A 576,716-nucleotide genomic window follows, 5' to 3' on the forward strand; every position below is an offset into this window, starting at 1 on the left:
GGACTTGAAAACAGATAAAAAGAAAAGTTTTACATTATATTCCTTCCCCACCCACATTCCCAAAGCTCCTTTAAAAACTGACATTCTGGAAAAAATTGTTACAGTTCTGGTTACATCACAGGCCTCTTGATCAAGCTTGTTATGTTGTCACCACAGCCACAAAATTATTTCAAGTCATACTCACATTGCTTTTATAATTTTTCATTATGTAAAACTGTTACATTAAAAACTGTAAACACCAAATGTAAATTTGTTTGACCTTCCACTAAGAATTCAAGAGTGACTGACTTAGTCCTAGTTGTAGTTTTATTGCGTTGTTTTATTTTTATTACCATGCTATGGAAAACATGTTCATATTACTGAAATCCATCTGAGAGAGATCTTATTACCTGAAAAAATGTTTTTTTGATCTTTATACATCAAAGGTAATCCTTTTCAAGTCTACAATTGGTTTAGGGCCAGCCACGTGAATGGCACTTTTATACTTGTTTTCTAAGAGTGGCTATGTTACAAAACCCCCTCTTCCTCAATGCCCTTTAGTTTACATGATTTTTGTTTTTCTCTTTAAAAATATATAAGTATGTATTAATTATATTTCTTTTCCACTGGTGCAAAGCAGACTCCAGCCATCAATGCCTTAAAGCATTAACTAGGAGTAAGGAAATTTTATTTGCATTGTTATTAAGTCTGGGACATTTTCCCTATTTAGCATTAAAGAATTATTTTCACATGTATTTTTTCCAGTTAGTATGTGAGCCTGAAATTATGCTGAGGGTTTTGGCTCTGAACATCTATTGTCTCTGGTGGACTTCAGCCTGATGCAAACTACATACAGTATAGGCAAGATAAAATCTGAACCTTGAACTAAATCCTATCCTACATAAACTCCTGTCTTTGAAATAGAAGTAAAACTTTCATCTGAGCTTCTGAGAGGAGTGTTTGAAAACAGGACTGAGATCTGAATTTCATGGCCTGATCCTGTCTTGCTGATTTGAATTGTCCTATAGTTACATTGAAGTTATTTTGATTAGGGTAGTAAAGGAAACTATTTCTGATTCAGTCTGATTCATCATGCCCAGACTTCTTTCTCATGACTGATTAAACAAAACACCATTTATTGTGTGTGCCGGTTACTATGGTAACCAGAAACACTGAACATCAATGAAACTGATTAGAAATTGTGATTCTTTATATTCAGAAACATATCTTTTGTGTAGAGACTTTCTTATAAGTGTGGATTCATGAGTTAACTTTGGGAGAGAAATCTCTAAATTTGCTTCCATAAATATGTATGGGCATAGGTGCACACTAGTAATTTGTATGTGCAAATTAGCATTTTCAGAAGAAGCAAACAAAGGCAAATCATTTGTTTAAGATGTGGATCTGGGAAGCCTGAGTTCTTTCCCAGATTCAAACACAAGCATCTTGTTTGGCCTTGGACCTTGTCACATAAAGAATTTTTTTAAAAAGGCTTGTACTTTTAGGCACTTCTGCTTTCAGGCACAATAGGTACCTTAAGCCTGTTTTTTTTCCGTTATTCTGTGTATCTGTGATTTTAGTTGTCGTCTGTGAGACACTTTAGTTGTTTCCCACTCTAAAAATCATATCTTAAAGCAAGGCAATATAGCATAAATACTTTGTTTTCATTTAATAACCCACTGTGCGGAACATTTTCTCACTTCCCTTTTCTGGACCATTGATGAGATTCTCTTAAAATAAGAAAGAAGTGGTTGTTTTCTTCTACCAATAGGTTCCAATTGCTAGGTTTGCTTCGTGCTGGCTTTTTCAAACAAGTGATACATGAACTAATCAGACCATTTTCATTTATGAATGAAGATTATACATAATGGTTGTCATTTGACACGAAGATTATAGCTGGATGAATCTAACTTCAAAAATGAATCTAGCTTGGCCTGAATCAATTGAGTGGAAAAGAGAAGCAGCTTTGATCTTGCCTCATGTAACAGTATTCAGTGACTTTTACTATTCCTCTAAGTGCACCTGCTTAGGCCTTGGAAAAGGATGCTAAACGCAAGCAGAAGTTGTCTTTGCACTTACTCTTTTACCTGTGAAAGGATATCTCCCTGTTTGTTATCCATGTCTGGAGCGAGATTCCATTCTTCTTCCCTCTGTTTACATGAATACTTCAGGGACAGGCATTAGCTCCTAATGTCTTAGCCCTTATAAACTCCTAGTAGACAAGTTCAGAGATCTTAAATATGAAAGTAGCCTGGCTAGACTGTGATGGAGAGAAGCTTAACATTGCCAAAGCCTGAAACATAAGTGTGGGGGGTTCAGTATGAGGTATCTGAGATTTTTTTTTTTTCCCCACAAGGAGACCTGAAATGAGCTAGCATGAAGAATGAATTTACAAATTCCCTATAGAATATGATTTGTCCTGGCCATGGGAAGGTCACTGGTAGGGCAGTGTAGGTAGGATTAGAGATACAGACTTGGCTTGATGATTTATTTTTAGTTTGAAACTAATATCATTTTTCTGTTATAGTGCTCAGTTGCAGCCCATGACAGATGGGAAGAATCCACAGCCATTTGAACTGCTTATAATATTTCAGCATTTACCATTGAAAGCCTGTAGTTCATTGTGTGTTATTTTAGAGAGAAGTGATTAAAACAAAAAAATAACATAAATCAAAATTTCTTTCTCTCTTTCTTTCTTTCTCTCTCTCTCCCCTTCTTTTCTCCTTTGGAAGGGCTCCAAGAGATACATTAGGAAATCTAATGCCAAATGCCAACAAAGACTGAACTACTATCAGGAAAAGACTTAAATATTTTTTTGTTAGAACATAAAAAGGGCATACAAACTAAAGACATTTTTATTTTACTGGATTACAGATAAAATGCTGAATACCCAGTCATCTCAATCAGACATTAAGCTTTTTGAAAGAATTCCACTTGACTTTAATAATTATGTAACAGCTTTTTATCCAAAGCTTTGTTTAAAGCTTGAGAGTTTGACACCCAGACATGTTTGTTCCAATCAGCCTATAATGAAGTGTTTAGTACTCCTTAACTGCAGATGCCCATGAACTTTAAAAGGTGCTGAAGGAGTGTTAAACACACTCTGAGACTCAAGAAAGTGATTTATTTTATTTTATTTGAGAAAATTATCAAAAATATGACAGAGGAACTGATAGTAGAATTCAGGTCTCTTGATTCCGTTTAGCACCATAAATTTGGAAGACACTGCTTCATTATTCCTGTACTCCATGGGAATATTAACTTCAGCAAAAACTCTTACAAGATTAAACTTGTATTTGCCAAAATTCCTTTGCTATTGATACTTACAAAATAATAAAAGCATTAACAAGTTACAGACTATTCTTTATAATTGTCTCTACGGTTAATCTCTCCCAGAAGATGATGAAAACTGATAGGACTGCCAGATAACAGCCCGACACTGACTCTCCAGGAAGTAGTATCCTAAATAGGACAAATTCCTATATTCCTCTAATAAACATAAACTTCAATGTGATGAATGAGGTGATACTACATGACAGTGCTAAAATTCAGAAAGTGTCCAGGGAGGTGGGTTCAGGACTCAGTCGTGGAATGGGCACTTTTATGGCCTTCTTGGATATGAAGCTACATCATATCCCACACAGTGGAAAGATTAGGTAGGAAAAAGTTATGTAGGAAAATTGCTTACTGATGGTGTACCACAGCAATAATTGTACAGGAATGAAAGTGGGATGATATCTTCAGGCCCTGCCTAAATTTGCTGTCTCTTTTGTAAAACTACTTAGCAGACAGGCTAAGATAATAAGACTTAATTAGTGTATGGTAGGCATGGGTGAAAACCCGAGACATGTACATGATTCTTAGGAACAAGGGATGGCTGAATAGTCAAGTCACAGTGGGAATCCTGAAATCCACTGAAAATAGAGGGATTTAATGATGCCACTAATGCGTCTAACTTCTGCTAATGCCACTAATAGTTTCTCTGTAGGTCAACTATTCTCTCTGTGCCTCTCTCTACTATAGTGCACTGAGGACTGAGCTTAGGCTACCATATTCATTTGCTGGTGTTGGTGGTAATAGACTCAGCTGACTGCACTGACAGGTATGAGATATTGCTGCCAAAGACAGAGGGGAGAGGTTTATCTTGTAAAACAAATTTTGCCCATTTCATATAAAAAACTTCTTCTGCCAAAGGATTATATAAACTCCAAAGCTAATCAGTACTGCAAAACAAGTGGTCTTTAGTAGACAGCAATTAAGGAATTAGGGGGGTTCTCTTAAAGGGAAAGTCCTTTGCAGTAAAATAGGTGCCATGAAAGTGACAAAGTGATTATGTGGCTTCTTTGGTGTGGAAAGGAAATGCTAGTCAAACTGGCTCCAAGACCCAGCAGGTGGGTTCCCCACCTGAATGGTCCCTGGAACATGTGGCTGCACCTCAGAACAAAAGGAATGTAAACAGTTTTGGACAGGCTCACAGACAGAGTCTGAGCCATGAGATAAAATCTGGAAAGAAAGAGACAAGACTTAAATTCAGTTTTAAGGAGGAAGAGGTTTCGGACTAGGATGGAAAAAAGGAAAACTGAAAATTGTCAAAAGGAACTGTAAATAAAAGTAGATTAAGATAATTTACAGATTCAGTCTCCACTGGCTGGTCATTTGTCTCTTGAAAGAAACCACTTCTAAAGTTGCTATAGACCAACTGATCCATGCAGTGAGAATTCATTACCAGAAATGCAAACCTTTCTTGTTATTAATGCTAACCCATTTTTTGTTAGCCTGTTGTTCCAATGTCCTGTGCTTTGGCGACAGTTACAGGATGTAAGTCCATCAGTGACAGAAGAGAGGGAACTTTATAAGAGTGGGAGAGAAAGCAGGCATGTGATGGACTGTGGAACTATGTCCTTCTTGTTATGAATAATGTCATCTAATTAATTTTGTCCTTTTCTGGTCATTTAAATTCTCTTCACTTTTGTTCATGTTTAGTTTTATTCTTCTTGTTTTCTGTATTCTAACTAAGACAAAGAATGATATTGGCCTGAATATCTGATCTGCTTGCTGTTGGATGTTGGAATTAGAGATGAACAAGAACCCTACTATGTCATAAACTATAATGAATTATACTGGGTTTTATGCTCTGTTTTTTCCTGCCTCATTTGCTTCCCTGTAGATCTGCTTCTCTATTTCACACCTCTGCATTATTTTTGAATTAGTTTTTGTTTCTCCCTTTTTGCCACTCTTGTTATGGTGGACAGTGTTATTTCTTGTTATTTCTGTACAGTGGACAGCTGTCCACCAGGAACTAGTTTCACCTCCCAATTTACTTCTCAGTTGCCCAGTTGTGACTTTCAATCACTAGTGACCTGGATCCCATTCATACCTTTGACCTAAGCTCAATGCCTTTTTCTGTAATGGGCTCTGATTAGCTGCTGACAGGGACAGGGAGGAGAAACTACAAATCCTTCTATTGTGAAATAGAGTCTGACCTTCCATTCACTGAAGTCAGTGATTCCCAGGGAATCAGGATTGGGTCCAAAGTCTTGAAAGAAGCTAAGCTATTTAAATTTTCGTGTGTAGCAACAGGAATGGCATTCTTGGCTCTCTAAATTACAGCTTTCACAAGGCCAATGCTGCTGTTTATTCTCTCTTGCCATACTATCTTAGTTATGAAATCATCATGTTTGAGACCCTGAAATACAGAGTCAAACAATGCCACTTACAATGATCCAGAGTCCTCATTACCTTCCTTCTTTAGCTAAGGGCAGCTAGTCTTGCATACATCATCTTAACAATATTTACCCAAAGCCATGAAAACTGCTGGAATTGAGCTTTGCCTCTGCTATACTAAGTACACTTTTTAATAGGCGTGGGTCAAAAGCAAATTGACTTTTTAGAGGGAAACAGGCTGCTCCTCAAAAACTATTAGGGATTCTGTCATCTGGAATATCGCTATCCTTTTGACCTTATTTACAGATTTCATGAAAAATACAGCATCATAACATTGATGTATAAACCCTCTAGCATTCAATTTCTTTAAAGGATGCCTCCACATGAAATAAGGATGCTGGTCATGAATCCATGTATGCTGAGGCAATATTAATGAGACTAAGCACTGTAGAATATATTGCACACAAAAGCTTTTTAAAAATGTAGTCATACGCTTTGGAAACAAAGCAATTTGGCATCTTACCATGGCTATGAATGAGGTAGTGTTATGGGAGGGGGAGCTGGGTGATAAAAGTGACAGTTGTGGAGTGTTATTGACAGCTTTTTTTGTAATTGCAAGCTGGGTCTGCATTTATCCATATTGTCCAAGCTCTGGTCTTCTTTAGGAGTAAAACACAACCATAGGATAGTAACATTTCATTCGATCTGTTGGAATAATACATAAGCAATTAAAACATCTTTTATTATTATTTTTATGCTTTTTATTATGATAATCATGCTCACAGCCATAATTCAAATGCTCCAAGGACCATACAAAGCAAGAAGGTAAGATAGACACAAGGCAGGTGTTGTTATACAAGTTGAGGAACAATTTGAGTGCAAGAAAAAATAGCTGGATTTTTTGAGAGGGAAAAAGTAGGTGGGCTCCATTAGAAGCATGAGTCTGCACAGTGGAAAGTAAAGGGAAAGGAACTGTGCAAGGGAGACAAAAAAAGGAAGTGTATTTTAACAGCCATGGATGAGGACCAAAGCTGAGGTGTAGAGAAAGTGAAGGAGGCTAGAGAAAATAATCAGCAAGAAAAAAAAAATTAGTAGAAATATAGGAAGTTCTTTCTTGCTACCCAGACATCCCTATTTTGGCAGGTTTGGATCTGATGTTTATCTGGCAGTTCTCTGGACTGTCACATTTTTCATGGTGAAGGGAAGTGCTGCTTGCTCACTGCCCAGCGTAGTTCTGGGCTGGGATTGCTGGCTGAGGGCTGGCACCAGTTTGGCCCAGTCTGCAGTACTGCAGTGTTATGCTGCCTGATGAGAGGTTCAGCAATAGCAGCAAGCAGAGCGGTGACCCCTTTCTCCCTGATAATGACTGCCCGCAGCAATCCGAATCATGGGTGAAGATGAGAACGTTTCCTAAGCCCAAGCAGTTACAGTGGAATGTTTATACCAAAGCATTAAGAGAGATATCAGAACTGTTCTTCAATTAGTATAAGTACAGAGGTTGTACTCTGCATGGATTACTAGATGGGGGGTACAAATCACCTATTGGGATTCATTAGGGAGTTATTGAGCAAAGGGAAACTCAGAGATATGAAACACAGGGAAAGGAGGAACACAGACAAATGAAAGGGCATGGCTGAGCATTGCGGGTAGGCATGGGACTGAACCTTCATTGATCACCAGTCAACATTTAGAATGAAAAGATCAGGATTCCTTAAAGATTCAGACTGAACTCTAAGGAAGATTCAAGAGAGGTGAAAACATTGAGCTTAGAAATGCGAGTAATGTGTTATTTTGTTTAGAACTGCAAATGGCAATTGGTCTTGGGAACCTGTTTAAGAGAATACTTACCTGAAACAAACAGGCTTGGGATTCCTGGGCCTATTGCTGATAAGGGATGGTAAACTGAGAACCTGTAGTCCAAAAGATCAGCCAAACAACAGGCGTCTACTGATGCTTAGGCAAATTTGAATGGACACTGGGGAAGCCTAGGGAGTGTCCAGTTAAGGGAGTTCTGCCAGGCTTGTGACTTCTCCATTTGTTTTTAGTGTCTCCATCTTCTCTCTTATTTAAACAAATTTAACAAAACAGCCTGGAAAGGCTGGAAGTGTTTATTCTGCTAATCCTTCTTGTAATTTCAGTGAATTCTGTACTTCTCTGGAATGCTCTAATACAATCTGTGATCTTTGGGTCACAATGCAATGGCAATCATTGTAAAATGATAGTGTTTATGAATGTGAATGTATGGTCATCTTTACCATGTATGTATGTCATTAACAAAATGACAGCAAAATACTATGGGAATTATGTAATTATCTTTCAGAATACCTCTATTTTCTCTTTTACGTTGAAATGTAGGTGCTTTTATACTTAAATTGGTATCAGTCTGTAAAAGCTGTGCTATATCTTGCAAAGAAAACAATTTATCAGGGTGACATAATCCACCATAATTCAGTATTTGGATGTACAAGGGATCACATACACATTCTGAAGTGCTTTCTAATAAAATAAAATAAAATAAAATAAAATAAAATAAAATAAAATACAACACAACTGTTTTTCTGTGATGCAAAATAGTCTCTTGCCTGTGAGGATAAAGTTATCAGGAATAGAGATCTTTAGACTCAAACAAGTATGTTCATTTAGCTTTCATAACCTTGACCAGCAGTGCATTTTGTGTCTGGTATATAGAAATTTATAGCAAGTGTTGCACACACTTTTAGCCTACATTTTTTGTATGATCAATAGATCAGAATTGAATGATATTAGTAGCTTAGAGTCAGCAATTCAGTTTAATAGACAACTTATGAAATTATGCACAACCTTATAGGCCTTTAAAACAATATTAAAAATCAATTTAATGTTTGGCAAACAGTCAGTGTAGCTCTGTCAATACGGAGTGACACACTGAGGTCATACAGTAGCAAATTCTGCTCTCAGGTGGCCATGTAATGAAAAAATAACACCATTAAAATCAGTGGGGTGACTAACTTTACAACAGTGTGTAATGGGGCAGGATGTGACTTTTATGGGAAGAGTCTCTTCCCATCGGAGCTGAACAGTTAGGTGCCAGATGTAGACTACTGATGTGAATGGAATTTAGATTTTCTCTGATGGGTAGAGGTCTACCATTTTTGCTCACAAAAATGTTTAACCAGCGTATCTACATGTCAACACATATACATTGATTATATATACCGATATATTGAGTTAGTTTGTAAGTGATCATTCTTCTAATAAATGATGAAAATTATGTTCTATATGACATTGCTTACTGAGAATTTGACACCTGACTTTCATTTGTCTCCTCCAAATTGTATATGACAATGCAAATCCTCATACATCAGGGTGCTCTGTGCAGCACAAATATGCTGTTTTGAAGAAAACAAACATATCCTGGGACAAATCTCTGTCTTCTGTAAGTATTGTGCTGACATGTAATGGTTGGCTTATTTTAAGCAGGTAAAATTAACTCCTTTTCCAGTCATGAAATTCGTTTCTGCCCTTAATAACATATGTGCTTTTCTATACATGTCAATAGAGTCAACTCCTATAGGTGTTCATGTGTGCACCTTAGTTAAAATGACTGTTATTTTTCTGAGATAAGTAAACTTTGGGTATGACTGCCAGCCATTCTCAACTTCTGTGACCACAGAAGAAAGCAAAGAATGCCATGTAACAGGAGACATACAACATGTTACAGAATTTCATCCTGAATGCCTGATTGTTTTTCATGGTGACTTTTTCAGTGAATGTCTACATTCAATGAAAGTGTTTGGGCTTGAAAATTTCCAGCTCTTTATTTTCATCTGGAGGAGTTTTAACAATTTGTGGATGTAAACTTCAAGGCTGTAACTGACTATTGTCCCTTTTTTGGAAAGAAATCAGTTAAACTTATGGCTTATGATAATTACAGCATACCATATGAAATGCTATTTATGGGAGCTAATCTGTCTTAATCACTTGTAAGAGAAGGCACTTTGTTGAGAGGATTGAGCAGGACTTCAGCACAACTGATTTCACCTTCAGCTGTATAAAGGGGAAAACCAAGAAAGTTCCACACGTTTCTGGTTTGGTTTTCTCCAAGACTGAAAGCTAAATCATTATTGCTGCTATTAGAGCACATTTATAGATTGTTGGTTTACGTCAGGGAACAGCAAGGGCCTGCTACCACTTCAGGGAGGGTGAGCCTGGTGCCAAGGGTGACCCCGCGGTGGCAGTGCCCTCACGGGTCTTGGCACAGTCCTACAGGGTCGGACCGCGGTGTCGGAGCCAGGAGCTGGTAACAGGGTCCATCAACAACCCCAGGCAAGGCAAGCGATCAGCCAGGCCCAGGGTCCATCCAGGGAGCCCAGTCAGGGATGAAAGGAGACAGGGCCAGAGGCAGGGCTGGAGACAAGGCTACAACAGGGCTCCAAAGTCCAACCAGGGCATGAGACCAAAGACAGGACTTGGAGACAAGGTGTAACATAGGACTGGAGCACACCCGCAGCCAACAAGCTGCCTGCCCTGTAGGTCCAAGGTCCAGCCAGGAGGCAAGCTTGGGGGCAAGTATACTTACAAAATAGTTCAGGCAAGGACTGAAAGCCTGGACTTAAATGTGCCCAGAGGCAAGGGAGAGGGTCGGGGTGAGGTGGGGCAGGGCCATTAAGACCTGCTAGTGCCCGCAGGTCCCTGGCATTGTAGAAAAGATAGTCCTTTCACTGAAGAGCTTTGTCTACCAGGGAAAAAATATGGGGAGTTAAAATAAAGAAATCCTGCACCTCAGTTTTTCAATGTGTCTTAGTAGCGCATGTTATCTCTGTCTTTGCAGAGGCGAAATTAAGTAATCATGTAACTAATTTCACAGAAGGAATCACAATGTAACAGGGGAGTTGAGAGAATAACTGGAAAGCTTATAACGGTGTTTTAAAATTTTGTACCTCTAATATGTGATCACTACCAAACAAAGCTCTGAAAATAGATGACAGAATTTGGAGCTGCTCTATAGTAATTTTTGAATATTCTATATTAACCTCTCTGTTATTGGGGCATTGAATGCATTAACTCAGTGTGTTTGTCTAAAAGGCAGAAGCAGAAAAAAAGAAATTATTGCTGAGAAGTGCCTTATCTTGAGCCCACACTTGCAAGCTATTGAGGGACAATAGTTGAGCCATTGGTTTTGAGAACTTTGTCTTAATCTCCTGCTGAGTTTACAGTACTGGTTTTATCTAGGAAGGGTAAACCCTGAGAATACAGAAGAATAACCCCCTTGTGACTCTGGGTGTTTAAATGGGATTCTTCCTCAAAAGAGAGGTTAGTGTTTTGTTGGGGGAGACAGGCTGACATGTGCAATGTTTGAAAAAGGAAGGCCTGCCCATCCTAATGGGTAATGGAGTGAGCCTTTGGCAATGATAAAACAGAAATGTCTCCAGCTTTTCAGAATCTCATTTTTTTTAATGACTGCTTTGATTCTACAGTTAAATAATGGATGTTTTTACTTTTGGGAGCTGTTTTGTCAATATATGTGCCTGTCAGTATGTCATTGACTCTAAAGTGGGACTAAACAGGCTGTTAAAAACTGACCTAATGCATATATGCTGATTCCTGTTAAACTGAATGTATCTAACTGAATAATATGTTCGATTCAAAATATCAGTTTTGTATTTATTCTACTCTAGTGAATCAGGGCTGGGTAAAGACTGGTGTGGCTATGAATGATGAGCTTTAGCACAAATGGGGAGATTACAACTGTTTTGTGCCTCCTGGATCCACTTCCAAGTAAATCCTTCCGTATAAACTTATTTCTGTTCTTGGTTGTTGTACTCCAAATTTAATGGTATAATGAATGCTTCAAGATATGCTTTCTCGTTTTTATATTGCAAACATAAGAAGTGAGCAGAAATTCACTGCAGTGTTTTATACTAAACACTTTGTTACCACTCATGGGACCCGTTTAAGCCTAAATTATGAACTATGTGACACACTTTGTAAAGCTGCAAAATTAAATGAAACAAATGCAACTGTTTACTTGGTAATTATTTACCATATAATTTCCATGCCACTCTATGGTACTACATTGCAACTAAGTGATCAATATTGACTATGAGTGCCAGGAGCAATCACATTATATCTGTGGCCTGCAAATAAGCTGTTATCAAATGAAATGAGCTAAACTGCACAGGAAATACTGAAGGTACCGGTCCACGCCACAGTTGGGTAATGCAGTCATGGCTATATGCTTATTTCTGTCTATAAATTCAGAAAGATAATGCTACTATTTCATTTATCAGAAGTGCTGTATGGGCCTGTATGCTGAGAAGCTCATATAATATATGGCATAGATAAGTTCAAAAGAGAAACAGGTTGTAGCTCTGAATTACACTGTTTATATTCTCAGAGAATTCAGTTTTGTAACTCATTAGGAAAAGGAGTCCTTGTTCCAAAGTTATTCACTGAGAAACTAACAGCCAGGAGTTTCTTTGTCACAAAGGAGTGGAGTATAGGAGTTAGGGGCCTCTTGTATAGGCTTCACATGCCTGGTAGAGAATTCCCCTCTGCCTGGCTCTGGTACATGGGAAGCACTGATATTCCTGCTCTCCTATCAAGGAGAGATGGATGAGGGTGGCAGAAGGTATTACAGCTTTGTGTTTGTGCAGCCATTGCACAGTAGAGGGTAAAAGTGGAATTTCTCATTCAGTGTCCTGCTGGTTGTTGGATTCAGTCTTCACCCATTTATTACTGATTTCAGCAGTTCTTACTGTGGAAATGTGGCAGGTATGGTGATGAAACCTCTGTGGACTTTGCCCAAGATTTCCCCTGAATTAAAACTCAGGAAAAGATTCATCTGCAAATCCCTAGAAAGGAGGACAAAGATGGTAATGTGCCAGCCAAGTGAATCGTAGCATGAGAGGTTATACTCAGAGTTTTGCTATTAAACTTTCATTGGAGTAGGACCAGGAGCCCTTTTAAGAAGTCTGCCACTTTGTAGCACGGGGAGGCCAATGAAATATTTCTCCTGGCTAAAAACTGACTGAATATTTGGAATAAAGGGAATGGTAGCTTAGAAGGAGAATTTCCATGGTTTTCAAACTATACATCAATGAGTTACTTGCAGTTTCTTTTTGTTGTTTACTTAACTGGTATTTTCAAATGTCTCTCTTTGTTGATTTCTGGCATTGAAATATGAGTAGGGGCATGACAATAGAAAGTGAAAAGGCACATTCCCCAGTTTTTGGGTACATTATTCCATGAATCTCTTTTGTTGTTGCACATGACCAATTGACCTTTGAAACTGTGTCACAAATAACTCCGCATCTTGATGGATGACACTGACCTTAATAACAATAACAAAAAGAGAGAAAAAATGCAGTCTCTTTTCTCTGTAATCACCACGGACTGCTGGCTGTCAGGCTCAGACTTTCCTTATTGTTCTTCTCATTTACAAGCCAGACAGGACTACAATGGTTTTTACTTATTGGCTAGTACAAGAGCTAATGTGAGGATGGGTAGTGGGAGTGCAGCAGCCAGAACTTCATGGTGTTAACAGAGAGGGAGACGAACTTGAGAGCTGACTTGAAATACACAGCAGGGCCTTTGCAGACAGGAGTGTTATAGTCTGTTGTGGTAAACTGAGATTCACTGGTGATTTTCTAACTTTGTTTCTCCTAAAAAAAGGGGCTTTCAAACACACTGTAGTGATAAACAGCTCATTCACACCAAGCAGCATTCGCAAAGGAAGATATTTTTGCCTCCTGATAACACACAATATATGCATTATCATTGTGTGGGTATTCCATTAAGAAACTGATCTGGATTAGATTCTTGTGGACAGATTATGGAATGTTTCCTTTGTATGCATGACTGAAATGCAATAATAGGATTTACCTGATTCAGAGATTGGATCAGGCCCTGTTTAAAAGAACAGACAAACCAAGAAAAGTAACAGAAAGTTTTTGTATCAATCCAAGTAGTTAATAAATAAATAAATAGAAAGCCCTCAACTTCTGTAATACTTTTGTCCTGATGTGGCATGATACAAACTACTTACTATCATTTTTTAAAAAAAAAAATCTTCTATGCAACCATTCAGTTGAAAATGCTGTCATTTAAAAATGTTGATAAAAAAGAGGCAGGTAATAACACAATGTATGGAGCTAATGAGAGAAGTGCTATATTGATTTGATAGTTCTTTTCTCCCTCTAAGTTTAGGAAACAGAGAATATTCACGATACACACTTTACCAAACTTGCCTAAAGAAGTGAGCCTAATATGGTGAGCCTTTACCCTAGTGCTTTAACAAAGGCCATTGTGAATCTATTCCGATTGGGTACTTTTCCAGATTTCATGCCCATTAAAGCATCAATTACCTCTGACATTTCTATCAGCCGCCTATTAAGTTTGCACTTACTAAATTTCCAGAAATCATGAGCAAACTAATCCAGGCATTAATCAGACTGCAGAGGGAGTAACTTAAAAAAGGAGAAAAAAAGATCAGTATAATTTATGATAATAGATTTTCAAATAAATTGCTTCCTTTAGTTAATAACTTGTTCTCTTGTGACTACATACTTGATATTACACTGTAAGCCGTTGTTTTTCTGACTAGATCAATTAGTTAATGTTTACACAGCACTTTGAAGATGTAAAGCACTATGTAAATGCAGGCTTGATGTTATTATTGCTAGATGACTCAATAATCTACCAGGCTCATAGTCCTTTTTTTACAAATGTCCAGTTGCCTTTAGCCATCCCGCGAAAGGGGTTGTTTCTTCTTTCTTTTTCATATTTTTAGAGGACCTTCAGTTGTGTTGGTGGATTTTCAGTTGGAGGGCTTCTTTTTTATAATACTGAATAGCCACTTCATTGTACTGAAAAGACCCAGGAGGGAGATACACTAAAGTTATTATTACTTATTATTGCCTCAATTAACGGGTTTAAAAGCCCACTGGACCTGGAATCAATAAGATCAGAAATGGAATAAATTAGTTATATTTACTCTGCTTATTTTCCTCCCCCTATATGACTGAATACCTATCTCTTAACAGGGATAGGGGTACATCTCAGTGAATTTCAAAACTGTTTGAGTTTTGAAATGATAAGGATTAACCGAATTGAAATAAACACCGTTTTCAAAGGGGCTTGTTTTGGGGATGCACAGCAGGCGACATTCTGCATTGTATGCCGAAGTCAAGTTAGATATGGAGACACACAATGGGTAAGTAGTTAAGCTTCAGTTGAATTTAGGCGCTTGAAATACTCAAAGGTGGTGGGAGTTGGGCTGTTTGCAAGGAAGCTCTCAGATACTAATCCGGTCGTTCCTAACAAAGAGATGGAGTCGCTGAAACGCAATGCTTATTTTTCTCTCAGACTTCTTTATTTAACCTTACAAATTTTTCAGCCTATTGCTGAGCTTTTATAGGGCAAAGTACTCTGTATATCACATCCTTATTGTTCTTTCAGAACGAAATGAAAGCTAAGCAAAAAAATGGGAAAGTGAGAATAGGGACATTGCAGACATAGACACCTAAGAAATTGTGATTAATGGCACTCACCAATTTTATAACGCTTTTGTCTAGTGGCACTGGCCTGGAACAAACAATAACAAACCAACCATAATGTAACATCCCCTGAGAGCCATTTGGATCATGCAGGAGCTGGAAAGCCGACAGCGTGAGCTAGTGAAAACTGTTCTAATTACTTGTTAAGATACACTCTAAAATCTGGCCAAGGAATCTGTACCGGTACCACAAATGGTGCAGCAGTGCCACCACCTGAAAGAAAGGGAGACTCTAAGGATGGGGGAGAAAGCAGTGAGGATAATTAAAATAAATTAAATCATAGTAAAGGTCTGATTTTAAAATCTAACTGAAAACCTACTGCAGCCATTCCTAATGAGGCCAGACTTTAGTCTTTCTCCCAGAAATCAGTTTGTTTTCATCTCTAGCACTAAATCCAAGATATAGTGGGTATAATATGCATATGAAACGTGAGCAGTAGCAAAAGGAAACTGTGACAGGAAAGGGTTCTCTCCTTGCATGTGGAGTAGGAAGATGCAATGTAGGATCACTTTTTCCCTGAGCTCCTCCTGGAGACTGAAGTTCCTTTTTCACGCCTCCCACTTTCCAGTTGATCTTTGCACAGGAGGATTCCAGAGATATTGGAAAATGAAAGGAGAGGTAAGAAAGAACTACAGCTTCTTCACTCACCATATCTCTACATCTATGTCACGTTTGATGACTGGGTGACAGGACAAGATAGTAAGAAATATGCTCACCAAGGAAATATGTTTGCTAAGGATAGCAACTGAGCAACCTTGCCTTCAATCTCTTATCTGTTAAAAGAGACACTTTTCTGGTGTGAGGTCCCATAGCCTGTTGCATACCTGATAGGTCATCTTCACAGCCTTACATACATCAGGGCCAAATAATTCAAAGAAAAAGAATTGTATTGCTTTCTGCTGGCAATCTCTCTCTCTGCTCTATACCAGGGACTGTTATGACTTCATGTTAAATTAAATGTCCAAAGTTTGAAAATTTCTGTAGGAAACCCCAATACTTATTGAGGAATTTCGAGTGCTGTGTTTATGACATAGAAAGAGGTGAAAGCTGTCTATATAAATTTGTCAATTTAAAGCTTTAAAGGATTTAGGATTGTCATCCTTGGCTGATTTGAAAGGCCCGTATATTGTGGCTCCTGAAGACAAAGTAAGACTGAAATGTGCTGTTTAAATAATTTAAATTTTAAACCAGGAGTCACTGTAATTATTTTCTGCATGTGAAATGGTTTTGCATGCAGAATTTCAGGCTCAGTTGCCACTGTTAGTCTTCTGCAACGCTGATGTATGTGAGTTGGAGTTGGGGACTCTTAACAATCAAGGTCCTGTTTCCATTAGGAATGTTATATTCAATTTAAAACCAGTTATGTGGATTCAATTTATTTAATAATGTTTTGTTGGTTATACAGCATTCGGGCAAGCCTACCCAAGAACAACACACTAACATGTTATCAAAAGCAACTTGCTGATGATCAGCCAGTCACAGTCAGTCTTAGTTATGTCAGGCTTCCACTGTCATTTTTAAACACAGTTTTCTAATAAACACTGTTCCTAAAATTAAAGAAAAGAAAAAAGTTTCCCAGTTGGGAAATAAGTTGCTGAAGTGTTTATATCCATTTGTTGGCAGCGTGAATGATGAAAAAGCCAAACAGGTGCACAACAGAGAGCTAAAATCTTCTGTGAGCCTGTAAAATCAAACTCACCCGCCCCCCTCCTTCTCCACTGAGGTGAGTCTAAGACGGAGCCTTCCCGTCTGTTTTTTCCCGAACAAGGAGGAAGCACTGAGCTTTATTTTCCTATATCTTGTTTAGCCACCTTGATTAGAGTCTATATTCAGGTTCCTTAATGGACAGCGTATTATATAGGTTGTTTGAGGTTAAGTAACAATGGGTAGCATGGCTAGCACAGTTTCCCATGTCTCTAAATATAAACACAATAAGAATCCTGTTAAGACAATGAAGCAAGATAGAAACAGGCTTGCTGCTTGAGCGTGTGGGTTCTTTTTCTTGTTTTCTGGCCATTATGTAAACTGACATTCTGTTTTTCCCATTTGAGAGCAGACCTCTGCCTTATCATCATCACAGCAGATGTGCCCAGAGAATGTTTACCAATAAGGAAAAGAGACATTGCCGTTGTCTGGGTTGTTATTTCCTACAACAAAGAATAGGGGAGTTGGGATGAAGGAGGAAGACGGAAGGCAGCCGGCGTTGAAACGCTGTGGCGACAATGTAAGCAGAGACCCTGATGTGTGGTTAAGAGCAGAGCTGCTGCATAGCTACCAACTTCATTCAAAAGTGTAGGTGTATGGAAGAAGTGTTAACTGCTACCCAAATCTGTACCTATGCATCCATACCCACAAGCAGTATCTTTTGATGAAAACTATGCAAGCTTTTTTCCCCCCACACAGTGGTAGTTACACCAGATCAAACCCTCCCATGCAAATTTGTGACACCTGTGTGAACTGGATTTCAAACCATGTAAGCCACATCTACGTCAGCTTAATTTTATTCTCATGCAGGTCATTTACACCAAGATTAGCTTAATTATTAGTAATGTAACCTTGAGGCAAAAGCTCTTGTGTCAGTAAGGCCGATAAGTATTTTCTACAGATGGAGGAGAGGTTAGTGCCATTAGAAAACTGAATTTCTCTGCAAAAATAGAAAATGCCTGCTTTGGAGCAAAATCAAATTAAAGTATAAACAAAGGCAGAATATAACAACTTCTAGGCAGGAAGAATGTTTGTGCAGTAATAGCAAAATTTTAACTGTTAAATATTTATGAATATATCTGAGTTTAGTAAAGACAAGAAAGTCACAAGATTCAGCTCAGCTCTGGATCAGAACTTTTCTCCTTGCTCAGATACGAGATCTCCTTCTGCCCAAAGTGGCTGTGACTGCTAAAAAGCAACTTCTGAAGAGTCATGAAGTATTCAGGCTGGGGTTTTTAGGTTGCATCTTTGTCTAAGAAAAGCAAGCTAAATGTCTTTTGAGAGTGTAATTGAACTCCAATAGCCACTAAACTTTCCTTCTAACCAGACATGACTGTGTAGTTGTCACTGCACTTGTGGCTTTGTAGTTTCTGCAAAATACAAATTATAATTTTCCCTAATTAAGTGTTAGGAGAAGGCATTAACTGGTACTTGATGAAGAACTTGGAGGATAGACAGTTAAAGAGTGTAAAGAGCTGAGAAGTGATTTTGCAAATAGCACAGCCTTCATGCTGTTTGTTTCTCAGTGAATCAAAAGGTTCTTTAAATTTTTGCAGTGGGAATAATAGGCACAGAGTTCAGGTCTCCCTATCTGGCTAGAAGAAATATAAACCAGAGGTAAAAAGTGAAATACTGACCCTATTAACACATAAATGTAGTGTGTCAGGACTTGAAGTCATTCTGATTTCTCCAAGCTATAAATGTTAAAAACCCAATGCTGTCTACATTGGAGTGAAAATGCATCAAATTCTGTGTTCAGTAAAAACAGCTTCATTCTTTCTGCTGTGGCTGATGAAGACACACTCAGCTGCAGACCAGTACAGGTATAACCAGAAGCAGAATTTGTGTTCTTTGGGTTGTTTGGAAAGGTTCAGCCTCCAAGACAAAGTGTCACCATCTGTGAGTGAAGGTCTTGGCAGCTGTATTCCAGGTGGTCATTTAACTTGTATTAATATAACTTCACCCTCTGTGTTTATCCCTTTGTGGCGGTTTAGAGATGCCATAGATATGGAAAGCAAGGGCACGAGGTTAGTTCTTCTGCACTGGAGTCGACACACATAATATATTTTGACCACCTGGGATTTGGTGGAGTGGTTCATTAGTGCGGTGGAACTTATTCAAGGCTTTAAGCTTTTTCTTCCAGGTATTTGTCTCTCTAATTATGCTTTTTTCAGGTTTTTATCAGAAGTACTTATTTCTAGAAAGCTATAGGGTTAACAAGCTTGGAATTTTTAAAGAAGTCTTTGTGTAATTGTTATGGCACATTTTATATGCACTGCAACATCATACTCCTGTAGAGAAGAAAATCTATATTTCTCCATCATACTTTAAAGACTAATTCCCTGGAGTAATCTCCATTCTCTACTAGTTTATTCTAAATAAAATTGATTTTTTTCTGGGAGATTAAAACCTGCCTTGAAGATTGTGAATGGTTTTGTTGTGTAGGCCTTTATTAATAGACTCCCTGCAGCTTAATTCTCTTTATATAAGTTGAAAACAATAAAAAGACTTGACAGTTTTGTCAGTTGTGTTTGCTTAAAAAATATATAAAAAAAGGAAACACAGACACCTCCTCCCCCTGATGTAGCAAGCGACATTGCTGTAAACAAACTTCAACGAAGTGTTTAGGAAGATCTGACTCATTACTCAGGGTAGTCGGCTGTTGGGTTTATCTATGAAATATTAAATCATGCAGAAAGTGAGCCGTAGGACTCGGTGTGTGCTTTGTTAACCAGGAGATGATTGTTTATCACGATCAACAATAACTGACGTATGAGTCTGTTCACAGAGATATATCCTACTGTGCTCTTTTTTAGTGAAAATAGCAGGTTTCACTGTGGTGTAACAGGCGCAGACATCAGACGAGTGCAAGGATGCACTCTAAGTGGCTTGTGGGCAATAGCTTCCTGTATAGAGATACTGAAACTGGTGCGTTTAATTTGAAGCAGGCGGAAAAAAAGTGTATACCTCTTTAATAAGTTGCATTTTTCATGGACAGGACTTGCCTTGTGGAGGTGTCTGCCAGCAGGTAGCTCCTGCCTTTGAAAGTTAAGGTAAGCATGGCACTGCCGGTTAACAGATGCAGTATTTAAACGTTAGATAGTAGTGCAAATTTGCAATTCCTAGTCAATTGTCTGCGAAGTAAGACAGAGGAGCTGAGATCTAGGTGTTAATGCTGAAACATTTAATTCTAAATGTGGTTATCTTCACGGAACTGAGAGATCACTTTGCAGATGATCAGAGAAACTCCTCAAGATTGTATTAGTCAGTCGCCTTTTTAATCTGCCTTAGTTTAGGAACTGAATGAACCATGGCTCTTTCCCATGGCATAGCATCATAGGTTTTATTATTATAAAAGCAGGATGAAAGCAAATTTTTTATTCGAGATAATTTAACAAATATGATTTGAGCTTGCCTAAATTTCCTTCAGCTTAGTTTTGATGTGGGGCAGGCTACCACAGCTGAGTTCTGCCCCCAAGTTCTGTCACATAAAGCACTGTATCTTAAAATTCCAACATGACGCTATTTATTGGCTTGCATTCACTTAAGATATCATCCAGTTTTACTCTCTAGACATATTCCATACTTTTGCTTTTTGGTGAATGTGTTCAAAATTTGCAATTTGTACTTAAATCCCTTTCAGCAAACTGTTTACCTAAGCACAGATAAAAATAATGAAAACATGTTTTTCTACTTGACACACAATCAAAACACCTTTCTTATCCATTCACTTAGTTCTTCAGCTGGCAAAAGTCGTATGTGTACTCAGCATTAAGCACGTGTGTATTCCTACTGATTTGAGTTTACATTGGTCTTAAATTTCATCAAATAAAGCTCTGAAACTCATGATGGTCTTTAAACTGTTGTAAAGCACAAGTACTTTCAGGCATCAAAGCATGATATACCTTTAGCCCAAACAATGATACCAGCACCTTGTGACATAAGAAGTGACACAAGCACCTAGGAAGGTTCAACCCAAAATTCAAATCTGAGCTTGTAGGGCTGGAAAGTTTGTATCTGAACTCTGCTGTGGTCCTGCCCTTTGCCCTTAAGCATTTTTGAATTGAGGGGGTTTGCTCTTTTGAATACAATTGTATGAATACAACTTGCAAGGTGCCATCAATTTATTTGTAAAAGGGTTGTATTAAATTTCACTGTGGCATGTTTTTATATATTTTCTTATAAAAATTCAGGAAAGCATTCCCTAAGTCAGGTAGGCAATATAGCATTTAGAACATATAGAAATGTGTTACAAATGCGTGTATTGGGAGTGGGTAACTTAATTAAGTCTTCATCACAGAAATGAAAAAAATTGAAACCTGTTATTGGTTGGCCAGCAGACTAGTGGGGCAACTTGTGGGTGTGAACCAGGTAAAGGAATCCAAAGCAAAATTACAGGCTGGAAAGTATGAAAGTACAGAAAGAAAATTAGCTAAATAGCAGAGTTTCGGAACAACCCTGAGTTCCCTGTGTTGGGAACAAATGGATGAAGTGAGCTGTCCTATCTTCCCTAAGTCAGAACTTAAAAAGTTTTGAACTTTAGTTATCTTTTGTGTTTTCAGCTTGATATGGGAATTATCTTCAAAGTAGTTATCTAAAGTTTTCTATCTGGAGAAAAAAAACACTTAAAAGGAATACTAAATACAACTGAAAGCAGTAGAAATCTACTAACTGCTGAGTAAAAAATTATCCTTTTATCTATAAATAGATTATTGATTCTGATACAACCACATCACAGTGTGGGTGGAAGAGAAGCTCCGGAAGAACTGATCATCTCAGAGAGAAAAAAAAGAAAATTATTTTTACTGCCAGGAATGATATTTAATTTTGTCTGGTCTTTTAAAGCATATTTATATAAGACAGGATTTCCATTGAGTTAATTGTAATTCAAGAAACATGCTGTTATAAATTTTTTTGCAATACATGTTCTTGAGATTTCATTTGTCACCTTCTGAAAAATGTATTAAACTAATAATGAATGGGGACTCCAGACCCATAAATAGAAATACTTAAGAGTCAGAAAAACTTAGCTTCCAATCTGTATTTTGGAGAACTTGTTCAGTTCCTTGGAGTGTTTTGATCTAGCTAGTATGTACAACATCATGGATATCCTTCCAGTGACACTGGAGCTCATTATAGGCAGCATGATTAATTTGCGTGAGAAAGAGGAGAAAGTTGATGCTGTCGCCTTATGCTTTAGGAAAAAACAAAAAGAGAAGATCAGTTAGAGACTTGTTCTCATGATAACTGTAGTCTCATGTAGTCTGATTGTTGTAATTTAAGATGTACATGTTATGTTAGAGTAAAAGAATAAAAACATACTTGCTATTCCAGTTTCTAGTTCCTGCCTACACTTAGTATTTTTTCATGAAAGACTGAATTGTTTTTTGAGTGATACTCCTGCTGCATAGTATTTCTTAAGCTGTTAAACAAAACTGAATCCACCTGCTGGTCTTCTAAGATAGATGATCTTTTGTATAATTAGAAGTATCAGGAATGAATGCAACAGTGGTGGACATTTTCAGTAGACAGAGATATAATGGAAGAACAAGGTCACATTAAAAACAAACAAACAAAAAACCCCCAAACAAAATCCCTCAAAACTTATGTCCAGTATTTTCTATGAAAACAAACTGATTCTCCTTGTGTACCGGATTAAATTAAGTGTAACATCAATGAAGTTAGAGAGAGACTAAAGTAAAATGGGTTGCAATAGTAGAAAATCAATCCAGATATTTTAAAGCAAGAATAATATTTAGATGCAAAAACCAGTAAGATCCTTAGTGATGTGCAACTTATTAGTGATGTGTTTTTCTGAACTATAATAAATGTTGTTTGAACCTGGCATTTTTCTTAGAAAAATGAGTTCCAGCAATAAGGAACAAAGCTGGAAACCAGTGTTAATTTTAGTCAGCTGTGAATGTCCTCATAATAATGCTGTTCTCAAAACTCATCCAACAGCAACATCTCAGTTCAACAATTTCCTTTTCAGTCCAGTTCATTGTCATCCGCCTTTTATCCAGTTTCCTAATCACCTCATAGTGTCCATATAGTTGTGCTACTAATTTCCCATGTAGCATTGTTTTAAGACTGTTGCTGAAGTCCATACACTGTTCATAGAATCTAAAAGTAAATTGGACTGAATGTGGTAAAAGAGGTTAATTATCTCTGCTAACAAACCTCTTGTATACATGTGAGCCTGATGATACGGGACACTGAAGGCCTTTGGGAAATGCTAAACTCCTCCAATTTCTGTCAGCATCAGTCTGCAGGAGACAATCAGCAGTATATATGTAATATAATTAGATTTTTAGAGGTGCCTTGATCCTTAAGATCATTACCAGGGAACTTTCCCAGCTGCTGAGGAAAGGCTGAGAGAGTCCTTTAAATGGAAGTGTATATTTGATATATATATATATGTATGCTTCTTAAGTTTTGGTAAAAGGGAGTTAGGTCATTTTGTTATCTTATGAAACATGTTTTGAGAAGATACATCTATGAGACAACCAAATTAAAAAAATACTTGCTATGTCCTATTCTTAGTATAAGCTGGGTAAAAAATAATTCAAGTTACTGGTGAATGAATTTCATCTTTACAGACCTTTGTAGAGCAACAGAATAATAATCACTGGTCTCGCTTCATTGTTATTCCATTGTTTTTAGTCTGCTACTGTTGTTCATACGCTGCAGTATCATGCTTACAGATGCATAATCATTTTCAAATAAATGCTTCAGGCAAATGGTTGATGGAGTGCTGCCATCTCTTGGTTATGCAAATTATATGTTGCAAGGTATCAGGGAGTTTTCTCAGATGGAAATGCCCTCCCTAAATAGCTTTACTCTGTTTGTTATGTGAAGGGTGATACTCAGCTCTAGTATTCAACATATTTACAGACATTTTCCATTTAATGTGTCCGGCAAGGTTATTAGTGATATTTGAGAGACATTGAATTTGTCCTTCCTATTAAAGATGGAGAGGTTGGCTGCTGTTGAGAAAGTGGTTTGAAGTGGCCAAAGCATTAAAATACTGTTCAGGCATCTAAGCGTGTGGACCCCTGTTCTGCAGCTAGCAGTGTTGAGGAGAGACCGTGCACATTTAGCCTTGTAGCCCAGTAAATACGGTGTTGCCACTGCACGTAGCATGCCACAGGCTTTGTGCTAAGCTAAGGACACCAGCCTCAGGACTTGTCAGGCTCTCCCTGGACTGGAGTTTTGGTTTAGTTCGCTAAGTTTTAACGGCATTATCTGACAAGCAGCCTAGCTTTTGCTTAGCTTTGTACAATTTTGCGCTAATGCTTATTGTTATATGTATTTCTGTAACTAATAGGTAGTAATGACAAGTAGTCCTTAATGTAGAGTGAATTATCTATGACCCTATAACAAAACACAATGTAGAAAAGTACAGGCAGGTGATAGTAGCAGATGCCTTGGAAGTGCAGGCACAGGATGATACTAGAGGCCCCAGGGCTATGGTCAGTGACTGGCCATCAGATGAAAGCAACTTAACACCCACTTGAAATGCTAAAGTACCTTTTCTATAATGCTGAAAATAATAAGAATTTAATCAGAATCTCAGGCACATTTGTCTCTATGGAGCTGCTGGTACTCCAAATACTCGAGACTCAACCCACTCATGGTATTTCAACATGCAGCTGCTCACCTGCTGGCACCTATTGCCTACTCCAAGTCTCAACCTTATAAAGCTGTGACACTCTCCTTCATAGTACATTTGTCATGCAAGTTTCCTTGTGAGAGCAGTATGATAGATAAACATAACACTATGTGCTGATTAAACGATACACACTGAGCTTTAACAGCCTGAATCCAAAGGAGGAAAGCTATGTATCCCCTTTATATGCCAGCTCCTTATACATTGTATTATGAATTCTCCTCCTAGTTATTATCTTCTATAATGCAACTTTAAATTGGTTATTTATCCATGCATAAACATGCAGAAAAATCCACTTATTGGCAGCACTGTTTATTCAGTTTGTGATAGGCAACTTTAAAAACTCTGGTTAGGTATTTCCCAGTCTGTATATCCTTATATCATGCCATAGACATGTTGGGTAGATTTTCATTATTCCTTTGATAGTTCACAGATACTCTGCTTGGTAGTCTATTTTCTGCATGCTTATTGGTCACTCCACTGTTTCAGTTGTACTCAGATACAATAATTAGATCTCATGTCTTTCAGGCCTCCATAAGCTTTCAGTGGTAGCCTAAAAAATGTTCCTGTCTCAGCTCCACCTACTACAACTTTTTTTGGTGTCATATCCAAGGCTTTCAGTGTTGATCTCTTTTGGAACAATTCTGGTTTTGAAAAGGTGTGAAATGTCGATTTGATTGAAGTGGCTATGTGCAAATAGGCTGTGCTTACATGAATACTTGTTACTTCTAGGTTATAAATGTGACTGTCATTCTGTTTTAAAAACAAATGGTGGAGAATATACCTCCAACGCTCTGTTCAGGGAATATGGTGTCTCTAATTAGCAGAGTAGGGAAATGGCATGTCTGCTGTATCCTAGGGACAAGATACATGCATGGGCCTGAGTAGGAAAGAAAGAAAAATACCTTCTTAATTAAGCTTTAGTTTACTTTTCCTAGTCTATCTTCCTTTACTCAGTTGTTTATAGAAGGTGACAGCAACGGTGGGAGACAAAATAATTAAATGAGATTTTTTTTTAATCCTTGTGCTCTATCTCAAAAGCTGCTGCAGTCTACAAAACACCCTGATGGTTTGCATACTCTACTGCTCTTTCAATATTCTCAAATCTCCCATGTTACTTCTTCAGTAGAAGCATGAGATAAGTAGTTTCACTAACTGATTGATTCAGTTTCTGGTAACATCATCCTTACCAAATTCTTTGTTAAGTGGTGAGAAAGAATTAGAGACTGCAAAACTCTTCCAAATTTCTTGTTTTGTGTGGGTAAGAATCAAATATTTATGGAGGAAATTAAACATTTTCACAAGACTTTAAATTCAAAATGACCAAGTAGTTTTGAAACTACTGCCTAAGGACACATTTTGTAAAACTTGGAAAAAATGGTCTGCCTGTTCTTAACAGCTGTAACCTGTATTTGAGAGGTGTAGTAGGTCTACATTGAAAATCCTATTCCCTCCCTGTCCACTTCAGCAGCAGTGCAGCAGTTTAAAGAACGTGAAGGAGTAGAAAGGCCTTCCAAATTCATACTTGTTGTTAGAAAGGTCAGGATACCTTTTCTTCATTGTTGGTCTCTTTATATTTAGATGGCCTGTACGGATACCACATTTCAAACGATGTTGGTAAACCAAGGTGTTATCTCCATCCCTTACCATGACAGCCAGCCTGAAACTGCTGTTTAACTTTGGAACTCCTACATTCCAGGTTTTCTTCCAAAATGAGAATCTCCTCCTGCGTTGCCAGCAGCTATGGGCAATGTCACTCTTCACTACATATATCAGAATCTTGGATGTTTCTTTCAGAGCACTGTTGAGGTCAGAGAAGCATTTTGGAGGTAGGATAGCTATGTCTGCATTATGTTAGTATTTTGAGACACCAACTACAACACTAGAGCAGAAATGAGATTCCCTTCTGCAAGTAAAAATAGGTAAGTTGGTGTGGCTGAACTAGAAAGGTTGCTGGAAATCAGGGAGCAAAATTTTGTTTCGTGTCCTTATTTAATATCCATTGAAGTTCACGTGTTGTATGTCAATTTTGATGGAGGTCTTATAATGCCTGTAGGATAACAATACAACCACCTGCCATACTGATTACATGACCTCTCAGGGAACTGTTTTTACCCAGTAACACCCTGCCAAGTGAGCTGTAGTTTTCATGCCTACTCTACTGTCTTAACTGCAATTAATGCATTTGTGAATAACTTAGTTATTTCTTCTCATACTCTCCACCTCCATATGAGGATAGCTCTTTTGCTTCCTTGACCCACATAGGGACACATCTTGCGGTTTGGAAAATGCCTTACTTTAAAAATATATTGACTAGTTTAATCAGGGGTGGTAATAAATTATTCTTGTTTTCACTTCTCCAAAAATAAAACGCTTAGCTTTTGATTCTTCTTTTTGCTGGTCATGAATCGTCTTTGTCAGGCGTTTAGAGAACACCACACATGAGTAGTTAACTGCTGTTACGATTAGGAGGGCAAAAATAACTCCTTGGATGTGACAGCAACAATATGCACATTCAGAGCATTGCTGGTGACTAAGGTTATGCTTCCTTCTCTAAGACCTGAAGTTTTGGAGGGTTACAACGAGAGAGTGAATGAGCCAACTCACCTTCGAGAAGATAGTCATCAGCTGCAAAGAGTGCAGTTTACTGGGAAATGGCTATTTCATTTTTTGGTTTTGTGCTAGTAATGGACCCTGTCAGTACGCATTCACACACATAACTTTAAGTGCAACTGTCTTTGATCGATTACACTGCAAGGAGGCTGCTTGTAATTCTTTGTTTGTTCCAGTTTATATACTAGATTGTTTCTTGGTCACCTTATTATTCTGATTCTTGGGTGAATATTTAATAGATAATCACATATTTTTAGAAATGATTTTATTTCCAGGCTCTTACGTTAAATCTAATCAATATTTATACTTTATTCAAATAAGGGATGATAATTTTTCTTCTACATATTTGACCTTGTATAAGATATCAATCCTTTCCCTGCTATAAAACTGGTATGTTTTCAATCACCTCTTTCTTTACTGATCTAGACACTGGCAGCAAGCTTTACAAGCTTTTGTTTTATTTCCCACTCCTCTAAGATGCTCATACACTAATGTATTTCAAACAATTGGCTATGAACTATATTATTCTGATCCATATGTCAGTGAAATTGTATCAACAATATTTACTGCACTGAAAAGCTTTAACAGCATCCAGCAGAACATCCGCTTGCCTAGTAATAATTCCCAAACAGAAATAGATTACATTTTTCATAGCTTAAGAAAAAAAGGTTAATATTGATTTGAAAAATTCATACACAGCCTTTTTTATTGAATATGCTAAAAAAAAAAAAAGAAAAGAAGGGTCAGTTTTAAGAAAATATGTAAATAATATGACTAATACTGGTTAGTAAGATTTTTCTGGCATGTAGAAACATTTAAATCCCAACATCTTTTGGTTACATATTTTTTGCATTGCAGAGAGACTGTTGTGTTACAAGTTCTAAGTATTTCATGAAACAACTTATCAAGCTGTTCTAGAGAAACAAACTCTAGCATAAAATTAAAGTACAGTTACTTTTCTGCCATATGTGTGCAACATTTTCAGATTCAGGAAGTAAACTGGAAGTTACTCTGCTTTTACACTGCAGTTAAGAAAAGAATAGTATTATTTGCAAAGTAGTATGCTGTATTTATACTATCACTGTTCTTTTCAAGTTTGTTCTTACGAAACATCAGGAAATTGAGGAGAGAAAGTGATTCCAATTACAATGTTATTCTGAAATTGGCAGTGAAACTCTTTAAAAGGTTCATTTTTTGTATGTAGGTGAGTAAAGATTTCATATTATTACACATCTGTCATCTTGATTCTTTGGTTGTGGGTCACGTAGCCTAAAATATGAGGTGACAGCATTGTTGGTAGTCATTTGGAAAGGAAGGCTGCTATCTCCTACCCTTTTCAACAAGGGTGACAGAAAATAAATAACAGTAATCAGGAACAAAATTCTGAAGTCCTCCTTCTAATTTCCCATGGAATATAAGTACAGTTTGCACAACTGGACTGACTGGATTTGTGGAATAATCTTTGAATGAAGATTCATTATTCAGAGAAACCTGCCTTGGCATGATACTGTATTTTTTTTTCTTATGTAACTTACACCATGGGGAGAACAAAATACACACCAAGGAGTTCTACAGTGAGGGCTGCAACACCCTACTTTTTTAAAAAGCTCTTACAACTCTTTGTGCATGAATAACAATTCAGGCAGAATGAGTACACACATCCTAATGCAACTTAACACCCACTTGAAATGTTAAAGCTCCTTTTCTATGCTGCCAAAATTAATGAGAATTTAATCAGAGTGTCCTGATAATATGGGGCACAACTGTAAAGCAAATGAGAGGTATTCACTAACACATTCTTGAGAAGAAAATCTGCTGGATACTTTGCAGCTATCCATTTTTTATTTTACTTGTGAGAAATTCACCAGGTAAATCTGTGCTCCTGAAGGCAGAAGTGTTTTGAAGAGCAATGAAAATATGTCTTCACAATGAAGTGGCTTGCATGCTCATTTTGAGGAGCTTGCAGAACAGAGTTGCCAAGAAATTATAAGTGTTATACATTTAAGTATAATTTAACTAAAAAACAATTCCCCTTGTGTAGGTCACACAGGGACAATAGCAGAATGACTGGTAGACCTTTCAAAGGAAGAGTGAATAGCAACCAGGCAGGAGAAATTTCTGTATTTGCAGACACTAGTGATATTCATTTGACTATTTCAAATGATTAGGAAGTTAAATTGTGGCTTATTATAAAAACTAAAAAGGTGAAACATTATCAAGAAAAATCATTAATTTGGCTGCAGGTTGTTTGTTGCCTGTGGGTCTTTAAGGGTTTGGATGGAGGACACTGACTCACCAGAGGATGTGTGTTCTCTGTGTGGTAGAATTTTAGGATTTCAATTCAAGCTGCAAAGCTAACAATGCAATTCACCTTTCTTGAGGTGAATAGACTGTACAGGTGTTTTAGACGATAATTACTACACAAAGTAGGAACTTTATATAAAGAAATAATGCCTATTGATTAAGTGATTCACAACACTGTATGCAAGTAGATGGCAAACCTAATTAGGGCACTTTGTAATGATTTCTTTCTGTATTTGCTATTGCTTTATGGTTCACTATTGGGGAGACAAAAATGGCTGTCACCACAATGTGATCCAGAACCTCCTAAGCTATGCTCTCCTATGTGACCCATTCCTGATCCATGAGGCATATCAGTGTCACACACTGGGAGCATCAAATTAACACCGGACTCTGTTAAAGCTGAATTCCAAAAAAGGTACTACAGAGTTATCCAGCTGATGACAGCTTGCCACAATATCAATCCGTAACTTCCATCTTGGTCCAAGCGTGATAAGGGTGTCTGTCTTAGTTGATCACCTAGAAACACTGCTCGATTTGTACTCCTTGTTCAGGATGTGGGAGCAGAGGCTGACAAAATTAGTATATACAGTGTAAAAAGGAAAACGTAGGATTGCAGTCTTGGTTTGGAGAGAGTGGGAGGAGAAACTCAGGAAGAATGGTCTTAGGATCCTGACCTGGGAAAACTGAGGTTGTGTCCGTGCTCACGCCTGTGGTTCCAGGATAGAAATATATGTCTATACATGTCACACCATATACCCCATGCACAATAAGCCTCATGTTTCTGAAAGGCAACAAATATAATGCAGATGTGGAGTAAATCTGCTGTTTTGTAACATCTTTATTCTTTAAAAACTTAATTCTTCATGAACTTTATCTATTTTAACTGGAAAGTTAAATGAGGGCAAATTAAAGTAAAAAAAAAAATCCAAACAGCCCCCATTCTTACTATGATTTTTTAATGGATTTTTTTTACACATTTTTAATCTGCTGTAATATATTATGATGTATTACTCTTCTAATGGATCACTGATGGATCATCTCGTACTACTGCTGATTTACCTCACTGCAAGCCATACCAGTGTTTATATGACAATGTGAGGCAAAAGTCATTCAGATCTTTGTCAGCTGGTGGAATTAAGAAAATTCATGCATATCCCTACCATTCAGACCTTGAGAACTATTAACTGCCTTAAGTATAAGCTTAGGAACAGAGCAGAACACTTAATCTTCTAACAGGTCTAAACCTTATTTACTATTCAGCTACAAGCTCTTTATTAAAAAAAAATCTCCAACAAGAGAAGGTTTTAACCTTCCAGTTCTAAACCCCTAACTAGATTCCTGGTTAGATTAAATCTGATCTAATAACCTAATTGTTAAACAGCTGATGATTCACGTCAAACTGTTTGTGGTAGTTGCTTATGGTAGTGCTTGTAACATTTGCATCCAGGTTTGTGGTGCTGTGTATAAGTGACCTGTACATGAGTCTCCTCTATGTGATAGCCATATTCTTATTCACATCATTTTTGTGAGATGCTTTTTAACCACAGCAGCACTGTGCAGGGCACACTTTCTCTCCTAGTTTGCATAGACATAGTATAATTGAGTAAAGTGCTTCCTTATACCATTAGTTTCCTTGGCAGACTGACTGATTCTTCCCCTTTTGGATAGCAAGTGTACTTTGCCTTTTCAATACTGGTGTTAGGAAGACCTGGCATGCCATTGGATAGTTTTCTGTAGCAAAACGTGTTATGAGACAGCCAAGGTGGAACTATCAGTGATGTTTTGAGCTCATAGGAGCTGAAACAACCTCCAATGTATTCTTATGAAACATCTCTGCACCAAGATCCGTAGAGTACACGTGGCATTAGGTCACCTCTTGCAAAACACCAGCCTTTTGCAGAGGTTGCAAGATAACCATGTAACACTTTGGAGCTCTTCTAGCCACTGTCCTCTTAAAGATGCTCAGGTGATCCTCCACATAATTGTGTTGAAGGACAACCCTAGAATTCTCGGTCTGAAGGAAAACAAGAGCTTTACCAAACACAGAAAGCAAGATATGTTGGCCTCACGCCTATTCACAGGTAGCTGACTTTCAATGCTGGCTTTGACTACATCTGTACTGTCTGCCAGGGTACTGCCAGCAGCCAGAGCTGTGGCTGCGCTGCCTTTCCCATCGCCCCCAGCGTCTGCATACACACAGGCACCAGCTCACACAGAAATTGAGATCATTGCTACGAGGGGGCGATCCTCGGCTCCAGATGACTCAGCTCCCGTTCCTGTGATCTGAGTGGGCTTCTGCACCGACAGGGACAAACCTGCTCCATCCCGCTACCTCCAGCCACTGTCCCAGGTGTGACCTTTCTGCACCGCAACTGGTTTTGCTTGTTGAATAGGCAGTGACAAATTACAAACAGTCCCCTGTGGTTTTGAGGGGTGTTTGAAACCGAAGGGGAGCAGGTGAGACCACTCCAGTAACTTCCGATGGTGTCACTTTGATTTCTTCTGTGAACGCTGAGAGTTGCAGTTGGCTTGAGGCTGACAGGAACCATCTTCTCTGGAAATAAACACGAAGGACCTTCCATTCTGTCCTGCTGTAGTAACTAAAGGAAGCAATTTCTTTCATAGTGTGTAGAAACCAAATGCAATTATTACTTCCTTCCTAATACTGACCAAAACAGCCTAGAAACGGTCCCCTGAGAGACCACGCGCCGGTACGAGGCTCGCCGGCTGGAAACGCCGTCCCCACAGCCGCGTCCTCACAGGGACGCCGAGCACCCGCCGCCGCCAGAAACGACACGGGCACCTGGGGCCGCCAGCTGCCTCGCCGCCCTCTAGATTGTTATTTCAAAACTGACGGAAACTGATCACACGCAGATGACAAAGAATATATTATCCTTTCCCCGATTTTCTGCCTTCTAGAGCGGGAGACGTGTTTAAAGACCGTGTGAGGGGAGGGAGCTCTGACACGAGGCTTCGGGAGCCTGCCTCGCTGACAGCCAGTTTTCCTGACCGCTTTCGGGCTCCCTCAGCGGCCTCTGCTCCCGAACAGCCCCGCAGCCTGTGACGGCGCTTCAGGCGGTTGCGAGAGGGGTTTTGGCTGGTGGAGGGCAGGGGGAGGCGAGGGCGGGAAAGGCCTCCCGTGGACGGGGGGACGGGCGGGCGCGGCGCCTCGGCCGCCGCCAGGGGGCAGCCTGCGCCCCGCACGGAGCCGCGGGTTCGGCTCGGCTCGGCTCGGCTCGGCTCGGCTCGGCATTTCCCGTGGCGTTGGCCGTTTGCCGAGCGCCCCCTCTGAGGAGGACTTTTCCACAGAGGGGAGCGGGCGGCCCCTGCCCGCCGGGCTTCGCTGGCAGCGGCGGCTCGGCGTGAGGCCCCCGTCCCCCTGTTTTAAAGGAATTGCTGTAATTTCTGACGCCCTCACAGCCTGTACCGGCCCTGCGTTTCCAGGCCGGGCCAGCGCGCCATCAGAAGTCGTTAGTTTGTGCCGCCTGACCTAGTGGCTCTGAGGTAGGTAGGAGCAACCTGGGGAGGAAAAACAAGTAACAAGGTGATGCTGATCACAGGATTTGTCCTTATTTGTGCGGTTAACGGGGCCCGGCTCTCTGGGTGGGCTCTGCCCGAGGCCAGCCAGGGTTGACTGAGGTGGGTCTTCTCTGGCCGGAGAAATCGGTCGCTGTACCCAAAACCCCCAAACTCCCCTTGGTTTTAGAAGAGAGGCCGACCTCCAGCCACCCCAGAGACAAAAGGCTCCCTGAAAATTGCTTCCGTGAAAATACTTGCTTCAAACCTTTAAATCTGCCCATGGTTTCGCAGACAAAACTGCAATCAACGCACATCATGGCACGGGAACGGGTGTCATTAACTGCCAGCGAGCTGCTCGCAGGTCTCACTTTAGGAAAAACGCAAATCTTTGACCCTACCGTTTTTCTCAGAACAATAGAGAATTGTGGCAAGGGCTCTGTTACTGTGTTATCTGCAGTAACGGCACCTCTGCGAACAAACAGCTGCGTCCCTCTGGTGCATACAGGTGAAGAGATGAACACTGCCACTCAAAGGCTGTGATAGAAAATTAGGTGTAATGCTAAAGCTGAAAGGAAAAGCGTAAAAGAAAAACTAGCTACTCCCTAGTGTTTGGCATTACACATTTGGCTGTAATGCCAGATGTATTAACCCTAGATTTCACACAAATGTCAAAGCAAAAACACCATGAAAGCCTCTAAAAGCGCTGATATTTATTTGATGACACTCTTTTGCCTTTGAACTGTTACCCTATGTCTGTGTGACTATAATTTATACATCTAAGAGAGAATTTCACTAAATAAGCAGAGGAAGGTAAATAAAATCCTTTCAGATGAGCAAAAATCTGTTCTAAGAAAAAATTACTACCTTGTAGTAGGGAGAGCACTTATTTAGATTCTGGTGTTTGAAGCATTTGTTGCTCTGACCAGCAGCAGAGAAAAAAGGCTTGCTCTCTGAACAAGGTTCTCCCACACCCAGGCTTTGCAGGCAGCTAGCGATGCCGCTGACACCTGCGGTTTGCAGGATTCCTCTGGTCTGGAAGATGCTGCTGCAGGTCAGAGATGGCGCGGGTGCCACTTCTACAGCTTGTGCTGTAGCACAGAATGGAGGGAGGAGGTAAATCTTTCTGCATTGCATGAAAACAGCAGCTGATCAAATCATCCACCTGTGAATTGCTTTAGGAGAAAACTAATCATGTGACAAGTTTAGTGAAAACAGCAAAGGGAAGTTGATTTCATTACAATTCAGGAAGGTGTCAAAGGATGACCTTCTATGAAAATGCTTTATGATATTCCTTAGGTGTGTTTTGTCTGATCTTTCTTGTATTGAGTAACACTTTGTAGAGGATACAGCTTTAAAAGTAGTATGGTTTCTGTAACTAGAAGACTAAAATAAAATTCTTTGAAGTATTCAAAGATACAATATTCAACAGGGATAGAGCAGCCTATCCCTTATTATCTTTTGTGAAAATTTAGATCCAGATTAGGGTTAGAAGCAGAGCAGTAAGATTTGAGGATGAACATAAAGGCTGTGCCTTAACATAAATGAAGTGTAATTCTAACATGGTGTTCTCGCAAGATTTTGGTCCTAAGTGTTCTAAGTCTTGGGAGGCTAGGAGGTCCAGGAAAAGGACATACTTCTATTTATACTGGAATATTTCCTATTTGGGATCCAACCTAGAACTTAAGTCCAAGGAATGAATTTGGGTGTAAAATCCCTTAACATTTGTTGTTAGAGTTTCCTAAGCGCCTGTATAATTTATTAGTAGCCATTTAGATTATAACACCTTATACATTTTCCATGGTGTCTAAAAAGCTGAATTTCCCAATAGTTTAAGCTATTTTCTGCTCCAAGGACAAGTAAAAGATTTTTTTTCCTGTTGCCTGTTTTTAGCTTCTATACATAGTTATGTTAACTAGGAGTACGTAAATAGTTTGCAGTTGGTACTTATGTTGCAAGTTCTTTTGTGACTTGGAAATGTTTTAAGGAGTTTAAATATTAAGACTTAGCCATAAGATGTTCAGTAAACAAGATGAATTAAAAAAATTTCAGTATCAAATTAATTCAGTGTCACCACCAGTACAGGGTGCTGATAAGGTGAACAGCAATTTCCTGTGTTCATGACTACAGGGACTTGGCAAAGAGACTGCAATTCTGATATTCTACAAGCCAACCCAAAAGCCAGATGGAAAGGCAGGGAGGAGGTCTGTAAACTCCTAGATAACAAAGCTGTCTTGTCACAACCATCCTCACAATGTTTTCTAAAAATGAAAGACTGGACATGGCTAAATAGCATCAAAAGGTATACAGTCTCAAGCTGGGATTTTCCTAAGTGCTCACTTGCAGCATTGCAGCCACAGAAGTCAATGCGATGCTTAGAGCTGAACTCATGGAAGGAAGGTCCAGGTAGCATCTGAAAATATTCACTCTAATCATAGAACCTGGGTGTAACACAGAATCGCATAATTAATCTTGGATAAAGGCATAGCTATGTAAATTGCAGCACTAGCAGGTTTTTTAATAACAGAACAAGGAAGAGGTTCCCTCGCGCAAGACTGCAGGGCAAGGATTTCTTCTAGTGATCTGTTCCCCATCCGATGGTGGTTTTGGCTAATTCTGACTGGTTTTGCCTACCCACTTTGAAGATTTTTTTTCTAGTTATCGCAGGGATTATTCTATTTTGTGTAGAAGGGAATAGAGATTTACCAGATATTTGATTGCTGAGTTTAGATGGAAGATACAGACAGCTATAACTTAGATGGGTGAAGGAGTCTTCCTGAGAAGCCTTTGAAAAGAACATACTCTGGACAGTGAGTTCCTATGTGTGCAAGATGGGAAAATGGCCTACTTCTCTTAGTACCTCTGGTGGATATCAGTCTTTTTACATGGGAAAAAAAATTTGTATAGGTTTTGATAAATCTGTTTTGTTTTAGAACTTTGCAAGTGGGAGGATTACTCTGAAAAATGAGTTTTATGAGAAGTGAACAAAGCATGCCTTGAGGAGCACAGTACCTTGTCCACATGCTTTTGTTGGTGTGTGACTGTTGAGTCACAAGGGCCCAGAAAACTGTCTCACCTCCTCAAGAACAGGAAACCTTACCTGTCATTTAGAGAATCTGTAAGTAGGTCACCTACTGTAACTCTGTTACGCCTACTGTTAGTGCTTGGTAATGAGCAGTTACATTTCTGGGACAAGTTCTTGGATGGTGGCAGGTTAGCAATGCCCTTCTCTGTATAGTCACCCTGGCTGACTGGTCCTGCAAAGCTTGTGAGCTAATGGGATGTAGCGCTCGCAGTGCTGCCCCTACATGACACTTTTCCTTCCCGTCTCATATCTCCATTTAGTTACTGTTGGTCTCTCCAGTAGGCCAAGGAAGCAAATACACAGGTACTGCCCATCAGGCTCCCACTTGATGGGCCAGAGAGAATTGGGTTACATACGTGTGCTGGGATTTGGGAAGCTGGGAGGTATACACAGGCTATGGTCCTTCCCAGTCTCTTTTGGTGAGCAGCTGGCATACGTCCTGAGGCAAGAGTATTTACATCTGAAAGAATAAATAAAATGTGAAGATCTGCCATATAGTTGGCACTTGTGGGATTCTGTCATCTTAGTGTCTCTCTGATCCTTTGGACCTGAATATTTCCTTTTTAGCCACAAAATAGGCTTGGGCTGGGATGAACAGAGAAATCAAGCAGCCTCTGCTTCTGCTTGCGTGTAGTGCTAGGGTTGGCATAATACACTTATTTGCTTAGGAAGAGTCATAGACTTATTGCCAAGTTTAAATTCAGAAAACATATGCACTTGTGAATTTCTTTTCCTCTCAGTGGAACTGAAACAACAGCCAAGGACCAACTGAAGTAAAGTTTAATTTGACAAAAATAGGAAAATATCTATTATTTTTTCATTAGCTTAAACGGTGAATAACAGCACAGTACTAAAAGTTTGAATGATGGAAATAACCCAGTGATTCCCATTTAGACCCACAAAATCTTGATGTAGGAAGAAAGACTAGTTTGATGTGACACTGATGTAGACAGGTAATTCCAAACAGTTGGTGTGTATTATCTAAAATACCATTAAAGTAATCAGTGTAGAAAGTACTACAGACTTAAATTTTCAAATATCCCTGGATGACTTGAATATAATGCTGTGGATCTGAAGTGAAATCTTCCTTTAATGGATTTAAATCCATTGCACAGTATTTGAAGACTTGAAAAAAATAATTTTCAGGATTTTGACAGACATAATATGAGTTCTTTTAGGCTTAGACATAAGTATTAATAATACAGCTGAATGAATGTCTTCCTTTTACTTTTCTGTAATTTATATATACATTATGCAACTAAGCACCACACAGTCACTCACTCCCTCCCCCCATGTTGGGATGAGAGAGAGAATTGGAAGGGTAAAAGTGAGAAAACTTGTGGGCTGAGATAAAGACAGTTTAATAGGGAAAGCAAAAGCCATCCATGCAAGCAAAGCAAAACAAGGAATTCATTCAGCACTTTCCATGGGCAGGCAGGTGTTCAGCCATCTCCAGGACAGCAGGGCTCCATCAAATGAAATGGTGACTTGGGAAGACAAATGGCATCTCTCCAAACGTCCCCCCTTCCTTCTTCTTCCCCCAGCTTTATGTGCTGATCGTGACGTCCTATGGTCTGGAACATCCCTTGGGTCAGTTGGGGTCAGCTGTCCCGGCTGTGTCCCCTCCCAACTCCTTGTGCCCCCCCAGCCTCCTCGCTGGTGGGGTGAGAAGCAGAAAAGCCCTTGGCTCTGGGTAAGCACTGCTCAGCAGTAATGAAAACATCCCTGAGTTATCAGCACTGTTTCCAGCACAAATCCAAAACATAGCCCCATGCTAGCTACTGTGAAGAAAGTAAAGGAGAAATTTTGCAATCATTTTGTGTCTTCAGCCTATATCTTTGATTTGCTAAATAAGAAACATAAGCATGATTCCTGAGACCTCTTCTGTTTCTTTTCAGATGTTTTATGTGTAATTAATTGACTGTAAATACGGGATCTTAATGTCTAAAGATAGAGGTTAACTGAAAAAAAAATCATTTTTAAAAAATGTGAGTTATTTTAGAATGTGAGTTGTTTCAAATGTGAGTATCAGTTGAACTGATTCAATAATGGAGTGATTTTGGATGTCTTGGGTTTGCACAGTATTACAATATACATCATTCTCCTCATGCTTTGTTGCAGACTCAGTGAGGCAGATCCTTACTACAAGTTCTCTATATAGATTCATTTTTAGACTTGCATATAAGCTCTTTCATTAAAAATACTGTTTTCAATATTAAAACAATGCTCTTTCCTTGGTCCTCACAGCCCTAAGCAGACAAGCCTTCATTGGCAAGTTTTATTAAATCCAAACTCTTCCTATTTTTTTAGAACTGTACAATTGAAGAGATATGTTCTTGTGTGCATTATTTTGAGATTCACTAATTACTTCAGTAAGTTGGAAAACGAGGTCTGGAAATACTGCTAATAATATATGGCAAACATACATGTATATTGCACAATGATTTTATAATGGAGGGAGACATACAAATGAAGTGGAAAACAAACACACTAAGAATTACCTCCTGGGATTTGTTGGGAAAAAAAAAGGCAATGATAGCCAACAGAGGGTGTTTCAGCCTGTTAATGAGCAGATGTAGCTGGCATTCTTCCATAACTTGCTCTTAAATTAAATCATTATATAAGTAAAGCTTAATTTCTGATCTGCCTTTGGTGAGTTGGTAGTGAAATATGCACAAAAGAAAGCAGTCCATGCCACACCGTTTATTAAGCTTTAATGGTTATTTATGTGTATGTCAGAAATGCATGGTACTGGTGAAAAGAGAATACATGAACAGATGTAAAGGCAAAGCAGTATTTTAGAAGTTTTGTTATTCGTTCCTGCTTATTACCTTTAGGCATATATATTGTTTGGATGCCCATTCTTGACGACTTGAAATAAGAAATTGCAAGTGACATTTTTTGGCAGTGCCTTGATATTATTTTCTTCTTATGAATTTAAAAAAGGTTCTTGATTTTGTCACATGTGCTTACCAGAAGTATCGGTATTTCCTCATGATATAAGTCAAAGATCTGATTTAATATTTAAGTTCAAATTGCACTGTATTTTGTTCAATTTCTTTTTATATCTGGAGAGCTCAGAAGATCCAGGTATTGTGGAAACATTTGTCTAAGTCTTAATCTTTTTATTTGTTCCAAAATATTTCATATGAAAGGAGTCCAAGGACTTTTGAGAAGAACAAAAAACCACAATGGACCATTTCAACAGTCAAGTTAAAAAAGATCTGATTTTGATGATGTGATTCTACGCAAATCAAAATACCTATATGTAGGAATTCACTGTTTTATATTCCTCTCTAATAGGTCAGCCATATTGATATAATTTTTTAAATATTATATATTTGAGGATTTACTGCCTCTGATTTGGTTTCCTACTTTACTTTTACATTTTACAAGGACTACTGCTTGTTTTCTCAAGTGGAAAAGAGTTTGATAGCACAAGCTGTGTGAGAAGAGATTATTTACTCTGGTTAAAATGTATACCTCCTATATGTAGATTCTCTGAAATAAGGAAGTTAACGACTTTGCTCAGAGGCAACTCCTCAGAACACCTGCAGTAATGTGAAGCAGTCGCAGGAGATGTGGACAATGTCTAAGTGAAACTGTCCTAAGCTTTATCTGCAGCTGGCTCCTGAATAATATTGTTATTGTTTGTTTTTTTTTTCCTGTGATTTATTAACTTATCTTTTATTATACAGTGGAAGGAATAATTTTCCTGGGGTTGGAATAGTATTTTCCCTCTATAGAGAAAGCTCCACCCAAAGATCTTTGTGCTTCACCAACATTAAATACTGTCTCCTCAACTCACCACTTGGAGAAAGATGTAAGGCAGGTCATGCAGAAAGATTTTCAGAGATTTCACTAGCGAAGCAGCTAACTTGAGATGCACTGTAGCAAGCCTGGAGCTCTTATGGGAGCTTAGCAGGAATGCCAGTTCATCAGTAATGTGAAAAACAGATCCAGGATGTTTCAAGTTAAGTGTAAAATTAAAGTGAATATTTACTTGATTGGCTGAAAATGCGGTTGTATGTAGATTGCCAAAAGTCATATAAGGAGTCTACTATGCAGCTAGGAACAGAGCCCTGCTTGGCATTTTTTTCAGTCATGAAGCTTACTGACAAAGCCAAGCCCAGCCTTTTAGAATAGGATCTTGATGGGGAGCCACGGTTCTCCAAGCACTTACTCAAGGAATTATGTGCAAAAATATTTTAGTGCCAGTGTGTTTCTCAGCTGTCCTTGGGTCTGGTAACAGATACATTTAACGAAGTTCTCAGTGACTTCTAATCCATGAAACTGTTGTAGAAGGGTGTAAAGATTTTCCTTTTATGATTTTTTTTTCCTGAAGAAAGGCTGTTTGTAAAATTGCATTGCAGAGGGCTATCAGTACCAATTTACAATAGCTTTAATTCATTTGTGACCAGAACAAATTAAAAAATGTAGGATATGTGGATGGTCATTAGAAAAAATACTCTGTGATACCAAAAAGGAAGTAGTGAGATGAATTGCCTAATGCTCATACGTGTGCAAGATGGAAGACAGTTTTAGAGAAATTGAGAAGGTCTCAGGAGGTACTAATCAGAAAAATATCAATAATGCTTAACAAACATCAGAAGAAACAGCATGTTCTCAAGAACACGCTGTTTTACACATGCTAGCAATACTTAACTTTTATGATTGCATTCCTAAATTCCAGTCAGGCTGAGCTTCAATTAAACACACTGAAAACAAATATAACATCTTACTAGTTTGGGCTTCTGATTTCCTGCATGGGAAAAAACCCAGAGATCTGTGGCTTAGAAAAGCTATTTTGAAAAGCACCTTAAACTTTTAATAGGTAAGAAGAGACAGTCACTCTCACATACTGAGACACCCAGACTCAGCAGTCAGCAGAGTCCTCATACAAGTCAACACATTAAATGTGCCATGTGCATTAAATGTACTGAGCACCATCCATAAACAATCTTTTGGCTATCTGCACATGGACAGGAGAGAGAAGAAATACAAAATGGTGAAGCTCGTATTTTGTATCCTCTGTAGGCAACTATGATAAATGCATGTTTGTAGTTTCAAGCAAGGGGGACAGGATTTTGATAATTCTGTATCATAGATAATTCAGAGTTTTGGACTTGGGTTTATACATAGTGTTAAGGTCTAAAATTCATGTGTTTTTGTACTGATTGAAGGTGTGTACCACATACATACAAGCACACAAGCTTATACAGGTAAACTACTGCACTCCACCACTGCAGTTGCAATTACAGGATCTTACACCTACATATTGCTTTCCAGCAGTGAAGAAATGCCCAAATATGAATAAAACTGCTTCTGTGCAAGGACATTACTCTCATACTGTGTTCATTTCTAAACTGATATAGATCGGTATATGAAATGCACAGGCATGTTCAGTGATAAAAGAGTAAGAGAAAATTTCCTGATATTTTTGCATCTAAAAAGGATGAATTCTCTGTTGCTCTGTTTTTCTCCACAAAATATTCTGACATAAAGGCTAGATGGTTTGTGCATAGCAGCACAAATGCCATTATCATGTTGATTGAGGTAGAGGGCAGAAGTGTTGGTCATAGGGATGCAGAAGAGAAGAAAAATCTCTTACTGCAAAACTAAAGCTTAAATCAATTTAAATGAAAAAACCTTGTACTGTCCAGGGAGGGAGGGAGTCTCACAAAATCTGAGAAGGAACATTGAACTTGATACTAAAGAGCAGCATAGGGGAAAAAACGTGAGGGGAGAGAGAATAAATCAGCGCAAAAGAGAAAACCGCCCTGGAGAAAAACCTAAGTAGAGCAGAAGAGAAACATGAAAAGTGAATTGACTCCTTTGTTTCACACTTAGCAAAGCCTCAGTGTGGATTGCAGCATCAGTGTCAGCTTGAAGTTAAAAAAAACCCATAACCTTGAGTCACACAGGTCAGAAACCACCTGAGCACAACTTCAACCCTCTTTTGCTGACACGTGTCATTGGTTTTATCTGGACTGCTACAATCTCTTCTTTTCTGGCCTTTCAGGACCCTTTGTGGTCCCTACAAAAGAGCTCCTTTTTACGTTTTTCTTTTTCACACCCCTCTTGCCACCCCTTTTCACTGCCTCTGATGATTTCTTTTGCATCTACTGATACCTGCTGCACTGCTCCTGATCTCCCTGTTAAGCTTCTACTTACGTATGATCCTTGTCTCTACATTTACCTTTCTCTTTCCTTTGCTCTTTCAGGGTCTTGTGTTCCTTTAGCACATCTTTTCCACAGACTGCATTTGTAGTGTTCTGTCCTGGTCTTCACACTGTCCGTGTGCCAGACTTGATGCACCATTCTTTCAGTCCATTTTTTTTTGGGTGACTCTTGACAAAGCACTTTACCTCCCTTTACTTCAAATTTCACAACTGTAAGATGGTCATAATATCGTTGACTTCCTTTGTAAAACGTTCTGAAACCTACTGGTGAAAGCTCTGCATAAAAGGTGAATATTATTGCTATTTAAATCAGTAAGTACTAAGAATGAGGTGAGCTGTGGGTATCTTTTTCAGAGCTTTAATGTAAGATCCTGTTTGATCTTCCTCTGTCCAGCTGAGACGAAGTATGTGCATGCTGTGTTATCAAGTGCAGACTGCAGCCTAAGCTCTAGCTCAAATTTATTGATAATACACAGTGTGTACATAATTTCAAGGTTATATCACTGGCTTGAAAATCTAGTATCATGTCTTGAGGAGGGATTGTAAACTCTGTTTGTGGCTCCCTTCCTGCCTTGGGCATAGGTGTAGATGAGAGAGGAAGGGCTGCTGCATGAACTTCGATCACTGGTCTGATGAATACATAGAAGTACATTGTTAAGTGCCTGATACACTTTCTACACTTGCTAACTAAAACATATTGTCATGACTTTTCTTGAAATTTTCCCTCAAGAATCATTTATGTCTATGTTGAGAATAAGCATGAGCAATTTTCCCCAGAAGGTGAAGTTCAAGGCTGCTATTTCTGAAAACAGAGGCTTAGAAAGAAAATGCCACATCAGTTTTGACTCTGGCATCTCATCAGCATTTCCAGATCTCTCTTAACTTACCCTTTTGTGAAACAAACAATACATGTAAGAACAGAGATGGCGTACACTTATCCTTCATTTAAAATGAAGATAGTGTTGAAGTTATTTGAGAGAGCTTTTTGGTTTTACATGAATTATGAGTTGTAAGCTTTACTTAGTGCAGACTTCATAAATGTTTACCTTGTTAAGCTGTTATTGCCAATTTCCCAGTAGTTTTATGTGTAGGAGAATAATATAATGTTTCATCAGATATTGAAGTACAAGATATTCTGAAAAATGTATGAAATACTTCTGTTAAATCCTGTGTTTTCATAAGCAATGGCTAAGTTTTTCTGGACCTGTTAATGCTAAGTGTTACACGTTGTTATCATATAGCAATAGGTGTGGATAGAAAATCTCTCAAGGTAATTTCCAGAACCAGATTCCAATGTTTATGGTATGATCATAAACAATCTGTCAATCAGTTTTATGTCAATTGATATAATGATATATGTTTTTATTCTTGTTTTTTGCTTGTTTGACTTAATTTTCTTAGATTTGTTTAATACTGACATTCTTACAAGAAACTATTGTGTTCAAAGCTTTTAGGGATCTTTGGTAGAACTGATCACCTATGATCCTGATGTCTCCCTTTATTTGAACCTGCTTATTCGCACATTTTGTAACAAGCCTGTTGGTAAGAGTGGTCTAGAGCTTAAGATTACATTGAATGTTGTACTTACTGGAACCTCTCACTATCTTGAGATGGTCTCATTTCATTAGATGTTATTTCATTTCTTCTTCAGTGCTATTTTTTTTTCTTCCACAATAGCCTGATGTATAAAACTTAAAAGATCTGCAGACACTAAGAGATGAAAAGTAGAGTGATTCATCTTGTCGCTGGTCCCGTCTGTGGACTGAACAATAGATTTTGTAACTGTCACTGCTGAGCGGAGTTCCTTGTCTGCTCCTGACATGATAACAGTCAACTGCACTACAAGCCTCCAGTCCCCCATGAGGGAAGCAGACTGCTAGTTCTGACTGTGATATTTTGTTCATAGCACCACAGAATAGCATCTAAAGCTATGTCTACACTAGGAAGCAAAGAATTTTAAACTATTTGAGTTTTATGACTCATATTTGCTGTTTCTATTTCCAGTGTAGCCTTTATACAGAGGTAAGAATATTTCCAGACATTCTTAATTAATCCAGAGAGTGTTTAAGAAGAGGAAGGCTTGGATAGCTGCTAGCTTGGTTTGCAAAGTGCTTAGCCCTTTCCAGGCCTGATCTGCATGGCTCAATGCAAGCGTGAACTCAGACCTCTTGTTAAGGCAGAGAGGATGTTTAGGCTGCCTTCTGCTGATGTATTCCTGAGTTTGACAGTGAAGTAAGCAAAAGGCTATGTCAATGATGGGCAAATGTGATTTGGTGAGACAGCTCAGATCTGCACTTACATGACAAGGCAGATACTGGCAAAATAACTATGGTTTCTTGTGGTAGTTACCAGGTTGTTGAATCCTATCTCTTATCTACCATTCTCTGAGGTAGCCTCTATCTACCATTTCTCTTGAGGAAGAGACATACAGTTTTCACTCTTTCTCTTCTGGAGTGTAGACAGGTAATCTGTCTTAATTTCAGACCTTGCAGTTCTGCTTTCTCTGAGAACAATGACTGTACAGTTTCTTTAAAGTACAGTGTTCACTTAAAAGAAAGCATCTTTACAACAAGTGATAACATATGTAGCTTGCTTTAGGCTTTTCCTTTAGTCATACCATTCCCTGAACCTGAGGAAGATACAGCTTCTTTGGAAACTCTCCTGGAACCTCTCCTCTGTCAACAAGCTGAACTCCATCCTCTCTTCCTATGAGCTGTCCCTTCTAATTTGCTGGTCTTTGACTTCATACACCTGCCTTATACAAATCAACTTGTGGAAATCAAAATGGGATCCTTGATTGTGACTCATTTGCCTGTCATCTTCCAAGTACGCCCTGGACGTCTGCTCTGTTGCATTCTTCTTTATTCTTCCTACTGCTACAACATAGTCATAGAGGGGATTGTAATAATCTACCATAGTTGGTTATTTACCACTAAACAGTAATTTTGTGAACTAATTGTCCTAGTTGTTCCTCATGTGCAACAGAGTGGTCTGAGGTAGCTTTGTGGCCAAGTGCAGTCCCTGTGAGTGTTTAGTGTCAATAATTGATTAGCTAAGGTTTTATGCTAATGTGTGTAAATAGCATTTTATTCAGTTAAAATATTTAAAACATCATTTACTTCTGCAAACAAGGAGTACACTTTATTGACGGTAGAGAAGCATGTACCAAGATGATGGAATTTTCTAACTTTTTATACTGAATTACTTCTTGGGAAAAGGAGAAAACTTACTCCAAAGAGGAGATAAGAAAAATCATTGTCTGAATTGATACCATCTTAAGTCTAAGGATGGTAACTGCATAGGTAGAGGTCTCCAGATTCATTTCTTGTATATCCAGTGGAGTTAATCTAAGAATAGCATTCTTTTGGATCAGTGCAGTGTTGATGTTAGAAAATCACTGGGAAAGAAAAGAATTATTTTTATTAGTAGCAGGACTGAGCAGAGAAGTACCTGAGCAGAAGAGATAGAAATGTCTGTTTGCACTTGATAAGCAGTAAATCACTTTATTTGAAACATTTTCCATGCAATAAGTCACTATTGTCTTTTTAAGGTACTTCTTACATGTGTGGGCTCCAGTCCTACTGTACTATACACTGTCCAAATATAAAAAAGAGTAAAAGCCATCCTCAAATAGTTGAAAATCTAAGTGAAAGGCAAACATAAAGATAAAGCAAATAGATAAAGGGAAGAGAGGAAGATGTAGGGAGTACAAATGGTTTGAGTGAGTGAATCTCAGCCCTGTGACTAGTACCTTCAAGAAATATAGAGATCATGCTGGTATGGAGTTTTATGAAACATTTCGATAAAACTGTTATCAAGGAATGAATCAAAATAGTTCCCGTTAAGGAAAACATTATCTTTGCAGCCTATTAGAATTCTTTCATTCCTTGAAGAGAGGAAATCTTGTAGCTACAATAGTAAATAGAGTTTATGTGGATAAAGCCACTCTAAAAAAAAATGATCTCAGCATAAGAAGAAAGTTCTCTTGTGGATTAGGGAGCTCTAAGAAGGTAAGAAATAAGGACTTGAGAAAAAGATTAATAGTTGAGTAATGTAAGGACCTATACTGGACCTTGTGAAAATTATCTGGAAAGGGAATAAATGGTACTTTTTTTTTTTTTTTTTTTTTTTGGTGTTAGCAAGGTGAAATTACATGGGGCTTGTTAGCTACGAGGAGATACAAAGAATGCAGAAGGATCAAATGGTGATCGAGCATTCAGTAATAAATGACAGGTGAGCTTCAGGGTAGACAGCTGATGGTAACTGATTCTGAAGGGACAATTGGAACTAATCATACTACCTGATAGATTCTAAATTAGCTGTAACAACTCCAAGAAAAATACTTGGTCTTTGCAGGGAACAGCATAGAGAAGGCTGCAGTTCAGTGCAGTCTAGAAAGAAATTGAGATGTTAGATTGTATTAAGACAAAACGAGTATCATTACAGGAATTTATAGTACACCTTTGCCTGTATTAAAGTGTTCAATCTCAGTCATTCCATCTCAAAAGGCGTATGAAATAATGGAAAAGGTCCTAAAGAGAGCAACTAAACTGATGAAGAAATACAAAACAGTTCCTGGAAAAGTAAACATGAGGATATTTAAGACAGTGCTAAGGGGAAATTAATATGGAACAATGTAATAGATGAATGATAGTGAGGCGAGTCTTCCCATTTTGTCTGCCATAAAATGAAGTGAAAGGGATGCTTCAGTTTACTTAAGTGCAGTTAAAAGGCAGCAGACTCAAAATAATGACTAGAGCAAACTGAACACTGCTGAGCTAACTGAGTGTTTTTGTTCTTAACACTTTGCTGAGAGAAAGATTCTTAGATAAGATTTTCAGAGTTGGCTGCTTCCCAGTGGCTACTGCTCTTACTGGTGTGTGGCCACTCTGGGTTTTCCAGGGCTGTTGGCAGCCTAAGGTGCAGTTGGTCACCAAAGAGCCACTGCTTGCCACTCCAGGGTTGGTTTCTGATCCCATTTTTCAGGACCAGTCTTAAAATTGTACCTTGTCCAGCTGCTGACTGACTGAATGAGCCATGAGTATTCTTCTGAACGCAAAGCTGTTTGTAGTGGTGACCAAACAGCACGTGATACTGTCCAGCTTTCTGGCATCCTACATCCAAAGAATTCAAACTACTGCTCATTTCTACCTCCAGGTCCTTATATGTTGTGTCATGAACACTTTAGCAGGTTAATTACCTTTCATTGTGAAAAGCACTCTCGTTATATGGCTTCAGTGCCATCTGTTTAGTTAATACTTTATCTGTACAAGCTCTAAGTTCCCTCCATAATGTACCTTTGATATTTTGTGTAAATTTCTAAAATGAGCAGATAGATGACAAATGATCAGAATATCTAGAATCTGTCGTTCACTCCCTCAAACGTGTCATTGCTTCAATTGCCCAACTGCAGTAATTGAAATAATTTCCCTTTTCAGGTCTGTGTACCCTTGTTTAGCCTAAAAATGACAGCTGATTTTAGGTAACTTAAGGGTTACTTGGTGTTTTCTGAAGTTCACCTAAAATAACTCTGGAATTTTTACCCTTTAATGTAAATCTAAAAATAAATAATCATAGTGATATTTTTATTATTTTTCTTAGATTTTCATGGGCAGAATGAGCATGCTTTTAATGGAGGTTTAAAAAAATAACATTAAGAAGCCAAGGGCAGCAGATAGGATTGGAAGATACTCTGAGAGATTCCTCAGTGCCCTCAAGATGGGGTTAATTATGCCAAGTCATACCTGACTAATGTTCGTCTAATTTGTCCTTAAATACTCCTGTCTGCAATTTAGAGATATTAGCAGAGTGGGTAGTAAGGGTAACTTCTTGCAAAACTTCTGTGTTATTTGAAGACTGCTGTTAATGTCTCCTTGAGTCTTGGCTAAGTTAAACAATCCCAGTTCTCTCAACCTTTCCTCACAGAATGTTTTCAAACCTTTGATCATTCTTGCTGCTTTCAGCTGTCCAGCTGACTCGTATCTTTCTTGATGTTTGGTGTATTAAACTCCATACAGTGCTCCAGCCTCAGGCTGTAGCCTGCTGAGGGCTACTTCATGTGTCCTATATGTGACATCTTCATCGCATGCCCTAGTAGGAGGGTAATTTTTTAGAAAAAATACTGACTCGTGTTCTGTTTGTAATCCATTAGCCTCCACATCTTTTTTCTAATTAATTGTTGTGTAATTAGGTGTTCCCCATGTTGTATTTGTGCAGCTGATTTCTACTTAAATACAGTCTATTGTACTTGTTTTCACTGAATTGTATCTTTTTTGTATCTTCAATTTGTTTAGATAAGTTTTGAATTTTAATGCTATCCTCCACAGTCCTCATGCATCCTTCCAGTTTGATATTATCTACAAATTTAATTACTGTGTCTTTTATTCCATCATTCAAGTCATTCATAAAAATACTGAACAGCACTGAGCTCAGCTTAGGCTCTTGCAGGAGCTTTACTTAGTGCATCATTTCCTTTTGGAAGTAAACCAACAGTTTTGCAGAAATTTTTTTAGTAGTCATACAATAACTTCATCGAGATTGTACCACCTTAGCTCATTTTTGACAATATCAGAAGAGATTGTGTAAAAAGCTTTTCTGAGGTTAATCTAAAACTAATCCTGAGCTCAGAAGCCTATTAACTTGTCCTAGAAAGAAATCAGGCTTTTAGGAAGCCTGTTGTTTTATAGGTGGCTATTGTTTACAATTGTTTTCATAACTATGGAGGAGTCAGCCCAACTTCAAGTAGCCTGGGATTTCCTCGTACTGCTCTTTAGAGATTGACACTATATTTGTCTTTTTCAGTTGTTAGACACTTGCCTGCCACTCTGATTTCAAAGGTAAATCACTAATGGATCTAGTTTTGAACCAAAACAGCACAAAACATTTCTGTTACTTGATTTGTTTCCCTGGACTAACTCTTTCTATATATTACTAACATACTTAGCAAGTATTTTCATGCTGCTGTTTCCTTGTGTATTTATATTTGTACTTTGGCTTTTGTTTTTTGGTTCTATGTTCCTGCAACTGCATCAAGATATTAAATAGGATGCAACTGGCTTTTATTTCAAAGCCAAGTAATTTTTCATCTTTAATAAGATGACCTAATGTTCACTGCTAGCCAGTGATTTCTAAGCAGACTATTCACAGTTTTCTGCATTGTATGCCTCTGTATATTTCCCAGTCTATATACACTGGATACTGACTCCATTAAGAAAAGACAGTATAAGCTCTTCTGTTGTGTCACTCCTGCACATTCCTTCCCGTTCATGCTCAAAGAAATAAACTCAGCTGTAAGAGAGCTGATTTCTGTTGGTTATAATTTTTATGTTTCAGATTGCCTGTTTCTTTCTCTTTCCGGTATGGCAAATAGTTGGAGATAACTAGAAACAAAAGAGCTGTTGTGTATACTCATTGTAAAATAAAGCATATTTTGTTGCAACAGTGGTGATTAGACATGAGCTGTCAGCATATTCTGGTGTTCTACAGTTAACTGTGCATTAAAAATATTAATAGGAATAATAGCTTCTATTATGCAGAATAGAGCTGCTATACAGTCCCTACCTAATGTACTGTGGAAATGTAGCCCCCACCTGGGGAAGGTAACAGTTGAATAGCATAGAGCGTACCAGCTAAGTCTAGGAAAATATCTGCACAAACTCACAGAGAAATTCAAAAGAAACAGCAAATTTTCTTGCAGCCAAAGATACAACAAACATTTCTGTGAATAGACCAGCTGGAGTGTGGGGGGCATTCCTTCTCGCCTGTGGGTTATGTGGGTAAAGGTTCAGTGGTTGCATTCTGGCCCACAACGGTAATTTCACATATGGCAGTCAACAACAGCCAAAGAAGATATCTACTCTCTGTAATACAAGTGTAAACTTCTTTTAATATTCCTCTCTATTGACATTTAACTGGCCTGTCTGCAGCACAGAAATGGTGTGACTTAAAAATCAGGTCCTAATGAAGTTCCTTCAGTAATGCAGACCCTTTCAAAAGACCTGATTAAGCCAAATTGTGAATCTGTTTCAGATGAGTCCATTTATTTGTTTGTGTTCACTTTCTGTTGTACTTTGGTGGCAATAATACTCATAAGCAATAATAGTTGATTTTTCTCTATGATCATTTGCATAAGAAGTTAGATGAGAGAAATAGTATTGCCCAGTGATGTGTGCATCATCATCATCTGTGCATCTAATCATCATTAGCCATGGAGCTTACATTCTGAGTTTTAATACCAAGAAAAGGAATGAGAAAATACAGCCTAGCTGTGATTAGCAGATCTGAAAGATGGGAGTCTGATTGGGAAATTCCTACCCACAAGAATGATTGGACTCATTCTCCTCCAGAGTAGAAGCTGCCTGTGGTAGTGATATGGATGTCTGTGTGGTATAACTTGGACGAAGGCCATCCTTTCTTTTCTGAAAGGTCACCAAAGAGCCATTAAATAGCAGCAACTTTCAGCTTCATGTCAGAAGTAGTTTGCCAGTCACAAGGCAGCACTTCACAAAGTTTTAAATTCATCCTGTTACATCAAGAGCAATGTAATAAGCTCTGGTAGTCACACAGGACACAAACTATCCTCCTGGATAACACTTAATGTATGCTTTGTCATCCCTGAAACTCCACAGTCTTGTATAGTGCTATTACACTTAAGGAAGAATATGTACCTGATGAATCACTCCTACTAAATCTGATTTACTTGTAGCGAAGCCTAAAACAAACAGCCCAACACATTCACAGTAGTAAGATATACAGCTTCCTTTGCTATTCTACACACAGGATAATGACAATGAAAATAACAGCAAAGGGTACCAAAACACCTTGAGGAAAGTGACTTGTTGTAACAGTGCCTGACCTCTATCTGTTGTCCATCCTTTAGATGTAGTCTGTACAATAGTGGAACCAATACACATTATTAAAAACCAAAACCAATTCTGTAGCTGCTGAATGATAGACAGGGTATGTATTTTTCAAATCTATTCTCTTGCCTCCTACCACCTTTCTTTTACTACTAAAAAAAGGGCAAAAGGAAACATTGATTTGTTTAAAAATGTGTACCTTGCATTTCTCTTCTGAAAACAAACAAACAAAAAGTGTTCCTATACTATTATTTATTACAGTGCATTGTCTGCTAAGGCTATGTTTTCTATCATGGGATTCAAATTGCTTCTCGTGCCATCAGCATTTTCCTTTTTCACATTTCTTTCAAGGCAAAATAGAAAATGTATTTCTCTGCAGTAGCGACAGTGATCTGGGAAAACTTTATTTAGGGTGAAAGGGAAAATAATGGAGTTGGAACAAGTATCTACACTAAAAATCTATTTAGAACATCGAAAACCAATGTATTCACAAGACACCCTTGTATCTGTTTTAAATTAAGCTCAGGAAGATATAGAAACATAGTGTGTAATGACCACTAACCTGCCTATTTGCATTGTAGATTAAAAAATCTGAAGATGTAGAAATGAGGAGTTGAAATGAAAGACAGTGTATTTATGGAAGACAGTATATTTATTTTGCAGAAGAGCAGTGTGAAGGCAGTGCCACTCTTGTAACGGTAAAACTTGGAGTGCATTTAAAAATAAACAAATGCATTTCTATTCAAGGTTATTGCACAGGAGACTACATAAATAAAAATCCAAATACTGCTTTCTTAATTCACACATACAGTTACATTTAATGGCAATAGAACTTCCAACATGAGTAAAACCAGGAGGGTCTGGCCCATAAAAATTATTCTTGTTTGCAGTCTGCCTATTTTCTAAAGGTTAGCACTAAGATTTCATTTGCTGTCTTCTGTAGCAGCAGCTCTGATTTAAGGAGATGCTGGCTTCTACCCTCCAGCTTCTCATTCCTCTTCCACAGTAGCTCCTCAGCTGTGCCACCACAAGTGTTAGTGGGGCCATTTGGCTAACCACATGTGGAAAAAAAATACAGCCAGTACTCTGTGCTTATTCCACAATGACGATGCAGAAGAAGAGAAGTGAAGATCTGGGGGATTTAATGAGTGTGCCTCATCCAAAGATAAATAAAAGCAGTCATTAGGGAGTGACAGATACAGAACAGGGTCTGGTTTTGAGTGCCAGACCTCTCCTCTAGTACAGTAAATCTCTTAGTGATACAGTAGTCAAAAAGAAAGGACTATTAAAGCTGATTATCGAGTTTAAAAAGCAATATTAAAATGTACATATTCCAACATCTTCTGAATTTTAGAGTGAGTCTGTTTGCATAACTCTAGCATTTACAAAATTTAGCTATGACAGGAACTGACGGGTTTATGTCAGACGGCTTAAAGTTTCAAGTTTTCCCCTTTCTCCAGATAATTAGAAACGATAAGGAATTATGTCAACAATGCAGCAGGGAAGAAAGAACATAAATTGCAGTGCAATTAGCTTCTTTTTCCTTTCTTCTCTGAATACACATGCTAATGGATACCATTCAAACTGCTTGAGTCACAGACAGCGGTACAAGGCTCTGCTCTGAAATCGTTTAACTATGTGCTTAACTTTAAAGATGTGAACACTGTAAAAGCTGCAAATGCTGAGACCACTTACACTTAATCTTTAGGATATGCTTAGTATTTTGCTGGATCAGGGCTAGAGTACTGAGCCTTTACAGGAATGAATGCAAGCTGATCTCCTGCTTATGAGAAGGTTTAATAGAAATTTCATTTTTTCTTTCATTTAAAATTCTGTCAACAGTATATCCTTCCTGGCTCCTGCAGGAAGAACTATATCTAGATAATGTTTCATTGTTACTGCAGCAAATGGACTGTAAAGTGAATGTTCTAATTAGTCTTTGAATCATTAGGTTGGGTGTAGCTAGTCAGACGGAATTGTAAGGTGGTGTGTAGAGATCCTTTTGTTTGATGGTGCACCATGCTGGGAAGAAAACAGAGCCCTTCTGCACATTTTCATAGTTTCTTTTTGTTTTTAAGTCTGCTGTGACCAATATTCACTCTTTTGCTGCCTGATATCAAGGGGAGGATCCTTATTTTTTATTTCCATACTTGCCATTTTTGACCTGAGAAGACGGGAGAAGGCAGCTGGTATTCCAGAAAGCACATTTAGCTTTAATCTTTGCCTTGAGGATTTCAGGTGCAGTATATGCAGTCTGCTTCAGATGAAAAATACTATTTTTTGTGCTCTAGTACCATCTTTAAATGTCATACACTTCATGGGCATGTCTTGGTGTCCGGAGAGACTTTTATCTGGGCCTTGAATAAATTAGTGCTGGTACTGACAACAATACACACATGCTGACATGACTATGTGTTGCCTCTAGAATCTCTACAAGACATACCACTCTTTCATAGAAGTACTGTCTTGCTTTGAGTACCCCAGAGATCTCTAAGATGGCATTGGAGCAGCCAGAGTTGATTGAGGTGGCTTTCAAATAGATAACAAAGAAGCTATGAATATATAAAAAAGTGAACCTCTGTGCAAGAGAGAATTGCAAATGGAGTTTGGATGTCCAAGATCCTCAATGTGTGAAGTGTCTGAGGCCATTAGGAAGGCAAATACACTGTAGCAACTCAAGGAAGGAAGAAAATAGGGAAGCTTGAACTGAAATTCTGTAAGTTGGTCATTCCAGGTTGGTTTGGGTGTTTTACAATAATCGCCTTGTGGCATGAAAACACTTTGAGGCTCAAGTGTATTCTAGCAGCTCTTCCAGTTGAAGACCTTATTGAAACCAAAGCGAAAACATACTCTCATCTATCATATTGGCTCTAGACTTTGTTAATTCTCCCCGGAAGACTTCTACAGGCACATGAAACTTCTTAGGAAACAGCCTAGCAAAGGATCTAGCCTTTACCGGCAGCTGTAAGCATCCTGTGTGGTTGAGGAACTCAGACTCACATCTTGCTGAGAAACTGCCAAGACATTAAATAAACATTCAAGCAAAGCATAACTCCTTTACAGGAGAACTGCCTTTTGGTACAATAACACTGTGGGAATTCCTGTGCTGCCGTTTCACCTTATCTTATCTATTAACATGTTTGCTTGGGTTTTATCTACGCCTTGACAGTTCTCCAGCAAAGCTGTGGGCAACCAGTGATAGTGTAGAGTGACATTAAGAGTGATCTGATCTAATCTGCCTGGGAAACAGTTGGCTCAGATGCAATGCTAATGTAGAACAACATTAAGAGTGATCTGATTTATTGGCACAGACCTAGCATCAAGGTTGGCTTAACGGCAAAAATGGCCCATCTGCAACTAGTACTGCTGAACATGGTGGAGTTGCACTAAGCCTTAGGAATGGCTGGTGTGCTGCTGCTTTCTCTGTGCACATGATGGGTGTGTGATGACTCTATTACCATTTATCGTGTAAAGATACATTTAGGGACCTTATAAAGCTGCCTGAATTATTGCCTCTGTAGACTAACTGCTCCTTGATAGTGTTGGTGGCTTAGTTAAAAAGACTGTCTAAAATGCATGTCATTAACTTGATGGACTACAATAGCTCCAAAGGTTTATCATACCAGTGCAGGTGTTGCACTTGAGTGTGGGAATAATTCTAGTGGCTAGAGCAGAAGAATAGGAGGTTGGAGATGTCGTGGAGTCTCTCACTCGTGTATTTTGAGTCTCTCTTAACCTCACTTCTCACCCTTCTTACAGAAGTATTTGAGGATAAAAAAAAAGTCAGCAAAGGCTTTTCGAATCTTGGATTTTAGGTGCCTCAGAAGAGTAAAGTATTTTACAAGCTTTCAAGATCAAATGTCTGCATTCAGGAAATAACAGTTATTAATTCGTTCAATCAAACTACTTAAAGCTTTTAGTTCTTGTGTAAACTGGTAGTCTACAGCCTATTTAAGTTAAAAAAAGAAAACAACAAACCAAGTCTTTGAGTTTATTATGGGACCACCAGAAATCTTGCCACCAAAATTGCACTTTTGCAGAAGAAAAATGGCAGCTCAGTTCTCTCATTAAAGAAATACCTGCTACCTCCATTAAAAAAAAAAAAAAAAAAAAAAGCTTAAGTTTGGAATCAAAGCTTGAAGGTTATGGACTCACAGCATCTTAAAAAACAGTTTGGAAGGGACCTTTGAGGGTCATCTGGTCCAGCCTCCTCCTCCAAGCAGGACTAACATCAGATCAAGGATTGCTCAGGATTTTGTCCTGTCAAGTTCTGAAAATCTTCAAGGACTCAAATCTCTTTTTTAAAAAAAACCAAAACCAAACATATTTTGGAGGGATCTGACTCATGCCTTTTGATGCATATGTTTAAAAGCTTAGGCTTTAGAGATCAGTGAGCAACCATTGATTGAAGGAAACAAGAAAACAAAAGTGGCTTTTCTTTCCAGGAGGGGGGTCTAAACTGCCTGTATACATATGTAAATATTTTCTGAATAACTGTCTTTTAGTACCTAAATAGTAAAAAAAGATATTTTTAAGCAACTTTTCCCTTGCTTATGTTTCATTTCCAAGCTAAATTTTAAACCATGGTACATTTTTATGAGTGCTATACATAACATTTTTGAAGTTAGGGTAAAGAATGGAAACACAGACAGAGCTTTTATTATAGTGCTGCTAAGGATGTTGCTGTAGTAAATAAAGTACCTTTAATATTTTAAGAATGGCATCCCTGAAGTATCTTATATGGTATTTGTTCTCAACTGCCTTTCTTTAGCTGGAAAAAGGAAAAACAGTTTTTCTAAACACATGTGCCTCTACCTCATCAATTATGTATATAATTTTTTTCAGGATATAATTAAATTTATTTATATGTATTTTATATATCTAAATTAAATACTTAATTTTTGTACTAAATATAAAGTAAGAATTAAATACTTAATTTTTGTACTAAATATAAAGTAAGAATTAAATACTTAATTTTTGTACTAAATATAAAGTAAGAATCTCTGAACTGAGTTAATTTGTATATTTTTGAAATATTTTCTTTTAAGTGGACATTTACTGCCTTAGAATAATGGCTCTAATTATAAAATAATGCCCCCAAAAGACTGAAATGTGCTTAGAATTGTTTATTCCAAACAGAAAGCTTGTATTTACGAAGCTTGGATTATGCACATGGGTGGATCATGAAATTTTTTATCGAATTATTTCAAACAATTAATGAGACAATTGTAAATTGTTCACAAATAATTTAAACAAAAAGAGATTACGTTAATCAAGTAAATAATTTGTTGGGAACTGTTTGTCCGGCACAATTCTAACCGAATTCTTACAATGTCAGGAAAATGAAAGAAAAGGATATTTGTAATAAACACAGATCACCTTCACATTGTTCCAGCATGAACACTCACTCACTAATATGGAGTATTTGCAGGAATTATTCTCTAATTTCCCATAACTGCTATCATCTGTGCATATTGCGTTAAATGGACTTTAGTCATAGGGAAAGTCATCTCAGAGTGGAAACTGGAGGTCACTTGAAAACTGTAAGACAAAAAGTGCCTTAAAATAATTTAATATAAGGAAGAGTAAATATGTGTAATATGTTATTTTAAAGGGGCTTTGAAGCAGGGAACATTTTAATGAACTATGGAGCCAAATAAATGACTTTTAAAGTAGAAGGAGAGGACAGAGATGAATGAGGGTAAAAAAAAAAATGGAACTGAAGAAACAAAATGGATCAGGTATGAGTAAAATTATTCTGCCATACTGTGAGAAAGAATAGAGCAAACCTCATGAGTGCCACTTCTTTCAGTGTTTTGAAAAAGGCACTATTTCTTTGCTAGGAAACGTAGGCCATTATCAATCACTGATATTTCAAGCATAACGTGGGAAAAAAAAGTCATAAAGTAAACTCAGGCTCTATTTTCCCTCCCCTCTTCACCTGATAAGTGCAGGGACAAAAACTTCAGACTACTAAAGGAGACATTTATCTATTTACTTATTTACTATGTTAGCTAGCAAAAGTCAATGTACAGTTATATTTGGTAATTTATTTCACCATGAGACATGCAGGGATCTGTTTTCTGCCATGTAGTGTTTAATGTTATATGAATCTCTAATCTACTCATAAACTAACCAAGAGGGATATTAATTATTTCATATTGACCATGATGTGTATAATTTCGGATAACACAAATGCATAGTTGAAATGCATGTCTCTTCCTACATCCACTCTATCTCTATCTATTCATAGGACATTGATCAAACAATTATGAAAAAACAAGGGACCCACATGTAAGCAAGTCATCACCAAGTTTACTCCACAGCAAATGATTTTTCATTACAACTACCCACAAAATAGCTTTTTCTTTTATGAAATGTCTGAGTCCAAACCTGAAAAATTTCATCCTGTGCTGTGAATTTTCCTGGAATTTGTACGTTAGCTATTCAGTGCTTCACTTTCCCCTTAAACTAGCTGTTTGATTGTTCTATTGAAATCCCTGGTTTGAGACAGGACTGATCCAGCTGTTCTGAAGAGCTCCTGGGTGGGGCACTCTGATGAAAGGGCGCTTTGGACAAAAGTATTTTAGTTTTCAAGACAAAATGTTTCTGTTGTTTATTTTTTTTTTCTTCCAGGAAACAGTGACTTTTCCACAGAAAGAAAAAAAAACACCTGTCATTTTTTAAAAATAGGGTTGTAATTTTTTTTTCACCCGCTTAAATTGGGACTTTGTTTTCACCATCCTCTCCACTGCTTTGGGGCTGTGTCGCTGGGTTATGGCTGAGATGCACTGTTTTGCAGACCTGCGGTAATCCATTTCTTGAGTGGTTTTCGGTGCAGTCTCTGTAGACTTGCACCAGCGTGAAAGAGCAGAACTTGGCTCCTACTGTTGTTTCACATGTTGCAGGCTGCAAACATAGCATTTCAGCCACAACAGTGTGACAAAATGCAAGCAACACATCATATGGATAAGTGGATTACATATACTTTTAGTTTTTTGAGGATTTTTTTTTTCAACTTTACTCTTGCTGCAGCATTTTGTTCCCAAATAATTTCTGCTTGCTGTGTTTAAATTAGAGATGGGGAAGGAGACCGAAGTTTTCACTTGCAATTCCATAAACGTTAATTGTGCTGCAGAAATACCGATGGGAGCAGGACTTTGTCTTCCCTTGTGAGACCTGTAAAGTGTACAGGCAAAAAATGATTTCAACAACCAGGTAGTTTAGCAAGTCCTTCCCTAAATTTTGCTTTATATAAATAAGCACTAATAAATGTTTTGACTTTAAACACATTGATTGTTTAGCATGCAGAATTTTAGACATGTCAGCTTTGGTTGTTTGATTTATACCTTTGACCTATCTCTAATTATTTTAACCTTAGAATTTGCATAAATCCAATCTCTGCTGTCAGACTTGGAAGACAACAGAAATCCCCTTATGCATTGTGATGCAGTAAAGAAATTAGAGGTGTGATACTGGGTGGGCTTTTTTTCATTTGACCCTTTACAACTTCTAATTTTGAATTACTCCAGTGAATTTTTCTGCTCTTGAAAGTAAAAGATGTAGAGAACAGATTACTGCTGAGTGCCACCTCGTGTTATGGAAACTTTTTTGCCTCCTTCTGACAAAAGGAATCGATGACTGCCTGCAACATTCATGCTGTACCTGAGCTGCCCAGCTCAGTGGGGAGGTTTGGACTGTGGCTCTGAGGAAATTCAGGTTGGAGGAACTGGTTTGCTTCATTATATCAACTATCAAACTTGTAAGCTTGGATTTGAATCCTGTTTCAAATTCCAGACACTGACTCATCAGGCCAAAGGGAATTCAGGTTTTTTAGATCTGGAGTTTTGGTTCAAGCCCATTTTGAGCTGTGAGGATGCTGCCAGGCAGCTATTGACACTTAGCGCTGTACGAATTAGAAGATCTCTCTGAGGGGTTAATGGTCCTTTCTGGCTTTTCTCAGCTCCTTGGAGCGAGAGTGAGCATCTTTCCTGCGTAGGTGGTGAAAAGATAGGCAATGTTTTGTGGGAAATGGCAGTTTTAAACTTCCAAAATTTATTTTTGTGGAAGAAAGTGTTTGTTTTGAGAAGGAACAGCACATTTCACTCCCTGTGCAGTGAATGAATGAGCACCTCGGCTGAGCGGAATGAAGCTGTAATGCTGCTTGCAGCGCTGGGAGAAAGGCTGCCTTTCCACAGATGATGCTGATGTTGGGGGCACGTGCTGGCATGATAGCTAGTATAAACGGTGGGACCTTACCCCTTGGACACACAAAACCATTCTCCAGGGAGAGAAAGGTGTCCACTGGAAATGGTGGCCTTATCAGGCACAGTTTCATACATAAAATTAAAAAGTTTATTTAGTTGGCATTTGCCTGGTGCTTCACCTCTGTGCAAGAGGGTAGTTAGTACTTCCTTACCTCACAAAAAGTGGCGACAGGCCTTCATATGTTAAAAGATGGGGAGCTCTTCTGATGTTGCAGTAATGAAGGCCATTACTATCTATTAGCTTAGATGGACTAAAAGGTTAAAACACTTTCTGGTGAAAATTAATTATCCTGAGAATTCAGTTAGAAGTGTTCTTTGATGTCTGGCATTTGCATGCCTGTGATGAGGAATAGGTCACCTGCTATGTGCATAAACTCTCAAGGCTTACAGGAAGAGGGTTAGCAAAGTTCCCTGCTAATCTACTTCTCCTGCTTAAGGATGAGCTGCTTACCAATGTGGAGGAATTCACACCTCACTGATACGACTATCTGCAGGTTGACTAATACCGGGCAGGAATTAGGAGCATCTTTGTGGCTTTGATTAGCAACATTCTCACTATCCTCCTTAGCCAGAACAAAGAAGAACTCTCTGTCCTCTTTCATTCTGCTCCTGTGGTGATGCTGGGGAGAAAACTGATAGTAAAGGGTTGAAATGCAATGTATTTAATAGTAGTATGACCAATAAGGCATTCTTCAGTCCGGCCATGGGCTACTTTACTCTTCCACATCTTGAGGTTTGATTACCTATTGACATTGACAGCACTGCTTGCCAACTGGAGTTCAAAAGTACTTTTCTGGGTCAGTGCCACAGAGCTTATTGCTTTGTACACCTAGCACCTCAGCATATTTGTTTTAGTCCTTCCCCTATCTTACTCTGCCTTTGTGTCTCTATTTCAAGGGGCAGTGTGACATGCTGTTGGCAGAGTGTCTAGCACAATTTGGGAGTGACCCAAGACCTAGTAGCATCTTTATACACACACATTCCTTTATAGAGAGAAGAAAAGGAACTGGATTATGATGACCTGTAAAAATAAAAGCTTTGAAAATGAGGTCAGTGAAACATGGTTAGGAAATTACTTGCAGTGAAGATTCTTAGCCTTCAAGGTAGTAAATGTTACCAGACTGTAGTTGCTGCCTTCATGATAAAGATGCTGTATGCCCAAGAAGTGGCAAGGCCCTTCTCTTCACAGCTCCTGACAGTCATGCAGCATACTTGTTTGGTTTCAGAGTAACCTCAAAGATGGTAAAAATCTCCAGTGCAAACTTCTACAATCTGCTCACTTTCTCAACAGCCTTTGCTGGCTTCAACATGAGAGTTAGTCATGGTCACAATTCTCAACCTCTCCACAATATCAAACTATGGTTAATAGTCTTTTTCTACCTACTTTTTAATTATTCAGGAAAGTCTGAATCTTTAACTTTGTATCTACTCGATGGTCAGGCCTCATATAGAATATGTTGTCTTGATTTTGCTGGGGAACAGAATTTGAGAGATCTATCATATCTTTAAGTATTATGAAAAATCACTTCATATATCAACTCAGCAGCTATCACATTTGGGGCCACTTCACGTCCTTTCAGACCCTATCCAAGATGTCATCAGAGTTCACGTCACTATCCTATGCAGCCCACTATACGTTTTGAACGATGCACTTAAAAGTAAATTGGAAGATTTAAAAATTATAGAATCATTTAGGTTGGAAAAGATGTTTAAGATCATCGAGTCCAACTGTAGATCATCGAGTCCAACCACAAATGGATAAATTAGTCATTTCAGTTTTGAGCAGCAAGATGGACTCAGCAATGGGACTGTGCATTCTCTTACCAGCTCTAGAAGAGAGCTGTGTGAATTCTTAGCAGTCTTGTAGGCCTGAATTTTTTTTTTTTTAAATTTTTGCTAATGTCTATGGTAGTAGACATTTTTATAGATTAAAAAAAGCCCCAGATGAGGAGTGAGTCATTGTGTGCTCTTTAGGTTAGACTGCTTTTCAAAGTTTGACTAAGGAGAGCGAGTAACACGTTAATTTTACTCTTACTGGTCTTTTTTCATGCACTTCATGCATATAAATCTCTCAAAACTCCACAGCTGAAGTTGATTGAGACAAAGTCAAATACAGCTTCATGGCAAAATTTGGCCAAAGGATGTCTTAATGAGTACGTGTAAGTGTTCTCTCTGTTTTCTTTACACTTTGGGATATGTTTTTTATGATGGACTATTTTACTTCTTGGCCCTCTTACTGACGATCTAAATTGAAACTTTGAACATAGTAACTGTTTTGTAAACCTGAGCTATCAACTGCTTACTCCATTTACTTTTTGAACAGAGTCAAAATCAGTGTTGGGGTAATTCTGATGGCAGTAGACTTGCAACTGTGTTTAAACTTAGTCTATTGTTGCTGAAGAAACTGTTGATTCCACATAGGGCAATTAAGTGCTCAACATTGCTTCTGTCTTGAAAGAGCCTTGCGTTTCAAAGAAAATAGAAACAGAGTCCAGTCGGCTCTGTATTTGCAGCAGTTTGCACACTGCTGCTTTTGACCTTTATGTAAATGCAATAGCCATTCCACATCATTGAAACCATATGTATAGAGCAGTTTAAATTATTGGATACCTCTCAGACCAGTGATGCCAGAACAATGTGCAAGCAACAAAGAGGAAGGTCATTATGCAAAGCAAGAGTTACCTTCTCAAATGAACAAGTCACGGACATTTTCCTTTCATGATACTTAGGAGGACTGTCAAGCTTGTGTAAGCAATTTGGATCTGCCAGTGATATGCTTGTAGCAACAGCTAAATACAAAATTCCTTTCCACCATTGAATACAGTCTCTAATTAACTAATTATCTCCATTGTCTCCATTGTCTTCCACTATACAGGAAGTCTGACTGGGAGTGAGGATTTTATTAGCTGACCTGGTGATCAAGCTTTGAAGATATAACTTTGAAAAACTTACTGAAGTGCACAGTATCAGATTGAAGACTATAATTCGTTACCTGTGACTCATAACTCAGCTCTTACCACTATCTCCCTTTGGTTAAGGGCTTTGGCTTCATGCATCTGTTTTATTTCTAGTTCCACTCTTTATGGATGTAACATAACCATGTACAGTGCTACTGTGATGAGCTGTGGCTTGTAAATTGAGTATCTTTGGACTAGTGTTGCTTAGCATCTCTACTTACTGTACAAGTGATGAAAAGAGTTTATGCCTAAATTCATTCCTAGTGTAATTCCAATAAAGAGAATGGAGCCAGGCATGCATATACTGCTGAGAGGTTTTTTCCTTCTCTCCATTATTCAAGCCTGTGAGGCCACTGCAGAAGAGGGAAATAAAAGAGGCTGAGGAAGAAATAAGAATAAATGGACATCTGGTGACTTTGTAACTCCACCTGTGCTATGATAGAGCAGGGCAAGTGTGCCAAAAAGAAAGCAGTACATCATGAGGATACCAGCTTTTATCTGAAGAATATCTCTTATCCATAAAGATCATGAAGAGCTTTACACTTGTGGAAGTGTGAATAACACTGTTAAGTCCTTTCAGTCAGAGAGGTGAAAAGGCAGTCATTGGACTGGGAAAGGGTAATTGACTGATGGCTTCTGTGACCCTGCTACTCAGAGAGAGAAGGACCCTGTCAGTCAGACAAAAATTACTGCTTAGGAACAAGCACAGAAATTTAGTCATATAGCTCCAATTATTAGTTAGGTCTGTGCATTTTAACCCTTCATGCAATGCTTTAAAAATGCAAGAAGAAACAAAGCTAACAGCAGTTTGAAGGCATTTATGCCTTTAATCAGAAGCATCCTAGCTGTTAGTGTCCTTCCTTTAAAAGCACAATTAGAGAGCAGCGGGAGGGAAGGGAAGATGGTGAAACCCGAGGGAGCCCCTGGGAGCTCTGCTTCCGGAGGCGCGATTAGCGCTCCATGGAGGCACGTTCACGTAGGGGGTATGTGTGGCTGGAGAAGAAGGCTGAAGGTCACTGCTCCAAATTTACTTTTTTGCTTTTACACTGAAATGTAAAAGGAATTGCTCAAGCCTTACAGTAGCTGAGAGCAGATTTTGGAACTATCTTCCATTTGTGGCCCTCCCTGTCATAAGATTAAAGCTTTGCAGTCCAGCAGAGTTTGAGTCACCTTTACATCTCAAGGTCAGGCAGGTTTTTTTTGTCTGAACTTCTAAGGCTTTCCTTGCTGCTAATCTTATGTGTAGAAGTAGAAATGGTTCCTGACATGTAAATGTACCTGCCCCAAATCAAAGTCTGAATTTGACTTCTGGACAAAGGCGACACGAGGAGAGATCTTTTCTGTTCCTGTTCTGTTGCGCAGTGGCTCTGAAAACACTGACTTGTGAATTTTGTCCAGGGAAGATCTCAGAAGAATCTCGTGGACGTTTGTTATTGTCAGCAAAGGGACTTAAAAGAAAGAAAACAATTTGCTGTGTTTTCAGACAAAACTAACACATTGTGCCTTTGCTTCTTGAAGGTTGTTCAGAAGGAGGCATGTACTGTTTCGACTGACTAGAACTTTCCTTATGTGTTTTATCACTTTCTGATTCAACATTTCAGTCTTTGGAAAAGTTGCTTAAAGCATTGAGGTGCCTTTGTTTTTTTTCCCATTTGAAAAGGAATTTCATTTCTTTAACGTGTCAGCAGGTATTTAGAGTACAGCTTTTCCATAAGGAGAGCCAGCCTTTGTTGGATTTGATTTATCTGTAGGATGTTCCTTCGTTTGTCATTGGCGAGGCAAAAAAGCAGGCAATCTCGAGGGAGGCTGTAGTGGTCTGAGCAAAGACAAGCCTTCCTGGTAAAAGTCTTGTAGCTGGCCAACCCTGCCTAAGAATGAGCCATGGTGGTTAGAGAAAGGCAGAGCTGGGTTACAATACAGTTGAATCAATTTAGGACAATTTGAATCTGAATTCTTTCTGATTATTCGGCTTCAACTGCTGATGACCGTCAGTGAGCATAATTGTAGAAACATGCCCATCTCTGCCATGGAAGTGAGCATTTATTGTGGCATGGATAAGTGTAGAACATTAAACAATGCCTTTTTTCCTTGCTCGAAGACAGATTTTTGTGGTTGTTTCCAGAGATCAGACAAAGGCTCTGATCTGTGACTGAGCACATCAAACCAGCTGACTTCTCTTTTGATTGATTTTTGATATTTACAAATGCTGTGATACTGCAGAGGGATGTTATGAACTATAGCCTATGGTTTTGTCTGTCCAAATCTGAGTACAAGTACTGTATAATAAGGAAGGCATTGACTTAGATAAACAGATTTATAATGAAGTAAAAAACCAAATCTTAAGAAAGAGTTAGCTTATAACAAAATAGTCTTGTATTGCTTGTCTTAGTCTCATAATTAGCAGCTCATAATTTCTTGACCTTGTCTAGAGTTTGTAGGAGACAGTTCCTGTGGTGCAAATAGGTCAAGACTCAGTCTGGCATCATTGTTATTGATTTTTATAGGCCTGAAATCCCAAGGAGGTGATGTGTATAGAGATAATACCTTGTGCTGCTCGGTGTATAAAATATATGTAATTTTTTTTCCTGAAGTGGAGCTGAATAAAGTCTGTTTATTTTTCACACTCCTTAAATGAGGAACACAGTGATTGACTGTAGCTATGAGGTATACACATCCTATTGAAACAAATTATGGGAAAAGAGTTGTATAATTCATTCACTGATGTGAGCTAAGTTCATATAACACTGTCTCAATGACTGACTGATATTGCTGTTTAGTAGATGTGACATTTAAAAGTTTAATCATGATCCTGCAGCATTCACTGGCTCATTCTAAATTGTAGAATAAGAAATGGGGGCATTTGGCATGCTTTCAGGCACACTGCTATCTGCTGCAAAGTACTCAGTAATATTTCTAAATGCATGTATCAACCTTTTCATCTATCGATCTCAAAATGTTTTACTGAGTTAAGTAAGAATCATCACCCTTCCTATTAAAAAAAAAAAAAAAAAAGGAAAAGAGAGGGGTAGGAATGAAGAACCTTACCCAAGCCCTTTACAAAATCAGACTATTTCTTCTGATCATACATATAGCAGGAAACCAGTGTCCAGCACTTCTGTGCATTGGTAGAGTCTTTCAGGGTCTGAGCTTTGAGGCTCATGTCTGCTTATGGTGAGACTTTAATCACTTTCAAAATACAAATTCTGTCTTGACAGTGTTGTAGGTGGTTGCACAGATGAAAACATTATGCCAGTTGTATCTCTTTCTTCCTGTTTTCAGATTTTTGGTTTTTTTGGGGGGGGAACTTGAGCAGTAAATCACAGGTGAAAAAGAAAGAAAAAGTAAGTTATATGATGATATTGAATGTGGTCTTATTACAGATATCAAACAAAAATACTGAACTGGTGGAGAACAGTTTTAAAATATTGAAATGTCAGTGGTATTATGCACGTGACTTAAATTACTTTTCCTAATGAAGAAGAAACATGGAAATGTGTTCAAATCTTTTCTCTGTCTTCAATGAGCTGACATAAATTTGAATTCAGTTTTAACTTCAGGTTTTCTTCCAATCTATCAATAAAATGCTACTATTGTGGTTAATTAAAAATATACTTTTAGCTTAGGTTTACATGGGACATTATAGGACTATTTTACATGGGCAAAAGCATATAGCCTATTGAAAGGGATTTCTTTTGCTGAATTATTTGGGGGATTCTGAAAATTTGCTTGTATATGGTTCAGACTCAATTTCTTCTTCTTTTAACAATAAAGCAAAAGAAAAAAACCCCACACATACATAGAAGAAAAAATACAAATACAAATATCCTTTGGACCCTTACTTGATGTTCCTCTTGGAAGTGAAATAGGGCTTGTTTTATATGCCCTTCAAATGTCAGCACTATTTTGGAGAGCTGGGGAGGAAGCACCTTCCTTGCAGTTATGATCTAATCTTTAAGAAGTTCAGATGCTGGCAGCTGGAGAAGCCTTTGGAGCCAATACCTTGCACATTTAATGTGGTGGTTGGTGTCAGATTTTTAGCTTTGCCAGAACGAAGCAGCTGTACCGTCTCTGGCCCCCTTTCTTCCCAGTGCCTCTGCCTGATGTTATTAAACTGGTTTAATGGTCTGGTTTGACCTGTGTTTGCAGCGACTGAATTAAGCGTTCAAGCTCTCTGTGCAAGATTCCCTTTATTTCACAAAAGAATCCAACTTATGTATGTTTCAACAAAGATCTAGAAAGAACTAACGGCATACAGCCAATACTACTAACACAGGAGCGCATATCTGGCTCAGCTGGGATGTTTGCCAGTCCTCAGAACAGTTAAAGATAAAAACTTTACATACACATACTCATGACTGTCTTCAGCCACATCTTCCCAGGCCATCCTCCAACCTGATCTTGTAAAACTAGTTCTTCAAGGCGTGGCAAACATACAGCACAACAAATTCTAACAGTCACTCTTGAAAACAAATGCCAGGTGTTCCGAGCTGCTCCCACAGTGTTCTCTTAGGAATTATCAGTTGCACCCACCCTTGTTTTGGGGTTGGATACACAATATCAGCACGCATGTTTTCACCCTGTGGCCTTGAGTGACAGCCTTGGTGCTGTGCCAGGGATCCTACAGCTTTATGAAAAGCATATGAGATATCTGCTGATCAGCAAGTGGTGAACAGCTAATGTATCTGATGAAAAGCGTCTTTGGGGGTGGGGATGAAGACTGACAAAATCAAGGGGTGTCGGTATTAAGCATGATGTTGTATTTCCCTAGTTTGGTCTTGAACTTGACCTGACCCAAGGAATTATTTACTGGCCTTATACTGTGAGTGCTCTTCCCTTGCTTCAATTCTATGATGTTCACCTAATAGCATTTCATTGTACAGATTTAGTGGGGGAACAATGGGAAGTGGAAGGACAGCAGACCAAAAAAATCATGGTGCTGAGAGGCTCCAAACCTGTTTTTAGCACTTGCTGTTCACAATATATGCTGGTAGTCATTGCGAGTGATTACCTATCATGGTCACAGCATGTCACACAAAGTAAGGAAATATTTTCCATTTTGTACAGGTGAGGAACGGAGAGGAAATTGATATCAAAGAGAGCCTACAGTTGAACCGGGAGTTCAACAAGGTTCAGGGAGAAAGAGCCTTTATTCAGTGCTCTCTAAAAAGGCTATCCTCCCTCCTTTTACTTGTGCTTTTAAATTCTTTCTAACTGGGTGTTTAACCTGCTTTTCCTTTTCTGTATCATTTGCCCTTCTACTATTTTCCAGAAATCAAAATCTTTGCTAGTAATGGTAGCCCATGAACCCCATCAGAGAGTACCTCTGCAGTGTAGACTGTCAAGTAGTTGGCTCACTGGAAGAGTGAAAGGTACTTGCATGAGGTATTAAACCTAGTACTCAAGCAAGAAGAGTGGAAAAAGGTAGATTGCCATTCAGGAGAATTTGTGCACTGGGTTCTTGTAAATTGGCATGATTAAAGCATTTGTAGGGAATGCTTAATCGCATTTATTATACAGAGATTAAAAGTGACTTTAGCTTGCATGTCAGAGAGATGATAGATGAAAACTTCTTATTTATGCTTTTGCTCAGTAAACTCTATTAAAATGCAAGTCTAGGTAGAATTTAGTATGCTAATTTCAGAATTGAGCAAATCCATTACGCAGGTGAATCTAACAAAATATGTTTCCTTAGTAGACCCTACAATGTTTCTTAATGAAAACAGTGTTCAAAATTTTAAACTACAGTCTGTGCATATGTAGAGAATCGATTATCTAAGAGGGACAAGTGTCCACTCATGGCTTCTGCACACTTCTGGACCCAGCAAAATTCCCACTCACCTAACATTTTATTTCTCTGAGCCCTGTTAACTTGTTGAGCACTCATATTCTAAGGAAAGTTACATTCAGGAAAGTTTTATGTACCCTTAAATATCGAAGTTTCCATCTGCACTTCCTTTCTGCACTCTGTTACCTTCTCTGCTTCTTTCTTGTGTGAAAAGGTGCAATTGCTGGCTGCCACTGTGAGCTGTTACTTCTGCTATTGGTATAGAGGAGGTTAAATACCACTGGTGCTCCTCCAGCTAGTCAGATACATGTTATAATCCCCAGTTACATAGCTACAGCTGTTGAGGACCTTTCTCCTCCTTCTCTCTGAAGTCCCTTGAGTAGCATTTTGTGACGCTCAGCACTCAACCCCAGCTATACTTAAATACTCATTGAAATACCGTGAAGAGGGGAAGAGGCACTACCCTCAAAGCAGAGGTCCATGCAGACAGATGGCAATCGCCCACGGCTAGCCAGTGGGATGGCTCTGAGCAGCCCTCGTCTTACTTAGTGTGGTAGGAGGTTGTCAGAGCTGTTCAGTGCTAAGGAGAGGAACTTAAAGTCTTTGACACTTTTCCATTTTTTTATTTCATTTTAACCCACCAGTTTGTATCTATTTTAACTTTTCTAGTGATTCAGTGGGTGGCACAGATTTCTGCAAGTGAGGAGGTTTCAGCCAAGGCATACCGGTTAGTTAAGGAACTGGAAAAGCCCACATGACCATATCTCATATTTTATAGTAATGCTCAATACTTTTTTAGATCAGAGAGAATTCTAATAACAGATAAACAGAAGGTAAGTAACCAGACTGTACAGCAAGTCAGGCACAGACTTAAAACCTGAATCTTCATCTCCTTGCTGCTGTGCTGGTCCTGATCCCATTGGAACATGCCGCTTCCTTAGCAAGTGTGTCTTTTATTCCAGAAATAAGTATATCAAAATAAAATAAGAACAATAAAAGAAAAGATTTCCTTAGACATAGAGCATGTGAGTAGATGGAGTGCAGCTACAGACAAAGCTAGAGAGTGTTACTATCGCCATGAGTGCCCGGATTGCTCTAAAGTGTGCTTGGATGTTAACTTAGGGTTAACACTGTCAGTCTCTCCAGAAAGAATATTTTCAAGAGTAAACATGTTGAGATATTCCTTTACTATTTCTGTTAGAAATAAGTTTTGACTGGATTTTAGCAAATGGCTTCTTTTTTCAATACTTTTATTTTTTATATCAGACGTTGCAGCTTCTGCTATCCTATACATCTTCTAGGTACAGATGGTGCAAACCCCATCAATTTAATATGTTCAGAGAGATAATGTATTAAGGAGACCGTGACATGTATACTAGAAATACTGTATACCTGTAGGAAATACAGCCTTGTATTTCTACATAACCTATTTACATGAAGTTATTGGCACCCAGAATTTCCATACTTCTGTACCTACCCAGCAACCTGCTATAAAGTTTCTGTGGTCAGTCATTCCCTGCTTTGCACCTTATTTATGCATTGCACAGTTGATGTCAAATCAGACCTGGCACTTTGTTTATGCTGCACTTATTTTGCACAGATATGAATGACTGACAGGACTGCAATGCAGAAAGGAATGAGACCCCTATTTCTAGTATGTGTGCGCTCTTTTGGATTTTTTTAAGCAATATAAAAATGCATATTCAAGTCAAAAGGTACAGAAATTACTAGAAAAAAATTGTTTTTTTAAAAAAACTAGTGATACCACTTGAAGCTGAACATGCACAACCTAGAGAGATTTGCTGATGAAGTGTTACCAGGGCAGATGGTTTCTGAATGGATGGATAATATAAGAGAAATGTGAGACTACTCTGAGCTGGATGTAGGTGAAGTGCTTTCTTTGAAAGTGTGGTGCAAATGTGAACAAAATGGAAAAATGATTTGACTGAAAATATAGCAGCCAAAAAACCCAGGCTGATTTGTCACTTTACTTCCAAGACTACAGTAGTTCACTCTCTAATGTTTTTTTTATCTACATTAGTCTGGATTAATTTGTAAAATAGTTACAGATTAATTTAGTAGAAAGATGTATTTTTTTGTTGTCTAAATCAGAGTATTCTGTCCTGTGATACACTATAGGGCTTATTCATGAGACCTCATGACATGTATGAATACCCTTTTGTATGAGAACCAAATTTCTTACCAAATTATAATGCTGAGATGTAAAGACTAAATAACATAAGTATTTTCATGATAAATGAAATAAGCTTTTCCCTACCAAACACTTGATCCTGGGAAGGTAATGAAAACTATGCTGCAAGTTAAATTACGTTTCTGTACTCTTCTACCACTAGTGGTCGTTGTAATTTGGATACTGAAAAAAATATGGATGAATTCCTAGTTGTAATAAAAGAAAGTTGTCTTTTTATCAATTCTTTTCTGCTGCCACTGAAAACAGAGAAGAAAGCTGCATTGGCTTTACCAGGAGACCTTGAGTGAAGCAGGGCCAAGCCGAGGCTGAAGAGCTGGAAAGCCCCTCTCTTCTGTCTGGTCATGGTCTGAGGACACTGTAAGTCAAGGGACTGGAGGAAGCAATGAAGTACCAATTCAAAGTGGAGCTCAGTCAGAAATTTCACCAGAGAATCAGAAACTGAGGGAGCCCATGCAGAGAGATAGGCATCTTGCATAATATATGTTCATATTATATTTTGTGGACATGCAGGTCAAAAACCCCAGGATGTAGAACAGACCTTTTCCCAGGTGCTTCTTGAGACAAGTGTCAGCGCAAGCTCTTAGACATATAGAAAAATGAATATATGTGCTGCTGAAGTGTGGGTGTGCTGCAGTTTCAAAGTGTCAGACTTGCAGTGCATTTTTAGGATGTTTATGCACCACTTCATCAACGGGGGTTACTTGGCATAAACAAAACTGTGTGCCTGAAACTGAACTGGATCTCAGCATTTGCAGTCTAGCACCTGATGGATATGACAAAGCAAAATGTAGGGCTAGGATCAGGGTGGGCTACAGCAGGATGCAGGAAAAAGAAGCGAGATGCATGTGCCCTGCCTGTTTTGTAGCGCTGTCAGCACAGAGCTAGATCATTCAGTAGAGATCTCAGCTATGCTACATGCAAGACTTATAGGTGTTGAAAAAAATTTAGAAAGTAAAATAGTACACAAATGAAGTGTTAAAGAGAGCCAGATCACGGAGCAGTTGGAAGCTATTAGTTGACTATGGGGAACTGGAGCTGTTGACAGCAATACAGAGAAAATATTTTTTCATTTAACTTTCAACTTTATCAACTGGTTTAGTCATGTGGCTGTTTCAAAACTGATAAACCAACTGGGAGTTGAAAAAGTGGGAAATACTGTGTCCTTCCATTCTAGGGGTAAACACAGGACATCGCTGAAATGGAGTCTACTGGTTTTAAAGTCTGAAAGAGACAGTGAGCATTTGATTACAGGCTGATTAACTCAGTCAAGTTCAAATATGGAGCCTGGGTTGTAAAAATTATGGCAGTCTGTTTTTTCTGTATTATCATCGGAACTGGTCACTTTTCCTTCATACAGAGTTGATAGACAAGTCCCAGACATCACTGGACATTACCTTATTGATTTTCTTGGTAATCAAAAAAGAAAAAAATCACGGGGGAAAATGAGAGACAAGATGAACCGCAGACCTCTGACTGGCTGATCTCTCAGTTTTACCCATACTTACAACTTGTCTGTACATGGAAAAACTCCATGTATCTGTTCTTGTCCGTCTCCTGTGCTATTACAAATGTTGATTCTCTGAATGTGTCCTCAAGCAAAAAGAGAAGAAATAATAATGGGGGGCAAGAGTTGAAAACCCAAATTTTTGTGAGTCTAGACTTCAGAAATCATTTGGCTTTTGTCAGTAATTTAGGCAGTCAACTTCAGCCTCCCTTACGTGAATTGGCATTTTTAGCATAAAACTTCATTACTCAGAAATTTCTTGGTATTTTTCTCCCAAATTTAGTTTTATTTTTCCAGAAAATGTGAAAGGAACATCCGAATGAATTCTTCTGCTTTTACCCATTCTTCTGGGTCAGTATGGTACTGTAATCATGGACAAATGGTGTAATTCTCCTGGGCATCTAGCCCTGCTGTTACACATACAGCTAAGCAAAGGCTTCCAGGGTGGAAAAGGCCTTTCTAGTAAGGCAAAAGCCAGCCTGGCATCACAGAGATGTTTATTGTCATTTTCTGTGGATTTTGAATTATGTCAGTCTATTCTCTGTGGTTATCATATCTAATAATGGAAGTAATAAGTCACTGTAAATCACTGTGCATTTCTGGACCATTCCAGGTGAAATAAACATCAGAAAAATATTAAATAATGTTAGCGTTTAAAGTGAGGTTTCCAGCTGCCTCCTCTACCTTGACATTGCTTTTACATGGGAAGCAATAGGACTGGAAACCTATGTGTAATAAGAAAATTTAAAGGGAGGAGAAGGTGGAGGAAGGAAAACTTCCTTGAGCTGTTGTTTCAGCCTGGGGGTAAGAAGCACTGCATCTACTATCAGCCACCTAAACTGTTATCTTCCTGCAAATGCTGGAAACACATGGACAATTTAATTCTCAGCTATAGGAATTTCAGTCAGATGCAATTCCACTGATTTCTGTGGAAATCTCTGAGTGGTTCAAGATAAAAGGAAATCATAGCAATAATCATTGCAATGAAAGCACTCTCTGAACTGAGGTGTTTTCTGGGACATGTTTCATGTGCTGGGATTCCTGGAGGACCGGGACCATCAGGCTGATGGTTCACATGCTGTGGAAAGGAGGGCGAGAAGAATGCTAAAGCATAATGGAATATCAGTAAACTGAATGGATGGTACATTCAAGTGGAAAAGGGTGAATGTTGCAGCATGTAGGCAATCCAATTCAAATGGTTGTATAATTGTCAAAAATTGCAAGCACAACATTAGAGTTCTTATGATACTCCAAACTCTGGCAATAAGGTGCAGGTTACTAGAAACTGGGCCCTCTACAGGCTCTTCTGGAGGTGGCTGGGGCAGCGGGACAAGAAAGACAGCAGCTGTTTTCAGTTTTGGAAAGCAGGATTTCTCCAGGGATTGGTTCAAAATCTAGGGACGACTCAAAGCACATGACAAAGACCGTCTTACTTTTGCATTGAAGGAACTGGAAACCTTAAAACTCATGATCAGCAATGGAAATCAGTGTACTAGCTCCCTCAGAACTACAGGGAAAACATGAAATTTCTGATGTGGTTTATATTGTGATGCATTTTGAACATTTCCTTAAGAGATATTCTTGCTTCAGCCACAATATGGAGGGCTGTCCTGAGACCATCCTGGAGGTTTTTGTGCGGATGACTTGAGTTTTCATTATTGGTTTAAATAAAATAATATTGAAGGTGATGGAGATCTTTCAGATTAAGTACTCTCTGTTGTGTCTTAAGGTAGTCTTTAGCCACTACAGAAAAGACTGATAACTTACAGAACTTCCTCCCGAGAGAGCCAGTTTAGACTGTAAGACATAACTGAAGACTTTTCTGGGAAAACTTGGGAAGAAATACTCCAAAGTGCAATACATTTATCACTATATTTAAATTTTATGTAATTTGGGTTCTTTATGATTATACTTCAGTTATAATATTGCCAGCACAGTTTTGTGCGTTTTGTTCAGTGCTTGCCTATTTGTATGTTCTGTAACTGGAGAGCAAGATAAACGATGGGGAAATAACCGTTACATTGGTGCTTTTATTGGCTTTATATTCAATGAGAAGTCAGCTGTAAGGGACTCCCCTTCGTCCCTCAAAACAAAGTCTTCCATAGGGGTTGGTGGAGGAGAGATGCAGACCATCCCTACTTTTCACCTAAATTTTGAAAGCAAAGCTGAAATAATTCTTGCATTGACCACTGGAGTGATGAAAAGAGAATGAAGACCTGGGAAGTGCTGAATTTTCTGCATAGATGCTGAGTAGTGCTGAGAGAGCGGGACAGTGGCATGCCGGTTGCTGTCAGGGTGGATGGCACTGAGACACGGCGTGGGTGGGAAAGAAGGGAGAGGCAGACAGTGCAGGGCAGGAGAGGGGCTCTGTCTGCCGTTTACGTCTCACGATGAAAATGCTTAGAGTGTTCCTGTTATACAGTCTGTGTGAAAACAAGTAAACAAATTTAGGAAGGCTTTTTCTTGTACACTTAAAAATATATATTTTAAAATCTTCTTATGATCAAAAAGTTTGTCTGAGTGAAAAAAACACTGAGAGCTCTGGGTGTGAAGCAGACTAAGGAAGTGGTCAAACTGCAGCTGCACCAGGACGAGGCAGAGGCTGCCGTCGAGAGGAGCACGTGCATTCAGGAGCATGTGTGGGAAATGACAATATAGCAATATAGGAAGGCAGCAGTGAGACATGGTAATATCAGTCCTAAGAGGAACTGATGACTTAATACGAGCCTGAATAGACACAGATGTCAGGTACTCGCAGTGACACACAAGGAGAGGCAGATACCTGCAGGTACAGAACCACAGGTTACAGTTCTGGATAAAAGAAAAAGAATGAATAAGTTTAACAGGAAATATAGGAGAAAATGTGAGGAGCCAAGTGTGTGTGAGGCAGTGTGGTATACAGGTATGGGGAGGGAAGAGGGCTCGGGGAGAGAACAACTTGGCTGTGGAGCTTCTGCATCAGCTCTGTGGGGCAGAGATTAATGGAGATGGATGAAAAGGTTGATGGTGGAGAAGGAAGCCGAGGAAGCAGTGGTAGACCATACATAGTTGCATTCAGAGGTCCAGGGGAAAAGATGTTAGTGTTGGTCTGCAGAGAGATAAAGGACAGCGTAAAGAAGGAGGCCAGTTAAAGTTCATGCAAAGAGACGGAGAGGAGGGAGAAACACAGCTGGAAGGAGTGCTTGGGGAAGAGAGGAAAAGCGGGAAGTGAGGTCCCGATGTCCTATATGAGATCCCTCACACTAGTGGAGGGACAAAACCAAACAGCAAAAAGGGACATTCTGTGGGACTGCCAAAGCTGCCTTGGTGGGAGGTGCAGGAAGAGGGAAAGTGCAGTTAAGTTTTTAAGAACACCTACAAGGGAGGAAGGAGGATGAATTCCTATGGGGACAAGGACAAAAGTGAATAGACAATACGGCTGCACTGAATAGGTGAAAACTACTCTCAGGATGAACTTCTGCATCAGTTAACTGTCTGATGGCACATTTTTTGTGGCACTGTAATAAACGTCTGCTCTGCCCCCCTGTATTCCTGTGATTTCTATTGAGGAACCACAATGCGCATGAAAGGTCTTTTATAAGTGACCAATTTGAGGACAAATAGAAACTGGTTTCCTAGTAGAAGTGCACTTGAACTGCAAGTTGAACAAAATGCTGTGGAAACTATAACACGGTCTCTGGAGACAGGGGCAGGCTAACGGAGATGGAGCATTGCTGAGCAGCCTCTGCAGTGTGGGAAAGGGCACGCAGGCATGTGCATGTGGCTTTCCCCAGCCATTCAGCTTCATTCATGCCTTGCACTTCTTAGTTTCTACAGGCATAATTATTTTAAAATATATTTTTAAGCTAATGGAAAGGTTTTTAAAAATCTGTTGGGATTTGCAGACTTTAAAGAGAGGTTTCAAAGAAAGTAATTGGCTTTGCTTTCATTCAGACACTGAAGCTCAATTTTCAGTGCAGGAGAGCATTAAAAACAACAAAGAAAAATGGCCTAAGTGCATATAGTTGTAATACATGCTGCATTTGTAGCATCCCCAACAGGATACAAAAACAATATAGCTCAGGCACTTTGCTAGCATGAAAGAGCATCATTCCTTTGGTATTAGTTTATAGCACATGGAGTCATCTCTCACTTGCAGGAAAAGTCACTGAAATAATTTATGTCACTATTAAACAGCTTCACTGCTGATCCATTGCAGCCTCAGCACATTAACTATATTTACCATCTAAGATACAGAAAGGAATCTGTCCTATCTGACGAGGAAGTAATAAAGTTTTAGTGAAATGGACGTAAATCAAAGTTTAAGTTTGCCTAGTAAAAATACATAAAGCTATGTTTCATATCATGTTTTATGCATAGCAGTATTCTGCATATATGAATAAAACCTGAATTTGTTGATAAATACTATTTCCATATTGTTGATTGTTTTGGTCTGTAAATTAAACACGGGGTACATTCAGTGACGATCTAAAGAAAAACACGTCTCCTTTGCTTTGGAAAAAGAAGTGCATTGAATGGTAGAAGGGGGAGAGGAAATGGCCTAAAAATGTAAAGCGTTTGCTTCCTGGAATCTTCTTGGTTTCAAGTGCACAGTTTGCTGTATATACCTGGATTTCTACTTTTGGTTTTGGAGCTTGTGGTTTTGCATCAAGCCGTCACTTTATTAAAGTCTTGCAGAGTGTCTGTATATGTGACAGACTGGCCACAGGATGGGGTTTATTGCCCTAAGTCCTTTCCTGGAAGATGATTTGGCCACCAAGAATCTTTGTACGTGTAAGGTAATGACACTTTACACGGTAATAGGGAAACATACTCTATGGTTCTTCTGCCCTTCCTTGGTTCTCTTGAGACACTCATCCACCGATTGCCTTTTCTCAGACATTAACTGAAATACTGCCTTAAAAGCTGGTGGATGGTTGTTGCTGTTGCGAGACAGGCCAGATATTTGAATGCGGCTCCTTCCTGTAATGAGGAAGACCAGCAGGGTTTTGGAGGAAGCGGGCTTGGTAGTTGGGTGTGCTCCAGTGTGGAGAGACAGTATCTTGAAGATGGATTGCAAAGCTGATGAGAGCAGAGTGCTGAGCGAGTCCACAGAGCTCGAAGGAAGTGCTGTAGGGAAGGCAGCAATAAGAGATGTCTATCTAAGGTCAAGAAAATGCTCCTTTTTCTCTAAGCAATTATTTTGTACTGTATTTGCCAATTTGGACCACACGATCTGATGACTTCTGGCCCCCTCAGGTGTTGGGAGGGGCATTGTCATCACTGTTTTAAAAGTTGTGGTGTGCTGAATATTCTTCCTCCCCATAGATAGGGAAGAAAGGGTCAACCAGTTTCTAGTGACTAGAGAGAAGATCCTGTTGCAGTCAAAGGGCTTTGTGTGTTCTGTTGAAGAAGGAAGACATTTTGCTTACGTGCTGGCCCTCACATATCAAAGTTAGAAATTGGGAAGGGCAGGGAAGAATAGGATGTTTAGTTTTGAACAGATGTGATATTTTGATATCATCTGACTATGGCTCATCTGTTTCACACCTTGTCTAATTTTTCCAAGACCACTAACTGGTGTAATAAAACCACTTGCAAATCTTGCCTTGCCTTTGAAGTTGTGAAGGTAACTTGCCAAGACTGTTTTTTTTCCAGGAGAATTCAAGTTATATCATTGGCATTTAGGACCTACCAGTCCCTGACTACCTCCTGAGACAACTCCAGGCCTTCATAGGCTCACGCTGTGGCTCTGGACTGTGCACTGTATGGGCTATGATACCAAGTAAGCTGGCCTCATCTGGCAGGCAGAGCATCTCTCTATGGACTTAATGGTCAAAATAATTATGCCTGTAGAAACTAAGAAGTGCGAGGCATGAATGAAGCTGGATGGCTGGGGAAAGCCACATGCACATGCCTGCATGCCCTTTCCCACACTGCAGAGGCTGCTCACAAAATGAGGTCAGATGATAACTCGAGCATGCTGTTACATTTTTCCTTCTCCTTCTCCTTCTTATCATCATTATTATTACCATCATCCTTATTATTAACAGAACCATAGCTTATGCATCAGTCCAGCAGAAATAACCCTCAAGGTCTGTTGTACCTAGGCATGAGTAGATGTTACAAACAAAAAAGCTTGTTTGCTTCTGTTAGTTTAAAACAGACTTTTATGGTTACTTTAATGTATCCTTTTTCTTTATATCTTGAAGGCTTAAAAAATTTCCCTGAGACATATCAGTAAAACGGGAGCTATGTTGAAGGAGTTGGCTATCAGCTATCCAAGCAAAAGGATGCTTCAGAACACATCCGTTTCTGTAGCATGTTTCATATGGACAAAGTTACCATGCCCGGCAGGCTATCTCAATGTGTCCAATTGCCTATTTTAACAACGCATCTTTAGGCTTCCAGAAGTAAAGTAAGGTCATTGCTTGGATGAGTAATCTGACACTTGGAAAGAGATGCAGTGTGATAGGTCTGCTGCTCTCCAAACAGTGTGCAGAAAAAATAATAGTAAAACTAAAAGATAACATATAAGCAATAAAAATAGCAAGTATCTCTTCCTAGGCACATCAATCCTGGCATCATCAGCCCAGCCCGAGTTAGATGGTGAGGGGAAAACAGAGACGAAATGTGTCTCATTCTAGCACTGAAGATTACATGCCATCAAAAAGATAAAATTACCTGAGACCCTTCCAGATCACCTAAAAGTTGGGGTTGTGTATATGCAGCACATTGAAAATCTAGCCCAATTTATCATCTTTGCAAGAAAGCAAATACTTGGTAGGTTTTGTATTTTAAACAGCACTCGAGGTGCATGAAAATAAATAAATAAGGTAACCTTAAAGTCTAAGCCCAGGAATGAAAATGTGAGCAGACTTCAGCCTTCATCATCAGCTTAGCTCTCTGGGTGTGACAGGCAATTTTCCTTTTTAATTTTCTCCAGCAGTAAGGAAGTTAATGGTACATCTTAAAAGATATGACCTTATCCTTGTAAGCTACCTGAAGCTTGGCAGAAAATAGGATGGTCTCACTTTCTATGAAAGGCGTCTTGAAGGGAAAAATTCCCTTCTTTCTTGCATCAATGGACTGAGGAATGGGAGAGAAGATTTGATTCTTGTACACAATTTTTATTCTGCTCCAGATTTGATCCCTGCGATGGTTTTTAGTGATAGCATTTTATACATTTTTAAATTATGGACGCTCCATATAGATAGATATGACTCTATTTGGCCAGAATAAATATGGTGTAGGGCCAAATTTCTCAACAGCATACCGAGGTGCAGGCTTTTTTTCCTCCTCACAGTCCTCTTGAAGTCAACAGAATTGTCTGCATTCATAAAGTTATGGATTTGCTGGGCTTTAACATGGCAAGGGTTCTGATGAAATAAAAAGTATAAATTGCAGCCAGAGCTATTTTCAGTGAGTAATCTGACAAAATGTCATTGGTATTGTGAATCTGTCATAACTGTGGTGAGAGAAAACAGTGAGTTCTTCTATGTTTTTTTCTGTAGGGTTGCTGATCCAAATACACGCGCACTTAATTGGGAAATGATACATACAACTATATTAATTTTATACACACACATACACACCCCTCCCTATCATGTTGCTGTGTTTTTTAGGAGAGCCAGACCTTTCCCCACTAATCTTTGGTAGTAGTTACTCCATTAACTTAACTGTTTCATCTGCTGTCAGAAAAAGAAATGTTTAAACATCATTAAATTCCTCTTTTAAGATGTCATACAGGAACTCTATCAGAGCCTGTCACAAGGCTGTGATTACAGGATGAGTCTCTTTCCCTTTCACTGTCCAGCTCTGTTGTTGTACTGCTTTTAATTTGTTGTATATTTTCGTTATAAATGCAAAGTTGCATCCTCTCATAATTCGTGGAGTTAATGAACTCTGAGACCCTGGTCTGTTCAAAGAGTACAATCTGGTAATTTGCAAATATTTTTAACTGTCTTCCAGTCTTGGGGCCAAATGCTGTGATGCTGTGCAAATCTAACCATAGATGGCAAGCAGGATAAGGGAGAGCAGGAGGCAGAGCCCTGCCATTCTGGCACGAGCCAGACTCCAGGTCCCCAGTGGGAAGCAAACATGGTTTAAACCTTCTGCCAAATGACTTTTCCAAATTCCCATAACTCTGTGGATCAGCAGAAAACTAAACCTGAACACCACAAATGCCAAAATAATGATCTAATCACTGGACCATGTGTCCTCTATTTAACTTGGCTTTAGAATTTGCACTCTGTTGATGTCAATAGGAGAGTTCACACATCCAGCTACTGTTATTACAGGTGTCTAAAGACTTGAGCACACATTGCTGTGTCAGTTTAAACTCATTTCACATTTCAAAGGTTTTCTTTGTGATCAAAGGGGCTAGAGACTTCTTTATAAATGAAAGCAGAGATTTTGGGACAAAATATATAGCCACCATAGAAAAGAAAAGGCTAGGAGGGATGAGGGGGACTGGCAATCAACCCAAAGCAGGCTTTTTTTTCTGGTCTGACTTTGCAAGACTAAGCCTTTGTTGGGAAGAGGAATATCTTCTCATTCTCCAGGTATGCTTAATCAGGAAGATTTTGAAATGCAACTGCAGCTGAAATGTGACTGAGAGCAGTTCTAATGGCTCTAAAGAACTTTTCTTCAGAAGAGAAGCCTGCTTCAAACAAGCCACATTGTAATTTCCTTGTACTGTTACGCCACCATTACTTGCAGCTACAGAACCAAAGACCAACATTTCATATTCTGGCAAAATGACTATGTGTGTTTACATTAACTAGACCACTTACACACAGCTTAGTCATTGTTAAATTTGATTATAATAATTCCATCATAACATGATAACCAAATACAGTTTTGGCAGGAACTTAACAGAAATGAAGCTTCACTAAAAAGATGTTCAAACTGAACATAAAGCTGGTGTGAACAATTTGAATTGATGGAACAAATGGTGAGGACGTGGACAAAGTCATGTCCTTGCTGTGCTGTGCAGGCTTGGAGTGATCCTTAGTGTTGTTTATGCACTTTATCCAATTATTCTCTACTGCAAAAGGCAGAGTGGATGCAGGAAGCAGGGACCAGACCCCAGGGTATTGCTCGCCTGCCTGAATCCTCTCACGTTTGGGCTACTGAGCAGGTTCCCTGTCTGGCCCTGATATTTGTGGAACAGCGACTGAATTTCAGGAGCAGGGATGCAGCACGGCCACATCTGGGAGCCGTAGGCCTGCCTGTGCCACAGCAGGGACCATCCCCACCACTCCTTGGGAGTATCATCCAAACAGGGCAGAAGCTGGCAGTGACCACCTTCTCCTTCTATAACCCTGCCTATGAGAAGCTGGCCTTCATGGTTATGGTACTGCATATCAGGAGGAACTGGCTTCAGTTTCTCCTAGATAGGATTGGTCTTGAGCAGCAGATGGCTGCCCTCCCTCAACACTAGCCTGTGGGTGCCAGCGCTTAGGGTGGTTTTGGAACCTCCTCGTCTGTGCTGTCAGGGGAAGAGCTACTAGTTTGTTATCCATTTTCTTGCACACTTGATAGGCTTAAATATTCTGAAATGTGCTGTATTTCCTTTGTCCAAGGGCAAAATCTACCCAGTTTGAGCAGACTGGCTTTGTGCGTGTGACTCTCTCCAGTTTGTACGCTGTCGACTTCCTGGCCAGCTATCACAGTTGTTCTGGAGCTGAGGTGGCTCTCTGGCAAGCCATGGTGTGTAGCCTGGTATTTCAAGAGCTCTCACACATCCTGGCAACTGTTTTTCATGACTAGCATTAAGATGATCTGTAAAGATACCAGGCACAGAGAAAGAAAAGATTCTGAAGGCATCAGGGTGTTTGTTTATTTGCTTTAATTGTTGCAGTGGATGTTCTGGGTCATTAGTTGCAATTCAGGAAGATTTAAGCTAAGGTCACTTAGCCCAGCTGCAGAGAGCAGCTCAAGCTGTTTGCCTCCACATGTGGCTGGTACAGATGCAGATGTTCTTTTGGATGACTTAAACTAATGTTTATTCTGTCTCCTTTGAAGCTTTATAGTTTTAAGTGTCTGAAGTGAGTGAGCGTTCTGGTGCAGATCCTTGAAATTTATGGCATCTGAGGGTCATGGTTTGAAGCATGACTCTATATTAGCTTCAGAAACACAAGTAAGAGATCTTCTGGAGATATTATTTTATCAGGAAAATAATAATTGTCTGGACCTATCAACACCCCTTTGCTCTCTGACTGCTAACTCTATTTACTGATCATATAGCATGTTAAAGCTAATTTCTGACCTGAGTGATATATTGAAAGGGGTATCCCAGTGGCTTTGAAGTCTAGAAGAGTGTTGATTTATAGAGGCTGTGCTGTTTACCTTTAGAAAGGGAGGAACTATGTTGCAACAACAGGAGCTCTCGGAAGGCAGGGTCAGTGGTTGTCATTCATTCCCCGGAGTCCCATTATGTGCGTCTCTATCCAACAGTTGAGGCCAAATGTTTTCAGATGTTTTATACCCTGGGAAATTCCTGCTATTTTGGGAACAAAAGCAAGTTCGGATGAGTTTCTGAATTTGTATCTGCAATGCTCCTAGTATGAGAATCCCTCACCCTAGGTGTCTTGCGCAAATGATTTGTGAAAAATTTGAATATCCAAGTACTATTGTAAAGAGTGCTGTATAATGCTTATGACCTTAATCCTTAGTTTAATCCTTAAACTTAGTTTTTCCTGGCAAGTTTCCCTGAATAAGTGTACTTTGCAGCTAGATCCAGCAAAGAGAATAAGTTCCATGAGTTAAGCAGAATGGCCAATATCCATTTTGAAATTAATTCTTGCCTATGTGACTCTAGGCTTGCATGACTGTGATTGCCTCTACATCTAGTATTAAAAAAATAAAAATTTTCTCTTTTAAGTCCCTAAGAATCTCTAATGACATTTCTGAGAATTCACTGCTTATTTTTTCCTCTTTTCCCTCCATTTCCTGGCGCCTTTTTGCACATCTGTCTTTATGGACTTGTCAGAACTGGTACAAATGGGAAAGCGGGGCACAATATCAAGGAATCTCTTCAGGACTTTGTAGATGATTAGCTAGAATGCTTTACAGGTGATTTTGTGTAAGAGTATGGGTTGGCGCTTGTCATTTGTGATCCATGAACAAGAATACTTGCTATGAACGCATCAATCAGTTGGAAAAAGAAGTTGCAGGAAGGCTTGATCTTCCTTTGCAGTACTAGTTCAAAGCCTATATCATTCTCCAAAGCTGTCCTTAGGATGGAGAAAGCTGGTAAAAGATGCTTTTCCTGTTAGTGATAGCTAAAGCTGAAGTATCGCTTTCCTTTTCCTACAGCTTTGGGATAGGACTTGCCTGATTTCTTCATATATTTCTGAATTTCACACAATCCTACATATGGCTCCAGTTTTTAACCATCTTCATTCCACACTAGCTCCAGATCAATACACCAATTCCACGAGTGTAAAAATTTCCTCCTGAAATACGAAAATCAGAAGGGGGTCCTACAAGGTAGAGGTTACAGACCCTTTTGAAGGGAAAGGGGAAACACACTGTTAGCGTGGGGCAGGGAGACGTGTGCCTTGGCACTGTCAGCACCGGAGCCCTCTGAATATTGCTCTTTGCATGGAAGGTTTAACAAACATCACAACGCGCATCTGACAGGGCATAGCAGCTGAACAAACAGACAAGGGTATAATTTATCCCTTTCCCTGTTTTTCAGTGTCTATTTAATGCATTAGCTAATATGATGCTTACTGTGTGATGTCAGTTATGACAGAAGCTGCTTCATCTGTTGTTTCTAACGTCGATTTAATTGAGAACAAAGGAAGAGAGGGCAAGAGGTGGAAGAGTTGGCACAGGAGAGGAAAATGGGAGGGCTGGATGGAGAAGAGAGAAAGGGCACTGTCACTAGTGACTGTGTGACATAGACACACCCCAGACCTCAAGGGCTGTCTTTGATTAGGAACCTAACAAGAAGTCCTTAATCTTGTCTAGACTTTAATTACTTTTGCCTTCGTTACCACAGCATCCTTTTCTCTGACCTTGACAATTGTAGCCATGCCAAATGCTAACTTTTTCCCCATTCCCTGGTCGCAGCCTCTCCCGATGGATCATCTCTCGCCGAGAAGTGACACATCATCCCGCGACACCAGCCCGGCTTTGTTGCTTTTACAAACATAATGTCTTCTCTCAAGCTGCCTTCACAGTCTGAAGACATGTCCTGGAAATGTCTTTGTTGCTGTGCCTCACATTGCTCCTTAAGATTCATGCTGGCTACAGATAAACATGTGAGGCTCCTTGTGTGTGGAGACCGTGAACTATCATCCCGATGGAGCCTGTGTCCTTGTATTCCTTTTCTGACTTCCTCCATGTTAGGTCCTCTCTGATTTTGGGGCTGAAGCCGTCTTTTTTCTATTAGTTTATAAAGGGTTTGGCAGAATGTGATTACCTCCCAGGACAAGGGCTTTTTTTTACACACTATGCTAATAGGAATGATAAATATATATGAAAAAAACAGATTGACCAGCTTTTCCTTGTATTTTAGTCATGTATTTCTTGATACATATGATACCAATAACTCCCACTTTTCCCTCCCAGTTAGATGATGACCCCCAGGGTCATCAATACTGAATGCTTTTCGGTTTCATTTGGCAGAAAGGGCCCCTGAACCCAGCTATTACTGCCACTATTTCCATGCGAGTGCTTCGTGCAATAACTGTGATTGAGAATCACACGGTAGGACACTGTAGAGAGCTGGAAAACTGCTACCTATGAGGAAAATTAGAACAAGAATTTCCCCCTTAAAATGAATTTATCTTATTCCTGTCTTCCTCAGATATACAGATTGAGGCTTAACTGCATAGAGTAGTTTTTTATTGTTTCTGTCGAGGGGGATGAAGGAAGGATTCTGATTGAATAAATGAAGTGTGTGAGACATGGTTGATGACTAGCAATCATTGATTTGCCCAGCTCTAGTTTTCAAACACTCCAATTGTTTTCCTATTTTGTGGCCACTGTCTCTGAAACCCTATCGTGTGTAAGTACTCTGAATATTTTATATTGCTGTGCTTCTTTTTCCCCTGGTTTCTTCCTCCCTTCTTTCCTCAGCATTTTAATGGCCTGGGCTTTGAATTGTTTTATCACTCTAAAAGAGATTGACTGAACAAATAATGTTGCTCTTTTGTTGATTGCCTTGTTGTCACTTAAATACTATTCCAATATAATGGGCAAGTTATTACTTCTAAGATAGATTTGCTGCTACATTTTTTCTCTGTCTTTGAGAAGAAGGAAGTTATCTCAGGAAAGATTGTATTTCTTAGGAAGGAAGATGGTACTGTGCATTTGAAACCCATGAGAATAGTTGATTTTCAGTTCAGGGTAATACAGCCTTTAATTAATGGAAGAGAAGACTTTCAGAGGTGAAAGTACAAGTTAGGTTCCTGGTATTCCCTGTGGTTTATCTTTTCTTCTCTCAGTTGTATGATTTCACAACTTTTTGACCAGTGATACAATAAATAAATACTCTTAAATCTATATTGCTCTAATTTTCCATAGAAGGAGGATTCCAGAGCATACAAACAGGATGGGAGCAAGCCAGCAATCCTGTTCTCATTAGCGGTGTCTGACCACACACACTTTGCCTAAGTATTTGAAAACAGTGTAGTTACTCTGAATTTATCGTGATGAATTTACCACGGTGAATTGGGACAGAATGCGGGTCTCCATTAGATGTATAAGTAATTGCACATTTGTCACATCTGGAAAGCTGGCTTGATATATGGATAAAAGATAACTGTTTCTTGATGAGATGAAGTCCTTGAGTTTTAGTACTTTAAGAGATTTATGGAGAGTTACCTGAGACAGCACAAAGTCTATGTTTGGAACAATGTGTTTTTAGAACTTACACATGCAGGTAGTAGGCCTGATTTTTATACCTAAGGAATACCCCAAACTAATGTTGTAATCAATAGCAAATGTGAATGGTCAGCATCTCTGAAAGCTAATGCCCAGTAAGAAACAAGTGGGCTTCCTTTTATAAAAAAAGAGATCAAGAAATATAATACAGAAAAAGAAAAAAAAAAACCCTCAATTCTCCTCTGCTTTTCAGAAAATAAGGCTTGTGCACCTTTTTTACCATTTATAGCTCTTCTAAGTGTGAAGAACCAGCTATGAAGAGGAAAGTTCCAATCAAAGGTGTCATATGTAGGAGAAAAGAATCTGCTTGTTTTCAGGCTGAAGAGGTAGAGGTTAAGTGACAGTTTGAAAACAGCTGAAGCTCATTCTAGAAAAATCAGCCTGGTGCACTTATTTATAAAGGAAAGGAGTAACAGCAGAGGTGCTGATGTCTGCTTCTCTTCAAGGGCTGTGATACTAGCTTTGATGGAGTTTGGCTAGCCTGTTCTCAAAAATAGGTAATAATATGTAGCATTAAATAAAAAAAAAACAACCAACCCCCAAAATGTTCTCTGCTTTGGAGTTGCTTGTATTGCATTGCCCTGCAGCAGAAACAGAGTGAAATCAAAGGTGGCTATAGAGAGGTTTTCACAGGGGGCGAGGCAATGGTAAAAAGGTGCATCAATAGGGGAATGCCTCCTGTCTGGGTCAAAACAACCTGGATCAACTGTCATGTCTCCAAATTGATATCCAGGATCATAAGGGATATAAACCTTCAAATGTGTTGGCCTAAGGAAATAGTAGGAGCTATCAGGTAGATCTGAGAGGCAGGTGACTAAGAACATGAGCTGCAAGCACGGTGCTGTGCTTGTCTGATGAGGAAAGGGTGGTTAGCTGGGACGAGGGCACCTCCCGCAGGCACATGAATAAGGCTTGAGGGAGTGCAAGGAATGGTTCTGTGAGCTCTGCTCCACAGCTTGCATCCCTTTGGGTAGCTAATGATGCTTTTAATCCCAGGTAGCTCTCTGAGAAATGCTTGCTGGTCCTAAAGCCCTTTGGGGCTTCCATTAACAGAGCCTAGAGAATCAGCTCAAGAGCGTTGGACAGGACGCTCAACAGATGCAGGAGAAAAGGGAGAAGCTTCTTTGCAGTCAGGTTGTAGACCCCGTTTTGCTTTTCACTGAGGAAATAGGAGATCATCTGGAGACAGCCTAGGAATCTTCCTAGCAGTGACTTGCTGCCCTGTTCAGGACCCAGGATGCTAGAGAGTTGTTCAAGGTTCCTCATCCTTTCCAAAGCACATTGAGAGTATCCTGTAAAACCCTGTTTTATGACTGACTGGAAAACACAATTTAATTTGCCATGTAGAAAGCAGTAGTGTATTATTGGGATAGGATAACAGACAGATGAAGACCAGTTCTATGGTGCATGAATGCAGAATTATATAAAAATAAGATTAAAAAAAAAGGAAGCAAATGGATATTAGATGTATTGCAATATCTTCCTAATATAAAAAATATTGTGTACTGCCTGCTGGGAGGGACTTTATTTAGTCTATCTAAGCTGAAGCTTTGAAAATTTACCATGGAGGCAGCTTCTTTCAACATAGCAGAGAACTGCTGGGTTTTGCATCAGTCTTTCTGTTTCTTGCTTGATTTTGAAAAGCCAGCAAAAAGAAAGCAGTCATTATAATTTACAGGTAACAGTATATAGAAAAGCCCATTTGTTACTACTCCACAAAGTTAAATGGTAATTGTCAGCCACACTTTTTTCTCGAAAATATGAACCTGTCTGTCTAACCACAGTGTGGCACTAATGGTATAAATGCAGCAGAACACAGATGGAAATTAAACAGCAGCTGGGTAATCATCTTCATAAATGTAATATTAAAAATATCACAATCCTTTAATTTTTGTTCTGCTTGTATAAGGCAGAGCTGCATAACAAATAACTATCATAACTTTTCTGAGAAGTGCAGCTTGTGACCAGTTTAGATCAAATGACTATTTCGCCCTCCTGTTCTCACCAGGGCTTTTCTTGTACCAGTATTAACAATCTGTTATACACCAGATTAGGGTCATTAACCACTCATTAGTTCCTGAGAGAGGAAGGCCACCTCTTGTTTGTTGAATATTGATTAGGAGGCAGCAGAGCATACCAGTCTGAAGCCACCACGGAAGATGCTCAACTTCTGAAGCATTACCTCTGTATTTCATCATGCTCTGGATTAGATCTGCTGTAGCTACTTTCATTTTCATTTTTACTGGTTGCTTTCTTTGTCCTTCCTCTCTTGTACAGGACCAGGCACCAAAGAGTGCTGACCGAATAATAAACAAAAATAACGCTGTCATCCTCAGCCTCTTGCGGGATGGAGAAGTAGTCTGACAACTTAGCTTGGCTTTGCTATCCCTCATGGGCAAGCCTACTTCCTTTCCTTCCTCTGATGCATTGCAAGTGTAATGTGTCTTGTCCTGCTGCCAATACCACCACAATAGATTACAGTGCTTCTCTGAATAGAGATACTGGTGAGTAATTTTCATCGCCACTGAAATTAGTTCATACATTTTTCCCCAGTTTGCATCAAAATCAAGTAACTTGACTGACTTGCAATTGGTAAATATATAAAACCTTTCTAAAGACAGTTTCTTGAACTGGTAACATAATTGTAAATACGGTTGAAGATGACCTTGAAGTAATAACTGAAAAAGCTAATAATGGGATTTGTGCTCTGGTAGTAGTAAATGTTTAAAAATTAAACAAGTAAAACATTGTTTCAGTATTAAAAACTGTCATATGTTGTGTTAATATGTGCTATAATCCAAGCCTGACTGTGCATAATAAGCTTGTAATTCCATTGATTCACTGATGGTGAGATAACAAACACCTGTAAATGGCAAATGGATTGTGTGCAAGAAATACAATGTGTGATGGACCTGCTTCAGCATTGCAACTTTTCTCAAGTCTCACTATGTCACTGTCCTTCTGCCTGTTCCTAGAGTATTACTTGGAGATTACCTGCCTTGCTCAGTGTCCTCAGCACACTGTAAAGCAAACCAGTCAGATTTTACAGATGATTCCACTAGTTCAGGCACTGCTTTACCTTTACTTGTTAGGCCTTTTCAGTCCTATACATTATGCAATGATACTGGTTTGTGAGCATGTACAGCTGGATAAAGTGATCCTTGGACTGATTATCACACAGGAACCACACCAGTTGCTTACATTGCTGGTTTTTAAGTGTTTCTCGGGGTGATTTTCTCTAGTAAATCTTCCTATGTTGACAATAAGAACATACAGGGGTTTGACATTTTATGGTATGGTACATACCCATTGTGTCATAAGAAAGGCAACCTTTTAATATAAACTTTCATGTTCAATAAAAGTGTGATGTAACATATAAGGGGAATGTTACAAGTAAAAGAAACAAAAGTGTTTAAGATTGTGAAATTAAAGGCAAAGGGAGGGCAAACTGCTCTTCAACTCATCGCACCCCCCCAAAACTTACAGGGCCAAAATATCTCATTTCTTAAGGCATGATCCTCTACTATTGAAGTCAATGACAAAAAAAAATATTCCATACTATTCTGGTAAGTGAAGGGTGAAGGCTTTAAAAAGCTGTTAATATCATCTGGCCCATTAGTTGTTTTGGAAAATGAAACAAGCTCCTTTAGACCTCTCTTCCCATCTTTTATGGCTCCAAAATCAGCATAACAGATTATTGGCTAGAGGTACCATCTCACCTCTCCCCTGCTGTCTAGGGAGTCCAGGGTTGTCTTTACCTTTATGAAATGTACCCCTACAGAAAAGAGGAATATGTATTTAATTTTGTTCTCCATTATACACTCCAGAAAATGCAACTTTATCTATATACCAGCCTGTGATGAGGCAGAAAGCAGGAGCTGCTCATCTGATAATCTTCTTGTATTCAATTCAAAATCTTGCCACGCTTTCCTGAGGCAACACTGTGATCGGTTCTCCATCCAATCCATGCTAACTGCCTCTCTTAACTCGATGTAGGCTTCATAAAAAGTAAATATCAGGTTCATGCAAAGTAAGTTTTGCTTTGCTGAGCATTAAAGTCTGCCCTTCTGATGCAAATTCTTATTTTCATTCAGAGAAAGTCTGTTTATGAGGCTCATTACTTTTTGGAAATATCTGTATCATCATATGGGTTATTTTTTTGGAAGAGTAATATGACTGGAGTTAAGGCATTTGCTGTTAAATAAATGTTTCTTGTTTTAATTTCTCATCACTCCCAAAGAGTTTGGATGGAAATCATAGTGCTTTAATAGAGCAAGAGCTCTGAGGTAGATTGCTGCAGTGACCAGGAGATGTTACGGACATCTTAAATGGTGCATGGGTATGTAGGAAAAGCGGAATACAATCTTGTCTTGAAGATCAGTCAAGGTGGTGGTCCTGAGAGCTTTATTTCCAAAGTCAGAGCTAGAAATATCAGTTGCATTCAGCCCAGATGCAGGGGGCTATTCACTCCCGCAGCACTGTTTGGGCCTGTGTGACAGACTAGTCACCTTCTAGCTCAGTTGTGGGGCCAGCTGAGTCCTACATGTGTTTACGCAGCACCCTCTTGTTAGGTGGGTGCAAGAGCCCTTGTCCTTCCGAACCAAACGCTCTTTCTATGATTTTTAACTCAAATGAGGGCTTTGTTAGCTGGGAAGTGTAATTTGTATATGCATTTGAGTCCCTAAGGAGATGGGGAGGAAAAAAAAAAAGTGTCCTGGTGCATATCAAAACAGGCAGGTGCTCAGGATCATCCCGAGGGCATGATGGGAGTGGGATGAGGCACAGCCAAGATGCATCCCCAGGTGTGGCAAGAGTGGCTTCAGAGGGGCTGACTCTCGGAGCTGATTATGGGAGGACTCATCTGGATGCTGGGTGCCCTAGACCCAAGCCGAGGGCTGCTACTGCCCAAAGGACAGCAGTTTCTCTTTTTCCTGTACTGGGCTGGGTGATGTCTTTCTTTTGGTTTTAGAGAGACCTCTCCTTGGGCTGGCAGACAGTGAGGTTATCCAGAGATCTCACCCACTACAGCCCCTTGCAGAAACTGCTGTCAGTGGGGGCCTGCGGACACAAATACTAACTATAAATACACCTAGGTGCAACGTTTATCTCTTTAAGTCTGTATACAAGCTGTGCATACCCTGCATATGAAGAAATGAAGTACTGCAGTGTTCAGAGGGGGTTAACATTTCAAATTAAGGCAATGTTGGTGACCTGTAACTCAACACTGCCAGATTGCCTTCAAATTGTAGACCTCAATCTCTTTTCTGTTTGTTTTCAAGATAAAACTGACAGTTTTCAGTCTAAGCTGTTTTTTAATTCCCTAGCCAAAATTGTATACCACTTAAAATAGAGTTTATAATAGAAGTTACAGCTTTTAACTATGAGGCCTTCAGGATGGCTCCATTATATTGCAGTCCTGTTAATTAAAATGACGGGGAAAAAAATATAATAGGATTGTGCTAATAAAGCATGAAATGAACAGTCTTACCTTAAGACACTTGCCTGTTTGTTTTTCCTTATTGCATGAGCAGTTGTCTTTGTCTTCCTCAAAATACACTGAAATTGAGGGAAGGATTTTTTTTTTTCTTTAAAGGAAATTTCTAAGCCTTCCTATTGACTGTCATTCTGGCATCCTCTGATTTGTCATATAATTGTGTTTAGGCATTTTTGGGCAGTGGGTGGGAACACAGTGTAGCCTAGTTGAATAGGTGCTTCGTGTTGAATTCAGATTGCCAAGTGCTACAGACTGAATCACTGGAGCTGCTGGATTAATAGTTTTTTTTGGTGGTGTTTTTTTTTTTTTTTCCTGTGTGCTTTCAGGAGAACTTGTACTGAAAAATAACTTTCACTTCTCACCTTAAACCTGGAGGGTTTCTCAAATAGTCTGTGATGTTGTAAATCTGCAGTACAATTTGTAGACTCTAAATAGTTATCATAATGCAGAAGCAAAGCTTTTATATCAACATGACTATACCAGGAAAGAAAATTGAATCTTTCTCCATGTTTTCTGAAATAAAATTTAAAACATGCAGCAGCAGAATAGGTCTAGAAGCTGCAGGTAATGTTGAACTCGATTCTTCAAGCATGATATTATGCCCACAGCATTAATTTTTTTTGCATGGTTGCACTACATATGGCTCCATTCTTCATATAAAGTCTATGCATATGTATTTTTTACACAGTTCCACCAAACAGAATTGGAGCTCTTATGAAATGGATTGGAATTACCTCAGGTGTTCACAGGGTTGGGATCTAACAAATGCTGATCTCTGGACAATAATGGCTGCATTAAAAACCATTTAAAACATTAAATTTTGCTAATATTTTAAAGTATTTTGTATTAATGTGCATGTTGTTCATAAGAATATTGTTTTTAAAAGAAAAAATAATGCAGCTGTCAGGTTTAAATAAAGGGAAAGTTTATGCAGAAGTCAGTTTGTCTATGTACTTTCCAAGAAAGAGAATTCAAAGGTGAGAGCAGAGCACCAGGTTCAAATGGGCAGAGTTGCCTGGCACTGAGTCACCCATGGGACATCTGCCACTGACAGTAGCTAGCACAGCTTTTGAATGGGTTATAAAATCTTTGAAATCAAAGCAGAGGCAAGATGTAAATTATGTTAACTTCTGTCACTCGCATGGCTCAGAGACACACCACTGTAGAAATAAAAAGTAATATTCCGAGTAAACCAAAATGACAGAATATGCATTGCAAAGTGGTGCTCAGGCATATAAAGTGCAATCCAGTCACTAACTCAAATGAAATAGTCTAACTGTTGCAGGCATCAGCCTTGCACCACGGCAGTGTCTGTGCAGAAGAGCTCTCAGTAAGAACTGGAAAAAGTTCTGATAACTTATCCAGAAAAGTCATTAGAGCTAGTAAGGTGAAATTTTTTGGAGTACAGCTGACCAATCCATCTGAAACTGCTGCTAAAAGGAAACAAAAACACATTTCTTGGTAAGAGTTTCCATAGCTGAAGTGATGTTTTTCCAGAGTTGAAATGCATCAGGTTTTTGATAGCCATTATTAGATGAAATACTGTTGGGAGACTTCAGTTCTAAGCTGATCTTGTCTCATTTTGCTAGAATTAAAGGGTGATTTGTGAGGTTGCTGTGGTGGGAGCAACACTAGTAATTTTTTGTTGCAGGGCTTAAGATTTTATTGGGTGTTGTGCAAGGGAAAATGAAAAAGCTCAATGTACGTTCTCATGTCTATATTTTTTAAATAATTGTAATGATGTACTCAGAGCTTAAACTGGGCACTCCTTTTGGTGTTTAAATAGTAAAGAGAAGCAAGCTTTTTGATCGTGTTCTGATTGTGAAATATTTAAAAAAAATGAAGATAGATTTTAGTCTCAAATATTAATGGATGTCTATATATTTGTCTGCTTAAATTGAAATTGGGTATTAATAAAAAAAAAAAAGGGGGAAAGAAAAGAAAACCCAAACTTGTCTGCTCCTTCACTGATGGGAACAAGGATTGTATCACAGTGCGCTGCTCATACGGCAGACTAGGTGCTGTCTGTTCTGATGGTACCACATATCACATTCCTGCTCTTCAAACTGTTCGTACTGCTTTCAGAAACAATACTGTGCCATGTACCTACAAGTCTACAGTCGGCCAAGCCTGCATCTGGGAGTCTTCCTCCCATGTGCAAGCGTAAGACTGGTCCTGGTCTCCCCTTCCATCCCTGGCCCTGCACCTTGCACAGTCTCTGGTGCATGCCAGAGTTTTCCATGGCAAGGGCCAATGTGCTTCAAGAGCAGAGTTTTAAATTAGCTCAGCAAAAGCTCTGCTGAGCACTTGCAGTGGTGTCGCAGGAGGGAGGAAACATGGTACAGGGAAGGAGGAGGGTGGCCAGGGGAAGATATTCCCTTCTTGACACCAGCGATGTGATGCTAGTGAGGTGGGCACAGCTGCGACTGCAGGTTTTGGTCGTGCTTACTTTGGTCACTGCTTCTTCCTGAGCTAAGCCTCCCTTGGAGTTCATGCTCTGTATTAGCAGGGCTGAAGTCACTGTGTGTTTTAGGCTGTCAAGCCCATGGCTCGTGTTGCCCCAAAATCTTGTTTCTTCAAGGATGGGGACTGCAATCCAAGCTTTTTTCTGCAACTGCAAGCAAGGCGCTTCAAGTGGAGTTTGAGTCTCTTGAGAGCATCTGGAGTTTTAAAAGGGGTGTGCCAGATACTCTGATGGGAGGTGGACCCAAAATCTCATGCTGGCTCTTCTGGGGCAAGACCTAAGTCTCTAATCCAGTTACTAGGGACAGACATAATCACACACATGAAACACTTATATTATGCTACAGACTGTATGACTAACTTGGCTTTATATGTCTGATCTAAGTTTTTGTGTTTCGCATAGTATTTTAGCCATGCTGTGAGCTGCCTGGGTATTTCCCCTTGTCTCTGCAAGGTGCTGCTGCAGAGTTGGTGTCTTGGCAAGTATGCCTGCTCTGGCTGCTATCACACATTTGACTCTAGTGCATATATACCTTAAACCTGTATTTTTTATTTTCATAGAGCATTTCCATTTGGGTTCACATTTAGATTCTTAGCTAGTATATCAGACAGTGCTAACTGAGTGTTTCTACAGTTGTTTCAACAGTGTTTTTCTTTGTGGAGTGAGACCCTCCAAGCACACCTCTGGGATAAAGATAAGATTTGAAATTTGGAGCTGTATCATTTAAGAAAAATTCAAACTCTTCAAAAAGAAGTAAACAGCAGGAATGATTTGATTTTCAAATCATGTTAGAGGGAAAAGTTTATACAACAAGAACAGAAAAAAAATCTGTTTGTATGTTTGGTTTTTTTTTTTTTTGCCAGGCGTCAGATTCAGGGTATCGAATGGATTATTATTGGTTCTTATCTAAGTTAAGAAAGAGCTGTGGATATATAATGAATACAACAGAGAGATTTCAGTGTTTATTGGTTTACTGGTTTATTGATGCTTCACTTGCCTGTCTTTGCAAGTGGTGCCATTCATGTAGACTTGGCTAATCTCCAAAGACAGTCTAGATTTGTTCCATTTATTGCTCTTCTGAGTTTGCCTTTTGGCAAAAAGTCTCAGATCAGGAGCCGTTTGCATATCAAGGCTCACAGGTCTGCTTTGAAAAGCTGCCAGGTCTTGGAAGTCATGAAGCCTCTCACTATAAATTAAGGGAACAATAATTGTATGTATTAATTCTAATTCTTAAATTTTTTTTTTGTAATAGGCATCCTTAATTTTGCCATAACTTCATGTAACTAAATAAAGATTACCAGTGTAATGCATGCAGTGTTCTGGCTTTCACTGAGGAGAAGTACAAGGAAATACTGCAGAAGGGAGGTATTTTGGACATCAAGTTACAACCCAGTTTAGGTTTATTATGCGGATAAGAAAACAGTCAGCGCAACACTGGTCATGCTGCTGCTGATGTCTATAAGGAAAGGTCAAGCGGAGTTGTTTCATCTCTTCTAGAGGTTTCTGAAGCTGCCACACAAATGATGGTTTATGTTGGTCAAGCGGAGCAGAGATTGCTGCACAGACTATTAACTACTAGTGCGGGAAGAAAATATCTTAAACATCTCTGCTTCTTGGGCGAATGCAATCTAGCAGGAAAGAGAACAGCTGAGCAAGGACAGCTTTGGGTTTGATTCATTCGGATGGTGACTGTTGGCTGGATAGGCTTGTGAGCAGGCTGTAAGCAGCCTGGTGGTGGTGGTGGCCAGGGAAGGGTTAGTTAAGGGTGGCTTTTACCTTCTGTAAGTGGCTAATTAGAAATATCTCTTCTGAAGGAGCTTCAGCCTGCAAAAGGGGAGGGAAAGTGCTCTGGAAGGAATGATGAAGTGGTGCTGATGAGCACAAAAAGCAAGAACTGGCAAATTGCAGGGGTTAGAAAGGTGCAATCAAATGCTTATAAAGGGCACTCTTGGGCTGGAGAACAGGAGGGGACGGGGTTGCTCTGAGCATAAGGATGCAGAGGAGTAAGGACCTACTGGTGTGGCTTGGTTGGGAGCACCCAGACTCCTGGGTAGGACCAGGCATGTGCTGCTTGCCTGAGGACAAATGTTATACAGAGACTGGGAGACAGGAGGATCAACTGATGGCACTGCTGGGGGAGCTGATCTGTGGTCATTGATAAGCATCTTTACTGGCTACATGTTTAAAACAAAATAGTGCTGCCTCTTTCCATTTTAGAAAGGAGCAACAGAATTTCTGGGTGTCCAGCACCTCCTTCTGTGCCCAGATGCTCGTTTGTGTGTCACAGGAGAGCTGGACTTGTGGTTACTGAAAACAGTGGCACTGCTATCTCAAGTCAAGCACCCCAAAATCACTATTCACTCTTCACAACTTATAAATTACCGATGAGTAGAGAACTTATCAGTTCAGAAGAGCAAGGGAAATAAAAGCCTCAGCTGTCTGGACTTACTTAATATTTATCCCAGACCCATGCAGTGCTTCACCCTCTGAGCATCTATTCCGTTTTTTTCTCATTTGGTCCATATTTGAGCCAAATACAGAGGTGTTCTTTTAAGGGAAGAAAGGAAAATGAGTGCCATCAGCATGGAGCCCAATGGCAAGTGTGCATATTAGTGTATGTTCTCCTAACAAACAATCCATAAATGAACTTTTTTCTTTTCACTTTATAGCAGAGTTTAGATTTTATAAGCTGACCAGGTTCCTTCTGTTCCCCAAATCCTCCTACTGTGCTGTAATTGCCTTATTAAAACTTCCATGAACATATATATTTATAAGGTTCTCAGTATGAAGTCCAAATAGTGACTATTCAGTTCTGTACTCTACAGATCATCTCCTGTATGCCTTTGAATCAGATACTGATGTTGTTCTATATTATAATGGGGTTATATTTCATTTTCTTAATGTCACATTTTTATTAATTTCTGATATTGTTGCCATACTAAATATCTTATTCATATATAGGTCTAAGGTATGATTAAATATGCACTCAACAGGTATGGCTTGCATCCTGATACCTAAAATGACTTATAATGTTTATAACCTCTTAGCTGTTAAATATACTATATTTCCTATTCAAGTGTGTCATATTCCACTTTATGCTCTGACAGTGAGGTTCTTTAGTCTTCGTAAGGCATTTAAGTGTATTCTGTATTTTCTATCAGTCTAAGAATTGCTGTTCCTTTCAGTTAACACCTCTTTTTTTTCTTGCCTCAGAATTTTTCCCCAGTCTATGACAATATTGATTGTGCCACACATCCTTTATTACCAAATGATTTTTAGTTGTATTGGTAGGACTTACATACTGATTGTAGTAGTCTCCTGGATCAGTTTTTTCCAATGTGACACTGATACTATGAAGGCAATACTTAGGAGATGAATTCTAGCAGTGGAAGTTGCATGGACAGACTTGAAAAAGCGAAACTTAAAGTCTCAAAGTTTGGAAGGCAAATAAAAACCCCTGAAATTTCAGTTCTGTGATGGGAAGGACAGCCTGACTTGTGACTTGAGTATGTTGCTTATTGTTATTGCAATATACGGCAGGAAATAATACTGTGAGTGACTTTCCTCTAGAATTGAAAGCAGGCAAGATGTCCAAGTGCAAATGGATGTGGCTCCTGTTAGTTGCTGGTGTGCACAGAGGTCAAGGGAATTTGCTTTGTACATGGTATGGTTCATGAAGACTTGCTTTGTGTCGTTTCCCTTACTTGGTGTCTTCCTCTAAGATTAAGGGATGGTGCCAAATAGCTAAAGCCAAAATACCAGTTGTGTACTTTGGAAAACTGAAACATTCTGCTGAAAGACTAAAATAATTTTACTTTTAATAGTACCTTTTTTATCAAGGATATAAGAAAACCAAGTCTTGCATAGGGAGGTGGTGTGGAACAGGGTCAACAAGGTATAGAATTGTAAGTCAGCTCAAATACAGAGCTAAATCTTTAGATTTTCTCTCTCTAACCTTTTTCAATGGTCTGAGTGCTATGTGCATAAAGTTTGCGTTATTTTCCTCAGACCCCAAAGATGGCAAATGTTCTTACAAACCTATTTTTCCAACAAGGAAAAAAGATAGTGTAGTTTCACTTCACTATCCCTTTAGTGGCAATGATGAATCCTCTGGCACTCTTAACTAAGCGTTTAATGTCAAGTTTACCTTTCACCCTTAACTCATCTAGACATTAACTGATCTATAAAATTCACTTGAGGATTCATTGCCAATTATAAAACTCTTGTTCTGAATTGTGAATTTTTTTATATTAAAACATTTTAATCAGTAAAAGATCTTCATATCAAACAAATGCTAGATTAATGATTGACTGCCCATTTATCTGGTTCATTCAGTTTTGCATTTTATTACTTTGTGGAGTAGGAAGATAATAGCCAAATTCTTCTGTTGATGACACCAATGAAAACCCTGACTAATTGTTGCAGTGAATGGCACCGATCTGTATTTTCACACATCATTGAGCAAAATACAGTCCAGAGTGCAGAGAGAAAGGTAGCATGCAGGGGAAGCGATGAAGGATATGTGTGTCATAAAACTCAGAGCAACTGGGCTTAGTTAAAAAGCCTAGGAGTCTTGCCTTGCTACAAGCAGGACAAAAAAATGATCTCCACTCCAGGGCAAAACCGCGCGTCAGGATCCTTTGCTGATTTCTGTTGAAAATGTCAGTGGTTTGACTGAGTCTGGCCAAGAGCCCACCTCCCCTGGGAGCAGTGGCCAGCGTGGGGAGGACAGAGGTGGCTCACCTGCCAACCGCTGCCCTCGGTGTGGGACTGTCGGATCCTGCAGCCTCCCTGCTACCAGAAGGAGGGAGCCGCTATAGAGGCAATTGCTGCTACCAGTGCTGCTGGCATCTTCGTCGCGCTCATGGGTACCTGGATGATAAAGCCTTACCTTCATGTGTAGCAGGAGCCAAAAACTGAGGGTCACAGCTTCAGCTGTGGCCCATTCTGTGTAGCTTGGCCTGCTCATCGCCCCAAGAGCCAGCATTGCTGTCCGTCGACTCTTCACCATACCTCCTGGGAAGAAAGCCTTCAGCCAGGGATGAGTTAGAACAGAATCCCACTTCTTCCCCTTTTCCCATACTTGTGTGCCATTTTCCCCTTCCCTTCTATACTCATCTGAGCCGTCAAGTCACATGATTTCTCCTCCACTCCTGCCTGCAGCCTGACGACCTGGATCCTGTTCTCACACCCTCTTCAAAATTGACCCTCCCCACTCCCATCCTTGATTCTCAAAAATCTTCTCCCTCCCGAAACCATTCCCCAGTGTAATGTTTTGGCAGAAGAGTATCTGAAGATGGAGAGCGGGTTCCCACCATGCCTGCTCTGCCTGTGGGTAGCAGATGCTGGGGAGAGACTGCAGGCAGGAGGGTTTCTTACCCTGATGCTCATGTCTCTGTCCCTTGAGCATTGCTGCAGTTGCTGCCACCTTTGAGGCAACATGAGAGGTGCAAGGATGTTCTGATTGCCACAGGATCCTTATTTCTCCTTTGTGGCTATTTGCCCTCTTCACTCCCTGCTTTTTTCACTTCTGTCATGAATATTTGATTTTTCACCAGGTCTTCACCAAGTCTTTTTCACCAAGTCTAAATACCTTGCTGTCCCTCCTACCCCTTGGTGGGAAACATTTGATTTTGTTAGGGGCAGGCTAACACCCAGTGCTTAAGGGGCACTGCAGTAGAAGTGGGCTGATACTGATGCTCTGGGAGAAAGCAGACTTGTGAAGTTATCGTGGAAGAGGAAAAAATCGAATGCCCACCTCCAGCTAGAATAAGAGGAAAATATGGAAGACTTTCACTTTGCTTTTTGGTAAAAGTTTGCTGGCGTGTTTTATGGACTTGGAGGCAGACGTCATGTGTAAGATTAAAAAGAAAAAAAAAAGAAAAAGTGAATTGCCCAGATGTCTGGAGTCAGAGGAAAGCTGCTATTTGGGGACCCTTGATAGGACAGGAAGGTTTAATGAACCGCTGCCTGACTGACAGTGAAGTCCCAGTATCTGTTACTGCCCGACCTCTGGCGCAGTCAGGTGTTAGCCCATTACATTAGCTTTCATATGCATAACCATCCCCATCCTTGTAGCTCTAATATTATTTGAAAGGAACTGAAGTGAAAATACTGTCAAGACCCCTCTTTACCTTGAGGAAGGAGTAGGAAGAAATGATGTGAGAAGCTGTATTTGCAATGAATCACTCCCAGGAAATAGCTTATTGCAGAGAGAGATCTATGAACGAGAACCCAGGATGAAGAGCACGTGTATGAGACCACCAAGTCTATTAACTGAGGTTGTCTGAGAACCGAGGTATTGGTAAGAATCAACAAGAATAGAGTTTTGCTCTTATTGCTGGAAAAAATGTCAGTGTCCCCTGGGGAATTCTAACTGCCCTTTGATAATAACTGCTAAACCCCAGTGTTTTCAGGATTTGCAGGTGCTGTGCCAATCTAACTCATGTTTTTTCTCACCTGTAATGTAGATTTCAGTTTATATTTTTTCTTAAAGTTTCTGTAACTGTGGTGCTGGAAAAAAACACATTTAACCAGCAGACATCAGTTACGTCGTTTTTCAATGTATCATTCATACAGAGTATTAAACATAAAATGGGTTTACTCCTGATCTGAAACATTCTGAATAATACATTTTTAAATGGTTTTGTATCTGCTGGAAAATGAGGCCCCAAGGGTAATTTAGATGTTTCTTTATGATGGTTTATCTCAGTATTTTGAAGAGTATTTTGAAGAGGGGTATCACTCTGTGAAGGCTTGAGAAAAAGAAGAAAAGAAAAAAAGGAAAGCGAAGCATTGTAACCTCTATTTGTAGTGGTTGATGGCAGTGACTTGGAAATGTTAAACAAGAAAAATAAAAGGGCTGCAGTGTTCTGTGATAGTTCTGTGTATTTTATTGACAAATGCTTTGATGTTGAAAACTCCCATTGTGATATTTTTTCAGAATGGAACACTTTATTTTTTTATTATCCAAACTGCTTTAAAAAGATTTCATTGTTTCCATTTTTACAGTTTATGTAGTATAATAACAATGTTTAGGAAGAAAAAAAAAGCCAAACACTTCTTGTAGGGGCCAGAGACTTTTTTGAAAGCGAGTGTTTGCGATATTAACAATGTATTTTTCTTTGAAATGGGGAAAAAGGAACATTTCCTTCTTGGGCTTTACTGTGAAAAGGGCAATTTTGCATTGGGCAACTAAAATACTGGTTGTACACCCGTATATGAGTGAAATAGATTCTATAGCTGCTTTTCAGCTGTTGCATACTCAGGCTATGCTAATACCATGAGTTTCTGGGGCTTACCCTGCAATGCTCTACGCTTACCTGAGCTACAATTACACTACCTACTTCTTGATATTGCTGGACTTAAGATACTGTGGGTATGTCCTCTGTGCTAAGTAGTGTCTTAAATACGTGTATTTTTTCAGTCTGTAGGGAGATTTGTACAGCTTTCTCTCAAACTAGGAGCTTGAAGCTAGCTTGAGTATGACTGCTATGTGCTGCAGTCTGGTAGTGTCTCTAGTATAACTGCCTGTCATGAAACAAGAGTTGTATTTTCTCACCTTGTTATTTGATGTATGTCAGAGCTGGCAGTTCAGCTGAAAACCCTTTGTGCTGGGAGAAATTGGAGTTGGTTTTGTTGGGTTTTTGGCTCCAGCTGGGAGTGTCTAAATGTTTCTAGAAGGAAATGACAGTTTTGCTAGATGCTCCTCTTACACCTTGGGGCATCTTGGAGTTCCCCAAAGTCAGAAGGGTTGTCCTGGCTTTATACTGGTGTTCTTGTTCTGTTGTAATTGAGCTCGGTGGAGGTTTTGAATCGCTGTAGATATAGGAGATTTTAGCCCCCAAGATGTTCTTTTCTTTGTCTGCAGTTTCTCTCTTTCAGAGAAGATGAGTACATTACCCTGCCTAAATAACATGTCTTTGAGATTGACTGTGAGAGTATACTGTAAGGCATGCACTAAAGACACTATAAATAGTGAATCATCTGTCGTAGACAAACCAGCTTCTATAATGGAATCAGTTGGATAGGTGCCATTTATCCTTATCATTTTTCTACTAAGAGTTTTACATTAGGGGAAAAAGACATGAAGAAACGTTTTCTAGCTGCTTGCCCGTCATCCTTGAACCAAGATTTATACAGGAACTGATCTTTGTATCTTTAACATTTATTGGTATTAACAACACAGGAGTGTAACAAATAGCCAGACTCACCATTTTTGCAAGATATCGAAGATGTCAGGAATGATTTTTTTATTCTTTTTTTCTTTCTTCTTGGAAGTCACAAGGTCATATATGAAATAATATTTGGGCGGAATATCAAGAAAGCTAGAAAAGCTGCTGCCTTTCCTATTGAGCTGTTTAGTGTGCTTTACTAATCAGTTACAGTGAAAGAAGCCAGGCGAATGAGAACACAATTACTTACACTAGATTTGCAACACTAGATGTGTAACAGCTACACAGCTTAAGAAGCACCCAGCTGCCTCGTCTCGTCTCGGTCGGTGAATTCCCACCTGTGATGTGGTTGTTTGTGCAATTGTTTGAGGCGGCAGCATAAATTAGAGCAATAAAATGATCTGGGTGAAGCAGGTTTTAGCCTGGATAATTTTATTGATCTGCACTGTGGCACCACAGGGGGGTGGCATCACTGGGAGGTGGCAGATTGAGATAGAAATGGGAATGAACAGTTGAGAGCAGAAGAGTAGAATCTTCTTAGATTATTTTTGGCATAGTCTTGGTATGTCCAGATGTGGCATAAATAATTAGTAGCACACGAACTAACTGTAACTTGTCTGTCATTGCCTCAACTGGTTTCCTATTTTATTGGTCCGTGTAGCTCAGAGTGAAAAAAAAATAGCAATTTGTCTCTAAATGGCATAATTGTTCACCATACCATTGCTTATGTATTAGAGTTAGCTTTAACAGCCTGATGGAGGAAGTGGTAGGAAAACCTGGGTGAGAAAGATTCAAAACCAGCGACAGCAACAGGAGGGGAGGAAGTACCTCAGAAAAATAAGGTACTGTAGAAAGCTGAATCTCAAAAGGAGTCGAGACTGATTGTCTGGCGGCAAAAAAGACAAGAAAAAACAAAATGTGAGATGCAATAAAAAACCAATGATGGTAAAAGTAAAACAAAATGGTTTTCTGACTTAAGATCAGTCATTTTATTGATTTTTAAAATAAAAGCTCTGTTTTATTATGTGTGCCTGAATATACCAGCCAAAACCTAAAAACACAAATGCTCAAATAGCCTCAGGCAGCCCCCAGCCCCCTGGCCAATAACTCTTGTCTGGCTCATGCTGCAAGTGCAAGAGTGTGTGTACTCTGTTTGCAAGGTCATTTATCAACAAAATCCCAGAGAACTGCATGAAAAGGGTCAAGAATAAGCTCTTTTGGCTCTATACTAGGCAAACCACTGAACTTCTGTTAAAAATCAAAACAATTGCAAAAAATCAGGGAGAAAGTTTAAAAAGAGCCAGTCCAAAGACACATGATTACTACTCTGCATGTCTAGAAGCTGCAGCTTAAATTTTGTTCTGCAGCTGTTAAATACTAAGCTACCTCTGCTGCTCATTTTTATCTGATAGAAGAAATCCAGGGATAAAATCGCTTTTCAAACAAAGCCATGCCAAAGACCATGAAAGAAAAATAAAGACAGATGGCTCTCATTGGGGGTGTCTAGAAAAAAAATGAATCCCTTAATATGGTAATTTCTTTATATCTATGAATTGTATAATTCTATTGCCTTCAGTGCAATTACACGAACTTAGGCCTGTTAAGCATTTTGACCAGTGAGTCCAGCTCTGCACTGAATGAATCTTCCGATAACAAATGTGAGAGCTGTGATTCAATAACTTATGTTCTCTTTGATGCCGAAATGCTCGTAGCACATCTAGAAATGCAGGGTCCTTGATCCTACCAAACAGCACTTGCTTTTGCTGAGGAAGTTGCTGATGTAACTGCAGACGGTGAGATGGATTAAGTCTGCAACAAGTGATTGCTTCAGCCCGCTTTAGGGAGGTGAGAAAGGCATCTGCAGGCACCGAGTCTAGCAGCACTGCTGAACTGTCTCCAGTCCAGCCCGGAGATGGGATTCACTATCTGCGTGTGGCTGCGGTATCTCTAATCTGATATGAACGTGATCACGATTTCACCTGTAACCAGTTATTGATTGAGAAAGGTGGAGTTATGGGACACCTGTGCTCATTTGGAGCAACTTCTGACCGGTGATGTGGTGGGTTAGGGTTGGAAGAGAATTTGGCCTGTAGTCATTTGTTGATTGAGAGATGTGGAGTTAATCTCACTAGTTGTTCTAGTGCCCTAGGACTGGCTCCTGTTTCCTGGCTGTCATTTTCATAGCAGTAGTCCTCTGTGGGAGTTGCATGAACACCTACAGAGCGGTTGGAGACAGAGTGAAACAACCCCCTTTCTGCATTTTGAAGAGAAAGAAGAACATTCAATACAAACCCTCTGCAGTTATTCTGTTGACCACTGGGGCTCTGTAGGTCACAAATTGAAAATTTCTGCATTTGGTCATGCACTGTAGTCTTTTAGTAGTCTTTTCAATTTGTTTTGGGGGTTCATATTCCTTGTGCTTATACACGATTCTTATGTTGGTGTTGGACCACGTGTAGTATTTGAAAAGAATGGCAGAAAATCCAAATACCTTAATATTTCACTTCAGACTCTAAAATTAGCTTCATACATTTCATAAAAAGACCATTTGAAAGTTAGCCTTATGCTGAATGAAAACTGAATGTATTTTAAGTGAAAAGAATAATCTAATGATTGGGTTTATCAGAAATTCACATATAATTAGCGCAACAGTAGGTATTTATCGGTGGTTTAGCTTATGTAAAAAAAAAAAGAAAAGAAAATTAATAGGATTTCCAAAGATTGGAGAATTTTTCTTAATTTTAAGTGGTCCTTGTACTAAGGACTTACTAGAGTAGTCCTCAAATATATGCAAAAGATCAAAATAAAACTAAAGACTCTTGAGTAGACTTAAGATATGACTCTGGATCACTGAGATTATTACTTGAGACCAGATTTTTTTCCTGTTAAATACTGAGGGCAATGCCCTAGGACCCCAGTGAGAGCTTGCTGTATTCAGTCTTCTTCCTGCTACTAATGGTCTGGGCATTGAGTCACAAAAAGGCACTCTGATATGGTAGTACATCATGATAGAAAATCCTACATGAACTTCTTATAAAAACAGAGATTGCATGCTTAAAAACTGAAGGCCTTCCTCAACTCAGATTGAAGCTCTAACTTCAAATGGAAATGGAGTAGAAATATTTCCATGGGTTTCTGTTAGAACTGACACTTGACCAAAAGGGCTCTGGACCTACCTAAAAGAAATCAGGCATTGCTTTCTGGCTGGTAGCAGAAAGAAGAAATAAGTAAAAAAGAGTCATGGATGAAAGGGGAAAAAAGCTTCTTTCCATTTCACAAGATAGTAATATTTGTAGGTGTAACTACAGTATCCTTGAGTAAGAAGAATGGAAATGTTTCCTAGATAGTGCCTTAGACCTAAATTAAACTATGCTTTGCTCAGGGAACAAGTAAACTGAAACACTTCTTTCTTAACCATGGGCCATTTTACTTGGCAAACTGCCTTGCTTTTCTAACGGTGAAACACTTGATAAAACTATTCTTTAGTCTGGTAGTGCTTCAATAAAATTAACCCATTAGTCAGATCAGACCAGGCTGTCAGTCTCCTGTGCAGTGATGTGACTGGCATTACCAGTTGACTGCCATCAGCCTCATCACTTCTTTTGCTTCCACTATTCTGTATTACAAGAGAAAGTTAGCAATTGCAAAGTTATTTTTATGCTAGTGCAAAGGTAATATCTCAAAACGGATGCTTCTCCTGATATTTCTTTTGCTTATCTGCAGCAAAATGTCCTACTGTGGAGCAGAGCAACCACTAGCTGTGTTTCTGCAACATGGATGAATGTGTCAGTCAAGATAATGACTATTCCAACACAATCTGCTCTCTTCATCTTGCCGTCCCCTTATTCCTTGACCTGCTATCATACCCACACCTGGAAAATTTAGGTCAGCCAGGCTCCTTTCAGGCAAAACAAACTGAGCAGCATGCTTCAGTAACAACCCCCACGCCAGTAGCAGGGAACGGGGCTCTGTTTCTTGCCGTGTGAGGAAGGTTCTCAAACTTCCCTGCCTTGTGAGTCATCGCGGAGAAGACCGGCATGAAAGGTTGCATGGCTCCCACACCCACACACCTCCAGCCTCTCTTGTACAGACTATCTGTTAATGGAGGGACTGCATTAAAAGGACTAAACCTTCCCTCAGAGGATCAATTAGCAAACTTAAAATAGACTAAAGGAAGACAGAAGCCATTGCAGAGCCCTTCTGCTAGGAAGCTCTCCTTCTGAGAGAAAAATCCAGGAGTAAGCAACTGCCCAACATGATGGAGAGCTTTCTGTCCTCGTTCCCCTTTTAACACTTACTTCACTGTAATTACTGGAGTGTTACTGGTCGCAGCAATCCAGTTAGAGCTGCAGCAGTGCTTCTATTAATTTCTATTTCCAGGGCTTTTCAACTCAGCTGTAAATACTTGCTAATGGGTGCGGTTTGGCACACAAAGCCTTACTCAAGGCACAAGTTTCAGAATGATTTTTCTATGCAATCGTTCTAAATCTCTATATTTCATGATAACACAACAAAAATACAAGTTTTGCTGATCTAATACAACAGTTTGTATGTCTATGACTTTGAGTGAAGAGTTCAGATATAAAATCTAATCTAACCCTCGGGTCTGCCAGAACTACCTTATTATCCCTACCAATCAATTGGTGGCATCTTGGGAAATGCTAGTGTTTTGATAATTAAAAGTTAACAAGCAGCTGCGAATGAATACAGAAACCTTTTTGGTAAGTATAGCAAAGGCAGAAGGCTTCACGTACCTCTGAAAATGTCCAACAAAGACTTCCTTATTTAGGAATTCATCTAAATAGCTGAATCTAGCTTGTAATTAGATAGCATTGCCCAATGTGTCTTTAAAATTTCCTGCTACATTATTTTTACTTGCTTACTCACATTATTGTCCTCCTACAATTGCCTTTAAGTGTTAAGTTTCTCAAAAATGTTAAATGTATTTTTCAACATGCTTTGCTATCAGTAATTTGACACAAAGGACACAATGCTAAGATTTCATGAAATACCTTTGACTTCATCACATATCATTATATAACATTTCATAGAAGAGAAAAATTATAAAAACATCTCAGTCCAAAATATAGTTTGAATAAGTTGCAGATTTGTGTATGTTAAGCTGCCCTTATACAGCTTTGATTTGTGCGACCAGCACTTACTCAGCAGTTCAGTATAACTCTTATTGACCTTGGCAGCTGTCACATCGCTTGCTAGATTTTATGTCGCTGGAGGTGTCAATGTTCAGGGGGAAAGATGTGCAGAATATGCGTGGTTTTATTTGCAGGCGGGAATGAGGTAGAACCAAAACTGCATTTCCAACAGCATTATTTCACAGATGACAGTCACAGGAGACCTGTGACCAACTTTAACCTTTTAATAGTATGCATAAATTAAGGCTACGAGAGAATACTGAGCTGCCAATTATAGAAGCTGTAGTTCTAGGGTCTTTGATTAGCATATTCTTCCCTACCTGCCCCATGACAAAAATGAAAACCAAAGGCTTTATGAAACTGAGAGCAGAAACTCATAGAAACTTATCTCCAAATAAATATAATGTGCAAAGTAGATAACTCAAGCTTCCATTAGCTACTAAATACCCAAAGTGAGAAGCTGGAACAGAATGTAGACTAACATTCCAGTTTCCTTTCTTCCCTAAACAAATACCTGATCCCTTTTTTTTTTGGGCCTACAACCCCTCGTGCAGAATGCAATGTACTAAGTCTGAGATTGACCTTCCCCAAGGCAGTCAAGTTCATCCTGAATCCTTATCTGCATAATGGTTCTGCAATAAACAGATGTGGCTTAGCAGTATTTGTAATATAAAATATAATGCTTTCCAAATGTCTTGGATGTCCTCTTGAGAACGTCCCAGGGTAAGTTCGAATTTCAGGTTTGAATGCTGTTGTACCTCAAGGCTTTTTTTGGGAACATGCTTCTAGGTGGTATGTAAGATCCTCAGCGTCCACAGCCTGCTGGGAACTTTATGTGTTGAAAAGGTTGTTACTTTCCCAAACTGAGCTTTGCAGGTTGTGTCCCTTTCTGATGCCTGGAGCTGTGCATGGGGGATTCGGGGTGACCTGACCTCATGTGTTGACTCTTACCCCAGCCCTGCAAGAGACTTGCATGAGCAAGATCATTTATGCTTATAATAAGGCTTCATGGGACAAATATAAGAATGATGATCCCACGGCTTGGGGTGGGGGGGGAATAAATCCAGTGTGGACCATTGTACTCATCTCCATTTTTCTGGCATTTTTATCTGGGAGATGTATCGTATACTTCTTGTCTACTATTAGAGCACTTCATTTGCAGACGAGGCTTTGTGTCAGACCGCCTAGTTTATAAATGCACGTTAGTACATGAATAAACTGCTTGAGGTGTGAGTGACTATATAGCTGCAACCTCCTGCTTATCCTGACTGTTTCTGGCTGCAGTTATGGTGTTTGGAATGAGGATGAGCTGCTAGAGTAAATGAGCACAGGATACCAGCGGGTTAAACTCCTTCACAAAAGTCTCCAGTAATGCAACCTCTGTTCTTTGCTATGCTGATTTTTTTTCTCTTTTTTTTGCTGACATATTTTTCATTCTGTTGATCAATCTGACCTGCCAGTTCATTCAGCCCACTACTAGGCATGAGATATGCCTGAAAAATGGATTGTGGATGTTGCCTGCAGAAGTGGCCCACAGAAATGCCCTCAGCGCTAGCCGCTGGAGCATCGTGCCAGCTCCTCCAGTAACTCTTGGTGACAGATGTCACCTTTTTGGAATGGTCAAAGCCATCTGTGACACTTTTGTTTTGACCTCATATTGATTAGCCCTTTGTTTTTTTAAGGTTCTAGCAAATAACAATGCTAATCCAGATAAATCAAGTCACAACTGAAGGTCAGCTTTATCTAGATGCCAGGCTCCAGCCACTTCCTGATAGGAGCTGAAACGGTACCAGAGAGATTGCTTATGATTTTAGCATACTTTTATGAGGGACTTACTTATTAACATCATTCTCTAAATGCTGATTTCGATCACTGCAGTTAGTTGTGCATGATTTCCTGAAAGATGTAAAAACGCAACAATTCATTTAAATATGGATAAATCAAAAAATTTAAAGCTGCAGACTGATTTCAGTCTGTTGTTACAGCAGGCCATTTTTCTTGCATCCAGTGTTTAGGTAGTGCTTTTTAAGCAAGTATAGAATAAAAAGCAAAATAGCGTGAAAACACTGAAGTTGACACTGTAAGAAGCCATGTATGGGTAGGTGCATGTGGGCCACTGATTTCTACTAGAGAGATAAAACTTAATAGTTCCACCCTGCATTATAGTTTTGTTATTTTTAATAGTGGATATTGACCTAGTTTTAGTGGCTGTGCTGTGAAAAGTATCTAAACCCTGTCCCTGCAACCCCAAACATTTCTGTCTGTCATATCAAGGAGAGGGAATTGGAGACTGATACGGGGGGGTTGCGCTATTTCATTGGAACTAAATTTTCATTGACCTTTGGCAGAAAAGTCTATTTAACTACATCCTGTCTTTTACTTCCTGGAGAGTTGGAAATCAGAGTTAGTGAGTGTATATTGAGGTGAGAAACCCTGGTGCCCTTTTCCTGGAAACATGCTACCCTTTCTCCTTAATGTTACAGGGTGGCTATTAGGAGAAGCTCACCAGCGCTACAGAAATGAAGAATGAAGCGGTTGTTCTCTCCCTTGGTCTCTTCTGGGCAAAAATTTTTAGATTAATCCTAGTTTTAGGATGTTTTTTTTGCCCCCCCCCTTTTTTTTTAAAAATCACAAAGTAAAGTATTAAATCACATTCCCTAAGACCAGAATATACAAGCTTATAAAAGTTTTAGGATGTAGAGCTGGCTGAACTCACGGACTTTGGTTGCCTAGTGTTAGTTACCATGTTTAAACATCATGGCTTGGGGTGTTTTTCTGCCCTTCTGCTATACAAATGATGCCACTTCTACGCTCTCTGAACTCCTATATAGATTCCTTGGATATTCAAAGCCACGAAAAACAGAGTGGGAAATACTTTAAACCTTACAAGATTTGCCATGGCTTGTTCTAAGATAAGCGCTTTTCCATTCAATATCGTACATTGCTTTATGTTGAAGGTGTACACCAGACACTCAATCAGCAACGTCCACTACAGCTGCTGAGTCAACAAAGTATAGAAACAGAGGGCGGCTGTGTCATACTAAATAGTTTTCTTTGCAGATCCTTTCCTTCCTGAGTCTCTTTGTACCCCTGATCTTATCGATGTTATTGGCTCTACTAATTTAGCAGTCTTTTGGGCTGATGATCGTAATTATAACACACAGCACAGCTTGAGTAAACAGTCCATTGCGGACCTAACATATTTGGCTGTCCAATGGCAAATAAACATACTTTTGGCAAGTAGTGCTTCTTTAATGCCTTGCACTGGTTGCTACAAACCCTGAAGAGCTATTGCAGTATTATGGAGAAAAAGGGAGTTGTTCTATATTAAGTTCAGCTCCATATATTTTTGCATGTAGCTCTAAAATTATTGTAAGACTGAGTTCTTTGAAGCAGATGGACATTGACAGGATTCACGATAATTTTTATCGTGCCTACCTAACTACAATCTTTTTATTGTTACTAATGAGGTAAATATTTATGCTTGATTTTTCTTTGACAACTATCTCAGAGTAGCTGTGTCATACAGTTGGCAGAGTATATTTTAAATTAAGATGTTTGTTTTAAAGTTCAGTGGTAAAATATAACTGCAGTGCAGAAAGTTGCATATATTATAGACAGTAATTGGAAATAATTATAAAATTCTGTGCTAGAAAATTGTGATGAAAGAACACTTAGATGAATGACAAATGAGCTGTTCAAAGTTCAGGTGATGTCAAAGGTAAGACTGTGCGGGCAAGGTTAATTCTCTTCCTTTGAGCACATGCACTGCAAGTATTAATGATCCCCGCCTTGCACCTTGAAAGTCTTCTGCTGCAATCAGTGTGCAAAGCCTGCACTCATTATTTTATGCCTACCCTTGAAGGAATAAAACCCAATATTATTAATTGCACCTGGGGTTGCAGTGTGCTCTGGTGCAGATTCTGTTCATACCCCAATGTGACAACAGAAGCCGGACAATAACCAAAATCCCTTATTTTCGTCCTTATATATTCCTGTCCTGGTCACTCTTTCATTAATTTAGCTGGAAGGTAGAATAAGTAATTCTGCTTTGCAAAATAAATGTTGTGACTTCAAAGGATTTGTGTTTTCCCTTTCTGGCCTGACATCGCAGCCCCCTGCCCCGGAGCAGTTTGCTGGCAGTGGCCGAGGCGCTCGCCGGGGTGAAGCCCTTGCTCCTGGGCAGCTGATCTGTGACCGCCCAGGCGAGGGGGATGGCCACCAGCTGCTGCCTGCTCTGGCAGGTGGCTAAAGTTTTGATGACAAAACCCACCTTGGGTCCAGGAATTCAAGCTTTTAGCATTCCTGATGAAGTCCACAGGGATTTTACAGAACTAGACAAATTTCTCTCCTAAATTATCCTTTTAATTCATTTAAAAATAACATGCAGTCGGTTCTGAAGTAGGACAGGTACTTGAAGGTAATATTGAAGAGGAATTTAGTGGTCCAATATATGTCTTCAGGATGCAGTGAGGAGGAGTGATCAGTGTTGGGAAACAACTGATGTGATCAGTTTTAGCAGCATATTTTTCTGTCAGTTTTATCCGTGCAGCTCTTTGGATAAAATAGATTTAGTGGGAGTTCTGGGCATACCATGATTCATCTGGCTAGAGCACTTAAACATGTCTCAACAATTTGTTTTTACTCTAAACAGTATTTAAACTCAATCTTTCAAGTAGGTACAGACATTATTTGTATATTATTTAATCCTCTGCAAAAATTTCTTCCAGTTTACTTCTAGCTATGATACCAAAATCAGTCTGCTGCCAGAACATCAAGTGCTGTTTGATCTACTATGGCTTTATTGGATGAAGATTATACTGTAAGGTAGGTCTACTATGGTGGAAAGCCTTTTTTTCCTGTAGACAAATATTTAGTATCTGAACTCACTTGTAAAGCTCACTTTACAAGAGAGATGCTTCAGAGAAAAATGTTATCACCCCTAACGTGACTTTACATGCAAGTAAAGTGCTAAAGTGGAGACTCTCTCTAAGAAAACAAATAGAAATAAATTATCACTATCTCTAACATTTTCTCTTGGATGTGATCATAAGACAGGCTTCAAGCTGGGAAAGTGCATTTCTGGCCAATCCTGCTTTTGTTTTATTGGGATACAACTGTTGAGTTTTTGCCACTGCCGAAGCCTGCAATTAGGTCAGAGTGATTTTCAGTCTCCTTGGCCTTCACTTGATTTGTGGACTGTCATGGTACAGTCTGAAATGTAACAAACTGATTAACTATAAGGAATTTTTGGGCCACAGTATGCTTTATATTTTCCAGTTAACCTTTTACTAAGTGCGAGTCTAGTTTTGGGATGATAGACCTTGATTAATTATTAGCTCTTATTGATCACTATAGTTAAAGAAAGTCTGAGGTATAATTCCTTTTTTTTGGAGGGGGGGGCCAACTAGCCTGTCTTTGTGAGCTAACGCTTTCCAGAAGAAGAATCTGTGCAATCATGACATATATAGGAACAAAAAGAAGAAGTTTTTCAAGAATGTCCTGCTGTGGCATTATCTCCTCCTCTCTTCCACTGCGGAAGACAGCAGCTGAATTTGCACTCTGTCAGAGAGCTGAGAAGTCAGGCTCTTTCATATGACCCACGACCATTTCCAGAATTGTCTGAAGGGCAGAAGTTGATTTTTTTTTTTTTCCTCCTCCTTTTACCTGGATGACAGGATGCAGACAGCCTAGTACAGATGTAGTTTTTTTGTGGAGAGTTTCCGAGGCAGCAAGGTATGCTGTCTGTTTTTAGCCTTACCTTCTGTTTGCATTCCTGCATATTTCAAACGAGCAATGCATGCCGAAGTTAGGAGTAGCAGAGAAACTACCTGATATAAATGAGGTTTCCTCCCTCCTTTCTTTCCTGCCTGGAAAGATCTAAGTGTGAAGGATCATCTTTGTTTTTATGGGACAAAGTGTGCCTGGTTGTTCTGCAGGATTATTTATGAAGTGAATGCCAACAGGGGAGTTAGCTCTCTGAGGATCAGTGTTCAGGCCTGAGCTACTACCTTCGGCACAGTAATAATATCACTGTCAAAAAGTGGAGTTTTTTTCCGTTTAACCTACAAATTTCTAATAGCATATCTTTTCTATTACTTAAGTATTTGTATGCCTATAAGTCAGCCAGCACACTATGCAATCTTCTTCAGCATTAGGTCCTTAAATGCTCGGCAGTTCAACTTTAAGTGCATGCATCGAAACATTTTCATAGAGGGAAGGAAAGCTTCTGAATATTATAGCTGTGTTGAATCTGTAGCAGCTATTACTCATTGCAGGGAAGTCCTCGGATGCTGTTGAATACAGTTCAAGGAAGAGTTCCCAGAATTATTGATATTCAGGCCAATAAATGTCTGGCATTTATCACTTGAGAGGATGGTCACTCTTCACCTTCCAGGTGTGTTGCAACTAAAATCCTTGTGCAACCACTGCTCACAGAGCAGATAATCAAATCATGTTAACTTCAAAGGTATCATTCACATAAGGAAATGGGATTTAGTGCAAGATTTATAAATGTGCTATAATTACACCATTAATTGTGTCATCTTTTTGGCACAGAAGTTGAAATTGCCTGTTCCTATAAGTATATGTTATTCCACAGTTTCATTTTAACAATTGTTTTGCCTCAAACTGAGGTTGTTTGACATATGCAATGCTGGTGATGTGGAAATAAGGTCAATCTAAGAAGACATGGATTGGGCATGTTAGTTAATTGCCAGATGTCTTTTCCTTCCTTATTGCAAAGACATATTTTTTACAAGTATTAAAATTGTGTGTTTCCACTGGCTAACAGATTTACTGGATGCCAAATGGATATTAGATCTATTTCCTGTTAAATGAAGAAGAATGAATCTGAGTATACAATGAGACTAGTGAGCAGCAGTGCTTATTTTTAGGTTATACTTTTAAAGCTAAACACTATCTTTAAGTCCAAGAGGAAGGTGCCATTTCTCTCATTACATTTTTACACTTGATTTCTTTTGGCAGGTTAAGACAGCAACTTTACATGAAATGGGTGATTGGTTGGGAGATTGTGAATCCTGGTTTCCAGGTTATTTCATTTCTAATAAATCATCTACAGAAAAAGTGGTCTTCTGAAGTTGTCTCATTAGTCTTCATTTTTTCCATCTTTTCTTGATTTGCTTTTAAAAAGACTCTGCGTTAAATAACCACCATCCTTCTATTTAAATTCATGGGTGCAACTAACCCCTCAAAACGAGTGAATGACCACTCTTAACCACTGCCATGGTTAAGAATTTAGCTTTCACTGTGAATGTAACACTGAAATCCTTGTTTCTAAGCCTAGAGATGGGTTCCCTTTCTGGCTCCCTAGGTATCCAGGGAGTTCATCACTGGGTGTGCAGAGGTCCTAGCCTGTGTACTAGCTGCTGCAGCCAGTCCTACAGTGATCCCAGGCTGTGAAATGTTTTCTGGTGCTTGTCAGATCTGGAAATAATTTACTGTGCCGGGGGTCAAAATGCCTTCTCACTGCCACTGTGGTTGCGAGCACAAATGAAACTTTAAAACTACCTTTGTTCTGCTTTGCTCAGTAAAGGCAGTGGACTTCCAGCTACTTAGGACCTAACCCAGTGGGCTTGCCATTTATATACCCATGTAGTTTTTTTTTTTTTTATTTTGTTCCTGTTGCTGCTAGGAATCAAATATTTAATCTTTTACAAGGATTCTTTTCAGATTTCTAGATGGGTGAGGAGACATCAGTAAATTATGGGCACTTGCTGGCAATCATATGGACTTGATCTGCCTGCTAAGAGGAGCATGAGTGAATTTAGAGTAACATTTAACAACACAGGAAAAAAAAATTCTTTTTTGGTCTTCTACAAATGAAACTCTGCTAGTGTCTGGGGATTAAGTTAAACTGAATAGCTTGTGAGGTCTTCTTCCCATTCCCTTTCTTCTCACCGTGTTTTCTCTTGAGAATGACAGAATGAAAACTGCATGTGAGTCTCAGATTTTCTCTAAAACTTCAATCCATTTAAGCCAGGCTGCCCTTTTTAGGAGTTAGGGAGGCACTGAGTTTCCTCTGATTTATTTTCATTTGGGCTCATGTAATTCTAGATACAAAACTAAAAAGAAAAAAATTTTTAATTCTTTAGACACACTTGTATTATATTCAGAAATAACATAAAGTGGAAAAGAAGTTGGTGGCTTGTTGTGATTCACCTGTTTCAAAGTGCAATAGTGTAGTGTCTCATTTGCTATTGCTTTTCCTCCCTTGCCATGGTAAAGCAAGTCTAGCAATCCATAGCTGGTTACAGGGTGTCAAAGATGACCAACAGAAGACACAGAATGGGGGAGGCTGCTCTAAAACTTGTCTGGCTCTTATTTGGAGTGTTTGAAGGCATAAAAACAAGTTTGGAGCTTTCTGCAACTGCTGGCAACCTGAAGTGTTAGACGGGAAAAGTATTTATCAAAGAACACCTTTTTTTAAACTGAATCAATACCTCAAAACATACAAAATTGGTTTTGAAGGATTTCTGAAGATCAGGCATGTGTCTAAGGGAGTCTCTTTGCTGGGTAAAAAACTGGCTGGATGGACGAGCCCAGAGGGTTGTGGTGAACGGAGTTAAATCCAGCTGGCGGCCAGTCACAAGTGGTGTTCCCCAGGGCTCATTTTTGGGGCCAGTTCTCTAATATCTTTATCAACGATCTGGACGAGGGGATTGAGTGTACCCTTAGTAAGTCTGCGGATGACACCAAGTTGGGTGGGAGCGTTGATCTGCTGGAGGGTAGGAAGGCTCTACAGAGGGATCTGGACAGGCTGGATCGAGGCCAGTTGTATGAGGTTCAACAAGGCCAAGTGCCGGGTCCTGCTCTTGGGTCACAAGAACCCCATGCAGCGCTACAGGCTTGGGGAAGAGTGGCTGGAAAGCTGCCCGGCAGAAAAAGACCTGAGGGGGCTGGTCGACAGCCGGCTGAATATCAGCTGGCAGTGTGCCCAGGTGGCCAAGAAGGCCAACAGCATCCTGGCCTGTATCAGAGATAATGTGGCCAGCAGGAGCAGGGAGGTGGTTGTTCCCCTGTACTGGGCACTGGTGAGGCCGCACCTCGAGTCCTGTGTTCAGTTTTGGGCCCCTCGCTACAGGAAGGACATGGAGGGGCTGGAGCGTGTCCAGAGAAGGGCAACAAAGCTGGCAAAGGGTCTGGATCATGAGTCTGATGAGGAGCGGCTGAGGGAGCTGGGGCTGTTTAGTCTAGAGAAGAGGAGGCTGAGGGGAGACCTCATCGCTCTCTACAGCTACCTGAAAGAAGGTTGTAGCGAGGTGGGTGTTGGTCTCTTCTGTCAAGTGACTAGTGATGGGACGAGAAGAAATGGCCTCAAGTTGTGCCAGGGGAGGTTTAGATTGGATATTAGGAGAAATTTCTTCACCAAAAGGGTTGTCAAGCACTGGAACAGGCTGACCGGGGAAGTGATTGAGTCACCATCCCTGGAGGTATTCAAAAAGTGTGTAGACAAGGCACTTCAGTACATGGTTTAGTGGGCATGGTTGATGGTTGGACTCGATGGTCTTAAAGGTCTTTTCCAACCTAAACGATTCTATGATTCTATGAATCATGGAGGCATGCAGTCATCTACAGAAAATGTCTGACATGGTAAAGAAAGCCATTACTTCTCCACAGCAGCTGGGAACAATCCACCATGTCAGTTTTCCTTTGGTGACTTTTATGAGCAATTATTTTATTCCAGGTATGAAATTCCTCATCAGTTGCTACTGAGAATTAACTATATAGTAAAGTTTCTCTTGTTCATGTTTGAGTGAATGGTAGTACTGACCTGGTTCTCTATTGATAGATGAAACTTTTTACAGCTTTGATTTGAGCATAAAAGGCAGGTTCTAGGTGTTCCTCCTCCTTTAAAATGCTGGGATCAGATCCACTGCTGATTATCCACCCAGGCACATGGTATTAGAGTTGCGCTATGCCTTTCCATGTCCTGGAAGTGCATGAGGATTTAAATGCATTTATCTACCTCATGTAAAGCAGACTGGCACCAATAGCATTGGTTAACCTCTTCAGCTGCTTTGCCCAATTCACGCAGCTGCACTTTGATCTGGTGGGTCTTTGTTCAGAAAATACCTTAATCTGTATGTTGCAAATATCATTTAGCTACAGAACAGCGATTACCAATCAATCAATGAGGTTTATTACCTCACCTACTCAATAAAGGTAAATGCAGAAGTACAGAAAATAAGGTGAGGAAATGTATTGTTTCCCCACTTCTTTACACCCAGTTAAAATATTTCTGTATTGAATCTTGTATTAAATGTTTTTAAATCATCTTTTAGTTGTGTAAATTTTCCTAGTAATGAGTTTTAGAAGGTTGTAGAGAGACTGCAGAAAGCAACTGTTTTGCCCTTCAGACTGTTGAAGAAAGGCTCGTGCTGCATAAATGGGAGGGGGAATTAAGGCATTTCCCGGAGCTGATCACAAAGAAATGAAGTTGCTTGTGTATGATATGGCTTACCTACCTGTTCTGCAAAATAAAACCTTAAGTTCGGAAGAAGCTTTCTCCAAGACAAGCCAGTGAAATCCTTACACCTTGCACAGACTTTTTCAGTTATCAGCTACAGCTTAGAGTTACATGAAACTATTGTATTAGGTCTTCTTCTGCTGCTTTATAAAAAGCAGCAATAGTTGCAACCTTGAGGCATGGTGACCTCCTACAGTGGAGACTCTAGACAGTTCAAGAAAATGGATGACTCTGAATACACCGCAGTCTTTATTATGAAAGCTTTTTTTTTTATTTTAAGGTGGGAGAGTGTGCCAAAGAAGTAGTGGGAGAAAAATCTCCATCAGTTTGGTCCTTTGAAAGCAGGATAAATCTTTTTCACTTGGGGTAGTGTCTGCTTGTATTTCCTGGTTCTTAACACACTGTCTTACTGGATCAGACCAGTGGTCTGCCTGGTATCCTGTCTTTGCTGGTGGCAATGGAGATGCTATCCAGGGAGAGCATGAGAGCCCTCCCCTCCTACATGCCCATTCCTCTCCTAATTCCCCAGAATCATTGAATTAGGAATGTTAGAGCATGATTTTTAACTGAAAGTAGATTATTCTAAAATAAAATATGACTTACTTTAATTAATATTGCATTAATATTTGCAATGCCATCCATTTCCCCCCCAGATTAAATAAAATCTGTTCACATCAGAATTGTAAATATTAAGGTTTTGGGATGACTTATACAAAAGTGACAACTTTTTGTCCTTAACTTTTACCATTAGTGATCACTCACAGTCACTTGATTTAAGTATATCTTTATATTAACTGTTGTCAACAAGGGCTTTGTATTCTGAAAGCTATCATATCATAGGTGGTATGTTAGGTGAAAGCTGTCACCTATCGTATAGGTGGGAGATATGAGTTCTGTTGACTCTCAAGATCATGCTGCAAAGCTTATAGACCTATCCTAAATCAGGAGAAACCCAAGTTGTAGGTAGTTTTATGTTATTTTTAGTTGGCACAGGTTCAACTAGTGAATTACCATTAGTCGTCATTGGCTCACTGATGAATTCATGTCCTTTTAAATTATTTTTGAATGTGTGCCTACAGGCTCTAACAGGCTCCTTGAAGTAATATAAATGAATAAATCAGCGATAGGTATCCACAAAACTATTACACCAGGGAGTGTAAATGGTTTAGTAAGGAAGCACTTATTTAATATTAAATATTTGTCTTAAGCTTCTTACACCTTCTGTACAACTAACTCTTTAGCTGCTGTTAAAATGCTTATTTTTATGTGTGGTAGACAAGGCACAAAAAGTATCTGTGTGAAAGCTGAGGGGTTTGTAGAGAAGAGCTTGCGAGCTTTGTGAGTTAAAAATGAAATTTGGGGTAGGAAACAAATAGAGACATTTTATTCGTGGTTGCTGCTAGGGGTTTTTTGGTGGTTTTTTTTGTGTGTTTTTTTTTTTTTTTAAATCTGAGTGGTTGGGAGAAAAATGACATGATGACAGTTAATTATAACTAATCCTGCAGCACTTCAACACAGACTAATATAAAGTTCAGAGACTTCCACCAGCAGTTAGTTATGTCGTTAGGGAGCAATGAGACTTTGCCTAAAATAGTTGTATTGTTTCTTGGCATCTGAAAAACCCACCACATCATTGCTTAGTAAATACATCTGATATGGTGCTGAAAACCAAGGCCATAGACAAGAAGGGATATTTCAGCATATGTATGTAGGTCCTAAGACTACAAAGTGTCTTTTAAAAATATTTTTGTTAAAAATAAAACACCACCAGAAATGTCACTCAAAAATAAAACACCACCAGAAATGTCACTCAAAAATAAAACTTAGGTGTTAGTAAGACCATGGTTCAAGTAACCTGTTTCAGCTTCTTTTATGTGTATCCAGGGTGGAAAATAAATCACTACAGAGCAGAGAAAGAAATAACTAGATGAGGATTTCAGAGGGAGGAAAACATTTTTAAAGTCAGTAACTGTTGGCTTGATCAGTTAGTAATATTAAGGAACGCTACAGCACATGGTCATTGCCTTTAGACAGGTTTGGGTCTGTTACTCCCCATGCTGCTGATGCTTCTGGGTGTGCTGCACAGGATGGCTTTGTGAATTATTAAAGTGGGAAAAAGTGTCAATGACTTGCTTCACAGATTACCTGATTTGTGAAATGACACCGATCTGGAGCCTTAACAGGAGAAATGTGGCAGAGAAGAGAGGAACAGATAGACTGAACGAATTTCTAAATGTGGTTAGAAGGCTGCAAATACAAGTGCATGGGCTGTAATACATTTCTCTGGCAGGACAGCCTCGGTAGGAAAGTGATGTGCCTAGTAAGCAAGCCTTCAGCAGAAATGAACCTAAGCACCTGGCTTGACTGGAAGTGTCAGACAAATTCACTATCACCCTTAAATACAGAAGAAGAAAAAAGTAGGGGATGATTTTAAAATGTTTAAATCTTCTTTAAAAAAATGCAACAAAAATAGTTTCAAACTTGTTTTGTGGCTGTTCTTGAACTTTAGTTTAGCTCTTTTCCACATATATCCCACTTACATAGATGTGAATGATGTTTGAATTGAATCCTTATTATTGGAAACCAGTTAAATTTAGTATGTCATTTTATATTCAAAACCACAAAAGAGTGCAATTTTAGAAAGTTATGAAAAGCTTGATAAGGTGATGGAAAATTGTGTATAATGCATTTATTTTGTCTCTGACAGATAGGACATATAGTCAGGCATTCCTAAATGATTTGCAAAGGTACACAAGGTGCGTACAAATTCTGAAGAGTGCTGTGATGTTTAGGCACTAAACAGGGGGTCCCTGGGAAGGGAGAGAGTCCTGGTATGAAGGGAAGGCTCTTAGCTGAGTTGAACATCCCTCTCATCTTTGGTTCTTTAGGCAAAAAGTGATGACTGCTTTTTAGTGCAAGAGAGAACAGAGAAATCTTCTGAACAATGTGGCTGGATATTAAGCTGTTGACTGAAATTCTGTTCATTCTTTCATCCTCTTTCTGTTCTGGAATTTTAAATGCTTTTTTTTTTTTTGGTCTTAAATATTGCAGCCATCTATAGTGTGAATGCTTTCCTATTTCATGTTGACAGGGAATTTAATAACAGTTCATTTAAATAATAAATTGTAGCAAGGTATTCTGTAGTATTATTAAGGCAGATTTTTTTCTAGTGTTAGAAATACTGATGTGCACTGGCTTTGTAAAATATTCACAAGATAAAGACAGCCAAATCCAGTAAAGTATGGCAGCAAGTGAAAGCTGTTCATCATGAGTGTGTCTGGGTCAAACCAGATTTCTGCAGACAGCTGTCTACATGCAAAAACTTCTTAGCACCCCTGACATCTTTGGAGGCACCCTTAATCTCTTGCATGGATGCTCAGAAGTATGTGACAGGGTTCAACCTCCTTGAGGCAAAGCCCTTCTTGGGAATCTCCTATGATGGTGTGTATCTGCAAGCCCCAAGGTGTGACTAAGGATGATAGGCAAGAACTAAGCAGCATGTTAAAAATAGCAAGTCAATTTAACGTCAGCATCAGAATGCCGTTATTGATTGTGTTGAGCAAATCCCTTACCTTGTATTTAACACTTAATTAAAGCAGTGGAACAGAAGCACTAAAAAAGAGAAAAAAAACCCAAAGCAAAACCAAAATTATAAGAGAGTATCTTGATTTTTAGTTTTCTGTTCCATAGTCATCGATGGATTTCAAATCTAATAATTAGTCACTAGCGTGAGCCTTCTTTATCTCTTATTATCACTTTTGCTACTAAATAAGTAGTGTCTCGGGATGCGAAAACCTTAACTCTTGACACATTCCCCATCTGCTAAATTATTGCCAGTTACTATTTGCAGGGAAGCCCTTCTTCGAGTAGATACTTGCTGCTCTTTCTGTAAAGCAAGACTCCAATCAGGAAAGGTTAATAGCTTGTGAAGTGCCTCCATTGAAGCTTTTCTTGCCCTGCCATGGCTGGTGAATAGGTGGCAGATGCAGTGCTTCATGCTGCACCCTACTCATGTTTTTCTTTTAACCGGCACGCTATGGTACTTAAAAAGGACTTTCCCTTACACACCAATATAACTGTCGTGTTTCCTTGAACGTTAACAAGGGTATCACATTTTTAAACTCCAGGGGCTCTAGCCAAGAAGATAATTGGTCTTTTGCAGTAGTCCTGGTCTATGCTATAATTTGTACTGATTATTTATTTGATAAATATTCCTCCCTCTTCAACCCATCATTGACATCAAAAGGTCTGATCCTGCATTCTCAAAAAAAAATGCTCAAGATGATCTCGAAATTTGAACGAGACAAACGATTCTGGGGTTGGTAACAATGAAAAAAGCCCTTGGAAAGATCAAGTCTGTAGGAGGCAGGTAGTGTTTTCTGATCTTCATGTACCAGTGCTGATACAGTTGTCTCAGCAGATGTGCAAACAAAGAATATGTCCCAAAAGGATCTAGAGTGCAAATAGTTAATGCTCTCCTTTCGTGGAAGGAATGTAGGACGTTGGTTCTTAAGTCCAAATGATAATGTATTATAATTATTTTATAACAACCAGTGATTTTCTATGCAAATCCACCCTCCCCGACTGCATATGGAGTGCGAATAATGTAAATGTTCAAATGTTTTTCTCCCTTTGGTAGAAGTTAACTTTCACTTGGAAAGATTTTCAATGTGTAAAACGTTAAGGGACAGCTCTGGCCACACGGCTGTTGTTTGTCACGGTGCTTGCTAGGTACAGAAAGCCTTGGGTTGCTGACATCTCTGCAAAAGAAGCTGGCCAAGGCCAGTCAGCCATGGAGGAAATACTCTACTTTCATTCCCATTATTAGAAAAGCTCTTTGATTGCTCTGTTTTGTTTTGGTCCCGTCCCCCCCCCCCCCATGTAATATGCAACACCTGTAATCCCCTGTGGTACAGTACACAGTGGGGAGTGGAAACAGTGGGGTGAGCAAAAGCGAGTCTCCATAAGATGGGTAGGGAGGCACTAGGTGATGCAGTGGGGTTAAATCTCCACTGATATTTAGGTCCGATTTGCAATTTACACCCTCTGCTACCTGTGTCTTGAACTGTGGTGTATAATAAAGTCATGCCATGTGTCCCTTAGGAAACACTTGCCACCTTTCCTGGGACACAAAGAGCAGAACTTGGGTGGAGAATAGGAAGGGACAGATGGCTTGTGGAGAAGAAGGGGCTGGTGTGCTGATCAACCTCTGCGTGTCCAGCGAACTCCGCGCCGCAGGGAAGATTGATTTCGGATCCTGGCTCGGCAGTTATTTCAGGTTCGGACAGGGATGCACACTGGGATTTGGGGTAATGTACTCACTAGTGGGTGGTGGGTTTGGACCCAACATTAAGACCGGCTGTAACTATTCACAGAGGTATGCTCTAACTCGAATGTTAGTAGAGATAAATATCCTGCCTGTATGCATTTCTTCTGTTACTAAAGAAGTCATCACCTAAGGATATGTTCACAACAGGACTGCCATCAATTATGCTGGTGTCTTGATAACTCCATAATTAAAAATAAATTATGTTTGGTCCTTAATAGGACTAGTATTAAACTGAATGCCTGTTTAATCTCTGTTAAGTCTGCCACAAAGAAATGACACCATGAGAAGTGTGAATGAATGATATCCCTTTTCCCCCCTCCCTGTTTCTAATTACACATGATGGCACTTGCAGTGTCCCTTGTGAATGCACAAAATTGGTGCAGCAGGGGAAATGCAAGCTTCCGTGTGCTGCAGTCTGTTCATTAGCATCGATTTCTGAGGCACTGCCCCTAAGGATGAGAGGATAATTCCTTTTTTCAGGTTCTCATGATCCCAGCTTATAATAGACTATAAAAAACAACTTCTAAACCTCCATGCAAGTTCTGGAACAATGAGAGATTCAGGAAACTCCTCGTAACCCACCTTTCCATGGAGCATTAAAGCCCAACTAACCACACCTACTTTGTGCCTGTCCTGTATGTACCACTTATCTAAAGCTGTGCCTTTCGGCTGCAAATCCATTGTGGCAGGCATTCATTGTCTGCTTGGCTTTCTGCTGCTTTTCTATGCTGCCATTGACTTCAGTATGAAAGCTGGCACTACAACAGTAAAAACGCCATAATTCATATATGGAAAAAGGTGTCATTTGTTTGCAGTTATAATATCCTGGTAAAGATGACATAGTTCATATTTTTCTTCTCCCCCCCCCCCTTTTTTTGTTCTTCTCCTGAGTTGTAGTAGCTTTTGTGCTACCATGTAACACCATCACTACCACCACACTTACAAAGTCTTCACTGTAACAAAATAGAAACCTGATCAATTAATTCATCTAAGTGGCTTTGATCTGATTTGTACAGTGCCTTTTCTTAGCTTTGGGCACAGGAATAAATACTGAGTATTAGTGAAAAGTGTTCAGATTTCCTGAAAGTTCCACATTAATTATTACTACAAAAATTGCACCCAAGATACTTTCCTTGATTTGTTTTTTTGGTATCTTCCTCTTTTTAAAAAACGGCCACCTAAAGAAAGAACAAAATTTAAGCCCAACTGTCTTAAGTAACAAATCATAGTATGTGCATATTAATGGTAAAGAGCGAGAAAACAAATCATGGGTGAGCCCTAATTTTGATAGCTCTTCATCTGCATTACTCTAGTAACTACTAGATAACATAAAAATTGATACAATATTATGGAAGACTTCCTAACAAATGCAGAATATATTGATAGGGACATTTTGTAACACAGTTTGCTCACTTTCCATTAATGCTATAATGGGAAGCTTGTTATCTCGTACCGTTTTCCTCTGAATTTTTGCTCCCTAGGAAACAGACAATAAACATGGCGATGCGATTTTATGCAACTTTATGCAACTCTGTTTTTAAGCCTGGAATTCCGTGTTTTGAAACTGTTCTTTGTTCCTGTATAAGCTTTATTCCAGATGCTGTGCAGGCAGGTTGGTTCACATCCCCGAGGTCCCGAGTACAGAAAAAGACGGCTTCTTTGCCCATCTTGCTGAAGATAGACCTGCCTCTAGTCTGTGGCTTTCTGCCCAGCTCTGCTGGAACTGGCTGTTGCATCGCAAGGCTTGCCAAAATTTTGCACAATAACAAGCTCCAATCTACATAACACCTGGCCTGTACAAACCAGGTCATTATGAACTTGATCCAAGCTGTCATTCAAGTGGCTTTGTTATTCCCTTCTTAGGCTGAGCCAGTTATCCATAAGCAAGAACTGGCTTAATGCTTCCAGTACTCACAGGACTTGGGTACCAGTTTTCTTTCTTTGAGCCCCACAAAGCAGGCGAGATCCATGTAACAAGAGGATCACAAATAGCAGAAACAAGAAGAAACAAGTAGTGATCTGGGCTAAAACCCAGCCTAACAGGTTACTCTGAGTTCCGAGCTGCTTCATGTTCTACATTTGTGCTTTTATTTTCCTGTTGCTGCTTCTTGTTCTCTTACTTCAGCTTTTCTACTTAAATTGAGAAAAGCAGGTTTATTGCATTATTTCTTACATACTCACTCCATATTCATTTCCTACACATCTTTTAGGTATGTATAGTCCTCCATAAGGATATTGAGGAAAGCTAGAGTCTCGAGGAAGAGAATCAAAGCCGAAACGTGTGCGATGAAGGGAGCTAGCACTCAGCTGGCTGTAGGACAGCGAGGACTCTTTTTCTCGCCCTCTTGTGCCGACTCTTCTATTAATCAGTGCTACTCTTGGGGCTGCGGGGGGGAGCTCAGGCTCCCATACCCAGATGCTAGATTAGCTGCATTAATGCAAATTCTACATTGGCAATTTAAGCCAAGACTTGCAGCGGTGCAGTTTCCCAGCTGCTTCAACTCCAGATTAACCACGGGGTGCAAAATGCAACTATGCTTGGCAGAAAACAACGTGAGGGCTGTAGGAAAGGAAACAAAGTGTAACTGCCTGTAGTCCAGGGCCAGTTGGGAAAAAAAGAAGTGTCATTTGTGAAAAACTGCTGACATTTCAAGAGGTGATTTCCATTCTGTATCAGACAAAAATGAGACCTTTTAAAACTTTTCAATGGAAAAAAGAAGCAGGCAGCAGAAGCTGGGGCTGGTGCAGCCCAGGTGGGTGCCCTCTGCCACTCACTGTTGGGCGTTTGGGGTAGGGCTTTCTGACCTGGGAAACATCCAAGAGAAAAACCTTTTTAAAACAAATTGTTGTTAAGGAAGTGTTTCCACTTTGACAAATACAACTTTTCTCACAAAACTTTGTCTGGAACATTCCTGACCAGGTGGAGCGCCATCTCTGGTGGACTTTCCTTCCGCGGTGAACTTCCAGGAAGATGCCTAGTAATTTATGAGAGCAATGGGCAGGGCTGAACCTGGAGGCAGGAAACTGGTGTTTCAATCCCTGATCCGGATTTCACGCCTTATGGTAAGTACCATCATGTCGCTCTGCCTTCATTTCTACTCTGCTGCCTCTTGCCTTTGTAAGATAGAAGCTTTCTGAGACAGGAACACTTGTTTCTCATACAGAACCTAGCACAAGAAAGTTCTGGTTTCATTTAGAGCCTGTAGACGCTGTGAAGAATCCTTGCATTAGGATTTACCAGTATCTAATATTTCTGTAAAGGAAAAATAAAATGAGAAACATGTGTGATACAACTATGTCCATTAAAACATGATGTGCATTGTTCTTGTTAAATGGAAAATGTCTGGTGAGCTAATTTTCGGAGCCTTAATAGGTTATCGCCGGGGTGCAGTGTTAGTGCAAAGGTCATGTACTGCTCTTGAAGGGCCTGATTGTCATTCATTTATACCAGTTTCATGTCTGTGGAGTTATTTCTCATTGTCAGTAGTCATAATTAGTTTCACACTCCACACAGTGTGCGAACAAACCTTTTTTAACAGCGCAGAAATAAGAACTGCGTGAAAAGCGGGAATAAATATTGTAGTAATTTCATTGTGCATACAGTCACCTGGTATTTGCTGAGTTGGATATATGCATTAATTTTTCCTGAATAACACCTGAACTTACTGACTGAGTAAAAAAAAAAAGCATTGGTTGCGCTGAATAATGCCTATTTGAATTTTTAAACAGTGCAGATAAACTAAACTGAGATCATTCACTTCATGTATTTAAAAAGTGATGGATTCAGTATCCACCCTGGCTCCTCTCCCTGCAATCAATAAATATTGCCTCCTTGATAGAGGACTTCAGCCAGTTTGGTGATCTCTTGCACTAATTAAATTCCTGAAGATATGACTTAGATGACTTTGAAAGTCAATGGGACTAACGTTCCTCCTCAGGCGAAGCTTGTAGAGAGTGTTATTAGTGATTACCGGGGGTCGTTACGGGAGCCCTGGAAGCGTCCGCAACGCCGCACGGCGAACAGGATTAGAAGACCGGTGAAAAACACAGAACCGGCCATTTGGTGCGGGCTGAATTCACACTTGAAACTGAAATTAAAAAATGACGGGCTCCTTCTGTAGAGCTGCTGCGTATCTAACAAGGCATGTGGAAAACTCGGTCTCTCTTTCTCTGAAGAGGCTAAGAAATAGCTTTCCGCCGGTCCTGGCCCCTCCACGCGGTCGGTGTCTCCCTCCCTACGGCTGCCGGGCCTGGCCAAGCGGCCCAGGAGACACCGGCCGGAAAGTGGCCGGCGCGACCCTTCCCGGGGCGAGGGCGCAGGCCGAGCCGAGACCCTCGGCCCCGGGGGCGGACACCGACACCCCCCCGGGTCCGACCGAGCCCTCCGCCTCCGCCTCCCCCCGCCGGGCCCGCCGCACCGCCGCCCTGCTCGCCGTCCCGCGTCCCGTCCCGTCCCGGGTCGCGGTCAGCGCCGCCCGCCCCGCGTCCGCCCGGCAGAGGGCGTCAGAGGGCGCCGGTTCCTCCGCCGGAGCGGAGCGGAGACCTGGCGGCGGCGGCGTCGGGATGGGCGGCCGCCGAGCCTCCTCCATCTTCGCTCCGCCCGCGGCAGCGCGCCGCCGCGCCCCTCCGCGCTGCGGGGCCGAGCGGGTGAGTGAGGGGAGGGAGGAAGGAGGGGAATTACGCGCTCCTCCCGCGGGAGCGGCCGGCGCCGCCCCGCCTGCCCGCCCGCCCGCCCGGGCTCGCCCGCGGCGCCGGCTCCGCAGAGCTGCCCGCCTCCCGCAGCGGACCGCGCCGGGCTCCATGTGGCGACCCGGGCTGTGAGGAGGTGCGGCCGGCCCGGCGCCGGGGGAGCGGGTGGGTCCGCCCGGGCGTGGTGGTGGTGGTGGTGGGGGCGGTGGTATTGGGGGGGACCTGCCGGGTCGCGCCGCGCCGCGCTGGAGAAGTTGCTGCGGGTTTTGGGACGGCTCCGGCTGAAATGCCCGGGCTGGCTGGCTCGCTCCCGGGGCTGGGCTCCCCGGCTCCTCCAGACCGCCCCGGGGCGGGGAGGGACGGTGTGGGAGCACCGTCAGCCTGCGTGAAACAGGTGAAGTTTTTTAACAGGTATCGGCCACTTCGGGCAGCGCGCCGCCGCCGCCTCACCGCCCGCTCGGGCTCGGCGCGGTAGCGGCCGCCAAGTGCGGTCCGCTGGGGAGCTCTTGGAAGTAGCCGGGGTTCTGCTGGCGGAGCTGTCTCTTCTGGGGTTTGTGCTCTTCGTCACGCGGGATGGCTTGATAAAACCTTACTTTTTCACTCACCCGCCCCCCGTCACAGCGCTGAAATTGTGTTGGAGTTGTCGCTTTCCCTCCATTCGTCCCGCAGTCGGTGATTTTAAAGAAGGCACTCTAATACGCGGCTTCCTTAACCGATCGTTACTCCGAAGGTTTAGTGTGAATTTGTCACGCATGTTGCTTTATTTGTTTTGTGAATCGTTATTCATTCAAGGTCAAGCCGTAGAGAGTTTGGACTTTATTCGTGTGAAGATATGAATGAGGGCTAGCTGTAGTCGTGTGCCTTCCCTCCTCCTCTCTCCCTCTCTCCCACTCGTGTGCCTGCCTGAGCGTTTCTGGAGAAGGCTTTTAAAAGAATAGATGAGGGTCGTAAAAGTACTTGCTGACCGCTGCCTCCAGCTCTTTTGCATAATTGAAATATATCGTTTAACTCCTCTAACGAAAACAAAAAAATCAGCTTAAAGAATTGATTTCCTGAGAAGGTAATTTTTGACAGAAGCCGTGCGGGGGAGGTCTTCATTGTGTGCGCGGGTGAGTGGGATAACGTACCTGTTAGAACTCGGTATCGCTGAAAGTACGTGAGACAGGGCATGGTGACTGAGGGAGCTGCTGTTTCTTGTGCCTTGTGTCACGCAGGTGCCTCGCGGGGCTGTTCAACTTGAATCGTAAAATCTTCAAACTTTAAGGAAACTGATTAAAAAAAGTGGTGAACTCTAGGTTCTGGAAAGATTTCAGTGGAGTTTAAGTAATGTCATGTCAAAGATGAAAGCGATGGTATTAAAGTAACATGCTTGAGCACAGGGATACTTCTCAAAGAAGATGATGACAGGTACGGATACGTTGGGGCGTGTGATGTGTGTGCGACGCTGTGCGTTGGCTTGGCTGGTTTGTGGGGACGTGGTCAGCTCAAAATGCATAACATCACGTCTTTGCGGGAGTAGGCTCTTGGTGTTAAGTGCTAAATTTTCTGAAGGATGGAAGCGGAGAGATACTCTGCCTGCCTGCACGTTACACATTCGTCCAGTGGGTTTTAGAGCATTGTGGAAGTTACTGCTTTAACTGATGGCAAACATCAACAAGAGGAGCACGATCCTGCTGTAAGTCATGAGAGTTTTGCGCCTTTCTTTGGTGGGACTGGGTAAAGTTTCATTGTTGATTATTACAAAAAGTATTTAGACACTGTTCTCAGCACAGCCTTTTCTGCAAAATCAGGGAAGAGCAGGAGGTTGTACATTCTGCTTTTTTTATCTTGGTTCTGTGAGGGAAAGCTGTGTCTGCTCATCTTCATACGTGAAAACAAAATTTTTCAGATCGCAGCTTTTAAAAGCATTTTCTGAAGAATCAGAAATAAACACCACTCATTAGTAAGCTTCTCTTCTTCTTTGCCATGATGGTGTTTCAGAGATCCCATTTCACTCTGGTAATGGAAGACCAGAAGAGCTGTTGAGCTCCATCTGTATGCATTAGGGTAGGTGGTTGATTTGTACCCTGGGGCCGGATTATCTGCTATTTCATTACTTCTGGATCAGTAATGACATTCAGGAAAACTGTATTTGTAGTGACTGCTTTCTAGGGATGTCTCTTCACTAGAAAGCCTTACCGATAAGGATCGACTGACGCGTGTTTGCTGACATGCTGCTCTGGTAGGAGACGCTCGTGCTGCTGCTTTTAGCTGCCTTTGATGGCACAAAAGTTCTGGGTTTTGCGAGTAAGAAGCGGGGATTCCCACAGGTCTCCTTGCACTTCAATGTAATTTTTTTTTTTTTTTCCCCTAACCAGTATTCAGTCTCTTAATGTCTTGCCCTCAGACAGGTGAGCAGAGCTCTCGTGCCTGTTTTAGACACTTGCACCTTCTGTATTTGGGCACAGCAGCAACTATCCCAGTGGCTGGTAGTAGAGGAGAGCACGTGAGGAGCCTGAGCTGGAGTGGGTGAAACATGCCAGATGCTGCAGGCACCCTGTGCCAAGCTCGCTGCTGAGTAACAGCGCAAAGGTAGCGATGCGAGAGTGGTTTTGGGGAGTGGAAAAACCAGGTGGTGGTTGCACTTTGGAAGCTTTTGATTCCCGTTCCTGTTGGTGGGTGGGCAGAGGGGGTCGTGGTGAAGATGTGCTGTGATGCGAATGGTCCTATCCAGGTGTCCAAGGCAACTCAGCTCATCTGGCTGTGCAGGCTGTAAGCAAAGAGTGGGATAAGAAAATACAAAAAATACCCCAAGTTGACAGTGCTGCACCGACAACATGAATACCTGTGTCTGTTCTGCTTCCCTGCCCTGCAATGCTGCTTGCGCCCCCGTACCTTAACTGAAAGGGATTACGAAAGCTGAGCAGCAGGGATGCTTTTGCAGATTAAAGAGGTGATAGAAATGCCTCCAGGCTCTTGTTCAGGGAGGTAAGTTCTCCATTCTCGTTAGAGGTATACGCTGTGCTTTAATGGTGTGTGCAGTGCCGGGGCTCGATGCTATCGATGGGGTGGATGGGGGGAAAGCGGAAACCTGTCTGCTGGAGTCGCCTGATGCAAAGGCGGTTCTGGGAGCTTCTTGGGGCACTTTGTAGGTGAGGGAAGCGGTCCTGCTGGACTGCCTTGAAGCATATTCAAAAAGTACATGTCTAGGTTGTTGATCGTTAGGAACTTCTTTGAATCTCAGGGGTTTATGTTTCAGTATGGTGAGACAAAAGCATTGTTTTCACAAAACATAGCTGCTTTGTTGTTTTGTTAACACACCAGAAAATGGAAATTTGTCTTGTCTTGGCCACAGTTCACAGGCTCCTGTGTTACCAGTGTGGCTGAGGAAAGGGCGTGCTGCTGGGACTGCCTGGGGGTGAGAGCTCGTGTGGTTTGCCTGTAAATCAGAGAAGTTAAGAAGCTATGGATGGGCTGTCTTGCCTCATTATAATCGAGTTTCATGATAAGATGGAATCAGACTTCCTGGCCAAAAATCTCTGTGCCGTCATGGCGTGTTGCTCCGTGTGTTCTGTGTCCTCCTGCGCCGTGAGGTTTTGCCCACATGTCACTCCAGCTCTTTGCCAGAGCTTTGAAATCTTAATTTATTACTGACATAGCATTCCAGGTATTGGTAAAGCTGCCTTTTCTGTTGTTTGCCCCAAGATGATGTAAAGTAAATGGTAGGGCGTGCTGTGAAATGCAGGTGTGACTGCCAGGCGAGGCCGGGATGGTGCCGACAGATGCTGAAACCCGTAGTGCTCCTTCTGGAAGCCGTGCATCCCACCACATCCAAAGCTGCTTCCAGGGTGGTGATGAAGTGGTAGGGGATACAGGTGAAGCACCACTGGCAAAAAAAAAAAAAAATTAAAAAATCCCAGGGATTTGTGCCAGAGGATAAAAGAGTTGTGCGGGTCATTTAAAACCAGAAACTCTGCAAGGAAGGCAGGTTTCTCTGCTCGCTCTGTGCGTCTGCAGAGGTCCAGCCTCTGAGTCAGAGACGAACCATCCTGCCTTACTTCTGCGTCTAAGCAGAAGTGCTCATTGTCTGCAGTCTTGCTTTGAACACGAGAACCAAAAAATACTGTGCTTTGGACTAGCAAGCTTACCATAAACATGCTGGTAATGCTATTTCTGCTTTGAATACCTCCTTACTGAGTCATCTTTAGGCATTCCGTTGTACTTCTGCTGTATCTAGTTTAAACAATTGAGTATTAAGGACATGCTGCATCATTTTTGTTGGGAATGCTTTTAGTTGCGCTTCCTTTCCTAATGGATTTTTATTTGTTAAGCTTTTATTCTGACTGAAACAAAATCTGCTAATTTTTTTGGACAAGCTTTTTGGTTGCTTCTCTCTCTTTTTTATTGAGTCTCATCTAGCTAATGCTCATATTTTTCGTCTGGAAATAAGCTAGCTACTTTGAAAAGGGGTGGGTTGGTTTTTTTTTCCCACCTGCACTCACATAGCAGGCAGCTATTTTGAGAAAGTGTATGAAATGAGTGAGGAAAGAGAAATTCAAGGACCACTGAGAAAGCAAAGTAAAAACTGTATTAGTGATGTAGTAAATCCTACCCGCCTAAGCTGTCTTTTTATCTGGTAGGCTGTGCCTCCCTGTTGCCTGCCTGTTAAAGCACTGTCCCCTTTGCTTGGCGTTAGAAACCGGCCTTCTGTGGGGCTGCTGAGTGGAGCCAGAATGTGTGTGTGTGATGTATGGTATCCACGTGTATGCTGGGCAGGCGGTAGCGGAGATGGAATAACATGCAAGATAATCTGCTGTCCGATACCCACAGTGGCTTCGATGTCCCCTGGTAATGCCGACTGCCTGTTGATAAAGGCAGAGCGTGTAAACCGAGTTGCAGTGCAGTAAAGTATGAAAAGTATTTCAGCTGAGGTGATGTGACCTGAATGGGTAGTATGAACGAGGAGGGAGGGAAAAGAAATGGTTTTATAAATGAAATGAATGTTTAAAACTACTTAAAAACTATTAAAAAGTGGAGAAACAGTCACCCTCCTGACTCAGTTGCTGAAATAGAAAATGTGTTTCTGCAGAAAAGGGATATTCTGATAGTGAATAGTGGGTATTTTTGAAAGGTTGGAGATAGTCTAAATTAATGTGGCAAACTTCTGGTCCCAGCCTTGCTCAGAGTAAGGGGGGACTCCTTGTCTGTCCGCAGCTTGTGAAGAACGGACAGAAAGATATTACGTGCCATTTGGCTCTTTCAGACTGGTGTAGCCTTCCAAAAGAAAGATCAAATGAAACAATCTCTTCAGTTGTTAGGTATAATTATGGCCGTTTCTGATCCATCTCCCACAATGGCTTGTAATTCATATTGGCTTTGTTTCAGCACATGGTGAGAGCAGCATGAGTTTCTGTCTGCTGTGTTTTGAACAGGAGATTGTGGAGAATGTAACTTGCCATAGCAGATTGTGGGATATATAAGTATATATAAATATATACATAAAAAAATTATAATTTTTTTGGTATGTGTATGACAGGACAGTGGTATTCAGTCTTCAGATAGATGTTTTTATCTTTGCTTAGGCACCTAATCTCACTGAATTGCTGGGTTTTCATTGCAAAATAGATGTCAGCAGACAGTAGAGAGCAGAGCGGTGAGGCTGAGGGTACTGCAGTATGGGGGTAATGACTCCTGGGCATTAAGGTATGCCTTCTGAGATATTTAGAAAACTGTAGGCTGCAAATATTTAAGATTCTGTAATTAATTTCAGATATCTGTGGTAAACACAATATACAGCTTTAGTAAAGGCAAAAGCAGTGGACTGTGATTGCAACTATCTCAGGCAATGATGTACAGTTCATGTAGCATCAGGTTTTAGTATGTGGTATTCATTCATGAAAGAAAACTTAGGTGCTGGGAGGCTTGACAGATATGGCAAACTTTGTTTTACAAAACCATCCCAACAGAAACACACAATAGAATTTCTTCTTGTGTTTCTTTTTTTTGTGTGTGTGTCTTGTTTTGCTATTTAAAAACTCATCTGTGCTCCATCTCGTGAAATGTTTTGAAACAGTCAGGAAAATAACCTGTCCTGTGTAGGAATATGCATTGAATTAAATTACAGTTAATAAAACAGAGAATACGCCCACAGCAAAAAATGTGATGGATGGAAGAGCAACCTGAAGATGTAGCACAATAAAGGTAAGTGCAATTCAGCCTTTAATGAATGGGATTAAAACTCGTGTTTATGAGTGAGGGAGGCTTTCCACTGGGATGGAGTCTGTTCTGTGGCTGCCTTTTTGTCTCTAGTGGGTTGAAAGAGAGCTCTCTTCCAGAGCCTTTCTGAAGCTCAGCACAGGTGATTTGTATTCTCCTGGAGAGTAATTTGTCAGGAGATGAACAGCAATACGCTCTGTGTTTGCTGGAATAGCAAAGACAAGTCCAGTTAAAGACTTATTTTTTGGGGTAGAGTAATTTTTAAACTTTCCATCAAAAAAAAGTCATAAATACCTCTGCTTGGCCTAGATTTTTTTCATCTCAAGTACTTCAGTGGCAAGTTCAGGTGCTGCATAAAACTGAGCGGCGCAGAGCTTCCAGTTAGGGAGGACACAATTTGGTCCATGGAGAGCGTATTGCTAGTGCAAGGTCACTGTTTTGGAAGACGTAAAGTGATTTGGGAACTCGCTGAATTTGTCTAAACATTGCCGGATTTCATTGTAGTATTTTTAAGTAAAACTTTGATTCAAAATGGAAACTGAGACAAAGTAAGCAAAAGGTTACATTTCCCCAAAACAAAGCGGTCATTTTTCTGGAATAAAACTTGGCTGCCTCTAAATGAAAGCTTTAATGTTGCTTTCTAGCAGAAGCAAAAAGAAAATAAGCATTCAGTTCTAGTTCAGTTGTTTTTTCTTTTGGGAAGGGAGGTGTGTGTGTGGGGGGTGTGTGTGTTGTTTTTTTTTTTTTTTAAAATATTTTTTTCCATATAACAGAGAAGCCCATTAATCTCCAGGTCCAGCTCTGAGAGGATTGAGGATTGCTGTCTTCCTGTTACTTCTGCTTTGGTGTTGAGCTGGGAAGGATTCTCTTTTCTTCTCCAGTATCAGGTCTAAATTAGGTATTAAAGACATACATTTGGTAGAGTAGCTCTCAAGTTATTTTCTGAGGCTTTTGTTAACCCTTCTCAGTTCTAGATGATGCTCTGGTTCATTTTTTGTATCTCTGGAGCTTGAGGCTGGAATTTGGTAAGGGAGGATTTCTTCGCAGAGGTTGCTGCAGTACCTTATTATTTTGTCTTGTTTTGCTAAACTCCGGGACATGTGAAATGAGTCCGAGATGTTTGGTCAGTGTACTGAAATGATCAAGATAAACGTGACTGGGACAATGGGTTGCACTGAAGCTAAGCTGGTGGAACACCAAGCAAATATAGAGAAGCTTTACAAGTTGACAGGGAGTGGTGAGGTAAATGTGTGGTTTATAGGAAGGAAACCAGTAGAATGTGTTTAAAATGATAGAAAATTGTTTGTACTAGGAAGTTTGCAAAGATGATGCAAATTTGGTATTGGGACCAGGGAAAAGGGATGTGCGAGTGACAACCAGGAGATGGTAGGAATTTGGAATGGGGATGCGATATGATGGGGAGGAGTTTTGGTGAGTGCAAATGAGAAAGAGGAGAGGCAAACAAGCAAGCTGGTGTCAAGAAACGGATTTGGACTGCAAATGTGTTCAGAAAGCAAATGGATTGAAGCCTCTGAATGACAAGGAGGGAAGAAAAGACGTGAAAAAGAGACATGATGCAGCTTCGATTTCAGTGAGCTGCAACAAAAAGTGGATGTTTTGTGTCACTCTGACTGTGATGGAAATAGGAACTACAAAGGAGAGGAGAAACTTTAATGAACAAACAAGATGGAGACAGAAATGATGGAGGCATGTCAAGATTTGTTTTTTCTCTTAAAATATAAAAAACCCTACTCCCACCCTTCCAAAAGCCAATCCCCTGCTCCCCACCCCTCCCCCCCCCCCCCATTTAATAGATTTAGGCACATCAATGGTAATATATCATGTCAAATTCATTTGATATATTTGCTTATATCATGTCTAATTTTGGCAGGAAGTATAACACTAATTACATTTACTGTCAAGTTGATTGCCTCTTCCCTGCACGGCGCTAGCTGAGCCTGGCTCACTCTCTGTTTAAATAGGTGTAACTTTTTCCCTGGCTTTTTGGAAGAGTCTCGGTTGTGGAATACCCTTTCTCTCAGTCTAGAGAAATATTAGCTTGTCAGTCTTCTAGATGAGCTGTAATGACTTTCTTATCAGGAAAGGTTTAATGCAGAAAGGTATTGATGGGCTAGAATTACCAGATTTGTTTGTTGTTGTTTTTTTTTTTTTTTTTTTTTGAGCTATTGGGAGGGGTAGGATATATTTGAGTTTTTTTTTGGGTGTGTGTGTGCAAGGTGTTTGGCACCTTTGTAAAAGACAGCATACATTAATTACACTTTGAAAAGAAAATGCAAGATGCCTTTGTGGGCAGTTCTGAAGATGACATTTCTGAAGATGACATGCTTTCTTGGTTTTCTAGGTATCAGCCTCTGTGTCTGGCAGTTTAAAAATACAAATTAGATGAAGACAACACATAATAAGTATATTACTTTGATTCTGGGATGCTCCTTAAACATATTTCTGAAAGAGGCAACAGGGAAGCTGGGTAAATAATTTTGTGGAGAAGAAAGGGGGTCAGGAAGGCTGAATGGGGAGTGGTGTTAGCAGGAATAGAGAAAATGGAACTTAGTACTGTGGCATCACTGAAAATAATCATAGCAATAGTCAACCTTCTGCAGAGGATGATGAGGGGGAATGCAGTATGGGATGCAAAACTTTATGCAGCTGTAAAGGCATTTTCAAAGCAATTTGCCAAAATACCTCTGGAAGGCAGAACATCTAAACTGAAGTGATTTGGAAGTGCAGGCAGAATTTGGGAAGCATCTGATCCTGCAGAGGAGCACATTTGGAAGTGAAAACTTTGGGAATTACTTTTCCAAAATTGACTCCAATTTGAGGTTAGGATTAATGCATGTCTGCCTTCAGGAAGACACAAATAGTTACTATTTTCTGCTAAACTTGAAAAGAAAAATCTGAATAACACTACTGGGACTGAGAGCTAAAGGTCAGAAACTTTGAATAGCAGCATTAATTGCTCCCTTTAAAGGATATAAAGGATCAGTCTTTAAGGGCTTGCCTAAGGATGAGAGCAATATTAATGCCAGGAAGTGATGACACAGCAAGACTCAAAAAGGGGAGAGGCAGGTTTTGTCCTTGTTACTCCGAAGTAAGATCAACATACTAGTACCTTGCGTGTTGACTAAATGTCTGAAGTATTGCAGCATTACTTCAGTCGTGTGCTGTGTTTAATACTTTCTATTCCATTGTGTAGGATCAAGCATCAAGAAATAGTAACAGCAGGATTAGTAGTTGCAGTGCACACTGGATGGCCTTGGGCCATCCAGCGGAGAGAACTTTTTAAAAACTTTTGAAACTCTTGTTAAGTCTCTGCTAGATTGTTATCACAGCCTTTCAGTAAATGATGCCACACTTGATTTTCCATCTTTGCCATCTTCAGGTTTGCATCTTTGTGTTTGCAAGTTATGCTCTGTTCTCTTAGGTGATGTTTTAATGTTGCTGACTCCTATTAAAAAGGTATGGTGGCTTAGAATACGTGAATTATCCTATGCATGCTCCTCCTACATTGCTGAGCTCTTATCATTAGTTCGGGCTATATTGCAAAATGCAAATATTGAGGGAATCAGTGATATATGATAGAATGTGCCACTGAAATGGATTATGGTTTTTCATCTTGGCAATGATTTTTAAGAAACTTGGATTTCCACAGCTGCCTATAAGGTTCTGTATAATGATAATGAAGTTATTTCTGCTTTTCTTCTCTCACTAGCATATTCAGAAGATTACTTGTGTGCTTATTCGTGCAAGCAAGGGTTTTGGAAATCAGAAGTTTCCCAGTGTTGCAGAAACAAATGAAAAGCTTTGTTGTGTCTACAGTTATGTTTGCAAAAGAATCCTCATTGTAAAGGCACTTGATGCTAAAAATTTTTTGGGGATTTTCTCTCTCCTGAGATGCTTTTGGTACTCTTTGCCTCCCTTGCTCTGTCCTTTAGAAAAAAAATCCTCTTTCCTCTAGGGAATGAGGAGAGTTGTGGGGGAATTATCATAATTTGCAAGCAAGAATGTTTTTTAAATATTTAAATTGGTTTAACTTCATAGCGACAGGTGGCAGATTTTTTTCTCCCCTTGATTTCAGATATGTTTGTTGATGATCTGTGGAAAATGACTTAGATTTGGCTTTTTCAGTTAAAAAGAAAAAAAAGTACTTGCTTGCTGACTGCTTTTTAGGTTAAGTTACTAGGAGCTAGCCTTTGCTGGGATAGTTTTTGGAGTTTGTAAGGAAATCCTGTTTGACTATGTAATGATGTGTTTGGATTAAGTTTCCTCCCTATTGCACATTCTACAGGAAAATGTATTTTCTGTTATTCTGGTAGATAGCTGTATAGGATAGATTTTGTTTGCTTTTGAAACAGCGGAAGTCTCCTAGGCAATTCTATTAAATTCCTGTAATTCAAGGGAGGGGAGCGCACCTCCTTCCCTTTCCCTGCCCAACCAGCTCCTCCTCAGGCTGGGCTCAGGTGAAACATATGTGAAGCTGATAGATATAGCGAGGAAACTTTTGATGTTGATAATCTTGGATGGTGTGTGGTAAGTAAAACATGAGGTTGCATACAAAAGAAGGTTACAAACTTGTTTCCAGAGAAAAATACTTCAAACTGTAGCAATATACCCTTAGACTATGTAAGTGATCTTGATTTTTGCAGTTTTTATCTCTTAGTAGTGTGAGTTCTGTAAGGATGGTGTGGGCTTGCTTATTGGATCAAATAAGAATGATGAAGGGAAACACTTAAGGTTGAACTCAACTTTAAATGCTTGAGGTATTTCATTGTAGTAAGCATATTTAAAAAATTTTAGCTGATGTTTGGCTGAGTCAAGACTTATGTGCTCAGGATGGACAGTGAAGATCCCATTAGGCAGGTGTTCAAGATTTGGTGTTCTCACTGTAGATTGAATTTTTGTACTAACAATATCTGCAATTACACATTATAGAAAATATTTGCATTTTCTGTAGATTCAAATCCCCCAAAATAAATAGTTGCAGGTTGAAATACTGGCAGCCTGGCAGTGTATTTAAGCTTGCTCTGTAGATTACTATTACATTTGTTTGCTATCTGGGGATACTGCTAGCAGAGCTGAAAAAGCTCTGAGCTGATTGTTATCAAGCTTTTAAAAGGAGTAGTAAAGTATCAGTGTCAAATTCTGTCTGAAAACTGAATATCTCTTTTTTTATGTGAACTTACCTAAAACTTGTAAAAATAATACAGTAACCAGTGTCTGACCTTATAATTAAAACTTCACTACTTTTTTAGGTGTTAGTTTTGTCAAGATACTTTTGCAGTGTAATGCTCTTGGTGGCAGAGCTTTTTGTATTCTCCTCGACGGATAAATGATTAATGGTCTCAACACAGCCTTCTGGATCACCTTGTAAGAGGTCTCCTTCATCAATCTGGCAAGGGGATTGTATGGCAGTTTGCACCCTAATTACAGTCCCCAGCTGGGGATGTGCTGCTTAACAGATTACTTGTAGCAGAAGTACAGTCGGCGCAGATATAGATGACCATGGAGTTGTTTGACGCTCGGGTGCAAAAATTAGATTTCCTTTCTAGAAAAAAAATCCACTTCATATAAACAGTGCAACAGATAAAAATGTTTAGCTGGAATTAACTCTGTAACTTAAAGGTTTAATAATAACAGCAGTTCTGTGTTTCCCTGTTTTCATCTTTTCCCTTCCCTTCTCTTGCAGTCTGATAGACGAGGGCAGTATTGCAAGCCAGAAATTTTATTACCAATAGAAACATTAAGGTATTCCACAGGGCAAAACAAAAGTGATTCAAAAGGTGCTTTTACAGATAATAAGTTTTAGCATTGAACAGTTTACCCAGAAGACAACAGATTATTTCTAGTGGTCTGTCATTATTGTTGGCCTTTTTTTCTGGCTCATTTGTGGTGTAATGCTGCTACTCAATTAAGATGTATTTTGGTAAAAACTATGAATGACAACTGCCCCACTTCCACCCAGCATATTGCTAAGCATATACGTATGTGCCTATTGCTCAGTCTGACAAATATGAGCATGTTGCTGAGAAACAGCTTATTTAAGGTCTAAGGCATGGAGGAAAACTTGCACAGCATCCAGTCAAACACAAAAGCAAAGTGCCTGTTTTGGTATTTGACAATGAGAGGATTTTGTGCTTTGGAAGGATGCGATTGCCAAATCGTTTTGTATGTATGTATCAGTGTTGTAGTAGTCAATATTGCCAAATCAGATAACATTATGAATATCTTGGCAATCTGGAAAAAAATATGATTTGTTTTTTAATGATAAGCATTTATTTTCATGACTTCAGAAAAAAATTATTAAAAAGTCTGAGGATCGTCTGGGCACTGATAACTTCCCCCTGGGTCACATGTACTTGAAGAATAAAGGCAGTGAAAAGGGGTACCAGTAGATTGAGGCTGGAGGTAGAAAATTTGCACTATTTGTGCTTATATCCTGAAGAAATAGAATTGAACAATTGTAGAGATAAGTATTTATGTTTAGGACAGTAGAAACCTTCAGTTGTGCAGCGGCTGCTGTGAAGGTGTGGGTGTGTATGTTTGACTTCGTCTAACTTGAAAGAGAAAAAAAATTAAAAAAGTCTTACTCAGTGAAAAAGTAGGCAAATATACCTGACCTGTGTTTGAGTGCTATGGAATGGCAGCAAATCTTGGGAGTCTTCTCTCTACCTGTGGGCTTAACGCTCTTGGAGTATGAACAGGAGCTGATAGGCATCGGTAAAGCAGGAATTTATCACTGTCTTGTTCTAGGTTTGGAAGAAAGTCTCTTGTGAAGTTTTTACTCCTAGAGATGGTCAGATAACGGTTGGTTACGGTGCATTTACTCTTTCTGGGTTTCCTTCCCCATGAGAAATGGAGGAATTAACCCTAGAGTTGCTATATTATCTGGAAATTGCATGTACTGTATGGTGAAACCACTTCTGAGAGATCATTTGAAAGGTTCTGGTTTCTTTGACCCAGGTTTGCGATAAGTTGAAACTTGTGGCTTTCCTGTGTTCCAGTTCCCGTTTGCTCCTTTTGCCCCCATCAGAAGCGAGCAGTCCTTCCGTGCCTCGTCCTCTCAGCTAAAAACTAAAGGCTGTCTGTTCAGCTTCTCTTTATTGTCTTGTTAAAAAGCAGATGCAATGTTTCCTTCATATCAGTCTTTCAGATGGGATAGCAACATGGTTTGGCGTTCTTGCGAGCATTCATCACTCTTCGGTTTGCAGAAGCAATTGGAAGCAAATGACCCAGGTCGTCGTTATTACTCATATTTTGTGTTTTTTCCAGTTCTGCGGCTTCGCTCCTTATTTGAGCTGCGTTGACATGTCATGAAACACCACATCTCTGTCTGTAGTCATGCATATTAATTGCCAAGCGATGCACTGCCTCTTGCTGATCTTGATTTTTCTTTTGGCGGTTCTCTCAAGTTTTGTTCCAGGACAAATGCATCGTAGGTACTTGAGAGGAAAACATTTTCTCCTAAATTATTTTAGCAAATGGAAACCCTTTTTTTACTCTGGCTGAAGACTTTGTCTTGGCTGCAAGCCTGAGAGATTTAAACATTTGCTGTTCCTTTTATTGTTCAAACCTGTGCAGCATATTTTAAGTGAGCGAGCAGTCTGTCAAGTTATTAGAAATCATTACTTTGCCACAGAGTTATTGAATGGATGTGAAAACAGGTGTTTTTCAGATTTTTACCTTCTGGACTGAATATTTTTGATGTTTGGGAACTTTTATCTGCAGTCAACCATTGTGCTTTGTATAGAAGAAGGCTTGATTCAAATTATCTGAGCAATCAGGGAGCAGAGATGCGGTTCTGTGATTCATAATTGAAATTTAGCCTTTAGATTAACTTCATTAGTATGCTGTTGAACAAGGACAGGGTGTTAATAAATGAAAAAATCCTTCTGGGTTTAAGCACTGAGTGCCACAATAGGTCTTTGCAGTTCATAATGAATTTTTATTTTTGCTGTGACAGCATTATTTTTGATTTGACCATGCTCTTTTTGTCTTTATTCATCAAAATTGTACAAATATTTCTGTACAGAGTGAGAGAGAAACGTTTTATCTAATGTGCGGTTAAACCCAAAATTCTTCTAGTAAAGCCACGTTTATGAGCCATTCTGAGATCAAGAAAAGGAACTTTAGAAAATAGACTTCAGTTTCCTTTCTAACTGATAATTTATAGTAATGAGTGAAACCTTACTTGCATTCTGAAAATACTTGAAACTTTCTGAGGAAGTAGAAACTACACAATCTCCAGTCATTAGACAGTAGGCTTGTAAATGTTTATAAAAAATGTACTTCTTTATCCTACTGAGATGAAAAATACTTATTTCTGGCTTCCATATTCTGATTACTTTGTAAATTCTTGATCTTGATTTTTTTGTATCTGGATTTGCTTTAGATCATAGCTCAGCAAAGCACTCACTAGCACTAGAGCACATGTTTTGAAGTCATTTGGACTTCAGGTAGCTTATTAAAGCTGGCCTCTGTTCCCAGAGAGATGTGTTACTGTAATGCGTTATATCACATAACGCATTATATCAATGCATTTAGAATACCCATCCTTCATTGGATGCAGGGGGAAACATAGTGACAAAGGATGGGGAAAAGGCTGAGGTACTTAATGCCTTCTTTGCCTCAGTCTTTAATAGTAGTAAGACCAGTTGTTCTCTGACTACCCAGCCCCCTGAACTGAAAGATGGGGAGCAGAATGAAGCCCCATAATCCAAGGGGAGACGGTTAGTGACCTGCTACACCACTTAGACACACACACGTCTATGGGGCTGGATGGGATCCACCCAAGGGTACTGAGGAAGCTGGTGGAAATGTTCACCAAGCCACCTTCCATCACTTACCAGCAGTCCTGGCTAACCAGGGAGGTCCCAGTTGACTGGAAGTTAGCAAATGTGACGCCCATCTACAAGAAGGGCCAGAAGGAGGATCCGGGGAGCTACAGGCCTGTCTGTTTGACCTTGGTGCCGGGGAAGGTTATGGAGCAGATCATCTTGAGTGCCATCACACGGCACGTAGAGGACGACCAGGTGATCAGGCCCGGTCAGCACGGGTTCATGAAAGGCAGGTCCTGCTTGACCGACCTGATCTCCTTCTGTGACAAGGTGACCCGCTTAGTGGATGAGGGAAAGACTGTGGCTGTTGTCTACCTCGACTTTAGTAAAACCTCTGACACCATTTCCCACAGCTTTCTCCTGGAGAAACTGAATGCTCATGGCTTGGATGGGTGTAGTCTTCGCTGGGTAAAAAACTGTCTGGATGGCCAGGCCCAAAGAGTTCTGGTGAGTGGAGTTAAATCCAGCTGGCGGCTGGTCACAAGTGGTGTTCCCCAGGGGTCATTTTTGGGGCCAGTTCTCTTTGATACCTTTATCAATGATCTGGACGGGGGGATCGAGTGCACCCTCAGTAAGTTTGTGGATGACACCAAGTTGGGTGGGAGCGTTGATCTGCTGGAGGGTAGGAAGGCTCTACAGAGAGATCTGGACAGGCTGGATCGAGGCCAGTTGTATGAGGTTCAACAAGGCCAAGTGCCGGGTCCTGCACTTGGGTCACAACAACCCCATGCAGCGCTACAGGCTTGGGGAAGAGTGGCTGGAAAGCTGCCCGGCAGAAAAAGACCTGGGTGTGCTGGTCGACAGCCGGCTGAATATGAGCCAGCAGTGTGCCCAGGTGGCCAAGAAGGCCAACGGCATCCTGGCCTGCATCAGAAATAGTGTGGCCAGTAGGGGCAGGGAGGTGATCGTCCCCCTGTACTGGGCACTGGTGAGGCTGCACCCTGAGTCCTGTGTTCAGTTTTGGGCCCCTCGCTACAGGAAGGACATGGAGGGGCTGGAGCGTGTCCAGAGAAGGGCAACCAGGTTGGTGAGGGGCCTGGAGCACAAGTCTTATCAGGAGCGGCTGAGGGAGCTGGGGCTGTGTGGCAGTACACTCCCAACCCTCCCCAGCCAGGAACAAAACTTCTCCAGGCAGGGAGAAGAGAAAAAAAACCCAACAAAAAACCTAAACCCTGGAGGCCGCAGGTTGAAATTTGAACTGGCCAATCGAGATGTGCCAGGTACACTGAGGTAACCTTCTTGGCCAATAGGGATTAAAATGACCACAGATCAGATTCGACAAGGGTATAAATGGGGCCCCACCAGAGGACATTTTGGAATCAGTCCTCCTCGGAGCAGCAGGTCTGCGGTCAGGGACTCCCCCTCGGGTCGGGGCACCGCCCGAGGTAACTCCTCAAGGGAGAGAGCCCTCAGCGTTTAGGTGAGTGAGATGCGCCATTTTGAGTCATCACTTTTAAATCTCAAGGATTCTTAAAGTTGCCTGTGTAGTACTAATTCCCCTTACACCATTGAGCCTGTAGTTCGCTACTGTTACTGGAGTTCTAACTAACTTTTTACTGAAGAATAAATCTGAGCTTTAACACCTGTTGGATTTAAGTGTGCAGGCTGCCCAGGGAAGTGGTTGAGTCACCATCCCTGGAGGTATGTAAAAGACATGTAGATATGGCACTTAGGGATGTGGTTTGGGGGTGGGCTTGGCAGTGTTAGGCTGACGGTGGGACTCAATGATCTTAAATGTCTTTTCCAACCTACATGATTCTATGATTCAGTGTATATCTCATGGTAGCCCAGGTGCCATCAGCATAGAAGGGAGTATTCAGACTTCTCCACGTGGAATTTTCTTGCATGAAATAAAAGTTAATGTAGTTGAACTTAGAATGACTATGCTGTAACTGTGAGGAAGTTGTTATTGTTTTTATTTGTTAGGCTGTTTTTGCATTTTTATACAATGTTTTATATGCTTTGTATGGTTTTATGGAAGATTTTGATAGATTCTCATTTGTTAGTCATAGAGCAGTACTAAGAAAGTAAGTTCAAGAAAAAAAATCCTGTTATCAGAATGGAAAAGAAGATATTAGGGATTTCTGGTTCCTTCCCATCCTCACAGTTGCTCTTGATCTCCCTAAAACCTGTATACTTTGAATTGTCTGTACATATGCTCTTCAGTGGAGAGGAGTACACTTGATGTAATCCTCTGTGCTTTGAGGTGGCATGGCATCTGCTTCTGCAAGAAAGGATTACGAATTTAGCTTTTTTTCTACATGCAGCCTTGAGGGAAGCACAGATTGCTGAACAACAGAGCAGATTGGTGTCGAGTGCTTGAAAGGTTGGGAGCTGAGTTTGAACTCCTTACAGGGAGTCAGTGCGGGCTTGAAGAAGTTTAGCTCTGGGGAGCTTTGTGGCTCGCTGCAACTCAGGGTCTGGGGCAAATGCAGCGGTGACGTTGGAAAGTTTAGAAAAGAAAAATGAAGAGAAAAGCAGAAAGTGTTTGTTAAAACATGAGTGTTCTGTTAGAATCCTCAAGTATTTGTGAAGAATGTAGATTGTGATCTCCTGACATATCTGAATGGGGGTATGTATGTTTGTGTTACACTTTTCCATAGTGTTTGGAGTGGGAGGGGGGACTTAAAATGCTGAAAGTTGTGACTGAGAAAAATTAGCTTCTATGAGGTGGTTTAAGATATGTGGAGTTTAATAATTTCAATTGCTTCCTCCTAAGGAAGACCAGTCCTAACCAGCAGAAGTAGTACACATCCGCAAATGTCTTAATTCTCACAAATAGTTGTTGTTAGGAAACCTTGACTTAAGATAGACTGCTGGGCTGCAGGGGTGCCAGGAGGGGAGCAGAAAATGTGAAAATTTCGCCATTGCTAGTTTCTAGCTTACTGCGACCACTTTGTGGAAGAAGTGAAATATTTGACCTCTAGAAGGATCCAGGCCCAAAAATATGAATTAAAAATAATTGTTAACTTTTTTTTTCTTTTTTTTTTTTCTGGAAGACAAAGTTTTGAATACTTGCTACGCCTTTGAGCAGTACCCACAGTATGAGACACTGCATTCAGTTTTACATAGGGAAGCCTAATCTGTAAAAGCTTGCATTTTTCTGAGAGAAAACTATGCATAGAGAAAGAGAGAGGAAAGGAAGTAAATTAGACAACTATGGAGTTCAGATAACATTTAGCTATAGTCCAATAGTACAAAGTTTGAATGATGAACTACCTACTTGAAGACCAAAAGATAAACTCGGTCTCCCTGTAATCATTAACATTACACTTGACAGATGCTGTGAGAGCAAGCACAGTTTGTGAAGATACTTGAATAAGGGACGATGATGGCTTTGGTTCACTTAATGAAGTGGGGTTTCTGGAAGGAAAATAGTATGAGAGGAGTACAAAAAAAGTCTAAAGAGGTTGGGGGGGGGAAGAATTCATGCTTGCTTTTCAGAAACCACTGTAATAAATTCCCTGGGGATGCTTAGGAGTCAAATGTGCTCTCCAATATTTTGTTTTGTATAATAGAGAACCTTCCTGGTTACCAACATTTTTCTATTCGTCCCAATCCTTAGGTTGGGAGCAATTTCCTGACCTTGGCAGCTCCAGCTGGGGAGTATGTTTAGCCTTTGCATGCCCTGGAAAACTTGCAGCTGAGCTAGGGCATGTACTGCCAGGTCATGGCTGCTCTCACTCAATAGATTTGCCACACTGAAAGAAAAATGCTTGTTTCTCTCCAGATAACTTGAGATCATGCTTAATTCAAAACAGTTAAATGACCGTTTGCATTTTGCCTTATCTATAAAATTCGAAATAATAAAATCACAGATGGAAATGAGAGAAAACCTTCACTTGTATGTTTACAAAGGTTAAACTGGAAAGGTTTGTCTGTGTGATGTGCTGGTGCCTTTCTTGACATGGTGGTGGTCAAGAGTTCCCTCTTCTTGTGTTCTTGATGCTTCCCATAGTGCTAACTGGAGAATTTTCATAAATATGCTCATGTTTATGGCCAATCTCTCTTCTAAAGTCTGACAAAAGATGTGGACAAATTTAACATTTTAACCATAATTGAGTTTATTTTTCTTATCCGGGGGTTAGTGTGACCAGTCATCTTAATTAAAATAGACAATGCTTTAATTGACTACTTAATTACTCCTTGCCTCAATGAAGGGTAAACCCCTTCTCCTCCATCTCTTCGGTGACTTGTCGAATAACTCTGTATAAGGTGTTTCCTCTGCTGAATCTTGTGTCATGCTGTCTAGTAACTAGGATACTAGATACAAATACTTAAAATATGTGTTGCTCACTACTGGTCCTTGATTGAGACCATGACATGATGACAGTTATCTGACTTGGTGTGACTGACCCTGTCCATATAACCTCTAAGAATATGATAATACCTAGATATCTTTATTCTAATGAAAAATTATGGTAATAAAGTTTAGTTTTATTTTATTGTAAGACAAATGTATATGAAATACAACCACAAGTGAAAACTTTTCACTGAGCTAACAGCTTCTCTGCTACATTCTCAGTCTCTGCGCCCTTTTCCCCCTTGTCGCATCTCTTCATGAACGCAGCCAAAAGAGGAAATGCAAAATGGGAAAATGTTGAAACCCACCAAAGTCAGTGTGAGGTTTCTTGTTGATTTAAATGGGAATACAAAAGCTAGTGGTCTTGCATTTAGCTTAAATAAATTTCCCACTGTATAGAAGCACTATCTGGAAATAAACTATTTCAGATACCTTCCTGTTCTCTAGTAACATAACACTATGAAGTCTGAAAGTCAACATACCTTGAAAGAATTTAAGCAAAAATGAAAAAGCTTGAATAGAGTCTGCTTCCAGCTTTTAATACTGTTATTTTGATGGCCCGGATTTTAATATTGTTTATTTCTTGAGTAATTCACAGAATCACAGCCTGAGATTTAGAAGATCGACTTGCTTGAGGAAAGTATCTGATAGGCTGTTTCCATTGAAACAGAGCTTAATCTTTGGCTTCACTGATCCTCTTTTTTAGTCAGAGCTGTCACTTACTTCAGGTCAGTTCAGGCACACTATAAATCAGTACCTTCTTACTAGTCAATCAGTGATTGATTCAATTTTGCAGCACTTGAAGGCAGTCTTTTCTAGTTTAAAACTGAGTTAATGTGGCCTAAAAGGAGTGAGCACGTAGTTGGGAGCTAGTGAGTTCTGGAGTCAAGACTAGTATTACTGGTTTGCGGTGTGGGCTTGGGCAAAAAATTTTATATTTACAACGTAGAAATACTTGTTGTGCTTGAGTCTTTCTCTCTATCTCTTTTTTTCCTCTTTTTTTTTTTTCCTGTGTTAAACTTGAGTTCTTCAAGGACCTGGTATCTGACACTGTGTTCAGAGTTGTTTAGCTTCCCTGGTATTAGAGATGGAAAATCATGCACCCTGTTGTGTGTCTCGGATGGAGATGTACGTGCTAATGGAAGTTTAAAAAAAAATAAAAATTGGTATGTTTGCAAAGGCCTTTGACACCTCTGCAGAATAATTGAAAATAAGACCAAATGGACCTTTGAGATGTCTTCAAAAGTTTAATAGAATATTGATTTTCTTTTGAAGGTATGGAAAAGCTTCATCCCATGCCATGTCCTGTCTACACCACAGCCCATAGATTGGAAACACTCAAATCCTTTGCGGTATTGAATAGCAGATAACAAGTGCATCGTGATGGGACTGAACTCTGTATGTTAGTATTAAGTGACTAAGTCCTCGATGTGCAGTTTTGATTTTTGTGCCTCGAACTCTAGAAGAGTTGCTCTCTCACATACTGGTATTCCTGTGAAGAGAAGACCTATGTGTATATACATGCCTTTCTGGGTTTCAAAGTTAGCTTGTGTATATGTTGTGGAAACTTTCAATAATATCAGTGAATGAGAAAGCACTGCTAGTGTGAAGATGCAAAACATTACAGCTTATTAGTAAAAACAGAAAAACGCTTTCAAAAACATTCACCTTTTAAAATGGAACAATGTTTAGACTTTTATAATTGTTTCAAAATTAAGTATGCTTTATAGGTAATAAATTAAATCTGTATTCCTGAGGCAGATGAAACTACAAGGATAGCTGATAGCAAATCAAAGGAAAGTAGGAATGGACTTTTATCCTCTTTTTTCTTGCTGTCTGTGGGTCTTCAGCTGTGGTATTCTCATGCTTACTTTGAAATTGCCCCCGTTAGCTTGGTCTGAAGTTATTGTTGCTATGAGGGAAATGTTTTTACATTAGAAAGGTGTTTCATCTGACTAGCCTTGAAAGGTTTTTTTCAGTAGTAGTTCCATTTTCAAAAATACAGCCAACATTATAGTGTGGGCAAGTAAGGAAATAAAAAAAAAATGTTTTCTGACAGTATGCCATATTTTTTTGCTTATCAGAATGACTCTGAAATTCTGTTTTCTTGAAACAACAACAAAGAAATATTTCTGTTTTTCTGATTAGGAAAAAAAGTGGAAATATTCTGTCTGATCTGCGAAATATACTTGGAGCAATTCCAGTGTGGTGAGGGATGCTCTGGGTAGCAAACAGATCAGGATCCTGCAAGGGAGACTGCCCTCTGTGCGTAGAGTTCAATAGAGCGTCTCTAACTTATTTAGCTCTTTTATGTCTCAATATTCTGTATTTGCTGAAAAGTAATTGTTAGTGTTCTGAGTTGGGTTTGCTGCTGGTATCACCAGTGACTGACTTGATGAATTGGTGCTCCCTGAAGGAGCTTTGCTCTTTGAGCTGAACTGACATGGCACATGCAGCCACATCCTCAGCTCTCGTAGACGGTTAATCCAAAAAGGTTGTTTCTATGCCTCTTTACCTTCTCTAAATATTTGCCTGTATATACGCCAACATTTCTGAGTAATTATTCCATTAAAACTTGAGTATTTGAAGAAACTAAACCAAATGAGTTGTGATAACATTATATATGACTGAATTTGCATATTCTGCTTAATAGACAAAAATTGTTACTGTATGTAGTTTAATTTGTCATCATTTGCCCTGCTTTACTGTTGTTTTGCATGTAAAAAATTAAGGTCTGATCTTGTAAATTCTTACTCTTCTACAGAGACTTACTGATATCTGTATAAGAGTTGGTTGACAGGCTCAAGCAGGTGTCTACTGACGTTTCCACTCTACCTTCTCCTTTCTGGTTGCTTCTTAGTACAATTTAGAGTTTGACCACTGCAATGCTAGAGCGGCAGCAGCTGTAGAGATGAGAATGAACTGAAGCCAGCACTTGTAAAGCAGCAAGTTAATAATATATTTATAAGGATACTATATATAGGTACTTTGATATCAATATATACTATTAAATAATGTATAATGTATTTACAGGAAGAAATTTTAGCTCTGCATAAGCAATTGCACATACAATTACTTGGCAACAAGTATCACATGCTATGTTGTAGGTATAGATAATGTTAGCCTGTTTAAAACCAAGTGGAAAATGGCTGTAAATGTCCAGAATAGGCTAAATGCCATCTGGATTCTTAACAGATCTTGAAGCAGGTTATAAAATTGTTTAGAAGAACCTTTTGAGGTAGTAAACAGAATTTAAAAGCCCACGTGACTTTGAACTTGAGAATTGGAGCATCTTCTGCGAGAGATTTGTTGGTGCGGGAGATGAACGTTATAGTGAGCTACCCCTAGAATGGGTCCCCTGGGAAGCTAAGGATTATTGGAAACCTCTCCAACAAGTGTTGGGAATATTTGTTTGGCCTTGCCTTCTTTAATAGAAGGAGCAATGGTTGTATGATAGGACTTTGGAGATTAAATAATGTTCTTTGGTTATATAGAAGAAAACGAGAGCTACTCAGCAGCGTAGAAGATTGGGCTTCAAATCCAGTAAGGCAGGTGGTCATAGGCAGAAGCCAGAAATCCCTGTGTAAATGTTAACACTTATTAAAATCAATGTTTTTCTTTCTGTAGTCTCAGCATGTTAAGGGGAGAAAGGGGAAGAAAAGGTTAATCAAATACCAGTATAAACAATATGTTGGCTTATAAGGCAATCATTTCTTATTTCTATTCAAAACCATTAAACTATAATGATAGGTAAGTTTTCTAGTTCATATGTGTAAACAAAACCAAACGAAAACCAAAAAAAACAACCAACCAACCCACCGCCCCCGAACTCAAAAAACAACACTTCCATCAAAAAACCCCCAACCAACCTCAAAACAAACAAGCCAAACAGCGCTTTGTTTATGAAACAGTAACAGAGGTCAAACCGACTGCTTTGATTTAGGAAGTCTTGTCCCATGTCCCATCACCTCGCGCCCACTGACAGCAATACAGTTGATGCGCTTGCATTTACTCTAGCGTGCATCGTGTCACTTGGTCAGATTTAAGCTGTTTGTTTTTACAGACAATTATTTCAAGATTCTTCTGGTTTGAAATAATGTAGTAAGTAGCAGGAAAAAAATGAAAAACACAGTGTAGCCAAGAGCAGCAGTTGAGCGTAAGGGAGTTGGGGCTCAATACCGGCGGTGGTGTCTTAGGTGACCATGTGCTGGAGGCAGCGCTGGAATCTGGCAGGAGATGCATGTGGGGGCACATCCCTCTCCTGGGGCTTTGGAGGGAAGCTGCTACTGGTGTGGTTTCTTCTGGCCACAAGGTGCTGCTGTCATACCTGCTCTTCCTTGGCTCCCTAAGGGTTCCTGCTGAGCAGAAGCAACCACAAGAGCTGCTGGCAAGGACCTAGGGTTACCTTCAAGTGTTTCTTAATCAAATCCCTTATTAGTCTGTCACAGCTCCATCCCAATAACCTCCAACAGGGATCCTTACCTCAAAACAACCTGACATTGAATGAGGATAATACATTGCTCGATGATGATGATGGATTCACTAATGTTATTTGACATATCTTTCATGTTAAAATTAATGTCTTCTTTGATGTTGTGAAGGTTGAATTCAGAGAAGATAATTGATCCTTGAGCTGAAAAGATGTCTGCAAAGTTCTTGGCAGTTACTGGTAGTTCAGGTTGCAGTTGTGTCCTGGCTGTCATTCTAGTTGCAGACCAGCCTCTCAGCATGGTGGGTAAAGTACCAAAACTGGAAATGTCACATGAACACACGGAAACAGCAAAACCTGAGTGATTTGGGAGTTTTTGCCTTTAAACTAAAAGACCCAGGATTTCTTCAAGTCGCAAGCGTGTCTGTGTCATCTTTTTTCATTTAGGGCTATGTTAATTATTAAAATATATGTGGGGAAAAAGAGATAACTCATTTGCAGTTAGTACTAGATAATGTTATTAGTTTTTTCCAATGTGTGGGATTATTGTTTTAGAATTAAAAAATGTTGCCTCCAGAAACTTTTTTGAATTTTATTTTATGGAAGACAGTGAAGGTTCAGGTACTCATCCTCAGAAACGTGTTTCAGGGTGGTGGAGCAGCCCTGAAATGGCTCCTGCATTCTCTAATTCTGGGTGCAAATATCATGTATTCCTGACTGCTTGTGTTAGTTGCATAATCAAAATTTTTGGAAGTTGTTTGCTCAATAGCAAAGAATTTTGACACTAACAGCTTCAATCTGTGATGTGAAAGCTTTGTATGGTGGAGACTGCCATCGTTATGGTGGAATTTGTCACCTGTTGTAGTAGTGGGCATGTAGGAATGCAAGTGGAAAGTGACTGTGATGAAATTCAGTGGTACATTGATTATTACAGCTGATTGCAAATTCAGTAGAAAGGGACTTTTGAAACTATAGCTGAATAACTCTTGAGAGTCCAGATGCAATGGAGAACTCTGATCCGAGGTCTCAGGCTCTGGACTGTTGCTTTTATTTTTCTGCATCTGAAAGGAAAGTGGAACTTGGTTAGAATTTGCTTGGTCTGTGTAGGCACTGTGATGTATTAGGGGCATGGTGAAAATTTTTTTTTGTTTTAATTTTCTTTGGTGGGGGGAATGTCTTTAACCTGCAGATTTGACTATTCTCACCTTATCTTCTTGTTGTGGTTTAACCCCAGCCAGCAACTAAGCACCATGCAGCTGCTCTATTACTCCCTGCCTCAATTAGACAAGGGAGAAAAAATACAACAAAGGGCTTGTGGGTCGAGATAAGGACAGGGAGAGATCATTCAACCAATTACTGTCATGGGCAAAACAGACTCGACTTGGTGAAAATTAACTTAATTTATTGCCAATCAAACCAGAGTAGGGTAATGAGAAATAAAACCAAATCTTAAAACACCTTCCCTCCACCCCTCCCTTGTTCCTGGGCACAGCTGCACTCCCGAATTTTCTGCCTGCCTCCGCCAGCGGCACAGGGGGATGGGGAATGTGGGTTGGGGTCAGTTTATCACATCTTGTCTCTGCCGCTCCTTCCTCCTCAGGGGCAGGACTCCTCACACTCTTCCCCTGCTCCAGCATGGGGTTCCTCCCACGGGAGACAGTCCTCCATGAACTTCTCCAACGTGGGTCCTTCCCACGTGCTGCAGTTCTTCACAAACTGCTCCAGCGTGGGTCCCTCCCACGGGCTGCAGTCCTTCAGGCACAGACTGCTCCAGCGTGGGTCCCCCGCAGGGTCACAAGTCCTGCCATCAAACCTGCTCCAGCCTGGGCTCCTCTGTCCATGGGGCTACAGGTCCTGCCAGGAGCCTGCTCCAGCGTGGGCTTCCCACGGGGTCACAGCCTCCTTCGGGCACCCACCTGCTCCGGCGTGGGGTCCTCCCCAGGCTGCAGGTGGAGATCTGCTCCCCCGTGGACCTCCCTGGGCTGCAGGGGGACAGCCTGCCTCACCAGGGTCTGCCCCACGGGCTGCAGGGGAATCTCTGCTCTGGTGCCTGAAGCATCTCCTCTCCCTCCTCCTTCACTCACCTGGGGGTCTGCAGGGCTGGTTCTCTTACATGTTCTCACTCCTCTCTCCAGCTGCAGTTTCTGTGCCGCAGCAACTTTTCCCCTTCTTAAATCTGTTCATCCAGAGGCACTACCACCATTGCTGATGGACTCGGCCTTGGCCAGTGGCAGGTCCCTCTTGGAGCCGGCTGGCATTGGCTCTGTTGGACATGGGGGAAGCTTCTGGCACCTTCTGACAGGAGCCACCCCTGTAGCCCCCCCAGCTACCAAAACCTTGCCATGCAGACCCAATACACTTGTAGAAGGGTAGAGTCCTGTTTTCTAGCATACTGTCATTGGTGGACACTGTCATCAAAATCAGTAGGAACCTCAACATAGTTATTACTGGCCACAACATGACCAAGTTTGTATGAAGGATCAGTTATTAAATAAGTATTTAAAGTGTTTTAAATGATACCTTTCACTATAAATGTGCTGTGACAGATGAAGTTACATCTTTAACATTTTGTTTGAAAATTCTTCCATATTTTCCTGAATAGTCAAGTGTATTTTCCTTATTACTTGATTAAGGCCAGCAACATTATTATTTTAATCCATTTCTTGGATATAGTAATAAGACTGTAATGTACAGCAGTCACTGACAAGGCATTAATTCATTGTAATATTGTTATCAACAAGCTTCTGATAACTTTAAATACATCTTTGTCATATTAAATGTTCATGTATAGGTACAATGGGACAGGTGGTTTTCAAATTCAAGGAAAGTGCCAAAGAATGCTATTTGTCCCTAATTAAATATTGAGGACTTTATTAAATATTTAATTGGCCAGCTGTACTGCAGTTGAGTAGTGGAGAAAAGATAAAATCCTGCATTTGCACTTAAAGACCATTTCTGGGGCAGTTAAGTGACTTGTTGCTAAATGAATTGGAAGGAAGTGGCTTAAATAAAAAACCTTTGGTGTGTTTCCACCACCGCTGGTCCTGAGTAGTGGCCCTTGTTAACCATGTGGCTACACCAGGGCTCTTCTGAGCCATTTTATATGTAAGTGCATTGAGAAAAAACCTATTTCTGACTTTTAGCTTTCTGAAGGAAATAGTCCAGGAAGTTTGGAAAGGCTGTAAGTTACATGGGGGAAAGCAGGAAACACTCTTTCTGTTGTGCGAGAAGTCTGTATCAAAATTGGCATTAAAACAATGCAAATTGAAATGGTTCAGGTTGATACAATTTTTGTCAATTTTACAGACTACTTTGAAGCAGATGGTTACTAATAAGGAGTGAAGATGCTGTTTCACAATGCGTGAAATAGTCCTTGTACGCTGAGGAGAAAATGTAACAACAAAGGGAAGTAGCAGGTGACGCTTACACTCGTGTTCACAGGGTGGTTGATTTGGAAAGAGCTTAGATCTGGCCTTTTTCGTTGTCTGTTTTGTACACTACATATATTTAGTTTAGAAACGGGTAACTGCAGTATGAAGGATGTGAAGGCAGAGCTTTAGATGTGGAAATATTGGAGTACACTGTGAAATAGTCATGGGTCTGTAAGGCCTCAGAAAAAGAAAAATGTATGTGGGGTATGAGGCAGTATTGCATTATCAGTTGGGCCAACACCCCAGGGTTTGAGGTTGTATTCTCAAGCTTAAATTCTGTGTCTCAGTAATGGACACCTGTCCCTAACATGAGGACAAAAATTTTATTACAAGCCTCAGCAGTTGCTTCTAAGATGCTTTGATGAATGTGCGTTTTGGGAACTCCCATGTGCAATGTGTTATTCTGGGCATCATGAGAGGTGATGTGATGGCTCTGCTCCATTTGCTCATCCTCTCTTTTCCATCCTTTCTCTCCTACCCCTCCATAAATAAATGATAAGGAGAAGGGAAGATCAGCCTCAGATCTCAAGATGAATGATAATTTGGCATCAGATGACCTAGGCACACATTTGTCCAAAATTATTTTAGCTTGAAAATTGAGAGAGGTTTTAAACTGTAAATGAGAGAAGTCCTGGAACAGCATCTCCATCTGAGGGATGATGTATCTGGAGTCTCTGTCGTCTCTGTCACTGCTGTTATATCCAAGGGAGTTTCACTCTCTGGTATATAACTTGAGCCTATGGATTTTTATGGGTTTTTGTTTTGTTGTCAACAGTGTATTAAAGCTAGGTCACACTAGACATGCGCTGGTGTCCTTGTGCTTGGGTTAATCAGATTATGAGGTTTAAGGAATGGAAAGCATGTTCATCCTGATCAAAGAAAGTTGAGATTTTTGGCTTTCTTCTATAGCACATGGGATCATGTGTATTCCCGGATCATCTGGGTGTCTGACCTAACAGGTGGTGATGCCCATGATCTGTTCTTCTGTATTTCTGTTCTATACTACAGTCCTGACTACTGTCTTTTACTCTAGACTTGGTTTGTTACTGGATGTTTGAAGTTGATGGTAGTGTATGAGGAGACATGCAGAGTAGATGCCTTGTAGATTAGACTTGTAGATTAAACTTCTGTCACACCTTTCTGTGGCTGTGTGGGGCTGAGCTCAGGGGTGCACGTAGTTCTTCCTTTGTTATGTTCCTTGAATAGATTAGCTATGTTTTTTTCCAAGTGGAGCTGTTGTTTATTACTATTGTAATATATTTTGTGATTGAATTAATGAAATGTAAAAAGAATTCCTGGGATGCCATAAAGCTGCACCTTTTAATAGGTGTGAATTAGTGTAAAAAGTAGCAAGACTTTGTAAAAATGGACATTATGCTGTGCAAATGTGCTAGCATACTATAAATTCAGCCAGTACACCACATCCTGACATTTAATAGTTTTATTATTCTGTTTGTTCGTCATTTCTGAGCAAAGAGTGTCAATGAGAACTACATAAAAAGCTGTTTCTTAAAGACCAGTGAGTTTGAGTGCACTTCACGTACTGGACTTACAGTGTCTTGGTTCCTTTTTTTTTTTTTTTTTTTTTTACCAGGCATCAGGTATTTCCTTTCTCTGACTATTAGCAGTGTATGTGTATATGTCATAATTGTTTTGATATTTGAAAGTATCTAAGTTACAGCACATATAATGAACAAGGCTGTATGGGGTAGCACAGACCCAAAAGTGGTCGGTGAAGACTGTTGTATGCAGGATAGAAAGGGAAGTGCTTCAGTGAAGACATTGAATTGAAACTTGTTATGCTCAGTCCTCGTATGGGAAACTGAAGTCCACTAAGTGGGAAAGGTTACCCAAAATTCATATTTATTTTCATTATACTGTGTTGAGGGATCTGTTGCTTTGTGAAGATAATTTGTATTGCAGAGTGAGTTGCAGTTCTTCCTCTGACTTTACAACAGATGGCCTGTGTATCCTTCCCACAGTTTTCTGAATTGCATATGTACATCCATAGGGACAGATTCCATTGTTTGAATGTCTAAAATTTTTTATAATATCCTTATGCAAAATATTTTTTTAATCAGAAAACTCCAATTGCAACTGAGACGGCTTAATGAAATATTCTAGGCTTGACTGAAGTTCTTCAGTAAGTTTTTCATGTTCACAGTGGAATTTCTGGTAATTCACCAGAGTCTGTAGCTGGCAGGATGTGGGTGGAAGTTTACTTAGGATGAGGGATGCCTGCGTTCAGATCAACTCTTCTTGGCTTCATTCAGATCTGGGACTTGGATTAATTCTGGCATTCAGCTGAGTATTTTGAATATGGAGCTGTGGTGAGGTGTATCTCTCATGTTTTTGATGTAAAATATATGTGAGAAATATAACCTTCATAATCAGGCAGAACATTAAAAAGTTGCAGGATGAAATAAACCACTCCAGTTCAGTTTTAATGACAGTCACGGATGAACCCTGCAACTCCCAAGTGCATAACTGGGAAAGCTGCTTTAATTTGGCTTGAAATGTGGTCCGTCAAGAAGCCTTATAAGCAACTTGAACTGTATTATGCAATGGAAGGAGGCTATTACTTATCTAATTGCTTAGATTTTCATTAATAATGCAAAATTCCCTGCTTTTTCATTCCTCCAGGTGATTAACTGAAGATTTTTCTCGGCAATCTCACCTCTGTTTTGAGAGAGGTGCAATGAAAAGTCCAATAGATCTTTATCTCTCCTTTAAAAAAAGGAATTGAAGTGATTAACCTTTAACGCAAAGCTACCATGACTGTTAACATCTTACATGGTAGCTGTGCTGAGCGAATGCTGAACTGTTGGGGAGAAGGTTAATGACTGATCCTCAGGAGAGGGCAGAAGTTGATCTCCCATGATTTAAATATAGATCCGAGCGCAAGTCTGAGACTCTTGGAATTTCATTGCTTTTAGCTTTTGGTCTAAAACTACAGCAAAACTTAGGTGACAGAACCTGCGCTGAAATTATTAAATTCAGATAAATGGACAACTCGGAGTTACAGAGGTATAATTTTAGCAAGATACTGGGGTAATACCATAAATTGTAACAAAGCTTGAATAACTGAGGTAGTTACCAGAAGCTGGAGATGGTGTGAGATGGTGGAGATGGCCTCATCGTTTCAAATATGCTGGCTGATACTCAAATTTTACATAAACGAGTGTCCCTGGATTGTACACCGTTGTGATAGGTTTTATAGGAGAGCTGCAGTTTGTTAGCTGGATTGCTAATGGCCATGGTGGGATCTTTCTCTGTGAATTACCTTTCTCTCTCTGGATTAGTGCCATTATCTTAACAAAGCATGAAAACTGCTAATTGCTAAAACTAACAGCTTGCATTTGTGTGTAGCTATCAAACAAAGGTTGTATATAAACCATGTGTGACATGTTGTGGCTTTAATTGGCTTTTATTGGTTTATCTTAAATGGTGGTCCATGCTTAACATAATCACATGAATCCTTTTGTCTGAGTAGCCACAAGGCTGGGATCCATGAGCAGAATATCTAGGTGAAGGCACTGACTGTTGCTTCCGTTCAAAACGTTGCTGTGCTCCAGCTGTGGCATATAATCTAAAATTCTCAACTGTAATATTTTTTAAAGTGTATTTTTGTAGAGTTGTTTCTATGCTAGTTTTTATTTTCTGTACAAATGGCATGGTAAAAGACAAATGGGTGAACGTTTCCTTAGGCTGAAGATGCTTAACAGGGCAGTTGTTGCTGACATTAGAGCAAAGCAATCAAAATCTATACGTAATGCTTTAACTTTTTAATGCAATTTTTAATATTTAAATAGGAAAAAATGTTGTGTGATTGTATAATCAATGCAACTGATAGAAAGATTTTAAGAAATAAGATTTTATTGGAAGTACTACTTTTTTCAGGTTTCAATGCATAATCATTCAGTGCATTGTATTTTCCATAACCATGTGTTCATTACTTTGTGCAGTCAGCTAATGCTAAGCTATTGTTATATTTTGCTAAATATAATGTTAAATCCAGGGCTACATCTTAAATACAGAAGGTTGCACTTACCATGGTTGTCAGAATTGAAATAGCGTGTGGGTTCCAAAGTGAGCTTTAAAACAACAGTTGTAACTTCTGTGATTTTGCTGTTCATCTGTAAAAGAGAGGAAAACTTGACAGCAGGTCTGTGGGGAACAAAATTACCAATTTGGAAGTTTAAAAAAAAGAAAAAAAAGCAGCTTATACTTAAGCACTGGCATTCATAAAACAATTTCTCTTAAGTTTGGAGCCAGCCCCTCCTGCAGTAGGATGCCTCACAGGACGGGTTCATGGATTATATCTGGAGAACCTCAGTGGTGTGTTTTTTTCTACCCCGGTGCTTTGGCTCAGCGGTGCGTCCTTGTACTCACTGGAGTGTTTTTGTGCCTCCTCCAACTTCTCCTGTGGCAGTCAGGGTTCAGAAGCTGCCCTACAAGAGGGTTGTGTGGGCCATCATAATGAGGGTTCATTAACTTACTTCCTTGCCCTGCTGTTTTTTCCTGGCGTGGGTGCAAGGATGATGGTTGGATTGCTTGGGAGATGGTTGTCTGTTGTCTTGCTTCCCTGCTGGAACACCTTCTGCCTAGTTTGCAGCCAAATGACCTTCCTTTCCAAGCAGGGTGACCGCAGCTCCTATCGCTGCTGCTGTCCTGCTGCAGAAACGTAACTGTGTTTTTATAAAACAAAATGTAAGTAAGATGCTATCTGGATTTCTTTCTCAAATGACTAATACTCTGGGAAGCTCAGTGGAGAATTAGGTGTTTATGCATGGATGAGAAGTTTAATGAAGAGGAAAACTACAGTCTTTACTCATTTTAGCCTTTCTAGTGTTTTTCAAATAAATCCACAGAGAAGTAGCAATATTAACAGCGTGCACTTATTCTTATTGTACCTCTCGGCACTTTAGCATAGAAATTAGAGACAAACAAACCCCCCCAAACCAAACCCAGAGGCAAGCTTTGAAAAATGATAATGGGGAAAAACCTCAGAGAGCTGTGTGTTTCAGGCTTTACAAAGGAAACTTTTTGAAAAATGGGGGACTCCAGGGCTGCAGTGCTGTAAAGTGAACCCCTGCTTTAATTTTAAGTGGCCAGGTGTTGAGAAATGAGGAGAAATTTGACCAGAAAGCAGGGATTTTGCTGGGCACAATCTTAAAATAAATAAATAAATAATTATATATATGTATGCCAAGTGTTAGTTGCCAGGGGCAAGACTTAAAATGCTGTTTGGCTTTTTCGTGTTTGTCTCCCTGTATGCACATATTTTGCTTCCCTGACCACATGTGAGAAGGGGCAGTGTGAAGTAACGTATTCTGTAGCATTTATATTAATAATTTATGCCTGCAGTCTTGAAAGAATGTCATTTGTCTTCCACTGTTACTAGAACAAGTTTTGCTAGTGATGAAGAATGCTGGAAGCAATGAGGGATTCTGTTGTTGGAGCTTTTCATTTGTCTTCTGTAAAGAGTGGTTTTGAATAAAAAGATAAATCGGGGAGTGTTGTGTAATGTGATTGCCACTACGTAACCAACCTGATTTTGAGGAGGCTCGCAGGACTCCGGCTTGTCTGTTCGATAGATAACCAGGTTTATTGGGCAGATAATACATTTCTCTCGGGTGCAGGAAAAGAACACGTCAAACACCTTCTCTTGTCTTTCCAGGCGATAGATAGTGTTGCTGGCAGCAGGACCGGAGAAGACCCGTAGCTTTGCTGGTGCGTTACAGGGAAGTGCATCAGGGATGAAGGGAGGTGGTGGATCCCTATGAGTTCCTTGCGGCAGTGTTTATCTGCCCCAAGCAAAATGCAAATAGAGAGAAGCCCGGGCTCTAATCTCTCTCGCAGCAGGAAATCATTCCTAAAGTGAGCTCAGATCAGGCAAGAACTGATTTTTTGAATGAACCCTTACCAGGAGGAGAGGAAGCTCCTGCCCTGCACGCCAGGAGTGGTGGCTGTGTCAGAGGTGCTCTGGGGACAGCGCTGGTTTGCCTGTGCTCAGTCGCAGAAACAACTACACAAACTTTAAACTAAGCCAACTTTAAACCATTAGCAGTCCGGCGGCAGCGGTGTGGCACTCAGCATGGATTAATTTTTCCCTCTTTTCAGTAGTTCTGTGATTGTAGAGCAGCAGTGCCCTGTACCTGCAGTTTTTCTAGGTTAAACCAGCAGGCTATAGACTGCACTGCAAAGTGGTGAATCAAGAGTCTGTAGAGAAAAGGTGATTTAAAACTCTTTTTGAAAGAAATTTGTGGAAGATTTTGGCAAATAGAAACATGGGAAACAAAAATGTTTGTGTTAGGCATTTTGTGCAGCTTCTCACCTTGTTTACACTGGAGTAAATCTGAGTGAGTGCTGGTGATTTAGGATTTATTTGGTGTAAATTAGGTTAAAAGTCACCAGTGGGGCCTAATTAAGCCGTGATATAAACCCGGCAGTAAATTAAACACTAGCAGTAGATTTTGCAGATAACAGGTATGAATGGATGCAAATATGCTTAAATTTTCATTGATGTGGAAATCTTAATTGCGCTTGTTGCTTGCTGTCTGGGTGACTGCCTGGAGCCCAGGACCACGAGCCTGCTTGGCGCGCGGTGTCTGCGTTCCTGTCGGCATCACGCAGCGTCTCCTGAAGCCGTGCTGCTGTCCCTGCACGCTCGGTGCTGTCCTGCCTTTGCTAGCTGTGTTTTGCTGGTTGCTTCCACTTACTGCTCTACCTTTGATCCAAAAGTATGTATAAATGCACATTTCTGGTTACGCTAAGCAGGGGGGGTATGATTTAAGGAAATTTTCCTAAAGACTCTTCCTTGTTGTTGACAAAACATTGTACAGACAGGCTTCAGTCTCCCAGTCACACCAAATGCAATCACTTTCTGACTGATTAAATATCTTAGCTCCAGAACAGGTTATTAAATTTGCAGGCTCTGAGGTACTGTCTCCTATCTTGGTCCTGATAGCTAAAGGTGCCTGTGGAATGTTTTAATACGTTGTCCCTTCTGTTTTCCTGATAGATGTTTCTGCAAAAATGGATAAGGTGACGAGATCGGCATCAGCCACGTTTCATATGCAGAGGCAGTGCTGCAGATGCAGGCTGAACCCTTGGCAAAGCATCTCATTAACTTGCCACATACTCAGTGGTGGGCATACAGACCTGGCAAATATGTCATTACTGCGCTTAATGAAGGAAACTACCATTTGCTAAAGCACTGGCAAGATGTGCTTGTATCTAGCTTGGCTAGTTTTATATTCTGTTAAATATTAAAGATTGTTTCTTTTAACTAAAGGCTCCATGGAAGTAATGGGGAACTTGCATTTTATTTTCTGTTTGATTGAATCCTGAATTCAGTGCTAAAAGCAAGAGATAAATTCATATTAAAAACTCCAGCTCCTTCCATCAAGGAAATTTGATAACGAAACCCCAAATATTTTCTTCTTGTAATATCTGATTGGCTTTTAATGTTTAAAAAAAATTATCAAAGTGTTTTTGAAGACTACTGATGTAAAAAGTCGTGAACTTCTAAAAGTATTTTTATTCACTTTCACAATTTGATTACTAGAAAATGCTTTGCGCAGCCTCAAATAGGAGATGTCACCTTGTGGTTACCAATATACTGGGGAGTTAACACCTGATGGGATTGATCCTGATGCAGCAGTTTTTGTAGTTGTGGCAGGTGACATTTGCTTTGATTGGTGGTTTATTGGGAACTGAGGCATCCCCTCCCAAAAGCAGGGGAGATGACTGTGAGGGGTGGTTGGGTCTATTGAATTTGAGTTTTATTCCCTCTTCCGCGCAGTAATGCCCAAAAGTCCATAGCAGCATGTAGCTTCTCTGAATCCTTTTCCCTGAGAGGAGCTCTGTCATTTTTATTACACTTCTGCTCCGGCAAACGTGGCAGAGGTTCATAGGACACCAAGCTGCTTTTCACTTACCATAAAAATAAAAGTGCGCTAGGGGAGTCCCAGAGCAGCAGCTGGTGGTGCTGTACCTTTGTCGCCCGGCTCAGCCTGGGGGAGCTGATCGTTCGCCTCTCCTACGAGTCTCGCGGTACATGCGTAGCATCTCCCACGAGTGCTTTTATTAGTGAGCTGAGCAGAAAGTGAGAGCAGGCATGGCTGGGGAGGTTGGACGACCCATTCCTCTGGAGGCACGGGCTCCCATGGTGGGGGAGTCCTGCTCCTGGGCCCGTGGTGTCCATCAGCGTGGTGGTCTGGTGAAGCTAGGACATCCAGCTCCAGTGCTGGAGACCAGAACTAGAGCAAGCCATCCTTCTGCTTTTTACATTTCCAGTTAAAATTGAAAATAACAGCAAAACTAACTTCCTCAAATCAGAGCAAAGCCTTGAGTTTAACTTCTGTGGGTCTACCTGATTTTAAGGCACTCGCTCTGATTACCTGTTTTGGAGGTCTTTATGACCAATCCGTTTTCTTTATTTGGATTAAGGCAATAATTGAAGCAAATCCTTGCCATATAAGATATGGAAGTTCAAATGTAGGTCATATTTAAAAGGGTTTATAATGAACTTTGTTAAAAATGTCTTCTGATTTCCTCTGGTGCATTGAAGTGCATATTTTAAAAGCTGCTGATTTAAAGCCCAGCTTATATGAGCTTATATATTGAGAACTTAAAAGATTTTTTTTTTTTTCCGGATGAATTTGGGCCAGCTCTAAAAGTGAGATTGTACCGTGGGTCTTCAGGAGGTGGGGATACCAAAACTGTGTCCCTCCATATCTCCTTATTCTTGCAGATGTCTTTGTAGGCCCAAAGTCCTGTCCCTTAAACAACTCCCAAGGAGGACGTTGGTGCAATGTTACTACGTGGTATAGACCCTCTCTCCATCCTGAGACATTGACAGGTTTCACATGAAGTTACCTAGGCACTCATTGCTCAGAGAAACTTGGCACTGTCTCCACTTTGAAATGTTTTTTAAAACGTGGTTTAACCTAAAATGAATGAGTGAATTCCTATAGCTGGACTCTGTCAGTAATTTTGCATTCCTCGTTCTGCTGGGTATAGGTGTTACAGAACATACATACCTTGTTAACCAGTTGTTAGGCATTTGTCAGGAGTGATGGATCAGAGCATCACCATTGCCTCACCTGATTTCTCACTGTACACTTCTGTCAGGCTGCACCTGCTCTAAAATAGTGATGACTACATTAAAGATTAAGAAATACTGTGCTGTGCTATGCGAAGCCTGTTGAAATAGAGACCTACCAAACTTGGAAGAGTTCATTGTGTAAAAGTGTGTGTATGTATATAGATTTTCTCTTCCCTGTCAGGGTTTGTGGGGGCTGTTGGTGCCTTAATGTGACGGTGTTTGGAGCTGTAAGCTGAGGTCCGCGTGGGAGGTCAGCTAAATGGCAAGCAATTAATTGTGCTATATTGCGCAATATCTTCTGGGAACTTAAATTTGTCAGGTGAAAAGCTTTAAGGCCAATGGCTTTGGAGGATTGCTCTAACTGTACGCTTATCCCATTTCCTTTTCATCTCAGTGATTTTTTGGTACTCATGATGTCTTACTGAAAAATTGTTCACAATTATTTTATGGGTATCAAACACTGCAGAAGGAGTATGGTGGTTAGTACTGAAATAGTGAAACAATTGGGTGCCTTGTACCTCGTCTAGAAATAATTGACTCATTAATTTTAACCACATCAACCCCATCACATGAGGGTCAAACATAGTTTAATTCTAATAGGAGGGAATGTGTCGGTTTATACTCCAGTTCTGACAGTTATTCCTCTTCCTGGAAAATTTGCTAATATTTTTACAAAGAAATTAGGAAGAAAGAGAGTGGGAGATAACGAATAAGCTATAACACATATACTGAGACAGAAAAGAAGCTGTGCAGCAGAATTTAAACCTTTACGAATGAGATTTTGAGGAATAGTAAAAGAGAGCCATCAAATAAGAACAAAAAAAGAAAAGGATTTGTCGTCGTCTTTTTTTTTTTTTAAGTATGCTTTTGCCCTGTCCTTATGGTTGTACACTGGTCAGTTTATTCTCCTGTTGGAAATGATTGTTCATCCGTGTACTTAGCAGTCTCTGCTCCTCGAGTGTGATGCTTAATCCTGTCTTAGTACAAAATAGTTTCTAAGCTTGAATTTGTTTTCTTCTACCAAACCTGCATATTACAAAATACCACCTTGTAATGTGGTTGCTACAGTGCTGTACTGTAGTTTAAATAGTGTGGCTCCTCTTTTCTAACCATTGGCAAATACTGTTCAGGGTATGGTAAATAATGGACAGAAATAACAATCAAAAGTTGAATGTTAAATAGCCATTGCTAAACAGATGGTCATCAAAAATCATTCAGCTTATCTTTTACAGACAGCACAAACACAGATATCTATGCTTCTGCTTAATCAATTTTTACGTGAGCTCTTTGAAATCGTTGAGCAGTGTCTCAGCACTTGTGTTAAGTATGGGAAGGCCAGGCGATGGGTGGATCCGTGTGTTGGCTTGCACTGAAACACATATCTGAGCATGGTGGGTTCTGGATCCCTTGCCTGCAGGCTGCTGCTGTCAAACCCATGTAAAAAAAAATGACTTTGCTGAAGGGAAAGTTTTGGCCTGCGGGCTGAGTAAGAGGGGAGAAAAGTATGTCTTCCCTCTAGGTCCTCCTTCTCCTCCATCCTGGCGTGGAGATGTTGTGTGTGGTTGGGCTGAGTGACTGGGTGTTACACAGCCACGTAATACCTGGTAAGTCAGAGATGATATACACCTAAAACTGTACCATGGCCACCAGTCGTGTGTTATGCCCATGTTTTGCAAAAACTGGCAGTAAGCCCGTCAGGCTGAATTTCAGACTGTTACAAACACTTTCCTGCATTTCTACAAAAGCAAAGGCTGTTTTAGAGCTCTTAGATGAGTTAGGTGCTGCAGATGGAGTCTCCTCAAAAGGTGATTCCCAAGCTCTGGTATGCAAACTGCTCCTGTCCATGACTGTGCAAGCAGCCGGTTCTTGAGTCTGTATTAAATATAGGGTTTTATTTTTTAGTTTAGAAAGTTTGGAGAAAGTACGTATGAGCCATGACAGGGAAAGAAATGGTGACTGGTAGAGCCATAGCTCAGAAAGAGACTCTGCCAAAAATAGGAGAGCATAGAGGTACCAAGTTCTTGTTATCAGTATATATATAGTACATGGCAGGATTGTCATTGAAGGGCCCAGAGTGGCAAAAGTAAAAGGCTTAAAGATTTTATACTGCCTCAGATGCTCAGTGACACTGCAGAGGCTGTCAGTGCTTTTAGAGATGTGAGAAATACAGGTCAGGTAATGCCAAGAGTCCTGTTAGTGATACTGGAGATATTGGTACCCTTGAGCAAACTAGTCATGAAAAGGCTGGGAAAGCTTTGTACTTGTTTTGTACTATTCCACTCATTTCCCTGAGACAGCTCTGTTTGGTTATACTGTAGCTAAATGGTATTGTCTGGAAAAAAAAAGCATCTGATCTCTGGGTTGTGTAGCCAACATAGTAGCATGTAGCAGTAAGGCCCAGTTTTAGAGATGAGCTTAAGGACTTTGCAGAGAAGCGTAAGTTTGGACATGTCATTGGTAGTCACCATTATATTTAATCCAATAAACTGAATAAAAAAGTGTCAAAATAAAAAAATGCCAACTGAGAAAGCTTCATATTCTGTTTAGTAATGTTACATTGCAGAGTGATGCCAGTGAAGCAGGGGTTGTCAGCTGCTGGTGTTCTGCTCAACAGAAAACTGAAAGACAAATGCTTATGCTGTCTGATACTGATGTTGGAGTCATTGGGGATTACAGATGTATAAGGAGACAGACAGGGCAAAACAATGAGAAAATCAATATGATTTGGGGTTCCAGAAGTTTCTGCCGCTTTATGAAAATGATGCTGTATGTCTCTCATGAGAAAGAGGTAACTTCAAGGTCACCGGAGATTGTTGCTCCATGCTGTGGAGTAATAGGTGATAACACATGTGGATTGCAATAGCACAAGTGATGGCTCTTGATGTTTCGTAAGCTCTCCACGACTCTGATAGCTTGAAATGAAAGATGTTAAGGTTTCAGGATGTAGCACAACCTAGACAAATGAATTTGTTTCCCAGCAATACTGAAATTCGGAGCGGACTTGCGTCCATCCCAGGAGCAGCCTGAGTCACCTCAAGGACTAACTGATTATTATTGGCAAGCTTAGGGCATAGTTTGGCCGTGTCCACTTGGATGGTCTGTATTGTTTAGTCCTACCAAGGAGGACACGGTTTGAGGACTCTTGAGCATGGGTTAAGGACGCTGCCCATCCGGACTTTCTAAGACAGAATATCTGAGATATGTCACAGGGATTGGACACGGAATAAATCAGGACTTCTGCAAGAATGCAAAGCAATGAATAATCGCCAAAAGCTTCTGAATCTTGCTTCAGATTTGTGTTGTGGTTCCTTGCTCTCAGTGCAGAAAATACATTGCCAGAAACGCTGATATCAAGTGAATCATCTATGTTATATAGCAAATAATGTTTTTGAGTAGCTAAAACAAGCTATATGCTGTGAGTCTAGTAAAACATATGTATGTTGAAGATGATACATGATTGCTGCTAAACTTTATAAATCTTTTATAGTGTCGTAAATGGGCTAAAACCAGCTAGACTGGAAGGAGTATGTAAATTAAAAATAAAATGGAAATTGAGAAGGCTATAAGGGAAAGGAGAGATACCTATATTTGCAAGAGTACATGAGAAGAGGATGTTCCTTGTATTACATTTGCATTCATGTAATCCAGCTCTGAGAACTGGGGAGAGGAGGAATTACTAATCGGTGCGGCTGTCTCGGCAGCAGGCTCAGGTGAGGACTAAGAGAGCCTTTCTTTGAGAGGAGATGAAAGCCAAAACTGTTCTGAGCAGCTCCGTCCCCAGGAAAGAGCGCTAGCTGCCCAGCCCCTGACACTACCCAGCGTCCTGGTGTCCAGCTCAGACGCAGTGCGTGGCAAGACGGTGGTGGAAAGGGGTCATTCTGGTAACGGAACACCACAGGGCAGAAGCACTGCTGAATTCATCTTTGCAGCGGGTAGCTTGGAGATGCTCTGAAAGGAATCGGCAGCTAAAGACGGTCTAAAATTTCAGGTACGCTTTCATATTTTTCCTTTCTGACGTGTTTCCAATTTGGCCATTAAACACGTAACCTTTGCTAGCGTCAACCTGACACTTCTCTCCCTGCCTGAGGCTGCAGATCGAGTGACAATGGGCTGATCCTGCAGCGAGGGATGTCTTATCACTCGGGGAGTGGGGGGCTGCTTCTTCACAGAGAATTGCATCTCACACCATGCTGTGGCCTCTCATGAGATGGAACATCTTTTTCTACCAACTTGGGGGGATGGATGAGACTGAAGGATGCCTCCTCCAGCTGGCGTGAGCCAGCACACTTCCAACAACTGATTGGGGTGAGTGGTGGGAAGATGGCCAGTGACTTAGCCATCCATGTCAAGAGTAACCACGGAAAGAATTCCTAATTTTTCTGTGCATGTCACTCACAATCTGAACAAACTGGAGTGCTCATAGGCTTTGAGAGGGGTGGAGATGCCTATCGGCTGCTGGAGGCACTTGGAAGTTTTAGCGTAGTTCTCAGCTGATGCAGTTGAATTGTGAGATTTTGCATCCCCAGAGGATCACGATCTGCAGTGAGGGAAGGCAGATAAAGTGCAGCGTGCTCTGGCATGTCCTGTAAGCATGTGGCTGATAGTAGTTCATAAGATGGGAACTCATCTAGAACTGTCAGTACTGGCATTTAACTGGGCAGGAACCCTAATCCAACATAAATTGTTATGAGGCTTTCAATTCCCACAAATTAAGGCTTCAGCAGTAAGTTTCTTTCAAAAGACAGGAAAATTTCCTAGCACTACGATCTGTGATGTATTATTTGTCTACTCTTATGATTCAATTTTCTGTGTGCTGCTTAACTGCTGTGAGGAGAAGGGAAAAGCGATTTGGCGAGGCAGCTGGGGAGACCTGCTGCAGAGCAGGTCATACGCACGGGCTCTCCGGGAGTGCCAGTCGGGGCTGGCAGCGACAAGACCTGGGGATCACTCTGACATGGAGCTCCTGGTCTGGGTTGGCAGCAGGATTGGTGCGGTCCTATTAGCAAGGTGGCTTTTGAGCAGGCAGATGACAGCTCGGGGTGCTCCACCACGCTGGTACGGCGGCGTCCGAGGATGGGGTGCTTGCTGCCGCCTCCACACAGTACCCCAATTTGTTAGATTTTTTTTTTTTTTTCTCTGTTGTACTTCACCTGGACCAACAGATAAAGAAGTGGATGTTACTTCAAACCATCCGTGCTCCTGTGGCTCTGTGGGGCTTCAAAGCCTTGATCCTTGCCAAGGGGCCTTGATGCTCAAGAGTTCCCATTTTGATAGTCCTGTGTTTCGATTTGGTACTGGCTATTTTAATGGGAAAACATTTGGCCACCCCCCATCCCCCTGCCCCGCAGTTGTACTATCTAAAGCAGTAAGATATGTTGAGGTGCTTTTCATTTTCTGTTGGATTTCTGAGCATCCCTTAGGATGCCTTCAGGATGACGTTTGCAGTTTTTGTGTTGCAACTGTGAAAGGCAGAAAACTTCCTCCTCCGAGATAAAGGAGATTCTCATATAATAGCATGATGTATAGATCTGGTCCTTAAGGAAAAGAAACAAAGTAGTGGTGGACTGTAAGAGGAATATTTATGGAGGCATTTTTCTTCCCCTGTTATAGCAAGGGTGCTTATTTTTAGTTGGACATCTTGTACCACGCCAGTTGCAGACAATCAATTTTGTATCAAATAATATAGAATGTGTTGTCAAATTATATATGCTATTTGATTATGAGCTTGTGTGTAATGTATTATTAAATTTTATTCTTAGCCTGGATTGTGAGTGCTCCTGTTCAGTCTGCTGCACAGTCCAAACCAAATTTCATAGACGGGTAGATGTCTCAAAGGCAATTATATTTCTGTATATGTAATGAAATAATGAGTGCTCCTACGGATGGGAAGGCTGCAGCATGTGTGGTGAGCATCCCATCTGTTGCCGATACCTGTGTGTACGGTGTGGAGCCAGCTGCAGGAAATGCTGCACCTTGCTGGGCTGGTTGTTGGGGTTGAAGCTGGAGGTGCTGCAGGACCTGTGGAAGAACAAGGAGAGTAAGGGGTATGAGAAGGGATTGGAGGCACCGGTGAGATGATGAGACAGCTGAGATTGTATCGGAAACTGGAGGGAAGAGGGGTGGCCATCTAGGGAGCACACATACAAATCCAGGTTTCAGTACATCCATGGGACACCTTCTTAATTAGGTAAAACCTTAAATGAAATAAAAATTTGCTTTTTTTTTTTCTGATGGGATTTTATTTGAATTAATTGCTTTTAAAATCAGACCATACCTTTTAGCAAGGAGAATGGGTAGCTGCTGTTTAGATTTCATTTTGATAATTTCCATAGTACTGTATTTTACCTTAGAAACCCAACTGCAGAGCTATAAAAGGCCACTTTTCTGTTCAAGACGCTGAGACAATGAGGAGTCACGTTAAGCAACCGAGCTACTTGATTTAAGAAGAGAGCATATGTGAAGACAAAGTGTTTCATGTGTTGCTGTTTTTTTTTTGTAGATGAGGCTGATTCATGTGTGAGCATGGGAACCTGCTGTGATTCGGAGTCTAAAAAAGTAAACACATCTTTATGATATGGGTTATAGTTCATTTCCTGCAAGGTGACTTCATGCAGTTTTAGGATAGACCCAAATTTATTATCTCTGTTGGTTTGTGTGTGTCTGCTCATTGCTCTTTGCAGCTACAGTTCTAGGAAAAACCTTTAGTTTCCCTGAGATTCTTAAATTCTTTCAGAATCAGAAGAAAATTGCTGTTAGAGATTTGGAGGTTTTCTGCTGGTTTTTTTTTTTTTCCTTCTTTGCACTTTGGTTCAAGATATACATGTTTTCTTGCTACAATATTTCTAAGAGGCTGTGGGAGATGGAATGTTATTAATGAACACATTTAATAAGTACATTAATGAGTGTATTTTATGTATAGGTCTGCTCATCTGCATATATTACATATTCCAGGGCTTTATCCAGAAACGCAGTTTTCCTTCTGGAAATAAAGTAAAAAGAATTTTAACCAAGGAACTTGTTTTTGAAGTGGATTAAAATGCTAACAAATGTCATTTGAGTTCAGTGACAGCAGAATCAGGTCCAGTATTGTAATATTTCGTATCAAATGGGGTAAATTCCTTTGAAACAGGGTTTATCTAGTGCTCCTTGTAGTCTTTCAAAGAAAGATTTAGGGAGAGCTTTTAATTCATACTGATTTTCTTTTTTGAAAGAAATTGAAGTTTTTGTCATGAAAAATTCATATATACTACACTAATTAAGAAGCGCATGCATCAGATTTATCTAGACATAATTTTTTTGTACAGTTTGTCTCCATTAACATGCCCTCCTTTTCCTCTAGTACAGTCTTTTTGAACTGGATCCTTTCAGAATGGAGTCACTTCCTCACAGAAGCTTAGGCCCTTGCACAAGCTCTTTTTTTTTTTTAACATTTTTAATCTATCTTAATATTTTTCATATCCTATAGCAATACATAATAGCTTTTATTAAGATACTTACAATGTCTTTTTATATCCCCAAATAACACTTGACATGTCAGGATTATATATAAGCATAACCTTTTTTTTTTTGAGTGTGTCTGGAAATCAGAACGAGCCTGATGGACACTTACTTTTCACACGCTGCTGTTTTAACCCCCCTAAGGCAATCAGAAGAGAACTTGCAATAGTATATGTAATGTGAATAATTTTGGATACATTTCTTTTTCATTTCTCTGAGATGCCTGTAAAAGAAGCTGGCTTCTGGAGATTCTCATCACCTGCTTTCTGCAATCCCAGCCCATTTACTGTGTCCTGTAAGGGGCATCTGAAATCACTGCTCACATTTGAGAGTATTGCTAAAAAGGTTGCAGTGATTTTTTTTTTTTTCCCCCAGTGATTTTGTTCAGCAGTCAGACTCATACTGCTATATTGGAATGGAAAGGTAGAGAAGGGACGGGGTTCACTGCTTGCATATATTTTTGTTTGTTTAGTACTTTAAGATTCAAATTTATAGCTTTAAGTGATGGTTAACTACAAGTACAACTTCTTTAGATATAAAACTTTTTTTTTTCCCCAGCTCTTGACACTTTCAAAGAAAGGTCATATCCATATTTAAAATACATATCATAGCTTTAGTAGAAGTTACAGCCTGGATGCAGATTATTTTCAGGAGGGTTCTTTGGCCTATTTAATGCAGGAAATTAGGCAGGATGTGCATCGGGACCTACTTAAATGGTGTCAGTATTTATTAGAGAAAACAAAATTTTAAAAGTTTGCAGGAAAACAGGTATCTGTTCATTTGTTCAGAAATTAATAAAACAGTAGTAAACAATTTTTGTAAGGATTTTGAATTTACAGAAACTTTTCTGTATTGAAATGGAAACATGGTAAGCAGCTTCTGGTGGGTTTGTTTGAAGAGATGTTAAAGTATAGACTTGGGTGAGGGTACACTTAGAAAAGTATAGATGTACAAAAGCAGAAAGAATTATATTGCTGTACTGTAACTTAATTCCTAATGAACCTGTGTTCATAGAATAATATGTTTATTTTTAGCTCTGAGAGCAACTCCTGATTCTTCTCTGGTGAGAAATGGTATGTGAGAGAAAAAAGCTGGCAGCTCATGGGAGGAGAAGAAAGGGAAAGTCAGTACTTTTGACTTATTTCCCTCTACAGGTTGTTTTGCTTTAATAAGCAATGATATTTAATACAACAAATAAGTAAAGTGAGGAAAATTAACAGCGTTCTTCCTGTGCTTCAGTGTCTATATATCATTTTGAGTGCATAAAGCATCCACTGAAATACCACTAAAATTGAAGCCTTTGTTCTGTACAAAATCACTGATAATGTTAAGGTTCACCATTTTGCAGTGCAGTGTGCATGGTATGTCTAACATGTGTTAAGTTGCTAAGAAATAAAACATCTACACAGGTAAATGTTCAGTTGATTCACTGGAGCTGGTACGTGGCTATTTACCTAGCACGTTCATGCCTGAGAGGCCTTGTGAGGTTTCTTCAAGTTATGCACCTTACACTTATAGAGGGTCAGAGTCCTGCTGCCTCTGATCTGAAGATCTTCCCTTGCCTGGAGCGCTGCTGCTGTTGCGTTTTGGGGTCTTAGTGGTTCCCTTTCCCAGTGTGCAAGGGTGGGCTCTGCCACTGCACCCACTGAGCGTCACCCCCTCCAGCAAGGGGCTTGCTTAAGGCACAGTGGCTCTTCTGTTGTCTTACTGAAAAAGTAAGACAGGACTTTCTGTAGCCCGAGGTACTACTTCAACAATTCCTAATTATTCTTTCCCTTCTTATTTAACCAGGTTCTGTTCTGTGCCTCATTGGATGTGGTCCCATGTTACATAGACTCTCCGTGGTGAGCTTCATGGATAGGCACATTCTTTAAATAATTGTCTGTGTCCTCTTGTGGCAGGTCCCTGCTTATATTTCATCTCATATTCACCTTTGTGGCTGTGCAGTAATTTGGGTCTCGTAGCCTTCCTCAGTGCACCGGTTTGCAGTGGGAATTGTTTAGACAAGTTGCTGGCTGAATGCAGTGCTGCTTTGATTACCTGGAAGACAAACTGGCATTAGAATAAGACAATTTTGCTCAATCTAGTTCTGATGCCGTTATGAGTTTTGTTAGAGATGCAGTCATTTCTCAGGATCATCACTCGAATATCTGATAGTAACTGGCCTAAACCAGAAATAGAGAACTCTTTTTTTTTTTTTTTTTTTTTTAAAATTTTTTTTTCTTCTTCTTTTCTTGGTATAAGATAGTAAATCAGTGTCTGCATAACGTTCCCTCATGGTTTAAATGCTTTTTTCCAGTTCATACACCAGGTATTGATTTAGCTCGCAAGCAAGAGAAACACTTCTGAGTTGGCCATCAGTTCCTCCCTTCCCGAGTATATGCTATCATCTCTTCACTCTTGGGAGATGTGACATCTGTCACTTATTCCCATGGAGTCCAGGGACTATCAAGTGTTGAAAGTGGCAGCCACTTCAGTGAGAACTGACAACATTGATCTGAGTTTGGAGGGTCCTCGTGGCTTTGGTGAGACGACCTTCTCCCAAGGTGGTCTTGGCAAAGGAGTCTCCAGCTTTTCCTGTAGAGTCTAGTGTAGCTATGAACCTGCCTTTTTCACTCGTACCGACAGCTCGTTCATCTGAAAATAGGTTATGCGTTGATATTTTGATACTGCTTTTCATCTGCTGAAGGTGTTTGCACGTCACAGTGATCTGCACAGTAAACGCTCCCTTTTGTGTGTGTAGGTGCCATCTGTGCCCATGGGGGCACCAGGAGCAGCCAGATCAGTCGGATGTATTCTGGACCCACAGCCTTGGCAATGTCTTAGATTGCTAACGAAACTGTTAAAATAAAGCGATATTCTAAAAACCATTTTTTTATGTTCTTCCCAAGTAAATTCCATAAGATTAAAAATATATTGCTTATAATAATGTCTCTATATATTTTGTATTAGATGGTGCATGGCTGTATCTTCCTGCTAAATGCTGCATATTGTGTAAGTGTGACTTGTACTTTTTCTTATTGATTATTCTAAAATACAAATTTACAATTGATTCTCAAGTCTTGGATGCTGCTGAAAACCTCTCCTAGGAATAGATTTATATAGATGATATTCTTTGCTACTTCCAGCGTATGGAAATATACTGAAACACTATTTTTAGATGTTTTATATGGCAGTCAAGCTTTTTGCTCACCCTCTTGCCTGTACTTTTATTTCTTGAAATTTGTAGAGTTTTGGATTAAAATAAAGAGAAAATTAGGAACAACAATCAATTTACCTTAGCTTTCACAGTCCCTTATTACAATTGCTAATTTATCAGTGGGTAGTTTTATCAGTGAGTAGGTGCCTTTCTTTTGTAATGGATATTGAGGATAATTTTAAATGCAACTTTTAAGCTTAGCCAATTTACATAGTACTTTGGGAGATTAGTCTCTCATGTATAAAGAACTGTGTGCATTTGAGGGGTGTTCCTATAGCCCTCTTGTGTGGTTTTTTGAATGTTTGTCATAATAATCATTGATTTCTTTAGCAAGGTGTTTACCCCTAAGTAAGTATTGCAGTTGGAAGCAGGCAAACTTTTGAAAATGGCTTGAAAGCCTTTGGTTAGAGTGGTCTTTCTCAATTCACAATTCATATCAAGTTTGTTAGAATAGATTGGGATCCAGAAAAACTGTTTGGGTTTTATGTTCTACTGTAAGCTGTTTCCATGCCTCTGGGTTTTGGGTTCTTTGGTTTTTTTTGGTGTTTTTTTTTTCTTGCTTTTTTTTTTCTCCCCATCAAATGATCTTCAGTGAAACAGAAGCTGCATTTTCCTGTTTCCTATCCTTCCCTTTCACCTCTGTATTTTTGCTTCCTTGTTTTTTTAAGACATTAACATCACTAACATCAGAACAGGAAACATGAGAGCTACTAAATAGGATTATGTTAAAATGATGATTTAACTGAGCTCTTACACACAATAAGAATATTGTCTTATTTTGCTGAACCGCAGTTTACAGAGGTCCTTGGCAAGAGAATGCCAAGTTGCTTTCAGCATTCATTGACACTGAGTCCAAATCACTGCTAATTTTGTCTAGCAGGAAAAGTAACAAGTAGAGGAAAAGCAGAGCCTGTGATTTTAAGCGTATTTATATTTGCAAATGTGCATTTTCCTGTAAGTCAGGGGAAACTCTTCCCACAGGACAAGAAATTCTGGGTTTTTTTTCCTTTATCTTAGAGATGGAATGATCCTACAAAACAATTGCTGGCATGACAAAATCCCAATCTTGAAAGTAGGACAGGAGACATTTTCCACTTTCTACAGACCAATCTTTTTGTATAACTCAAAGCAATTGCTGTCCTTTAAAAAAAGACTCATGTACTGAAGAAAAATTACATAGTAAATGGAGTTCTAACTCTAGTAGTAACCCCATTTCTCGCTAGTTTTACCACATAAGGAAAAAAAAATATACACAAAATTATGACCCAGCTCTTGTGCTGCCTCTGCCAAATATTGACCAATTTTTAAAGTAATGCCCAGGGCCTGCAATATGTTTACTTCTGCCATTTAAATTATAATTTTATTTTAGATTTGTTTGTGTAATCAGATATATTGGGTTACTGCTACTATCAAGTCCTGTATTTAGTTCAAATTCCCATCTTTCTGAAGGAAGAAAATGCTGCAGTAGGGTAAAATAATTCAGATAATGTGGAATACCAGCCTGGGAATGGATACAGATGTTAATATGGAAAGTGTTTATAATAGCAGTCTCAAATACTTTCAGTGAGCAAGAATGTATGAGACTTGGGAAGCTATCAACAGAGATTTTTATTTAGTTTAAAGTACAGCCATTTCACTGCAGAAGCTGTTAATCTCTCTAAGTGTAAATCTACAAAGAGGACTTCTGCCAGCACTGGCTTGTCCTGAAGGTTGACTCAATTTTTATTTAAATTCTGAAACACATGGAAAATGAAGGCTAAAGTCTGGTAAACATCTATCTGTGTATGCTATTACAAAAGCTTTTATGCATTAGTCGGCTTATTAATTCACCTAATTTGGAAAAGTGAAGTAGATGGAGGGGGAAAAAGTGGGCAGTAAATTATGTTAACCTGCAAAAGTCTGACAAGTTTACCTTGATTGGTATGAAAAATGTGTTGTTCTATGTCTTTCTAAAAAGTGATGTTCTAGCATACTGTAGCCGTCACAAACTCCAGTGGACAAAGTGCAAGTCCAGTATGGGCAATTGGAATCGAGAACTTTGGGCAGTCTCCTGTTGACTATTATGGTCTTAAAATACTACTATTGGCCCCGTCTTGGCACCGTGCGAGTTGTTCTCGGTCCTTCCCCTGAAAGAGTTTTTTATATTCCTTGCTTGCAGCTTACAGTTGTGCTCAGTATGACTAAACTATATATGTTTACTTTGCTATTAATAATAAAAGCAATAATATTAAAATAATAATTTTAATAAAATTAAAATATAAGTAGCCAGTGAACATCATTAACTGATTTGGTAGCATTTCTTGTACAGGATCTGTCTATCTTTCTATCTGTCTGTCTATCTTCCATTTTTAACCAGATGGAAACTAGTCCATAGTGTGTTTACCAAATTTTAAGTTATTTAACCTCATATAGATAAATACAAATCTGTTCTTTTTTTTTCAATGGTACACATAGCTATTAAGAGTGAAGTAAATAACATTTCCTGTAGTTGCAGTTGTTGGATATTTACAGGTACTTTCTGGTTGTTTCAGAAAGGAGTATGAGTAAGGCTTTAAGAGAGGGTTGAAAGCAAGTGTGATGAATAGATAAAAGCAGTCAAAGATAGATTTAAATTGCTTTTTAATATAGGCTTTAGTAATATGATAAAAATAGATGTAATCATGAAACCTGACTATCTTAATACATTCCTGCAAGGCAACTTTAATTCTAGCATTTCTTAAATGCTTATTCTATGCAACTCTAAAATTGTTATAGTGTCCTATTTTGGATATAATGTAGCATGTCTGTAGTGTTTCCTCTCTGAGCTTTTTCAGAGGGGAAAAAAACCCTGAACCAGAAGACAATAGAGGAGAAAGTGTGGGAGGCATGAAAATGACACAAGGGAATCAGAAAACAGGAGAGGGGAGATGCAAGTGAACAAAGGGCTAGTTAGGAGAAGGAACAAAATATTGTAGGTTGAGAAAAGGGGTAAGAAACCAAGCTGAGAAAAGGTGGTAAATGTAATAAAATTATATCTGTTATCTTTTGGGAGAAATCAGCTAGTTTATTATGAGAAAGAATTAGAGGCAGAGGGTGGAAAGGGATTGAGGATTAAGGAAAAGGCAGCCAGGAGTAGATGTGCAGCAGGTGATTAAACTGAAGAGCAGAAAGAGATGGCAGAACTGAGGAAAGAGAAGAGAATTACACTGAAATGGGGGAAAAGCTGCCTGGTTGTAGGACTTGCAAGAGGTGAACCACAACTTGAGATCTGATGTCAGTTGGCGTGAGCTTGGTAGACTAAGTTTTCTGGTGGGAAGTAGAAGCAAAATAAAAATGTTGGAGACAATGTAGAATATCTTACATGATTTGTAGCTGTCTGATCCTACTTTGAGCAGTAGGCTGGACTAGAGACCTCCTGAGGTAGGGACCTGCCAACCTGGATTGGCGTATGAATGAAGAATGAGCAGACCTGATGACTGAACTCATAGACAAGAGTGGTCAGAGCAGGTGAGCAGTCCTCAGTGCAATGCAGATAATTGTGTGATGGGAAAGGATGTGTCTCAAATGAAGCTGATCTTGAGAGAAACTAAGCCGTGTATGTGGAGGCATGGGACTGTGCAGCCATGTAAATTCACTGTGGTTCACTGACCACGTTACAGAAGCAGAGCTTGGGGAGGAAATGTATCTTCTTTTTTTCTTCTCTCTTGCCTATCCTCTTCTTCAGTAAATCTGTACCTTAATGATACTAAGGAGACATAAAATAGAAAACTGTTTTTTAAATCAACTTGAAAATGCCTGTTTCAGCGAATGAGATTGTTGAAATAAGGCTGCAAAACTGATGAGGACACTACAATCACAAGGCAAAATACGTCCTACCCAGGAAGCTGTGGTTGTGGGGTTTAGGAGGAGTGAGCCGAAGGAAACTAGGTGACAGAGAAGCTGTTCAAAGTTTGAACATCAATGGAAGCTGTGTAGAAAGAAGCATGTAGTTGTCCTCAGTACTCAGAAGAGGAGAAATGTGGGAAGTAGTAGAAGAAATTTGAAATCTCAAGAGTGGAGGCAGAGAAGTGTAACATTTCCAGCACTGTTTGATGCATAGCTCTACAGGAGACAATACAGAGGCACGTCCCTCAAATAGTCACTGCGACAAGTCGTGGTGGAGTAGGAGATGAAGGGACTGTAGGTGGCTCTGGCTTTTTAGTGATGGACTAATTGTTCCTAGAGCAACAGGAGAGTTAGAGAGGGTAGGTGGGAGTTAAGGCAGGGGGGGACTCTGCAGGAAAGGTGCAGAAGGAAATGGAGGAAGCACCGGAATTTGGGCACCGGTGAGGAGGAGGTGGTCACTTCACTTTACATGGATAATTTTGATAATATTGATAACTGGGTGCTGTGGGGCAGGGAGAGAAAACCCAGGCTGATACTATCTGCAGCGTAACAGAACCTAAGAGATTATGGTTTTGTGAAAGTGTTTCACCCAGGTTTGATGTGGGTGTGAATTTCATTCTCTCTGAATTACTTTGGTAGTAGTTTTGGCCCATTTTCTTTGCTCAGGTGTTTAATTTTTTAGTTCAGACCTACCACTGCTGAATGCACGAGTAGAAACTTCCTTTGGTAGAACTGGCTAAGAGAAAATGCTTCGAGAAAGATGTATCCTTTCAGTGTGGGAAGGGTTGTTAATCAGGGACCCACCAGAAAAACCGATTCTGGATCCTCGTGGGCTGCACCATCAGAGAAACCAGAGAACACTTGAAGTTACCAGTAGCACGTTGAAGCACTGAAATATGAAATTAACTGATAATTTTCATAGGTCACGCTCTTTCCCATAAACAAAACTCATCTCCTCTCCTGGGGCGAGATAGAACAACTGGGCTGACTTCTCATTATCTCTTCCTATGGCGTATCCTTATTGAATTACTGCCGGGTAGAGGCAGCAGATGCTCATCAAGCCACTGCAGGACTCCTCTGTTAATTGAACTGTAATGGGGATGACAGCAGGGAAGTTCAGGATGATGGGACCAGTGATGTAACGTGAACTCTGGTAAGAACAACCTGCATGGGCAATTGACCTTGCTTAAATAATATTACACTGAGGGCTTTTATCAGTTGGTATCATTATGATTATTTTTCCGTATCGATACTGCAATAGTGTCAGGGACCCCTGTGTGAATCGTATTATATTGTGTTCAGGGCAAATGTATTTTTCACCCTAAAGAGATTAGACCTTCCAATGTGATAAAATACAGTGAGTGACTATAATCAGCTACAGGGGAAAAGAAATGGGAATGAAAAAGGTAACAATGACAAAATTTTTAAGTAGATATATAGCTTCACTCAACTGGTTGCTGCAACTGCTTTAAAGGGTAGTATCATTCTTTCTAACTGCCCTTATGGCAATTTGGTGTTTTTGTTGTTGTCGTGCATAGTTAATCTTGGGGTGAAAGCAAGTCCACTTGTAAATAAATGTGCAGATGTTATTAATGGTTTATGCTATGAAAAACATATTCCTACACCTAGTTGTGCAGCTCTTGTAAAGTGCCTGGGAATGCCTGAGTTTCAGGCATGCATCCTAATGCCAGGTTCTGAGCCGGAGCGCGTGCCTAGTGTTTCTTCCACTCCGGAGGAGGCGATGTGATGTGATGATACGAGCTCTTGGCTGCTGTGTGCATCTTCTGTGGAGGCACGTTTTCGCCAGGTACTACTGCTGCAGGGGGGAAATGAGGTCTGTGAAGCCTTCCCTGAAGACCCTTGCACGGTGCTGTGAGGAAGTTTGGTATAAGCAGTAGCTTGTGCATTTCTGAAAATAAATTCCACCTAAAAACCAAATGCTTCTTTTCAGTACAAGCTGTGTATTATTACACTGTGTTACTCTTGGTGTGTTGGAGTAAGTCTGTATGGCAGTTAGCAAAAGCTGGATTCAGAGCGCAGCGTGTGCACGCTGGCATCTGTGCATTTTCTTTATCCCAGTGTCACTCTTTTTTTCCATGTGTGTTCAGCTTTCACTGTGTTTTTTTTTTTTTAAAGCACTATCATTTTTTTCTTAACCCTTTTATTACACTGGCTGCCTGGGCCAGTTGGCACCAATGACGGGGACATCTGTTGCAAAGTGAATGGAAAGAAAATGAATGAATCAATAGTAAGGCATCACAAAATTGATTAATTTATTTTGACAGCTCTAGCTATAATTATTTCAAGTATGTATTCTTATGTGGGACCTGATTTATGCAGGTTTTTATTCTGTAGAAGTGATGAAGCCTTGGTTGTAGGAGACTTCGTCACAAGACTTCACTGGTGATGTTTGATAGAAAATTAAGAGCTAGAGTGTCAGTGTCTGATTAACTGTGCTCCTCTGTAGAGCCTGCATGTTTCTGGAGTGGTATAGTGTTTGCATTGCATTGTGCTCCATATTTTCTCCTTTCCTATGAGTTTGTACTTTGGTGCACTGAAATAAACAGCTGATGACAGAGGATGCATTGGAATAAATGTTTATTTCAGCACTTTGGAAATGAGTTTTTTGAAATGGAATTTATCTTGTGGATGTGTGTGTGCCTCTTCATATTAGCTCATTTGGGTATAGGCTAGAGCTAGGTAGTGCAAATGGCAAAGTAGTAATGACTACATACAAATAGAGGTACGAATATTGTGGAAAAGAAATTATTCTTAATGTGAGTGTTACAGCAGAAGAAAAACTTTATACATTGAAGAAGTATTGAAGTTGGCCTCTGCATATTTCTGTGTACAGGAGCAGTGTTATTTTAGCCACAGTCACCAATATTTAGAGGTTCAAAACTGAACCCCACATACTCTCCCTAGAACTGAATAACAAGTTAAAACTGTAACATTTTCCTCCTGCCTATCTGTAGTTAATTTGTTTGGTCAGATGCTTGGGTGTGTGCATGCCCTTCCTTGGTTGCTCTGGTTGTTCCATACAAGGGTAGAATATAACAATTTGAACTGGTGATAAGCTTCAGATATGCCAGTCCTGTGGCACGGAAGCAGATGGTCCTTCCCCTGCTAAGCAGAGCCTAAGTCTTTGTTGAGCTCATATGCTTGGTGGTACTTGATCGTATTATTTTGACCTTGTGTTTAAGATTGATAAACTCTGCGTGGTGGCCATGTTCCAGTGAGGAGAAAAAAAAAACCTGACCTACAGCCTGCAATGCTGTATTAATGTCAAATAATATAAAGTAATATCGGAATGCAGAAGAAAATCACTGCAGTAAAGCAATTTAATTTCTGTGAACTGAAAGCACTTTAATGGGAATGCTAGGAAAATCTGCTGTTGTTCCTGCAGCAGAGGTTATGAGGTGTTTTTTTTTTTTTTGTTTGGTTTTTTTTTTTTAAAACTGCTGCCTTGTAATTGGTGACTTTGAAGCTTTCTGTTGTTTTCAGTGTGAATGGTCATGCTGCTACAGTAGGGAGTTTGCTCTCTAGTGAGTCTGATTTCCAGGTTTGCCTCTTAAAGGAAAATAATTTCAAATACTAGTTTTCAAATGGTATTATACTGCTGAATGTGCGTTATATGCAGTGTTTTGCCAGTGAAGTGAGAGTAATCCTCTTTGAACAACAACTTGCAATAGCATTTACTGAAATGGCATTGGAAGTGGTGCCAGCTCCCTTTCTCTTTGTCTGCTTAATTGCAATTTAACAGTAATCCAGGATCTATGCAACTGTGACAGCAATTCTTAAATATAGCTGAATTTGAAAGGACCTTTAGTTCTTCCAGTGCCAATGATAAGCTACAGCAGAACAGTATATTGATAATAGACTCAAACTTTTCTCTATCCATTGAGAAATAAACAAAAAGGAACTTTTTTTCCCTCAAAGCTGTAAAGTTTTGTTGTTACAGAAAGGATGTGCTATAGCATGAAGACATCACCGAGCTTGTTCTGGGCTGTGTTCTGCTGTGCTGGTTTACAAGCCTGCCATGAGGAGGACTCCAGGTTTAGGTGTATGTAGGCTATATACATAACCTATATAAAAAAACCAAACCAAACCAAACCCCAAACTCATATAGGTTCAGGATGTGACACCATAAGTTTATAAGAGTGCTGTCAGATGCAAAGATCTTCTGACTCGGGAGGCATGGAAGCCACAATTTGTTGGAAACTGGGAAGGTATAGGGAGAAGTATTATTTATACATGCTTTGTTCTTATACTGCACTCTGGGCATTTGGCATCGTTCTCCTGTCGGAGGCAGGATCTGGGGCTTTGCAGATGTTTGGTTTGAGCTGCTACAACCTTTCTTGTATTTAGTTAAACATATGAAAGTGCACAAGCAATGTGAAAAGGTTACTTAAAAGTTATTGGACACTTTCCATGTTCTGCTGCTCAGAAAAAAATCAATGCCTGAGTTCACAAGAGAAACCTATTGACAGTCTTGAGCATTTTGATCTTAATTGCTCTGTACTTGTTCCTGCTGCGAGGAGTATGATAATAGCTTGAACAACATTTGTGAAGGTAAATTAGCCTACTTTGAGTGATAAGATACAACACCAAAAGCACCAAAAGGTCCATGGCTGTTAAATACCATTGAGAAGTCCAAGGCTTGGATAACACTTGGGCACTTGCATACTGGGTCACACTGAATGATTTTTGTAGAAGGAAATGTCAGAGTGCTGCTTGATTGTGAGCATCGTTCATTCTGCTCTCAATGGGCACAGGGGCTGTAGGTGGCTGTGTGATCGTGCAGCTGAGGAGTATCAGGATGGTGCCGTTCACAAACTCTTGAATCCTTGACTTTGAAATCTCCCTGCTCTGCTGGCAGTGTAAGCCATACATGTTTGTGTACAAATGAACCAAATTTTGCTTCAACTACATTTAACTGATCTTCTGAACTGGGTTCCTCAGAAAAGTCTGAAATCACATATACATTTTATTATTGCAAGTCAAGTGTGTTCCCATAGAGTCCATTGGAAGTACTTAGAGTGAAGGAGACGTAACAGCAGCATCGTTTCACAGAACAGTTCTGCTCTATCACTGTTTTAATTAAAGTCGTTCTACTGATGGAAAGTCTATTCTCTGGTGTTTTCTTTAATGTAGTCATAATGCATCAGTTTGAGCTCCCTTGCTGGAACATCTTTCATTATAATCCACTTAGCTAACTTTAATTATAAACTTCTAAATTCAAAACTGCTTTTGTTATGTTTTTAAGATGCATGAAAACTGAAGCAGGAAAACTTAGGATTCATGGTTTTTACCCCAAACAAATCGATGTAAGTTAAGAGGCAATTCATTGACAGTACAATGATTTCATATTCTTGCTTTTAATCACCAAAATCTTCCATAGCTTTGGGATGTGAAGCAGATATGATTGAATAGAAGAAAAAAGATGAAATAATTAACAGATTCTTATTTTGGTGATGTCTATAGTCAAATAATACCTGAACTTTCAAATATAACTGGTAAAGATGGTGACTAACTACTGAGCTTTCCGGCAACTCAGTGCTGAGGAAGGTTGTTTAAGGTTTGTACATGAAAATGGACCAAGGTGAATTTATGTTCAGCTTTGTTGATCTGGAGGTCATGCAGGCTTACTCCCAGCCCAAAGCAGGCTGGTTTAGACTGTCTGCTGGTTGTTTGGAGTTATCTTCCATATGCAGACGTGTTAACACCAGATGTTCTTTCAGGCGTTATTTATCCTTACAGTTATTGTAGCAAATTACCAAAGAATTGTGGAGCTTAATGTTTTGATTCCTGGTGAGTGACCACTTAGGACAAAAACAGTGTCAGGCGATTGTCAACCTGATGTATAAATGTAGCTCATTCACGCTGTGTGTTTTTATCCAGGATTTTCTAAAATGCTCCTGGAAAAAGAGTAAATATTCTCAATTAACGTTTGGAGATGAAGAAGTAGAGGTATAGAAAATCAAGCTACTGTTCTCATATATGCAAAGTCACTCCGCTGAAATCAAGGGGAGTGCTTGCAGAATCAAGTATTAGTATCGGAGCGTGACCTTAAGTGACTTTTTGCACAGGAGGTTTCTGACACAGTTGGAAGTAGAATGAATTTGTGGTGCCCCTACTTTAAACAGAAGACTCTATCTCTCCAAATGTCTAAGTGGAAGAATGTATGATGTTTGTTTTCCATATGGAAGTAAAGGCAATTTAATGTAACTATGTTCATCATTAAATAAAAAATTGGGCAGTATGCACATAAACCTGTGTCATGGGCACTTATATCTGAAGGCCTGTTCCTAGTTTGATGTATGTGACCGTGCAAACACTTTCATTTTATTAAACTCTCTACCTGTAGCGCTAGCATTAGTGTTTTTTCTGAAATATCTCCCCCAGGGGTGGTCTGCAGCACATGTCTGTGGTGATCAGCCTTTGCTGTTACAGGCCAGGCACTCTGCTGCTTTAGGACAGAATAGAATTAGCTTTTTCGATAGCAGCTTTCTGGGAAGGCAAGGCAGATTTTACTGGTGAAGATAAAGAGTACGCTATAAACATCCAGATTATCTTGGAATATCACAAGCAGTGGGTTTGTGCAGTGTGTAGTAGGCAAACAGTTGCATAATTACTGCTTACGTTTGTGTTAAGAAAATTTATTCGTGATTAATGATGCTTATCTCTGTGCTAGACACCTGCCAAACGATTTATGGCCACGCATGTGATCTGCAATTGCTTTTTTTTGTTGCTATTTAAAGTGTTTGGGATTATTCTAATTGCATCATGCATTTTAAATGGAGGGTGCTACCCAGGTGTCCTTGTCAGCATTCCATTCTCACACAAAAAAAGTAGGTCAGATTTACCTGTGACAGGGAAGGTCACAACTCCCGGTGAACTCAGGGGGAATTTAATTGATGTATGACAAGGTTGAAATCATGTCTCAGGTTTAGATCAGTTTAAGTTGATCTTTTTTCTAAGCTCTGTAATAAATACTGTATAATTCCATGTTGGAGCAGAGCCAGACTGAACTTAAACCTAAACCACAGAAATGGTGCAGAACGACTGAAGAAACCTCTTGTCCCGTGGAAACTTGCAGAAAGAGCAACTGGTCCCTTCTCTACCAGTGCAATATGTGTAGAGTGGGGAGTAAAAATTGGACCATCCATCTTTCGTCTTTCAGTGTTGGATGCATTTGAGGACTCTGATGTGCCTTGGACTAGCACAGTGCCTGTCGCTTGGAAACATCTGCCTCGGAGTGCACATCTGTAGCTTGCGGTTATCCGAGCAGTGTCTGGAAAATGGGACGAGTTTCCCAGAGGCTTTTTCCTTTCCCTGGCTAAGCAAAGATGAGACCTGGATTTGGCTGCTGGATATCTCATTGATGTTGAAAATGAAATTAAATTTTGAACACTTCAGAAATAAGATATTTATTTGTCAGCTGTATGTGTATTTATTTATTTATACCATTTTGACACTACACTTGAATGCCTTGTTTTCAGTAGAAATGTAGGTTTCTAGATGGAAGTCTGTTATTTAAAACTAGTTTTATTCAATCCTGTCCTTAAGAGAATTAGCAGTGGATTAGATAATGTAAATGCCTTGTTAAGATCGTTAGAAAACTTGCAAGCGGCCTTTTCAAGAGTGCCTATGTATTCCCAGCCATTACAGCTAATATATGATATCCTTGTTTTTCTGAACAAGATTCCATACAAACCGAACAGAATTAAAAGGATGCTTGTGACTAATCCTTCAAATATACGAAACCAACACCTCGTTATTTAATTTCATGAGAATCTATTAGTGCAGACTGTTCATTGGCTAGGCCTGTATTATAAAGAATATTGAATAAATGCAGATAATCAGTTTTGGAAAAGCAAGATATTTTTCAGATTTTCAGAGTAAAACACATATCTTGAACATGTTTAAGCAATCGCATGAATTTAATCATGCCTCGTCTTGGTGAAGTCAATTTTTAAAATGTAAATTTCATTTTTTTTTTTCCCTCCATTTTTCTCTGTATTTGTCAATTTACAGCTAGCCACACTGACACATTTGGGAGCTGAGATATACTGCAACTAAATTTGATGTGAAGTGTTGGTGGCCTTCATAATGTAATTTATTCATGTTTCTGTAGATAGCATATGTTGCCTGTGCAATAATTTTTTATCGTATCAGGACAGAACAGCTACTGTTCCAAATTGTGTTATACAAACGTAGATATACAGACAAATTTTTATTGTGCTTTGCTGTGGTGTAAATCAGTGGACTCTATTGAGCTCTGCTGGGGTGGGTGAGATTAGAATCAGTCTCATGGTGTCTAATTTATTTCTATTTTTTCTGACTTAATGTAATCTCTGTTCTTGCTCCATGGGGAGCAGCAGCCAGTTATCTTTGTAGTCCTGCCCAAAGAATGAACATATGTGAAACCCCTTGTTTTGGGCAGGAGGCTGCTACTCCCAGGGATTTACTGCTGTTTACTGACCCTTTGAGTGCTGAGATGAAGGCAGTGTGTTGAGAAGGCAGCTGATGAGTGCTACTGGTGCTTCATTAAAAAATCTCGCTGTCTTTATCAGCTGTTATCTGAGGTTTCCTTGGATTTGGCCATTTCATGCTCCCACCTGTTTTAAGTCATGTTGTTTTTATGGCATTCTTCTGGACCTGGAGAGCTGTCCTGCAATTCAGCTCAGCGCTGTCTGTGCAGGGCTGGGCATGCTGGCTTCCCTCCAGTACTTAAATCTGAGCATCTGAATAATTTCCTTCCTTGTTTTGCATTTTTGGGTGTGAACAGTGTTGGAGCCAGTGTCACTAATTCTTTCTCTTTCCCTTGACAGAAAGTCAGTGACTCTGTTTTCTGACCATCACAGATGGTAACTGCAATGCTGAAGACACTGGGCGAGTCGCTCCTCCTCAGCTCTTCTGTGTGAGGTGAGCAGCCATCTAGATGGGCAAAAAAACCTTCACTGAAGGATGTTTGGGGCCCTTCTTCCCCCCACCCCGAGGGCTTCCCTGCTGCATCGCATTTCTGAAGGATGCTCAAGATTTCTGAGCTTCACTTGTGCTTCCTATGAGGCCACTTGTGGTCTGCGTTACATTGTCGATGTGTTGGGACTCAGCAGGTTGCATTCTGAATTAAATGTGAATTTTGAACTAAATTAACCCAGAAGACCTGAGCAAAGCAATAAATCTGGTCCCTTGCCCGCATTACTGTATTTGGTCAGCTTGATGGTTTTTCAGGTCTTACCTGAAATGCTGTTCATCTGAAACACAAGAATGAACTAAACCAGATAACAGATATAACATTGTATCTTCCACCGTAGTTAGTCAATATCTGATTAAATATAATTGCATGAATTTATCATGATAGAAACAGTTTCAAAGTAATTTAAATACAGCTTGAAATTAAAAGTTTTACTGTATATTCAATATGGACTATTTTCAGGTTTATCTCCAGTTTCTTATCAAGGATGATGCTGTGTATTATGTATTCTGACAATGTTGCTTTTCATAAGGTTAGGAATGTAATGGAATTTTCTGGACTAAACTTCTAATAACTGATAATTTTAATGAAAATCACCAAGATTATGCCAATGAAGACAAATCTGGAAGACAGGTGTTATTGCTGTCCTTACGCTAATACGGATGTGACATTTTTTTTACTTATAAAAGTAGGATTAGTCACTAATAAGTAGAACTACGTTGAGAATTTAAACATGGTATAAACACAAAAGTTACTACATAAGAAAAAATTAATATGTAAATTTACATCAGAAACTGTCTCGTTTGATGTGGCACATACCATGAACATTTTTTGAGATTTCAAATCTGTTCCCACTTGAATGTGGATGAATCCAAAATAACTTGAAACTCATGTAAAGTCTGCCTAAGTAAGTGGCTGGTTGGTAATCTTCTGGGATGGGAGAAACAGAGATTTGAATTACTGTGCTGAATCAGAATTTTTAAGATTTTATTATGTTGTATGCCTTTCTTAATCTCTCTTGTTTTGGAAGCTTTTCCATGGTATATAAGCAATGTGGATGTTCGCTGGAGCAGGCATTTAGGAGTTGGGCTCCTGCGTCGTATGGGAGGCCCAGAGAGACATTCTTCTTTGCTTCTGGTGCTGCACAGTGATTATTTTAATGAGTTGTATGGTCTAATACTGCTCCAGCAACAGGACTTGATACATTCCTATCTTGATCACAATGCGGCTCTGGTATTCGTCTGAAGTGTTGGAGAGCTTAATTGAAATATCTTAGTCAGAGAGACCTCTCTGGAGTAACCGGTTGCTGGTTGAGCTCAAAGATCAGGGACTTAAACGCGAATCCCAGATTCCAGAGAAATGCCTGAGTAGTGTCTAGTTTGCCCTTTTAGGCTCATTCATCGTGTACTGATAAGCAATCCCTGCTTTCCTGCTTTTCCTCCTGCATTTCTCATGTTGTTTTTGGTATCCCACGTTCACACATGGTATGGAGCTAAAACAATTCCAGGTTTGGTATTCCAGTTGTCAGGGATCTTAAAATGTTGGACGTGGGGTCTGCATTCAGAGCTGAATTTTGCACCTGGAATCCATTCTCAGCTTTGGTTTAGTCTGCCTATAGCATGATAATATTCATGCTGAAGAGAAATTAAATAGAGAAAAGAAGGGACACATCACAGACTGTTATCAGATTCCTTGCCATTTATTTGCACTGGTAAATTTCTTCTTAAGAACCTGCTAAAAGCATTTACGATGGCTGGCTTTGTAGGATGGGACTGCAGGTCCTTAGGGAGCTGGCTCTCTCCTCTCTCTCGCCCCTGCCCTTTTTCCCCCCTCTCTTTCTCTTCAAGTGAAGCCTCTAAAACAGACTTGTCCTCAATGAATCCGGCACACAGGGACTATGAAATGCACAGTGACCTCCAGGTTACCCTTAGGCTGAGCCTGTTGCCTTGGTGTTTTAAGTCTTTTAGCAAGCTTTTTCTTTTTCTTTTAATTCTAGGACCAAAGAAGACAAGATACTGAATTATCTGAATTATGCTTCTACAACAGAACTGGGTTTCTCCTCACTGGGCATGGCAGAGCCTGGGGAAGTCCTTCCTTTTGTTTGTTTTCTTAATGTTACAAACAGCTGATCTGGAAGCCAGGAGAGGTCATCAGTTTGTCTGGAAAACAGGTAGGAAAAAGATATGTTGGTTTATCTACTAGATAATCCCTGTATTTGAGGATGGAGTGATTGCCCTTGCTCCATTCTGCTTTAGCTCAATAATAAATTAAAAAAGCCTGATAGTGTCTTCTGTTCTGATTTTTTTTTTTTTGGTAACTGAAGAATAGAGGGGTTTAATCTCTATTTTAAATTAGTAATCTTCATGTCTGTTGCAGTTATGCACCAGAGTGACTCTAGAGTATAATTCTGGACTCCTTAATGCTTTTAAACCAAGAGTAAAATTTTTACTGTATCCTGATATCATCATCCTAATGTTGCTTCCTTTGAAATATTTAATAATTTTGTTTGCATGTTTGAATGAAAGGGGCACACCAGCATCTTTCTGGATTAACTGAGCCAGAAGTCCATCCTCTTGGTTGATCTATTTGTAATTTCATTGGTACATTTAATGAATTATTTCTGTCCATCAGTCAGATTGGACACATGCAGTGTTTGAATGTTCAAAATCGGGCACGCACAATGTTTGGAAACTTTTGTGAAGACACATTGATAGCACTGTGATTCCTAGTGACAGGGAGGAGGTACATAGGAGATGGCGTGGTACAGATAAAACTAAGCATGACACGTTGGACGCTTATTTTGTAGCACAACACAACAACAAAGAATGTTCAATGAAATGGAAATATTGGCAAATTTGGGAAATGTTTACTCAAAGTACTTCATCAAAAATATGCAACTGAACCAGAGGTTTCATTGCCAGGATCCCTTTGAGGTTTGGCTGTTTACGACTGAGCAACAGGGCGATTAAATTTGGTGGAAAAATAATTTCCCTCCTTTTTTTGGAGAGGTTCTTTGCTGTTTTGGTTATTTGTTTTTTAATTGTAGTTCTGTAGAAGGTAAGAGACTGAATTAGCTGAATAATGAAACAATTACTCTGGGAGATCTCCTGTTGTTCTGGTAGGATCAATGCAAGCTTCTCACCCTGGCCCCTGGGATGGGAGGCTGAGTGCTGGTGAAGTGCTGGTTAAATACAATCTAATATTATATTTCTAAAGAACTTTTTTTTACAGTGTCTTGCATGTAAAATGAAGAGGAAATAAACAACAGCATAAACTGTCTTTCTCTAATTCACTGTTATTTATGTGATTTTTGAACAAGCTTTGAAAGGTAGAGTTGTTTTCTTGAGACAAATTAGACCCTTCAATGCTGTCTGTCTTCTCTTCAGTTCTGAAGTGTATTCTACCATCGGTCCTTAGAGGTGTGCATTGGAAGTCATAAAATTGTAATTTGATTTGATGATTCCAGCTGACAATAAGACATATTGATGCTTCAAAGGCACCTGAGGCAGATGTATTTAGAACTAAGAAAAGGTGGTGCACAGGTTTGTGTGAATGGGGATACCATACTCTGAAAGCCCCATAATGAGTACGTTGTAAAGGTCTGTCTTCCAGGTGCAGAAGAAAATTGTTAGTTCTTGTGACTCCCGCAGTGAATTAGAACTATCTGAGCTCTCAAGAGTAATTTTAAAAACCTTAAGTCCTAACAGTATTTTGATGCACCTTCTCTGCTTATGTAGTGATGAGAGGTAGAAAACAACTTTGAGTGAAATGTTTTCCAAATGAAAATAACTTGTGAGCTTGAGCCAGATTCATTGTCGTATTTGGCAAAAGGAAAGATGTTTTTTTTTCCTCTCCAGTTAAATATTTTTATATTTAAAAAAAAAATAATTCATTTTTCATTGGAGTATTTTGTGGAAAATTAGGTAAAAGTTATATCTAAACCCAAAATGTTTAGTTCTGGGTTGAAATGAATAGTATGTTCACTCAAAACACTTTGTTTTGCTAAGAAACAAAGTATTATTTGTGAAGCCTCTTTTCTGCAGTAGCAGTGAAGCAGCAGCATTTCTAAGTCCTGAATCTCGATCTTTTACAATCATCCTAAGAAATAACACAACTGGCTAAAATTTCTCACAACAGGCTGAATGAATACTTATTTGGGAAAAATCTTGGTTAAAAGGAGCTAGGTATATTTTGCAGTGTCAGAGCGTATGTAATAAACTAATGGCTTGCTTTTGGTAGTTCTGCTGCATGTGTTGCAGATTTAATTTCCGAGGCCTTTGGAAGCATGTATATCAAAGTATAATGGCAGTGACCTTGAAATTAGTTACAAAAGAGTGTAAATGGCAGTCTGCTGTTGGGGTGGCATATGTGGCTTGCTTTTCTATGCATTTTTTTACTTTGTATGAAATGGTTTTTCAGGTACGGTTAATCACAAAGGTGTATCTTTCTTTCAAAAGATGACAGGGAAATGTTTTGGGAAGAGAGGGTTGGTAACTTGAATGGAGCAGGTGGGTCTGGAGAGGTAGAAGGGTTAACGTAACCTGTTGGGGCAGGATATTAATCATAAGATAACTTTGGGATGTAGATCATGGAAGTCCTGACCTGATGAGATCTGTGGCTTATATAATAAAAAAAAACCAACCCAAAACCATAGTTTGAGGACTCCTGTGCTCAATACACAAAAATAAAAGTTAAATAAAAGCACAGCACAGTGAACCTAAAATGAAGTAGCGTTTAATGTCAGAACTGAGCAGATCCATTCTGATAGAAAGAAAACCTGCAGCTGTTGTCATTTTTTTAATGAAACAATCTAATGAGAAATGAGCAATCCCTAATGGGAAAGGAGATGATCTGTTTTGTTTTTAAATCTTCAATTGTCTGTTGCAAGCATGGCAAGTTACTTACCTGCTCTAGAGAAATTCAACTTCTTATTGAAATGTCATGCCTTATAATTAAATAAGATTATGCTACTGAAAGCTCTGACTTTTAAGAGAATGAATTTATGTGTACTAAAGTAAATTTTCCTAGCACATAGAAGTCCAGAGATGCATACTTAATTTGGATGGGGGAACTAAAAAAAAAAAAAAAAGGCATTATATCAGCACTGAAGATTATAAAGCGGGCTTTTTTTCAGCTGAATCCTTGGCTTTATCTAATGAAGACTCATACATTTTCATGCTGGGCTTGGTGGTCTTGGTCTAGGTGAAAGCAGTTGTATTGAAATCACTGCATCTACAAAAAACACAGGCTCTATATTTCTAAAATGTAAGAACTTGGCAGTGTGAGGTAGATTATACATACTCTTCCCTCAGCTATTCAAAGGGCTATCACGTGCATTTTGCTTATTTGTGGCCTGTCTTAAAACCATTTATTTTTAGCTTTTGGTTTTTAGAGATGATATATTAATGTCTAAATATCTGTACACTGTATCTTTTGGTTTCAAGACATTTCTTGTCAGATACTTATTTTGTGACCACCAGCCTAAACATGAGAGCAATAATTACATCAATTAAATTACTCAGCAGCCTCAAGTAGCTGAATAATTTTCTGACACTTGCTAACTAACAAAGCAGTTTTAGTGATAAAATCTTCAGAAAACTTAATTGGATCTAAATCCTTGTAAATTAATATTGTTTAATGCAATAGCCAATTAGCAATTTGCATATTTCACCATGTTGACTTTCTTCAGCTCTGAATGGTCCTAAAAGTGCCTGGAATTTCTGTAATGCAAATATGTCTATGTTTTAGTGATGGCCATTCAAGCTTTTAAAACTGTATATAGAATATTGATACATGCATGAATCCACAGCATGATTCTTGTTGGTTTATTTTTTGGTGAAACTCTAAAATTTAGTTCTGAAGTCTAAATTAATTCTAAAATATGTGCAACACAGGAAATATTTTGGGTGTTTTGCAGGAGGGAGGCTGGTAATTAGGATTAAAAAATGCTGAAGATCAGCCCTTCCCAGAGACACTTGCAGTTGCTGCATGGGCAGGTTGCAGTCTCACCATCACTGCGGGTGTCTTCAGCTCGTCCATGAACTACGCTTCAGTAACCATGCATGTGCTATTTCCCCCAAAATACTCACAGAATGAAAGGGTTAAGGGACATACCCCATAAAGGTGGTTCTTGGAGCTAAACAGTGATGTGGCTTTTTTTTTAAATAAGGGGAATATTGTAAACATGTTTTTGTAGGATGAAAATGTTCCAATTTTTAGGAAAATAGCTCTCTAATTGTGGTAAAATGCTATTTAACATGGAAATAATACCATGTCTACTGTGGAAGGGAGAAAGGGGACTATCAGAAACCCAGATGTGGTGTCCCAGCGAGTTCTCCATCTGTAATTCTCTCAAAAAAATGAATTGGGATGGCAATTTAGCCCAGCAGGGACATGCTCCCTGTTACAAATGGAAGAGCACTGCAAGTGAGATAGCAGACTGGGAAATGGATTTGTAATACAGTTGATCACAGTAGAGAGATTTTTACCTGAGGAAGAAACCATTAATCTTCTGGTGTTTGTCGGCTTCTGGGAGCTAGGTGTGGTGAGCCCTAAGGTCTCTTGCCCCAGGTGAACGCAAAAAAACTTTAGTTCAGAGTTATTACCCATATTTGAAAGTCCTTCTTAAAGTAGGGTTAGCAAATGGATTTTGATCGTTAGTCTTTCTTCAGAAACAATCCATAAGGGAAAGGGTACGAAATGAACTTTTCTGAGAACAAGTTCTAACGTGGAGGAACCTTTGAACTGCTCGTGAATGTGGGTGAGCCAGTTATGGCTAAGATGAAAAAGATCTTTTGTTCTCTGTTCTCAGATAATACTGCCATAAAATGCCCTTTCTCAAGATCGTAATTTCAGGAAGGCCAAGTGCTGGTTTGGAAGTGCCTTTGACCTTATGTCTTAAAAGACAAACTTTTACCTATGTAGACCAAATGTTAAAAGGAGTCCAGATCTTCAAAGGACAGTAGAACTCAAACCTACAGAAAAGAGATTCAGAGATAGCTCTGCAACAAGTGATATTTTTCCAAAAGCCCTACAAGATGAAGAATGATAATCTATACTAGATTAAGTGGTTTTTTTATTTGATAGGACAACAATTCATGAATGAAGTGCAAATGTCTTTATAGTGATCTTTGTGTAGCATCTAGAAGTTTTTATGATATTTCTGACTGTCTGATGCTTCCATGCTTCTCATTTTGTGGCAAATGTTCTAACTGTAGGTTATTCTTATGTTGTCTTGGTGGATGGAATTTCAAATATTTAAACTCTAAAGTGGAAATTTAACCTTGATTTAATCAAACTTTGAATGATTCTAAGGTTCTTCACTATACTAAGAGTTTAGGACTGCAGTGATTCTCTTGGGTTATAGATTGCAATCTTGTCATATTGACAGCAGAAACAATTAATAAATAATTATTAAAAAACCTGTTAAGTTCCATTCTAAAACTAGTCAGATTCTTGCCATAAACTTGATGATTGAAAAGTCGTTCTAAAATGGTAAGCCTTGTTTTTACCTTTAACTTTATTAATGACCAGTTTATGCCTTTGTACTTAAGCCAGACTATAATTTAAGTAACTCTTTTTTGGTAGTTGCTCCTAATGTATTTGCAAATTAAGGATACCAAGCTATTCTGGACCCCTGTTGGTAAACATATTCTCTTTGAACTGGTTTGTCAACTTAAAACTTTTCTTAGCATTGCTCCTCAGAATTATATCAAATCTCAGACGAGATTCCACCCACTGATATTTTACCATTTTAATTAGAAGTGCCTGACTTAAAATATCTCAGAATCATATAGGTGGTGCTCTTGTTGAATATTTTGTAATAAACAGTTTTAATTTAAAGTAGGTTAGTTGTTTTTAATCTGCTGGTATAGTTCCATTAAGTAGCCATTAAAAAAAGTGACTTAAATTTCAAAAATAGTACTTTAGTTCCAAATTTGTCTAAAATAATTCTTTACAAAGTATGTTTTATGGCACAATATCAATTATGCTTTTATTTCTGCAAAATGTTTTAAAAAACCCAATAATACTTGAAGCTTTAAAGAAAGTTGTTTTGCAAAATTTCATTAGCAGCAAAACTTAATGTGCTCCCTGCTATCAGTCACTGATATTTGAGAAGATGTAAGAGTGGCCTGAAAGCTAATCTCATATTTCCTTAGATAGGAGTGCAGTTGTCTCAGATTGCTAAATATTTGGTTTTCTCTCCTCATTATTGCTTTGCCTTTCCTATCCACATTTCACCTTTCTGTTCCACACACCTATTAATTTTATTACATATGGTTCTGCTACTTCCCCTCACCCTTATCATTCCAGTTCTGGTATGGTATCCTCATCTGATCTTATTTTCTCACCAGCTGAATCCAGCTTGTCTTGGAGTTGTGGAGATGTATCTGTTGCCTTACTTTATAACCCTTTGCAGTGGTTGTACAAATAATATTTAGATGGGTGAGACATTTCAAAGGTGGTGGAGACCTTGTGTCCTCAGGCAGTAAATACTGGTGAGTTTGTCAGAGAACTGGGCAAACGTACGTGAGAAAAGCTTCATGTCTCTCCTGAAGAACCTTTCCTATGCTGGAAGCTCATCTTCCAGCCTGGTCTTTCCTCCAGGTGCTTGAGGTCTGCTGCTGTGTTGGATAAATGCGCCACAGCAGCCCCTTGCATACCCACCTGGGGCCTGTCCACCATAGCTTCTGGATTTATCCTTAACCCACAGGGCTAAAAGCTCAGCGTTTGGGACATGGCTGAAGAACCTGCCCTGTTGGCACAGAGCATGCCATCCGGTGTCAGAGACAGTGGAATTGTTCCTCGAGGAGTTTGGGAAGTGTAATCAGAGATGCAGAAATGCTTAAACTGGTGCCATTTTTCCTTGTCCATAAAACTTGGTATGTTCTTACTAGTTTGAGTTTCCTGTAGGGACTGAAGACACCAGGGAAATGTTCCTGGTGGCACTGCTTGAAGAAAGAATTGCTGGCTTCTGTATTTTTTCCTAGAAAAACACAGTACAGCAACCAATACGGGGAGCATAGAGTATCAGTCAAATTAAAAGGCAAGCAAAGGAGGAACTGAAGTGACACTGAAATATATTTTAACATTAACGCTTTATATGGTTGACGATAATAGGCAGTGTACTTGTTCCTCAGCGGAGATGAGTACTGTGCAGCAGTGTAGCTGTAGGCTGATGGCAGTGTTTGCTGAGTTCAGATGTAAGCTTTACAGCATGTGCCTGGTAATTTTGTTATTGTCGGGCTTGCAAAACTATTTCAATAGTTCTTTTACACAAAGACTACATGCTTTAACAAATATCTTTGTCTAGCCGACATCAAATGTTCGGTAGGTGGTGGTTTAAACTAGATTACACAGGAGATTCACACTAATCTTTTAATGTCCCTCTTGCCTTCCTGAGAATAGTAGTTTTTGAGAATAAGGTGGTTTTTTTCCGTTTTTTGTTGGTATTGGGAAAAGTGTAAGTTAGGCGTCTTATCCTTTTCTTTCCTCAATAGTTACTATGGGAACAGAGCTGCGGGTCACAGGGGAAAATCTGCAAAAGTGGTTTCTTTTAAATTGTTCATTTAAAAAAAAACCGATAGCTTATTATTGGAATTGTGGTACTTTTCATTCAACTTTGTTGGATTGTATTGTTGTACATATTTCACTCACAAAAGAAGCACAGTGAATGGCAAGAAAAACAGATGGGGATGTTTTTGTACTTTTTCCTTGGGGTTAATATTTTTTTAATTGAATGCAGCTGTTGGAAAGATTTCTGTTGTTACGTATAGGCGGAGCATTAAAAATGGATGATCATATTTTCAGCCTGTTTCAGCAGAGTACTAGATTTAATTATTCTGCTGCCCTTGTTCAGAACCCTGCAGGTTGGTGTTTTTTTTAATAATTATATCTTAAGTTAGTTAGAATAAGAGTTTCACTTTGCCACTTAATTGAACGATTTCAGTATATAGGGGTAATCACTTTCTCATTCAGCTCTTGTGTAGAGCACAATTATTATGGGTGAAAATACACAAAATTGTATTAGAAATCTCTAAGATGCCTGTTGTTGTTCTCAGTATGCAGATAATGCAACTGATTCTTTCTAGGGACATGAGTTTTGGGTAGTCTGCCCACTGATACCCATGTTTCCCTAGATTTTTTTTTTTTTTTCCCCCTCTGGTATGTATGAGAATAGTCCTGTTGTCATCAACTTATTTTTTCTTCTCTTCAAAAAGAAAAAAGAATTTCTTCATCTTCTTTTCAAAAAATGTGAATGGTAAAAGACAGAAAAACGAAATGGAGACGTTAGAAGGGATAGGGGATATTGCATGGTAATCCAGATTATTGACATAGTGTGCATATGGTTTATTTTAATCACTCTCAGCTAGTGGATAGATATGATGAACTGCCTACTTAATATAGTAGTTTTGAATATGTCAGCTTCAGTTTGCGTAGGGAATTCCTGCTGAGATCAGTAGGAGCGCGGTGTGTGAATCCAGAGGCAGTCCTTACTGTTGATTACGCTGCCTGGTGTCTACCACTTCGTAGACTTCTGCAGTTCCTTCTTCCAGAGACCTTTTAAAGTTCATGGTTAAATGTATCTCCGTGTCATAGTTGCGTATAACAGTGATTTAGGATTACAGAGCTAAATTTGGAAAAGCACGTTAAAACCTCATTATAGCAGTTCTAAATAATATTGGTTCTATATGCTGGGGGATGAGTTGTGGACAGTTGCTGCAGTACACCCAGCTTTTGTGTGCCATGTCCTGGTAGGCTAGCCATGAAAAATCACTTTTCAAATGAGAACTTAATAAAAACTTTCCTGCTCTGATCGCTAAGCCCTACTCCCTGTGCGATTAGTGGTTTCATTTCTTTCTCAGCAGTTGGGTAATGATTATGGCTCCAGATGCTGCAGGAGTGATAAAGAGAGTGATTAATTTCACTTGAAAGGGCATATGTTCAAAGAGGAGCCAGCCCAACGCCTCGAACGCGCAGCCCACGTCGCTGCCGCGCCGCAGCTTGCACGCCTTGGTACCCAACTGTTCCAGGGGAAAGTACCAGTAAACCTATGTTATTTATCTTAAGCCAATATATTTGCTGCTTAGTTTTGCCCACTCATTGATGTATGTTGTTTTTTTTTTTTCCCCTCACTGTATTCCACAGGATCTGGTTTTAAAAGCTCTTTGTGTCTCTTTATAAAGCAGTGCTGTCAAACTTTCAGCAGAAGACTTTGAGAAGGGGCTGATGCCACCAGCGCAGCCCAAGTAACTGCGAACAAGTTCAGAGTTATGTTTATACCCTGCACAGAATGGACTGGTAATGAAAGGATTTGTATTCCCTGGCGTAGTCAACAGCAACTTTAAAAGTGTTCCTACGCTTTATTTGCAATAATAGTTCACACCATATGACTTGCTGAAAAATCCTGACATTTAAAGTATTACATTTTCAATATACTTAAAAAATTAAATGTGTAAGGTAGGTACTTCAGTGAGTCTTTATTAGGACTTTATTGACCCATTGAATAGGTCAACAGAAGTATGAAACGTGGCTGGTAGTGCCAGCCACGTGATTAAATACAGGGCGAGGGGATATCTGGTGTTTATTGTGTTACCATCTGAACTTTTTCACTGATTGGTGTCCTCTGGGGTTTATTCTTATCACCCCTGAGATCTAAAGACCTTCAAATATCAATAGTTTAAAATATCCACCTATGTGTGAGGCATGTTTTACTTCTCTACAGTATGACATTTATAACCATAAATTTCACAAGTTTGAAGCTGCTGAAGACAAAAATAAATTCAGCACTTGTGACATCTTTAAGATCTTTTGACCCATTAGTTAAATTGATTTATGTCACCCGGTTGCTTTTAAGCAAAATAAGCACTTTTCTTCTAGCTATTGAAGAGTATCAGTCAACTTTCACAGTGGAGACACTGGAGGTAGAAAAATTATTTCTATACGTTCAATAAATTCTGATGTGTATTAACTGCATAGTTTTGAAACAGCTTGCCTGGATGGAGTACAGAATTGGAGGTTTTTACAGACAAGGATGAAAAGGAGGCTGTAATGATGAAACACCAGGAACTTTTCTGAAGTTCTTTTATTAAATGTGGTGCACATAAGGTAGCACTCATGTAAAGTTTTTATTGTCGTTCCCTTAATATTCTTGCTTGTGTTAATAACGTTATGCTGTATTCAAGCAGAAGTAAAAATGAGTTTCAATAAATTGTTTGCAGCTCTGTGTGTTAAATGTGTATGCTATATGACTAGAATAAGCAATTTATCCAAGCTTTCAGTATTTTCGGTTAAACTAATTCAGTACATCTATTTTTCATAACCAAATTTAGTTGTATCTTGATTTAAACCATTGTTACCATGAAAATTTGTGATTCTGCAGATGTGTATTCCCAAATTTAGCTTTATTCAGTGTCAGTGGTGAGCTCGTAAGGTGTGAAGTTGTATCTGTGCTTAACAGGTAGCTGACATGTATTCGTTTTGAAGTTGTAGAAATCCGATAATGAGGGTTTATCCAAAGTTTAACTATTATTGATCATACTTTTCTCTTAAGGAAATATCAGTCATTTATCTTATCTTCTGCATTCTTCTGCAAAGTGCCTTACTTACAAAGAAAACCTTACTTCCAAACATGAAAAAGTTGTGCAAAAAACCCTGAACAACCCAAGTATATCCTTGTATGCGTAGCACTGAGATGAAAGTTACGGTGTGTGTCTGAGTGTTAAATACGTCACTTACGTGTTAGTGTCTGTGTGTGTATGTTTATGCATTATTTTTTGCATGTATTTATATGTCAGCTATGTATAACTGTGTTGCCATCTAGCCAAGGACACTGGTGTAATGGCAGAAAGAGAAACATAGCTGCAACATTTTGAAAAGGCTGGAGAAGGATCAAATGAGAGACAGGGAATTCAGAGTAAATGATGACAGTAATGTTATTGTGCCCTAAGGGTCTTGCAAAGTACAGTACTTAAAACCCAATTTTTGCTTTGTAGATAAGTGAGCATGTCTCAGTTAAGTCAATATATGTGTGCAATAGATGATAAAGCTTGGTATTACACACTTTTTTGGATATTTTTCATACTTACTGCTTTGAAGGTAACATTATATTTATGTTTGGCGCACTCTAAAGTACTTCATGCTTTTTGTTACGAACTTTCAAACATGTTGCTTGGTTTAGTAATGGGAGCTCAGGCAGCCCAAAATTTTCACTCTCATGTTAGGTGTTTATTGATGGCTAATTGACTACTGACCTTTGCTAGGACTGTCTCCAAAAGAGCAAGGAGTGACACCAGGGGATAACAAATCAAATAAATTGAAAAGCAGAGGAGGAAATGTAATTATGTGCAGTTACATTTAAATATTGAAGGCTGCTTTTTTGCATGAAAACAAAGGTGAAAACAAAAAAAAATCCCTGCTTTGCTTAGAGATATTTTAAAATTTTAATGTACTCTGATATAAAAACAAAAAAAGTTTTACTACTTCATCTTCTTCACTGTGATTTACTTGTCCTTGATTGATTTTTTAAAATAGATGAACCAGCTTTCAAAGTCCTGAAAATGATTTAATTATTACAGCACACAGGGTCCCAAATCACATTTAAGGTATTTTGATACAGTTTATGGAATAAACTGGTGAACAGATGCAGAGGATTGAAAGTTGCTGGTACTCAAATCTACTAGATGATTCTGCAGGCAGAAGATTCCCCATCGACCTTAACTGAAAGGTCAGGAGCTAACCTTAGTAGATGCCATTTAATACAATATGACTGGGATAAATATATTGTAACTATATGTCTGTGTGTCTTAGTGTATCAGGAGGTAAAGAAATGGTAAACTTGCAATGTTCTGAATATATTACCAAATAAAGCTATGCAGCATTCGGTAAAGCAATTACATAAAAAGCATTACAGTCAGCTTCAATTCCAATATTAGCAGTAATAATCAATCATTTTCAATCCAAGGGATGGTCTAATCGCTTTTTGTTGCGGCTTTGAAAGGTTACATTACTCAGTTATCTTGCAACTGAGCAACCTTTTCATGTTTCCTTCATGTAGGATTTTATAAATGTTCTTTCTTTTAATCTCAGTATTTTGGTATTGGCTATTTCTGTGAGAGTTTAAAAATTTCCCTAACCTTTTCTCATCCCAATATCACTTCTTACAGTTCTTAAACATTTTTGGAGTAGAAGACCTAATTGTCACAAGCAACGGATGAATTTTTTTAATCTGTTTATCTCTGGAAAATCTCCTTTTTGCTCCTTGTGCTGGTGTTGCCACTTTTCTTTGTGGTGGAATAAGCATCCTACCTCAGTAATGTCATTCAGCTTCACCCAGCGCTTGTTCCTGTGCAGTTCAAGGACTTTTCTTCCTTTGGCACACTTCAGATTGTGAGTCTGACCTTCTCACAGAGTCTGTTCTCCAGTGTAATCCCCGTGACCAACAGTGGTTTCTCTCCTCTGCTTTGTTCACAGCTGTGTGGGCAGCGTGCTGCAGGCTCTGTTATAGATCACTGCTGGTGGATATTAATTGATACTAGCTAGGTAACCCTATTTAATTACTTCCTTCATCAGGTAATTTGGGAAGTGGTTAAGGACAATCGTATTATCACCATTAGGGTAGCACTAGTAAGTTGATACTTTTAACGAAAGACAGACACATGAGAAAATGGGAAAAAGATGATTTCTGTCAGGTTTTCTTCCTGCTTCACCTCTCAAGGACAACAGGTATACTGGGTGGTTGACTGATAAAGCGACAGACTTGATTCAACTTTTTTTCTAAAAATACAAGTTTTACAGGACCTGATTTCCAGCCCCTCCCAAAAGCCTAGATACTTTGTGAAAGATCCTTGTTTTCAGGTCTCCTGGAACCAATTCCAGCCAATGCTTTTGTCATGGTTTAACCCCAGCCGGCAGCCAAGCACCACGCGGCTGCTCACTCATTCCCCTCACAGTGGGATGGGGGAGAGAACTGGAAGATTAAAAGTGAGAAAACTCGTGGGCTGAGATAAAGACAGTTTAATAGGCAAAGCAAAAGCTGCACACACAAGCAAAGCAAAACCAGGAATTCGTTCAGCACTTGCCATGGGCAGGGAGGTGTTCAGCCATCTTCAGGAATGCAGGGCTCCGTCACGTGCAATGGTTACTTGGGGAGACAAACACCATCACTCTGAACGTCCCCCCTTCCTCCTTTTTCCCCCAGCTTTATTGCTGACCGTGACGCCCTATGGTCTGGGATATCCCTTGGGTCAGTTGGGGTCAGCTGTCCCGGCTGTGTCCCCTCCCAACTCCTTGTGCCCCCCCAGCCTCCTCGCTGGTGGGTGGGGGGAGAAGCAGAAAAGCCCTTGGCTCTGGGTAAGCACTGCTCAGCAGTAACGAAAACAGCTCTGTATTATCAACACTGTTTCCAGCATAGATCCAAAACACAGCCCCATACCAGCTTCTGTGAAGAAAAGTAACTCTACCCCAGCCAAAACCAGCACACCTTTTTAGTTGTGTACAGTGTCATTTAGATAATATTAATTACAATGCAAAATACTGGTGGGTTTTTTTAATTTTTTTTTTTTTTTGTAGCAAAAGACTATCTCCTTTTCTTAGATATGAACCTGGCTAACAGTTGAATTACTGTATCCTGGATGATGCCCGTTGGCCCATAAATTTGCTTCTTCTGTTGACTAGTAAAATGAGCATATTTTGCATGAATGAGAACTAAAAGGTCCATGGCATGGTTTTTTTCCCATGTGAATAGCAATTGAAGCAGCTGGGAAGTTTTAGCTCAAGAATAAATTATCAGAGATTTGTTCCTTTTTCTGTCTTTGATGGTATCGGCAAAGCTGTCTGTTAATATACTGCTGATGGATTTTTAATTTTTTTTAAAAATCCTAACCATTTCTTCGTGCCTGGCCTGAATATACATTTTAGGGCCAGTAACTGTCCCTGTATCCTATGGACAGATACACGTGTTCTGGTCTGCTTGTCTTCAGGTAGCTATTAACATGTGGAAGATCCATATATCTGAATGAATTTCTGTTGTGGTGTTTTTTTATTTTTACTCTTTATCAACATAAATCCATTCAGTCTGACTTCTGTTGCCTTTATGCACTGACAGCTGCACGGAGGTGGCATAGGATGGTACATGAAACTGCTGATTGTTAATGTCATGCATTATTCTAGGCTTGCTTTTTTTTTTTAACTAGGCTGGTAAATGCCATATGTAAAATTTCATAACTTTCTCATAAACCCCTTTTAGTATCTCTCTGGAGACTCTATTGATAAACTTTCCCTTAAGCATACATACAAATTAAATGTGAGAACCTGCGGCCAAAAGAAATTGCTCCAAGGCAGTGATTCTCAAGGATGAAAAATCAATAAGAGTTTCATTAAGGAAGAAAAGTTTAGACAGGCTCTTTGCTTTGCTTTCCTTTCCTATGGAAAGTAGAGGGAGAAACCATTTTATTCAGCTTTATTCTTAGAAATAGGAGTCGTAATGTTGATGTGGGAGTCTCGAAGCTTCAATGTGGCTGGGTGAAAGGGTCTGGTGACTGTGATCTCTTTGCCTGTATCCCCAGTGTATCTTTCCAAATTGTCCTCCTTCAGCTCTTTTCATTTGTTTGAGCGGTACCTGCTGTAAGTGGCATTATTCTCCGGAGAAGCTGCCTCGGCTGATAACACAGAACTTGTTTAAGTGGGTGTGTTTATGCAAGAGGTTACAGCGTGGGCTTGCAGAGCTGCTGCCAAAGGGAGCCGTGTCCTCCTCCACGTAGGGGTTTCCACCCATAGCCCCGCTCCTCAGCGGGTCAGGTTGGGTGACTGTGCTGGATGGCTTGACTTAGATAGCTGATGTGATGGAAACCATATATATATTTTTCTCTCTATATTTTTAAGGCTTTTCTGCTGAATCAGCTGTCTGAGAAGCGATCCGCCCTGCGGCAGATGCGGTGAGGATGAGCAGCGGGAGGGCAGGAGGACGCTGCGGGGTGGGTAGGGGCAGGGGGACGAGAGCAGCCCACGCGTGGGAGCCGTGTGGGTGAGCGTGCACGCAGACGCTGACACGGGCGCCCGCTCGGTCTGTGCGTAGGAGCTCCTCTCTGCTGGGAAGATTGTGTTTGTGGAAGCTGGACTTCTATAGCAACAGTATTTCCCTGTCATAACTCTCAATTTGTTTTTTTTTTTTTTTAGTTTTGCTATTAAAACTTGGTGATGACACATGTTAACAGTCTTACGGTGATATTCGGCAGTTATACATCTGTTTGTTTTCATTAAATACTGTTTTTTGAAAAGTTTTAGCGGTGATCCGATTAAAACGCACTTAGGATGGAAAACCTGGCAGAGGTCCTCTCAGCCAAGAGCAGATTTATTTCTCCAAGCTTGTTTAAAAAAACAGGAATGCTGGCAGGGTTGAATAGTAAATATGAGCTGTACATCTTGTTCAGTGGGCTTTTTCGGATGCCTTGCATGAACCGAACAAGTGAGTAAGTGAGATGCACGTGACTGAGGGCTCTGACAGAGTTGTGGTGATGGATTAAAATCAGATGAGTGAAGCTGCTGCCACCCCTGACCATCTGCCCTGCTCTTTGTTTGTGCATCCCAGAACGGCAATATTTGGTCTGTTCATGAATCAGCTTTTATCAAACAGGTTTTAGTCTGGAATATTAAAGTAAGCTGAACTGGGGCTGGTTTACTTTAATAGGCTTCTCCTAAATGGTTTTGGGGGAGCTTTCAGACTGCCCCAGCTGTCTAAAAAAGCATGCTAAAAATGGGATGTTATTGGTATTTCTGAGGCTGACTTAGGTAATGTACTCCTGCTCCTTCCTCGCTTGCATCTTCTTATTCCACTGCTCTGTGTAAATGCGAATGTGCACCGTTACGTGGTTGCTCTGCTTCAGCGTTGAGGTTACCGGCGTCCACAGCCCTGAGCGTCCCTGTCCCACGCTTCCCTGTGCGGCATCGCCCGTCCTGAGAGTCGGCACAAATGCTGCTCTGAGCCCAGAGTTTCTCCTCAGAGTATTTAAAATTGGGGGCCTTTTTACCACTCCAGTCCTGCAAAAGCGCTGTTGCCCATTTGTAAATATTTTCTCTTAAGAGCAAGCTACTGTTTGTTTCTTAGTTATTTGCGTGATAATGTATAAAGTGATTGCCTAACTTATATCTTCATCTGCAGAGCACCCAAACTGTAATTCGGGGAAATATTTTGCTTGGTTTTAGAGCAAAATTGGGTTAAAGTTGATTAGCTGTGGCAGATGTGGTGCACCACAAACCTACGCTGATTGTGTTACATGCAATAAGCAGTAATAAAGAAGTGTTTGGGGCTGAAAGTCCCACGCTTCTAAGCGCTGTGGGCTGCCGGGTGACCTGTTCACCTTTCCTAGGTTTTGAACAGTGGCAAGTGAACAGATTGGATCAGATCTTGTTTCAGCATCATCTGTTTCCACAGCTGAAGCTCCCATATGATCAGATTGTATAAATTATTTAAGATGCAGAAGCTGTGTAACCAGAGTCTCCAGTAAAGGTTAAGGCTCCATCTGTTCTGCCAACCTCGAGGAATGCGCATTTCATGGCATTGCCTGTGTTGCGGGATGACATCATACGAGTCGGGAACGTTCAAACGTGCCCTGAACTGTTGCTTCGTATTTGCTTCGCGGTACTGAAGACCTCACCACGTTAGCACCGTATGCCCGAAATGCTCTTGGCCCAACTTCAGTCAGTCAGCCCGTGCTGCCAAGTGCACCTTCGGCACCAGGTTTAGCATCTTCTGACAAAAGCTGGACTGGACTGTGTACAGCACTGAGAAAAGACATACGTGATCTGAGAGGTCTTTGTGCAATAGGAGGAAAAGACGAAAAAACTAAATAGGAAAAAAAAGAAATCCAGTCTTTTGGGTTCCTGTTGTACATACTCAGTCTTGTTTAAATCATGTTTTCAATTAAAAATCTTAGTATTAAAAATCAGTATTTTAGTGATTCTATTCAGAAATTAGGGCCGCAGCATTTTTTGTAGCACAAAACCAAATGAAATTATTCCATGTGCAGGTGATGAGAATAAGAATGGCGTTTTGGAAGTTGAAACTCTTTTTTTTGCAAGTTTTGATGCTGACAAGCTCCTCCTCTTGAAGAGGAGGAGTTGAGTTTCTAAAAAGCTCTCTGAAAAAGAACTTTGCTTTGTGACATTAAAATTAAATATTCACACTGTCTTCTGTTTTCTTCTCAAACCCAAGAAAAATATATATTTTCTGTGTACTGCATTCTACGTATATTGAAGAAAGAGAAATGTGTTTTCTTTAAATTTGCATGGCTTCAGGTTTAAGGAGTTGCTCCGAACATCACAGCTGCTTATAATAGTATTGTGAGAGGAAGGAAGGATGAAGTTTAGTCTCATAGATTAAGATTGCAAACTTCTAAAGCTTAATTTTCAGAGCTTCATTTTCTTCTGTTCAGTTTATTCTAGCTCCCATTTTGGACTCTTTTTCTTAAGGCTGGCTGATTTCCCTTCAGTGAGAAACCAGGCAGGGCGATAGATAAAATATCTACTGTGTAGCTCTTGTATCATTTTTCTAAACATAATAATTATGTTCTAGCCTTGCATTCTTCTAATACAAAACCCGAGGTACTGTGTTCCTGCTTTTTTCCAAGAACAATATATAAAGCCTGAATAGGTGAGGCGGTGACAGCTGGCTGGTACCGCTGGTGTTACAGGTTGTTAGAGATTGCGTTAATGGGCTCTGTTCTGGAGAGATTTATAGCTCACAGCTTTTGGAGGGAGCAACTGAAGCTAAATAAAGTAGAGGGTGGTTTTTTTTTTTTTAATTTGAGAAGATTTTTAGACAGAGATATGGTTTGGCAGACCTGCTTGGCCTCATCAAAAACTTTTTTTTTGCATGTGCGTAATAGCTTGAAAGTGGAATAATTTTGACCAGCATACTGTTGTATATTAGGGCTCAGCACTTTGCAACTATTGAAGACGGATCGGGCGGAGCTAATGTGTTTTTGGTACTGAACTCAGGTGGGCATTTATGGACGGCAGCAGCACAGGCAGTGTAGAGGCTCTGGAGAAACCCTTTTCTCTGTTGCCTGCAGAGGCAGTGGTGGGTTGGGCAGGGAGAAGACACCATCCCTGTCTCTGAGCCCTGGGCTTGGGATGTGCTTGGTTTGGGCTATGGTGGCAGCCCAGGAGCTGTGCAGCAGTTTTAGGAGGTGTACATTTCCCCTGCCCCTACCAAAGAGTAGCTGAGCCGTTCAGCCTGAATCAAAGATTTATCCCAGAGAGAAGAAGGAAATTAAGAGGAGACAGTTAAATCTCTTTTTATGCTTTTTGACTTTATGGGATTTTTTCGTTCGGTGCCGCGACTGTGGTTTTCTGAGCTGAAAGCTGAAAATATAACAGAACATAAAAGCTCATAAATTTAACATAAGGCAGAAAGGCCATAGAATGAATAAATACATTTACCTTCCAGGGAATATCTTTTGCCAGTAGACTTCTCTCCGTTCAGATCAGGCTCCACCATCTCAAGCATACACACTCCTCTGTAAATCTTGTTTCTGGAAAGAAATTGCTCCCAAAAGACTTTAGAGGCTCCTTCGAAGAGTACCGCTAACTAGTGAGGGCAGGTGGCCATCCTAATTTTTCCTAATTTTAATTAAACCACCTAGTTTTTTGGTACTTTTAAAGAAAGTAAAAGAGTGAGGGTTTCTAAGAGCTGTGACCTCTTTTCTGTCTTTTGTCCCTGCACTGCTAACGCGAGACCCATTTCCTACCTCCTCTTGCCTGGATCCTCCCCCTGTCCCTGTGAAGCTTTGCATCAAGTTGGGAAAAGAAGAAAAACTGCAAAGGAAGGTTAGTGGTCACGTAGGACATACTGCGCTGAGGGCTGTGATAGCGTGGGAAGAAGGATGTTTGTCAGCACATTACCATGCTCAGGGTCATCAATAAAAAGGAATGTAATTGTCACTCTTCTTCTGCAATACTTTCTTTAGATTGTTTTTTTTTTTCCCCATCTCTCTAAATTCATAGCTTTGGCAACAAATGCTCTTGTGGGGACCAGTCAGCAGAGAGTTAAACTCTGGTACTTGATATGTAGTTTACCTAAGCTTAGGGTAATTGCAGAAAAACAGAATTTGCAGCAGAAAGATAACAATCAAATCCAATGTGACAAATTGTGAGATGCTAACCACTGCTGTTGTAGCAAGCGTGCTCCTGCTCCGTGGCCTGCCGGTTGTTTTCTGTGCTGTTGTGAGTGCCTGTCTACTTTGGGAAAAAATGGTTGAATGAACAGACCAGGACAGTGGAGAATATCTCTGGTTTAATAGTTTTGTCAGGCCTCTGATGTTCATTCTAATATAAGCTTTTCAACTGAGGAAAGAATAAACTTTCTATTAAAACTCATTAACTGCCCAAAATCATAGTGGCCTTTTATGCATTTTTAGAGTGGTCAGGCTTGCTTAAAGTCAACATGGCATTATTTTTCTCAAGCAAAGGTGTTTTACTCCCTCTAAAATCATGGGAGATCCTTTTCTCCCTGGTCAGTTCTTGAACACCCTTCATTAATTTCCCTCAAGTGGCTGAGTTAGTGATAAAATATTTGAGAGAGAAATTTTGTTGCCTGTGTTAAGTTTCTCTCTTAATTTTTCAGAAAGATGGGCAGGGAAAGCTGTGATACCTGCTTGCTGTAGGGAGAAGCTGCTCAAATTATCTAATATAAATCAAATTGAGATCGAAGTGCTTCATTGATTTATTAATGGGATGTAATTAACCAGCAATCAGTGAACTATACATTCAAGACCAATATCAGCAATGGACCAGATGAGCTGCAGTACAAGACGCTTGGTATAAATTTATAAACATCTCTCTATAATGACTCAAGAAATTTCTAATCATCCCCTCCACCGCAAAAAAAGCCCCGCCCACCCCCCACCCCCCCCCCCCCACCCCCAAAGTTATATCCCCCCATACCCAGTCGTGCAGGGTCCTCCCCCTCCCATGGGAGACATGGGTGCTATGCCTGTCTGCACCCACCTGCCTTGTGAGGTCTGCCTCTCTGGGGGGAGATCCACGCCGCTCCTCTCTTCCCACTGCTTTCTCCCCTCTGCTATAAGAAAAAAAATAAATCTTGCTTTTTATCTTTTTCAAGCTGATTTCTTTCTTTGTTTCAAAAGTCTCCGTGTAGTTCCCTGGTCGCTATATAATCTGGCTGATGGCTTATGGTCATCCTCCTTGGAATAGACTAATTTTGGGCAGGCACCATCTGGGGCAGTTTTGGGTGCCCCCACTACCATACAAAACTCTGATAAACTACATCTAGGAGTAGTTCTTGGAACTGCTTTTTCTGGATATGATATTTAAATCCCAGACATGGGATTACCTTGGGGTAACAGACTTAGTCTTACTCATAGCTTAAAGTAGCAAGCAGCGTGATAGAGCCATGACTGCACATCTCCCCGCTTACCTCCAGTCACTTTGCAGCTGCATCCATTTGTCTTATTTGCTAAATGGCCTTCCCATTTGAAAAGGGATAGAGGAATAGATCATAGAATCATAGAATGGTTTGGGTTGGAAGGGACCTTAAAGATCATCTAGTTCCAACCCCCCTGCCCTGGGCAGGGACACCTTCCACTAGACCAGGTTGCTCAAAGCCCCATCCAACCTGGCCTGGAACACTGCCAGGGATGGGGCAGCCACAGCCTCTCTGGGCAACCTGTTCCAGTGCCTCACCACCCTCACAGTGGAGAACTTCTGCCTTACATCTAATCCAAATCTGCCCTCTCAGTTTAAAGCCATTATCCCTTGTCCTATCATTTGTAGAAAATCCCTCTCTGTCTTTCCTGTAGCCCCCCTTTAGGTACTGGCAGGCTGCTATAGGGTCTCCCCAGACCCTTCTCTTCTCCAGGCTGAACAGCCCCAACTCTCTCAGCCTGTCTTCATAGGAGAGGTGCTCCAGCCCCCCGATCATCTTTGTGGCCCTCCTCTGGACTCACTCCAACAGGTCCAGATGAGAAAACGCAGTTTTTGCTTTATTATACCTCACCTTAAGAGGAAATACCCTTTTCATGTTAACAAAGAAGAAATATTAATTCATGTCCGTAGCTGGTTTCCTCTGGGTAAATAGTCAGTTTGCCTGCAGTAATTTCAGAGTGATAGAACATGCAGATATATTTTTTGTGTTTTGTTTGGTTCAATCGGCAGAATCTGACAGGCTGCATCTCCAATCTCTCATTCAGTTTCAAGACAAAATATTATTCTGGATATCAGTTTATATTTCTAGCATATTAAAGAAACAGATCTTTTCTTCACAGATTATGGGTCTGTTGCCAATTTACCATTTTTTTTCCTTTTATCCTCTATTTTCAAGATGCAGCATGTTTCTGTCTTCAGAGTCGTTGCTGATGGGAAGGAAGCACGGTACCTAAATTGTCAGAGTATTTTGCCAATGCTGCACATTGTGCATTGACAAGATGTGTGAAACAGGACCACATCAAAAATGAGGGTGGAGAAAAATATGCTTTAAAAAAGCATTTGCTGTACGGCTGTCTGGGGTTTCCCAGCGAGAAACATGTGTGTGTGCCTTGTCTGGAGCACGGGCAGAAAACCAGGTGCTTGTGAGATGTACTTTTATTTCTGTGTGTGTGCTGGCTGCATGGGTGTCCTTCAGGTGCGCGGTAAAACTAAAGTGTTCAATTCAAGTTAAGGAATGTATTGCTCAAGTCCGAGAGGGATGGGATAAGGTTATCTAATGAAGACTTCAGTAGGACCCATGTGGCAGTCAATCGTATTGTTGGCATGATTTTTTTAGCTCCTACTATTCTTGAAACCTCATATTATTCTTAGTACTACTGCTAACCAGCTTTCATAACTTTTTCTTTACATTTTGTAATAAATTCTAGAGGCTAATCTGTATTCATTTTAATTTTTTTTATCATTTTATATTTTGCATTTTTGGATTTCTGTGATTTTTTTTTTTTTTTAACAAGCTTCTGCTTCTTTCTAGCTTTTTCCTTAAGTACTTTGCAGCTATCACTTATATCTCTTGTAAAAATTTTCTTCTATTTGATTTGGGCTTAAAATTGTCTCAAGAGTATAGACATCACCCTTTTAAAGAACAGAGGAAATACATGTTGAATTGGTAGGTACTTCAGTCCTTTTAATTTCAATTTTTCAATTAAGTCAGAACTACTTGTAAAACATAGGCTACTACTGTGTTGTAGTTTCCTTTTATTCTTTCTGATGCAAATACCAGTAGCTGATGCTGTCCCAGTAAACGTCCAACCCCCAAATATATGGAAGAGATATCTGAAATATTGACTCCAATTATTGAGTTTTTAAAGAAATATTTTACAGACAATTAACTATGACTACCAGTAATTTTTTGAAGTGTTATGTTGTTTTGACTGCATACCTAATGATGTTTTAATAGATGTCAACTCTTAGGAAATATAAGAATTGGAGATGAGGGTGGATTTTTCAACAGCACAAAGGATAATTGGGTGTCTGACTCATATAAGAAGTTAATGCAAGTTGAGTGCCAAGCCCTTTTTGTGCCTCCAAATATCTCGTTCAGAAAGATAACTAGTTAGTATTCCCACTATAAGACCCCATAACAGTTATGTGCACATTTAATACTAATTTCTATTTTGTTTTTTTAGCATTTTTTCAAAGTTAAATGTATGTGAGTTGGCTGAAGTGAGTGCCACTTCTGTGTGTATGGAGTTAAGAGTGTCTCTCATACGTGTTGGCTGGGGGTGATGGGTACAATAAGTACTGCCTATGTATTTTTAAAATTGTCATTGTGAATATCAACTTGAAGAGATACTTTTGGTAGGCTCCTTTCAGCTAACTACAGTCTTTTCATAGAAGGCTTAACATTTTGATAGCCACGTGTGTCAAAACTGATCAGCTGCAAAATTAGTATTTGCTCATTTTTTTAAAAAGAGTGCTATCTAAGCTTTTTTTTTTTTTTTTTTTAAATAGTGTTGTTATAATCATTTAGCCAAAGGAACCCTCTGCTGACAGTAAAAGGAAAAGCCAGACATCAAGCCTTAGGCATAAAGCTATTATAGATGACGTTGCTTGTTATGATACAGACTATTTTTTGGACTTCTCCGGATTTTGTTCCTGATGCCTATCAGGGTTTACTGTCTTGTTCTTTGTTCTTCTTCAGTAATCCAGATCAGCACCCAAGCTGCAATCTCATTTGACCAAGCAGTTAAATAATTTTTCCTCTCTTAAGCTGTACAACTACTTCTTTTTGTGGAAATGCTGGCTCTGATCCAACATTTGAGTCAGCAGGAATTTCCACTGAGTTTGTGTGAGGTCTGCGGAAAAAAAACGATGAACACCACAAATCCAGACACAACTTCTAATGAATGATGTCCCAATGGACAGGTTGATTGTTGGAAAACGTTAATCAGATTAATGCTTCTTAGGACCGTCTTCTTTGGTGTAAAGCCAGAAGATGATGTGTGTGAAAATAAGTGTCTCTTTTTTACTGACCTTCTGCAAACCTTGATTTCCCCTTTCTTCAAGTAAGACCAAGAGAGCAGCAACAGTGAACAACCCCACGGTCTCACCGAGGCTGTCCTCGTCTCCAGCACTGGCCATCCTGGCTGCCTGGGGAAATTGTGTAAGAAAAGGGCAAGTACAGAGGCTTTTTTGCATCTCCTTCCACTTCTGACAGCCTGAAGGTTTAGGAAGCCCTGAGCTGGAGATGGTGCCTACACCTTAGGGATAATAACCTTAACTGCCCTGATGGACTTTTTGCCATGAATCTGTCTAAATTACTTCTTCAAACAATTTGTACTTCTGGCATCCAAGCATCCTAGAGCAACAAAGTCCATAATTCTTCATGAACCCGCTATGGTGTGTGCTGAAAGCATGTTTGGTTTTACTAACTATATCCTTTGGTCTAATAAATTGTATTCCTTTTCCTTGTAGGTTTTGTTTTCTAACTGAATTATGCCTTTTATTTTTGTTAAGTTTTAAGACTGCTGCCTATCAGCCAACAGTATAAGGAGTGGTGAATATTCTTTTCCCTTTTTCCTTTCCTCTTGCTGATTTTCATATTGTATACATTTCACGTATGCACGTTAATCTTTTTTTATTTTTTTCTTCTCGGTTCAATGAGTCGGTCCATGTAATCCCCCTTTTGCAAGAAAGCCTTAATAATCCTTGTTACCCTTCTCTGGACTTTCCCTGATTTTACTATCCTTTTCTGAAACGGGGAGTAGGACTACGTGCAGTCTTCCAAATGGGAGTGTGCTATCCCGTGTACCATCCCCCGCCCAGGGATGCTTTGGGCTCCAGTAGTTCCTGATGATCTGGTGTCTCTCTCATCAGAACTGAATGTTCTGTGTTTTCATACTACTCGTCAAATGACTGCAAGATCTTTTTCCAAAATGTTACTAGTTATGGAGCCCATTGCTGGTTGTGTATAGTTAAGGTTTTGTCTTCTCTGGTTAAAGGAATTAGACTGCTGCTGGGTACAAACCTGAGCCAGGGAATTTGGTAATGTCCTGCTTCATGTCGTCAAAAGCTACATTTTTATCTATGGGCTTCCTGGTTCCTCCGAAGACTCTTATTTTTGAAGTGTGGCTTTTTTATATAAAACCTGTGTTGACCTTTCTCCATTATAGTTATATGTATCTAGTTATTCCATTGACTTTTCTAGCTTCTACCAGTTTAAAGATTAAGTTATGGTTCTCCTGGCTTTCCAATGAACCGAAGATGAAAGTGGAAGGTTGTACACGTGGGTAATGGATTTCCTCAAACCTTATTTCCTCAAATCAAGTGACAAGGAGAGAGGAAGAAAAGGGAGAGGAGCAGGTAGGTGAGTGTGTGTCGGCTTTGAGACAGCACAAGCCTGTAACGCTCTTTATTCCCATACAGTGCACCCTAATGAACCTGCTACAGGGAGCCGGCATTGCACATCCATTCACTTCTGCTGTGCTCACTGCTATTGAATATCTTTTTTTCTGATTTTGAAAGAGAGTAACATTGTTTGCAAACAGTTCTGCTTACCATTTAATAAAAATTACTAGGGATTTTCCTGTACTTTTGTTAATGTCTGCTGGAGTTAGCCTTGTTTTGCTATTTCTGTAGCGAGTATTTGAAATGTTTCTTCCTGAAACATTCAGTGGTACTGAATGTGTGACCCAGAGACATTTTTTTCCCCCTTTTGTTTAGCTGGGTTTGCAATCAAAAGCAGCAAAACCAGCTCGCAAACTTGGTTTAACAAGTCTTTGATGGTGTTTGTTGCTCCAAATGCTCTGCCATTTTCAGAGCCAGGCAAGCAGCTCTGGCATGGTAGAAGCTCTGCTGCAAGACTTGGAGCTGGGAAATGAACAGGGTAATCGTCTCCCCAGGGAAACGGCGAGCATGCTGGGAATGCTGCCCAAAGCCCAGGGAAAGGTGATGGTAAATAGACTCCTTAATGTCTTGGTCACAGGCCAGGGGACCTGATGTGTCTCTTTAATTTGTGACATCTACAGGGATGTCTTCTTTTGATTGTAATTAGAATGTTAGGCACTTTACTGCTGTAAAAAGATGAAAGAAGAAACTGCTGGAAAAACAGAAAAAACCAGTGTCAAATTGGCTTTTGTGTTTCTTGAAATGCTGTAAGCCGTGCAAAGCTTTGAAGACCTGGATAGTAACATACATGGGCAACTGTGTAGTCCAGGTCAGTCATACCTGTCTCTGTTTCTGCAGTAGTGATAAGGAGAGTTGAAACAGTAGCTGAGGCTGTTCTTTCCACTTTTCTAGGAAGTTTACTTGAGAGCTATGTGATTTTTTTTTTTCCCCTCTCCTCCTTTTGACCATATAAAACTTGCTCTAATTAACTTTTCAATTGTAAGCAAATTGAGTACGTACTGTTTTTGTTGCTGTGCCACTAAAAAAATAATCTGAAATAATCTCTACTAGTAAAGACCTAAGCCGAAATGGTGACCTGAAATTTAAGACTTGTTTGGATACTGCAACCTAAAGCTGGAGTCCTCCAGGGCTGTTTAGGTAGTTTGAAAGCACAGCTATGCTCTTCCTTAATATTAATTGAAACTACTTGTAACTTGCAACATTGCAATTTTCATTTCACTATTCTCTTCTTTGGGGAATCTGTTATTTTCTTCCTACATCTCTCTCTCTCTGGTTCTGTCTCTTAGATACGTACTTGGCTACTTACTGCCAAATTACACGTTTAAGAGGTGAAGAGAAAACTCTTAACATCAACTCCGTCATAGACCTTTTCCCAACCTTGCTGTGTAATGCCCATCTGTTGACCAGACTGATGGAATGAATGATGAGAGATACCCTGTGAGATGTGTAAAGCTATTGAAAAATAATTTTTTCCTGTTTCCCTTTATTGTAATCATAAAAAATAGATCATTAAAACTGTTTTATAAACGTGAATGAGCTAGAAAATATTATGACAACGAAAGTTACTAAAGATACAGAAATGAAATTTTAAGATGAGATTTATCTTCTTACTCTAATTTGTACTCCTGCTGTACTGTAAATGTAATAACCATCAAAATGAAAAATGCAACAGATTGATAATACCATTGAGTTTTAATTAAACCACTGAATTGAAAAGGGCCCAGATGGATAACTGGAAAATGTAGTTATAAGCCTGGTATGAAAAATGCTGGATTGCTAGTGATACGTCTTATAAATAAATGCTATGCCAAAAATAACCTCATTTTTAGAACATCTTCCTAAAATTAATCATTAAAGTTTCTAAAACAGATGGTTTCTAGATTTTATTTAATTTGGCTGCCAAACACTTGCTATCCTAGATCAGGAATTGTGCTTTTAACAAATCCCTGTCCGGGAGTCCCGTCCAGTACTGTGGTGTCCCAGGAAACAGAGACGTAGTGCCAAGGTATGTGAAAGCTCAAATGTGTAAAATCATGGCTCAGCCTATTTAAATGTGGATATTGCATTAATTTGGCACAAAATGCTTGACATACAAAACGATTTGACATGAGATAATGTTAAACACTACCAAAGCAGAATTGCATCTTTTACCGTTGAGTTTTTTAAAATCATACTTTAAGTGGAGACTCTTAATTGAAAGGTAGCTACACACTGAGACCTTTCTTGCTTCCCTTCTTGTCAGATTATTCCAGGTAATATTTTGGCACTAAACAAGCTGGTGTGTGTATTCATGTGTAAGTGTGTGTGCACAAGTGAGTACAAGACCCCACAAGTTTTCCCCATTTTTTTTTTTTCTGATGAAGTCTTCTGAAGTTACTGTCAAAGGGAATCTTCATCTTCAAGTTATTTTGTAGATATCTAAAAATAAAAAAGCACTAGTCAAATTAAATTAGCTGTGATCAAATCCTAAAATTAGCATAGAAAGTTGCACAAATCAATATCTTGTTACCTTCAAAGCTTGTTATCTGTACCTTCTCATGAATTAATTCTAGAAACTTTATGCTAAATGATGTAAAAATTGATCTAAAGCTTGAAAAAAAAATGGTGATCAATAATTTTCTTCTAGTTGGAGAGAAATTCATTAAATTCTATAGGTATTACATTGCCAGATATTCTTACTGCGCTCTGTTCTAATCACTACATTATTCTTGACTGAGAACACATTAGCTGTAAAAATTCATGAAATGAGAAACAGAACATTATAAAGACTATCACTGGGTATTGTCAGTAATGAGTTGTGCAGAAAAGTGGAACACACTCTCCGTGCCAGTGAGGATGTGTTTATGTCTGGTATTGTTTTACACTTAAGGACGGATAACTGGTTTTTTTTATCATTATGTAAAGAAATTATTTCCTGATAAATTTCGAGAAACGTAATTTTTTTTTTTTTTTCCTACCAGAAAGATTTAACTTGCCTTTTCTGTGCCCAAATATATTTCTTATAACAAAAATTTGGGGCAGGAATGATGAGGTTCAGCATATCATTCAGAGAAGTGGTTGAAAAAGTAACTTACTTCCTTGGCTTTTAATATGGTGATCACCGGCATAATTTTGGCAGGGTGTTAGTGATGATTGAAGGGACACCTCTTTGGGTGGAGTCATCTGTTTCAGCTATTGCATACCCAATGCTTTGGCAAGCTGGTTTTTAAACTATTTAGTTTTATTTTCTGGCACTGTGGCTGCAGCCATCTGTTCTTCTTTACAGCTGTTTAGACCTGGGATATGGTTCCTTTGCTGATCAGCAGAGGTGTGCTCTGGTCCAAATGAAATTTTCTTTAGGAAACTCTCTGGCTGGATACAGTACTGGTGAGCACGTACCCATGTGCGTGCTCCAAGGAAAATCCCCCCTTGTATTAGTTATTGTTTTCTTGCCCTGTTTTACTGACTACCAGCCGTTTCTGCTATTGCACTGTCTGCCGTCTTGCCTTTCTTTGCCTGTCCTTTTTGCTATTATTTTTCAACTCTTTGGGCATACTTTGGCTTCTGTATGGATGTCACCCAAAGTGAAAAATAAGAGTTGTTGATATACATGTAAGTCACTTCCCTACTACTTCAGCTTATTTTGATGATTCAGGAGAGCCTACATGTTATGTAAATTGAATAGCGAATGTGATTTCCTATTGACAAGACAGGAAAAAATACGATCTTAGAAAAAAGTGAAAAGCATCTGTCTTATGCTGAATAATAAATAATTGAAACTGACTAAATTGTCAGAAAATACTAGTTAATAAATTTTGACTGATGTGTAGCACTATTGTAATAAAGAAAATCTCTCTTCTGTGTGTTGTATATCACAGAATACACACATAAATGTAAAGTTACCATTTAAAGCACATATATTTAAAAAACCAGTATGATACTATGCTCACACGTGTGTGCTGGTTAACTATACATCTTACACCCTTAGAGCAGTTCATGCATTCTTCATGGAGAATAATATACAATGGTATAATACAAACTTTCTCTTTTCCTGAATCTCTCATGTTTTTATTTAAAGGAGAGTAGCAATGTGATTTCAAGTATTGCTAAATCTTTGAGCAAATCTGACTGAGGTTAGATGAAGCCCAGATAACACTTGTTCTCTTTGTGTCAAATTTTGAGCGGTCACGCTTAAATTGTTACAAGAAGTGGGCGGCTTCTTTATATCAGAGTTTCTAATGGATTTGCATCACCAGAAATGAAGAGGCAAAATTTACGTTCTTTATTACTGGAATCAATCTTACAAAGTAAAACATTGCCATCTGTTAGCAGTTTTGTACTCAAAGCTTCCCTGGTCAGGCAGAACAAGATGCCCAGTGTGTGCTAAAAATGTTGTCTTGGGGAAGCCTTCACTAGCATTTCCCAAAAGTGCCTTTTATGACCCAAAGCATTTCACTACCTTGGAATTGAAAGCTGTGCAGTTACGTATTTCAAAATATTTGTGCTTCCTTTATTCCATAAAACAAACATTTATGCTTAAGGTGCAGCGACTTTAAGAATATTTTATTAAAATCCTGGTGTTGTAACAGCCCCATCTCACAAATGAATTTTTAAGAGGCTCACCAGTTGTTTCATGCAGCTAAGTGAGTAGAAGGCAGGCTGCAAAATCCAGTCTGTAAGCATTTCACTCCAACAGGTCTCAATCTGCAAATGAAATGGTTTCTAAGGGTAGATCCAAGGTGCCAGCCATAGTGTGACTCATATCATTCTTTTGTAACTTCAAATTAATCATGTGTTCAGTTTCCCAATGGTAAAAGTGCTAAAATATTGATATTATATATGCAATACACAAAAATTGCAAATCAGTTATTAGGCTGAAACTTTACAGACTCCTCCTCATTCGAAACTAAAGTGTGTGGTGAATGAATTATTTTTACCAAGGCCACAGTTATATGTTAACCTGAGCCAAAAGTTTGATAAGATGTATTAAAAAACCCACCCACAATCCTAATTGCACTGTAATTCAAACAGTGTTATGGAAGGTATTTTCAAATTTAGACTCTATTACCATGGTTAGTCATCCCAGTGCAGGTTCACCGATGCATCATCGTACCCTTGCCCTTGTTAATTTGTGCAAACATGGCTTTGAAGTACGTTTTTAGGGGATGAAGGTAGTTGGAGCTTAGCAATCTAAATAATGTTCACTGATTTACTGCTGTTAGTGTTATATATTCATATATTACAGTGAAAAAATAATTTTCTCATGCATATTGTGTGGGCCTTTCTTCTTAGTGTGGGAGCGCATCACCCCTCCTGCCTTGCGGGGTGCCAGGGTGTTTTGGGGTCTGCTTGTCCCCGCTGCGGTGCCGTGTGCTTCAGGAGGTTAATGTTATTCCCAGCCTCTCGGAGTTGGTTGGTTGGTTGGTTTGTTTGTTTTTTTCAGTTGGGAGGAATGAGGGAGAGAGGACCTCTGTGTATGTACCCACCCCTGATACCAGCACACCTCCCTGTTCTCTGGGGCTTGTGGTAGGGCGGTTGGGTGGAGATGTCCATCTCTCACGTGCCTTTGGACGTGCTGTAGGAGAGGAGCCTCTGCTCCTGGAGGAACTTAATAAAATCACCCTGTCTCACTGTGTTGTCATACCTGCCCCATGAACCAGTCTGTGAAACTTGACTGATACCTCCCAAGTGATACTGATGTGGAAATATTGCTCACTTTTTTCCCATCTTTAATACTTCTACTGAATCTCTCAGTAAATCTGAATCTACTCATGCTATACGCTTTTTCAGCTGGCGGAATAATTTGGAGTTAATGGATAGTAAAATGTGGCCTTGAGTTTTTGACTTTCAGGAGAGTAGTGTGTGCTTCTGTGTAGTAGTGAGGTTTTTTAATACAAATGTCATTGTGTTACAAACTCTTGTAAAATTGTTTTATCACAAGTGTGAGAAAGTGATGGAAATGACTACAGCAGGATGCTGCCTACTGGGGTGCAGTTTATTTTGATATAACCTGTAGGTCAGTAATTTTGCAAGAATTTTATAATGAAAGCACCTGCCATCATTTCTGTCTCTGTTCCCATGACATTTAAACCCAGGAAATAAAGGCAGGAATTTAGGCCTCCGTACTTCAGAGATGTATGAACAGTCTGTTGAACCACTGCCTGAAGAGTTTGAGTTGCCTTTAAGAGGAGTAAAATAACTGTGGATTTCTGAGTCTCATATTTTACTGTTTTACCTGTGATCTTCCAAAGCTATTGCTATTTGTTAATTCATTTATAAAGCAGGTGTCCTATCTGAAAATTTCTACCTAGTCAAAGATAAAATCAAATAGAAAATAACTATACAGTGAAGTACAGGAAACTTTTATATCCAGTAAAATTTACTGACAAACGTGGTGGTAGGCTTAACAAAAAGCACTTGATGAAAAGCAACATGTAGTCTGAGATATATATGAGGGAAAGAGATAAAAAAATAATAGCTTGTAAAATAGTCTAAAGAGAGCTTTTTCTGCATTGTGAGGAACAGCTGGGCTTTGCATGCTTCAGGGCTCCTAATCACCTTACTCTGAGCTGTAGATCAAAAGAATGGTTTTTGGGGAGATCCAGCTCCATAATGTAGATATCCTAAGGCCGGTCCCCTGTTCTGAGATGCACTTATCCCACAGTGAAGACCTTCTTCCAGCCATGGGACTGATGGTGCACCCTTCACAGACATCACCAGGTCTACACGCTGCTGCTGTGGAGTGAGTTGCTGCCCCTGAAGTACCAGTTGTAGGACCAGGGAGGTCCTGCAAGAGCAGGAGATTATTATTATTTGTGCTGTAGCAGCTGGTTTAAGCTACTGCACACGCTTGCTGTATGGGAGGGCTTGTGCTCATGTAGGTATGGTGGCAGGTATGTCATCTTATATATCTGGACACAGTGGGCAGAGTATGGAAGGTCCTGGAGGTTCTTCCCTTCATGGAAAGGGAAGCTTTGAATAGAGGTGTTTTTTTTAGTATATGCAGGACATTTCTTTAGAGAATTAAAGTTCTCTGACATTGCAAAATAATTGCAAAAATGTCTTTATTAAGAATGGAGCAATAAAGCGCGAGAAAATTATTTGTATTTTATGCAAAGTTTTGATCAAAGTGTGATGTGGCAAAGTATTTGTACTAATTTTCCATCTGTAGCAAACTTTTATAAACAGTGACCCATCTGTTTCAAATTGCTGCTTTGCTTGCGCATTTATAAATTCAGTGTTTTGCATAATGCAGTTTGTTAAAGAAATGCACCTGACTTTGGTTTTTTTTTTTTTTTCCTCTGCACCGTAATGTTTCATGGAGTGTTTTAATAAATGGCATTTGGTTACTTTTTGCTGAACATTCAGGTTTTGGGAAAGAAAGCTACCATGTCTAATAAAAGAAACTGATTGTGCTTCAGCTAGAAGTCAATGATAGAGTGCCTAAGTGCTTGAAGGGAAGCAACGTTGGCCCATGGTATTAGTTTGAAAAAGCCATAGTTGTGTTTGTTGAATTTGAAGTCTGATGTCTTTAACTCAAAATCCAGGCTTTCTCACCTAATTTTCTAAAACAATCTTACTTTTCTGTCCTCCTTCCATCTTCTTTTTGGTTCCCTCCCGTCAGCATCATCATAATTTTGCTCTGTTTAGTTCCCAAATTATTCTGGTCTATCTCTCTTCTCCATATCTACAGTTAAAATACCTAAAAGTTCTTTAGCACTGTTTTTATGGGCCCCCTTTTTGCACTGTAGCTGTTTGGTTTTCAAAATATTCAAGGAGTCATATACACACCAGATGATCTCTTACTCATTTTCATTTTGCCTTCCAATCACTACAATAATGAGAGCTTTAGAAAATGCCTCACCAGCAAGATAAGCCATCAAGTCCAAAGATGTAAACAGATTACAGTTTTACCCACTGTCAGCTTTGCCCACTCTACCAACATGCTATTTTACACCCGACTTTGGAAATCATTTAGTTGATTGATATAGCAATGAAAGGACATTTAATAGCAACCAAGATAAAAAGCTTTGGCTAACACTCTTCATCGTGTAATAATGATCCTCACGACGTTCAAGACCTTCTTAAACGATGAAAGTACAATACATAAAAATGCTGTCTGACAAAACTCACCACACTTGGAAAATTGTTTCTAGGATGAGAGGACCAATTAGAAAAAGAAAAGTTCCAATTTCCTCTTGTGACACCTGTCATTGCAAGAGAGTTTGGAATTGAGTGAAATAGGAGGAAAATGAACGTAAAAAAGCTTATCAACCCTTTTTGGAGATGGACTTATTTCCTGCTGTGTGGTGTTGGTTTTATTACTTTTTTTTGGTTAAAAGGGGCTTTGGTCATCATTTCTTGCATTCAGAAAAGTTTCAATAGCAATCAAAATAAGGTAGTCACTAAATATTTTCTGATCTCTTGATTTTATTACAATCATAAATTTAGTTGAAGAACCCAACTATTACTTTGCCATAAAAATTTTCAAGGAATTTCTTTCTCAAGTTAGATGACCGGTGTATGTTGTAAATTCAGTCCGAGTTTATTCTTTTAGGAATTGCATCCCCCATAGCCAAGAGCAAATTTTTTCCCTCAGGAATTCGTTCCCTTGGTAGGGAAAGGAGAGCCTCTCACACCTCTGTCCTTCACCTGAGTGGGAGACGAGAGGACCTTTGCTTATGTTGACTTCCACCAAAGCCAGGGAGAAACTTGAGAGTGTTACTGTGTGTATAGCAGTCACTTACTCAGAGGAAACCAAGAGTATGCACGGTGTTGGTAATGGGAAAGGGGAAACATATTCAAGCTGGAAAGCATGTTACATACTTCTTTTCAGCTAAGGGAAGTGGGCACAGGAAAAGTGAAAGATGTGGATGGCTGATATTTTTGTTGAGGCAGGCAGGGAAGTCTTCAGTTTCTGGCAGAGCCATGGCCATGCAGGACCCTTTTCCCTCGGTCTTCGGTTAAAATGAGGTATTTGTTACTCTGTACTGAATCGTACTTCATGGCAAAGAGCAGGGAGTGAGTTAGGAGTTGCTGTGTTTGTCTTATGAACTCTTTATAGGGTGTGCAAAAATATTGAATGTAGAGCTTAAGAGATTATGTGTATGAAGGAGAAAAGAATCAATTTAAGCCGGCGAGTCAAGGATTTTGCTATTCTGGTGCACCCGGTTGATTTCTCTTGTTATAATTTTTCTTGCAAGATTGGGACAGTAGTATTTAGAAAAACTTGAATTTTAGTGCACTTTTTTTGAGGAGCAAAGAGAGACTGAGAATAGTACTGCCAGGGCAGGATATGGATGAAATCTGTGCTATTTAATTAGAAGCTTATTATTGGGTGTGGATGGATAGCGTAGAGATTGCAGAGGTGAAAATCTCATTTGAAACCCAGATTCAAGGTGATCTAATAGTTGGGTTTCTGCTGAGAAAGCTATTCACGGTGGAAGGCATATGCGTGCTTTTCCTTTTCAATGTGATTTACCATCTTGTACTGAATTAAGTCTTTTCCCATCTATCCCCATGAACCTTCCCAGTTTTCAGCATTTTGTGGCTCAATAGACCATTTCAGCATCTACTTCTCAGGGATAGCTAGAGGCTTAAAAACATTTCAGGTAATTAATGGGATATGCCTCCTTAAAAGTAAGGATTTATATGCTTAATGCCTACAAAACATTTTTTAAAATTCTGCCCTAAATTAGGAGTGACTTAAAGGTACAGATTCCTGCTGAAACAGCTGGAAAATTCAGGGGTATATAGAAAGACTAGCTTTAACCTCACCTGTGTCCATATTGGTGAAAGGAGCTTCTCTGGGGACAAGGTCCACATGTAGGCATGACCTGGGTGCTCTCAGTTTGCTGCTGGAGAAACCTGTTGCTCTCCATTAATGAGGGAGGGCTCTTCGCTTTAGGGCCCTTCATGACCAGTCAGTGCGTGTGAGTACCCACCCCATCCTCTTAGCAGTAGTGTTTCGCTCTTACAGAAATATCACGAGTATCTATTATAGGCTTGTCTTTAGGTCCTGACACCTAGCCAATAAAAATTAGTTATGTGTGATTCCTCCTCCATACATCTCTGCACTCTTATGTGAGCCAGTTCACAGAAAATGTGTAAAATAAGTACTGTGAAATTGCAGGGCAATAGTAGGATGCAAATTCTTGAATATCTATGCGGAACATTTAAACATAATTTGCCTTTTGAAAACACTAGTTTATTTTGGTTTCTACACTAGCCACTAATACAAGGTGATCAAGTGATTTCCATTTCATAGGGAACATGTTATATGCCCAAAAGTGGGCTTGAAAAAACTCTTCCCTTTGAACTTACATTTATGGAACTGAGTATCAAACCAGAAGGAAAATGCCTGAGGTGTTAATGTTTAATTGGCATTGAGTCATACTGCTGGCATAGAATTTTCTTTTCTTTTTTTTTAATCCTAAAAATACAGAACAAATATATCTAAGCATTCCAGTGACTTTCACAGGCATTGACTCAGGCTGTAGAGTATTCCATTTTGGGATGAAATAGTATTCTGGTTTGGAACTGACACTAGTCATTTAAAAAAAAAAGGGGGAGGGAGGGGGGACACATTACCTGCCATTAAAATGTCTGCCATACAAAATTACCTGATGCATGAAGTCTGAAGCGAGTGTGTATCATGTTCCTAGATCTCTTCGTATATATATATTCTGCTAATTTATTAGTGCTGAAATATTTAATCATTAAATAGCATTATAATTTGTTGCAGTTCATAATTGGCAAGTGTTGTAATTAACAGCACAACAGTGGCTGCTCCAGATGCTGTTGCCAATGCATGGGCTCATTGGGCTTACTAGCTGTCGTGAATAAATTGACAAACACAGGCAATGCTGATTTATTACTGGAAGTCTTTGCTTAGTGTTTTTTTTTCCAGACAAGGAGAAGAATTTGAAATTAATAGCTATTCTGTATACTGCAAACTACAGTAAACTGCTATTCTGTAAAACTAAGGTGCCTGGTCTTGGGTGTCCAGCGGGGCTGGAGAGATTAAGTGTCACTGCCTTGAGCTAAGATGACTCTAATATTCTTTTCAAAGAAGAGAAATAAAAATCAGCAAACATATAATTTACAAAGAAGTGGTTCCCCATCCTTCTCTACCCATCCTTGCTACCCCTTGAGGAGCCACCGGGCTGAACAGTTCAAAGTTGTGCTCTGGAAGGATACTGAGCGATGCTGAACGGGTGGAACAGTGGGGAAAAAATCTTGGCAATCTGTGAATTAGCGCTGGAAATGGGAAATTGTTGCCATTTCAGTTCTTAAGTTGTCACTGGAAAACAGGATTAGAGGAGGAAGGATTTCTCTAAGCCTCCGGAGAAAAGCTATTGCAGGAGAATATTGACACAAGAAGAAATGAATATATTCTGTGCTATTAAGCATACTTAGGAAAATAGTTCACTGCCAGTCACAGTTTGCTGTTATGATATTTCTCTTCTGTAATTCACAGGAACAATCAGAGGAAGCCAATTTATATTGAAGTCAACCTTTTTGCTCTCTGCCTGTCCAGTGACTCTCCTCCTTGGTTCCCATTTGACAGCTGACGGCAGTGAGGGTGTCCTGGTTCAGAGCGCCTGCTGCCCGTACCTGCTGTCCTGAACCACCGGTGTAAAGTCTTCCCTGGTGTAAATATCCCAGCAGAAGCATGCTGCTTTCTACGCTTGGTGTAGGTGTCTGGAGAAAGAGGCTATTCGCTTCAGATAGTGCTGACTGGTGTTTTCCTGATCTGCCTTTTCTTCCTCTGCAGACAATTTTCTTAGGTCTCTGTTAGTTAAGAAAATGTAAGGTATCTTCTTTAGAACTGTTTTTTTTTAAGTTAGTTTCTCTCCAGGTTTTGTCTGGCATATCAGATACTGGGTCTCATTCAATGGAACTACCAAATGCTTAAATAGATGAGAAAATGGTGTAAGGAATAGTGGAACTTTGCCTATATTGTTTGGAAACAGCTGTGTAAGCAGCCATCCAATGTAGACTGACTCGCTAAAGATTTATTTCTGAAAGATCAACAATTTTTAGAACACTGTAATATTATCTTGGTTAAATGCAAGATGTTAAATCAAAAGGCACTCTTAAGGGGGAGCAAATGGGACTAAAACAGTGGCAGTGATGAGATGTTCTCGCAGTGATTACTCGGGTTCTCAGGGGAAACTGTGGGGAAACTGTGAAATGGGAAATAAATCACATTCTGGCACCCATCAGCATGCTATGTATTACTTTTCTTAAGCAGGTCTTGGGGTAAAGAGCATACTAAAACCAGAAGGGCTCTTGTCTGGGAAGAGAAAGAAAAGGAACACCTTTAGGATGACAATAGAGAGAGAATGACAGAATGGGAAAGAGGATAATTTGTTTTACCAGCTCCGAGGTGGAGGTATGCTAAAATTGTATAAAAGAGCAGGATAAGATGTATGTACATAGAATCCACTCATAGAGACTTATTGTTTTTACCCTCCAATCTTCATGTTAATACCTTTGGGTGAAAGAACAAATAATTATTTGTCTTGTGGAGGAATGGTGTTTAGACTCATTTTAATAGGAAGTGTCACAGCATTGTGAAAGAGAAGGAATTAGAGGTGTTGTGTTAACAGGGTTGGGAAACAGAGGCAATAGCCCAGAGAGCTGTTTTGAGAGTGGGTGATTTCATCCAGGAGGAGAAAAAGGCTGCATAATCCCTTCCCCAAAGAGGTGAATGCTGGAGGAGTTGGTGAATGCTGGAGGAGGTAGAAGGAGCCTGAAGATCAGCTCATTCTGCAACTTCTAACACCTGCTCATTGTTTTAACTCAGGTATTCACGAAAATCTGTTGAAAAATTCATGCAGTTTGTTTAAATTTTATATTTTGGAATAATTGCATAGACTAGTAGGCTCCCTTTTGGTTATAAGCTCTCATCATTTTAACCAATAAAAATTACTTCATATTGTTCCCTTGGGATTTTAATTGCATTAAGAAATGATTGGCCCTAATAAACTTCTACAGTCTGTGATAATTATAATCAAATAAGATATCCATATAAAAGCATAAAATTATGCTGAAGCAAATACATTCTTGATCATTAATTAGTGAACTATCAAAGGCATTGCAGATGGTAGTCGTTTTGTGCTTTTTAGAATGAAGCCTGACTGTTGCAGCCTTGACTGTGTAGTAGATTTATTTTTCAGTTACTCTTGCGTCAGGAAATACATCTGAATGTGTGTTTATGTACATATCCTATCTGCTACATATATATTCTCAGTTGCTTCTCGTATGTGGAAATATCATCAGTAAAGGTATTTGGTTCTTTTAATAAGACTGTAACACTGTGCAGTACTTCACAAAACAGATAAATGGATATGGCTGTGGTCCTTGAAAGGTAAAATACTGAGCAGCAGTTCACATACAGTTGTGTATAAGGGCAATGGAAGAAGTTTGGCATAAGTAGTATCTGTAGAAACTGCTGACTTTTTTGAGTTTTATGAAGAGAAGGAGTTGATGTTTGGTGGTGGATTGTGCCATGTTTGAGTGGCAACACAGGGAAATGAATCAATGAAGAGAGAATGAAAAATTAACCTGACTCTATTTGGCAGACAGTAGTGAAATCGAAACGACTCTCTGACTCAGTGTTGGACCGCTGTGTTTGATAGCTTGGGTTGCCTCCTCATAGGACAAGGTGGAAGAATTGATGCTTTGCAGCTGTGGACACCTTGGTACCAACCTTGGTTTGGTTCTGCCAACCTTGGGTTCTTGCAGTGAAGTGCAAGTTTAAAGGCACAATATGCTTCCTATTTCTGGAATCCTTGGAGAAATAGTGGACCTAAAAAAGCAAATCCAAAACATTAACAAGGACAGGTGGGCTTGTCTGTCAAAGTCTTGTGAGATGCTGCCATCAAAAGTGTTGCAAGCACAGCTTTATTTGCAAAGAATGCCAACCAGAACTAAAGATCAGGAGCATCATTACCAGCAAATTATCTTGATCTAATGATAGATGACTCTCTTGTGTGTGGTATCAAGATAGAATGTGACATTTTTGTCTTATGATAAGTTCCCCTCTAGTTAAACGGGCATCACAGCTGTCTTTGAGTTGCAGGAAGACTTTGATTCCTAAATCCTATAAAGTGGATTTAGGTCCCAGTTTTCCTTTTATTGATTAAAAAGTTAAATTTAATTGCTTACACAGTGTCTCTTTCTATTTTACTCATTTTATCAGTGAAATACAGGCCCACATCTCTGACTTCAAACAGTTACATTTACATAATCAGCACATTTACCATTCTCCCTCACAGTTTACTTATTGGTTGAGCTTGCCTGCCTGCAATGTGATCTGACCACAATGGCTAACCACTCCTTAGTGATAATTTACGTTATTATTGTAATATGGATTAGGCATCAGTTGGAAGTGAGTCCGAGTCAATACTGGCTTCTTTCCTGTGACATCTTAAAAGAAATTGTTTAACAGTCTGATATCCATTTGGAAATTCAAAGACATTGCTTAAAATGTTTCTTGGCAAACTGAGGTTCATCGATGAAACTTAGCAATTGGCTTGACATCCAAAATGTAGGACAGAGACAAATGAGGAACAGAGTAGGAATGTGGACTCAGTCTGCTCATCTTGAATTGGTGCTGGCTTAATGGAGACCAGAATTTGGCCCTCTGTCTTCTCCTTTGGAAGATGATGCCATGGGTACTTCTGTCAAGTGACTGCAGGTCCTGACACTCGTAACCGCCTGAGTGGAGAACATGGACATAGTAGGGGAAGATATTTGGTCTTCTTGTAAAAACATTTTTCTCCTTGAGCTAGCAAATGCATACATAAAAGTAGACTGGAAGAAATTAATGATTTCTCCTGCCTGCCCAAGTGTTTGATATGTCTGGGGCTTGAATTCCCTAAAGGGAGGAAATATGAAGGATTTTACAGGAAGTAGCAGCTGTTCTTCTTCTTCCCTGGGGCAAAGAATGTGCACTGTGATCAGTAAACCCCCTATCTTTTATCAATGTGATTGGCACCCGGTGACTTGTTCTAACAGTCCAGCTGTTGAATGCTGTAATCCTTGTGGGTCAGATGACATATGCTGTTGTTACTGCTGTGTGCTGTTTGTGTATATACTTGATGCTGAATTAATATTTTAATGTAGCTTACATAAGCAATTTCATTATAATTGCATGATTTAGGGGTTTAAGGTGGCCATAAAGAGGTATTTCTGAGCCTCGCTGAAGTTTCGATGGGGAAAATCTGTTTGCCCATAAATTATGAATGTAAAAAACCCTACAGACTTGTTGTTATGGATGGGTTTATTCACATATGAAACTTGAGAAGGGCTTTAGTACAGCCTTCTTAATCTAAGGAAGAGTTTATAAAATGCTCTGATCAGTTGGTATTTAAAAAAAATTAAAGTCAGCTTCTATCATAAGTATCTTTGTCATGCATAGTGTTCTTCAGTTATTACATATGAAATGAAATTAATTATTTGAAAAGATTAAGGTCTGTTGCAACACCTGAGATTCTGAACTTTGCAGTCGGAGGGCCGTAGTGAATTTGTTTTTCTAAGGCATTGCAGCACTTAATAAGTGGGAAGGATCTTTCTAAGAGGGCTGATGCAAAACATCTTTATTTCTACTTACACAAATGTCTGAAGCTGATTTATTCCTGAGACTAAGGTATTTGAATATGTTGCATTACAGCAGGCATTTGTGTTTTTACCAGCGTTCTGGCAGAGTGCTCTGCTCAGTCTGGTTTGGGAGAATGTGATTCTCCGTCTTGTTTATTTGTGGTAGTGATAGCGCTTGGGTTGCACGAATGAAAATCCACAGATCTGCATGGGCCGAGAAAGAGAGTCCATCTCATAGTAGTTGAAGTGTGTCTGTTTCAAGGTAAATTTTTCTCACCACGCCTTAGGTATAAATATAGCCAATTAAGTATTGTTATTATAGCTGAAATCCTAAGAGTCTAATCATTATTAGTCCAGATCTAATTGTTACAGAAAAAGCAAGAAGAATAATTCAGTTGAAGTTGTTATACACACACTTCTCAGTTTCTGCACCTTTCCTGGTGTTACTTTTGCCTCGCTGCTGTGCATCCTAAAGTCGATGGTTTCATCCTGGTGGTGGTGGGTTGTCAGCATCTGGAGTCTTTTCCCAGGAGGAACAAGATGTTCATGTTGATGGTTTCTTCTTCCTCACTGTAGGATCCACATGGGGTCATATTAATTTCCTTTCTCTTTCTTCATTGGTCCACGTTACCATGTGTGTTTTGTTGTTGTGTGGTTTTTTTTTTTTTAATTTTTATTTTTATTAGCTCCCCTAACCAGTTTTGTCCAGCTCCAGGTGTACATTTCTCTAGCTGACCACTAGTGAGTTAGCAGTAGTGGTGGGGTCCCCAGTGCCAGCCTGCACCCCATCGTGTATCATTCCCTGCCTCTACTCCTCTACATGACATCCTTTGTATGCAGGTGCTGGACAAGCCAACTACGGTGATGATCTGCTAGGTGGACTATTTGCATTTAAAGAGGAACTGATCAGGAATGTGGTAGTCAATAGCCTTGGCCGCAGTAACCATGAGATGGTGGGGTGTAAGATCCTGAGGGGAGTGAGGAAGGAAAGTAGTGGATTAAAGGTCCTTCCTTGATCTTGGAAGCATGGACTTTAACTTGCCCAGGGAGGTAGGATCCTGTGGGAAGTTGTCCTGAACAGCAAAGAAGATACGGGGAAATGTGATCCAGAAAAAGGTCCTGAAAATGATGCTGTTGGAGAAACTTAGTTTAGGAGTACATACACTGTCTTATTCTCTTGCTTTGTTGCAGAGTTTGATGCGATGCTGTCTCATGCATAGTGGGAAGCTTCTGCTTTCTTAGTCTGGTGGAAACTGATTGTGTGTGGAAATAAATAAGGCTATCCCATGGATATGGTGTGTGATCACACATCTGTCATTATCAAGGGAAAATTCTTTGGGCAGCAACTGTTGTAACCAGACAAACTTAGATGAATGGAAATGTTGCCTGAGTAATCATTAATAATGTTTATTTGCATGTGTAAAAATTAATGTAGGAAAGTATTCAGTTGCTTAGTTTGCCTGTCAAGATTGCTTTATTGGTTTAAGTTAGAATACTTGGGAGAGTAGGAAGATGGTGCAGTGAAATCGTTTGGGAAGAGTGATGGAGCAATAAACCTAACTGGTCTAACTGATGGAGCTGTTTGAGATCTTTAAGTACAAGAATCTATGACAAACCTGCCTACATTACCTTCTTAGTGACTAAGCTCAGAGGTCCAGGAGATATTTGCCTCTCCTTTATTCTTAAGGGAGTAAAGTAGAAACAGTTTAAATTTAGCACACCAGTTTTAGTGTAAGAAAGAATTTTTAAAAAACGCGTCTTGGGAACAGTAAATATTCTTTAAAGAAATCTAAATTTTGTTTGTTTGTTTTAAAAACACCTGAAGATAATGGACATTAGTAGCCATATACCTGTGTTCTGTTTATACTTTTTGGAACCTGCTTTCTACATCTGCAGTAATATAGAGATTTGGTGTAAACTAAAAATCTTTCTTCATCATCTGAGAAAGAATTTGAGTCATTTAAGGTCAATTTTCAAAGATGAGGAATATCTTGAATTTCTAAACTTCAGATAGAACAGACTGTAAATGTTTTTAACATGTAATTAATATGGATTACATTTTCTTAGCTCCCTTTTCTGCATTGATTTTTGCCATTCGACCAGTCATTTCTATTTGTAGATATAAAATATGTGGCTTACTGTTAAAAGGATCTCAAATCAAATTGTCTTTATTTACTTCAGAATATTCTGAATAATGTTTATTATGGGAATCCTAAGAAGGGAATAGACATTTCTAATAGAAGACTATTTCCAAGTGGCTTGATTGAATTAAAGAATGCCCAGTGCAATTAAAACTCAATTAAGAACAGTTATTTCAGTATCCTTAGTGGAAGAACCGATTTTTCTTATTTCACAGAACTACCAGTCTGATTTATCTACAGCTGAGTGTTGTCCATCGGTTGAGGGTGTAGACAGATTTATTAATGTTGAAGTTCGTGGATGGATACACCAACTTTGCTGTGAACTTTGTAATTCTTTAAACCTGCCTGGGGAGAAGACTGAGAGGTGGATTTTCTTCTGGAAGAGGCCAGGTAGCCCAGTCCGTTTCTCAAGAAAGCTCTGTCTGTAACAGTTTATTGTTTTCTTGTGGTGATACTGAATCTCCATGTACTGGTTAATAAACAGCTAGGACATACTAATGAGCTGGTTCATATGGAAACAGTTTACTTGCATAAAAGAGGCAAAACTAAAAGCCCTTTGAAATCTGTGGTTCAGGAGTATTAGCTAAGTGTTTTTATTCCCCTGTCCCCCAAAATCACTCATCGTTCTGCCTGTCCAGATTACTGTCAGGGACTTTGGAGTAATTAGATGAGCAGATTTCAGTGTTTTGTCCAGTGCCTGTCATCATGTCATCTTCAAAAGTATCCACAGCCTCCATTGTGACCTCCAAGACACTGGAAGTGTTTCCTCAGAGAAGGATGAGGATCTGGCTCCAGTATTTCAGAAGCCACGATATGGCAATCATGACATTTTACATACGCTTCTCCTGCATTGGGTACAGACTGAGTGAAAAAACACTCATTGAGTCCAAAATGGGAGCAAAATGGGATAATTTGAATATAATATCTCATAGCATGTATGTAGGTGTGTATATAGATATATTTGACAGCAAAGTTACACACATTCACACATATATTCTTTTCCTTTTATTAAATAATTTATGATTTTTCTTAATTGGATGTGCCTTAAAATATGAAGCAGAAAGGAGTACATTGTCTTGGCTTATCTCTTCTCCCATGCAGGTTTTCCTGAGCTTGAGCATGTAAGTGTTGAAAGGTTACTTTGATAGCATCGCCTTTCAGTAATGCCCCATCAGGACTTGGGACTCATCTGCTCCTTTGATGAAACACTTAGGGCAGCAGCATCTTCTGTCAATATTTAGTAAGTTGTGGGATTTCAGGTGCTATCATGATGAACCTAAATGTGACCTAAATTGAACTGAAAGCAGCTTGAGGCAGGAATGGCTTTTTATCTTTTTGAATCGTGTTTGAAGTTGTGATCATTTGTTCTTTGAAGCATATTTAAATTAATAACCACTGCATTTTCTTGACAACACTGGTAGAGATAATGTGGGATTTCCATTATTCTGGCCTGGTTTTCGAGCATTTCCCAGTTACAGTGAGGATGATGAATGAACATTGCCAAGAAATGGTATTTAAAACATTAGTTTTGCCATGTTGGTGACACAGTGGAACAAAGATGATTACCCGTGCTGTCTAAAAACTGTCTAAAAATTTGTGCTTAACCCCTTTATATCACGGTGAACTTGAGGCATGCTTAGTTTGTGTAGGTTTCCCAGGCATTCATGACAACAGTGTACGTGTTAGATTTATTTTGCAGGCTAAATGATAATTTTATATTCACTCTAACAACTCAGGGCTACAAAAAGAACTCTTTCCAGTTGAATTTTCATGCAAATATCTTTATTTGTAGTGTAAAACATTAGAACAGCTAGGTACTCTTGTGTAAATTAGTAGCACTGTTTATAAATATCTCTGCAATTGAAAGCAGCAGAAGTACCAGATGTGTAATTACATTAGCACAGATATTCTACAGAAAGCTGCTTCTGTGAAACAGAAACAAGCTTAATGTGAAAATCTTTGCTTTTGAGAGCATGCATGCTATGCACATCATTAACCTGTTAATTAAATCTATTAAGGGCTGCATTTTCTGAGGCCTTGTTAAATGATTACTTATGTATAAGAACGTTTGTTTCTAAAAAACTTCAGTTGCAAAGTGTGGGCTAACATCGTAAACGCAGGTGCTTACGTTTGGATGTAAAATATGTGTACAGCATATGTGCATCTGTAACTGATATTTTTCCATGTTACCATTCTTTTACTTCAAAAAATCATAGCGTGATATCTTTTATGGCAACAGTGACCAGATTTCCAAGTTCAGAATTCTTCATGTCTGCTCAGCAAACAGCCCCAGCAGAACCTGAATGCTCCCTGCACCCTGCCACATCTCTTGGTGGTTTTCAAAAGAAACGTGGGTCTATGTTAGCAAACTCACCTTCAGGATATATATTCTCAGCTGTTGTTTAAACATCTCCAAGGACATGGTTTTATCCTTTGTGCTGAAGCTTGTGAGAATGTATGTAAAGGTGCACGTCTGTTAGGATTTCAGTGATAGCTGAAGACTGTTCAGAAATACGTAATCACTCTAAATTCAGAATAATGTGAGCAAACTATCTGCCAAAGAGGTAGCGAAGATCTACCAGTATTGTAAGGCTGACCTCTGAATAATTTTAGGACGTGATTTGATGTTCGAACACTTCCATCTTTAAATTATTGGAACTGATGTTCTATTTTCAGTTGTCTTTATTTCAGCAGTGTAGATATTGAAAAGAAAAAAACCAACGCCAAACTCTGCCCCTTCCCCACGTGCTTGTTCCCACCCTGGGACAGTGGGTTAGGGCTCTGCCCGCTGCAGGACCTGAAACACTTGGGCTTGTGTTAACGTACTGACACACATTCATGGGCAAGACTGCCTCTCTTCTCTGTTTATCCTTAGAGCGTTACTGGCTTTTACTCCAAGGAATCTAAGTCAGCTGGAAAAGGAAAAACTAAATTAAAAAATAAAATAAGTAGAAAATGGCTCTTTAAGTTATGATGCTTTATTGCCCTGGTTCTAGGTTTTGCTGCTCTCATTTGGGAGGCAGGTTTGCAGAGAAGCACTGCAGCAGAGGAGCTGTTTCTCTGGAGGGGGTGTAGTTGAATGCCATGTTCTGCGCTCCAGCAACTAAGTATGTCTAATGTACTAGTTTTAAAAAAAAAAAAAAAAAAGTTCAAAAGCATCACAGGATAATACAACCTGTTCATAAGATTCCTGTATCTCAGTCTGGCCTGATGTACAGATCTTAATCTGACAATATTTTGCTTTCACCCACCTGCATTTGTAGTCATCTGGAACGATGCCTGGCAAAATATGCCTCCAGATGGGATGGAGATTTTTCTTTCTTCACGTACCTATCTAGATATGCTACGCTTACTTATATTTTGTAATTCTTGTCACGAGATTCTCAAGATTTTTCTAATCTTAACACCTGCGAATCTGAACGAGGTAATGTGATCATGTTCTCTGAGTGCAAACTCAAGTATTTTAGTTATTCTGTTCTTGTGGACCTTGCAATCAAGAAGCTGAATTTATGATGTGATGGGAGATTATTTCAATTTGGAAATTAATGTCTTTGTCATTGCCTTCCTTTTACATTTCCTGCCCTCCCCATGAATTTTTGTGAATTGAATTTAGTTATTTAGTTTCTTTGGGGTGGTGGGTTTTTTTTGTTTGTTTGTTCAGTTTGTTTGTTTGGTGTGGGGTGTTTTTTTTTAGTATTTGCTGTATGCCTGTCATTCTCCCTGAAGTGAAACCCACTTGCATCTTAAAGTCCTTCATCCTGATTTACACTGTCTGGAAACTTAAACTCTTTGGCCCTCTTAGATTGATTAGACGCTGCTCAACACTCAGCCATTCCTCCTGTCAGCAGCCTGTGCTCACAGCGTCTGTGAGACAAGCAGATTGATGTACTGCTGGAGAACACTTATCATTCCAAACTTTGGCATAGGTGCTCGTATTGTTTATTCCAAGTATTGCAGAGAATTGTACTTTCCCTAAATACTTTTCCTCCAGAATCTGGCACATTTAAGAAGAGTGTCTAGAGCAAGTGGTAATGTAATTATAAATAATTAAAAGTGGATAATTAAATATGGACTGTAAATTAAAAAAAAAAAAAGCCCAGTAAAAGCAGGTTGTATAGTTCTACAATAACCTCTGTCCGGTTTTTATAAAATTGATTGTGCACATATTTAAAAATAGTACTTTTCACATGAATTAATTATGCTATCTGTTGCCAGGGAATTGTTATCATCTGTGTTCTCCATCTATGCAGAAATACTAATTAGCAGCAATTCGGGCACCATGGGAAATCCTGCCCATTGTATAGCTCTTCTGTAATGCTTATTAAGAATAATGACTGTCTGGCCCATTCGATTGAGGAGGTATTTCTGTACAAGAACACGGTGTCTATATTTTACCATCTGCCTTTTGTGTTCCAAGAGCTTTGGGCAGCCCTACTTCTGCTCCGGAGCAAGGGGAGTACCCATGGGCAGAGGGGCTGCCCCAGCTGAGGCTCATCACAGGTCCCACCTGGAGAATATCCCCCACTAACACATCTGTAACACATCTGTAGGTGTGTACACATCAGCTCTGCAGGAGACGGAGGGAGATTTAATGCAGTTCTACCATTTAACTCCAGCCAGACTTGGTAGCACCTTGGTGTGCTGTTCTGGATTTCGATTCTTTTACCATGGTGTATTGATTGCTGTAGTATCTGAAAAAGTATGCTGGCTTCTGTGCTGTAGTGGGTTATAAAATATGTAAGTTGGGAATAGCATGAAGCTGAGCAGGAAAAATGTAGTTCTCCCTTAAAATGATGTCTGGAGAGGGATGTGCACATTTCTGTGATTATGCGCCTGTGCAGTAAATTCTGACACTTCAGAAAGGTTTTGCAGGTGTGCCAATTGCAGTATTATTTCACAACTTTTTCTGTGAGGCAATTTTTTTGTGAAAAAAACTATTTAAATTTTTAGTTTTGAAAAACAGAACGTTGCTATTATTTCAATGAACAGAAAGAGTAAGAAAATTAGAAACCTCAGTTGTCACAGTTTGGAAGAAGGGACGGCAGTATCCTTGGCGTTCGCCAGGGAACGAATTACTGCAGAACTAATGCAAGAATTCTCTTTGTGTCTTGGAGCTCGAATACCAAGCAGACGTCGAAGCGCTGCCAGTGCTTGCCCCCAAGCTGGCCCACCGAGTCCCCATCTCAGAGCAGCGAACCTTTGACAGCGAACGTCCTGGTGCGGTTCCTTTAGGGGTCCGTCAGCGCTGATCTTGACGTTGTTTGGTAATGTTCCTTGCGGAGATGCGGATGAGGCCGTCTCTTCCAAAGCGGAGTGTATCACCACTGCAGGGGTCCTACCCACTGCTGGGCTACTAGCAAGAAGGTGGACCTGGGGTGAAACCTGGGCTTTGCACGCTGGAGAAATGACTCGGAGTGACTGCCTGCGTCAAGGGCGGTGAGGGGGAGCCAGCGTACGGCAAAGCAGAAAAAGCCTTGTGCAAAGCTTGATGGTGTTAAACCAGCAGTGTAAGGACCTGTATAAAACTGGAATGGGCCTTCTGAATCACCCAGTTCCTACAGGCAAATATGAAATAATCCCACTCACAAATATATCAAGCTCCCTTCTGCATCCCTGCAAATATCAGAATAGACCTCCTTGACTTCTTACCTCGTTGTGCTTGAAGGGGTCTGAGCTTTCCTATGGGCTGCGGAGAAGATTTAAACATAACTAGAGAGGAGGCTCGGGATCAGAAGAACGTATCGTTAAGTTGGGTGTCCAACAATGCCCACGTATTCTCTCTGGCTCCCCACTGGTAAGCTGGGCGGTTTGTGTTGCAGGAGATGCTGCGTAACCGGTGTTTTATTGATTCTGGATGTTTTTCACAGGGAAATAACAGTTCCCGTTGGGGAATGTAAGCCCCAAAGTCAAGGTGGAGTGACCGAAGAAACATTTTTCAGCTGCTTTTTCTGTTAAAGTTACATTTACAAACAACTTATAAAGGCTGTTATGTTTTAAAAGGAATTGGTTTTCATAGATGTTTGGAATTTTAAAAAGGTCAGGGTTTGATTATAACTATCTATAATCCAGTACTGAGATGTTTTTAATCTCATATGCAGTAAACTACTCATAGTTGTAATCTACTGATAACATCTATTTATACTTTTTGTTTTTATAGTATACATAAATTTATATCTGTTATGGCCTCATCTCCTAATGTCAGCTGCTATCAAGGCAAGAAATCTGTTCTCACGAACCCTCAAATTGTGTTGGATGAGTATTGCAGAAATGTTTTGGAATGTGTGTGGGTTGGGTTTTTTTATTTTTTTTTATTTTTTTTAACTGAGAGTTGAAAAGAATATTTTTCCTTGGGCCATCTCTGGGGTGTGGGCACATGATTGAGTAGCTCAGCTAATGCAGTTTACATTAGTGCTTAATATTGAGAAGTCCTGCCTTCAAATGCCAAGGGGTTAGTAAATCACTGAATTTTCATAAACAGCAGTGTTCATTACATTTTGCTGCAGAATGTCTTTCTTGCTGGAGAGTGTCTTGAGTGTTACTGCATGTGGATAATAAGGGAAAAACCTGAAATGTAAAATTGGAACAAACTGCTGCATGGCTATAAGTCACTAAACTTCACTTTTATTCAGATCTAAAATAAGATGAATAACTAAGCTGCTGAATTACTCATTTGTGTAGGTCATGAAAGTTTAAAAAAGTGCTGCAGGTATTTAAAATTAATCCCAGGAATCAGAGGAATTTTATATGCCCTGCGTGACACATTGCAAATAGTACAATAGTCTTTTATTTTGTATAGCATCTTTCAGACAGATTATAGTAGAAAGTGTTTTACTGAATTGCTGTTAATAATAAATAGCAAAATAATTGAGAGTTAAGTACAGGCAAGGAAGAAAAGCTGTGTTTTGGCTGAGATGTGGCAGTAGATGCAGGGCAGGCATACAGGATGGCTCTTCCATAAAGCAGGGGAGTGGGTAGTTACGTGAATAACAGCTATACTAATACTACTTTGTAATATAAAATACCTAAACCTATCAGATCTGGTATCCTAGACTCTCTACGGAGCTGGTCCCAAAGATTTTAGTCTGTTTAGTCTGCAAGAAAAGATGTGACTGGACTGCGTACACTGACATGGAGAGAGCATGATAGGCAAATGGTACGGCTTTCATCAGCATAGTAAGATCTTTGTCCGAATCATTAGAAATATTTTTCTTGGTATAATATTGAATGTCTTTGCATCATGCCAAAAAAAACCCAATAGTGGTAGTTCATACGATCTTTTGACAGTTTGGTTCATAATAAATATATGTCCAAGTCTCATAAAATCACATAAAAATTACATAAATCTCATAAAAACCTCTCATAAAATAACCAATTCTGAGGAAACCTATTCAGTGGAACTTACATTTTGCTGCTGTTACTAGTAGTTAAGGTTAATTGGTTGTAATGTATGACTCAGTTGTTACCTGTTCTCAGAAATCGCAGAATGACTTGGAACTTTCCATTTCATATAAACATGCTCTGGTGGAAGAATGCTAGAATGACATCCAGAGTGGTTATGTGACATTTCAAGCAGAAGTATTCAATTAAAGCGGACACTGCAGTGATCTTCTGGAGTTACAATCATGTCTGGTAGAGTTATTCCTCAGCCAGGAATTAATGAAGTCGTATGTCTCTGTTATGATATTTGGGGATCTTTGTCTAAGAATTAGGAGATTCTGTTTAAAAACAAATTGTTAAGGTCTAGAACAATTGCTCCTAAATTTGATACTTAAACTGAAAGACAAAATCAAAAAGTGTAGAAAATAGGAGGACTATTCCAGTGATTATCTGTTAATTTTTTCAGTGCTCCTTCACTGTTTTATGTATCAGATGTGACTTGGAGCATACCTATTACCTGTTTGAAATAAATTCCTAACACAATACTCTATTTAACTGATTGCTGATCTTGTCCTAAGTTTGCAAATTAGTACATAGCTACAGGCACAGAATAATTGTGGAAGATGCTTATTGTTGAATGAATTCTCAGATGGTGAAATGGTTGCAATTAAGCTAAATGTCACATTAAACAGAGCATAATTATTGTAGCAATCCTTATTAAGCCCTAACATACTTATTAAGCAGCTCTTATTGGGATTCCTATTTTAGGTTTGATGTTTAGCGATGTTTCATTTTGTCTGTAACATGTAATTATTGTCTGAATAGCCTGCTTGCCTTATGCTTGTATGACCTGTGTGTCAAAGAGCAGATGTCACTGTATCCTTTCAGACATAATTATTGCATAGTTGTAGGTAGGTCTTGCAAGCAGGAAGAGCGAATCAGTGCACACTACACCAAGTAAAGTACCATTGCTGTGTTTCTGCTTGCTTTTAACAGGATTAGAGAAGCTGTATGGGATGATAGTGCAGTACTCTTCCTGGCTGATAAAAGATGGCAAGCAGAACAATATGTAGTTTTTCTTTATTAGATTGTCTTGATTTATTAATCCCTTCCATGTCATTATTACTTGTAGCGTTATAGATGTTTTGTAAGAGACAGTAGGAAGTCTTTGTTTACAGTTTTCCATAAACAAAGACATCTCACTGTCTCTTACAATTTTTGTACAAGTCAAGCAACTTCTACTTGACTTTTCATTTCTGAAGCTGGGAGCTCCCCTCTTTCACCGTAGGTCCACAGTGTCTCCTTCACCACCTGTGTCCTGCTGTGATGAGATCAGACATCCATCCAGTATCTGATTAGGTTACAGTGGTTAGGAGATGGATGAGATCTATCCTTTATCTTTATCTTTTTGTACTTTCTATAGACAGATTGCTGTGAAATATATTTCGTTTTGTTTAGTCTTCTGCTTTAATTACCAGTGGCCTCCCATTGTAGATCGGGAGTTACAAAACATCTTTCTGCAGTTCAGGCTTTTGATGCCTAAGTTCCAGTGGGTTTTTAATAAAATGGAGTTAAGATTATTATTCACATTGTGCTGAGATGTTTCTTTTAATTGACTCAGATTTATTTCAAGAAAAGTGTAAATTTAACATGACTCTTCTAAAAATAATTAAATTCTAATTACAAAGCAGACTATTGACTAGGAAGTATTTACATCCTTCTCCTCATTTCAGCTACTGAACGGGATATTTAACTAAGCAATGAAACATTGTGGATAAGTTTACTGCCGCGTCCTGAAGAGATCATCAGGAAGTGAAAAAAAATCTATAGTAATGGGATTTGCATCTGATTTTTAACCTTGTTTTTCATGCTTCTTTTTTTGGTATGCCAAGAGCAGGCTGCGTTTTTAGGATGTTTGCCAGAGAATAATTGCAAATTGTGATGTGTCTAACATAGTGTAATTACTTATGAGTTCTTGCTTACTTTTTTTTTTTTTTGCAATTTTTCATTCTAAATTCACATCTGACATTAAATAATGGCCACTTCTTGCTTCTGGTTTCTGCTGCGTCTCTCTCTATCCTGTTAATGTAAGGATTGGTAAATTTGCAGCCATTACATAGAGTAGTTCATAAACAACACCCAGAAATGTATAAAAAGTACCAACGAGATGAGTTCTGTGCAGTAGTGAAAGAGTGGTGGTAGGTTTGGTGATTGTAATTTGGCCACTCTTCTGCTACAACTGCTTTGTATTACTCCATGGGGGGGGGGGGGGGGTAGTGCTATTTTTAATGCTATTTGCTATCCTAAGAAACAAGTTGTAAGTCCTTAATTGGTGTAAAGTGTTTCAAGGTCCTACTGATGAGTAAAATGCTGTTATGCTCAATTCTATAGTGAAACAATATTACTCTGGAATTTTTGCTTTAATAACAAACTGGTGAAATCCAAACTTTCCCTGTACTGAAACTTCCACAACTCAAAAAATTACACTGCCTTTGCTGAAACGCTTCAGAGAAATAAATGCTGAAAAAAGCTCATAATACAATTACATTGCGATGCTTAGTCTTTGTGGTAATTACTTTGCTCTGTTAATAAAACTCTACCTAGTACTTGAGGTTTGAATTTTGACTACTATTTTTAGTAAGATGACAGTATATACATAATCCCATGTCTGGTTTTGAATCTTGTTGGCATTTGTATAAGAATATTCTTTTAGATCAAGGGTAAAGTATCAAGGATGAACAGTTAAATTGTCAATGGACCTCTTCATGTAACTGAACTTCAAAAGCATGTTTAAAGATTCATATTTTTGAATATTCAGTTTTTAAGCACGTTGGATTCTGTCGAAAGCCTGTCATTAGTGTAGTACAGTTTGTAGAGCACAGTATAGTTTGATGCAGCCTTTTCCCATTGAAGATATGTGTTACGGCTGACTCCTTACCTTGGACTGATATTTTTTGGCGTGAAACAGAGGCATAAAAGGGACAAAGATTTTGCACATAGCCTGAAGGATTCAACAAAAGCCGGAGCTGTCTAAACCCTGACGACTCTGAAAACCCCTCTTCCCCCCTGCCTGTCCTCCATGGGAGAAGGTGCCAGACCGTGGGTAGAGTCTCGGTCCTGGTCTGGAGGATGAGGAGGGAGGAGTGCCCGCAGAAGGGACATGGCAAGAGCGCGGGATGTGTTGGTGGAGAAGCTGAGCTATATCTGATGCTTATTTACTTTTCCCCCTTTATTAACAATGAAAAAGGACAGGAATTTTTAATTTATTTATTTTTGTTTTTTATTACACAATGTGAGGCCTGTGGCTCTGGAGGATTAACTCCTCTATTCATGAAGAAAGAACAATGGGTTTACCAACAAAAACTCCCATCAGCTGGATGCAATACCTGGCAGTATAATTGCAGCCATTATGGGGCTGTTTTTGGTTTTTGTGTGTGTTTGGTTTTACAGTGTAAGCATGTAACTGATTCTGGTAGTTTTAAAATAAATTTTAAAAAACTTGACTGGAGTAGCATTTCTTAATATAAATGAGCCTATTTTAAGTTCATTTTCTTCCTTGAAAAAATACAAAGGATAGGGTAGTCGCAGTGTATTTTCAAGCAAGAATTATATATGCAGTGTTCCTATGGAGTGAAATGGCTCTGTTATGAGGTATTGGAAAGTTTTTAAACTTAGAAATGAGATGAGAGCCACTTGAGACATGATCATCAAAATCCCTTTAGTATGTTAAGACTTGGCCCCCATACTTTTCTTTACCTTTTCTTTTCAGGTTGTAAGCAATTTTGTACTTTATAGCCCTCAGATTATTTTTTTTGGCTTGGTGTATTTTTCTCGAATAATATTGTCACAGAAGAATCTTTTTATTTAGCCTTGTCTGATTATGTTCACTTGAAAATCCTCAAATAAGATTCACATCATTACATATATATGTTCATGTGCTCCAGAACTAAAAATGACATCGCTGGGTTTAATTTTTATTTAATTTCCTTCTTGAATGGCTAGTTTTACCACCTCTTATAGTGCCATGTGCTGCAAGTGGAAACAACTTGCTCGAGGTACATCCCAGGGTAATTCAGAAGTCGATGCATGTGAGATGCCTTCTCTGCTATCGGGGCTCTGCTGTCAGAGCAGCACCCTGCGGGACCTGTCCTGCAGTACATACACTATCACATTAAGTCAGTTCCTCCATTTCGAACTCTTGTTAAGAGTATGCTCTTATTTTCATAGTATTTATCCTCACCGTTTTATCACTGCGGATGATGATTCAGCTGCTTCCCAGTGCAGTTTATTCCATTGACTAATTGCTCTATTAAGACTGTTTTCCTCTTATCTAACTTAACTTTCTTTTCCTATTAGATTATTGTTCCTTTATGATCATTTTTATATTCATTTGTACAAGCGAAATTAAATATTCATATTTCCTCAGGCTTTGGGATGCATTTTACTGCTACAGAAATGTGCCTGGCCTGCTTTTAATTTGAAATGTTGTGGGGCATTTTTTTTTTTCCCCCCACAAGTTTCTCTGAGTTGTCTAGTGATGTGAGTACACTGGGAGGAGAAATGACTTGCAGCCTTTAGGAAGCATTTAACCGATTTTAGGGACTAGCAGGTAGTTTTCTACTTTTCAATCCACGGCAGGGTATGGTTTGGATGCTACCGGGCATCAGGACAGATCTGTGGCAGGCGTATTGCATGGCATTTCTCAACACCCCCTCTTTTGCAGGTCACTGGGGCCGGTGCGTAGGTGACTGCGGCTTGGGGGGCATTCGGAGTCGGGCCATCTGGTGCACCCACGCGGAGGGCTGGACAACGTACCACGCGAACTGCCACCAGAAGGACAAACCCGAAAGCCAGAGGAGGTGCTTTAAAGTCTGCGACTGGCACCTGGAGCTGTTCGAGTGGGAAGTTTCGGGATGGGACAGGTGTGGGCTCGTCCCCTTCGCTGGCGGTGAGGCAAGAGCCGAGGCTTGTGTCACCGCGCAGCACGGGCTGCAGCACCGGCGTGTCCGCTGCCTCCAGAAGCTGAACAGAACGGTTGTCGCCAACGAAATATGTGAGTATTTCACGCCGCAGCCACCCGCCGAGCAAGCCTGCCTGGTGCCCTGCCCGCGGGACTGCGTCGTGTCCCAGTTCTCCAGCTGGTCCGAGTGCAGCACGGGCTGCGCCAAGAGCTTGCAGCACCGGGCGCGGGCGGTCATCGCTCCCCCTCTCTACGGGGGTGCCCCGTGCCCAAATCTGACCGAATCCAGAGCCTGCGGCACTCCTGTCTGTCCTCTTGGGGAGGAGGAGCACACTTACAGCCTCCGAGTGGGGTCGTGGGGTGAATGCCAGCTGCCCCATCCTAAAGACGGTGACCTGGCAGGGAGGACTATGTCGGATTTGGGTTCGGACTCTGGAGAGCGAAGCACGCCTGGACTTCAAGGCTATAAACCCCACCACCGTCCCGGGGAGGTGGAGATCGGTTATCAAACCAGGCAGGTCAGGTGTGTAAGGAGCGATGGAAAAAATGCAGCGCTGAGGTAAGGGTGCTTCGTCTTTTATTTCATCCCCAGTGGTTAGTTTGATGGAGCGCATGCTCTGTGTGGCAGCACCACAGCAAACGTGCTCCCCTTCTTGAGTTCTAAATGCAAATTTTTATGTGTTTTCTTTATGGTCTTTTTTTTTTTTTTTGATTTAATTCCCTTCTTGTAAAGCTCGCGTATTCTGAATATTTTGCATTCTTCTACGATTTGTGACTGTTTAATTCATTTTATGTTTTTAATAATTCTCTTATGTTTTATTTTGTTGTTTTGAGGAAACATCGAGGAAATGGAATTATATATCACTTTGTACTGTTGCTGGGCCTTGGCTGTGCGAGAGGGAGTTTTCATTCTCAGTCATGTACTGCATGTATTTGGCAGAAGAGGTTAAAATTGCACCAGCTTAAACTCCTTCATTCTTCCAAATCAACACTGGATAAACTAAGTCTGAAAAGTTTGGTCTTGCGAATTTACTAGAAGGTATTTCTTGGAAAGATAGATCAGTGAGCAAACCTGTGATTGTCCTCCTGCATACTGAGGAGCCTTTCCATCTTGGTGTAACTCTAGGATGCTGATACAAGATAGGTGACTTGCATGTCTGTCTTTGGTAGTGGTTGTTGATTTCTGTCCTCATGTGTTAGATAATCTAACAATATCTCTTAGTCTACGTAGGTTGCTTTGCTGTAATTCAAATGTGAAGGTTACAGTAATGTGCAGCAAATAATGGAAAGATTTATTCTATTTCTCACATTTAAATTTAAGTTATCTAAGCTCAGCCATTTGACTTCAGGTTGGATTTAGGCAGGTGCCAGGAGCTATAGATGACTGAGAAATTGATAGCGTTCTGAGAAAGTCAGGATTTCTGGAGAACTTCTTATGTTCTGTTTTTCAGGGGTATTAAAAGTTCTTGAAAAATCCTGCTCCTGAATTTTGTGGAAATCAATCTGTTTCTCGGAAATCTATAGCTCCTGGCACCTGGGCAAACTCAAATTGCAGAGAGAAGGGGTTATTTTATGTCCAATTCTCTACCTGTGTTAATGTCTGCAGCAGTTTTGCACACATACTGAGGTGAAAATATACATTCTAGCCTTTTTCTTACCCCCTCCTATTACACCTGTAGCAAAGTATGGGGTTTTTTTATTGGCTGGAAAAAAGTCAAGCTTTGTGAACTGTTCCAGCAGTTTCTAACATCTTGACTTTATTACTTGTCTCTAAATATATGCTGATTCTAAATATACAGATTTTATGCTCTTGTAGCTGCTTGAGTTTAATGGAGTCACTTGTGATTTATGCTGCCGTGCGACCAGCAGCAGGTTTATGTCTGCTAACACTTGTTAGCTGTTCTTTTGCCTCTTGTATCTCATTCCTTATCAGAGGCGCTGGGAAAGGGATCCTGACTTTGTTAAAATTTCACCCTCACATGCTCACTGCTATGTTCACTGTAAGAATCGGGAATGGAAGATGCTGTTTCTGTAAATGTTTTCTCTTCGTTGTGCTACTGTGTGAGTTATACATTGAATTTCTGGATGAGAGTGCAAAGGGTCCTGGGAGCTTTAGTTTCAGTGACTCTACCCCTTGCTCCTTTCTGGCTTGTTTTTTGGTGATCTAGACCCCTTTTTGGGACTATACAACTCCATTAGCCGCCTCCTGGCAGACTTTTTCTGCTGAGGCTGTGTCTCAGATTTACTGCAGAGAACTAAGCCTGACCCATCCCTTACTCTTACTCCAAATACAGGAGAAAAGTCCATTTATTGAATAGAGGACAAAAGGTCACGTTGTCTTACAGTATCCGGATAATCACATACTTTTCCTTTCTCCTTTTGGACCTAAAGTCCAAACCTAAAAAGCCAGCCTAAAATCCAACCTGTGTTTAATTCCAGGGCTGGAGTGTCACTGATATCAAATAGCCATGACAATGACTCCCTCCCTTTAAGCATCCCCCGGTAATGTCCTTCTCATTCAGTTGTGCAGCATATTTGCTGCCATTCTTCTGAAGAATGGACTCGATCTTGCAGATGTAGCTTTACAAGAGCGATGATATTTTGGCTACTGATAAAGAAGAGTAAATGCATTTACATAACCCTGTAGCAGGGTTTGGCAGGCAGCCAAGCATCTGCTGTAAAACTGGAAAGAAGTGCCTTATTTGTGCTTTTTCATTTTCCTGGCCGAGGTTTCCTATTTCGACTAACGCCATCGAGTAAGTACCAATGAGAGATACAAATTAAATTTCTGGAAAACTGAGGCAAGGAGAGGGATATCCAAAGACATGCTTTAGCAGCAGGCTCTGAGCTGCTGGTCTGCCAGGGCTTTGCCACCACCCTGCCTCCCACCGCTGCCTGATTCTTGCAGAAAGACGGTAGGTAATAGGAGCGGTCAGCTAACCACCCCTGACTGGTTGAAGGCCACATGAGGAGAGGAACCGTATGCTCATCTCGCCTCCTAATTTATAATTCATAGCAAAGATGCCTAATTTATTATCAAGGTTGTTTAATTTACAGGTGTCTAATTTCGGGGCTGTGAAGCAGCCAGTGAGGCTAGTGAGCAGCAGCAGCTGCTGTGCTCACGGATGGGAGAGGGTACTGGCTACGCTCCTCAGTGTGAAAGAACTGTCTTTTGCCCAAAATTGGATTTTGGTGGGCTTGGGTGCAAGCTGGTTTTTAAAGACTAAAAGATGGAACTCATTCACTTCTTACAGATGCTGGGTTACTGGCAGGACATTAATATTGGCCTCTTTGCTAACAAGTTTGTGATTGATGGGAATGGCAGATGGGGTGTCCTTTCTCTGTGAAATAGGTAGCAGCGGTGGGAAATGTGCCTGATATTTGTTTTTGGTTTTTCACTGATGCTTAATTTATGCTGTTGAACCCTGCAAAAAGGATCCTTTGGCTTTACAGTGAACCCTCAGGTAGGAGCTGAAGAATCCTTTGCATTATAAGGAAATGTCGTGGTTTAAGTCCAGCCAGTAAAAGAGCACCACGAAGCCGCTCGCTCACTACTGCCCCCTGGCCCCGGTGGCATGAGGAGGAGAAATTATAAAGAAACACTCATGGGTCGAGACAAGGACTGGGAGGGATCACTCCCCACTTATGGTCATGGGCAAAAGACAGGTTCAACTTGGGGAAAAAAAAAAACCAAATTCAATTTAATTTACTACCAATCAAAACAAGGATAATAGGAAGTAAAACCAAACCTTAAAACACCTTCCCCCCACCCGTCCCTCCTTCCCGGCTCAACTCCACTCCCGAATTCTCTCCCTCCTCCCCTCCAGCAGCGCAGGGGGACGGGGAGTGGGGGTTGGGGTCAGTTCCTCACCCCTTGTCTCTGCCGCTCCTTCCTCCTCAGGGCCAGGACTCCTCACTCTTCCCCTGCCCCACCGGGGGTCCCTCCCACGGGCCGCAGTTCCTCACAAACTTCCCTCACGTGGGTCCTTTCTGTGGGCCGCAGTCCTTCAGGCACAGCCTGCTCCAGCGCGGGCTTCCCCAGGGAGCGGCGGCCATCTTGGGGGCATCCCTCCCCCTGCTCCGCCGTGGGCTCCTCTCTCCCCGGGCTGCAGACGGGCGTCTGCTCCCCCGCTGCCCTCCACGGGCTGGGGGGCACAGCCTGCCGCCTCACCGCGGGCTGCGGGGGCATCCCCTCCTCCCCGCTCCTCCTCCTCCTCCTCCTTCGCTGACCTCGGCGTCTGCAGAGGGGTTCCTCTCCCGTTCCAATCCCCCGCTCACTGCAGGTTCCCCTTCTCAAGTCTGTTCTCCCAGAGGCGCTACCGCCATCGCTGACGGGCTCGGCCTTGGCCAGCGGCGGGTCCCACCTGGAGCTGTAGAAGCTTCTAGCAGCTTCTCACAGGAACCACCCCTGCAGCCCCTGCCCCGCTACCAAAACCCCGCCACACAAACCCGAACCAGGAGATCTGTGTGTCCGTACCAGCCTTGAAGGTGCAAGCAAAAATCCTAGCAATTTTAAAGGTGAAAACTCTAAATGGGAATTACTTGGAGAGGAGCGCAAGCATGTGGAAGATTGGACGTGCTCTGTCAGGGAAACAGAGCTGGGGTATGTTTCGGATGAAATATTTTTTCAGTTTGGAGGTTCTACATTTGTTAAAATGGAAGGCAAAAGGGAGAAAGAAAGAGGAAAGGGAGGGACAGATCTTTTTGAAAATACTTGAAGACAGTTGAGCAGCAGAACATCAGTAGACCTTCAGACAGGTTCATATCTGCTCAGAAACAGTTTTGGTGTAGAAACTTTGTATTAGTGAAAATAAAAGGAATAACGTCAAAATAGAATGATTTTATGGATCTGATTTGAAGCTTTTAAAAAACTGAATTTTTTTTTCATACAGTTTCAGATAGAATTCAGATTTCATTTTATTTCAGAAAAAAGTTTTGGTTTGCATTAAATTTCATATCCAGTAACAAATTCAAACATAAGCATTTCCATGCATTTAAAAAAATACATCTCTGAAACAGTTGCAAGAAATGAATGTGCTAGAACTTCTGCTCTTTTTGGGTTTCTGTCTTGTCACAGTTGTAAAAATCTACTGAACAGTGAGACAAAGGCACTTGTGTTTCTTTTTTTTCTTAAAAAAAAAGTTATTTAAGATAAACAATAAATTATAATTTAGTGAAATGAGTGCCCATAGCTAGACATTGAAATCCTGAATAAATTTAACCTGATTTTCTAACCTGATATGTGCGCTCACTAAGCATACTGAGAAGTTAAAGTCAGGAGCAAACAGTTTTAGGGTATTTTATTATTATTATTTGGATTAGGAGTCTTTTTAGGTACATATTTTTTAAACTCTTAAGTCTATGTATAAGATGACAACAGTGATATAATAGAGTTGGATTTAGGTTTCTGTTTACTTTGCCGTTGTAAGTGAAAATTCAGGTCAAACTCAGTCAAGGGATAACCCATCCGTCAAGGCTGAGGTAGAGCAGCATTCAGCTCTTTTGTTTGCCTCTGTAATTTGAATTTCCATTATCCATTTCCTAGTGGATTGTGCTTAACCACTGTGCTGTTGTATGTTTTTAGGAAAAAATTATTTGCAGTTTCTAGTGTTGACATTCTTCTATTCTCTGGATGAATACAAAATTTTTGCAGTCCGGAGGTTGAAACGCTGTGCTGTAATATGCTATTTGATAGTTAAGATTCTGATCTGGGAGAGATGTGTGTTCACATTCCTCCCAGCAGATGTAGGAATCAAGCCTCAGTGCTCAGGCTTGAAAACAAATCCCTGAGCTATTGGATAAGAAGGAGATTTTATTTTCTAGTGTTCTTTTAAAAAGTTTTGTCTCTCATGTCCTTTGCTTTTATTAAAAGTGCAGGAAATAAAGGAACAGTGACTGCTTTTTTAATTTCAATAAGTAACATTTTAGAAATAGGGTCCAATAATAATTGGGCTTTTTTCTTCTGTTTTCAAATTGTGCTGAAAGCCAGCTGCTTCTGTAGCCCTAAGATGTCAGTGTCTGCCTAGGTGTAGCGCAAGTATAAGTCAGCATTTATTTTTAATTGAAGCGGAGGATCTGGTGCATTAAATTTTGGAGACACCAAAACTTAGACATCTTTGACACCAAAGCTCTGTGTTTGTTTGGATTATAGGTCTCCCAGCTCCCTTTCCCTCTGGTCAGTTGTATGGCACGCAAATGTTCCTTGTCTTCCTTACCATCCTGGTGGAAAAGGGGCTGGTGTTTCTTCTGCCAAAGAAGCCTCCGCTGCATGGACTGAATATATGGTATTGCCAGTATCCAAAATAGCCCTGGCAGCCCTTCAGGACCCTAAAATACATTACAAATTCTTGAAAGTATGCCTGTTAACATTGATTGCCAGTTTCCTAAGGGAAAAAAGTGTTTGCATGCTGTTAGAAACATGGCAAGATTGTGTACATTATTAGACCCTAATATTATTAGCCAAGTGCAAAGAGCAGGTAGTGTTTATTCCAGCAGCCTGTGATGTTGGGTCATTGGTTACAAAATAGGAGACGATGTTAGAAGAAGGGAAAAAATGAAAATGTGTTATCAGTGCAGCTTAGCTCACTTCAGGATTTTCTTGCTCTGCAGTGAGTGGATTTGAGCATGCGTTCCCTGGTCAGACTTGACACTTCTTGGGAGCCTTCCTGAGATGCCAGGGAAGATCCTGGCTGCTGAAGCGGTACCGTGTCCTCCTGGTGCTGCCTTCTGTACCAGCAGCATGGGCATGGTGATGGCTTCTTAATGTGTCAGATTATTTTGGACATGATCCTTTCAGTATAAAAGGTTCAACAATAACCACCTGTGTCATCCTCTAATGTAAGGAAATACATTCACCCTTCATTCTGAATACATTGATATGGTTGGGAGAGGAAACTACGGATAATTTGCATGCTGTGCCCAACCTGATTTAATGATGCACTGCTCCTGGATGGTCTCGCTCTTTTCTCCTGCTGATAAACACGTTTCCACTCATTTCCTTGCAGTGGATGTGATGACTGTGTGACTGTAAGGCGTGTAGCACAGATCCACTGAGCTGCTAGAAAATTTGGCGAGTTGCTTTTTGTCCAGAACGGAAAGGTGGTGTGATTCAGCCTGGGGCTGCACAATTACTGTATCTCGTGGGGGAGATTGTGGCTGGAGATGGAGAAGAGCAGCGCTGCTCTGTTGGCAGCAGCCTGCAGTTACGTGGTCATGGCAGGCATGGAGCTGCACAGTAGGAGTGTTATGCTGGGCAGCTTTTCCTCCTCCTCTTCTTGCTTTTCTGCTTGTAGCTGCAGGACTATGCGAGTGTGAAAGAGGCATGAGTAGGTCTCCTTTGGTTTAGTGGTTTTTTTTTATATGTGGTTTATTCCCCTTCAGTACACAAGAGAGTAAGAGGGCTCTCTGCCACTTGAGCGAGATAGGCTTTGTGCTGCTGCTGTCTGCTAACTAACAGATCCATCTTACACCACAGGCAATGTAACACAGGTTGTGGAACAATTCCTGTAGTTTTACAGTATCAATCCAAGTGTGTAACAGAAAAAAGCATCAATCACATAAGTACTCTACTATATTACAATTATTAGATTAACTCCCAAGAGGAAGATCTAACCTGATACATTAATATGTTGAAAGTTAGTTTAAAAACAGGGCTTGGGTAGTATCTTGCATCCCCAAGACCTTCTTCCTCTCCCAGCAGGTTCTGATACAACCACAGCAGCGCAAGTACATGTCTGGTTTGCAGCCTCAGGTCGGTGAGTGCGTCTCACGTTTGGGCTTTGTCTGTATTAGATTGTCCTAAATACATCTGTGACATGAAAGACCGTGTCTGAATTTTGTGCAATAATGCAAAAGCATGTTTTTACATTTGTCTTTGTGTTGCTCGGTGTCACAATTAATTTGACTTTGAGGCTCTGAATGAGTAGGTACAAGTTAATTAGATTTGCTTTCTGTTAGGCAGTTGCATGTAATTCTCCTTCAAAAACATGTACTCGAACAGAAGGATGGAAATTGCCAGCTCCACGTCTTGTTCACCTTAAGGTCAACAAAGTTATCTTTTTAGCCTTTTATAGTAGGAGCAGTGGAGGGATTTTCAGGGAAAGAAACAGTATTCAGTCTTTGCATACTTCAAAGGCTTTTGCAAGTAGCAAGGATGATTGCTGGGCAGAGATGTCTTTTGCGGTCAGTGTCGGCAGAGGTTTGAATCCATTAGGCGACGTATTATCTCACGAAGAATTGAGGCTAGCAATATTAATTTTAAAGACGACCCCAAAGCAGATTTTTAAAGGCTTCGTTTTGTTTGGTATTTCAGTGAAGATCAGGCAAGACTTAAATCTCCTTTGCAGTGGCACAACCCCAAAAATGGATTTGGTTTTTTGTTAACTGGTATCTGAATGCAAAGTTTTGATCACTCTTTAAAATGTGAGATCAGTTACCCTCCATGCTGTGTTCTTAGATAAACTCTAGTTTTTTAATACCATCAGTTAGGGCAGTGATTTGTATGTGCTGCTATTTTATCAGCTCTAAATCAGGAATTCTCGTTAATGTTGTGGCACGGGTGGCTCACCTGATAACTGTTGAAAAAGTATTAAAAGGGAAATAAAGTTACCATTCACGTGACTCCACCTAACCTAATGTTCCAAACAAGACTCAAAATCCCTGGGTTAGTAAGTACAGATATAATGATTATTACTTTTCAGTCTTTGCTTCAATTGTATTGACATTTTGTACCAGAGGCAGTTTTGCAATCAGTTGCATTTGACATGTAATAGAGGAATAGACATCTTTTTGAGTTGTAAGCAAGAATAATTTTATTTTGAGGGGGTTATATCACAGGCTGTTTCTATTTTTTGAAATTGTTAAAATAAACCTCAGTAAATTCATCCTCACAGCACCTGTGAGATTAATGAATTTTATTCTGGGTGAAGAAACTGAGACAAAAAGTTGTTACACTTTTTTTTTTTGAAGTAGAAATTTAAGCCACTAAACGCTGTGTTTTGCTAGTAGTTGAGGGTCTAGTCAAACTTGATCAGGTATCAGTGGGAATATTCCTACTGACCTTTGTGAAAATGGGACCAATTCCTAGACTGGAGGAGAAGCGAGTGAATGTCCTTTATCTTCACTTCTCCCCCTATGGGACTGCCCTGCAATCCTGAAATGATTGCCCCAGTCTATTTTCTTTAGAGAAAGTTAGGTTAGTCAAACTGTGCTATAAAGTAATACCAAGTGAGGTAATGGCTGGTTCCCTGGCAGTGGTTCTGGATTTCACACCTTTTAAGTGTACCTCTGTTTGCTCCTTACAGTTGGCAAAAGCCTGACTGTGAGCAACCGGAGGCTGGAGAAGACAAATTTAGAGAGAGTTCACACTGAGTTTGTGTACAGTCCTAATTTTGGAGGCCAGTTTGCATCATTCGCATAACACTAGGCAGAAGTCAGATAATCTTGGTTCCTTTTCTCCTGGTGACTCCTTTTTTCTGGGTTTCATCTTTTTTTGCCCCATCTTATCCTTTGTGGTGCTTCAGTGATGTCTCTGCTCATACGTACCTCAGTCCTCTTTCGGTATATCCTTTCCTGCTCTGTTACCTCAGCTGTCTAAGGTTTTTGAGAAACAAGGAAAGTTTTTCTCCCATTTTGGGAGATAAGTGGTAACTCTGGTTGATCTCTGGCTGGGGTGAGGTGGAGCAGCAGAAGCGGTGCTCTGCGGTGTCCCTCCAAGCGTGCGCTGGGCAGGCGAGTCATCAGCTGGCTGAGACAGAAGCGGAGGAGCAAGGAAGGATGGTGGCCTTAGTCTGGAGGTTTGTCTTCTCCCAGAATTATTTGCTGCATTTGCCATACTTTTCTATATTGTGAAAAGCTACTGTAACTTTGGAACTCTTAACAATTTTACTCTGGGACTTAGTATATTGATACCACACCTCAATACCTGACAGCTGTTAGAATTTGGTTTTCCGTTGTGTTGGGTCTTGTGTGGTGTCTTGATGTGTTACAGAATGAATGAGGATCATGTCCTAATGTCAGCAGGAGTAATTGAGCCCCAAAATACAGCCAGAGCTCCAGCATTCCTGGGTGTCTGGCGGTTTGTCAGGTTTGGAAACTCTCTGACCTTGTTTGACATCATTTGTTTGATAACAGCCTCACAGAACCAACACCTTGCTTATTAGTGTGTGACTAATTATTTTTTAAAAGAGCAGAGTCGTGCAGCAGGACATGCTGACACTTGGATAGATGGATGGATGGATGGATGGATGGATGGTGGACAGCTAGTCTTGTGTGCGGGGTGATGGGAATAGTTACCAGTGGCAGTATTTCTCTTGGGCTTGGCTTTTATTTTTTGTCTTGGATAAACTGTGAAATTCTAACTGCACAGGAGCAAATATAGTGCCTTTCACATCTGTTTTAACTTTAAATAAATGAGATATATTATTTGCAAACTACTCGGCATGCAAGATTGCACCCAGAACTCCCTGGAAATGTGTTATGTGCACTGCATTACAGCTCCTCTTACTTTCATTGTATTGGTGTTGATGCAGGTCTTCTGATTTACCCCAGATGACCATGGATTTCTTCTTCAGTGGTTTGGCTTGGAAAAAAAAAAAAAAGAAGAAATTTATTAAGCAGCACCTCCTCAGTTGTTTTACTGTGTTCTTATCGCAGCCTCTGTGTGCAAGATCCAGTCCCTTTGACCTTCAAGTCCTGTGTCATCGCTAAAGACTGCGAAACATCTGAGTGGTCTGCATGGAGTGCCTGCTCACGGACCTGCGGCTGGGGAGATCTTGCCCCGGGCTTTCGGAGCCGGCGTCGCAGTGTGCGGAGCGTGGCGGTGGGCACTGGGAAGCAATGCCCAGAGCTGGAAGAGAGGGAAGCATGCAGCGTGGGAGGGAAAGAGCTGCTACAGCCTTGCCCGAGGTACAGCAAATGCTTTTAGCCCAGTTTTTGGAAGTAAATAAGCCAGTGTTTGATGACTGCCTTGTGCAAAGCAAATCTTCCCTGCTCAGTGTTTGTGCGTGGAGGGGGTCACATGTCATGCTTTCTCTCTGTGTCTAAAAGATTATTGATTTGATCATTGTTAACTATGATTAGCGGTATTATTTATTGTTAGTAATATTCTTGTACTTGTTGCTATTGTCATTATTGCTATCACAATAATTACACTTATATATAGAAATATTTAAATTACACCCACTACAGTTTATATTTTCATATTTTAAAAATTGAGAGCAGATACTCTTGTTCTCCGAAGGGGCTTTCATACTGATGACTGTTTCGGAGAATTTCCTCAGCTGCACAGAGACTGGGCACATCTCCATGGCTATGTTTTTATTGGCTTTGAAATTGTAATTTTTGGATAAGATTTAACGATTCCCCTTCATCTCCCCATAAAAAGATCCTAGTCCTCCTTGAGGAAAATGGGAACTGATCGGAGGTAATAGCTTGGACTTTACTCAGCTTCTCTGGGTACTTCCTCAAATGGGAAACTTTGCAGTCCCTGAGTGCTTGTTTGGTTTATGGCAATCTTTGTTCTGGCAGAAGGTGAGGATTTCACCTGTCTGATCTGCAAGTCCATGCTGTATGCTTGGTCAGGCTAGCATAGGGGGTTGCTAGTTTGCTTTGCAAAGAAAATAAAATATTGCTTAATTTTTCCTGTGACATGTTCTGAGATTGAGTGTAAAATGCTTCAAGATTGATAAAATTTTATATCCATGCAGACAAATCTCCCTGTCTGTGAATGAGTGTGTTTAATGTAAGGTCTGTTTAATGCTCAAGTCATGAGTTTCTGGGGCTTTGCCAGATACTGCCAGAACCTTTGATAAAGCCTTTGCAAGATACATTTCTTAGGAAGGTGTAACCTGTAAAAATGTCTCTATATCGTTGGGTTCATTCAAAATCAAATGCTGATCATTTTTATGCACCCTGCTAGCAGAAGAGAGGAAGTATAAAAAAAAGAAAATATTCTGTTGCTTGATTACATCCTACAAAAAGGCTCTTACAGAGTGATTTTTGCTCCTGCCCAAACGCACATCAATTTCAAAGACAATAGATTAACACATTGTCTTGATGATTTTGTATAGGAGTGTGGGTGCAGGTGACACCTGATTGGGGTACACTGGCTGGTAGCTAATCAGGGAGTGAACAGACATGTGTCTTCCCTAGTTTCTCACTTCCACTTTTTGACATTGCACTGTATTAAAGTGCAAATGATTTGTAGGGGCTTGGCGTAGAGCCAGGAGAGCCCAAAAGGTGCATAACACTGATGATTTTCTGGAGGTGCCAGTCTTGCTATAGAAGGAAACCTGTTGTTCTTTCAGTATATCACTGCTATGCCCAGGTTTTCATGAGCCTAGGAACTCTTAAACCTTCCTCATCCTGCCATATCTGCACACCTTTCAGTTCTTCAGGCAACACCTGCAGTGAAGTATCTGCGTGAGCTAGGATAAACTGCCTAATGAGCTAGCCCAGAAAAATAGCATTAGACTTACAGGTTAATAAGGCCACTTAACTAAAAATTTTGGACACCCGTCCCCCCCCCAAACCCCTGGTATTTAGTTAATTGTTATTTCTAGGATGTAGTATCTCAAAATGCAGGTGGTAGGCTGTGATCATCTCACACTATGCAGTGTTGAGGAGAATTTCACAGTAGGGCCTGCTTAGTAGACTTTGATTTGGCCATTGAATACTGCAGAAACGAACAGGAATAAAAAGCTATAATGTTGCAGTGTGTGCTGTGGGTCTACCAGATGTAAGGCTGGGGGGGGGCAGAATTTTGTATGAACGAACAGAAGTCAAACATTTTAAAGTATGTTATTTAAGTGTCGGCAGCTGGTAAAGGATGTTATTGGTCCATGTTACAGTTTATGGCCTGGTGATTTGGTGTTGGCCTTTGGGAATTGGTGACTGAGATACTGGAAATGCTTCAGATTGGAAAGCAGTAGCTTTCAGCTGTAGAGGGATATAGTATTAAGAAGTCTTTGATGCTCCTATTCTCCTTATTTGAGCATATTCTCTTTGCAGTGTAATACCTAGAAAGATTACGCATTTTTTCCTCTTAAATATATGCCACCTCATCTGTGGCTTTGCTGAGGCTTACCAAACAGTTATCTTTTCTTTCTTCTCCTTAAAAGAAGATGATGAATTTAAGGAGATTCAGCAGCAGAAAGAAAAGGCGCTCTCCTTCGTCTGGTCTCAACATAAACTGTTCATTCTTTCTTTCTGGCTTGTGTTTGCCTAATCAGATTAGTCTTAAAATCTTTTAAGATGAGAGTCCTATTTACTTTCCCAGTTCCTGGAAATCTGTTCTTTGCTGTTTTTTGGTCGATTTTAAGACAAGTAGCCTTTCCTTTAGCTTTCCAAAGCATGCTCCAGGCACAGCAAAGAAAATGGGTGAGGACATAGACCAGAAAGAGAGCAAGTCTCCGAGCAGAAGCAAGGGGATTCTCTAGAGGCTGTTTTTTGATACAAGAACAGAGAGCACCACGTGACCGAATGAAGGTACACATTGTGGACTATATCCAGTAACACAGAAAAGCAGCAGCTCAAGAAGTAGCACTTGCAGAGTTGTACTCAGGAGGGGGAGATAGGTGAAGTTATATTCCAGCCTCCTAAAAGGATCCAAAGGGGAAAAAATACCTTCAGTTTCAGAACTGGTCTCTTAACTATTACCTCTATGTCCATGGTAAGGCTACAAGTTAAAGGTCCCATCGCAGGTACATAGCAATTAGTGTAAATTTGCTGTTAAATGGGAAGGACTTTTAATTTTATGGCTGAAGTCTGCAATAACTTCTTTAATCAATAGTTTAAATGCAAGAAAATAAAACACTTTAACTGCATGTAGGACTCCAGAGCTTTGTGCTTTGTTTTACTTTTGGTTATTTGTTCTGAAGGGATTAGATTAAGCGTTTAAAAAGCTTAAATACATAGGAGGTGATTCTGCTTTCTTTTATTGTGATATAAATTTGGGATAGCTCAATTAAAGTCAATGGGTATATACAGGTATAAAACTTGTGTAAGTACTAAGAGCATAAGTCCTATAGACTAAAGAGACTAAGAGGTTACTATAAATCGGAAAGATACTGAGGACTTGTTTGTTGCATAACTGTCACTGAGTCATCAGTTTTAAAACAATGTATTATATCATTTTTATCCTTGATGTGTAGCTTTCGTGTTCACTGGGAATAGATAGATTTTCCAGAATTATGATTATGTCTTTAAATCTTTCATTTTGGTTGTGGTTGCTATGTTACAAGACAGGGATTTAGAAAAAAACTCTCTTTGCTTTGTTGGAAATTCAAAGCTTTTCAGAAGTTAAATGATGGAAAATGGGTAGGTTTTAAGACCTGATTTTTTCAAAAGGCTTGAGGTTACTGCTGAGATACAGGTGTGATGGTATCACTTTGTAAATGAGGCCCATTATGTACCCCAATTAAAGACAAGGCATTAGCGTGAAGTAGGAGAGGTTTGAAAGGAAAGGCAGTGAACCATGCTAGTAGGCTGCTGGAGTTACACTTTGGGAATGGTAGCAACACTACTCTTGAGCCCTTTGACCTTCACCGGTCTTGGGCGCACAGCAATGAGTTCCATTAAGCTGGGCAGCTTTGTTGCCTCCCCTCGGATCAGGAACCATCTGTGGTGAAGCTTTGGTTCTCTAGCTGAACGTTGGACACTTCCGCGGCTGCAGTTGGGTGTCACAGTACAAGATTTGCCTTGATTGGAACAGAACCTGCCGGACCGACTCTTCTGCTTCCTCAACTGACTGTTTAGCAGGGAAATTCAGAGCACGGCTTGTGACGTGAAAAGCTGTTCAGGTTCCCTCCTAGATACCTCAAGAACACACACTGTTGTTTCTAAACTAGCAGTTTTTCTTGCCCATTTTCTTAAGCAGACTGATATAACTGCGGATTCTGGAGGTCCCCATTTGGGACATTATCTAGCTAGGGTCTGTCAATCTTTGAAGTAGAAGATTGTAACTTCTATAACTCCTCCTGTAACTCAAACAGGATTGTCAAAACTGGAACAAGCCTATTGGGAAGGCAAAGGGAACGGCTGAGATTTTTTTAGCTATAATAAGAGGTCTGCAGATAAATATGGGTCACAGCTAGGACTGCAACTATACTGAGTTTGCATCAGTCTAACTAGGTATTGGTATGAGTTAAAATGAAGTGTTAAATCTACTGATGTTTGAAATTGTCGTCACTGACAGGTTTTGGCATAAGGATCACAAGAGTACACTAGACCAACTTTGATCCAAATGTATAATGTCCCTTCCACTTCCTGAGTTATCACACTCTTCACCCTTTGGGGATGGTGAACGAGGTGGCTGGATAGTATTGGCCTCTTAGCTTAATGATGGTACAGTGCATTTCTGGTATGGTCTCCTCTAACAACGGAATGTCCATAGTGGCATTGGTGGCTTTGGTCATCTTTGTTCAGCTAGAGAAATTAGTCATGTGGTAAAACCACTGTGGATATTGCTAATAATTTGCAAGTACTCGCTTGAAGTTGCCAAAGTTATAAAAACCCCCAAGTATTTGCCGGCCAGTAATCTTGTTCTTTTGCTAATGGCTATTAACAAGCTTCTGATTAAATATAAATAGAAATTATGCAGTCACTTTCTCTTCGTTAAGTAGTTTTAATTCTCATTGTCTTTAGTGTAGTCCATAGATGGGCAAACTAATACCAAGTATTGGCCATGCTGCTTAAAGCCCTGCAAAGAGTCTGCCACAAAGCTGTCTGAGATCACTGCGTCTGTCTGGAAAGGTCTTGCATTAGGTTTCCAGCTCAGTGGGATAGCAATCCCTTGGATACGTTTCTGGTGTAGTGGGCTTGTTAATGGCCGTGAAAATGTGTACCTTTTAAACAACTAATGCTTGGGGGTCAGGATTTGTTACCGGAAAGCTCTGGACAGCTGAGGATATGTCCAGCTGGGAAAAAGCAAGATGGGCTGATGGGGCTGAGGCTTTAAGCTGTTCACAGCAGAGCAGGTGCTGGCTGGAGCACCTGATAGCTGTTCATTAAAGGCTGCTCTGTGCTGTAGCACAGTATCCAGTTACTCTGTGAAAATATCTAAAGGGATTTTTTTTTCTTTTTTCCAGATTCAGGGGCTGATGAAGTTTAATTATCTCTGAGCTGAGATTTAGTTATTTTGCATAATTTTAATCACTGATGGCCTAATTTTCATAGGTGTTAACTCCCACAGCTCACGCTGAATAGGAGAAGCAGGTGCTCACACCTCTGGAAATGAGTCTTTAGGATCACGAGTTCACAGCTGACTACCTAAGCCGGATACTGATAATCAGTTTTTCTTTAGTCAATTATTGTTTTAAGTAATACTTCCCTAAAACAACTATTTCCATGGCTGCAGAAAGATGCATCTGTTTTATATTTAAGCTTCTAGTTTTGAAAGTGTAGATCTGAAGAGCACAATGTCCTTAAGTGGTGTGGAGGAGGAATCCTCTTCACCCAGTGTTTGATGAAGAGCACTTTTCATTGCCTTTATGATAAGAGGAAGGTTGCTTTTAACACTGCAGGCCCAAGAAATGTGATTAGGAATTCCCAGAAGGAACTACTAGAAGAAAAAATTCATGGCTGTGCTTTATATGTTGTGGGACTTCAAGCGTTCCATGCTTGTCATGTGAAAAGTGTATTCTTCATCATTTTCCCTGTTGGTAATAAACCCTATGAGCATATCCAAATTTGCACATGATACTGTATACTATTTAAGAGAGCATGATAGCTCATCTGAAAAGTACCTGTAAATTAAAATTAATTGGCAATATTCACAAGCATCTTCCATGAGTATGTTAAAAAATTCCTAAGTGCATTGTGGCTAGAAATCATTGTTACGCCCATATTTACAACATAAGAAGTTAAGAGAACACTGATGTGTGCTCAGGCAAACTAATGTATGTATTTTTTGTGTAATTTTGGGATGCATGTTTCCTTGCCGTAGCTGTAGTCAGGAACAGATTCTTGCTATGGAGAATACACAGTATTAAAACGAGGAAGGCTTTTTCTGCAGAGGCGCCCCATTGTGCTTGAGCTTATGGTGATCAGTCAGGAGGTTAACAAACATACATAGTTTTAACGACTGTGGATCTGCTGTAAGAGGAGAGAGTGTTTGTCTTGAGAATAAAAGAAGGAAATTATTTTACATAGTTTACATTAAACAAGACCCAAAGATTGTATGGAAAAAGTAAACTATGAAATTTAGAGGAGCAAAGGAATAAAGCAGCAGAAGTGTGAACAGATTGGTTATAAAAACAATATTGCCTAAGATTTGTGTTCATGAAGCTAGGAAAGACTTTGGGCTCTTATTTACTCTGCTGATACTGTGGACTGTGAATCAAAATGAATTATGCCTGTGAAAACTGTTGTATTAGAAATATGCTCTACATTTTCAGATATGATGGGGAAATAACTTTTGCTTTCCACTGATTCACAATATTGTTTTCCCTATAGTTTTAAGAGGTTCTTCCTGGCATTTAGGCTGGTACATACCAATGATAATTGCACAGCATTCACGTATCTGTGCCCAAGAACGTTATCCTACCTTGAAAACCATTAATGCTCTTTAGGTGTGAACGGAATATGGAATGAAACTATTTTTATCTAGAGCTTGCTTTGTATCACAACTTCTGGAAACTGAAATGAGAGAACTGAGTTACTTTAGCCAATCCCTTAAAGAAATTGGTAGTACCCTAGGCGTTTATAAAGCTGTCACCTGTAGAAAAGCTGCCCGGTGCTTAGAGCTCCATTGATGTATGTAGGGTTTTAGCTATTAAGTGCATTTCAGAGTGAGGTGTTCAGCTCTTGGCAGGGAGGGGTGGTTTAGTGGTTTGAGCCACATGTTTGAAAACTAGTTTTCGCACTTAATCGAACCTCTTAATCTTCGTTCCTTCTTTGCAGCCTGCTCAAAGGTGTTGTCAGGATGATTTAGTGTTTCAGAATGCTTTGGAGATTAGTGCTATGTGAAAAGTTTTACACAAGTACTCCAGACAAATAGCAAATACTTAACCTTTGTAAATTTAACATTCAAAATGTTTCAAAACATTCCCTGTTTTGGACAGGGAAGTGCTGCTATAAAGATTAAACTGAGTGTATTTTGCCGTCTAATAAAGTACCATTCCCTCACCCATAGCCTTTCAAAACCTGTTGTTTTACTTGCTCTCTCTTATTTCCACAGGTTTGCCTGGAGAACTTCTGAATGGAAGGCTTGCCAAGTGTCTCTCCTCCTTGACCAGGAGGACCCTCGCCAGCACAAGCACGTAGGCCTTTGTGGAGGTGGCGTACAAACCCGGGAGGTCTACTGTGTCCAAATCACCATGGAACTTGGGATGCACCGATTGAAGGAAGGTACGTGCGTAGGGTGGTTGTGAAATGTCTGGCCCAAGTAGATCAGAGCAAGAGAAACAGGGGGAAGAAAAAAAGGTAGGTAACGTGCAATCATTAATAGGCTTCGGCTAGCTGATGCCCTCATTGTATCCATACTTCCACAGGGAGGTGTTACTCAGCATCCGAGGGCGCAGGAGGGCATGGTCCTCAATGTCCTGAGGAAATGCCAGGAGCCACAGCCTTCTGGGGTGAATTGCTGCCAGTTCTGTAGGTTACTTGTGTGGGAGGGTTTCAAAGAATGAAGGAGCTAAATCTTGCTTGGGGTTGAGTTTTCTTCCTCTCTTGTATATCAGGTGGCCCAGCCCCTTGGTAGCTGAATACATTTATCTGTGGTTTAAAGTATAAAAAAAGATGTCACTCTCCATTGTGGATATGGCTTTAGCCTCTGCTTCAGATTGATGCACAATCTTTCTTGTGATTTGAAGGGGAAAGCAAAAATAATATTGTCACAACTTCTGAGCAGACAGACGGTTTTTGGACTCTGGAAGTGAGTTATATTTCTTTTAGAGGAATAATGAGTAGATACAGATGCTTGATGAATAATTCATATTAGGCTGTATTATTTACTCTGGGTAGTGCTCTTGCAGAATATGGTTTTGAGCAGAGATGTAAGATAATAAGAACACAGTATCATATCTTAGATTTATTTACTTACAAAGGCAAAGCAAATGTTTCCTGGATGCCCAGTGTGTCCTAGCATCCCGCACAGACTCTGAGATTATAGAAAACCAGACCTGTTTTAATCTCTACTCAGTCCATGCATAGTTGCTGCTTCACCTCTCCCAAACATCTGGCATGACCTTGCTCTCTCAACACAACCCCACCTCTGTTTTTCCGCACAAGTGTGCGATGCATGTGACTTTTAAATTAAGAAAAGTGCTGTTGATGAGAGGTGTGTAAGATTTCTTGACTGTCTTCATCCTTCTGACTGCTTCTGTGGTCCATGCAGCCACTGTACGGCAAGCTGGTGAGCAGCAACCTTTAACTGACTTCATTCACACTTCCTTATTCTTTTTCAGTGTTGTGAATTACTCAAGAAGATTAGAGGAGTGCATCTGAAACACTTACACCAACGTAATTCATAACAGAATTGGTGCTATATATCCAGTGTGTGATCACCTGCAGTTTTTTCCCTTGTTCAAAGTTCAGTTCAACTTAAAAATTGCAAGCCCTCCCCTCAACAAAAAGGAAACACTGGATACCTCTTCCTTGTTTTTACAGTTCTAACCCTTTCTTAAAAAAAAAAAAAAATCATATAGGCTACTAAAAAAAACAAATGTGCAGAGCAATTGTACAGGGTATGAATTACTACCTCAGTTTCAAGGCAGTAGTGCAGATTTTCAGTAGTCCTTAGAAAGTGAGAACCCCATCTACTGTCAACATAATCACATGCAAATAGAAAGAAGGAAAGCCTTCCCTATTATCCCTCCCTATCCAGTAATAGTCACTGTATCTCATTTACTAGCTGATCAATTTTTGTTCTTTGAATAAATAAGGACTGACATCTTTTCTGGCCTCTTTTCTGGCAATCTGAACTGATAGAATGCTTTTATTCATCACTAGGGCATCTCATATTTTATTGTACCATTTTTTCAGTGATGGGGGAGAAGATGAGGAAGTTAATCCTTCTATGTATAAGCAAATACAGATTCTAATTGCTACTATCAGAAGTACAGTAATTTTTCTTTCTTCACCTCTTGAGTGTCCTTAAAGGGATCATTCAGGAATCAAACAAGCGAGTCTAATAGGATATTACCATCCATCACAGTTGTTATTCTTCTGGTTACTTCCAATGAGAATTTGGACCTAGGCCCAATAACATATGTGAAAGAAGATTTTTGTCCTGTGTTCTCTCCAGCAGCATTCTTGGATAAAATATGTTGAATCCTACTTGGAGACAGGTACCATCTGTGATATATTTATACATATTGCTCAAAGCTCTTTTATCCCCCAAGGATATCTCTCCCATTTTTCATTTGCTTAGTCTTCCCATCTATTTCTTCTTTTATTAAAATGTGTATATTTAGAAAGGGAGTCCCTGTTTTCTTGAGTCCCTACATATCAGTTATTCAGAAGGTTAAGTCTGCTGAAATCTTTCTATATTTTGATTATAAAATTCCAACTTGAACATAGTGGAAATGGAAAACTTTCACTCAGGTATTACTTTCAGAAATGGATTGATAAGATTTGATATCTTTCTCTGCCAAGAGGTGACCTAACTAAGAAATCCCTATCTTGATCCAAGTGAAGTTATATATTTTTTAGGCCTTAAGGAGGAAGTCCATACTTTTAACATCGGTGATGAGTATTTGGAGGCAGAAGGTCTTCCAATCTTTGAAGTCCTTTGTAATGTTCTTGCATTCTGAGACTCCTCTATCTAGACGAAGCTGGCAGGGAACCCTTGGTAAATGTGTAAAGTGTTGTGTCATTCAGATATCTGTATTTGTGTGTATGTTGGTAAGCCAATGTATAGGCACCTATGTTAAGAGACTGCGCTATTTTTAGCGTTAGCTATTCTCTCTGAGGAATCTACATCTCTACTCAGTTGTGAGACTTTTGTTAATTTACAATGAACTTCAACGTAATTAACTTTAAACAGATCCTTGTGTTTTTTCTTTAAGCATCTTATTGAATTTTAACACATTTAAATTTATAATGCTTAATTTTCACAGAGAGGTGGTCATCTAATAGTTGTTTTGATATCCAGAGGTGGAAGCACCAAATCTACATGTTTGAAATGATGTTGCTTTTAAGGAGGAGACAAATTCTGCACAAAAAGTAGCATAGAATATGCAAGTGAGCTACCTATGGTACAGCTCCAATGTGCCCTTTCTGCCCTTCATCTCTGGATACTCCCTGATCCCTGTTCCTGGATGTCCTGTGTCTGGAGCAAACTGTAGAGGTGGTGGTGCTTACCCTTCTTTGTACCTCTTTTTTAATGTATATCTGTTCACTCGTATGGAAGATCTTTTAAATAAAGCAGAAATGAAGATCCTCAACTTATTTTCACGGTCAGACACTGCAAACATGGCACACATATTTTCTTCTCTTCTGTAAGTGGGCTCTTCTGGATTGAGAGAAGATTTTTGTGACTGTTGATTTTATAAAATGTTATCTGAAATGTGTTTTCCCACAATAAATTTTAATTAATCTGGGTGAATGTCACTAACTATCAATCCCCAGTGTACCAAAAAAAAGGCATTTGGTAAAAGTATGGAAGAATATTATGCAATGATCAGTTTATGAAAAGTCTCTCCTTGTTTAGCAATACAGCTCTCCTCTCACTCACAATAAATAAGTCCAATAATATGTGAATTAAAATTCCTCTTAGAGTCTGGGGATGGTGTCTGTGTTTATATTCAAACAGTTAATAAACTTACGAGGTGCTTACATTTAATAATCTTCCTCAGGACTTTTTTACCTTTTTTCCTGAAGGCCAGAGTGTATCCTTCTGTTTTCTAATTAAATCTTGCTTTTTGGATTTATCTAGAGACTGTAGCTCTTTATCAATAGTCTGGGGATGGCATCCCTTATAAAAGTCTCCAGAAGCATTTCCTCTCTTCTCTGAACTAATTACCTCCTATCCCTGGTGACTGGGATTCCTGTTCTCTCCATATTTTCTGTAACTTTCTAACTAGGGATCTGCCTACCCTGTCATTCTTTCATAAAATTTGAGCCTTACATATCTTGATGTTTTTTCTTTTTTACTTGTTTGAATGAGATCCGATTTACCTCTCACTTTCAGAATTTTCTTATAATGTTTTTTCGAGCCTGTCTGCTTAAGTTTTAATTATAGGACTGAAAAGACCTTTGTGAAATGCTGTTTTTCCTTGAATCTTCTTTATTGTTTACCCAGCATAGTAAACTTGGCTAATAAAATGTATCTCTTATTACCATCTCACCAGCAAATCATTGCAGTTTTGTATCTTCTTAATTTCTCTTATTTTTCTACCTGAAAATCCACATTAAGTTCTCATACCTGTACAAGTTTCTAAGGTTTTGTTTACAATTTTTTTTGCTTAATGAGTGTCTCTGTCATATTTATCTCCATATATTTATTTTTATTTGATCTTGGATTTCAATAGCAGGTGTGTGAGGTAGTTGTGCCTTCGTTATTCTTAGGTATCTTCTAGTGCTACCCTGCAAAACTATTTCTTACAGAAGTCTTTATTACTTTTATACACCTCTTTCCTTTGAGAGATATTCAACTCTCACCTGTTAGTAAATATGATTTCTTGACTTGCTTATTCCACTGTTGTTCACCAGCCTATACCCATTTTTGCTTTATTTTTAGGATGCAGTTCCACCTGGTTCATCTTACATCAGATTTTTTTTATAAACTTGCGTGTCACCAGCTGTAGCAGCAAAAATTCCTATAGTCTGTTTACAATTCAGGATTTTGTAAATACTCAAGTACCTTTTCAGGTCTAATGGTTACTTTCTGATCCATCCCTATGTGTATTCCCTTACGTATTTTTGTCTTACAAGCCACTTCACTGATAGAATCCCCAGATGGTCTGAAAGTGAAAGTGTTCCCCTGGACTTTCATCTAAGTCCTACTTATACAAGTCTCAAAATAATAATTTTACGGCCTTTAGCCTTTCTTGTTTTCCACAAAATATTGAGCTTTCCCCCTACTTCTGAGAGACAAAAATGTCTAATCCTTTCTTATCTGATGAGTGAACTTTCCCGACTATTCTTATTTCCCATATGGGAGATGTTTTGGCACTTTATTTTATTTTCCAGAAATTAGTGCCTCTTTGGAGTTGCACAGAGATGAATTTGAGGACTCCTTTCATTCATATCTTGTATTATTCTATATTTATTCTCATCCCTTTCTTTTTGCTCTTTTGTCTTTTTTAGCTCTAAAATATGTGAGTTTGCTGCCTTTGTTCTCTATGCTCTGTTTCCTAATGAGGGTGCCACATTTTTTTCCCTGCAAGTTCTTTGTTCTGCTCTGAATCATGATCTTCCAGTGCGTGTCTTCTGGGGGATTAGTGTTTCAAATTGGTACGTGGCATCTGTTCAATAAACTATGGAAGTAGTTTCAGGAAAAGAAAAATACCAATGAAGAGTCTTAGTCAACTGTGCCACCATCCCCTTGGGTGCTAGCTGTCTTGTGAGCCACCAGGTCCGACTCTTCAGAAACAGTAAGTTGGTTGTGCAGGTTGTTGTCATTTATGACTGTTACCATCCTGCATATTTATTGGGAAAAGATTGCATTGATGGAGATAAGCTGCCTGCAGGAGTTGGCGTGGGATATGCATTGTTGGAATGAATATGAACTGTGTGGAATATGAGCCCTATATTAAATGCACGCTGGTTTTTTTTCAAATTTATGCTGGTGAAGCTGCAGGAATGAGAAGATTGATTTACTCTACGGAAATTAGAATTTAGGGACTTCGATGTTTAAATCCTGTTGTCCTTGTCTGGTTTATGAAATTGAAAAGGAACAGGTTAGAATATATTAGTAATGAGAAAACTTGACTAGGACCATCGTGGGGAGAGAACTGATGGTCAGCAGTGCTGTGAAAAAAAGCTTTGTTTGACTGGCTTGTGGTACAGCAACAGGAGCATCCAGCCTGGGGCTTAGTTGACCTGAATCACAGACACCATGTTCTCAGGTGGAAAAAGCCCCCCACTAAGGATCCCTCTCATCCCACACTGGTTATTTATCATTGGGATGACTGAACTGGCTTGAAAAGATAAGAAATACACCTCTGAAGTGTGAAATATATTCAGGCAAGTCTGCATTAGATTTATATTGCTGGGATGCCGAATTATTGATCTGTAAGCTCACCAAATGCTGAGCAGAATTTACGAGATACAACTCACATAATGGAAAAATAAATATGTAACAGCTGGCTTCTTTGGGGGAAACCCTTTAGAAGCAAGAGAGGAAATGATTTTATTCAGATCGTTGCGGTGCTTGACAGTAGTGTTTAAATGTGTATTTCAAAAATTTTAGTTTGAATCCATTAGGGAGAAAAACATTTTCCCTAATGTCTTTTAGAGGTGTAATATTTTCAGTTCTTTCATGTCTAGAAACTAATTAAAGTAAAATGAAGACAATAATGTATAAAAAGCCTTTGACAGTGAAAGAAGTGCACCTTCTAAAAGGTGCCTTATAAAGAATATGCCTTTTTTTGTCAACAGGCTATTTGATATGACCATGAAATATTTATCCCTTTATAAATACTTTTATTTCTATAGCTGGCTTTGGTATGCAGCAAATAATATGCTGTCCAGTCAGTTCACATGAGATACTACATTTTAGTTCAGGGTTTTATCTTTGAAAGCTAAGAATTTAATTGCATTTGTATTTCTGTCATTATTTCCTGCCACTGGAACTGGATTAATTTTATTCAAAACAGTGACGGTTTGTTCTGAGTAATTTTGTCCTGTTGTTGTTACGAGGGCAGGGAGCTGCATTGTGTTCAAACAACAATGTTGAGTCAGATGAAAAAATAAAAGGATTTGTATGTAGGAGGCTACACCACAAAGTGGGACACTGGGGAGAGATAACAAAGCCAGTGGTAGCTGGGCTGGTCCTGGAACAGGAGACGTTCAAGATAAGTCAAGCTTGTGAACCTGGGCCAGCTCTGCGTGAAGCAGCCCTGCTGCTTTCAGCATCCGAGCTGGCGTGGCCATGCCGTGAGTAGACTAGCTTAGCGTGTCACTAGCTTAGCTTTGGGCTACCTGTACCATGTCCCAGTATCATAGACACATCCATAGAGGTGCTTTTCTTGTGGTACCGGGAGTCCTGCATGGATGTGGCATTCACAGAACAGATTTCTGCTCCTTGGTGCTCCTACCTGCTCCTACTAAACTTAGCAATGGGCAAAGTTCACGGTCTTGTGAGGCTTTCATGAAGTATATCCTCACCTTTGGGTTTTCTTCCCTGTTTTTCTTGTGGCTTCTTTCACCCTCTCTGGTGGTCTGTCCCAGTGATTTCCAGCATCTTGTGGCCTTTTCTGGATAACAGCCAACACGGCTCAAACATCCTGGAGAATCCCGTTTTCTTTCCCTGTTGCCTCCGCTGTTTTTTCTGGACACTCGTAATGACTTGTCACCTCTGGTCTGCTCAGTTGTGTGACTGCAGGTGGGAAGCCCCACGCTCACTCTGAATTTTTGCCAGTTCTGTCGATAATCTCTACAAATTCTGCTGTAGTATAACAACACAATATCCCAGTTGGGATCAGGATCTCGTTGTACAGCAGAGAATATGGACGCAGGGAAACTTTTATTCCATGCAGTGCTAATAGTGTGTGTCACTTTAATAAAATTGCAAGGATCTTTATTGTTCTGAAATACATTAAACCGTTGTTGCTCTTGGCAATCTGCTATTAACCCTCTTTCATGCTGTGATTAGCCTTCTATTCATACATTGTTTCTTGTCTGTTAAATAGATTTTAATTGAAAATAGGACTTCAACTTGGTGCCTTGTGGCTTCAAAACTAATTGATTCTTCTTAAGAGCATAAAGGAACCCTTTCCATCAGGCATGGGGTGCATTAGGCTTTTTAATGGAGGGATGCACTGGACTAGGGTTGGCGCCGTTTCTAGGCTAGTTAAATTACATTCACTACTTCTGCTTTGTCTAATCTTTTGGTTTTGCTATAAAAGCAAGTCTTTCAGGTTAGAGAAATTACTTACAAATGTTGTGCTGGTTTATCCCTATTATGTTATACACATGTAGGTGTTTTTATAACACAACTTATTCCTTTGTGATTTTCTCAAGTAATTTCCCTTTGTATTGATCCAAGTGTCTTTGGTTTATAAGTCCTGGCAAAGGCAGTAAGAACTTTCACAAAGATATGCCATCCCTTTCTTGTACCCTGGCAATCATTAATTTGTCTTAGTTTTGCCAAAAGATGTGGTAAACGTCTGGATTTATTGCCTAGAGAATTGAATATTAGCTAAAATATGGCTGCACCAGTATATGAGACAGTCCTGATATTCTTTGTGTGTATACCAGATATGTTAGTGATATTTAGAAATGTCTCATTTAGGTGTTAATATCAGAAATACTTGATTTTTTTCATTGTAAAAGGGAAATGAAGTTAAGCTCCAGGAAAAAAAGTGTTATTTAACTCCTGAGGAGTTGAAAAACTAAATTTGAAAGGAATCACTGCAACCAAAATGCATTCCTATACATTTCTCCCTCTGTCTGGTCATCATTGTTGCTTTTTAACATAGTGTTGGTATGTATGCCTGCAAGTATGTGTCCATATGACTATATTCACAGATTATTTATTTATTGGCTTAAAATTACATTATGGAAATAACCATATCAGAGCTGATTTCCACTCTTCCTCCATATCACTACCTCAGTAAAAATATATGGGGAAACAAGATACTTTAGAACCCAATTTATTATCTCCTGCTGGTAGCAATAACCTGAAAATAACAGCAAATAGTAAAATTCAAACTTGAGGCAGACACTGGTGCTGGAAACAGCTGTAGTCACATTTATGAAGGATAGATTCAATATAACAGCTATAGAAATGTGCAATGTTTCAGAGGCTCCCAGATTAGTACTTGATTGCTTTTTCAAGTTTGTTCCATAGATTGGGAAGAACACAGGATTTTAAAAGGTACGAACAAGCGTAATAAATAAGCTGCTGCTTGAATCAGAGGTACTGCCTCCCCCCTCATTCTTCTCTTCCCTGGCTTCTGCCTTCCCCCCCCCGCCCCCCCCCCCCCAATGGCAAGTTTTTTTTCCAAGGAAGATTATTACACAAAATGCACTTTTTCTGTATGAAAGTAGGAAAATGCCATTACAGAGCCAACTACTGAGCAAAATCAGAAGGCTGTCCGGTACATGAAGACAGTCCTAGCAGCTGTGTTCATTTATCATAAGCATAATGTGAGGTTTTTTTTATTCTGAACAGGGCATTCCAGCCAGGCTATCTGTGCCTTTTTGGAGGCTGCAGTGTGTGAGAATTTTGATGTTTAAAAGGTTCACATTAAAAACCCATCTTATAGTTCATTAAAAAAAAAAAAAAAGTTATTTATTAGCCTATGAAAGAATAGCAGTAAAAAATCACATCAAGCTTTTAAATAAAACTGTTGAAAATCAGAGTTGTCAATCAAATGGCTGAAGAAGGGATGAAACTCTTATAGAGACTCTGGCTATCGTGCTTGATATTGTGGCTCTTTATACCTGCCTGGTTTTGGAAAAGGATGTGTTGTATACGCATTTATTAAGGCAGCTTGTTTCTTTTTGTTCTTGTCTTATTCTTGAAGACTTTCACTGGAGAATTGTAGTCAGTGTAGGGTGAGCATAAACTGGCACAGACCTAGAATATATTTGGATATTTGATTAGAATAGTCTTTGTATTTTCTGATTTACATTTTACAGAATATATAGAATTACTTAAGGAAGTGAGTAAATAAGCAGTCTTATTCCATCACAAGTAGGATGTCGGTCCTGGGAAAAGAGCTCCCAGTGCTAGAATTAAATAGGGCATCAGCCTGAGGGATGAAGAGGAGCAGGAAGGTGGTTGACAGGGAGAGGAAGGCAGGGGTTTCCTCCAGAACAGGGAGTCTTCCATGAGTCTGGGATGGCTGGTAGGCTCAGCCTACCAACAAAACCCTGCCCCTTTAACTTTTTGTAACCAGTTTTTCTTGTTTTTCTTTTATCCAAAATCAGTTTAAAATACACTAGGCACCACTGGTTGTAGCTGGTTAGTTTTCAAGGCAGGAGAACCAACCTGCTTTATCTAGTGCCTTCTACATTTAAATAGTTAAATTGCAATATAGAAACAATCTGAAAATCAGTGAGGAGGAAAGAGCCATTGGTAACAGTGATGCCTTGAGTTAGAGCAGAGTAGGACTGGACTTTATTCCTTGGGTTGACCATCTGCAGTCAATTTTATTTCCTTTAATTTCTTCAAGTGAACTCTCAAAAAATGATACAGTTTTGCAAAGCTTGATGCTGAAAGGCAGGTTAAGCCATGCACAAGACTTCTTGGTAAAATAAATACCCTTATCCTTAAAACTCTAGTATTTATCTCATTCTGTCTGTCACTTCCCTTGCAAGGTCTCTAGAAGAGGTCTGTTTATTTTAGCATTCAGGTGAATTGGATTTATGCCACCTTGTTGTAATCTCTAAATGAACATGTCAAAGGCCTTACAGTGTCTCAGAAACCATTCAGAAAACCGTCTTTTTTACTAACATATCTTTCAGCTTAGAATTAAATCACATCTGTTGTTTAATCCTGGTATTCTGATGAGCTGGAATCATAAGCACTGATATTGGTCTGAAGTCTCAGCTTCAGGATGTGCAAATCAAAATTTATTGGGATTTTGAGCACTGAAGTCTTGTGTTTTTTAAAAAAAAAAAGTTCTGTTTTTCTTCAGATGATTCATTTTAAAGAAAATGGTAAAATATCAGAAAAAGAAAAGATTACTCTTATATTGGGCACATTTTGATAAAGTTTTTTCAAGTCAATTCCATGCATGGAAGCAAAGAAAAATAGACATTAAAAATAAAAATGAGGATAAAGCAAACTCAGTAGCTATAAAAATTAATGAAGTCTTGGTAATACCATAGCAGAGTAAACTCTAACAAGCCTTTGCCTTTTGAAAGACTGCTTTGATATTGATCTATCTAAAGAGACAGCCAAATTCAGCCCATAATGTAATTAAAATGCAATATCATATAATGACTCAGATGACAGATTTAAGAGTCTTTCCCCTTCTTTTCCTTCCTCCCTTTGCCCCGAATAAAGAGGTGAGAAAAGTTAATTGAAACTAGAAATCTCTTATGATAAATGAAAATACAAAGGGAATCAGCTTTCCAAATTTATTGTCAGTATCAACCAAAGTGGTACTTTGGCAGAGTTTGGGGTTGGCCCATCTCATAGATGAAGAGATTTGGAGATCCGTGCCTGCCTTGGGTGCAGGCAATTCAAGTAAACATCTCGCCTCCCAGGCAGGAAAGATGCTTTCTGCCTATGTCTGTGTAGAAGAAACTGAGAGCTCTGCTCAGTTTTATTGAAAGTAGGTGAAGAAAATCCAGACGTCTGGATCCTGCATCTGTAATCTAGAGGTGGTGGTGCCCCTGAAGGGGATGGGTATGGGGAGATTCCCCCGTGCTCAGGCTTTTGTCACGTGTCTCTGCCTGGCTCCCAATTGCAGCGTGAGCTTTTGGGATTTCCTTCTTACACGTCTTTCTCTTCAGTACGGTATGAAGAGGTCTTCTTGGCCATAAATACGGGGGTTTAGATTCCAGTTTGTTGCTCCAGCGTTGGAGAAGATCAGCACTGAATTTAGTTTTAAAGCAGCCATTTACCATTAAGCTTAGTCTTAATTGGCCTGCTGAGTATGGGTGATTTAGATAAAACTTTAAGTGCCTTGCTGAATCCAGGATTAACTTTTTGCTCTGGGAAGTTAGCTCCTAAAAAAGCACTGGATTTTGGTGCATTCTAGAAAACTAAGGCCAGCAGTAAACTCCGCACTCTGTGCGTTGGTCAGGGCAAAGTTACAGCCCTGCTTTTCTTTTTTCCTTTCTTTTTTTTCCCTCTTAGTTACTAGACCAGTTAATGGGAAGCTATGCCTGGGTCCTGCTCCCTCCGCCTCCCAGCTGTGTAACCTGCCGTGCCCGTCCGAGTGTGTGGTGTCTGCCTGGTCGGTGTGGGGCCCCTGCCTTCACGAGAACTGCCAGGACCGCCGTGGAGGAAGAGGTAATGGGTGCTCTTATATATTGCTTTTGGAGCATCGGGGCATCTAAAGCGGGTAATGGAATATTATGATAAGATTGCAAAAGCAGTGGTGTCAAATTCTACATTGGGAGCTTAATGTATTTTTTTAAAAATTAATCTAACATAGGATGAAGCACTTAGATGTGCGTACAGGAGTGGAGTATGACCTTTAAAAGCTTTTTGCAGTTATTCTTGGGAGAAAAAAAAAAAAAAAAGATTTTCAGCCTGATTCAGATCTTTTTATCCTGCACTGAATTTGTAGAAAAGGAGGATTTCTTGGGATAGAAGCTGCAGACCTCGATAGTGCCAGGCTGTCCCTCTGTGATCCCTGTCAGAAGTCCTGCTGTGTGCCTGGATTCGAGGGCAATGCTTGGGTGAGGTTAGAAGACGTCAGGACTGAGGTGTATCCCACAGCCCTTCCATCTTGGAGTTAGGCTGACCCGAGAGATTGTTCTCATTGTTCTGGGTTTGGTTCTGGGTAAATTCCTGGAAGCAGAGTATGCAAATGTAATTTAACCCCCCTGGATCTTAATTGACTAGCAGACATGTTTGTTGCTGCAACACTGATATTCATTGCAGAGGCTCTCCTAAGACTAAGTTGAAAAGATGACTGTTGGAGTTCATGTTGTTTGGAAATCACACTTTTCTGAAAACAGCATAAGTTTTTGAAGTGATTGGAGCTGGTCAGAGTTTTTCAAATTAAAAAAGAAATAATAAAAAATATATGGCTAAATAAAAGATTGGCAAAACCATTTAATTTTTAAATTGTTTTGTATGATTTCTTTATGCTTATTTGAGAATGGTGGAAGTTTGGTCTGTTATATTCTCTGGAATGTTTAATTTTTCATTTTCTTTTCTGTTTCATGGCCAAAGCATTTCCATGTAGCCTCCACTAATGCTATATATTTGCCCCTTGTCTGAGACTGTTGTGGGAAAGACCACCATGTATTTTTTTCTGCCTGTCTTAGAATTCTGTGTCATTTACATAACAAAACATGCTGAAAGATGCTTGCGTATTAGTTCTGCACTTTATGTAGCAACATGACTTTTGGTTTTATTCAGAAGGAGGTAGATTATGTAATGAATTCTTTCATTATTTCTGTAACCTTTTTCTTCCACTTTACATTTGAATCTTCCAATTTAATAGGATGTCATTTCAAAGAGGTCTGATATGCATTATGTATCAGAAATCCTTACACCTTCATAAAGCAGAATACTAATTTCTTAGTAAACTGCTCTGCTGTATCTCAAAATAAGTCTTTTCGTTAGTGGATTCCCAGGCAGAATATAGATGTCCTTTATATCTTCAATTCCTTAACTATATCTCTCTTTTTATTTTAATGTTGTTATTATATTAATATATGCATCAGTGGCAAATTCCTATATTTGGACAGGTGTATTTCTATCTAATGTTGATGAAAGGGAAAAAGAAATGTGAAAAATGTGGGTTGTTAGAGTTCTTTACACACTATTAGATTTTGCTTGCCTGGACTGTGGGCACATACAGCGGAGTACCATCTCAGTCAATTCAGTTTGTAAGCGGTGTGCTCATTTGTCTTTATATCCTCCAATTCCATATGCCCTATATAGTCCTCTTGCTACTAGATTATTGGTGTAAATATTTTTTGCTGTTGTCCAGTTAATTCAGTTTCTCTTTTTCCAGGCTTTAGAATGAGACAAAGGCAAGTGATTGTGGATCCGATAGGCACTCTGGCAGATTGTCCGCATTTAATTGAATCTATTCCTTGTGAAGACCCGGTGTGTTATGAGTGGATCATTTCAGAAGGAATATGCGTGACTGAACGTGGAAAATGTGGACCTGGAAACCGCATGCTGAAGGCTGTATGCAAGAACAAGAAAGGTGCGTAATGGTATCATCTTAAAAGCCCCATGGTTTTTCATGCCTCCTTCTAAAATGGCATTCTGCTGTAGAGCAATTGTGATTGTTTACAATAGCTCCTTACTGAATTTTTATGAAGCTTTCAGATTTTTGAGTTGACTCTGATGCTCACGAAAGCCTAGTGCTGATATGATCTGGGATTTTGCTTGGAGCCTTCTATTGTATTTTATCCTAAAGGAGGTGGCTCACCAGTACAGGACGTGCTGTCACTGCTGGCCTTACTATGACAAAAGTGGGATACCAGTGGCCTGGTTCTCCCTAGAATCCTTTTTTTGCACAACTTGTACTAAAGTAGGACTGTCACTGAGGCCAGCAGCACTATGGGCATTCACAAAATTAATCCAGCTCCTAGCATTTCTTCTATCCTTAGTTTTTAGTGTGCTGTCTGAATGTTTATCTTGTTACAATAACCCTCTTACAATCATGAAAAGGGATGCTCGGTTGTGCTGCCAAAATTAATACAAGAATTAGATGTAAATGAAATGATCATACTAAGTAATAATTTACTTGGCAGCAGTTTGAGACCTGCGGTGTGTTCAGTTTACAAGTTGTTAATAATGAATAAGTACATTTTTATATGACGTTTACAAACAACCAGCAAGAGCTTATTTCTTGTGCATGGTTTGAACCTCAGCCAAAAGTTTCATTTCTTGATAAGGTCAGTGTTGTCAGATCTTTAGATTCAATTACATGGAGCACGATTTTGCAGTCCTTAGTTGCAGTGAGACTGTGCTATCATCTTAAAAGTGGCAAAACCGTGGAACTTTAGAGCCTGATATTATATCTGAAATGGAGAATTCTTTTACATGGTGCTCAGACTGATCACAGGAAACAATTTCAAGTTGATAACAACAGGGGTTAATTGTCAAGTGGTTAAAAATAGTGTGTCATTTACGAGGCATTAGAATCTGACAGAATGAAATGATGGTTGCTTTGCCTCAAGAGCACAGATCGTCCTGAAATACATTAAAAAAATGTGATTTTCTTGTAAGTTTGTGAAAATGGGGCAACAAAATAAATCTTCAAGTGTTATAAAACAACATAGCTAGAATATATTGGAGAGCAGAGATCTGTCTCTAAATTTGGTCTGAGTGGTCTCTTCCGATGTATGATCATAACTGTAGGTCTGGTCCTGCAGTGATGTGTGCAGATGGAGTCTTGTATTGCTAAGGAGCACCATGTACTTCACACTGTTAAAACTGTGCCAACATCCATTTTTATGCTCCAACTTGCAACTCGGAATGAAAGCATAACATGGCAGATGCTCACTGATCTCTGATCAAACTGTTCTCTGTGACTATGATCCTTAAGAAGCCATGCCTTTGAAGTGTCTCTTTTTCACTTAATTGTTCAACAGGATATTGGGAGTCTCTCACTTTTCCACTTCAATGACTCTGTGCATGTTCTTGTTACCAAGAAAAAAAAGTTGCGACATTCTTCCCACCCCACCATCCTGGGGCAAACATTGTCTCTAGATGTGATCATTGTCCAGTTCTAATTGAGAAGGTTTCACAAGGAAATAGCCAGATCACTAGGCAGATGAGAAGCACTGGTTAATACTAGTTTTAAACTTTTCTGAATTTTTGTTCCAGTAGGATTGGACTGGCGGAGTCCTTAAAGTCAAAGTTGAAAAAAAAAAGTAAATTTGCTTCTTCTGTGAATCTAATGATATTAATTGCTTTGTTTATAACCTTTTTTTCTTCTGTAAAGTTCTCTTAACTAGATTCCCATTGCAATAAGTGGTGTATTTTCTTGGATAAAAGCTGGAGTAAGCAGCAGAGTTACATAAAATATTTTGCCTGGAATAGTTGGTCAGTTGGCAGTGGGAAGCCAGTAGGGAGTCATGTGAAACTGTGAGACATATCAATTACAGGTAAAATAGCATAAGGCCTTGTTTTGGGTTTGTGTTGGGGTTTTTGGTAGTGGGGAAGGGGCTGCAGGGGTGGCTCCTGTGAGAAGCTGCTAGAAGCTTCCCCGGCTCCAAGTCAGACCCCACAACAGGCCTATACTAATGCATAGCATTATGCCCTTCAAAATTCAGTGCAAGTAACTGCTCTGCTGAAAGCGTTTGAGGTAGCTGCATTATGTGCTGGTATTTTCATTTACTTTAGCATGTTTTGTTGAATTCATCCCTGTATCCTAAAATCCAGTCTTTTATCCAGTCATTCTGTCATCTATGCCTGGCATTGTTGCTCAGTATTCCCACTGAATGCCTAAAGGGATAAAAAAAATGCATTTTTTTGGACCCCGTTAAATGACAAAATCCGATGTATCATCATCTTAACAAGAGTTCATTTGGGCCTGGAGTATGTTGATTAGGGTACTTTGGGTCTTCTGTGTATCCCTGTCTGCAAGACGTCTTCATTTTCATATAAATGCCAGACTTTTTGGCATGATGCTCTCCTCTTCTTGCTGCAGTGTGTTAGTTCATGTCTCTTTAGAAGTTAGAAGTAGCTGTTCTGTCAGTCCTGTTTGTGTAAGCCATACTGCAGAAGAGCTTGGCATCATGGCTTCTTTTCCTTGCCCATCTTCCCCTCTCCCTCCATCCACAGCGTGGCTGAACCCATGTCCTTCGCTAGCCCATGCTCTGCTGTGTAATGCTGGGCTGTTGCATACTGCTGTCCACACCTCAGAGACCTGAGGCCTTTTTCATGAGGAGACTGGTTTTTCCCTTGCCAAAAATGAGCTTTAATTACATTGACTGCAGCAGAAGGGAGCTGACCATGTTTTTCAGTCCTCTCTCCCATGGCAGAGGACTTTGCTGCTGCCGGCAGAGCCTGTGCGATGCTGTTGGCCTAAACTTCCCTCCAGCAAGGTGGAGGTTGGAGGTGCATCTTTTGTCGCTGATACATGTTGATAGACAGTGAGTGAAGTTAAGAAGGCATTAGCTCTTTCTGCCCACTTCTGGTCATTCCGATGTCATTCTCCCATGCCATGTCTCTTGCATGCTCGTGGTGCCAGCCCGTACGTACCATGAAAGAGGGTTGGGAGGAACCTGTCTGGGAGGTGAGCAGGGAGCAGTGGCTAACTTACCTGTTTCTCCAACTGAAACCTCACCTTCAGAGCTCCCTGTAGTGTCCTTTCTTTCCATTTTAAAAAGCCATCATTTCTGGTGAGAAGATTTTGCAGTAATGACCCAGGTAGCAAACTGCTGCTGGCCTGACCTGGAGCTTGAACTCAGGAGCAAGTCACACGTGGGTCTATCTGGTTTGCAGGGTCTCTCTGAAGACTTCCCTGTCAAAGGAATGTCTCTGTGTAAGGGCTTGTATGAATTTCAGTGATGTAGAACTCTTACTTCCTCTCGGTATAGAGGTACAGAAATGACTTCTTGTTTCTTAAATAGGTTAATGTAGAGGGTCCATAATGAAGGGGCCTCCACAGGGCACATACTATATACAACATTTCTTCATGGAGTAACTGGAGTCTGTAATTTGTGATTTGCAGCAGTTAGCATAGATGAGGAGGAATGAGAAGACCATTATCATATCATTACTTTGGCATTGTTAGGTGTCTGTCTGCTCCCACCTAGCAGTGTCTCTAATTTCTGTGCATAAGTTATTGAACATGCATGTGGTGCTTGTGAGAAACTCTTAATGTCTGGTCCTTATCCCTCGAGTGTGCCTCTTCTGTAGTGTCAGAAGGCAGTAGTGTAATACATCAAATGAAATTAAATAATATGTAGAAATGCAATGAAGTAATGCATAGAATGGGGAAAGACCTATATTGGATGCTTCTTCCAAACAAAATTTTTCAGCAAAGTGTTTTTTATTTTGCTAGTAAAGGACAACAGATACTTTTGGGGAAGTCTTTGAAGCCAAAAGAATAGTACAGGAAAATGAATGATGATATTAAAAATAGGATTGTGTAAGTGTATCACTGGGTACCTGGATCTATAATTCAGATCAAAGAATTTATTTGAAAACTTTTTTATATTCACAGACAGCCCAAAAATTATTTGTGATTTTTCTCAGAGTTGTTGTTTTAGGTTGTTCAACAACAAATTGAATAATCTCCTGTTTGTAATGTATTCTTGAGCAAATAGTTACAAGTATTTGACATTTGAATTTGGACAGTCTTGATTAGAACCAACAAACATCACTGTGCATTGACCAGATGAAAATAACTCTCTGAAAACTTTCCAGTTCACCTGCTCTCCTTAAATGTTGCTGCTCAGAAGATACAAAACCATGAACAAGGTCAAAACTTTTTCATTTTAAAATGCAATTGGACAGTAGCCAAAATGTATTGCATTTCATTTTTTGAAGACGATGACTCAAAGCATCTTTTGTGTGCTCTGCTGCTTAGGTCTTCGTGATAGGTACAAGCACTTTGAGTATGGTGAACAAAGGGAACTCAATGTTGTAGTAGCGTGCAGAAAACTGCAGATAATATTAGACAGCAGAACTTGGCTCAGGGTCAGCAGGTAAAAGTTCAGTCCAAAAAGGAGTTGGTGTGCCTTCATAAGTAGTTTCCCAGTCTTTTGATTTAGATGCTAAGAAGTACAACTGGATTTACCCTATAAATGTTGTTGGGTTCATTCTGATGCAGGAATTTGGGAACCTTTTTTATTGTTATTTTCCATACCTACTTTAGGCTGTATTAATAATAGAAAAATAGATCGAAACAAGGCAAATGTTGAACCAAACTGCAGCTTTGAGAAATGCATGTTATAATCATGTAGCTTGTGAACAGAGCAGTTATTATGGTAAGGAGTACAACCTGAGAACATATGTAAAAGAAACTGCAACAATAAATTCATGAAATAACAAGTATGACTCATAAAAGTAACAATTCATTTTCCAAGCATTTTATGAATGTTTCTGACAATGCTGTAAACTAAATCTCACCTATTAGCAATGCTCTTGAATAGATTGTAAAATGTTATTATTCAGAATCATACCCGCAAGTCGGCAATCTGTTTTGTTGTGATTCCCATGTCATCATTTATTAATTTGCTTCTGCTTGTTCTGATTCCTACCAGAAGAACTTGTAGTAACAAAGATGATTTCTCTGTGATAGTGAACAGCATAGTGTCTAAATAATCAAAAATATAAAATAATTTATACCCAAAGGCTTCATTGTTTTAATCAGAAATTATCTGATCAGCAACAAGGTTTAATGCAAACATCATGTGATTTTGCTGTATTCAGGCTGTTTTACTCCTAGTTAACAAATCTAATCACAATTCAAAAACTGCTGAGTATTTGCCTTTCTATGCTGTCATCTTGGGTATCAGGGTTTCTTTGCTTTGTGGGAGTTAATTGTGGGGTTGTCTTCCTTTTTGAGGACAGTATTTATAACCGAGCCAAATAATTTATTGGTTCCTTTTTCGCGCACAATTCATGCAGTGATAGGGACATGCAGGTGCTGAACCCAGAGGAGCAGAGTCCAGAGGTGCCCAGAAGAACATTGCTGTCTCTCTTTTCCTGTAGCACTGAAATGACTGATCCTGGGACCTGTCACAAAGCCACCTTCTTCAGCAGCTTCTGCCTGACCTAGGTGCTCCCAGGCACTTTGGAGGTTTCTGTGCACCCTTCCCAACCATATCTGATAAATGAATTCTATCTGGCAGGTCCTGGGACTCCCGGCTGTAAGAGGCGAACCACCCTGTACAGACAATCTGCCAAGAGTAGTTTAGAAATAAAACATACTGCAATCCTACTGTCAGCTGCTATGGTGGCAAGGTGTTTTCTTTAAGTATTCTCAGTGGAATAAGCTGCTGGCTTCAAGCTGCAAGAGTTATCCGAGCTGGGGGGGCAGCACCCATTGCCTGAGCCTGGGCTCATTGAGCCTCAGTGCTGCCGGACACGGGGCTGCACGAGTGGCAGCAAAGAGCAGTCACGAACATAAATCATTGTGGAGTAAAAAAATCAATCATCCTCATTTCAGCAGTGTTATGCCAGATGATTAAGCCTATGTTTTTCTTTTTTCTTTTTCCTTTTTTTCCTGGCACTAACATTAGCTCCCCCCCCCCCCCCCTTCCCCCAACCCTGGACATATTTGCAGGGGGTGGTGAATAGAAGGAACCCCCAAGATAAGGGTGTTAATCAAAGTTTCAGGCCTGTTGCTTCTTTTGCTTTCGAGCAGAAAACCTTTATACTACTACTACTGCTGGTGTTCTGGGAGTACTGGTAAGAGTCATTTCAGCACAACAGTTCTGTTTTATTTTTCTGTGCGATCTCTTTGGTTCTAGGCAGTTGGTATCTAGAATGTGGCACTTGCCAAGAAGACAAGAGGGTTTTTGTTTTTAAGTGTTATTAAGTTCACTGAAAAAGTACATGTTTGGGCTGAAATACATCTATTCCTACATTTCTACTCCATCTGACAGTTTTATATGTAAAACTGGAGAACAATATTTCAGAGTCAAAATGTTTTCTTTCAGCATTTTTTAGATTAAGTGATTAATGTTTGCTTTTTTTGTAAATGAACTAGGCCAAGTCTTAAACAAAATTAAAAAATCAAAATATTCTTAAAAGATGTTGTTAATAGAAAAGCAAAATATTCCTTTTAGATTAAGCAAACATTTTGCCTTATCTTGAAATTACTTTTCTCCTAAATCCTCCCCCAGTCTCTCTTCAGTCTACTTAAAACAGAGTTACAGAGTTTTTTCTTCCTTTTCCTTTTCCTTTTTTTTTTTGGTTCAGTGCCCAAACAGAAATCCATTATTCACACGGCTCTATTGACAGAGCAGACACTGAAATCCTGTTGGAATTCAAGCGAAGAGTAAAGGGAAGTAAGGTAATCAAAGCAGTGTTATTTTAAGATCCAATATTATGTTCTGCCAGAGCCTGACAGTGAAGCTCTGTACTTATGGAAGCTGAAGACTCTTTGGGGGTAGAATATTAATAATGGTGCGCTCAGTTACCTGTCTGTACTTCCAGTTCAATCACAGCGTGTCCGGTGGTCCCTGAGAGCGGTTGTCTGCAGAGGCAGCTTGCGATGCGTGCTACGCTCGGTGCACAGCATCACGAGAGGCAGGATCATCCCCGACAGCTGGGCTGTCACTCAGAAGGAAGGGGCTTGCATGTAAGGATGATGTCTGGTTTTATTCCTGGTTGAGGGCATGAAGCTAGCAGCTTTCTGAGAAGTTCTGTTTTAACATACGTCTCAGCAAAACCAAGTTCCTACCTGTGGAGAATTCTTGATTTTTTTTCATCTTGTAATGGATTAATGATATAGAATGAATTTGCAGAGTCTGTTTAATTTCTCAGAGAAAAGATTTACTGTGTTCAATTTATTGAAAGTAAGTTTTAAGTAAGTTCTTTCTGACATATCAGAATCTTAAATCTCCATTGATGCATTGTGTCCAGTGACACAACACCATGCGTAATGGTACATCTAGATTTTGTTTCTCCTCTAAGAGTAGGATAAGCTTAGATTGTGATCATTCTTTATTTTAGAAACTGAAACTTTTGGAAACTAAAGGGAGCAAGTTTGTTTGTAAACTGAAAATACTTGTTTTCAGGTTAACATGGAAATGCACCTGTCTTTGATCTGGCCTTAATACATGGAGTTGCGAAAATAATTTTTCTTCGGTGATGCTTTTTCCCAGATCTGCCTGTACACAGAGTGTACCCGTGAGGGCTTTGACTTACTGAGAGGGGCGGGTGGGGAGTACACTTCTAGTGATACGCGGTGAATGAGAGAATGATGTATAGCTAAAAGTTAAATAACTCAGTCGATGGATTAGGAACTGTTTTGTCTTGGCTTCTTAAATCATCGAGGTTCAAAAAGACAGATGTATATACTGCTGTGGTCAAATTTTGGTGCTGTCAGCATTAGCAGGACAGAACTTGCAGTGGGTGTTATGATTATGGACTATTCATGTAAATGCAAACTGGAGGTGAGACAACTTTACAGCTGTAAGATTTGGAATTATTTTGTAGGGAACAGTAAAATTATCCAGTTGCTCGACACACTTGCGCATACAATCAATAAAATTAAACAGGTACCAGCTCTTCTAAGCCTGCAGGTTCAGTTACTGTCATGGGGGTCAGTCTTCTGCACCACATTGCTCATTCCTCCTCTTAGTTTGTGAGAGTACCCCACCATATCCCATCATTGGAGCTGTTGATCCCAAACTGGTATGTTTTCCTGACTGTTAGAAACACAAATCCTAAAAGGCAACATGCAGAGCCTTCTAGCAATTAAATAGGAACCATACTTCTCATTTTGCAGCTGTGGTGGAAGAAGCATAAGTAGTAGCGTAGCAAGGCTGATGAGTATTATGAGTGTTTCAGGAATTCTGAAGAATGGTGTGTGGTTTGTTCAACAGATTTGAGACCCATTTTTTTTGTAGTTGCAATGATTGATGTGCTCTTTGAGCAGGCTGGCTGTTTACTAGCCAGGTGGGGTGGATGTAGTTAGCTCCATCAAGCCTTACCTCGCAGTAGCTGGTACCATGCCAAATATTTGATGTCTCCTACTGGAAACATTTAAAAAGACAAAATGCAGATTATGACCTGCTCTAGGACTGGTGCACTGACGATTTGAGGACAGACACCATCATGAGTTTAAGTGAATTTACTGTCTTTGCATCTTCTACTGAAATTGATGTCTGCAAAAGAAACAGAAGATCAGCTTTAGGTTAATTTTAGGGTAAGCTGCTGAAAAGTGAGAGCTTTTTTTGCTTAGTCGCACTTTAACAGTTTTACTTCATTCAATATCATAGCGAACATATGGCCCACAAGCCAAGGAAGATAGAAAGTCAAAAGTCTAAGCAATTCTTGTAGTAGCTACGTCAGTGTAAGTATCTGTGTCTTAGAGTCAGGCATATTGTGCTAAAATACAGGCTGAAATATGTAATAGTGGAAGGCTGGAAGGTTGTGGATTTGAATCTAGAGGATAAACTCAAACATACTTAGATTAATTTTCTTTATCTTTGAATGCAAATATGTTGCATGATTTCCAGCTGAACTGTGGCTGTGCTTTTTCAAATGCTGGTGGCGTGATTTGTGTCAGTCGTCCAGAAGGCAGCTATAATCAGTATCCAGTGGTGGTGTTAGCTCTGTGTAGTTGGCAGACAGAGATACCAGTGGAATTGATTAGGGATATAGCCAGCTTTCATCCTCCCTATGCTTGTCAATATAAGGTGTTACAGCTACCTGTGAAAATATTTTTTTTTCTGTGCCAGCTGAGCTAAGTGTGAGCTTGTGGTTGGTGCAGAATGCCCTCAAATTAATTTCTATGCAAACCCACAATTCTTTTCAGTATCTAGTGCTCCTTTTTGATACCTAATGTCTCCAAAAGATGTTTTTCAAGACTTCAGAGCAGTGTTAAAATGTGAGGGCAAAGGCCATTTCTTCCCTGTGGCTGTTTCAGCAGAGAGGAGATGGATTTTCACTTGCACTAGTGAGAGGGAGCAGCAAGGGCTGATTTTTTAAAAAAATGAACCTGAGCTTCAAACACCTGTAGATTTGGAATGAAGGTTCAAGGTAGCCCTTTCAGAAATGGGTATTATAACATAAAGAAAAATATGAACATCACTTACTATGGCAAGATGTGTATTGCCCTTTATGTTTTAAATGTTATGGAATAAGTTTGACATAAGTTGATCTGAGTTTGTGATAAAGGTTACCTAAAGAGCATGGCGTGTGTGTGTGACCTGTAGGTCTGTTACATTGGTGGAAGAGGTTTGAAGAAACCGTATAGAAGTATTAATACTTGTATACTAGGCTAGTGCAAATGTATACTTTTAAACTATTTATTTACAAACTGTTTTTAATGTCTAGGGAATCTTTGAGTTTGATGCTTTCTAATCTCTCAATTATGAGACTGAAATAAGGTTACTGTATTGTATTTTATAACTGCAAAAGTATTTATAGTTAATTCTTTAAGTCTGGAAAAGAAATCTTAAAATAGATTTATTTGGTTTTGCCCCTCACAATATATTGTAGACAAAAATCCCAGATTGTCTCAGTGAGAAACGAGAAAAATACCTGTAAGTGCCAATAGCAATTCCTGTTTTCTCAGTGAAATGGAGCATGCAGCGTAAAATACCTGTTTGGCTGTTTTCTTTAAACTAAGCATAACTTCACATGCATGTTGAGTTCATATTCTTTTTGGAGAGTAGTTGTATTTCTTAGGGAACACTGATTCATCAAAGGGGAGATGTGAACAAAATAGGATCCTTTTTGAACTGTATTTGAAAGGTAGGTAGATGACAAGTTCTAAAATTAACTTATGTGGATAGAAAAGGAAGGCGGCTACAAGGATTGATTTGATAAGTGTTAAGCCCAGGATTCTGGATCTGTGACCCAAAGGTGGCTGAAGTTACCAGGAGGAGCAGATGGAAGATGTGACAGTGAGGGTTAATCTCATCCATAAGGGTTCTGTTTTTTGGGATTAAACGGGTTCCAAAAGTGGTTAAGGATTTCACTGCTTTTCTACTAGTGAAGGAAGTGTTTAACATACCTAGGTATTTTCCACACTCCTTGTACGAGATTTGGTAACGTTTGTGTTAAGTCTCTCAAACACACAGCACTAGGCATACAATCTTGTGAAATATAAAAAGTGGGGATGCTTTATGACATTGTTTTGTCATCATTCCAAGCAGAATCTCTAAGGCATTTTATGCTTTAGTCCCACCCTTGTCATTTTTGATACATATAAAGGGGCTCTCTGGAAATAACCAGGGGCTATTCATAGCATTCACAACAGTGGTATTTTCACCTGGTTTTGACATGGTACTTTTAGAGCCTCTTTACACAGTTGCAACCTCAATACTTACTTGGGCTTTAGTTTCCTACCCATGATATCCCCTTGAGATACATGAATTCAAAGCTTTTTGCATTAATACTATCCTTAAGCCATTTAACCAGGTATTATAGCATATATATATGCACCATTCACACAACTTTTCTGAAGGATCCTGTAGCTAAATTGCAAGAGAGCCCAGCACTGGTTGTGCAGGTGTGAGCCTTTCATTTAAGCAGCCCTTCTGAACTTGTCGTATTGAAGAGAGAGCTGACGGTTTGCAGAGATGTTCACAAAATACTTTAAGGAAAAAAAAAAAGAGAATGAATGGGGAAAGTTTTACGTTCTACATACTGGTAGCATTTGTCCTCTTCTGGGCACCGGTGTTTTGACCAGCCCATGTCCAGCCAGCAAACACGTCAGAGGGGTAACTTTTGCTCAGTGATGGCAGTGGTTTGTGACTTACTCCAACGCTCAGCTGGTATTTCAAGTAGGCATTTGACTCTTTAAGGGACCAATCCCTCTGTCAAATTTCATTTACATTAATAAACGGTTTCAAAATTTTCTGGTGTTCATCACATGGATAAACAGCACAATGGCATAGCCTGATTTCCATAGGATGCCAGGCAAAAACAAGCCAGAAAACAGTTTTTAATGCATTTGATATTTTTCAAATTCTTAACAGACAGAAAATTGCCCAATTCTCAGTTCAAAATTATTGTAGCCAAGACTTTTTTTCCAAGAGAAATAGTCAAAACAGTACAAAGGCTTTAAATTAAACAGAAGATCATTAGGGTAAAGAAACGACTGGCTGTATTTTATTGCATTCTGTATGTGAGGTTTAGTGGGCTGGAATCCAACTCATACGATATAACTTACAAAAGAAAAAAATGTTTCAAAGTAAGCCAATTAAGTTCTGTATGTAGTAGTATCTAGGAATTAATTTTTATCAGGTAATATTAAAAGAAATAAACTAAACCTGATTCTGCAGAGAGGAGACTGAGACCTGGTAGTGAATATCTGTAACAGCGGGTGGTGTGTGGGGCGAAGGGCTTCCCTCCGTCACAGTCTGCAGGAGGATTTGGGGTGTGGGGAGAGGAGACATGCAGAGAAGTCGGGGTAGAAGAAAAGGCTGGGAGCAGCCTGCAGCCATGAGGTCTTCTGTGCTTGGCGTTCCTCAGAGAAGGTGAAAAAGCTACACCCAGGGGCTCTGGTTGTCTGCTGTGCTGTGGGGGTCAGCAGTAAGTTTCTCCTGAGGTTTATATAAGGGAATAATTCGAGTCTAACTTCAATAGACAGCTTCTCACATTGATCTCTGACCACAGCCCCTTTAGTGGAGAAAAAAAGAAGGGCTTTTTTTGTGTAATTTAATCCTTTCCTGCTGGGTGGTCCTACAGAAGGCTTTTTCTGTAGCTGAAATTCCTTCAGTGCTGCATGTTGCATGCTGGACAGGAATGATTGTGAGAGCCACCTTTATACGGTAGTTCTGAAGGCTGTTGAGTGGAAATTAAAGATAAGTGTTGTGCTTTCTTTGAGTTTCTTTTTATCAAGCTGTCTATGAAGTAAAGCTGATTAAAAACAATTTAGTCACTTGTTTTGAGGTTAATGGATGCTGGAGGGGAAGGCTCCCCCCTTAAAATAAGTTTTGACAAACTTTTAATTAAGAATTCAGGACATGGAAATTTTGGGCTAGTTCTGCACTACTGAGATTGGCTCTGGGGCATATTGGTCTGTCAGGTTTTTAAAGTAAATCTTCCTCTTAATTCTAATTAAGTATTGTAATGCTAGTACTCTTCATTAGGCAGCAATTTGTGATTAGTCAGGTGGTTGTAATGGAAAGAGAAGAACATGTGATGGAATGGTAGAGAAATTGCAGAGCAGGGAAAATGGCCATGGGATGCAGCTCCTAAATGCTCTTTAACATCCTCCTGTTGGCAGATTTCCCACTGATTTCAGTGCTCTCTGTGGGATGGGATTCGATCTTCACACAGATCCTGGCTTGTGTGGAAACATGAGTTCAGTGGACCTCGATTACAGGACCTGAGCTCTGAAGTTGTGACAAGAAATAATGCTAAGAACGGCCATAAAAAGGGAAAACTCCTAATTCCCCCAAAACTTTGAAGCCAAGCTATTATTTTAAGTGTAGATTACATTATCATATTTGTTTATCTATGAATTGAATCTCGTATTTAATAAATGGTAGCTTTTGTGAAGCGCTGAAGTGAATGTGAATTAGTGAATCAAGAAAGATTAACTCTTCAAGGAGATTGAGAGCAATTTAAAATTCCATTGTTTGGTGTTTTTCTTTCTGTCTGTATGAAGCATGTCTGTAATTGTCTCAAATTAGGTACTGCCTTTGTTTAGAAGAGTTAAACAAGTAACAGAATAAGATATTTCATAGTTCCTTTATAAATAAACAGCCTGTTCAGTTTTTATCTCTAGGCAGTTTGCAAATGTGAGAGCAAAGTTTTTGAAGAGAACGTATGCCTGAGATGGACTTTCTTTAGAAACTGAATTATCCTCTGTTGTTGGGATGCATTTTCCAATTTTGAAGCGTGGTCTTCCCATACTGTATGATTTTAGTGTATCCTTTTACCATGGTTCTTAAAACAGATGCATTATTTAAAAATTCCCATGGAGATGTGAGAATTTGACTGTAAGCATGGCTTTGTTCGGTTCCTTTCCGGAAGCTGTGTTCTATATTTTGCCATCAGTTGCCTGATGGTGTTGCTACCAATGAACCCTCACATTGACCCAGTACTTATCAAGCCCAGAAGGAGAAAAAAAGGAAAAGAAAGACAAGTGAGTCAACACATCCATGTGGACTGGGTCACCAGCTATACAAGAAGACAGTCCTTTTTCCTTTCATATCACTGAGGAGGGAAAAACAATCACACAAAGTTAGTTCCTGGCTTGGTCCTGTGGCTAGTGGTGTCCGGTGGGGATTCAAGGACTACGTCCAGTGGGAGATGGATATAGGTTGAAAAGTGACTTTTCTGGAAGAAGTAAGAATATTTATCTGCCCCTAGCAAGTGAGCAGGGAGTTTGCTAGGACTGGATGAACCCAGAGTGCTTTGCTGGAGGGACAAAGTCACTTCCAGGTGGCATGAGCTCCACCTGCAGTCCCTTTCCATGTCTCCTGTGGTACTGCACCTAAGTCTGTCCCTGGTTTGGGGGTCGTTTCCATTTGTTACTGGCAAATGTACATGTGATATAAAATACCAAGTCTTTTTTGTAGTGAAAATGTGATGACCCAACAGGACTGGTAAGTCCTCATGAACTTATTGATAGACTGTTGGGCAGTTCTGTACAAATAGCTCCATCCGTGCTTGAAGCAGGGGGGAGAGGGGTCTTGGCTGCCCATAGTACATTGTAGAAACCAAGATGATTCTGTAAGTTCAGATTCCACTTCTTGTTGCAAAATTCCCGTTAAATTTAACATAGCAAGAATTTTCCCTCCCAGTTTCAGCAGATTTCCCAAGTTTAATACAAAGTCAGCACTGTTTTGTTGTACACTTAGTGCTGTGTCAAAGGAGACTAGAGCCAAGAGGGTGTTTTGTTCTTTTTCATGGTGTTTACAAATAAAGCTGACTGATTTGGTAACTCTCTTGGAAACTCTCTGAGACTGTAAATTTAACAGAGTGCTCCCTTGGCATGCATAGATCTAAAGATAGCAGGTTTTTTGCCTATCAATAAGTAACGTAAGGCCTTTACTTTTAATGCTATATACGACTTAAATCCCAGGAAAATAATTCCACTACTGCTGTTCTTTTATATCATAGGAGTCTGTATTAATTCAGACTAGGCTAGGTTTTCTAATACATAAGTTATTTAGGTTTTCAAAATATCTGAGGTACTGCATGTGGTTGACAGAGCATATTCCTGTTTGTTAATATTATATGGCAACCTGTTTTCCCAAGATTCTTAAATAAATGAATGCCTTCAAATAAAGCCATGATTTTAAAAGCCACTTTTTTTTTTTCTCTGTTGTAACTATAGCATCCCATAATCTTTGCTCTGATTTCTCTTCTCTATAACCACCTGTTTTAAATAGTTCTGGAAAGATCTTCAGGTTCGGTTTTGTTTTGTTTTGTTTTTTTTAGAAAAAAGCTTATTTAGGTCTTGATCCTAAATATCTAGCCCAGCTTCTCCCTCCACCCCCAGGCAACAGAAGCTTAGAAATACCCTCAAGTTCAATTAAAAAATCCCTTATGTGAAGGGTGAAGCACAGAGCTCATATTTTCTGACAGTCCACAAAGCTTACAAATCAAAAGTGCATGAGAGTGCTGTGTAAGCGAGGGTGAAACAAATGGTGTACGATACTTGGAAATGAATGAGTCATGTGAATGAACATTGACATGTACATCCCCAGCCCCATATTAAGATTAAAGTGAGTTGTCTGCTCTACAATTGCATAATTGCTTCTGTGACTGATTTGGTGCTGCTCTGTAATAAGTTGTGAATACTGTATGCTGACCTGGTTAATGGGATGTTTACTAAATGAATATATTTGTATAGTTTAATAGGAAGATGTTTGGAAAAATTAGCAGGATGAGAAAGAATAGCACGAGAGTCATTTTTCAGCAAGTGCTGGGGTTGTGAAAAGGAAGGCAGGCTGCTTTGCTATTAGCATTTGGGGGCTTGGGGGGTGAGGTCGCATGGGGCTGGGTCCCCTTCCCTCCCGTCCGCAGGGAGGTCTGTGCCCCGGGCACATGCATCAGCGTGGGGCATCTCCATCCTGACTCCCTGGGTGAGCAGGACACGTGGGCGGCTGCTCTGGGCTTGGGGTACCCAGACTCTGCACCCCACTGAAGATGCTGCTGGTGTGGGGATGCGTGCCGGGAGGGGAGCAGCCTCCATCCTGCAGGCGTGACAGCTTCATTTTTAAAAATATCTTTCTTGAATTTAGCTATTTTAAGTACTATAGACTAAGATAATTATTTCATGAAGTAATATTATCTGCAAATTAACCCTGGATCTTTGCGTAGGTTCAGAAAGAGAGAGATAAGGAATTTTATCGCAAATTGCAGACTTACTGGGTTTAACGTAAAGGCCGTGGCAAGTAATACATTTAAACTGCATTTAAGTAGTAAAGACCAGAATATCAAAGTCTAAAAGCAATAAAAATTAATTTATTCAGAAACTTTTTATATTTTCTTTCTAGTTTATATGTTCTTTTCACACACTGTCGTTTAATGAGGTTATATTCTGATTAAAGAAGAAAAATAAAAAAGTAAAATGTTTTATTTCAGTAGATAAAAATGTAGCTTTTAAAATATATCGGCTTGCCCTGCGTAGTCTGAGCTAGCTGTACAATTTTCCCTTCATTCAGCATGGCTGCTAGACTAATGGATTTTGGGGGAAAAACTCCCCCTTATATAGAGTTTCAGTTGAAATCCATATTTTCATTTTCAGTGACAACTAATACATTTCCTGTAATCCCTTTCAAATATTCACTGGCAGTATTCCCAGACATATATTTTGAAGGTTAAATGGTTTAGGATTTATGTACTATACTATGTAGGTCGGTCTGAATAAGCTAATAAGTCTGTACGGGCCCTTCATTGCCAGAGACCAGTTTGTATCTCACAAACACTATAGCTGCAGTAGCACAAAGTTTTCGCTGGTTAATGAACTGTGGTTCTAATGAGCCCGGGGTGAGGTGCTAGGCTGGAAAACTGCTTTTGCTGGTTGCAGAGCTCACTTGGGTATCGTTACGTAGGGCTGCTTCGTGTAGCGTAGATGTACCTTTCTGGCAGCTGAAGGTTTAGGCTCTCTGTCCAGAAACTTCTCTTTTTTTATAGGCTGCAACTGACATGAGTAAAGAGCAATAATTAAAATAATATTCCACGACGTTTGCATTTTAGTACAGCGGTTTGATTAAAATTGGATCTGCCTTTTCCTCTCCCTTGAGGACCATTGCTCGCTTTGTGGCTAATGAAGTGGAACGAGCACTGTGATCAATATTTATGGTGTCACTGTGGGCACCTGCAGTTCTTTCAACCCCTCTTGTACTGTGGAGCTGAAATGGAGGTTTTTAACGCCAAGCTAATTAATGGCTAACTGTGCAACTTGATGCGAACTCTGGAAAGACTGTTCTTAGTACTGTTTCTTATGAGGGTCACATGCGACTTGCACAGATTTGCTAGTTCTCATCGTTGATTGGACAAAAGTAGGAACTTGATTTTCTTCAGTGATGTACTTTTGGGTCCTTCAGTCGTCCTTTGGTGTTAATTTGGGCTCTCCCTGTGTTAGGAACAATCACCCTTGGGGTACCAGCTCTTGCCACTGAACACACAAAAAAGAAGACATGTATGGATTTTTTCAGCTGAGTTTATAGACTTCCGCCCTACGGCTTTTCTTCTTTTTATACACCAGTCTCTAGTACAAGTTCCAGTAACTGATGGAGATAGTATGTATTTAAATCCAACATGAATGCTGTGGAATTAGTGCTAGTCTGCATTTTAGCATCTTACCAGTTTGGGGGCTGCTCCCAGCTGTGCCAGAATATTTTCATACAGCTGCTCATAAAGTCCACAGACTATGGCAATATTTTCTGTCCAAATCAGCCCTGCAGTACTTTGTTCCACAGTTCTCTTGTCTCTTGACTCCTTCAAGGCTTTCCCAAAATAATAATATCATCCTTGGACTCTTGGTGGGTTGGTTCATTGCAAACTTTGCCTGTTCCCTGCTAGTGACAGCGGCTGGAGGCAGTCCAATGTAATTAGTAAGTATTTTGGAGACTCTGCTTTGGCAGCCCTGTTAAATATGTGCAGTGAAAGCAGTATTAGTATGGGGCCTCATCTTTTTTTCTCATTAGGGCATCTCTACAATCTGTAAGCTTATTTAATTGGAACTTAGCCATTCTTATTAACACAGGAGATACCCCTTGGTCCAAATCCTGACATGGGATAAATGTATATAGTTCTCACTAAAGAGAAAGAAAATGCATCCACATACTCCAGGGTGGAAATTTGCCCTTTTGTGTCCATTGCAGTTCTCCTGGAGGAGAATTTCATTTTCTAGTAAAGGCAATAAATTTTCGCTGCTCAGATAAGTGACTACAGAGGTTCATCATCAGGATTTGAAGAAATAAGCCTCCTAAGAAGATGGATGATGACAAGGGGAGTAAGAGTTGTTATCCAATCATTTGTCATGGTCCAGAACATTAAGATATATGGGTAAGACCCCAAAGGTGTGCAGAAGTTCCTTTTTCCAGCAGTCGGTTGGTACATAATAACTTATCCTGTGCAGTCAGCCAGTATTACAAGCTCTCTGAAAACTCATTTTGTTTGTATCTCTTTGTATAGAAAACACATAAATGGTAACATCTTATATATTGCTGGGAAGTATTCTACACATCATCGAAATGTAGCCCCACGATTACTGAATATAGAGGCTGACTTCCCTGGTGCTCATGTTAACTCCCTTCTCCCCCTCCTCCATCCCACTCCAGATGTTAACATTATCTGTCTTGCCTCTTTTGCTGTGGTAGTGTTCTGCTCCGGGCTTTCTCCAGAGACTTTTCCCTCTGACTGCTTTTCTGTGGTTCCCTGCTTTACAGTGGTTTCCCTTTAGTTCTTCCCCTCTCTCAAGGCTTCAAAACCACGTAGCAGTCATGGGGTACAGCGTCAGCTAGTGAAAAACTAGATTAAACATTCATGGTTGTAAGAGTGCTTGTTAGCATAGATGTATTTAATTCAAGGCTTCCTGCTGGTTTTCAGTATGTTGGGAGGTTATGTTGCCAGTGAGGTGACTTTAAACTCTGTAGTGGAATACGTTTCAACTAACTGCTTGAGAGTAGGTAGGAATCTTGCTCTGCTTACCTAGTTTCAGAGAAAAATCTTCCCCCTTACTTTTTAACAAGTGAGTACTACTCTCTAAACCAAACATGGTCGAGACCAGGTTTTGGAGGGATTTTGTTAAATTCTGTCTCTGCAGTTGGGATAGCTGATCTTGAAAGTTTACTTTAATGTAGGAGACAACATCGTATTTTGCTATGTTAAACTGCTCCCTGCTTTGCTGCTTGTTGCTGGGAAGTCATGCAAAGATGAGGTTTACCTTGTCCCGTCTGGGCTTGCCATTGCACAGAATATCTCAGTAGCCTAAATTTGATCAGCTGGAGCCTGTGAGAGCTTGGTATCATGCACTGAGTCCTACTAAACTCTGAGAAATCCTCCAGCATGGCAACTTCATTATATCTGTGTGCTGGAGTTAAAATATGGCCCTCATGCGTTTCCCCCGCCTGGTCTGGTATTTCGTGGTCAAAAAGCTTAATTGGCTCAATGTATTTGTTCCCTTGCATTTCTGTCTTGCAGCTGGCTCGGGAGGATGTATCTGACCACTGCTGACTTGCAGGCAGAGGATTTTTACTGTATTTCACTTGACAAGGGTTTAGATATGAAAGTCTCAGGCTTAGTCCTCAGTGGTGGCCTGTAAGCCTGTGTAGGATGTGGTGGGCACAGAGTAATGCTCTGGAGAGATCACAGTGTTGGTGCGCCTCAGAGGTTTGTGATTAGAGAAGCCCAAGTCAGGGGCTGACAGCGGTCCTGGCTGTTGAGTTTTCAAAACTCCTCTGGTGCCATCGTATTGGTGCCTGTGGAAGTCAAGCTGGCATAGTCTGCCTCCAGGAAGATAGGGGTGATGGACCCTATGGGTTTGGGAACCCTGTTTGGACCATTTTTGGCAGCGTGTCTTCAGGTGTTCAGGTGTTTGGTCCTGTGGGCATTCCGCAAACTGGCCATGGTGGGGAGATCTGTTCCTACAGGTTTAGGAACCATCAAACATCATGTGGCCATGTTTTCAGGGAAGCAAAATGTAATTCTTCTGCGTCCCAGCCGTGTAATTACAGCAGTAATAATAGCTATCATTTTTGATGCCTTCAGTGCCAAATGTAAAGGTGGTTGTTTCTGTTATATTTTCAGAGTAGTCTGTTCTGTTACTTTTTCCCTTTTTGTGCCTTATCTACGATTGAACAATTACCAGAAATGTGATGAGGACATCGTATGCAGAAAGTCATCCCCTTGTCTTTTTTCCCAGTGACTCTGAGGTGCGTGCGAGCGGCTGTTATCTCAGCTGCTGATCAGTGAAGCTGGAGCTAATGTGTGAAGTGACCTTTGTGGAGAGAAAAGAGGTTGTGCCAATATTATACTTGCAGTTTGAGTCAACTTTTGCACTTTGTCATGTATTTGATTGCATGACCTGCTCCCTTACTGACTTGTATTGCGATATCATTTAGTATTATATCAACCACGTTAAGAGATGCCCAAAATTTGTCTTGTCTGTTAGTTGTGACGTTTTCCTTGGCCAGGTATCATTAGTGTTACATGATGACCCTGATCTTCATGGTCTAAATTCCTTCCGTGCTTTCACCTTTTTGTCCTTCATTTAGTTTGAAGCTATCCTGCATAGCTGTACACTTCCCAGTTTGGTGAAGTCAATGGGATTTTGACCGCCAGAATTAGATCCAGTTTACAGCAGCCTGTGGGTAAGCGAAGGTTATTCTCTAGCGTTTCCCTTCTCTACAGTTTTTTAGTGTTTAGGAGTTTGATGGATGGAGCACTCAATTATTTAGCATCTATCAAGCTTTTGCTTACAACACCTAAACAAACACTAGTATTACCTACTTTTTTCCGAATATATAAAATATAATTCTGCTACATTAATCCACAAACTTAAAAAAAAGCATATGCTGTTGCTTAACCAGCCCTTTTAATGAAATGAGTTTTGAATTGAAATTTTAAGTATGCATGAAGACAGTAAGATACCATTTGCAGTGTTAGGATTTCAATAATGTATGGAATTAGCAGAGCTTTATTATATTTCTGTGCCTGCATGCCCTCCGTAGAGTAAAAGTTGTAATAAATATAAGTTCAAAGGTAAAATTTTATTGCTGCGCATGAGAGGAGAAAAAATAAATTAGAGTAATGTAATCATGCTCATATATGTTATGAATTTTGAACAGTGTCTATTAGAAACTTTGTCAAAATGTGCTTAGCTTTGAAAATACAGATTAACGCTGAAGGTTTTAATATTGTTCTTCCTTATGTGCATATTCCTTGAGAATATAAGTGTAAAATATCTCCTGCCGAAAGCAATTGTCATAAAATGACACTTTCCTATTTTAATAGCTGAATAATCAGAACAGAAATATTTTCTAAGTTGTGGAGAGGTTATTGCTTTTTCCACACCAAGAAATTTAGTGGTAGAAAACCAAATTTTATCCAGATATTCTGCAGTTTTTCTGTTTCAGTTCTTATATTTGAAAAGCATGTCCAAATGCCTCCTGACAGTCTTGACACTTCAGGGTGTTTAAAAAGGGGGTGAGGGGTGTTCATTTGATTTAATTTACTGATTCTGTGTTTTCCTTTAATCTAGTAGCACAGTTAAAATAGTAGGTCTCCAACAGGAGCTGGCAAACCTGTTAGGGAATGACTGGTTGGTATCTATCCGGGCCCTTTGGGGTTCATACATTTTTTATTTTTTTTTTTCTTCTACTTTGGAGCAAATAAGGAATAGGTCAGCGTGGGAGGGCAGCTGCTGGCGCGGGTGCCTCTGAACTCGGCAAACGACATTTGTCTGAACTGCCAGCTCAGCACATGGTCCCAGCTTCAGCACCTCTGAGAAAGCCCCAGCTTGATGAAATTTTGACATCAAAGATAATTCCTTCTCCTGTGTTTTCTCCACTTAGTATCCCTTTTTTTTGTCCTCTGTCATCTGCCTCTGTTGTCTTTCTGTGAGCAGAGGGTGTACCCTGAGGACACTACCAAAGCATAAGCAATGGCCTTTCTTAGTCTTTTTAATACAGTCTTCAGGTTTTAGCTTCACCACTCAATTTGGAAAAAATTGGAAGCTATAGGTGTGTATGCACCTTACTTTGCTTTTAAGCGAGGGGGTCAGAGTCTTCTTTAGTAACAACGGTCCAGCTCAGGTTGCGCCAGAGCGTGAATTCACCTGCCGTGGCCAAACCCATCCATACGTTCAAACTCTGAAAGGACGCGGTGGCGGAGGGTCAGTGTACCCACCGAGCAGAGACCTCTTGGGGACGCAGGGTTTGTATTCTGGTGGAGGCTGCTCTGCTGGCAACACCCCATTTCCCAGGTCAGGATGATAACGCTGGCTAACGCTGTGAGGATGCTTCATCTTGCTGTGTAAACATTCAAGCAGCAGTATCCATCTCCATCCGAACCCTAGAGAAAGAGTGAATATTTTCCTGGGAAATAGTTTCATCAGCCAAGAAAAAAAGGAAGTGAAGTGTGCTGCCTTATCTGTACCAGTAACATTGAGAGCAAGCTTCGGGCAAAGTTGTGTCTCAAGGCTTCTAAAGAGTAGTAAACATAATTTTTTTGATGTGCTAGCAGATCTATTACTTGTCACCTTTTAATTTCAATACTCAAATATAAGGTTGTGCGCTTCTTATTGGGAGAAATTTCCTCTTGGAAACCCTCATTGGAAACAATATCTTTTGTTTTTTTCCTCAGGAAAAAGTATAGTCACAGATGCCAGCTTTTAGATATTTTTTTTTTAATGTTTTTGAGGCAATTTGGACTCTGAATAATAGGGGAAAACAGTGATAGATTTTTTTTTTTCCTTCCCCAAAACAATTGTCAACTTTATGTAAACTTGCTGGAGACAGAAAATAACAGAAAACTTTTCTAAATAAACCTTTTTCTAAATAAACCATTTTAGGTCATCATCAAGTGATCCTTGCCTTTAAATTCTTCTGTTGACGCCCTTGTAGCTGAGTTGTAAGCAGGATGAGGCTGTTGCTACAATATAATCAGTGAACCAGTTCCAGAGGGTGGAGCAGTTTAGAGACCAAATGCGCTTTAAATGGCACTAGAGGAATGATGCACTACCGACTGAAAATGTAGGCATCGTTATTAATGATGTAATTAAAGTTCCACCTCATGGGCAAATTGGAAGCACACAGAAAATATTATTAATATTGTGTTTCCTACATTTGATTTATCCCCATTTTAAGTACTAAATGATCTATGCAAAATACAGTGGAAATTAAACACTCATTCTAAAATTCACAACTTTATTATGTAAAAATGGTTCAAGCACAGGTCAGGGTACATTAGCCAGAAGTAACTTAACCCAGCTGAAAAATGCCTTATGTAGTTTAGATGCGTAGTTGATACTTGGCAAAACTGGTGTGTATGCTGAGAGGTTTTACTCAATAACCAAAGATAATGGTTTGCGATTTGCATTGCTTTTGTCAAGAACAGATTTCAGTCATTCATTTAGACCCTTGACTGATGATCATCTATGTTACTGGGTGAATTTTCTTCTTTACTGCAATCTTTTAAAAGCTGTTGGATAGGACATCTTAATACCACTCTGTTCTGAGTTTTGTGGATCAATTGGAGAAAAAATTGGAAAAGAAACTACTACTGTTAGTAGTAATAATAAAAATAGCCTAGTATTCGGTCCTGCAAGTTCTGAACATTTCCTGATAGACTGTGAAAGCTCTCAGAGTTGCTTTATGGGATTAGGCCAGACTCTGCATCTGAATTAGAACACATTTTTGTGTTAACTGCTTCTAAATGAGCACTTAGTTTTAAGTAGTTGGCATAAATCTAATTTTAATTTACTGTTTTCATTTTCTTTTGCATTGATCCTCTTTTTGTAGACATTCAATTGCAGACTTGGAGAAAGATGTTTTTCAAAGAGTCCAGATGGTATTTGCAATTATTTATTATCATTAGCATTCACTGTATCTGAACACAAGACTTTTGCCAAGTTAGATAAACCTCATCTGCTGCACTATTGTTTACAATTTTTCAGTGTCTTATGTTAATACAAACTCACTCTTGGGCAATTTCTGGGGACAGAAGAGAAAAAGAGTCTGTTATTCCTCAATATATGGCAAACTGCTAGCTTATTTTTGGAATATCGCTTGGATAACAGTCAGTCATAGCCTTTTGATGGTTATGAGCAAGCCAGCAAAGTACATCATTCTTAAGAGTAGCATAATCAGAACAAAAATCACAATAATCAAACCAGTAGGTATAAAAGCATTGCACTTTTCCATGTGTGCACACACAACTTTTCTTTTTGGGGTCACTTCCTGAGTGAGAGCACAGTTACTGGAGTTTGCCCTTTCTAGTATGTCCCTTTAATTTTTTTTTTGAGTTTTGAGAGTGAAGATGGCACCTTAAGTCTGGAAAAATGGAATGTTTAGAAATTTATGGCTCTGATGCAGTGGGAATAAAATGCCACCTTCTTTATTCTAAATTAAAATGCCTGAATTCCTCCACTAAAATTGTTCTGCCCCACTGCACAGATATAAAAGTTGAAGTGGACTCTATACACTATTGGAATAAACAAGTCTACTCTTAATTGGTTTTTTCTTAAAGTTTTGGAAAGATATGTATATTTTATAATATTTTAATACATTGGACTTATTTGTATAATTGGTTTCTATAATATTTTGTGTTGATTAGCATTTGGAACAAAGCAGTACAGAGAAGAAAATAGAGGGACACCTGTTTCAATTATACTACAGCACCAATTTCAACAATAAATCTTAATTGCAATCAGTCTTGATCAACCCACCTGTGTAGATTCCCCTCATTTACAATGAGGAGGGATAATAGAGAAAAAAGAGAAAAGTGTAAAGAGAGAGAGGAAAAAAACCCAGAACACTAATATGGATTATGTTATTTCTTATACTTTATGTTTTCAGATTGCTGCGCTATGTTAATTATTAGGAACATCAGCCTGAATTTCTATGCTCTTCTCTGGGAATACAGTGAACCCATGTTTACTCTCAGCTGCCACATGAGCAATTTCTCTTAATTCAGGAGGGGTTGTGCAAACAGCCGCAAGGTGGAATTAATTCTGCTTTTATGCCCAAGCCCAGCAGGTGAATGTGTAGCAAATTCCTTTAAATGACTACTTGTCTTTCTGTGTGGGATAGGAAATACATCAGAACCAATCTCTTATGTAGGTAACCTCATGCAGCTGTATTATTTTTTTTAACCTTGAGACTGGTAGCTGCTGTATAATACTCCATAGAAGTATACCAGGATGTTCTCTGCAGGCTTGGCAGCTGCTTGCTGATGTGCTTCCCCCTGTGCTGGCTTTTTTGGAGCTTCCTTAGAGTCACAAGTCAATTTTCTTATGTGAATTTACATAAAGAGGGAAAAGAGTTGTGGGTAAACAGTCCAAATTGCAGCAGAGGCTGTATAGAAAGGAAAAACAAATACCCCCCTTTTTTTTTCTCCGTACTCTTCATTATCTTTTTCTCATAACTTCTGTAATGATTACTTGGACATGGGTGAAGGACAGGGTCATAGCTAGTGATGCAGGCATTTGGTCAAGACTTATGATTTTCATGGTGATTTCGTAACAAATTTCCAGACATACTGTTTCTTTTTCACATTTATTCTCAGTCCCTCTGTCTGTTTTTCATACTTTTTCATCTCACTTTCCTTTTCCTTATTCTCTTGAGTTGTTATTCCCTTTTTCTTCATTGTGCATTATGTGGTTAAAAATGTTTTTTCCTTAATCTAATGCATTGTTTTTCATAGTTGCATTTTAGTTAAGTCTTTTGACTCAAATCCTCAATGGTTGTCTCATTTATTCTTTTTTTTTTTCTCCTGAGAATGATCCTGGTTGTATTTGTGTTTATTTCATCTTTTCCATTGTGAATGGCTTGTTTTTCTTTGCTGCTTCATCTTTTTTTGTGATAGATCTTCATTTCCATTTGTCTTCATTGCTATTGCATTCCTCTTGTCTGCTATGGGGCTCTGATAATAGTGATGGACCACTGCAATTAAATTTATTCCATACGCCACTGCTTTCCCTGACAAACTGACACCACTCTTCTGCGATGTTCTTACCTGTTGACTGGCATTACGAAAAGTCAACCAGGAGCCAGGGATTTCAGTGAAGTGTGACATTGGTCTCCTGGTGACGACTGAGCACGGTGAGCCCTGGATGCTTTAAGGTATCACTAAAGCTGGTCGTGCAACATGGAAAAAAAAAACCCCATGATGTTGTGAGGAGATGTACACATTCAAAATGGTTATAAGAAATTTCTCCTGTTGTTGTAGTTTGATTGTTATTGCTTTTAAATGTAACGTTTTCGTTAGCTGATGAGATGCCTAGGCCAAGATATTGTCATCAGACAGCTTTCTCTGAATGCAATTGCCGTTAGCAAACTGGCATACAGTCAATAGGAATTCTTCTGAATTTACTACTGTCTGTTGACATCTTATTCTGTTACAGGCAAGTATTTAATCAAAGTTTATTGTCATTCTTTTCTGAGATTTAAGTGGGACATAAAATTTTACGATACGTGTAGTATTTTAGATGACAGCTTCATTATTTCCACTGAATAATGTGAAGTGCTACAAGGAGAAATATTGATGTCAAACTGGTAATTGTCATTAAATATGCAGCATTTTTGCAGCAGTCATTTGTGGGGAAAAAAAAAATTCTAAACTTCTAGGTAACAATGTAGAACAATCTGAAATGCAATTGCTTTGTTTTGAGCTGTTCCCCACCATGGAGGTTGCTCAAGGCTCCACACGTGTGCAAACCTGAAATCTTCAAAGTAATTTTACAAATTTTCCTTTTAAAAAATGAGCATGGTATAGTGGTAAATGTCAAAAAGAGGATACTCTGTTATTGAGCTGATCTTTAGATTCCTGCTGCCTGATGGGATTTGTATTTTTGCTGCTTTAGTTGTATCCTGTCCAGTGGACATTCCCTTTTTCCTGAGCCAGGAGGAATGTTTGTGGCAGGAGTAATTAAACTGTGTTATAGGAGATGAGTACACAGGTCACTGGGGAAAAAAGAGACTAATGCACCAGAGCTGCAAGGCATTATGTAAAATAGACAGATGCAGTTTTAATATTGAACTGATTCAGAATGAAATGTTCCTGTTGATTCAGTGCCTCACCGTGGCACGCGTTATTCAGGACCGTGGGAGTGGCTTCACCTTCTAGAATGGAAAAGACAATAAGAAAGAAATTAAGTTGCTGGAAAAAACAAGCCCTTTAGTTTATGGATGGTTTTCTGTCATTCCTTGTTTTGTTTCCCTTGTTGGAAAGAATTTAATTTGCTTTTAGGTGAATCAAAATTCCAGTCAGAATTGTACTTCTCCATGTAGCTTCTCTGTTACCTTGTTAAAGAACTCAAATTAGGGACCGGTACTTTAGGTAATGATCAAATTTATTAGCAAATATATTTAAAAAAATGCCATGCTCATCTTCTCTTTCGTAACCCTTACTTTGGAAGAAAATGGATTAAATCTTTCCTATGTTGAAAATATCTGGTGAATATATCTTGGGTATTTGGCTTTAATCACTGTACTATTCAAGTATGAGGCAATCAGTTTAAAAAATGTCATTAGAGTTGGTCAGGATGCTTGCAATAAAACATTTTGAATAGAAGACTGTAACATTTTTCTTAACTAAAACTTTTTTTAGGAAAGCATGCATTCAGCAAGGCTGAGAACAAAAACTGTACTTAAAACATGAAATAAAGAGCATGTGAGAGGGAACACTGTGGCTCCTGGGATGCTGGAGATGGCAGTTCAATTCTTATACCTGATGTAGATCAGAGGTTGGATCTTGTGTGTTGTGCCTCCTGGGTGATGGCATGTAGTTATGCTCTTGCTCTCTCTCCCCACTTCTCTTTTTAAAATATGTTTTTCGAAAGATCTGGATTCTGTCCTGTTATGGAGTATAAAAATTTGAAAGCTTTGAAACCTTAAAACATTTCATAATATGGAAAAATAATTTCTCCTTGACTCACAGCTCTGTTATATTTCTTAGTATGGATCAAGTCAAAAAGAGGAATATTTTCAAGGTGCTGTGTTGATCATGACTAGCACAAATCAATTAATAGCTGTAACTCTTTGTAAAATGTAGGTATAGGTTCTGTTTTACAGTTAGTGCTTTGCATGTGCAATTGTATTAGCAGTAGTTGTTTGTGGTTACCCTAAGGATAGAAAAACACTTCCCAAGGTGCACTCCAGTCTGAGCCCCACTTAGTTTTCATCATGTGTCCTCAACATTAGGATGAAACTGTTCAATTGCTCTGTCACCGTCCTAATCATGTCTCCAGTTGCATCTCAGTAACAGCTGTGGATTTGTCCTGTTTAGTATTACAGCAGGAAAAAATGGTCTTCAGAGTAAACATAATTCCCTGAGACTAATTCTGGGCACTTGGACAGTGTCAAAGGGGAGAAAAAAGATGAAATGAGCAACTCGGGCATATCTGAAGAGAGCCAACAAAGGTAGTGGTGGTAGTCTCTGGGGTAAGTTGGAGTGGATGGGCTGGATCCAGTCCAAGCTAGCTGGAGGACCCCACAAAACCTAGGACTTTAAATTATTTTTTTCTTTTTCTTTCTTTGAAAACACTTTCTGTCCTTTTGCCTTGGATGGCTCAGTTTACTGATGAATGGATGAACAATCCTCTCAGTTTATTCCAATGTCACAGCAAGTTGCAGACAGGAATGAATTTCCCATCAGGAGCTGCTCTGGGCTCTGACCAGGATTGGCCATCTGGCTTTAATTCCTGGTTATCACAAGATGATCTTCAGAGCAGTGTCTTGGGTTCTAATCTAAAAAATTCTAACAGGGACCAAAGTTGTAGCTGTCATGGTTAGTGCTGTCCCTTTCCCTATTTTTCATGAGGAAAGGTGGCTTTCTCCAAGACTGGCACCCTTCCACTGTGATCCCCCACCCCGCTGCTCTCCAGGGCTGGTTTCAGATACTATGCCTTGAGATATAAACACATACTTGGAGAGGAATTCATATGCCATTCAGATGCATAATTTAGGTGCTTAAAGGCATTAGTTTTATTTAGAGAAGGAGAAAGCCTCCTCTAGAATCATAGAATCATTTAGGTTGGAAAAGACCTTTAAGATCATTGAGTCCAGCCGTCAACCATGTCCAGTAAACCATGTCCTGAAGTGCCTTATCTACGCACTTTTTAAATACCTCGAGGGATGGCAACTCAACCACTTCTCTGGGCAGCCTGTTCCAATGCTTGACAACCCTTTTGGTGTAGAAATTTTTCCTAATATCCAATCTAAACCTCCTCTGGCACAACTTGAGGCCATTTCCTCTTATCCTATTGCTTGTTACTTGGGAGAAGAGACTGACACCCATCTCACCACAACCTCCTTTTGGGTAGTTAGAGAGAGCGATAAGGTCTCCTCTCAGCCTCCTTTTCTCCAGGCTAAACCACCCCAGTTCCCTCAGGCACTGCTCATCAGACTTGTGCTCTAGACCCTTCACCAGCTTCGTTGCCCTTCTCTGGACACACCTCTGTGTCTTTCTTGTAGTGAGGGGCCCAAAGCTGAACACAGTGTTCAACGTGCAGCCTCACCAGTGTCCATTACAGGGGGATGATCACTTATCCTCGTTCTGCTGGCCACACTATTTCTGATACAAGCCAGGATGCTGTTGGCCTTGTTAGCCACCTGGGCACACTGCTGGCCCCTCAATCCACTTGTCCAGATCATTGATAAAGATACTGAACAGAACTGGCCCCAGTACTGACCCCTGGGCAACACCACTTGTGACCGGCCGCCAGCTGGATTTAACTCCACTCACCACAACTCTTTGGGCCTGGCCATCCAGACAGTTTTTTACCCAGCGAAGACTACACCCATCCAAGCCATGAGCATTCAGTTTCTCCAGGAGAAAGCTGTGGGAAATGGTGTCAGAGGTTTTACTAAAGTCGAGGTAGACAACAGCCACAGTCTTTCCCTCATCCACTAAGCGGGTCACCTTGTCACAGAAGGAGATCAGGTCGGTCAAGCAGGACCTGCCTTTCAGGAACCCGTGCTGACCGGGCCTGATCACCTGGTCGTCCTCTGCGTGCCGTGTGATGGCACTCAAGATGATCTGCTCCATAACCTTCCCTGGCACCAAGGTCAAACAGACAGGCCTGTAGCTCCCCGGATCCTCCTTCTGGCCCTTCTTGTAGATGGGCGTCACATTTGCTAACTTCCAGTCAACTGGGACCTCCCTGGTTAGCCAGGACTGCTGGTAAGTGATGGAAGGTGGCTTGGTGAACATTTCCACCAGCTTCCTCAGTACCCTTGGGTGGATCCCATCCAGCCCCATAGACTCATGTGTGTAAAGATAATAGAAAGATCTAGAAAGATTATTCAGAATATCTGAGATAAGAATTACACCTCCAAGGTACTGACTGGGTAGACAATTTGGAAGCTCTGGAGAATTTAATATTCCCTGTAAATCTGTGACAATGCATAAAGCACACTTCAGATGTATCCTGTAGTAGTATTGTTCATGGAAAATGAAAGATTATTACTTCCCTTTGTAGTATACAGTAGTTTTCTGAGAATTCTCTGCCAGGCGGCTGGTACAGAAGAACATTCCCCTTCTGCAGTAATACAAGCCAGTAATTAAACCTGAACACAGCGAATAGAGCTATAAAGTAAATCAAAGTGAATGTTGAATTGTACCTTCATGCACCGGGTGGTAAACTCTTTATAACAAAACTCAAAGCTTCCTTTCTTTGCTGAGGAACCATGAATTGCAGCCTCTGCAGTGTTACTTTTGCTGTCACCTGCTGTAAATCCAGCGTGAAAAGAAATCATGGAGGGAAGAAGTGGAAAGTGCATTTTGCTCCTTTGCCTCCCTTCCCCACAGGGTGGTGGCTCAAAAAATCTGTGGCACCTGGGCTCATGGGTGGAGGAAGCCACTCCAAAGGAGACCCAAGTGTTTTAAACCATCTTCTGAGTGGAGTGGCTTGGACTTCAGAAAGTCAGATAGAATGAGTGGAAAGGCTCTCCTGGCTTTCAACAAACAGGATTTTCTGGGATGCTTTCATCTCTAGCACAATCTGATTGGTGGAAAAGTTGGGCTAAATCCAGAATTCGGTGAACTTCATGGCACTCCCTTGCCGTAAAGTATGTATATAATGAAGATAACCTCTTGCATGGCTGGAGGGGCTGGGGGCATACTTGCAGGGCCAGTGTCCTATCTCATCCCTTCTCGTTCAGAAGCCTGTCACTGACTGTTTGTATGCTTCCCGGTAAGTGTCAGTGATGGGAGAGGAGGACAGGTGTTTTGCCCTACTTCACCAAAGCATATAATCTCTTGACGCTGCTGTACCATTGACTTCTAAAATCACACCCGCCCAGGATGCCCTCATGATATCTGCCGCCATACAGACAGGCTGTCAAAATATTAGCAGGGATTTTGATGCTAAAATGACTTGGGAAGGCAGCTGGAATAAGGCTATCAGGTTTATTTTGTGGTTTTACATTGTTTTTCTCTAAAGATAGTTCTCAGCATTATGCGAGCATCCAAAGCAGCGGTGGTGATAAGGGGCTAGTTGAAGCGAATGATGGATTAAGCTTGGTTTGCAGCGGTGCCAAACGCAGTACCGAAGGATGGGGGCTGTCTGTAGGGAGGGTGTTGCTCTCCATTTTCTTATTGAGTAGCCTTAAAATAGTAGTGCAAAGACTGGTCATATAGAGCCTTTCTTGATGAGCATAGGTATGTGCAAGGGAAAGGGAGTACAAATATAAAGTATTTTTAAACATAACTTGCAGTCTGATTGCCTGCTAGATTCTCCGTTACTTCTCATGATATGCTTGAAAAGTTTTATTTGTGCCTCGAGGGCGATGAGCCTGTCTTCGTTTGGGGATGCAACTGCAGATAATACCACTGTGCTATTGACAGCTTTATGCACTCTTGCTAGCAGCCTGCCTCTCTTATTTACTCACTTGTATATGTGTTGCCTTGCAAAAGCAGTGTAGTTTTCTACTTTCCTAGTTATAATTGCATCCTGGGCCGCCTTGTTACGGAGCCTGTTCCTGTAGCGTGAGGTGAAAGAGCTAGTTGTTGCCATTATAAATGTTAATATTTTTTTTCCCTACATATAATTGAGACTGGATAGTTATTATGTTTTTTCCTAGGTTCATAATTAAAGAAACCTTGAAGGAGAGCTTTGTAACTATTAAAAGGGCAAAAGAGGAGGTAATGTTCAGTGTGAGCTTGTTGTTTATGAACAGGTAGATTTGAGCTTCCAGAAATTTCAGATATGTAGCTGAAAATTCATGAGGGTCCAGAAACACTAAACAATAGAACAGTGTAACAAAGTCAGTCATGTCTGTTCATCACTTACATTATATTTGTAAGACATTAGGTGTAATTCAGTACTAAGAGTTATGTTTTATGAATTTTTATGGATTATGATGTCCTCATAAATTCTATGTAATTGCTAAGCTTACTGGACATTTCCTTTGTTATTTTAAAAATAACATTATATTTTATTTTGCTTTTTAAAAACAATAGTTCTTTGTGTTGGACTCCACATGACATCCCTCGTGTGCTCTGTTTTGCTGCTCATTCTGCCAGTGGTTCTTTTGGTTGGTAGCTTTTTCCCCAATAGTCCCCAATGTACTACCTTCTTGTTGAAAGGGGTTTTGGAAAGATGCTTCTCATGAGGAGGTATGCTTTGGTCTAGGTCCCTTGGTTTATCTCCAGAAAGTATTTCTCCCTCGGATGGGGATGGTCCAACAGATCCATAGTTTTGGATCTCCTAGTTTTTGGGTGAAAAGCAGAGTCAGAAATAAAAGTGGTTCATTCTGGTGAGGTTGCAGGAGAAAGACCAAAGCATCTATTGGACAATTTTCCGGCCTATAGGCCAAAGAAAACTGCCTTCTGTGGGGACCTGCGCAATTTGTATTGTGGAAAATAGGCTCTGTAGGTGGACATTGCTGGAAAATATGGGGCAGTTATCATCAGTTCTGTTGATAATTGATACTACAGCTTTCTGTTGATTGAATTATCTCATTCCTTGTACTTGCCTGGTTTATAAAGTGGACTGCAGCCAAGATGTCACACACAAAACTTGAAACACATTTTTTTCTTTTTTGCTTTTCTGAAGAAATACCTAAGTTAGTTGTTCATGTATTACACTTTCAAGCCTGAAGCCTAACCATGTGCTCTTTGTAGTATGTTCTTCCATGGGCAGGCGGATGTTTGACATAAAGTTAGTCTGTTTGATGCAGACTGTGGATGTTGAACCAAGCTGAGCCTTCCTCCATGTCTGTCTTGTTTCGTTTGCTCCAGGTGAAGAAGTACCACATCACCTCTGCTCAGAACTTCCCCGTCCTGAAGTTGTGGCTTGTGAAATCCCTTGTGCAACAGACTGTGTCATCAGCGAGTGGTCCCTGTGGTCCCCGTGTTCCCACTCATGCTCCAGTAAAAATGCTGAAGGCAGTCAAAGCAGGAGTAGGTTCATCTTGGCCCTTCCAGCTGAGGGTGAGTGGTAAACATTTTTGGATTAATCACTGTTTGTTTGTTTGTTTGTTTGTTTAATGACTTGACTTGCATTGCTCAGCCAAACTGTGTTTAGATCAGAGCTAATCCTAATTCTGTAGCAATGAGGAATAATACTTAATACTTCTCTGTGCTTCATGCCTAGCGACGAAAAGATCTTTATGGGTTCAAGTTAATGCGTGTGTCAGAGAAATTCTGTCACAGTTCAAAATTATTTATTTCAGCCTATGAATTATTGTCTATTGAAAGCCAGTCTGGGTGTGAATTTACTTCAGGAGAGCTACATCGTATACTAATGAAATTGCTGCATGACACAAACTCATCATGCAAGTGTCTTTATATAGGAACATATTAGTACCTATTTAGAAAAGAACAGTGAGCTGTGAAAAATGAGGAAATAGAAAAGGTCCTGTTTATTTTTTTAATACAGACCTAGTATGTATTGACCTCCTTGTTTTTCTACTCTACTAGGTAAATAACTCTTGATGAATAGATATAATTTCCTCTGGATCTTCATGGACACATCATGTATCTGGATTTTTACATGTCAACATCAGTGATACAATTATTTACATAAACTGTTTGGTATTAGAAGTGTAGTCTTCTAACTACAGTTACACATGGTAATTCATTTATGTGTTGATTTATCACACAGGATTTGAAAGCTATCACGTCAAATGCATAAAAATTCATAAAATGTGAATAGGTCTAAAAGACTAAAGCCTTGTTGACATGACAAAAATACTATTGTCAGCACTATGTGCAGTAATGCAGCAGCACAACACTTTTAGATGCAAATCTAGTCTAGGACAAGCTCTGTTAAGTGCTATTTTGTAAATTATCATTAAAGCCACCCACTGTTTCTGGGGCAATGTAAGGACTTGATCTTGCAAACCCTTACTCGTGTGAATGGTCTGTATTCACATAAACATCTGTAGAAGCACTTGCAAAGAAAATTGGGACCCTTCAGGATGAAAACTGCTATATAATTGTTGATTTAATGAGAATAACTACTACTAAAAAGTCTATGAGCTAGAGAATAATTAAAATGAAAAACAAGGTTTCATATTTTCCATGGAAGTAACGAAATGCAAATAATAGATAAACATGGATTTATGAAAGTGAAGTGTTGGAGAAGTGAATTCTGGAAGTACATAAGCTCAGTCATCTCAACCTGAAACACACTAAACTAAAAATGACGTGCTTTGAATTGAATACTTTAAGTTTCTCGGGAAGGAATAATTAACTATTAAAATCAAACGCCCCAACGTTTTCTGCACATCTTTAGCAATGAGTATAATGGTTTGCTATGCAGAGTCATACATCTGCATACAGATAAATAGTGATTGGTTTGAATTTGTGGAGAGTGGAAGAGGATTTAATACTGTTATCACTACAATACTAAGGCAACGTTATGTTACCTGCTTTCTCTGACTCTTTCATACCCAGCTCACAGCTGAGCCACCAGCTTCTACAGAGCTCTGGTACCTTTGCAAGTGACATTTCATTTGTCCTCTGTCAACTAAGGCAATGTTAGCAGTGGCTCTGCTGTCTGAGGACTTCTGGAGGCCATCTCACAGGCTGACCAATTCAAAATGGTCCTTGGGTTGTTCTCCAAGCTGTTCACCAGATCCCAGAATATGATAACCAGGAGGCTGTTGATGAAACTAGAGGGGCTTGGTTTAAATTAGGTTTTAAAAGATATTTCTTTACACAGGAAACTTCTGAAACTTGGTACACGAGGAGATTGCAGAGGCAGGCAGTCTCAGGAGGTTTAAAAGGGATTAGAGCAACTGATGAACATCAGGTCCATAAAAAGGCTGTAAATGGCTACTAGAATGGCTAGGAAGTAGTGTGCTGTCCTGCTTTCCTTGCACAGAAGTTGTCAATGAACTGCAGAAAGTGGCTAGGCTCTTGTGCTTTTTATAAACAGCATCTCCTGCTTGTGGTTTTGCAGGCAGACTGCTAGGTTGGATGGACCATGTGGTATTTCTTATTATCTTAAGTTAAAACTGCCTCATGATTACTCTCCCTGGTTTAGGAGAGCTTCCTGACCATGGGTATTCTTGAAAAAAAAACACCTTAATTTTTGCTTGGGAAGCTCAAAATTTGAGTTAGATATTTTCTTTTTATTTTTTCCTAATGGACCAGACATTTTGCCATTTGCTTGCTACCTTGGTTTTTTTTACATGTGCTCAAACACCTAACAGCAGTAACTGGTCTGCATTTTTCCTGCTAAGTCAAAATCTTCAGGAAATAAGTTACCTGGGGTATTTTCTACTCCATCATCATACTAAACATTTCTGAGACTGAACACTATGTGGAACAGTCCATTTTCATGAAAAGACAAATGGTAATGTGACATGATTATCCAAATCAGTGTGCTAAGAAATTTCTTTCTCTCTCTCTTTCTGTTCTCAGTGCTATTCATTCTGGCCATTTGGGGTCATACCTTATTTTAGAGGCCTCAGTCCTGCAAGGTGATAAGCATCCCTTCAAGAAGCAATATACCTTCATCTCCTGTTGATTTTAGTAGAGCATAAAGGTGCTCTGAACCTTGTGGTATCTGGCCCCAACAGTTCAGTTCTTTCAGTTCTTTTTCAAAACCTGCAGCACTTTGGCCATGTCACAAGTTGCCAGATTCTCTCTCCTGGAGGAGAATGATTTTGATTTTAGTAGTTTTTACTTCTTTCTTCCTAAAATGACAATGCTTACTGTTAAATTTCATTGCATTACTCCTTAGCTTTTGAGCTACGAATGTCTGCTGCTTTTATGGGATAAAGTCAGGCTGCTGGCTAGAGAGTTAAAGCTTCTGGGGAGGCTGTTCAAACTCCTGTACTTTGTGGATTTATTACCAGTTGTTGACAAAGTGCAGGAGCTTAGCAAAATCTTTGGACAGCAATTTGAAGAATGCTGCTTCAGAAAAGTAAAGGCTTCATACTCAAAACCTACTTTCAAGTTTTCTCCTCCTTGCTTTGCAGATGTGGGTATCATTTGATACATTCCTCCATCAGTACGGTTCAGCACCCTCTACAGCTCTTTAAGGCAACGCGTGAATAGAGTCCAAATATTAGAAAGAGATGTTCCTCCTTGGGAAATTAGGAAGGAGAATGAACATAAAAATAATGCTTAATTTGTCTTTAAACCTAATTGCATGTTTGCTGAGTGATACTGGCATTTAAATGGAATTAACTTGGCTGTGTGTAGGAGTATCAATAAGGTAACTCAGAAATATACTTTGCCTATTTCTGTTTCTATTATGCGTTGGAATACAATTTTATGCAAGGCTAGTTTAATGGGGAAACAATATTTTAGAAGGTTGTTATTGCAGCCATAAAGGTCAACAGCTTTATTTAAGCTTTATTTATTTATTTTTTTTAATGAGGAAAAAAAGAAGGCATTAAGCAAACCTAACATTTTTATTTATTTTTCCATGTTTTCCTTTTGCCAGATGCCATAAGATGAAGTATGGTGTTCTCTTGACTCTTTTCAGGTGGAAAAGCCTGTCCCCCTGACCGAGCCCTGCAGGAGCACCGTGCCTGTAATGATCACCCGTGCGTGCATTTCTTCTGGGAAACTTCTCCCTGGAGCTCTTGCTCCGAAGACGCTCTAGTAACTGCGCTCAATGCAACCATTAATTGGAGCGGAGAAGCCACTTGTGGGGTGGGCATACAGACAAGGAAAGTCTTCTGCATGAAGAGCAGTTCTGGCCAGGTCACACCTAAAAGGTATTTAAAGAAAGGTTATTAGTGATTATTTGTAGCTACAATACCTGACATATGAAGGTGTTTTCAGCTGGTGTATGGAATCTGGAGTGTTGAAAATAATTTCATTTCAGGAGTAATTCTCCAGCTACTACTCCATCACTACTAAGAAAGGGATACTAATATGTAACAAAAATAAATAGCTAGCCCATTTTTGGTTTTCTGTGTAAATCCAAGCAAAATGCATGTTTTTAGTGGTGTAGATTTTTTGCTGTAGCTCCTCTGTTATTCTAATTTACAGTTTTCTGCAAATATTTTTCCTGAAGGACAGGTGTGAGGAAAATATAAAGTATATCTGAATATAACGTTCATCAATACATTATTAACAATGCTGTAATGGAATAGAAAAAGTAAATAGAGTTTGCATTATATTTACACCACAATAAGGCAGAACCATATGTGTGATCTATATCGTTCAGTTGATTTATATAGCTTCTATAATGGCATACCAACATGACAGAATTATGTATTCTGCAGTACAAATATTCTGAATTTTGCTTTGCTTTACTAAATGAAGAAAATAAGTAGCACAGATGTTTTCCCTAATATCAAAAAATCAAGACATTGCTAATTATTTTTTGCACTGTTAATGAGTCTAGAGACTTACAACCGAGTTTCATTTCTTATTGTAGCTCTCAAAACAATCCTGTTCGTATAAGCAGACTGTGTTGATTTCAGTAAAGTTAATTAAAATTCTTGAGGTTAATGAAATTAATTAAATAAAAGGAAAGAAATCTAATATTTATTTTTACCTAGAATCCATTGATATGCTGTAACTTTACCTAATTAAATATATTGCTTATAGAGCTATATAATGTCTAAAATAGTTGTTTGCCCCCTCCACTTTTGAGACGGTGTAAGGGGAAATAGAACCGAAGGAGGTAAGTAAATACTTAAGTGAAGTACGTGAAGGGAAAAGAGAGTTTCAGTGGTGGAAAATCCTGCCAAAAGAAGAGATTTCTGTACTCGGGACTTCAGAAAGGGTCTCTCCTTGGCTTTGGTGTGGTAGCTTCAGTGCCACGGCGTTTGTCGTGTAATAGAAGTGGCTGGATCAAAAAGGACTGCCAAATCCTTAGAAGACCTGCTTACTGAAATTGTTTCTTTTGCTACTGTGCTGTGTATTGTTCTTACGGTGATAATCATCTTAAAAATAAAAATCGTGGACCTCTAGAAGTCTTTAGGAAGACGGGTCTAAGTGAAGGAATAAACCCTTCGTGTTTCAGAATTAAATACTACTTCGTTACTGCCCAGGAGGGTCTGGACCGGTCTGGTGCTGGAGTGGAGGGCAGCCCTCCTCGCTGTGGGCACCAGCTGTGGCTATGTTATATTTTATGTTTTGAGTTGATGAAAACCCACATTGGGTTTAGAACGGCTGTGGTGACAGTCTACTATTAATAGGGCTTCAGAAATGGGATATGTTATGTAAATAAATAATTTCTGTGTGTTGGCATACTGTATTTTTTTGTATTCTGCATTTTTTCCTGATTTCATGAAGAAAAATTACACCATATCCAAAGAAGGTGCAAGGCATGGAAAGCCAAATAAAACTAAAATTTTTGCAGAAAAATATTTCAACATCTTCTGTTAGATAACAGAAATCTGCCCGCTAGGATAACCATGTGTAATGAGAAGACACATCTCTTTGTATTTATTTTCTTTTAAATTATACCTCTAAGTATCTTATTACTTTCTCAGTAACAGAATCATGACTTTAAGGTTTATTTTCTTTCCTAGTAGGGGTTAGTGGCATATTCCTCTTTCAAATGGGATCATTTTGGGTTGCATGCATTACTAAGTATTTTTGAGTGATCTTTCTACTAGAAATTAAATAAAAATTAAAAAAGAGTAATTCCCTTTCTGTTGCCCCACTTGAAATGCAAGATCTGCCTGATCCCAGAAAATTGTCCCTTTTCCACCCTTCAAGTTTTTATATACTAATTGTGTCTGAAACTTTTATTAGAATATGCATGACGTATTTTTCATTTAGGAGTTAAAAATGAATTAAAAAAATAATCACAGAGCTCTTCTTACTATACTATGTTGTACAACTTCTAAAATAACAATTGAGGCCTCAATCAAAGATCACTTTAAGCTATTTTTGTGTTTCCTAGGGTTTGAAAATGGAGGAATATCACATCAGTCCTTAAACACAGTTGCAAGTGGTTTGAAGGCTGGTGCATGTTGTGTTAAAACAGGACTACTTTATAAACGTAACTACTCGCTTTCTTCAGTAATAAATATATCTGTTTTGTTTCAGTGAGCTTTATATTTTAGGCGTCATAGGCAGAGTTACATTTAGCCTATAGTCATCAAGCCAAGCTGCACTTTTTTTTTGTTTTTTTTGTTTTTTTTTTTAATCTTCGAAGTGTACTAAATTCAGTAGGGTTACATGAGTGAAAAGGAGAAGAAAAATGAGGCTTGCTGTGAGCAGGAGTGATATCTTTTATACGGCAGTACCCTCACAGCCCTGTGAGAGTCTTAGGAGTAAAACATTTCCCCATAGTTTTAATTTTTTATTATATTTTATCTCTGCGTTTGGATTGATAGGTGTCCAGAGTCCATCAGACCTGAGACCGCGCGGCCGTGCCTCCTCCTCTGCAAGAAAGACTGCATTGTTACGCCTTTCAGTGAGTGGACTCGCTGCCCAACAGCATGTCAGCCTGGTAAGCCTTTAAGAAGAGGTCAAAATTTGGGGAAAAATTAGAGAATTGGCCTGGAAACACGTGGTAGTTGTAGTTCTTGTCAGTCTAATAATTTTTAGGGCATTCATCTGAATGAGTTTTGGACTTGCAGTGTTGTTGACGCTGATATTGTTGAGGGGTGGGATCCTCTTGAGCAGATTTGGAGATGTAAGTTCTCTTTACCTGGAATAAATTCCTTCTGGGCTTCTGCCTTTGAAGTCAGAAGTCCAAGGTCCCAATGTTGTATGGCTATACATGGAATTGTTACATTATATGAAATTTATTTCTCTCGACCAGCCTAGATGTATGTACAAGGTTTTGCAAATAACTCCTGTGCTTTGTGGTTTTTCAAGGACCATACATTTCTTTGCTCTAGTTGGTTAGTTTTTGGACACTAAGTGTTTAGCAAAGTTTCTTTATAATGATCTAGTGTTGGTTTTTGTGACAAATTTGTGTGTTTCATTAATTGTTCAGATGAAAGCCTTCTCAATTATCAGAATATTTCATTATTGTTGGTGGCTTCCTTGCCCTTCAAAGATTCTCAGTGGATGCTCTAGCATAGTCCTTGTTAGATTTTATAGGAAAACGAGTTGCTTTCTAAAACAGTGAATCCTGTTTTAATTAGCAATTTATTTTTAGACTTTAAATGAGCTGCCTATGAAGAAATAGAATAAATTACCTGGTAAATTACTTTGTTTATTAAATAATAGTCTACAATTAAAATGAGAAGAAATTAATTATTTAACCACCTTGGCAGTGTTATCATTTTAATATAATTCTAAATTAAAACTTCTTAGATGGGGGAGTTTGCTTTTTGCTAAATCTGTTATTGATATGGCTGCATTGCAAGATATTTTTTTTTAATTTGCATTGCACAATTAAAACCTCAGCACGATAATGTAATTTCAAAACTACTATACATATGTGAATTGTTAGGGGTTTTGGTTTTTTTATAGAAAAGTTGTATTTAATGAAAACAATATACAGATGGTGAATTACCAAGCAGATCAAGGAGGAACAGGTATTGCCTGGCAGATTTAAAATTAAATGTGTACTGGCATAAGATCAGAGCTTAGACAAACATGCAATCACTAAATCAGCTTTACACAGAACTTTACCAGGTAAGCCGTTTGTAGTTTATCTGAGAAAATGCATCCAACTTTACTATCTAACAATAAAAAAGCTGACATTTTCCCTACATTTAAATGTCATCAGACAACCAGCTGTCTTCTGGCGAAGGATTATCTCATACCTCAGAAGTGTAGACAGTGGCGAACTTAGGGCAATAACAGATGGACGGACAACATAATTCACAAAAGAAGTGCAATTGAATCAAAACACCTGTTGGTGAGGCAGGAACAGGGAGGTTGTTGCAAGTTATTGATTCTCTGCCATTTCAGGTACTTAAAGGTGACAACTGTCTACTGCAGTCTTCTATAATATATCTGCTTTAATGGGTCTTTGAGGATGAATCGAAACAAGAATCAAAGAATCGATATGGAGGTTTCAGAATATGAAGTGGTTTGAGTGAGCAGCATGTATATTTTCCTCTGTCACCTCCATAACAGGTGGTGAAGGTGTCCTGGGGAGGTAACTACTTTCACCATGAGTCATGTGCTCTCTGGTCTGTCAGCATAGATTTAAACCGGGGAGATTAAAAAAGCAAACACCTGACAATAAATAGTATTTTTCATCTTCCTCCTGAAAATAGATGGTACCTATATGTACCTCTCCTCTTCTGGGCATTGTTGTCCAGGGGGAAGGTTAGAAATTTCACTTTCTCTAAACAAGCTTACATGAAGTGTTAGGTAGTAACTGTCCTGTTTACTTCCCCATGCCTTAAATCAGGTTGGAAACGAGGTGGGGTAAAAGTGGATAAAACGCATGTTGTGCTACAATAAGAAATTCTGATGACTTCTACCTTGTGTCAGCCAGTTTCTGTCAAGGATCTGCCACTTTCAGGTCTCATAGACAAGCCAGAGGTGGTCAAAGTTAAAGACTTACCCCTTCAAAAGCTCTTATCTACACAAAAATACTGGAGACAGCTCTGATTTTGGTGACTAAAATCTTGGAGAATCTGTCCTTATTGTTTGTGTGCTCAGAGTCTTGTGTTGACCAGACTCTGCCTTTCCATCTGGTCAGGAGCAAAGAGTATGAAGCTGAATGTTTCCTGTAGAAGCTGGAGCAGATATAGCACGCTTTACGGTAGTGAACAAGGATTTTGTCCCTCGCCTGAGAATGGTGATGCACCCTTCCGAGCCCTGGGCAGGGTACCAGGGAAGCCCTGGGGGTCAAATGCAGAGGCAGGAAAGATGCAAGAGCAAGGGAGGAATGAGAAGAGTGGATTGACAGAAGGAGTCATATGGCTCTGTGTGTAAGGAGAGGAGACTGGTGGCTGGTGGGACAGCGAGGTGGGAGCGGAAGCAGAGGTAAGGCACCCCCGAAATTCTCAAACAGCATTACCTGAGTTGCAGAGTCAAGGACATAGAAGTTAAGATGGTCTTGAGATCCTGAGGCTTGATTTTTTCAGGACGGCAAGCAGTCATAGCCATGCTTGAAATCAGCTGAAGTTCGGCTTTAAAAGGACAGTCCTACATAATGCTAATACTCTGGAAAATCAGGCTATAGCAATTTTAAATGAGATATAAAAATTACGTTCATTAACATTTGTAAGGAATGCTGTAGAAAAGCCAATGAGGAAATTCAATTTTGAAAATGGGGTTTGAGTAATGTGCAATAAATGTTGAGGATAATTTAGTTTCTTGAGGTGGAGAAAATTACTGTGGGAAGCTCATTTAGATTTGGTGCTGATTAATAGGAAGAAAATGGCTAAGATTCTAATGGTGGTAGATAATTTGAATGAAAATCATCACAAAGTGATAGAGTTCATGATTCTTAGGAGAAAGGAAGGATGGCAATATCAGCAAGACATTTTAAAAAAAGGCAGACTTCAACAAACTGAGAGAATTGGTAGCTACACCTCTTGGGAATGTGTTCTGTGCAGACAGGAGTGTAGAAGACCTGGAAGCTACCAAGAAAGACTGTACAAAGGGCTGAAGCCCTACTGGACTCTACTTTCTATCCTGAAATGACTATAATGGCAAGCCAGTAGCACAGGGGAACAAGGCATGTGTGGGTCTGTATACGACCTGCATGTTCATGCTTCAAACCATGAAGAGAAAACATCAAACACAGCTAGAGAAGCCCTTTTTTTAATCTTTTCTCATCATCAGAGTTGTTCAGAATCTTGTTTCCTTTTTGATTGTCAAATTGTTTCACAAAAATTAGGAACAAGAAATCGAGAATGCAAATTAAGCTATAAGAGGATATTAGATAACAAGAATTACATAAATGGATTAAAAGTAAGGGGAAACAGCATGAAATATATGTCCGTTACTTTCTGAGAAACAGGAGAAACACAACACGGGGAATGTGCAATTGCTACCATTGTTTCCTGTCTGCAGCCAGGAGAGGAATGGACTAAAGAATAAGTATTTCCATAAATTAGATGTTCCCATGTCAGTAGGGCTGTGTGAACAGAGAAAGAAGTAATAAAATAATGCCAGAGCATCTAGTGACAATCTTCTGGGTGAGAAATTGCTACGTCCTAAGGAACTAACTAAAACTCGGTAATACCAAGACAACCCAAACTAACCAATCAACCAACACCACCCCCACCCTGAAAAAAAGAAAGGTCAAGGAAATTGTAGATTACTCATCCTAACTTCGTTATGTAGAAAAAACACAACAAGAAGTTATTACTCAAGATATAAACATTTCAAAAATCGGATTCTAATAAACTGGCCAGTATGGATTTATTGAGAGCAAATCATGCCCAATAAATTTAATCTCCTTTTTTTTGACAGCGTAGCTGCTCTAATTAAAGGAAGTGGTAGATTTTTGGCACATTAAACTTCTATCAGGAAGCTGAGGAACAGTGACTTGAATTAAATCACCGTTAAATGGGTACTCAGCTGCTTGAAAAATCTCAGTGGATATCACTGTGAAAAGAGTCCGTCTCTGTCTCCTTTGCTGCCTGCTGTCAGGTATTGATACACATTGATAAGATCCCATGAGCCTTCTCCTCTCCAGGCTGAAGAGCCCCAGCTTTCCTGACCTCTTCCTGTATGTCAGATACTTCAGTCCCTAAATAGTCTTTGTGTCTGTTCACTGGACTCACTCCAGTGTGCCCACATCCTTCTTCTCCTGGGGAGCCTAGAACTGGACACGACACCCAGTTGTCTCACCAATGCTGAGTAGAGAGGAAAGGGTCACCTCCCTCGAACTGCTGGTGATGCTCTTCCTAACGCAGCCCAGGTTGCTGTGGCCCTCCTTTGCTGCAAGGGCACATTGCTGCCTCATGGTCAACTTGTCCATCAGGAGTCCCATGTCCTTCTCTGCAAAGCTGCTTCCAGTCGGTTGGCCGATAGATGTCCACTATTCATGATCAAACTGGAACATGAGCCAAGGGCAGTCCTACAAAAAATTCTTCTTGCCCCAGTTCTGTGTGATATTTGTCTGAACAGCTCATGTGCTTGCATAATATCAGTGGATGGTGCAGAGCTGAAAGAGGTAGGAAACACAATAGACAATATATGAAATGATATTGAAATAATGGAGAAATTCCTCAAAATGTAACTTGGGAATGAAAAATTGATTGCACAAAGACAGACTGGGAAGTAGACATCTGTACTGTCTCAGGCACCTCTGGACATACAATGGACTACAAAATGAATGAAAGTCAACAATTTGAAATGCTAAAACTTACATTGGGCTCGTCAAACTCATGGGCGTGTTGTATGTAAAACACCAGAGGTGTTACTGTACTGTGCACTGATAAGGCTGCAGGTGGGATTCCTTGGGCGCAGTGCTGTAAGAAAGTAAGCAATGAGAGGTAATTGAATAGGACCCATGAAGAACGGGGTTTGCTTAATTTAGAGATGGGAAGACTTAGAGTTATTACAAGCCCTTGAAATTTAATAAAGGTTATGCATCAGATGATAGGGGTAAACTCTTTTTACATCTAGTGCACAGAAGATAAAAAAGATTTAGCTTAATTTACAGGAGCAACAACTTGGGCTAGATTTTAAGAAAAGGCTCTCCGTGAGGCTTTACAAGCTCTGAATCAGGTGTCTGAAAGGAGACTGTGGGAAGCTGTAGAGCTGCCTCAGGTAGTGGCTGTTAAAGAAGCAGGAGGGGGATCACCCTGGATGCACTTGTCCTGCCTCAGGGTAGCAGCTGGGTTGAGCAACATCCTGCCAGGTCCGAAGTCCCTTTGTGGTGATCACACAGTGGTAGCATGTGCGTGAGTGAAGGCTTGTATAACTTGATATTTTTAGAGCCAACCATTTTTACTGGATCTGTACTTGTACTTTGTGTTCATGGTGTGAGTTTTCGCAAGTTTTCCTTCTACTCTAATGCACTGTAATCTCGCTACTGCAGCTTCAGCCTTATCTTGAGCTGGAAGAATAATACTCATAAGCAGGCTAATTTATACACTGCTTTCCTCTCTTGGACAAATTTGATGAAGTCCACTACTAAAAGATGTTTGCCTGGTCTGGAATCCTTTACAGAGTTCTGCTAAGATCCTTTTTTAGTTTTCTAGCATCTGTTTTTGAAGCGTGAATACAGTACCCAAAGAAGTACTAATGCCATACACAGTGGTTAAACCAGCTCTCAGTTAGTACTTACTGCTTACATAGCCAAGGATTGAGTTTGGTTTAGTTATAGAGATATATAGATAAATCTTACGCTTGTCTCTCATGCTGCATTCTGTACTGTAGATTTTGTGAACTGTGTTTCTAGATGGATTGATCTTGCATTGACTCAGGTTAAGCAGAGAGTTAGCCTCTGTTGGTTGCAATGGTTTTTCTATCAGGAAGTTATCATCTGTATTTCTAGACCCATGAAGATGGGCTACTGGTAGAAGTCTGAGACCACCAGAATATGTTTTCAGAAACAAACCCTTCCATTATGACTGTTAGGGGTTTTTTTTGTTTTTATTCTTTTCTCCTGTTCAGGTGTTTAAGTATGTGCTCATACTTATTTTCTTGTCTGATTTGATGTTCTGTTAAAAAGCCATTTTTTGATGCATCTCTTAGGCTGTTGATTTATCAGCCTTCCAGCTGCTGTTCTGCTGAACTATTTATAATTTTAAAGCGAGTAGTGGTAGCTTTTAATCCAGTGTACCATTCTTTCCCTTCTTTGGGTAGTGCCAGAGTGCTCATGATTTCAAAATATAAATAAAAGGCAAAGCATGTTCTTAGGCAAGGCAGCTAGATAACTAACTTGGGGTGCCAACTGTGTCTAGAAGGCAATTTTTTTGTTGTTTTCCAGGCAATGCCACAGCAGTTAAGCAGTCCCGGTATAGGATTATCGTTCAGGATGCTGCCAATGGGGGACAGGCGTGCCCGGACACCTTGTATGAGGAAAGAGAATGTGAAGATATTCCTGTCTGTCCAGTGTACAGGTAAAAAGTGTTAGCTGGGAATCAGCCTTTTGCTAGTGGGTGTCCACTGCGCCAGAAATGACTCTTGTGCAATTGTCCTGCACAATTTCTACCAGCAAATGACATAAAACTGGAGAATGCAGAGTTATAAGCAAATAACAATGTACAAGTAATAAACCTTGCAAACTGTATAGAAGTAGAGTTCAAACTAGAGTTTCAGTAGGTCTGGCATCATCAGAACAAGCACCAACAGACACAGCTCCTAGCAATGGTAACCTAAGGGTTCAGTGTGTTTAAGGAAGCTATTACTGGGAACTCCACCCTCAATGTATCTAAAAAATCAATGTAAGCTATTTTGGGACCACAGGCACTCAACTGCCTTAATCGTAATTGTATACTTATTGCAGAAATTCTTGTCTTTTCCCCTGATGCTCTAATTCCAGTGAATAATGCGCACTTAAAATTCTGATTAGACAAATAGTACAATAAGGCAATTACTCACCACTCTTCATTAAAATTCTGTGACACATCTGTTACACAATATTAGTAAATAGAAAAGCATTGTATCTTTGCATATAAATCTCCAGCCCGCGCATCCTGTAGGACATGGTCTCAGAGCAGAGCAGGGAGATGAAGGTGGTACCAAAGCAGGAGTCACATCGCTCAGCTCTGCCTGGCTCTGTACCGCATAGTGCTATGGAAAGCTGCTTTCTCGTGTTCTTGACTGGCACACATAGCATAGAAAGCAGATTTGGAACAGCATTGGTTGTATGAGAACAGGCTTGCAGGAGGAGAGCCTAATTTCAAAGCCCACTGAAGAAGTTTCCTGTGTATTTTATGTAAGTTTGAAACCATGCCCTACAAAAATGAGAAAGGGAAACGTTGGAGGATGATGTGGCTTTCTAGAAGGTGAACCTTACATCTGAATTTAAGTTTACAGTGCTTATTTCAGGAGTAATTACAGCTTTTTGACTCTATTTTTCCTTAAGTCACCACAGTGTATCATCATTTGTAACTGAAGTTTTTGCCTGGACCTGTTAACTGTTTTCTTGTTTCAGCCACTTAATTGTTAACCTTTTCCTCTTGCAGGTGGAAGACCCACCACTGGAGTCACTGTGTGCTGGTGCCAGATTCAGTGAGACAGGGTGTGCTGGGACATAATGAGGCATGTGGACACGGTTTGCAGTCAAGGGGTAAGCTTTCTCCATGCGGCCTCCAAATATTTAAGGTGTTGGAGTGGGGCATTTAAGTAGGGTCTTTACTCTTTTACAGTAGCTACATTGGAAACTAAGTGACTGAAGCACTTAAAATGTTTTGGGAAGTGGACCCATTGTAGTTTTGCTGCTGTGCTGGATGTTAAAGTACCAGTAACATGAGAGTATGCTTGGAGTATAGGAGGGGATTTATGCTTGGTATTCAAGTATCTTTACAGTAACCTGCTCTTCTGCCTAAAGATGAAGCGTGTGGACTTTAAATGAACTATCTATCTATAGGCTTCTATGAAGTAATCCATTCTTGATGCTAAAATTAGAAAGGATCATTTCCTCATGATTTTAAATTTTACTAATAATTTGCCTGAGGCCTGATTTTCATTAAGACTGTTGGAGAAGTTCAGCGTGGGTAAAGGCTTTGGGCTCCTGCCCTTGGCATGATTAAGTGCTTGGAAAATACAGTGATTCCATTGTCTGAACAAAAGTGTTGAGAAGAATTTCGCTGTTCAGAGTATGTGATCAGAGTCTGTAGTGGTTCCTGCAGATGGCTGAAGATTTGGCTGTTATCAGTCTCCTGGGAAATCTAATGAAACCTTTAACAAAAGGTTATTTTTATTGAAAAAAAATTGCTATACAGGTATGCTAACTAACGAAACTTGACATAGTAATTTACTCCTTCACAAGGGTAGAAACTATTCTTTAAAGATGAAGTGAATTTCTTATATAATCTGGAAACAAAGGAAAAGAAAGAAAAGCCCTGACAGTATGTGGGCTGTACCTGAAAGAAGAAATGTGTTTTAAACTAAAGCTCAAAGGAGTAAATATCTTTAACTAGGTTTTGACCATGAGCCTTTCCACAAGGTTTTCAAAGAGAGCTCTGTAAATTGAGACATCCTAAAATGTATTCCTCAATCTCTGTGTGAAGAGATGGTGATCTTTATGCTACAGTAGGTACATGAACTTTATATTAATCTTACTCTGACAGAATTTGAAGTATAATAGAAGAGTATCACGCTTATTTTTACTCTGTGGAGAGTCCTCCAACAATTACATAGGCTATGTGCTGTTCTGGGGTAATCATGGAAAAGGAATCTCATAGCGTGGTGGGCTTAAACAAAATTTGTTTCAGTGCCACGTTCACTTTTTCTAATTAACTGTGGGTTTTGTAACAGCTTTGGTTTTCATAATTACATGTAGTGATAGAACCAGTCAGCTAGGTATTACTGAGGATGAGTGGGGTTTCAGGAAAATGAATTCTTAGATGAAAACCATGGAAGAAGATTTTCAAGATATTTCCTACAAACAAGGGGAGTGATCTCCATGGAGAAGGCAGCTGAAACAAAGCTGCTAACTCTGACCATATTGCTTCTGGAAAACAAGCTGCTGGATTTTCAGTGATCCTGTATCTTATCTACAGAAGTGTTTAACGAGGGAAACTTTCACAAAGCTGCTGTTAATACCACACCTTCCTGCTACTTGAACTCTTCAAGAGCAGCTAGCATGTGTGAAGAGGTGCTGTGTCACCATATTGTCAGGGAGTAGCCATTTAGCCAAGGCTGGCATTTGCTTCCATGCTTTCCAGGGTCTCTTCAGCTTGTAGACCTCAATACTGGAGGACTTCTGATCCTCTCATTCTTCACCATGAAGGGGGTCTTTGGAGATATTTTTGAAATAATATGTGAGGTGAGGCTGGGGATTTTGGCCTGTTCAGCCTGAAGAAGTGTCTAATGGGAGTGGGGTCCACAGAGAAGATAGAGCCACACTCTTCCCAGAGGTGCACAGTGAAGTAACAGAAGGTAACAGACATAGACTGTAGTGAGGGAAATTCCCAAATTGCCTGGAGAGACTGTACATTCCTTGGAGATACTGAAAACTCAACTGAATAAAGTCTTGAGCAGCCTTTTCTAACTTTGAGGTCAGTCCCGCTTAGAGAAGGCATTGGACCTTCAGAGGTCCCTTCCGTTCTAAATTACATTGTATGATTCTGTGAGTCTGTGGATCTTTTCAGGGGAATCCATGCCATCAGTGGAAGAACGCCAGGTGTTATAGATAGATGCTTTCCTGCAATATTTAGGCATCCTACAAATGAGTTTGCATTCGAGGTATCACCACCACTCCACGCAGTAATTGGCTTGCATAATGTGTCAGCGTCTTTAGCCAGTAAGTGCTTATTCTCCAAAGAGTATTTATATGAATTTGCCCAATTTCTTTTTTACCATGTAACAGCAATTACCCTTTTTACACTGAAGATAATCAGTCTTGCTATTCCTTAGAGCATCCATTTTTAGAATTATTTTTCTTTTGCTGTCCATATCCTGACTGTCATCTAAATAAGAGGATTTCAGTTTTCAGCGACTGTCGTATCTAGCCAATTATATAAGGACATTGAATTCATATAAATTATTCCTAAAGAAAGCAAGCGTATGTTTATGTGTACCTATTTAGAATGATGACTGTGCTGAGGGAAAATTAAGTCTGAAATGACTTTCAAGCTGCATTCTTTCTCTAGGCTAGATTCTGAGATAGATACTTACAGATCTTGTTCCATGAGTGTTTTCACTGAAATTGCACATAAACATACTATGTAACATGCAGAAGATACCAGAAGTTGTCTGTGAATAATAAGCAGAATAGCCAAAGAGATGACAGCTGTCTGAAGCTGCAGTTTTCATGGCTTTATCTTGGAATGATATTACACTAATTACAATAGCCTTTCATTTTGTATATCAGCTTCAGTGGACTAACTTATTCAGAAAACAATCATGCAGGTAAGAGAAAAGTGGCATTTAGAACTAAAAAATATACTTGTTATTTAAACTTCATTAAGGCATGATTTGCAAAAAGCCCCTGAGACTCGAGAGTAAAACAGGGTGGGGATGTTACTGTTGCTTGACAGTGACACAGACAACATTTCTAACAGTAAATGAAGAGCTTTACAAGCTTTTCTATTGCTATATAGCTGTCATTTTTCTCGACAAGTGACTAATTTACTAGAAGGTGTCAAGACTGTGAGAAAAGGTCCTGCACATGAGTCAGGGCAATCCCAAGCACAAATACGGGCTGGGCGATGAGTGGATTGAGAGCAGCTCTGCGGAGAAGGACTTGGGGCGTTGGTTGACAAGAAGCTCAACATGACGCGGCAATGTGTGCTTGCAGCCCAGAAAGCCAACCGTATCCTGGGCTGCATCAAAAGAAGTGTAACCAGCAGGTCAAGGGAGGTGATTCTCCCCCTCTGCTCTGCTCTTGTGAGACCCCACCTGGCATTCAGCTATGGGGCCCCAACATAAGAAGGACATGGACCTGTTGGAGCGAGTCCAGAGGAGGGCCACGAAGATGATCAGGTGGCTGGAGCACCTCTCCTATGAAGACAGGATGAGAGAGTTGGGGTTGTTGAGCCTGGAGAAGAGAAGGCTCCGGGAAGACCTTTAGCAGCCTTCCAGTACCTAAAGGGGGCCTACAGGAAAGCTGGGGAAGGACTTTTTCCAAGGGCATGTAGTGATAGGACAAGGGGTAATGGCTTTGAACTGAGAGAGGGTAGGTTTGGATTAGATGTAAGGAAGTTCTTCACTGTGAGGGTGGTGAGGCACTGGAACAGGTTGTGGATGCCCCATCCCTGGCAGTGTTCCAGGCCAGGCTGGATGGGGCTTTGAGCAACCCGGTCTAGTGGAAGCTGTCCCTGCCCATGGCAGGGGGGTTGGAACTAGATGATCTTTAAGGTGCCTTCCAACCCAAACCATTCTATGATTCTATGAAAATTGCTTCTGCTTTGAATGCCCTTCAGTGACTTTACTGTTCTCTGATGTTTGTTATGGACGATCCTTCAGAAACGACCTCTCCCTTCAGTGCTGACATGAGCAGCCACCTTAGACACGTACATTTTGGGGGAAAAAATGTGTTGCTCATTACAAGGGATTGTTAAGGTTTAATTAGTGGATGGAAAGCCTGTTTTAAGCAAGTGTCTTTGAAGGCTGCTTCAAAAGCCATTGATAAAAGTAAATAGACACGTATTAAAGACCAGACTGGTGTAATGAGACTCCGCTTTAAAAACTAGTCTTGGAAATACACTGACAACATGGTTATGAAAAAAGTAGTTACTTTCCAGAAGCAAGGAGAAGCTGCAGCAATGGAACATGTCATGTCTTATTTCTTCTGCTCGTGCCACTTCTTAACTGTGATTCATTTGGGGAATTTGACCATATCTCCCCCCGTTAACGAGACAATAAGTCTACCTCAGAGCTGTGGCTCCCCATTGCAAGAATACAGAAATGCTGTGACGCAGAGCAGCAAATATTCTTAGAGAATAATTTATTGATTTATGTACAGGAAAACAGCAACACACCCACTAATGCAGTAGTGAGAAACTCCTCTGCTTTGGAGAAGTGCACTTTCCCTGGCTCACCTGAGGTCATGGGGTGGATCGATACTGGATAGGCCATTGGGCATCTCAGTGGAATATTTCTTTTGGTATGGACTACTATCAGACCACGTATGATGTATTTCTTTCCTTCTTTAACCAGGTTGTAAATTCACACCACGTGGACTTTGCTAACATGGTTGGTGCTAAATATAATCCTTTTCATTTGAAAAGTTGATGTATGAATTGACAGTGAAAAAGTAGAATGCAGGCAGCACTGGACTGAAGCAATTTAAGATTCCCGTCTCCTTCATTGCAGGTTTCTGGCTCTTGCTCTGAAGCTTCCTGATAGCTATAGGGATATTGCAGACAAGACTGGTTTTAGACTGAGATGCAGATCAAAAACTTATCATTGTGAGAACAAAAATGGTAGCAAGCTGCTAAGTTTTCTGAGTGTGTCTAAATGCAGTGATAGTTCCAGTAAAATCTTATATAAAATATAGGCAGAACTGTGATTACAAACATAATTTTTAATAAATTAGTGACTAAGTTAACGTGTTCCATACTAAAAAAGATGAAAGGATAAATTTTGGTATTGCCTGTTAACATTGCATCTACAAAAATATTTCAAACAGGCATCCTTTAGCTGTATTATCTTGTGTATTATCAATCTGTAACACAGTAATGGCCATATACATTACTGTTTGCTGAAATTATTTTATGGTAACCTATTTATAATGAGACATGCCATCAAAAAAGCATCAGTGTTACAATTTTTTTTTGCTCATAAGATAGTCACCCAACGGTTCTTATTCCCTGTTTTGTAGGTAGTTAATATAACTGCTGATTAGCTAAATTAACAGATGCATTCACTGTAATTTGAGTTGCAGAATGCTTTTGCACAGAATTACCAGTTTCAGGAGGTAGATATTAGAATCCTGTTATAATTTACAGGCTAGAGGCAATGTGATAACCTAAAGTTTACAATGAATACATTTATGATAGTAAACGTGGCGAAGACATGGACTGCTTCAGTTAGATGGGGATATTTTATGAGCAGTGCTTTGCGGTACAGTCCTGTTTATAAATCTGTCCAGCTGACAGCAGCTTACGTGTCATCAGTAGCTCCCTCCTATATTAACTTTGCCTGGTAGGTCAATGGCACCTTGAGCCTTTTTCTGAGTGATGCTGGGGATTCATTAGGTTTGTCAGTGTTTCTTCTGATGATACTAGTCTAGGGTAGTGGGTGGTTGCAGGGATGCAAACGGCAGCACAGCAAGCTGAACTTGAGCGGTCCCAGCCAGTGTCACAGTCTGGAAGACACTTGCCTGGCAGCTGGTGGCATTGGTAGCAAATAGTTGAGGGGAAAATAATTACCAGGGTAATGACAGGAGCTGGGTCTTGTTTGTAAAGTCTGTCTAGGATGGGGATTGAGGTTCGAGGGGTTGCCTTTCCAGGAGGGAGAGCCTCAGTCTGTTATTAGCCATTTCTGCCCAGGGCTTCACCAACACTTTACCTATGTAGCCACTCTACATGATATTGCAAATTCATGAAGGTCGTGTTACCTGTATTGTTATTTTCTTGTCACTGATAATGCAATTTTTAGCTTATAAACACATGAAGAGTAATAAGGTAATGAGAAACAACCAAACCAGAACTGGTTTACTATTATTTGTTCTTGATAATCTGATTTCTTTCCTTGACGAGGCAGTGGGCTGGAGGTTAGGCAATAAGGTAAGTGGAAAGCAGCCCTCTTGACTTGAGGAGGCCTTTGAGTCCAGTCCCACGTGATGGTCTCCCATGTGCAATAAGAAAGTCTGACCTAGAGAAATGCAGGGTGAGGTGGTTGTGCAGCTTATTGAAAAACACATTCAAGGGTCTGTTACCAGTTATTTGCTGTGAACCATGAAGGCCATTTCATATGGCTTCCCGCAGGGCACACGTACTCTTGACTGTCTTCAGTATTTTCACTAACAGTGTGTATAATGAAATAGAAAGTACATCTATAACACATCTGGGTAATTGCAAATTGTAAGTACTTTGAAGGGCAGGCCAAAAATACATGTTGGATAAATTAGAGCATTCTCTGTAATCAGAAAAGTGAAATTTTTGTTAAAGAAAAAAATGTGCAGCACTCGTACTATGTAGAAAGATGGGCAGTGGTACTGTAGAGGTAAGGCTGGAATTAAGAGTTACGTACTATGCATGAGTAGCATTATACTGTTGTAAAAAACTGCCCATCCTAAAATCATGTATTTCTTACATTTTCTTTATGATCTCCAAGTTAGTGAAATTTATTCTGATTCATAAACCAGAATATTTTTAACATTTGTTGTTGTTGTTCTGTAACACTTTTTGCCACTGTAAATAATGACAAACAATTAAGGTCAAATAAAAACATCTAAACTTTCTCTTGAGTAATTCCAACTCCTGGTTTGCCTATAGATTCAGAATAGATTAGGAACCTTTTTTCAAAATACCCAAATTTTATTAGCAGAAGGAAATTAAGTATTTAGGAGTCTAAGCTCTGGCGAGTGTCAGTGAACGAATTAAAATCTCTTGAACTTAATGAAATTTTACCCTTGATTTTACATTTAAAATTTATCTTCATTCTTGGTGAACTATGTATATCTGCATGCAGGAGTTGGAGAGATTTATCACTGCAGTATGGATGTTTTATTACATGAGTCTGGATTGTTTGTATGTAATTTCTATCATTTTATTGACAGGCTTTGATCTTTAAATTATTTCCCAAAGCCTGGGTTTAATTGTGGATTTGATAGTAGATTAGCTTCATGCAAAAATGTGTGACAGTGTTTCACAAAGGGGAAAACAAGGAAAAATTAAGGAGGAGGTGACAAAAATACAATACTAATGCCATGTATGCATGTATGCATTTTTAGCCTTTCCTGCACCAGTGAAATGAGGAAGATACCATCTCCCAGACAGATTTTCAGTGGGATTTATTTCAGTTTTGGAACATTAGAATTGACCAGGAGCAGGAGGAGAGGGAAAGGGACAGATGAGGCTATATGAGGTGTGATGGATCAATCTCTCTGAGCATTTCATGGCTGCCTTTGAGATTCCTGCAGTTTAATTTATGAGAAATAAAATCACCTGCTTGTATAGAAATTATCCTGGGCCAATTTCTTAAAACCTGGTGGCGTAGCAGAGTTGTCTGTGTAAATATGTGCATGGCTGCGCTGGAGTGTGCAGCTGGGTACTGGTTTGGGGAATGGAAATATGTCCTTGTATTGTATTACATCCCACAGATCTCCAGGTAATGTGTTCCTGTAGACCAATTTTTCTTTCCTTAGGTCTTAGTTGGTAGGACAACGGGAAGAAAGATTGATACTGATTTTCCGGTGACAGGTTGTTCACACAAGAGTGATGGTGGACTACCCTCCTTTTTTCATGAGAGATGTCAGCAGACATCACAAGATGCTTAAAACAGTGCTAATATATTTCAGTCTGGGTCTGGCCCGGCTTCCACCTCAGGTATAGCTGCTGTAAGAGTATTTCATAGGCAGTAGGAGAATTGGCATGACGTTAGTTTATAGACACTAACTAATAGCAAGAGAGACTCCAACTCATTTCTGTCACCGTAGCCTTATGCCAGCAACATAAAAATTGAGGAGACTCCTAGAGAATTTGTCCTGACAGCAATCTACAGTGCAACATTTTATCCAAAGGCAACTCAGTAATCTGTAGGCTTTCTGTAAAATAAAGATGATGAAGACTGCATCAGATAAATTACATATATGTGATTTCCTTCAAAAACAGGACAGTATATGCCACTCTGAAGAAGGAAATAAGCAGGCTTTCTAGCTTAACTACATACTGTTCCTATCTGATAAACAAAACAAATATCAGCATCTTAGTACCACACACAGCATTTGTTTTCTGGGGAAGAAAAAAGTCTTGATCAAGTAGGAAAGTCTTTTGAAGCCAGAAGGCATGAACACTGAAAATGTATACTACAAGCATGTACCAATAGAGGGATTGTTAAAAGATCAAAATAATGAGAAGTAAAGCAGAGGAACATCAAAGCTTTCCAGGCTATGTATTTCTGCCTTGATTAGGAGGAAGGAGGGAAGAAGGGGGGAAAGAAGGTTTTAGATCAATAGGAAATGGCCCGATCACCTCAAAGTCAAAGACAGCACCATCCAAATGTGTACAATTTACAGGAATTGCTAGAGCATCTCAATCATAAAAGTCCCAAATGATCTGACAGTACTACTCACACCATATTTAACAGGTACAGAGAGAGAGTTGAGATCATCTTATCTGAAGGAAACTCCTTTTTAAATGTAAGGGTAGATAGATTTTCATTTTGTCTTTCATCCCTCTGATTAAGTTCAGCTCTCTTTGGTCCTCCTAAGATTTCTTTCATCTAGTGTGTAGTCTGTATGATCTAAGCAACTATCGTTGGTGAAAGTCATTTTTGGGGTCCTTTTTTAAATGATGGATTGTCATTAAACAGAGTATAGTAGATGAAAGATGTCCAAGGAGAACCAAACTGTGCTGAGACTCACTCAGGAGGATGAAAGACATAATGAGAGACATAATGAAGAGCAATCTCTCCCCCAAACTGGAGACAGGCCCTTCCAATTATGATTTGTTTTTAGCACCAGCTTCCAGTGATTTAAAATCCTGGCTATGAACAGTTGATTCCGACTTTTCATACAAATCCTGAGAATTTTTTATTACGTGAACAGTAGGCCTGGGTGGTTATGCTTCATATAAACTATAACAAAAATCTTTTCTGTGGCCATGGGTAAGTTGTAAGTAGACCTGATCACACAGCCTTGTGTGTTCCTTCTCAGAAATACAGGAGCCATTTCATCCTAAAACTCTGTGTTTTGTTGACTTAAAACCTGAAACGTGAGGGTTTATAATCCTTAATATTTTATATAAGCTCATGTAACTGTTACTGTAACTAGCTATAAAAATATCTGATTTTTTCATGTTCTTCCTAATCTTTTGGCCTCTGTCTGTGTCTGGCATACCTCAGTTCAATGGGTTAACCCTGCAGTGAGTAAACTATTTTAGGTTCTTGATGTTTTCAATTTAATTGAATCATCCTTTGTTCTTGAGACATTTGGTCCCATTTGGTCTCCTTTTTTGTTTGCTATTTTATATAACACTTTCATGTCCCTCTTGGTCACCTCTCCATGTTGCAAGCAGTCCCATTCAGTACCGATTTAGATCTACTTTTGCTTTTATAAAATTTTAATTTCCTCCTTGTCATGGCTGTGCTGTTTACAAGTCCAAAGATAATTCATGCCAAAGCTGCTGTTGTTCATAGGGAAATTGTTAAAAATTCATCTGAGCTGAGCAGGATAAGATCCAGGTTCTCTGGAAAATGGCCTTAAGGAGAAATTTTCTTCAAATAGATGCTTTAAACGGGAAACCTTGAAGCATGACCAAAAATCAGCAAGTTTATTTAAAAGCTTTTATACTATTAGTTGTCAGGAAAACACTAGAGATGTTGTTCTCCCAATCTTTACCAGAATAGCCTCTTCCTTGTCCATAATGATCTCAGTCAAGCAGAACACCAAATTGTGAGAAATTCTGCAATTGTTAACTGTAAGGATAAAGACTGATCATTTATTCTTACAGTATAGTAGTACCAAAGGGGCTTAGTTTGATATTTATTTTACCTAGCTGAAGAAATGGATGGTTCTGGGTTGAAATGCTGATCCTGCTTACATCAATGAACTAGTAAAGGACTCCGTCAGTTGTTTGGACCGCCCCCCCCCCCCCCAAAAAAAAACAAACCCAAAAAAACAAACCAACAAACCAACCAAAAAACCCAACAAACAAACCAACCCAACTATTGGTGAAAGGAAAAAGGGAGATGTTGAGAGGAGTGCAGTGTTTGATTTGTAGCAGATATTGTTCATTGTCAGACTGCTAAGATTTGGACTGCTTGGGGAATTTCCTTCAGAGGAGCTTGGCGAAAGTTGCAGTTTGCATTTTCCCTTATTCCACATTAGTTGGAAAGCACTTCTTATTGGAAATTATTGAATTAGGTTTCTTTGAAAAATTAAGCATTAATACTCAACATAAATATTTGCATCCTAAATAGCAGAGCTCATCAGTGTGGCTTACTATAAATCTTCAGACACAAGATTTGTTAAATATGTCATGCCACAAAGGTGCAAAAGGAATCCTGATGTCATGTTCGTTGAATCTGAATTTGAGTATTTATGTTGCTCCAGTAGCTTTATGTCTGCAATAGAGATTTTAGACATGAGTTTTCAATTTCAGATTAAATGAATAACCTTGGCTCAAACTATCTTTCAAAATCCCCAGCATCTTTCTTTCAAACGGGTGCACTAAAGTGACAGTAGAAGAACTGGAATTGACGGAGATACTTATGAAGTGCTTGCACTTGCGAGAATACATCAGGTAACTGTGAAATCGTCAATATTACATTTGCTTTACGCATCCAGTGGTGCTCTTTTCTGTTGGCACCATTTCTAAATATGTTCAGAAATATTAAAAATACTGAGCAGTGTGTTTAGCACTTTCTAAATCAGTCTGATGATTGCAGCAGTAATACTTCCAAGCATTTTTCCTCTTGGAAACACCCCGTCTCCCCTTTCATTAACAGTATTGTCATTAATTTGCTTCTCAAAAGACTCAGGAGAAAATTCCATCTTCTTTATATTATAATAAATCAAGAGAAACTTCATCCAAAGAATTGGAATTCCACTGGAATAAAATTACTACACAAAAAAAAGCCATCTCTATACTTCGATGGCAATAGATAGTAATGAAAAAAATGTCACCTTCTAACAAAGATTTTTCTAAAGTCAATTTTTTTTCCTGGCAGCAGCTGGTTTTGCCTGGTGCATGCATCATTTATTAAAGGATTGCTGATATTGGCTTTGTGAAATAAGGAAAGTTTGGAATAATATATTCTGATATTAGACAGAGTTTTCCTGAAGTAGGGTATTCTGTAATGTCAAATTTGGATCTTGGATGTGAAGCCTTGTAGCAAATGTTACTTTTTACTGCTTTTCTGGTCAATTCTGGTCAGTAATATTGTTCCTTCTTGACAGTTTACCTGAAGTTTCAGTCCTGCAATCATATATTTGTTTTCTTTGATAAGTGCCCCAAGGTGATTGAAATTTCTTTGAGTTACCTCTTTTCTGCTGTCTTTTGGATATTAACTTTCTGTATCTTTGTTTTTATCCTGGTCTTTGTGTAGGCGAAGGAAACACCTGAACTAGAGGTACGCAGTACAAGGGAATCTAACTGACCTATTAAAATGTAATTGGCTTGTCAAAGGCCATCTACTTCAGCATTTGTTTAATTCAGGGTGAAGTAGATCAGCATGTCCTCAGGGGGTGTATGACGTGAGAGGGCACCACTCCCAACCACTGCTGTGTGATAGGAATATATGGGCTTCCACAGCCTCTGCCCTTGCTGACCACAAGCCTTCACTGCTGGCTTATTTTATTCCTTATGCTCTGGAAGGGCATCTTAATAATAAGTACTTATTAATGATATTTGAGAAAATCAGGCAGAAATTGGTCTGCAGAACTGAGCAGCTATGTGCAGACATGAACTCTTGAGAAAGTTTGAGGGATTTAGCTCTTCTGTTGCATTTTAACCCCCAGAGCATGTGATGTGGTCATGGCAGACGTCGTTTGGGGCACATTGGGGAATTTGTGGGGCAAATCAGATGCACCGTGTTTGTGAGAACTGAGAAGCAGGTGCTTTTTCAGTACTGCTTTGAAATGATTGGTTAGTGAAGCACATAAAAAGCACTGCCTGCAAGACGGATGGGGTTTTTTTGCAGGCTACGTTGCTGGTGAAGTTGCATGCGAGCAAACCTCCAAACAAACAGGGAATACGTTTGTGCTTTAGAATAAGTAGATATCTTCACTGCCTTGTTTCATGGAGTATAAATTTTCATGTAATCTAAGCACATCTGCTCATAATAATTAACTTCTGTGGTGTATGAAAGGAAAAGCTACATCAGCTCTATGGTATGACGAGATGGATTGCTTTCTATCTGTTCATCATAATGATTAATTGTAGCATTTATAGGAAGATGGCTGCTTTTTATTCATTTTTGTCTTTAGATCATGTATCTTGCCTTTTTTTTAAGCTTATTTAAATGTAAATACTCTGCAAATCCAGTATGAAAGCATAAACTTTCCAATTTTAAGTGCTTTGATGAGAAACAGGGCAAAATATGTGTCAGCTTAAATTGTCTTATCTGAAGACTTTGAAAGATGCATGTCTTTCCTAGTGAGATGAATTTCACAGGTAAATGTAAATATTGAAAGTAACCATGAAAGAAATTTAGAAGGATTATGGAATTTCATTTGACCCTGAGAGCTGGTGTTCCCAAGGGGCAGACTTAATGATAATGAAACGTATTAGCAATTTGCAGTTCATCCTGTGGTTTTGCAAGTATTAAATATTGACTATGAGTGAAATAATAATTTGATGTGTTTCCAGAAGTTAAATGCACTTAATTCTTGGGCTTTAGTTCAGTAAAATTTGAGTATGTGCTTTGTGGGATGTAAACTTTCAGGTTTGCAGTAGAAGTGATGGGTGTATGAGTAGAACTATCAATTAGCATTAACCTGTCAAGTAGGTTGATCAGGGGAGCGCAATGATCCTGTTGTATTTTCTCCCAGTACAGTCATCTTCTTCTTCCATTACTTGAAAACAAGTTAATATGTCTTGTCTAGAAAGAGGTCAGCCACAGGTTTTGACTGGTGTTGAGTTTGCACAGGAAGAATGGTGGAAGCAAAAGAAATGATGTGTGGAGAGCATTTATTGAGCAAAAGTCTGAAACTCAGGTAAGGTTGCAGGAGGTGTGTACAGAATTTAGCCTACTATTTAAAAATCTTTCTGAGTTGCTCAAATCATATTGATTAAATGATAAACAAAGTACTTTCTTGAAATCTCACGGTGACTGGCATAAACTCCCTGATTGAATTATACTGCAAACAGAACACTTTAAGGGAAAATGTCTTTACCAGTTACAGTTATATCTTTTTTTTTTAAGGGTTTCTTATTAAAAATTCCATCTCAGGATTTTCTCAGAAGATAAAGTAGACTGAACAAAGAAGTTAATGCAAAAATAAGCTATTGCAATGGCATCAATGAACAGATACAATAAGCAAATAAGCAATTTGCAGATAGAGAGTCAACATTCCATGAAATGTTTATAAAGGTAATATTTAAGATCTCATAAAATCAAATTGTATTCAGATACAATAACAAAAGTCAGTAATAAAACAGTTGTGAATCAGGTCCAGAGATAATCATAAAGCAAAAGGCTCTATTCCGTTTCAGAGGTTTTCTTTAGTGCTAAGCATACTATATGTTTTTATGGCAATTCCAGCCAATCTTTGCTTACCCAGTTACTCACGGTTAGAGCGTGCACATATGAATCAAACTGCTAAAGGCATGTGCTTTTTGATGCAATATAATTTAATTATTAAGAAAGTCATTTGGATGTCATTTAGGATTCACAGTGCTGAGCATTTTTAGGATTTTTGTCCTCAAGGAAACAAGCTATTTTAAAATGAGGCTACTGTTCTTCATTTTCTTTCCCAGAGTCCATCAACCTATTACGGAAAGTAAGTTGATGCATTTAACTTTTTTCTTTTTTTGTTTTGTTACCTGTCGTAGTTATCATCTGCTGGATAATTATTTGTTCCAATATTTTTGTGCAAATCAAAAATAAGCTGAGGGGCCTGTATTTCCATGCCCCTCATCTTAAATAAAAAATAAATACAGTGGTTTTAAGGATAGGCAGAGTGTTTACTGGTAAGTTGCACTTCCCCCATGAGGTCTCAAAGATTCTCATTTCTGACACATCAAGATAGGTTTCTATAAGTTTGCTAGAGCCAGGATTTGTTAGGACAGACAATTTCAAAATGGCCAACAATCCTTGACAGCTCTTTCCCTGAAAGAGGACCGAGAGGCCTGAGATCCTGCCTTCTTTTTAACTGCTAATTGTACCACTCCCGGGATTGCAGCTGATCCACTCAGCGAAGGGTGGTGCAGGCTTGGGCCAGTTTTTGGAGACATGGGGTGGGAGAGTGGAGAGTGTCTGTTTTATCCACATTTGCAGAAGGATCCTTTGTTACCTTTAATGCCCATTGCTAATTCTGATTTTTGCGTGGTTGTGCTGCAGTCTTCTGCTAATCCTCAGGAACTTGACCTAGTTTCCACCTTTCTTTTGTTTGAGGGCAGTGAATAGTTTTGAATGAGCTTAGCTGATCTCTCAAACTCTGGCTTATCCCTACCACCGTTGTGCCCGTTCCCTAACAGGAGAGCTTTCACTTTGGCATTTGTCTTTTTTCTGAACTGCACCTTTCTTCAATTTTCTTTTCCCTACCAGCTCAGCCTTCCAGGACACCTTACTTAGCTTTAATGCAGATATATTTATATGAATGTATTAGTCTACCTGCCCACCCCAACTGCTGTTACCTGTGTAATTTAATGACCATCCTCTTTCAGCCTGCCCTCCACCCTAACGTTCTCCATTAGTTCTCCTCACAGCTTACGATCTAGCCAGGTAGAGTTTACTCTGTCCCCAGCCCACTAGACCAAATTTAACCAAATTCATCAAAACAGTCTATGAATTGGCTATACTTTCTGAGCCATTCTGCGTTCCTGTCACACCAGATGGAGCAGTGTGGATGATGTCCTCCTACTTGCTCATGACCTCACCTCATTTGAGGTCCTTTTCCCAGCATAGCACATGTGTTCCTTTCCCTTTTCATCATCAGCCAGGCATTCAGTAGGTCAGTTGTTCTCTACAGACTAGCCCGGAGACTGAAAAGGTGTATGATTTGTACATAAAATAAAACATGTCACCATCATTTGCATGTCTTCCCAGAAGAGCTGTACCCCTTTATGTTACTATTCCAGTCATGTGGATTTACCTGTTAAATATTGGTTACAATGGGGTTTCACTCAAAAATACATGTTAATGTGATAACTACGTAAACATTTTCAGTCTGTTTTTTAAGGCTTTGTTGAGTAAATACAGCCGTATTGTGAAACCTCAGTTTTCTTAGCTGAAGTATAATGTAAAGATGATGGAGCAGCCGTCATGGCTCGGGAGAGGGATGTGGGTGCATCATCGGGCACCGCCTCTGGCAGTGCTGGGACAAGGTACATTAGGCAGCCTTCTCGTGTGGGAGAAAAATCAGGTCCCATTTCTTTATTTCCATATGCCAGTTACTCTGAAAAGAACAGTTTAGTATTGGTAGCAGGTGACTGTTACTTGCTACTTATTCAAGGTTTTTGTAGGTGTAGCAGATTTCATGTTGATAAAGAATAATTTGATTTTGGAAGGTGATTATGTGTAACATGTTTGTTTGCGGTTGTTACTGAGGAGTCCCACCGTAATCGTGATGGGAAGTATATTAAACTTCATTTTAAACATGTATGATAGAAAGGTAGATAAGCATTTGAAACATTAGAGTTAAGCATTTCCTCACTTTACAATCTTTGCTCATTCTTTTGCTGGGAGAGGACTGTCAATCTTGTGTCTTTTAATTTAAATGTAACCTGTGTCCCCCCCCAGTGTATGCTTATTTTTTCTAGAATCATTTTGTATAGCGGTATGAAGTGGGCTTCTGTTATATTGGACAATGTAGAATACAAGAATTTGTGCAAAGCATCATACGAATGTTGGCTTTTTTTTGCGTATTTACTGTACTGGAAAACCTTGTATTCTCATCAAGACTTCTTATTTATTGATAGCAGACACATCAGTATTGGCAGCTCATCTTTTTTTCTTTTTATTAGAAAAAACTTGCTGCATCTATTAAGTTGAGTAGAGGGAAAAAAAAGGATTATTTTCTGTGTTTATATGGGTATACAATTCTCATCACACCTAGGAGATCATCTTGTGGTTTGGGGTCATTTTTTAAGCTTCACTGTATTTTTACAGTTGTATAAGTACTTAGGACAGTGGATTAGTAGTTGCAATAGCCATTTTGTACATTCCTTTATTATTTTCAACAACTAGAGAACAATTTATTTTTTTATCTTGAAGTAATCAGTAACTTTACCAATAGTATTTTTCAATACTTTTTTCTTTACCTTCTGACAAGTTCCAATCTTGTGTACATTGTTAATCATACACCTTCAATATGTGGTATTTAATTTAGTATTATTCTGTTACTTTTGATCCTTACATGGAAGGCTGTGGGGATGTCTGATTCACACACCTAATGCTTTATGAGATAAACAAATAAGTAATTCAAGCTTTGTAGTCGGTGTGCTACATAATGACCTAGTCATAATTTTTGAATCGATTGTCAACACATATTAAATCACAGCATCTATTTGAAACCATAGTATTTCATAAGCTGCATTTGACAGTTCATTATCTTATCTGTGAGAACTCCTTTCTTCCTTCATCTTGCCTCAAAAACAATATCCCTGCAATTGAACTTTTGGTAAAAGTCAAGGTCACAGCTTTGGAATAAAGTTATATATGGGAATTGCCTGTCTTCGCTTTGAAAATGTGAGTAAATCAAAAGTACCGATACGGTAATCTAAATCTACAGTATGTTCTCTTGCATTTTATTGAAACTGAAGGATAAGAAGTTTTGTTGACTTTATAAAATTGTTCTTAGTGAAACTTCCGTGAGAAATTTTCTTAACAAACCTATATAGATTTAACCCTGCACTTAAAAAAAAATAAATTAGGAATGGCAGTAAATTATAAAAGATATATATGTATGTAAACCTACAAGGAATGGATTTGGGGTATGTATTTAGGTAGAAGTGTGATGTCTATGTAAAATAGCCAAGTAAATTATCTTCAAGTTTGCTGAAAGGCAGCATGAGTACCTTGTGTTTTCTGTGGGCTGTGTTCTTTGGAGAGGTCTGGGGAAGAAGGGAGTATTTTAGTCAGAAATCCCCCTTTTTTTCCCCCAGATTTATCATTTTCTCATAGAACAAATGTCAGGAAAGGGACTAACTTAATGTGGAAGACTGTTGCCATTTGGTTTCATTCGATTAAAAGAGGCTGGAAAACATCTTTGCTTTTGATTATACAAACTGTAGCTAATGTGTAATGTAATGAGAGCAACTTCCCAGAAATCCATTTCAATTTGTGAACCAATTTTGGTTTGATATTCTTGTACATCATATTACTAATATGTCAAAAAAATCTTTAGGATATATGAGTTTTTAATTGTTTTATTAAGTGTTGCCAAAAGTTACAGTCTTTGTAACCTCTTAATATTTTCCATAACTTCAGGTTCTGCTTGTAATTTGACGTTATGAAGTCAAAGAATATAGTTAATTTTTTCATACTTTTGAAGAAAAGTCTTTATTTGACTTTTGACCTGCTGCAAGAAATCATTCAGTGCTTCCTAATGTTGATATTCCAAACTTTGAAATTTATTTCTAATGCAGATCATTAAGGCTTTCTTAGTACTTCTGTGTTGCCAAGGGAATCACAGATCATTTGCTCCTGGAGGAGATTCAGTTTTAAGAAAATTTGCACATGGATGGTTAAGGGTTTTGTGTGTGTGTGCGTTTTGTTTTTTATAGAACATCTACATATGCAAATGAGCATTGCTTTTTAACACTTTGATGAACAGTTATGTGACAACGCAGAGTGTGCAGAGAATAACTCTGCCGAGGTGATGCACCTGATTGACTCAAACCAATACAACTTCACCCCTCACTCCCCCCCAGAAACCCCAAAGCCTCACAAACACATGCTTCTCATGCCTAGCAATGAATAAACATTCTGCCCTGCTCCTCAGTGGGTATAAAAAAGGATGAGTAGCAGGATTATCATGGTATTTAGACCATCGTTTGAAGAAGAGCCAGCACTGGGGAAGCCCTTTTCCATGAACTGCAGGTGACCTGGCTTCAACAGAAATGCGTAAGGCTGTGGGCTGTATAGTAGACCTGGAGGGAAGGTCCCATACAGGGCTGGCATCACCTTCAGGGGAATTTTCTTAAGTTTACATCCTCCTTTACATCCTTCGGCGCTGTGCACAGATCTTGGGGTGAGAGGGATGGGAGCAGGTTGCTGGCCTGCCACTGCCAGAGGGACCTCTGGCTGCCTTCATGGGGTTGTGGGAATGGGGAGCTGCTCACAACGTTGTCTGCAGGAACTGTGGTCAGAATCCAAGGTTTCTGCCTTAATTCCTGACATGGCTTAAACCTCTGCTCACTTATTATCTGATAAAGTTGGTATATTCAGCAACTGAAATCCTTTGTGGAGTATTTCAACTACAGGATGGTACTTTTTATTGAACTCTTGAATAGGGATGTCTGGTGTTGCACTTGGCTGCTATGTATAGATTTTTCTCCCTTTGTTATTAAAAACCACTGCTATCCTATTTTTCAGAGATAAAATACAAAATAAAATTCATACTTGACCTTCATCAAGTATACTTGACCTGGGGGATGAGGTGTGCTTGGAGTTGAGTGAGGGGCTGCTGGGCTCTCCCAGCCCTTGTGGCATCCTCTCAGGCTCTGATTCCCATTCAAATTCTTTATTCTTTTTCTGTGTTTCATCTTTTTCCCTGCTGGGTCTTTCATTGGCATTTTGAACTGTGGGCAAAATTATTTTCAAACACTGGCTCTTGTTCAATTCCCTCTTACCTGATTTTTTTTTTTTTTTTGAGATCTGCTTATGTTGGGTGAAGAGCCAGTAAAATAAAAATGGAAATTGCCTCCAAGGATCCTCCTCTTCCTTATTTGTTGATTCAAACTTTCCAGCTTAATTGGTTTCTTCTTTATTCCTTGTTGGCAGTGACCTTATAGACCTGAATGAAAGTGATGGTTTTCATTGCTTCTGGTATTTTGTTGCTAATTTGTTCATTAATTTACAGTGAAGGACTGATATATTACACACACACCCCCCATGCTTCCCCGTTAGTGTTGCCTTGATCTACTGAAGGGTAGCATTACCCTCAAGTGGGTTTTTGGGGGAAAAAAATAAATTGTGATTTTTTTATTTTTGCTGAAATGAATTTTGTGTTATTCTGAGTAAGCGAAGACCGTGGATGAAATCTTGGTATTTAATAATGTAATGCCAGAACCTCATGGCATAAAGTTTAGTAGCTAGACCAATATTTAAACTGTTGAGCAACGTTATTGCTCTACTAAACCTCGTCACTTCACACATCTCTCTGCAAGACCTACTTTTGCCTCAGGCTGTAAAGGGAAGATGAGATTTTATTATAAGTCTCCTGGATTAGGTACACAGGAACCACGTTGGTTGACATTGGCTTTGATATATATGAGCAAAAGTTTATATAGTCATTTTTGCTATGTTTCCATTCTAAAAGTTAATTAACTGATAAGATATAACCCTGGAGCATGGGCCTTCAAATAGGACAAGACAAAGGTTTAAAGAGAAATTGAGACAAAGGTCTGACGCGATGAATGATCTAGAAAAGGCAAAATATCACTGCAATATTTTAGAGAATCTCAGTTCTGCCTAGCCACACAGTCTTAATTTACTTGTCCATGCCATGTCAAACTTGCTCATAGAAACAAATTACTATGAAATCATGGTGTGCTGTATTTATACTTTCATTATAGCAACAGCAAGAGTTAGTTTCGCGAGTACAGCACATTGGTATGGAAAGTTCCCTTTCCTTTGGGCTTCTGATGAATTAAAAAGCCGTTATTTACTGTTTCTTTGAAATACACACTTAAAATTCCAAATACCAGTTCTCTTTTCTGAAAAGAAAATGTGATGTGAATCTCGATGGATTTTCAAAGTATTGAGATGGTTTTGCATTTAATTTTACTTCCTAAATAACGTATTCTAAAATAGAAGAAGTGATTACCACTTTGGGAAATTTTGGAAGCCCCTCTGATTATGTTTACTTGGTTTTAAGGGAAATGGTAGTGCTGGGCATAATTGGCCAAAGTCTTTGTTCGCTCTCCAGGGAAGAAAGGGTCAGATGTTCCTCTGGGCTTCGTGTCACTGAGGCAGCCTCAGGTCTGAGTCACTGATGTGCTCCTTAAGGACGCCCTCCGTGGCTGGCATGGACCTGCCTCTCCAGAGGTGAGCATAGGTCCTGATGCTGTGCGTGGACACTGAGGGCTTCTCAGAGCTGTGGAGGATGTTTCTGCTCTTACAGGAGGAGGAAGCTGATGATACGTACTTGTGGCTGAACCACTTTCAAATGAACCAGGAGAGGCATGCGCAGGAGATATAGAAGTAAGTGGTGGGTCCACTGTTGTGGCACTGGCAGAATATGAACAGCCACTTCCCCCAGAAGTGCCATCAGGTCACTGTCTCTTCTCTACGTTTTCATGGGCTCTTGTTTTCCTGATTTTTTTTTTTTTTTAAGAATATTTTTAAGAAGTCAGAAAAAATAATCATAAACTACTGTAAAATTTTATTCCAAGTTGCTTTCCAAAGATGACCTTCTTCTGCTTTAAGTGCTCCTCACTTAAAGCGTGATCTTATCTGATTTTATAATGACAGTTGGCAGAAACCTTCTGCATCAAGAAAGATTCACACTAGAGCAATTTTGTGGGAGAAACTGCTTTGAGCTCCAGTAAAGATGAACAAAACGTCACAGGTGAAAAGAGGGTATAAGATGAGAATCAAACTGGTGATTTGTTACAGCCAAGATTAAAATGGTTTGTACTGGAAAGACTGTAATGTAAGAAAACGTAGCGTAGTGTCCCAGTCAGCTCTACCCTCAGGTTAGCTAAAATGAAGCATATGAAGAATCGCTAAAAATACTAATAATCTTCCAGCAGGGTGGAAAGTATTTCAAAGTCTGATGCAATTTACTTTCTCTTGTATTAATTTGTTTTTATTGCATTTGATTGTTTTTTCTGTTAAACAAACCATAAATTATATGATCTGAAGCAATGGTAAAGAAATCACAATAGAGAACTTTTTGTGTCCAAATATTGTATCTGTTATACATGAACGATCCAGTGATCAATCAGTGTTTGGATTGTGTAATTGCTTTAGAAACAAATGCTTGCAAACAAATGCTTCATTCATAGATATTAAAAAGAAAGTGTAATAGGATCTGTTCTTTTCCTATTGAAATAAATGTGAGTTTTCCCATTGTTTCAGCAGGAATACAATCTGCTTTATAATCCCCACTTGATTGTAATAGTTTAGTGCAAATTTAAGGAGAGTAGCAGCAGCTAAATAAAAAATGTTTCTTTTTTTTCTGCCTGTAAGAAAGGAAGAGAAGATCATCATAAGAAAAATATAACGTACTGTAAGGTATCTCCCTTTGCATCTTCTCTGATCTTCTACCTTGTTTTTAAGAGATTAGAAGGGGAAAGCAAATGTTCCCTTTAGATCTGTTAGTTTCAAAAGAAAAATAGAAAGGAATGTGCTAGCAGTGAGAATAGTCTGAACAACAAACATAAGGAAAAATGAGTGTAATTATTTTTATTATTCTTAAGAGGCAAACCTATTGGAACTCCTGTGCTCACACAAAAAAGTTCATTTAGCGTGACCCAGGGGAAATACCAATTCTTATGGGAATCAGGGTCTTTTATACTCACTATATAGAAATATATCCTTCAGTATCTTGGACTGTTAGTCTCTTCTGGGGAATTCGGGGGGTTTTTTTTGGTTTTGTTTGTCTTTTTTTTTTTTCCTGCTAAAGAAAGGATGCCCTGAGGTAGGGTTTCTGTAAAACACTTTTCCCCCTCACACTAAGAATGTTTAGGAAGAAGTATAAAAAGCCTTTCTGTATGTATAATTTATACATTATGTATACATGTATAGAACTCCCACGCATCAGAGTGTGACTTTGCTTTTACTGGGATTCAAATCTGCGTACTTAGGTTTCCCACTGGGCAAATCTCCTGAAAGGCCCCAACCTTTGATTTCTCAAGGTTGTGTGTGGGAAATTTTTCACAATCTCTTTCTGCCTCTCTAACCTTTAATCTAAGTACAGTGTCTTTACTGTATTTAGGCTTCAATCTGAAGTACAGTATCTTTACTTTGTCTCACAAGGTAGATAATATTATACAATGGCTGAAAGATACTAATTTAGATAACATGAATTATTTGAGTATGCATTTTTATTAGCTTCGGTCAAAGTAGATTTAGTTGTTTTATCAGTTTTAGGATGGAGATGAGTAGCCAGACTTCAGACCTCAAAGCATTTAGTTTTAACTGTTCTTTACTGTAGAAAAGTGATAGTTGAAGTGGAAAGTTTTATGCAGGACCATGTTTGCAAAATCCATTGGTACTTCAGAAAAATTTAACAGCAGTATCTATGAGTGGAATATAGAAATTGATCAGGGGTTTTCCAAATTTCCATGTTACTACTTTCTGAATTGTAGTTTTGGATTTTGATAAAGATGACAAGTCTGTATGCTGTAAAATGCCATGGTGGTCTGAATTCTGGAAAAGCATTGTTAATTAAAAATACAAATAAATAGAGGAGACCACATTCTGGTCTTATTTTACACCAGTCCAAATCTGCATGGCTTTACTTAGGTGTAATGGTGTAAACAGCATCATGCGGGCGGTACTGTCGGGGAGGAATTGATAATTTCAGACAAAATTGTTTATTCTCCCTTAAATGTTAGCTGTGAGCCAGGCAGTGAGCAAATACAGATTTTGAAGAAAATGCGATGGATCCACCCCAACAGGCATCAGGCTGCCACATAACCCCTTGTTGTAATGAGGAGATCTATGCAACAGCAGGTTAATTTGTGCTGTCTTACTCGGGGCTTTGGAGCAGGCCTGGTAGGGCAGGGTTTGGGCATTAACAACAGAATTAAACTGGCCAAGAGCAGCGAGGAGTTTTGAGTGGCAAAATGAGAAGAGCCAGAGCTGAGGAGGAAGGGTAGATTAAAATCTTTAGGTGTTACCTTGGACCCTAATGTTTTAAATATAATGGGGTAGTTGTAAATATGTCAGCTTGTTAGTGTTATGTTCTTGATTTAGTATCTGCACTTCACTTTAAAGGGATAGATGCAGTGAAATGGCAGAGTGCCTGCCTTCCAGAGCAAGATTTTCAAATGTATTTTCCTACACCAACATAATGCAATGTTTTTGAATGCCCAGTTATCTGAAAGATGATATGCATGGATAATTTTATCAAACCTAATACCAAAAATATCCAGACTGAAGTGGACTTTTGGCTGGACAAGTTTACAGGGCTGTCTTCTGAGACCTTCCTAAGGTTGGGTTTGCCGTGTAACTTGGCTGTAGTGTCGAGCTCTCTACTGCTGTCGTGGTAGATGACTATGGGGTGCTACCAAAACCTGGACCTGGCTGGAATAAAACAGGGTGCATGAGATTTTAAATTAATCCAGCTACCACTAAAACCACTGGTAAGTGAATGTATAACTTGAGGCAGAGCTTTCAAAAAAAAAGTCAGTGCTTTCTTAATCAGCTACGTGATTTTCCAACTTGAGGTACTAAGTGATTTTCCAACTTGAGTTACTAGAAATACTGTAAAGTTGTGTTTGTTTTCAATTTTCTCTCTCTTGTGTTATTTGGCATGTTTGATTCTCTTTATTTACTGTGGCCTCAATGTGTGTATATGTAACAGGATATCTTAGTTTTATTTTCAAGTTGTACAATAAATAATTCATCTTAAATATAACTTGATGATAGGTGCTACTGATAAATTGAACTCGAGTAATTTTAGTAATTGTGGGCCACAGAAAGAGGAAAAAAAGGAAGCATATTTTTGTATTTTTTTATGTTCTCTGAAAGGAGCAGAAGCATAATTTCTATCATTAATCATCAAATACACTTCCATTGATTTTCTTTTTAATAGAAAATGAAAGTAAAAGCAATTCAAAACCTATAATAATGTTAGGAAAAAAAGGGAAAAATTGCGAAAGATTCCTTAGACTGATTGCATAATGTAGAAGCACTCAGATTGCAGTTATTCTCTGGCTAAAGTAAATTTGAAACATTAAAAAATCATATTATTTTGTCTTTCTAGCCAGGCAGAGTGTGAACCACTTGCAATAAGAAAACACTTTTATTAAAATGAAAATGGTGCTAGACATTAATGTATCAATCCCGTGTTCTGCATTCAGTGTGTGGGTGGGAGGAGGAATGGGCTTTATAGCAATGTATATTTCTCTCCTACTTCTCCTTAAACAGTGGGCAGTCTTGGTTCACAGCTAAGGAAGCATTAAAACATCAAGTCTCCCAGCTTGGCAAAATTGACACGTACAGCTCAATTCTTTCAGTGATTTAAATCATATTCCCAACCAAATAATCGATAACCTCATCCATAAGTATCAAAGAAAAATTGTACTCTAAGAAGTTATTTTAAATAGAACAGAGGTGAGTCCAGTTTAAGGCATTAAATGACAGAAGTCAGCCTGCACTGATTTTACTGGGTTTAATATGCAGCCCTGGACATATCTAATCCCTTTCAGACAAACTGCTCTGTTCTCATGCTCGTGCTGTGGTGCTGGCTGAGAGGCTCTGAGCCGTGAAGAGTGAACGGTCTGGGAGGGACGTGTGCCTCTGGTATGCAGACCTTGTCTACAGACCTCTTTATCCCCTTCCGTCTGGTGAATGCCGATGACACGTAGTCGCAGGGAAGCTCTACGGTTGGGTCAAACACATGGACGTGGGGACGGCTGCCCCGGCCGGGGCATGGCTGTGGCTGCGCTGGAGGTGACCTCCCACTAGGCTGAGCCCCAGAAAGCTGCAGCTGGGGCTGTCCTTCTTCTGGGGCTCCTGTACCTAGATGAACCTGTCTTTTTTCCCCACGTACAGGTCTTATTGTGGGAAGGCTGCAGAGAGAAACCAACCCAAACTGCAGCTACACTGGAGATAGATCTTTACAGTTTTGCCTGCTTTTTTTTCTTCCCTTCTAATTCTATCCCAAACTTCTCCCTTTCCCCTGTTGCAGTCTCTTCTCCATGCTAATGCTCTGTACCCAACTTTTCCACCCAGTTCTTCCCTGACCCCTTTTCATGCAAATCATTTCAGTTGCTTTCCTTTATCTTTTCTGTTGATATTTACCATCTTTATTGCTTCCCAACCTCATCTCAGGCTCCTCTTGTTTGTTTATGGTGCACGTTGGTTGGGGTCTGTGTTTATTCAGCACTCTGCTCCACGGCATTTGTTAGCCCTTTAGCACTACTGTCAATATCATTAATAATTGCAAAATGGGAAACTGGTGATCTCAGAGCCAGTTTCCCTGCTGCATAACTAGTTGTTCCAGCTCTTCCTCAGTTATTTCTACTAGATTTGTGTCTGCGATGTCCTTCCTGGCATCATTTGTTCTTTTCCTCTGACTTATTTTTAATGGTTATCTTATGGTTTGCTTCTGTAAGTCCAAACTTTGGATGCATTTCACTTCACTGCAGGGAGTGCTGCTGCACCCAAGGAGGGGGTCACAGTGGTGAACTTAAGTGTGTACTTTTATTCTTACAGAATCAGGGCCTTAGACTTACACCTGAGTCTCAGCAAAGCCTTATCTTATGTCTTCTGTTATGTCTGCTTCCGGTCTCCTTCTATAATGAGGGGTTGTGTTAACATACCAAGAATAACATAAATGTTCCACCTGGGGTTTTGGAGAAACTTGTTGTAAGTATGAAGGATCATCAATGCAGAAAATAAATGAGGTCATCATGAGTTACGAGACTGTGCTTATAGTCAGCAAGTCTGGATCCTTAAAGTTATTTTCTTCTTTTTTTCTAACGTAGTATCCCTGAACTCCTTTTTCACTTATCATTAGTGACATGTGTAAGAAATGGTATGTTATCTTGTTACATTGAAGGGTAATGAGAATAATTATGCAACACAAAATGAGAATATTTCTGAACATTGAGAAGGTAAACAGCTAAATTAAAATAATACCCTTGACTTTACATGCTGGCGTTGATTTTTCACACATTCTTAGAATTTGAAGCCAGAGAAGATTCGTGTCTACACGTGTCTACACATCTTGGATGTTAGACTTCTTGCCTAGCCTCATAGGTCATCCTGTTGTTCCTGTACTAAGTCCAATCATTTGATTTGCACTACCACATAGCTTTAGTTTTAGTGTTTGGCCTGAGTGTACCTTCCTGGAATTATCAGTCATTGTTTTCAGATGTTCTGATGACATTTAATTCCAGAGTTTTGAAACCACTAATTTAGGTTTCCCATATTGAAGTGCCATGGTACAATATAATTTTACTGTTGGTAGTTGATATTCTCAGTCTTCAGCTTTTTACCCTTTGGAAACTGTTGAAATGCATTTTTAAAGGAGAATTGATTATAACTTTTGTAAATGAATGTGATTACCGAGACTGTCTGTAATTGGATTTGTACTTAAGAGGAACTATATAGGAACTATATTTATGTTATCTTTCCTTATTGGATGCAATCCTATGCCTATAATATTTCTTCCTCTCCTTTTGTTAGGACCGTCTGTAGTACTTTTCAAGTCAGGCATGTGCCTACTGAGAGCCCTTGAGTTACCCCAGTTTGATGCTGACATGCTGCTTTGGTGGTGATGTAACATCATTTAAGGATGCATTCAGTGCCTCTGCAATTTGACAGCATACAAACATTTGATTTCACCATGTAAAAGTTTATAGAAGTGTCTGCTATTTACTTTTAATTTAAGATAAAAGTAGTTAAAGAATATAGCTTCCATATGCTTCCACGTGCCATATGCTAAGATGATGGCATACAAACATACTCTTGTGGCTCTAAATATAAAACCAGAAGACAGAGACTGTCGTACTGAATATCCCATTAGTGGTCCTTGTTCAGTATCCTGACAGGAACCAGTACCAGCATAAAGGGAAATTTCCTCCCCGTGCTGTACATTTAGCACTTGACTTATGCCTTGAAGTAAAACGGTTGCATCTGCAGCTATTTTCATTGCTCATTTTGAGCACTAACTTTTGTTGGCACCTTAACAGGTGTATCCACTCTGTCTGTTAAACAATTCCAGCCCTGCCCTGAAAAAAAGATCTTTTCTTTTAGCATTTTAAACCTGGTTACCTTTCAGTTTAATTCATGATCTTGTTTTTATCGTTATAAGAGAAGGTGTAATTTTTTTTTTTTTTTTTGAGTCAGCCGTCGTTTTATATCAACAGAACTGCATTAAATTCTCATCCCACAGCTTGGCCCCAAGTGTTTAATTCCAGTTTGGTGGCGTTGACTGGTGGTAATAAGAAAGAATAGCAGGACTTCAAAAGGAAATTCTGCATTTCCCCTCTTTGTGGGAATCAATATTATAATTCGAAACCCTTTATCTGGTAGTGTCCTGTTATTAGCTGTTTCTATTCATATGTTTGTGTCCATTTTAAATGCTGCAGAGACAGTAGAAATCACACATTATGTCTAGGAGGGATTTATTGTTACTATGTGATTATTTTTTTTTCTCAGTGCATAGGGCTGCAAATGGACTGCATTTGCCCTCTGGTGGTATCCCACTTAAAAAAAAACAATGAGATGTTGACATAGCAGAAATGGCTTTGCGGTATGAGTTTATTTAAAACCATTGTGACAGAACTGAGGATTACAGGGAAATATTTTTTATGCAACATAAACCACACATGAGCCAAACCAATCAGTAGTTTGAAACCACCAAGGATAAATAATTTTACTAACTTTCCTGAAGGTCCACTGAGAATAAATTTGCCTCATTCTGTTTCCAGAAGTGCCTGTATTTGAAAATATTTTTCTCTTAAAAGTTAAAGCTAACTTAACTGGAAAATAAGTTTGCAGCAGGCAGAAATGAGGTGACTAGTTCCTGAACAAACCACTGGAGTGGATCCGTCAGCTCTGCTGCTTCCTGTCTGGCCCTTCTCAATCCATTAAAATGTCCTGATGGGCTTTTGTTTTGTTATTAAATTTATTTTAGCAGTTCATGCTGCTCACCTCAAGTGTAGTTGTAAGCATGTAGCAGAAATCCTGCCATTTCTTATGACTGACATGCTGTAAAGATCAGGCCCATTAAGCTCAGGCTTTTCGAGATAATTCAGTTCAAACTGAAGAAGTCATGCATTGGCATCATCTTTGAAGATGTGTGCAGACTCTTGAGTGGAAATGAGTTGCTTCCCTAATATGACTGAAATGCACTGTACTGCTTAGGCCAATCCGAGGAGGTAAGGGGGTTTGGTGTGTAAGGGTACCAGTTGTTCATGGCTGGCATTTTATTTTGTGTGTGTAAAACAAGAAGTGCCTGCTCTCCCAGCAAAATGATGCAGCACCAGTTGGGTCACCAAAGAGGTGCTCATCTGGGCCCACCAGTTTGGTAATAACACCGTTGGCATTGATAAGTGCAAAAGTCCAGGAGAATGGGAAGCAAGCGGGATGTTTCCTCTTTAGGAAGTATTTTAGGCATCATAAAAAGCTTTTCTGATTCCTTCTCTTTGGCTGCTGCCTTCTCTCCTTGCTGACACTGAAGCTTTGTTGCTCTGTCAGGAATGACCGGATTGAGCTACCAGGATCTGCACTTACAAAAATTCCTGAAGCAGAGAAGAAAAGCAATTCTGTATTTTCAAGCACCTGCCTGTCCCTAATCACCTCACAGGAGATAGTCCTCCTCTCCTCCTTTTAGGTCTTATGTCTCTTACTAGACTATCCATTATATTTTCTTCTTTTCAACTCCTTCCTGTTTCCGTGCTTGTACATGTATAATCCACTATATTATTTGTTGTTTTAATTTAACTTTCCTCTACCCACGTTTACTATTGCCACTGATTTCTTTAAGCTCCATGATGTCTGTCAAATATTTGCCCTGATCTCATATGTCCTTATATATCCATCACTTTTAGCATCTAAATAGGCTCAGCGAACAAGTGAATTATTTGTATGTTTAAAATTAAGGACATTTGTGCAGAAGATTGGGCCATTAGATAATAACTCATTGCAGCACGGAGCCTCTGGTTTAACATCGACATTTAGAAGTTCCATCACTTGTGCTGCCATTATTAAATGTCAGGAATGAATTGTGGTCTTCTGTCAGACAGTAGTAAACATTGCAACGTGATGGTTTATTATGCAATTGCAAATAGTGCTTCACGGGGCTGGCAGCGTAGGATATTGTTCACTTCCCTGCAGATGCTAGCGGTTGTAGCAATGCTGAGATGGTTTGCATACACTTGGCCACACTTCACGTGGACACATTTGCGTTGCCAAATCTTTGGTGTCCTTGCTAAAGGTAATGAGGCTACACAGACCTTGGGCATCAGAGTCTATTACTTGTTTAACCTTCCTGAAGAGGGCAATTACCCCGCTTTCCCGTACAGAGTGGTGACCTGTGTCCTCGCGCTCTTGTAATTGAGAAGGGGAACGGCTCTGAGTTTCTGACTGCCAGAGTTGAGAGATAGGAAGGGTCACAAGGATTGAAAGTGAAAGGCAAGGATCAGCAATTTAGAGGTAGTTATTAATATGCTGATTTACTGTCACTTGAGTCTAAAGAGACTTTTAACAATTGCTTGCCTTCTGCATGCTCTTCAAAATGCTGATTTTTTCCTTAGAAATCTAATTACATTTTAATAAGATTTTTTTTTATTTCCAGGTGGTTGCCAACCCATGCCTTGCTCCCATAGAGTACTGTAGTTAAAAACCAAAAATCATGTGTATTCATTGCAAAGTTACACCCCGGTAAATCCTTTAACTGTAAGAAAACAGAGAGTTATTTTTCTGTTTTGATTCATGCAATCCTAGTTACATTAAGTGCTGGCAACAAGGAAAAATATTTGCAGCCTCAAAAACCTGAATTATTTAGGAATCTTCATAAAATAATATCACAGGTTGTTAAAGTAAAATAATAAAATCTGAATTAAATTATTTCATCTTCTGTAGGTTTATGATACAATGTGTGGACTTGCCTGAAATCAGAGAGCCTGACATGACTAAACTCTTGGGGCCAAATTCAATTCCTAACTCTGTCCCTGACTTTATTATTTTAATCAAGTCACGACCTATCTTTGCTTTGGTTCACTTACAATGCAGGATATAAAAAGCCTATAATCTTGAAGGTTTTGTGAGAATTAATTATTATTAATGAAATGAAAGACTCCGTGATGTGCAGGCTATTTTTATTTATTATAATTACTTATTATTAATTCATTGAAACTTTAGCAAGTTTTATTATAGGCTTCTTGTACTCAGATATATACAGTAATACTTTTGTCCTCCATCATGGCTATACAGTGCCATTATCCACCCTGAAAAATTAATCATTATAGTCCAAAAAAGGACAAGGGTGTTGAAGGAAAAGGGCATTGACCTGTAATAAAACTGGGGGGAAATCAGTTCACCTAAGTCCTGGGCTGTGCTCTTGCAAACCCCTTTTGACTCTTGCCTGGCCCCAAAGGCATCTAAGTCCAAATTCAGAGACCTCAGCCCCATCCCGGCCCTGTGCCTATCATCTCCTATTGCCATGGCCCAGTCTTAAAGACCTGGCAGAGCTTTGGGCAGGGGACCAGAGAAACGCATCGCATTTGAATGTGGGCTGCAGCCTCGATAGTGCTGTGTGTGGAGGTAAAGCTCGGTGTGTGCGCAAGTGCTCTGCCTCTGCCCGTGTGCGAAGGCACTTCAGGTCGGATGGAGCTCGGCAGAGTGATGCCGTCCTCAGCTAAGACCTACGGAGCAGTTGGTTTTTGTGTTTTTTTCTCTTAATGGATCCATTCAGTAGCGCTCTTATAGCGAGCTATCGTGCACCATAAAAGCAGGTTATCTAGCAAAGTGCCGTGGCTGCAGCCCCTATCATGGCCACAGGCTGAACTCTCATGCCCTTCCTCCTAAACATCTCCATTTATACAAGACATTCAAAGGTTCAGATGGCCAGAGAGCGGGAGAGCACAAGGGGTAGCACAATATTTAGGGAACTCGGTTTGGAGGGGGCAGACCTGGTATTTACACCTTGCTGCAAGAAGCATTTAGCTGTAGCATCTGTGGCTCAGATAGAGCAGAGGTCACCATTCTGTATGGGAAAGCTGCTCAGACAGTTGTTCCCTTCATCTGAAATATGGAAAAGATGGAAGTTTTGGAGAAGGACGCTTTTTTTAATTTTTTTTTCCCCACTTTGAAGCAGTTTCAATTCCATGTATAGTGTGTGCATCACAGCGTGGGGATCCTGGCCTCGACCAAATATGCTTTATGGCACATAGCCACAGTATTACATCTTTTCTTGTTTGGTCGTAGAATGTATCATTGGTTAAACTGTTGCCCCAATCCTTAAAATGATGGCCTCCTTGAGAATGTTGAATTTATATCATCATTTAGATAACATACTGCTCAAATAAGAATGTGTCTTTATGGTTTTGTGAAGCTTCTAGCACATCTTTGAGTGACACATGAATAATGACCTAAAAATAAATCAGCTTTATCCTGTTAATCCAGAGAAGTGAATCTTGCATAGAACACAAGTACTGCCTGCATAGAGTATAATACAATTTATATAAGACTATAAAGATTTCTGTACCTTTACTTTTCAGCTGTTACGTGCCTGTCAGAGCACGACGACTCTGCCGATGTCAGTGACTGCCTGCGGTGGGCAGGAGCTATGCCACCTCTTGTTCAGGAGTGTCTCGTTCCCTGCAAAGATGACTGCACATTTACCCCCTGGTCTAAATTTACAGCATGCTCGTTTGACTGTGAATCAACTAGAAGTAGGAGACGGTCACTCACAGGTATAATCTTTTATAGTATTTATCTGATGGTGATACTCGTGAATAATGTTTCTCAGATGTTGGTGGGCTGGCATTGGGGTTTTGGGAAAATCCAGGCAGAATAGTTATCATCCTTAATTGATTTTTGATCTGAGACTCATTGTTGCCTGCTTTACGCACACGCATTTTGGTATGAGAATAGTGCAGAAAAACTCAGTGGGGGAAGGCCATTTTTAGGCAGAAACCAAATAAAACAGTGACTATGCATTGTGCAAGTTTATCTGACCTATTAATCTGGGAAGCATGCAACAAATGTGTATACAAGGATAAAAATCACTGTGTTTTTCTGTTTAAGATTGTTGAAATCTGGATGCAGTTTAAAGCTGGGAATTTTGTGCTCAGCAGTATCCAGTAGTTCACCAGAGCAAACTAATATCATGAATAAAGAAAAACCAGTATCGTTAAAACAGTTTTGTTTGATCTTTTATATGTATTCATTAAACACTCTAGTTCAAACCATTTCACAGAGCAGTCTCCCATACTTGCTGTTGTGGTTTGTTATATTATTTGAATGCTGATCAAACTTTAAAACTGTGTAACATTAATAGTTTGGAGCCACTTGTTTTGTTAGGAGTTGTCTTACTCTCCCCTGCCAGACACATAGCCAAATCAAATAAAAATGAATTCTACTGTTTTCAGAAGGTTTACAAGAAATTTACTGTTATTGTTATCCTGAACACTCGCATCTTTCCATATTTCTGTGTTGTGCTTGAGAGCTGTGGTGCAGCTGGCCTGAGTTTGCTCTGTTAATAGAGGTGAAACTTCAAAGACTTCTACTATGGAGTAAATTACTAACATTGCTGTAAAAATATCCACTGTGATAATGCCTGGGAACTGGATGGCAGCAAAGTATGGTGGCTACCACTGCTCCTTTCTTCTGTGTTCATTGGTACCTGGCTGCACGGCTATCTTGTTATTCAGTTTGTTACTGTTGGAATGATCCAAGTTTTTAGTAACTAACAATTACAATATACAGACATAATAGCTTCAAGCTGCCATTCATGAGCATAGCTCATTAAAGGATAAAGATTTCTCCTTTACATAAAAATCATTATTATAAAATACTCTATTGTTTCTGTCAAAAGAGCGTAGTCTAAAATGTTCTCTGTATCAATGCCTGTATGTTCATAATAGTAGAAATCCTCTATCCCTATCGGAACAATAGGTGCCTGATCTTATAGAAAATATGATACTGTAAGAAATAAGTGAATACTTACTTCCAGGTAGTTTTAAATCTGAATTTTCTTTATGAACACGTGTGCAAGTTACACAACAGTGTGGTCTTACCTATCCCGTTTCTTACTCTGTTCTACATCAGACATAGATCTGTTCAAATAAGTGGACCAAAAATGCTTTCTGATATTCAGGTTTGGATGGCTTGTCTCCTCACCCGCACTGCATTTGTGACCAAACACCACCGGTCTCTCCCATACAACCTTGCTGGGTTCCCTTCCTCCCGCCAGGAAGGAGCTCGTGATCTCAGCCCACTCCCAGCAAAGGTGTTCGGAAAAGCAAGTGGTGAACATGCAGCGGGTGGCCCAGGTGGTGCTGGGGTGGGGACGGCACAACAGCACAGAGAGCAGCGAGGGAGGACCTAATCAGGCATCGGGTTTGGTTTGACCACATTTCAAAAGGGGAGGTCGACGAGATTAGTGCTGACCTGTATTTGCATAGAACTTCATGAAAATTGGAGCTGGCCAAAAGTCTTGAAAAAATCTCATCCATGTGAACTCAGTCCAAAGATTTAAGGAAAGTGCTATTTTGGGAAGTACTTTATGGTGTTAAAAGAGTCCTTTATCCATTTGTATTTCACCTTTCGGTAAGCACGCATGAATTGTACCTCCTTGTTCATCAGTGTGTGTGTCTATGCTCAAGTGAATGCTTCGGCTTCATTATAAGAGATCATTAACAATGTCATTTACTGGGGATCTGCTAATTGTTTGCTAAGTATTTGCTTGCCTCCCACTCAGTTTTTAATAGTATTATTCATTTTACTTAGTAAGTAATCATAGACTCTACATATAAAATTAGTCATTACTTAGGAAGCAAAAGACTTATTACAGAACATATCAAAATTCAAAGTCATTATAATGAAAACACAGTTTTTAGTAACTCTTCAGTTAATTAATACAGTCAGTTAATTCACTGTGCTATGGATACAATGCATTTTCTGTAGGAAGGTGTATTTTAATGTTTCCTATAATTTTTATGTACAGTATGTACTACCTGATAATATTTAATATATATGGTATTTGTTAGTGTTCAGAAATTTAATTTTAAAAAGAAAATGCTATTTAATTGAAGGATTTATGTCCTTGAAAATTATGGAGATAGTATTTTTAACAGTAATTTTTAAAGCAGTCTGTGAAGATCATAGAAATATCACCATCACTAATTCTAAAACTACTTGTTTGTGAAGAGTATGGGATGAATACCACTTTTGCCCTCAAAATAGGGCTTTCATAGCAACTTCATTAGAGAGAAGATTCCTACAAAACAGATGGCAGGGCAAGTTGGAAAAAAAGTGTTGTATAAGTGTGAGATTATTAGCATCTTTACCTGTGTCTGATGCGCTTCATGTAATAATGGCAAAACATGGGCAAGTCCCAAATTCCCACGCTTGCTAATAACGCAGAACATACAGCTGCTGTACATATACACTGAGCTTGTGGCTTCTGTCAGCTCGTCAAACATAAAATGCTGAAAATGCCACTAGAGAGCTCCCAATCTATTTAAAGCCTTTTAAAAGACTTTCCTTTAAGTATATGGAGTTGTACCTCTTATACCTTACCTGAATATGCTCATAAATATATATATAAAAATATAAAGACGTTGGCACTATTTGATTTCTTTGTGTTTATTATCCCTTTGTGCTGGCAAACTTTACGTTCCCCAGAACTCTGGAAATACAGTTTTGAAAGAGCTGAGGCTTGAAGGATAGTGATACTAAGGGTCTGCAATTGGTGCCCTTCTCTTTGGAGGTACATGCGTGTATGCAAACAGGTATTGGTGGCAGCCAGCTTGTGCTCCGGGTGACGTGTGGTGAAATGACTATTGGTTACAGACTAGAAAGAGGGTTGTTGGGTTATATAACTTATTTTTTGTTTTTAGTATCTTATTTGTGCGCAATACCAAAGAGAAAACATTTCTTTTGGGATCAAAGCATTAAAAACTTCTTGCAGAAGTATTTTTAGCGCATCCAAAATCCCCAAGGCACATTTTGAAGATGGGATATAGATGCGGTTTGTTAGTGAAGAGGAATTCTCCTCTTCTGTGCAGATGCCAAATGCAGACGCTCCTGAGCTCAGCCAGCATAAAGATTGCTCCATGTCACGTTGGCTAACCCATGCCAAGAAAAGCATTGATTTTATCTTTAGAGGCTCTATACAGGCCTTTGTCCCCTGGGGCAGCTGTAGGGATGCAGGGAGCATGAATTCTGTTCTTTACATTATCTCTCCTTGTACTGGGGACGTCTTCTTATGCCTAGAAGTCCTTCAGGAACAGGGCATGGAGAGTGCAGCTGCAGAGGGCTGTGCCACAGGTTTATTTGAATGCTTCTGCTTTGTGAAGCTACTGAAAGGTCTGTAAAGAGCCTTCTTTTAAAACCCGTTGAAAGAAGAGAGCAAAAGAAAACATTAAACCAAATCCAATGATTGAAATGCTTTCCAGCCCTAATAATTTACTGAGGATTATCTTTTCTGTTTTCTTCGAAGTGTGGTTTGTGTGCAGAGTGCATCTTTAACTAATTTGTAAAGTAGCCTCAAAGAAGAAGTTATGGCTAATGTAGAGTCCTCTGAAGTTGTCCTAGCAACCATTGATTGCGAGCAAATAGAGACAAAACAATCAATTTATTTTCATCAGATAATTAGAGAAAATGATATTATATAAAATTACAAAGCATTTTCCGGGCAGACCGCTAGTAGAGTAAGACTTTGCATTTTGCTCCTTGCCCTACCCATCAAAACAGTATTTCCAAGTTCTCTGGTTGCCCCTGGAGATAAATACGTTGTCCTTGCACTCCAGAGCACTGGCAGCAGCTAATAGTTGCTTCGGAAATGTTTCTGGATATTAACATTCAGATTGTCTAGGTTCTAATGTGTTGAATTCATGCAAGTATAAATAATATGACGTGTTGTTATCAAAAGTAGCAGATGTTAAGCTAACAAACAGATTTCTGTGGTTGGAACAGGGCGAAGCAGAAAGCGAGACAAATGCCAGAATACAGAAGTTTATCCTCAAGTTGAAACAGAGCTGTGCCCCTGCGAGGTGTTTACCTCCCAGCCCCACGGAAACTGGTCTGACTGCATTATTGGAGGAGGTACATCTGAGCCGCATTTGGGAATGAGGTCCCACAGAGATACCAAGGAGTGTGGCGAGGGTGTACGACTGCGAGCTATTGCCTGTTACGATAAGACCGGCAGACTCGTGGAACCATCTCGCTGTAGCAGTTCAGGTAAGATTTAAAAAAAGTGCACAATGCGTGTAAATAGCCCTGATGCTGAGCACAGTTATCCACTCAGTGGTTCATTTTGGAGCCCGTCGTAGGTGTGTACCTGTGTACTTGCTGGAACAGCTTTCACAAGGTTGCTGTGAGTGTTGAACACTGTTCTTCGAATATCTTCTTTTTGCTCTTAATACTGAGGTTTTCCTCAGTATTAGGGTCTGCTGGCTTTTCTACAATGGAAATGAAGAAGAGGGCTGAAGTTGGCTATGCTGTCAGAATACCAGAGACATTTCTTTTATTTTTCTGAAAATCCCATAGATGTATAAGCTTAGGAGAAGGCATATTTCAATCAGCATTTTGTTTGAACGTATATCCTACTTCAGCTTTTACTTGTTTAGAAATTATTATTCCTTTTCACTATATTTGGAGGTTTGTATGGTTGTTTTCAATGAAGGAATCGGGAATTTTCTCGAGATAATCGTATTTCATTACAAACACCCTGTGATGTCACCTGCTGTTGCTCATGCCAAGTACACATGACTTCAGCAGCCAGTGGTCTCCTTGCAATTTTGTGCCAGTCTCAAGCTCAAGTTGATATACGTATATTCATTCCAGTGTCACTGCTTGCTGGGGCTCTGGGCTGTAATTCTGTCCACTTATATTTCACATATAATCAAGTAGCCTGTATCACACAGAAGTAGGGCAGAATTAGAAGTAGAGCAAGCAGGAAATGTCATTCAATCCAGATAGTTTCTCCCAGTTTCCATGATTTGCAGTTCCTTGCAATCATTACGCTAAATCAATTTGCAGATAAAAGCCCTTATCTTAGGGGCAAATTCCTTACCCATGCTGCCCCCAAACCACTAATGGTTTCTGACTTATAGTCAAAAAGCTTAGGACACCACACAGTGTGATGTAGCAGGTTGGAAGACTGCTGGTGAGCTATATGATGGGAGAGGGAGAAATGATGTCTCAGAAGGAGATTAAGTAATACAGTGGGAACCATTAGCGTTCCTGAGTATATAAGGGAGAAGAGAAAGAAGTGGGGCTGCTCTACAGAGGGTCTTCAGGATGAGGATCAGCAGCCTGAGCTGCATGTAATAAAAGGAAAAAAACCCCACCCTAATGAAGTGATTGAGTCCTGGAGTGAATTCCTCTCACAGCTGTTGATGGCTGTTCCAGCTGGCTGCACGGATTCATAAAGCAGCTTTCCGTGGTTTGTGTTTCAACAATGTGCTGTTGTACCAATTGATTATGCCTCTGTGGCCCATGAAGGAGGAATGCTATACGTTTCCCCCACAACATTACCTTTTCTTCTGTAAAAAGGGAGCTGTTGGGTTTTGAAAGGTGGGTTTGCCTGTGCCATGACTTGCTCTTTTGAAAAACTCAAGGTTTTTATCACTATTAAAAAGAGGAGGTTGTCTATGCGTGGGGCTTTTCTGAATAACCTTGAAGCCTGTTTCCTGTCAGTGATATTTATGTGGCATTTTTAATGGTCTGGCTTCTCTTAGGGAGGTAGTAGGGAGTGGTAGCTCAAGGGTATTATTGTTACCTTTCTTGTCTTCAGCTTTTTATCTGAGCAGATATGATTGCAATGTGGCCCCGGCACAGGACCCGTATCAGAGGCCAGAGGGGTGGTCAGTACCGTACAGCAGAGCCCTGTCGTATGCCCTTCCTCCTGCGCTCTGCTTACAGAGTGCTCTGAAGACCTTTAGGTTTGGAAGCGGGATGTAAAGGAGGGGTGAAACGTTCCCACCTTCTGGGTGCCCCATATAAGTTCCCCGAAGGGTGAACTATTAATCTCCAGCCAGACCCCTATTTAATACCCAGGATGTATAAGCTCCTAATTGCTACCCAGTGTTGAACACCTTCTGTTCCCTGCAAGGTGAGCGGGAAAGTAGCGTTGCCTCGGTCTCCAGCTAACATGGATATTTCGGTGACTTTGGGTGCAGAGTGCCCAAAAGTGGGCAGAAAGCTCCACAGGTTCCACTTACATCACTTAGAACCTGCCTTTCAACCAGAGCATTCAAGTGGAGATAAGTGTATTGGGTTTGCATGCAAGGTTTGGGGGGGGACACCTACAGGGGTGGCTTCTGTGAGAAGTCGCTAGAAGCTTTCCCCACGGCTCAAATAGAGCCAATGCCAGCCGGCTCCAAGTCAGTGGCGCCGCTGGCCAAGGCCGAGCCTATTAGCGATGGTGGTAGCACCTCTGGGATGACAGATTTAAGAAGTGGGGAGAAAAACCTGCACAACAGCAGCCAGGAGAGAGGAGTGAGAGAACCAGCCCTGCAGACCCCCAGGTCAGTGAAGAAGGAGGGGGAGGAGATGCTCCAGGTGCCGGAGCAGAGATTCCCCTGCAGCCCATGGGGCAGACCATGGTGAGGCAGGCTGTCCCCCTGCAGCCCAGGGAGGTCCACGGGGGAGCAGATCTCCACCTGCAGCCCGGGGAGGACCCCACGCCGGAGCAGGTGGGTGCCCGAAGGAGGCTGTGACCCCGTGGGAAGCCCACGCTGGAGCAGGCTCCTGGCAGGACCTGTGACCCCATGGAGAGTGGAGCCCAGGCTGGAGCAGGTTCGCTGGCAGGAATTGTGACCCCATGAAAGAGACCCACGCTGGAGCAGTCTGTGCCTGAAGGACTGCAGCCCATGGGAAGGACTCACGCTGGAGATGTTCGTGGAGGACTGTTTCCCATGGGAGGGACCCCGTGCTGGAGCAGGGGAAAGAGTGTAAGGAGTCCTGCCCCTGAGGAGGAAGGAGCGGCAGAGACAACGTGTGATGAACTGACTGTAACCCCCATCCCTGTACCCCTGTGCCACTGGTGGGAAGGAGGTAGAGAAAATCGGGAATGAAGCTGTGCCTGAGAATAAAGAAGGGGTGGGGGGAAGGTGTTTTAAGATTTGGTTTTATTTCTCATTATCCTACTCTGATTTGATTGGTAACAAATTAAACTAGTTTCCCCAAGTCAAGTCTGCTTTGCCTGTGATGGTAATTGCTGAGTGATCTCTCCCTGTTGTTATCTCAACCCGTGAGCCTTTTGTTGTATTTTCTCTCTCCTGTCCAGCTGAGGAGGGGAGTGATAGAGTGACTTTGGTGGGCACCTGGCATCCAGCCAGGGTCAACCCACCACAATAAGCCTGATATTTATGGTCTCTAGAGCTGGGAGCTTTCAAAATGCACTTCTGAACACATTATTGAATTAGTGATAGAAACAAATCATTATCCAATTAATAATTAGCAGAATGTTTTTCAACCATAATAGAGAAGAGCAAATTACAGAAGCATGCAGAATTGCTAAGCTCTGCGAAATTATTCATGACAGGTTTTTTTTAAGCAGCTCGGTTTGTCTTGTTCACAATTAGTATCAGATGACCTTTTAACATTTGCTAGCTGACCATATTTATGGCTAATTAAGCTATCGCCTTATATATTGAATGCCTATCACTGTGATATCTAGGCATTGTTCTTGCTTTATGAGATGTGGGGGTGTGTTCCTCTTTTATTTCTTTCAAGTCTTCTGACTTCTCTTTGTTTCTTGCTCTTTTCCTTTTGCAGGACAGTGCTTTTCCTTCCTTCCCTTGAACCAGGACAGAAGTGAGAAATTTTAAGACTTAGACCTCACTTCCTTGCTGGGTCCTTTTGAGGAACTTTTACAAAATGTAGAAAGACAGATGTAAGGATGCAAATTGTGCCTTAGAAGTAGATTTAAGTTTGTCCCAGACTTGATAATGCCAGGAGTGCAAGGTATAGGACAATAAAAATGGTATAGAATAGAATAGGTCAGTTTGTAGCTTTTCTAAAGAGCAAACTGTGGGCTCTTGCCTTGTCACAGCAATGATTTTCACTTTCCCTGACTGAAACCTGGCTGTTGAACTTACCAGTTCAGTAGGGTTTAGTTCACTCGTGTCAATGTGATTTACTATGCGAATGTATCATAGTTATCAAGTGAGTGTTCTGTGAGTTTGAGTCTAATGCAGAAATTAATCACTGCTCAGTGGGGTTCAGGGTCTGAGGCCCTGATCTTACGCTGAGTTTTGTGAGCAATTCTGCATTTGCAACTTGGGGGGAAAAAACCCGAACCAAAACATCATTAGTCTACTCATCTGTGTTTGTCAGCAGTCAGTCTAGCCTCCAACTCTCCTAAGCCTATTATCTGCAAATATATTAACCCTTTAAGCATACCTTTTCAACAGGAAATGGATTTTCTCCCCAGTGCTGTAGTTACTGCACACAGAGTATCCCCAGGTCCAAAACCAGTGAAGACAAAAGCATTCCAGCTGTGCCTTAATGGAAATGCACTACTTGCCTGGTGTCTATGGTTCCTTCTGCCTGGACCCAAGAGCTGGGCTGGAGGGACCTCTGTCCTGACCCAGCACAGCTTGTGTGAATACTTTGGGTCAACTGTAGTGGGTACACAGGTCACACCTTGACCAATTTACCTGTCTTCACTGCAATTAAACTTGGGTTAGCTTGTGATCATTAGGTATGACAAGCTTAAAAATACAAGCCCCAGACTTTTCTGAATTTTATTCCTTTCCATACCAACCCTTTTCTCTGATGTCCAGAAAAAGCGCACTGTAGCTTTTTTTTCATGACTGGCTTTTGTGATTAGTCTACTGCTTTATTTTAGTGGTGTTGTCATTTTCCTTGATCACCCATTCAATAAGCTCAAGAAATGAGTGACCTGCAGTTTCCAAATTGAGCTAATTCTTTTTTCCTGGATTTGGTTCACTCTTCCTTCCTTTAATTTGGAAATACACTTATGAAATTATGGATAGAGGTAACTATCTCTAACTACATTACAAAAATGTAATTGATAATTTGCCTCAATTTGTCTTCCCATCAGAAGGATGGTATATGTTGTGTTCAACTCACCGCTAGTCTGGAGGGTCTCTGTTCTCTGGCTGGTGTTTGGAGCATCCTCTTTGGACATGAAATTGTCCTCTTAATTGCAGTTCATCCGCTTCTCAATCTGTCATCTGAGTTCCTCGTACTATTTTTTAATTTCCACCTCCTTTGTTTTGAATTATTTCATGTAGTTGCTTTGCCTCTCTTTTTTGTGTGCTGTGCCAACAGGGTTTTTTTTTTTAATCTTCGAGGAACATAGGGTGCCTCATCTGTTCCAAATCAAAGGCTCAAGATTTCTGTGCTCCTGCACAGAGGTTCTGCTTTTGATCCGATGGGCAATTTATGGAAAACAGGAATTTATGAAGAGCGCTTATACTATTCAAATTATGCTGTGCTCGCAACAACAGGAACCTGGAAGAAAGACACAACAGACAAATAGATCCTGGCTTTAAATCACAGAGCGGTTAGCTTCAACCTACAGTCACCTTAAAAAGCTTTAATTATCTCTAAATTTATGAAGGGCACAGCAGGGGTGCTCATATACCTCCTTATTCTCAACAGTGCGGTGTTTTGTTGTACGTGGTTTAGTTGCGGGTGGAGAAATCAAAGAGGACTTGGGATGCTCAGAGGGTTCCCTGGCACCTGCTGATGCAGGGGTGTCACTCAGCTCTTCCCAGTCGGGTCGATCTAACACTGTACTGGGAATGCTGCTGGCAAGGTCACTCCTTGAAAATGTCAGCTTTAATCCCAAACGGGTAGGATTAGCAAACAGATGCACCAGGAGAGGTTAAAAATTTTGGTGATGTGAAAACTCATAGATTTTGTGTTTGCTGGAGGGATGTTCCCTGCTCCAAGGCACATCAGGGCAGTGTGTGCCCGCAGTGACAGTGCTGCTTCTGTCCTGATCAGCCGTGTCCCCAACCTTGAGAGATTTAGGACAGTATGCAAAGGTCCTGGATCAGGAATTTCAGCTCCTACTGCTGAAAACCAGGTAGTAGGAAGTCTCATGAAGTTTGCTTTTCTGAAAAGTCAGCCCAGAGTAGTGCTGTTTTTCTACTGGGGGCATTCCTCTGGGGTTTATGCTCCCTTATGTGAAAATCCTGGCCACCAGCTTGGTAGACATTGAATGACCTACGTGTGAGTCAACACAAGGACCTGCTCTGAAACCCTCAGGCGTCACTGTAGGAGGAAATGAACTATTTTCAGGTAGCTTTTGATCACTAGATTTTAATAATCGTTCTGCAAAATGATATTTGTGTAGCTCAAAAAACTATAAGCAGAGCTTAATAAGTTAAGGAAATGTGAGCCAAGTCTATCCTGGGCTGATAGCAAACTTACCTTTCCTACAAGGTAACAATTTTGGAAAAAAAAAGTTGAAAAAGCTACATTGAATAAATGCCTGTTTATTTTTGAAAGTGTATCTATTCTGGCAATTACTGTGGTATACATTTTTCCATATCTGGAGGAAGGAAATTTGTGCAGAAATCCCTGATTTTGTTTTGAAAATCTTCAGAAATAGAAACTTTTCTGAACAGAAGTTTCACCTGTGTTTTTGAAAATATTCCTAAGTATTTAATTTCAGTCTTAGTCTAAATGAAATTAGCACAAACCATTAATTCCAGAATCCAACTAGTTTTTGTTTTAAGTGGTTTCTGTACTTCCATAAACAGCATCCTACAAACATCTTATGGATGAGGCCTCATTTCTGGACGCCTCATTCTTGACAGCCTCATTTCTTTTACAAGGAACACGGGCAACCCTGGCTAGGCTGTCCTCTTCCCAGCTCCAGACCCCACACATGACAGCCTTGGAATGCCTCCACTGTGGGAGTAGTAGGTGGTCTTGACACCATTGGTTAATTATAACATGTAGACACAGTGTTCAGATTACCCTACCCTTCTTTTGGCATTTGGCTTTCATTAGATATTACAATACTCCTGTTTCTCTCTGTGGTTTCTCCTGTGGTGTCTCCGCGGTATATCTCTCTGTGGCCTTTTTATTACAGAAAAATGACTGTATTACTTACCAGGACAAAGCTTTTAAAAGACTGCTTGGGGAAAATGTTTCAGCTAAATTTTCACCTTATTGCCCATCCCATTCCATCCCCTGGCACAGGAATTACATCTGGGTTTGGATCACGGGTGGCCGAAAGGTGTTGCCAGCTGTAGACAGGCCTGTCCTACCTTCGTGTCCCCACTTCAGGACTCTTCAAAGCCACTGTCACCTTTGACTGGTTTTCTGCTATCTCAAAGCTACATAGCTTCTAAATTTAGCCCCAAAATCCTGGCTGGGTTCTCCTCTGGACCTCTCTCTGACATTTCTACATATCTCCTTGGGTGTGCAGTGACACTCTTAATTACAGCTGTGGCTGCCAGGGGAGCTGTAAGCACAGAAACAGAGCCCGTAAAGGACCTGCCCTCCACTTCTTGTTTGACTACAGGATTTTTACATATCGCTCTCATAATAGTGCTCAAAGAACATTGATTTATTCCCTATCTTTTTCCTTTCCTTTTTTTCCAAAATCTGTTCACCATAAGAAAAGTTGGCCACAGTTCTTCCTTCTGGATGTTAAAAGACTTATCAAATGAAATTGGATCACAAGACAACTGTTCAGACGTTGCTGTTCTCTTTGTTTTTCTGGCAACAGAATCAAAGGTAAACAGCCATCAAAAAAGTTATTTCTGAGTGGGTCAAACTGGCTATCAAAGAAGCTTATTTAAAGCAAGGTAAGACTTCCCCTGAGGCATTAGTCTGTAGAAATACACATTCTTCTAGATCTTTATCTTCTTACAGAAAGCAAGCATGCATCTTATGAGGAAAAATTTAGAGGATTAGCAATTTGAGCAGCATCCTCTGTGGGTGCTGCATTTAGTCATAGTGATGTCTGTTGTTATGCCTTGGCTCTAAATATAAATCTTTATAGTGTGTCTTTGCCCAAATTTCTTTTATACTTTTTGCTGCATTCCATAAAATGACCCCTTTGAAGAGGCTGCAGTACCAGACTATGTGGAGGAATGATTTTTTACTAACCTCGAACAGTCTGTCTTGTGTTTGACGATCACCATCAGCCTCCACTTGCCGGACCACCTCTGTCCACCCTTGCTCATGTCCGTGCCTTTTGCCTCCATTATTAGGCTCAGTCAGTTTTTCTCTGTTTTTGACAGGTTGATTAAAGCTCTTCCATGGGAGTTGGGAACGTTTTTAGTGTAGAATAGTAACTCGGTGTAGAAATAGTCTATTGGAGGTTTAGGAGAGCTTTGATAGCAAGTTAATGCACTGGGCGATCTACTGCCCTGATTTCTGCAGTAGACTACAGTAAGGGTATCTCTTTGAAATGTGGCCCGTCTCTTCGGCCTTAATAACGCATTTGTCACAAATACAGCCTGTTATGAAGCAAGGCTCTAATAAAATGTGATCATACAAAGATAGATTTAGAATTAACATTTTTCTCTCCCTGTGTGTCATTCCATTTAATATGTTATATTGGAAGTATGAAGAAATACCGTTTTAGCCTAAGACTCTTCGTTAATTATTTTTCAATGTTTTTTTAACCTGATTGCCTTTTATACAGCTCTGACGAGCAGGACTTTCAGGCAAATAAATGGAGGACAAATAATTTTTAAGTGGAAAGTCACAGTTTCATATCTTTACTGCTGGTGGGGAGCCCTGTGGCAGGTGGACATAGTAGGTGTTTAGTGAATTTCAGTGAGAGTTAAAGGGTTTCACATCTGACATATTCTGCAGATCTTCAAAAGCAACATCATGTGTTTCTGCATGTATGGAACGAGAGTCCTACAAAAAGAAGAATTCCAGTTTTTACACATAGGCCAGTGTCTGAATAAAATGAGCTGACTGCCTGAGCGGCAATGAGTTTGCTGGAGCACTGCATACAGTGATAAAGTTAGCATGGCAGGGGGAGATGGGCACGTAGTGGATGTCTTTTAAGGTGCCTGATGGAGTCTGCTTGATCAAAGAGTTTGGGAGACCAACTCAGAAACATAGCAACAGCTGAATTTAGAAGATTTGAGGAAATGAGCCTGAATTAGGGAACGTGGATAAAATTAACGTTCAGCTCAGTCTGCTCTAAGGATTATCATAATGATATTGATGAGTAACTGAGAATTTATGCTACCTTAGTCTGTTTCCTGGGTCTGAGATATACTTTGAAATCTCTGTCCTCCAAGGGTTGCAAATGAGGATGGTGTAAATTAAATTGCTGAGAGCCTGGTTTGCAAAGCTTCTAATATCCCTCACAACGGACAGAGATTCTCTCTATGAAATCTTGGATCTCATTTGTATTTGGTAACATGGAGGAGTGACCATTAAAAATCGTATTGTTTAACAAGATTGCATCGCTTTCTGCTTCTGTCTGAATTCATTGAAGTCCTCCAGCAGAGGAGATTGAACTACACAACCAGAGTGCTCAAAGTCATGCTGCAAAATTGAAACAAAAGTCTATCAGGAATTCAGTACATCAGTACTCTGTGCTGGGGCCTGCTAACGTCACAAAAATGTCCTATTTCCATCTCAAGGTTTTCCATCATCTAAATGAGTTGTGCTGCTCTCCCTGTGCCTAAGCTGTGGAAAACCAGAACTGTTGCCTTTCTTAAAAACCTGTTTCCATCAGATTTTTTTTTTATAGTACAGCTTTATTTAAGAAGGTATCCCTGCCTCTGCAGCAAGGTGACCTCTGATAGCAGGAGTGAAACTCCTTATCCGAGCAGGCTGGACCTCGCGGCAGCTACCTGGCCTTCGGAAAAGCGCTCACAGATCTTCCTAATGCTGATAATGGTTAGTGGCATCTTTAAAACAGTGCCAGTATAATTAAAGTGTGTAGTTAGGTTTCTCATTTAGCGTCGATGAGACGAGAAGGAATTGAGGCAGTGTATTGATTTAAATGTATTGATCTGAGAGGTCACTGTGTCACTTGCCTCCTGTGACAGCAGGGAGGGAGGCTACAGAGATCGCTGCGGGCTCCGAAGCTTCTCCCTGCCTTTTCAGTGCCTGTGTGACCTGCTCGTAAACAGAGGCCCTTACACTTGGTAATGCCTCTTGAGTTTGTAAATTAAAGTACTAGGAACGTACATCTCAAAAAAAAAAAAAAAAAAAAAAAAAAAAGTTTTTTTCATGTTGTTGTGAGCTTTCTTGTTAATATTAATTGCACGTGGATCTAATAGCTTTGTGTTCCTTCCTTCTGCAGAGTCATCTGGTGCTTTATTCTGTCTGAAATAAGAGCAGTATTATAATGCACAATACCTGCTAATTATCGGGATACAAGGAAATGCATCAGTGTTTCCCATTCCGTAAAATGGAAACCGTCGTGTTGTTGTCTGAGGGAAGCTGTCTAAATGAGGCTTGTCTGTGTCTTGGGGTCGTAGCTTGGCAGCTGAAATGAAGTGGCATATTGTGTTGACAGTGCCTAACGCTGTATCTTTAGAAGCTGGCAGAAAGATGCTCTCCGCGGAGGGCCCCAAACTCTGAAATTGAGTTTCTTAGTGTGTTCCAGCAGAGCCTGAAACCATTGACCTTCAGGCAATATATGATTTACTGATGGGGGCAGATATTTTTGGTGACATTTGGCGGCAGCTTTCTCCCAGTGATGGACTCTTGGCTCTGGAAGATGCTTCCAGCCTGGTCCAAATTGCCCAAGTCGGTATTGATCTTCAGAGCACTCTGCAATGTACATCTATTTTTGGAGCTATTGTGCAATTGGGCCTCTCAGAGAAGTCGGATGTAGGAGTAGGAGGGGAATTTGATGATCTGCGTACAATTTAATTTTGTCTTTGTGATGTGTTGTGAAAGTGTGTTCGGACTTTAAAAAAAGCCTTATTTTATTATATAAATCTCATAATAATAATAAAAAATTAACACAATCTCAGGTTTGTTTTAAAAGTCTGCTTTTACTACAAATTGAGTAGCCTGAAGAACATATATGCTAAACAATTCATAATAAAGTACAGTGGGATGAGTTTCTTTCCTGATATACAGAGGATGAGGACACTGATAAAGAAAAAACAAGATGCTCTGTTGTGTTTGGACAAAGCAGATGATTTTCCCAGTGGCAGGGTGATGAGCAAAGTATATAGAAAAACACAGCTGAGGTACTACCCTAACTGCTATTGATCCCAGTGGATGATTTTTTTATTTGAGTAAGGACTTTCTTAAAACGTCAGGGCTCCAAAGCAGCCAGCCCAGCCCTTCACTGGAGGGGAGCAGCCCCAGGAGGAGGGGGAATTATTTCCACAGCTGGTTTTGGAGTCCAGACAGATTTGTGCAGTGGATTTCTGCCTGTCTGCATTGAAAGTTCCCTTCGAGATGAATGTACACTGTGAAGTCCTATTTATTTGCAGTATTTATTTACGCTCAGAAGGCAGCAGATGAGTCTCTCTTCTCTGGAAGAGTTCTCAGCTTGTTCTGCAATCTGTTACAATGAGTGTGCTAATTAATGGAGATTTCCTTATTTAGTTAAAAGATTAAATATATGAACTATTATGGTTTGTATGTAACTCAAAGTGTAAGCTTGCAAGTTCTTTAAGGAAGAAAACTGTAATGCAAAATCAAAAGGAATTAGGAATCATAATGCAAAGTCAGCATCAACCCAACCGCCTCGTCAGGATTTATAGAGACTGTGAAATTGAGCAATAAAACCAACCTTTGGATGAATTTCAATAACAATAATGTTGAGTTAAACTTACCAGCTTTCTTTACAAGTCCTCTCTGGTCTATTTAGAATCTATAATCAGTCTGCCATGAGATAACGAGAGCGTGTGCCTCTGTTGAGAAGAGCAAGTGGGAATAAATTAGCTAAGCGTCCATTATTTGAGCTTTGGAAAATGTTTGATGTGAAAGTTATTTTTGCTGGATTTTTTCGTAGTGCATTTGCTGAATGTATTCATTAGATTATCTCTTAAATTTCCCAGCTAGCAAACTAATAATGCATAAAATCTCTCAAATCCTTGTGTATTAAAAAAAAAAAAAAAAATTAAACATTTGTTCCATGGCAATATCACGTCCTTTTCAGATGCAGCTGAAGTTGTTAGCAGCTTTAAGACTCCCAGACTTACTCTGCTTAGTTTCCTTAAGTTAATAATGTTCTCCCCTGAAGCAGGATTTAATGTTTGAACCTGGATTGCTTAGGATGAGGTGCTTCCCTTGTAGCTCACAAGCTTCTGGAGCCTTCGGTCATGCCATGTGGCCCATCACCACTGTCTGCCTTATTTGCGGCACTTTGGGAAAGCCCCAACCATAAAGCTATGATCAGCTGGTGGAGTCAGTCTCTTAACTGCAGTCTGTGCTCAATGCTGAGTTTTAACCTGAGTTAAAACATGAGGTTTGCTTTGCAGGAGATCCCAAAGCTTCAGCTGAGCAGAATCTGGCCCACCAAGTGCCATGGTCCACCAGGTCTCCCTCACAAAGTCTTTAGCTATTAGACTTCTAGCACCACATGGATTTACTGGTGTTATTCTACATATTTCACAGTCAGTAACCAAATGAATGTAAATATTAATTGCAAAATGAATCAATTTTTTTCTCTACCTTTGGTCTGTGTAATTAAAACATTTCTTCTGTGTCATTGTCCACTCTGCTGCTGCCTTGGTTGTTAAAGGGTGATCTCTTTTATCCTGTAGACTCCAAGGGAAATTAGTGGTGTTATTACTAGTGGCAGTTGCAGTGATGCACAGAATTGTCCCTCTCATAGTAATGACCTTGAGTTTTATGAAGCACCTCAAGGTTTACTAACAAGGGTAGAACCACTAGAAGTTGTTAATTGAAATGATGAAAAATGTTAGAGAGGTTACAAATGAGTTTAAAGCCAATTCAATTAGAAGCATCTGTTTCCAAAGCTGCTGGAGAAATGTTGTTTATTTTCGAATCACTTTTAAGTCAGCCTCTTGGAATCCTGTTGGCACTGTTGTTTAACGCTGTGTGCAGACCTTACACCCGCAGCAAATTTGTCATTTGGAAGTGCAACAATCAGGTGGATGCCAGTGCTTATGTTAGCTTGCAAACCTACTAATCGCCTGCTTCTCCCACCATGATCCATTTGTGAATATAGAGGGGGACACAGGACATTGCAGCCCCTCGCTAGCTGTGTCTGGGGTGATACGTACGGCATCTTGTGTAGGTGGAAAAGAAATTGTGCTACTGCAAAACTCCCCCCCAGCACTGCAGTGCAATTCACAGCCTCTTCATGCGTCTGTGCTGCTGCCACCCACCAGCCCATCATCTAGCTACCTCCTATTGCTTTAGCTCTTTTGGGTTCCACAGCAAAAATGAGACAATAACTGTTTTTACACTGTGTATTTGAGCCTTAACCTCTGACACCTACCAGACCATCATCCTCACTTTATTAATCTACCTGCTATTGTTTTGTCTCTTGGGCTGCACAGAAGAAATGAGATGAGTAATGGTTGCTACATCATGTGTTTGAGCCTTCCCAGTACATCCTGTGTAATCTGTGGGTGCTTTGTTTATTATAGACACTTTAGGGAAGAGACTCCATTTGTGGCTTGTAGAGCAACAAGCACATTGTTCTTAATGAATAAATAATAGTAAAAAGAGCTGTGTAGCCTAGGTAAATGCATTTGTTCATCCCATTAGGTTGGCAGCATCTCAGTAGTAAAACAATAGCACTTAAACATAGAAAAGGCTTATTTGATCATCCAGCTCAATTTTTCCTGCCAATTCAGGACTATTCCGAGTCCTATGTTTCAAAGTGCCTACTTAAATATCCCTTGCACTGGTGTTTCTGTCGCTACCTCCTGCGACATCTGTGTGTGCAGTTCCAGCTCTGTGGTGTTCAGGAACCTGCTATTGGTTCAGATGGGACAGAGGCTCTCATCTGTTGTTTCTAAATTAAATGAGCTTTATTTTAACAGTATTTGAGATTTTGTAGAATTAGAAAAAAAAGGGTTAAAGGAAGCTTCAAGAAATAATATAAGAACACATGAAAAGCAGGCTGAGCAGGGTTGGGGAGAGGAGGACATCTTTTTCCATAGAAGGTCTTGGAAACTCAATGAATTTTTGATCCCAGGTTCTGCAGAGGACAGAAGAATGGGGAATGTGGTTGAGTGAGATGTTTAAGGATGACACTGACAAAACCAGCTGTGTAAACTCAACCTTGAGTTGGTCTCCCCAAGCTGAGCGACAATAACTCAGAAATGTGTTTATGCTGTTTCCTTTATTCATATTCTGTTATGGTAAGATGTATTTCTCTGGATAATACCCTGAATGTAGTATTCTTTATTAATAGGTTGTTTTAATAGCATATCTCCCTTGTTTTGTTTCGGGTTTTTTGCTTTGTATGATGCACCATGGCAATGCTACAAGTTTTCTAGGAATGCCAATACTAGGATTATTGTTTGTATCCAACCTGAAGCCTTTTCAGCCCCCTGACAATGGCAAGCCATTGCTTGGCTCCTACAGAGGAAAACAAATATCCCATTCTTATAGGCAATGGATGAGCTGAGTACAACGTTATTTACTAGTTCTCTCATAAAAAGATAGCCATAAAGGCATTCTCTGTCTGAGCAGAGAGGATACATCACATAAAGATTTTTGGAGGAAAATTTTTGTTGAATGAAATCTTTGGTCCATGGGTATCTCAGCATAGGATTAACCTCAAGTGATTGATAGAAGAAATAATGGCAGCCTGTGAGAAGAGCTGGAAAGAATGTTTCCGTTTTGATTTTGTAGCATTGTTCAATATGGAGAATTAGCTTCCTCTGGGCAGTATGGTAATTTAATGCTCTATTAGCTGGCTATTATTTGTTTATACTTAACGTAATTTAGAAATATGGGTAAGGAAACTCAAAAAGTAATGAGCTGGCCTCTTAGCAACAGGACATCTTTAGAAATTCTGTGGTTCACTGAGGGATCCCCACAGCACTTCCTGGCGATGGAATACAATAAGTTTCTTTAGTTTTGTTTATTGTAACTTTTCTTTCGTCTTCCTTATATTTCTTTTTTTTGTATTATATTTCTTTTTTTGTCTTATATTTCTTTTTTGTCTTATATTTCTTTTTTGTCTTATATTTCTTTTTTTGTCTTATATTTCTTTTTATTATAGAGGTAGGTCTTGAACTGCCAAAAGGCTTAGCCCATTTTGCCTTCACTGATAAGTTGATAACCCCTCTGTCTAATCCTACTTTGAAACAAGGCACTTTCTTTGTTTCTGTTGAGAGTTAATTACCTAGGCTGTCACACAGCCCAAGGAAAAATGATATTTCATATAGTGGTGGAACAGAACTCTTTGGAGAACTGCCTAAGAAATGCTTCTCATAAATCTATCATGAGAAAATTTCTTTTGCTTATCATAATGTATTATGAATTGCTTTGAGTGGCAACCTAAGCAGGTGGAATAGAATATTAGTGAGATATTTGGGAGTTTCATTTGGGGGAAAAAAGTGAGTCTGTTTTGGAAATATTTGTATATGTGTGTGCATGGGTGTAATCTCACCTAGATGAGAATACAAAACATGCAAAGTTGAAATATTTCAAACATGTGAACACCGCTGTAATGGATTGGGTCGGAAATAATTAAGATACCCAATTCCAGTGGCTTTGGAGCTGCAAAGGAAAAGACGACGCAACATACAGAGATAAGAGGTAGCAAAGAAAACCAGAGCATACCGTATGGGGACAGGTCTGCAGCTTTAGGGAAGAGTTACAGTATGAGTTACTAGGGAAATGATTGTAGCTGTCAGGCTACGCGGTGGCCACCGTAAAGGAAGAGGGAACAGTACCATCACTAAGGAAAAAGAGGGAAGAAATAGAGCATCGTTGAACTGAAGGAGGGGGCTACTGTTGTTTCTAGCATTTTTTAAGGCGCTGTTTACAAAAACAACATCAGGGTTTTTTGTACTTCTAGAAGGAGGGTATTTTCTGGTGGGGGATGCCTAAAGAAGTCTGAAACCTTTCTTGATATTGACTTCAGCATGAAGATCAGGAGGGAAGCGGCATATTGCTGCTGTGGGTTGATGCTCAGGGTGTAACGTGGTCCTGGTTTGGGTCAGCAGCAGCAAGTTCGGGCATGGCAGAGCCGGTAAATCCAGCTCCGGGCCAGAATAATCTCTGTGCCTCAGCCTCCGTGTTTCCTGGTTGTTTGGTGCTGTTGTCTGGGGGTTTTGGAGGGCAGCTGCTTCTGAGTTAGGTTTTTCTGGGTTTTGTTGTTTGGTTTGGGTTTTTTTATTCCTCCCTGCTGCAGTGACTGTCACCTTGATAGAGTGAGGAAACCCTTCATAAAAGAGTAGTTCAATGAGCTAATTTGGTATTCTGAAGGTAAGAAATATAGAAGAAGTGTTAGTGCAATGAAAACCAAACAGAAAGAAAGGGCAGAAAAATGAGAAACATCAGAAATATGGTAGAGATGAAATTCAGTTATTTCCATGACCGTCATTGCCAGAGCTATCAGCAGGTCAAATCTGCCTGTAGTAAAGGCTGATCTTAGCAGCCACTGACTTTCATGGTCTAACATGAAATCTCTTTTTTGTTTAAATTAAAATAGTACATACAGACATGACAAGCAGATAATAGAAACTTGAGGAGAACGAATGCAGCATGGTAGGTGGGAAGGTGCAGAAGCTATTCCACACTGCTTGACCCGAGACTGGTGCCAGTAATTCCCTGGAGACCCCAAGGGTTCAGCCACCCTTTACCACCTTTCTACACACCAGGAGCTCCACAGCCAGGGCTGGGCTCTGCAAAATCTCTCTTCCCATATGCCAGCTGCTAAACCAGCTGCGGGCTTGTGCCTCTATGGAGGAACCTTGTTTTTCCCCTGAGAAAACCTATTGGGTTTTAATTCAGGATAGTGTTGGTCCTGCAGATGTCTGGTATTCTGATTTTGAGAGGTGATGATCTTGGGAGGACTTTGTCCTGGTTTCAGCTGGGATAGAGTTAATTGTCTTCCTAGTAGCTGGTACAGTGCTATGGTTTTGAGTTTGGTGTGAGAAGAATGTCGATAACACACTGATGTTTTCAGTTGTTGCTAAGTAATGTTTAGTCTAAAGTCAAGGATTTTTCAGCTTCTCATGCCCAGCCAGCGAGAAGGCTGGAGGAGCACAAGAAGTTGGGAGGGGACACAGCCAGGACAGCTGACCCAAACTGGCCAAAGGGGTATTCCAGACCATGTGATGTTACGCCCAGTATATAAACTGGGGAGAGTGGGGGCGGGGGGATCGCCGCTTAGGGACTAACTGGGCGTCGATCAGCGGGTGGTGAGCAATTGGATTGTGCATCACTTGTATATTCCAATCCTTTTATTATTACTATCGTCATTTTATTAGTGTTACCATTATCAGTATTAGTTTCTTCTTTTCTGTTCTATTAAACAGTTCTTATCTCAACCCATGAGTTTTACTTTTTTTCCCATTCTCTCGCCCATCCTACTGGTTGGGGGGGAAGTGAGTGAGTGGCTGCGTGGTGCTTAGTTGCTGGCTGGGGTTAAACGACAACAGACTTTTATGTCAAGACAGGATAAGGTGAAAGCAAAGCTTTGAAATGCTATTTATGAAATGCAGAATAGGCAAAACAGTTGGAAAGATGTATAAAGAGAACTACCAGAAAGAAGTAGGAAGCAGGTTTCATCTGCTTCTCCCAAGAACGAATCCCACACTGCTCCAGCTGGCTGGCTGCAGACCGGTCCCTCACGCATCTTGTGGGAGCTGCCAAGAACACCGCTCTGGTGCCTCCACTGTCCTCTGGTTCTGTCTGCTGGGAAGAGAGCCTCTGAATCCCTGCCTGTGCCGCTCTGGAGATGGAGTACTAAAGGAGTACAAAATTGGGCTGTCTACTTAGTTCTCCAGAATTTGTTATGGCCACAATCTCATGGGGAAGATGTTGGTGACCACCAGCTTCACAACAGATACTTTTGCCAATGTGTGTCCTTTACGTGAGTCAGTTTTATCATGGCCTTCACTGGACTAAACCAAGTAGAAATTAGTTTTGGTCACTGCTGTTCTTTGCAAGTAATATCATAATCTTGCGTTGGGAGGGTGTTGTCAGTTTGCCAAATGTCTTCTCTTTAAGAAGCTCTCATTTTGTGTTGATTACTCAGATAGCAGTGAGACATCAGAGGATAGGAGTTCATTAGGTGTAGTGATTAAAACCTTTCTGACATTTTTGCTTTAGGTTACATTGAAGAATCTTGCACGGTCCCTTGCCCGTTTGATTGCAAATTAAGCGATTGGTCCAGTTGGTCCCCTTGCAGCTCTTCTTGTGGACCGGGGGTGAAAGTCCGATCCAAGTGGCTTAAGGAGAAGCCTTACAATGGAGGTCGTCCCTGCCCAAAGCTGGATCTCAAGAACCAGGTGAGCAGCGTTAAACAACAGAAATCTCTCTGTGCTTACTGTATTTTTAATTGTGATCAAAAGGTACTGTGCTGGTGAAGAAATTAAAAATAGGAGTTATCTCTGGGATCAAACCTGGTGTCAGATTTTGTAGGCAATCCTCTGAACTTCTTGAGGATTGAGGGCGAGATGCTCATGTAACAGCAGAATTTGACCTGAAACACCGTACTTCTTATAGGAAGAAATTTTTATCTCCCAGAGCACAGGAAGCCATGGATGAATAATCCCACCTGGACAGTGTATAGACATCAGAGAGCTCAGACGTCATGGATATTTTCAAACTTCTTAATTCTCTGAGACTATGGTTGCTGTAGAAACATTTGTTAAATATATATTGCTATTTTTAGCAACGTTTCCCTTCAACACAACACAAGTTCCCTTGAATATTAATCTCTGTATATTCAATATTGAAGTATCCCATCAGAGGAAAATAATCTTTAAATTGCTACTCTTAAAAAAAGATCAGCATCTATTTAAATGCTACTTAATGCTGTATGCATTTCTGCAAAACTAATAGTGATTTCCTACATTTGCTGATTAATTCTCAACACTAATTAACACTGATGAAGTGCTATTTAGTTTTGCCTCTCCTTTATTTCAGATTCAACCATGAAAATTAATTAATAGGACAGAAACAGTCACGCTGAAGGGAATTCATATATATGTTATGAATATATATATGTAAAAATATGTTGTATAGTATGTGTAGTAGTACTTTAATAGTATTCATACAAAGATTTATTTGTGTAGTGGCTTGTAGGTGCTAGAGCTGGTGGATCCAGTTGTTTTTCTGTACTACCGTTGCTGCAGCATTCGTGTCCCAGGATGCAGCACCACTTCTAACACTTGATTCTGAACTTGCCACATTTTCTTTACAGGGTTTTTTTTTTTTTCTGATGAGAAACTTGGTAAATACTTTTTTTTTTTTCCTTTTCTTTTTCCTTATTACTATTTGAAATTCATAGGCAGCAGCCTAACAGAAGCAGCAGGGACTATGAAAATATAAAACTGCAATAAAGTGTATGTTGTCCATACCTCAGTGCTTTTCTTAATAGATCAGACAGATCACCAAAGAGGCAAAATGAAATCCCACAGTAAGTTGTATGGTAACAATAAGCTCCTTTGTAATGAAAAGATACTGGGGTTTGTTACCCATAGACACAGCAGACTACTTCCATTAAAAGTAAACTTATTGCTATAAAGTGTTGCCTATTCCCACACACATTAGATTTGCTAATTTCAAAAGCCTTTCAGAAGATATTAAAGGAAGGAAATTGTTTAAACTTGGAAATTATGTCTTTGTACAGTTTATCAGTCCACAGTGCTTGCAAAGTGCCACGGCTGGTATTAATATAAACGTGGTTGGTGCTTTTTGCCTCTTTACTGGGAACGCGCATCTTGATCTAAAACCCATTGAATTCATTAGAGGGCTTTCTATTGCAGCCTCTAGTAGTGACACCTTAGAATTGCATTAAGGTCTGGGTTTTTTTAGGTATGGTGGGTTTTCTGTTTGTTTATTTGTTTTGGGTTTTGTTTTGGTTTTGTGTTTGTTTTAGGGTTGGGGTTTTTTTTGGATTGAGGCAGAAGCTATTTCTAGCTGTTTTAGCACACCAATGGATTACCTTTTTCCAATTTAGATTTATAGGATTGGATCCGATCCTGTATATTTTGAACCTTTTAGGATAAGAAGAAATTGTGCTAATAAGGAAAGTGTGTGTGTATATATATATGTATGTATGTGTACACTCAGATATGCACACATTTACACATATTGTGTGCATGATTCTCTTCATTAACTCCTCAAACACTTCTCAGTTCTTTGCACAGTTTGGAAGGAGTTTTGCTTTGCACCCACTGGACTTTGACTTCCAGCACTGATTTAGAAACATCGAAGTCCTTAGGCACATTGCAGCATGCACAAGTTGCCTACCCAGATGGTAAACTAAATTAGCTGATCGCGCTGCTGTTTAGCTAAGCTGGACACATATCATTAATCCACTGCAAGGCAGATTGTCTTCTGTTTCCTCTGGTCTGGGTGGTGTTTAAATCCTTGAGCAAAGGTCTATAGATGCTTTAAATATAAATATGTGCCATCCTAATTATTTTTATATAATTTGGGTTAAATACCTGCAGGAAAATACTTGCCTTTGTTTGATAACAGACGTGAGAAAGCTAAATCACCTTGGTGCTGAGATTTGCTCTATCTTTCACTGGCCACTGTGTTATATTGTGTTTTATGCAGTTGATAAAGACATTAGATAACTTAGAACCAAGAATAAACTCTAGCTTCCAGTAGATTTCCCTTATTATTTCCTCTAGTATTTTCTTTTAATTATTGCTTCTGAGCTTGGGTCTTGTTATTGCTTGTCACTTTGGAGAATCCTCCATTTTCCAGTGTCTTATAATTAAAGCCCTCAGTCAGTTTGTGTCTTTTTCTCATTAAGCTAAATAATCTTTTCACCCTTTTCTTGTGAAGGGTGTTTTCTAGGCTTCTTGGCAGACCCCCGTATGTTTTTTTTTTCCAGTGCCTTTCAGATATTTGACATAAATTTAACTACAGAAAGTGTTATTTGAAACACTATTCCAGCAATTCTCTTACCATTTCCCACCATGTCCAGTGTCCTCCCCGTACAAATACTTTAGCAAAGCTTTGGAGAGAGGGGCTATTTGCATGATCAAAACAATTTATGTGATGAATATAAATAATTATTTGAATCACATAATCTGTTTCATAAAAGACTGTCCTAAGATAAGTTCAGTCAGTGTAGTGCAGGTAGCTTGTGTATTTAGGACAGAATTTTTTAGGAGAGGTTTAATTTTATTCAGAGATAATGACACATTCTTTTACTGCATGATATTCTGTGGGGTTTATGCTTTTAATTCCATGGAGTTTTTGGCTCTTCTGGAGTATCTCGAAGCCACTCCTTCAGATGTCTTCATCCCCCCTTGCCTGCAGAGCCTCTCAAGCAGTCCACTTCTTTTGCAGTAAATGTGAGAAGTAGACTCAGAGTTAGGAGAATTCATTCCGCTTTTATTACTTCTTCTCATTATATTCAATGGACTAGGTTCAGCCGTTCCAGATTTTCATTCCAGGTTTTGTTATTTTCCAATAGAAGTGACAGTTAGTGTGGGCTGTATTCACTTGGTATTCTGATATAATCACTCGATTTGATATAGTCACTTCATCCTTAAACTTCCTCTGTGTTGTTGCCCTGTGAAATTAAAAGATGAATTACAATATTTGGGGGAAGAGATGACAGTATTTTAATGCAGATCCATGTAATATGTTGAATTACTTTCGTCTTGTACCTCTAAGTGTTTGAAAATTGCTGAAGAGCTGGCTAACTACATTTTGCTCCATCTCTTAAAGAAAATGGGCATTGCATGTAGAAGCTGTGCAGCTCTTATCTAAGGATATGATTGCTTCTGAACAGCCGATTGGATTATGGGGTCAGCTGGCAGATGTTCTTGGCTGTGCAGTGCATGTTAAAAGAGGTGTAGCATTTACATTTTTCTATTTCTGCTCTTATTTGAATGCACTTACACAGCATGCAGTTGCTAAGCTATTTAATATGTAGTTCTACATGCTGAAAGGTTAAATATGAGTTATGGGGGGTTTATTGCTTGAATATTCTTTTATAGGTTTTTAGGATTACTACAAGAAAATGCATCTTATTTTAAAGACTCATGAATTCCAAGGATTATCTTTTCATTGATTGCTCTAATATATATTCTTGTCAAGATTTTCCCTCCTTCTCCTTCCTCCCCCTTTCTCTCTTACCCAGTCCTGCTAAGGACAAATATCATAGCAAGTAGTTTATTCCCTTTATATATACAGTATGTATGTAAGCAAACATTTTTAAAGGATTAGGAGCATTTGTAAAGGCAGGCATAGCAGGAAAAAAATGTAACATTTAAAATTTAAACTTACTGCTTTCTTTAAAATGAGTAATTTTTTCTTAATGACATTTTCTGGTGTTCAGTCTAGAATATGAGAAATACAGACACCTTACACATTACAATTGCAAGTACTGTTCCTGAAATTGCATACAGAAGTTTAACGAAAGGGAAAAGGAGGGCAGTGGTGCATTTACAGATCAGATCTCTCCGAAGCAGGTGTGAAGATGTATGAATTTCTGGTAACCTTTTCATAGAAAATGACTGGTTTAGTCCTACTTGCACTTCAGAGAGAACAAATTTTTTTGATCAGCAAAAAATGTGTCAAATTTCTTTTGAAAAGTGAAAATCTTACAAAATTGTAGGCTTTAAAACCTCACTGTTAGAATGTACAAGATTGGACGGGCTTGGAGACTGCTGTTAACTGTAGAAGTCACTATCTCTTAGGAGGCAAAGCTGGGCTTGGGCTAGAGATGGAGAGGGGGGTGGGTGTGTGTGATCTTTCCCCTTTTCTAATCTGTATTGTTAGGAAGGGTCTGTTCAGGAAAGGCCTTTTGTTAAGATGTTTCCAGGGCTTTTCACACTTTAATTCCTCAAAAAAACCCACAAAGAAAACCAACACAGTAGTATGCGGACTGAAGTTGGATTTGTTCACATTCAGTAGCCATTTCTCTAGGCAATTTTTGGCTCACATTTGGCAAGCTAAATTTCTGTGGTCCAAAAATGCCCTTAGACTGTGTCAGAGGAACTCTGCCTAAGGAAGAGCAACGTAGCATGGCTTATCACAGGTCACCGTAATGAAACAAGGTCCACTTTTTTTACGTAGGTAACTGTTCTCAGAGCAATAATTTTGTATACAATAAAGTTTCTGAATAAACAACATGTAATGCTCTGTATCTCACCTATTTTCCTTCCTTCAAGTTATGTTCTTGGCCTTACTGGCTGACACAAAGTATTTGCAACCTCTTTCATCTATCTTTGTCCACCATCTGACTGTGAATTATTAAAATAGTATTTATTCTCTTAATTTTGACTGTGTCTGACTATAAAAGAGTTTATTTTCATGCTTTGTTTTGATGTAATACTTTGTTGTACTCTTCCTTTGCATAAATGTTTCTTTTATACATACATATGTATGTATATGTGCGTTGTATGAAATGTTTTCAAAACTATTGGGCTCCTGCATTAGAAGTTAAGTTTGAACCCAGCATCTTTCATTGCTACCACTGAATTAACTCACATCCAATGCCTGGACGGCAAGTTGCATGGATAACCCTTACCTTTCAGTATCAGAGATTGATCTTCAAGAATATCATTGGTAATGTATTAGCTATAAATAGCTCCTGCTTAAATCACCTCTTTTGTAATATAGATTTCTAATTGTCAGAAAAGTCGCTGAACTTTTTTAAGGCACTCATAAAATCTCTTCCTCTCATGGATGTCAGCTGCCAGGATTTTATTTCTAAGCCCAGTCCTGTGCTGCTGTATCAGTAGCTTTGACTGTGTAAGACCCCTTTCTGTGGCATGCAAGGACACGGCTGACCTATATTTTCCTCTGGCTCTGTCTATCGACACTCATTTGCTATGTGTGCAACTTAACTTCTGAAAACAAAAATCCTATCCTTAATCTCGGTTTTACCTTCAGAAGGTCTGATTTCCTCCCACTCAGTCTTAAAGGAAGGAATTACAGCATGGAAAACATTTGTCCTCTGATTCTAGTGCGGTTTTACAGTATCATAAAAATGACAAGGTTTTTTGCCTGCTACACTAATGTGGGAGAATTTTCAGTGTCAAAAAATAGCGAGAACCTCCTGGTTTCCTTACATTTTTCTTGCTGTGACTGGAAGTTTTGATACTAAACAGTAATTTATTTCCTTAAATGAGCAAAAGTAGCAAGCAGAATCTGTGTAGCCTGAGCACTACCTCCTCTTCCTGAAGTGAGTGTCCGGAGGGTCCCCCATGTGGGTGGGTCTGCTTCACTTCCTAAGGAAAATACAGCCATTTCCTCTGTTGTCCTTCAGGATAGTGACCCTGTAGTGTCTACTCTGGATATTCCCAGCATGTATTAATTTTGTATTCAGCTTCAGTAGCTAGCCACACTTGATTTTCATTTCTCCTACAGGTTTTCTGTTGAATAAAGAGTCATATAAACATGTTTTCACAATTGCCACTCATGAAAAGCTTTAGCCTTGCAAAAATGGAGCAGTTTAACAACTTCCTCAAAAGTATTTTTCACTTGGCTTTTTGTTCTATATAGCTCCTTTAAATTTCTCAATAAGGCATCTTGATATATGGTGTAATGCTATTTTCTGTAATTATGAGAGTACATTTGCACTTTGTGAAATGAAGTATCTTGCAATGCCAGTCTCCTTCCTAGAATTACTCTGAATCCACAAAAATTAGCAGCCTTGTGCAAATTGATTAAACTACATTTTTCTGCCTACTACAGACCCTACCAAGTTCTTAATGAAATATGTATCAAAGCAGGACTTTTTGCTGTAAAGGAAAGTGGTATGTTTGCATCTCTGGAACTGAATATTTACCCATAATTATTTCTGATTCAAATACAGTTCCTATGTATGTTGTTGAAAAAAAAAATTCTTGTTAAATATGATAGCATACTGCAGAATATAGTGAAAGACAGGAGTTATACCAAAAGTGCTTTGTCCTGTTTATTTCTCTGTGAAGGAGATGGAATTAAATGGAAAATCAGCCAAAGAAGGTTGGGTGGCCCAGTGGAGAAGGTATTAGCATTTCACCTAAGGAACTGAAGTTAAATTGGTTTGGGCAATATTTTTTAAGGAAAGAAGTTTTGTTTGTGCTGAATCTCTTGTGGACAATATGTCATGTTGGAGGACCAGTGTACGCTGTGTGTCATAAATCAGCATGACAGCGTCTAACACTGAGACTGAACTTACTCTTGCTTGTCTTTGTCTTAGGAGCAGGAGAACACAAAGGATTGATGCCTTGGTTATTCCTTGGCAGCAGATTTAATCTTGGATTTTTTTTCCCCTCCTTCCTCCTTTTAGAAAGTTTTCTATTTCTTTTCTGCAAAGTTTTGCAGTGTAATTTGTTCTCTATCTTAGGTTTAAAATCGTTAAGGAAGGGCAAATACTGATTAATAGTTAGAATAAGGATGTAGTTTCTGTTCTAATTGGAACAAACCCAAGAATATTCAGAATAAAAAATGTTGGTATGTCTTCACCTTTTCATATGGTAGAAGATGTGAAAAACAGCTATTTGGCATCACGCATTTTATCACATGTGACTTCAGAAACAGTGAATTACATAGAAATATCCCTTTCTTGCTTTTGGCAAGTTAAATGAAGGTTTTGACACATTTTCCTTCTCTTTACTGTCTGTTATAATTTCTTTGTGTACAAAATTCATTTCCAAATATTATCTTGCTGATTACAAAACAATGTTTGCTATAACAAAAGACATGAACATGGAAATTTCTTTTTAAATGGATTCTAAGTCAAGTAATGTAACTAATCACAATAATTTATAGTTCTATGGAACCTGCCCCGTGATTTCAAAACTTTTTGAAGTGTGAATGCAACAAGATATTGGCAAGACGTTGAATAGGAGTGCATTAAGCAGAAGGCAGCCCAGCTCTGTCCGGTCTAGGAAGCTTGTGTATGCAATCTGAATCACGGTGCAGAGCATCCAGCCTGAATGAAGGTTGGGTTGGGTTGAATTGGTAAATTAGGTACTGGCATTGGCCTGATTTAGCATCTACTACCATCAGAAACCAGTGTGAGGCTATTCTAGGAAGAAGCTTTAAGTAAGGACATCACAGCCGTCTGCCCTCAGCTCTGATGTTGGGAAGACTGCAGTAAAGAAATGAGTTTCCTCTCTGTAGGGCAGAGTATCTCAAATACCCTTCGGTCAGCCAAATATCGAAGTCTGGATATGTCTCATACAGGCCTTTACATGGAGGTCTTCTGCATTTGCTCTGCTAGGTATGCAGCTCTAGCTTGGCTGTTTATTAAGATTTTGTTCACTTTTTTCATTTTTCCAGTGGACAGCAGTGTTTTTTAGAAGGACTGAATTTTCTCATAAATATATAGCAGGTTCTGTGTGTCCTCAGTTTAAAGTTGACAAAATTCAGTTGGTTGGCTTTATTCTTAGGGCAATAGAGTTCGTTAAAGGTGGTCTGACTCACCTGCATGCTGTGAACGTATCTTGAGCATTCAGAGCAGAAAATTCCTACTTTCTGACGCTCCTTTATGAATAAGAGAGAATAATTGGAAATGAAGTTGCTGCTCAAACAGGGAGAATAGACATGAAGATGTATGCTATGTGAATTCATCTGTCAGAGCTACTGAGAGGCCCAGGAACGCTCAGGCACCTCTTGCATTATGGTCCTTAAAATAACCCTGGTCTTGCCTTTTAAAAGTATTTAATATTGCTGTGTTGTTCCATCTATGGCAGTTATCATTGATTAATACTTAACAAGTGTTAATATTTTTTCTGGTGCAGACGTTTCTTGTGGCCATTTCCCAGAAATTATACCCATATCATTTGTTCGGTTTGCTTTGTTTTATGCACTGTAGCTGATTGATAGATTCAGGAATGGATTTTATTTTCTTTTTATGTTGTTTAATTGGTTTCCTCTTCCAAGTCAGCAGACCTTCTGTATTCCTCTTGATCTCTCCTCACATGACTGGAAGGATTGTGCTGGGCTTGCCATCAGGTAAATGTGTGCATTTGAACTGCAAGTTGAATACATGAATTTTGCATTTTTTTAGGTGACAGCATCAGGATCGTCAGCATTACCAGATTGGTAGCTGGAATATAAACCACTTCGAGATTTTTGGATTTCAAGGCCCAATTACAGCTTTCTGAGCGGTTGTCAAATACACACCCTGAGTCAGGGAGGTCTGTTGTTTGCAAGGGCTGTTTTCTAAAAGTTGAAATCAATTCTAGTCACATGCAGGTGGGTTTGGGGAAAGAAAGGAGAAATTAAAGCTGTCTCCACCGTACAGCTGTCTGGGGCTCTCCCTGCCTCCTGAAGTCCCTGTTTTAGCAGGGACACTAAGAAAAGAGTTGCACAAATTCAGCTAATCCTTCCTCATTACCTATAGATCGTGACATGTCTTTGTGTTATAAATAAGGCAGGCTATAACCACCAGTAGAAAAACTAAAGACAAGTGGATTTTTATGTATAAATGAAGCACCAAAGGATAGATTCTTCTACTCCAATAAGACGTATATTCTGTTCTAATTTTATTTACTGCTTCTCACTTGAGGAGTGCATAAATCAGCAGTCCTGTGTAGTCTGTTGTGATTTATTGTGTAATTAAAAGTTATGAGGGCTTTTAATCTGTCTATAATTTATATTATTTTTGAGTCAGCTGTTTCCCATATTGTAACTTAACCATTCTATGATTCTCTGATAAACTTGCATCATTTTATGAAGCGACCATTTTGTGAGCCCTCGTATTCACTGATAGATGTGGCACACAATGATGTCTTAGATGTTCCAGATCAGCTTCGGAGTTCAGAACCAAAGATAATTAAATATTAGGGCACCTAATAAAGTTTACCCAGCATTGATTATAGATTGATGATAAATATAGTCTATGTGTTTGTTAGAGTTACAGATTAATTTAAAAGGGGTGAGACTCATTTGTGGTTTCACAATAAACAGATGTTAGCTACACTTTAATAATTTAAAAAGCAGGCTTAAAATGGTTGTTTATGTTTTAATGGAGAATTAATTTGGCTCTAGTATTGAACGACATGCTGTTGTCAAAACAACAGAACAACCAGTTTTAATGTTTTGGTTTAGTTTGGTGGTTGGGTGATTTTCTTTTTTTAGTTGGTAGGTTACTGTTGTGTTTTTTCCTTAATTAAGGTTATAACCAGCATGCATTATAAAACCAGATTTTTCTCCATATGAGTTACTATTGAAGAATAAATTTAGTATGCAAACCTTAATTTTTGTAGTGATAGCAGAGATGGCTAGCTTGAGAATTTCTGCAAAATTTGAGACATTTTAACTGAACATTTTTGAGTTGCATGTTTCAGAGCACTCATCTGGTTTGAACATCGATAGGTTTATCTCCTTCTTTCCCAAATATTATCTTTATTATTTGAAAGTATGTGCTTGTTCCACTAGCAAAGCTTTGTCCAATCCTGGCATTATAGATTTCACGTAAAAAGATTTTATGTCAGTTTGGATTTTGCTGAAGGCAAGGGGGTTTTGCCATGGGTTTTGGCAGGAATAAGGATTTAATATACCTGTGAGTCAGCTGCCCTCTGTTGGTTAGTTCAGCTTTGCTGTGATTTCCTTTGTGTTTCTTGTGACTTCTGGTGGGATGGATGGGAAGAGCCTTGCCTGAGTCCCACCTGCCAGTCGTGTGTTTGAAGTCAGTGGGGTCCTTCTGGCAATCCACCTCTGCTCCCTGCAAGGTGTAACCACTGTGAAATGCTCAATTTCTCTGAACCTTACTTTTAAGTTTTGGATTTCCTAAATAACTTCCTAAATTATAGTGTTGTCACTGAACAGTCTTAATTGTTTCTGAAACAAAAATTTGTTCTGGACTTTTTAAAAACCCTTTTCTTTAAAATAATATTTTAGAATCATTAATAAAAATAATGAAATTCATTTTTACTTCATGGAAATGGTTTGCTATATAATCATGTAGAAAATGTCCTATCCCACATCAGATAAAAATTGTGGATGTCTTTTGGGTAGTCAGAAAGATTTTATCTGGACTATTCTGCAGGAGTTTGAGAATTGGACAATTATTATTAATTAGTATGAACTTTGGCAATTAGAAATGCTGAACCAAATAATATCTGTCAGCTCTACTGGTCAGTCTACATTCAAAAATTTATTCCAACATCTGTTAAGTTTAGGTGTCCTCTGTGCTCTTATAAGTTAGCTTTAAATGATGACTTTGAGTTTTAAATGATGACTTTACTATATAAAGATGATAGCTTTTCCTTTTTTGAGTGACATTATGAGATTCATGAACTTTCTAATTAGCTACCAGGCATAAAGATATTTTCATTCTTGTTCTGAAGAGTCTGAGTAAAAAGAGTAATGTTGAAAAATAGGTTTAGCAGTCTCTTCTAAGCAAGACACTGAAAAGTAATGAAGACCTAGTCATATGCTACTTTTATAATGTCTTATATATGTTTTTAACTGGTGAAAACAATTACAATACATTTGTTTATGCTGTTACACAGTGTTCTGTTGGAAACATGGTGTTTAGGGTTTTCATTCAGTCTTCAGCATATAAGACGACCTGCGCTCCTCGGCCCATGCTTTGAGGTAATGCAGCTGCAGTGGCCGGGCTTTTCTGAGGCACCTCAGTTGGTTTTGGTTTTGGTGGGAATGCTCAGTGGTCGCTAAGTCCAACATATGGCCCTTTATGAGTGTGCAAATTTCCAAAATTTCTTAAAATAAATCCAGTCTGGTGCTTTAATTTAAATTCAGTGTACTCTCAAGTGGCCATCTGGAACATATATTTGTATATGTAAATCATTCTTCTGACAGCTAAGTGGTACTATCTTTGCTGTTATTAAGGAATTATTCCTTTGTAACTAGGGATCCGGACCTGAATCAAAAGATGCATGCCAAATTTTTATCCATCTTTTACATGATGTCCTTTTTGAGAAGTTAAACCCTAGCTTTAAATCAAAATTTTAAATCCAAGTTTTTATGTAAATCTATATCCTATGTCAGGCCCAGGGATATTAATTTTTGTCAACTTAATGCATATTTTTGATAAAACTACGGTACAACAAACCAGTGCTTTAAATTCTGTGTTGGTTCAGTGTGTAGTTTAGTTAGAGTGTGATTTACAGAATGTATCTGTGTTGCTTTTTGGTAAGGCTCAGATCTTATTAATGCTTGCTGCAGGACGGAGGATTTCGCTCCTCTGGCTAGTCACAGAGAAGGGCTGTGAGACGCTGCTCCCACCAGGCTGCCAGTTTGCAGCCTAACATTTCTAAATGCATGGGCATTGATGGAGTTTTTTCATGTTGCTTTTCCCCAGCTAGTAGCTGGTTGTAAGGTTGGATAGTAAATAAACAAGTTTGTACTTTTTGGAACACAAACATCAGTGAGCACTTTAGCAACTAGAGTAGCAATGGATATTCATTAAAAAATCCATCGGAGAATTCAATTATACTTTGAGTTTGTCTTGTTGAGAGAATGGAAGTATTCTGTGTAAACCAGATATTACTTGAGTGATCAGCAGGTGGGCAGACAAAATAGGCTTTATGGATAGTCTCACAGGTGAGTAAAATAATAAGAAAAGATTAATTCTCTATTCCGCATGTTCCCAGAGCAACCATTGACAAAATAACTGGGTTTTTTGAGAATGAGATATGGAAGACTGTATCTTACAGTGCACAGTACATACACAACTCATCGGTCCTGAGAAAGAAAAGTGATGATTAAACTCGATCGGATTAAACATTTGCATATAAAAGGGGTTTTTCTTAATATTCATTTCAGGTCAGTGTTTGATAAATGACTTGCAGATTTTCATCAGCATTCTCATGTCTTCATTTTTGCATAATAAGTATCCTCTCAGGAGGTGTATGCAAACAGCATTTTCAGCATAGTTACTTACCACGTAGGAAGTTCTAAGTACAGGTGGTATTTGGGTCATATCTGCATGCTAACCTCAGAAATTAATGTCATCTAGAGGAAGAATAAATATTTTTTTTAACTTCATTTCCTTGTTTTCACCCTGTCATAATAACGTGGCATACCACAATCCCTGAGAGCTTGGCAAGGGAAGGCAACACAGATGATTTCTTAAGTCCTTCAGATACCACTAAAACGTTTACTTGTTCTGGAGTAAAATGTTCATTTTATACAGGTTTCTTTTACTCTGTATGCTATAGCTTTTTTTTAAAAAAAGTATTAATAATCCTTTCTAACAGGTCCCACTTCCTGTTAGACTGTGTAGAGTCTTCATGATGCTGATTCTATACACCTGATTTCTATACACTGGTATGAAAATTCATTTGTAATCAAATCAAAAGAACAACTAGTGCCTGACCAGTATTGATTTTTATGATGGCGCTACATTTAAAACCAAGGGTATGACTCTCTTCTTTCCATTCCTAATGATATTAAGGGAGTTACTTCATCTTCCTGTCCGGCTGACAGAACAGCATCAGTAATTCTTCTCGCAGCACCCCGTATCAAAAGGCTGCACTTGAAACTCAATTGTGAGAAGTTTGTGTACGGATCCAGGCTCTACATGGCTTATTTCTTCTTTACCCCCTGTAATTCACAGTAAATCGTCTGTGCCTGAACCGGTGATTGGTACTTTGTGAGTGCTGGGACGTGCGCTCCAGCTGCTCTGCGCTGCCTGGCGGCTGCGCTGCCCGGCCGGGTGGAGTTTATGGCAGCTCTTCACTTCTGGAACGTGCCCATAAATCCATGGCATATTGTGTGATAGCAGATGCAAACACCAGTTTTATGTCCTGTCTTCCAGCTAGTGTTTTTCTAACTACTGTGTTATTCTAACCAAATGTCTCTGGCCTAGCTCTCATCATTTAATTAAATAAAGGCAAATTCCAATTAACTTTTAAGACACCTGGAATTGGCTCTGCTTTTTGAGAAAGCAGTATTAATTTACACAATATTTCCCTTTTTTCTGTCTATTCGATGAAGGTGAGACCTTTGATCTAAGTCGTATGTAGAGCCCTACAAAGTGGCCTCCCTATAGAGTAGTCAATCATTTCATATACCAGAAGTTTGCATATTTTTGCTGCATTGTGATCTAATTTGCAGACTGGGTAACAGATGAAGTTTGACTCTAAAAACGGAAAGATAATTTTTTGGCTCGAACCGATGTTTATCAATGGAGTTAATAATAAAAGGAACAATCAGTCTCCACATGCTTCCCTGAAATGTGTCCAATACCATTTGCAACACTGTTGGAGCATCTTTTAAATGATGAAATAAGGAACATTTGTTTCTTAAAAAAGGTTTTGTGTGTTGGAAATGGGAAAAATACAAAAGTTTGGAACATGTCTCGAAGTCACAAGAATGTAAAATGCTCTCTGCATTGTATTGCAAGCATCTAAGGGAAAGGAGTACACTTCCCAGGAATGAATTACAGCAGAACCAGGTGAGGCCAGAATAACCTGAGATAAAGTAATTCTATTTAAAGTAAAAGTATTGTCAGAGGTCTGTGCTTTACGTTTCCTCAGTTTAAATTGTAGCTTCAATTACAATAGTGTCCCTCCATTAAGTTTTGTGGAAAAAACATTTATTTCTCGTCCATTTTCCTGATGTTGTATAACTTGCAGTGTGTAAATAGTTAGACTTTGCTTAGGGAAGACTTCCACTTTCCAGTTTTACCATGTAAAACTGTTGCTGGCTTTTATTGTTAAATTTCGTGTGTATAAGGGTAACTAAATAATGAAAAGTAACCTATCTTTCCTAATTTGGTAGGAGGTAAATTCTTCTGTTAAACAATAGGGTTTTTTCCTATTACCATTAGATTCAATTGATTAAAACTCCTAATGGCTTGTATGGAAGCCAAAACGGACCACTTCTGTGATGCTTCTACCTGGCTTCCCACACCAGCCTTGGTTAGTTCCTAAACTGAAGCTGTTGGCACTCAGTGTTGCAAACAGCATTGGCTGTAAAAAGAAGCAGCATTTTTCATCTAGAGGCAGTTACTAAGAACAGGTTTGTTGGTTTGGGTTTTTTTTTTAATTATATTTTTTAACAAGCTGTAAAAACCAAGAGTTTATCTTAATAGCTTTACATTAGTCATTGCTTAAGTCAATTTATCTTTTCTTTGATATCCCAGCACTACCTAAACCCAGTTAACAACTGCTAAAGACAAAACCCAATTCATTACCCACTTTTTCAGTGGTCTTGAATTTAATTTGCATTTAATTCGTGGTTTCATTAAGATAATTGTCTGTTTGGTTCACTCCTCTAATTGAAGGTTTGCAAGAAAATTAATGTGTGATCACCCGTGGGAGAGGGGAGGTGCAGCAGATATTAGACCGCCTTATTCCAGGTTCACACGTGAAATGCTCATGGTATTTTCACAGAACACAGGACTTATTTCTCTGTTACAGTCACAGAAATTGCAGTCAACTGGATTGGCCAGTTGAAAACACTATTAAACTCTGCCTTGGCGTTAGGCAGATGGTCTACATTACTCTGGTGAAAAGGCTGGCCCGTCCTCTCCTGTTTGAAAACCTTGTCACTCCCAGGCTGAGTGGATGGGTATTTTTTTCTGTCTCATCTTTGCCGAAGTTTCCATTAGTACTAAAAGCTCTGCACTCTGGTATTTTGTTGCCCTGCAGACTTTACAGGGAGAAAACATCTCTATTCTCTAATGATAAGAGAGCTGTCCCTCGCAGCTTTCTGTTTCCAGACTTATCAAACCCTTTTAGCCCCTCCTTGCAAGAAGGGAGCTTCATTCTTACAATCACCCTGACATTTCTCTTCTGCATTTGTTTCTCTTTGAATATGGGAAGGTAAGTGTCTGCATTTGTACACACTACACCAGAGAGGGTGTTAGCAGGGCTTTGTAAAATACTGGTAATTGCATCCTGTCTTCTAGGGAAATTCTAACACAGTACCTTCCTGGATTGCATTTTCTTTTGTTTTATTTTGCAGCCTCATCACATAGTGTTTCATCTTGTGATGTCCCCTTGTAGTTTCCCAAGGCTGATTTTTTTTTTTTTTTTAGTCTCCAAATACGTGATCAGCACTCTGTACTACTGAACTGCAACCTCCCTCTGGTAGTCTGGTCCAGGTGCCATGCAGTTCTTGCTCCACACCATCCCACTTCTCTCTGTATAAAGATGTCATTTAGCTTCTTGTTTTCAGTAAAATTTTTAACAGGACCATAGCTGTTTGTGTGCCAGTAGAATTGGTGAAATATTAACCAAGACTGGCTCTAAGACCAGTCCCTCAGCAGCGATGCTAATAACTCCCCTCCAGCCTGACGTTCTCCATTTAATGTTGCTGTTACTGTCCTACGTCTAGCACTTTCAGGGCAATTTAAAATTTTTGTACTAATCCCCCATCTTCTTCAATTTAACTAATAACTTCCCAGGTGACGCAATGTTAAAGCTTTACCAAAATCAGACAGCTGAGATCGATTTCATTTCCTTTCTCTGGAAAGTGAGTTTTCTTCTCTAAGAAAGATGTCAGATTAGTGTGCCTCACCTGTATTAAACCCATGTGGTATTTTCCCCCCAATTCTCTTAGCTTCACTAGCTTTGATTATTCTTTCGTTAAAAATTGTTCTAGAGCTTTGCTGCTGCTAGGCTTAGAAGAAAGAGCTTTTAGTTACTCTGGTAATTTTTTTTCTCTTTAAATATAGATATGACATTTATTATTTCTGATGGTGTAATATTGTTCGAGTCTTGCTGGATTTATTTAAACTTGCTACCCCACGTGAAATTTCATATGTCAGTTCTTTCACTAGTCTGGGTGGAAATTACTTAGTTTCTCGTTTTTGGACGTTTCGTTTCTTGAGATATGTGTTCATCTCAACCATGATAGCTTCTGTGTGGTTATCGTCATTGACTTCAATGAGAATTGAAGCACTTATACATGTAATTTGGAGTTACCCACTGTCTTTAATCTGTACTCCAGCCTCACTGTGTAGTACCTACGCTTCTTTGCAGGTTATCTCTTCATGTAGCCAATGAATCTTTCATCACTTGGTTTAATATCTTCCGAAGCAGCGCCCTGGGCTGGGCTTGGGGAGCTGCCCCTTGCTGCCTCCTCCGCTCCGCTCCTCAGCCGTTCCCAAGCTGTAACGTGGGGCTTCTCTTTGGTGCTCTCTTCATCTCCACGTGAACCCCATTATCCCTACAGGGCTTGTTCTGTCTATTGGTCTCCTTGACAAGTGAGGACCAGGCACGCTGCCTTCACGTTTTTTTCTTCTCACTTGAGATATGGATCCCTGTAAGCATTGGCATCTCTGACTGAAAAACTCCAGTCTCCTTCCCCAGGCAGATCTTTCAACCTTGTGATTAGTGACTTCCCGGCTGGTTCCCTCGCTGTGCAGAAGTTGCCCTTTTGGAGCCAAGAGCTGTGACCGAAAATGCCAGCCTGCCTTTTCTAAGGGTTCTGTGAACGTCGGTGAATACTTTAATTTAGAATCAGCATATAATCACGTACTCCAAATTTATTTTTATAACCAGCTCTTTTATTCCTCTTACTTATCAAAAATTAATCTAGAATAACATCACCTTCTTGTTTCAATGGCTGAATTAACCTGTCAGTGACTGGTTTGGGGAATATCTGGTTCTAATATTATTATTAGCAGCATTTGTTCTCCAATAATTGAGAAGTCTTGTTAAAAAATAGCTCTCTAATAACACTGCTTTTATATTAAAATCCAACTCTGGAGGTCTGCAGCGTCTTGCCCGCCAGCATCGTCACAATGGAACCATCACAGTGTTACTCTCTGGTCCCCAGATAATTTCAGCCTGGTTTTGATAAACTTCTTCAATAATTTAATTCACCGAGTCTCATTTACCTCTCACTCTGGTGAATCTCCATGACTTGAGGTAAGTCCCCCCTGATTTGTATGTCTGTAAGAAGAAATTTAAGCTAGCTAGGTGTCATCTTTATTTAAAGCCTTACAGAGCTGTGCTGTGCTGCTTTTCGGCAGGTAATGCAAATGTTTGTATTTATTTCCTGATGCATGAACTGTAACTTGCTGGGAAGGGTTTAGGTTTTTCAGTAGAACGACTAAAGAAGTATTTTAATACAGGCTTTGAATTAAGATATGTGTGTGTATTAGGATGTCCGTGGATATACACAGAAAAGGTATCAGAGAAAAAAAAATGAAAGGATGAGCTAGGTTGAAAGTACACTGTATACTTATTTCGATTGTCCTGAATAGACTCATTTAAAAATTTCATAAATTCAGTAAGAACTTCCAGTGGTCAGTTGGAAGGAAACAGACATATAAGATACTGAGATTACTTAAATCCCGTTGAAATGTGCAGAAACCAATAGAGCAATTCAGTTTGGTTTCACTGAATGGGCAGCTTTGTAGAAGCTGAAGATGCCTTCCTTCTCTGGCTGTTTGGTATTGCCCTTTGGCCAAGGATTTGGTCATGCATTCACTTATGCTTAGTGTTCAACCTTGCCACTCTTTAGCCTTAAATTAAACATAAGTTTAAGAATTCAACTGCAAGTATCATCGTGGGAAATGCAGAGATGTTAGCAATTGGTGTTTAATGAGTGATGTTTTCCACCTTGTAATTAAATAAAATCCATGAATGTTTGTTCACATGAAAAATAAATAAGAATGCACGTTGCTGGCCAGGAGGTCACTGAGAAAATTAATTAGGAGAAAAATTTTCTTAGAGATGCTATGGAAAAATAAACAAGTTAATGGCCTGGATGCTATTACTGAATGCAGTTTATAGCAAGCAAATATAAACATATACAGATTTATAACAGATAGCATAGAAAAGTTTAAGAAGAACTTTCAGCCATTAGTTTGTCCTTTTTGTTCTCTGAAAATGTTCACCTTTGGGGATGCTAGCTGTGAGTTCAAAGATAATAAAGACAAAGACCCACATAAACAGTTTTCAAAAAGGTCTTCATTTATAAGTAGTGCAAATCTAGGAAAAAAAACAAACTTTTTTCCTGTTGCAAAATACCATTGTCATTTTTTTCCCACTTAGCCCCTAAGCTGCTGAACATTGGAAGGTCAGGCTTGATGGACTCATTTGGGAATATGTGGCTGCAGAGTAGCACAAAATGGACAACATCAGTGGAAGTGTCTCTGTTCTGTCTCGCCTATCTGTCTGTCTCAAATACACTTAAATGGCAAATTATCTGCAGCTGGAACAGTGGTCCTGTCTGCATATTCATTTCACCTCTGGTCTTCTACCTCAGATTCTCGTCAGACAGCCCAGTCATTTGGTGTGGTAATGGGTTTCAATAAGGACACTCATACACTAAGTTTTAGCTACACCCAGACAGGGCTTCACTGCTAAATAGCAGTGACATTTCTGAAGTGAGTGCTCCAGATCAGATAACAAGTTTGAAATAAAAGAGACCATGATTATGAAGGTGCTTTCTAAACTATAGATGTGCTACCTAAGAGTTACACTTCTTTTATTCCTCACCATAAAGGTGTTTCATAGGACTTTTTTCTCCTTTGAACAGCAAGTAAAAGCCAATTTCAGAGGAATAAGTGCATCTTTTACAAGAGAGAACCTATACATTGTAATGCTGTTTATACTGAGTATTAGAGAGACATTAAACTATTTTGCAAGGCTAACAGATATACCCTGATAAAATGCATTCAGATCCTTGCCTAAACAACAGATGAGGAAATCTGATCAGATCAGACTAGTTTAGATAAAAAAACTAATGAGCGTGAAGACTAAGTAATGACTGCCAGATTGGGTTCATTGTTTGTATGGTGCTTTGGGCTGAAAAGTAGCCATTTATATGATATGTGACAATGACAGCTTTATTAAAAGAAGCATTGTTTTGGTCCCAGAACAAATACCACAAGTATCCAAATCCCCTGAACAACCGCATTCTCTTTTTAATTTGCAATTCCTTTTATTCTTCATGACTCTTCTAAATTAGTGAAGCATTCTTCTGTTTGTCACATAAAATATACTTTTTTTTCGGTGCATCAACTCTTACCAATAGCCCAGACACTTCAACGTAAGACAGAAGGGGGGATAATAGGCTAAATTATCCTTAAGCAATTGCAGTTGTAACTATTCCATGTCTTATTGTGGTACGTAAATTTGATTCTTTGCTGGGTCCTATGGACATATCTTCATTTTGACTACTGGAAGGCAGAGTAGGATAAATGGATTAAAGCAGGAGAACTAGCTCTTAGCGCTCTTTCTTATCAGTTTTATGGTAATGCCTTCACTGATGTAGTTGCTGTATATACACATAAGACAGATTTTTTTTTTTTCCCCAGAAGTGGTTGCCTATCAGTATTGAACCAAATGTTAAAAAAAAAAATAAATCATAAAACAATGGGAAAGGATCAAAGAGCAATGAAAAGGGTGGTAGTGCTGAGATTGTTTGGTCATGCCTGTTAACAGTAGACATAACGGGATGGTGATGCTTTTTTTGCAATGTTATTTTTTGAAAGAACAGGTACAATAAATAGCATCCAGTATTGCCAGGAGTCATGTAACCTAGATGTCATGTCTGGCTGGTTTTAGGAGGGAGAGGTGAGGCTTACAGCGGGAGTGGATCTTGAGAAAGTACTGAAAGCTGTGAAAGGGAATGATATTTCATATTAATTCCAGTTAAGTATTCCAGGGGGGGCAGCATAAAGAAAGGTATAACAGGAGTTCAGACATGAGTGCTCCTCGCTGGTGTCATTGACAGAGCAAAGTGGGGACAACTGAAGTGAGAGTGAGATGGGCTAAAATAATGTGGTGGCTGGAGAGGAACACTTCAGATATGACAGTGTAAGTGCTAGTTGAAAATATAAGTTGAAGCCATGGGGGAGATAAAATTAGCTGTGGACAAGAGAGGAAGAAAGAAAAGCAGGCGAGCTGAGGGATAGCTCTCCTGTGCCCCATAAAAAGGAGGATAAGTGGAGGGAGCAAACTTATGAAAGGCATAGCAAAGAGACAGCTAACTCCTCGTCTCTATATAGTTCTTCCTCAGCACAATGTATATATTAAATAGTACGTAACATCTTTGGATTAGAGACCATCTTTTTTGTTTCTTGTTTGAACCTCGAGCTTTTAACACTGTACAAACACAAATCAGCAGTGATGTGCTCTGGCAGGAGCACTACGTGTAGATGGTATGGTAAGTAGTAACCGTGCGTACTCTAGTGCAGTGCGCTCTAGCAGGCAGGGATGCATGGCTTCTGCCTTTGCAGATGAAAGTACCTTTTCAGGGAACATTTCCAGCTAGAAGGAGGGAGGGAAGAAGTTCGTCATCACCATCAAGTGGGAAAATTTGCTACTGGCACTTAGCTCATAACTTCAGAAAGTTTGACCCAACCTGGCACAGACCTGCAGCATGACCATATGCTATCCCTTATAGCGTTGTGCCCTCTTAAGTCTTAGTAGAGGTTTTCTTATTAGAATGGTTAGATTACTAATTTTTTATTAAGGGTTTTCTTGCCAGGTTTTTCATTGGTATGGAGCGTGGAGAGAAGTGAAAACATGAGACTGATGGGTAAGCTGCAGACATAGGTGAGGGGGCTGTTCCAGATGGCGGCAGTTGGCGGGGGCTCTCCCTGTGCCCGACGGTGGGGACCCGCTGCTTGGGCACAGGGGACTGAGGGGGCGTTGCATAAGGGTCAGGCAGGAGAGGCTCTGCAAGGAGCCAGAACTGGCATTCCCTGGTGCTTGGAAGCACGGATGCTCTCTTCCTTCAGCTGCCCCAAATCAGTGGCCTCTGAAAGAGAGTTGTTCCCCTCCTTCCACCCTTGCCTCCTGAAACTGTCGCTGGCTGCCGTCAGTCCTCTCTGCCCTCTCTTGGACCGAGCTCTGCTGCTGCCACCAAATTCAATTTTGCTGCCTGTAGAGTTAGGGCAAAATAACTCATTCAATTTTGCCTACATTACTGAGCAGCCTTGGGCTGGCTCGGAAGGCAGATGGGTATTTAATTTGACATTTGTGCCTCTGTAAGCTGGAGGAGAGGTTCTACCAGTGTTGCGCGGGCCAGCTAACGCAGGTGAGCAATTGCCAATGGTGGACTAATCTCTGGAAGAACAGTAATATGTCAGGTTATACTCCAGACTTCTCTCTGTGGGATGATACTGCTCAAGGAAATTAAGCCTAAGAGATAATTTGGCAACAGTCTTATTTTAAATACTGATTAATGACTATTGCTTTAGTGCAGCTCCTGCTCTACTCGTGATGTTTTAATATGGCAAAGGAATTATGATTAGTGCTTTTAGGTTTTTAATGTCCAGATAGTTAAAATGCCCCATAATAATCACTCCCTTTAATATTCAGCATAACTATTACAGAGATATAATTGCACTTTGGTGTTGAAAAGAAGAACCCGGGATCTCAATATGATCGTGAATGCCTTGTTCTGGTAGCTTAAATCAAATCCTTAAATTTCAAAGTCCTTGGCAGCAACTTTTAAGAACTTTAATTAAAAAAGAAGTCTTCCATAAATAAATCAAATCTGAAAGACTAAAAATTGTTAAAGTAGTTACTGCAATAATTGCAGTAAAAAGTGTAGTGGCATATGTACCAGAAAGCACAAGTGAAAGCATCAAAATCAGAAAACAAATTCAGATTCAGGAAGCCTGTAATCCAAGATGTACTTGTGCAGCATACAAAGTACCTCCAAGATTTGTAATCGTTATTCTCATGACATTAACATATTCTAGATCTGATTCTGCAATATCTCACACTATTGGAAGTCAGGAATGATTTTCTAATAGGATTACAAAAAAAAAAACCAATGAAAATGAGAGCAGGCTCCAGCTTTGCAGATTTGGCTGATCCTTGGCAGAAGCAAGAAATGTTTGCATATATTTCCCCTCTCCTGCCTCGGAGGTGGTATCTTGCATGCAGTAGTTAGCTTTCATCTCGCCCAGCTTGTAATTCTGTTGCTTTCTGCTCTCTGTATCAGGGAAAAAATATTCCATTGTGGTTTTGTAAACTGTGTTAAGAGTCAAAGGAGTGTGAACTCAAACCTTCCCTTGAAAAGAAGAATCCCCCCAGCGCCTGTGCAGGACCCCTGTAAGGCGCAGAAAAGCATCTCTGCGTTTGGAGTCGCAGAGCGTGCTGCAAGGGGTTTGGCAATTTGTCTGTGAGAACTTTTTATGTACGATTGCCTCTTGCAAGAATTACAGCTCTCCCACTCAGCCCCACAAGCTCTGCCTCTCCTCGACTACCATCAGCCCATTGAACTTGTCCGTGCCTCTGCCTCCTTCCAGTGGGAACCCCTGTTGTTGCTCTGGATGCGCTCTACGGTTGTGCTACCTCCCACGTCGGCCTCAGCCACCTGCTTGCTCCCCTCTTCCCCGTGCACCTTGGGCCATGTCCCACACTGCCTCCACGCATGGACAAAACTTCCCTCTCTAGTTCCTTAAAGCATTACCTCACCTTCTCTCAACTACCATTTTAAGATGATATCCCTGCTGACATTAGTCTGACAATTCATGAGACTCCTGGTTTTGGGAAGCTCTTTTCATTACATTCTCTTCCATGGGTTCCCTCCTTGCCTCTGCCTGTGTCCTGCTTGGCAAAGGCTGTTGTGATCTCGCCATTCTTCCAGTTCCGCAAAAGTGTTAATGGTTATTTATTTCAGTGTCATTTTTACTGATGGTTTAGCTGACCTTGTCCATGCGTTGATGCAGCACGAGTAATACACGTCCTTTCCCCCAGTATATAGGTGGTTCTTCAGCTGTCAGTTCCTCTTTCTGCTCCCCTTCCTCCTTCATTTACCATAAAGCTAAATATGGATGGTTGATGAACCTCATCAGCTTCCTGGCATGGCATTTCTTACATTTTCAGGATGAACCCAGGGATCTCACATCTGGTTAAACAAGAGTTAAACAAAAACTAAGCACCTAATTTACCACTGGTGTAGGGCTGGCTGCTTATTCCTGTAGGAAGATACCAAGGAGGGGATAGAAAGGGCAGGCAGCAATATTGTTTATATGAGTGGGTAATTACCTGTAGTAAGGGTGTTTAGCAGCTCCTGACTTTCCCTGATGTGTTGCTCAGGTAAGAATGAGATGGAGAAAAAGGAGAGAGCTGAGTATTTTGCTTCCCATGTGATTTTCTATGCGCATCTTCCAGTGTCAGTAGAAGAAGTAAGCTCACTGAACTCATCGTTGACAGCAGTAATGTTTAGGACTAGCTAAAGTATGGGACTAGAGTGCTGAGCAGGACAAGAGAAAAAGAAATAGGAATGGCTTAGCTTCTAGGGTAGGGGAAGTTGGAGGTTAAAGGAAAATTAAAAGAAAAAGACACTGTGGATGTATTCTCATTAATCTTTAAAGTTGGGAGGCTGACATGCTTCTATAGCCAATGGAAGGAGGTGAATGCCTATAACATGCCTTAACTAGAAGCCTAAATTAGAGGGTTTTAATACCACCAGTTTTATTGTTATGATCCATGATCTTATTAAGGCATTTTTAAAATGAAAGAAAGTGTCAGACATCAAGAAAGATAAAAGGTAGGTGGAGAGCCTGAACATCTGGTAAATATTCTTTTCTCTTCATTTTAATCATAATTTTGGTTGGTTTTCCCCCTCCTGTTTCATTATTTTTAGGTAAATGAGATTGCAGCTTAGCATTAAACTGATTTTTGGAAATAAATTTGACTGCATGCTCCTTCTCTTGCAGTGGTGGCTTGATCTCTGTATAATGCAAGAAACTGCATTAATGCATGAACCTTTTTATGTATGTTTATTACTTGTTTGGAATGCAGTGAGCTCTTCTGTAAATATGTGTCCTCTAGTGTGGATTTGGCCATGTTTATAGCGAAAAACATTTTTTTTTTTTTTTAGCCATTTCACTATGGTTTTTTGAACAAGTACAGTGCTGTCTTTACTGGCCAAATGTCTTAACTTCGGTAAGAGCAGCTGCATTTTCTTGTATTTTTGTATTACTGAACCTCTTGTATTTTTGACAGGGAGATACGCATGACAGAAAAATTGGCACACCCAAACACTGTTCTCAGTTATTGGCAACTTACAAGACTCTGCAAATGTAGTGTTTGAATATGTCTGAATTCATTTTTCATAGAAAGTCTGTAGAAAATAGAAAAATCCTTGCAGAGGCATCCAAATATTGTTTGACCATTTCCTTCTGTGTTAAAATATGTCAGAGTGATGTCTGGGAAATCACTGCCTTCCATTAGTGCAATGCTAAACCTCAGACAGGTGCCTTGCCGGTGGCTGACCCCAATATAATTGGACTGGATTTGCAGCAATCAGTTGTCCTCTTGCATGTCTCTCCCAAACCATCATCACTTCCCTTAACTTTTACAGTAAAATCCTGTCAAACTCGTAAATTCCTTTCCCATTTTTTTTATCTCTGAGGGCTAAACTTCTAGCTGACATTCTGATAGATTTTTATAAGAAAATGCCTACTGAGCACATTTTTGACAGCAGTTCTTGTGCTTGACCAATTAGTGGAGCTTACAGTAGGTGTCTCTTGGAGGGCTGCACAGACAGAAGTCCACTCAAGATGATAAGTTAGCAGTTACAAAACAAACGATGTCTCATGCAAGTTGGTAATTACTGGCTCCTCTGTAACTCCGTGTTCCCACAGTGAAAATTGAAACGAAAGTGCTTTTTAGCCCCCGCACCAGTTTGGAATCACTCCCTTTTCTTCTGCCGCTGAAGTTACAGTACTTGGAGCATATTAATGACATGCTGTACGTGACGATCTAGAGAGGGTTTATGGTCCCACCGTCCTTCAGCAGTTAGCTCTCTTCTCCTGGGGGATGCGTCGCTGACAGCGTGCACGCTGCTGTTCACAGCACGGAATAAGAAAAGGGGTTTGTAAACCACCTACAGCACCATGTCTGGGAGCAGACTATTGCCACTGAGGCAGCAGCAACCAGTAGCATGGTGATGGTCACTTAAGCTGTTCAAACAGGAGTGCAAGTAATCAGGAGTGGTCACCCAAAATCAAAGCTACATGTATTGAAACTTGGGGCTAAAACATTTTGTCCTCAAAGGATATCTTAAAACTCATTATGAACTAACGCTGAGGTGTAAGTTGGAGTGATTCTTTCAACCTCTGTAATTCTTGTACTTTCTGGAAATTGTACTGACGCTTAAAACATCAAATTAACCAAGATATTTTTCAGCTGTGATTTCAGAGGTGGTTTAGGCTGAATATTAAGGAGAAAAGAGCTATGCACAGTGAAATAATATCCCAGGTAACCTGATGAAAACCCTGTAAATAACTGTTTTAAAACAAGACTTTGTCATACTGAAACTAATACTGTATTGAAGGAGTTGGAAATTTATATTGACATTATTCAAGAATGTTTTATCTTTAGTATTTGTGATTTTAAGCTGTGCATTTATTAGATGTTGCTATTGGGAAAATGGACACCTATTATATATGTTCCTCTAAGAAGGGACAGTTATCTGGGATTCAGCACATGGCTGAACAAAAAAAAAGAAGAGAGAAAATAAAGTTTCACTGGGAAAGTGGGGCAAAAGATAAAAAGGAAAAAATATATATATTATGGAGGTAGGTGGCTGAGTGGAATCAGATAATCTAAAGACCAAAGATCACGTGTTGAACCACGTAAATAATTCAGGAAGACCCTTGATCCCCAGGGGTCCTGGGCTGAACTGGCGACTGAGCTGTCCCAGTCCTTGCCTGCTGATGTGAATCGATACCTGACAGCTCCGCTGCCGCTGTGCCGGAGGCTGGGATCTCCCCCGGCTGATCTTGGCAGTCTCCATCATTGGCTTGTGTTGTCCTGAGACAGCCATAATTTCCCTGCCTCACGTTATGGTGTCTGCTCTCAGAAGTTACCTCCCACTGAACTGAAAGCCAACTCATTGACCTACTTCTCCTGCAGAAACTTCTGTGCCCTACATATACAAGGCTGTACATTTTGAATAAAGATTTAACACGAATAAAATACCCATCAGCCAGCTGACCTTCCTGATATGGGCAGGAGTGTGGGAGCCCAGGCAGGGTGATGGTGTTTTGGCACAAATGTGTCCCCACAGTGAAGTCCCATTGACACTTAGATTCCCACTGCTTGATTGCATCTGAAAGTATGATTAAAGTTTCTGAGGTGCCTTGGGGCACTTGCATTTTAGCCTCACATTGTTCTTCCTGTACGTATTAAATAATCATAATTTCTACAGAGAAATATACTGCAGCCTAAGGAGAGCTAGGTTAGGCAGTAGAGGCTAGTCCTTGGATTTCTTCTGACTTCCAGGAAATCTTGCATGTTTCCTTGCCTCCAGGTTTCTGAAATCAAGTGCTATGATGAATCTCGATGCTTGGCAGACCAAGTGATTCTGGAAAACCAGCCCATATATATCAAACAACGATTGCAATAAATGCTTTCACATTATTATCCCAAATGGTATATTGAAGAAGGAACAGGTGAAGGAAAGAATGAAAAAACGAGTGCATTTTTAGAAAGAGCAAAACACAGAGGGAGACCCTGGCTATTTTTCAGGCTCTATCATATAATCAGAAACATTCAAAACTGGGAAGTGTTGGAGGGAGATAAGGGACACGTACATGGGGGCAGTTATGTTGCACGTGATAATCTGCAGGAACCTAAGAGAAGCCGACTAGTCTAATCTTCTTAGGTTTATCTCAGAGAAGAGTAAAAACAGTTATGCAGTATTGAGATACACAATTCCAGTTTGTGGGAGGATGCAGATAAAAGCAACACAGAGCATCCTAGGAGCCAGTGTGGCCCAATTAAGAGAAAATATTGAACTTAATCCCGTAAGACTCAGCTCAATGGTTCTTTGCTAAGGCAGCAGAGTTCCGCATAAACAAGTTAAATATGCTGATATAAAACTGAATTGTGTAATAAACTTAGATAGAGAGCTTGCCTTCTCCTTTAATCCATGGGAAGAACACAGCAAATGAGCAAAGAAGCCAGGGGAGAGCAAGCAATGTGATGTTTGAATGGTATGTTCCTGTTTTCCATCAAACTCTGGATAAACCTGTGTGTGCTTACATTAAAGACTTCAAGGGCTTGGGGCGGGGGGGGGGGGGGGCATGCAGCCCCTCTGTGCTGCCCAGGCTGTTTCTGAGTGGGAGTTTGTGCTGTATTTAACGCCAGCTGTATTATCCAGCTGCTAGGGGACTGGGAAGAGCCAAACACTGGTGTGAAAAGGCATCTGGGGCTGAGCGGTGTCTGTGGGGGTTCGTAACAGTTCCTGAACACGTAAAAGGTGTAAATATCAAAGAAAGACAGTGATTATACAGCATGGGGCCCAGGGGTGTAGCAAGGGTAATGGGGTGGAATTAAAAGAGTGGAGATAGAGGCTGACTATAAGGAAAAATCTTCCTAGCTAATCAACCTATACAACAATGCCCTTTTCAGATGGAAAGAGCTATTGAAACAGGAACAAACTAATTCTTCCTTCAAGAGTTTCTCAAGTTCATTAGGTGCTGCCAGAGGCCTGGGTGTGGATTACTGCTGCGTGTAATCCTGCTGTTGGAGTGGAGCTATGGAGAAGAAGAATAACTGCGTGCATGCTGTACAGCACGTGTGGGAATGGCCCCGTTATTTCTGCCATGTCGGATGAGTGCTCGCCTCTCTGCTGCCATGTCAGCCCGATGGAGAACACAACCTCACCAGAGACGTGCTTACTTCCCCTCTCTGCTATTGCTACGTCTGTACTTTGCAGCATGGCATCCTGCAGAGATGCCCGCAGACGTTGGCTTGTTTGTGGTGCAATGTGATGTCATCGGTAGAGATGAAATGGGGTCACATCAGTGAAGTCCTCTGCTTCTCGGCAGCAGTGGTTAGGTGCCATGCCATGCTGCATGGGTAAAACTATGCTGCGTTCACTTGCTGAGCTGTGCTGAGTACAGTCTAACTGCCCGTAACTCATCCTGAGGTACGTTTGTTTCTGCTGCACCCAGAGCACATGTAAATGGAATTTTACAAAGAAAACAATCCAAGAGAGACAACGCAGTAGAGAAAAGTCTGAATGCTTAGTATCGCGTTGCTTTGAGAACACCAAGAAAGATAGGCTTCTGTGAGCATTCAGACTGAGGGGGCTAATTCCTAACAAAAGCATGCATTCTTATACTTAGAATTGTTAAAAATGTCATTTGTTATAAGTAGATATGCTATGAAGAAGTCTGACTGCATGTATTACTGCACCCAGCAAAGATAATCTTATCTTATTGTATCCTGGTTTGTTCTCTGTATTTTAAAGCTGCCATTACACATACCTGTGCCGGAGACCACTGGGGTCTTCCTTCAGTACCTAACCTAATTTTCTTTAAGCGTCCCATAATTTGTCCCCAAGGAAAGGTTTATTTTACCCACTGTGGCATCTAGCCTCATCCTCAGGAGGTCTTAAAAGCACAGCCATTAAAATAGTGTCAGTTATTGGCATTTTCTCTGCCCCCATGTCAGTTATTGGCATTTTCTCTGCCCCAGTCCTCCCCACTGGTGATGCGTCTTGTTGACACCAGGAGTGCAAAAAACTTGAAGACTGTAATTTGTGGAAAGCATCAAAGCATCTTTTCCAGTAGGCAGGTAGGAGATTTGAGGCCCCTTTCTCTCAGGTTGACCATGCGAACGCCGTGGTTCCTCATGCTCTTTTGTATGTGCCAACAACTTCAAGTTGCTGCTGCTTTTGTGCCAGATCTAAGGGGCTGCAACAACAGTGCTGGGTGGCTCTGATGGCTTTCTGCACCGGAGAGGTGGCATTGGTTTTGGGTGGAAATCTCAAGTGCCAGCAGTGGCGACATCTCTGATGTCTTCTGCAAGTTGTGTAAAACCATGCAGCTCCTGCCCGGTGTGCGATAAGGCTTTTTCCTTAGTTGTGTTGTTTTCACTCTGTGGTGTTCAGGTGCAGCCGTAATCATTTTCTCTGGATGAGTGAGGAAGAGAAATCCCCTTTTCTTTTGTGTGGGAAATCTCAACTCGGAGATGTTCATGAAGGGCCGGCCGGCTGGCAGCGCACCGCAGCCGCCCGCTCACATTCCTTGTGTTTAACAGGAGCACGTCCTGGTCCAGAGCCCTCTGTCCAACATGAGGAAGTCAGGCAGGAACAGAGGGGCATAAATTTCATGGTTCAGGTTGTTTATTTTGAATATCCTGAGTTTTGCTGACCATCACGGTGATAAACCTCGTTTGGCATCATTGGTGTCCAGCGTTTGCCCGAGTTAGAAGGTCAGGCATTATCCTTGAGAAACATTGTTCATGGTATTTAAGAGGGAAACATGTTAACTCAGGCTTCTGTTTTCCTCCAAGTTGTAATGTCTTTTGGTTTTATCAAGAAAAATATTTCCATGTCTAAATATACACAAGCAGAAATACCAGTGTTACTCAGTTGATTGGGTTTTTTATCATCTCCATGATGCACAAGAGGGAATTTGTTTGGCACTTTCCCTCTCTGATCATTTTTGTTGATATAATAGAAGGTAACAGAAGGCAGCTGGATTAGTCCATTATACCATCTGAAAAAAAAAAAAGACCCCAAACCAAAACCAACCCAAACTATTACTTATAGCAAATGCAGTGGATTTTAGTGATCTCTACCCAGGGTGTATTTCTCTATACCCATCTGAAACAATGATGTGCTGTATGTCGGTCTTTCACAGTCTAGCCCTGTCAACATTTGGCGATTAAAAATGTTATTTGCAAACTGTCTGATGACTATATGATAAACACTGAGAGAAATGTAATGCCATGCTTAAGTATTTTTAAAGGCAAGTTTGAGTGAGCAGTTACTTTCCTTTCTCTCTAGTATTCATCTCTAAGTTATTTATCAGTCTAAATGAAAAGGTAATGTAATGTGGATTGTTTCCCAGTTCAGCATGCATGGGCAAGGAGGATTTGGGTGCATAGTCTGTTGGCTCAGCAGGCCTAAAGCAACCGTAGAAACGTATGTGCCTGGACCCTACACGCTGGTGTGCAGCTGCACTGTGGGAGAAGCTTTGATACAAAGCGGATGGAGCTTGACTCTAACGCCTGCATTGCTCGCTGAAAGATTTCCAAAAGCGACGTTGTACAATAAGCTGAAAATAACCATGGGAGCCTTGTCTATTTTTCGTATGTAGAGCAAACAATGGCACTAATGTCAATATTAAACTGTCAGTTGATAGGTATAAAAGCATTAGCCTTTTAAACATTGCTTCTTTTCCAAGTATTCTGATCTTTTGCACGTGTCTCACATAATCAGAAGCTGTTACAGGACTCACCAAACCACAAAGAAACAACTGAAGTAGAGCCCAGCAGGGGTCCATGTATTTCCTATTGCAAACTACCTTTGGCATTGCCTCTCCATGTGCCTCTGTCCTGCCTCAGACATATTTTGCTTTGTGTTGTACTTCGTCAAGTGTTTGTAAAACACAGAGAGCCTCTTCCTCTAGTATTTTCCTTTGTCTTTTCCTTGCCTTTACCCCTTTCGTGTCACTGCCAGTATTCCTTGTTACCACATTTCTCTTCTTTTTCTTCTTTTCACTGAAATGCATTTCTGTACAGTGAATATTTGCCCTTCTTTGCTCACATGCAGTTACAGTTGTTCTCTCTGTTTTCTTTCTTTTCACTTTCCTGTCGATCAGCTCATATTTATTCTTAGTGATGTCCATGCATACACTTATCCATGTGCCAAGTACCACACACTGACCTGTGTCAGGAGGGACATGGATGCATTGCTAAGCAGGAGGTGTTAGTAACAAAAACCAGCAGGAGCTGTTGGCTGAGAAGCAAACCAAAGACCTGGAAGCCTCTATCCAGAGGCAGGAGGGTCCAACTTGCATTTCCAAGTATGCCATCTATTTTACCCACAGCAGAGTTACAGTTAAGAAATGGCAGAAGTCATTGATGAACAGATGCAGCCAAGAGAGTGTTTGCTTTATTTAAATGATTGCTTTTTTTGTTTTCCTCCTCCATTGTGCATGCTACTGGCAACATCATGACCTAGCTAAAAGGTGTTCTCTCTTCTCAATTCCAGCTCCTCTCTTGGTTATGATTTAGTAGCTAGAGCTGATGCAGTAAATAAAATATTGTCATCTTTGTGTGATCAACATTTATTGGATGACAAACAGACTGGCTGAACTCCAGTGCACTTCTGGTATATAATGTAGAACTATTTTTTTTGACAACCTCTCAAAACGTGTGTAAAATCCACACAGGCATCCCTTCAAATTTAATGTACAATTTATATTTTAAGTATGTAGTATGGGTTAAGAAATGTGGTGCTCACTTAATGATTAATACATGATTTAGAGGTCTTCTGTGGAGTTCCTCATTCAGAGATCCTAAGAGTAGGTGTATACCATGATGATGAAGGTGGTCTGTTTTGACCTCTTGTACAGCATAAGCTACGTGACTGCAGTCAAATCCCTGCCTAGCTGTGGAGTTGGAGCAGGTTTGTAGAAAGGCACCCCACCTTGGCACACACTTCCTCGGAAGGAGGATTTACCCTGGATAAGGTGATCCAGTAATTAATTTCCTTCATGCTTGAAAAGTTCCCTCTTTTTCATAACTTGAATATGAATTTGTCTAACTACAACTCTCAGTCTTGGGAACATTATCTTTAACTGCTAGTTTAAAAAGAGCTCTTCTAAGAGAAATCCTCTCTGTATATTCCCAAAAATGGTCGAGTCTCCTCTTCCCCACCCCACACCTGAACCAAAGAGGTAGGTTTCTTTATTTTGTTACTTTTAGGCAAGCTTTTCAGACCTTGAATTATTTTTCTGGGTTTCTTTAACCACTGTCATTGTCAATGTTACTTTTACAAGGAGGAGCTAGGACTGTAGGCAGTGTGATAACAGTGCTGTTAATATTTAATATAATGGTAATTTCACCGCCCTATTCCAGTATGAGGTATAAGAGAGTCCCTGGTTTCCAAGATACAGTCTGGCAGTCTGTGATTTATTCAAGGCAGCACTGAATTAGCCAGCACAGAGCTCAGTGATGCTGCAGATAGATGGTTTCAAGCTGCTGGAATATCTCTTTAAAGCTCTCTCAGGTATCTTTCTGCTACTCTGCATCTGGTATGATACAGAAGAGTTATTTCTTTTTATGGCTCAGTATTGCTATTTTATCTGACAATGCTTCATTGACAGACCTGCCATGGTATAGTTTGTCACTAATTATGCTGGTGTTTTAAATGTTTACCTGTAAAGCAACAGTGGAAATGCTACTGCTCACCTTGGTAATTTGATTCTGGTCTTCTTAATCTTACTGTCATCTGTTGGCTCTCAGTTGGTTCAAATCCTTCAAATTCCTCATAAAGTTGTGTGCACGCATCTGGACACGCTTCCCAAGCTAAATCCGTGCCATAGCTGAAATGGTACTTCAGTGTTTTACAAACTCTACATTTGTCTTGTCTTTTTATGTTATTATTGAATCACATTCTCTTTATGGTTCTCTACAACTTCTGGAACCAGGGCAGTGTTACCACTAAGGGGCTGGTTGTCTCTCATCCTGTCTTCGCGCTGTTGACTGGTCAATCTCTTGTTGCTGTAGTTCTGTATTTCTCTTTCAACCTATTTTTTCAGTCCATTTCTCCAATTCATAAAGCCCATTTTGAATTCTCTTCCTGACCTCCTGTTGCGTCACTGTCCCTCTTGCCTTGGAAGCATCTGCAGAGTCAGTAACAATAATTTTCAATCCATCAGCCCCAAATTAGTGAAAACAAGGAATATGACTGGATACAGAATGTAAAGCTCTGTAGAGGCACGCGTGAGGTTTCTTGCCTGTTTTACACTATTAACCATTCAGAGTATGATTTTCCAACGTACTTTGTACTCACCGAGTATTGGATTCACCCAGACCATATTTTCTTAGCCTGAGAGGTAGTGTGAAAGGCTTACTAAAGTCAACATAATACCTGCCATTTCATCCCTATCCACAGCATCTGTTATCCTGTTACCGAAGAACATCAGAATGATTTCACACAGTTTGTTCTTGACAAACCCATGCTGCCTGCTACTCATCTCCTTGTCATTTTCTGCTCCTTATAGATAATGTCTGTAGGAAAATATTTTTCCAAGAATAAAAGTTTATCTGACTGCTATGCAGTTCACTGTTTTTTTTTTTCCTTTTCCTCCTCCAGCTCTCTCGCCTTGCATCTTCTGAAGAATGCTGGGCAATCTTGTCTCCATCATTCCTAAATAACCCCATTGACCCAGAAGTTATTTCAAGTGTCTCTTCAAGTTTGCCCTCCTTGTTGGCCAAACTTTCCAAGCCAGTGCCCATCACAAAAAGTTTGTCTCGCCTTTCTTTCCTTCACCCCATTGGTGATCTTTCATTTCCTACCGTTCCCTCTATTGTAAATTGACTATTTTTAGTGTTGGGCTTTCTCTGTGTCGTTCCTGTGATGAGTAATGGAGTTTCCCTTTTCTTTATTTCTTTGACTCTTGAGTTCCTTTCAGATCTGCCACTCAACTTCAGTTTCTTGCCTCTGCCTTTTAATTTTCCTCTCTTTCTCATCTGCTATGGGCTGAGTAAATACTTTCTTTTAGACCCTTTGCATGATCTTTAAATTACTGTGTCCTCTAATTTATACCACACACTCTTTGCTCTGTTGCATTATTTAATTCTCTGAAAGGTTTCAGGTAGAGCGGTTTGTGTGTACGACACACTGCAAAGCACAGCTGTGTTGCGTAGTCTCCATATGCATTTACTTTCTACTTTCTCCTTTTACTTACTGTTTAGGGAAACAGCCTTTTTCACTCCATTATTTCCAGAATCATGGATGCGTGAAGGTGGTGCTCCGGGGAATGGCAGAGGTGTGAGAACTGCTGAATCACTCGTGCCCTGACATACCCTTCCTGAATGCTGCAGTGGTACAGAGCAGGACTTGGTGCGCTGGTGGTGGTTATTACAGGGTACGTTACCCACTGGTACATGAACAAATAAGGAGTTCTCTTTGCTGGTAGGGTTCCGATAGTTAGACACTCCTAAACTCCTTAAAAGCAAGGTACAAAGGAAACATAACTATGCGCTAGATGCTGGTGTTTGCGGAGCATGGGCAGGTGCATGTGTAGAGTTATGCAGTCGTTCCTGGTCAGATTTATTCCAAAAACGTCTATTTGGTTTTTATATAGCTTCTCATTAACCAGCACTATATACAGGCACTGTTGATGTACATTTTAAATAAATAGGTACTGCAGCAAAAATTCACCATGATCAATACTTTTTTTTCCTAAATTTTAGTGATATACCTATAAATGTTCAGATGTTTCTTGCCTGCTATAGCATGACCCAAACAGTGGAAGTCAGTAGAAGACTTTCCATTGATTCGTGTAATTTGTACAGGTCCATGTAAAGCATTTAACCTCAAAGTACGGGCTGATGACCGAAATGTAGGAATCTGAAAATATATATTCCCTGCTCTGAAAGAAAGGAATGGAAATGCAGAAGAAAGATACCCAGAACTACAGAGACACCAGCTACCCCACAAGGTAGTGGCTCGGAAGCACTTCCCTCTTATCTTTTGGCTCAGGGGATAGTATACCTGCACTCTGATGTTTGAAGTAGGTTGGGTAGAATTTAACTTTTGGCTCAAGGGAGCCTTTAGTTTATTAAATATGGATGTTCTTGCTGGGGAGCGGTCACAGGTAGAAGCATGGTTTCTCTCTGCAGCACATCACTTTTCTTGAACGTGTGCATTTGGGAAAGAAAACTCGGCTCTTCTGTGCCTAAATCTTTTCCATCTGGATCCTCCTGTAAGAAATATCAATAAAAACTGTCAGATTGTAACAATTGCAGAATTTCTAAGTGTGCAGTGGTGTGATTGTAGCTGCCTTCAAATCTGTGAATTCAGCTGCCTTGTCACGAGGCTGGCCTCTCAGCAGCACTGCTAGGAGGTCTGCGTTACCTGTAATTATACAGAGAAAATTGCTCAAGTTAATGCCGCATCTAAACACAGTACTAACATCTGCCTGTCTTGGCAGTAAGACAGCTACCACAAATATGCGATGCAACAGGCTGTCAAATATCCTGGCTTCTGCAGTAACTTGCTCTTCTAAGAAAAATTTTCCAGCTCCAGTTACAAATCAGGCTGTGGGTGATCTTTCCGAGCGCTGAAGCTATGGGATCTATCACTCATCCGTGAGCGTCTGTCCTGCTCTCCCTACGAGCATCCGTTTCTCTCTGGATGCTGCTAAGGAGGAATCAGACCTGCTGCTGAGCGGACTGGGGAGAGATTGACAGTCTCATCCTAATGAAACAATCAGATTACAAGGTGGTTTGCATTTCTATTCCTGCTTTTGCAGGAACCTCAAACTGGACTGTTTCTTGCTGTGACTGCGGGCAGCCCCAGGAGCAGTATGTAGTTCTCTCTGCTTCCAGCCTTTGGTGTAGTCTCATGGAAGTGTGTTTCAGAAAACATAACTTTGAACTGCCTGACACTTCCCTGTCTCTTCTATTTCTTGTCTATAGTGCTATCGATCAAATTGTTTTTGTTGGCTAACCGGTTTTAAATCTCGTGTGGAAAAATTGTCAGTCCAAGATCATACTATGTAAGGACAAACGTGTGACTGCTCTGCCATGCTAATTCATTCTTGCTTAAGACGTGAAAATAAACCGACAGAATATCAATTTGAAGGTTTTAGACCTTGAAATGATTTAAAACCTCTTAAAAGAAAGACTAGGGCTGAAACTTTGTCTCCGAGGCATCATTTTTAACTTAGCAGTAAGCTCTGATGGTCTTTTCTTTAAATTGCCTATTGTACAGATGCCTACAAAGAAAGTGCTTCTTTGGGACTGCTTGTGTTTAGTACCAGCATTTATTTCATTTCATGTGACAGACGACTTGGCTTCTGGATCTAGTAATCACTGGCTCATATCGCACTGGGCAGGTTTTTGACCTACTGAAACGCTGTGATTTGGTTGGGGAGCGCAGGCTGGCTGGGCAGAGGACGGCAGCGGTCGCAGGCTCGCTCAGGAGCCCCGTGTCCCCCAAGCCCGATGGCTCCAGGCGCACGCCTGGGTGGGCTTCGTTTGGCGTTTCGATCGGATGAGAGGAGCGGGAGCGCCGGGCTGCCCGGGCTCTGTTAGCGAAAGCTGATGTTTGTGTTGTCCGTGCTGTTTCAGTGAGGCTGCCTGCAGGCGGCAGGACAATTTGATACGGACTTAAATAGCGCAGCTCCTGCGCTGCCGGTGAACCCCTGGAGATCTCGGTGTCCACTGCCCCCACACAGCTGTATGCCCTTGTTACCGCGTTTTTATCATTTAATTATTTTTTCCGTAGCGAAATCTACTTTGAGTTATTGATGGTGTTCGTGGAGATCGGGTCCCACCTGATAAAGGCCAGCTGGCTGCGTGCTGCCTGGCATGCCTTCTGCTTGTCATCTGCAGGCTTCACTAAAGACAGTGCCACCCAATTAAGATTTAAATGTCTGAAAGCCTTTCATATCTGATTGATATTGTGTAATTGTGGGGGTTCTTACCAGATTTCAGGTTAAGCTTCATAGATTTTTTTTTTAATTTTTTTATTATCCTAAGGCTTTGATTGTGAGATACACTTACGAAATCCAAAGGACTGCTGGATGAAGCTGAATGAGCTCTGCTTTATTCTTCAGCATAGTCGTGCTTTTCATTCACTCACAAATAAATGCCTGATTTCTGCTTAAGGGTTTTTTTTGTTTTTTTTTTTTGAAAGATGGGGGCATTGAAGAATTGAATGCAACCTTACATTGTGGCAATTTTATTTTAAGCAGATTTTCTGCTTTTTTTTTCTTCGCAATATTATCATACAGCAGCTAAACTAATGAATATATAATTTTCTTTCCTTTCTGCTTGTCATGCCCTGCTAACATGGACATCTACAAAGGCTCAGGTTGGTGTTGCAATCTGTCTTCATCTTATCTTATTGTTCTCATTTAGTAAAAAGGGGCTTCGAAGCTGTTCTTCACCAATAGGCTTTTTTTCCCTTTCTTTCCTTAAAACTGGATCCAACTTTATTACTGCATAACAGATTCATCCAGAGAGGTGCCACATTTGTTTGTTACCCCTGAAACTTTCCTTCAGCTGCAGCAAAGTGTGCTGTTTCAAAAACACGGGACATTGATTTATTTATATCTACTTAAATTTGCTATGCTTGCCTGGTTTTGTGACAAGGAGACAGCAGAAGCTACAGCACCTAGGGCTTCTGGAATCAGCAAAAATGCACCAAAACTCTCACTAACGAGTTTCTGCCTTGCTTTAGGCCCCCATATTTGACAAAATAGTAAAATGGCATTTGGTAGTATCTCATCTAGGTTCAATATTTTCTTGATAGTGAAGAAACATAATTTGAAAGTAAAATAAAAAGCAGAGCCACAGGAACTGGCCATTTGGGATTGTATTCACATATCTCCCATTCACACTTAAACATCTCCATTTTTTTTGTGTAACTCTGAGACTAAATTGTCTTGCCTGAGTATTTCAGGTAGAAATGAATACCCAATATCTGCATGATATCTGCAAGCTTATACTCCGTGCTGTGTTCTGCTCCTCAAAGGCTGTAGTGACAGTAAAACCTTGAGTGAAACCAGGGAGGCAGGTTCAGGGCCGGGAGTTGCGCATTATCCCTTATTTTCTCACGTTGAATGATGCCAACTTCTTATTTTAATCTCCAGAAAGGAGCGTTCATGCTTTACTGTATTACAACTTGGTGTTTTTATTGCCTGCACCAATCTTAACAGAAAATAAAACCACCTACCACTAGTAAAAGTGAATTAATAAACCTTGCTGCGTAACACGTTAGTTCTGTAAGCGTGAGCTGTAATGACTGGGGTTCAACAGAGCTCACTTCAATTAGCTTTTTAAACAAGGCATTTTCCACTTGTTGCACTTAAGAATTTGAAATACAGCGGTGTCTGTCTTTGCATATTTAATCATCCATTAGAAGAAATAAGGGATTTACTGGGAACATTTTGTAAAGTCCGGCAAAAAAGCATCAAGAAGCCGTGGTGAGGGAAAGTGGAGCATCCAGATGTCTTTATAGCAAGAATACTCTGCTGCTTTCCTAATTTTTCCTCTTTTCCTTTTCCTCATTTTACAGCCAGAATTTTACAGTGCTGCTTTTTTTGACAGCTTCATCCTGAAATGTCTTTATCTGAACTTTTCAGTATCTGATTTTAAGCTGAGATGTCATCCAGTTAGTGCAAGAAATAGGGCATTTCTAGATTCAGTCCCCCACTCCCTGAGGGCTCCCTCACCAGCCTCTAATAAATCACTCAATTCTTCATCCTCCGTTTTCTCCTGTGTAAATTAGGATTAAAGTTGAGCAGTTTTGAGGGTCGGGCTATAAATAGATAATCAAGAGCTGGGGAGACTTCAGAGGATTGATAATTGTTTTTACCCTTCCTACTCCATGAAAATCATTTTTCAACAGTGTTTTTGAAGGTTGTCACCATGGCTAGTCCCTTCGAGTAGTGGTGAAGAGTCTCTTTCTGTAGGGACTTCCATACTGCCTGCAGGGCAGAGACTAGGAATTGATACATCTTTCTGTCTATGCTACAGTAATTATTGCCCTGGCTCTTAATTCATATTTTGTACTTAGAATAAAATTGATCCCATCCTTTTGCCAGCTACAAAATTTTAGGCAGGTCTAGGTTTTCTGTAAACTTGGTTCAACACCAGTGAAGGCTTTTCATAACGTTAGCAAAGCTCTAATTAATTTTCTTTTTCCATACCACAAAGGATGTAAAAACCACTAACTCCTTTGATTTGGGTGTAAATGAAAACGAAAAGTGCTGAATTTGCTTCATGAATATTTGTGCAGGTATCTGCTAAAGGCATAAAATTTCAGGAATTCCGATAATTTCAGAAGTCTTACCGTATGCTGATCTGTTCAAACTTTTGTGCTGTAAGTCATTCTTGAGCAATATTTTTTTAATTTTGGTGGCTATTTGCAGCATCCAAGTACCTAAAGACAAGTATTCATCAGTGAAACAGCTGCTTTGCAAAATCCAAATTGCTTGAAAATTAATTGTTCAATCAGTTTTAATACTGGTGAGCGGTTAGCATATTTCTGGTGACTGTGATCAATACATAAACTAGCATGAAATAAAATCAATTTTATTTTAAAGAGAACCATTTAATGTTGAAATTTTAATGAGGTCATTTCTGTAATGTAGTGTTTGTTAATGTGCAAGTACTTGTCCTTCAGATATACAGTTAATTCGGTAAGGCTTTTAAATGCGTGCTTAGATCTGCCAAATCAAACAAGCACTTAAGTAATTAACAAAGTAAGTGTTCCATTTTGAATTCAGTTTTAAAGAATTAAGTAAAAGAAGCTCGTTATTAAAAATCATCTGGTTTGGATTAAATGGAATGCAAAGGCAGTATTGGAGCATTATAAAAATTATTCAGTTAAATTATGGGCAACTTACAACCAAAAGAGACATTTGGATGAACTAGATGGAGTCAACATAGAAGTTAAATTTGCAGGTAATTGCAATGGATGGACATCTTTGGAGCTGTATTTCCCACCATGCTCCAGCTCCATTCATGTCAAGCTGGTTGCAAGAGAAGTGCTGGCTGTGGTCCAGATTTCATGAAGTGGTGGCCATAAGCTGGAAGAGGAGGAGAGGGCCACTTTTGCACGGCGACATCCCACTGCTGCCTCCTCTTGCAGCCTGGATATACAGGGAACATAAAAGTGGGTATGCAAGAAGTATTAAAAGTCAGCAAATTGCTGGCCTGTCTCAGTAGGAGTGGTTTTATTATCTGCCCTTGATTTTCCTTACCAGCAAGTGTCTTTGCAAACCAGAGCAAATCAGCTCTCTTTCCTATATGCGATCTTTTCTAGCTTTAGTGTCATTCATGGTGGTCTCCATAGTTTAAAAGTAGGTTGTTATTTCTTTGGTTCTGGCTGTTTCGATGTATTAGGTCTAATGTAACCTTGATATAAGGGCAGTGATGTGAAATGAACTTATGTTAGCAAAGAATTTAGCCCATTTTTATTAGAAATGAATAGCACAGAGGTTGTCCTCAGGGTCTCAGGCAACTGCTACAATGATCAGTTTGGTTGTTCTAATATAATAAGCAGATATTGACTTTAGTTGAGGTGAACACCAAGATTTACTGTCTTGAAAGTTAAAATATCGACTGAGGGAAAACCAGAGTCAATATTTACCTTGAGGGACAATAAATCTTGATGTTCACTGAAATATGAAGTCACTATGATTTTCAGAAGCGTTGAACCTCAGTCTAGTTTACTCTGCAGGTGGTCATCAGAAAAGCTACCTGAAGTGTAGGTATGAATTTCTTTTAATGAATCACATCAGTTGAGCAAGTGCACTTGTTCCTATACGTCCTTTGCAAGGTCAGTATTATTCCTGACCTACATTTAAATAAGTAAGTTACACAATATTATAAATCATACCTAAGCTCTCTGGTCATTAGATATTTGGACTTTTCATTAAAATGCAAGTATCAGCTATTAAAAGAGAAAATAGATTAATGTTTGTATGTCTTGTTGAAGTAACTGTCAATGTCAAGATACTTTAGCAAGGACTCAGGGTTTGCACTGGAGTGAATAGGAACGGGCTTCTTTTATTACGGCATGCCTATAGCAGTTTGTCTCTTAAAAAGTAGCTTTTGTCCTTCTTCCCTTTCATTTATTTAGAACTGTGCCCATCAACTTGATTTTAGGATTCAGATTTTAATGCATTCCAGGTTAGTTGTGGCTACAAAGAGTGATACAGTGGTCCTACGAAAGTCAGTGGCAAAACTCGCATTGAGTTCAGTCTGGCATCATTTCACCCCTTCGTTCATTGCGCCCAAACCCCAGCACGTGTATAGGAATAAAAATTGAGGAAAGCAGTTAATTTCCTAAAATGCTGAAAGTATTTTGATTGTGTTTATTTCTTGAAAGGGTTAAAGGCAAGGCACTAAGGGATGGAGCCAGGCTGGTCCCCTGGGCGCTGAGCCCTGCAGCTCCGCACATGTCAGGTGTCTGCAGCTTCCAGCATCTTTCTCCCCCCCGAGCAGTGCAGAACAAAGGGGCCCTGTGCCCATCGCATGGACTTCATTTAGTTTCTGTCCTTCAGGAGATGGATTGTGGTAGTACAGCTTGGTACGTGTGTTGGGTGGCTCAGTCTGAAGGTTTTTGTAAATGCATTGTCATCGTGGGTTTGCATGTTTGGGGAAGGCTGAGCATTAGGTGGATTTTCAAAGGAACTGTTGTCTTTGTGCTTGGGAGAAGTGGAGTAGCTGGACAAGAGACTTCTGTGTCTGCTTCTGAGGTAGCAGATGGCAAATGTGATGTGGGCCAGGATACTGAGACTGTGTCTGATTTGAAGCTTTGACACACTCTGTGTTGCAGCCAGGGATCCACGGGAGCACATCCCAACCCTCTCAGGCTCAGGCACTTTGGGTCCCTGGGTTGGGTGAGCAGTGAGGACACCACTGTTCAGGGGCAGGGCAGCGTGCTCCCATGGAGCCGGGAGGTGAGAAGTGATCCCAGGTTCCCCTGGTTGGTGAGACCCAAAGAACAGCAAGGCTTAGCCGAAATCCTTTGAAAATGCAAAATCAAGAACATCATCTGTTTGACCTCCTTAAGTACCACAGCTGTTAGCAAAAGATAGGAATGAAAGGCTTTAAGGTTTGTTGGTTTGGTTTTTTTTTAAATACAAGAAAAGAGGAATTGGAAGTGACTGAAAACAAATGATGGCAAGCCAGGAGAGAGAAACAGGAGGAAAACATTTTCCTGTGGAAGAAAGGAACACGTGCCACATCACTGTGTTTTTTAAATGCAAAGGTAGAGTCACAAATTATATTCACAGCTTCCGAAATGCATACCCACAGAGTTTCACCCATGGAAATCTTGCATCTCTTTGAGACTCCCATTTAAAAGCAAAACAGAGTATAACCGATACACGTTGTAACTCGCTCTGAAGAAATCTGTCCCTCCCAATGACGCGTGGTGGTTATTTACACCTTCCCGGCGCCTCAGAGGTTCTACCAGAGATGGCATTACTCGGCGCCGATGCAGGGCAGAGGAGAGAGGTTGTTCGCAGACGGGACGTGCAATGGTGTCAGCACAATAACTTAGGATTATTTGTAACAATTATATTTCGGGGTTTTGGTGGTGAGTGTAACCTGGGAATCCTGACCGAATTGGAGGTACCGAATGGGTCAGCAGCAAACCCCCTGGGTATTAAAGTACAGCAGGGATCGCACGGCCAGCGCTGTGTGCCCTCTGGTGCAGAGCGGGATGTCTGTTGGAGGAGGAGAGCTGATGGGGCTTCACGTGTGATCGTACCAGCTTGACACGATTAGACAGCAGAATACAAATGCTCTACTAATGGCTTTATTATTGCAATCCTGCCTGCTCTTGAAAGAGTGCATTTGAAGTATCACTTCACATCACGTGTATATGTGGCACTGCATATGGGATCTCTGTTTTGTCCTCACACGTTTCATCGGATAGATTTTAGTTCACGTGGCATCCCATCCCTGCCCAAACCCTGCTGGTTTTCTTACACAGAAATCACATCAGGTAAATGCCGCAGGAGGTTTTGACCACGGAAATGCAGTTTCCTGCAAATTCCTGGTGTTAGGCCTCTACTGCTGTCTGCAGGACTTTGCTCGTTCGGAGAGGTCTGAGGTTAACAGATTGTAATGCAGAGCGTTGAGAGGTCACTGAGACAACGAGCAGGGATTTCCAAGCTCTTGGTCTCGTCCAGGCGAGGAGCAGAGGCTGCTTGCTGCAGGCAGGGTGAGCACTGAAGGGCTGGCAGTGCTGGTGTCGTGACCTGTGGGATTCACAGTGATATCCTCTAACCCTGAGGAAGGGTTATTAATTAGAGCGAGGAAAAGAATCTTAAATCCCTAAAGCCACTCTGCTGTGCCTGCCCCAGCTGCCCTGCCGTGCTCGCGGAGGGGAGCAGGCAGCACCTGCACCGTCACCTCCCAGCCTCTCCCAACCTCGTCTTTCTCTCCAAAAGTCTAAAGAGCAGGAACAGGCACCCACCTAGCTCTTAATAAACTTATTAATAAATTTTACCTCCCTTAACACTGCCCACTGAGATATCTCCTCCCCAGGCTGCAGGTTCCCTGCCTGCCGGCAGCCAGTTCTTGAGAAGTTTGGCGCTTCTCTCTCTCTTGGTTTTGCCTCCCCTCTGCGACAAGGGAAACTCTGATCGTGCCTAAAGCGCACATTTCCCTCTTCAACTAATCGTCTCCTGCAGACGGCAGTATGTTTTGTCAGACAACACAGGCAGAGCGTAGTTTTTCCTTCCCCCCCACGGAGCAGGGAAACTAATAAATACTCCCTGTCTCTCCATCCATCTCCTGGCTGTCTTGGGGGAACGTGAAGGCTTTGCGGTGCCTAAAGAGGGATTGTTCTTCTCCCCCCGGCGCGTGCAGGGAAATGGCTGCAGGAGTCAGTAACTCTCTAACGATGACAGGCTGGCCGGGACAGGACGGTGGCTTCGTGCCGGGCTCGGTGTGCTGCAGCATCTCGCCGTGCCTGCGGGCTCCCCGCTTGCTGATGCTGAGCACGGGTCCCGCTCAGCGGGTACTTTCTCTCTTTGCTCTTGTATACACCAGTTAGTGTTAATGAGCATGGCTGCACAGTTAATTAGCAGCATTTGTGGTACTGCTCGCTCAGTCTAGGAAACTTAGCCTCTATATGCACTTTGTACAGTACATAGATACCTATATAGCATGTAGTTAGGCCAAATACCACCACCTCGGCATGCAGAAGTCGTTAGCCCGTACCGAGTGATTGAGGTGCACTGCGATCTTTCGAAGAGCTTTGTGCGGGCCCAGCGGACGCTAGAAACGTCGCACACCCCTCGCGCTCCCCCAAAAAGCTGCAGGGTGACCCCGCTCACTTGTGCAAGAAGGTAGTTGTACCAAACGTTATTGCTGTGCGTATTTCATCCCTGGCATAATAGTCCTAATACATTTTGTACGTTCGTTCATGTTATTTGTGCACAGACCGTGAAAAAGAACTTGTGCGTAATAATATGTAGGAAAAATGGTACTAATCATACTACTGCCTTTGCCCTCTTCGTTCCCCTCCCTTTCCCTTTCCTCTGCATGAAATGTGATGCTCTTACTAGTTCATGCCGTGCTTGCCCCCACCAGTCCTGACTTCTGTTTCCCTCTTTCCTTTCTTTTCTTCTTCACGTATATTGCATTTTTCAGCTTCTCTTACTCTTTCCTCTCTGCTAAATCTATGCACAATGTATAGGCAGACCCACAGTTAAAATTAGTTTCTGACATTTTCTGTTCCTGAGGGGTTTTCTTTAGCAAGTTACCTTCTTTTTGTTTGATATGAATGTAATTATCTGATGGGGCATCAGTTTTGTTTTCAGACTGGTATCTCGATCTCCTTGCCCCCCCCCCTCCAAAATGTTGCACATAAAGTTTATTTATTTTTGTGGCCACAACATACATAGTTGTAATCTGCTATTTTAAAATTAAGCTATCAATTATTAAACCTGTGGCTGAATATTTTTTTTTTTTTTGGGGGGGGGGGGTAGTTGGGAGGAAGGCCATAGATTTACAGTTATTTTAATGGTAAGAACTGAATGGCTCCACAGCAGCAAGGCCAAGGAGATTTTGGTGTGCAGAAAAAGAAATTTTAGGTGCGCTGTATTTTTCCAGGGCAGAGCATTGTGCTTCTTACAAAGCATCAGAGAACACTGTATCTTCAAACCAGCTTCTGCACACAAACTGGATTTAAAATAAATAACTTTTATTCATTACTGTAATAGAACTGTTGATGCATTCATTTGTTTAAACCTAAATGTACTATATTTCAGTGTGCTGCTTCTAACAACCTGAATATCTGGCACCTTTTAAAAATGTTTATCAAGCTTTTGGCTGTATTTCTCTCTCTACATAGATACCATAGTTCAGTTGAATACATGGTCGTGTTTGATTAGGAGATGTGTTAGAGATAAGTCACTTGTTGGGAAAAAAGCATTTACGGTTTTTGTGTATAAAAATGAAATTTGTAGGACGCATGAAATTTCATTCTTTTATGGTAAATTACTCACAAGGATATGTTAGAACCAGATGTAAATGAGTGCTGATTTTAAGTTTGTACCTTCCGAAACACAAAAGGATGCAGTACCTACGGTCCTGGTGAATGACATGTGATAGATTATAGCGAGAGCAGTCAGAGCAAATGAAATTGTAATGGAGTTCCTATTCTGGCTGCAGGAAATAGCTGTTATTTATCCTGTTTGGTAAGATGCTGCATGCATACTACTGTTTATTATATACTTAAAAATCCCTTGGCAAGTCAATAATGAATAAATGAACTTAAAGCTATTACAACACCCTTAGCATAAAGAGTGTAAGCCAGAATATTTTTCAGCATACTCTTTCCTGAGTTTGGCTGAGGTGTTTCTGCAGAGATGCTAACCTGGATAGTTCAAATGAACAGTTTTGATTCTTTCTCCTGGCAGGTGTACGAGGCAGTCCCATGCGACAGCGAGTGCAATCAGTATTCTTGGGTAGTAGAACCGTGGTCTCCGTGCAAAATCAACAGCGAACAAAATTCCCTCCACTGTGGAGAAGGAATACAAACGAGGAAAGTCAGGTGCGTGAAGACAAAAGCACAGGTACTCCAGATTAAAAAGACCTGATACATACTTGCATAAAGCTGCAATATCTGGCCATCTGACAGTGAGTACATTGCTGAGCCCAGTGTATTTCAAATTAAAAGAAACATGCATTTATGTGCAATGTTTTACAGGAAAAGCATCTCAGAGGTGCAGCCTTGTGTTACGATCAAGACGTCTTTTAGGAAGAAGGCATGATGTTTAAATTAGAATTCTTCAACCTAAATGCCATATATGCATAAAGCCCTCTGAGGTGCAAACCTCCATATTCTGATTTGCTAGCATTTTCCCCAAGTAATGGCACTGCACACGCCGGAGTGACGTTCATTATTAGTGAATATTCATTCCCCAGGCACGGGGAAATGCTGAGTTATTTCCAAATGTTCAGATGTTACTAGCAGAAGCACAAAGGTTTGTTCTTGCTGGTTGTCATTTTCTGTTCGCTCATCTGTCAGCCGATCAAAGTTAAAATCCCTCTGTATGAAGTTTGAAATGTTTATTGAAAGTAGTTACTGAAATCTGAGAGTAACAAAAGCGTGTCATGCATGTAGCTGGTTTTGATTTGCATTAAAATGATTAATTCTGCTTTTTGACCAGCCGTGCTGTGTATAGCTATTGTGTTACATGTAGTGTCCTATATGGGGTCGAGCAGACCTGTTGATATCCATCACTTCTGCAGTACGCTGGTGATCCTCTAATGAAAATGTCTGTTTTCTGTGTAGGTGTGTGAGTACTGCTGAGGACCACGGAGGGGAGACTGTGCCCAACACACTGTGTAATCAGGCTGAAATCCCAGATCTAACGCAGAAGTGTAGCCTGTACTGTCCCAGTGAGTGTGCGGTGTCTGACTGGGGACAGTGGAGCAAGTGTCCGCAGGTAGGCTCTCCTGCTTGTGTCTCTGTGGCAATGTTCCTTACACGTCGGTCTTCTCTGTCCTTCAACTATTTCATGAGATAGTTAGTTTCTAACAAAGTAAAGTAATTTCTGAGGGAGGTCAGGTTTAATGGATCCCGCCAGCATGGTTGAATCTGGAGATACTTGTATTTCTATAGAGGCTGAGCTATAGAAAGTTAGTTAGTAAAACACAGAGTTATTACTGTGACAGTTGATTCAACACATCCTTCTGCTTGGTCTATGGGAGAGGACCCACACCAGCAGAGTGGGTGAAGGGACCGGTATTCTAGCTGCAGTAAGGGCTGTCTGTGTTAGGAAATATTCACAAGGGAGAGCTCTGTAAGTGACACACGTCTGCCATAACAACCTGCCGGTAAACCGTGGTGGTGGCACTCCTCCGGACAGGTCTTAGGCCTGAGGGAATGACAGCTCTTCCTTCCCAACAGACACTATTTCTGTCCAGCATCTCCTCCTCCTCAAAACCTTGAGGGAAGATTTGAGGCAACAGCAACAGAAGGGCATGGCAGCAAGATGCCTGAACAATTTGTCATGTCATGAAATACTCAAAACTTTGTGAATTATGCAGGGATTCAAGCCACTGCCAAGTGCTCTGTGTTTTCCTAAGTGTGCAAGATGGAAAGAAGCTGCAAATTCTGTCTTGTGAAAACTCTCTGGCCTCAAAGCATGTCATTTCAAACCTATTGTTTCTCTCTGATCGGTGTTGAAATAGGTGCCAGGTTTAATCTCAGGGTTTTTTAAATAGACCTGCTTGATGTATTTAAGTGACAAACATATATTCATTGCCCCAGTGTTAACAGGGCCATTATCAAAAGTCTCAGTGGTTATTGGACAGGTATTTATACTACTGCTGACACAGGTAATTTCCTTCCGTAATATTTTGTGTAGCGTATCAATATACTCAGTAAGAACATGTCAAATAAAATCTTGTGTTTCATTTCCTGCATTTGCCTCCTCCTGAGCAGCATAGCTTTGATGAAGTATAATGCTCTTGCAACCGATACAGACGCTTGGATACCTTTCAAAGTCCCACTGTGGTTGGGCTGTTTCTTTGCCATTGACTTTTTTTTCAGAGATAGATTTTCCTCCTTTTAGCATGCGCTAAACTAACGCAGAGATCCTCAAGGCCATTGGGTATTTTTCAGGTGCCTTGGTGGCAGTCAGTTGGTTACGAAGGACTGCTTGAAGCTTTAAGCACCCTAGTATCCTTAAGACACCCTGAAGGCTCCTCTTTGGCAATGGTGAAGCCCCTGTAGCCCACAGAAGCAGGAAAGGGATGCCCAGAGCTCGTGGGCTGCACTCCATCAGGCAGCGCAGCTCTTGGCAGTCACAGGGCTGAGAGCCACAGTCCCTGTGTCTGTTTGTACATCCTTTTGCCATGGTAGATGTTAATTCATAAATGTGAGGGCATCTGTATGCCAATGCAATTAACTGAACAATATGTTTTCACAAGCTGTTCTGCAATGCTTTGTTGTGAAACTGAGATGACTGTGTGCTGATGGAGCATGTGTTTAAATAGTTCTGTCCAGATATGAGGCAATAAACAGCTTGAAGTTTTATGGACAGATAAAACCCTCCTTTTGATGAGTTTACAGCAGTGCTGTCTCCTTTTTATAGCTACTCCGGTGTGCTGGTTTTGGCTGGGGTAGAGTTAATTTTCTTCACAGTAGCTAGTATGGGGCTCTGTTTTGGATTTGTGATGAAAACTGTTGATAATTCAGGGATGTTTTCATTACTGCTGAGCAGTGCTTACACAGAGTCAAGGCCTTTTCTGCTTCTCCCCCCACCCACCAGCGAGGAGGCTGGGGGGGGGCACAAGAAGTTGGGAGGGGACACAGCCGGGACAGCTGACCCCAACTGACCCAAGGAATATCCCCGACCATAGGACATCATGCTCAGCACATAAAGCTGGGGGAAGAAGAAGGAAGGGGGGACGTTTGGAGTGATGGCGTTTGTCTTCCCAAGTAACCATTTCATGTGATGGAGCCCTGCTGTCCTGGAGATGGCTGAACACCTGCCTGCCCATGGAAAGTGCTGAATGAATTCCTTGTTCCACTTTGCTTGCATGGATGGCTTTTGCTTTCCCTATTAAACTGTCTTTATCTCAGCCCACGAGTTTTCTCACTTTTACCCTTCCGATTCCCTCCCTGATCCCATGGGGAGGGGAGCGAGCGAGCGGCTGGGTGGTGGTTAGTTGCCAGCTGGGGTTAAACCACGACATCTGGCTATTTGTGTTTAGTTTTGAGAGAGGACCACACAGCACAGTGCCTCCCAGGCTCCACATGCTTACCATCTCCGAGCCGAGTGCTGGGCTTGCTGGAAGTGCAGAATGGCTGTACCATGGCGACGGTGTAGCTTCAGTATATGTGGGGGTACTGGTGTGATGGGGCAGGGATTGAGGGAAAAGCGGTGGCCAGGAGCGAGTCATTGCCAGCACCAGGGTAATTAATGCAGCCCTCCATCTCCTGGGTCGCCACTAGGAAAAGTGGTCACTGAGAATGGCCACAAGCTGGTGGACATTGTCAATGAAGTTACAAAGGCAATGAAGCCTACGGAGGATCCCGTTTTGTCTGTAAGGGAAGAGCTACGTATGGTCAGTTGAATAGCTCCACTGGTTGCAAGTGAGAGCTTGGGTCTGGACCTCGCATGGAGACCCTACATATAGACACCCAAATATAGGAGTCTGCATCTCATGTTAAGTCTTTTGGTCAGACCTGTTGTGCCTCCAGCCTTGCATTTAATGTCTTCCCATGGAGCCCAAAAAACACATCGGTAAGTTTGCATGCATAGAACCTCTTGCTCGTTAGAGCTGTCTACTTAATTGCGTTTGAGGGAATTTTGCTCAATAGCTGGTATATTCATGCATGATTTCTGATTCATGCCAAACTGGAAATAAATGCCTGTCTTCTGAGGATGTATGAAATGCTTTTTGAATATTCACCAAAAACCCGTTTTCTAAGTATGGCTCCTTTCTCTTCCCTAAGTAATCAGAAAAATTTGAAGGATCACATCATATTGCAATGAAAAAGCAAAACCGTACATCCTGGCTGCTCTTTTTCAAGCCCATTTACGTTTCATATCAAAATAGTTGGCACTTTTAATTGTAGCACGCTTGTGAGGCAGCTGCCAAAGAGGATTCCAGGAAATCTTCCTGTATCTCTGGTCATGTTTGGCTTGCTGGAGATAAAGAGGATTTATGAAACTTGACAAATTCTAGTTTGTAAGAAATGAACAATCACAATTTCAGCCTCATCTTTGCCTGAGTAGCTCTTCTATTTGAGATATTTACCTAAGCTTTTGGTCAGGTGAGAATTCTTTTCCAGTTCCTTTGGTGTTCTGCTCATATTTTATAGTGGTGTTAATAAATTCATCCTGATAGCAGAATAACTAACTCTTATCAGCTGAATATAAAAAGGCCTTTTAGATTATCCAGTGTACCTTTTGTCAATATGTCATTGTACTCTGGATACTTTCTAGGGTATTACTCGGTTTTATCTTGTAGCAGTACTCTCCCTATGTGAATTTTGCACTTTCAGGATGGTAAATGATCTTGAATCATGTTGAAATCAATGAGTCATAAAGGTAGCGACTGCTTTGTCAATAGGAAGTATTTTCTTCAATACTTCTTTCTTCCAAAACATTGTATTTGTTCTACTTTTTTGGCTGCATTTCCCTTTTGCTTTTAAATATTTGTGTTTCTAGGGTGGTCTTTTGTAATTTCAGATGATCCCACAATTCTTTAATGTGTATTTTCCAACTGAATTGCAATTCTTGCATCTTGATTATAGTGCTATTTAACCCTGCTACACAAAGCTGAATTTTAATATTTCCTCTAATGACACTTTGCCGTGACCTAGAAATGCAGCTGCCGAGGTTACTTTTGAGGTTTTGTCTCTTTACTGGATTTGAGAAACTCATAATTACTGATTTAAAGCTTCCCTGTTTTTCTCACATTCTCTATTGTGAGACGTAAATTCAAAATGGTTTTCCCTCTGATTGAAGACTATTTTTTGGCTCATAAAGTTTTCTTCTTTGTCGCTAAGTAACATCCACGTAACTTGAATATCAAGGCTTTAAAGCCATTTAAAGTAACAGTTTGAAGCTTGCTAGTTAGAAAAAAAAAACCATAAGCAAATTAGATTGACTTGCGTTTTGCTTCAGAGATTTCGTATTCGTTCCAGCTACAATAGTGTGTTCAGTCAGACATCATCACTTGATTGCTCAAAGACCCAGCTAAACAATCTGGAAACCAAAATCCTATCATCTCTGTTACATATTCAGTGATCGAATAACATGCACTTCCTGCAGTGTCTCGACTTTGTATTCATCTGACTTGGAAATGTAATTAATTGACTTCAATTGAATTCATCAAAGCATTCTTAAAAAGAGTTAATATGCGAGTTGTGCTACAAGTCCCTGAAATAATTACCTCAAATTTATTTTGTTACCTCTCTTGTCGTGTGGATAGCTGTCACAGCCCCCGTAGCCGCTCGGAGTGGCCTCCTTGTTTGCCTCAGCTGTTGGCATTTCTAGCAGCTAATTCCAAGCGGTCTGAAATTAGTTCATTTAGGAGGTTACATGTCTAGTGAGTGAGAACAGCTGTCTCTGTTTCAGCGAGCATTTTCCTCATGGATCAATAGCGATGTATAATGCTCAGGACTTGCGACAATTGAGTTATTACTCTCTTGAATCTGCGAGGGGAGTGTAATGTTGTAGCAACTGATCATATTAGAAGTGGCACCAGGCAGTACAGCCAGCTCTCGGGTTTTGCAGTGACTTTCATCGTAGATGCGAGTCAGAGTCATTGCAGTTTGGAAATGCCAACTGGAAGAGAAGTTGGGGACTCTTGTAGACGCTGGGGCTCACTGCGTGCATTACCAAAGTCTTCATCACAACTAGTACCTTTATACGTAGGTTTGGCAGAGGACCTGCAGTGTGGAGGCTGGATTGAAGCATGATGTTTGCACAGAGTTGTATTTCTTGCCCAAGAGAGAATTTACTCAGGTCAAGCATGAGAATTATGCTGGTCCAAGGCTTTTTGGAAGAACATGCACTTCTTATGCGTAGCTGTGACTTGATTTTTTGTATAGCTTTATCAAAAAGTTGGTAACTGCTGTATTTTTTTAGATTTGTTTTGGGTTTACTCATCTTTATTAATAATAGTTTTTTAAAAAGTAATGGTTATATATGGAGGCAGGTAAGGTTTCAGAACTTAGATGCATCTCAAAAAGAAAACTTATGCAAATACATTTTCATTTCAAAAGACTGCTCATGTTATTGTAAATGGCTTGTTAAATTGTTACAAAACATCCACATCGGCATGAACAATATAACGGTTCATTGCACTGTTAAAAATAGTCAAATCCTGTGGCTGGCAATGCATTTACCTTAGTTTGAGGTTGTATGTTTCCTTATGAATAGCCAGTTAAATATAATGTGGCTGGCTATTTATAGTGCAGTATGCATTATACAAGCAGTTTGATAAATTAAACAGCTTAAAGGGGCTCTCTAATGGGTTACAACCTTTGTGCTGTACAATTATGATGCATATGAGAGCCTAGATCAATGGACAGCTTTTAAAATCCATCACAAAGAAGGTCTAGTAGTGTATATTAATGTGTGATATGTTAACAGCTCTTACTCTGGAACTTAGCATTCATAACCTTGCAGTTTTATTTTATTTAATGTCCTTCTCTTCCAGAACAAACTTTCTGTGCTTTGTCTGTTCTGTTATTGTCTGGAGCAAAGGCTGGGTACATCTTTTGTGTATGTTTGTGTCCCTCGCTTTTTATGTTAGCTGAAAATAGTGACAAGTGCTCATGGTGGAAAAACATGATTGGCTAAAAGAAATACTAAAAAATGCAGTATTAATAATGCCAAGAATTCCTCCATAGATTCAAGATGATTGCTTTTATAATTTCTAAATGGTCCTTTGGGAAGAACTCTGATTCATTCCTACCTTAACATTTTATGTACATTTATATTCAGTGCTTCAGAATATTTTGTTTCTGTAGTGGTTTATATAATCTGGCCTATAGATCCCTGGCTCTAGCTCAACTTTTTTCACACTTCATAGAAAAGAATAATGGAAATGGTGAGATTTAATACAATAAAATAGGCTGGGACAATATAGTTATACACATAAAGAAACTTACTGTGTCTGTGTATGACGTCCTACTGCTGTAGGCTGTTAATGTACGATCTGAGTTAGGTCCCTGTTATTATTTCCATCCAGAAATTATTTCCATTCCTACCACTGATTCCAAAGGAAGCACATGCCCCATTGCTTACAGTCATCCAGAAGGAATCTGGACTAAATCCAACAAACAACATAGTCTGTAAAACTTAACTGCCAAACTGAGTTGGCACCTAACCTTGAAGGTACATGGAGTTCTCCAGGCCTCTGACCTTCTACCTTCATGCATCACAGCTACCTCTGTTTCTTAGGACTTGTTTCCTCTCTTATATTTGTGGCCAGTTGGCACCCGTATCCATTGTCCTTCTTTGGTCCATAAATCTTTACTCTATTTCTAGTCTGGGTGGTGTCAGAAGTGGTTTTCAGTTGTCCAGAACAGAGGCAGAAATTGGACAAAGGTTTTCCACTTGCTCAGGAGGCACTAAAGTCTGACGGTCCCCAGGCTACAGCAAGAATTACTTGTCGTTCCTGCTGGCACCAACCCTCTAGCAGAGCAGAGCCTCAGTTTCCTGGAAAGATAGGTGAAGGTGCCAAGTCTCCAGAGTTGCTCTTACTGCAGTTCACTGGAGATGTGCTTGGAACCGAGATGCAAGCGAGAGGCTGAATTCCACCCCACTTTCTTTTTCTCTTTCCACTACATGAGGTCTGTGCAAGAGTTGCTCGATCTGGACCCTGGCATGGATCAGTGAGCTCTGTGCGTGTGGAGAGCTTCAGCACCTGCACAGGGTTCTGCATTGTGCTCAGTTCAACCACCACCTGGCTCTGACGCTGCCTAAATCTATCTTAATAAATCATTACAATCTAAGTCTATCACCTTGGCTTTCAATTTCTGTGTAAGGAGATTTGCTGTTACGCCCAATTCTACCCCATTGTTCCAACTATGGTAACTAGTTATGGGATTTATAACCACAGTCGTAAAATTAAGTAGCATGACCATAAAGAGATGATCTCAAAAATACAAGTGAAAGTTAAACTCTCACTACTGAACACTTCCATTGTATGTACCTGCCTTTCTCTTAATGGTGTTGTTGGCTGCACCTTTTCCTCTTTCCTTGTGCTTCCACTGTAGAAGAAATGTTGTCTAATGCTGAGCACAAACCAGTTGTGATTACCTTACAGGAGGTAATGGCTCACTTAATGTAAAAATAATTTTAAAAAAAGCTCAATCTATGATCAAAGTAGTAGTTATTAATAGAACAGTTGGAAGTAAAATAATGTCTCTAAAAGTACAGCATCCACTCACTGGGAAGAGAGGAGTTGTAAGTGAATATACTCAGTAAAAGGTTGCTGAATCACAATGGTGTTTATTTATTTAAAACCCCCAAAATTGTAGATAAGAAACTTGGATTCCTAGTGGGGTAGAGCAGATCCAGTCTTGATCTGTGTATCTGAACATCACCTTCACTATTTCATATAGAAGAGCATTTGAACAGTCAAGTTGTTTTTGTCATTTTCTTCATTTGTGAGAATATTCAGAATCAACCCCTTCTGTAATCTTGCCCAAATCTTCATTAATTCTGTGATAATTTCTTTCTTTAATTACTCAAGTAATACTTCTTTTTTTTTGCTGCCTTTTCTGTAATATTACTGATTGCTTTTTCTGTCCTACCTCCTAAAATTGTTTTTGCCATTAATGGTGATAGGTTTTTCTCTCAGTATTTTTTAAGATCCAAATTCAGGACCAGACAGTATGTATCTGGCGGATTGAAAGTGATGGCAGTGGTGACAATGGTGACATAATATCATCATTGTGCTTTGCAGCCTTCACACTTCTCTTTGTTATTGCTTGTTAATACCCTCAGCATCTCCCCACTGGAAACAATCCCTCTTCTTTAATTTTAACCATTCACATCCTCTAATGACTTTGAGTCTGCCAAGCCATTCCTCAACCTTTGCCACATCGTAAATATTTAATTTTTCCAGCCTGGGATTTTGGAGGGGTCCTGCAGGAGTTGTGCACCCAAGCCCACTGAGATTCCAAGGTAGCTGGATACTCAGCTCCCTCTTGCTCCTTTGAAAATCCCAGCTTTCATCTTTTTCTTTACAAGTCATTCCCTCCTGCTGCTTAGTCAGTTCCATATATATTTGGCTCAATTTTTTACATAGTTAACTTGAAAGAGTAAGGCCAGAAAATCAATTATAAAACTAAATTGACTTCTCAATTGACGTAAAGAGAAATTCAACAAATAATATTACAGGATATTAGTTACAGTTTGCCGACTTTGAATTTTTGCATGTTTCCCGTGTACTCAGCTTGATTAAATGAACACTTTTCCTACAGAGATTCTTTATTATTCAAAACTGGTAAAAGTGGGTAGCTTATCGCATCCGCTCTGGCTTCTGAACAACATGGCTCATCAGCGCAGTGAGAACGCCGGCTTCAGAGCTGCAGTAAACCAGTCATTTATTTGGATCCTGGCAAACACCAGCTAGATTTTGACCTGTTAGACTGGTCTGCTACCCACCAGGAGGACATCTGAGAGGGAAAATGGTCCTGCTAGCCAGGAAATGCGGGTGGCTGTATGACAGCATGTGCAGCATTGAGCTGCGTCAGTGCCCTGTAATTGAGCACAATGGGGAGCATGCTAGACGGGGGAAAAAACGCTATTTTATTAAAAGAAGATACTTATCTACAAATGATGCATATTTTCTGTCTGCAGGTTCTTATTTCAAAGGGAGCAAAAGCAGGTATTTCCCAGATGGCACAGACTTAACTTCTGTCACAGCTTTCATGGATTTTTTTTCCCTTTGGTGACATAATGCAGAGAAACATTAATTAGAAGCAGCTACTGAGATACCTTCTTTGATTTTTTTTAATTTGCTTTGTTTTATTGGCAAATCATTTAAGTTATTAGCGTTAGTTGTGAGGATGAACAATCAGATTAGTTGTGGAAAAGGCAGTAAACTATTGGTAAACGCTTAGCAGAGGTTTAATTTTCAGATAATTAAGAACAATTGGGTATTTTAGATGACCACTGGTGTTCGAATAAGATTACCATTCAAAATAATTTGACAAGGTGTGTGTCAGCAATAAGAACATAATAGAATTTCCCTCACATAGTGTGAGCGTAAGGAAAATAGACCCTGACGGTGTATTTTAAGACTAGACCAGACTTTTTTTTCTATTTGTCCTGATATTTATTCTGTTTGTTTATGCTATCATCTGTGCAATTCATCCAGTTTACAGTAGTCTGAGGTCTAGATTTATGCTGCAACGCCATTACATTTCTCTTTAATATTCACAATACAGGAATTATCCATAATTTCACCCGTGCAGGGTTCAGTGTTTGCAGGCAGTTCACTGCATGATAATAAGCCTGTGGTTTTAAACTGCTCGTTATTTTTTGTAATTAAAGTACTCTATAGAAAAATCATGTTTTAAATTCCCAAGCATTTATGAAAACATATTTCTACATGCATTGTTTTTTCGGTTTTCTTTGCTGTTCGTGAGCAATCTTTAGTCCAAATGAGAGACTGTTAGGAGTTAAATAGGTCATCTTGTTCAGTAAATGGCTGTGAATACCTTTAATAGGGATTTATTTCCATTAGGTTTGCTGCGACCGCTTCTACACACCCATTGCTGTTGTACTGGGTTGCCAGAAAACTCTGCTGAGTTTCAGCAGCCTGTGCCTTTGGGGCTGCTTTTCTGTCCCAGCCTTGCAGCTGAAATGGCTATTACGTATTCCCGTAATCACCCTGGCTTCAGAATAAGCTTATTTAGACTTTTTTGTGATTTCATTTAAAGAGACAAAGCAGCAATCCTTAGTGCTCTTCACCTTAGCCTTGCCCGGTGCCACAGGCATTTAATCTTTGGCGTTGTGACCCCTTCATCCTGAAATATTTTCCCTTGGCATAAGACACGGATGCGACAGGCAGGGCTGGGACACCAGCAGTGGCACTGCGTTCACCATAGCCCAGCCAGTGCTTATGCTATAGCCCCAAATTAAGTAAACCAAGGGGAAAATGTAGAAATGCATAGGCAGAGCCGGGCAATGCCTCCGTGTGACATCCAAACAGAAGAGCTCTTGCGTTGCAGAGGAGGGGTAAGCAGGAGGCTGCAGGAGGGGATTTGTGGGATTGAGGAGATGCTTTCCTCTACATAAAGGCGATGTTTCTTGCAAGGCTGAAAGCATTTGGTCACTATTGCTGTCTGCAGCGAAATGGAAAGGAAAACAGCCCCATGCCACAGTACTAAGTGAGGATGGGGGGCTGCTAAAACCAAACAATTTTCATGCCTGTGATGTACAAACACAAATGAAAACTGGCCTCAATTGGTTTTTATTCATGTGAAAATGTAAACAAGTGAATCCTGGTTTATAGGCAGTCGGCCATGAATATTTGTATCACATACTTTGAAAAGTCACCCCATCTTGTTGTCAGCATCATAACTGATATGTAATTACAAATGTCCCATTATTCAGTACTATGACATTTCACTAGAAGTCTTGGAAAGAGTTGGAAAGTAGACCACAGCAAAACAGCACGGTCTTTATCCTGTTGGAAATAAATAGTATAGGAGTGTCTAAAATAGCTGAATCAGGGTGGACAAAAGATGACTTTTATTAATATTGGATTCTTACCTTTGAACCACATTTCTTTTCCTTCATATGCTTTTAAGTATCTTTAGAACAGAAGCATGATTATATCGTAGCTCGGTACGGCCGTGGATGTGCATGTAACAACCCCAGGCGGCTGGTGTCTGTATGATTTACTAGGGTCTCTTGTACTGTCCATCGCTTTTGTATATAGGTGTGTGATCCGAATATTATGCAAACCCGAACTCGACAAGTGCTAAGGTCTTCTGTCAATACAAAGCCCTGCCCTGAAGATTCACAAATGAAGCCATGTATTCTTAACCAAAATTGCTTCCAATATCAGTACAATCTAACAGGTGAGTATAACTTTCCAATATACTCTTAGCAGGAAGTGACAGCAGTTACAACATGTATTAAATTGATGTTCTGCTTTTCCAAATGTCTTTGTATAAAAGATTCAGCTCCTTAAAGGCTTTCTCCAGTTGTGTTTTTAGTTATGTTTGCTAGTGGTGCTGGTTAAAGCCTTGACATTAAAACAGTTATGAAAAGACATCACTGATTTCACTCAAGTTAATTACATGCCTACATTTTTTTTTTGTCCACAGGTTAGTGAACAAATGCACAATTTTCAATTTAAGTTGTCATTGCAGGTACACTGGAAATAAGACAGGTTAAATGGGCTCTCTTCTTTTTGGTGGGTTATCAACAGAGTTAAATGCAAAATTCCAGTTAAAAGAGTATCATCTGTGTGATTCGGGTGAAGCCAATAATACCAACAAAAGTCTGGTTTGAAGGCAAATGTGGGTTATATGGGTGGGCATAAGATATTCAGAGCAAAATGCATTATTTAGGACCTTAGAAGCAATTAGATCTGTTGCAAACAAACTAACAAAACAAAACAAAAAACAAAAAAAAAAGGAAAAATTCCTTTTGTTTTGACCAGCTCAGATAAATGAGAAAGGTGGAGAGAGGAGAGATCTAAGAGGATTTGGGGGGCTGGTGGGAAGGGAGAACAAAACAGGATAAAATATCTGAATATAAACTCAGCCTATTTGAAATAAAAGCCCTAGAAACACACAGGCAGCAGGACGATGCCTTTTTTTATCATCACATTTCAGAAATGCAGAATATTTATGTGTTCATGTTTATCAGAGGTAGAAGACACAAAGTAATAGGTTTTCTTCTCATATGCTTCTTATTTGTTGGTGGTGTATGGAAATTTTAGTGGTTTGTCTTATGCTTTTTATTTATTTTAAATTGTGTTTTAAGGCTTATTCCAGTTTAGTTGTATTCTGACCATCATAATTTTGGACAAGTAATAAGATGAATTTTCTCCTACTAGAAGTACTTTTTTTATTTCACCAGTATTAGAGCTTAGTTTTAAATAATGGAAACCAGAGTCACCCTTCAGAAACTTCCCCAGCTATTTTATCAAAGTGAAATTTTACTTCAAACAATACCGTCTTGTAAACGCGCCAACTGGGTTGAACTGATACACTTTATCAGCGTTTAACAGTTTTCTGTGCACTCCGACGCACCGGCTTCGCTAAGGGGATACCTGAGTGCAAAGCCAGCGGTTTCTCCTCCGAGACTTGCTGGGGTTTAAGAGCGGCCTTCTTTTCTGCGGGTCGTTCTTGGGTTTGGGCTGCCCGAGGCGGGGAAGCGCCACGCTAGGGGAAGAAGATACCCCCCACCTTGGGTAGAAAGACGAGAAGAACGGGACGACGGCCGTGACCCGCAGCGCCCGCGTTTTTGCTTTGTGTCCGCAGGCTGGAGCGGGTGCCAGCTGGGCGCCAACGCCGCCTGCGGGCGCGGAGAGCGCCGTCGCCTCCTCAGCTGCCAGCGCAGCGACGGGGCCACCGTCAGCACGACGCTCTGCCAGCGGGTGAGGATGGCACAGCGCGGGGCGGGGGCGCGGGGAAACGACCGCCAGTTCGTTTGGTTTCCACAAAGCCGGTGCCTTCCCGTCCGCACCCAGACGCTGGCCGTCGGTGGTGGAGAAGTCACGTTCGGTGGTGGGACCGCAGCGGTGGGGTGATTTGGGGAACAAAAGCATCCCCAGGGTGTCAGTGGGTGGCATCGACTCAAGCGCGTGGGGCACGGCAACCATCCTGCGCCATCCCGGTGGCTCCGGCAAAGCTGGGTGACCGGGGAGATTGCGGCCCATTAGAAGTTTCTCCTTGTCCTTTCAGAGTAAGACCCGAACACCGACAGACTCCTTTCACCCATTGCACCCTTGGGAAAGCTCCCCGTAGGCGGCGATGCCGGTGTCCCACCGCGGTCACTGCCGATTTTCCTTTCCCCGACGTGGTGGCCGGCCGTGGTGGGAGGTGGCCGTTTGCGGGGGGGGTCCCGGGGAGGCTGACGCCTGTGTCTCCTTCTCATCTCACAGCTTCGCCTGGAGAAGCCCGTGCAGACGAGCAGTCGGTGCGTGGTGGGGTGCGCGGTGGACTGCCGGCTCTCGGCGTGGTCGGCCTGGTCGCAGTGCTCCCACACGTGCGGTGCCGGCGGTGAGTCCCCACCTGCCCCCTTACCCCCCTCTCCCCGCCTCAGCAATGCGGCGCGGAGGGGACCCCCCAGCCCCGGGTGGGCTCAGGCAGACCCCGAGCCGGGGTACGGAGCGCGGGCAGCGCCCTGAGCCACGCTGAAGCCTTCGGAGGTGATTTGGGACGCTCTCGAGGTCCCGAGGTGTTGGGTTTTCTGAACAAAGCAGGCTGTTTTCAAAGTACTCGACAGTGAAAAACGCAACTTAGGAAACAGGTAGACAGATGCCTGGAGGATTATTTTGGTAATTAATTCAAACTCTCAGAATTCAGTCATAGGAAACATTAACCCCTGAGAGAGGGGGAGTACGCAGAACTAGCAAAGAGCTGGGGAGAGTTACAGGGTTCTTAAGAAATAGATAAATGACTAAATACAAATCCTCAGGTGAAGTTACTTTCAGTAACATAATTGCATCCCGTTGAAGAAAAAATGCTAAGACTATTTTTCATCATTTAGTATATGCCTCTGTCTCCATCCTGTATCCACAAGTCCCTTAATACTTGTATGACTCCAGTAACTTCAGCGAGGTTTTCTATAGCCAGTAATGCTCACCAGCATACAAAAAGAGAGAGGATTAGGACCTTTTTTAACTTTATATGATTTTAAAACCCCTTTGAGTATTGATATGAGGAAATGCGTTGAAGGTTTTGTTCAAAATAAGCTTGTGACATTATTTCCCAGGCTTCTGATGTGCATTACACGTACAGCTAATGGTCTTTAAGATTCAAGAGCCATAATGTATATTTCAATCAAATTCACTTAAGGTCAAAAAGAAAAAAGCTCTTAACTTCCATAAAGTGATTCCTTCAGATGGATTTCAGAGATCAAAGCATGTTACAGAAAAAGCTTAATATTTGGATTAGTGGTGTTCTTTCTTTGCTCAGCTTTTAGCCCTTTCGTAAAGTAGTGCTTTCTTAACAGAAATGAATAATTCATGGACAGTGTTTTAACAACAACACACTAGGAATACTATTAATTCAAAATTTTATTTTTGTTCAAAATCCATTTTGGAGTGTTAATGCTCATGTTGCTGAATGGACTTAAATGGTTTTTTTGAGTGTTCAGTCACTTACTAAAATAAACAGAGCTACGTGTGCAAAAGGAGGTTGTAACTTCTTTATGGCTTTTAGCATGCTAAAGGAGCAGCTCACCCTATATAATGCCTGAAGGTTTTTTCATTCTGAGCTCTTACGTTGCATAGTTTGCAAAGGGATGTACTCGAGTAAAGGTACGTCTTGTATTCTGCCCCTGATCCTGAACTGCTTATGCAAATCCTAAAGACTGGTTAAAGAGCTGATGGTTGCAAATGCATGCAAGGGGCAGGCACTTCATGCCCTAAATCGGAGCTCGGTTTCTGCAGAGGAAAACTGGAAACATCCATGCCCTGCCAAAGCAGACCTTCCAGTGAGTGTTCTCGCTGTAGATGCCAACCTCGTTACTTGAACCACACAGTCAAGCCCAAGCTCAGCTCAGCCTATGGGTCATCTTCTGGTCCTCAAAGATCATAACTCTATTAACTCAGTTAACTCCATTAACTCTATGTAACTCAGTTATACTGCTAGCTAGAGATCTGGCTCGTACAGTTCAGGCCATAGACGTATACGATTTAAAAGCTGGAGATACTGTTTTGTGAACCTATGGCAGCTAAGCAGCTGGGAAAGCTTCTTAAAATTTGTATCATAAAGAAGCCAAGTTTTGCTCAGTCCTTCTCTATCATTTGAATAGCTTTGCAGGGACCCAAGAGTCTTCTGGATCTCATCCCAAAGCAGGAGCGCCAATGAAACAACAGTACTTTGCATCTGAGTTATATATGGTTAATTTTACTGCAGCCCCAGTCCTGATCTGAGTTTTGCTGCAGCAGCCATCAAGTGTGGAGCTACACTGATATCAAACATCCGTGATGGAGGGACCTTGGCACCAGTCCTGCAGCCATGGCCTTTGTGTCGTTCCAACAGCAGAAACACCGTCATTTCAGCTTCTTCACTGAGTTCCAGTTGGTTATAAATACTACTTGATGATGATACTAACAGAGAAGACATTAATTATATACTGATCTACAGGTGGTACTTCACAGATGAATGCAGTAAGGGTTCCCTACCTGAAGGTTCATAGACTGCAACAGCTTTGAAATCATCCTGAGTTTCTCACGGGCACTTATGAGAATAGGATGAAGCCTCAAACATGACAGGGAAAACCAAAGGATGACAATAAACAAGCTGTGGGAATTGGCTGTAGTGTACACTGATTTGGCTTCCCTTTGCCAAATGAGTAATTGCCTACTATTTGATAAAGCTAAAATGTACGACTTAGTTGCACGCTTCTCAGAAATAATACACAGCAAATCAGTTGTACGCACCATTACTGGCTCCACTCACAATAATATTCTGCTTTTCTGGCTTTTCTTGGAGAGCGTGTGAAGGACCTGCTGAAGTACCGTAAACAGCTTCAAAGAGAAACATAATTTAAATATTATTCAGATCAAAATTTAGTGTTGCTGCATTTATGCTTTCATATGTTTCTTAACTCAAGCATTGTTGCTAACGTTTTTATTCTGTCCATCTCTTCCAGTAACGGTTTGCTGTGATATATTTTAATGTGTGGTACCTTTTTCTTGCTCAGGTTTTATTTTACGGAACAATGCATTTAAACATGAAGTGATGCTGCTGTGTATGTGGCACTGTCAGCTAATATGGTTCTGGTACACAGCAGCCAAAGGCGAATATATTGATTTTTATAAATGATGATGAGTAAAGTAGATCTCTCTTTCCTGCCTGCGCTGAGCCTACGGAGCTGTGTAACTGATATTTGCCCGTTGCAGCTGTATTTCTGCACAGCATCTGTTCAGGATGCTGGCTAGGGCTTTAGGCTGATCTTGGGTTATATATTAGGGCTCCTCATATCAGTTGCTGTACTGCTATGAAAAGATGTATAGTACTGCATTAATGGATGATGCTCCCGCGGCCTGAATCAAAGTTACTGGAAAGATGTTTGGTAAGGATAATCCCCAGCAAATTGTATTTCCATTGTTAAGGCAAATGAATACATAAGGATGCTGCATTTTTCTACGTAAACGGTTTCCAATCCCGTATGATTTCTCCCAAGTTGTCTAAGAGGAGTGCTAAACAGTATACACCCACCTAAACCCATGCTTTGCCACTTATAAAGCTGACTTCATCAGCTGAATTACGGGATTTACCTGAGTAACCCAGGGTTGAAGACACTGCCATGCCTTGCTCAGTCCTCAGAGCCCAGAAGAGACTGTAGCGGGTTGCGGAGCTGTGCGCCCCAAGACCAGACTGACCCATGGGACAGAAATGAGGGGGACAAGGATGTGCACAACTGAAAAATTTGGTGGTTACCCTTTTCACTGATTCATCGCCAGTTTGGGAAAACATTTTTGGTTTTGCCTTCTGAAGAAGAAACTTCCGTGACTTTTTCTCGCTTGCTACTCAAACTCGTCAAGCCCCAGTCTGATGGTGCTGGGAGACGTTGCTGGAAGAGGGGCCACCAAAACCTCTCCCCAAGCCGTGGATGCCCCAGTGCCTGCTGGAGGGACTAACAGTGGAAAGTAGATGAAAGCCCCGCTTATCACCAGTCCCATTTGCTTGTGACTTGACCTAGCCTGACCTCCAGGGCTGTATTTAAGTAACTTGATCCCTGCTTTAGTCTTGTGGTTGCCCGATAGGGCTGTGTTTTATATACTCTGCTCACGCTCATCAAACAGATAACGATGTGTCAGTAATTCTGACTGGGATGAACTCTACCAGGAATTTTAATCATCTTGGTTTCAGCTGCGACACATCACTTTGTGGGGATAAAATGCAAGGAATGGCAAGAATTTTTTTGGGGGGTGTAAAAAAATCTTATTCTTCTGATTTGAAAATATGACCCTGAGTTTCTGAGTTGAAATTTTAGCTGCTGATGCAAAACAGAATTTTAAGTGACCAGCATTAGCCTCTTTTTCCCCCCTTTCAAAACTAATGACAAATTTGAGCATATGAAGAAACACTTATTCTCCATTTTCACCACACTTTCTGTCTTATTTTTTGTATCATTAAATACTGCAGAGCAGAGGAATCAGACATGTGGCCAATTCACTGGGAAATTAAAGAAATAACTGGGATTGCTTTGACTCTTCCAGAGTTTGTATTGGAAGCAAATTAATTTCAGATGCAGTGAGATACTGTTCTCCATAGGCAGCAAAAGATAAGGTATTTAAAAGGTAAAAATGGGGAGTTTTTCTGCTACTTGAGTGGTAACCGAGCACCTAGATAATCTTTGTGGAGTGAGAAAAAAAAAATTAGAGCTTTAAGAAACTCACTGCGGTGATTGTGCAAAGAAAGATTTCAATGAAATTTCTTTCTTCGATGATTTATTCACAGTATAAAAAGAAAGTGGTAGACTAAATGAGTCACACACCAGCTGACCATTGTGAATGTAGTGAGTTTAAATGGTTTGGATAACCAACTGTAGGAAAAGAAAATGTAAATAAATACAGAACGGTTGTTAATTCCTCTTAAAAGGAAAATCATGTTTTCTATTCAATGATCTTCCCATTTACATTTTGCTAGAAAGATGTTAAACAGAGTGTACAAAAGAAAATTATTTCTTTAATTAAAATAGCTTGATGAATGCTTCAGGCTTTCAAGTCCCTCCTAATGACATCAGATCTTTTAACCTTAGGAGTCCTCCTTTTTCCTTAGCTGCCATTTCAGGAGCTCGTGCCTGGTGGGGCTGCAGAGCTCCCCCCAGGGCATCCCGAAAATCTCACAGCCACAGGCTTCCCACGGTTTCCCAAAGAGCCTTTTCCATTGCTTACCAATCTTCAGCATTCAGAATTAAGAAGAATCTGGCAAATTCGGTCACATTGCTGGAGGGGAAGACCCAGCTAATTTGGGCCTGTTGGGCAGGGGAGGGCTGCCAGGGGTTTGCCGACAGCGGGCTGGGGGGTTTCTCTTCCCTTGCTCTGACCCCCAGTGAACTGCAGGAGTTTCTTACCTTCCCTTTCCTCTCAGCTGGTAGGATTTTTTTCCACCTCCTAATGTATCTGATTCCGTGATGGCTGAATGCACAGTCATGTGGATAAGAGCTTTTATCATCAGTTCTGTTACAAACTCCCCAGGTCCAGGGGATTACAATTGGAAAAGGGAGAAGTCTTAAAATTGGTTTAAATGGGTTTTAAAATGGAATTCAATGGGTCAGAGCAAGGCAATAGCATTGTAAAGGTAAGAGAACTTGCTAAGGAACCTGTCAGTAGCTTTTTCAGGTGTATCTGCTTTTAATTTTTATTTGCTAAAATGTTTTTGGAAACCCTGCTCTGTAGACAGTCGCAGTGACAGTTATTCGAGATGTACCTTAAACCCAGCTGCAGTACTGTTAATTAAAAAGTGCGTGCATAAATAGCTGGGAGAAGGATCTGGCTGGATATCTCAGCCTCCCCACTTCGCAGAGGTGTTTGCCCCCCCGCCGGACTCCCCTCTACTCATGATTGCAGCTAAATGACTGCGATCCAAATAGGAGAGCTCCACCGGAACACGTTCTCTCTTTCCTTCTCAGTGAATTAGCAATTACCGCTTGCCTCTGTCTTGTTGCATGTGTGTGCCCTTATTACCCAGACCTTTTATTTTTTTAACTGCCTCTCAGATCCACGCCTATTGAAAGTCAAAGCAGAAATTTTATCCCCGGCACAATCTTCTGCATCCTGTTGCATAAGGGCTTTTTTTTTTTTTTTTTTTCCACTTTTCTTTTTAATTGGAACCGGGATTCTAATTGAAACATTTTGAGTGAAAAACGTTCCTGGACATAAATGGACAGCAAAGGAGACGGAAATGGAATTGCTGTAACTTTAATGAATGTATTCAGTTTTATTATTTCAAAAGTAGTAACATAATTGCTTTTTCCATTCAGTGGCTGAAGAAGTTTTCACCAATAATAAATAGGATTTTAATGGAAATGGCAGAAGTGGTTATGGACGGTAATAGCCACTAGAGTGTTTGCAGTTTTCAAATTAGATGCACGTAATTGATCATAAAAAGAAAATTTCATTTGTTAAAAATCTCTGGAAACATAGCGAATGTGTAAAGTTAGAAACGATGCTGCCACAGGAATTATTTTCTTGTCATATTTAATAATCAGGATTTAGTCAAGTTTTTAAATGTGTTGCATAAACAAATAATATATTTGGAAAACATACAAAACTGTGTTTAAAAACTGTGTTTGAAAATATCAGTGACTGCATCACTTAGACTTAGCAATTGCATCCATATTATCCAAATAGTCTTCCCGATTCATTGCTTTTCAAACAGATTTTAGCGGTGGAAAATGAACCAAGGATACCGATAAATCACAAAATCTGCCTTTCTTTCTTCCTCCGGGTCTCCTTCACCGTGTCCTGTCTTCTCCCCTCGCCTAGGCCAGATGGTGCGTGGGCGTTCGGTGGTCCTGCGGGCAGCGGGTGAGGGCAGACCCTGCCCGGAGCAGCTCACCCAGTACAGGAGCTGCCCGGTGAAGCCCTGCTACAGCTGGCTACTGGGCCCGTGGTCTCCCTGCAGAATCCAGGTATGGCTTTCTCTGACGCTACCCAAGGGCTCCTCGGGTTCCCCGCGACCGGGGTTTCAACGACAAAAATCATCGTTACGTGGCAGAATTGATTGAGGCTGCTGTTCGCGGGTCGGAGGTGTCTCTGTGGCCATGGAAGGCGCTGGTGAGATCTGTAGGAAAGCAGGGGGAGTTCAGGAGCGGTAAACCTCTGCACCTCAGCTTCCAGCCATCAGCAGCAATTTTTAACAATACGAGTTCAAGTACCGCGAGCTTATAGAGGTATTAAAGGAGATTTATGGAGTAAATGTGCTTGAGTGGGTGTAGTCATGGTGACCTATAATTTAATTATATAAAGTAAGTCTAACAAGAAAACAGATACGCTAGATTTCAAGAGAGCTTAGTCTTTTTTATAATTTTTTTCCTTTTTTTTAAAGTACTGTATAGCAGGTCTTTCCCCACAAGGTCTCCAATACAATAGTGTGAGTTATTGTATGAAGTGCTGGTTTCTACTTTCTCCTTAGCCTGGCTATCTTTTTAATGATCTAAAAATGGCTGGATTCACTTGCGATGTGCTGTACCTATGCTCGGCACCTCTGCTCAGCACTGGACCTCTCGTTTTTTCACAGCCAGTGACTTGCATCAGGCTTGAATTGACTTTTTTCCCCTCTAAGCTTTTTCTTCTCTCCTTATCTGTTAAATCACATTTCCAATATTAAAACATATTAGTCGGTAACCCAGTTTAAGCAGAGGCGAATCTTTCACAGTGAGGTTTCTTGTGCAGAGTGAAGACCACTCCGGCTGCTTAAAACCGGCTTTTCTGAGATGGTGGTGGGACAAGTGTGGTCGGGGTGGAAGAGAGCCCTGTCTGGTCCCAGGGGACAGCCCCTGTGTGCGGATCTGTGGCTGCTTCTCCACATTACACCATGTAGGAGTTTGAAGCCAATAATGCACGTAAAGACACATCCCTTGTGTTTTCTGCTCTGCCCCCTACCACGCTGTGAATGCCTTGAATACCTATGTGGTTTCTAGATGCGGTAGATGGATGTGTAGTGAATAGTGCGGATGGCAGAATAGATAACCAGAATTTTCCCAGGTTTTCACAAATGAAATCTGGAGCGGGACAGTGTTTGCATAATGCAAGATCAGAGAAACAGCAATATATTTGTATTTTACATAATGAACAACTCATTTCAACTAGGTATTTGAATATGGTCCTTGTATGTACCGCAGTCAGTATTTATTTATGTATAATATAAATATAACAAAATTATAACATTAACTGATATTTTGTCCAGCTAACGTAAGCAAATTCTGTTAAACATTAGGGAAGAGACCTTCAACCGTAGGAGCTAACACAGCTGATAAAAGCATTAGTAGGGAGGCTGAATTAATGCCCTAGCATACTCCAAGTAAATAACACACCATGCAGATTAAAAGTGTGCACATCCAGAACACAGCTAAATTTCAGCTCAGAGCAAGTAATCACAGTCTCCCCTAACCCAGATATGATCCCACGCTTTCAGTGAGATAGGGCCTGCTTCTCTCCTTAAATTACTGCAGTGTAGCTTCTCTACCCTTTGCTTTGTTTTGGAGAGGAGCCATTTTATTTGTGTTCGCTTCTCTTTAATGAGGTGCTTAGGAATTAAATGTAGCTCATAAATACAGGATGATTTATTCCTGTGCTTTACTGGAGAAGAAACTTAAGCTTACTTTCTAAAGAAAGCCTTCAGAAGTCCTGTTTTCAAGGATGCTTTGTGAAAGAAGGTGAATGCATCCTATGGTAAGACCAAAATGCATATTGTGAAAGTGTCTTCCTGTAATAATATAAGCAGGACAATTAATTATAAGGCTAAAATATCTTTTCCTTGTATTATGAGATAACTGAGACTGCATTTCTTAATTGCAGAAGGACTATTTTATGCTAAATTGACTCCATGTGACTAATTAGAAGTGTCTGCATGTTTAGGAATAGAGCCCGCTAAGTGTTCTGTATTTACACATGTCACAGGCACACCTCCAGCAGGCGTGGGGCATTTCTGCTGCATTCAGAGGGATGCAGAACTTGGGAAATGGGGTCAATACACCTAATCTTAAAGGGTTACATTGCATTAATAATTTTCTTACTGGAGTTGAAGTGGTTTACCCTGATTAGCTTAAAAAAACTAAAATAGCAGTGGCTGACACTGTTCATATGTAAGTGAAGTAGCTAGACATTATCAAGCACTAGCTGTCTGACATTCATAAGAAGACTAAGAACCCTTCCTTTCTAATGTGTTTTAAAAGCACTCCCTTAAATGTGGTCATGCAACGCTTCCTCATTAGAGAGAACTTTTACCCGATTAAATGCTCATCAACCTGTGAAAGCATTGCCCAATCAAGTCTTTACCTAAAAGAATTGTGAACACACATGAACCCCAGTAAAAGCTGAAAAGGGAAAACTTTTCTTAAAGGCACATCTGGGCAAAGCATCTCATTAGGACTGTTATCTCTTGTCTTATTAGTGTGTTATATATGGAAAATAGCAGAGGGTGATGTGAGAGAAAGTTTGTGCAGATGCTGCCTTATGTTAGTGTGTTGCTAAAGTCAAAAGATACCCGGCTGTCAAAACACAGTCCTGGTGTAAATCTTCTCCTTATTTTACTGGTGGTCAGTTGGGGTGAGAGGGGTGATAGGCGGAGGCTCCAGGTGGGTACTCGTGGAGGGGTCCCTACCTCCAGGCTGTATTTAGGGAACCCAGGATGCGTTCTGCATCCTCCATAGGGTCAGCGTAGAAATTTTTGCAGCCAAATGGAAGGAATCCCCTCTGGAAGTCAAATCCTGCATATTTCTTGCAAGGAGCTCATGACTCGAGGCAAATCCTGGTTCTAGGCAAACCTCAGATGATCACATCTTCCAATGAAGAGCATTTACAATACAGATTTGATCCCCCGAGTTTTGAATATGTGATAGTTTCCTTGGCAGTTCTCCTCTGATTAGCAGCTATTCCCTTCATCCTCAGTGTGCCATTACTGCAGTGAACTTCCACTGATTTCACACCTATTAATTAATCTTCAAATGTATAATTTTGGGGGCATGAATAATTTTGAAGATGATAAGGATGTTAATGCAGTGCCCCTGCATTGCTTATGACCTTACCAAATATACCAAAAAACATCTCCTACTATAAATGACAGGATGACATTTTATCTTTTAAGGGTGTTCAAGTGATTGTTAAAAACACATTGCTGGTCTTGAAAAAAGCAGGCAAATGGAAGCCACTGTTAAAAAGTGAACCTTTATCTTTGGGATTGTTTGAGAGTTCATGGTTTTTATTTATTTTCTGTTCTAAACATTGGAAAATATGAATGTCTTTCCAACATTGCATGATAGAATAATGAAGAATGTTGCATGTGGACTTTTATAGTGGAGCCTGCTGTATCAAAAAAATGTGTTGTTTTCACCTTTTTATTTTTATATTTATATTAATATCTCAGTATTCATATAACTATTTTTATATTGATACATACATAAATACTTATATATTGTTTATAGAAGAATAAGTATCTTTTTAAAAACTTTTTTTGTCCTTTCCAGTCATTTAGTCATTCCTTGAGCCATTCTGAGCCGGAAATACACTGCAGTTTGATTAGTGCCCATTTCCCTTGAGAATTTTCTCCACATCGTCTTCTGTTTCCACTAGCCATTTCTAAGAGCTCTAACCCAATTGACAGCTGCATGAGTTATTCACACCCCATTAATCTCAGACCGCAATAGAGGTTTCAGCAGTGAAACAGTAATTTAGAACAGTAAGTTACATACTGACTAAAGTGAAACACAGTGTTAAAAAATTGAAATCTGGCTGCATATAGTAAATCTACACTAATACTTCTCTAAGATGCTTTCGATTAGCAATGGCTAGTTATACTCTTATTTCCATTTCATTGTGGGTCTGCAACAGAAGGGATGGAGAGAATGAAAAAGCTACCAGGTGTGTCCAGGAGAACCATTCTTGAGATTCCTGCTAGCAAACCCACTGCTGAATGAATGCACTCAGTAGGAGCCATTCTGTTCTGCAGATGAAGTCCATTATTTTAAAAGAATCCACTGTCAAGTGATCCAAAGGAGCACTTCCCTTGGTTATATAAGAGCAACGTTTCATCCTTCTTCTTGAGTTTTATTTACTGAATTTTGTAAAGTGCCATTTCTGCAAGGCTTCAGGCGCACATTCATAAAGCATCACGCAGGTTTAAGGTGTGCACCTCAAACATCATTGCAGCTCTGTTTTTCAGACGAGAATGAAACAATTCCATCCTCTAGAAATAGCCTCGGTGCTTCAGCTCTTACAGCGTCTTCAGTCCTTGATCATCACTTTAGCCAAACGGTATTGATTTTCTGATAAAGGAAGTCTTCTTCAGCCAGTAGGTTGTATTTCAGAACTGGGCTGATGAGCATGGAGTGGCTCAGATGGAGCGTTCCATTGCTTGTTCAGATGGGATTCAGCGCTAACAGGTGATGGCTGACTTTGGGTGATGTTTGGTAGAGTATGTGACACGGGTTGGTGATCTATGTCTACTCCAGAACCAATAGCTGCCTTTAATAAATGTCACAAACAGCCTAGTGTGTGGTAACCCTTGCAGTCTAATTAAGTGTGCTGGAGGATTTTTGCTGTTGCAGAGTTTAAACAATGTAAGTGATCCTTTTGGGCTGTATCGTTAGAGGAGGTGAGTGGAAATGTCCGTTCTGTATGAGTAGGCTCTGGTCTTGGACTCTGTAGAGAAGCCAAAAATGTCTGTGTTCATGTAGCTGGGCACTAATTAAGAATCAGTAAATTCACTAGCTCTAGTAAAAGGCATGAAGCTCTGGCCCCAAAGACAGTATTCATTTTTTATGGTACCCACCTCTTCTCCAACTTTGGCTATGATACACTTTTCTATGTGGCTCTGACCTGCCTCTGAGCTTCTGTAGAGAAGTCTACAGAGGAGATCTCCATCTTCTTCCCATAAATGGGGATACTACCGCAGTCCAAAGACCAAATCTGTATCTTTGAAGTCTTTTTAGGTGGAATCAACTGCGTTTCTTCTGTCATCTGCTAACTTCGGCAATGTGTGTCTCCGTTCCCTTCTATCGCTTTGTAGGGTGGACAGTGTGGAGAAGGATTGCAAGTCCGCAACCTCACATGTGTAGTGCATGATGCATCTGTTTCTGCTACGTCCAAACCAGTAGAAAACGCGTTATGTGGTGAGCTGCCATCGAAAGAGAGTGTGCTGCAGTTACCGTGCTCTGTGCCTTGCCCAGGTAAAGTCTTTGGAAAGTCATGGTGCATTTCTGCCTGTGATAGCTGTCTGAGATGGAGATGCTTCTGTAGCTCTGAGTACTGTCAGCTGTTGTAGTAAGAATCTGTACTTCAGCAGATCAGGTAAATGCTGTTCCTGGACCACCTGAAAAAGACTTCTTCTGGTTTTTGAGAAAATGAGATTCCCCATGAAGCAGAAAATCTGAACATTGCATACCACTGGGTGATAAACTGGGGGTATTTCACTATTAAAGTTGTTGTATACTTAGGTTGTCCTTATCCTTTAAGGCTGATTCCTTTTGAAAACCTGATTTATTCTTTCAATGTGCAGGTGACTGCCACCTGACGGAGTGGTCAGAGTGGAGCTCCTGCGAGCTCACCTGCATCAATGGCAGGAGCTTCGAGACAATGGGGCGCCAGTCTCGATCCAGGGCATATATCATCCAGTCTCCTGAGAACCAGGAGAGCTGCTCTGGGCAAGCGATGGAAACACGACCTTGCTCAGGTAGTGTGGCCACAGCGCTGCTTCCTCCCGTTGAAGAGTTTATTCTGGCTTTGTTGCAAGGTAAAGACTAACTGGTATTGATATTGCAGGAGGGAAGTGTTACGACTACCTGTGGAAAACCAGCCTTTGGCGAGACAACGTACGCACAGTGTGGTGTCAGCGCTCAGATGGAATAAATGTCACAGGTATATCCACAAATTGCCATGCACGATTATGAATGAAAAGTCTCCATTCACGTTTTTCTTCTTCTGCATCAGTTGCTCAGAGGGAAGCTGGAAATCCTTCCTAACTCCTCCAGAATTTCAGTTCAGATTTGTGTGTAGGAAAGACAGATGGGAGCTCACCAGCCTTGCTGTCAGGTCAACATCAGGCATGTATTACATGAGACTATTTGGGCGAGTTACCCCTACTGTTGGGTTGGTCATAGGAAGAAATGAGTGTATATATACTAAAGGGCTGCTTGGACTGGCTTGCACAGCCGTTAGTGCAACCTTCCTGTAACTGTGGAGAACAGAAGAGAATATCACACGTGTGGTAGAGAGCCCAGCTTTTGTACCTATTCTTCTATTCAACACCCAGGAATCTCAAATCACTCAAACTGTGAGGTTCCTGCTGTTGCTGTGACCTACAAATTCTGCGAGCGCAGGATGAAAAGGGAAATTCACGGCCAGCACTTTGAAGCTCCACGAGAGATTGGCAAAGGCAGTAGGGCTTGCACATCCGTAGGATCTCTCTCAATATGCACAGGGTGAAGGAGAATAGAGTAGAAATGGAAATTAAGATGTTCTTATCTAGTTCTATTTATAATGACTAGTTAAGATAATAACAAAAGTTTTATGTGCAAAGGTTGCCAAGTAGTTAAGAACTCATTAACATGTTTTTATTCCTATAGAAGCAGAGACTTCCCCAAGTGAGGATGGGCAAAAGCGTTATGTGGATTATGTCTTCTTATATAGATAAGACATTAATGAGAACACAGAAGATCTGCATCTAATTCCTGATTCTGTCCCCAACTTCCTATGTGGCCTGTGGCAAATTGCTTAAATCTGTATATCTCTGTTCTCCATTAACAAGATGGGTATGATAATAATTCCCTACCTTGTTAAGGCAACTTAATAAATGCAATGCCTACAGATATTATGCTAATGTGCTCAATAGACTAGTATTTAACTATATAAAACAAGCAAGCAAGCATTTCTTACATTACGGTGATCCAAGTCAAAAACAGTTTAAAACATGCCCTTGAAGGCACTCAGTATTTTCTTTTACAGGAGGGTGTGCTCTTCGGACAAAACCTGCAGAAGTTCGGCACTGCAGCCCGGCCTGCAGAAAACCATTTTCCTACTGCACACAGGTAACTGCTCGCTGCAGAACATAGTTGAGAAATTAACACCACAAAATCCATTCAATTAGCTTCTGTATCTTAAATGCATTCCAGGACCTAGAAAATAGTTTAGTGTGCCCACGGTACCACCTCGAGGAAGTTGTGGGAATTTCAGTCTGAAAGGAAACCTTCAGAAACCCACACAAATGAATGATAGACTATTTATATGGTGTTGCAAGTTTGGTATTGTTCCGTGGAGGGGTTTTGGAACCTCTTGGTTTAATTTTCGTTGAATGGTATTGTACTATGCTGTAGAAAATGGACTATTTAAAACTTCTGTAAAAGAGGAGATAAAAGAGTATGTCCGCTTCTACTCCTCCACGGACACAGAAAGCCCCTCTGAGCGTAGGGAAGCTGGAGCAGCCTGATCCCCCCACCCCCATACTGCCTGCGAAAGCAAAACCTGGAACTGACCTTTTTTGCTGAAAAGTTGAGCATCTGCAACTCTTGCTGAATGGTGGAGCCACTGCCATTTCTTTGCCTCTGAGCAAACACAAGCCCAGAGGTTATGCATGTCCCTTCCTGCAGCACTGGACTCCAGAGTAAGAGCTTCCCAAAATGCCTTATCCATGTCAGTACTGTGATGGAGTATAAAACCCAGAACCCTTCAAGTAGCCAGGGGCAGTTGGGGTTTAGATATTTATATTTTGAAAACAGCCTCCACAGCTCTCAACTTCATCTGAGGAATTGCCGTAGGAAACTAGCTCATGGGCAATTGAATGTGGCTGAGAGGAGGGTCATGAGAGTGCTCAGAGCCTACAGAAACATAAAAATGGTGGCTAAGCATGAATTTGTTAGCTATAAAAACTCTTGAGACTTCACCTTTTGTCCAAAAAAAGATCAGGATCATGTCTGTCAACAAGTGTGGGATGTTGTGGCAACAAAACTGATGTCAAGAGTTAAATTCTTATCACAGAGGCTGTAAATCAATTGCCTGTTTGGATCATAACTGGGAATATCAGACCCTCAGCATTGTAATCATAAGATAATTAGCAAAGGAAAACAATCTAAAAAAGCTGTTTTAAAGTAGAAATCCAGAAAATGGTGTATCTATTTAGCAAACCACAGACTTCTAAGAAACCTCTTGAAGAAACTGCTTAGACTGATCCAGGGCAGTGTATATTTGGCCGTAAGAAAGAAAGCTTAATTTCAGATATCCCTGTGATTTTCTGGAGTGGAAATACACGGGAAGGGTTTGGGTCTGAAGTGGGATTTTTTCTTGTTTGTCTCTTCTAATGCCCAACACTGCCAGAGGGAAAATAGTTATTGAGGAGTTTGGATCAAGCTACAGATGCCTGTTACTAAGCCTGTTAGGATGAAAATGTTTGTATGTTGGGCTTCTCTGTAATTACTGACTCTTTTTCAATGAATTCCCCAAATCTGTTTTGGCTCTTTGAACTGACATGGGTTTGTGGGCACCAGTTCCTGTCTTGTTTGGTTTGGTGGTGGTGAAGTTGCATGTGCAGGATATACCTTGCAGTTTCTTCATAGTTTGCCTACAATTTGCACTGTTTTGTGAGAGGATACTATTTGGTTTAATACTGAATTCCCTTTTATCACCTAGAGAGGAGTCTGCGGTTGTGAGCGAGGATATACAGAAATAATGAGATCAAATGGTTTCCTGGATTACTGCATGAAGGTACCAGGTTTAGAAGATAAGAAAGCTGATGTTAAGACCATTGCTGGAAAAAATAAACCTGTCAACTCAAAAATGCATGACATTTTCAAAGGATGGTCTATTCAACCTTTTAATCCAGGTGAAAAACTTAAATATGAATGGAATAAATTGTCTTTACAATGTTTCTGTAGAAGAAAGGTACAAGCTTTGTAGATCATAACATCAGAGACTGTGTGTAGGAGCTGCAGAGCACTTCCAGTTTCGAACTCGCATGCCATCTTTCATTCCTTTGTGCCTATACAGAGTAATCACAATCTCTTATGTTGAGAGATAGCAAAGACAGAATGAAGCAATAATATTTTACAAAAGTATACTCATATGTGATTTGGGGGGATGCTTAGAACTATTATCTGATGATGTTTCTAGAAGTAATATGTTTGGACCAGGAAAGATATTGATCACTAGCGCTTGAGAAGATTCAGAGCAGAAAGTACTTAAGATTTCATTAAATAAAACATTCGTTGTTTCTTGCCATATTTCAAAAGTATATGAAAAAAACAGAGTAGAAAACATAGAGTTTAAAGTGTTGAAGACATTAAAAATCACCCCATAAAAGGCAGGCAAGGTGCTGTGCCCAAGCTGTGCATCCCAAGCGGATCTTTGACTTGCACACCATAAAATGCTTCCCATTTGAAACCGCGTGCTGGATGTGCCCAGACTGGTCCACAGGACTGGTACTGTAGCTGTAATAGCTGATTACCATTTTGACTGTTATTTTGCAAGATTAGTTTATTGAAAATAAATTTCTAAAATGCAAATAGGACTTTAAAATGGGAGACAAAGGTGTCAGGTGCATCAAGTTTTACTGAAACACATTACGTCTCCCCATATTCTCCAGTGCAGTCTTCCCCCTCTTCTGTAACCTGACATTGGATTTGTTTCCTATTAGTTTGTAATGAACACGAGCCTTTAGAAAACATGTAACGAAAGGTTCTGTTACGGGATTCAGGGAGCCATAATTCTGTCTGATATATGTGATCACACTTTGAATGTTACATTTACATATTTGATTTGCATACAGTAGTTAACCTTTGCGTTGACAGTCTCCGAGCTCACAGAGCTCAGTCCAAAGCCTTTTAAAGTTGGCTGGTTTTCAATCAAATCCATCACCCAGAAGCCCACGCAATTCACCAGCAGTTTGAGTCACAGGTTTGGGGTTAATTGCCTTTTTGTCAGCATCCGTGGCCCTCTGTAGGCTGTCTTACTTAGGTGTCATCTCTTCAGCTGGTACCTTTACGGGGTTAGAAAAAGGGAGAGAGGTGTAGGTGGATGCTGCAATCCTCTCTTTTTAAATCAGCATTTGAGGCTGCAGCCCTGAAAGCTTGTGGTGGGCTTAAGCTCAGTGCAGCATCTGTGAGCCAGTTCTTCTCCAGGGACTACAAGACAGAAATAGGGACTAAGGAGCTTTTACAGAACATGGTTTTATTTAATTTTAGGGCAGAAATGTTACAGAAACAATATATGGGAAAGGAATAAACGTGCTCCATGTGTGCTAAGTGTATCACCAACCCCATGGCATCCTGCAGGTAACTCTTTGGTCTGTATGAGCCCTTCAGACCCCAGCTCAAGGCTGGTGCTCTTCAAATCACTCCCCTTTGTCTAACTTCTTGACAAAATATGTAATTACTCCCCTTTAACAGGCTCTCAGGCTTACTAGTCTGGGCATTTGCAATAATTACTGCTAGCTGAGCCAGGAAACCGCTGTTACCTACCATTACACTCTTGATAGCAGGCCTATGGTGAATGCTCCCTGTATGGATGGCATTTACTGCCCTTCAGTACCGTAGTCCTTGACATTTGTGTATGTCTAAAGACTTATATCTGTCAGTAAAAGTATACGTGCCTTTCTCCATTTAATTTGTGATTTCCCTTCCCATTTACAGTTTGGAACACAAATTTTATTACGATTTAATGAGGCTGATGTTTTTGTTCTTTTAAATGCTCTGCAGGAGTGCACAGAACTGATTTCAAATCAGGCTGTGTTTTTCCTTTCTTTACCACACTCTGGGAGGCTAGAGTTCAGGTACAGAAACTTCTTTCAAGTTGAGAGGCAATTTAAATAGCATTGTTTAAATTGTAGGATGACATGGTCCAATGCCTTTATGTTGGGGATGGAGAGCATAGCTGCCTTCATAGCAGACATGGTGGGATGCCTTTTTGTGGCTGTGACAGTCCGTTTGTAAGACTGCTAAATGTTTCTTGGCCATCTCCAGTTGAGAGGGCGACAAATTTCATACCCAGACTTCAGCAAAACAAAAAAAACAAAACAAACCCAGACCTGATGAACGGAGCTCTTCTCACATGGGAGATAGGGTGTAAGTGTTTTGCAGACAAGAGCAAATCTGTGAGAGGTACTCAGCCTTTCCACAAAGCCTGGAAGAAAAAAGAGAAAGAATGGGTTCTGATTAAATATGTTTTCCTTTGAAAAAATTCATCATTCAAACATAAAATGTAAAACAGGCTCAGTCATTGTCCATAAAGTAGCTCCCCACTCGCATGACTGAATTTGAAATGGCCTCTGTCAAACCATGTCTGTGGGCACGGCGCAGGTTCATATTCCTGCCTCCAGCATGTATTAACAGCTCTGTTGATGTGAATCAGCTCAGACTACTGCTGCATGGAAAAAATACGATCACTTCTCCCCACAAGGAAAGCTGTACAGCCAGAATGGAACAAGAAGCAGAAATATTGATCTTATAAAAAATATTATTATTATTAATGCAAAGCTTGTAATTAAGGACCTGTCCAAATAACGTGTTTTGAGACTTTATATCAGAAAGAAGTGTTTCAATACACTCGAGCTCATATGTGCATGGAGGGGTTCCTGCAAGGGTCACAGAGAGGGTCCCCTGTCGTTGCAACCCACACAGTCCTATCAAGAACCTTACTTTGTCTTAAAGCCAGTTATGTCTCCTGCTCCTGTGGCCCAACTAGAAAGCTCTTGCACAGCTTTATTCCTCTTACTATTACAAAGCACATTCTTGTTTGTATTCTAAGCTGAATTTATTCCCTTTTGTTGCCCAAGTGTTTTTCAGCTCTAAGTAGCTTATTCACTTGTGCTTGCTGGTGTTTACCCCAATTGACCCCCAAGTATTTATGGAGGAATGTCAGTCATCACTGGTCTCCACTTGGACATCGAGCCATTGACTGCAACTCTTTGAGTGTGACCATCCAGCCAATTCCTTATCCACCAAGTGGTCCATCCATCAAATCCATGTCTCTCCGATTTAGATACAAGGACGTCATGTGGGACAGTGTCAAATGCTTTGCACAAGTCCAGGTAGACGACGTCGGGTGCTCTTCCCTTATCCACCAGTGCTGTAACCCCATCGTAGAAGGCCACCAAATTCGTCAAGCATGATTTGCCCTTAGTGAAGCCATGTTGGCTGTCACCAATCACCTCCTTATTTTCCATATGCCTTAGCATAGTTTCCAGGAGGATCTGCTCCATGATCTTGCTGGGCACAGAGGTGAGACTGACTGCCTGTAGTTCCCTGGGTCTTCCTTTTTTCCCTTTTTAAAAATGGGGGTTATGTTGTCCCTTTTCTAGTCAGTGGGAACTTCACCGGACTGCCACGACTTCTCAAATATCATGGATAGTGGCTTAGCCACTTCGTCCGCCAGTTCCCTCAGGACCCGCGGATGCATCTCATCAGGTCCCATGGACTTGTGCACCTTCAGGTTCCTTAGATGGTCTTCGAACCTGATCTTCTACACTGGGCAGTTCTTCATTCTCCCAGTCCCTGCCTTTGCCTTCTGCGACTTGGGTGGTGTGGCTGGAGCACTTGCTGGTGAAGACCAAGGCAAAAAATCATTGAGTACCTCAGCGTTCTCCATATCCCAGGTAACCAGGTCTCCCATTTCCTTCTGGAGAGAGCCCACGTTTTCCCTAGTCTTCCTTTTTTCACTGACATACCTCTAGAAGCTTTTCTTGTTGCCCTTGATGTCCCTGGCCAGATTTCCTTCTGTTAGGGCTTTGGCTTTCCTAACCTGATCCCTGGCTGCTTGGACAATTTCTCTGTATTTCTCCCAGGCTACCTGTCTTTGCTTCCACACTCTGTAAGTTTCCTTAATTTGTTTGAGTTTGTCCAGGAGCTCCTTGTTCATCCATGCAGGCCTCCTGGTGTTTTCACCTGGCTTCCTCTTTGCTGGGATGCATCGCTCCTGAGCTTGGAGGAGGTGATCCTTGAATATTAACCAGCTTTCTTGGGCCCCTCTTCCCTCCAGGGCTTTATCCCATGGTATTCTACCAAGCAAGTCCCTGAAGAGGCCAAAGTCTGCTCTCCTGAAGTCCAGGGTAGCGAGCTTGCTTTGTGCCCTCCTCACTGCCCTAAGGATCTTGAACTCCACCATTTCATCGTCACTGCAGCCAAGGCTGCCCTGGAGCTTCACATTCCCCACCAGCCCCTCCTTGTCCGTGAGAACAAGGTCCAGCACAGCACCTCTCCTCATTGGCTCCTCTATCACTTGGAGAAGGAAGTTGTCATCAACGCATTCTAGGAACCTCCTGGATTGCTTACGCCCTGCTGTGTTGTCCCTCCAACAGATATCGGGGTGGTTGAAGTCCCCCATGAGGTCCAGGGCTTGTGAACATGAGGCTGCTGCTACCTGTCCATAGAGGGCCTCATCCGCTCGGTCTTCCTGGTCGGGTGGCCTCTAGCAGACCCCCACTATAACGTCACCCATCCCTGCCCTCCCTTTAATCCCGACCCACAGGCTCTCGGTCCGCTCCTCATCCATCCCCAGGCAGAGCTCCATGCAGTCCAGCTGGTCATGGACATCAAGGGTGACACCCTCTCGTTGTTTCCCCTGCCTGTCCTTCTTAAAGAACCTGTATCCTTCCATTCCAACACTCCAGTCACAGGAGCCATCCCACCACCTCTCTGTGATGCCAATAAGATCACAGCCCTGCAGGCGCGCGCTCATCTCTAACTCCTCTTGTTTATTCCCCATGCTACGTGTGTTTGCAGAGGCATTTACGTTGGGCCCCCGATGAAGCTGAGTGGCTGGCTGGAGTGGCTGGAATTCTTTTGTGCTGCTCTTCAGGTGCTTTTTTACTGACCTGTGATCCCTCTCCAGGCTCTGGGCATCTGTTGCTGGCAATGGCATCAAACTGGTAGAACTGGGATGGATAGAGGTTCCCCTCCCCTGGCAACTTTAGTTCAAAGCCCTCTTCACCAGCTTGGCAAGGCTGTGACTGAAGATGTTCTTCCCCTTCTCTGACGGATGGACCCCATCAGCCTCCAGTAGACCAGGTTTCTCAAAGTGAGTCCCACGGTCTAAGCAGCCGAACCTCTGGCTGCGGCACCAGTCCCGTAACCATTTGTTGATTCGACTGGCCCTTTCACACCCCTTCCCTTTGACTGGGTCAATTGATGAAAAAACTACCTGTGCTCCAGAGTCCCGTACTGCTGCTCCCAGGGCTCTGAAATCCTTGATACTCCTCAGACTGCTCCCGGCGGTATCGCTGGTGCCCACGTGAAACAAAAGCAGTGGATGATATTCGGTGGACTGTAACGAGGCTTGGTAGTCTCGGTGACATTCCTGAGAGAGCCCTCGGTAAGGAGCACACCTCTCTAGAGCGTGTCGGGTCGGCAGACGGGTGCCTCCATACCTCGCAGAAGAGAGTCGCCTACTCCTACCGCCCGTCGCCTTTTCTTAGTCGCGCTGGTTGTTCCGCGGGGAGCAGATGGGGCTGCCTTCCTCAGCCCCAGCGTCTCTCCTGACGTGACGGGTCTTTCCTCTTCAGTCTGCAGAGCGGTGAAACGGTTCTGCAAGGGCACCTCAGGCTTCGGGGGAAGTTCTTGTCCTCCTGCAGGTCCTTGCTGTTGCAAACTTCCATTCTTCTGCATTGTTGGCCCCCCCTCCCTTCTGCGTGTGCCGGTGGGGGAAGTTTTGGGCTGTTTGGCCGTGGGCTGCGGGTCCACTGCAGACCGTGCTTGGAACCAGCTCTCTAACTCCTTTCTCAGCCTCCTTGATGCTACGCAGCCCTCTCACCGCCTCCTGCAGCTCAGCCACACGTTGCAGGAGGTCCTGCGCCTGGGCGCACCTTTTGCAGGCAGCTCTGCTGCCTGTCCCGGCCCCAGGAGAAAGGTTTGGGCGGTCGTGCCCCTGCTCCTTTCCACGGGCAGGGGCCTGGCTGGGTTGTGCTTCTTGTGCTGCACCATAAGCCCAGGCTGCCCGTAATGAACTGCAGGAGCTCGGCCGGAGGGGAGGTTATGAAATAATGCTGCTTTGGAAAACTGAGAGTAAGAGTTCCGTTTCAGTTTTCATTGAGGAAAATCTACACTCCTTACTAAAGTTAAGATTTTGTCTTTCAAATGATTGAGTTTTAAAGGAATCTATTTTTCCTGTCAAAAATGTGGGGTTTATGGATTGTTCCCAGCCAGTCCTTGGCTGTGTTTCCCATCAATGATGCTACTAATTTTGCTTATTATGTGCTTTCTCTTTACTTAATGTCTTAAGAATTTGTGTATTTTACAATAAATTTTTTTATTCTCCCTTTTTCTCCCTCTGTCCTTTTTCCTCATCTTCCAACAGATGGCAAACTGAAGATGTGGGTATACGGAGTGTCAGCTGGCGGGTTCTTCATCATAGTTTTCCTTATTTTTACATCCTACCTGGTGTGGTGAGTACGGCATGTATTTTGTCCTTAAATAAAAGCTAGTTTGCTTTTATTTAAACAATCCAAAATACATCACAATGCTGTGTGTTGCAGAGATTTAATCCTCAAGGCTTTAGGAAAGCATGGAACTTTGATTACTCAATCGCCTTCATTTGGCCCCTACCTCAGAGTAATTAAAACCCTCCAAATTGTAAATGTTACTGGATGTAATTGTAAAGAAGTATGGTGGCCGTGCAGGGAAGGAATTCTTTTTGGTTATCAGTAGACCTTTATATTTATTCAGACTTCTGCTGGGATTAGAATGGGCTTTTTATTGTATTCTTTAAAAAAAAGATAAAGTAAAACTGAAAAAAGGCAAGGAGGCTGATTGGATCGAGGAGCTGGCTTCCGCTCAAGGAAGGACTAAATAGAACAGGGGCATTCAGTTGGAAAATGATGTTTGACGTGGGAATACAATAGAGATCTATGAAATCATGAATGGAGTAGAAAAGGGCGCTAGGGAATTTTTATTTCCCACAATATAAGGAGTAGGAGGCATCTGATGAAATGATCGTTTAAAATAAACAAAAAATTTTATTTTTCACACAGTGCATTATTACCTTGTGAGCTTACCGCTGCCGGGGACTGTGCATGCCAGGAAGATAAATGGATTCAAAGATGGCATAACAGTTCACGGGAGATTGGGTCTCTTGGTGTTAATTGTGGTTTTCTGGATGTACGCTCCAGCTCAGGAAATCCCTAAATAGGTTTTTGCAGTGAATACATCAGGTGGAAACATGTCCTGTGTCTAAAGCTGCTGTTACCAGCCACTGTTAGGGATAGGGTACTGGGTGTACTGAAGCCCTGGTCTACACCAGTGCGTCACTGCTGCTGGGCTTTACTGGTGGGGAAGATGTCAGCCCTCCTCCAAAGCAGCGGTCGCCCTGGGCAGGGGTGGTAGCCCTGGCTTGACAGAGCTAGTGTTGTGCTCTCTGTTTTGAATATTTGGAAAGGCGCTGCCACAGATGCGTCTTGGAGGATACAAAGGGAGAAGTGGCCAGCGTCCATGTGTCTTGCCATGCCCACAGCTGTCGCTGAGGACCACGGAGCTAGCCCTGGCTTTACAAACATTAACGGTGCAGCTGCCCCAAACCCTGTCAGATCAGGGCAGGCAACCAAAGAGCCACCACCTGACAGCATCATTGCCCTCTTTCTTCCAAAATCACTTTAGTCTCTCTCACTCAGTCTTTCTCTCAGGCTCTGTCTTCAATTGAAAGCTTAAATAACAGTGTTTGGATGCTGCTTAGGAGATGCAGCTTCCTTATTTTCCAAGCCCTGTAGCTGCCATTTCTCTATGGCTTCACAGTGGAGCATACAGAGGATTTTTTAAATACATTATGTAGTTCTCCATCACTCGAAGGCTGGTGAGGAAGTGTATTTCTCAATAACAATTATTGTTACTTCAATACCGTGCCAAAGAAAAAATGAGAATATCCCACTCCTAGACAGTTCATGTTTCAATTTTTCTGCAAGGGGTTCCTTGTTTTGTCAGCTGTGAGAAGACATGGGAGACAAATATGCTTTATTTCCTCTCCAGACGAAGAGCACAGTTGGCTGCCCGTTGTCAGCAGGCTGTGTGTCCGTACCACACACAAAATAGCACTCAAGCAGGTCCATGTGGTTTTTCTGGGAAGTAGTTGCTGTACTGCAGTGTCACCTAGTTGCAAAATGAAATAGCCAGCGTGGGAAGTTGGTTTTTTTGTTGAAGTTTGGGGTTTAATGACGTTTCTGAGCTTATCACAGTTTATAATTTTGTCTCCTGAAATATTTTTCTTGCAGCAAAAAAACCAAGCAGCATCAGAGCACTCCTCCACAGCAGAAGCCTCTAACCTTAGCCTATGATGGAGACATTGATATGTAACATAAAAAAGGAATCCAAATGTAGACATCGACTGCCTTAACTGCTTTCTTTTTTGGAACTCTCCGACTTCTCAGTTTTTTGAGGAATCTCCTGATGTGTAATATACTGGGCAGAACAGAAGTATCGCAAGCTTAAAATTTTGCCACCTCTTTATTAAAAAAAATGGAGTCAAAGACTTGGATCTTGTGAAACTTTTCTGAAGAGACCAGAAAATACATCTCTTCCTGTTGAGCAATGGGAATAAAAAAAAAAAAAAAAAAAGAGAATCTACAGACGTCAAAAGGAATTAGTAAAAAAAAAGGCATGACAATCCTGAGGAAAATGTGACATTTACTGTAAATGACAAGTTTGACACAGCATCATTATGCACTATATTAGTGCAGAGTTCTTTATTCTTCACATATTTCAACAATGAGTTTTCTAGTGTTTACATTTCGTTCAAAGACTTTAAAACCAGATCATGTATTTTAAGAAATGCAAAGAAGAATGAGTTGAAGTGTCTGAAGTTATCAGGTTTTTTAAAGTTTCTTCCTTCTTATCCTGTTTTCTAGTCTGGAATATGATTTTGCTTCATTTCCACCTACAGGACAGAATAAGGATTGTTATGAAAAAGCATAGGTGGTTTCTTAACCAAGAATATTTTTTAAAGAGTCGAGTAGATAGGTGTTTTGATGAATGGCTAGAGGATTTGATTGTTTAAAAAGTATTTTAAATTATATTAAACCATGTAGATACATTATGGCCAGTTTAAATTGTTATTCATTTTAATTAATACAAACTCTGCTTTTGTATTTAAATTTTCTTATCTGAAATATTTATAAATTCTTTTTTTGAATTTAATTACCTGACCTCATTTAATATACATCAAACACAAATGCAGTTTGTAGAAGGTCTTGCTTTTTTAAATGTTTCAAAACCACTGAGAAGTCACATGCCATAAACATCTGGGAACATTTGAAGAGGGTAAGTGTTTATAATAGTGTGTGTCGCAAGTAAGAAAGTGCCATCTTGTGGTATTGACTTGTATTTATAAGCAAATAAAATGCTAAAGAGAGTGAGAAAATTGCTTCTGGTATGTTGAATTAAATGTGTGTAAACAACAGTCATTACTAGTCTTTTACTGTGTCTGAGATTGGACTCGGATTTCAAACAATTCTGGCATATTTGGTGCTGTAGTGATTAGTGAAAGAAAAAATGTAGACAAGTGCAAGTCGAGAGAATAATTGCAGATCTGGAGATGCTTGGTCTTATTTTTAGCTCAATGCTGCTGCTTATTCCAATAATTAGAAAGAAGGGAAAAAAAGGATTATTACCAGCCTAGCACCTGTGTGGTCCTTCTCGATCTGCAGTTACTTCAGAGTGGATCATCTCAAGAGAAGGGTATAATTAGGGCTGAAGGCAGTACTCGTCTTGTTCTGTTGCTATTCACAGCTTTGTAAAGCAATATGAATATTATGGTTTCATTGAAAAAATGATGGTGTTGTAGATTGGTTTCCTTCCCCAGGTCAGGATCCTACCCGACCAGCGTTTCTCCCGCAGCATTGAATTGAGATAATATTGTGTCGTCAAAGCAAGGTCAGGAATGCGCTTTCCTCTTCCCGCATTAAAAAAAAAAAGGCTGATGGAATTGTGAGGGGGCATTGTCTCACTTTTTTCTGGCCCTGAAGATGTTCTGCTGGCCCTGCTTGCTACCTTAGAGCTGTAACTGTTTATGGTGTACAAAGCAGGATCTGGTGTCCCCCAGTAACATTGGGGGCCTAAATCTTTTTTTAACGGTGCCCTGTGCTGAACCTTTGAGTAACATGTATAGAGTAAGAGTTACAAGGGGAATAATGATCTAGTGCTATTAGGAAGAATACTTAATACGTTTTGTCTGCGGTATATGATGTGAGGAGAATGGTACTCTCTTAATAAATGAAGGAATACACTCAATTAAGCAAGCTGTTCAAAAAGGCATTGGAGTGGGAAAGTTGGTGTAATAATAACAAAAAATGACAGCTGCAACATGTGGTCATTGCCCTCAACATCAAGGTAAATTACAGTCCGAACCGTGATGTCCAGCGCAGGAGACGCGGGCTGTACGGTGAACCGCCTGGGGGAGGCAAGGAGCTCCAGGTACCACACTGCCAAGTGTATTTATAATGAGCCGGTGGATCCGGGGTTGTGCTTCCATTTGGTGGTCTTCGTGCAGTCTTATGTCCCCGCTCGTGCTGTAGCACCTTCTGGCCAAAGCCCCGCAGGGTCTCCAAAGGGACTGGCCATGGGTCTCGCTGGGGCCGGGTGCTGCCTGCGGAGCTGCGGGCTGTGCAGGGCGCTGGCGCACGGGGCCAACGGACGGCATCTTCTGCAAAGCTGTTGCAATTCGGTAAAGCCCTTTAGGGAACGAATGCACCTGTCTGACTTTGTAAAAGAAAAGAAAATAAAACAGAGGGGAAGGCTCGTGAGGCTGTCGTTAGAGATAGCCGCTGCCGGCAGTGCGCTGTGTCTGCTGGCACGCACGTGAGCCCTGCATGCGCTCGTGGTCCAGCTCGAACAGCACGGTGATGCAAATGTCACGATGTAATTGCATGTGTTTGATAATTTGGGATTGAATTAAGCTGTGAAATTGAACCAAGGAGCTGGCGGCCCTGCAGGGTCCGTGAGGCTGAGAATGCAGCATGATGCAAAAAAAAGGAATCGGTTGTTTAGACAGATGCCAAGATTATTGCTGTTTGTAAGAGCCCTGGATATCCTGTTAGGAGGGATGCCCAGCCTCCCGTGGCAGCACCGAAAGTCAATTCCTACCTTTCAGGGACCAAAATGAGTTGTGACGTGGAAGAAGGATACTCCCAATTCTTGCCTGTTTGGGATTTCTAAACTTTATGCTAAAGTAGCTGGTGCTGACCCCTGCCAAAGACAGGAGAGAGATCTTGGTCCCGTTCAGGAAGGTAATTCCTGTACACCCAACTAGGGCATCCCATTAAGACACACATGTGATTGTGAGTAGGAGCATCTGAGGAAGAAGAGTTTGCCAAATGTCCTGGCAATCTGTCTTGGTAGTTAATAACAGATAATGAAAGAGTCTGCATTTTGTCATCTTTTGTTTCAACTCTATTGATTTCAGCGTCCACTGCCAGGTGTCTCCTACTTCGATATTACAGCTGTAAAACATGCAATTCTTTTTTTTTTTTTTTTTTTTTTTTGGAGATCTAGCTTCTGTGGCATTTACTCTCCTCCGTTCAAAGACTCTCTAAGACACAACAGTAAAACAAAATAGCAGCAACTGAAGTAAGACACCACCAAAAACAAATTGCCAAGAAGTATTGAAGTGTTGCATACCTACATCATTCCTGCAATCATTTTGGTTATGCTCAGAAATGGGATATTTGCACGCACAGGTACCGCGTCTTATGCATATCCTTGTGCCTAAACACTGCCAGCATTTGGGCTTTTGTATGAGGTATGTAAAATCAAACTACGCTTTTCCTGCAGAAATATCGTGAAGTCTTGGGGAGCTTTCACATCAGTAGGGCTGGATTCCAGCTGTACTCCTCTCCCACCCCCAGCAACCACACCAGCAGTGTCACTGAACACTTGAACTTCGGGTGCTACAGTCAAGAACAAAGACCGTCATCTTCTTTGCTCTGGAAGCAGAATACTGTAAAAATTCCTACAAGACAATGTAGCTAAAGACTTGTAAATTAGCTTGTTCTTGTATTCATACGTGTTGAAGAAAAGCCTAATGAGTAGTTTTCTTTGCTTAAGTACACTTACATTCATGGCCGGTTTTATCAGGACATGAAGAAAATACTATCTTGGAGAAACAATATCAGTTGAGCACTTCTGTTTTGGATTAATCCTGGTAAGTATGAAGTTATGATTAGAGATCAGGTCATTTGCTGCTAACATGGCATAGCTGGTTTCTTGAAACACTAATTTTTTCTAAATATATAACTTAATTTGGACTTACAAATGGAAGGAGAAATTTAGTTTAAATATAATTTGGGGGCTTGTTTTCAATTGGGAGGTTGTAATGCAGAAAAAAAATTACCTAACTCAGGACCTTTTGAAAGATGGATTGGGATACCTGATGTATTAATGTGCCTCGGGACAGATTATGGTTCTGTCTGGTTTAAAATGTAATTTAAATGAATTAACTTTCACATCTTACAGCTGTGACATGCGCGCGTCCTGGACAGGAGCTTGATTTATATTATCTTTATGAAGATGTATCTGTGTGCATACTATTACGCGCCATCAATATGCATGTGTTACTTGATTCCCGGAGCCACAACCTGACAGGTGACTCTGTTACTGTCATTTAACTGCTGACATGACTTGTGCCACCGGCCATGCTGTTAAGCTCTTGTGATGTGACACGACCTGACTCGTAACGCTTACGATGGGTCGTGCCTCCTGCTTCTGTCAGACGTGGAAGATAAAGAAAGAAAGAAAGTTGCATGTAATTCCTCCTGGTCTTGCTGCATCTACGGGGAAGGGCATCTTCCCACATTGCGGCAGTCACCCCTGCCCGGTGCAGCTGCGTGGATGGGGATGTGATGTGTTAGGGGGTTGTTACCAGTTGAGAAAGTTGTACAGCTCTGAGGTTGCCTTAAAGAAGTCTGTCTGAGCCCTCGGGATACCTAGGACTACAAACACGAGTGTAAAAAACGAAGGAATTCACCTGAACTAGCATTAAATAAATGGAACTGCGCACAGTCATTTCTTATTCCTACCTGGTAGAGAGAAATGAGAGTCTTGCTGTGAAGTCTGATAGCACGGGATGCCTTTATCCCTTGAAATGGGTTATTATTTGGCTATGCTTTGTGATTTGGTCACATTTACATTTGGGGAGAAAAGACTAGATTCGAATGGTCATAATGGTAATCACAGCTACGGGATGCTTTCTGCATGAATTTTTAATGTATACCCTTTTATCTTCCAATCCGATAGTTTATTCTTATTTTTAAATGTAAACATATGGTAAAATGGTCACATATGAAACATCTGAGAAAAGAATCCAGAAACCCCATATTTGCACTCATTGGTAATTACCTTCATTTACTTTGATTACATGCTTTGTTACAACAGCATATAGAATGGACTCTAGACAGATACATGGGTTAAAGCAATTTATGGGATTTATCCTGTCTGTGAAGAGATGTTTTGATGGAATGAAAAATCAGATTCAATTTCCTCTGATAACCAAGAATGTTAATTTTCTCCTCTGCTTTATGAAAGTTCACCTGCATGTTCTGAATATTGGGGTTGTTACATGCCAATATGACATTTGGAAAAAACCTCTTCAAACATAATAACAGTGAAGAATCTTTCAACTGTATGCAGATGAAGTGGAGCACCAAGCATTAATTTTGCAGACAAGGAAGATGGCAGTTGTAATTTATTTTTTTAATTTTTTTTTGGGGGGGGGGCGCTCTGGTTCCTACCCCATGCGAGCAGGCTTCAAGTAGATTTTTCTGCAGAAGTGTCTGAGCAGATGAGAGTAGCCCAGAAATGGTGTTTCTAGGCTGCTGCCATTGCCCAGTAATCGCAACACTGCGCAGCGGCAGGATTAGGCCAAGGAACGATGCGATGTTTCCTCTCTCCGTTGCAACTAGCCTTTGGTAACTGCATTCTGAAACTTGGGTTTAGCAGGAATTAACGTACAGTTAATGTCACTCCTCTGACACTGTTGTAGCATCAGGCAAAACCGTATGTGGAGGTGGCAAAGGAGGGAGGTATCTGATCCAAAGTCAGTAAATGCCGCCTATTGACTTCACTTAGAGATTGTCAGATCATTTGTAGGTTATTAACTGTTGCTTCCTTAAAGTTTTCCACCTTCAGTGCCCTTTGTGAATATGAATTCATCAATCCTGAAACACCTCATGTGGCAAATTAAGTGATTTAATTACACAGCTTGGTTTTGCCTTCTACATTGCTAGTCAGTTTAGTTCAGTGACTGCATTAGAGAAGAACATCCCATCGACTGATCGGTCAGACCAGTGAAAGATGCAAGTGTACCATGAGAAATGTGGTCTGTTGCTGCTCTTCTGCAGCAGAAGGGTTAAGCTTCTGGGCTTGCATGCATTGGGTAGACCAAGTGTATCCAAATTTGTGTAAGTGGAGTAGTTGGGGTCTAGCTGACGATGGAAATCCAGGATTCTTTCAATGATGGGATGCAACAGAGATTTAATTGAACATCTTCCATGCTTTGAGAAAAAAACAATGCAGAAAGTCCACAGTGACAGTGGACATCAATGTTTTTCCTATTTTTAGTGGATGTTTTTAAGCCTTTCCTCTGATGAAACAAAAGCTTTGTTCTCAGATAAGCAATCCAAAGCAGGACTTTGGAGAAGAGATTGCTCTGCGACAGAAGGTTTTGTTCTTCCAACATATACTATGTAGAACTTGGGGAGGTTGTAGCCCAGCTGAAGCACCAGTGAACTGTTTGTTTTGAGAGGTGTAAGGACATTTGCTGAAAGCCAGACAGTGTGTCTGAGCCATCTCTCCTGGTGACAGACATGCTGAGGGACTGCCAGGAAAAGTCACAGCGGAGACAGGTCATACCAGAGCAACTTACAGCGATCTGTTGTTTTCTCTAATGGCCCCACGCCACTTTTTTAACTGTGCAAAACACCTCATATTCCGGTGTCTGGCAGTCCTGGAGTGGAGAAAATGGGGTTTTATATCTCAGTCCCAGTCCTAGCTCTGGTTTGTATCGCAATGGGCTGCGCATGATGGGCTCAGCAGAGGAGCGTCAGAGACATACGTTTATATAAGCTTTACCCCGTGACTGACGGCTGCACTCTGTGGTGGCAGCGATGACATTCAGGCAGGTTTGTCATTGCCGGGAAGCGTCAGGAGATTGCTACTTCTCCAGTAGAGGCTGGTGGAAAATATCGCTTCATATACTGAATACAATCAGCTGATGGAGCCTGTTAAAGACTGAATTGAGATGAAAAGCTGTAATGCAGATGTGTCACATCACAGTTCCATTGTCACTCTGTTCCTTTATATGATATGGCAGATCCACAGCAATTATTTTTAAATGCAGTCTCTATTACTGCAAAGCGGTAACTTGAAATATTTACTATTTTATTTGCTTCATGCCAAGTGAGATTTCACTCAATTTGTCATTAAAACCACTGTCCTCTTCTGAGGAAAGAGAGTATATTTCCATGAACTGCTCTCCAGTAATTCTGTGTTTTCTACAGGAGTAGGGGCTGGCATAATTTCCCAATCTTATCAAGCTATGTCCACAAAAATCTGTGCTGATGAGCCCAGGGGACCGAAGGCAGATGTAAGGGAAAGGAGTACAAATCTGTTCATTGCACTCAGCTGGCTGTAGAAAGGCCAAAGGGATCAACTCCCATTCCTTCATCACTCCTGTACATGCAACATGGATCATCTTTGACCAAAAAAACCCCCTCCTAAAACCAACAAAAAAAGCCCTCTTCAATTTTGCAAAGTTGTGCAGTATTTTTGATGTACTTGCAGAACACGATTTAGAAATGAAGAGCCGCCATCTGGGATGAGTCTGCTGGTTCCCCTCTGCGGTCCGCACTGCACACAGTTATGATTTCCCTTTTACAGAAATCATATGACGGGCTGAATTGGCAACCCTGCTCACAAATCATGAGGGATGGCTCTCCCAGATAATGAAAATTTTGAGTATTTTTCCATAGAATGCTAGTGCTTTTACCCTTCATCATCTTATTTCCATCACCATGACAGCCAGGAAAGTACAACTCTAAAAACCAGAAAGCTGCCTGTCTCACCTAATCATGCGAACCTGGGAAGTGGATGTTAGGGGGGGAAAAAGCCAAATGCTGTGGAATTTGGAGTAAAATGGGGAGTGTTGCAGCCCAGAGCACAGGTCTCGGCTGCAGCGTGAGGGACTTACTTGAAACTTGTTTGTCCTCTTGTTGTCCTACAGAGAAAAATGTGTTCATTTATCAAGGCTGTAGAAATGCAAAATACACACACGCACCCACGCCAGCATTAAGACCCCCCCTATTTAGTCACTAGTCCTCTTCTCCCTTAAACTTCTGCTGTTCAAGCCATGAGCTGGGAAACAGTCCGGCTTTATTTCACGGGTACAACGGGTCCGTGGGTGCGACTGTTTGGGTACTGCTGCCAGGACTGTGTTAAAACCTAATTTAAACAGAAGAAAAATCTGTTATGCGTTTGGCGATAAACCCCGCTGCCGACGCAGGGGCCAGTGGCTGCTGGCCAGGGGCCAAGGAGAGCAGCGGTGCTGGCCGGGCCAGCGCTGGGAGCTTCGGAAAAGAAATCTCCCTATTAAGATGCTGTCAGTGCCTGGAGCTGCTGCTTGGTGCAGTCAAGCATGTTCTGCGGTTCGCATTTTGTTTAATATTAGACACTTTGTCTGGCTTCTTCTGCTGCTTGCTTTGTTTCTATTAATTATCTTTGATTTTCTTTTGCTTCCTTATCAGCTTCGCTTACTTTTTTCTGTAAAACTTGGGATCAGCTTTCTAAAGCAAAAAAAAAAATTAAAGGGGAGCTTTTTTCTCCCTTGCTGACACTGAAACAATGAATATGGATCAGAATTTTCATTTCCTTTTTTTACCACATCCATTTGCTTGATAGAACAAGCTTGCCAGCCCAGTTTTACTTTGATAAACCTAATAAGGAAAAAGCACTTTCCACCTCCATATTATTTTATGTCTTGTTTGTGACTTCAGCATCCTTTATACAGGTTTAAAGACAATTTATTCTTTATTGCCCTTGAGTCATTTCGGGAGAGCACTTGTGTTTTTCCCGACATAAAAATGTTCCCCTATAACATGATGAATATTAAATAGGTGCTTGAATGAAAATGAAATGGTGTGCTCTGACCCGACAGCTCCATTTATTGCAGCGCGGCCGGGAGAGAACCGAAATGTCACCGTTGTCCGGCCGTGGATGTGGGGCCCCGCTCCCGAATTACTTCATCAAATGACCAATTTCACAAATGGACCTAGACACTGGTGTGAAGTCTCTTCTGCGGAGGGTACATCCTGCTTTCCTAAGGAGCTAATTTGCTGCCCAGCTGAAGGCAGACCTTGGCTGCAAAAATACCGAGCTGGTTTCTGCTCCTCCACCGCCGCCTGAGTGGAGCGGTGCTGGCCCAGGGTGCCTCTTCCAGCAGGCAAGTTGAAAAATCTGGGTTAATTTGTGAGGGAGATGTCTTGCTCTTAGTGAGACCGAGAATTTTGCTGGTTTGCTATCGCCAGGCAACAGGGATCAGACCCTCGCTGTGCCAGCAGCTCCCCGAATCGCTCGTCTTCTCCACGCGAGTGGGGCGAGGGCTGAGCATCACCAGGCTGAAACACGAAATACCCCGGGGAGATCCAGAGGCCGAGGCACGGCCGTGCCCTTGCCAGGGAAGGGGGGAAGAAGCTGCAGATGAGGAATCGGTGGGTTCCTTGCAGAGCTGCACCCCGCAACCCGTGCACGGGTGGGCTGCGGGCGCTGGTGGGGGGCGAGCGGTGGTGGGAGGGCTGCGGGCAGAGCCGGAGTCATCGCCCGTGGGCTCTCCCCTCTGCAGGAGAGCTCAGCTGTACTGCTGCCTCCATCCCCCCGTGAATTACCACTTAATTCAGAGGCAAAGGGGCTAGCTGGGATTTTTTTCTTCTCCTACCAAGACAACAAACAGGGACTCTCTTACTCTAAAGGTGTATTAAAGGGCGGTGAAATCAATTCCTTTCTCATTCCTGTACTCGGAGGACAGTCGTGGAAGTGTTACCTTCCCTACCCCGTAATGTATTCAATCGCTCTTCTTGCCCAGAGCCGTCACAGAGACGTGGACTTTCCCATTCTTCGTGGATATGTTCAGCTGGTTGCCACGCGGGGGGGTGAAGGACAGAAACCCGCCTCGCACACAAGGCAGCGCTTCATATTAGTGCTGGCCGGAGTGCTGGTATTCTCATTCACAAGGTCTACGAAAACTTAGTTTTTTATTTTCCCCTCCCAAATATGTGACATTTTTAACATTTAAAAGACAAGTTTTGCCTTCAGTGTTAAAATGGAGCAAAATAAACTTGTCTGGTGGCTCAGCAGCACAGCATGGACTGAAAACAAGGCACTAATCCATAACCATGGTGCAGAATTGCTGGTGCCGGTACAGCGCAAATCTTGGTGTTACTTATTCCCACCCGTTTCATGGCTGGACGTGTCTCCCCCGTCTCTGCAGGGCCCGAGCCAGGAGCTGCGCACCAAAGCCCTGATGCTTTTTGTACGAGCGCTGCCGGCGCAGCGTCAGCCCCGAGCGGTGGGTGAGCGGCTGCGCCGGCACAGCCCCGCTTGCACCCACCGCTGTGCACAGGCTGAGACCGTACACGGGTCTGCACTGGCAGGTTTCTTGAATTCTTTTTTTCCTCCAAATTCCAGTGTGGCTATTTTACGTGCGTAGCTGTGAGCGTATTTTTGAGGGTTTGCAGGATCAGAAGGGAAATGCAACTTGGTTTTTAGCTGTTTGCTCCCTCCTTTAGCTCATGGATGGATTTTGCTGCTCACCTCCCTGACGTGCTAACTCACTCCGGTTGCCCTCCCTTCCCTGGGTTACGCTTCTTCCAAAGACAAATGCAGGTCCAGTCGAAGTGACGATACGCATGACTAAAGATGATGGTGTCATTTCAAGGGGGCGGCAGATGTCTGTAGTGGCCTTTCTGTGCTGCAGCTGGTAATGAAGGCGGTGGAGGTTGTTTGAGTAGTGTAGTGCAGAGTGGATTTATTATTCTTTTCTCTCTAGGTATTTCTCTGACCAGTGTATTGCGTGAATTCGTATTGCGTTTGCTTCCGTTCCATTTGGGAACTGATGGAAAGGTGGCTGTGCTAATAGGGTGCAATACAAGTGCCCTTACTGACTCCAACATGCTCATGTTATGGTAACTCCTTTTCCATGTGGGAATTATTTATTTTTAAGGAATAGAAAAATGGCTATATCTGTACTACCTACAAATACAAGGGGGACAATCAGATTAATTATCGCTTGCTTTAGCAAAAATAGCTGTGTAATGACGCAGAACAAATAGCATAAATCTGCCCGAGATTATTTTAACTAACACATTCTCTCAATTGAAATAAACAACTGTCCCATGCCTGGATCATGTAGGGAAGTTCCCCGGCCATCCACAGGAGCAAATGTGACTGCCCCAACCACATCGTCTTGGTCTGCTCTGAGACCACCTCATGCTCTTTCTTCACTGTCCACCGACTCGCTCGCCTGGCAGCTCTGCATTTCATTTCATGGAAAAGAAAGGACTGGCAGTATTCTCACTGTTCTGCTAGTAAATAATAAAACTAGCAGTAAATAATAAAAACTACTAAATAATAGTAAATAATAGTAAATAATAAAACTCTATAAAAGTATTAAGCAATAATAGATCTGATAGAGCTAATGCATTAAGATCTAGATGAACGTTAGCCAAAATAGTGTATATTTAGTATTAAAAAAATATACTTCAATAAACCCAGTGTGAATGCAGCACAGTAAAGGAAGATCAACAGTGATTCCCCGCACTGATCAGGACTACAAAAGAATGGTGGGGAAATACCCATGCTCAATAGAGACACATCCTATTCCAATTTGTCAAGTCTGTTAAAGGTGATGTTGCTTTGCTTTGCCTCGAGGCCAGGCTGGACTTCATGCAGTGCCTGCGTGCCTGAGGTTGTTTGCACACCCTGATGAATGGCTTGTTTTTTTAAAAAAAAAAAAAAAAATTGGCTTCCCAGATCTTTCAGAGACCCTTGAAGAAGTTGAGCCCTGGCACTACGGCGCGTCTCGTCGCGTGGCCACGGGAGACCAGTTCTCAGCGTGAATAAATCGCTGCGGGGAGGGGTGGGTGAGAGCTGGGATCGCAGAGCGGGAGGTGGAGATGGGGCCGACACGGGGGTCACCCCGGGCGGCTGTGGAGAAGGCCGTGTCCCTTCAGGAGGTTGTATTTAGAGCAGCCAAAAGGGGCATCCTCAGGAGCGTGCAGCGAAGTCGGCCCTGGTATGATAAGTGTCACTAGAAAGACGGCAGAGCTCAGCGTTGGCTGTTAACGCTTTTTTCCCAAGCTGCTATTTCTTTCTGAAGCGTCAGGCTTGGCACGTGGCAAGAGCAGCCGCAGCTGCCGCTGGTGGGTGCTGGTTGCCTTATCCTGGCACCGTTGTGAAGATGGGAGCTGCCCTCCCAACCGCGGATGTGTTTCCGCTCTGGACTCTGACTTCGGGGTGCATATGAAGGCATGGCAAAGCCCAAAACCCAGAATTAATTGCATTCGAGTCTGTATGGCTTATCACAGAACTAAAGGACAGTAGTAAAAAGGGCCCCCTCCTCTTATTTTCCCCCCCATAAGTGCTTGTAGAGGTGTTTTGCAATCTTGCAGTACCGGCAATAAGCCTTTAGCTGAACAAATTGATCCTGAGATACTGGAGCTGTACCTTGTTTGCTGTTGCTTTGCCTGCTGTTTCTGTCCTGGCTCTGAGCAGGTACAAATAATGAATTAACTGCTGGATAAGCCTTGTGCTCCCCTGAGCAATTATTCTGGCTTCTGCCATAGCAGACTCAATTTGTCCTGCAATAAGTACAATTTTCTGAGAAGTTAGTTCTGGTTCAGGCACTAATCATCCACATCTGTGTGGCGTGGGTATTTTTTGGGGGGAGCCAGTTGTGAGTCAAGCTGTCAGACCGGCACGTGAAAAAGCACGTCTTCGGAGCGCTGCGGGCCTTTCGGGGATGCAAATATGCTCCCAGCTGCGTGTGTAGCATTAAGTCAATTAGCGAAGAGAGGAACGGTATAAAATACGCAACGATCGTGAGCACTTGGGTAGTGTGTTAGCAACCTTTCCTTCCCCATGTCTGGAAGATCAGCACTAATGATTTAATGCGAATTTAAATCTCAAACATGTAAAATTTGTTCGCAGAAGGTGCTGCAGGCTAAAAATGGAGGTGCTGGTTAGAAAGGTTATTTTGTACATCTGCTAATTAATTCTGGGCAAGAAGTATTATTCGATAGTAAGAAAGAAAATCGTGCCAAACGGTGTATTTGAGCAGCAGCGGGCATCTGTAGGCCTTACACACAGCTATCCACCAGCTGAAAGAGCAAATGATGGTGGTGACTGGGAGACCCCAGCCTGGAGATGCTGACCTGCTCAAAGCTTTTCTCCCTGTGTTTTAGCTTCAGGGTGCTCAAACACAGTGTAAAATGGGGCAGGATCAGACACAAGGTCTTTATTTTGCTGTTCATCAGGTTTGTGTACATTAGGAAGGAGGCTTTGCTGATTTTCTGGTTGCAAAGAAATGAGTGGGATGTAATTTCCAAGTCCTAATAGTCAGAAGCAGCGAGGCCAGGGTGGCAAGGGAGAGCCCTGGGGGTCTGCAGAGCAGCTGGGAAGGGCTTTGGGTCTTCCAAATAGTTCCAAGCAATCTTCCAAGACAGAAAGTAATGAGATACACCAAAGGACTTTAAGGTTGCATGTATAAAAAATGGTGACCCCACCCCAGCGTCCTGATGGGCTGCTGCTGGTTGCTTTTGCTACTGATCAATACCTGGAATAACGGCAGGGCGTGCTTTGTGTGCTTCTTCTGTCCCTGTTTGCTCTCCCACCTCGTCACGTTCATTAGCTGAATCTGGCCATTTCCCCTCCTTGCAAGCAGGGGCAGCCCCCTCCTCTCCCAAGGCGGACTGCAGGGACCCCTCCCTACCTACAACACCAACAGCTCTCCCCAAAACCTTCCTCTGCCTTTCCAGCCTGGCTTCGTTCCCAGCATCTCTCACCCTTGATGCCTCCATCCAGCGCTAACTCTCCCTGCTCACTCCCAGCTGGTGACACTACAGGTCCGCAGCAGGTATAACAATCCCACCGTTTTCCTGCCCTGGACTGGGCGAGAAACTTGGCAAATGGCTTTTTTGCTGGGTCTAGTGAGGTTTGTGAGAGTTTCTGCACCAGCTCCATCATTGCCACCACGGTTTTCTTCTTTGCGTAATGTTTTTGCTGAGTCAAAATTGCCCGATGTGTTAAAACAAATGATCTCTGCAACCAACGGTAACTATCTGCATAATTGGCGCTAATCACCTGTGAAATCTCTGCGCATCTCCAGAACACTACCGGTGTCTTGGGTGCAGGTACCCTGTACATAAACGACTTTTTCCCAGTGTCACGCCGTCGTCCGAAATGCTAAGTCTACCGCTGAGAGGCGATGGCGGTGAGATTTTATGGTCATGTGCCCAATCTTTAAATAGATGCAGAATCACAGTCAGTGTTATATCCTGTTTACTCATTTTGAATGTATTATTAAGTGTCTATTGGTACCAAAAAAGCATAATTAAATAGTATGCCAACTGCAGATGAACACTATATTGATGATGGCTTGTGGCACGGGAGATGTGTGAATTTTATTAACATTGTCATTTCCAATCCCCAGCATCATAAAGGACTTGGACGTTTTCTATTACAGTTGCAGATCTACCTTAACATTACTAAAGCAATCATAGTGTGGGAAATTAGATATAAACTGAAAAATAATTAAAGGCCTGGTGACAACTTGATAACACTGAATAATTAAGGTGTTGGTAACAAATCCTGAATTTTAATTTTCTCGCTATAGCTGATACTAGTAATCAAGATCAAAAGCACCTTCACTGCTTTAGGAAAGCTCACTCACGTATCTATTATTTAAGGAGGGGGAAGGAAAAAAGATGAAAACCATAGCTCTGGGTTAGGTCTGCTAACAGCTCAGGAATCACGTTAAATCCTGCAGACGGGAATGTGCCAGAGCCGACGGAGCCGCTTCCCTCCGGCGCTCTTTGAAGAGCATTAAGCTGCAGGAGGTACCTTCAGCAGCCCCTGCAATGTTATTTATATTTAGGATACACTCCTTAGGCAACATGTGAGTGGAAGCGATCGGGGGCATTCATTTCAAAGCAGATGGCCGCTACACGGGGGCAAACACGAGGGCTGCAGCATGGACGTGGGCTGTACGAAGATGAGCCCGATGGCACAAGCCACAGAGCGCGGCTAAGTTCAGAGAGAAGAGATGGCAGGGTTACACCGGAGCTGCTTCATTTGCTTTTCTTTCCTGGGATTTTTGGAGCAGTTACGGTCTTGACACATTGAGTTCACTGAGATATTTGGTGCTGGTCCTTTTGTGACTCCTCACACCTGCCTGGAGCTGTGGGTCACCTCCCGGCTCAGCCGTCGGTCCCTTTCTGGGGTAAGTAGCTCAAATCTGGTTGGGGGGAAAGAAAATGAGATTTTTGTGGCTGTACAGGAGAGCAAGGACAAAAGGAAGGAGCTGGTGCCCTCAGGGCCTGTCATCACCTCGGTGGCCACGAAAGACTTACGTACAGTAAGATACAGTTGCTGTAATGATGACTTAAATAGCGTCGTTGTCTGAAAAGATACTGAGTACCGTAACGTTACCCAGAGTTCATGCTGCACGTTTTTACCCATGCAGGTAGCTGGGGCTCCTCCTGCACCCTTCTCTTGGCCAGGGTCACCCCACGAGGGTGGCACGGGGCTTGCAGGGACGGCTCTGCTCTGTGCTGCGTTACGGGCTGTCGACCCCAGCTGGATCTGACCAGAGTGCGGGACTCAGTGAGGAACCCAGCAGAAATTGTTCATAGGTGGAGGGAATGGCAAATAGCTCCTGGAAGATCCTTTTATTTTTGTGTATATTCAGGTAAAAATAAATAAACCGTTGAGGTGTTACAATGGCACACAGCCTACAAACTGGAAAACTGCCAGCATTTTGGAAGGTGATAGAAGGTTGTCTGTGCTTGATGTTTGCAGTGAAATATTGCCATTTTTTTCTTGAATATCCTGTATATCTATCCGTGTGCACATATAAAATTTTAAAATTAACTCCGTTTGCTCCCCATGCTGAAACTAGTCATTACCGGACATTTTTTGTCTAGTAAAACCATGTGACGATAATATTTTGACATAATTTCAAAGACATGTTTGCGTAACATTGTTGGAGGCTATAAGCTGTACCAAGACTCCAAAGAGCCGAACAGCCGAGCACCTCCCTCGCTGTCCTTTTCCCGCTGGCGGTGCGGGATTCGAAGGCAGCACAAAGGGACTTGTGCGAGCAATGCCTTTCCGCGGCAGCGCTTCCTCCCCTGCCTGCGTATCATGTCGTTGCATTCATCTCTGTGTGTTTATTGATCAGCTTTATTGAACTGAATTTGACAGCGAGCACAGTGTCTCATACGAGAGTGGGCATAGCTTAACGCGTGGTGAAGAGCATTTTGGCTCTGATTGCACGTTTAGGACTGGAAGCGAGTGCCTTATCTCCTCCGTTATCTCATCCCTTCTGATCCCTTGTCGATTATCTTAATATCCTTTGTTTCCCACCTGACCCCTCATTTGGAAACACTTTGAATCGGGTATTGGCTTTGCTACTCAGTCTTCGTTTGGGATTCCAGCAAAAATCAAACTGTAGATTATAAACAGAAGCAGGAGGTGTTTCTGTAGGGCTGGGACACTAGAAGATGCTTGGGGAGAGACTACACACCTGACACCCGGCTGCCTTGCCAAAGACTAGGAGATGTTGGGATGAAATAAATCACAAATACCTTGCAAAGCATGGACTCTGCTCCGAGGGACTGATAAGCTTGGTGAGGTGTTGGGAGACAGGGAGGAAAAGAAAAAAAGACTTTGCTGAGGTCTTGCAGTAGGCAACTGTATGCCCCCATTTAATGAGTTTGTTAAATAATCCTGTTGTAAATAATTTAAGCAGCAGCGTCTCCTAAGAGCTGCTGCTGGAGCAGATGGGATGGGGGATGCGCAGCCGCAGCAAGGGTGCAGGAGGCACCCGAGGCCGTCCCAGCGTCGGGATGAGGACATGCCAGCCCCGAGGACATCGCAGCCGGTGCGATGCGAGTGCTCCCCGCTACATTTCGGGGATACCTGGAGGTGCCGGGGGGAGCTCGGCCCCAGGGGGAGCAGCAGCATTTGGGGAGGCGCATCCTGCACATCGTCCGCTTTGGGTGCGCGGCTCTTGGCCCAGGGCAAAGCCAAGGGCAGGATGAAGGTGTATTTTCCAGGCAAGAGTTTTCGCTGGTTTGGCTCTGCTGCCTCGGTAAGAGCTGAGCAGCGCAACAACAGATTGTAAAGGGACTCAGGGCCCTGTAACTCTATCAGTTTTGATCAATTTTTCAGTCGAGTTAGTAATACACCAGAGAGCGTGTCAACGTGCTTTATGGAGGTCTGCAAGTGCCTACCATAGCTAATCCATAAAGCTCAAATGGTTTCCTGGAAAACAGACATTTTGTTGTCACCATGAGGAGACTACTAAGCAGCGGGGGGTGGGGGAAAATAAAAGAAAAATACAGGGAGGCTGCAGTACCTGCTCTAACTGCTGGGAACACGGCGAAGGGTGGGCTCAGGGCAGCCTGCAGGGTCCGACAGCCGGAGAGCGCGGGGGAACGGCCGCCGCTGCCGTCCCAGGGCCCCGTCAGCCCTCGCCCCTGCAGTCCTTCCACCCTCTCGCCCAGGAAAAGCAATTGCATTTCTGTTTATTTTTAATGAAATCTAGCAATCAATTTTTAGCAGTTCTCGGAGATGCAATTTAAAACACAAAACAGTCCCTGTCGCCTCTGCCCCCCCCCCCCCCAATCCTTAAAACACGGATTGCTATGGACTGGTGGCATTAGCTCTAGGCTTTAAGCATATCGGGTAAGAAAGACATGTCATCACTTAAGTACGTGAATGGTTCTCCCAGTTTTCTGAATTTATCATTATAATGTAAGATTATTTTACTTTCAGGGTATTTACCAAAGCGTTTTTCTCAGACTTTCTGTCTGAGCTGGTTATTCTGCCCAAGACACCCTGACTCCTCCTTCCCTCCTCCCTGCCAACTACTGAAAGCTTTTATGAAATTGCTTTTAAATGAAACCATATTTTTACTTCTTTCAAAGTGTCTTCTGTGTTTTGAACCCTGGAGTGCATTTTGGGTACCCCACCGTACTACAGAAGCTGGAATTTTACTGTTGAAAGAGCTAGGAGAGTTTTTTTCACATTCACCTGAGTCCAGGAGCTGAGAATTAATACGAGCACCAAATATCCTAACACATAAGATAAAAATAGTAAGAGTGGGTGCTCACTGCAGAAGCCCAAGGTGAATGGAGGTCAGAGCTGAAAATTAATGTATAGTAGGAGCCCTCCTTACTCCTTACGCCCTGTAGAATTACTTACACATTGCATGGATTCCCGCAGCCTGTATGCGCTCATGGTATACATCTATGGAGACCTTCTGTCCTAGACAGCAGGGCTAATCCTGCCTACACCTCTGCCAAACCAATCTTTCTGATTTTATCTCTCATTCATAGGAGAAATACGGATTTCAAAGGCAGAGAAAAAAATTGCCTGGAGATTTGACTATTGAGCCTGAGGAAAAATCTCCTGGCTTTTTTCCACAGTAACTGTTCCAAAGTATGGCCATTTTCAGAGATTACCAATTTGCTGAATACCTTTTTTTCCCCCACTGTGTTCAATATAAAGTACTTTTCCTTTCCACAGCCTATAAAAGACAACTAATCCGCAAACTGAAAGCCAAGTCCTTCACTCTTGCTTCTGCCTAGCCTTGAGAATAATATTCAGCAAGCAGTAATCACATCGGAACAGTTGCCTAAGGCCTGGTTTGTACAGGATGAAAAGTGAGCGAGTGATAAGTTTCCAAATGACCTCTGTCAGCTCCGAAAAATAAAAAAGCAAAGACAACAACAGCCCGTGTTAACTGGAAAGGCCAGCTCAGGCACGGCTAAACGGGGGGCCACGTGTAAGCGAAAGAGCAGAAAAGTGTCCTTGCATCTCCATCTAGTGGCTTTTGATGAAATAAATCTGTAGTCGCTTTCCTTTGGACATTTTCTCCTCTACCTGTTAAGGCGATCTGCCAAATGATAGACAAGCACGTTGCTAAACTCGCATCGGAAGTGCTGAGCTGACTCAATGCTGCTTGATTTGACATATTTCTTCGGATTTAATTTTTCATAAATACTTTTCAGTAAATTTTCAGGCTTTCAAAGTGGTTTTCTCCATCTCTGCTCACTTTTGTGGGCAGAGCCAAAGGGACCAGCTGCCACGGTCCAGGGGACCAACGGGCATGTTTGCTGCCTGGTATAAATACCGGGGTTTCGGAGATGATAGAACTTACTGCGAATGGAAAGGAAACATTAACCCAACTTTCAAAGAAATGTTAATTTAGCTAAGGATATTCTTTGAAGAGCAGGACAAACCCGAAAGATTCACAGAAGATCAGCCAAAGCTTCTGTGAAAGGTGAGCATCCCACATTGGACTCGTGCCTGCTTTGCCACTGTTTCCTCTCTATTTACCCAGAAAAGGGCTACTCGTCGTCTTAGTTCCATTGATGGCATAAAAAGAAATATTCTGGTTTTGTAACAGATTTTTCCCTGCCAGAGTGGCTTCTCCTGGGGTACTTTGGCTGCTCGGAGCGTTCAGGCCTCTTCCCTTCGGAGGTAGCGCAGTGTCACGCGTGCCGTGATGGCTGGGCTCAGCCTTGCTTTAAGAGGAGGTAGGTGAACAGGACTTCGGTTCTGATCCTTCATTTCAGGTGCAATTGAAATGTAATAATCAGTGACATATTAAGAATTCAGTGCTGCTTTTGTGTTACCTGCTCTCTGAGCTCTTGACGGCCCTTATGGGAGCTCAGCACCCGTGGGTCCCTGGGTCTGCCAGCAGTTTGCATCACCTTGCGATGTGCTGTGATTAATCCAAACTGTCCAGCTGTAACTCCTGCACCTGCAGACTTACTTGCTCCCAGTTACAGGCTGGTTGGTGAGCCCCGCTGAGGCACAGGAGCATTGATTTAGCACACCAGCACCACCCAGAAACCTTAGCAAAAAGCAAAGCTCCCACGGTGCCGAGCTCCCTTGGATGTAGCCCTTCCTCAGCTGCCCCAGCCCTGGGAGGGTCCCTTGGTTTCTTACCAAAAACTCCTGTCCCCGTTAGTCCGTCCTCTTGACCAAGGAAAATTCTCAGGGACCAGTCTCCATGGCCTTACTATTTGCACTGCTGACTTTGAGCCAGGGACAAAACCTCTTTCGCTGGCAATTTTCCACGTTTCCGTACAGCGGGGTTTGCAAATGCCCTGGTTTTGGAGCACTGTACCTGTCAGATGTGTTTAATCCTGCTGATGCTGTACTCCCAGCAGCACGGGTACAGCCAGGGAAAGTTTAATTCTGAGCGTATTTTCCCAGCTGAAGACCTGTGAGCTCTTTAGGGGTAAAAGGCACACTTTACCGTACCTGTCTTTGCTCTCAGAGAGATTTTCTTTTGAACGCTTTATGGTGTGTAGAGCAAAAGCTGGTCTTCACCTTGAATCAAAGAGCCTTTTCTGAAGGTGGTCACGTTGGACTCTGCGTCTGCCCTTACCTTAGCTCTGTAATTACAACTACATGAGATATGACCTCTAGTCAAATAGTTTGAAAAAGGTGATTTTAAAAGGTCTGGAAGAACTGCACCAGCAGCCAGGCTTTAATAAAAAGGCAGGAAGGGCTGTGTTAAAAAGAATAATTGATCTCCAGATCTAGGTGCTTCAGTTTTTTGGGGGAGGTTGAATCGAAACGCAGCTGGAACGGCCAGGCCCAGCAGCAGTGAGAGCTGTTTCCCCTGGGGAGGGATGGGTTCTGCTTCTCCAATGTCATCTTTTTCAGCATTTATCAAAAGCCATATTCTTTTTCCTATAGGAAAAAAACTGTATACACTTATAAAAACAAATACTGCTGCTCGAACTCCAAGATCTACTGCTGCCCAGGAGGTGTTAAATATTTAATAGGATTAATACAAAACAAAATTTCTTCCTTTAATGGGAAATCTTGTCTTTAACTGTCAGGAAAATGGGTGCTACAAAAATGCTGGTTATCTTGCTCTCTACCAGAGCTTGCCTAGTGCAGAATAATGGGTTTGCACCAAATATTTCACTCAGGAGAGTACAGAAATTGCTGGCTATACCTTAGAACATTTGTCTAGGAAACTGAAAATATCTAACTGATAAAACAGCTTTCATTAAAAGAGGAAACACTGCTGCAGAAGAAAAGAACTCTGCTCACAAGAAAATCAAAGTTACATTACATGGGCCTTAATTAGTTGTTCTATGTGCTGCTGGGACGATCTCAAAAAATAAACTAGTAATGCCATGAGGAACTCCGTAAAAATGCCAAGGACCTTCCTGACATTCATCAGCCTAAATGCTGATCACTATTCAGAAGATAAATTCCTTGAAAGTTGATTTCCAAACCCCTGGACTTTCCTGCCTGGAGGCGCAGGTCCGAGGCTTGTCGTGGCGGGCTGATGGAGATGGAGCATCGAGGGGGCTCGGCAGCAAAGGCGATACCAGCCTCGGGCAGGCTCGCTCCTGGGAAAAGAAGGGAATGACCTATTTCTGCAGGATCAGCCCAAACCTGACCTCTACAGCCGCAGCGTGTGGGGAAAAACACTGTCGCTTTGTTCTTCTCGCGCTGCAGCCCCCATTCTAGCTTTAGCCATCACCTCAGTGATCAAAACCCCCCAGCTTTTTCACTTTGGACGAAAAACACGGTTTAGAGCGGATTTAGTCACGAGCTTGACCAGAACAACCGAAAGCACAGCGTGCGGAGGGTACATCCTCCAAAGCCACCCTGCCGCCAATTCCAGCCGGCGCAGGCAGCTGCCCACAATGTGCTGTTGTTTCCAACCCCAGGGGAACAAAGGCTGTTGTTGTAGGCTAATGCCAGCTCAGTTGTGGCATGTGCCTACGTGGGTTGTTGGAGCTGGAAGGGGACACGGGGGGGGAACCAGGGAGGGGTATCATCCCCCAGTGGATGTACAAGGAGGTTTCCAAGGGCTGTGCGGCTCCTGGATGCCGGAGGTTTCTCTACAGCTCCTGTTGCTCCGGGGAGGTACGTCTTTTCTGCTGGGACCTGCGGGGTGTCCATCCCTGGTGGTGGCGTGGGGGGGGTCAGGGGTGCCTGGGCCAGAGGGGGTGATGTTGTGGCTTCGGTGGGAGGAGGCAGAGGTGGCTGGGGGACAGGAGGGAGCTGCAGCTGCAGCGCGTGGGGCTCGGCGGAGAAACGCCAGGAGCCATCCACCGGTGCGCGGTTGGTGTCTGGGGGCCGGTGTCTCTGGTGGAAATATTTAGGGATGGAAATGGCTGATGTAAAATCACCGCCTGGGTGGTCAAACAGCATCAGGACTCAAATCTGCATTTTTGAGCTTGCGAAGAGGTTCTGGTCTTCCCTCATCTTTGATTTGAATATTTTAGTTAAGAGCAGCGACGTGGCCATTTCTAGCTTAACGTGCTGCTGCGAACCTGCCTCAGGGTGGAGATAGATAACTTAAATCCATTTGGAAGCCAAATCTAGTACAAACCCAGACAGGTCACTTGATAGTGAAGCATCCCCACCTGAAAGCATGACCCCTGGTCTTGGTGAGCCATGCAGGGCAGGCAGTGTTTTGAGGGGGGGGGTATTGCAGCAAGGGAGGAGGTTTTATTTGTCATCTGCTAAATCTGTTCTGCCTGTTGCCTTGGGGGAAAGGGAGTGGAGAGGATCCTAATGCTGCGCTTCCCACCACCGGACCTCATGTGGCCATAGAAAGTCCCTACATCCTTTCTTTTTCACCTCTGCGTTACTAGATTTTAGTCAAAAGGAGCATCAGTCTCGTGGATGCTGTAGAGAAAAGGCTGAATCCAGGCGCGAGGAGCACCCAGGGTTTTCTGTATTTACAATCGCGACCACTGCACATCCTGTTGTGCCAGCCCATCCTGGGTATCCTCCAACCCCCTCCGGCTTGGCCAGCTCTCCCCCCCGAATATTTCCTCCCTTTCTAATCCCTGTGGTTTAGCAAGCAGAGCGGGAGCAGGCTGGGCTTGCTGTCCCCCAGCCCGGCTGCCCGTCCCCCCTCACAGGGCAGGGACAGGGGGGTGCCAGGCTGCCCGCGGGGCTGCACGGTCTGCTGGCGGGTACTGCTGTTATGCCCCCTTTCCCCCCGAATCAGCGGAGTTAAAATCATTTGCTCAGGTCTCTGGGCAGCCAGCAAGCCCCTCTTCTTTCTGGAGAAAGTGGGGATCTCCCAGCAAATCCCCCCAGTCTGTCTGTCGGGCAGCGGCACGGCAAGGCTGCAGGGAAGCGGCTCCCGCCAGCCCCAAGGAGAGGCAGGGTTCAAAGCAGATTAAAAAGCAGATGGAAATGGCCCCCGGGGCTGCCCGGCGCCAGCTGACACCCTTCCGCCACTTCCACTCAGGTTTTAAAGGTCTGGAAGTCTCAATTTGTCCCTTTGTTTTTGTTTTTCTTTCCCTCCCCCCCGGAAAACAGCGCGGCTCCCGTGCCATGAGGACAGCCCCGCAGACGTCAGGCCTTGCTCATCGCCAACCCCGGCCCTTCGCTCCTTCCCCACGGAGCTCAGGTTTCCCCTTCTCTCTCCGGTGACGCTGCCCGGCCTCAGACGCGCCGGCAGAGCCGCGGCCGCACGCCGGGGTGGCCTCCAGCGTGGCGGCGGGTTGAGCGGCCGGTGAGGAGCGGGGCGGCAAACGGCCATGCTAACCTAGCGGCCAGGCGCCCGGTTAACCCGCCAGCCCCACGACCGGTCGCCGTGTCCCGGCACGGCACCCCGTCCCAACCATGGACTCGGCCCCGGAGGTGAAGAGGTAGGTGGATTTTGGAAGGGAGCGAGGGTGCGAGTTTCCCCGCTGTCTGGCGGGGTGGCAGGGCCAGCCCCCGCTGTCCCGGTGTCGCAGGTGGATGTGCGTAAGGTGGGAGTAACAGAAGATGTGTCCTGGGAGGGATAAGGGGGTAGATGAGGAGACCTTTAGCCCCTTAGCAGCCTAAGTTTAGGTGTAATGAAATTATGAGTTATGAAAGTGTTCTTGCAGTTTGTGCCTCTAGAGACGTCTTGAATTTAACGACTTGTTCAACTTAAAGGTGCTGCATCACTTGAAGTGACGCTGTGAATTCCCTCTGTGCCCTGCACCTGCGGTCTGTAATGCAACCTGCTCGGTTCATGGAGGGAAAGAGGTTTAACCTCGCTAACGGCAAGCTCCGATTTAGCCGGGAGCGGTGGCAGGACCAGTTGCCCACGAGCATCCCTCTACCTGGCAGTCACTGCTTCGGTCCTGCTGTTGGGTATCAGCGTCCTGGGATGGGCAGCACCGGCCCAAAGCATTGCACTCAATTTTCAGATCTGGGCTAGATTTTAAGGCAGATTTTAGAGGAGTCCGTTTGTTCCTAGCAATAATTAAGCCTGTTTCACCTTCCCGGCGGCAAGTGTCAGTCTTAGAAACCCTGCCTGGGGAGAAATGGTAAGAGTCTCGGTGGAAGAGTTATCATCTTGGCATCATCCATCCTGGTGAATGCCTGTGCTGCAGTCTGTCCAGGTCACCTGGCAGGTCTCCTGGGATGGCTGGAAACATTTGACCGGTCAGAAATGGAGTTCATGTCCTGGGACCCCGAGAGTTGTTCCTCTCTGCACAGGGGAAGCCATGCCACGCCTTGGCATTTTAGCGGGAGATTTATTCTGAATGCCATCTTGCTCAGTTCAGCCAGCTGAGAGGACAAAATAGTCCTCTGTTTTGACAGGCAGAGAAGGAAGAAGTCAGAGGGTTGAGTGGAAATTGGAGGGATGGGGCTGCAGCCCAGCTGGAGCTTATGGAGGTGGTCTGAGTTACTGCTGAACTTCTGGAAGGTCTTTTCTGGGGAGAGGTGAGGTCAAGGTGGTGGAACCAAGACCTTTGATGTGCCTCATGGCAGCCGGGTGTGTGACTTTGGCAGTGAACTCAGATGAAATCAACTGGTCTTGCAGGACTTTGGCAGCCCCCCAGCGTCTCCGAGACTTCTGGGACACCCTAGTCGTTTCTTGCCTTCATCAGCCAAAGTAGTGCGTTATTTGCACGTGGCCACTTCCTTGCTACCTGCTAGCACAGTCGTTCCATATTTGTATCTCAAAGCCCCACTACAAGACTCCCTTCTTTCTTTTCCACCTCCTGGCTTGTTTCTTATTCACATAGGAGTTTTTTCCCTGGCTCGGGGGACTCAGGAGCTGCTTACTGCTATTGCAGACTGCTTGTCATGAAGCATTTTCTAACAGCAGAGCTTTGGGAGCAGCAACGTGTCTAAACCCAGGTTATGCAGGCATATCACCCCTAAGTCTTGCTGTGCATCTCAATATTGAAATGTGGTTACCCAGAAGATGACTATTCCCCTTGCATAGATAGCCTCACCCCAACACTTTCTCTGCAGAAGTGAAGTCCTGGCTCCAATTTAATTTCACCCCTTCCTTTTGCTAGTGGCAACTCATCCCTGTTTTATAGATGAGGCACATCATTGTCAAAAGAAAATGAAGATGTGACTTCATTGCTGGAAGTCTTCCCAAAAAAAAGTAAACTAAGAATTAAAACATGTGACCGAATGAAAACATTTATAGTCAAATGACCTCTTAGACTTTTGCCCTTTGAGTACTGTACCTCCTACAAGCTACCCAATGTAGTATTTGCAGCCAGGAAAATCTGAAGTTAAAAAAAAAAGCAAAGAAAAAGGTCCCTGAAACATTGGGCCAAGTGGATCTTTTAGCACTTCAGATACTGAAGCTCGCTGTAGCCTTTTCCTAATTTCACTGCTATTTCTTCTACTCCATTCATGATTAAAGGTTTTACAGAGTGTGTTAATATCACTTAGTCTAATGCCTTCCACTGTATTGACTGGTTAATGATTCTTCAGGGGTAGGAAAAGCTTCCACAACACATATCAGACAAGCACTGGTGCAGGTGGCCAGTCCATGGCTGATACTTATGGGTGATCAGCTAACCAAGAAGTTTTGACTTTCTTTAGTCTAGTAAAAGAGAACAAATAGCATTGATTATCAGGTGAGGAAAATTTGTCCTGGAGCATCTTCCTTTTGTTCTGCATTTTCAATGCAGCTTCAAAAAAGCGTACAGGTTCTTCAAATAACTGAAGTGCTATACTTTCCTTACAGGAATAGGTTCCCCAGCATGAACTTTGAAGCAGAGATTCTGACAGCTCCACACGATAATTCAGGTATTTGGGAGAAAAAAAAACCAAAAAGGAGATTAAAGTAAAATGCCCACTCAGCTTGCTATCGTGACAAATATGTTTTAATTCTTTTGGAGTTAGAGATTGTTTAAAAAAAAAACAAAAGAAAGAAGATGCTAAACTGACTGCAATTCAGGTGATTTCAGATTTATGTTAGGGTACAGTTCAAAGCGTTGAGGATAGATGTTGATATCTTTACCTCCGATAGGGCTGGACATAGGGTCTCCATACATACCTACCAGAAACACAACTGCCAATGACGTGTGATTTTGAAAACAGCACAGCCCTTCAATTTAAGATTGCACAGTCCTGTACAAGACAACTGTAGTTTTCTTACTAATGGCAACTAAAAGCAGATGATAAATAAGCAGCTCCTCAAAAGGTAAAAATGAGGATGAAGATATTCTGCTGAGTCTTGTCCTTCATCCTCATTTCATTTAGGAGGAAGAGGTGATTTTTTTCATGTTGAATGCTCCCTTTCCAGTGCTGGTCTCACATGCTGAGGCTGGCACTTCGACTGCCTTCCAAGACAGACCCCAGAGCCAGTACTCAGCTGCATGGCAACTTCTCATGAGCCTCAAGTCTTAGTCTCATCATTGCTCCTCAGACCCAAGCAGCTGGCCAGAGCTTGTGCCCTGGTGCCAGCGCTGTCATTAGGATGAGACAGAAGGAAAGTGAGTTTTTGCAATAATTGCTTGCAACCCCTTGAGTAACCCTGGGTGTTGGTTCAGAGCTAGAAATCTTGGTCTCAGCCACCCACACTTGTTCAGATGAAATGCTTTTGCTATCAGTTGCCCTCCTGGCCACGAGCTGCAGTTCCTAGCAGGGAATTCAACTCTCCAGCAACGCATTGAGGTCCCATACCAGCAAGAGTTGAAATTGAGGTGCACGGGGTTGACTGTTGTTGCTTCAGCTGCAGGAGGTAGTTTTTGTGTTGCATCACCCCAATAGTAAGTATGCCAACAGCTCACTATTTCAGTTACGCCATCCAGCATGTGCGCGAGTGATGGCCCCTCCAGGTTTGGACCTGCTGTACGATTCCCTTCACCTCCTTGCCTTGAGTCCTCCAGAAAAACACTCCAGTTACCTCCCTTTCTGTAAACCGAGTGCCCCGCATCTGGCAAAGCCTTTTGGAGACATTTTCCTCAGGTTGACCTGTAGTAATGAGGCACTTAACAAATACGCTGATGTCAAAGGGCATCTAAGAATAATTTTCAAATCCTGAGTGTGAACAGGTTGGAAAGTGTTTGCATGAGTCCACCTGCCTGGCTGGCTTCTGGGCCATGTGTCCTCCACACCGTCTTCCCAAATCTCTGGCTTCTGTTGGGTTGGGTTTCTTCCATGAGGTAAGTGCCTTGATTCTTCACTTGCCTTGAAACCACTAACACACAATTCGTATTTGTTTCTCAAGAGCTATATGTGATCCCTTCCATGAGAAGTCTCACGGCTGAGGAGTATGCAGAAGCCTTTAAGTCATTTTTGGATCATTCAACGGAGCATCAGTGCATGGATGAGTTCAACAAGGAAGAGATGCCCAACATCGTGGCTGGGTAAGGAGGGCTTCCCCCAAGGTGGGAAAGCCATCTGTTATCCTGGGAGAGCAACCTGCATACAAGGGTCAGCAAACACGCTTAAGGATTTTCTGGGGCAGGAATGAACTTTTAATGCTTTTCGGTTTTAAGTCCCTTAATAGTGGTCTTTAGGATATTCTGTTTAACAACTCCAGAATCTGTGCTATTTCAATTAATACACTGTCCTGCCTCTCAGCTTATGTTAAGGAAAGAATCAAGACCGCATTTTCATGTCCATCTCTTTTCATTAGCTGATTTTCCAAGGATTAAAATTTTTTGTTTGTTGTTTGTTTTTTTTCAAAAGAAAGCCCTCTTGTGCTCTCTCCCTGCTTTTGGGACTTCATCACACATCAGTCCAAACAGAAACACATCTCTAATGCTCTTCTAGTGACTAATTCTTGGTTTTCTCAATCCCCTAAGACCTCCTTATTTCTATCCTAAGTCGATTTGCATTCCTTAAGTACCAAATGATAATCAGTTTTGTGAAGTATTGATGTAATATATTAAGTCTGGATGACTGCAGATAGTTTTTGAACACCCTAGATCCAAACCACAAGAAAACCCTTTCAAGTTTGCAGAATTTCGGATGTTACAGAAACTGTATTCTCCATTGAGAAAAAAATTTAGGCAGGCAAATTTTTATTCTCCAGATCAGATATATATATATATATATATATTTAAAAAATAAGCAATAAAATAATAATGAAAAAAAAATTTATTGGGAAATTTTAATTGAAAAATTTACTTATGTGAATTTTAAATGATGCAAAACATTATGGCTTCCTATGATGTTAATTGTGGGTCTGTCAAAGGGTCTTGACCCTCATTAGGGCTGAGGCTCCTTGACTAACTCACACCCTCCAGGATTTACTACTCGTTCCCCTCTTGTTGAATCATTGCTGTGGTGTCTTCTGAGATTGTGTATGGGAAACTCAATCCCCCTGCACAGTCCATGCCCGAGAGCAGATTAAGGCTATAAAGCACGTCAGAGCAGCAAGGCACCTCAAGCACGGGCTCCTCATCCTCGAGCCAGGCTGTTATTAAATATTCTGCTAGGAACCACATAACTGGGGTTTTTTTGGTCTTTTCAAAAGTAATTTTGCTAAGATAAAAATTATTGAAGTTTCTGACTTTCCATCCCAATTTCAAACTAAGATTAATGTTGCAAAGAGAGGATTTCCAGTCACCCAGATAGCCTGATTTTTTTTTTTACTTTTTCTGGGTATTTATATCCAATATTGGAAAACCAAACTTGTCTCCTGAGGGTGCAGAAATTTCGCCACAGCTCACCCTGTCCCTGCATCCCCAGCAGTGCCCATCCCAGCCAGGCACAGCCCCGTTACCCCTAAAGGGAAACCTTTGCCCTGGGGTTCCCTGGCCTTTTCGCATGGTGCCAGCCACAGCGTGAAGAAAACCCTCTGGCAAAGGATGAGAAACTCTATATCCTGATGCCTACTGTACTTTGAAATCTGAGCTTGCTAATACGGGGCTGGCTCCCCCCATGCAGCTGGTTATAGTTGGGCTCCAAAGGGATGTTTGAATTTCTATCCCAATTCATGTGACAAAACATGAAAAATTCTGGGCCAAAGTGGTATCCAAGATGTTAGAATTAAAACATGAAGTCACGTGACATACTGTGGTTAAGTAACGTGTACTTCTAATTTCAGTCTCGGCAATGGAAAATCGACTATAAATGTTCTGGGAGTTGGAAGCGGCACAGGTAAGGAGCTTAGCAGCACCGTTGATGCTGGGGGACGGGGGTCCCTACGGGTAGCAGAAAGTGATACTGAAATTTTGAGCAATGGGGATAACTACTCGGACGTTAATGACAGTGTTTCTCATTGAAGCAGAGAATGGCAAAGCAAGATGTGGAGCTGGGACCAGAGCGATGCTCCCTCCCTTCCTTCCCCGACTCTGTTCTGAAACGCTGCTGCTCAAATCTGGCTGAGAAGTGAGCCGAGTGTGATGATTTTAGCTTAGTCTCTGCCTCTTGATGACTCTCAGCTGACTTTATGTGTCTTAAAACAAGGAGTTCTGCTCCGGGTTAGGTACGAGAGCATCTTCAAACCTCGTCAGAGAGAGAGAGAGAGAGACATCTGAGAGGTTCATTCCACCTGAAGTCTCATCTTAGACTATCCCACCTGAAGGGATCTCTCTTTCTGCTTTGCTTTTAGGGATCCCAGAGGCCAAAGCTGGGCGATGCTCTGCTCCAGGTGGTGCAAAACCAGCTGGCTACAAGCATTAGCATGGGGCTGCATCAGCTTTTTCAAGACGTGTTTCTTTGTTACTGCTGTGTTTTTACCCAGTGATAAGTAGGGTTTAACTGAAAATGATATTTCCCCCCAGAGAGAAAGCCGTCTTTTGGAGAAACAGCTTTAAAGCTGTTTTAAATGTATTTGTGTTTAAAAAAAAGAATAAAGTGGTGAAACATTCAACTTAGCTCCTAGGGAAACCGGGAGAAAATAAAAAGTACGAAAAAGAAGTGGCAGTTTGATTTGTCAGAGTTTGCTTTTGCTTTAAAAACTATTTTCAGCTGAATTTTAAGTGTTAATACTTTCAAATGAAAGTATTTTTCTCACTTTTTTTTCTTGTTTTCCTGAGTAAGAGAAAAACAGCGTTGAATTGTTTTCCCCAGTTGGGAATGCATTGGAGCATTTGAGAAAGCAAGCAGGAAGAAATCATTCAGTTCTTAATTACACTCTATTTTCATTAAGTAATATAAAACCGAAACTCTGACTCCAAGAAAACACAAGGGAAAAATGAACTTTTTGCACCTTCCACATTTTTCCTTATTTCCTCTTCAGAAGATGTTTTAGTGGAAAAGTAAAAACTCTAAAATTTCCTGGGTTTCCTGGGTAACTGCCCCTCACAGATGACGGGACAGGGGTACAGATTCTCTCCCTGCCCCCGCCAGCTTGCCCACGGCTGCAAGAGCTGAACTTCTGCAGCCGGGCAGGGAAGTGAGCTAGGATGGCATTGAGCAAAAGGTTATATCTGATCCCTGACCTTTCCAGGCTTGGACTCTGATTTCACAGAGCCCCCAGAATTAGTTTAGTTGACAAAAATATTAATGGGGATTAGTGACCAACTCCACATCCTAACAGACTGCTGGCCAACTCAGATCACATTTTCTCATTCACCCCGTGTTTTCCCGTGGCTGGTTTAACCACCTCGGCTGTAACCTCCCAGTTAGTGCCAGCATGGGCTGGTGGTTGCAGAGAGGTTTCACTCCTGTTTCAGCCTCGCTGTGGCTGGTGCTGACAGGTCGTTGCTGGCAGGGCAGGCTGGAGCAGAGAAATTCCTGCTCTGAAGCATTACATTTTACCGCTCGTTTTTGCAGACACCCCAGTTGAGGATGTGATTACCTGCTCTTGCAAAGACTGGATTAGGGCATTTTACAGAGGCGGAGTAAAAAAAAACCCAACCATATGGCTTTTAAGATACCCATTTGTCACCATCAGTGGCTCCAAGGCATGGGGCAGCGATGCTCTGCCTCCCACCTGCCCTGAGCCTGCAGGGAGCCCACATCAGCACCTCTAATTGCTGGTGGTCCCTACCCCAGGCACATACTAACTGGCATTTAGCACTAAAATGCTGCTGTAGGGATCTTCCTTCCGTCAGCAATATTGGTCCACCTTCAACGGATGCAGCTGCAGCCTCTTTCCTTGTGCCTTTGGCCAGCCCTGCACCACTGTCACTGCATTCCTCAGGGGTCTTGTTTTTTTTTTTCCTCCAATTTCAAAACACTCGTCCTTCCTTGGATGTCCCTGTAGTGCTGGCATGGCTGATATTTCCTTCCTTGAGTTCTATTTATCGCAACACCTGCCAAAGATGACGACTTTTCTCATAGCTGGTACATCAGCTGAAAGGCTAGGGAAGATGCAGTATCTCATATCAAGCCCTCTGTTTGTGACATTTGCAAGGGCAGGACTATTTTTAGGTCCCACCATCAGCTACAGACAGGATTCTTGCAAAGGTCCACTCAAGGTGGTCACCTCTGCTGTTTATTTATTTCCATAGTCCCAGATGGACTTTGTACACTTGGCGTATTGTGGCCTTTCTGAAAGAAACAAGGGTGACCCGCATCACCTCGAAAGAGGCTGGGAACTTCCTAGGACAGAAGGACAGACTGCCACTTGCTCCTCCAGAACTTAGACAACAACAGAGGAGCACCAATAGCTAAATTTGCAGGGTACCTACCCACAAGTATATGAGTCTCTATTTGCAGCTCCAAGATAACAACTAGTTAGTAGATGCCCGGAGCTGAGACCGTGTGGCTGATCCCCAAAGAGGGAAGACCCAGGGTACCGCATGTCAATGGGTCTTTCCTCTTGCCGTGCAGGTCCCCAGGTCTCCGAGCCGTGAGACACCAGCAGCAGAGCAGCCGTCACCTCCCTGGGGCAGTGCCAGAGGCACGGACCATCCTGTGCCACGCTGAAGTTGCACAGCTGTGCTGAGTGCCTCCTCACACCCATTCAAACTCTGTGCTTTTGTTGAAAATCAATGCTTCATGGTGTGTTTTTTTTAAACATTGATCGTTGATTAGTTTGACCTGTCTGTCCCATGACCCAAAGTATTGCCATTAGCAGGTTTCTGCACTGTTGCTTATGTCTTCCTTGTTCTTAGTCTTATCTGCAAGCGTATGTTACCTCGAGCAGTAAGATATTGTGGTGAGGCTGGGTTAGATGCCACCATGCAAACCACAAGGTAGAGTGCCTCACTTCTACCTGGGGGATTTCCCAGCGGCAGAGGCGGCCGGTGCACCGGCATCCATTCACCACATTGACGTACTTCTTAAAGTAACGCATTTGTGTTTATTGAATAGGTGAGCAGGATTTGAAAATGATCAGGATAATGCAGGCTGCACACCCAGGGGTCCTTATTGACAACGAAATCATAGAGCCCAACCCACAGCACGTGGCAGCTTACAAAGGTAAGGCTATACCTACCTGCCTGCCTGGGGTATAGAGAGGACCATCAGTCTGAACGATGAGTTTTTCTGCTGTTTTGTGAAACTCATGTTTTTCTTCTACTTTTTAAAACAGAGTTGGTGAATCAAGCTCCAGATCTGCAGAACGTCTCTTTTCTTTGGCACCAGCTCACTTCCCTGGAGTATGAACAGCAGGTGAAAGAGAAAGGCGCACATAAGAAATTTGACTTCATCCATATGATTCAGGTAATGGAGTATTGCTTTAATATAGGAGTATTAGCTTTAACTACTCCCTTCATTTCTGCTGCATGCATGAAGTTAGGGGGACCAGAGCTGAGCACAGTTCTCCCATGAGCAATAACTTCTGCAGCAGCCCTACAAACACCTAACCTCATTCCCTATCCACCCTGGTTTTGGTCTCTGGTTTATACTAGTTTAACTGTTTGTGGTGGGTAATAAAACAGGATGAATCTCAGGCCATCACACGTCACACGGAGACCAACAATTATGCTTTGCTGCCTCAAAAAAACCTTGAATTTTTTGCCTTATCAGAGTAGTTTGGACGGCACTGAAGGGAAAGGTTGGTGAATGAGCCCCTGTGTCAGGTTTTGGGTCAGAAATTATGCTGCTCTGTCTCTGATACTGATGACTCTGATGTTTTATGTGCCAATTATATTTTGTAAAAATCTGTTATTCCCTCACTTTAGTAGCTTTTATTTCATTTTTCCTTTATTTTATTTTGCTTTCATTTCATAAGAGCTGATTTCACAACCAGAAAGTGTTTCAGGGGTTTGATGGCTGGGTCAAGGACTAAGTTACAAGTCCCCAGGGCAGCCTTTGAGATGAGCTCTGCTTTGTCCTAGTGCAAATTCCTCAGTGTCTGGAAAAGATCCAGCATGCCCATGGCCCAGACACAGCCAAGAAATGCCCCTGGTGATAAGGACTGTGGTGGAAAAAGACTTAACTGCAATGTTCAAGCAAATGACTTGAACTTCACTCACAGACTTAACTGCAAGGTTCGAGCAAATGATTTATTTGAACTTCACTTGCAGACTTAACATGCCACTATTGCAGGTTTTACAGGTACAATGGAGGAATCCACTACTGCAATTTTTAAGGCAAGGGTAGTACACTATTACAACCACAAGCGATTCACAGACAACCACAAGCACACACGTGTTTACAAACTTAAAGCATAAACAATATTCACTTACCCCTCCAGGTAAGGGCTCTCAATCCCAGGGAAGCTACCTCGACCGGCGTCCCGATCAAGGGGGGGAAAGGGTTTCCTTCACAAGCCAACTATGGTTGGAGAAGTGACTCCCCCATTTGCAACCTGAATCTTAGAGTTTTTATCCCCTGACTTGTGGAACAGTGTGTATGACTATGTCTGAGCGGATTATGATGTATGCCTAAATGGATTATGTATATCTGAGTGGAGTTTCCCCTTATCTTTCCTTTGCTGGTCTGTGATTGTTTGAATACACAAGGTTGTCATTTGAAACTGAAGCTGAAACCCTCCAGTTCTTTTTTTTTACCTTGCTTCCTCAGGCAACTGAGTAGTGGTTGGATTGAGACTTGGCATACTATTTGTTAAGGGATTTCAAGGCTCAGTTCAGGTTTTGGTTCTTTGAATGGCCCAGCCACCGCCCTGTTTAGGTTAGGGTTTATCAGACAACCCAGGGTTAAGCTGTCTACACAGCTCCCTGTGAGTTGTCTCTGCAGAGAGCCAGGGCCTCAAGGCAACCCAAGGCTGGGCCACCTTTGTAACCCCCCCATGAGTCGCCTGTGTGCACTAGACATGGTGAAACTCCTTTGTGAACTATGAGCCGGACAATCCACACAAAGACCAGCCACAGAAACCAGGGGACTCCCCTCTGCACATATTTTCCAACCCCAAAACTGCACTGGGCTTGACGGGCAGGTCAGCATCTGGCTGGCGGCCGAGGCAGAGCAGAGGGTCCCTGGGTCTGACCTCAGGCTGTTGGTGCTAGTGGAGAGCTGGTGATGCGCAGTCCTGTGGGGCATCCCTGAATGTGCGTGCTGGGTCAGGACAGACTGGGAAGCAACTGGGAAGTCATTTAAAATAACCTTATTAGAGAAAGGGTTCAAGCCTTTGAAGGGCCATTGCACTGTGGAGGAGGAGTAATGGCTGTGTGTAACTATCACTTCTAGATGCTGTACCGTGTGGAGGATATTCCCAATGCTATCAAGTTTTTCCACAGCTGCCTCGACCACCATGGTAAACTCCTGATCATAATTTTATCAGGTAAGAGGGACCTCTTATTTTTTGCTTCATTGCTGGTGTTTTGAAGAGCTTCGAAGTTTGAGAGCCACAGATATTTGTCTCGGGATTTCAGTAGTGCTTATGCTATAGTAATTAAATAAAACAGATACTGTATTTCATAGGGAGCATGTAATCTTGGGCTTAGCCTCTTGGACCCCAGTGTTTGATGGGACCACTTAGACATAGCCTTCATGCTCTTGCTTCCCTGCTTATGAAGTAGATGAACTGCTCTGTACCTCAAAGAGACCTCCTGCCGTGAAATTACCGGCTAGAGAGAAGTATGGCTATTCATAAATGAGGGTCAATCCTTCCTCATGGTGAAATCAGCACTGTAAAAATGCAACTTGAGCTCTGGGAGGACCCATCTTTGGGGGTGTCCCCTCTGCACAGCAATGGCCAAGACCCCAGCAGGACAACGGGTGCTGCCAAGATCTGCGGGCTTTATGGCAGGGTAGGAAAAAAAGGCACTCAGCATCATGGCACTTATTAAAAATAGTGTTTTTTCCAGTGTGCCATTCATGAATCCCCAGCTCATGGTGCAGTGGATAAAGCACACTTCCCCATGTTTGCCATTAAAAGTCCCTCTCACATTGCCAGTAGGCTGTTTCCCTTGCTAGCTGGGACTAGTGTTTTCAGGTATGTATTCTTCGATGTGGACTTAAAATTGAGGTTCAATATGTAAAAACATCTGCACTATTCTAGCAAAGGGGCACTTAATAGGTAGCATGCCTGTGCAGGCTCAGTGTGGTGTTACCTCTGTGTGTCCTCCTCCCTCGGCAAATCCAGTGCTGGAGACCGTCTCCTAGGAGTTTCCTTTAAACAGGAGAGTTTTGGAAGGAGGGCTGAGAGAGATCACAGTTTTACCCCTCTCCGGGCACAGACATTTGTAAGTGGACTCAAATAAGAAGAAAGCTCTTCTCATGCTCCTGGCAGGATCTGGGCCAGCAGCGAGGGAACATTTCACACTCATTTAGTAGTTTAGGTGTTTGACTGCCTTGGCTTTGCAAAAGTAACCTTCCCTCTTGCTCTGGCAGACAGCAGCGGATGGGCCAGCTTATGGAAGAAGTACAGACACTGTTTGCCTTCCACCGACAGCGGCCACTACATCACCTCCAACGGCATCACGGATGTTTTGAAGAGACTGGGCGTTGAATACCACGTTTATGAGTTCCCATCGGGCTGGGATATCACCGAGTGCTTTATCGAGGGGGACCCGGTTGGAGGCCGCATGATGGATTTCCTGACGGGGACGAAAAACTTCCTGGGCACGGCCCCCCCGGGGCTGCGGCGGCAGCTGCAGGAGGCTCTCTGCCAGCCCGAGTGCAGCAGCCAGAAGGACGGGAGGATCATCTTCAGCAACAACTTGAGTATGATTGTGGTTGAATCCTAGAGTCCAGACCACCTGCAGAAGAAAAGTCAGGATGGGTACAGGGGCGGTGTGGTCGCAGAAAGGCATGGAGTAGAAAGAAGGCAACTTGCCGGCAAGAAAGTGGGGCTCAGCTGCAGCGTCCCGTTCCCAGCCAGGGTCGGCGGAGCCGCCTGCAACACCAGGGATGAGCTCTTTGTCCTGCTGAGGTCAACGGGGCCAAGATTTCACCCCGGCTATTTAGTCCAGCCCTAGGAGAACATTTTCCAGAAAGTAAAGAAAGAGCTCCATCTCGCTAAAAGCCTACCTGGACTTGTTTTTTAACAGTATGCATCCTGTCTGTGCTTTTGACACTGGGATCTCCACTTTTCTATGTAGCCAGCATGTTTACATACCTAAAGATATATCTATAAGAGCAGGCGTTGCTCTGCAGCCAGGAGGAGGCTGCAGCCCCCATGCTGGCTGTGTACGGACCCACTGCTTCCAGCTGCACCAGGACAAAACCAGCAAGGTGTCCCCGCTGCTTTGCACCCAAGTAATGTGCTTCCCTTCACCCAGACCTGAGCTGTAAGTTGCTCTGCACTAGGCTATTTCACATGGTTTTATCAGCGTAGGTATTACTGCCCCAAGCATCTCGCAGTATAGACATGTTTTAAAAATTTTTCAGCCTTTTTGTTTGGAGAATTTTTTGGATCCCAGGATGATACTTGCCCTGTGCTCTTTCAGGCAGATATTAATTTTGTTACTTTCTTACTACTGTTTTTCTCCATATAAAATAAAAGCAATTTTAAACCAAAAGTAACACTTGTTCTGTATGTGTGGGCTTACAGAAAATGAAGAGTGAAGAGGTTATTTAGTTAAAAAAAAAAAAGCAAACTACTGTTTAATGGAAGCATTAAGGGTTTCTTGTAAGTGAGAAAGACGAGACTAAGGCCATGCAAGAGCTGGGTGCGACCTGCACCTCATCCTTTTGCTGCAGCCATGGGAGGCAGCTTGGCTTGCTCAAAGCAGTGTTGCTGCAGCACAGCAACATAGCACCTACATTACTTAAATATAGTGTATGTGGTTAAGGTGTTAGTATAGGTAATTTAAGACTATTTCCAAGGGATTCTGAGTTCTTCAGAGGGCTAAAGAAGGTGCTTCCAGGGCAGCCAGCTGGAAAGGGAGACCCTGCACAGGAGACCAGTGGGGTTTGGTGCTGCATTTAGGGCCATGGTGCTGTGCAGACCTTGGGCTGGGCACATGGGGGGAAAGGGCCTGAAGTCCCACCAGCCTCGTTGCAAATAGCTCTCAGGGCAGGAAGCACCAGCTCAGATGGAAAATACCTGCAGGCACAGAGCCCACCTCTATAAACTGATTTTTCTATGCTTAAGCTGGAAAGCACATGCCCATGTCCACCTGAAGGAGCTGCAGATACCACTGCCTTACTGATGCCTGGTATTGAGGAAAAGGCTTGTTCCAGCGTCACGAACACATGGATTGGCACATTAGCTTGCAAAATATTAGATGTCATTGTCACCCAGAGTCCTGCTGATCCTGCCAACCCTACCCCAGCCCACACCCCATCTATCTGTCCGGATGCAGTTATTGCCAGAGGTAGCAGCGCTCCCGTCTGAAAAGGTAATGTCAGCTCATAGGGTCGTTGCAGCTCCACTTTGTGCTTTGAGGTTTTTGTTGTTTTTGTTGTTTTTGTTGTTTTTTTTTTTTTTTTAGTTTTGGTTTGGGTTTTTTCATATCTTTCTGAAATGCAGCCATTTCTCCTGCAAAAGTTTCCTCTGAAACTACTATAAAGGAAAAAAGAGAAAAGCAATGGGAAAATGACAGCATAACATCATCTCTCTGGCAGGACTGTGGCACCCAGGTCTGTAAGTACTACTGCTGTCAGTCTAAGAAACATCAATCAAAACTGGACACCCTTCTCCAGAGTACCCCATACCTATGCACAATCTTTTCGTTTTGATCCACTTTTTATTTTTTATTCTGTAGGTATCTCTTTTGCTTGTGCTCGCTCACAGCACTGGTCAGGGAGTGTATAGCTGGGCTGTTGGACAAGCTCTCAGTGCTCCTCCCATCAATCTTCTCCTTCCACTCTTAATTCCCATGGTATATTTCCAAGTGTTAGTAATGTCTCTGTCTCTACCTGGGAGATTAAAAGGAAAAAAACAAATATACCAAAAACCAGGCTTGCTTTTCAAGCTCCAAAGAACCATCTACCTGTTAGTCTTTGCAGAAATTTAGAACAGTCCATGTTCCCCTAGATCTTCCCCCGCCCAAGAGGTTTTCACCCCTACAGAGTTTCCTGAGCAGATAGACACGTTTCCAGTAAGCAGATACTCAGCAAAACCCATGAGCACAAAATTTACCCACACCATTGTAAATCAATGTGCAAATGCTCAAAAGGAAAGGACGACTTCAAAGCAGACAGCCTCGGGAGATGAAACAGGGCACTCCATTAAAAACACGATTGCTTAATGCTTCATCTGTAATTTCTCTTCTGGTTCTTGAAAAGCAAGTCATTTAACAACGACTCTGCTTGTACACCTGGCACAAATACTATCCTAAGTGTCTGTTCCACTTTTTTATATATTTATTCCTGGAAGAATACGCTATTTAATAACTATTTGTTGTGCTCTTTAAAATATGCTTTCCTCCCACGCAGGGTTTTGGTCTGTGCTTTCCCAGCAGCCGACGTGCAGGACCGCGGTTGGGTCTGTGTGGCCACGAGAGGGCTGCAGCAGCCAGCGGATTAAATCTGCCTCCCCAAATGCTTGAGAAACTGAGCTGGAGAAGCAGTCAAGTAGCCTAGCAGGTGAATGGAGCACTGCCTCAACTCAGCTTGCTTTGCTAGGTCATCGCATCCTAATTCCAGCTGTTGGGGACCACGGTTTTTAATACCGCGGAGTCACGTTCTCGATGCTGGGCTCCGACTTGTAAAAAAGTCACGATTGCACAGCACGGGGCCAACGAGGGCTGCACAAAATTTGCTGTTGGGTTGGTTTTTTTCCCCCCCGCGATGGCTGAAGTGCTGCAGCTTGGCTGCCTCTCAAGCCCAAGCCTGCAGATAGCTAACCAGGTGCCGTGGCTGGCCGGGGGGAGGAAAACACAAAGAAGGGGATGTCAGGAGTAAGAGGTTGCTTCTGCTTTAGCTTTGAGCCGAATTAACCTTGCTGACCTCAGTCCAGGATAAGCCCGGCTCCGCAACGAGTTTCACGGCAGATGCCAGCGCCGCAGTTAGTGAGGAGCAGGTCCGTGGCTTCCCGAGGGAGCCGTGCCGCTCCGTCAGCACGACAGCTTGCTCCGGCCCAAAGAGAAGGCTTTTGTGGATAACCATGTAGTAAGCTGCCGCGTGTACTCTGGAGTAGAAGCAATGCCTACAAACCCCAAATGCATTATTTTTAAATGGAGCAGTTGCAGATTTTACCCTTATTTCAAGTTAGTAATATGCCCGTTTCAATGGCATGGCACTGCATTGATTGTGTATTACAGCCTCCTAAAAAGGAGTTACAGAAAGCAGCTCTTTATAATATCAAGGAAGGATAATTTGTTTTTTACTGGGCTTGTATTCAGTCTTGGGGGCTGAATGGTTTCCCTTTGTAATGATTGTTAAGGCTTCTCTACCCATGAATATCACCAGGGGAATGAAGGTATCATAGGAACCAGAAAATCTAATAACTTATTTCTGAATAATCCCATTAAAAGACAAGGTCAGTAAAATGCTGGAGCATACATTTAAAAGATTAAAAAGAACCTCAGTCAGGGAGCAAAAAATAAAAATACAGGTGCTGAACTTTTTTTTCACCCCTTTAATATTTGCCCACAGAAATCTGTTGAGGCTTATATCAAGAATGTAGAAAATCTTTGGGTACCCCATGCATTCATCATAAATAAACACATCAAATAAATGCATGGCTGTAAGTGAGATCTCTAATAGTCATGAGCTGTACAGTATCTGTGTTAATAATTTTCATTGAGACACCAGGGTTTGCCCTGCAGTCTTCAGACTTGGGATGCTAGTTCTGGAGGTCCCTTGGGTGAAGAAACCTGAGGCAGGATCTAGATGTGGCAGAGAAATTGCCACAAGGTTGTACTTAGGAAATCCCAGGAAAATTCAGGGCATGCTTATGCCCAGAAAATAGTCTTCCAGCTGCCCTGAAACCGTGTGTGGTTCAGAACTGCTTCATCAGATGTATTGTCAGATAGTCCTTGCTAGGCACAGGATTCGGGTTTCCTGAGGGACTGACCTTTCTCAAAGACCTTTATGATGGGAAGGACAGGAGTAACTGCGAGCTGAACTTGCAGTGCCTTTTATCTTCTGATGGAATTAGTCCTGATGACCCCAAACATGAACCATCTCCACATGCTTAGTATGCAGCAGAGAAGGGAGAAAAGGCCAGATAAATCTCCTTGAAGCTGCTGGTTGTAGCTCCATGTACTGGTGATAGGATCGCACCAACCTTCCTGGAGCTTACAAAGGCCTTCGTAGGAATAATAACCTTCTGCCTCGGGTCATAATTCTGAGAAGTTGTTTATCACCCTGTTGTTTAAAGTACAGTGTTTTTTGAAGGTCATATCCTCCAGACTGAGAACAAATATCTAAACCAAGTCTAAAATACCTTTGTTATTAACCATTGCTCCTTGGAGTCACTCAACTCCACTACTTAAGTATCAACAGAAACTTAAATCTTGCGAGATGGTGAGAGTCCTGGTTAGGCCTCCAAAGACATCTATGGACCAGTGCTTGGTCACTCTGCTACGTGCCAAGCTGCTGGGACACCAGACAACAAAATCCTGGAAATCTCCTCATTTTGGCATGGACACAGTGGGTGGTCCTAGTAAACACGCTGACAGTGCCATGAGAGCCCTTGTCCTGTCCCAGCAGAGTAGCTCCAGGCTGGCTGGGGAGAGACAGCCACCTCGAGGACGTTCTTCTCTCTGGCTCCTTCTCACCCAAGGGCAGTCACCCAAACTCCTGGCTGGGGGGTGAGCACCTCGGGGTCTGGACAGGCACCCCTAACAACACTGGTTTCCCCCCCGCCCCGCTTCTGCTGCATTTGTCAGCCAGCCCAATTCTGCTGGGAAATGCTGAAATTCAGATCCACGCCCCTTCAGAAATCACAAAGCAAACAAAGATCTCCTCCTGCCACCGGTATAAAGTCCTTTCCTGTCTCTAAGAGCACCCTTATCATTGCAAATGTCCCTTGCAATCAGTCCTAAAACAGGAAAAGAAATAAACTGACAGCTTATCCCTCTAATACAAATATGTTCATGTGATCAGCCTGGCACAGGAGCTGCAGCCTGGACACCCAGAGGAGGTTGTGGGCCAGCCCTCCTGCACCGTGTTATTTAAGGCCACTGGTTTTAGCTAAAGCAGCAGCTGTTACAAAATGCAGGAAATGTGTTGTTCATCCCCCATTCTCCTTTAATTTCTTGTTTAAAAAAAAAAAAAAATCCTACAGCTGGAAAGATCTTGGGTCTGAAGAGAGTTCGTAGAACATATGAGATGGCCGGATCCCAGCGGGGCTTTTCTTCTCATCTCTGAGAAGGAACAGGGAAGAGCAGAACAGGAGTTTCATTTCCACTAGTCGCTTCCAGATAGTCTAATGACATTTTCGGTTAGACCTGCCGGTAAGTTTGTAGAGAAAACATATGTTTTGTCATACGTTGTAATGATGGTACCTCTGCTGAACTTAGAAACGTGATAAAGAAATTTTCAGAGGAGTTCCTAAGTCCCTATTGCTCTGTTAACATTTTTTAGCATCCTATTAATCACTTGGTATGTATCTGTCAACAGCTGATATTGTGGATTAAGGAAGATTACAACTCATTTCTCCAGTGGCTGTTTTCTTTAGGTTTTTAGCTCTGTGGGCACTTTGCCATTGACTTCACTATGACAAGACCGAGCCCCTTGCTTTTATGAACACCTTGTAATACTTTCCTGCCTCAGAGTGTTTTTACTTTACAAGGTACCTAAATGGTCATCCAGAGGGTAAATGTTTTGATTTTATTATTTCTGGAAGAAGGACTAATATACTTTCAGTGCTGAACAAACAGTCCATGAGATCTTGATTTGCAGATGTTTTCATACAGATAAATGTTGGCTTTGTTTTTCCATGCTTGTGCAGATGATGTCATTTGTTATTTGGAAAAAGGGGATGGTATTTGAGGAAATTCAGATAAAAGTTCTGCAGATGTAATATATTTAACTCATAGACCTTCTCCATTATTTATTAGCAACTACAGTCTCCAAATTTACATGTTGGTTATCCACTTTGGGATGCAAAGAAGTCCCTGTGACTCATATGATCCAACACAAAGCAGAAGTAATTAACACTGGAGAATCAAACAACTCGACTGTGAATAACCTTCAGTCTAAAAATGATTCACCCAAACTTACCTCCTTGTGCCAGAACTTGTTTTTACAAGCTTAAAAATAACAATGACAAAAATACGAATTTCAGCCTAAATGTCCTTCCTGAGCTTATTTAATTGTGACGGCTTGCCTCCGAGGTCTCATCCTTCTCAGCTCCCTTCTCTGGCAGAACAACCCCCCCTCCATGGCCTTATCTCAAGGCAGCCAAATTAAGGAAAACTTTCCTCCTGTGCTCAGGGGACACCGGGTTGTGGCCAACCTCCACCCTGACTCACTCGAAATTCCTGCCAAATGTTAATGCAGATTTTTTGCTTCAGAGCCTAAGGTGACACGAAACAAACGACGTGCGCTCGTCTGGGTGTTTTACTAGGAGCGTCTCACCCGATTACGAATGCCTTAAAACAACAAGCACTGCCAGAGCCTACCTTCACTGCACTTTGTATAAATTATTCCTGAGCCACTGCTTAATGTTTATTAATATTTCTGATGCTTCTGAAATCTTAAACTAAGAACATTAATATATCCCATAGTACAAATCCTGGTAAAGGTATTAAGGGGAGAGTAAACTTCTTGCTTTCTCTTTTGTATGGGTGAGCTGTATTTCGCGTCCCTGTACATGAAAAGGAACAGCCCCACCCCCCCCCCAACAAATACAGTCCCCAAATTAATTCTTGTTCTGGTGGGAATTTAAATAAATCTTCCAATTCCATCACTTAGTAAGAAATTGCTTTTGAACATAATTAGCATTTATACTGGTACTGGAGTCTTGTTTATTTATGTGTCACAACGGTCCCTGAAAAATGTAAGAATATATGAAATTTCACTCAGGCTCAGACAAAAACTCCACTTTGACCAGAATCCTGTCCTATCTAGGGAGAGAAGGAAAGTAGGAAATATAGAAACTAGTCAATCTTCTATGACATCTTTCTTTTTCTTCCCCCATCCTCCCCTGCCTTTTGATGGCCCAGGGGGAGGAGAGGTGGGCACTGGGAGCCAGCCAGGAGATGCTCCCTAACGTTGCAAGGGGAAGAGATGGAGGAAAAGTTTTTCCATCACATGTTTTCAGTCCTCTGGGGAGAAACGTATGAGCTCATCACGGTGACACCGAGCGTGTTTCCAGCTGAGGATGAACAGTTGGCAAAGCAGAATTGGTGGGTTGTTTGTCGGCTCTCAGTGGCTGCTTATAACATTTTTTCTACCAGGTATCGTAATTTGATTATCAGATTTAAGTTGCTGTGAAGGCAGAGCACCAGCGTTGTGGTGCAGGATGGTGCCTTTTGGTGGGCTGGGTTTGGGCAGGACTTCACCTCTGTGCTAGGTGATGGCTGCCTCCTTCAAAAGCCCATACGCTGGGTTTGTCAGGGCTGGCTGTGACTCCTGTTGTGTCAATTCGCTCCTCGATCTGCCATTAACATTCATGTACACCCCTACCGCAAAACAGTCTGTCATCTTCTGCTTCCAAAATCAGGCTAGAAATCATATCAGAGAGTACCTGCTGTTAAAAACTTCTCACTTGGCTATTCAACAGAGAAACATTTAAATCTGAGCATGCAAAGGGAAGATCATTTTTGTAATTAAGGTCTGTCCCTGTTCCCAGGAGAGCTGCATTTTGCACGGGGCCCTGCCATGGGCTTCCCCAGTCTGGCCATAATCACTTCATCTTGCCAGGTCCCAATTTTCCATCTTTAAAATCTTCCTTTCCTTGCAGGCAGGTCATGAGGCTAGATCTATTACTGTAAGTGAAAGGCTTTATTACTGAGGTGATAAGTGTCATGCCAATACAATAGTAATAATAAATAACTTCTCTAAAAGTGTAAAAGGGTCTGACATTATTAATTGCAAGTCAGGCACTTGCAGTGTGTGTGGACTGGGATTGAATGCAGAGCAGACAGAATATTTTTTTTCTTGCTCACATTTTTGTACTTTGGAAACAAATGGCTTTTCTTCAGCTGAAATGTCCTTGGTGCATTAACCCAGCAAGAAACCTCTCAACAGTGCAAGTCCCCATCACTCCCATCAGGGCTCAGATGACCTGCCAGGGTGCAAAGGTGGAGGGAAACGCCTCCGAGAGGCAGGGGAGGTCTTGCTTGATCCTGTAAGCTTTTCTATTTGTGTGCTTTCAGAATTGCTCCCTATTTTCCCGCAATATTTGTTTCAGCCCCTTTTCATCCATGGGAATGGGACAGCCACGTGAAAGGCTTTTCAAGAGCAGCCTGCCAGGATACACAGGCAAGGGAGGCTTTCTGCATCGATTCCCCTGGGGGCCCTTCTGAAATACCTGCCCATAACTGCAGCCCTGGGCTCCGGCACAAAAACCCCGATGCCGACCCAAAGCATCTTTGATCTGCTCTCACCCGCTGCCTCTACGTGCTGCAAGTGTCATCCCTCTGACCACGAGGCTCTTCTGCCTCTCTCAGCCCTTTCTGCTTTCAGCCCGTAAAGATGGAAATTCGCCCTTTAGTTAACATGTACCAGAGGATAAACAGATAATATTGAAATGCTGCATTGGAAAAAAGTTCTACAAAAGTAAACCCTGCAGGAGCAGGGCACACAGCTTTCTTTTTGTGCAAGGGGCACAACTTGTCCTCAAATGTCCCATGTGCCAGCTTACCGTCGCTTCTTCTCCCAGGGGTCCTGCACCAAGCCTCTCCTCCAGCCAGGCCAGCAGAACCGCTTGGCAGCCCTCAGACTTCTTTCAGCCCTTCAAGCACATGGTGATCTTCTGGTGACACCTTGCAAAGGGAAGTGTCTTCCTCAACCGGGATGAAAAAAAAAACCCAATTTTGTCTTTGCTTCATCCGCAAAGGTTTCTACAACCCAGTCGCTCAACATCAGTCTCCCGCAGAACAAGGAAAAGCCTTTCTCTCAGTGACAACCTTTACTTCTCGTGATTTTTTGCCATGCATTTAAAAGTTCTGATAGTATTCATGTGGGGGTTTTTTCTGGTAAAAGATTAGGTGTAAAGCCATTCTCTTTACGCTTTTTGTTTTCATGCATTCCAGACATTTCCTGTCAAGATGAAACTGAGCTTGAGACATTTCAGCTTGAGAAATGAGAATCTGGGGGAAGTTCTTAAACACAAAAAACCAAAATTTAGAATAGGAACAATTAGAAAACCTTCAAGGTGGCAGATTTCTCTTGTTATAATCATATTACTTAAAGAACGTATAAAATGCAGCTTGCTATATAGCCATAGAAAATCCTGAGTTCTTTAAAAGTACAATATTTTCTTCCTAAAATATTTTGCATGTCAGTTAAATCTTATCTGAAAGAGAAGGAAATTACAGTATCTACAGAACCTTAGCTGATGCTGCCGTCACGGTACAGGAGAACCATCCTGCTTGAAATGCTTAGACAAATACAAACCAAGCACTTTGCAATGTCATTCATGTAAAAAATGGTAAGACCCAACCCTCAGCAAATCCTGTATTTCATGGGACCACTTGCACAACAAGCAGAAATACAGCACTGTATTTCAAACCTGTCCTTTTTTAAAGAGTTGGAAACTTTCTTTTCTTTTTCCTTTCACAAAAAATGCAAATGCTCTAAATCTTCTCAGTCCTAAGTAGAGATGGCGTCAGGTGACTTCAACAAGAGGCAATGCTTTTAGTTGCTTATAAAAAACGTGATTTCACGCATCTCTCTTGCAGGCTATTATTCAGCGATGAATGTGCCGAAGGCCTTCACAATGCCCAAAAAGTAACTAAAGCTCTTTGTTAAAGGCAGAAGTTGGTCTCACCTACTGCAGGGCTTCAGCACAAAGCATTGCACAAGGCTGTAGCCTACCCTGTACGTCCGAGTCGAGATGCTCGTAGATAAGTTCACTGAGCAAAAGCAGGTCACATCAGCAGACATAATGTGTCCTTTGAACCTCCGGTACCTCATTTTCTGTCCTCTACTGTGGCATCTATCTTCCTTTGATCATTGAGTAAAGGGCGGTTGTTTCATTACAATGGAAATAAAAATAGTTGACACGAGAGAGTGGTGTTTTGCCTATTCAGAATGACAGTGGAAAGTTGCACTTCTGAGTTAGCTGGAATAGAGTGAACATTATTAAGTGCTGACATGAAAAAGACCTCTCAAAGGAGATAATGCCTTCATCCAATTAATCCTTCCTAATGAACTTACCCTTCGTAGGTGGGCAGAGCACTTTCAGCATGAAGTTTGCTCCCTGTGATCATTTGTGCCAATAAAAGTCTTGCAAGAAAGCTGATGAAAACTGATGTGAATGTGCCTGAAGTGAATTTATTTTGATATTTGACTTGTCAGGAAAAAAAGTGGTTTGTACTTTTCAACCCGATCTTCTATTCTGCTCTCTCTTGATGATTTCCATTCTTTAATAACTGCCCGAATGATAATAAGGCTCCTAGGCATCTGCTTCCCTTTGAATTTGCAGCTGAGAAAATTCCATGTTTGAAATCCTTGGAAATAGAGTTTTATTTGATAACCTGTATTTTTGAGGTGGATAACTACTTTGCTGAACACCTTGATGGTTATTTCAGTAAGAGTAGTCTGAAAATGCTCTTCTGGCTCTGAGGAATTTCGACTGAGGAAAGCAGCCTTTTTCCACCCAAGCTACGTTATAATGATAGTTTGCACTTAGGCAGATTCTTTTATCGAAGCATGTTTTATTCATCAGTTCACCAGACCGTCAATTGGTTTTGTCTAATTGTGACTCTCTTTACACCACACAGGCTTGGAAGTCCAACCGTGACAGTTTTTTACTGTTTTTCCCTGTGCTTTGGAGATCTCGAGAAAGAAAGTGCCAGAGAGAGGGGGAAAAAAGTGCAAAAGCTCAAACAAAGCAGACGGTGTCAAACTAAAACAAATCCAGGGGGAGGAAAAAAGTCAGAAGAATTGATAAGGAGATTTTTTAGATCATATATTTATGATGTGTCAGTTCTTTTATAAAACTGGGAGCTCCTGTTGAACTGGAATTAGAACTGGTTCTAGGTAGCCAAAAGTGTGAGACCATTTCCAAATGAGGGCACCCGGAATTAGCTACCTAGTTCCTACTTCTATTTTAGGAACTCATACTAGTGATCTGATTTTCACAGATGCCAGTGGGTATTTTTGTGGCCTTAAAAAAAGAAAATGTACCTGAAAATTAGGGCTTAAGTTGATAAACCGAAATACCCAAATTTTAAATGTTGGCCGCTGCAACTTGTCCACTGCAATAAAAAGATTCAGTAACATGGTCATGAATAGCGACTAAAAGTCCTCTCCATCTCCAATCTAACCAGCAAAAGAAAAGATATTTAATGAGGACAATGGAGCTAATAGCTGGGCAGAAATTATTTTCCAACTGCTACACATTTTTGGGGTCATGATAAAATTAGCCACTTTGAATTTGTGCAGCCCAGTTTCATACCTCACATGAAGAATTGGGATAATTTTTGAGCACCACAAGCAGCTAATACTTCTCAGCCCCTGTGGCAGGAAGGAATAGTTTTTAAATTGCACTTTGTTAAATATGGTTGTGGAAGAGCTGGTGTATCCAGGTGATGGGCACTGAATTAGTATTTCTTTCCATATTCTGGAAGAGTCTCTCAATCACAGTGAGACTTTACGGCCTGTTTTTAATTTCACAGTTATAAAGATGAACATACAACTTTTTCAAAGAAATAATTAGGTATCACAGAATAAAGACTTTCCCTACCAAATAATAACAACAGATTTAATTAAGTGAAAAAATATACTAGCTCTAACAGATTTTAGTGTCTATAATTTATTTCTAGATTAATGGGTATTTTATAGTCCACCCCACTTAGTGCGTAATAATGCCTTTTTTAATTATTATTTCTGCTTCTGTTCCATGTAGGTTAGCAACTATTACATCTATTCTTTTCAATGAATGTCTTAATATAGTTCCCTTCCAATGAAAATATATTTCCTTTGTTCATTTTTGCCAGACATTGTACGTCTGCATCTGTTCTGTATGCCGGGGCTAAACCAGCATACGTGCATCTTTCTTTCCCTGGTGGTCCCATCAACAAGCTTGGGTTCGAGCGAGTGCTCCTGTTAGGTGCCATTGCTGCTGCTGCAATGAATTGCTGGTGCATTCTGTTACCAAAGTCTTCAAAATCAGCTGTTTGGGTGTTTGTTTTTTTTTTTTTTCAGTATCCCTATCCCTGTTGGTACTGGTGATAGCCACCAGCTATCAACAAATTTTTGTCACCATCAAATTTCATGTTTCTGTCATTTTTGCTAAGACTTTTACTGAAATTACTATCTGTGATTAGTCCATAGACATTCCACAGTAAATTTTGTTTAGTCTGACATTTGCCTTTTCAAAACACCATCTAGCATCTCTCTTTTAGCCATTTCCTCACCCACTTCATCATCTCTGGATGGCTCTCCTGTTGAGATAATTATTCCCCATGTGGCAAAGACAGGAAAGATTAGAATGGTGGCACTTTTTCAGTCTAAGTAAGTAAATAGGTAAATAATCTTGCCAAAGAAGAGCCCATCCAACATGATCTGTGCCATGCCCGAGGACCCTGTGGTGCACTACACCCTGTTTTCCATTTCAATCTCTACACTTAAAGTTTCCTCCAGCCTTTGCACCAAAACCAGTCCCACAAACAAGGTCAGGCAACCAGGGCTCTGAGTTCCTGCATCACTTTTTTTAGTCTGTGGTCTCATCGCTGTACTCCTGACTCGACAGATTTATTACAGATCTTTCCTCCTAGACTTGTGACGTTACATTCTTGCAGCTAAAAAGAAAACACATATAAGCGCACGTAATTGCTTGAAAACTGACAACAGGTTAATTAGGGCAGCCTACGGTCCTGGGCTGGTCATGCAGGTTGTGTAGTGGCTATAAAACCTGAACCTAAGCAATCATGAGGTTCAAAAAGCAAAAGCCATTTGTGCTCACCCTAGTCTTCAAGCTTCTGTCTTTCTCTTTCATATGATCCCCCCCTCAGGAGCACTTTGGGCTTGTGACTCAGAGCAGGAGGAGGGAAATGCTGCTGTTGTCTTTCAGAGCGCTAACAGTCCAGAGAAGACATGTTCCCTGAGTTTGGTTTTAAAAGCTTAGACATGCTTTTTGGCTTGTGGCTGAGCTGATGCTTGAGTGATTCCTCTGATCATAAAAGACACTGATGCATCAGCATCAGCCAACACCAGAGCCATCTATTTACCCAGGGAAGTGCTGCAATAGATCAATGTTAAATGCTTATTTGCGCTTCACTGCTCCAAGGCACAGAAACTAATTACCAAAGATGAATTAGCCCTCGTGACAATGACTAAGAAATACACGTCCCAGGATAGACCACCTTGACCGCAAACACACATAATTCTCCCTCTGATTAGGAGCGGCAGAGGGTTGCGCGGTGCATCCTTCAGCCAAAACTCTCTCAGGGTGGAGCGCTGTCAGGTTTGTCTGTGTGCCGAGGAGCCAGCACCGTTTGCTGAGCCCCTGACTCTTCCTTTTCCCTACACGAGTCGGTCACTTGACTCTTCTGTGTCTGTGTTTGCCCAGCTGCAGATTAGCAGCAGTAATAAAATGCCTTATGCAGATACCAGAAAACACAACTGATGGCAAAACCTCCCCAAGGGTGCTGCATTAACACATGAGCTTTCCCTTTACATGCTGCCTGCTTGGGAACAACATGTGCCTCACTCCTCTTCCGTATCGCCTGTACACCAGCTGGTAGCAAGTTGAAAGTTTTCTGTGTTGTATGTGAATGCAAAGCGGTTTTTTTCAGCAAAAAGCCCTCAGTGGTTCTCATTGCAGCTGTAATCAGTGTGTGGACAACACAGAAGAGAACTTGGCAGGACTGCAATCGGTTTGTAATGCAATTGCTCCAGTGTTGCCTCCCCTGAACCTTTTGCTTCTCTCTTCCTCCTCCAAGAGTTGCCAAAGCGGGTGGATCTGAATCTAGAAATACCTACCCCTCTTACTCCCTTATTCTCTAACTGGCAAAAGCGTCTGTAGCTCAGGGATGCAGGATGGAGCCCCAGGTCCCTGGGGGAGGTGAGTGCCTGGGAGGCCGCAGGGCTGCTCTCCATTTTCCCTGCAAGGAAAGCAGGAGCGAGCTGCTTCCATTAACTTTTTGCCCCCGAGCCCTTACAAAAGAGCTTGCAGTCAGGCTGAGCACTGCACGTTCAGCAAATTGTGTAAAACCAGCAGAGTACAGGGAGCAGCACAGATATAATGGACTCAAGTCTGTACACTGCATCCATCGTAATGAGCTCAGGGGAGACCTTCAGGACTGCCGTAGGAATAACTTGAGTGGGGAAACCTCCTAGAACTGCTTTGGGAACGGTTTCTGCAGGCGATGTGGCCCTGCACACTCATACAGCGCTTGGGGCCGCAAACCCAGCCTGCCGGGGGGGAGGTCGTGCTGGTGTCTCAGCACCTGCAGCAAAGGTCCTCTGCGACCCAGGTGGGTTAAACTGCAGCCCTCAAATAACTCCAAAATGACTACATCGCTTCCCTTCTCTGTGGAAAGTACATCTACCGACTGATGTATCTTAGGATTGCACTTGCCTTTTTCACCTGGTTGTATTACCATGGCACCACGGACTCATCTCTCGCTGCCGCAGAGCAGTCCCTTGCTTATCACCTTGCGCCATCCCAAATTGTATTTTCAGCTCTCAAAGACATCTGTTCCTTTCAGTGTCATATCCCAATCCTCTATACTGAAGGTGTCCCCTGGATTTGTGGCATCAGCACATTTTTATCACCACACACTTCATTTTCTGCCAAGATCATTAATGGAAATATTAAGCAGTGTGACTGGCCCTTGAGGAAGACCCTAGAAAACGCTGTTGGGTCTGGTGCTCCTTTCAGCACGATTCATTGCTGGACCCCAAGTATACTTAAAAGGTATAACCTCTATTTTTATAATTATGTTTTGACAAGCTAATCCTTTCTAAATATGAAATTCCAAATTTCTGCCTGGGCAGCTGTAACACCATTTCTGGCTCCGTGGCACCCTCTCCCCACCAGTTTCCCGACCAGCAGAGCAAAATGTTGAAGAAGTTGGTGGAGGCAGCCGAGCTGATGGCTGCTGCGTGCCTACTTACTGCGGCTCTTGTAAAACCCACCGTGCTGGATGGGGTGAGCACGTTGGCACCAGTTGCCAGGCGTGGGGACACCGACCCCGGCTCTCCCTGCCTCGGGAGGGAGCCAAGCCCCCGGCATCGCCATGGGGAAAGGATTTGGCCCCAACTTGTAACCTAGTTGGCTTTTAGAGCATCTCCTCAAGATGTGGCTTCTGGGTCTGAAGTTACGAACCTGTGCTCAGCCGGGTTAGGTGACATGGAAATCATATTACACCTGGGCAGTGTTGCAGCTGCTCTGCCAAAGCCACCTGGCCAATTATTTTTATAATTTTGATTTCAGGCAGCAGAGGTCAGCATTGCCCTGCTGATAGGCAACGGCGCTTCCCACCTGCAGAGAACAGCAAAACATCGCGAAGAGCAATTTTTATTAGTCCTTGTTCTTTTATCGCGACAAAAGGGGCACGAATGGTGTCTTTGAGCTGCTTGAGGGGCAAGTGACGGAGCCACCAGCTGCGCCTGCAGGGGACGTGGCGAGGGAGCCTGCGAGGTGGCCTCGCACATGGCATGGGATGTTCAAGGTGCCTTGGGACAGCGGAGGTGTCCTCAGGGTGCTGCCATGAGACCTGTGGGACACCTGTGTCCATCCAGAGTGGGAGCAGCAGAGAGGCTGATGTCTCCGGCACGGCAAACATCCCCAGACACAGGCAGGTGTTGGCCATGCTGGGGATGTTCCCCCAGTTCTATTTGTGTCAGGACTGTATTTTGTCTAATTTACATCTTGTTAAATGGCTAACAGATATTATAAGCATGTGATTGACCTAGCTGTCATTGCATATAGATAATTATAACACTTCTAAACAACCTACTGGACAGTCTAGTTAGTCCATTAAATAAATTCTTGTTCTTTATAAATGTACTTTTGACATAACGTGAGAAAGGGAGAGGAAACAGAGATGTGAGCAGACCCTCAGGGGAACATCTGAAGGCCTTGAAACCCTCCACAGCACTGCCCGCGTGGGGAGTCAGCCATGGAGGGGAGCTGGCCTTGCCGGAGCAGAAGGGCACGAGTCTTCTTGTTTGGGGCTGAGCTGTTGGGTGGACAAGCCTTGGTCTGAACCACGGGGCAGAGGTGGCAGAAAACCTTCATGGCCCTAAATATGTCATGTAGTGCACTCCTGCACCACATGATTTGTTCACACTCCCAATCCTGAAAGTATCTTTAGGATACGTTAGGCAGGTAAGTGATGGAAACTTCTGTTGTCTGAATGTGTGATTTGTAAAAGAGCTTTGAAACACACGAGTCATTTGAGGCTTTTAACATAGAAATTTTGTGTTTATGCTTGGTGGTCATTAAAGTTGTATCTGATCAAGAATATGCAAAGACCCATGACATTTGCAAGATACCAATATAGGCTGCACGTTGTAACTGCTTACTTAGACTTTAGCCTTTTTTCCTTTTTTTTTTGTCAGATTATATTATATCTTCAAAAGTCCTGAACCATTTTCCTCAGTAACCCGTGCCTTTAGCACAGGGACAATGCTCTGTGTGTATGAACACCAGGTTGTCCAGCCGTCCCTTTCCTGCTGCCTGCTTTTGCCTGTTCTGTGGCTCCAGCCCACAGCAGATTTCTCCCTTGTAAACATAGCACTATGGAAGTATTAGTAAATGCATAACACTTATTTTCAGAGGCATCAGCCTGACATCAGGCAGCCCATCCACCAGGTAGACCATCTAATTCCTGCCCTATGTCCCTAATATTTTTTTCTGAGCTAGGAAATTCATCTTTCTGATTAGGAGTAATCTTTATTTTGAAGTCTTTGTTTTTTTACCTACATTTTGAGTGATTCAGCCAGGCAGTTTTCAATCCATATGTTCTGTACCATGTTAATCTTATATCACTCTCAGTGTATAACCAAAATATTACATATCACCGAGGTAGCGACTGTACAAATCAAATCGGTTGCCTTAGCATTGTTGCCTTCGTCAGCCAAAATCTTAATGTCATCATAAACTCCAGAGGTTCCTGACAGGAGCAGACTCCATCAGACGTGCTGGCTGGCACTCATTGCACGTCTCCTCTTGAAGCAGGGAAATGGGATGGTGCAAAGCTCTTCCCAGAAGCCTGAATGGCCCGTGGGGACTGTACTGTCACCTGTGCGAAGCAAAGTGGCTTTTATGGCTCCAGATGTCTGGGCAGTGGGTGGATGGCTGAGGTGCTGGCCAGCCTTTGGCCAGGGTTGAGGAAAATGGCAGAACTCAACAGCTTTGTACCTTTCCTATTACATTCCAGGAGGTACAAAAGGAGCTACATTTGGGCCAAGTACCTAACCAAAATAAATAATTGGAAGGCTGGATTCGGTGTATCCTGGTAATGACAAGGAAATCTAGGTGTAGTGGTGAGCTTGCCCTTCAGCACTAGCTATCCAACTGAAACTCAACATGAAATTACCTCAAAAATGTGTATGATGTGGCAGACTGTGGGATTGGTCTAGGCAAGCTGTCTAGGGAGACCGGCACCGAAGTCTGTTAGATGAACAAACTCTTTTTGCCATTTCCTCAGCTCCCCTCAGACATTTACTGTCTTGCATACATTTCTCTGCTTTCTTAAATTTTCCACCTCTTGCACTTGAACGCAATTTAGCAAGACAGTCCCATGAAAAACCTGCATTAGACCATAAACGAGAAGTATACCAGTGGGACAAGGATTAACATAGCAGTTTTGGTCTAAAGAAATTTGGATGTGGTGCCACAGCGAGGTGAAGAACGCACTCCTTGCACCCCAGTACCGTCACTGGAGCAGCCTGGACTTGGGTGCTCACTGGTCTGCCCACCTCTCCACCCTGCGGTTTGAGAGATGTTTTCTGCTGAGTTCATAAAAGAAACACAAGGCAGAATCCCCTGGCTGTGGCGATAGATTCAATCAGTCTCAGTCCGTTAGTTTAAATAATCAATAGCTGTAAGTGCCATAATGCTGTTTCCTACTTCATCACAACAGCTGAAAAGTTACAGAAGGCCGCGTGTAACTACGGGCACTCTCTCCATCAACTTCAGGATAATTAAACTATTTGGGCAACTGACAGGTTACTTCTCTCATTAAACCTGGTACATCCAGCTTAAACAGAGCTGATCAATGGAAGAAAAAGGCATATTTTTATCAAGGCTTTTCATGGCATTATCGTGTTACTAACACCACCCAGCAGCTCAGTATGTGTTTTGGATGGCACCGCTGCATCTTCCCGGCTGCCAGAGGGTCCCTTCTCTTCATGGTGCTGACCTCGGTTGCAGGGGCCTGAAACAGAGATGTGTCCCTGTTTTTGAATGATTGCTAAAGATCCCACCCCCTTGCTCTGGGAGCAGTAAGTAACACCAAGGCTAAATAAATAAATAAATAAATGATGATGATGGTGATGATGATGATAATAATAATAATAATATCTCTTCTTCCCAACTTTCCTGCCTTGTTCCCATGCTGTAAAACCTCTGTCTGGAAAAAGGTGGCTCCAAAGTTTTATATTAAGCTCCCTCTAAAGCCACTGCGTATGGTAGATGCAGCTTTTAAGCATGCTGGGGAAGTTCTTGATGTCTGCATTTCGAAGGGCCCAAACGAAGGCCAGGCTGGTTCTTCACAGCCTGCCGACTCCCCCAAAATCCTGACCACGATGTCAGAAGCAGGAGCAGCTGGAGGGGCTGTGGAAACGCTGGGTCCTGGTGCGCAAAGGAGACCAAACTCAGCTGCAGAGATTGGGAGAGCCTTTGCTCACCCCCTCAGCAGCCCCAGTTGCCCAAATCCCTTTTCTGCCCCTTTTTGCCACCCCCTGGGAGGACTTGGCTGGTAGCAGGGTGCCTGCCCCACTCATTCCTTCACTGCTGCCGGGAGTGTCGGTGACCCCGGTAGACCCCAGACTCCTCTGCCAGCGCTGAATTTGGATGAATTTGGATGGGGAAGCAGCTCCAGCCTGGGCGAGGGGTGAAAAACACTTTGTAGGAGACAGCGTTACAAGGTACCAGCCCGGGAGGTGCTGTGGGTTTTGGTGCAGGGAAGGGTTTGGCTGCAGCAAAGAAGGATGCTGCAAGTGTCTTGGTGACGGTTCCCAACGTAAAACCCAGATCCCTGGGGAGGGCTGGGGACCGCGGTGCAGCAATGCTTTAAACACCCGTGACACCTGCAGCTGAGACCCTGTCCTCGTCTTGCCCGTGTGGCCACAGTCCCCTCTTCTTGCTTAAAACATGATTAGCTCCGGCTCTTCCCCAGCTCAGCCCAGGGGTCCCAGCACTGGCAAAGCCATGCCCTGTTCCTGCCCCAACCGTGGGGTGCCTCCATCTCCAGGGTGGGACAGCCCAGCATCAGCACACTGGACCAGGACCATAGACCCCTCTGGGTGCGATGGAAGGTGGTAAGACTCCTCAACCCGTAGGAGGATGAGTATGAAACCGAGAGCAAAGCACTGGCTACCTAAACCACTGTTTACAGGGTAACTGCAATGACTCACAAAATCATTTATGAATACTTCAGGCATGAAAATTTGCATTGCATTTCTGCATTCTGTAAATGTTCCACGGTTTTTGAGTGAATTATTTTTCAACCTCAATTATAGCATCATTTATTTCTTTTCAGCGGGTACAAGCACCCTCCAAATTAACGGTACATTCCTATTAATGTTCCATTTCTGATGTGACAAAATGGTACATTCATCCCCAAATACAACTAGGCCAATGAACTAAAAAACAGGTGATTAACAGAAGCCCAATTCCTGGAATAAATCAAAGATTTGATGTGGACGTTCTCGTCTCCCCAGCGAGTGTCTTAATCCCTGGTTTATACGCTTATCTGCAGTGCATTTCTTTCTGCCAAACACTTTCATTTTTGCACAAAAGCAAACAAAAGGCAATTAAGTCCCCGTGGAACAAACCCAAATGTTTCACAAAATGGAATTCTTGGTTTCTGGCTGGCCTTAAGGTCATCTACTTTGGGAAGAGGCTGTTGTACTTTGGTCTGCAGTGAGACTGCATCTGAGGACTTTGGTGCCACAGCACTGCTGGGAGAAGGATGCTGGGGGTCTGTGACTATCCCCATCCCCAAATTCTGGGTAGTCTCTGACTACCCCACTCCCCCCAAATCCCTCTGTTCTAAGCCACTGACAAAAACAAGGTGAAAGAGGATAATCACGACTGGACCATGTTACTGGCTCAGGTAGAAACTGGGATTCTTTGTCAAAGCTGGTGCTTTCATCTCATGGGTGACCCAACCCAGCAATTTTACCTTGTTTCTTGTTACCTGACTTGATGTTACCTTCCATCAGGAGGGATAAACACAAATTTTTCTTCATTTTTCTCTTTATGCCGCAGCTGCCCATCATGCAGGACAGCCTGTGGGCGATGCAAAGCCACGATGCAAACTCGGGACATCGCAGGGGTCCATCTCCTGCCTGGCCACCTTGCAGCCCAGGGAAGGCAGAGTCTGCCCAAGCTGCCGATCTCCACTCTTCTCTGCCTTAATTAGTGTTTTACACCACAGGAACTATTTGTGCCGTAATTGGAGCTTTTCTCCTAATTACTAAGAAACAGCAACAAGAAGCCTGTGAAAAACTACTGCTAGCTGAAGTGTGTGAAAACAGGATCGGTGCTTGGGTTTTATTTCATATACCCACCCAGCTACCAGTTGTTTAGCAGCTTCCCCAAACCCCAGCTTGCACTTACAGGCAGCGGTGGATTTCTAAACCTCATGGACCTTGACCTATGGACTTCCCTAAAACTTATCACAGTGTTTACGCAAACAGCCCTGCCCTTACATTTGCCTCCTATTTTCTACTCCTTTCATCGCTGTTCTCAGACTCGCTTTTTTCAGTTCCCTCGATGATACAACAGGGACAATTCATTTTGCCTGGAGCTCCCACTGTAACTTGGAAGTGAGGGGCTGCTCTAAGAGAAGTAGCATCAATAGGAGTATTTTACACATATGTCCTGAAGATAGGAGCTGGAGAAATATCACCTGTAGGAGTTATAAGCTATGCAGATGTCTTTCAGTTTTAATCACAGCAACAGTTGGAGCCCCACAAACCTCTTCTGCCACCTACATGACAAGGTGAGGGGACAAAAGGAGGATTGTCCCCACCGAACATTAGGTGCCTTAGGGAAAAAGCTGTAGTGCGGTGGAGAAAATGGCAGGTTTTCTGTGCATGCTGGGATCAGCCTGACCGACACTTCACGCTCTGCTTAAATTTGTTAATTGACAGATGGGCTTGGACTTGTAGGCACCCCCAAAATAGTAGTGTTCTTTGTGGAGCTCATGCCCGGTTGCTGACACAGCTCTAGTCTGGATGAGACATCGTGTGTAACAGAAAGTGGCTGGAACAGGACGTCGTAACAGGGAGTGTTGTTTGCAGGCTAAAATAGTGGGGAATAAACAAACAAACAAATAAATAAATAATCCCCGGCTGCCCTGATGATTTTTGCATGTTTCCACATTTTTATTCACCTATAGCTGTGCAGATGTTTGCCAGAGCTGGACCACTTTTGCATTTTCAAGCCTGGAGGCTGAAGCTTTAACCCCGTGTTACTTGGGAAGCATCCCACTGCTGGGGGGTACAACCACAGCCCAGGTCTCCCTCCTCTGGGCTCTGAATGGCATGGTTAGTAAAATCCATTAACTGCAGCAAGCTGGCGTATTTTTTTCAACTACCTTTCTTTGACATAACTGCTATGCTTTAATGAATTTCAGTTTGCTTTGCATTTTTATGTACCATATCCATCCTTGCATATCCTAACACGAAAGCTGTTCCCTGCCGCCTTCCCCTACCCTTCCCGGTCCCCCCAGAATCTGGATGTGGCTGAAACAGGGAAACAAACGTCCATAGCATAACGAGAAGGTGAACTCCTAGCACTGAAATCAGGACCAAATCCCGAAGCCCTTTTCTTATTTGTCCTTTTTTTACCGTTAACTTTGCCAGGGGTTTGTCAGAGCAGAGACAAAATCAAACCCAAGTAAAACACTGAATATGATCTGCAGAGCAGTCTCATCTCGGAGCAGAGATTGCAAAGAGGATTCCTGCTCCATAAAAACATGAATACACACATATATAAAGAAACTCAGAGGCTTTTGTCTGTGGGAAGATGAGAGGTGAATAGGGATCAAAATAACAAGATGGCAATGTAGCTTTCTAATAAAACCCTGATACCTTTAGAGTAACTGGTCCAGGGTTTATTTAATCAGAAAAATAGCTGGGAGTTTAAATAACCAGCAATATAAAGCCTGCACAAAGGGGAGAGTGGGCAGGCTGAGTCGGATGTGGCGGTATCTTGTGAGAGGATATGATGCTTGAAAAAAGCAGTGACACATGCAAACTGCCTACAATGGCACCGGCTGGATTGAGGCGAGAGATAGAAACAGTATAAAAAAAAAAAAAAATTATTACAAGCAACAGTTGTAGGCCTGCAGGGCAGAAAGGGAAGGGAGAGGAGGAAGCATTGCGATAGATAAGGAGGGTGAGTGAAAAGGCGAGGACACCACGCCGGGAATGGCAATTACTTGGGCTGTGACAGGGGAAGGAGCTCAAAGGATGCGATCGGGGACCGCGGGTGCTGTGCCGAGCTGCCTCCTTCTAGGTCCACCCCGCTGCAGACATCCCTCACAGCCTCCTTCTCCCACACGGAGCCTTCTGAAGAATTCCTTTTCAGAGGAAATTCTGCACGTCTGGCTTCAGTGCAAATAAATATGCCTTCGGTTTAAGGCTTGAGGAAACAATAGTCATTTCTTTGGGAATGACTTTTCACAGAGGGGGGAAAATCCACAGTACTTTTACTTCTAGGGAAGTTTTAAGATGTTCTTTACAGCATCCTTTACTAAAACATGAATGTACTCTGCAGGGAGTAGCTTTCCAGTCAAGGCTCCTGTTGGCTTCAAATTAAGTTGTAATTAAAAAAAATAAAATGACAGCACTATCCATGAAAAGCTCTTCTACATTTTCTGTTGAGCAATGTTATAGTACTAGGTCAAGGGCTTTTGCATGATCCATGTACTGACAAGTGCTAGCAAGGAAGCAGTGGGTTTATACCGATATTTCACTGTGAAATTCCACATTTGCAACTCTTTTTGGCAGTAGGTGGTACAGCTCTGAAACTAATATATTAGTTCAAACTGTAGTACAAAATGTGGTATAAATTAAAGCCTGGCTATGCTCAAAGCCATCCTACAGCATGGCGAGATGAGGCCCTGGCGGGTCACAGACCATCTCGCTTTCCACCCTGAATAGCAGCGGCCAAGGGTCTAATTGCATGTGACAGTAGTTGGTCATAACATCTGGCATTTAAAAAAACAAGGGAGGTCATTGTTAATCTGTTTCGCAAAAATTTCAGCTTGTTTCTGTGGTCCTAGATGCAGTTTGTTTTGTGGTTATGAGCTACATGGTGCCATTAAAACTTAGTCTGCTGGGTGTGCTTGCTGAAAATCGAGGGCTGGAGAAGCAGAGGTCACACAGCAAGCAGCTCTCCATGTCCATCCATGCTGTTTGCAGGAGTATTTGATCTTTATTTTCCTTATTCCTCCACCTTTGACCCATTGTTAGGCCTGGGAGAAGTAGCGACAGCGTGGTTGAGCTTCTCCTCCCATCTGTGCCCAAAGCCGGGGGGAGGTCTGGGGCCACGCGGTTCCCCTGAGAAAGTCTGGTGTTGCTGAGCCGGCTTCCCACGCAGGCGGTCCGGATGCTTGCTGGCCCTCTGTTATCAAACATATTTTCCTCAGTAACCTGCGAGAACATCACATCATTGTAATGAAGTCTGCAGAAGGAACAAAGTCTTGGGGGTTGGAAGAAAAAAAGGGAAAGAAAAAAAGGCAAAGGCAAGTGGTTGGTATGGGGGGCTGGGCTTGCTGGGTGCAAAGCCCCATGTTCAGGACACCCTTCTCTGTCCTAGGAAGCAGAAACTCTTCAAAAAGACTTACGGACTGTGTTAGATGCTTAGTATATATAGGTTGCCACAGTAATTTAATGCCCAAAGTGGTGCATAGGCTCTGGGCTGTACAGACATGGGGTGGGAATGCCACCCCTCTGCTGGTACTGACAACTGCCATCCAGACCAGGACCTCATAGACTCAAAGATAATAAAACAGATTTTGTCAAAAGGATACTCTTTACTAGGTCAGGGTAATTTAAATGCTGGGGTTTGGCGAGAATGATGGCTTACAAACATCTGAAATGTTCCTAATACATGGTTTTACAGTCATCTTAATGCAAAGATAGTCAAAATCTTAGTCAAAATGAGAGTCGTACGCGGCTACTGCCATCAGAGGGGAGTGAGTGTGTCTAAGCCATTTCCAAAGCTTATCATAAGTTCCCACAGGAAGAGATATGAATGGCATGAAAATATTACACTTCAAGCAGAGAGATTTAGGAGGCATGTGAACCATGCCGAGGAGCTGGAAGTGGAATATCCAGTTGTCAAAATAATGCTGCGACGGCAGCCGCCGCGCTTCCTGCATTAACATGTCAGAGCCGGAGTGACAGCAGACGTCAGCGCCATGTGCTCGAGGGGGTGATGGCCTCCCAAACGCGGCTAGAAGAAAGCCCTTCTAATTTCGGTTGATTGCTTTTCAAATGCGGCTCATTCAGATCCTCTTCGTTGCATGAGCTCATTAGGGAACAGCTACAGGAGGAGGTAAGGGGAAATTAATAACGTGGAAGGTGCCGATCGCAAGTGGATATTGCGTAGGTATCAGAAAGACAGTGATCTTCTGAGCCAGGAATACTTGTTCAGACTATTGCTGTTACAAGTAAAAAAGATTTAAAACATGAGCAGGTATTAAGAGCTGCGTGACTTCTGTATTGCTTCGTGCCTTTATCATCAGTGGGTCCGAAGCTCCGCTAAGTTAGCGTGGTACCAGGAGCGGTGCCATGTGACAGTCTGAAAAAAGATGTCCAAGATGGTATTTTTCATTTATAGGTAGTTAGGTATTTCTGTCAGTTCTGTCCTCGTATCACTGCATCTTGAAAAGAGAAAATAATTATTCCCATATACGGGTAAAATGTCCTAAAAATTGCCTTTTTATAATGAATGATTGTTGCTTGCTAAAATTCATACCTGTGTAGAAAACCTAAATCATCAGCAAAGGTGGCAAAGAGGAAAACCCAGCTCCTCTTCCCTGGCACAATTCTGCTTTCCCATGACATCTATAACCTGAGCCAGGTCTTTGCCGAGTCCTTCACGCTTCTCCAGCACAGAAACTCATTTCTTGGCAGAGATTGAAGTCCCAAGGAAAAAGTGAGCTGCGTTTCGCTCAGGGGCAGTGAGAGGCTGGGGCTCTCGTGTCTGGTCCATCGCTGCCTCGTGGCTTTGCAGGACGAGAGCTGTACGCTCTGGGTAGTGTTCTAGCAGCATCACTTTCTACCAGCTCTTTCTGGTAAGGAGTACCTGGCGGTGAAGGTGTTCACCATCCTTTACGACCTCCAAACCTGGACACCATAATAATGAAATCCCTTACCAACATTTCTGGAACTTGAATTTCTGAGATTAATTTACTTAAGAATTTCAGTTTCAAATTACTAGTTGAAATACTCTGAAAGTTATTTTTTTCAGTCTGGGCATAGAGCACTCATTTGTTTCACTATGACGAACCAGAAGTTTGGAGCGGTGCAAAATGAAATATTTCAGGGAGAATTTTTGATTCAATTAACTTTGAGGAGGGGGAAAAAGCAAAATTATTTTAACAAAGGCAAACATCTGTAAAAATTATAATCCATTCCTCAGAAGTACTTGGGAAGATAAAGCAACGTGTTTGTTGAATGAATAGTTCTCAATAGCCAGGTTCAGGTTTGGCCTGTTGCTGTCGCTCAGCGTATTACAATGACAAAAATTGAAAATACAGCCAGGCGTTGGTCAATTTTTGCTATTTTAAGGGTGGAGAGTGCCTGTGGGGAAGAACCAGTCATGGCGGTTTGAGACTGGCCATGCTGGAGAGGGACCGGGGTCCTGCACCCCTGTTCCATGAAGACCTGCAGCAGCCCAAAATGTGAAAGTCCCAATTTTAAGGTGATGACGCCTACGCTGGGTTTGAGGAGGAAGAGCAAATCCTCACCCGGATTCACGGGCTGCAGCCGTGGGGAAGCGCATCGCACCTGCCCGGGGCTGCCGTACCTGCCAAACCCAGCCCAAAGCCGTGGTGAGGATGGGGGCGGTGAAGACGTGGACCCCTTCACCGGGGACAGAGACAGCGATGCTGCGGTTCCCCCAGGGTACCCCGGGCTGTAAGGGCCGCAGCTAACGAGCTGCAGGAGGAAGGCGGCAGCTCTGGCCTTGCGGCTGGCCCCTCTCCCCCTCGAAGGGATGTCTGCACCCGTGGCCGCGTGTGTGTGCATGCAAAGCTTTGGAAATTTCCATTTTAATAAAAGCAACCTTGGAGGAGCATGAGCAATAACCTGTCTGCTCTTTGGCACTGACAGTTAGGTTGTCCTGTAAAATGAGATTTTGCTACCCCAGCGCAGCGATCTTGTTATCGACTCCAGCTTGCATCAGCGTGCTTTATTAGAAGACAGCAGAAATAATTCTTTAGACATTAAGCAACGTCTAGTTTCTGCTTTTATCGGGCTGGCTGAGTGTGATTAAATCAGATCCAGAGGTAAGCCCAATAAACTCCTGGATCTCTGGGCTCAGATATTTGGTCCATCTACAGATGCTTTGAAGTCTGGCGAGAGGATAGAAATTAGGTCTTTCCTGCTGAGCCTTTTCCACTCCTGCTGCCTCTTGAAAATCCAGTTTTCTAGGTCTGACCTATGTACTTTGGACTCTCGGTTTTATTAAGGGAGGGGCGATGTTACCCGTGGATCCATCCCCTGCCTGTTCCCAAGCTCAGCTTTGCTCAGCTGTGACTCCAGGCTTCGGTCCCTGCTCCAGAGTGATGGACCTTCGCCCAGGCGAGGGTCACTGCAGCCACGCGCATGACCGATGGGCTATTCCGGCGCTCCGGTCCCTTCCAAGATAAAATCAGCATTGCACAGCTTTATGCTTCTAATCGCCTGTCTTCACGTGTAATCAGCAGCCAGTCCCAACGCCCTGCCTGTACCCATCTTTTCTGTCAACTTAGATAGCACTTTTCATCTCCGAAGGCATCAACTGATTAACCAGTTATCACAGCTCTTCTAAATCTTCAGTGGATACTTTTGTGCTGCTGTTCCCACTTCTGCCATGGGAAAGACGAGGCTGCTGGAGCTTGCGGAGCAGCACAACCCATGGGAAACCCTGCGTTGATGCTGGGCATGGCCACCCCGGCAGCATGTGGCGGGGCACGTTCCTCCTTCAGCGAGGGCTGGCTCCCAGCATTGCTTCCAGCATTGCTGGAAGAGGAAATTATAATGATTCATTTGGACCAGGACCGTAACATTTAGCTCCTTTCTCCTCCTTCCCAGAGTATAAATTTTCAGCCAAAACCCACACAGATGTACACCAGAGAAGGAAATAATCTGCAGATGTTGACTGTTCCCAGCTCTCGCCTCGTCTAAGGGGCCAGCGACAACTACCTGGGTCCTTGCCAGGTTTCTGGGTGGACTCCTCTTACTCACAACTTTGTGTTTTAATATTATACCACTCTTGGCCAAGTATCTACAGGGTTGTGAATTGTCCCCTGAGCTGTCATGAGAGAGAGAGACGTTTAATGCACAATAACTATTATTTCCCAAATATTGATGCCCTCAAGGCTTGTGGGATCTCCTTTCAATAACTCAGCCTCCTGCCATCTAGGACAGTGCTGTATATAGGAGGACGCGTGGTGAAATAGCACAGGGAGGTGATTTTTCTTTTCTTTTTTAAACTGTGTATATCACATTAATGAAGAAAACATAGGTCTGCCTGAGGGTGCTGTGACCAGCTTCTCTGCAGGATTTCATTTTGCAGAGCGATGCCAGCCCCCTGTCCTGGCTCCTGCCCTTCTCTGCTGGCTTTAGCCTCTGGCTCAGCACAGCCCTGCCCTGGGCGCAGGTGCCTCTGCAGCACGTCGTATAGACACCATCGGGAAGGGAAGGTGCTGGGAGCAAGGAAAGTAAGGTCTAGGCAATGGTGCAGCATCCCCCCCTCCCAAACCACCCTGTGCCAGGGCAGCACTGAGCCCACGTCAGACTGAAACAGCTGGGATTTGGCTCAAAGCTCGCAGAGTGTGTCTCCAGGGGAAATTAAAGAAGGAAATTAACAGCAGCATCTTTTATTTTCATAAAGCACTTAAAAGCACCAGATGCATATGATTTTTATTTTTGGCTCTCTAAACTTAGGCTTTCATATTAAATTGCAACTGGCACTTGGAAAACTCATTTTTAGTGGATTGCAGAAGGAGAAAAGCGTGGGCCAGATGCCCATGAGTTTATATTCTTTTGACCAACTTGCACAGCTCTGCTCATGCCAATTAATCCGGGTTTCCAGAACTACAAAGAAAACCAGGAAAACACCACTGACCTTGCTGTTCAGCTCTGTTTGAACAGCAGTACTTATCGCTGGTACAGAGCCAGGACAAGGCATTGCACGGCTGCTGCCGCAGCAGGGTTTGCACCCACAGCCTGGGTGGGAGCCATTGCTGCAGAATGAACGTTTGCTGGGACTCTTCAAGCCAAGAGAAGCTGGCTTGGTTTGTGGCTGTCTGACAGAGTAGCCGGCGTTTTATTTTCCTTAAAATGTCTCTTGCATATAAAGTCGTGATCGCCGATTTGAGGTGGCGAAACAGTTGTGGGGCTGCTTGTTCCTCCTGCGTGGCTTTGGCATCCCTCTTTGCCGAGGGACCAGCGGAAGGTACCAAAACACCGCGGCTCCGCAGCTCTCGGCTTGCTCCTTGACGAAGGGCTTTTTGTACCTCCTTCCCTCCAGGTGGTTTGGAAATGGTGCTGTGTATGGAGAGAAAAAAAAAGCAGTGGGTGTTGCCTTCCCACACAGTCATTGTTCTAGCTGAACAATTTTAACTGTTGATATGAAATCTTTATTTCAGTAAACTTCCAGCTAAATGTCAAACTACAGCCATTTCTCCTGTAACTGTGCCTTTGGAAGCATGATTGTTAATATTACTGGTGTTATTTTACATGACTTTCGCAATGTGAACAGCTCATTTCTCCATGAACAGTTCATTTCTCCAAGTCCAGAAGGAAAACTTCTTCATTTAACTTCAAAAAAATTATTTTTCACTAAACATGAAGGAACAATGAACAATTTGAGGCACACACAGGGCAAATATGTTATTAAGGCTCTGAACACCAAACCACAGTGTGATAGCAGACATGGGTCAGTGCTTTTTTCCATGCTTGTGTTCCCTGAGGTAAAACTGCTCCTAACGGCGCTGTGGAGGGCGGACACAATTTGGAAAATGCTTCCCATTGCTTAAGCCCTGGAAAGTAAGGGATAAGCAAAATTTCAGCTCCTGGCAAGAAAACGAACTAAAAAGCAAGGTAATCTATAACGGTAGGCTTCTATAGGCAAACTGTAAATGATACGGTACATTGCCATGTGCCACACACTGAGACAACTATTTCCAATTTGTCAAGAGTCGCATTTCTTATATACCAGTGGCAGGGCTTTATTTTTCATCCGGACTCTAATTAACACGTTGATCGAGCTCTGTGTCTCAATGCTCCCAGGGTGTTGGTGGCCGTGCCAGGCGTGTCTTGGGGGACGGCTGGTAGGGCCCACGCGGAGGGTGCCGGTGGACACGGCGGGCGACGTTTTAAACCGCCCGCTCTGCCCCTGCAGGCAGCTGCCGCCGCATCAAGTTATGATGTCGCCCACTCCTTTCTCAAGCAGCAAAAAAAAAAACCCCCTCCACCACGCTGCCACGTCGCAGCCCCGGGGGTGGGACGGCAGGAACCGCCGAGAAGGTGTCCGGTTGGGAGCGCGTCCCCAGCGCCGCAGCGGCATCGCGCCGTGGGAGCCCGCGGCCCCGAGAGGCACAGACCGCTCGCGCGTAAGTACGGCTGCCTGCGAGGCGAGCACGAGCTTAACCGATTGCATTAAACTCCTCCGAAAGGGATCCCTGTTTCGCTGGCGTTCGGCGACAAGCCGTAATCCTGTGCTAATAAGCCCGAGCTCCTGCTGCAAATAGTTTACAGCTGAGGCCACGCTCGCATTGTTTTCTGGCTTCACAGGGAAGGTTTAAAGGGTTTTACGGGGAGTTTAAAGCAGGTTTAGTTCTGCTAACGCCGGCGTAAACCAGGGGTGGATCAAGTAACTGCAGCATAAACACAGAGCTTGTTTTCGAAACTCCTCAATCTATTTAGGGAGCTACGTATGAATTTAGATTATCACCGAAGGGAACGTGCCCAAGTGAACATTATTATCCAAAAGTTTCTATCAGCCTGATTCAGAAAAAACCCTTTTCTTCCTTCTCTTTACTCATTTTTAAAGTTAACTGGCTGGAATTCAAACAGCAAAACACATAATGAAGTAAATGGGGCAAATTCAAACAGCCAAAAGCATAATGAAATAAATGAGACAAATTCCTTGAACTGCACCTAACATGAAAATGAATCTCAGCTGCTCATTAGAGACTGCCAAGCAGGGGACATGGGCAAATTAAATCACAGGAAGTAGAGGGAGGCATAGAAAAAAGGTCAATTACCTAAATCTCCTCTTATTAACTGCAAAATATTTTTTCAAGATTGAAGGTAGTAAAATATGTTAGTGGCAAATGGCAAAGCCTCTTTATGTGCTTAAAGTAAAAAGCGAGGAGTTAGGCAGAGCAGAGGAATGGGTAAACAAGGAATATACCACTTTATTTTCAGGGTGATTTAGCAGTGAGTAATTCTCACCCGACATACATCCAGGTGGTTGCTTCCTTACTCTCTCTGGCAAAATTCATACCTGGTTTCCTCAGGTTAATTCAGATTTTGCCGGAGATTCGAGCGCTGGTCATCCAGGAGAAGGAGGGGTTGTTGGTCCGAGGCTCATGGGTGGGCAGCGTGGGCAGCGTGCTGTCTCTGTGCACGTGAGCGGCAGATATCACCCTGCGAGCCCGAGCAATGGTCCTCCACCTAAGAGAGTCAATTCAGCTGGGATTTGTCGGTCTGCCTAATGCACGGGCCACATAACCTGTTTTATTTAACACCACCAGGCTCACTGAAGCAGGCGGCAGCGGGGTAAGCTTTGTGGCCGGGGGGGGCCATCACCTTCCCGTGCCACTCCGACTGGCCCTCGTGGGCATCTGAGACCCAGCAAAGTTTTTAAAGCTCTCCCATCTACTTACTACAAGGCCTTTTTCATCATTGTTCTTCAACACACTCAGTTTTGCTGGATTTTCCCTTGAAAGCATCCTCGCTGCCAGAGAGGGTGGGAAACAGGGAGCGTGCCAAAAGCTGGGTCTGCCTTGGCGGTGGTATGGGTGGAAAAATCATACCTTGGGTCCTGCTCTGGAGGTCACCGCTGGTCTTCGGGACTGCTGGAAGGACAGCAATTAACAGCCATTGCTAATTGACCTAATGTCTCTGGTAGCAGCACGTACTGGAGGATGTGGCTCATGGGAGGAGGATGTGGCTCATGGGATGCAAAACCAAAACATGTCACGACTTGGATGTTATCTTTGGCATGAGCAGCAAAGGAAAGCTGGCAAAGCCAAGCAGCTTGTGTTATCACTGAAAAGGGGGCAGGAGGAGGAGCTGGGGAACTGCAGCTGTCCCTAGAAATCGTCCTTCAAGAAGGAGTGAGCACCAGAAAGAGAAAAAGGTGATGGCCAAGCAATGTGGAGATGTCAGCGAGAGATTGTGCCAAGCTCATCTTTCTGCCGGTGGTGTAACAGTCCCAGAGTACAGGGGAGAAGGAGGTGCTCCTAGACAGAGGCTTTAGGGTTGGCACCATCTCGTATGACATTCTCATAACCAAGCGAGGAAGACGTGGCCTCGATAAGACAGCTATTGGGTGGGTGGAAAACTGGTTTCACAGTTAGAAAATTTACCATCAGTTCACTGCCAGAAAGGGAGGTAATGATGAGTATGAACCTGAACCCACTACTCTTTCGTTGTTTCTGTTCATGATTTGGAGGAGGGATGAGACTGTTGTTATTTGAGGTGCAGCTGAAAGGGATTTAAGCACAAAGGAGGACAGAATTATAATTCAAAGGGACAAGAGAAGTAGCCTGGAGAAAGCCCATGGTTTGTATTTCAGTGGACAAGCTGGTGAGTGAAGGCAAGCGGGGTGGGGTCTCGGGGGGTGAGGGGAGCTGTCCCGGTGTAGTCATACATTTGAGTTATGGTCTAGCCATGGTGATACTGCTCAATTCAGGGTTAAACATGATGCACAGGCCTTTAAGGAGGACCAGTACTCCATAGCTTCTCTATACAAGCCTGATTACTGTGTATAAACTACGCAGGCTTTGCTAACGGCTATGCCCTTGAAGAGGGAACTAAAGACTGATAAAACGAAACATCCTGCCCCAGAAGGTGCTGAAGGCCAGATGATGGCCAAAGAAGTATGAACTAAGGGAAAGGTAAAGGTGGCAGGGGGAGATCGCGACCACCGACTCAATTCAAGGCTGGAAGAACTTGCCCCCCCCACACCTGCAAGGAGCATGCATGAAAATTTACATAGCAAGCAAGGCTAATTTAAATGTAACTGACTAATAATAGATGAGAGGGTGTCATGGTTTAACTCCAGCCAGCAACTAAGCACCACGCAGCCGCTCACTCACTTCCCCCCCAGCCAGTGGGATGGGGAAAGAATCGGGAAAAAAAAAGTAAAACTCGTGCGTTGAGATAAGAACAGTTTAATAGAACAGAAAAGAAGAAACTAATAATGATAATGGTAACACTAATAAAATGACAATAGTAAAAATAAAAGGATTGGAATGTACAAGTATTGCACAATGCAATTGCTCGCCACCTGCTGATTGACGCCCAGTTAGTCCCCAAGCAGCGATTCCCCCCGCCCCCACTCCCCCCAGTTTATATACTGGACATGATGTCCCATGGTCTGGAATACCCCTTCGGCCAGTTTGGGTCAGCTGCCCTGGCTGTGTCCTGTGCCAACTTCTTGTGCCCCTCCAGCTTTCTCGCTGGCTGGGCATGAGAAGCTGAAAAATCCTTGACTTCAGACTAAACACTACTTAGCAACAACTAAAACCGTCACTGTTATCAACATTCTTCTCACACCTAACTCAAAACCATAGCACTGTACCCGCTAGTAGGAAGACAATTAACTCTATCCCAGCTGACAGAGGGTCGCTACTAACCAATGAATGTAAATTTAGGCGGGTTTTTACTAATCGTGTAACAGAACAAATACGTTGTAGTTCTTTGGTATGGTGTGCCCGCTTTGTGGAGTTACCACCTGGCACACATCTCTGCGCAGTCGTGAAATAAAGAAATATCTCGGCTCTGTGTGTAAGATTGGCTCGTTGCCCAGTGGCTACCAAACCCCAGTTGTGGGGCAGCACCGGCTGTGCTGGGAGCCAGGGTATGTCAGCGGGCGGGAGGCTTTTGCCCTTGGGTGCTGCACTTCAACAACAGGGCTTGGCTGGGGACAGTCCAAAGGGAGCAATAAAAATAACGAGAAGCAGTTGGGATGTAACCGCTGCAGGAAAGCCAGAGGAGAGGGTAAGAGACACTGGTGAGATGTGGTGCGGTCCTTAAGGACGGGAGCCATGAGGAGGAAGAGGGTTCCTCTTTCTCCTTGCCACTTAGGACAAGATACGACGGACTTAAAACTGCAGTTTTAGGGGGGATGAGCACATCTTTGTGGGCTTTTCAAGGCGCAGCCCGACATTTCCCGGTAGCGCGCTCTGCCTCCCCTGCTCCCAAGTCTGTGTAAGCCGGGTTTAGCACAACATCCATTCCAGTAACTCACGTGGCTTTCGTGAATTAACTACTTAGCCCGTGGGAATCATACCATTATCTTCGGAGGAACTAGAAAAATAAAGAGTGCATTTATAAGGTTTTTATTGTTTTCACCCCACCATCAACATTCCCTTTAAGAACATCAAAAGATTAAAAAAACAGATAGAGACATCTGCCAGCATCTCTGGAGATGAGTGTTGCACTTTCTTCTAATCCAGACCAAGTCTTTGGAGCCTCTCCATGCCTTCAAGAAATAGGGGAATTTTTCTTTTGTTTAAGAACCGTCTAAAGAACCTTTTACCGGGTTTTAACAGAGCCCTGTGTCAGCAGAGTTAAAAAATGCTGGCATTTCCTCTGCGCAGATTAAAGATGATATATTACGCTTTGCTGCTCAAACCTGATTTACAGCTTCTATTGCAAAATTGCATAACGCTTTTTTAAGTGCTCTAAGGCGCAGCAGCAGGGCTGAGGACACGGAGCAAAGTCCGGGCGGGTGCTGGTTTTTACCTCCTCCAGCATTTGTTATTCCTTCTCTAGGTCTGAAAGAAGAGCTGCAGGGAGCAACCTGTCCCCTCCTGCCTCCTTCTGACCCCCGGCATGGCATCGCCCATGAGGAGCTTGCTCACCGACCCCGCCAGATACCTCCAGGCTTTCCGCCTCTTCCTCACGAATTCGACCGAGCACCAGTGCATGCGGGAGTTCGTGGAGAGGCAGCTGCCGGCTGTGATAGCGAGGTAACGTGGAGGTGGCCACGCTGGGCTGAAGGACAGCCTGGGGCACGGTCCCGTGGCGGTGACGGGCTTGGCCCGGCTCGGGGGGGGCTGCCTGCGAGAGGCAGATTGCTGTTCGCCACCGGCCACCCCGTCTGTAGGTCTCTGATAGGGCTTGGCTGGAGATTTCATTTACAGACGCCGCTGAATGGCTGCTCTTCGGGATGGAGCTTGCCTAGCAGGGAGGAGATAAGGCTGAATTGTTTCCTCGCATGCAAATGTAGCTTACCCTGAATCAACTCTAACGCATGAAAAATGCAATAACGGATATTATGTTCTAACATTAAATTTGATTGAAAGCATCTTTTTAAAAGTAATGTTTTCAGTTAATATTTAGGCTCGCTCCAGTATGCGTGAATAACGCTCCTGCTTTGCCTGCTGGTGTGTGTTTTTTGCTGGACCCCTCGCTTTCCAAGCTGGCTGGGGCAGCAGGCAGGTGGGATCAAATCCTGGTTCTGGGGAGGCCCTTCTCTGGGCCCAGGGTTTTACAGCTCTGCCAAAGCCTCGTTAAGGGATTTTAAGGGCATTACACTCTCCCTTTTTCCTCCCTATTTTGCAAAATGTGAAACTTCTACAAACAATTTCTAAGCTGCTGGTCCAGACCCAGGGACATCTCTGGTCCTTGAAGCACAGACGTGGAGAAGGCAGGTTGCTGCTGCTGCTTGTATGCACTCATAATAAAAGCAGAACTCCTCTACAAATTGCCAAAATAACTGGAAATCAGGAATCTCCAAAGAGCAGAGTTCTGAATCTGATCCCTCCTGCCAGCTCGCAGGCCCGCCTGTACATGTGCATGTGGCATTTGATTTTGTGCTGCAGGTTTTAGTCTTCATGGGTTCTCCAGTGCTTCACAAAATGGATGTAACCCTCTCGACTGGGTAGCTCTCCTAAAATGTGTAAATAATGTTTTTCAGTATTGGAAACGGGAAGTCTACAATCAATATTCTAAGTGTTGGTGGTGGAGCAGGTATGCTATGAACTTCAATATTGATATGCGTTTCGCTTTTTTTTCAAAGAATAGAGGATTACAAATTGCAGAAAGGAGCAGAGTGGGAAATAGGTATTTTCTTGTAAAGTCAGCTCCAGCAGCAGATGGCATTAGCTGGTGTGTGGCCACATCATCTGAACTGCTTGTGCATCCCCACCCTGATTCTTGTATGTCCTCCACAAGAAACCTCCTTCTACACCATCACTCCTTAAGGGCAGAGAGAGGTTTGAACCATAGGGTTTCTATGAAAAAAAGTGCCATAATGTCTTAGATTCCTCAGAATATTACATTTTTACTTACATTGAGATTATTCTCTCCTGTAACTATTTACTGAGGTGGTAACTCCCCATCATTGCTGCCTCCTGCCCTGCTACGTGACAGCTCTGCTGACCTCTGTTTTGCCTGTACATATTTGCTGACCACAGCCAATGCACAAGCCCCTCCTGGAGCTACTGTCCCCCAAAACACTGGAGTTGAACATAAGTTCTAGAATAAATCCAGAAGAAATCAGAAGAAATAAGTTTCTTATCTGAAGTTCACTGCGTGGAAAAACAATACCAATAACATCAAGTGGCTTCTTCTCATTAAATTCTTGCTTAAGTTCCCCCCTAATTAAACGGTATGTTTTCTAATTCTGCTCTGCCCATTAAGTTATCAAACTTAAATTTTATATGAACAGTTAATTTAGTTTAAATGCTTTAATCATACCATCTCCAAAGACTAATCTCAGCTTTGTCAATCTCTCCTAATAAGTAAAAAGAATTGTATGTAAATGGTGGGTGTCAGTTATAAAACAGACAGGGTGACAGAGTAGGAACATTTCTCTCCAAACAAAGGCAACAATTCTTCTGCCAAAAAAAATATTGTTTTTAACAGGAACACTTCACTTAGTGAGGTACTTAACTCCCTAACCAGGGACACTCCAGCTTAACAAGATGGACGTTCAATCAATAATGTGCAGGCAAAGCTCGTTTTGTGATGTAAAAATCCCCAAATCACCAAGACCCTGCTGCTTGCCCGCTTGTTCCCATCACCAGTCCTTGGGCGGTCAGGAGGGAGCACATTCCCAAATCGCCGCAGCTATCCCTGGCTGATGTCGGAGGGCAGGGATGGAGCTGTTGCCCTGGCCCCATCCGCCCCTGTAGTTTGCAGGGAGGGAGCACAGAAGGAAAGCATTTCCTTTCCACTTTTCCACCTCAAGAGACAAGCAAACCATTTAATGTAGCATCATATCCCATTACACCCGCCCATCTACAGCGCCTGCCTTCGCCTACAGCCTTTGCCTTATTAAGTTCACACTCCAGCGCGCCGCACTCTGTACCTTTAAAAACCATAAAAGTCATCAGCGCTGCTATAAAGTAGCAACTGTGCTATAAACTATCCCGTTACGTAAAATGTTTAATTAGAAACTTAATGGTGAACATAGTGGTAGCCTTTAAAAGGTAATTGTGTTGGAGAGTTTAAATAATTTGGATAGCCTAATTGCCAAATTGTTGATAATGCAAGCTGCCACAGATTTGACTGTAAAATGCCTCAGGACACTTGTTTGCATATAAAAGAGCTAACTGAAGTCAATTAAGGCTGTGGATTAAATTATGAATCAAAGGGGTGGTTTTTTTGGTTAAAAACAATACAAGGGTGGTTTGGCCACAGAAGAGTAGAAAGGAATATATTAACCTATCCGCGTATGGAAATGCAAAATTCAAATTTTTTTTATCAGGACTCGCACAGCCTTTCGAAGGGCTAATCCATTTTACAGAAAGTTGGTAAAGCAAACAGAAATCAAAATAGTGCCGTAGTTCATTACAAATTCTGTGTTCCCAAATTTTACCATGGCAGCTTGCAGATGACTGGCTTTGCTCAGATTTTTCAACAGAATACAGGGTTTGCAGTGGCAGCAAAGCTGCAGCTATTTCTGCTACTTCAGAAATTCAATTTCCCCTCCCTCAAAGAACGTGTTTGCACAGATGCCATGTAAATTTTGGTGTTATTAGTTGCTTCGAGAAAGACATGTAAGTCTGAAAAAATTGAACTCCTCCTCACTTTCTCTGTTAAATTCTCAGGGCATTAATGAGGAGATGAGAGCTGGGCTGGGGTGCCTGCTTTTGACCCGTGGTGATGTGTGGTGGGGCCAGAAGCAGGCAGAGACCATTTCGTAGTGAAAAGGACCCTGCTGGGGGAGGACCTGGTGTGCAGGGTTGAGCTCTGGGCAACACATTACGACTACTTCATCCCCAGTATTTTCCTTTTGTACCTCAAATCTTCTGTATAATGGAGCTAACGCTGGAGTGGTGGGAGCCCAGGGGCACTGAAAACTGTGAGGATGAGGAGACGCTGGGCAAATACAGTGGGGTACCTCCCTCCACAGTCCCTCAGCAAGGGTTTGCTGGGTGATCCTCCATTCAGTACACAAGTTTGTTCATTTGTAGGGAATTTTATAACATGGAGTTGTGTGCAAGCGCAAGCACATCTGTCAGGACAAAGCTCAATATTTGTCTGTAACGACCCCGGGATCTATTATCCACCATAGTTACCCTCTGCTTCACTCTTCCTACCTTAATTTATTCTTCTATTATTTTTTCCACCTAAAATTTATTGAAGCACAATAAGCAGAAGTGAGCCCAAAGACAGCTAAGCAAGCCAGCCTGATATTGTCCCTGGACCCATGTCTCACTCAGGAGCATCATCTCCCTGAGCTTCCTGTGTTGCGGATGGGGAGAGGTGGCCAGGAGCGATGGCAGCTCTTTTTAAATTTTGAAATGTTGGATCTATTGGTAATTCCATGGGTAAAATAATTGCAGCTGGCCTGCACAGTGTGCAGAGAGAACAATTCCTCACAAAAGCAGTGCAGTCAGCTCTGGGGTATTCTGAAAACAGGGGTTAGATAAACACAAATGGTATGTGCACTATTCATTATACTTATGGAAAAAGTCACAGCACACTAAAGACAAACAGACGTGAATGTTGTTTCTGATTCCAGTGTAAACACATATTCTCTTCTCCCTCACCCACATGGCTTGGTAACCAGTGAGGCGCTTGGCTAAAAATGCTCTTACTGACTCCTAAGAAATCCTGCCAGATTGGCTGGTGACTTGGGACCATCAGAACCGGTACCATCAGAGTCATTTAGGATCTTCCCCGGGAAGTTAGGCCTTGTCCAGAAAATGTGAGGTCAAGCCATGTGCATGACCATGTCTGGTTTTCCCTTGGCACTGATGGTGGTAGTTGGAGAGGAGGAATGAAGATAGTTGGGACTGATATTTAATTTTTTCTCAAATCCTAGAGCTAAAACTTCAGTGGCAATCTGCTGAGAATACAAAGCAGCTACATGTGCCTGTGTGGTACGTTTTCTGTACATGAATGGCAGGTATCAGTCTTCAAAACTGGGGAGGTGATGATGGTGGAGATAACATTTGCCTGAGCTTTGCTTTCATCTTGGGTTTCATGTCTCCTGCTTCCCTAGGTGAGATTGACCTGCTGATCCTGTCAAAACTACAAGCCAGATACCCGGGGGTCACCATCAACAATGAAGTGATAGAGCCAAGTGCTGACCAAATCTTCAAGTACAAAGGTATTTTTACATTAAATAAATTAGATTTACATTAAGTATGCTAAATGCATTAAAAAGAGTTGAACGCTGGATGTCCCCACATTCAAATGTTTGCTTTCAGAATTGGCTCTTAAACGAAAAAAAAAGTCACTATTTTATGGTTTTTTTGCCATCATTGCTTTTCAACAATGTTCAGTCTCTCATTAAAATCTTAGTCTCTTACACTGCAAATAACTCTGCATGGCAAATGCTTGGGCTAGACAGACTTTAAAAGCTAAGCAAGGTGGGAACTGATGGGCGATTCCATGGGAATAAAGTAAAATCTCCACATTTCAGAAAGTTTTTATCCTTCAACTTGCACTGAATCAGGATCCTTCCTCAACATCAAAGAGAAAATTTTCATGTCTCATGGTAATTCTCACATATCTTAAAAATCGTTTCCAAATAACAAATAGCTAAACCTCACAGTGTTGCACTAAATTAGTTACCAACATTTGAATTAGAAAGCGTGGAAAGGAAAGCAAGATGGATAGAAAGACTTTTGCCATGTGCTCTGTGGCTTAGACCTTGTTTCCTTCCACCAACCCAAAGTTCTGAGCAACATTCATGAAGGAAAGCCAAGCATTTCCCAAGGAGGATTGAATGTTAGCAGGGGTGCTTTGGTCAAATTGCCCTACAAAGCGAGCATTAAATATCAATCCACAGTTTGATTATTACTGGATTAACACCTACCAGGCTTTACCTTAGCAGTTAATTACGGTCGTGCGTGGAGGTGACACCAGCTACGCTGCACAGGCTGTGAGCAGCCCCGAGCAGAGCACACCTTGCCGGAAAGCGGCTGCTGAATGGATGTGGCAGTAATGAATGAATGTTGTCAGCAGCCTGCATTGCTGGAAATGCTCCAAACCGTAGTAGATACCAGACTGTAAAACCACGCTGTAAATCTCCAACTCTTACTCTTGTTTAAGTCCTTAAAAATGAAGCATTCCCAGGATGAAGAAATTTGGGGAAGTTGAAGGAAAAAACTCCAAATAGTAACAATCCCTTTCTCCCTGTAGTGGGGGAGTTCAGAGTCACTGGAAGCACCAAAGGCTCCTACGAAATACATCATTTTTTTATATCTGTCTCTTTATTACATGGACCTGATCTTTGAAAAGATGGCTTGTGCAAAATCCCAGGAGCTTTTACATTGCTCCAGGCTGAGATAGTGAAGGATGGGCAACAGAGCATCTGCTCTGTTTATAAGACAGTTCAGGCACTTGCACATAGCATTTCTGTCCTGTCTGGGCTATCGACCATAGGCTATGTGAGACTGGATTTGCGCTGAATCTTCCTAGTGGTCCCACCACCTACCACCAAGTAACTGACAGTCCTATCCTACTTCAGTGAGTTTCTTTACAGAAGAAAGTTAAAGAAAATATAAGACATTGTCCTTATTTTAAGTTTTATGCTAAACTAGAAATGAAATATTCATCTGAATTTCTTTCTTTAAACTTTCTTATTTGGTAATTAAACATGTCCCCAGTAGGTATCATTAATTAGGTTTCTGAGCCCTAAGATTTTCCAGGGAGAATTGGAAACATTATCTGCGCCTCTGAGGATTCAGTAGTTATGTTTTCTGCCTAACCAGATACTTTCTCCTTGGGAAGGAGAAGCCACACTCACCAGAGAAACTTCATACTGGGATGTGCAGTGACGACAAACTGAGGTTTCTCTTAGGCTGCATCGTATGACGGAGGCTCTCCTCAAAGTCCCATGGCCAGGCTGTGGCTTTCCTTCACTCCTGGTCCATGTCCAGGTGAAGTCTCTTGGTGACCACGCTGGAGTGTTGGCAGCCCCACAACTGAGCCACGTTGCCATTGCCTGCACGGCACGGCACGACTGCAGGCAGTCCAGTTTTGATGGCACCCATCAAGGGCACATGACCAGCTTCTGACCTAGACAACAATCTGGGTTGAACCCAGGAGAAAATTAAAGAAAACTTTTCAAAATAGTTAAGGTGATACATTTTGGCTTCAGGTGAATATTCGGGCAGAAACTTCCCATAATCAGAATGAGTTTGCCCTTTCTGAAATTTTGGCTTTAAAAGCCCACCCTGGCAAGCAATTCAGTTTTCTTCCTCGTGCCTCCTCGCAGACTGTCTAGCAATTGAATTGAACCAGATTGCACCAGATTATTTGTGATGGTGATATGAACGGCTGCTGAATGGAGCCTGAGTTTAAAACAGCAAATTAAATCTGAACTGCAAGCGCCGGGGCCAGTGACTGATAAATGGAAGTGAACAGAGTAGCAGCAGCAGCAGCTGAAAGGGGTGGCCCATTTCCAGCCATACAAGAGAGGAGATAAGGACTGATGGAGCATTTCTCATCTGTCCGACGGGGATATGTCCTAATCAGAGCCCAAAAGGAGAAACATTGTGATTAGTGGTGTAAAGGCGCTGGTCTTAGCAAATCATGTTGTTTTGAACATGTGTTCTGTAGCTAGAGCTCAGTCTGCCTTTGGGCCATTTAAGTTTTAAATTTATGTTAACTCCAGCAAAGCACAGGAATCACATCAGGGCTAGTTTTGTCCTGGAGCAATCCCGAGCACCAAGCAGGAGCGCAATGAGATGAGCTCCATATGCCAGCAGATGGACATTAGTATTCCGGCTACCCCTAAATTATGAAATTATGTCTCAGTTTTGCTCCCATAAAAAGCAAAGAAATGCAGTGATAAACCAGGCCCTCAGTATAACTTATTCCTTGAATCCACTTCTCCATCTCTCTGCTTTCCTCGGTTGCTGGATGTGCATTGTATCGAGGTCTGAAAAGATGCCATGTGTCACTCTTTATACTAGTCTTTGCTTTAAACCACTATTACCCCTCCTACCTGAAGCAGTTGCCCAAAACTGTGGGCTTTTGAAAAATTATTTTAACACAGCAGAAGCCAAAAGTCAAGAGATGGGTCCTTGCTCACGGAGCAAAGCTCCTTCCCCCTCCCACCATCCCTGTGACACATTCCCAGAGTGAGCCATTTTCTTTCTCTGCCCTTCTCCAGCTTTTAATTGTGCTTCTCTCCAAAACATCCATCCTCAAGCACCTATATTTATTTGTTCAGTCTCTGGAAAACCCTCACCATGGCCTGGCTTCTGCTCAGCCACGTGGGTCTTGCGTGTCACCTAAGCAAAGGGGCCATCAGCTCTTCTCCCCTTTGGCAGGAAAAGTGCTGCTTGTGGCCTCATAACTGTTTATCCCAACAGATATGTTTTCATTCAGCTTGAGCCAGTCATGGGGAAGAGTTTCTTTTTTTTTTTAATCAGGTAAAGACTAGAGGAGCCCAAATGAGGGTGCAAAGGGCAAAGCATTAGACCCTCTTAAGACTTCATCCTACAAAGACCTTTACAACCCCCTTCTCACATACGGGCTCAAGGTTTTAAATATTCCACTGATGTGTTAAACTTGTACAGAAACTCTCTACCTAAACATGAATTTTGGATGTGTTAAAGCTCTGAATGGAAATGGATCCTGTATTTGCAATTGATATAACTCTGTTGTGCCTTCTCCCATATTTTAGAGCGTGTGGCTGAGACATCAAACCTCGAGAACGTAAAGTTTACCTGGCATGAGGAGACAGCTTATGAATATGAAAGTCGAATGAATGCAGAAAAGAAGGCTAAAAAATGGGACTTCATTCACATGATCCAGGTAAAAGTCTCTGCAAAGTAAATGTTGTCAAAGACTTGGCCATTAAAAGTATGCATGAAGTATGTGACCTCATTATCCACTCTAAGGGGAAGAAAGGAGAGTTTATTTCCCTGTAATTTAAAGTGCTTAAGCATAAGTGAACTGCAAAAATGAAAGATGAGTTACAGCAAAGCAACTTTGAGCACAGTAGTCCTATTAACCAGGCTGTGGGTGGCAGTCAACTAAAAATATATTTTAACTAGTGTTTTCAAAGCTCCTCGTCCTCTGTGTGAATTGCCTTTGTATTTCCAAGTTTACTGAAGCCATTACAAACCATCTTCATTGCTAAGAAATGCAAATCTTTTGGTCTCAGGTTAATGAATGAACATGAGCTTGGTCCTGGGAGAGCCAGAGAGCAGGCAAGGCAGTGACAGCCCCACGCTTGCAGAGTGAGCCCGCTGCCCGCTCTTGTGCTAATGCGTCTTGTCATCCTGCTGCTCTTTCGTTGAGATTGCCCCCATTTGGTTTCTTTTACCTAGTGGTACCAGCTATAATATTCACCAGGACCGCACCATATCTCTGTAAACATCTCTGCTCTTTCCAGATGCTGTATTATGAGAAAGACATCCCAGCGACTATCCGGTATTTCCACAGCCTCCTGGAAGCGCAGGCAAAGCTCCTCATTATCCTGGTATCAGGTGAGAGCTGCTCCACCAGCGCTGCTCGGTCAGGCAAAAGCCATGAGGACCCTTGGGGTTCCTGCAAGTTCAACACAGACCAGCGAGAAACCAATGCACATTTTTATTTAAAACATCCTTTATCACCTATAGAGGTGTACTGGCTGCATAATAAATGGTGTCCACTCATCTACATCCATTGAAATCTGCACGCCAGCTATATCTACGCAGCTCCATGCTGCAGGTTGTAAAGCTGAAGGCTTTGTAAGCCGGCAAACCATGCCATGGACACAAAAAGCCTTTCTCGCCTTCTGCCCTTCGCCGTCCTACAGCCTGGCCAGTGATGGACGGCAACAGAGAGCCCTGAAGTGGGCAAGAGGCTCCATCCCGTGGCTCTCACTCACAAGAGCTCCTTCAGCCTCTGCTATTTTCTGTAAAAGGCTTTTCAGGCTGGGCACTGCATTTTCTCGCTCCTGGAGACTTGCAGCATTAAGCGAATGGCTACGACAGGGCTCGGCTATGCCATACAGCAGGTGTTAGAGCACATATGGTTCATTTTCTTCTCAAACTGCCCATTTCCTTAATATCATCATTTTGGGTGGAAAACGGCATTCTTAGGCTGTTTCAGATCTCAAAGAGATGCTCTGTGGTCAATCCAGCAGGAAAATGCGGGGGCAGAGTAAACAACCTCTTAATAGTGTAGGCAAGGTTTTCTAGGGATACTGCAATGGTGGGGTCTAATTTGATTCTAGAAAGCCTTTAATTTGCCTCACAAGCTATGCAAATTTTTGTCATGTAAACAGTCACATCCGATAGTTTTGTCAGGGATATTAAGTTCAGAGGTTTAAGCTTAATTTTTTATTGAATTTGGCCATGTGTGCAACCTGTAATGTTTGATTAAGTTCCTTTTTTGTGTTCATGCAGTGTCCATAATAAGGTAACGCTTCTCTCACCTGAACTTATTAAAACTATTTTTTTTCCAAAATGTTTTTGGTTTAAAGTATTTTCAAGCAGTTCACTACAAGAAATCTGTATTTTAAATGATCCGAGTTACTGTCCTTGTTCTTTGGCTGAATAAGAATAGATCAGACTATTGCTGATTACCTGTGCATGGTTAATTGAAGTTCTTTTCCAGTTGCTTAACCTGTCCCTTTGGATATTCACAAAATGTGAATACAGGGAGGAACACCTGTCTATTCAAAATTAATGTGATTAAAAATCTGAATTAATGAAAAGTATTTGAAGTCCTTTCTGGGCCAGGTGACCCTGGGTTTTGTGATGGAGCAAAATGGAGCAGAAATTGCTGGGGTCAGCAAGAAAGCAGGAGAGAGGAGTAGAGCTCACAATAGCAGAGAAGAAAGGGGAAAACCTTGGGGGAAAGAAGAGTGTAGAGAGGGGAAGGAAGTAGTGCTATGAAAATGAGCACTGAAGCAAAAAGAGGTACTGAAAGATAAGCAGAACAAAGCTCATTTCAAAAAAATGAAGGTAATGTCACCTCCAACACAAACACATTAGGATGTGTTAATTAAAAACCAGTCTGGGAATAGGATTGATCGGGGAGGGCTTGGTCAGTTGGTGAGGATTGCAATCCTCCTGCTCCGTCCCTGCCGGGAGAGCAGGCGAGTTGCAAGAGCTATGCAGTGTTATTTTTAACACATTTAAAAAATCTGTTTACATCGCCTTGAAAACAAAAGTAGTGCCATATGCTGAGCCTATTGAGAGCTATTATAATAATGCTGCATTCAGGTAGTGTATAATTGCTCGGCACAGAGATGGCACTGAGTCACACAACACTGACACCAGCAAATTTTCTGCAATTAGTGCTCTGCATTCAATTTCCACCAGGTGAAAGAAAATATTGTAGCCTCTCTTTGAAACACCAAACTGTTTATTTGACTATAAATAACTGTTTGCAGATAAAGCATTTGCAAAACCGCCGAGCAACTGGTTTTAGTAGTTACGCAGATTTATAGTCATAACTCTCAAGAGCTGCTCATTAGGCTCAAAGTTATTTTCATCCCGTCCAGTCATTCTGGATGATCCTTTTATAAATGATTTATAGCAGAAATGCTGAATCAGAGATCCAGGCTGAGGGAAAATAAAGTTGTGAAGACATATCTGGGGAGTTTTCAGCTTACCCAGCTGGTTTTCTTTGTAAAACGTCCCGTGAGAAGAGGTGCAGGCACAAGCACGGGCTTGGCATGGGCTCAGTTCTGGAGGTGATTGCAGTGCGACAAGAGCCTTTTCCTTCCTCCCTCTTCATCTTCGCACACCCAAATAGTACGCAGCCGAAACATCCTTCTGGCATCACTGGGGAGGTCTGCTTGGGGTGAGGGGCAGCCCTCTCATTGCCTGTGCTCAACAGCATGTAAGCATGATGGGAGCGAAGGCTGAAGGCTGGGAGGGTGGTACAGCTTCATCCCAGGCTCTCTCCATCTCACCCTTCTCTCCACCACACACCCAGCTACGATCAGGACGATGATCGGGGTTTGAGGCAGAGAAGCAGGGAGGCAGCCGTCTCCACCACACCCCAGGACACACGTCCCAACACTGGAGAGATCCCACTCGCAACGAGGACAACTGCTAAAAAAAAAAATAAAAAATAATAATTTGTTCAAATAGTGTTTTTCCTTATTCCTGAGCATTTTTCTGGTGGTTTATCTCTCAGAAACCAGTGGCTGGGATACACTGTGGAAGAAGTACGGGTCTTCCTTCCCTTTAGATGATCTCTGCTCTTATGTTTCCTCTGCTGACCTCAAAAGGATACTGGATTCAGCTGGGCTGAAGTACCAGCTCTACGAGCTCCCATCCCACATGGACATAACGAGCTGCTTTATTGAAGGGAACAAGGATGGGGAGCTGCTGCTGGATTTCCTGACAGAAACTTGTGAGTTTTCTAAAAATGCTCCTCCTGAACTAAAGCATCAGGTAATGGAAGATTTAAGAAAGCCTGAATGCAGTGAAAAAAGAGATGGGAAGGTGCTTTTTAATAACAACCTGAGTGTAATAGTAATTGAGCCATGAGTTAACCCCTTCTTGCTTCTTGATCCAAAGCAAATAGTCAGATACAAACTGTTAACAGCTGAAATATGTTTTTCATACTTTATACATGGCTTAGTTTACTTTAGTACTGATATATAATTTTTGGAGCCTGTTAAGAAATCAGTATTAATACCTGTTGTTATAAGTGAGCTTTAATACCCAATTAATTCTGCACTAATCTATGAATGTGTGACTCACTAAGCAGTTAATTGTGCTTTATCGTATGGAAGTTGTATAATCTGAGGTAACTCAGACCATCCACTCAGGCACTGCAGAAACCTAACCATTTCCTAAGAAATAATCAAGAACTACACATCGTTTCATCATCTTAATTTAAAAACTCTACAGACCAAATAAGCAAATTAAAGCTTCTCAGTGCAGCTGGCAAGAGTGGAAGCTCAGAACGACAGAGCATTTGGGTGGCTGCTCAGTGGGATTTCTTGAGCTTGCTGTGACTTCAAAATCTCATACCTCCAGTTACTGTGAAAGTGGCCTCACACCTTCCGCATGTGTGATGGTTGCCTGCTCCTGCCTCCGCAGCCAACTCCATTTAATGGCACTGCTTCCCTCTCCCGGTATTTTCACTTTATTTTTATGATGGTGTGTCTGCAGAGTGATTTGTGGACCAGGTCCGTACTGGCACTGCAAGAGCGAAGGGATTGAAGGTGGTGGAGGCACAGCAGTGGTAACAACAGTCTGGAGAGGTGGATTTCACTAATGAGCCCTGATGTAAAGCCTGTCTTAGGAATCGGCTGCTGCTGTCATGTAGGGCTTTCTGGCATTTTTAGCTGAACACACAAAGCTCCTGGCTGCAGCCTTTCACTAGCCTGGCAGCAAGGGCCATGCCTGGAAGATGTAAAAATAAACTCTGATGCCAACCTGGCAGGTTTCTCTGGGATTTGTTTCATTTCCAATGGGGTCACATCAGGTAAATCTGTTCAATATATAGTATAGGATGTTCAGAAAGAAGACACTTCACCTCCTCAGTCCCTTCTCCATGTGGGGCTGTCTCCACTCCAGTAGTTGATGCATTTGTTTTGCTAAATGATTTTATGGTTTTAAGAAGTGTTATGCTCTCTACAAGGCACAACGCATAGCAGAACACAATATAGTCACTTGAATGAATTTAATAGTCTGAATACTCAGTTTATTCAGTGAGACAGGTGTGATTTCTGACATTGAAATAATTTGATTCAGTGTGGAAATGGTTTACTTTAGGTAATGCTTTAGCTGCAAGAAATTATGTTTTATTTTTGCATATACATATCTGATACAATATAGATTATTAAAGATTTGAAGTGATTTACAAGAGAATGTGTTGGGCATTAATAGCTGTTTATATTCATTTTAATGTGAATTATTTGAAACACACACTTCTCCTAGTGATCAAATATTAACTCCAGTGTATTTTAGAATGCGTCCATGGTATTTCTCAGCTGTTGAACAGAACAAAACCTATTAGCGCTTTTACACAGTGCTACGTACAGATTGCTGCATTAGAAGACCTCAGTATACCTGTAAGCTGCTATGGTGACATGGCAAAGTGGGAGAGAAAGAAAATCTCTCATTAGGACAGATTGCTGCATGCATTTCTAATGGCAAACAAATTAAAGTTAAAATTATTTTTGTAGCTCTTTTGTGCTGTCAGTGACCTCTTCTAAATGGTGTGCGGGAAGGAGGTGACCACTGAATATTGCCACATCAACCCTATCAGGACTGATGTATCTTTGGGAGCCACAGAAATACCAGAACAAAAAAAAGAAAAAAGAAAAATCCAACAACAAAACCCAGCAACAAGATGCATGTGCATGTCCTGTTGTTTTCTGGTTTAGCAGAGGTAAAAAATACAAGGAAAAAGGTTTTTAGAGTTTTGGGAGGAAGTTTGTGCTGGAAATTTGGGAGAAAGCAGGAAAGGCGCGGAACAGCAGAGATGATCTGGACAAAAGAGAGGAGGATATGACCACACACACACAAAAAAAAGGAGATTCAATGTGAATGCATGTGAGAGCTCCTTCCCCTCTTTAATCGGAACAGGAGAGGCCGGGGAGAGGGAACGCTTGCTGGGTGCACGGTGTTGCACAGGGTCTTATTTAAAAGCAGAATTCGCTGGGGGAAAAAGCACTTTCACCCCAGGCTGGAGAAGGAAACTTCTTATCTGAAACCAAACACGCCAGAGCTGTCCTCTGCCACCGCTTTTGCTTCTGAGGAGAATTTCATTAAAAAACGGGGGGGAATACAGTAAACTTCATTCTGTGTATGCAGCTGCTACCATTAAGGGGCTGGGGGAAAACTGAATCAGAAAAGCACCCTTAAGGGATAAATTATTTTTAATTTTAAATTTGTAACACATGCATTTCCAAGAAGTACTGTAAGTATTATTTAGTAGGAAATGAGTGTGGGGAAGCACAATTTTATGCTCATTTGACCATAAAAACTGAAGAAGTTCTTGTAAATCTCTCAAACAACTTCCTAATAGACTGAAGAACCACATTTTCATGTGAGAATCACCCTTAATTGTACGGCAAGATACAGCTCTTCCAGAGCATGTTTAGGGACTCCAACCTGCCTGTGAACTGGGATTTATACAGCACTTTTGAGCTTACCTGTGTGCTTTCTGCACCGAATTAATTGTTTTCCTCTCAGAAAGTCTGCCTTATCTCAACCAGCAGAAATTTCTTCCAAAAGCACATCTCCAGCCCAGCCTTGGTCTTTGCAAACCCCCAGGTGGATGTGTGGACCAAGGGGATGGGTCTTCCTCGCTTGCACCCCTAGAAAGTGAATTTTTAGGGTTTATACAGAGGTTCCCTGAAAGCAATTGTCTTAAACCAGCATAACACTGATTGAAACAAGCTGGGCGTCAAGCTACCTGTATTAAAAATATGCCAGAAATGATCCTGCAAGTCCTTCGTGCCCCTTTCTGGCTAAATACGTCTTTCAGATATGAAGTGTAAACATTATGCAGAAACGTGACTCTGGGTAAATGCAACCCTTAACATTGCATCTATGCATTCATCGGAGACGGTTCTGAACAGTGTTTGTTTCTAAATTGGGAGACAACCATTTTTTCTTTTCATTTCACAGGCACATAAACCTGGAATACACAGATTATATTACAGGTACAGGAGAAAAAACCCGGAGGGAGGCAGGGAGGGAGGAGGAGGAGGAGCAGCTCTCCTTTGAAACAGCAGGCGAACACCCAGGCCTGTGTCCCTCTGATAAGTAAGCGTGAGCTCGTGGCTCTGATGCTACGTCAGGTGATTATTTCCCAAAGTAAATCCCGCGGGAGGTTTGCTGTGCAGGGAAGGCAATGGCCCGGCGTCCACATGGCTTTGGAGCCATGTCACGCGGGAAGGCTGGGGGCGAGAAAAAGTGGGGGGAGGAGGAAAAGGCTGACCCCCTCCAAAGGAGCCCGGTCTTCACGTATAGGTCCCCTCCGCGTCGAACGCATCTGCCGGAGCAGCGTCAGGGCTGCTACTTTAAATCGTACGTAGAGAAATATTCTCACTGTTCTGTTAATTACAACAGCAAATTGAACAAACGCACTTGCAGCTCTGCTGCTGTCGCCATTTCCACATCGGTGTAATTCATGCTTGCAGCCCATGATAGGATTTTTTAATGTCATTACACAGTAGGGCAAAGTCTTCATTTTTAATAAAAATACAAATGCTAAAATGAAATGGATTAATATCTAATTTTACATCTTCATTTGCATGATGTGCAAAATTATCTTAAATATTTGTTATGGATGGAGTGGCTTTCCACCAATTTAGGCTTTTTTTTCGTACTGGAGAATGTTAACATAAATTGTAGCATAAATCATTGCCTTGTAGAGTACCAGAAGGCGCATATAAAAACCCATATCTTTACTGCACATATTTCCCATTAACCATAATCTATTAGTAATTGAAGTTCATTACAAATTCTTGTAGACTTTATTGCTATCATGCTGCATGACATAGTGAACCTGGCTTGCATAACAAGAAGTCCTTGCTGGGAAATATCCTATTAACAATGACTGTGCATTTGTCATTGTGATAATAAATCCAAAGCTGCCTGTAGATTATAAATTATTGCGGCGCCATTTCCACTGTTGTAGTTTAAAAGTTTTGTCAGCACTTCCATTTTAAACCCCTGCTTTACAGGCAGTTATAACTTGACCATAAAAATCTGCAGCAAGCTGAATCTCGACTTACAAGGTCTCAGTCCAAGAGCGTGTTTCTTCCCGAGTGAGATGCATATTTCTTCCACATGAAAATCTTAGAAGCAGAAGCTGTGTTTATGGCAGATTTTTTCTTCTGCATTTGCATAACTTCTAATTGGAAAAAACAGGCCATTTGACAAGCAATTTGTCCATAGTCTTTCAAAAGATTTTGCTAGGATTTAAAAATATATCAAGACAAAATGATGGGAGGCAGGCTGACCTGAGTGTTCACTGGTTTAGCACCTGAAAGAGCCTCAATCCTTACCTCCAGGTGCCGCAGACTCTGGGGAGGTATTGGGCAAACCCCGCTTCTCTTCAAAGGAGAAACTGAAGAGAAATGATGCTACCCACATGCCTTGCAAAGGTGTTTTGAGGATTAATGACTAACGCTGAAGTTCTGGCGTCCACTCAAGTCATCCTTCATCATGTCTATGCAATTCTTTGAGCTCTATATAGGTTTTAAGTGTTATTAAAAGAAAATTGCCATAGAGTTGAACTTTAAGTGTTAATTATGACTCGAGATATAAATGACATCAGGTCAAATCTTTTACAATTTAGCTCCGTTATTGACTTCAGCTCGCTACACCAGGGGATATCTATCTAGCTGAATGCGTCTGTCTATCATATTTCTGAAGTCCCTATAGCAATGCATCCGGTTAGCTGGACGTACCCATTATGCCTCAACTGCTCCTAAATGTGTAGGATGAAGCATTCACCTCCCTGAAATCACCAGGAGAACTTTCCCTCCCACCAGCAAGGTCAGGTTTTAACATCATCGTGCAATACATGCTCTCTCTTGAAGCACTGCTCGTGTTTTCGTGGGGTGGGTAATGAATTTTGCAGTAAGTACAATAATCGTCTTTTCACATCAATAGTGTCTTCTATCGCAACATGCCCCAAATTGCTTTAAAATCTTGATATGCAAAACCACTTTCCTTACCACTGAGGTGCAGCAACCTCCTGGGTGAAATTTAGCAGCTGTTGGATGGTTCACGGCACCGTTTCACAGCAATTTATGGCAGGATGAGGAGGAGGAGGGGGCTGTCTGCAGTGGAAGTGGCAATGCCAAGGAGCAGAAAGCAGTTACCCAGGCTGGCACTGAGCAGGGGCATGGGCGCTAACATGTCTCCTCTGGCCAAAATTGCCATCAGCTTACTGCTTCGCCTTTTCCTCAGTGGTGGAGTGGTGGGATGCTGGGCTGGGACATAGGGCTGGCTCAGGATGAAGCCCACCTGCCCACCACCACCCTGGCACATCCAACAGCTCATGTTGGTGGTGGGATCAAGGGTGTCTACCATCAATGGGCTTGACACTAGCTTTTGTGGTGCAGTCCTACCTGCTTGCAGCATCCTGGTGCTCCTTCACACCAGTGGCAATGGGGACCTCTCCTACGACTCACAAAGTAAGTCAGCCTTCATTAGCTTGTACCTCCCAAACCTCACATTCCAATCTTCACGATTTCCTGGCATATCAAGAGGCACTTCACCACCAGCCTTCGGTACCCAGCAGAGTTCATATGGAAGGCAGGGATGGATCTGATGGGTGTAAGGGAAAATAAGTTATCTTCCCTTTTTGCTTTAATGGGATATTCCTCCTTCTACTCCCAGATGGATATGGATGGTACCTAACAGAGATGCATGAATGTGTGGGTCCAAGGTAGTACTGGTGTGATTCAGGATGGTGCTTCTGTGCAAGAGTGGTGAACTGCTCTAAATAAGCACCGGAAAAAATTATTACAGCATGTTGCAGTTTTTTTACTCAGTTTTGTGTATTCTATGTGTATTATCAAGTCTCTAGCCAAAAAAACCAATGAACATAGAAATAACCAAATTAATGACCCTTTGAAATCCCTAAACCTAAGCCATGTCATCTTTTTCCGCTTTGAAATCCCTCAGCCTATATCATGTTATAGTTTCCCACTCAAATAGAATATAAGGACTTAATATCTTTGAGACTCTTAATGCTATAAATACATTTTGGTATTTTTATAACCATGATTTTGCAGAGGTGGCAACGAGGTATCATTTATTTTGGTGAGGGTAAGCAAGATATTTGCCAGCAGATATAATTTCTTTGTTTTCTTAAAGAAAACAAAATTACATTATTTGGAGGCTGTTTCAAGGATCTGGTATGTTACAATGGATCCTGGCGGAGATGAATTAGTGGCCAGAGTATTGGTGATCTTGCCAAAAATGAATAGCAATGCAATTTATCATACGCTTCTATAATTTATCTCACGACCATGTATTAGATTAGATAAAGACAGAAAGACATGTGAATTGGATGGACTGGACTAATACTGAAAACTTACACCTGCTTTTATGGAGGCTGACAGGAAGATTTCTGTTGCCTGCATTGCAATCAGAATTTGGCTTCACTTCTTTAATTTGCTTTGAAGTATGATCTTGTCCAGCAATAAGAAAAAAGCTAACTCAACATTAAAGAGCTTGTTGATCGTGTCTACTATTTCTTATTCAATACAAATTTGTTCCACCCTATTTTCCATATTCAATCAATTAAAAATTGTAAACAAAAAAAGACTTAGAAGCTTAAAAATAACAGTAATAAGCAGCTGTGAAACTGCTGCAAACACTCATTACATGCTACACCATTTTCAAGGTAACAAACCAGTAGTTTATTTTGCCCTCTTCCAACAAAATCCATACTTCAGAATCCACTTTTTATACCAAATCGGTCTGTCTGTAAGACAAACAGTCTGCAGCTCAGAGTGTTTACCTACAACAGCAAAAAGATGTGCTACACTGCCTTCAAATTCAGTAATATCACCAGCTACCTTCTTTAGGCTGGTTGCGAACCAGTGATTGATATCTGTTCTTTTGCATTGCTTTCCTCTCATATCTCTTTGTCCTGCTGCTATAATCGATCACAGATTTTTCCATCAGGCTTTATGTCAGATTAGGATAGTGAACATGACTTGCTTAGAACAAACTGCTTCAAAGCGCACTGAGGCAAGCCCAGGAGTCGAACCGCTCTAAAAATGATTGTTTTGAGCATGTCCATGAATGCAACGCAATAGCAGGAAGTCAGAAATATGCTTTTATGGTAAGGATTTGGCATCGCTCCTCTCTACGAAGCCTGTCGCAATCAAATCTACCACTGTGGGGCTGGTATTTTAAGTGAGGAGTGATGCCCAGCTCGTCATTTTCCTGATTCAGGAAGAAATTTCTGCTTAGAAGTCAGTGGATGTTTCTGGCAGGATTTGCACACATATAATGTCTGGGATTCAAGTTGCAGTCACACTTAGCTTTTGTGTTTGGTGCTTTATGTGTGCTATCAAGCACTGAAAGGAATGAAAGCGCAACAACCTTCTCTGCTCTGCATAGAAATATATTTTAAAGATTCACGGTGACTAGTCTTCCTAGGAGAACTAAACTATCAATCCCTTACTTTAAAAGCTCTTTGGGGGTTTACTGCTTGTTTTTATAGCACCTAGCACAATTGAGTCCTCATCTTGGTTGGTGGTATTTAGGTGCATCTGTTGTATAAATAACAAATTATTTTTTTTATGTGAAGGACAGAGTGTTATTTATGGAAGAGGACTGTAAGGATTTGATCCAAATTTGGATCAGTGATTGCGGATGACTTTGCTGACAGCAATTGCCTCCCCCGTGGCTGCTGTTGCTCAGATCTATAAACCCTGAGGAAGGACTTGGCTCTTCCCATGGCAGCTTGGTGACCTCTGGGACTCCTCCTGAGAGAGGAATGGATGTTAAAGCTTCACATGGGTTCAAGAGAAGACAACAATGTAGTGGGTGAGAAGTGTTTTGAGGAGGAACATCCAGTGTCCAGTGAAGGGGTTTCCTGAGCTGAAATAGGTGGAAAAATATTGAGGAAAACTATCATACGTGCTTGCCCTGTGTATATAAGATGCATAGGATACTCTTCTCTAGGTCCCCACCTGTAACCACAGCTGGAGAAACACTAAATAAACAACCATGATAGTCCAACCATTTAGAGCTTGTTGTATCCCAGACTGAAATGACCATCACTGGAGATACTATACAAGACATCACCGCACAGAAGTATTGTTAGCCATTTTACACACTAAATCTCTTCTTCCTCAATTTCATTCTTTTTTCATAACAATGACTGACATCAAAGCCCAGGACAAGCATGAGGCTGTTGAAAGCAGTGCTTGCACAGCCCACAGGAGCATGAACCCTGATGTCCTGCATTTAATCCCAGGGAAGACACAGGCAGTGGTGTGTTAGTATAATACTTTTAAGCAAATTCTGAGTAAAAGGCTTTTTGCCGTACATGTATATAAAGGAGGTTCTCTCTGGTTTTGCAATGTGACAGCAGATACTAAGACTGCCTAAAATTATAGCTTTCTGGAAAACAAAAGCCAAGCAAGCTTGAGAGTTAGCAGTCACATCAGAAGCTGTTACTGAGATTGGGATCTTTCGTGAAATAAGTCAGGTGAACTGATGCTCAGATGGACGTACTGCCAGGGCAGAAGGCAAACTATGAAATAAATACTCAAGTACCTATGGCCTGCTCTAGCACTGCATGCCTGGCAGAAGGTAATTGTATGGGGGGTATAAAAAATATATGATTGAAAAAAAAACCAACCCCAAGTAAAACTTGTACTCTGCCAAAGGCAGAGGCTTTGCAGAACAAACTTTGCAGTATTTCTGGTTCCTACGGGTCTGGTCCTGGCTACTCCTCCTCTCACCTTGCAGAGGCTTTGAGGCTGTGCCTAAAGACAGCACTTGCTCTAAGGCAGAAACCAGGGTCTGCTGGAAGGCAAAGGACTGTGGCCACAGAAATCTGGCATTTCTTACCTTGCAGGTGAACCTCAGGCCACCCGGCTGAACAGTTGATTTAAACTCTTGGGTAGCTAACCCACACAGCAGGAAAGGTTAACCCAGATTACTAAGGGAAACCTCATTCTGGCATGATTTATAGAGAGGGCACAACTGCCCTGTAACCAAGCAAGGGACACAGATGCCATGCTTTACTGTTCAAGTGGCTTATGGATGTGTAAGGTCATTCATCATACATTGCTTTGGACTCCCAAGCCAATAGGTATAAAAGCCTATCTCACAACAAGCACAGCCTTTTCGGCTCCCATCTGCCCACAGCAGCCCTTCCAACATTGCCAATTACATCCCTGCACATTACTATATTGGCTACAACTCCCCTCAAAGCCGAGGCTGTACCGATGTGCCCCAAGGGTGGATTGTGTTAACGAACAAAAAAGCTGCAGGGCCTCCATTTAACAGCCTGTTTCAAAGCCCAGAAGTTATAAGCTCAACCTCTGGACAACCGTGCTGGTTTTGGCTGGGGTAGAGTTAATTTTCTTCATAGTAGCTAGTATGGGGCTGTGTTTTGGATCTGTGCTGGAAACAGTGTTGATAACTCAGGGATGTTTTGGTTACTGCTGAGCAGTGCTTACCCAGAGCCAAGGGCTCTTCTGCTTCTCCCCCCACCCCACCAGCGAGGAGGCTGGGGGGGGACAAGAAGTGTCCTGGGAGGGGACACAGCCGGGACAGCTGACCCCAACTGACCCAAGGGATATTCCAGACCATAGGACGTCACGATCAGCACATAAAGCTGGGGGAAGGAGAAGGAAGAGGGGGGGACAACATTGGGAGTGATGGGGTTTGTCTTCCCAAATCCCCATTAGTCGTGACGGAGCCCTGCTGTCCTGGAGATGGCTGAACACCTGCCTGCCCGTGGGAACTGCTGAATGAATTCCTCAGTTTGCTTTGCTTGCCTGCAAGGCTTTTGCTTTCCCTATTAAACTGTCTTTATCTCAGCCCACGAGTTTTCTCACTTTGACTCTTCCGATTCTCTCCCCCATCCCATCCGTGGGGAGAGTGAGTGAGCGGCTGCGTGGTGCTTGTTTGCCAGCTGGGGTTAAACCCTGCCAACAACCACACTTCCATTTGGAAGGCAGAGTTTCTTCAGGACTGCCTTATTTGTTTCAATTTATTCACTATAATTCAGTTTCTCATGTATATATGGCTGCATGCTTGGATTAGCAATGCATGGAAAGACTCCATTTCTTTTGCAGTCAAAAAAGAAAGCTAAAAAGTGGACACGGTGAGAAGACAGAGAGGGACCCCATGAGAAGCAAGGCCAGTGCTGTGCCTGGGCTGCGGCACAGGAGCGGCTGAGATCTCCAGGTCTTTCCAGAAGAGGTGTGAGTGGGGGAAGTGGCACTCCCAGGGAAGAGTTTCCTCTCAGATGTTTTGAAAAGCATGAAAAGCAATTACAACAACCTTAAAATAGGAAGGTCTCTTCCTCTTTTTTTCCGAGCACACTTCTGCACTCCCAAGGCTCTCGCTGACCTAGATAGAGGTAGAGACGCATGTCTAGCCTAATGCACAGGCAAAAGTTATTCTGTTTATTAATCGGAGACATGTATTGTGGCGGCAGTCGGCAGCCCAAACCCTTGGAGGAGCCCAGGGGCTCGGGCTGTAGCCCGGAGCAGCAAGGTGCCCTGAGGCCGTGCTGGGAATGCTGGGGGCACCAAGCAGAGCTGCCTGCACCCACCCAGGGGAATGCTGAGCAGAGGAGTCAAGTCCAGCCATTTTTGGGACATAGGTTTTTTATTCTGGTCATTAGGCATCTTCATGCCCAGGGGATTTATAAAGCTTCTGCTGGAACCGGGGGAGTCAGGCAGAACGGGGCGATCGGCACTTCCTTCCAGAGAGGGCAGGGGAGCCAAACCGGAGGGAGACGGTGCAGCCTCAGCTCTGAGTGCATCTGCTTCACATGGGAGAAACTTCTGCCTTGTGCTCTCCGTGTGATTTGGAGGAAGTTTGTGAGCCGAATGTCCTCACCGCTGACTTGGATTATTTGCACGAAACACAGTAGTGCTCAGGGAACACATACCAGGGACACACAGCACTGGTCCCACCATTAGCTACCATGGCAAAAAAGCCTGATTTTAAGTTACTTTATTGGAGGAAACAGGTAATTCCAGTTTTAGATACAAGATCTCAATTGCCTAATGCTTTTTAGTCATGAACCTCATGCTGAGAGCTGCCTCTCTGGAGCTCTAGCTGTGCGTCCTCACTTGCAAGCAGAGAAAATAGATGTGGTGTCCTCGTGCGGATTTGAAGAGGGGTTGAGCTGGAGCTTGTCACTGTCGTGGTTTTAACCTTAGTAACAGATAAATCAACAGGCAAGAAGGGTGCATAGGAAGGAAGGGGGGAGAGGGCTATGACACCCAGCCAGTGCCATGTAGTGATGCACACCCAAACCCTTATCCCTCCTCCAAACCACCAAAGGCAATCTTAACCTCGGAGCAGCCGGGAGCTGAAAGAATACGAAGAGATGGCTGCAATTCATGTAAAAAATAGCAGCTTTTGCCCACTGAGTGCCACACCACTACTGAAGGCTTTGTAGACTCACAGCCATGGTGAATTTTAGGGATGGGGTTGGAGAAGGACATGGGTGAGGCAGAATTTCAAAAAGCAGCTTAGGATGCCTGGAAAGGAAATTTGGTGAGTGCTCTTCTTAAAAAAAATCTGATCCAACCAACAGTGTTAACCTAAATGGAGTAGGGAATAGGAAATTGTGTAATGGAGGTTTTCGTTATGATACTTTTTGCTTTCCTGAAAACCATTAAAAAGTAATGATGTGACCAATGACTCAAGCCTACAAAATATTTCCAATTTTATTTTTATACTCATTGTGGCCCTTTGTTAATTTATAGCTAGTGAAATAATAAATAAAGCCAATCTTATCATTTACATCTGACACTATAAAAGCAGTAATTATTAAAAGGTTACCTCGAATCAGTGTGAAGCTTTGACTTCTGTCATTAGCATATATAAGTCTAGCTTAGGAAAGGTTTCTTCCCTGAAACACGCATTTTGTTAAAAGCTGTTTAGTGCCCATAACCATTCTGCTGATCTTCTCAAAATATGTTCTCCTCACAGGCCAGAGCTAACCTGTGCATATGAAATGAGTTCAGCTTAATGTTGTGTTAAAAGAGTTTGGTCTCTGGAGCAGTCGCTGTTCTTAATAACATGTAATCATATGCCTTCTATTTAGCTTTCATTTAACTAGCCCCATACAAGCAATGAATCCAGTTTAATTAAATGTTCTTTTAAACAGCGAAATGACACTGGTTTGTATTTTAAAAAATCTATACGCCACAGGGCACCCTCAAGACACAGAATCCTAATAAAGAGGGTGTAAGACGTACAGCTAATAATACAGAGCAAGTTTGACATTTGCAGGGTAATTTAATGAACCAAGTGCTTCCTTATAGGCTTCATGTGGGAGCACAGTGGCTGCAGTACCATTTAATAGAAGATGAAGAGCCACGTTTGTAATAATGCTAATAAACAGCCAATCTGAAAATTAGACTAGCATGTGGCAAAGAGATGTTGTGCATGTATAATAAATGCTGCTCAGCGGCAGGATGAAGGTTGTCAGCTGATGCTGAAATCCTGCCACAGCATTAATTGGCAGCCTGGGGTGGCCAGGCAAGGCTTGGCCTCCTGCACCCCACGAGTCCCCAGGCTGCACGCTGCGGGGCAAGGAGTGGGAAAATGCACATTAATGCTAAGGGATGGTAACGGGGTGTGGGAAACGGGCACTGCAGGTACCCCTAAGGGAGCTTAAAATAGCCCCGAGGTCCTGACGACCAGAGGAATGGCTTTAATTCAACAAGTGCTTACTTGTCATTCCAGTGAGGGGTGAGGACAGGCATTGACCAAGCATCCCTTTTTAGTTTTACTTTTCTCTGATGATTTAAATCTGGTCTAACCCTGGTCAGTAAGTAATTTAACTCTTCTGTTTTCAAGGGCATCATAAGGTAGAAGAGGAAAATGAGGTAGAAATGAGTGGTAAATGTTTGTTTTTCTCCTTTAGAAGAATCAGGACCTTTAATAAAGTAACTATTAGGACAATGAAGAAATAAACACGGAAAGCGTCTCACTCATTACTAAAATGAAAGTGCTTGCTAATATATGCAGTGCACCTGGAAATGCCCATTCAAGTAATTACAAAAGGGAAAAACACCGGGGAAACAGGCAAGCATGAAGACAATAGCCATTAGAAACAATATTAAATTAAGCACGCCTTTAGAGATCTACAAATTCACTGACTAAATTGTGCATTACAAACCCTGCCTTGACTTCACTTAGCTGGAGTCCTGGAGCGAACCTGGAAAATTTGAAAACAGCCTCTTGATTTGTATTGAGCTGCAGTCAGGGCTGTTCCTAACTTTGCTTGGTCCTGGGATTTTTAAAAGATGCAAAAAATATCCTTTTTTTTTTTTTTTTTTCCAGATTCCATCTAGCAGAAGGCATCACAATCCCCCAGTCTGAGCAAAACAAGGGCAGAAAAAGGGCACTTCATGCCATGCAGCATTAAGCTTGGCAAATGGCATAAAGCCCATCAAAATCAGCAGGCAACTTCTCATTGACCGAACAGCCCTTGAGTGTGGCCACCCATGAACGTTCGGGTGAATTTGGCCGCGCTAGCCCCTGCGTGCACCCAGGATGAGGAGCCCCATGTTTCCCTGGGGAGCCCGCTCCCACCCAGCTATAGGGCAGGACAGCTTCTTACCCTGTATTTTGGCTAAGGTGCCTTTTGCTATGGGGCAGAGCCTGCAGGCAGGGGGATTACCCCCCTGGGATTTCTGCCCCTCAGGTATTCCCAGACCAGAGACAGCTCATGGGACACCAACCGTGAGCCATGGTTCAGAGCTCGTTCTGCTAAGGGGCTCACAGCCACATGGATGCTTCTGTGTCTGTGCAAAGAAAGGGTCTAACTGAGACCAAGATACTGACCTTACTGGTGACAAAACTGTATCCTCCTACAGAGACATGAGAAATCAGTGAGGACAAGGTTATTAATATGTTTATTGGAATGCAGGGTTGTTTATAACCACTTCCCTATCGTTGATGAGATTTCCAGGGCTAATGGAAACTCTCCCACTTTCTCCTGTTCTCTGAGAGATCGCCTAAAATTGATTGTGGAAGCCAGCAACCACTTCCAATTGATTTTATGTCATTAAACATTAAAAACTGTGCGCGGTTTCCATAGACTTTTTTCTGCTGGGAAGTGGGCTATCACCCACCAGAGGTCCCAGGTTGCTGCTAAAACCATGGATTGGCTGGGAGGGGGGTAAAATTGTTAGAAAACTCTTTTCTAGCTAAGACTTTCTTGTAACAACACATGCACATAACCTGTGCTCCTTCCTCTTCCAAAACTTGGGAGATAGGCAGTTTTATTTAATTTTTCAGCTTTCAGCTTTAGTGGGAAGAGAAGAGCTGAATGGAGATCATTCATTTCTGCTTTTAGCCACTTGGCCCCTCTCTGCTTTTCCCTAGGCAATGAGGTGCTTCTGCTTTGTTTGCTGTTAGGGAATCTCCTAATATCATTCCTCCCCTCATTCCCTCAAGGATTTCCAGTGAGCCAGAAGAAAATAGGACCTTTGAGAAGTCTTTGCTCCCAGGAAAGCAGAAGGTGAGGGCTCCTTCCCTGTTTCTCAGTTCATTCCCTCCATACAAACAATCTGGAGCCAATCTGCACGGTGCAGATGGAAATTCCCATTTTAGCTGTTGATGGGCAGTGGGGAAGCAGCGAGCTCCTATGCAGTTGCAGACTGCAGGGCTCATACCTGATGCTGATCACAGCGAGGGCTCTCCAGAGACATGTTTTGGGAACATGTATATGTAAATGAGGCTTTTCCAAAACCCCAGGGAAGTCTGTGAGAAGTGAATTCAGGATGACTCCATCCCTCTCATACCTAAATAACAGACCTCTGTGGTCTGAAGGTGTCAGAAGATCAGGAGAAAAGTGGACTCACACAGATCCTTTCCCCTCCATACAGCTATCGAGAGCCCCATAGACCTTTCCCACTGTCATGGTTTAACCCTAGCTGGCAACTAAGCACCACGCAGCTGCTCGCTCACTCCTCCCACGGTGGGATGGGGAGAGAATCGGTCTTCCCCCCACCTTTACATGCTGACCATGATGTCCTATGGTCTGGAACATCCCTTGGGTCAGTTGGGGTCAGCTGTCCCGGCTGTGTCCCCTCCCAGCTCCTTGTGCCCCCCCAGCCTCCTCGCTGGTGGGGTGAGAAGCAGAAAAGCCCTTGGCTCTGGGTAAACACTGCTCAGCAGTAGAAAACATCCCTAAATTAGCAACGCTGTTTCCAGCACAGATCCAAAACACAGCCCCACACTAGCTACTGTGAAGAAAATTAACCCCACCCCAGCCAAAACCAGCACACCCACCCCGTTGTGAGTCACATTTCCATTAGTTGTACCAAAAAACTAGAGCACTGATGGGCTGCTGAGGGGATAATGGCTAGACAACAAATGGTAGGACCAGCCATCTTGAATGCTGAAAAGTGTCAGCTGCTTTGCTCAGATGTCCTAGATACAAATGGAAAAACACTCTGACTGAGGGACAATGCCTCCTGTTCCTGTAGGGAAGCACATTCAAGAGGACAGCTTTTGTGCACCATTTCAGACTTTGCAATTAAGGCCGGAATAGCCCATAAAGTGACACATAACGTATTAAACACCTTCTGCGTCTTAGGAAGTGCAAACTAGGTGTTGCAAATGGAGACTCATATGGCCCAGCTGCCTCAGGCCATATGGTCACTCTGCTCCTCGCTGTGCCACTCTACGTTCAGAAACGCAGCAGGGTGGCAGTTGGGACGCCGGCGTGGGCAGGGAGCAGCAGCACATGCGAGGGTGAAAACGATGCTGGTCAGACAGAGCCCTGCTTGACGTGCTTTCTCTGTTAGCATTTGTGGACTTGATTCAGCTACTCAATTTGTGATACGTAGAGCAGCCAAAATAACTCTATGCAAAATAAACAGCTGAGAGCGGATGAAAATAGAGCTAATAATACAGTCATTAGGAAGAGAGCCAAAGCACAAATTGCAGTGTCGAGTGTGAAAGGAGAAGTCAGAGAAGGGAAATGACTGTACGTACCCTATACTGCATGGAGGACACAAATATGGCCCCAAATAGCAGCTGTCTGTAGCAAAGGGACAGCAAGAGGCTGTGTGGCCAGACCTCTTGGCTTAGCACCGGACATCATCCCAGCAGGATGGCGTGTGAGTGCTGGGTAGGTTGTTCATCGCCCTGCCTGGTGGGCAACAGCTCGGTGAGGTACCTAGCAGGAGGCTGGACAGGAGCATCTCACGCCATGACTTTGTGTCACCTGGGAAGATGGGAGCACCAACCCGCTCTTTCAGATGTGCAAGACACATCTGCGAGGGGGTCATTTCCTGGCACCAAGATGGGTCATAATTAAGAGAGCCGCAGCTGGACATTTCAAACCAGCAAACTGACAGTCCAGGAGGGCCAGGGGTGGCAACGGTAAACCATTTCCAATCCTTGGATGGGCACCAGTAACTGCAGCGTAGGGTGTGTGGCTGCCTCGTCCCATCCTGCAGAGGCTACAGTCCTGCAAGTGGAGCTTAACCTTCGTGCATTTTATAAGGCAGGCACAATACCAGAAATGGTTAAGAGTAGCAGAGCAGTCGGGGATATTTTACTGCTATTTGCTTGATTAGCCAGTGTTTCTGATCCATCTAAGGTCAGAGAGTGTATTTCTTTTTACCCTCAGGTGAAAGCTAATGATAATGCAGCTTCTCAACTTGCCATTCACGGCACCTATTTAAAGTTGCTCGAAGAGGCTGTGCAACTGCACATCCTTGAACAGAAAACTTCAAGTGCCTTTTTGTGCCAAGTGCTCTTGAGTTTAGACCTACCTCCAACTTGAAACAGGAGGAAAGTCCTTCCAGAGAGCAAAAAGAGGGCAATTAAATATGTACTTGTTTATATAATAGCCTTCTGCCCAAGATGATCAAGGCTATCCTCCTTTATATGAGTATTTCTGCTATGATAAAAATGCTGTAGGAAAAACGATGTAAGCCCACACTTCAGAAGTATTGACCGGAATGATTTCTCCCCACTCTTCTTGCCGTCAGCTTTCTCAGGTGGTTCTCATCCAGTCTGTTGCATTCTTAAAATGAGAAAAAAAATAAATCCTGATTTCTTAATCACATGTTACAGAATGATTGTGATTTCCCTCAATATCTCTCTGTACCTCTAGGGAAATATGTCTAAGCCAATCTCTGGCATCACTCTTTCCTAATCCCCCGTGTACACCAAGGTGGAGGGTTTATTTAGTGGTGTGGAGATGTCCACCTCTTCAATGATTTTTGCCTGCCTTGTTCTCTCATTGCTGAAGGAAGTATGTTAAAGGATTTTTGGTTTTCTTTTCTCTTTTCTCTCTTTTCTTTTCTTTTCTTTTCTTTTCTTTTCTTTTCTTTAAGTAACACTATGACCCTAAAAAATTAAGCTTTTGGGGAAACAATTTTTATTTACAAGTAACACCTAAAATTGCAGTAACAGGAAGGAATATGAGATATAGTCACACCCCCTTGATTTTCTTTGTTCCTTTGAAGTTGTCAGAATTTCAATGCATATAATGAATTTTCCTTTTTAGCTGAGGCACTCATATCACCTCTGCCAGAAGTTTCTTAGCTTCTCACAAAAGTTCAGGCTAGAGAAGCAATTTTCTTTCTGTAATATGGGTGGGGCACCAAGATGCAAAGACAAACTAGATTTAAAAAATGATTTTGGTGTCTAAAGCTGATAGTAAAAACTCAATGACAGTTTCAGGAACTCTCATTGTGTGAAACCAAGAAGAGTTAGTAACTATTTTTTTCATCTTTCAGTACCTGAATGTCTTCAAACTCTGTCCCTCACTGATGTGCCCAGGTTCATCCATGAAGCCTGTGCAAGTTGAACCTGCACTCCCAGCTTTGGCCCACAGTGCAGACTGAGCCCACATCCAATGATGATGTAAACTTACTTAAACATAGAGAAACATGTCCAGAAAAGCACAGAAGAGTGACAAGGGTAATTAAATAGATTTTGTGAGGACAGTGTCACGTGTCATGTTGTTTGCCCATGCAGGCGCAGTCCTTCTTTGCCAAGGTGGCAAAAGTGGCTTTTCTAAATAAATGCTCCAGATGAGCTGAATCAAGGCAGAAAGATTTCCCTCTTTCCTTTTCATTCCTTGCACAATGCAAAGCAGAAGACACCTATGCCAAACCATTTCATTTCTTCCAGCTTTATTGCCAGCCTTCGGGCTGCCTCATTCTGGGCCTGCTGCAATCCAATCTGCTCTTGCTAATACTTCTAATATAATATTTATAACAGCCCAGGTTGAACCAAAGGCTACTTGCACTGACAGATGCCACAAGCTATATCTCTCCTTTCCATTTTATTGTTTGGTAGCCTCTGGCAAAGAGGGAGAGGATCTGGTAATGAAATGCTCCTTCTCTGCTTTCAACACACAGGAACATTTTGCTGTGCTGCCTATTATTCATGGGGGAGTAATCAAGTGGTTGCCGGTTGGTTATCAATGTGTTGTGGAAGGGCAGGATATGTGATTGCGGTGGATAGGATATGTTTCTGATTTAATTATCAAGCTGCAAACACATATCAGCTTTCACACTTGTGGCTTTGGGGACATGCACGTAGGCAAACTCAGCTGCGACACTGTGGACAGAGGGACCTTATTCTGTAACAGGGGTGTAAAGTCATTTCTCTGTAACTAAAGATAATGAGTTCTGCAGGACTATAAATAGGCGTGGAGCTGTTTTGCAGATAAAGCATCTCTTTGCTACTTTGCTACAGCAGAGCACTGGGGAAAATTCTGCAGGGAACAATCTTCTCCTGGCAGATGGTTGGACCAGGAGACCTGCTCGACATTTTCTATGTCTAGTTTTCATGATTTATACAGCATCACCCCTTGGAAAAGCAATTCTGAAAGGACATTATGATTCTATGATAATCCACTGTACTTGAAAGAAAAAAAAAAAAGCCAATATAAATATGCGTATCCCCTATGGTTGGAGCTAACCAACTTCTTCAACTTAAGTTCTGTTTCAGTTTTTCAACTTGCTTGGCTAGAACCACATGGAGGTTTTTTTTAAATGGCTGATTAAGCAAATTTCCATGGGAATAATAGTGATTTTGGGGGAGGTGAGAATGGATGGAGGGAAAGAAGAGGGGAGCTATCAGGCACACTGGGCCCTGCACTGTTCAAGAGCTAAGTTCAGTCTCTGGTAAGGGCCAGACTGAGGAGTTATTCAGTGCCTCCTGCCCTGGACATGTGCCCTAGCCGGTAGACTACTTATTAGCTCTCTCTGGGGGAGAAGGAAACTTCCTTTTTACCAAAATCTCTGTTTTCACCCAATCACAGAACGAGAAAGATGATGAAATATCAAAAACAACTTTTGGAAGGAAAACAGCTTTCTTTCAAGCTCTATTCAAGTGCCTTGGGGAGGGGGAAGCTCCTCCTTCTGGTCTTCATTAGAAAGAGAAGTGTGAATCAAGGGGAAAAATAAGATCCTAGGAGAGCAAAAAGCTTTAGGGCAAAGTTTTTTCTCAGTACATCTCAGTGTAAAGTTGCCGGCTACTGGGAGAGTTTTGCATTGCTCCATTATGAGCCTTTGCTCCATATAGCAGAGCTACGGGGTACAGCTGTCTTCCAAGGGCAGTATTCTCCAGAAGTAAAGATTGAAATGTTCAGTCATGCTCATAAGGGCATCAAAGACCAGAAACAAAAATATTTCAGATAAAGGATATGTCATCAGGCCAAACTGGGAGGACAAGAAAATGTACTGACCAAAGAGCCCATGATGGGAAATGGCTGGAGACAGGTGATTTTGAAATTAACAATTAGTTTTAAATCAAACTAGCAATTCATTTAGAACCACAATTTAAACAGAAGACAATTAAGTCAGTAAATACAGAAAAGCTGTGGAAAAAAATATACCAACTTCATTTATGTTTACAGCTGCACTTTGTCCCCCACCCTTGATCTTTCTGTATAAACACAGTGTGGAAAAAAGGCTCAGAGCTTTCCAAGTGCCATGCACAAGTAGAGTGCAGAAACCTGACTAGTTGTTGGTTTTAGTCTCTCTTGATATATGTCCATCACTACGATATAGCATCCACTGATAACTCCTACTTCATACTATTGGTCTTTCCTGCAAAGGAGCTGTGCTCCTCTAAACACAGTTTTCTTTAAGGCAAACAAGACCCAGAGAGCTGGATGCCCTCATATTGTGCAGTTTTAATCTAAAACCACAGGAAAAAAAAGTATTCTGAATGCAAAGCAAATAGCAATTACCCTGACACTTCCTCATTTCACCAATGAACTGCAGCTGTATTTGTCTTGGGCAGGGGAACTGTTTTCACTTAAGCCATGGAGAGAGGAGGGTACAAATCCCAGAATTTCATTGCCTGCAGGAATGAATCCCCATGGCACATACATATGGGTGTGAATTGCTTGAGTCCTCACCTGGAAAAGAGCACTCAACTTATTCTTGCCTCTCTTGGATACAGCTGGCCAGGACAATTTACATTGCCTAGAAACTGGGAAGCAGAGCATATGTCTAACTGATTTTGCTCCACTATTATTTTTAAAAAGCCCCAGCCTCAGCAGTCCTCAAGAGGTCTCTCCCACTCCTTTAATTTCTTAATACATGTAAAACCGAACAGAAGAAAAACAAGGCAGAAGGTTCATACAGTTAAGCTCTAGATTGACTTCATCCAACTTAATGCTTTTTAATCACTCTTTGAACAAAAGATTTAGTCTTCATAATCCTCCTTTTGCTCAATTTGCTGTTCCTTACTTTATGAAATCTACTGTTTGTTTGGTTTCCCTGATTCCCACCCCCTGAACAAGTTTGCAGGAGAAAAAAATGGATAATATCACTGGGAAAATTACTTTCAAGAATAAAATAAACTACAGATTACAGTGCCAGCTTTTCTTTTATGGGTCTTCATTGGAAAGGTGCACCCCAAACGACATAGAGCCCTTTTCACTGGGTAGTCATCTGAGCTGCTAACATACCGATCTGAGCTGCTAACCAAAACTTTGCATCTATCTCCAGGACCAACAATGTGATTAGACCTGCTGATTGCAAGGCTGATGCAGGCCTTATTTTGGGAGACTGAGATTTGTTTTTAGTGTTAGAGACATTTGCAAAGAAATTCCTATGGGAGGCTCTGCTTCTTGGCAGCGTCTAGCAACATTGCCGCCACTCCCCTTTTCCAAACATTTAAACCTATTTTTGTCTACATATACTTTAACTTGACTATGATGGAAATTGCCAAACCCAGTCAGCGCAGTGGGCTGGGCTGTCCCACATGCTGTGCCTCTCGAGGGCACCGAGATCCGCTGCAGGAGCCCTTGGCTGCTATCAGTGTCTGGCTTTCACCAGCTCCTCCCTCACTGCTCCATCAGACAGGGGAGAATAACTCTGCCCTGACAAACAAGTCTTTCTTTCCTTTCCAAACATTTATCTCTGATTCATTGGGCCTTCAGGTCTGTTTAGGAGAAAGTAATTCAACCTCAGTATTTTAGCTGCAAAGAAATACACTGATGTGGGCAGCAGTGCATTAGGCAGGAGAGCCAGGCTCACAAATCACTGTTTCCCATCACCCAAATCCTGCTCTACCCTGGATTTCAACTGGTGTGTTTTGAACAAAATCCTCAAGACCTTTTTGCAAAGCCCAGAGCTATCTGTGCTCACACCTTTCCTCATTTTCACAGTATCTCTGTCAGACGTGCTGTAGACCTTGTTATGGGAGAACATTTGCAAAATAAAAAATTAAATGCACTTTATCCTTCTTACAGTTTGTGAAACTAAAAATACATCTCATCTTCTGTTAGTTCCTCATTTAAAATAAATGAAATCAATTAAATATCAATTTGAGATATTATAAACTATTATATACTTGAAAACATAGTTATTCTCCAAGTGGATCATAAATAAATATAAGTGCAAATTCATCTAAAGTACTCTGTGAAATTTTATCTTTCAGTTAAACAATTTCACTGAAGCTCCTTAAGAAAACTTATTGCTGTGTTTCCTACTGTTCCATAAGGTCAGACAGATGTGATCAAACATACGTAACATGTAAGATATATGCAAAATTGTCTTGCCATCATTCTTCTTTATGAGAAACAAAGAATATGCCCTTAAACCATGTGAAAGAGAAAAGACCATACACCTAGATTCAAACTGTATCTGGATTCTTTTGGAAAACTGGAACATGATTTTCTCTGAATAACAGACACAGAGCCCCAGGCACTTTATATGTTCAAAAATTAAACTTACAACTGGCATGCATCTGGCAGTGATCCTGTACACTAAATCCATTTGGTTGGCCAGATGGCCTGAGACTTGCAGCTTTTTAATCTCACACACAAAGCACTTTAGGCTGGAAAAAACAATAAATACAACATAATACAGCATCATGACAAAAAGCCTCTTTTATTGGTTTTGGAGCTATAGGTACAGAAAAATATGGGCAAAGCAAGTATTGTTTTCACAATTTAATTCCTAAAATGTGCCATATTCTGTGACTGCATACTCTTTTCCTCCATTTCTTATACTTAACTGATCCGCAGTGAAGGATGAGTGATTCCTTAGGTACAAGGTAGGATGCTGGAGGCAGAGGATGGCATGATCTGCCATGACTCCTCTCTGATGAGGAAGACCGGGATTGTGAGATCTTAATATCTCTTTTATTCCTGCTCTTTTCAGGACAAACATCCCACAGTGCCTTTCTGCATTAAAAACAGAGGCAGCTTTAAAAAGTGAATTTTTCTACTTTCAGTATTTTCAAGAAGCCAAGGGCTAGAAAAAACCAAGCACTTCATTTGTTTTGCTCTGAATGCACATTTCTTTTTCTCAAATGCCTTTACGTATGTTATTAGTGAAAACCCTTCCTCCCATTGACTTCAGCAAAAGCTGCAGTCTTTTTCCTGTATGCCACTGACCAATTCCTGTGACTATATCTGCTTTTTTTTTTCCTTGTAAGCCACATTGTATTAAAATCAATGTAAAAACTCCCACTGAATTCATGGCTGTGTAAACAGCCATCCACTAAGTCACCATGACACCGCTGTAACTTTCACCTGCCCCACACCACCATTAAATGAATGCCACCAGGAAGGGAGTACATCACTAAGAGTTTGTGTTCAGTACTTCGGTGTTTTCTGCAGTGAAAGAAGAAGTATCGCACAGCTGCATGAAGCAGAAATTCAACCTTTCAGCATGACACCCCTGTTCTTACACTAAGGCTGCATGTTACTGTCAACTCATCCCTTGCCAGTGCTATCGCTTTCTTACCATCTCTTTGGAAAGGCTAAGGGAGCATCTTGGGCTTAGGCTTCTGTTATTCACCATGCAACTAATTCACTCAGAACAGTAGGGTTTAGGACAACCCTTTGACTTCTCTCACTGGCTCGTTTCATCTTTCCAGTGACGCCTTTTTTGCTGGCAGCTTCAAAGGCATCTTAGTGGATAAACTGTCTGACCTACTAAAAGAAGTACAAAGAGAATCCCCTTCTCAATTAATTCTTGTGCTCCAAATTCATACTCAGATTTGTTTCTGAGCAGCTTTCATTTCTGTTAATCAGCTACGACAGTTTTAGTTCCCTTGAGTTGTTGCTTGGCTGCAGATCTCCTCCTGTACTGTACTTTTCCCAATCGTTTTAGGAAACATTGCTACTGAAAAGGCAGAGGCCTGGACCTCAGCTGAACTGAATCAATACCTCCACCAAAGGAAATTCTTTCAAATTCACTGAACTTAAAGAAAGCAGATTTATGTCACCCAAGGCTCCTGTCCCTAAATGTTACAGAGATATCACGTATGTATCTTATTGCCTAAAGACCTGGTCCAAATGCTGTTTCACACTCTTCAATTGCATAAATACAACTAGCTGGGGGAAAAATATTGCTCTATACTTTCATACCAAAGATTCTACAATAAATCTGTGCTTCAGGGAAAGTAGCTGAATATAATGAGAGATGTTCACAGCATACATAGAAAATAAGCATTGTCATCACTGTCTCATGGACAAGAAAGCAGAGGCTGGGAGAAGTTTCACCCAAGGCCATAAGGGGACTTGAAAGTGGACCTGGGAGAAGAGGCTAGTGATCTTCACCTATCAGCTCTCTGCTCTCTGCTCAGAGCACTGGGCTGCACCGGTGTTTTTGATGGATGAAAACAAAGATGTGTGGTTCAGAGACAAGATCTGTGGATTTGTTAAAAAAAATTATGCACGGAACTATAGTGGTTTAGCAACTACCTGGGGTGGTTACCTACAACATCTGTGGCTTGTAGATGAAGATTTGAGCTGAGAAGCAAAGACATTAGATAAACTCTTCCCCTCGTCCCCCATATTCTCAGTACCCCCATGTGTCACTTGCTGAAATCTCTTCAGCTGTACCAACAGACACACAGCACATCTGGAAGCAGAAGACTTTAATTTGGATGCCTACCTACTAGTTTATGAGCCTAACTTTAGCCAAGCAAGTTGGACAGTCCTGGCCTCTGCCTTTAATGCTGTTAGTATTCTGGAGGGTCTATTGATGATTTCATGCCAAATCAATTTTGGCACATTAAAGTGATTTGTCTGAAATCCAGCAAAAGAGCTTTCCTAATAATTCAGCTCTCAGACTCTGCAATGCTGGCGGGAAGGTAATATGTGCCTGCACAGGTGCCCTCAATTTGCTCTAAAAACTTCAGAACGATTTTACTGGAATTTAAAGCATTTTAACACATATACTTTCTTTTAAACCTTTGCCTTTCATTTCAACATTGAGTAATTCGAAGTTCACTTCAAGGTAATTTTAAAATAAAAAAATCAAAATTGTCTTTAAGGAAAAGGTGTTTCATCTTGAACTTAAAATCTTTCAGGTATATCTTTTAGATATATCTATATTCGCACCACCAAAAATGCACATTAGACTGTCAAAATGTACACTAGCAAAGTAACCTTGAACTACTTGATGTTAGTCAGGCAACGCGTTAGTCTTTCTGCCTGAGCAATGATGGTGCACAAATAAGCAAGAGCCAGTATACGATTTATCAGTCTCTCCTTTGTGGAGTATGTACCAGGTCCTTCCAAAATATTCTAACTTTTCACCGTATATGCAGATTCATATAAATGTGATGACCCATCGCTCTTACATTGTAAATTATACATGTCTGAGATGAAGGATCGTATTAGCTGACTTACTTTATAGGAAAGGTTACTTACACCTTACTCAAATTTCTGAAAAGAAGAAATATGAAATACAATGTTCCTCCTGCCTTTGTGCATTGGGTGAGGCAGGTTCAGAGGTCTTGTAAATATTGACAATATTGAGATCATAATGTTTAGTTGCTGTCTGGATTTGATGTGTATAGTTAGTAGTCACTGTTTTTTTGTTGAAAGAGATCACATATTTCAGTTAGCAAAGAAACAGCCAGGGATGCTAAATAGCTTGAAACAGGAAACAACCACCACCTGAACTGCCAGCTCATTTAAATGAGTGTTTGAGTGAATATATTGCAGCCCAGAGTTGTCCAGGGTCCATCCAAAACAGTGCCACCCTAATTCATAATGGCTAACCAGAAAGGAAAAGGAAAATAAACATTTCTGCCTCTTTTCATTTTTCGTCCCCATTATGGGGTTTACTGTCTATCCTTTATAGGTCTTGGATAGGGCCCCGGCACCAGCTGATGGCTTTGGGTCCATCAGCACAAGAGCCAGCTCCCCAAAATGGCTGGGGTCTGGCTCTGGCAGCCCGGCCCGGTGGAGGGGGCACCATCTGGCACCGCTGCCTCGCTGGGTACTGGTCCTGCAAAACTCTCCACACACTCCGTGCGTTCCGCGGCCGGGCTGTCGGCAGTGCTGCCAGGCCAGGGTAGCACCTCCTCCCCCAGGGAACTGCCTACTGCAAACTCATTTTTGGGTGACTAAAACCTCATTAAGGAACACAAAAATTAACCCTCAGAGCCTCTAACATGATGCAAGAGTCTGCTGGTAACGGATCTTGAATGCAAATGTATGTTATAGAAATAGATGTCATATATGGGAAAAAATAAGTATATTTTCCCTGGCTTTACATTATGCAGGATGGTCAAGGAGAGCTTTACAAGGGGACTAAAGATAATGTCCCAGAAACAAAGAGCACATTTTTCTTGCTCTAGGTAAATACACTGATATGCATGGGCGGCTTTTCCTGTTCTGGCACACTGCTTCAATCTTTTCTTTCCCACCATGTGAACAAATGTTTGTTTGCTTCAAGTTCAGGACAGGCTTTCCAAGGCAAAATCCATCCAGATGGTCACCAGACAAAGGGAGGAGTTTCAGATTTCTCTAAACAGTTTTTTAAACCAAAGAAATTGTTTTCTACAGTGTTCTTCACTGATGATGCCTTGTCTGCTATTGCTCATGACATTGATGAAATAAGCTGCTTTTGTTGATTAAAGCTCTTGAATCCCATAGGCAGTTTAAATCCTATCAAAAAGTTCATCTTTTCAGATGTTCTTTTTAAGTTCTTTAACTATGGTTTCTGAATTCTCCCTACTATTTCATTTCTCATAGCTAAGCCCTTCACGCTATCTTTGTGTGGTTCCTAGAAATGACATGAGCACTGTATGTAGTACACATTTACTTCAAATTAGTATCTATGTTATTTTTGTACATGCAATGTACACGATGCCCCAGAATTGCACTGCACATGTAGCAGATGTGTAGATAGATGTTCGATGAATGTCTGTATATTATTCCTGGTTTTATTTCTTCAAAAACAAAACAATCACCCGAATCTTTAACCCCAAAACTAATTTTATGTCCTCCGTGTTATTTAAAATACTGCATTTCCTTTCAGACCCAATGTTCTTGCCTCCTGTTTCAGAAACAATCACTTCCATGGACACTGGTGACACTCTGTTTGCTGCAGGGTTGCTTGTCACCAGAACTATACACTGCTTTCATCCAGAAGCAAAACATAAAAGGTGAGATATAGCACTTACTTAGTGCATGAATGAAGTATTGATTCCTCTAGTAGAGTAAAATCTTCAGCTGTAATTAGCCCAAACACTTTGTTTAAAGCAGGAGGGTCTTCACTACAGCCCAGGCCTCCATATCCTAAACTGTTGTGCACAATCTCCTTTACTAGGTGTCATGGTTTAACCCCAGCTGGTAACTAAGCACCATGCAGCTGCTCACTCCCTCCCTCCCACACCCAGTGGGATGGGGGAAGAATCAGGGTAAAAAAAAAAAAAGGTAAAACTCATGGGTTGAGATAAGAACAGCTTAATAGAACAGAAAGGAAGAAACTAATAATGATAATAATAACAATAATAAAATTACAATAATAATAATAAAAGAATTGGAATATACCAAAGTAAGTGAAGCACAATGCAATTGCTCACCACTCACCGACTGATGCCCAGTTAGTTCCCAAGCAGCGATCCCCCCAGGGCAACTCCCCCCAGTTTATATACTGGGCATGACGTCCCATGGCCTGGAATAGCCCCTTGGCCAGTTTGGGTCAGCTGCCCTGGCTGTGTCCCCTCCCAACTTCTTGTGCCCCTCCAGCCTTCTTGCTGGCTGGGCATGAGAAGCTGAAAAATCCTCACCTTAGTCTAAACACGGCTTAGCAACAACTGAAAACATCAGTGTGTCATCAATATTCTTCTCATACTGAAACCAAAACATAACACTATACCAGCTACTAGGAAGAAAATTAACTCTAACCCAGCTGAAACCAGAACACTAGGGAACTTTTTAACCAATTCCAGGGTGTTGCAGAGCACTGTGTGGGCTGTGGTGCATGTGCCAGGGAGGGCAAGCCACAAGCATGGTGACCCACTGGTGGCAGACATCATGGATGGGACCAGTGGAAAAAAGATACCAGGACATCAGGGCACAATAGTTTACATATGCCAAAAGATGCCAAATGGGAAACCCTGTCCCCAGGAATGTCCTGTGAGAAAGCAAGAGCAAGCCAGAACAGCAATGTGGGAGGTGGATCAAAGGAGATGACAGACATGGTAGGACCAGGTGCTTGGGGCAGTGAAACATGGCAAGAAACATCAGTGAGATGTTCTCACAGGTTTTGCTCCTGATTATTGTGTTGTCCCACAAATGGGCTTTGTTTACCTGGTGTGCAAGCCAATAACACACAGAGTCGGGTATTTTCAGACTAATTTCATTGATACACATGAATGGGTGCCTGTTTCAAGGCAGCACACCCTTGTCTCAAAAGTCCTCATAATTATACACTTAACTAGTACATATTCGCTGTTATTTTCCTTAATGATTGGTCCTTTCTTCTTCGCTCTTCATGTAAATTAGCACACAGACTCCATCTTCTTCCTTTATTCTCTTCTCTTGCATAGGAGGTATCATCTGAGTAGGTGGTCAATGAGTCGGTGGTTGTGATCTCCCGCAGTAGGAATTACCTTTTACCTACTTCTTCCCTAATCTTGGCAGTTCCAAGTGGTTCTTCAAGGTTTATTGACCAGATCACAATCCATTACCTTTTCTGACACAAACATCTTCCGTATTTACAAAGGCCCACTCTCTAGTAGTTAGTTTCTAAACCCTACATCATGTGTAGTTACTGTTTCCTTATTTTAAATATTAACTGATGGGGGCTGTACACAGGCTTTAGCAGCTCACTGCTTATTTCAATCATATTATACTTATTAATTGATAACAGTTGCACAGGTCATATTATTTATGGGTAGTGAAGCTCCTTTGTCAGTGGTTTCCTGTTCACACATTGTTCAGCAATCAACACACATTTCATCTGAGAGGGACATGACTTTTTTAGTGAGCTGTAGAAAAATCACGAGGATTTTGGTATGATTCGTACTGCCTTTGTAATTTCTTGAGATTCATTTCACTAGAGCCAATTTTTGATGTGCTGTGGCTTGTGAAATGGTTAAATAGCTGTTATACTCCATTTGGTCATCACACTTCGTGCTATATTCCACATATTGCTTGAAGTGCTTGGGATTAAAGATGATGGATGCCTATCAGAGTGATCTGGATCCAGAACCCACCCATTCAGCAGGTCACACGGGATCTGGTTACCATCAAGGCAACTAAAGGACTTGAAAAACCTAGCTTCAAATTCCTGTTCCATCAGTGTGTATGACCTTGGGAAGCATATAAAGTCTTCTTTGCCTCAACGAAATGGGGAAAAATATGCTTCCCCACCTCACATAGTCCTGAGGATAAATTCCTGAAAGCTGCTGAGGTGCTCAGATCCTATGGTAACGGAGGCAATATAAGTACAATAGATTGATAGTCTTTCCATTAACTTTGGATGAGACCTTATAGGCACTATGCATTTCTTGCAACGTTCAAAGTAAGTAATTATCATTATTTCCATCTGTTCTTTCTCTGCCTGTGTCCTTTAAAAGTTATGGTAAAGGCTGACGAGGTGGAAAGACTTTCTGCCTCAGAAATGAGCAAAGTGAAACAAAACCCCTCACCAAAGTATGCCTGGAAAAACAACACATTCTCAGAACCGTGTTACCCATTGTACAAAAAAATATATATGTAGTATCAAGTCTGAAATTTTTGCAAATTATTTTGTGAACCATCATGAAGAATATCTTTGGGGCTTGTGTGAATGGCACCTCCTCATAGCATGTTCAGGCGAATGGCACAACTGGGTTTTAAAATAAGTCATTTCTGAGTATTGGCATGTTTTAGTTTTCAAACCACTTTTATTTACATTCTTTGTAAAATTGGCTCAGAGATGGACAGTTTCATTGACTTCTTTGAGGAGAACAACACAAAAAACTTGCTACAGGAAAAGAAAGCCAATCCCACAGAGCGATCACTTCTGCCTAACAAAGTAATGCTCACTCAGAGCAATTACATCTTTTGCCAGATGTGTTAAAAGACCTGTAAAGTCACATGAAAGTGGACAGCTAACTATTGGCTTTGTATAAACCCGGCTGCAACAAAAACTGTAGTAGGCTCTCTCTGAGAAGGGGAAAGGCAGACTGGTGATGAGGTACCAGCATAAGCTCTGAAGAGAAAAAAGAATTGTGGTATCTCTAAAATTACTGTCTTCTTAAAACTCACATATACATTGGCCCTCTCTTAAATTCTGTTTAGCTGGTACCAAATATCCTGCTAAAACTTCTCCTTAAAGCTAAATTCCCAGCTTCTGGGGAAAATACAAACTGTCACCTATATTATAGTTTCTCAATTCCTCTGCCTGTATGAAGGTTTATGAAGTGACGTTGCAGCTCCTTTTAAACACTGCTGTATTGGTGACACCATAGTCAGAGACAGAAATATGATCAATGATTAGGAATAAATTCACATTTATCGCATTTGAGCCTAGATAATGTGTTAGATTGTTTTTTTATATTGCATTCTCAGCAAGCTTTAGCATCTTTCAGGTATCACAGAAAAACACTACCTCCACCAAGCACCCTGGGAAAGCCTTTCAGAGCAGCACTCACCTCGGCTCACACACAGCAGGTTCAAAGGACGTGATAAAAGGATGACCAGGGAGTTACTTGTTCCTTCTGAGAGGCGTCATGGATCCTGTAGGGAAGTGGAGAACTGCTTTTCCAGCTTTACATAGCAGAAAAACAGTGTTGGTGTAAAGCCAGACAAGAGCGAGGGGACTCAGGAAAGCTTTGAAAAACTTTTGGAAGCAGTGCTGGCTGGGCACTTGAGTAATTTTAAAACTGAACAAAGAGGGTGAGAGCAGGGGGAATGGTTCATTTTGCTTCCAGGGTGATTTTCATGTGAATTCAGTGGGACTATGAGATGGTCCTTCCTGTTCCTAAGTGGGATGGTGTGAAGGGCCAAGGTCCGACACTGAACATTTCCAAAGGACCAGGTACTGGCATGCTTTGGCTTTCAAAAGTTCTTTACAGTCATTCAGACCTTGCTCAGAAAAGGACAGTATCACTGACTTCCTTGATAAGCATCAAAGGAGGAATAAAACCTGTAAGGTTGCTCTTAAGTTCATACTGCTCTCCTTATTCAATCAGTGTATACAGAACACATTGGTGCCCATGGAAGCTTGGATTTCTGCCAAAGGCTCCTGTGGGCAACTTCTGCTTCAGTTAAAGAGGTTCAGCTTCAGTTTCCCAAAAGAATCGGTTGGCAGCTGAGGTGTTAAAATTCTGTATTCACTACTAGAAAACATGGATAGAAGTGAAATGTCCATTTGAAAATATATTTCCATCTATGTGTGGATAGGCCTGTGTGTCTGGAAATGTTATCAAGGTTAATTAGAAAAATTATCTCATCAGAACAAAAAAAAATCAGGTGAGTGGAATCTCTCTGCCTGAGACACGCTAATCTTTCCTAGCTCGGTTTCAAGTGCAACTGTGATTCATCAAAGTCATTCCCCCACACAGTCCCTCGAGGACATCAAAAGTTTAGCCAAGTGTGGCAATACTCGCATCTCATCTGCAGTATTAATGAAAACGGGTGTTGCAGCTGCTTCCTCCAGTGGTGTGCAATAAAAAAAAAA

General features: G+C 41.0%; 3 protein-coding genes and 1 long non-coding RNA gene across 8 annotated transcripts in view; 3 read left to right on the forward strand and 1 right to left on the reverse strand.

The window, feature by feature from the left end:
* Nucleotides 1-127,428: 127,428 nt before the first annotated feature.
* THSD7B (thrombospondin type 1 domain containing 7B) lies at nucleotides 127,429-462,328 on the forward strand. Its single transcript, XM_075028934.1, has 29 exons — nucleotides 127,429-127,466; nucleotides 187,225-187,318; nucleotides 189,367-189,540; nucleotides 244,050-244,845; nucleotides 254,940-255,191; nucleotides 262,462-262,631; nucleotides 274,204-274,359; nucleotides 276,041-276,238; nucleotides 309,052-309,243; nucleotides 312,755-312,989; nucleotides 315,573-315,688; nucleotides 322,043-322,175; nucleotides 323,244-323,347; nucleotides 355,122-355,316; nucleotides 359,545-359,808; nucleotides 377,776-377,954; nucleotides 423,905-424,038; nucleotides 424,783-424,936; nucleotides 435,918-436,059; nucleotides 437,473-437,588; nucleotides 438,096-438,213; nucleotides 444,660-444,805; nucleotides 449,902-450,061; nucleotides 450,391-450,564; nucleotides 450,654-450,749; nucleotides 451,836-451,918; nucleotides 453,513-453,705; nucleotides 460,167-460,254; nucleotides 462,070-462,328. Exons 3-29 carry the CDS (start codon nucleotides 189,402-189,404, stop codon nucleotides 462,149-462,151), a joined length of 4,815 nt encoding a protein of 1,604 aa, XP_074885035.1. The 5' UTR covers nucleotides 127,429-127,466; nucleotides 187,225-187,318; nucleotides 189,367-189,401; the 3' UTR covers nucleotides 462,152-462,328.
* LOC142031457 (uncharacterized) lies at nucleotides 420,143-429,482 on the reverse strand. Its single transcript, XR_012650517.1, has 4 exons — nucleotides 429,421-429,482; nucleotides 427,263-427,542; nucleotides 423,862-424,005; nucleotides 420,143-421,264 (listed from the first exon to the last, which is right to left on the reverse strand). It is a non-coding gene; the product is annotated as an uncharacterized LOC142031457 (long non-coding RNA).
* A 23,285-nt stretch (nucleotides 462,329-485,613) lies between the features above and the next one.
* The window catches only part of LOC142031462 (carnosine N-methyltransferase 2), a 438,402-nt gene continuing 347,299 nt past the window's right edge, over nucleotides 485,614-576,716 (forward strand). The window contains exons 1-8 of one of the 2 annotated variants that reach the window (XM_075028945.1): nucleotides 485,614-485,766; nucleotides 488,088-488,149; nucleotides 489,576-489,714; nucleotides 491,403-491,455; nucleotides 494,561-494,668; nucleotides 494,781-494,911; nucleotides 496,841-496,934; nucleotides 497,987-499,401. In XM_075028945.1, the coding sequence (XP_074885046.1) occupies nucleotides 485,741-485,766; nucleotides 488,088-488,149; nucleotides 489,576-489,714; nucleotides 491,403-491,455; nucleotides 494,561-494,668; nucleotides 494,781-494,911; nucleotides 496,841-496,934; nucleotides 497,987-498,342 (969 nt within the window). In that variant the 5' untranslated portion in view covers nucleotides 485,614-485,740 and the 3' untranslated portion in view covers nucleotides 498,343-499,401. The remainder of the gene's footprint in view (nucleotides 485,767-488,087; nucleotides 488,150-489,575; nucleotides 489,715-491,402; nucleotides 491,456-494,560; nucleotides 494,669-494,780; nucleotides 494,912-496,840; nucleotides 496,935-497,986; nucleotides 499,402-576,716) is intronic. The other variant, XM_075028946.1, reaches the window with a different exon arrangement.
* Nucleotides 503,813-546,661, forward strand: HNMT (histamine N-methyltransferase). 4 transcript variants are annotated; one of them, XM_075028937.1, is made up of 7 exons: nucleotides 503,813-503,943; nucleotides 533,018-533,214; nucleotides 534,165-534,217; nucleotides 537,702-537,809; nucleotides 541,341-541,471; nucleotides 542,055-542,148; nucleotides 544,796-546,661. In XM_075028937.1, the coding sequence occupies exons 2-7, from the start codon at nucleotides 533,078-533,080 to the stop codon at nucleotides 545,149-545,151; spliced, it is 879 nt and encodes a 292-aa protein (XP_074885038.1). In that variant the 5' UTR covers nucleotides 503,813-503,943; nucleotides 533,018-533,077; the 3' UTR covers nucleotides 545,152-546,661. The 4 variants fall into 4 exon arrangements, with proteins under 4 accessions (XP_074885038.1, XP_074885037.1, XP_074885036.1 ...); XM_075028936.1 differs by lacking the exon at nucleotides 503,813-503,943 and adding an exon at nucleotides 523,211-523,352; XM_075028935.1 differs by lacking the exon at nucleotides 503,813-503,943 and adding an exon at nucleotides 528,467-528,621 and having other exon boundaries at nucleotides 544,796-546,660.

The sequence above is a fragment of the Buteo buteo genome, chromosome 5 (genome assembly GCF_964188355.1).
Source record: "Buteo buteo chromosome 5, bButBut1.hap1.1, whole genome shotgun sequence".
Classification (NCBI taxonomy): Eukaryota; Metazoa; Chordata; class Aves; order Accipitriformes; family Accipitridae; genus Buteo; species Buteo buteo.

Bases quoted from the DNA above. Each gene is read 5' to 3' on its own strand.
- THSD7B (XM_075028934.1), top strand. From the start codon at position 189,402: ATGCTTCTACAACAGAACTGGGTTTCTCCTCACTGGGCATGGCAGAGC. The intron at 424,039-424,782 runs GTGCGTGAAGAC...TTTTCTGTGTAG, and splicing joins ATACAAACGAGGAAAGTCAG to GTGTGTGAGTACTGCTGAGG. The intron at 451,919-453,512 runs GTAACTGCTCGC...TTTATCACCTAG, and splicing joins CATTTTCCTACTGCACACAG to AGAGGAGTCTGCGGTTGTGA.
- HNMT (XM_075028937.1), top strand. From the start codon at position 533,078: ATGGCATCGCCCATGAGGAGCTTGCTCACCGACCCCGCCAGATACCTC. The intron at 537,810-541,340 runs GTATTTTTACAT...CCCATATTTTAG, and splicing joins CCAAATCTTCAAGTACAAAG to AGCGTGTGGCTGAGACATCA. The intron at 542,149-544,795 runs GTGAGAGCTGCT...TTTATCTCTCAG, and splicing joins CCTCATTATCCTGGTATCAG to AAACCAGTGGCTGGGATACA.